The sequence below is a fragment of the Podarcis melisellensis genome (assembly GCF_964234715.1).
Source record: "Podarcis melisellensis genome assembly, chromosome: 6".
NCBI classification, from domain to species: Eukaryota; Metazoa; Chordata; class Lepidosauria; order Squamata; family Lacertidae; genus Podarcis; species Podarcis melisellensis.
The window spans coordinates 59,346,474-59,840,749 of NC_138538.1; the positions used below are offsets into that span (position 1 = coordinate 59,346,474).

The following is a 494,276-nucleotide window of genomic DNA, read 5'->3' on the forward strand; positions in this document are numbered from 1 at the left end:
TCAGGTGTGAACCGCTGTGTTAGCAGACCAAAGTGACCTCCTTGGAGCACAAGCCTGGGCAATGTGTATGGAGGTCCTGGGCTGCCCAGACGACAAGACCCCCCCCCCCTTGGCCTTACTGATGTGGTCAAAAGAAACCAGAGCAATATATTTGGCACCAATCTGACTGCCGGAGTTGCTAGAAGGAGGCATACCGGACACCATCCAACCGTCTTAGGGACCCCACATTTGTGTACAGTTTACCCCTTAGCCTTTTCTTCTCCGAAAGACAAATCACAAGGCAGCGGTGGTTTAGGATCAGAGTTTTCCTTCTCCTAGATAGGCTCCCTTCCCAGGTCGACTAGTCCCATTTGCCCCTCATTTCCCCCTACAGCAGGCATCCCCAAACTCGGCCCTCCAGCTGTTTTGGGACTACAGTTCCCATCATCCCTGACCACTGGTCCTGTTAGCTAGGGATGATGGGAGTTGTAGTCCTAAAACAGCTGGAGGGCCGAGTTTGGGGGTGCCTGCTCTACAGCATCTGCAGAAAACACCTTCTTGACTTTACACTTGTTTTCATTGAATTACATATGCCATTTTAAAACCCATTCACTTGATTCTGAGAATTTCTTTTGGAGCTCTTCACAATATTTTTGTTTGTTTTAATGATCCTGAGCAAACTTGGCCACTCCTCACCCCTAAATCTAAGCCATTTATAAACATGTTAAAGAGGACAGACCTTCACTTTCTACACCCCTCCATTGGGATAATGGTCCATCCATTCCTGCTCTCTTCCAGTCACAGTTCTATGACACAGCAGGTAAAGGTAAAGGTAAAGGTAAAGGGACCCTGAACATTAGGTCCAGTCATGACCGACTCTGGGGTTGCGGCGCTCATCTCGCTTTATTGGCTAAGAGAGCCGGCGTACAGCTTCTCGGTCATGTGGCCAGCATGACTAAGCCGCTTCTGGCAAACCAGAGCAGCACACGGAAATGTGGTTTACCTTCCCGCCGGAGCAGTACCTATTTATCTACTTGCACTTTGACATGCTTTCAAACTGCTAGGTTGGCAGGAGCAGGGAACGAGCAACGGGAGCTCACCCCGGCGCGGGGATTCGAACCACTGACCTTCTGATCGGCAAGTCCTAGGCTCTGTGGTTTAACCCACAGCGCCACCCGCATCTGCAGGTACTGCAGTTTAAAAGGAACATTAGTAATCAGCACAGAAGCACTAGCGTTATAACCAGTAAAACTAACACAACGAACCACATGTCTGAATGCCTGTCAATCAGGGCAACCCAAGCAGTCTTGTTCCTGAATCGTACCCTGGTGTCCAGCTGGTATGAGTCAAGAAAATCCAAGAACTGCTGCAGCTGTCTGCTCAACCATCTTGTCCAAAAAAATTATATATATATATACACACACACACACACACACCCTGGCCCAATGTCAATATTGTGTAATGTGAGAATCCTCTCATGTACATTTTTATTTTGAAATATCAGTCTGTTCTTAAGAGTGTTTAACTTACAGTATATCTTACATTTGTGTTAATTAAAGCCTCTACATGCTTTCCTCCCCTCTTCCCCACCCCCACTGGAATATGGATATCTTTGGAAAAAGTGATCCAAGTGAACAGAGCTATCCTTTCCCCTAATGATATCCAGCCCACATGGAACATTAAAACTGATTTGTCCAGGCAAAGTGGAGTTTCCATTTCCCCTACTAATTTGGCCTATGGCTTCATTTCCTCTTTGAAATGAAAACCACATTAGCTTGATGGAGGAGGAGGATACAGAGTAGAACCACCATCAGAATGCATGGAGGAGCTTTACCCATGGAATGTGTGTGTTTTAAAAATATATATGCTGGCAGATAGGGGCCCTGCACCATCAACATCTTCCAAAGACAGCACTGAGAGGCAGTAAAGGAAATGGTACTACACTTGATCTTAGCCAGAAACATCACCTTGCCGACAAAGGTCCATATAGTTAAAGCTATGGTTTTCCCCGTAGTGATGTATGGAAGTGAGAGTTGGACCATAAAGAAGGCTGATCACCAAAGAATTGATGCTTCTGAATTATGGTGCTGGAGGAGACTCTTGAGAGTCCCATGGACTGCAAGAAGATCAAACCTATCCATTCTTAAGGAAATCAGCCCTGAGTGCTCACTAGAAGGACAGATCCTGAAGCTGAGGCTCCAATACTTTGGCCACCTCATGAGAAGAGAAGACTCCCAAAGCAATGTTGGGAAAATTGAGGGCACAAGGAGAAGGGGGCGGCAGAGGACAAGATGGTTGGGCAGTGTTCTTGAAGCTACCAACATGAGTTTGACCAAACTGTGGGAGGCAGTGGAAGACAGGAGTGCCTGGCGTGCTCTGGTCCATGGAGTCATGAAGAGTCAGACATGACTAAATGACTAAACAACAACAACACCAAAGGGAAATGGTGGCCCTCATCCAATCCTCTACTGTCTCTAGACACTTATCCAGCCCCTGAACAGCATCTCATACTGAGGACACTGCACTTCAAATCCCTAGATGATTTTCCCCTGTGGCTTCCTAAAGGGACAGAACACAACCTTGTGAAACCCCACAACCAGAGCAGAATGCTGTTTTCTGGTATCTGTCCTGCAGACAGCAACAAAAAACTGTAACACAATGCCCACAGCTTCCCATCTGCAGAGCAGATCCAGAAGTTTGCCATGGTCCATAGTATCAAAAGCTACTGAGAGATCAGGAATAAATAGGGCCACACACTCTTGCCTCTAACCTGACAAAAGTCAACACAACCACAACTGTTAGGATGTTGAAAACAGGATTGAAGCTGGATTGAAATGCATCATTGTGTGATAATCTGGGCGGGGAATGTAGATATAATGTGGAGAGACTGCTCTGAAGTTGCATATATGTTAAACCCCAAAAGCTAAATATACAAACACGTTATATATATTTGCATAGGAGATGAACTGTATTAATTTTGAAAAACCTGTTTTTTTCCTTTAAAAATGGACATTAACCACCCAACTGCTTCTAACCCCTCTTTAAAAAGCAGAAACCTGATAGATGCAATTTGGGAAAGTATGCTTTATTTCACTTTCCTGCAGAAAAGCAAAGGACAAAATTGATCGAGAAAGGAATTTTGTTTTTCAGGCTCTAGAGGGCAAGGGCAAAGCAATGGAGATGAAAAAGGGAAATGAAACTATAAAGAAGTACCTGACAGTGTGTTTTCAGTACCAATCATAAGATGCTGTACAAGCAAAAAAAAAAGTGTGTGAGAGAAAAGAGAGATGGAAGTAGTCTTTGCCCTTCTGTTTCCTTTTAATATGATCATACTTCTGCCTCCCAACTACATCAGACTACTGAATAAATGCTACCTATAACATGCAGAAGCACACCTTATTTTCAGTGGCTAAAGACTGACCTACGCAAAAGCCTGTTCAAATAGATGGTACTTACTTCAGAAGTTATGACATAGAGACACAATTTAAAATCCAAAAGTATCAAAATCTACAGCAGCCCTTTCTGACACTATATTATGCTTCTGTCCTTGTTTTTGACTGTGACTACTTTGTTACTTTGGATATATTTTCAATAAATGACTTTCCTATATTTGCAGAATTGTTTTTCTCCAATATGGCCATTTCTTGGGTTAAAGAAAAAGATTAGTGCATTTCAAAAGCTTGCTTCATGTGGGAAGGAGATGCTAATTTGAAAAGTTTTTAGCCTAAGGTGGAAGGGGGGGGCAGAATAGTTTTCATTTTCTGAGCCTTGCTTTCAGGAACTTTTTTTTTTTAAGAAAGAAAGAAAAAAGGCTAAAACCAGGTTCACTGCATCATTCCAGAGGCCCCAAACAAAATAATTCTTTGTTCCTCAGTGAAACATATCTGCAGAGGAGCTGAGTTGCTTCCTGTGAAATACAGCCCCACAGATGTGCTTTGCTAGGAGTCACCCTGCTTTCGCTTCCTTTGGTCAAGTCATCAAGAATAGGCACTTTGTGCTCCAGTGAAAATGATGCTGGTGGGCTTTCCTGATCTCTGTTGAGATTAAACTTTTCTCACAAACTGGCCCAACTTCCTGGTGACATTTTTCTGGTGTCTGCACAGATTATATATATATATGGCTTTTTTTCTAACAAAAATGTTTAGGGGTACTCTCATTTTCCTACTCATATTGAAATACTGCCCACACAATGAGGCCAAACTTAGATTCACAAAATGTTTAGGGGTGTGCGTACCCTGTGTCCATCCTCCCAGAAAAAAAACACTGTGCGTGTACACAACACACACACACACACTGGAAAAGTGGAGGGGGACTGTTGTTGTTGTTTTTAAAAAAGTTCTCAGTCCAGAACAAACCTTCAAATCTGGTATGGAAACGGCAAAAAACAGACCAGCAAAAGACATTTCCGATGTGAATTTGCAACCGGGTGGAACCAAACAAGCCTGAAATCAAGAGTGAATTCAGTCGTGGGGAAGCCAGTTGGTAAAAGTCAAATGCTGTGGTTGCAGTATATCATTTTCTGGAGTTGGCACTACTGAACTGACTTGCATTTCCTCTATTTGGGGCATTTTATCAAACTTATTAATTGGGGGGCAAAATTCCCGCCGTTCTTATTAATCCCCTGCCCCAAGTGCCATTTAAATTCTGTTTGGGGAAAACAAAATGCCGATTTAGATGTTTCCCTCTAGACTCTGTGATTTAAGATTTGCAGTCCTGTTTTAAGCAAAACCTGTGCCTATATGTAATCTATATGGCTTCATGAAACCTGTTACTTTAAGGAAATTCAAGGCTTTCGAACTCTTGGGTACAGCCTGGGGCATGGAGGAAGGAGGCACACTGGAGGAGAAGACTTTTGAGTGAGAGCCGCCAGAGTGGCAGTCAAGGGAGTCTGGACCTAATTCTTTTATAGGGTATGCTCTACTTACCTAGCTATTATCTTGAGGTTTTTCAAATCTATCTGGAGGGTGGCACATACATAACATAAATGTCTGAGTCTTTCCCTTTTTTGTAACGGTTGTTTCTAGCATATAATAGAACTGTGAACTATTTTAAGGAGTTGATTTCTTGTTATAGGGAGGATATAACATTCAGAAGACATTCACACATTCTGATCCAGCTGGGGGGTGAGGAGAGAGAAAATGCTATTCTTTTGATTGCCTTTCCCCTTCCCTGACTCTTTGCAAAATTACTAAGATTCATGATTTGTGGTAGTTTGGGACATGTATTAACCAAGGAAGCAATCTGCATGTATTATTCATTTTTAGCACTCTGGTGCACATCAAGACCAAAGATTATTCTAATTAACCCTGTTAATTAGAACCCCTGTGTTTCAATTTGTCTGCTGAGATTCAAAATAAGCGTGGGTGCTTTTTAAAAAATAAGTATTTAAAGTGCCATGCTAAAATAATACAGGAATCTCCCCTCTCTCGCCAAAGAACATTGTCAACTGCTGCTACTCAGCTTACATTTTCTCGTGTGCCATCAAAGCAGCCTGCTGGTAACCTAGATATATACATTCCAGTCATTCCTACAGCACAAACTTCAAAGCCTGTCGGGAATGATTTCAGGAGCCTTTTTCGGCACAGAGAACATCTAATCCCAGCCACGGAGGCCAGTTCACTTTGCAGGATCAGTCTGCCCAGGAGATAAAAGGATAGGCCCTAGATTCTCTCTAGGGGTCACCCAACAGACGCTGTTAAAACGACCACTGAGCAGCTGAGTGCAAAAGGGGCTATTGCTTTCTCTTCCGTGGAAGGAGAGACCAGCGATGGGTAGGGTGAGCGCAATGGGCATCGCAATTTGGTGAAGAGTGCGAGCCAAGCATTTCCTGCTGGCAGAGGTCCTATGGAACTCGGAGGCAGATTAAGAATGCTCTCATCTTAGGCAGCCACCCAACGGGTGAGTGGTAACAATACCACTTGCTCTGCCTGACACGGCCGGTCCCTCAGGTAATTAAAGGGTCCAACTGGCACCAGTTTATGTAATTTAAACCTCTTCCTGCCAGCTTTTTTTCCCCTATTACTATTTCAAGCTAGTCCAATGAAAACTGACTAGGAGGTAACTTATCTGTTCCAACGACAACATTCTATGTATTAGCATTCAGGCACAACTGCAGAGGAAACGCGGAGAACTCAGTATGCAAGAAATGCAGAGCTGAGCTTGAAAGCGTGTCCTTAACTCTGTCCCCTGACTCTATTTTCAGACAACTGCTTGCAATGTTTAGAGATCCATGCCATGTTTTTGTCATAGTTTGAGCATACCAGGACCCAGGAGCAGCAGTAACCCAGCTTTTACCCAGGTACATTGGGGCACCACGGTGTGGGGTTTTCATTGGATTGTTGCTAAGGAGAGATGGCCATGAAAATTACAGTGGGATGCATCATGGATTTTTTTTTTAAGCCCCATGTATAGCTATGAGCCATACAATTAAAGCAGTGTCTGGTTTGGGCCTCCAAAACACTGCATGAACAGGACCTAGGACAGCCACTACAAAGTGCATGTATTGGTCCAATAAGAATCAGAGCCGAAGTACTTCTGAAACATGGACACTGATGGCAGCCTGAGCCCCTCTCCTCAACTGTGAATTGGAAGAGCACTGCTTGGAATTGTGCTCCCAGTGTCTCTGGACTTCTAGGAGTGCCTTCACCCATTTTGCAGGAAGGCTTTGAAAAGGAACCAGAGTTACCTGTTGAATGGCAAAATGGTGCACGTTCTACATTGGACAGGTCCAAGCCACTGGTCACATAGACAGAGTTTCCTTCTTCAGAGTCTTCTTCAGGTTGGTTTTCCTGTGTAAATCTTACCACTTCCAGAAATGTCATGAAGGTGGTACAATACGTTCATTGATTATCATATGCAGCCCTGGTACAAACGAACTGTGCATCTTTGCCTATGGATTCAGAGAGCTGTTGGATCAATAATCATCTTAAAACCGGCTCAGTCCACCTTTCTGTGCCTTAAGCTGTATTATCCCAGAAGGAAAGCTGCTTTCTAGTACAGTGGTACCTCGGGTTAAGTACTTAATTCGTTCCGGAGGTCTGTTCTTTACCTGCCTCCCGCTGCCACAGCACCGCCAGAGCACAATTTCTGTTCTCATCCTGAAGCAAAGTACTTAACCCAAGGCACTATTTCTGTGTGAGCGGAGTCTGTAACCTGAATCGTATGTAACCCGAGGTTGGTTGCTAGAAGAAGAAGAAGAAGAAGAAGAAGAAGAAGAAGAAGAAGAAGAAGAAGAAGAAGAAGAAGAAGAAGGAGGAGGAGGAGGTTGTCCAATAACAGTAGAGAGAGCAACTGTTCCACAACTTTGCCAGTGTTTATCTAACACAATGACAGTTACTACATCATTAATCACACAGTACATTGGAAGTAAAGTCAATGGAATAGAATGGTGTCAAAAGATAAATGTTTCTGCATTTGTAAATAAGCTTTTTGGACTAAACTTGTCATTTCTTTGATACGCTTTATACACAGACACACACATGCTTTACCAAGCATGTATTTCGAAAGGCCAATATTATAAAATAAGGGATCTTCAAAGTAGATGCCCAATTTGCATGCACTTGAATCTACAGCTCCTCTGAGATTTAAATAAAATCTGTATATAAATACCGTGTAATTAAGGTTCATTATCTCAAAGCTATACATTGTAATGCTTTTATAAGTGTGATGTAAGTGTAATGTAAAGTGACTGTGTGATGGAACAGCAGCTTTCCCTTTTTTTTAAAAAAAAATGTTATTAGCAAATGCAATTTAAAACTTATTTGGTTTATTCAACTGAGCCAGGTGAAAACATCTACTTCTCTTGGATCCAAAGGATCCCATGCTTTCTTAAAAAAAACATGCATTTTTTTACATTATAAACCCCAGGAAGATTGTAATTAAACGCACAAGCAATCTGCCTTTCCTGACAAGTTTAACAAAAGAGATCTGAATCTTTTAAAGTCTCTTTCCATAAGGATTGTGGCTCCCCTGCTGTTTGGAAAAGATAATTTCACTTGTAACCCTAATAACTTGAGCACGGCGGAGGCTGGCTCTGCAAACGGCATGCACTTCACTGCACATCTTGGCTCAGTTAGAAATCGGAAACAGATGGTCCTTGCGGCTGGCATCCCACTCGGGTCCACTCAGTGCCAGCCCATGGTCGCTGGCTGGTTGCTGCTGGCACTGTGTGACTTGAACATAGTAGGACAGTGGCAGAAGAAATCAAATCTTTTTCACTGAGCAGCACACACTAATGTGGTTTGACAGATCTGACATTCTATACCCAACATCGAGTTAGAATATATTAACCTTTTCGTTTTCTTAAGCGTCTCTTGTACAAGTTACGAAGCCACCCTCAGTAAAGGGTTTTGGGGACAAGGAAGCGCTTTGCAAAAACTACAGGCGGCCCTTTCCACGTGCTCCCCCACTCCTGAAGTTGTTAGAAACAGCAAGGTGGCATTCAGAAAAACAAGATGCTGCGTTTGGAACCCCTGCCCTAAAGCAGGCCAAACCCGAAGCTGGTAGCGTTAGCATCTGCTGCAGTTCAATCAAGGAAGAAAACCGAACAGCAAGTGGTAAAAAAAAAATGCAAGCGCTTTTGTAAATGTACAGTGCAATCCTATATATATATATATATATATCAACTCTCAGAAGTAAGCTCTGTTGATTTTAATTGGACTTACTCCCAGGAAAATGTGTATTGGATTACAGCCTTGGTATTTTTTTCCTTTTATTTCTTCCCTCCTCCCCTAAGAATCTCGACTACAAATAAGATTCTTTGTTTTTATTGACTAAGGGAATGTTCCTGTGCCTGCCTGCCTGAGCTTGGCTTTCATGCCACAAGTCTGCTTGCTCTTGTTGGCCAGGAGCCTCAGCTTGGCTAATCTTTCTGGAATCGAGCTTTGGCCTGTGATGAAGTTGTGGTCCCATGCCCAGCTCATACACTCTCCGTGTGGCAGAGCTGCCACTTCCCAGGAGCTGGATCCCCAGCCAGGCTGATAATGTCCAAAGGATGGAATCAGGCGGATGCAGCACCGCCACCAGTCTCCGAGGACGCATCTAAACATGGGGAGAAATTCAATTCAGATCACATTCCAAAGCAAACGCACTGAATCAACACTTTCCAAAACAAGGTGCGAACCGGAAAATCAGCCATCCTTCAGAACTCGCACCTCTCCACATTTTTCAGTGCCAAGGACCGCGGAGAAAAATGAATATGCAAGAGTAACGTGTTTGTGTAACTGCATGTATATATATTATGAAAATAGCGTTCAAAAATGAGTTATATTAGAGGGGAAATGCTTGTGAAAATCTGTATATTAGGCAAAATTGCATACAAAAAAGGTGTATTTTTGGAGAAATTTGCACTAAAATGATGGTGAATTTTCATGGGGACTTTTTCTAAGGAAAAAATGCAAACTGATGTGGAAATGTGGAGAACAAAAATTACAATTGGAAGTGTGTGTTGGGGAGTGATCATTGCAAGCAGCACCTATGTGATTCACTCATTTATTGTGATCTTGGCCTCTAAATGTTATGAGACTGGGGTGGAATGCAACCACAGCGAGCACCCAAATACACATGCCGTTAACAATGTGACTAGTGTTGACCATTAAAAAAAAAATCCAGGTGCGCTGCTGGGGAGGGGTGCTGATCAAGTTCACTGCATAGGGGGAAGTGAAAGTTAAGTCTCCCTCCACATCTGCAGTCTCTATTAAATTCATCACACACATACACACGCCCACCCTGCATGGGATTTAATATTAGAGTGGGGAAACTCCTGTCTGCACATATGGGAGGTGTTTTTATTTTTATTTTCTTAAAGCTAGTTGTGCCTTAGGGGTGGCTGGATGTCAAGGAGATTGTGGCTGGGGAAGGAAAACTTTCCACACCATACCGTGTGATCTCCACCCATGTTTGGTAGTTCATTTTGTAAAGCACACGTGGTGTTTCCAAATCGTAGCTTCAACCTCACTTGTAGTTTTGCCCTGAGCCAACCACTGGACTCTGATTATGTATGAATGGAGCCAAAGTCTGCTCCCATAAGATTCTCCTCCTGGGAAGATTCTAGCGGGGTGGGGAAGTCCTCTACGAAGAAGAACTGTGAGAAGCCCGGAACATAACAGAATCCTAGAAAATTCCTCTGTGTAGACTTGTACCCAACACACACCAGTTGTGTGATTACTGCAGCCTGCTCTTTGCGGCCTAGTAGAGATCTGCCCAGGGATTAGCAAATGCTCTTAAAGTGTGTTTTGCAGAGGCAAGTTGCACTGAGAACAATCCCATGTGCTGCACGTGCCCTTAGGACACATCTGCCCTGCAGGATGTGCCGGTTATATTTCATGCAGCTTTCATTCTCTTCGTCTATACAGAACATTTGCATTTTCCACATTCCTGTGCCACATTGTTCTGCTTTTATTTCATCTTATCTCCACAGTGTTTGAGGTTTTTTCCTCAGGTATCCAAATATGATCAGCTCCGCTGACACACGGTGGGTTACAAAGGGTGAGTGTGTCAAGTCTCCATCCACATATTTGGGGAACAATTATTGTTTGCTTCTTCATCACGTTTTGCAATACACATAGTAAATAATAAAATCAACAAAAGCTAAAAGACTCCTCCTCCGACGTATTTAAAAGGGACAAGGTCTACCTACCCTGTCTAAAGGACGAGCACAACAAAGCCCACTGACATCTCTAACTACCCTCCCAATTGCAAAGTGTAAGCCTTGGTAGGTAGGAATGTTTTTTGCCTGTTGTTTAAAAGCAGGAAGAGATGGCGCCAGTTTGCATCCTGCAAACTGGGAGCCACCACTGAAAATAATCCCTTTTGATCAGAATAGTAGTAGTTACAGTGTATTATTATGTGTTCAATGAGGGCATGGAGATGGGGAAGCGTGAGAGGGACTTGAGAGCATGCATGCCAGCCCCACAGCCCTATGCCACCTGGGCCATCTTGCTACAGCGTTCCCAACAATGCAAAGTCTTCTAGCCATGCATCATATGACACATTAGGGACAGCTCCCTAAAACAGCTGGCAACCTTTTGATTTTCTTTCAGAGGGCAAAGAGGACTCTTGCGCCTGTTTAACAGCCACAAGGCAAGCAGAACTTGAACAGATGCACATTTCCCTCATCGCTGCATAAGCAGGCTGAGAGGTGCACGCCCACTGAATTTCTGCCTGTTGTGCATATTGGCCTACTGAGAAGCATCATCCTGTTGAATTTTTGCCTCCTGTGCGTCTGCTAGGGGAATAAGAGCCCAGCCCAGGAAAATAATGACAGTCCTTGAAGACTAAGTTATATCAATTTTCGGCTCGAATCCCTTTTAATTATACCTCAATACCACATTTATTTAGAGTTTGGACCTGCTAGCGCATTAGTTGATTTAATGCACACCACACTAAGGATTCAAAGCGATGAAAAGAAAACGACTCACATTATGCCTGAAAAAGATTGGGCCCTAAGGCATTAGAAGTAGCACTTTGCTTGTAATTGAGTTGGCTGTCACTTAGGGTTTTGGTTACTCAAAGCCCTTCTTAAAACACCATTCTAATCAAACATTTGCTTAGAGGTAATCACATATGTGCTTTGTTGAATTGGGACCATACCGAGAGATGGCGGAAGAGAAGGAGAGGATAAACCTAAACTGCTAAAGAACATTTAATTGTTGAGCCACCTAAAGACGTAATTAAATGCCCTTTTACACTAATTTCAAGACTGCTATACCAGTGTAAGCAATGTTTGGATCTTCTATAGCCAGGCCATTCTAATAAGTTTCAGAGGCCCCAGCAAAAGCATTTTAAGCATGAACTCGTGTGGCATGGAAAACTTTGCACATGTCACTTGTAAGCAGGGTTCCCAGGAACTAAGCAACACTCCTGTACAGATCACTGCAAAGCAAGACACAGAAATTAAGGCGGCACAACTTTTCATATCTATATGGGTCCATGCCTGAACCGAATTTCTGAATTCAGATTTATGTTAGATAAGTAACTGGATGTGACCGGTTTTTGACCTTTTATGTTTACTCACTTAAGCACGTGGTGGTTTCTTTTCTCTTCTTAGGCCCCCACCCCATAACTTTTTTAGCCTGCAGTCCTAGCCATACTAACCTGAGAGCAACTCCCATTGAACTCAGTGGCACTTACTGCCAAGTAGCCACATATAGACTGGCTCTGTGAGACTCTTTTGCCAGGCTGCATGTGAGATGAGGGATCTTTTTAAAAAAGTTGATTGCACTATAGGAAATCCTGCAGGTGTGTTCAGACTTTGGCTCCCTCCAGTCCCAGCCTGTATGGCCAGTTGCCAGGCATGATGGGGATGGCAGTCCAGCAACATCTTCCGGACACCATGTTGGCTAGACCTTCCCTATCCCTACTAATTTCTGTTAGAGTTACCTTCTTTTTTTTAAGTGGTCCTGGTGCTCTGCAGTTAGCAGCATCCTGGCACTCAAAGATAACTTCCCCAGCACTTCATCTGCATGCTGTGGAAAGTTTTACTAGTTGAAACTTAACTCGCCATGTGACACTTATAGGAAAAGTCTCCCTTCTATGTATTGTATTGGTACCGTTTCCGACATATAAGAGGAAGGGCCGTAGCATTGTGGCAGGACATCTGCTTTGCATGCAGAAGGTCCCAGGCAATCCCCCAGCACCTCCCAGCCAGGACTGGGAGAGATTCTAGTCTGAACATCTGAAAAGCCACTGCAAGTCAGTGCAGGCATTGCTGAACTGGATAAACCAACAGTCTTCTTCAATATAAGGCAGCTTTCTGTATTTGTTCCCATTTCACAAGACCTTTCTTTGCTTTGACTGTGCTCTGATGCAAGAAAGCCAGCAGGCAAAGCTTTTCTTGGTATAGTAATCAAACTATCTATTTAATGTCTGTGTGCAAGGATGTTCTTAGAGACTGAGGAGAATGGCAGCTTTGAAAACTGCCCTGTGATCCTTGGTTGAAGGGCGGTATAGAAATGTAATAAATAAAAATAAATTAAAGTTGGTTTCACGTGCAAATACACAACTTTCTGTCTACCTTGCCTGTTTTGCAAGCCTCTCTTCATCTTCTATCCTGCCGCCACACTTTCACAACCCTTCAGTGGGCAAGGAAATTCCTCAAACTCACAGATGCAAACTGTGTACTGCTTTAGTTTCGGTGGCGTTTCCAAGCTGATTATTTGACTAAGCAGGTCTTGCTGCTTAGGAGCACTTTCTAGATGAGTACAGCAGGTGGCAGTGCCTATGCTGCGTGCCACTGAGAAAACTTAGAGAGAACAACAAAGGGCATCCCTCTCTCTCCGTCTGTGGAGCCAGTGTGGAAAATGCAAGCTCAGTGGTAGAGTGCACGGCTTGTGTGCAAAAGGTCCCAGATTCAATCCCAGGTAGGGATGAGAAAAACTCCTGCCGGAACCTCTGGAGGTGCTGCCAGCCATTGTCAACAATACCAAGCTAGATGGAGAAATGGTCTAACATCATCATCATCATTTTTTATTTGTATGCCGCCTTTCCATAAATAAAACAATGCTCAAGGCGGTTTACAACATGACAACATGACAAAAGCCATAAACAATAGATCATCAAAAAATATACATCAAAAAATATACAACCAAATGGAAAACAATTTCCACATAAATCATAAAATCTAAAACTTAGAATACAGTATTAATATTATTAATGTCACAAAGCGTGTTCTCCCTAGCAGAGAGCACGTGTTGCGGTTGGGGAACAGGCCGCCCTCCCATGACTAGGCAAATTGTCAGCAACCCTGGCCTTAAGGGTTAATTGGGTTGCTGGGGGATTTTGATTGTTACCAATTTGGAGGAGGAGTCAGAAGATATAAATAGATGTGCCGGACGTAGGGACGTCCTTCTTGGACGTTTTGCATCGGATCACATGGAGCACTTGGACAATCTTCTCATTGTCTGGTTACATTTCTTTATTTCTATAATTCCCCTTTCCTTTTAATCCTCTCTAGTCCCTTAAATAATTTAATTCCCCCCTTTTCCTGTTCTATTTCCCACCCCACCCCTTACCCTGCCCTGTGGGAAGATTCTCCCTGTATCCGTGTCTTGCCTTTCCCAATAGGGAAAGAGCCCCCATTAGGGGCTTTCTTTCGCAAAAAAAGGTTTCCCCCATTTCTCTCGTTGAAATTGTGGGGCTAGTCAGGGCTGTTCCCAGCTTAGCTGGAATCACTTGCGTTTATGGTATCCCCATAGGTTGGCTTTATTTTGAGTGTGTGCAGCGCTGTTGGCCAAATTTTAAGCTAGCCTTGGGTGGGAGCACTAATTTGGTTTCCTTTAATATTGCTATGAGACTAAGATTCTCAAGAGCAGAAACTGGGAGGCCTATTCGGCCTGCACATTAACTTCCAAGCCTAAGTCTGCTACAGGTAGCAGTTAATTGTTAAGTCTCTGACATGTGACTCATTCTAGCTATAGGAATGTATCTGCTTGCAGGCCCAGTTGCTGCTAATGTATATCTGAGGCAGACAGAGGGCGGCAGAGGCTCTCTGTGCCTCCAAGGACTACGAGCACTCTGTATATGCTCTTGAACTATGCCGTTTCTGAGCAAGTTTATTTTCTTTAAGTTTTTTTTTTTTTTTTTTTTTTGCCCTGTTAGTGGTGACTGCCATTTTAGAGACAAGCCATTGTGGCTTAGTGGCTAAAGTGTAGGACTAGGACCTGGGAGACAGGGTTCATATCCCCCTCTTAGCCACCTTTATAACAAAACAAAACTAACTGCTCCTTTTGGGCTATTCTGTTGCTGGGTAGTTCTGCCCATTTGTGATAAAAGAACTTTGGGTTTCTTGAAGGGGTGCTTCCCTCAAAAAGGGCTAGCAGGGGTACCTGGACAAGCTGTGGGCTACCTCAACTCTGCTATTTCACTGGAAACAATTATGCCTGGCCTAGCAGGTGATCCTAGGGCTTTGCCCTAGAATTCAATGGCCTGGAAGTGTTTCCGGCCTGAATAGTGTCCCCATGTCCACGAAGCATTGGTTTCACTGGGTCAGCGCATAGTGCCGGTAATGCCTAGGTTGCAGGATTGGTCCCTGTATGGGGTAGCTGCATGCTCCCCCATTGCTCTACCTGGACACTTAGGTCCTTTTGGTGGTTACCTCACTGCGAGGGATGTAACGGGCGCCACGTTTGCAATATGCAAGTGGGAGAAAGCACCTTTGTGTGCCTGCATTGCAGTTTGCTCTGTGCGTTGCAGGGCACGGCGCTGCACGGGCTGCAATTGCATTGCATTGCATGAGAGATTTGCAGTTGCATTGCACGGAGGGTGTGTGTGCATTGCACGGAGTGTGTTGTTGCGTGGCACAGAGTGTGTTGTTGCATTGCACGGAAGGTGCGGTTGCATTGTACGGAAGGTGCGGTTGCATTGCACGGTGTGTGTGCATTTCACGGAATGTGTGCATTGCATGGAGGGTGTAGTTGCATTGCACGGAGGGTGTTTTTTGCATTGCACGGAGTGTGTGCATTGCACAGAGTGTGTAGTTGCATTCCACAGAGCGTGTTTTTTGCATTGTAGGGAGTATGTAGTTGCATTTGCTTGGAGGGTTTGTGTGTGCATTGCACGGAGTGTGTTTCTTGCATTGCACGGAATGTGTAGTTGCATTGCAGAGTGTGTGTCGGAAAAGGAAGCTGGCTCGGCAGCAGCTTTGTCAGGACTTCTTTAGGGGTTCTGGCCAGCGTCGGCCCTGTAAATTTACATATCACGATGGCAGCACAAGATGCCCCCTGCCCAAGTGGGGGCTGGAAGCTGGCAAGCAATAGCTCAATACCTTTTGCCCTTATTCCCATTTTATTTAGGGATCCAGTGGATATCGTTGCTAAAACAAACCACTTGCCTATGGAGAAGCTGTCTGCCTTGAAGGAAGTTATTTTGTAATACTTCCTCTGTAGCAAGTGATGCTTCATCAGATCCGATCTTGCTGGGTCACTTAATTAATCTTCCCACTAGGCCAGGCTGCCTGCGGCCTGAGGTCCCCTTACCTTTGTGTACGCCTACCAAGTGTGGTGAAGGCAGATATCAGGCGATGGTAGCAATTCCTGAATGGATGCAATAGTAGTTCGGCATGGCAGGATACCTTGAACCCGCATAAGGATTTTCAGGTTCATGCTGGTGCTGCTGGATTTTTGCCCTTTGGTTTTATTTCAAGGGCTGATGGTGTGCAACGCTATGGCCTCAAGCCCGGTGTGGTGAGGCAATCATACGGGATCCTCTAATGATGTTGCTGACACTATCCCATTTTCAGATGAAGCGCTTCAGATCCTGGGCTCCAGACTCAGCTGTTGCCAGACTTTTCCAGACCACCTGTGGCATTTTGACAACAATTAGTAGTTACAGAGAGCAGCAGCTTCCAATTCCCCTTCTGCTTTTAGCTCTTATGGGAAGGCCTGGATGGATTTCTTAGCCTTAAGTTGGCAGTCCTCGGCCATTCAGATGAATTGGCCCCCATCCTCTGAGCATATCCTGCAGTATTTGGTCCACCTGCTGCAGATTGGGCGTGCTGTTATAATCGACCCAGCTTACTTATCTGGGTATTCTTTTAGATACGGTGGCTCAAACTTCTAGCTTGCCGAATGACAAGCTGGTTGCCTTAAGACAGATTATAGAAGAAGTGTTACCTTTGCGGAAGGTGTCTCTTAGACAACTCCAGTCGCTATTAGGGCACCTTAATTTCGCTTGTAAAGTGGTGGCTCCTGGGCGCCCTTTCTGCTCTCGCCTAGCTCGTCTTACAGAAGGTTTGAAGGCTCCACATCATCGGGTGCGCCTTTCTAGTGAGGTGAGGGCTGATCTGTCCATGTGGTTGGAATTCCTGGAGGAATTCAATGGGGTCTCATTATAGCAGGACACGTTAAATTTGCATAATAATTTCAGGTGCATTCAGATGCAGCCGGTTCGCTGGGCTTTGGTCTTTATTGGAAGGGCCGTTGGTGTGCAAAGCGTTGGCCTTCTGAATGGAGGGGAGGAGATATTACGCGGGACCTTACTTTTCTCGAGTTTTTTCCCATTGCAGTGGCAGTGCATGTGTGGGTCGAGGAGTTCAGGAACCGACGTGTCTGCTTCTGGACTGACAACCAGGCGGTGGTGACGGTCCTAGCCAAGCTGTCATCACGCTCCCCTCGGGTGTCGGCCCTCTTGCGAGTTTTTGTGCTGCATTGCTTGCGTTGTAATATAGTTTTTCTGCTCGTTTTATTCCTGGGGGTCTAACGAAATTGCTGATGCTCTGTCCCGTTTTCAGATGGAGCGATTCAGACTCCTGGTTCCAGAGGCGCGGATACTTCCGGAATATTTCCCGGATCATCTCTGGAACCTTGGCAACAATTAGTTTTGCAGGGAGTAGCGGCATCGGTTTCCCCTTCCACCCTGCGATCTTATGCAAAAGTTTGGGATGATTTTTTGACGTTTATACGTCAGTCTGCCAGCAAAATACGGGGGGCCCCACCCACCTCCTCGCAGGTCTTAAAGTATCTGGCACACTTGTTTCAGCTGGGGCGGGCAGCTAAGACAATTAGAATGCAAGCGGCTGCCATTGCCTTTTTCTGCAAAACATTTTATGATAAGGATCCTTGCGCAAAGTTTATTGTCCGCAAGGCCCTCGAAGGCTGGGGTAGGTTGTGTCCTCCCCGGCCGGTATCCAGGCGTCCCATCTCTTTTGACATGCTGAGCAATATGCGAAGAAGCTGCGGGTGGTGTGTTGGTCGGGGTATGAGGCACGTCTATTTTCGGCTGCCTTTTCTATAGCCTTTTTTGGTGCGTTAAGAGTGGGTGAAATAGTGGTGGAAGACCATAGGGATGGTCGCTCTTGGGGCCTCTTCATCCAAGACGTGCAGTTATCCCCTGCCGAATTGAGAATCATGGTTAGACATTCTAAGACGGATCAGAGGGGTAAAGGTGCGCTCATTCGTCTCCCTGCCACGAGGGAGGCGGGCCCTTGCCCTGTAAAAGACGTTGGCAAATATCTGGCTGTGCGCACTCAGGGGGATGGGCCTCTGCTCCGGCATGAGGATGGGTTGCCGCTAACTAGGCAACAATTTACAGGAGTGATGCGAAAAGCGATTCTGGCCTGTGGCGGCACAGCTGGAGATTATGCTCCCCATTCATTCCGGATTGGGGCTGCCACGGTGGCAGCTTATTGGGGTTTGTCAGCGGCCAGGATAAAGGATTTGGGCCGCTGGAAATCAAATGCGTTCAGAGGCTATGTTCGCTAACATGATGTATTTTGTCTGTTTATGTTGTACCAGGTCTGGCGCCTGTCCGCGTGTGGATGGTGGGGCACAGCATCATCCATTGGGCTGGTGTCGCAGCACGGCAGGCTGGTGTTGGTCCAGGTCTTGGCCTTCCTCCCCATGTGCAGCTGTCCTGGTTGTCCAGACGTGGAATGCTGTGGTCGGAGCTCCTGCCACGGATCCGGTGCCAGTTGCTCCGTGAGGGGCCGCCATCAGCCATTGTGATACAGATGGGAGAGAATGACCTGGTGGACATGGGCTGTTTTTCCCTGCGTGCTGCAATTTTGATGGACTTGGATACATTGCGGGCAATGGTGCCTGCGGCTAAGATTTTTTGGTCTCAGCTTTTGCAACGATGCGTGTGGAGGGGCAGTCGTTGCCCAGTGGCCACTGAAAGGGCTAGAAGACGCATCAATTCGGCTGTGGCTGTGCGGATTGCTGAGCTGGGTGGTGAGGTGATCTCCCACCCTGCGATTCTTTTTTTTTTTTTTTTTTTTTTTTTTTAAGAAGCCATCCTTTTTCCGAGCTGATGGCGTGCACCTTTCTGCTTCAGGAAATGAGGCTTGGATAGGTGCGGTGGTGGCCAAGCTGAGGTCTTGGTGCGTGCGGTGATCTCTCACCCTGCGATTCTTTTTAAGAAGCCATCCTTTTTCCGAGATGATGGTGTGCACCTTTCTGCTTCAGGGAATGAGGCTTGGATAGGTGCGGTGGTGGCCAAGCTGAGGTCTTGGTGCGTGCGGTGATCTCTCACCCTGCGATTCTTTTTAAGAAGCCATCCTTTTTCCGAGATGATGGCGTGCACCTTTCTGCTTCAGGGAATGAGGCTTGGATAGGTGCGGTGGTGGCCAAGCTGAGGTCTTGGTGCGTGAGGTGATCTCTCACCCTGCGATTCTTTTTAAGAAGCCATCCTTTTTCCGAGATGATGGCGTGCACCTTTCTGCTTCAGGGAATGAGGCTTGGATAGGTGCGGTGGTGGCCAAGCTGAGGTCTTGGTGCGTGAGGTGATCTCTCACCCTGCGATTCTTTTTAAGAAGCCATCCTTTTTCCGAGATGATGGCGTGCACCTTTCTGCTTCAGGGAATGAGGCTTGGATAGGTGCAGTGGTGGCCAAGCTGAGGTCTTGGTGCGTGAGGTGATCTCTCACCCTGCGATTCTTTTTAAGAAGCCATCCTTTTTCCGAGATGATGGCGTGCACCTTTCTGCTTCAGGGAATGAGGCTTGGATAGGTGCGGAAATGGCCAAGCTGAGGTCTTGGTGGGGTTAGTGAGTGGTTTGGCGGGGAGCTGGAGGCTCCATGGCGGTTAGGCATTGGTTAATTGGTGCTTGGAGGGGTAAGTGCCTATCCCTCCAAATGATGCGGAAAGGGAATTCCGTTAAAGGAATCCAGGGGCTTGCCATTCTTTCGTCCTTGACCGTGGAGCCGGACTTGGGCCGTGCAAGCCCCACCGGAACATGAGGGTGTGAAGCGAGGGTCTGTTTCCCAGCCTCACTTCTCATCCAATACTTGTTTCCCACGCTGGCTTCCGGTGGAGTCCGGAAGGACCAGCTCTGTCCTTGAGGGCCAGGACAGATAGTCATAACCAATGCCTAAGCAACCACTCACAATTTTTGTATTTTGAATAAAAAAGTTGTGGCCAAAACTATGCCAAAAACCTTAAACAAAATTGATGTGTGAAGTGTGAAATTATTTGGGGGGTGGCACTGTGGAACTCAACACGCAAAGCGTGTTCTCCCTAGCAGAGAGCACGTGTTGCGGTTGGGGAACAGGCCGCCCTCCCATGACTAGGCAAATTGTCAGCAACCCTGGCCTTAAGGGTTAATTGGGTTGCTGGGGGATTTTGATTATTACCAATTTGGAGGAGGAGTCAGAAGATATAAATAGATGTGCCGGACGTAGGGACGTCCTTCTTGGACGTTTTGCATCGGATCACCCGCCCTCCCTCCCTTTAATAGGGGGGCTTGTTATTTAAGTTGATTGCTTGACCTTGCTATGCCTGTCATGGGGTCGTCCGCCTTGGTGCGGGGGCCTGGTAGGAATTTGGCCATCTGGCTGATTGGCTGGTGCCATTTGGTTTTTGCCTACTGCGTAGCAAATCGTCACAACTTGTAAGGTTGGCGGTTAGGCATTGGTTAATTGGTGCTTGGAGGGGTAAGTGCCTATCCCTCCAAATGATGCGGAAAGGGAATTCCGTTAAAGGAATCCAGGGGCTTGCCATTCTTTCGTCCTTGACCGTGGAGCCGGACTTGGGCCGTGCAAGCCCCACCGGAACATGAGGGTGTGAAGCGAGGGTCTGTTTCCCAGCCTCACTTCTCATCCAATACTTGTTTCCCACGCTGGCTTCCGGTGGAGTCCGGAAGGACCAGCTCTGTCCTTGAGGGCCAGGACAGATAGTCATAACCAATGCCTAAGCAACCACTCACAATTTTTGTATTTTGAATAAAAAAGTTGTGGCCAAAACTATGCCAAAAACCTTAAACAAAATTGATGTGTGAAGTGTGAAATTATTTGGGGGGTGGCACTGTGGAACTCAACACGCAATTTAAAATGACATAGTTATAAATAATGTGACATTTATTTAAAAGTGGGAGTGCTCTTCAATAAGTTCACAGCAAGCAGGATTTTCAGAGAGGAAAAATGCTGGAGAGCTTGCTCCTAAGACTCAGCAGGAAAGGTGTTCCTGCAAGGCACCTAAACGAATCATTTCAAAACTAATGCGATCCTTGACTTCATTAACAAAAGCTTAGTGCCCCGATAAGAAGTAGCAAGACCTGTTCAAACAATTGCCTAAACCAAAGGTGAGGAAACCTTGCAGCCAGGCAGCCCAAGATATTTATCTTCGTAAGTTTGACAAGTGAATTGGGTCACCCACCTGACATCATAACAAAGACTGGGATCCATTTTGGGCAGGTTGGCTGAAGGCTGGCTGGGAGAGATGCCTTTGACTCCAGGGCTGCACTGCTGTGGGGAACAAGTCCCTCTTGAAATGACCATGCTGTAAGATCTGGACTCCCTCCATGCGGACTGAAGGTGTGAATAGGTGAAACAAGCCATATCTCTTAAACTATGACAATCTCCACTGTGTCTTCAATTCTCCATAGGGGCACAAACCCTGGGTGAGCACCTGGAACCCCCTGGCAGAGGGGGGGGTGGCACCCAACTTTTGTAACACCATTTTGTCTAAACAACTGAGGAAAATTCCTAATGATAAGAGCTTTTCAACAGTGGGATAAACTTCCTCAGGAGGTTCTGGGATCTCCTTTGCTGAATGTATTAACACTCAAGGTTATGTTTTATCTTCCAGGAATACTGCAGTTGCAAGGTTCCTGCACTTAGCAGGGCGTTGGACTGAATATGACCCAGAGAAACTATAGTTGAAAGAAGTTCCCCTTCTCTCTTCTGTGCTGTTCCTATCTCTATTCAGCTTCTACCACCAGCACTTTCTGTGTTTGTCTGTGCATCAGGACATGTGCATTATGTGGGGAAAAGGGGTCTAGTAACAACTGTCAACACTCTTTAAATGCCCCATTTCTCAGGATTCTTTGAGGGAAGCCATGACTGTTTAAAGTGGCATGATACTGCTTTCAATCTATAGTATAGATGAGGCCCTAATGCAGCAAAACAAAAAACATAGTGAAAAGCAGTTTGGTAGTTTACCATTGCATTTATATAATAAATGTCCAGCGTGCCTATTTTATATTCTCTGTTATGATCTTCAGTATTTACTTGGGTGGCCAGGTTATGACTATGTGCTGTATAAAAGACATCGCAGAGTTTGGAGCTCATGTTGGGCATCGTGTTGGGCAAGGAGTGGGGTTGTTCTAAAACTTCCCAGGAAGTTTAACTTGGGCTAGTAAAAAAGAAAGAAAGTAAAAATAATTGAGGACTGTGGTATATTGATTAATCATACTGAAGAAAATACTTGTTTCCATAATGCATTGCAAATTATGGATTGTTCTAAATTTACATGGCTCAAAATAAGAACGTACCTGGGATGTGAACTCTTCCTTGGAGCCCATGCACAGTTTTGGAAAATTCAGGGGGTTTGATTCAATTACACCAGCATAGTTCCTTCCTAATCAGAAAAACCTGTCTTCAGTTGCACAATGCTAGCGTGCATATTCAACACAAGGCCAAAGACATGTGATTGGATAGGCCTTTAATTTGAGCAAGGATCCAAAAATAGCTGGTGGGATATTTTTTCTCTCTCTTGGATTTTCTCCCACGGGCAATGCACCGTTGAATGTACTGCTTCATCCCATTGTGATTTTGTTTCCCTTCCAAGCTGGAAGACTTGGTCACTTTAGGCTTGTTCTGCTGGATCAGAAGAAACTTATCTCAGCTGCCTTCCATGCTACCGAAGAGGATTATGTCACCCTAATTCCCATCTCTCCACCCTATATAGTGAAACAAGCAAACAAAAACCAGTGCTGAGCAGGCCTCTGCCACAAAGGGGAATGGAAACCTGGTCAAAGCTTTTGCTCTGATTTTGTGTGAAGCATTGTTTGTGCTTGCAGCTAGCATATTATTATTATTATTATTATTATTATTATTATTAATTATTTATTATTATCACAAGATATAAAGGCCTTAGACTCCAAAGATATTGGGTGCTCCAGCATCTTTTTCAAAAAATACCTCTCAAGATCTGGTGGATGCTATCTGTGGCTGACACAGGTGGCGCTGTGGGTTAAAGCCTCAGCGCCTAGGACTTGCTGATCGAAAGGTCGGCGGTTCGAATCCCTGCTGCGGGGTGCGCTCCCGCTGCTCGGTCCCAGCGCCTGCCAACCTAGCAGTTCGAAAGCACCTCCGGGTGCAAGTAGATAAATAGGGACCGCTTACCAGCGGGAAGGTAAACGGCGTTTCCGTGTGCAGCTCTGGCTCGCCAGAGCAGCGATGTCACACTGGCCATGTGACCCGGAAGTGTCTCCGGACAGCGCTGGCCCCTGGCCTCTTAAGTGAGATGGGCGCACAACCCCAGAGTCTGTCAAGACTGGCCCGTACGGGCAGGGGTACCTTTACCTTTACTATCTGTGGCTGATCGTTGGTGCACATGGTTTGGTCCTGCCTGGTAGTACAGTAGCTCCTTTCTGTTTAGATGTCATCACCTGCACTAACATGGTCCTTGAAGTATCTTTAAGATTTGCAGATGGACAATACAGGAAGGACAGTTCAGTGCATCCAGTCGTACCATAGGCCAAAGGACTGAAGGATCTCTTCATGTGTAACTATGGCAGACAGTGGCAGAAAAGAATATAGCCATGTCATCTTCATATACTGACTGAGTTGTCTGCATAGCAGGCAGATGTGTTGTTTTTGTTTTATTCAGGTATCACACCATACAGGAAAGAATGCAACATTGAGTTTCTTTCAATAATAAATATCTATATTTACTTAATCAGTTTGTATTTATTTATTCTTTGAAATTGGAAATTGGAAGGAGAAATAATGGATTTGTCTTGCAACAAATTCTATATTAGCAATTTCCCTGCATTTGCCCATTAAAAGCTGCAGCAGCAACTGTGAGGCACAGGGCATATAGATCTGAGCAATGCTCAATTCCATAGAACTTCACTGAGATTTCCAGAAAAGGTGTGTGAGTCTGCTTCGAGCATGCCCCTCCTCAAGAGCCAGTGTGGCGTAGTGGTTAAGAGCGGTAGTCTTGTAATCTGGAGAACCGGGTTCGAGTCTCCGCTCCTCCACATGCAGCTGCTGGGTGACCTTGGGCCAGTCACACTTCTTTGAAGTCTCTCAGCCCCACTCACCTCACAGAGTGTTTGTTGTGGGGGAGGAAGGGAAAGGAGAATGTTAGCCGCTTTGAGACTCCTTAAAGGGAGTGAAAGGCGGGATATCAAATCCAAACTCTTCTTCTTCTTCTTCAAGCTTAAATTGAGAATATTTTTAATGCAGAGGAATGGAGGGAAATGTTGTCACTATGATTTTGAGCTTGCTGTTTTGTGAATTTGCCATTTCATTTCAAAAATGAAAAGTTTGGGCTTTCTGGCTACATCCTTCCCCAAAGTTAGAAGATATTCTCCCTAACCTCAGACATAACAGAAGCTGATTATATTAAGTCTGGTGTGCTGTACTCTGCACATGAACAGAGATGGTTACTTCACATGTTTGGAAATTAGCTGTGCATTGCATGTTCTGCTTTGCTCTAATGTGTCCTGGACTCCTGACTCGAATGAAACAATCATTTAGAACTCTCCACTCATAATGGGTGGAATAACAGGTTATTTTGTATTCATCTGCATGCATTGACAATAGGAACATAGGAATGGTGCATCTCTACCCTACTCCAAGATTTCACTACTAGAGACTCAGATTACAAACTTGAACACTGAAGAACAATGCTAGGAATCTACACAAACACACTCAAACAATTAATATGGAATTCCCCACAGGCTGTAATTTTCTAGGGACTGCTTTAAAAAAAATAATCAGGACAATCCAGTGATCATCACCTGCTAATTCATGGGACATAAACTTGTCAGTGGCTCCTAGTAATGGTTAGTAACTGGTGAAATTATCCCATCAGAAATCATAATTAGCTAATCGTGTAACAACCTAAGGTGAGCGTTCTCCATTATTTGGGGATACTGTAGTTTATACAATTATTTGCACATCAACAGAGTGCATCTCAAAAATGTGTGATGTGTAATATGGCATCCCAATGTCATGATGGGTGTCACAGAGTCATGTATCACCCTCTTTGTGACTAGCTACTTTCATGGGCCCTGTGTTTACAGTTAGGTTGACATGGGACCAAAGGAAAGTGGTTGTGGCACAAGCAGACACATATGAATAGGCAGCGGAAATACACAAGAGGATACGTAGCAGAACTCAGGCCACTCTTCTTAAGGATGATGTTATTAAAAGATTTCAGATCCAAATTTTTAAACAGACTGCCTCAGCAAACTAAAGGGTTAAAGGTAAAGGGACCCCTGACCATTAGGTCCAGCCGTAACCGACTCTGGGGTTGCGGCGCTTATCTCGCTTTATTGGCCAAGGGAGCCGGCATACAGCTTTCCGGGTCATGTGGCCAGCATGACTAAGCCACTTCTGGCGAACCAGAGCAGCGCACGGAAACACCGTTTACCTTCCGGCCAGAGTGGTACCTATTCATCTACTTGCACTTTGACATGGTTTCGAACTGCTAGGTTGGCAGGAGCAGGGACCGAGCAACAGGAGTTCACCCCGTCGTGGGGATTTGAACCCCCAACGTTCTGATCGGCAAGTTTAACCCACAGTACCACCAGCATCCCAAAAACTAAAGGGTGAAAACACAGTAATTCCATGAGGATATGCATGGCAAATGGGACATTTCTAGTTCGTTAAACAAGTAAAAGGTTGCAGCAATCAACATCTGAGCACAAGCAAAGATGACTGAGTTTGAATGTTTAGTTGTGCCAAATTTGTATGCACAGAAAACAGAAATCAATATAAAAAAATCTATGTCTGAATTGTGAAAATATTAAAGAATGTTAGTTAACTCAATGTGTACATCTGGGCATTGAGGAACCTCATAGATACAGTGGTACCTTGCAAGACAAATGCCTCGCAAGACGAAAAACGCGCAAGACGAAAGAGTTTTCCGTTTTTTGAGTCGTTCCACAAGACGAATTTCCCTATGGGCTTGCTTTGCAAGACGAATCGTCTTGCGAGTTCTTGCGAGTTCGTTTCCTTTTTCTTAAAGCCGCTAAGCCGTTAATAGCCGCTAAGCCGCTAAGCTGCTAATAGCCGTGTTTCGCAAGACGAAAAAACCGCAAGACGAAGAGACTCACGGAATGGATTAATTTCGTCTTGCGAGGCACCACTGTATAGCCTACAATGTCAGAACTGATCCTTTAGTGGCATCAGTCCTTTCGAACTGCCTCCCATTACATACCAGACAAGCACCATCTCTGTTGTCTTTTGGGTGCCTGTTGAAAACATTCCTCTTTCAACAAGCCTTCAAAGTGAAGATTCTTACCCTAGTTGCTATGTGTATTGAATCTTAAATAGTTTGATGTCATTTATTTTATTTATTACATGCATACCCTGCCTTTTGTTCAAGGAAAGAAACTGTGACTGCCCAAGAGCGCCCTGCCTGTGAGCTTCATGGCTGGCTGAGTGGGGAGTTGCACTCTGGTTTCCCAGGTCATAGTCATACACTCTAACCACTACACCACATGGACTGTTTTTTTTTATAGATGCAATTGTTTTCTATATGTTTTTTATTGTGAAATTGCTTGCTGAGATGCTTCCTAGAAAGCAATGAATGAATGAAATAGTTAAATAAATAGTACCAAATGCCTAATTTCGATTTTCGGCATCATCTCTCGTCATGATGGCTATATGTGTCCTCTGGGATCAGAGGTGGAATGCCTCTGAACACCAGTTGCTGGGGAACAACAGCAGAAAAGGGCTACTGTGTTCATGTCCTGCTTTGTGAGCTTTCTAGAGAGAAGAAGAAGAAGAGTTTGGATTTGATATCCTGCTTTATCACTACCCAAAGCAGTCTCAAAGCGGCTAACATTCTCCTTTCCCTTCCTCCCCCACAACAAACACTCTGTGAGGTGAGCGGGGCTGAGAGACTTCAAAGAAGTGTGACTGGCCCAAGGTCACCTAGCAGCTGCATGTGGAGGAGCAGAGATGCGAACCCGGTTCACCAGATTATGAGTCCACCGCTCTTAACCGCTACACCACACTGGCTCTGGAACTGGATGCTGGACTAGACAGAACTTTGGCCTGGTCCAAGAGGGCTCTCCCTACGCTCTTAACGGAGCTGCCTACATTTCATTTCGTGCTAGATGTTTTATCCTTTACGTGAATGAATGCTGGAAACTTAGGGCAATCTCTCAACACGTGTTCTGTAATTCTGATGTGTATGGGTTGCTTGATTTCTTATTATAACTGCTAGCACAGCTACTACTTTCATAATCACTTAGCAATGTACAGTAGGTGTGCTTAAGTCTTATTGAGAGCACAAAAGTGACACTCTCTGACCGTGAGGCTTAAATCTAAGTAGGCAAATAGGGGAGTGCTTGAAAGAATAGTAACCAAAATAGAGCAGGCAATGGTCCCAGCAGTAAATTTTAAGAAAGTCAACTTTATTTATCTAGGGGGTTTAATGTGCTTTGCAGATACTGTCTTTTGGCATTTCCACTCAAGTTTAGTAAACACTTCACTAATTCTTTCCCTGCCTTCAATATCGGACACATTGTGTTTTGTATAGGAAGTAGTCCACATTCATAACAATCTCCATAGGCAAATGTGTTCTAATTTTCATCCAGCATCTTGCTGAGTAAACATGCATGCTAAAACTGTCATACACATATAATCCTGTGTTAATCAGGAAGACGAAAAGGGGCCAGAGGGACCTGGATATGCAGGTACAATGTTACACATTTGTGGGGTGGGTGGGTGGGAATGTTGACGATCATCTCAGTCCTGAGCAGTTTTTCCTACTTTACAGAAATTGAGGTTTAAAGGGAATATGTCTTTGTGGTTTATTAGCTTTCTAATGATATGGTTTTGCATGGGTGTCATTCACATGTCATGTTTTGCAGAACAGTGATTGACAAGAGTTAAATTCAAAACATGTAGTCGTTCTCTAGTGTGGGGGTTTATTATTTCCTCCTCCCCCCCTCCTTTTCTGTGATTGAAGGAAAACTGTTTAGATGTTTGTTTCCAAAACGGCATCTGTCAGCAATCAAAGAGGGGGGAAATGCATAAAACAAATGCAATTGTTTAGAGTAGCATTTCCTGGATCATGTTAAATGCTTGATTTGCTCCCCATTATGTTCACTAAATAATTTTGTTTTCCACAATAATTGTAATATTTAACATGTTGCATTTAATCTTCTTTCAAGGCTATTAGTAACAGCTCACTTAGAAAAGGAGTAGTTGCTCGACAAGAAAAGATCCGCTGCCACCCACATCATAAAGAAAAATGGTAAAGTTAACTGCACCCTAATTGTTCTGGATCGAAAACACAGTTATTCAACAGCATTGATTCTTTACATCAGACTACTGTACTGTCCAGAATGGAGTGATTTCATGCTGTTTCCACTGCTAAAATGAACTCTATATCCTTTTCCTGTAATCACTTCAAGTGTTTGGCATGTTTTTCATAGCTAAGTTAAAGACAGAGCCAATAATATCAATACTGGGCCCAAAAGACCCTATCCACATAGTGGAAAACAAAGAATTTCCTGCAAACATTATCAGTCAATATATAATCATACAAGATCACACCAACTTATAGACATACTGGGGAGGGGGCAGGTTTGATCGTTTATTCGCCTACATTTTTAATAAGAGACAGAAAGCAATGTAGGCTCAGTGCTACTCAATTAATTATCACAAGTGCTGGCTAGTTGTTTCCTGTGAAAGAAAGGGAAGCAGGGAAGGATGAAATTCAATCTCATGTTGGTTAGATGCTGATTGTTGCTTAATCATCTTACTTTATATTTTGCATTACAGTTTTTAAGAGCACCAAGCAGCCTATAGAAGAAAGAACAGGTACGGTACTTTTGATGACGCCAGAGTGAACAGACATGGATATTTCGGCCACCCATCACAAAGGCCACTGCTAACAACATCCATTTTCTTCCTGGATTCTGAGCACAACTTTAAGACTTCCTACACTAGCTAAAGCTACACCTGTAAATGGAGCTGATACTGAACACGGAGAGCATGCTAAGGACAAGTCAAACACCTGTGCCACTGATGTGATGATTTTATCATTACACACTTGTATGCATGTACATTTATGATATACATAAACACATTCATTGGTAAATTTATTGGTAAATTTACCTGGAAATTCTGAAACCTTCTATCTCAAGTGTCTTCTTGAGGATAAGTCAAATAAAATTACCCTGGCCATGGCAAAATTTCTCTCAGAGGTTATAAGAAATAGAAGTCAACATGCTCTGGACAAAACATAGTGACTGCCTTGAAATCTTTTCCTTGTATCTCTGCTGCATTTTTACTTTCAAAACTGTTTTTGTGGGTCTTAGGACCGTAATAAAGAATGTGCATGAACACGCAGGGCACACTTGTATGCATGTACATTTAGGATATACATAAATACGTTTATCTGTGCGCACACCACATGTAGAAAGAAAAGGAAATCTCACTCAGAAGTGTATACGTACACATATAATTTTATTCTGTCCATGCATATTTATACAAATCTTATCTGACATCTCCTGATATGCACATGCACACACACACACACATTGTATAACAAAATTCCTCAGTGCTGTTACAGCTGAGTAAAAACTACTTCCAACCCATAATTAATAACTACCATGCAGGTGGAAAAGTTAGAAAAGTCTGCGTTTTCAGGAAGCTAAACTATGGAATTCTTATTAATAGGCAAAATATTTCTCCATCATTTCAAAATCAATTTTGAACAATTTTACACTGATGAAGTGCATTTTAATGAAGCTTAGCTACCAAGCTCTTATTATTCCACAAAAATTATCAAAACTATTTTCCAGCAAGGGGGAGAAATTTCAACCATTGAAAAATATGACCACCAATCTCCTAAAATTAAATATTTGAATGAAATCTATTGATTGACACGCAAAATGAAACACTCTATTGTTGGTTCAGATGTTCATTCATGTGTCACTGAAGGAAATATCTTCATAAAGTAGGTTTGGATCCTGCATTTCCAGATCCCTTCTTCAAGAATACAAGTAACAGGTAAAAGTACTTATATTAATACATATGTGTGAGCCTCATGGCAATAACATGTGTCACTTACTAGGAAACACACCTCATAGAACTTAGAAGGACTTCCTTTCAAGTAAACATGAACAGGATTGGCTGGCAATAAACCAAAAAAACAGAGGATACAAATTATGTGGTTGAGTTTTCATTTTAGTTCAAAGTGTTCCACAGATTATGCAACTTGGTGCATAACATCGCAGAATTGGTCTTCTACTTTTGTGCTATGGCATGACTTTTGTTGAACAGGAGATGTATATCAGTGGTGCAGGTGCTACAAATATAAGTGGCAAACATTTGTGAGCTGTAACAAAAATGATGACATACAAAATATGAAATGATTTCCTTCACTGAAGTGACTTTACTGAGATAGATGTATAGCTATATGAATGATAGATAGATAGATATTATGATGGTTCATTGTAAATTCAGGTCAATGGCATGCCATTTCTTTGTGGTGTAGCCTGAAGTGGAGATATGGCGGGCATGTGGTGATTTTGGATATCTTGGTGTTTTGAATACTCAGCGTATGGAAAATAGGACTCTACGAAATTAAATTTAAAACTCTAAAAGGGAAACGTCTAATTCAAAAGTGCCTTGTCTGGGTATCTGTTTGTAGGCCAATGGATTATTTTGAAACGTTATCAAATACACAATCACACACACATACACACCCCTGTATAATACTCAGAGGGGTGAAGTCAAAGCTTAGATTTCATTTTTACATGAGAGCATTTTTAATTTTCTGAAGAATAAAACTCTTTCTTTAAACTATTTAGACCTGCATTTTGCTTTTATTTCCTGAAATGATTATGTTGTGTGCATAATGTTAAAAAATCACACATCTGAAACCTTCATTCCAGTTTGTTTCTTCTTGGTCATATGTATGGGGAAAGTAGCTGTGATAAACAGATACTGAATCAGACTGCAAATTCTTTTTTCGGGGGGGGGGGGGAGAGCAGAACCTAAAACATTGCATGATAGTCTCTAAGCAGTTCCATCTGTCAAGCAGAAATTTTAGGCTAATAGCCTGTGGCGATCTTCCTCCGCAGTCCACTACCTGCCTTTGTCCTACTAAGTCTCTATTCATTTTTTTTTTTTAAAGCTGGGGGGGAGAGAGAGAAAAAGGAAAGGGGAAAACCTAGCAGACCAAAATCATCTGAGTGATGAAGCCCTAATTTTATCCGCCTCTCTTTGATGTTAAGCGGTGGGTTCTTACTTTAGAAAAAAAAGAGAGAGAGGGGAGAGGGAAATAGAGAGAGAGAGAAGGAGAGGGAGAGGGAGAGGAGAAGACAGTGCTGGGAGCAGATGACTTTTCATCCCTACTTCACCTTGCCACTGGGTCTGTGAGAGATTGGTTCACTGTCAAGGAGATTTTTTTTTTTTACCCATGATTCCATATGGTATGGACTGGGCTACATGTTGCCCAACATGCCAGTGCAAATGTTTTCTCAATTAGGTGTCTTATCTCCCGTGAGTTAGCATCAGATGAAGCTTGCTGACAGCATAATGGCAGGGAAAACCTCCGACGGATCCATCAAATGGCAGCTCTGCTATGACATCTCGGCCAGAACTTGGTGGATGGTGAGTTGGCAGCACGGCTGCCTTTTTTTTTTTCCTCCCTCCCCTTCCTTTTTCTACTTTCCCTCCCTCTTTGACAAAATGTCCCAGACCTCACATTTATCAAATTAACATTTGATTTTTTTTTTCACACTCTTCACTGGAGTAGCCTTGCACTTGTCCTACTTGTGTGTTTTTCCTCTGTAACAAGAGACTGTTCATGTGCCCTACATTTAAAATTGCTCCCTCCCCTTTCGGTTCTATTTGTTTTAAAATATAAAAGTACATGGATAAGTAGTTTGAAAAGCTTTCTTTTCGAATAACAACTTTTCCTCAACTCCTTTGGGTCCTCGTTGGTGATGTGCTTTGTTGTACTGTGGCATTGCAGATTCTCGTTTTTATGTTTCCCTATTGAGCATGTGGCTGCTTGTGTCAAATTATTAGAGTTGCTGATTTATAATATTTGCCAGGCAATATTAACACGTAATGGGCTAAGGAAGTTCAAGAGACATTTCAGGACATGCCATTTCTAGGAAAACTTTGGTGGTGGTTTTTCTGCCCGTCTCGCATTGCTGTGTATGGATCATGGCATGAATGTCCCATAAGAGGACCTAGTCTAACTTATCCTTTCATAAGGTTCTGATAGATTCCTGTCCTGTTAGGATCTGGAGCTGGGTGTTACAGATCCCATTTGAATGTCTTTTGGGTTCAATTAAAAGTTTTAATAAAGTTCCGACAGGCACTCTCAGAATGAGTTAACTCGCATGTCATGGTCACTCGGGCCAGACAACCTTTGACATCTTGAATCTATCAGAGGTACAGTGAGTTAGGAGGATGCACAATAGCCCATTGTGGCAGAAGATGCAAGCCCTGTTGTGTCGAAGAGAGCCCTCAAATCATTACTGCCCTCGTTAGCGTGCTGTCCGTTAGGGATTAATTTGTTAGCAGGGCTTCTTCTTTTCTCTTCTCTTCTCTTCTTTCTTTTTTAAAGTTTTCTGTAATTATTATTCTTGTGGCAAAGCGTGGTTTTTTTCTTCTTCTTTTTTTAGTGAGAGAATTTTTGCTGCCAGGACAATACACGCATTATGTGCTCCTAGCTGGACCGTGAACCCCTCCGTTTCAGTTCACATAGATATCACGGCTTGTTTTTGTTTTCTGTTTTTAAAAAGGACTGGTGAATGGAATTACAATGAAACTGATCATGCCATTGTTTTGTATGATATGCTGAAACAAGTAAGTGGGAGCAGTGAGGCTTAGACACAGAGGCACACACGCACACACAGAGGAAACATCTCCCAGATCAATTTTGATGTCATTCGGAGAAGTTTAGGATGCCTGTGGACTTGAAAGACTTGAAAAAAAGTACAATATGGAAGGATTTCATTCAGCGACTTGGCGGTATTCATTGCTTGTATCAAAAGGTGTTTGGGCTGTTAGATTTGTTTGAACTTTTCTTCGTTAGAAAGGTTTAACTGGTGGTTGCTAGCTAAATATTACATGCCGATTTGGGTTAATTAGAATAGAGGAAGTCTAACCGCTTCATTCATACCACTGATTTTCCAATTAGACTTTCTGCCAGCAGAAAATGCAGAAGGGATGTTCTTGGATGCTCTGAAATTGTCTATTCATTTGACTGATTAGCTTGTTATATACTGAAATGTGATTATTGATGCAAATCTATTTTCAGGGAATAGCCCTAAACTGTTCTTTTTCAGTACATATATTAGATGCCACACTTATGCTCTTATAAAGCTCCTGTTTTTATTGTCTTGTTCTTATGGTGAGGTGGGGGGACTGTTTATATTTTCCCCAGGAATCTTAAAACATTGTCTCCTTTCGAAAATATATTAAAAGGCTTCATTTTAAAGAAAATGCATTTACTTTGCAGAAGTGTTACTGTTGTGGATATAATATGTAAAAAAAATAAAATGCTGGAAACATTTAGCAATGCACTTGACAAGAAAATAAACAAGCTTCATAACCAGACAAGCTGTTGTTTAGATGAAACCTTACAGAAAGTTCCTGTAAAACTTTTAACATGCCACATAACTTATTTCCTCAATGTACAGACGCTAAAATCAACCCACTAAAAGTTAGTGAACTACAAGAAAAAGACATTTTTTTATATTAAAAAAAATCATTGAAATGAACCATACAAGGATTTTTACAAGAGACATGTCCATTTTCAGACAAGGATTCAATTATTGATACAAAAGTAAGCAGTTTTGATGCACACTCTGTAATATAAAGCATATTTTAGCCCCCCAAACCTCATCACATCTGTTAAGTTCTTTTAATCAAACCTCAGCTACACAATGCATTTTAATATACAAAGACAAAAAAGGAAGCTTTGAAAGTTACCTCATGCATCGTCTGGCTGCACAAAAAATCTCGGCTACTGCCTACTGCTAAACTTCAGTTTGGTACTGCCAGCATACAAAGAGATGAGTGAATGCCCTCTTTCCACCCGCTTGGACTCAGCTGCCAACACTGGGATATGCAATTTTGCTTTTTAATGAGTCGTAAACAATTTATGTGTGTCAATGGAGCGAGTTTGTTTTATTTCGGGGAGCAGGTTCAGAATCGGTTTGAAGTGGCTGCCGTCTCTACTGTATGGAAGTATGCTGTCCAAAATTTAAAGGTTCTGTGTCATTTTGATGAAAAGACCTATTATAATGAAAGAAATGGCTGTATGAAAGGGTGGGCACAGTAATCTCTTAGGCTCGGACTCTCTCTCTCTCTGCCGCTCTCCCTCTCCCTGGCATGATTTCACTCCAGTCTACAGTGTGTTTGTAGCTAGATAGTTGCTAGAATGGATGTCTAGTGGGGGGATGAAAAGCTTATTTTACTTTTGGACTAAACACTCTGTGTGTAAAAAGAAGAAGAATGAATGAATTTTGGCTTTATAATGCAAACTTCTCATTACATCTTTCTTATTAATTGATCTACATACAACTGATGCCATGGTGTATATATTAGGTCTCATCTTCATGGGAGTGAACAATGTTGTGGTCTAAGTAAAATGCAGACTGTAGGTAATTTTATTATTTTGGTGGCTCTTGCTGCCAAGTGATATGTTCAGTATCATCAGACACTTCATAGTACTGTAAGCAAGACTCAGTACATGTGTACATTTTAAGAATAATTACATTTGTTGTAATGACTGGCAAGAAATCTTTTGAAATCTAACCCTCTCTCCCTCATGCTTTAATCATGCCATTCTGGAAACAGATATTAATTTAGGCTAACACTCATATGACATCTTTGGTTTGCAAACTTCTGACATACAGCAAACCTATGTGAAATGAATTTGCCTCCCTAAGGTTAAAAGACTGTAAAGTTGGGCACTGTGGTTAAGGACATTTTATTTTCTATTTGAAAGGGGGGGGGGACATGTAATATCCAACAGGTATTTAAAATATTGAAGTAGGTATCCAAAGTTTATGTGACTGCTACTAGCTCTGCTAGCTTTATCAATGTTAGTTCCTGCTTTTTCAATTTTAATAGTATCCTGTAGAGGATTATCACATGGGTACAAGTGATAAAAGAGTTACAGATTTGTATACAATGCTGCACTGACTTCAGTGCTGAGCCCGGTCCCCAAACCAGGTTGATGTAAAGATGGAGTTTCAGAAGAGGCATGAATAGAGTGAATCTCAGTCATAGCTTGCTGTGGTTGAGATCAGAAGAAATATTTCTTGCAAACTGTTCATCCTAGCGTCTTCATGATGACTTTGCATCTTTAAAAATGAAGACTTATAAAAGAAGCTCTTCACTTGTGGGGACAGACATACTCACAGGTGCTTCTGAGTTTTAAATAAATCCTCCAGGCTTTCAAACTTTGTAACAGGTACAACTTTTTAATGGATACCTACAAGGTACTTGTACCTGCCACTATTAAGCTTAACACAGTAATTCAGGGACCAAACCTACCAGTAGGATTACACCAATGTAAACTCTTCTAATACCCACCATTATGCTGCAAAATCTTCATTTCAGTATAGTCATTTCTTTCTTATAACTACCGGTATCATAAAAAAAAAGTTTCTAGAAATGTAACATTAAACATATTTGGGCCTTCTACAACATGATTCCTGAAAAGTATTTTTGTTGCGTTCCTTCTGAGTTTCCTATGGAAGTGCTTAAAATGATCCAGGCGATCTTGGAAGCACCTAAAGTGCATACACAAAAAGTGAAAATGTGTAACTCTTGGCTTAAGAATGTGTACATCTTCAAAGTAAAGTATTACCAACAAAGAAAAATCTAAACCACAGCATGTTTCGTAAGTGTTGTATTTCATGGTGTAGTCTGAAAAGATTCCATTAAGCATTGCAACTTTTCGTTTGATGTACAACTGTCTGAATGCATTGGCAAGTTATACTTCACTACTCTCATTTTGTATTTCTGAAGGATATACACCAAGTACCATAGGATTTTGCTTGTATAATAGTAATATTTTATTATTACGGTCAAAGACCAGTTCAGAATTCTTGTATTATTGCATTGGCGTGTGTGTGTGTGTGTGTGTGTGTGTGTACTATCACACTATCATGTCAAAATTACTGTCTGAAAGTCTACAGCATCTGTGAAATCCAATTCTGAATCCTCTTTTAGAAATGTTTTCCAACTGACTAGCAAAACTTGCTTTATACAGCATGATGACCTGCATGCAATACATACTTTCTGTCCTGCTGTACATCATGTTCTTTCATTGTACTATCCCTAGTTTCTTCTTTTTCCAGATATATACTCTATCTCCATTTCTTTTCTACCCTCTTCCTTCACCTGCCCTGAATATTGTTAGGAATGTTTCTAATTTAAAGTCGAAAGAGCCAGTGGCTGATTAGAAGACAGGAAATTGGAAGATTAAACTGTCTGGTTGAACTTCCTTTACTTATCAGCACTCTGTAACTTACACTGGATTATAAACTCAACAACAGTTACAATGTTATTTTCCCTGTTGTGCTTAATTTTTCTTTCTTTAGACAATCTGGAAATTAGGCAGTTGATGACTCTGAGCCAAGACTGGTTGTTTCCAGCAATTGGGTAAAGGAGATTCGAATAAATATGGATATTATAAAGATCTGTTCCCCTTTACGTTCCAGGATTTGCCTGAATCTAAGTACGTACTGTGTTTGCGATATGTAGATATAATGTAGACATGATGTGTATAATATGAGCCATATCAGCTATTGACATTGAATCAAGCATCAGATCATATCGTACTTTCCAAGGGAAATAACATTATTTAGTAAGAGGAAAATGCAGCATGATAATCCTTCCTCAGACCTTAATTCCCCCTTCAGAAATGTTAAAAAAATAAAAAATTGCAATGCCACGGGTACAGCTGTGCAATATGCTGGCAAAGGAATAGCAAGGTTCCCTAACGGAGACATCACTAGACTATTGTTCCAGACCATAGCTTGACAGCAGAAGGAGCTTGTTTTTCCCCAATTGCTCAAACGCAAAAAAGAAAAACATTGGGAAGCATTTCTTGTTAATAGCTCAATGTGAACAGTTCAGACCCAAATCAAGATTCCATTGGCTGTACAGAGAACGAGAGCTGACTGACCAAGTCGCTGCAATATAAGCATCCTGAATATTGTGAGTCTCCTATGAATGGCGAAGCCCTTTATTGCAATGGTTCAAAATTTGGGACGAAACTACCACTACTGTGCGGTTCTGTTGGTCATACATGAAAGACCTTTACTCCATTCCAATCTATAAGAACTTTTATGTATGTCTTAGCTTCTAATATTTAAATGGTAGGAGCCTTTGATGAGATTTTTTTATTTTAGATGTTATTGAGGTTTCCTATACAGCATTATTTTTACAGTAGTTCTGAAGTTTGGTTTTTCTGAAAATATTTTAAATATTCACCTCAATTGCAGAGAAAATCTGAGATAAAAATGTAGCTAAGTAACGAGGAGCTCAGAATTGAAGCTGCTTATATTATGCCTAGCAATAGTACACATAGATATAAATGGCCACCGGCAACTATAGAAGGTTTAATATCCTTTTCTCCTGTTGTTTTAACTGGACAGCCATCACATCCACATTTGAAGCACATTTAAAACACATGACTTCCCCCCAAAGAATCCTGGCAACTGTGGCTACAATTCCCAGCAACCTTAACAAACTTCAGTTCCCAGGATTCTTTGGGGGGAAGTCATGTGTTTTAAATCTATGCTGTCATCCTGCCTCCCACCCAGCACACAGAGACAGAGGGTCCTATATGCAAGTAAGAAAGAGATCTTTATTCAGACACAAAACAGTACAGACTTGCTAATAGACAGTGTGGGCTCATCCACAATTTTGCTTGGTCCATGACTTCTAGGCATGGGTCCGAGAGGTTTTTCCTATTGTCCTGCCACTTTCCCTGGGAAAGCCCACTGTTTACTTCTGAACTGGAGCAAATGTCAATAGGGTTTTCTGCAGATTGACCTTTTTTCCGATTTAGTGGTAAATAACGAGTTTTCCCAGGGAAAGCAATGGGACAATAGAAAAACCTCTCGGACCCTTATCTAGAAATTAAATGGAAGAAATCACGGGACAAAGGGAAGTAGGTGAGCCCTGTATTCAGAAGCTATAGTTCAGAAATTCAAGAGTCAGGCAAGATGTTCAGAACTGAACGAAAGCATTGATGATGTCCCAACCATTTCCTTCTGATGCAGCTGAAGTTAACGTACAATAGGGAGAGACCTCCACCCCTGGTTCCCACCAAACAGCCCCTCTTTTGTTTCTTCTTCCTCCTCCTCCTTCTCCTGCATCAGGGCCTGCCAACCCAACTCCATGACCACCATTGATATATGTTGGTAACTACTGTAGCCAGGACAAGTTAGTTAGTAGGCCCATACCCACACACAGGGTGTGATCAAACTTTCGGGAGCTCAAGTGAACAAGAAAAGATTATTCTAGTAGGGCCTTATGTATCTGTAGACAGAAGAATCAATCACAGCTTGAGATGCTGTGGTCATACCGGGTGGACCATTGAGGGGCTCCGTTCTGGCTGCTGGTATTATTTGGGGGGGGAAAGGCTTTGCAACTGTTGTAGCAAAGCTTGGTGGCAGAGCACATGCTCTGGGTGAAAAAGATCCAGGCTGTGGATCCCACACAGGCTTGATCCCTGGCATCTCAAAGCAGGGCTGGGAAAGACTCCCATCTTAAACCCGAGAGGGCCCTTGACAGATAGCCCGGTGGTCTGACTTGGTATAAGGCACTGGTCTTCAGCAGGTGTGTGAGAAGAAACCAGTACAGTGGTACCTCGGGTTACAAACACTTCGGGTTACAGACTCCGCTAACCTGGAAGTAGTACCTCAGGTTAAGATCTTGACCTCAGGATGAGGACAGAAATCGCACACCGGTGGCGCAGCAGCAGCAGGAGGCCCCATTAGCTAAAATGGTACCTCAGGTTAAGAATGGTTTCAGGTTAAGAATGGATCTCCGGAACAAATTAAGTACGTAACCAGAGGTACCGCTGTACCTGAATTGCAACCTAGCCTAAGGTAGATTGTAAGCACACCACTGCTATCATGTAAATGCACCGTAAGAAATTAAGAAGTGGGTCCCCAAATGATTGTTTGGGCTAAAGGTGCCCCCTGGAATTCAGAAGGCTCAAAACTGCTGTTATAAGGTAACTTCCTAAGCACATGCTTATCTGCCATGTCAGGCCTAACACTTTGATGTTGGCTGTGATTTAGAGTCCAACACATGCCTATGTCTCTGGCTATCCACTATGGCAAGTGCAGCCGCAAAAGTACATGGGGCCCTTTCCTTTTTCATAGGCCACAGTGGCGCAGCGCAAGTCACTGAATCATGTTCCGGACTGCTTCTCTGTAAAAATAATTCAACATATAGAGAATCTTATGAATATTTCTAGCTGAAAAGGGGAGAAGTAGGTGGAAACAGAAGGGGCTCCTTTTTAAAGGCTCTGATAAATTGCAGTGGCAATAAATTATTTTGAAATAGAAAAGGAAATATGTGTGTGTGTGATATGTATAAAATGGCTTGCTATATCAATGCCATTTTATCTCTTTGAATATACACATTTAAGAAAGGGTGCAAGAGGTGTTTATTGTTAATTATGAAAATCCTTATCAAAACTTTACTTAAGGACCAAGTGGTCAGAGGGTCTAGGAGTTTCAATATATTGCAAATGTAAGAGCCTGTCCTAAACAGCTTTGATTTTATGGCCGCTGTAGTCAAAGTTCTGGACTATTTCCCATATACCAGATTACTGAGACATGGCTATAGCTAATCTATGCGTTCCTAGAAGAGACAAAACAGTTATATTAACTAATGGAGCTGAATTCAAACCATTTGTTACATGTAAACATAGATTTTCCACAGGGCTGCTGAGTATAAACTTAACCATCGTCCAACTACAGACACATCATGGCGTGGTATAATACAGACCCCACATGTTTTATAGACTTTTACTACCAACAATTGCAGCAACCTTCCTTCAACAGAAACACTTGCTGTCCTCAACCTGCACTGACCATATAGATTAATTTCAGTTCGAATACTGCAAAATGGGACCAAATACTGCAACAAAGAACACATATCACCACAGAAAACACACAAGGGTATTGCAAGCCATTTAAAATATAGTCTGTTAGGTTGTAAAATCTTGTAGAACTTTCGTAAATAAGGTTAATGAAAGTTTGTTTGTTTGTTACATTTATATACCACCCTTTTCTTCCAAGGACCTCAAGGCGGTGTACATGGTTCTCCTCCCCATTTCATCGTCACAACAACCCTGTGAGGTAGGTTAGACTGAGAGTGAGTGGCTTGTCCGAGGTCACCCAGTGAGCTCCATGGCTGAGTGGGGATTTGAACCCTGGTCTCACGGGTCATCATCCAACACTACACTGGTGTAATGAAAATTCTGCATCTACTTCAGAATGCATAGAAAGAGAGATTAGATTCATCACTTTATGGCCATAGACAAGGGATAGGGGAATCTGTTGATCTCCAGTTGCTCTTGCACTTCAACTTCCGTCAGCCCCAGTCAGCATGGACAATGGTCAGATATAATGGAGTTAATGGAGGACCACAGTCTCCCCATCTCTGCCATAAACACAATATCTCATTACTATCAAACCTGATCATTATGGCAAGATCTCAAAGATGTTGAAACTGCTGTAGAGCAGTATCTCCCCTCTGTCCCTCCCCCCCAAAAAACCCACCAATTCCTAAATATATCAGAGGGCAGCCACTTAAGGTGTATCCAGATGGCACTGTTTTCTTGGGATGATGGCAAATTGACTTTGCAACTCCTAGAACCAAAACTGCATCATGGTTTTGAGTCCCTCCTGAAAAGGTGCAATCAGGGAGGCCCCACTTCAGTATTATGCAGAGTGAGGCAACCACCTTATTATTTATTATTGTACATTCAATCTCAGAGAAAGAAACTTGTAATTTTTTTTTTTGCTTCAGGTGAAAAACACACAACTTGACTGGTCTTGAGTACTATGCACTTTGACTGGGTGGTGGAGGATTTGCGGCAGAATATCTAGGCCAACAGCAACCCAACATGCACCACCACTGGACCATGTGGGTGCCGCTTAACAGAGCCACAAAGGTGTTGGCAGAACATAGCAGCAGGGGAAGCTGATCATTGGTCCATCTGGCTTGGTATAGTCTACATTCTTTGGCAGAGGTGCTCTGGGGTTCCATGCCTGCCTTGATATGCCAAGAAGTGCAGCTGGGATCTTCTACATGCAAATAAGTTGTTGTACCACTAAACTGCGGCCCTTTCCCAAAGAACCGGTCTCAGCAACACCTTTTCTTTTATCTTGGTACCTTCTGCCTTGTTTTCTTGTGTTTTTCCCTCACAACGAAGCAGCATATTTAGCAGGGGAGTGGGGGAGGTCACATCTTAGCCTCACAGCATGTATTGTTGTCTTTCGCAGGTCTTGGATGAGTTTCAATTTCAGATTTATAATCTCTTCTACCTGCAGGCCTCAGATGCTTTGGGGAAATTAGATATCGTCAGAAGATCAGCAGGCTTTAAATATATATATAAAGTTCTTGGAAGTCTAGTAAGGATGGGCACTTTAAAGTAGCAGAGATCTTAGCATGCTCTTCATGGGACAAGTTCACACATGACTCTATGGGTTATAGCATCCAGCACTGTGTGCATGGAGTTCCACTCATACAACAGGACTTACCCTTCCTCTCCTCGCCCTGTGCCCCCTTCCCATAATCCTGAAGGTCCACCAACCAGCAGGACCTTTAGGAGAGAGGAGAGGAGGTGAAAAAATTGTTGCACAAGGAGAACAATAGCAGCGGATACAACCCTATATAGGCCTTTAGGTGTACAGGTTGTGAACTAAAGGTTAGGGATCTACAAATCAGATGAGAATCACATTTCTAATTCTGCCAGGTCACTATATCCTGGGGCAGCACAAGCGGTCTAACAATGGACACACTGGATTCTTCACCCATGGTGTGAGCCTGACTTCTGCCTGTCTTTGCAACCTGTTTTGCACATGCGTGTACCTCTGAGTCGGTTGTACCTTTCCCCTATCTTTTATCTATGTTAAGTGTGTGTCTATTCATCATTAAAATTTTAAGAATTGCAAATGTTTTTAAAACAATCCCAAAACTTCTCTGGGAATTGGGCAGGGCCTAGGCCCTCTCAAAGAGGACTGGGCCACAACCAGCTTTTGAGGCCCCTAGTTATAATAAAAATAAAAATGGCAACACCTAAAAACAGAATAAGGCATCAAAAATAGAGAAAAAATAGTTTAGTTTAGTTTAGTTTTTAGTTTAGTTTAGTTTAGTTTAGTTTTTAGTTTAGTTTAGTTTAGTTTAGTTTAGTTTAGTTTTTAGTTTAGTTTAGTTTAATTTAGTTTAGTTTAGTTTTTAGTTTACAAATGCTTTTATAGCCGGAGAGAGTATGTCACATTTTGGTCTGATATACATGAAAACAGGTTGCGAAACAGAATGGCTGGGGCAACCCTGTCAGATGGGTGGGGTGCAAAAAATAAATCATCATCATCATTATTAAAAAGTATCCAAATTTTAGACCACCTATGGAGATAGAGACCATGGGCCAAATGGACTTCTTAACACACACACATACCACATTGGCCCTTGACATGGCAGGTGTTTTTGTGAAGTCACAGGTACTAACCACTGTCCACAGCTAGCATTTCCCTGTTCAAAGAGACACATTTGGAAAAGCTGCCGTATGAGTCTTTTTATAGTTCACGCTGCCAGTGTAAAAGGTACACTTGGGCTGAAAAAGATGACGGCACTTCCAAATTGTCTCGGGGGGGGGGGGCTCTACAAACTGTTACATCTATCTTTGCCCTTCAATTTACATGCATGCCTTCATGTGTTTCAGGATAAAATAGTATCAACTTTTTCTTAAGGGTATATCAGATTTCCCACTCCCCTCCTGCAAGCCTTTTGTTCTCTCTGCCCACATGTAGTTCTCGTTGATTTCAGTGGGATGTGGGCTTACAGAGGGTCTTGAGGCTTTTATGTGTTTACTGCGCTAACATTTTGCAACTGTCAATCTGCCACATTTAGAAACAGAACAGTCAAGTGTAAATTAAGTAGAAATGCTAGAATTAAATGTACTTGCAGAACCACAGACTCCAGTGAATAACCCAGAAATCTGTTTCCTAGCTGGGTTTTTATGTCAACTTTTCATTCTACATTAATTCCTCTGAGGCATCCTCCCTCTACAGCTTTCATGTGGTTGAATGCCATTATGCATCTTTGACAATTTGATCCATCCTGGATCTTTTGCTTTTGCACCACTGTACTTGTTGCTGTCTTTCTCAGTTAAGAAGTACAAGGTGCTGTGGCATTGCCAGCTGCAATCCCAGGCTGGATCATTAGTCAAAATCTGAGGTTAATCAACTGCAAATTCCATTAGCTTCATACAGAGTGAAAATAAAGAACAGACGGTCCCACATGCAAGCCAGAAGTCAGGTGCAATACAATGAAGCTCGCCTTCAGGTATAAGACTTTTTCCATTCCTCAAAGAAACATTCTTCATGATAAGAGGGAAAAGATCAAATGCACATGGGGGGAGAGTAATGCGGGCAGGAGTTTCAGAGAAACATCTGTACAAATTTTGTATTAAGACACCTCTTTGCCAGTACAGAATAAATCCAGTACAGAATAAATCTCAGTTCTTCCTCAAATGCTCTTTCCACGTACATGCATATACTTTTTTTCTCATTCTAAGAAATAGAGGTCAGATATGATTCCAGTTTTCTGATAATTATATTTATGCACTAGCAAGGAGAAACCAAGCATTTTTTTTTCTATTTCTGGAAGCTCACATTTCACAAAGGTACATTACTTACTCACCTGTAGAGGGTCTGTATTTGAGTAAAACATAAACAATTTTCACAATTACTTTGAGAATCAATAGTTGATTTTTTAATTGAATTGCTAACTAAATATCCCCCCCCCTCTCTCTCTCACACACACACACATTGACTAAATGCTGTCCTAAGAGCAATTTATCTGTAAGATTAATCTGTTCCACTTTGGATAAATAGTGCTTCTTTGCTAGGACATGTAAGCAAAATTATTCATGACAAAAATTAACAAATGAAAAATTAAATCTACAGTTGAAAGCAATGCATATGACATTAGCTGCTAAAATAAATGTTTTCCTATTAAAAAGCCACATAATGCAATAAGGTTCCAATAGTTCACACTTAAAACTGATTTATGTCATAGATGCAGATACTGTAGTGATTGCTTTTTTCCCCCTTCTGCAATTAACAATTCACATGAAAATGACTAATAGCATGGGATCATGTTTTAAGAACCCGTTTTCTTTTCCTTAAACTTCCTTGTTGCCGTTAACATGCTGAATTCCTGTATCACAAGAAAGTTAGACAAAAAGAAAAAAAGCAGGCTCTAAAAATATTAATAATAATTCGCTAAATGATTATTTGGATCCTGTTAATAAGGAATCAATGGGAATATTGCAACTACCAAAACAAAAGGCTAAACTATCCAGGCTCTGGGAACTGTAAACTAACAATTGCTAACACAAATGGTCCCTTTCTGATCATAGTTTGCGGTGGAATGAAAGATGCAATTGTCTGGAAGTGATGAATATGGGATCCATGCTGGCGGAAGAGTCAAAGGTCATCTTATGCAAAGGTCCTTTTCTCTCTGGCACCGTTTCCTTTGTATAGCATAGTTTGGCAGCTATCTCCTTGCACTTCGGCTACCTGCCAATGCAGCTGGTACTGTGCAACTATCTGGTACAGACTACAAAGCATCACTCAGCAACCAGCAGCTTCACATGGGGCCCCATTTGCAGGATGACAAAGAAAGATGGGCTATATGTTCTACCATCTATGCCCATTTAAAAAAAAACCTCTTAAACTGCAGGGCTGCAAGTTATTGCTAATAACGTAGCGGTGACTGGATCTGTATGATCTGTTCTGGGGGCAATGGTATCATCTTTGTCATGTGTGAAATGGTGCAATCAATAGGGAATCAAATATTAGCTCGGTGTTCAGAGATATAGATATAAATAGATTAATGTTAATTCACTGAGCATTCTCAAAAGTGAAAGAAACCTTTTCCCTCCAGGTCATCATTAGTGACCAGTAGCACAACCAACAATGACACCAATCATACTCCATTTAAGTGGGGGAAAGGGTACTGTTTTAAATCTTGTTTCAAGTGTCTTTAAGAGGCAGCATGACTCCTATTTCTTTGACAAAACTGAAAATGTAGAAGACAATTTGTGCAGCTATCATCCAAACTTGATTTTCTTATGGAAAAGGCAACACCATAATCATGACCGCAGGAGAAGTTTTTGGGTTGGTTTTGCCACACACAACAAACACACAGCGTGTTCCCACTCTTTTGTCTTATTTCTTCAGATCTATTGTGATCTATTGAGCCAAATGAAAGGACTATTTTGGCTAGGATGACACCCAGCCGCGGAGTTTCAGTTCCTTTCCCCCAGATGCCCATCGTGCCCAATGCCTACATAGAAAGGAGTTGAAATTTTCTTTGAGTGAAAGAAATATAGAAGGGATAAATTCTCTTCCCCTGCTGCAACACAGAAAAGCAATATTTTGTGCATTTTAAAATGAGTTCTTCCATATTTTAAACAGAACTCAGTGTGGTTCTTGAGCAATAGAAATGGCACTGACACTCCCTCTCCCTCTGTTGACCACCTTAGCTTAAGTAGCCAGCCATAATTTCATATCACTAATTTTATTTGTTAATGTACCAGTTTCTGTGTAAATTTGTATAGCCATAATGAAGACACTGGGGCAGATCTGCATCAGCCCCAGTTTGAAACATTGCCATCAATGGATTATAACAATTTGCATTGTTCACATTGAATTCAGTTTCTATCCTACAAATTTTTTTAAATTTTTTTGTGGTTGGAGGGAGAGAGAAATTAATTTAAAGGATGAGGAAACATAGAAGGCGTTCTTGGACTCTTCATACTTTTTATTATTATTATTTGCACTGTAGCTATATTACATATTTGTAATTGTTTGGGCTTTTCCCCCATCCTCTTTGTGTGGCTTGCAAGGTTCTTGAAAAATACACTAACTTTTAAATGGAAGCAGGCAATGACAAATGATGATCAAAGATACCACTGAAGAACCACTTCTGTTTCTTTCTTTCTTCTTATTCTCCTTCCTTTTTTTGTTACAAATTACAGTCAAAATCTTAGGGAGATGAGACACAATAGGGGAGGTGAAAACCCCCGAGTCTTTGGTTTCTGTCTTTTTCCATTTGTCCCTGATACTCTGTTTCGTCACTTGTTCCGATATCAGCTACTTGAAATTGTTATATATAATTTAACGTTATACAGAAGCATTGTCATATCAAACATAGTGAAATGGATTCCAAAAACACCATCTGGTATTTGGGAATGCACTGTGAGTTGGGAACGTGAGAAGAGATATTCTTTGCCACTTTGCTTGGGATCCAGCCATTAGCAGTGTAATTGCCAAGGAAAGGTGACAGGCTTCAGGCAAGTGGGTATTTTTCCTTCCCCAGCCTATTAACTCTATGAGTCCTAAACCAAACACAAGAGACATTTTCAGGACATCCTTGTTTTTACAAATGTATTTTTTCTTAATGGGGCAAATTAAACAACCATAAAGGTTATTATTGAACCACTAAGACGAGGAGAATAAATTGAAGAATCAGCTTGTTGAGATAAGAGTTGAAATTGAGGCACGTCTGTCTTTAAAGCTGCAGCGTGCATTAGAAGTGGATTTGCAATGATTAGATTTTTTACAAGCTTTATCCAAACGTTCATTTAAAAGCCACCATTGGTTTCTTCTAATCCACCCGAAATTGCAAAGCCCATGTTGTTTAGGTCATCTGTGACCATTCTAAACAGTATTTATCTGATGCAATCTGAGTTCAAGATCCAAAGCACTGTGGAAGACTGTAGGGAGACTTCAGACTTGGTGATAGGGCTGTTTTCTCCCCTGCAACCCCTTCTCCTTGCATCCCTGTGCCTTATGGGAAACTGCTTTTGAAACAGAAGGAAATTACAACAGGATTTTATGATATGGCATGGGCTAACCTATTCAAAGCAGGAAAATAAGTTAAAAGCTCTGCACTAGTCCAGTCGAAAGCAACATTTAGAACCTGTCCTGCATTCTCTGACTTCTTAATCTTTGCTACCTGTTCTGTATTTTGCAAACAATGCATGAAACTCACTGCTGAAATCACATAATATCTTGAGGAGTTAGAGGGAAGCATAAGTCTACTTTTTTGTTTCATAATATTCATTATGACTTCATTTTGATATTATAGTCTACAATCACCTGTCACAGGGAGGAAACTGCAGCTAGGAATCTGAGCGCAAAAGAGATGGAGTGATGTTAATTTATGATAAGTTGCACCCTGCTACTGCTACTTGAATATATAGCTATGTAAATATGCACCATCTAAATGCCTGAGCCATGATTTACATAAAATTAGAACGTGGGTTCTGCATTTTAAAATAAACACTACATGGCTTGGACCTGTCTGCCTTGCAAACCAACTCCTTTCTTCTTTCTCCTCCATTGCAATCTTGATCAGGCCTTCCATGCATGCCTTGTGTATAAATAGGGACTCCTTCTATCTGATTCACCAAAACCCAAACATGTGCATGTGATGGAGATGGTGCTTACCTCATTCACATTTTAATATGTTTTGTTTATATATATATTATTATATTTTATATATATATATATATATGATAGCCCAGACTTTGTCGTCATGAACACAGTGGCTCCTTCAATCTGTGGAAGGCTTCTGATTCAGCAAAGAAATCCCTCTGGTGTGGCAGATGTGGTAGCAATTGCTGTTGATTCCCCCTTTCCCATGGAAGTCCCTGTGCACTCTGAAAGTCCGCTTCATGGAACGGAAGTGGCACTGGAGGCTAAAGGGGGAAGGGGGAATCGGCAAAAATATCAACCCAGGACCACTGGATCCATCCCAATATAATTATAACCAGGATGTTTAAAATCCCAATGCTTGTAGAATGAATTTAATTAAATGTATAAATGCAATGAAACCTGCTATTCTAAATTTACATATAATACACATGGATTGCATAAAAAATAAACTATGCATGTTGTATTCAATACTGCTGCTTCTATATGCTTGAAGGAAGAAAGTGTTGCATTATATATGCACTCACATTTGATGTGATCCATGTGTATTTTGTCCTGGAGGAGCAGTGGCTATAAGGGCCTACGCATGCATATTATGATTTGTACAGTGGTACCTCGGGTTAAGAACTTAATTTGTTCCGAAGGTCTGTTCTTAACCTGAAACTGTTCTTAACCTGAGGTACCACTTTAGCTAATGGGGCCTCCCACTGCCACCACACCATCACCACACAATTTCTGTTCTTATCCTGAAGCAAAGTTCTTAACCCGAGGTACTATTTCTGGGTTAGCGGAGTCTGTAACCTGAAGCATCTGTAACCTGAAGTGTCTGTAACCCAAGGTACCACTGTACGTGTATGTGAGTCTTCCTGCCCCACATGCCACAGACAGAACATCCATGCTAGCAGTAGTAGACAGCATGGTGGAGTGGTACAGCTCACTTGACCTCCAATCAGTTGTGGTACTACTGCTTGCCAGGAGAGATTGGGGAGGCAGTGGCAGCAAGGTTGGCATGGTGCAAAAGCACCAGCGGGAACAGTGGATCGGCTCCTGGGTGGCTTTTATTTATTTTCTTTTTTTCTTTTTCTTTTTTTGCAAAAAGAAATAAAAGAGATTTGAAGTTTGAAAACAATGCCTTTCAACTTAGTCAGTTCACACATTCATATGCAAGTCATCAAGGCCCACTCCTTTCCTTTTTTTCATTTGCTCTGGTAAGTTGTTCCCACAGAGTCCTAGCTCCAAATGATGCTGTATATCTCTTCACACCTTGATTTATTTTCACACCAACCTTGCTGAGTGAGGGCTGTTCAGCAGCTATGAGAAAAGTAAATTCAGTGTTAAGAGATAATTAGGGGAAAGTTCAAAAACTAAAACTGCCAATATCATAATGCATACCCATAATACAGTTCTTTGTGTACCACCACACTTTTTGATTCTATGCTGGTTTGGGTTGTAGCATCTCAAAATGGATATTGTGCCACCAGGGGAAAAAGTGCAGAAAGGAGCAATGAAAATGATTGATAGTGTGGAGCATAAGAAAATAAGAGCCTGCTGGGTCAGGCTAGTGCTACCAACTAGTTCAGAATCCTGTTCTCACAGTAGCCAACTAAAAGCAGGTGCTGAGGGCAACAGCATCCTCTCCTATGAGGAAAGGTTACAGTCATAGGGACTTCCTAGCTTAGAAAAGAAAAGAAAATGTGTAAGAGGGACATGGAAGAGGTAGGCATGACGGGGAGCAAGTAGACAAAAAGAAGTTTTTTCTCCCTCACTTCTCATGCTAGAACTCAGGGATCATCCAGCAAACCTGAATGTTGGCGTGTTCCAGACTGACAAAAGCAAGTACATCTTTGCACATCACATGGTTAAACTATGGAATATATTACCACAAGATGTAGTGATGAGCAACAACTTGGATGACTTCAGAAAGGACTAGACACATTCATGGAGGATTAGGCTATCAATGGCTACTAGCCATGATATCTGTGTTTTGCCTCCACCATTTGCAAATTTGACTGGATTCTCCTCCTCTGTGTCTGAGTCCTGGTCAGGACTGGGGTGATGTCAAAATGTGCGCTTTGTCTATATGTTTGCCTCATTTCATGGATAATGGGTGAGTGGGATAAATTATTTGAGTGAAAAAGAGCTGGCAAAAAAGCCCAAAACATCCTTGTCTGGCTCTTTTCTTTCCCAGCCCAGGGAAAGAAAACTCCAACTCCCATCAGCCCCAGCCAGCATAGCCAATGGTCAGGGCTGATTGGACATGTAGCCCAACATCTGAGGACTGCAAGTTCTGTACTCTTGGCTTAAAGTAACAGTGTGTAAAGCAGGGCTGTTGTTGGACTACAACTCCCATCAGCTCCAGCCAATACGGCCATTGTTTAGGGATATTGGGAGTTGCAGACCAATGTCCTCTGTGGGGCCTCAGCTTCCCCTGGTGTAATGAGATGAGGCAGGGTGGGGGTGGTATCCCTGCCCTTCTCTACAAAGAGTAGAATATCCAACTCACTTCCCATGTTTATATGAGAACAGGGCACCCATGGCTAACCAGTTCTGTCATGCTTAGTTCTCCTGCACCACGAGAAGGCCATACCCTTCAACATTTCTCCAGTGAAAATGGGGACATCCTGTTTAACAATAACAACAATTTTATTATTTTCACCCCGCCCAACTGACTGGGTTGCCCCAGGAACTATGGGTGGCTTCCAACGTACAGTGGATGCTCGGGTTGCAAATGCGATCTGTGCGGGAGGCACATCCGCAACCCTCAGTGTCCACAACCCTCAGTGCCGCACCTGCGCATGCACAGGTTGTGATTTGGCGCTTCTGCGCATGCACAAAGTGCGATTTAGTGTTTCTGCACATGCGTGAGCTCCGAAACCTGGAAGTAACCAGTTCTGTACTTCCAGGTTTTGGCGCGTCCATATTCCGAAAACTCGTAAGCTGAAGTGTCAGTAGCCCAAGGTATGACTGTATATAAAACATTAAACATTTTTTTAAAAAACCTTCCTTATACAGGGCTGCCTTCAGATGTCTTCTAAAGGTTGTACAGTTACTTATCTCCTTACCCTCCAACGTTTCTCCATTGAAAATAGGGACATCCTAAGGAAAAGCGGGACAATCAAATCAGAAACCGGGATGGCTTCTGTAAATCTGGGACTGTCCCTGGAAAATAAGGACACTTGGAGGGTTTGGAGGGCCATTAGTAGCCACAGAATGGTATGATCCAGGCAGAAGTGGCCAGCACACTGTATGCAGTTGCAGATCACCCAGAATGTGGGTGAGTTTGGGCACACTAAAGCAATATTTGTCTAGCGCACCTACGCATGATCCATTCCAAGGGTTACCAGATGTCCACATGCTCATGTGGTTCATAAGCCCTGCATCCTCTGCTTCCCTTCACCATGGAGCACTTTGAACTGAACATAAAAAGCAGTAGTAATCTCCCTGCTGTTCCACACTCCAATTCCTGTTCCTCATTTTATGGCAATCAGGTCGTGCAGACACTCAGTTGTGGAAGATATTTTTAAAGCAGCAGCATCTGGCTGCTTGGCAGAGACTCAGCAGGCAGTTGGGTTTGGTTGCTTTGGATTTGCTTCTGGATCTGTCACATGTTTTGGCTCCGGGGGGGGGGGGAGGAAATAGTCTGGGCAGTCTTGCTTCCTTGGACATATTTCTTATTTGACTCACCTTTTGGTTCTGAATTGTGCATTTCCATTCATTTGCCAACAAGCAATGACTTCAGCGGATCCCTGGCTTTGTTTACAGAAAAAAATGCTCGTGTCCTCTATTTTTTCTGCATGACTCACATACAGATCTCTGCTCACGTTACAGCTGCACAAAGCTTGCCAGCAGAGGTGGACGTGCTTGCGAGGAGAGTTGTTGGCACAGCATTCAAACTTCTATCAGGCTATGATCAGGCTGATCTCCTCCTGAGAAGTAAATTGTCATCCTCCGAGAGGCCAACAGTTCCAGCCTCTCTTCCTTCCCCTCCACAAACCAAGCGAACGCATTCAGCGCTTCCCAAACACTTTTGTTTAGAGGTGGTGGCTTGTTTTAGTTTTGTGTTTTCATTGAAATCTGGCCAGCTGGTTAGATTCACAAGCTGCAATTGTCATTTTTAATAGATTCCAACAATTCCTTGCACAGAGCACTGATGGAGTACAAAACCGTAGTCCCGTGCTAGCAAACCCCTTGATCAAAATTACTCCTCACTTTGCAGTCTATTCTGTGATTCACCAGTATATGAGGGTAGGTGTGTTGGTGTCAAAGATAAGGCTTGCCACAAGTATATGTGACAAATATGTTATGATAACTACAGAATTGTTGATAAAGTCGATAGGTGTTAGGAACAAGGGAAGTACACACAGTAGTACCCATGAGCCACAGTATGCTTGGCACTGCATACCAGGTGCCCAATGTCTGCTTTGCTTTGTGCAACGGACTAAAGAGTCAATGTGTGTTATTCAAATCACAATGCAGTGGAAGAATTCTGGTCAATACCACTTCCAATTGCAGACATGGGAGGGAAGTGACTTTCTCATTTTTCATTCATTTATTTAAGAAATTTAAGAAATTTTGAACCTTTTAGAATTTGCATGTATTTATTTAACTTCTCATAGCAGCCCACATGATGAAAACAAAACAAAAAAAACCAAGCGGGCCTTGCAACTAACAGTGGTAGCAGTGTTCCAGCCGGCCATTCACCCTTCCAGGATACTCCCTTGTATTCTGCTATGGCATTGTAGATCTACACCCATCAGATATTCAGTATCCTGAGGCCACTAGGCATGCTGGGCTGCCCCCCTCCCTTAAAGTTTTTGTTCAGTTTTGTACTTCTGTAAGCCTTGGAATTCCACTGAGCCTGCTGGTTCTCCCATCCCCTGTTTTGTTTCTCAGTGTCCCTGTTTCAGCTACATTTTCATCAGCGCTCACCTCCTGAGGTTACTACTAGAAGGAGAGATAAGTGTACAGCACAAATCAGGAGCAGCAAAAAAGAACAACAAAGCAGATGAAGCTTGCACAGACTGCACAAAAACTCAACATCTACCAAAAGCTCACCAAGTTCAATGTGTCGCAAGGGAAAGAGTTGGAGCACCATAACTGAAAGGTGTCTCATCTCAGCAGTGGAGCCTGAAAGGGGCCCTCTGAAAAGTATCTAAATAGCCAGGGAGCTTCATGTGGGCAAATGAGACCCCTGCATAAATGCGTCCTCTGCATTCCCCACAAAAGGGCCATACTAAATCTTTCTGATCTGCTAATTTTCTGCATGATCCCTGGCATGCTATTTTACAAAACATAGAGGGCATTTATTTGGAGCTTGGGTGAGCAGTTATATATGGAGTAGGACCGCTATGAGAAGGGGCATCAGCAGCAAGCATAAACATGGCAGGATAAAAGCTTACATTCATGGTTTCAGCACCCTGTACTATGCAGCAAAGTGAATATGGCATTAGAAACATCTGGTTGTCAACCAGATATAGCTACATTTGAGCTTATTCCTTACAAGTCATTGGGTTAAAGCTACATACGTATTTGGCGGAACCCTTGGTGCTTCCAGTATCTGCTACAGTATGCATAATTATGGATTTCAGAATGTGGGAGGTTGTTTTTAAAGTATCTCTGTGGTTTCACCTAACAAATGTTAGTTTCACAGAAGTTTATCCCTTTGACCTGCTGTAGCAAGTCAAGATAATCCAGAATTTTTACAACTATCAAGGGACTGACAGAAACAGGTGGATTCCCAGCAGGGAACAACAGCAAATTCTTCAGTGTAAGTTCTGTGTGTGTGGTTGTTTTTTTTAAAGAGACCAAACTAAGCAAAATTAAACCAAAGTATATTTAAAATAAGAGTCATTTAGCATGTGGTGTCCAGAGCTACTCTATTAATTATATCAGGACAATTTTTCATATTTGTTTTATTTCTTTGTCCTCTCCTTCAAAGTAGATAATTTATCTTCATGAATGCAGAGGGCAATCCTCTTTTAACTTATGACTCCTTATAAAGCTTCTTTGCTGTGCTTTTGAAGTTTCTTACCATGCTTTCAAACATTTGAAATAGGTTTTAAGACTGGCACACTCAAAATTAGTAGACACAACCTTTGATTTATTCACAAGCAGCCTAAATATTCTAAAACGTGTTATTCCATAAATTATTCTTTGTGAGAGAGCTTTCATTCTGCAAACTGTATATTCGGGGTAGTTGAAAGAAATGGCTTGTCCTTTCTATACCCCAAATGGGAAAGTTTTTAATGACTTTTTAAAAACATTGTACATACTGTATTTATGTCCTACAGAGGGCTGGTCCAAATGTTGCTACTGCCACACAAGGGTCACTAAAAAAGTTTTTCACCTTTGCGGTGTTCCATGTGGAAGGAAGAACATCTAACAGCTTATTGCCACACAGGTCTCTCCAAATACATACAAACAGAAGCAAAAGGGAAGGGTGCCTCAAAACAGTAATATAAAATATAATCTTATAAAATGATAAAATGCCTTTATATAAGTAGTTAGATACCCAATGCACTTCAGTAGCAACTTTCCACAGAGACACATGAATATAGTTCTCTTTGAGGCATCATTCCACAAGATGGTGCAATCCTGCACATCATCTTTCACCAACCAGTGGTCCTCCAGACGGCTTGGACTACAATTCACACCAGCCCTGGCTAATGTGCTATACATGTCTACACAGAGGTAAGTCCCGCTGAATTCAGTGTGACTTGCTCCCAGGTAAGTGTGTAATAGAACTGCAGACAGGTAAGTGTGTAATAAAACTGCAGTTTTTTGATGTCACTGCTTCTGTGTGGAACCACGCCAGTTCAAAGGGTGTGTGGCAATTTTGTACTGGCCCAGATAGTCTAGTCAAATGGAAGCTAAGGCTTCTCTATCAGAGTGGCCAATCCATTCTTTTTTCACAATAAGGCTTGGCAAACAATATAGGTATTATGGGGTCATCGAGCTTGTCTTTATTGTTATTGGTTTATCTGCTCTGTTGTCACAAAGAGACAGGGCAGCTGTGGGCCCAGCAACTAAATATTAACCCACTATTTTAATTCTGTATACTGTAAGTTGCCATGGTATGGGAAAGTAGCCTTGAGGGATAGCTCAGCCAGTAGAATAGCTCAGTTGGTTCGAGCCCAATGTTGGGTGAAATATTCTTGCATTGCAGGGGGTTGGACTAGATCTGTGGTCCCTTCCAACTATGATTCAAGAAATAAAGTGATAATGGTGATAAATGGGATGTGGGGGGAAACTAAACACTATTATATATGAATATGAATATAACTATACAGTGGTACCTCGGGTTACAGACGCTTCAGGTTACAGACGCTTCAGGTTACAGACGCTTCAGGTTACAGACTCTACTAACCCAGAAATATTACCTCAGGTTAAGAACTTTGCTTCAGGATGAGAACAGAAATCACGCGGCAGCAGCGGGAAGCCCCATTAGCTAAAGTGGTACCTCAGGTTAAGAACAGTTTCAGGTTAAGAATGGACCTCCAGAACAAATTAAGTTCTTAACCCAAAGTACCATTGTATAAACATAGTGTACCATGGGCTTTCAGATGAAAAAAACCCAGATTTTTAAAAGTTTGGAAACCTTTAAATAGCAAATCATTGGTGCTAGACAGACTGGTATTTGTTGCTTACAGTATAGGGTCTGTTTTTAATGCCTTAGTCCAAAAGTCACCTCCAAGTCCTGGGAACTGTTCCCCAATGAAGGTGCTGGAATGTGGGGCAAGGCAGATGGAAGAGCTTGCCACCACATGCATTTATTTGAACTCTGTCCACGTGATCCCACCATGCAGATTCCTGTTTTAAATCCCAGGTGAATAAATAAGATGGAAATAAATGCATATCTTACACCAAGTTACAGGTGTTCTCTTCCCCAGGAGGACTGTCTATCTTTGAATTGCTGACCTGCTTGGGCATTAGAAGGAGCCAACCACACCTCTCCTTGCCAGAGACAGGGGAGAGGGAAAAACTCTCTTTTGCCAAGCATTAAGACCCGGATTGAGATTTATCCAAAACTGACGAAAATTGTGAGGCAGGGCTTCCTCTTGGCACAATTCGTTAGCTGAACAGAAGCCAAAACATCAGTCAGCTTCACTAATTTTAACTCTGGTCTGTGGTCCCAGCTTGGTGAGTTTGTGTTTAATCTATGCTCAATTATGGATTTAGTCTGTGGTTTAACGTATGTGGCTGAAGTGTGGAGGTTCTTTTATAGGCTTTTCACATTTGTATCCCTAGCTGGATGAGAGACTTGTGTGCTCAGTGAACAGTTCCGCCCCAGATGCAGCTGCCAGGACTGCACAGGTGCATGTCCCTATTAGAGGGGGCATGGAAGAGGCTGGAATTACAATTTCAAATAGCCTTATAAATTGCTAAACTGAATGATTTCTGGTAAGCTTGTATGTTCCCACACATTAGACTGAGGCTCCTTCTGCAGCACAGGTGATGGAGAGAAGTTCTGCAGTAGAAATATAGTGAAACCTTCCTTGTGGTAGACACTTGTACATGCAAACTGATATTACATGAGGAGGAGGAGGAGTTTAGATTTGATATCCCGCTTTATCACTACCGTAAGGAGTCTCAAAGCGGCTAACATTCTCCTTTCCCTTCCTCCCCCACAACAAACACTCTGTGAGGTGAGTGGGGCTGAGAGACTTCAGAGAAGTGTGACTGGCCCAAGGTCACCCAACAGCTACATGTGAAGGAGCGGAGACGCGAACCTGGTTCACCAGATTACGAGACTACTGCTCTTAACCACTACACCACACAGGCTCTATTTTTTAAATAATTTTTATTCGTTTTCCAATATACCCCCAATAATAGCCTAAATATATAAAAGAAGCTCAGAATAAACAAACCATGGGCTTCCCTCTCCCCAACCAATTCTCATGCTGAAGAAAATCTTATCTCAGTTCAAACTTTTGATCCACGTAGCTGGTATATTCGGCCGTATGTTGTTGGAACCCTTATCCATCATGCCCCAGTACTTTAAAGCCAATTAAAGATCCCATTAAATAGAGAACCTCTGCTTCTTAATGGTGGCATATGAGGGTTTTTGCCAGGCAAAGTGCATTTGCACTCAGCGCCTCCCTTCCATGCCAGAGTAAGAACCAGGTACCGAGATGACCTGCGAGTGAAGCCCATTCCCCCCCATACCTGGGGGCAATTTGTAAGGATGATTTACCCTCTGTCATCCTTGTTTTTCGTTCGTCGACGATCCCCCGCTGTCATGGGGGCTGCCTCCATTCAGGCAGGCGGGACCGGAAGCCGACGTGAGAGAGCTTTACAGTTTGAAAGGCCCTAGATGACAAGATGCGGGCAAGATTGTGCTTTGATAGGAACAGTCCTGTGATCAGATAAATATGACAGGAAAGATGCAGAGAAGTAATGAGTTCATGTAATGACATGAACATTTTGAAAACACCACCTGTCCTCCAGTTGTTGCTCTTTTTAGCCAATTAGCAAAATAACTGGTCATGCTGACATGATCCATCAAGACCAGCTATTTAAGCAAGTTTGTCGTAGTAGGATATTTCTGGCTTGTTTTTGTTTAATGGCATGGGAATGAATGTCATATTTGGCCTCACCTCAAACAGCAAGATACAGTCAGTGCTGCGGAGATCAGTGGCTGCGGCTAAAATTGACTATGACCTTTCTGTTTATGTCGTTAGATGATTTTGAAGTGACTCCCACCACCAACACCTGATAGCCTTTTCAAGAGTGAGCATACACATGCTTTTTAAGTGGTTACTTGTTCTAGTTTGTTGCTTTTGGAGGCAGTGGTGGGGTGGAGCTGACTTGGGAGCATCAGTCACCAGTCAGCAATTGATGTAGTACTTTCACACATTCATACCATCAGAATAGGATTAATTTAAAGTTTACCTGAGGTACAGTATTAAATATGTTGGCCACCAATAGTTATTTCAAGTGAGGAGCACAGGAGAGGAAACACTGACAAGCCAAGCTTTTCCTCCACAACTTGACCAGTGTCAGATAAAAGTTGATAAAACCTCAGCAATATAGTTTTTACATTAAAAAAAAAAAGATTATGGATGCTCCTAAGCTACCATTTTTAAAAGGCTACAATGGAAAGTGTATGATTTGCCTAAAACTGGAAGGCCCAAGGGGGAAAGGGGCTTGTACATTTCCCCCTATAGTTTGATCGCTGACATTGTCTAGAAGCTCAGAGAACAAAGCAGTGAGTTTGGTGAAAGTATTATTTGGCTATTTAGTAACTATGAATATACAAATTTTACTTTCAGACCTCAAAAGATATATGCTAATATTAACACACATATGCTTGATTTTCTTTTTTAAGGCTTTGGGAAGTTCTTTGAAATATTTTTAAATATCTCTCTATACTCAGCATCTGTTGGGACTATGGATGGAACTGGTTAAAATAGCTCTGCTGGCTTAGATTTAGCACTCTGGTCTCTGAGCAGAAAGTGCTTTTTATATAGACCGTTTAAGTGTTAATTCTGAATTTCCTATATTTTGCTGGTTCAAACCAGACTCCTGACATCATTATGTTTCTTGTTTTCACTTGGACTGCAGTCTGTTTTTATTAGCCAGAGGGGGAAAATATTTAAAGTGGAAATAAATTTTTCATGGAAGTGTTGACATGACAGGAGTTCTGTCTCTCTCTCTTTCTCTGTTTGTGTGTGTGTGTGTGTGTGTGTGAGAGAGAGAGAGAGAGAGAGAGAGAGAGAGAGAGAGAGAACGCCACAGACACTTCTTAAAATCTGAAAATTTTTTGGCCAGATAAAGATTAATTGTCCCAAACATTCTTGTCTGATGGCAAATAATGAGTTTGCCATCCGATAGGTCCATGCCTAATAATAGGCACTCTTGTGTGCTAGTAAACTTAACACCATTTTAATAGAATGGAAATTGAAACCTAGGTTCATACAATAGAAGCTTCAAGAACTGGAACTAAATCAGTATACATTAAAATGAAACTAATTAATCATCATTTGTGGTTGTCATTTGTAATCATTTAATAAAATTATTATTAATCCTCATTTGTGAGGATTTGTCTTTAGGAGTAGTGCAGGATGTACACCTTGCCATTCATAATTGCATTATGCAGTTGCATCTCTTGTAGGAGATGAGGTGACCATGTAAATAAATGCATGGAAAATGTCCAACTCCATTTGTTTATCAAGGCAGCCCACAGTGTCACATTTTGCAAAGAGCTGCCTAACTTAGGCTAATGCTGTGATGTCTCTTGTGTCTAATATTTCGAAGATATCTTAAGACAAGGACTTCACTACAAGGGCAAATACAAAAGCACTTACGGCTTGGTTTTGGCTTTCTAAATGAAGAGCCAATTTAAAATTGGCCAAGTTGTTTTCCAATGGAAAATAGAAGCTTCCTCATACTAATGGGAAGACTGTGTTTTTAATTGACACTCAATCAATGCTTTTATTAAGTGTTTTAAGATAAAAGTAGATTTTATTGCTTCCAATAAAATAGAATAGTTAAGCTATTCTAAAGAGAGGGATCCCAAGCTACAGTCACATCATGAATGACATGGGATGTTGGCGGGCGGGCAGTGAAGCTTGTATCAAATTTTCATTGGTGAAAATATTTCCACTTGTGCAATGGGTCTTCCCCCACTTCCTCCCCTGATGTGTCCCTAAAATCTGTTTTAGGGTTTTCCCCAATCTTCTGGCACACATTTGGGAATGACACGGGGTTCATGTTGGGGGAGGAGTGGGGCAAAAGTCCCATTGCACAAGCAATTATATTTGCTCTGACTGTCGCCTCATACTACATTAGATAGAAACCTAAGACTTTCACTCCATGTAATCCTTGTTTGTGATCAATAGTCTTGTTTAATGCTTACATATTTTAAAAGTCATTTTCACTGCCTTGTGACTAATGTGAAAGGTGGTATAGAAATGTGTTTTAATTTTTTAAAAAAATGTTTCTTGATTTCTTTGATACAAGCCACATTTGCATTTTTTATTTGTTTTTCTATATGAGCAAGTGCAATTGTGTCCTCACATCTTTGCAGATGCCCACTAGCTATTGATTTTGTTAAGACTGAGCATTAAAGCTAGTGCCATTTTATCTGCAAAAAGTTTTATAAATCAATTTATTTAAAAGGACATATTGTAATGTTGTATGGGAGGTCTAATAATAATTATTATCATCTGTAAAAGCCTCTGGCAATTGCACCAGATACATGAAAGAAGCAGTGCTTTTCTATTATGTTCCTCTAGCATAGCCTCAGATGTACAGAACGTATCTCCTACATCACAGTGAAAAAGTTTATCATGACTTCTGTTTAAAAAGTGAGACTGATTTGAATATCTGGGTCCAAATATTTTTCTGCATTTAAAAAAAATCTGAGGCAATGACTAGGTTTTACATAATGGGAAACAAAAGCCCAACTATGGCAAAATAATTTTGCAAAAAGAAATAAATAAATAATTTTTAAGGTCTCTTTTTATGGTCAAAAGCACTTTAAATTAGTACATCTGTTATTACAGTGTTTGAACTGTATTATTATGTGCCTGGGGAAGGTGAGTTAAGAGAGGGGAAGAGAGAGGGGCATCTTTCTTCTGGTGGAAACAGGCAGCGGTGATATGGTTGCAGGAACAATACAACACATGTCCAGTGAGGGAAAGAGGAGGGAGGGACTATTAAGTTCTGTCCCAGTCTTCTTCTCTACCTTGGGGAATGTGAGTGGTCATGCCGACTTGACAAGTGCTGCTGTTGCTTAATGCCACTAAGTTTGTAATAAAAAAAATCAGTTTTCTATTATCTGATCTTGGAGGAGGGAAGCAACCTGATATACATACCAAGCCATGAGCAGATGAACCTTAAGGAGTTGCCCTCTTTCAAATGTTTCCTCTTGGGTTTTGGGGACAGTACCAGCGTAAGCTCAAAGTTTCCCTCACCGTAGTCTCTTCAAAGGTTACCTTATGACCACCATGCTGAATGTGAGGTTGTTCCAATAAAGTCAACAGCCACAAACATGTGACAGGTCACACTCTGGATTTGGTGTTAGTGAAGAAAGTGGATTGATAATGGAGGGTTTTGTTGTGACCCTCTTGTCATTTCCTGAAGTCCAGGTATGTAGTTTCTATTCTGCTGTGTTAATGGATATTTAATTGTGCAGTTTGTTTATTAAGCTGAGCTGTTTTATATTTTATTACGGTTTTGCTTTAACTGCATTGTAAATTGTGCAGGGATAAATATTACGAAGCGCAGCAGATACATGCCTTAAATAAATAATAAATGAATGGCTACTTGTGAAGATATTACCACATTGGGGGGGGGAATCTAAAGTTCATTTTCACATTCTTTGACTTACGCCTCCCTTATACTATAACCAACTGCAAGTGAATGCCCAGAATAAAAACTGGGCATAGGAAATCAGTCTTAATCCTCAAATGGTAATTATATATTAAAAATCACATTGAAGTGAATGGAACTTTGGTAAGATCATTCCCCTAGGAATTGCAAGTGGGAGCAAGTCCAACGTGGAAACATATCCCTTTGTATTAAATGTGTTGCTTAACGTTAAAGCTGAACCTAGAACCCCCTAAACTTGCATCTTGTCTTAGACAACAATCTGCTTTCCATTTTACATGGTTCCTTGTGATGACTGGCATACTGCACCATAGGAACATGCAAGCATTATTGGTATATTTATGTACCTAGTCAAAATCTTGTCTTGCATCTTTCGAGCTCCTGTCACCACAGTAACTGTGCCTCCCCTGTGGAAATGACAGTATTAATAAAGCTCTTAGTAATGAAGACTCTCCCTCCCCAAGTATCTGTGTATCCACAATGAGTGATGACACTTGGAGCTTTGAAACTATCACTTGCTTAATAACTTTCCATCCTTTATTTTGGATCAAATCCATGGAAACAGAATGTGATAAGTGAAATCTAATGAGTGTCTTCAGGAAGGGATGGAGAGCTTCTGTTATTTCATTTCAGCCCTAAGAGTTTTAACTTCTGGCACTTTCGTCACATTTCCAAAGGGTAACAAAAGGTTTCTTAGATTCTCCCCAGCCCCCTCCCAATTTTGTCATGCTGTATAGCACATTTCGTCAATTAAAACACAACTTCGGCCTAGCGATTACAACAGGGGCACGGATAAAGGCTGTTGCTGTGAGATTTCTCCTAGAGAAGGATATCTGGTCTGATGCAGGTAGGATTTATGGAATGGCACATTAACAGCAACAACCTTCTGTGCAACCACTTAGCCACTGTTCCTCAAACAGTGGACCACGGCCCATCATTGGACCTCACGCCACCTTCAGGTAGGTCTCAGTGCCACAGCCTGCCCAGCGCCTGGCTGTGCTTAAGCCTTTTGGCTAGACCAGCGCCAGCACCAGCAACACCCTGCCCAATGAGAAATGTTGGCCAGGAAACCTTGAAATGTTGGGATGGGAGAGAGAGTAGGGAAAGAAGGTCTTCCTTCTCTGAGGGGAAGGGGCCAGAGGGGGTGTGGAAGAAAACTGGAATGTGTGATAAAGGATTGTTGTTGTTGTTTTAAAAATAATAAAGTGAGAATAAAAAGAAAAGGGATAAGAGACTGTACCTGTTATAGGGAGAAAACATGAATGCAAGAAAGGGCAAGGAGGAGGAATGAAAGAAACTGGTAGTTTGTGGGAAAGAGATGAGGTACATGTTAAGCACAAAAGGATGACAGAGTAAATCAAGTTAGCATACTTTGAGATACATGTGTGGAGAGAAAGGGAAGACATTAAACAAAAAGCCTTCTCTATTTAGGGTGGGGAAGTGAGTCTTTGGCTCACATGCAGCCTGCCAAGTTGCTCCAAGCAGCCCCCAGGGCCCCCCACAGCAGAATTGGGCACTCTTCTGCCTCTGGCACAATGCCATTCCTATAGGAGGTCTTATTGTCAGTAAACAGGAAGGACTTGGGTCCACTTGAGAGCAAAGATATCCTAGCAATGATGCTGTGCCAGAGAGAGAAGAGATGCCTTAGATGGGAAACACATGGGCCAAAGGCAAGCAGAAATTGTCCCATCACAGCGCTGTGCTGAGTGAAAAGATTTATGCTCCTCTCAGTCCAATGCAATGATTGAGATGAGTGTGGTGTGTACATGAATGTGTGACGTTTGTATGTGACTGAAAAAGAGGGTGTGCAGCACATCTGTGGGGTGGATGTGTTTGTGTGCATGCCTGAGTAAGTGAGTGAGTGAGACCACTTTAGCCATGACCACTCATGCAGGCATGTTGACATGCATCCCTTAAAGGTCAGCCACCCCAGATGCAGCCATCATGCCAGAAAGTTAGCCATCTCCAACTTAGATCCTCTGGATGAGCAAATTCTATAAAAAATGGCACAAGTCAAAACACAAACAATGTGGAGCATTAATTAACGCAGGGTATAGATATGCAGCTCCATGACAGAAAAACCTCTCCAGTCAGCGTTACAATATTATGTGCATGAGATCAATAACGTGTTCATCGTTCTCAATCAACTCCCACTGACCCTCATCTGCAAGGGAATGCACAGGTCAGACAAAGGGTTTTTTGTTTTGTTCTGTTTTTGTTACTTCAACCTGGCTTCCTTCTTTTCCTTTTTTGAAGTTGGAGAAATGTAGGATGCAAACCACAGCTCAAGCCAAGTGAAGCCATCCAAGTTCATCGCTACCTCTTGTAAGAGCAAATTCCATAGTTTAACTATGCGCCCTATGCATAAATACTTCTATTTGTCTGTCCTGAATCTTCTAACATTCAGCTTCATTGGATTAACCCCTACTTCTGGTACAGTGGTACCTTGGGCTAAGTACTTAATTCGTTCCGGAGGTCCGTTCTTAACCTGAAACTGTTCTTAACCTGAAGCACCACTTTAGCTAATGGGGCCTCCTGCTGCCGCTGCGCCACCGGAGCACGATTTCTGTTCTCATCCTGAAGCAAAGTTCTTAACCCAAGGTCCTATTCCTGGGTTAGCGGAGTCTGTAACCTGAAACGTATGTAACCTGAAGCGTATGTAACCCGAGGTACCACTGTATTATGAAAGATAGGGGGGGAGAGACTTATCCCTATCCACTTTTTCCACAGCACACATTTCACACACTTCTATCATGTCTCTCCCTCGCCCCCCCCCTTGTTCTTAGTTGCCTTCTTTCTAAACTAAAATGTCTGAAGTATTCTAACTTTTCATCATAGGAAAAGGTTTGCAACCATGTTTTTGATTAACAGGCTTAGTTGGTTTAGTGTGCTGCTTTACCTGTTTGTGATTTCTTCCTGTGGACAAGGCCAAAGGTTTCAAAGGAATGGCACGTTGGCATGCAATTCAGCATATCTTGCACAATGAGCAAATAATACACAATTGCCTCATTTATTGGAAAGGCCTGGAATCTCTAGTTCTTTTGATATGCAGAAGTTTGAATAAAAGGGAGTACTATTCACACAGGATTTCTTTAAGCTATGTCTACATGAGAGAGACATTTAAAAATGGGGGGAGCAACACACATTCCTGAGTTTAAATTATGTATGCCACACAACATTATAAAGTATTGTCAGAAGTAAATACGATTTACCAAAATTAGACATTGTTGTTGGCACCCATCTGTCTCGAGAGACAACAGAGTATGCCTCCACAGGTGAAGCCAATCTGCTACATTAGAAGCACCAAAGTGACCTTCCTGGGACGCAAGCCTGGGAAGTGCGTATGGAAATCTTGGGCTGCCCAGAGGGCAGGACCCTGCTCTCAGCCTTGCTGATATGATCCAAAGGAAAACAGAGCAATACATTTGGCACCAGCTTGGCTGCAGGAGTTGCCAGAAGGAAGTATGCAAAGTGCCATCCAACCATCTTAGGGACTCCACTCCAGATTTGTGTAGGGTTTCTTCTTCAGCCTTTCCTTCTCCCGAAGCTATCCCACAACACAGTGGAAGTTTAGGATTGGAGTTTTCCTTCTCCTATATGGGCTTGTTTCCCAGGTTGATGAGCCCCATCTGCCCCTCACTTCCCTCTACAACACATGCAGAAACCGCCTTTTAGACCGGTGGACCCAATATTGGTCTCGTCCACTCAATCTACTGGAGGCTGTGTCTGCATGCAGGGGAAGTCCCTAACTCCCTGAGGGCTTGAGACCCATCAGCTACCCTCACCTGGTTCAGCCAGCAAATTGAAGCCATTGCCGGGGTATGGCCGATGTCACACACTGACAGCTTCTAGAAGCCGCAGGTGAGAGCTGAGTGCAGGGTGGGGACCAAAGGTCGACCAACTACTCAAGAAGGAGCATGACATGTCACCCACTCCCAAAATTAGACATAATGAAACCAAATAACCTGTAAACAGCCCTTCCTTCCTTTTAAATGCCTATCCTTGATGGAATTTTGACCCGTTAATAAAAGTTGTGAGCTTTCCTGAGAGACAAAAGTATTCCTTAAGCTCCAGCAATTCTTGTGTACAGAGGCATATGAGAGATCACATTTGTCACAGGTTTGCTGTTCAACTGACATTAAGACCAAGGTCATACAGAGAATAGAAATAGCTTCCCAAAGTTAATTTGAGTGAAGCTTTAAAGCTAAAATGTAGCTGAAGTCTCACCCATGACATTCAAAATTTTGAATACACTTCAGGGATCTTTCAGAATAAAAGGAATTATATTTAAAGATGGTGAAGGTTGGCTCATTCTCTTTTATAAATCAGGCAACCAAGCATCATCTTAATTGTATTGACTGCAAAGTCGATCAATAGAGCTGGGAAGCAGCCAGTTAAACAGCCAGCCACATAACTTGCTGACCTAAAGAAGGTTTATCCTAGAATGTCTTGTCGTGGTGGCTGAGTTTTATTATTGTCAGTAAAATATAAAATGTGTATTTAAAGAAAAAGGTTCTGTTGAGCTAAAAACATTTCTGCTGCAACCCTGCTATGCACTCTTACACCCCTTATATTATGACCCCTGGTTCTTATGCTCCATTACAACGAAGAGAGGAGAACTGATGTCTCTTTTTCCTTTCTTCCACCTAACCTGAATGCAAGGACACAGCATAGCTCCAAACCACAGAACACTGGGATTTGTAGTTTTGTTACTGGGAAATTTAATTTTCTTATTTCCCTTCATAATGTATATGCCACATCAGTAGAACTACAATAAAGCCAATCAGAGCAACTAATGCAACATAATTTTTTGAAATAAAATAATCTTGAAAAAGTTACTCAGAAGTCCAGTTCCCCTTTGTCCCTTAGTGGGGGCTAGGTATACCTCTTCCCAACCCTGCCAGCATCATTCTACTAACATTGGGATCACTGCCCATAGAAAACCCTAAAACAGGGTCTGCCAGGGATGGGCTGAACTAGCCCAGGATCTAATGGATCCCAAGCAGGGCTAACCCAAGACGTTTTAGCACCAGATATAGATGATAGATAGATGATAGATAGATAGATAGATAGATAGATAGATAGATAGATGATAGATAGATAGATATAGATGATAGATAGATTAGATAGATAGATAGATAGATAGATAGATAGATAGATGATAGATAGATAGATAGATAGATAGATAGATAGATAGATAGATGATAGATAGATAGATGATAGATGATAGATGATAGATGATAGATAGATAGATAGATAGATAGATAGATGATAGATAGATAGATAGATAGATGATAGATAGATGATGATAGATAGATAGATAGATAGATAGATAGATAGATAGATAGATAGATAGATAGATAGATGATAGATTAGATAGATAGATAGATAGATGATAGATAGATAGATAGATAGATAGATAGATAGATAGATGATAGATAGATAGATAGATAGATAGATGATAGATAGATAGATAGATGATAGATAGATAGATAGATAGATAGATAGATAGATAGATAGATAGATAGATAGATAGATGATAGATAGATATAGATAGATAGATAGATGATAGATAGATAGATGATAGATGATAGATGATAGATGATGATAGATAGATAGATAGATGATAGATAGATGATAGATAGATAGATAGATAGATAGATAGATAGATAGATAGATAGATATTCTATACTTCCCTTAATCTGAGGATTACAAGGCAGTTTACATTACAGTGGTACCTCGGGTTACATACGCTTCAGGTTACAGACTCCGCTAACCCAGCAATAGTGCTTCAGGTTAAGAACTTTGCTTCAGGATGAGCAGGAGGCCCCATTAGCCAAAGTTGGGCTTCAGGTTAAGAACAGTTTCAGGTTAAGAACAGACTTCCAGAACAAATTAAGTTCTTAACCCGAGGTATCACTGTACTAAAACACAAAAATGCATAACGTAGTAAGAACAAAAACAATACCTCCCCCCCACACACACACACTTTAAAAGGTCATTGATTCTTTAATTATCCAGAGGTCTGGGACAAGAGGAATGATTTTGCTTGGTGCCTAAATATGTGTAACAAAGGTGCCAGATGACCCTCCCTGGAAAGAGCATTCCCAAAGTGGGAAGCCACTGCAGAAAAGCCCATTCTCTTGTTGCCAACCTCTGGACCTCTCATGGAGGAGGCACACAGAGAAGGGCCTCAGTTGATGATCGCAGGATCCAGGTTGGTTCGTAACGGGAGAGGCAGTCCCTGAGGTATTGCAGTACTGAGCCATTTAAGGCTTTATACGTCAAAACCAGCACTTTGATAACATGATGCCCCCTCCTCATCAGGGAAGGAAGAAATAAAGATCCACATCAGAACCTGCTGCCCCTGGATCCTGCCATCTGAGATGGTTGCACTCCTTGCCTAATGGGTGGGCTGGCCCTGATCCCAAGTTGTCCCAACTGTGATCATATGAAGGCATCGGGCGCAACCAGTGCTCTGGCTCAAGGCTGGCACTGTGATTTGCCTGCCCCACCCACCATCTGCCACAGATGACAGGAGTGATGGAAGTGTGTATACAGTAGTGTCTCCATCACACCGTTAATCCATTGGCGTGCAGCTTAATTCAGCAGCAGCATACTATAGAATACCAGGTTGTTAAGCACTTTGCAGTTAAAATGACTTACCTCCACTGCAACTTGGACTTCAGGTTGATTGTAGAATGGGCAGTTTGACTCTTAGTATCATAATAAGCAGCCAAAACGATTTTAGGACAGTGCATAGGAGAGGTGCTTCTAGCCTTGTTCCTGTCCTACTCTGACTCCAACCATTTCCTGTCATATAACAACTTTGAGCCATGTTTGAATTTCCTTTCTGGTGAATGGTAGCAGATCCTGAGGGTTCCTGGCATGGTGACAGTGATGTATCCCTGCTGCCTCAGCACAATACCCAATCAGGTGTTGAGGAGTTAAACATAGCATGCAGGCCCAGAAAAAGTCAACATTCCATTAATGGGCTTTCTTAATTTAATATTAAAAAGATATGAGAACCACAGAGCTAGATTATCTCGTCTGTACATGAACTTTAAAACCTGTTATCTTTGGCTGAAAATTCGATTTTAGGTGTTTTTTAAAAAAAAAAAAACCCACACACACAAAACCCTAATGGTATTATGTTCCATTCATTCATTGTGGTGGCTGTCTCGGTATGAACTGGATGCAAATTCATATGGATGTAACCAGAATAGGAAATATGAGCAAAGTGGTTACATCCTTTTGCAATCAACTGTTAGAAAACCTGGCCATCATCTGTTCAATTAGATGGCTTTCCCAGTTTCCACTGAGCTGAGTTTTTAATTTACTTAATTGCAACCATCTCGGCCTAGCAATTAAAATAGAATGTTACCTGTGGGATGGGATCAATTAAAGGTTTGAAAATTCAATTTAGGATCATGATTAGCTTGCTTTACATGGGTTGAGTTTTTCCTAAATCATATAATTGTATAATTCAACTATTTTTGATACATAATGTAAATGCATCCCTTATTTCATTTTTAAGTGAAAACATATTTTTAGAGTCCTACTGGGAAGGGGAAAAAGACAACCATCGGGGAGCGTTTCCCTTTTTGATTAGAAAGATCTGAAAGTCTAATACAAATATATATATTTTTAAATGTATACTGTGCTTGGTAGCTGCATATCCTCCAGAACTAAAATCATTATGCCTTGGCTTGTTGCATTCACCATATTTTATATCTTTTAAGTTACAATCTGGAAGAAGAGAAAATGGGCCATAGCATCATATATTTTATGCCATGTCCCTGGAACTAGCTTCTGAAAATAGACAAAGGAGCTTCATGTTCTGAAGTGGAAAATTGATAGCAGCACAAGGCTATTACAGGGGGGTTTGTGCTTCTTCCAAATTGTGCTGACTCAAGTGCTTTCTCTGTGGCTGGAGTGGGAGAAAAGTTGGTCTAAAGGCAGCTGGTACTTAAAACAAATGCAGCATGGCAGGCACAGACTCCCTAGCAGGATTTTGCAAATTTGTATGGGCTTGCCAAATATCTACCTAATGGCTTCTGCCTTATTTCTACTGCTTCCCTCCAACACATGAATGTTAGGGGAAATATGCAAAATCACAAATAAATTCCTTCTGGAAACAATAAAGAAGCAAAAAAGTAAAGAAGAAGAAGAACGTAAAAGTGCTTCCCTCACGTTCACCCACCCTTGTTTGTACTGATTGTCAGGTCTGTACACAGTCTATTCAAGTATTACTGGGAGATGGGAACCTGAGATGCAGTTGGAATGCAAATGAAACATGTCCTTGTTTTCCAAAGCCTCTTGAAAATGCAAGCGTAGCCAGGAAGCCATAGGCCCTTGTTGTGTTCTTTTGCAGTTATAAAACTAACCAAGAGTGTTACCATCCGAGAGAAGGAGAGAGAGAGAGAGGTCATTTTTTAGATGAGCACAACAGCTAAACTAATCTCAATAAAATTGTAGGATTTGCTGGTATGATTGAATGGCTGGCAGTTTTGTTAATCCCACTTGGTGGGGCACTTTAGTACACAAATCGGACTATTCCAGGGTTATTTCCTGTCATTTAGAGGGTAGGTGGGGCTCAGATTTGGACTGAGGACTTCCAGATCATCATATAACATACCTTAAATCACTACACTAGCCATTGGTCTGCCTAATGGTGCCTTATTGTGAACCTGCCCAGGTAGATTAATCTACTGTGATCCTTCCTTCCTTCAGGAGTCAGAATTACCATTGGTGCAGGGCTTTTTCTCTGGGCATGCTTGTGATGGCAAAGCTTGGGTGGTACCTTTCCGTTTGCAGAAGTTTAAAGAAATTATGGGGCCTCCCCCTGTCCTAATCTCCCAGGGCCATATCCATGGTCATGATACAATATAATCAACACTGGAACAAATAAGGTATCATTTGAAAGGTATCAGGAGAATATAGTGGTGCCAACAGAACAGAAACAAAAATGGTTGCATAGGTTATTAAAAGAAAAAAACAAGAACTTTTTAAAAATTTTAAGCAATATTTATACACACATAAATGCATGTCATATAACATTGACTTTTGCTAATAAAGGGGCCTGGAAAGGTCCTGAAAACAAAATAACTATAATGTTTCAGAATCCACTTCATGTTTTCCAGTAGGCCTACTGTATAAAAACCTAGAGTAACTGCAACTCAGGTTTTACTACGTCAGGCAGCATGAAAGATTATGATGGGCCTCATTCTGCTCTGCACTGATTTTAATAAAACAGGGCTTTGTCTTAAACATTCCTCTGCATTTTTCTGGGTGACAATTTGTAGAATCACTGGTGTGGTCTGCATATAAGATCTCATGCTGCCTAAATGAACTGGGCTTTTGCTTTGGCTGGGAAATGTGTGAATTCTTCACCCCTACCATTTATATTGTGTGATGTCTAGAATCCCAAAACGGTCTGCATTCTCCCTCTAAGAAACCCATCCAAATGACAGGCCAACTTTGGTGGTCATTTCAAGTTTTGTTGCTCCACTGTCAGCAGTAAACACACACAGCTGCATTTGCTTCAAGCCACATTCTCTTTCCCCATCTCACTCTGTTTGGCTGCTGTTCCAGCACATTTCCTCTAGCCAGAGGCTAATGAAGCAGTTTCCTTCTCAGCTGATAGTGGGAAATCCTAAGGTCCCTTGGAAGATAACCAGAGATTTCTCAATGGGAAAAAATCAGTAATGATAGGAACAGGAACTTGGGGTTGTTTAATAGGGAATCAGACCCTTGGTCCATCACCAACTATATCTTGGTTTGTCAGCATACTGAAATGTTTTCAGAATACAATAATACATATATGAATTGCATATATAAAACCATTAAAATATTACATATATAAAAACAATTTAAAAACCAATACAGATACCAAATGGGATGTAAAAAAAACTCCGCTTGGGTGGCTTGTTGAAACAGGGAAGTCCATATAGCTCCATATTGTCTACACTGGAATGAGGAACCAGTTGCCCACCCAGTGTTGCTAGACTGCAGCTCCCATCATCCATTGCATTGCGCCAAGCTGGCTGGGACTGATGGGAATAACACTGGGAGTCCAACAACATTGGGAGAGCTACAGGTTCTGTATCCATGGACCTACACATGGTCTACACTGACAAGCTGTAGCTCTCCAGAGTTTCAGGCAGAAGTCGTTTCTCACTCCTACCTGGAGATGTCAAGAGCTTTCACCTGGGATATTCTGCATGCAAATCCCAATATCTAGCATTAAGCTACAGCCTCTCCTTTTAACTACAGTTTCTCTCTAGACCAGGGTAGCTATCCTGTGGCTCTCCAAATGGTGCTGGTGTCCAACTTGCAACCATCCCAGCCAGCACAGCCAATAGTCAAATATGATGGGAGTTGTAGTCCAACAACATCTGGAGGCCCACAGAACAGCAACACAATCTTTCTTAAGGGCAACACAATCTTTCTTAAGCTTCAGCTAGGCTGCAGTTACTAATCTTCCTCTGTAATAGGCAGCTATAGAGGAGTGTTGGGTGTGTTCTAGGTTGCAGTCACATTTAAAGCAAGACAATAATGAGATCCAACATGACTGGTAGTGTTGAAGGAGGAGCACAATAGTGTGCCATGCCTATTTACTCTTTGTGTCAGATGCATTTGATGCAGATAATTTTAATAAACTTTCCATTTTGCCGAAAAGGTAATGCTCTTCATTTTATATTTGGAGAGATACCTCCTGGCTTTTCACATGCAAAATCGCTTTGTGTTGAGGATGGTAATGTACAGGTCTGATAAGCTAAAGGGTTCTGATAAGTTAACAAGAAGTCTGTTAACTTCTTTAAATGTTCTTCTTTTCTACCCTCTGGCAGCTTGGGCAAAGAAATGCTTTTCCTTTTAAACAGACTTTGACTAATTAATTTATTCCATCTGTTCTTTCCTCCACCAGTGCAACCATGACATAGAAATTTCCGAAACAGATTTGGTTCTTATATTGATAACCAGGTCATAGAAGAATGAAAGGGTATGGAGAAAGGGGGAGTGAAGACAGAGGGGCTGAAGAGGAAAGAAGTGGGTAATTATTTTCATTCTGAATGGCTTTAATCCAGATTGCTGATATCCACAGTATGGTGAATACATTAGAGCAGTCAACACGTCTGACATCATTCATGCAACTTAAACAAGTAGGGAAATCTAGAATGCCTTAGGAAAGGGTCTGAAATATATAGTGCCATTTAAAAGAATTATAGTTTTGTTTTGCATCTGCCATGAGGTTTCTGCCTTGGGGTAAAAATGAATGGCTAACACTCAACAAGGCCTAAATGTGTTTTCAGACGTCTTTGTCCATCCCATACTGATGACAGTCCATCAAAGAACACATTGAATATTTGTATCCATTTGGCTACTGCTTTACATCACTGTAACATTCTAATATATCTGTATTTTAATCTTTCCCCTGAGAGGCAGTGTGGGGTAATGGACTTGGAGTAGTGGATTTGGACAGCGGAGATCTGGGATCAAATTCTCACTTAGCCATGAACCGCACTGGGTTGCCTTGGCCAAGTCACAACATAACAGCCTAGCAATCCTACCTAACAAAAATGGGATAGTCATCTTTACTTGCATCTCATGACATCCTTGGAGGGACAGCTCTATATACGTCGGAGAAATTGTTTCTGGCACCATATTTCTCCTATGGCATTCCACTGAACTAATCTATTTATGATACAAGTAACATCATGGTCTGTAATCCTGAGAGCAGGTTCTATATTAAGTCCCACTGAACCATGTGTTTTCCTTGAGCCTCAGAATACAGAGAGAAAGTGTCAAGGCCAGACCATGATCAGCTTGTTTCTGGTCTGTGTTGATTTTGTATATTCCATCCTTTTCCATATGAATCTGCAATTGTTTTAACCTGCATTTAGCAAATCACATTTAAATATATTTAATATGATATACAAGAGCAAAGACCCAGAAATATTTAGTGGAGTATATAACACTGAGTAAAATCTGAATAGTATAAGCTGTCAAAAGCACAACATATCTCTTTAATCTAAAAATTAAAACACCGAACTGCCTTACTCTTTAAGCATTTTCTCTGTCTTACCCTTTATGGTGAATTTTTCCATGTCCATGAGAGATTTCTCTTATTCCTAATGGGTCTACATACATGTTCACTAAGCTTTGTATACTACTCTAGCCCCTTTCAACATGAGTCAGAGTATCAACATGAAAAATGGCAGCCTAGGCTTCTGACAAGGAAGTCAGGCATTTTGCTCATCACAACCATAAACAAATGAGTCCAGCGCACCAGCCCTGAAATCATACATTGCATTGTACTCTAACTGCTCTGGATTGGATCCTGTTTCTGCAATGTTCATAGGAAGCAATGGGCAGTTACAACCCGCCTATCTCCAAATTGTGTACCAACTACAACCAGTGAATTTTAAAAGACAGCTGCCAAACCAGATGAAGCTGACTTCAGCTAGACTAACCAGGTATACCTTGCATACCCAGAGTTTATGTCAATTCCAAAGTAGAACTTCCAGATTGTGCACAGTTGTACATCATGCAAGAGCATTCTTTGCAGCATTAAAAAGTATCCCAATATGTACTTCTTAGGTGCATGTTGCTTTATAAATGACAGACTTCATAATTTATTCACCTGAGCTATTGCGACTCCATGTGACCACTTGAGTTTAATGAGTACAGTTGGGTTGGCCATGATAATGGGGGGTTTCCCTGTGTTTGCACAGAACTAAGTAGCATGAATCTGGTGCTGGAAAATGCCAGTTTAAGTTTAGGAGCTGTTCATTGGAACTGACAGCAGGTAACAGATCAAATATTACTGAGTTTGCCTTTAGGTTTGAAACAGGGAGGTTTTTCAGTGTATGGTGTTTTAATGGCGTGCAATGCTTTGTGACAGAACCAAGCAGTATGGCAGAACATAATGCAACATGACAGGCAAAATTCCTGTTCTCTTACAACAATTAACTATCTTGCAGGTACAGCATGACAATGCAATTCAGATCATTGTAAGGAATTTAAAATTTTAGCTAAAGGCATGTGGCAACAAAATTGCATTGCTATTAATTGGACTAGTGGAGACAGTAACCCAGGAAGAGTGGCTGAAAAAAGACCCTCCTCAGTTTGCAACAAGTGTGCACAGTAATTTTTTAAGGTAACATTAAAGCAAGAAAACAATTTAGTTTTTCTTTTCTGTCAAAAGGCTTCTGATGGTTTTCATATCTTTGGTGAAAAAATTGTGTTTTAATGCCATAATGTTTTTATAATGCTATTATGCGGTATACTACTTCAAGTACCACTTTAGTTGCAAATTAAAGTGTGGCATAGAACTATATAAATGAATATTTATCTCAGTGTCAAATTATTTATCCTGCCATTGTGAATTACATTGTCTGGTCAAAGCTGATTGGTTACACAGCAGTGTTGGTGCCTCCTGGTGATCCAGAAGCATTCTATGCATTCTCAGTTTCATCAGTTACATCATCAAAATCTTATTGGCTATGTAGTGTTGTGTCATAACATTCATTACATGAGCCCTGATTGGCTGGGATCACCCAGGAAGGAGAAAGAAGCAGCAGTCTGGAGAAACAATGACACTGAACAGGATTGGGGGGAAAAGGAATATTTATATATAATATAATGTATGTGGGAAATAATTCTGCCCCTTCAAAATAACTATTTTTAAGATCAAAATCTGATAATATTTGACACAATCCTTTTTCTTCTTGGTATGTACCAGTTTAATTATATAGAATAATAAACTGCCCAGTCTGTGTGACATACACTTTCTCCTTGTAGAAAGCACGGCTCCTTTGTCAGACATGACAAGGATCAAGTCTGTACCTGCAGTCAGATACTAACAAATACTAAATACTAGTCCCTTAAGCAAAAATCCAATGTTGATTGGCCTTGCTGAATAATGTGGTACCTATATATGCAACCTCCCTCATGTGATTTGCCCATCAACGACTTGAATATGTCTATGACATGATGACTTCTAAGCTGTTCATTCTGTCTGGCAGCAAAAGAATGGATGGCAAGCGACAGACATATACCTGAATTTAAGAGAGGCCACAAATTGGAATGGGGTTTTGTTCAGACAAACAGAAGTTAGTTCTTTTGTGCTATTCTATCCCACATTGCTCTTCCCAAGCAGAGTGTATCTCTGGAGTTTGTAGAATCTGGAAGGTGATCTAGTAAATGGTCTCATGTGGAGAGCAGTGTCCATACCAGACATCCCATGCATCTTACAGAATAGACAGAGTCATAAATTTAAAGTGAAGATGAGCTAGCATGTAAAAATCATATCTGCCAAATCTAACACAAGTGCCAAGATTTCCAGGTGTTCCATTGTGCTATGATACAGAACTAACTTTTTTTATTTCACTCTCTCCCCTTAATTTCTGAAGAGATGGTCCTAAATGTTTCAACTACATTTTGTTGCAACATGTCAGGCTGGGAATTTATTATCTCAGCCCCAATAGGTCTTAATAAGCCTTACACAACTGTTTAGGCGTTTATTCTATTAACGGCTGTTCATTCCAGTCGCTACACCTGAATATTCATGATCTTGCTATTCCCAGTGCTTCAGTGTAGCAGCTGTTTGAAATCCACAGCAAATGTTCAAGAGAGTTCCACAAATATAAACACCCTCACAGCTAAATGTTCGGGGCCTGTGCATCACTAAGGAGAGACATGAAACATTTATGTGAAGCGTTTTTTAAAAGAGAGAAGAAGAAAAAGAAGAAGAAGAAGACAGCATTTATAAAGCTTAAATGGTCCTTGCCCTTTGGGGAACACGTCAAATGTGATTTGGGAGCATTTCACCATGGAGGACAAAGAGTCTGGAGAAGCTTACATTCCATGATGATGTTACTCACTCGGCTAAACATTAATTCTGTGTGTGTGATAATGGAGGAATTCAAGTTTAATTACTTTTTGAATGGGTAGTATGCAATGATATAGGTTATTTCAGAGTTAAGCGAAGTGGGCTGACTGAGAAAAATAGTTCAAATATGTGAACTTACCCTGAGATAAATGTTCTTGTTTCTTTAGTGCACATCCCCTCATACCAATGAGCATATTTTTAATTTTGCCACAATTAGGGCAAGCCCTCATTTTACAGGTTACTACCTAATTGCTGTTCATCAGTGTTAACACTAATATTTCCTGTGTAACACAAAATATGAACAATAAAACAGCTGTGGGCAACAACCTGGGTACCCAAATTTATAACCTATAGGCTGGAAACTGCATAAGTAAAGGCTTGGGATTTTTTCCATATTTGTTTCAATTGTCCCCTCAAACCCCAAACAATGTACTCTGTTTATGTTTTGAGTGTGCTTTAAAGTGTGTGTTCCAACAGCCGATTTTCCCCATCCCTCCCCCATCACCACACTGAGTTCCGCCTCAAGATTTTGGGAAGAAGCATGTCTTCTGATTTTTCCTTCAACACACCTACCTGTCTGGAAGTTCTGGTTCTGGTTTATCACATGTTGCATTTGGACATGTGCTCAAACCATCCTTTGATAAGTGATGTTGGCCAATAATCAGAAGACACCTTGGATTAGACAGACTGATCCCAACACAATTCAATTCTTTTTACAGTCACTAGATAGTGGAGCCTTATGGGTTCCTCTTTAATCTATATTTCCAGTTCTTCATGAGATGTAGACCACTTAAACCAGGCATGTCCAAAGTCCACTTCGGTGGGGGGCCTAATCCTGCCCGCCGGTCAGTTTAATCCAGCCCCTGTGGCAGTTTATTTCCTGGGGTAAAATCATAAAAAAGCTCAACAACTTCAATTGGCCCTTTGGTGCACCCTCACGGCCCTTCACTTCATCAAATCTGGCCCTCCTTGAAAAAAGTTTGGACACCACTGACTTAAACTTAATACAGCTTTTTCCTTTCCGACCATCCCTCCCCCCCCCCCCCGCCTTACTTTCCTCTGTCTTTGATTCTCAAGGTCTAATCCTCATTCTTTGGATGGTTTACTCTCATTCACCTTGAATTTAACTTTGTCTGCAACAATTCAGGGCATTAGCTTTGTCTTTACTTCCTCACAATTCCACTTCCATTCTCTCCAGAGGCTTTGAAGCTATTGTTGTGGGGGTAAGTTTCTTTCTTTTGCCAACAGTGTATGCTATCATATCTACCCCATCATCATTCACATCAGCCAGTTTTAAAGTAATGCCAAACTCATGAATTTGGAGCATTTAAACTTTTGAATTGTGAAGGTTCCCACTAATGAACAATTCTGTCATTTCTCTACTCCATAACATTCATAGTAAGGAGGTTTTTTCCAGTCCAAAGAGACATTTGGTAAAGTTAGCTACTGATTTCACCAACAACAAGAGTTTGAGCATTTGTATCAAAGTTTATAGCAACCCTGGGATTAGCAGTAATACACCGGGGAAAGAATTGTTCATACACAGACCTGATCTCTGTGAACAGTAACGGTTCCAGGCTAATAATGAAATAATCCATTTTTACCAGATGAAAGAAGAGGGATCAGAAACGTAACTTGAGCTGAAGCTCATAATGGTACCAAAAGCTTATAATGTAAAATATCTAAAGAATCCGAGACTCTCTTTGTTGGATATGAATGATTTCTTTTTTCTTGTGAAAAGTGGATGAAGAACTTGAGAAGAAGGGCCTGAGTGGATTTTATGAGAAAAACCTCTGTTTGGGAAAGAAGGGCTGGTGTCAGGTTGCAGGCCAAACACATCTCACTGTTACGTAACAAGAGGCACAGATGAAAGATGTTCAAAGAACGATGTGCACAGCAAGTTTGAACTTTTTTCATCTTTTGTCTCTTTTGTGGCCAACAGAAAGAGGGGGTGGCAAATTAGATCATTCAACATTCAATAAGGGGTGCTTTCCAGAATAAAGCAGAATATAACCATTCATAATATAATTTGCCACAAAATATATGGCTTCAGCACCTCACTTAAGCCTGCACTTCTCACTTATGTGTGTAATTCTTACTCAAGCATGCATCACACTGAAATTATTGGAACTTCTCAGCTTCAGTTTATGATGTGTTGCAGTTATATTTCAGGTGGTTGCTTCATTCTTTCCCCTTCTCGTGATTTTTTTCCTCATACATACAAGAAACAAAAGGAAGGCAGGAAGGCAGGAAGTCTATATAGGTGGGATCAGACATCTGCTGGAACCACAAACTTTTAAAGCGTCCCCATTGAGCTCTGCCACTATTTTTTTTTAATGGCCCACATTCATGAGAAATGATATTCCATGTGCCCTAGCTACAGGAATCTTTGGTGTCATCTTTATAGAGAGCCAGTGTGGTGTAGTGGTTAAGAATGGTAGTCTTGTAATCTGGGGAACCAGGTTCGAGTCTCCGCTCCTCCACATGCAGCTGCTGGGTGACCTTGGGCCAGTCACGCTTCTCTGAAGTCTCTCAGCCCCACTCACCTCACAGAGTGTTTGTTGTGGGGGAGGAAGGGAGAGGAGAATGTTAGCCGCTTTGAGACTCCTGAAGGGGAGTGAAAGGTGGGATATCAAATCCAAACTCTTCTTCTTCATCTGACAGTCCCTTTTCCTAACTTCAGAAGTTTGAAAACCATTTTTAATTAATAAGTAGGAAAGGAAAAGGACTTATTTTTAAAACATGTTTGGACTAAATGGGAAAAGGGGTACCACTTTTAGTTTCAGGGTACCACAACCTGGCTCTGATTCTGCATCTAAATTCTCCCTGGAAGGCTGCCAGAGAGACTGTATTTAAAAAAATCACATCTGCTCCATGGGGGAAGCCATATTTTTTTCTCTCTGGCAGCAATGTCATCAGGTCCAGTTGCTCCTAGGGAGAATTGCAGCCTGTTTTCAACATGCATGGCAACAGTTGCACACAGTAGTCGCATCAGGCTTTTTTAAGCATGTGATTTTTTTTAAAAAAAACTAAATAATCTGTGCAGATTTTAAAGAATTTTGTATATTCCCACTTTAAAATCTGTACAGAAACAGGACAGGATAGACTTAGGTTTGAGCATAGGCAGAAGCAGAATGGAACAACCTGAGGCCCAGCTATCCCTGTCTCCAGATGGTAGTTCCCTCCCCAATTGTGAAACTCCCCTTCCCAGAGAGACCCGCCTAGTGCCTGTTGTAATGTCCAGTTGGCACAAGACAAATACCTCTTAAATGACATCATTGTTTTATACTGTCTCAGCTCTCTGGATTTTTATCCGTCAGCTTTCTGTTTTAAATAGATCTGTCTCTGTGGGTTTATTTCATTGTTCTCTGTTTTAATTTAATATTGTGGGGTTGTTTGGTGCCTTCATTGTATTTTTATTGCAGTGTGGTTATTTCTGTTGCAAGTCACTCTGAGAACTTTTGTTATAGGATTCCATAAGTAATGCAAATAAATCAATAAAGTTTCATATATATAAGTAGTCATACTTTTAAGGGTTTTTTTTTGTTGTTGTTGTTTTGAGAAGCTAAATGCTAGGGCAAAGAGACTAAACTGGGGAGCAATAGGTATACAGAAAGATGTGCTGGCTTACCTGTCCTTGAATTGCACCTAAAATCTCTTCTTTGGTAGAATTCTGTCTTCATAATACAGTTGTACCTTTGTTCTTGAACACCTTGGCGCTTGTACATTTTGGCTCCCAAGCACCAAAAACCCGAAAGTACTGTACTTTTCCGTCTATTAGATGTCCCCATGTATAAGACCCACCCCCCTATTTTGGGGGACTCAATTTTAAGGAAATGAGGGGAGATGGCCCAAAGTTGTTGAGCCTCTCCCCCCACGTAGCTGTGGGAAGGAAACACTCCCTAGATCATTTCCTGTGCACAGGTAGGGAGTGTTTCCCTTGCACAGCAGCATTGAGGGAAGTTGCACTCCAGCCAGCCAGCCGGTTGGCCGGAGGGCACCTTCCCCCATGCCACTGCACATGGAAAATGATCCAGGAGTGCTTCCTGTGTGCAGCAGCATTGGGCGAAGCTGCACGCTGCCAGCCAGCACCCCCAGATTGCTCCCTTGCATGCTGCAGCATCTCCCCCCCCCCCATGCCACTATCCGTGTATTGGACGACCCCAGATTTTTGATATGATTTTTGTGTCAAAAAACCTCGTCCAATACATGGAAATATATGGTAAGTGTTCCAGTTTTCGAACGTTTTTTGGAAGGTGAACATCCAACGCAGCTTCCGCTTGAGTGCAGGAAGCTCCTGCAGCCAATCGGAAGCTGCACCTTGGTTTTCAAACGGTTTCAGGAGTCGAACAGACTCCTAGAATGGATTAAGCTTGAGAACCAAGGTTTCACTGTATATGCAATGATACCATATGGAAACACATTCCAAGGCGGCAAACTTCAGAAACAGAAGGTTGTTCATGACTCAAGACTGGTTGTAATTGTCCATGTTTTCCAAATTATTCAGTAATTTCCTTGTATTTTTTCACACATCTCCATCCCCCCCCACACACACACACACCAAATCCCCCTGTTAGATCACTCTAACTTCTGGCTACCTGCTTTCTATTTTTCCCTTTATTTAAAACATCCAGACTGCCTGTTTCTTAAAAGCAAGAACTCCATGATCACTCAATCAATGTGATAAGTGTTCCCTGCAACACCCAAGCCCAGCCCTACCATCAGACAGAGTGAGGCAACCACCTCAGGTGGAGAATGATTGAGGGTAGGAACAGCAGTCCCTGAGCACATACACTTCTGTTTATTGCCACATGGCCTCTCCTGAACCCCCCAAACTAACCTGCTGCCTCAGGTGCTGTGGGGAAAGTCAGTGAAGTCAGTTTTTGTATATGTTTTCTTCACCTTAGGCAGCAAAATTTCTTGGGCCAGCCCTGCCCATAGCCCTTGGTAAGAAAGCAATGAGTGAAGAATGGAAGGGAGAAATACTGAGGTGTCCTATGAGCCTGTCACTTTACATCTCTGAAGGCCCCTAAGGTACCCCTGACCATTAGGTCCAGTCACGAATGACTCTGGGGTTGCGGCACTCATCTCGCTCTATAGGCCAAGAGAGCTGGCATACAGCTTCCGGGTCATGTGGCCAGCATGACTAAGCCACTTCTGCCGAACCAAAGCAGCGCACGGAAACGCCGTTTACCTTCCTGCCAGAGTGGTACCTATTTATCTACTTGCACTTTGACGTGCTTTCAAACTGCTAGGTGGGCAGGAGATAGATAGATAGATGATAGATAGATAGATAGATAGATAGATAGATAGATAGATAGATAGATGATAGATGATAGATAGATAGATAGATAGATAGATAGATAGATAGATAGATGATAGATAGATAGATAGATGATAGATAGATAGATAGATAGATAGATAGATAGATAGATAGATGATATAGATAGATAGATGATAGATGATAGATAGATAGATGATAGATGATAGATAGATAGATGATAGATAGATAGATAGATAGATAGATGATAGATAGATAGATAGATAGATAGATAGATAGATAGATAGATAGATGATAGATAGATAGATAGATAGATATAGATAGATAGATGATAGCTAGATAGATGATAGATAGATAGATGATAGATGATAGATAGATGATAGATAGATGATAGATAGATGATGATAGATGATAGATAGATGATAGATAGATAGATAGATGATAGATAGATAGATGATAGATAGATAGATAGATAGATAGATAGATAGATAGATGATAGATAGATAGATAGATAGATAGATAGATAGATAGATAGATAGATAGATGATAGATAGATAGATAGATGATAGATCGATAGATGATAGATAGATAGATGATAGATGATAGATAGATGATAGATAGATGATAGATAGATGATGATAGATAGATAGATAGATAGATAGATAGATAGATAGATAGATAGATAGATATAGATGATAGATAGATAGATGATAGATAGATAGATGATAGATAGATAGATGAAAGAGAGAGAGAGAGAGAGAGAACCCTATAAATTTGGTCCCAGGTTGGCTAAGGAGCCAGGTTTATAATTTCTGAAATTCAATGACTTGGGCCAAGAATGAATGATGGAAAATTATTACGATTGCTCTGCAAAAAATAATAATACTTATAGCATTTAAGCACCTGCCTGCTGCCTCCTTCTATGCTGTCACCTCTTTATTGAATTTAAAGTATGCATACTTGGCCCCAGTCACTTCCATTTTTTTCTATCCCAGGAAACTGAATTTGTGATATGCAAAACCACATTGTGTTAAAAGGAACAAGTGTGTGTGTGTGTGTTCATTTATATAGGTAGCTCATTTCACTTTCAGAATCTCCAAGTGCATTACTGTATAAACTAGTTAAAACCTTGTGTGTAGGCAAATATGCATCCGTAAGCTTGCTTGCGCACACATGTTTATGAGGACAAATCTACATGATTTATATGTACACAGAGGCAGATAAATCTTTTTTTTTTCAGTGACTGCTGCAGAGAGAGTGAAATAAGAAATAGCTTGTTGATTAGTAAAGTGATTAAAAGGATCATCTTATTGATTCCCGCCCAGCTAGGCCCAGACCTCAATAATGAACACTGACTGGTTTAATAAGAAGAAAGGCAAGATTTACTAGACACATGTGCTTTTCATTAGAGAAAGCAGAAAGGAAATAAAAATGCTAACCTATCCAGTCATGGGCCATTGTGCCTCTTATTCCAATAAGGAGCTAACAGACAAGTACTAGAAAGTAGGCCTTAGCTGCAAACGAGGGTTGCCTGTTGAAATCATTGAAGTATAGTGGATTTAAAAAAACATTGTTCTGTTTCTAAATTTTTGTCTTGTGTTTTATTATTTCCGCACAATCAGTTGCCTGTTAGGAGTGTGCAAAATGCTCAGAGTAGAAAGATATTGGAAGGGAAGATTGCAGCATGGCGTCTTTAGCTTAGATAAACTGTCAGCTGGTCTGGGAGATATATAGAAGAATTGCCTGTGTTATCCTTCCATTCCCAAAACACACATACCAAGATGGTCTTTCCTCCCTCCATCTAGAAATGTAACTCATGGATGGATCGCTAGTGGTCAGCCTTTTCAAAAGTGGGAGACACCCTTTTATCCAGACATGCATTTGGAGATGCGCTTTTTCATTTTGCCATATCTTTGGTGGTAATGCTGTTGTGACCCACCCAAGTTAGGCTATGGACCAGCAGCGTGTCTTCTCCTGCTCCACCGACCGAAGACCAAGGGGAAGGATGACAAGTCTTGTGTAACAAAGGTTGCTCAGGTCCCAAAGGTCCAATACTAGAGGTTTTAGATGAGTCTACCTTTTTCTGGATGCATAACTATATCCTGGGCTATCAGTTGCTACACACAGCAGTTGACTTATACTACAGCTGGATTGGTGACATTCTCTTTGTATACTATTATGCATTTTTAAGTGCGATTTTTTTATTCCATTATGTGTGTGTAAGTACTTTCATGAAAATATAAAATTGCCTTAAGCCTAGATATTGGAAAGGTTTACTTTGACCACAGGTGAAGCATTTTCCCCTCTATTGATATAAAGTTAAGGATTTGGGAAGCATTTGAGTTATGCTATTAGATTGGTTTTAACTTTTTTTTCTATACCCATCTACCATGGAATATTTATGGGGGTGGGGGCATCTTGTAAAAGAAAGAAAGAAATCCATCCTGTTCTTGAAAGCTCTGCTTGTTCTGCCTACATATAATTTGCCACATGGGCATTTGATGACATAAAGTACATATGTTGAGTTACAAGTGGGAAAATGCTTAAGATGGTGTGATGTACTATCTAGTAGTGAAGAAATTCACTTTACAAGTGAATTAACAATACACTCAAGCACCTTGAAAGCCTAGCACAGGGTTGCTACAGTCAATGCTTCTATCTGCTCTTACACAAAAGAATGTGCTAACCTATTTTTGAAATTCTCTTATCACAGAAGTGAATTCTGTTTATTCCTTTTCCCCGAATCTTCTTCATAGGATATAGTCTCTGAAATTTAGATTGCAATATGATAGTTGTGTAAGGTAAAGAACCCCTGGACATTTAAGTCCAGTCAAAGGTGACTATGGGGTGTGGCACTCATCTCGCTTTTCAGGCCGAGGGAGCTGGCGTTTGTTCACAGACAGCTTTCTGAGTCATGTGGCCAACATGACTAAACCACTTGTGGTGCAATGAAACACCGTGATGGAAGCCAGAGCTCAAGGAAATGCCATTTACCTTCCTGCTGCAGTGGTACCTATTTATCTACTTGCACTGGCATGCTTTCAAACTGCTAGGTTGGCAGAAGCTGGGTCAGAGCAATGGAAGCTCACCCCATTTTGCAGATTCAAACTGCTGATCTTCCAATGGCCAAGCCCAAGAGGTTTAGTAGTTTAGATGACAGTGCCACCCATCTCCCTAGTTGTGTATAAGTTGAATATAAAGGGCCTATGCCAAGAATTACTAATATAATATTTTAAATTTAACAAGTTGTATTTTGCTATATAATATTTTTGACCATTTATTTCTGCTGCTGGTTTTTAGTGCATGGCTTTGAGTCTTCCTGATGATTTTATTCCCTGCTTACTTAAAGTATTCTTTGTATGGGCTTGTATGCTGGTTGTTTTTAAGTTAAAGGAAAACTCATTTTATCCATGCCCTGTCTTTTTAAAATAAAGTCTCTAAATTCTATGGACAACACCTTGCTTGAGGTAGAGAAGATTATAAAGAAAAGCCACAAACTCTGACGGGTTTGTTTGTTTGTTTGTTTGTTTGTTTGTTTGTTTGCAAATCTTAAGTAAAAGACTAGTATAGAACATGAGTTGTTACTCAAAAATTGATACTTCTGTATTCTATCGAGCTTATTCATTCAACAGTCATTATAATTTCTGGTTGAATACATATTAGGTAAAGGTAAAGGTACCCCTGCCCGTACGGGCCAGTCTTGACAGACTCTGGGGTTGTGCGCCCATCTCACTTAAGAGGCCAGGGGCCAGCGCTGTCCGGAGACACTTCCAGGTCACGTGGCCAGCGTGACATCGCTGCTCTGGCGAGCCAGAGCTGCACACGGAAACGCCGTTTACCTTCCCGCTGGTAAGCGGTCCCTATTTATCTACTTGCACCCAGAGGTGCTTTCGAACTGCTAGGTTGGCAGGCGCTGGGACATATTGGTCAGTCTTTAATCTAGCCTACATAATTACTAGGTTGTTGGTTTGCCTCTGCCTTCAAATTGTGGCTGTTCATAGTTACTGCAACCCCACTCTTTTGGTATGCTTAATAATAATGCTACTATTAACTAGATCCTGTACAGCATCTTTTCATATATATGTGTGTGTGTGTGTGTGTGTGTGTGTGTGTGTGTGTGTGTGTGTGTGTCTATCTCTCTATCTCTATTTCTATCTATATCTATATCTTCTTCCAAACCCAATTTTCTTCCAATTCCTAAATATCTTTCAAACTGAATTCCTAACACAATAGAATTGCTAAATGTACAGGTATTAAGGGGGGGGGATTTGGCCCCTTCTCTTTGCACATTTTTATTAGGTGCAGCTTTGCATTTTTAGAGTTATTATATGAGCACTACTCCAATAGGTGTCATTGTAAAGCTGGTGAACTCTGCATAAACCCCCCAAATATGCTGATGCTTCTCTCTGAAAAAGTAAAGTGAGTATTATATGATTGTTCAATCTGCTTCCTGCATCTTAGCAAATGTGATCTAACACATCACATGAGATTTTAAAGCGTTCTGCAGAAGTCTGATTAACAGCAAAGCGCTAGGGAAAAGTATAGTATGCCATTTAATTGCACTATGTACTACTGCCCAAGTAATTTTCTTGTGGGCTAAGCTTTACTTACCAGCTAGCCTTCCCATATATTATCCGTATACAACAAACCATGAAAATGTTGACATTGCTTTCAAAGAGCTCAGGCAGCCTAACCATGAAGCTGACTAAAATTACATTCTTAAACTAGTTTAGCTGTATCAAGTTGGTCTGTATCCAAGGATTCAGTATCAAAAGTGGGAGAGGGTTGTTGTGAAAGTGTTTTCTTCTCAGTGGGTTTTCAAGGGCGCTGTGAACAAGAGCAAAAAGGAGGGAACCTTAATTCCATCTTGGAATGGGTTTGGTGCAGTTGGCACACACAGTTAAGTCAGATTAGCTACATGATGAATTAATGATACTGTAGCCACACAATCCCCAGTTACCTGAAGTCACACAACCAGAAAGAGAAGCCCTGATTTAAAGAAACAAAAATGATGCTGAGGTTACCTCAGCTCTTGAATAAGGGAACAGCTCTTGAATAAGGGTTACAATAATAATAAGACATAAGGGTTTGAATCTCATTTCCAAAAGTGAACATTCAAACAACAAATGGTTTACATTGTGAATATTGAGACCATTTACAATTGCGGATCTTAACCCGTCTTTAAAAAGTTGGCTTTTGGTGAAACCTTTCCACCTGCCATAAGAAGGCTTCTATGCGTATTGTTATTTTATCGGTTAAAACCATTTAGGTATAAATGGATGTTTTAGGTACAATCAAATTTAGTTGCAATCAAAACAGAGTAATGCAGAAATCTGGGTGGTGTCACATAACAATGTGAAAGAGATAAAAATAGAGGTGATCCAGAAGGGAATTATTTTTTCTAAAACCTTTGCAGTTGCAAAAAGTGCCTCCTTTTGGTTATTTCATAGGGGAGCTGTAAATCGTTGTGAGTTCCTGTTAAAAAAAGAGAAGGTGATATTTTCCATGAACAAACATTCCCACCACAATCACACAGTAAATGGGAATGACTGTTAAACCTTGTTATATATATACCTTGTTATATATATGAATATGGTGTAGATGTGTCCTGAGTGGATAGCAGACTACAAATTAAGTGTTCTTTCCCACAATCAAGCTACAGTTTTCTCCCCAACAACTGGATACTAGTTTATGCTACTGTCTGAAATACGCTTACCTGAATATGCCCTGTTGAACATTGTGGGACTTTCTTATAAATAAAGAAGCATAGGACTGCAGCATAAATCTTCCAGTGGTAATTTCTAAATGGTGGTCAGAGTGACTGGAATGTGGAATGGGCTGAACAACTTACTGTAAAAGATAACAAACTACCGTACTTATTGTATGGAAGTTTTGAACTGAAGGGCAATATAAAAACGTTTTGAATTAAACTAGTTATCTCTGTTACACATATATGTTGAAGGAAGTATGCAAAACTTCCAGATGACAGGGAAGCGTGGACGGGAAAACTTTTATTCAGCTGTCACACAAGCATATGGGCACGTATGCAGAGCTGGTGAACAAATAACAAGAGAACACTTGCCATTTTTCTTGAGGTCCATTACAAACCTTTACACAAATCATCCAAAGCAAGGAAACCACATTTGTCTGAAAAGTCATGAGAAAGTATGACAGGAAAGGGTTACTCTGTGTCATGCTCCTGTGAGGATGGGGGGGGGGGGGGAGAGAACTGTCTTAGGTTTACTATTGTCTGCAGGTTTGTCTCGGTGAGAACAGAAGGTTGAGCCCAAGGTGAAGTGTCAGGAGGAAAAATTGAGGGAATCATAGAGAAGATGGGCCTTGTACATAATTGATCTGACACAGCGCTGCCCACTCTATCATCATGGCTGAAGTATGGCTGGCCCCCTGTGCAATAATGCATGTGCATTTGACAGCACAAGACTCTGTGTATTAGGGGCTTGGTTTAATCAGGAAGGCTACGCTGCCTGTCAGCGCTGCCATATCGTTGTAAAAGTGAGAATGGGCTCCCAACCGGCAGGAAAAGCTCTGTCATCTTAAAACAAAAATGAAGTAAAAAACAAAAACAAACGCGGGGGTGTGGAGGGAAGCACACATTTTCCAGAGGTGCTGGTATTTTATTCCTTCTTCTTTGTTGTATTATTTCTCCTGGCTTGTTTCTGCTTTAAACTGGGGCTGAGAGTGTAATTGCACTGGTACATAACTTTAATAACCTCAGCAATACAGAGTGCAAGGAGTCCTGAGCTCAGTTTGAGCCAATGAAAACAGAACTGTCACAACTGTTACTTGAAATAACCTGTCTGAGAACATGACTGGAAGTGTGGTATATATACCGGTAATACCTACAATAAATAATAAATAAATTATTAAATACAGATAATTTAATCATGGAACATCAGTGGTTGAGAAGGGGATAAGAGGAATTATGGTTGTACAAATTAAAATTTCTCTCTCTCTCTTTTTTATTTTAAAAATGGAATTAAGTCCATGCTGAACTCAGAGCATATATTTACAGATTACTTCACTGTAGAAGCATTTCATATTAACACCAAGTTGAGAGGCTACCCCAAGGTAAGTGATCAGATTAGCATCTGTTGAGATGACGCACAACTGTTTGCAGCAATTTCCAGAGCTAATCCAATTATGCAGAGGATTGAGGAGGACACTGGAATAAGGAAGATAAGCAAGGAAGGTCTCAGAGATAAAGCAAGCCAGTCAAGGACTTACATTCTCAAGCAAGTCTAATCAGGATGTCTGGCAAGTTAGAATAGGACAAGAGCTTACTGTAGGAGATATTTATTTCTGAATAGAAATTAGCCACTAGTTTCAAATTTTATTCCAGACGCTGGATGAGGCAGGCTGATTGTGAAGGCCTGTGCATATCTAGTCAGAAATTAAGCACTTCAAGACCCCCAACCAACCCCCAGGGAAAATAAAGAGACAAGGACACAGAATTTAGGTTAATTTTAATGGGCAAAATTTAGGCCACAACTTTTTTTAAATTTGAAGGTTTAAGTATAATATGTTGGTATGGGAAACTGTCGTGTAACGGGCCAATGGCCGTAATAAAGATCAATCCAATCCAATCCACAACTTTATTGGCTACAGAATGTGAGCGGTATTGGCTTAGGCATCGGCTTCAACAGACTACAGTATATCTGACTCCTGCCCGCCTTGTGGGAAGTCTGGAAGGGTAAACCACCAGTAGGGGGAGCCCCACTGTTGCGAATTGACTCGAGCAGCCAGTGGTTTAAATTGGCCCAGCTACGCCCCCCAGTGCCCTGATTGGCCGCCTGACAAATAGTGTGGCCGAGTCACCCTCAGCGTGATGTGGGATGCTATCCCGCTTCATGCCTGAAGGCCTGAGCACAACCAGGTCCCACTCAGGAAGTGGAACCGATTTGCTGCATTCAAGAGACATTTGTTGTCAGGACAGAGAATATGTCCCTTTGCAATCCATGTTTGCTCTGCATGTTCTCCTTCACATGGAGAAGTTCACACACATACACTGGTATGCATGTAGGGCGCTTCCACATACCAGCCAGGTGTGCAAGTGACAGAGGATGCTAAATGTGCATGTCAGGATACAGTAACTACTGTCTGCCCTCAGGGAACGATGCAAACTGTAACGGTGTGAAGGTCTCTAACAGAGAAATTGCTGCACTGTTTCCAAATTACAATTCCCAGGATTCTTTCAATAATGACAGTAGAACTGGTATGAAACAGAATTAGTTTTGTAAAGTCATCTAATCTTCCTTGCTGTATTATATTATATTGTTTTAATTAGTGTTTTTATAGTTGTTCTGATTTTGAGTGGAGTGCCCTATCTGGGTGGATGGAGCAGCCAAGTAATTTCGTTGTCCCTGAGAGGGGGCAATGACAATAAAGATATTATTATTATTATTATTATTATTATTATTATTATTATTATTATTAAAGTAGATCTGCCCTCTACTGAGTATGAAGGAGTTATTGTAGAGTTCTGTAGTGCTTGCTTGATATATGTTCAAAAGAACCTGATCTTCAGTGCATAGTTGTCCAAGTTCCCTGAATTGCTCAGAAGTTATTTCTTCAGCAAAAACACTCTGCATATATCTAGCAACAAGTTTCATACTCTGAGGTCCCACTAAAAGGAGCAAATCCCAGGGCTCAGTTTCTCATCCATGGATAACAGGAGCTGATACTTTGTTTCTTATCCAATCTTGATGGTAACCACAGAAGTTATTTATGGCCACTTTGACTTACAACCTATCGGTCTCTGATCTTGCAATGTATCTCAACTCCTAATCGTTCTTTGTGTACCAACCAGAATCTCTCACCGTTGCACAACATGACCCAAGCCTACTGTCCAAGCTATAGATTTGCCCCTATGGGAAATTTACATTGTTTCATCTCTGAAAATGCCAAATGCTATGGGACTTAAAGAGCAAGAGCTGAAAGTAATCAACCTTTCACAGGCAGTTCAAGTCTTTAAATGACATCATATATATTGAAAGAACAATACCTAGTATAAGAGAGCAATTTATACATTTTGGGTTGTATCCACTGCTACTCAGAGTAAACCCATTGACATTAATGTACCCAAGTTAGCAATGTCTAGTAATGTTGATGGGTCTACTCTTAGGACTAGAATTGTGATAATCAAATTTCAGTTGCTTGCTAACCATTTTCACTCCCATTCTGCCCTTTGATGGTAAAGATCAACTACATCTGTGTTAAAGTGGCTGGTTAACAATATTAATCCACTACAGTTGATGCATGAATCTATTTATACAAAATAATATGTATAAAAATACCAACAAAATAATATGCATGTTCTTGCTATATACTGGATAAAACTAGATAAACAAAACAGCAAATAAGCTAACATTTTCTAATTTAATTGGTTAGGTGTGCTTGATTCAGTAACATTTTATTCCATCACAAATGAGACCTAGTGGAATTTGTCTGAAGGGCATAGGTGCCTTTGATCACAGATTATCATTTTTATAAAGATTAAGTTCTTTATTTTGGAAAAATCAACATTTGGCCTGAATGAAATCTCTCATTGCGGGATTTGTTTTTAAAGTAAATCCTATTAAATCCTGTTTGCTTTGAAAAATATGAATTTATATTCTCACAGTTCCAATCTTGTACAACATTCCTAATTTGGGATACTATTATATTTAGAGTAAACAGTGCCAATTCTCCCATTAGGCAATATCTTTGACCTTTGGCTCAGGTGGCAGATCATGAGGGGTGGCAGATGAGTATCCCTGGACTGTCTGCTGCTGCAAGGCCAAGCCCTAACATTAAACAGAGTGAGGCAGCAGAGTGTGATGAATGGTTTTGGAATGACGCCTGCCTGTACCCACTAGGCTAGCTTGCTGCCCTCAGGAGGACAATGTCCCATCACAAGTGTCAAAGTAAAATTCAACTGCCAGTCCAATCACATTTGGTATCTGAAACTTAACCTGTGCCCCAGGCAGAAAAATATGTTAGATTGACCCTGGCCACTGCCTCTGGCCACTCACAATTGGTTGCCTGCCACCACCACTAGCACACACACCCCTTCTCCTTCAGGCCTAGCCATTGTTCCAGCTTCAGGGCACATTAATATGTGTCAACTAAACTTCCATCCAAGCCACACTTTCATGGAAATCAGTCTTCAACTTTATTGGTAAATTGAACACAACTTGAACAGCAAACAAATTACAAATGCAGATTACCAAATACAGTGGTACCTCAGTTCTCAAACATCTCCGCTTACGAACATTTCAGAACCCGAACGCCGAAAACCCAGAAGTAAATGCTTCCATTTTTGAACGTGCCTCGAAAGTCAAACGACTTCCACTGGGTGTTTTTCAATTTTCTCAACTGAATTTGTAGACAGCCCTTGGTGCCTCAGTTTTTGAACGTTTCGGAACTCGAACGGTTTTCTGAAATGGATTATGTTTGAGAACCAAGGTACCACTGTACTTAGCTTTAGAAGCTTAAAAAACGGAATGAATAGGAAGTAACTGACTAGGATAAAAATGGCGGTATGGAAGAGGTAAAAAGATAACAAAAGACCAGGCCCTCCAGGCTGCAACTCAGAGTGGCAGAGAACAGGAAAGAGTGAGACTTTTCTTCGTCTGCAGTATTGGATATTCTACATAGGAATAGCTGATCAATGCATGATAATAAGGCTTGATCAGTTGATTAACAATGGGAAAAGAAAACAGTTCTAAATGCAGAGAGCAGGGGCAATATAACAAATAAAACAATCCCCATTTGAGACAGAACAGCAGCTGCTGCCTAAACCCTAAAAATGCTAAGTGGCATTCCTGCAGGTGGATTCCTCAAGGTTGCCAGTGTTTTTAGTCTGAGAAAAGGTGCTTCCTCAGAGTGAAGCACTGTGTGGGGGGTGGCAGTTCTACAGTTCTCTTCTATAACATTTTAAATAGCATTTATTTGCCATAACAATCCATAATGGGACCACAGAGGGGAAGGATTACAGCTCCCTTACCCTATGCCACAATTCTGATGCAGATCAGTAGCTGCTTATGGCCGCTACTAATTTCATTAATATCATAACTTCCAGTTTGGGTCTTAAATTTGAGGAAGAGGGCAGATGAGTAAAACCAGGGTCCAGAAATGACTTCCAGGTGAAAGTTGTCTCAGGTTGTTATGAGTGTGGCTTTTACAAACAGGAATGTTTATATCCAAACCTACCCACTCCCAAATTCCAAAATTCAGCAGGATCCCTACTTTACGAAGGGACGTGGGTGGTGCTGTGGGTTAAACCACAGAGCCTAGGACTTGCCAATGAGGTCAGTGGTTCAAATCCCTGCGACGGGGTGAGCTCCTGTCGCTTGGTCCCTGCTCCTGCCAACCTAGCAGTTCAAAAGCATGTCAAAGTACAAGTAGATAAATAGGTACCACTCCGGCGGGAAGGTGAATGGTGTTTCTGTGCCCTGCTCTGATTCGCAAGAAGCGGCTTAGTCATGCTGGCCACATGACCCAGAAGCTGTACACCGGCTCCCTCCACCAATAAAGCGAGATGAACACCGCAACCCCAGAGTCAGTCACGACTGGACCTAATGGTCAGGGGCCCCTTTACCTTTTACCCTACTTTAAGGGGTCTGGAAAGCTTTTATTTTCCTATTGGTTTATTTTATTTCCTTACTTTCAACAACAAACATTGAAATGTACTTGTTTTAGGTGCCCCTTAGTGTTGACTTTCAAACAAAATATATAGCAAAAAATCATGTTTGTACAGTTTCATAATTTCATTTCATTCCAGTGCTGGTCTCCTGAAAACAAGGGAGAAATATTTTTTTGGTGCTGTGTGGGGATGCTGTGGCCTCCCAGTTGTCACCTGACAACTGACGACACTGGCTAGGCTGATGGCATTTGGAGCCCAAAAGTACTTGGGTGGCCAAAGATTCCTCATCCCTGATTTAGACATTCTGATAAAAGTTACCTTTAATAACAAGTAGCAAAGAAAGTTGTCAGTGAAAATGAGAGAGATTACGGTATTTTCTGTACCTTTATATCATTTGATTATCATGTTGGTTTCTGTAACAATACCAACTGAAGCTACAGTTCAATATGTATTTACATGAGAAAGCTGCATGGGGCTTAGTTCCAAGCTGTTTTAAGGTTTATTTGCAATGTAAATTGCCACTTCACACATCAGTCCAGATTAATTTTAAACATATCATATGTTATTCTGCTGTTCTGATATCTACACTGGTTATTCTGCTCTCATCATGATGTCTAGCAAATAAACTTTGCAGGAGTCTTCAGTGATATTCATTTTAGAGAGTATCCAAAAGTCTCTGGCAGACAAGGGTTAACAGTCTCGGTCTTCCCTCTTTGTGCAGACATGAATAAATTAGCATCCTGAGTGTAGAACATTCCCTTTTACAGTAGGTGGTGTTCTTGTTACACTTTCATACATGGCAGGCTAATTAACTATCTGAAAGAGAACATCGTTAACATTATTTCTCCTACCTCTGCTTAAAACATTTCAACATTTTAATGTGCCCAAGCAATTCAATTATATTTAAAATGAACAGCTTAACCACAGTTTTCTTCTATAATGACATTCAGAACAGAGTTCACACTTTACTCTGGACACAGACAAAATTTCATAGAAGGGTGGGGGAGCCTATATTTAATTCATTATATTTAGCTAACATTTTCAAACTTACAAATGGGTCTTTTTCCTGTTCTGAAGGTGTTTGATGGTTGCAAAAGTATTCTTTCCCATGGATCTCTACTTTGAAAGGGGGGGGGGAAATGACAAGATATTTGGAGTTGCATTCTTTTTTCTTTTCCGAAAGTATATTGTAAGCATTCTTAGTGCTTTGGGAAGAAAAAACAAACAAAGGCTCCTTGTTTCCTGCCTAGTCAAAATATCTGAAGTTAAAGCACCAGTGAGACAAAATGGGATAGTAATTATTCTCTTTCTTTCTTTCTTTCTTTCTTTCTACTGCCCTCCATCCGCAGATATCCGGGAGGTTCACAACATAAAAATGCAACATAAAAGCACAAAATACATGATAAAAACAAGAACAAAAAACCCTACAAACCGGTAACCCCTCCCTCCCCCTCCAATGCTAAGTATTATCACATTGTGGTGCTTCATTAATGTTATCAACAACTGAGTACATTGTGGCTTGGCTGTAGGGCAACATGGTTTTAATTTCAATTTTGCATCTGTAGCAAAAGGGAAACACACAACATACACATACTCCCTTTGTATCACACACACGGAATGGGGATGGACTTAAAAAATTAATGGGATATGAATTAAAACAAACAAATTTGATGGTTGCTTTTTCATGCTTACAGCTACCTGTGGAACTCATTGCCAAGGGACATTATGAAGTGTAGTAGGATACACGCCTTCAAAACTTCTGCATATCCCTCCAAAACATGTATCAATCCTTAGCAAAGGTGACAGCAGGGGCTGGTACTGAGAAACACATCTTCAATTATTTGTATGATGCCGATGACTGTGTGGCATTTAAATCACTTTCCAAAAAAAATTAAGTAATTCCGTATTGGGTCAGCATAGCCTTGTGTTTATATATGTATAACAAAAATATATACAGTATGTGGCTGTGCATTATAGAAGTCTGAGCAAGTCCCACACACCCCTCACAAACACAGCACCCCAGTCTAAAAAACACACCGTAGAGGAACTTTGCCTGGGGAGGGGAGCAGTGGTGCTTCTCTTCCAGTATTTAATATCACAACAACCCTGTGGGGTGGGCCATGTTGAGAAATAGTAACTGCAGCAAAGCACCTCTGGGAGGCACAGGCCAGGTGTTAAACCTTTCCAGTAGTCCAAGCCCTAGAGGGGGACCACAACCATGCATGTATCCCTCCCTGTAAACCCACAACCGCACCTCATGCCACAAATACCCAAACACCCGACAACACACACCCTTCGAAACCCCAGACATTGAAACACCCACACCACCGCTCAGCAACGGAACAGGTCACCTCTGTACCAGGGATGCTTCCAAAGTGAGCCTGGGAAGCTGGGCTGATTCTAATGATTACATATCTGCGGACTAAATAACCTTCTGTGATATATTTCCAGGCTTTTCTGGCCTACTTCAGTGCTTTGAGGCTGCCTGTCGCCTGACACATCCAAAATGGCCTCTCTCTCGCCTCCTTGGCCTGCTCTGCCCTTTACCCTCAGGGATTGTGGGCTTTGGTTTTGGCCTTCTGCCTAGGCTAGGAAGCCTGTCGTATTTGGCTTCTGCCTCTGTTCTGCTGAGGGTATGAGGAGAGGCAGCCGCGTTGGTGCCGGCGTCGGAGAAGGGGCCCAGGCCAGATTCAATGCCACAAAGGCCCACAGCCAGCAATTTTGTGGCAGAAAGGATTATTCGAGGAGTTCGCGAAGGGGGACAGAGACTCTGCGCAGAACACCAGGCACTTAAATGCAGGTAGACTTGGACTTTTAAAGTTATTTAAGTATATTAAATAGGAACACAGTTGATTTATTATTAGTGCATAGCCTGGCATGGTTGTGGCCTAGTCATTCTGCAAGGCCGAGGCCTAGTGATAAGGCAGAGCCGCTAGTGGGGTCTTTTTGTTGGAAACAGGGATATACAGAAAAACCACAAAGGGATCAAGATTTATCTGCTGTTCCTCCTTTGGCAAAATATTTACTTGAAAAGTGTAATTGTTGAACGGTGTGTTAGCAAGTGTTAGCAAGATTTCAAAACAAACCATGCACCAACAGAGCATTTCACCACACACACACCCCTCTACTGATGAACTAACAACACATTACCTTAAATGCATAGTGTGCAGAGCCATAAGCAGTGTTTTTAAATTAGTATTTTTTTTGGGGGGGGGAGGTTTTCATTACATATGAAGTTCACAGAGAGGTCCCAGCTGCAGTCCCTCAAAATCAGTCCTTTTACAGAAAAAAGGTTCCCAGTAACACTGCTAATGTACAGCTACTGTGTATGCTTAGAAGTCTCCTGTCATCATTCTATACACTCATATAAGATATAAGTTTATTTCAATTCCAAAGTATCTGTGGCACAGTTAGTACAAATCACTCTTTTCGTTTGCTTAGTATTGGTCTGCCTTGAAGGAGTTCAACAAAGGGCATCGAAAACTGATAAACTATCAATAGAAGCTGGAAAAATTAGCAGTTGCCACTAGTAATTCTCAGTTAAGGCTATTAAAACAGCAAATAGTCATATACTAGATACAACAGAAAAAGCAAATGTAGTATTCATCCTTTTTTGTGGGGGGGACTCAAGTTCTCTTTTCTGTACATAAGGTTAATTAATAACATGCAGAAGCTCATAGTTTATGTAGGAAAATATTGTAGACATTTATTAGTATGCTAATAGAGAGCTACCTTCATCAAATTAAATAACAGACAGCAATGTTGTATCAGATAGGGTAACTGAATTATCTTCTATTTACTGACAGGCAGATTCTGGAAACCATACAGATTAGCTTTTATAGTACTTTCAGTGTGTCTGAACAAAATATCCTATTTCTCTTCTTTCCCTTAGCTGGTATTTCCTTTCAGTTACATCCCTTTCATCTGTAGCCATAAGACAGGCCTAATACTAGGTGGCCCTTGGCAGCAGATGTTTGTAGTGGTGATGAATAAAAAGTTACTGTTTTGGGTTGGTATATTTGTTTGTTTGTCTTCATTCACAATAATCATTTACTGTACTTGGAAACAACAGCAGTAGAAATAGCACAGAGAAGCCATATTGGTCTGTGTTAGCTGGGTGGGTTATATAGCGACCAGAGCAAATTCTGTCATGCGGAAGGATGTTGTGAAGATTCACTTGATCTGAAAGTTTGCTCACTTCCATGTACAGTAGTCTTGTTTACATGTGTCTTGATTTCTTGGTCATGGAATCTCTTTAGTATAGATTCTTTGCCTCAGTTTTTCCTATCTATAAAATGGGTAAATGTTTTCTAAATGCTCACTTTAATAATATACTGCACATATGTGACTTTGACATATGACTTGGCATGGAGTATACAATGACAATTTCTTATTTCTTACTTTGTGCTTCTGATATTGTTTGAGCCTGAGTTCTCTTAGGGTGATATATTTGACTTGTTGCATCATATAGTGCTTGATGGGATGGGAAAAATGGATCCTTTGGAACAGATAACATGCCTACTGCAAACTCACTATTCTACACTGAGTCTACTGAGTGCTTGCTAGACCTTATCTTGAGTAAAGTATTTAATTTTTAGGAACACAAGTATTTATGTTTATGGTGTGGGCATCAGAAATTTCAAGCTGCAAAATTCTGGTTTTCCTTATAGATCCTTAGAATGTATTTATGATAAGTTAAAAACATGTCAATATTTGCCATTTTTTAGACTGTTTTCAGTATTACAATAACGGTCCACTGAAAATATCTCAAGATGCTGAGGATACTATTTTAATACACATGACATATGCACACTAAAAACATCAGATTCTCTTGCGGTTCTTTAGTGGCCTTCTTTTCAAACTGTCCTTTGTCACTGAAAAGTGAAGCCTTGCTTTATTATCAGTTCTGTAGGGTTGTATTACACCCTTTGGCTATGCCAAGTTCACACGTTTTCTTCTTACTGTAATCCCCCAGAGGTCACAGTAAAGGTCAGGGTAGAACATAAATGATACTTTGTGGTCTAACATTCACACAGTAATCAACTCATAAATCCTGGTCATACTGTAATGAGAGTGTAAGCGATAAGGAAATGTAGAGACTGAGTCTTCATGAAGGAATAATGCTGAAAAGATAAGTAAGCAATTAATGTTATTGTTAAATGTACTGCAAGTTGGGGAAAGCATTCTTATTTCTCTGTTTTAGTATTTCTCTGTTTCTAATATTTGGCAAGTATCTGTCTGAGTGACTATATTAATGTGAGCATGTTAATTTATTGGTCATACCTAAAAACATATTATTGTTTGGAAAATGGCATTTGATGAAAGGACACTTTTTCAGTGGTAGACCGTATTCTTAGCATGAAGGTCTCTGGTTCAATCCTGGACATCTCCTGTTAGGCAGTGGAAGGTTCAAATTCAAAACCCTAGAGAGCTGCTTCCAGTCATATAGACAATGCTGCATGAGATGGAGCAATGGTCTGACTTGGTACAAGGCAGCTCCTTATGAAAATGACTTTCTATTCACAAGTAATGAGTGATTCCCCATTTATGGCTGTCATGTATTAGTTCCTCGATAAAACACATCAAATCCCCCATTTATAGCTGAATGGAATGGGCACAACCATCTTCCATGAGAACTTGCAGGGAAACCTGGGTAAGAACAAACATTTAACAACCATCAAACTCATAGAATCATAGAATCATAGAGTTGGAAGAGACCACAAGGGCCATCGAGTCCAACCCCCTGCCAAGCAGGAAACACCATCAGAGCACTCCTGACATATGGTTGTCAAGCCTCTGCTTAAAGACCTCCAAAGAAGGAGACTCCACCACACTCCTTGGCAGCAAATCCCACTGTCGAACAGCTCTTGCTGTCAGGAAGTTCTTCCTAATGTTTAGGTGGAATCTTCTTTCTTGTAGTTTGGATCCATTGCTCTGTGTCCGCTTCTCTGAAGCAGCAAAAAACAACCTTTCTCCCTCCTCTATGTGACATCCTTTTATATATTTGAACATGGCTATCATATCACCCCTTAACCTCCTCTTCTCCAGGCTAAACATGCCCAGCTCCCTTAGCTGTTCCTCATAAGGCATCGTTTCCAGGCCTTTGACCATTTTGGTTGCCCTCCTCTGAACACGTTCCAGTTTGTCAGTGTCCTTCTTGAACTGTGGTGCCCAGAACTGGACACAGTACTCCAGGTGAGGTCTGACCAGAGCAGAATACAGTGGCACTATTACTTCCCTTGATCTAGATGCTATACTCCTATTGATGCAGCCCAGAATTGCATTGGCTTTTTTGGCTGCCGCGTCACACTGTTGGCTCATGTCAAGTTTGTGGTCAACCAAGACTCCTAGATCCTTTTCACATGTACTGCTCTCAAGCCAGGTGTCACCCATCTTGTATTTGTGCCTCTCATATTTTGCCCAAGTGCAATACTTTACATTTCTCCCTGTTAAAATTCATCTTGTTTGTTTTGGCCCAGTTCTCTAATCTGTCAAGGTCGTTTTGAAGTGTGATCCTGTCCTCTGGGGTGTTAGCCACCCCTCCCAGTTTGGTGTCATCTGCAATTTGATCAGGATGCCCTTGAGTCCATCATCCAAGTCGTTGATAAAGATGTTGAATAAGACCGGGCCCAAGACAGAACCCTGTGGCACCCCACTAGTCACTCTTCTCCAGGATGAAGAGGAACCATTGATGAGCACCCTTTGGGTTCGGTCAGTCAGCCAGTTACAAATCCACTGAGTGGTAGCATAGTCAAGACCGCATTTTTACCAGCTTCTTTACAAGAATATCATGGGGCACCTTGTCAAATGCCTTGCTGAAATCAAGGTAGGCTACATCCACTGCGTTCCCTTCATCTACCAGGGTTGTAATTCTGTCAAAAAACGAGATCAGGTTAGTCTGACATGACTTATTTTTCAGAAATCCATGCTGACTATTGGTGAACACAGCATTCCTTTCTAGGTGCTCATGGACTGTTTGCTTAATGGTCTGCTCCAGAATGTTCCCTGGTATTGATGTCAGACTGACTGGGCGGTAATTATTTGGGTCCTCTCTTTTCCCCTTTTTGAAAATAGGGACAACTCAACCATCACAATTTTTATTTTATCTAAAATATACATCCTACGCTGTTTCCAGAAAGTAAGCTTTTCTTATTAACAAACTCAGTTTGTCTCAAATGTTTAATTAGTCACCTAATGATATTTAAGATCATCTGCATTCACCCTTTAACATCTTTCTGCTTGTGATGTTTGGAGGGCAAGGGTACCAACCCTTGGCTATGTTACAACTTCATACCCTTAAACTCAACAGATCTTTCACTTGAGCAAATATTCCATGTTTTGTGGCATTATTTTATTCAGGATAAGTTAAGAGTAAACCAGTGGAATGTGATTATTTGTGGTCAGTTACATGCTTTTGACTGCTGTGATGGATTCTAAGTTCAATTTGATAGGATATTTACATTTACATTAATCTTTCACTATATATCTATATTCAGTTAGCTGGTGTATGAAATATTATGAGAGAGGCAGGCCCCTCTCTGTGTACTATATGAACCCTCCCTCCCTGTTCATAGGTATGAAAACTTGTGATAAATACATGCTAACGAATCTTGGCTAAAAATGGATGGTAGGCAAATGTTTCCCATATGCTTTCACCTTTCCTGTAGTGCCTCTTATGTCAGTCTAGTCTACTTGGAGGAAAGATATAATATATAGGTGATATATAGAGAGAATAAAAAAAACTTCCTTCATCTGAGAAGAATTTTCGCCCTGACCAATTAACTGATGTACAGATAATTGTCTCCAAGGTGTAGCATGGGTTGCCTGTGCCTGGGGCCATGGGGGGGGGGGGACAGGAGGGAGGGAAACAGACGATGTACACATGTGCATTCAGCTGGCTAATGGCATCCACATCACCCAGGAAATCACAGCTGCAGAGATAAAAAGAGTCACCCCGTTGTCTGGAGAGGTCACTTCCTGCTTCGCATGGAGAAGCCGTTTTCAACGGAGCCCAGCAATGGAAGCATGCAGCTGTATTGAGGCAGTACTGGGTGTTGAATTTTTGTACTCCCTAACAATTTTGCGCCTGGGGCAAAGCCCCACACTATGCCACTGCTCCCAGGTATTAATAAAAGAACTGAGCATGATTTACTACAACACAGGTTGTTGTGTTGTTGGCATCTATCTGTCTCGAGAGGCAATGGAGTGTGCTTCCAGGAGTGAAGTCAAACTGCTGTTTTAGCAGCACCAAAGTGACCTCCCCAGGGCACAAACCTGGGCAGTGTGTATGGAGGTCCTGGGCTGCCCAGATGACATGACCCCCTCTTGGCCTCACTGATGTGGTCCAAAGGAAAGCATAGCAATACATTTGGCACCAGCCTGACTGCAGGCATTGTTGGAAGGAGGTGTACAAGGTACCATTCAAGCATCTTAGGGACTCCAGTCCAGATTTGTGTAGGGTTTACTCCTTAGCCTTTGCTTCTCCAATGTAGGAACAGATTTATTAACATATGCTTAAAGACCAATCCAGACTGCCCCCCCCCATTTCATCAAATTATTAACACTTGACTTAGGGTTACTGAATAAAAACACCAGGCTATGAGAATCAGGGCTTGGGATCCCCATTATTGTTTAAGAATATGGAGACTATTCTGGAACAAAAAAGAAGCCTGTTGGGGTGAGGAGAAACCCCCTAATTTGCCTGATTTGGGAGAACTGAACATTTGCAACTGGCATTCTCTTGTCATTTCAGGGCGAGAGCACCATTTGACTCTTGCTCTCTGAATTATCCTAGAAGATTGGCCCACAGCCTTTACATTATTTCTTTTGCGTGTTATTTTTGTGGGTGAATCAGAGCCATGAGAAAGGAGAAAATGTGAGAACTTAGATTATCTGAAACAGTTTCCATCCTACTTTGGGAATCCTGCATAATGTATGGTGAAGAGACTATTGTTTCTGACACCTTTTAGTGGGTAATGATATCTCACACTTCTTAAATAGGCATAAACAGACTCTGAGGTAATTTAATGAACAATTGTTACATCTTCTACAACGGCTGTGAAGTTTGTTCCCTTACCTCCTCCCTCCCACAGCATTCTTTGAGTAATTCACATACCAAATGTATGCTTATGTAAAACAGCTTGTGCTATAGGCTGCCAGTACTTTTTCATATGACCTCTAGTGTAAAATGCAGTATGTCTGGCCTGAGTTATATTATTCTGTCAACATTTTGGTCTAAGCTTGAAGCAGCTCTCTGCACAGCTGGCACAGGAAAAGTGGACATCTGTGCAACTAGTCCAATAAACCAAGAAAAAATAATAGAAATTCAGTGGAATATTATTCTAGTCTTGGGGAATGAAAAGAATTTCTTGCTCTGCAAAACACACACAAATGCTGAGATTTCTTATTCACATACCTCCAGAAAGACTAAATCATAAATCAGCACCATGGAAAGGTGAGAAGTTTAATATGGCTTTTATTCCAAATGTAAACATATTCATTCATATGCCAAATAATGGGGATTAATTTAAAGAGCTTTAGTTTCCTAGGAGTTAAGGTAATTTATCCTGCATTAGGGATTAGTTGTACTTCATTATGTGATATCCCGCCCCCCCTTTATCACACTCTGCCACTTTTAAATAATACAAATAATAGCAGCAACCACTATTATCAATAGGCACAAACAGTCCTTTTTTAAAAAAAAAATGTTTAGGGGTATTCTCATTTTCCTACTCATATTGAAATACTGCCCCTCAATGAGGCCAAACTTAGATTCACAAAATGTTTAGGGGTATGCGTCCCCCCCCCCCCGAAAAAAAGCACTGGGCACAATACAATCAAAGAGATTTATGTTGCGACCTTATATCCATTTACCTGGGAATAAGCACAATTGAAAGCAGTTGGACTTACTTCTGATTAGTCCTATATGGTATTGCATGTAAAGCATTGTGTACAAATCGTTAAATGATAAGAAAGTGATTAGTAAATCCATAATAATAATAATAATAATAATAATGCTACCTACAGCAATGATCAGTCAGCGATTTCACAATAACACAAATGAAAAGAAATAGGAGTAAATGCCGGCTTTAAACAGAAAAAAAATCTAGCATCAAAAGTTTTCAGGCTGATTTTCGTTTACAAGTTTATAAAAGCATGGAAGTCATGGAGGTGCTGTAAGAGAGAAATGATTCTCTTTTTGTCTCAGAACATCGAATCATTCAAAGAAACCAGTGGCACAGTTTTCAGAACAAATAAAGTGTTTCTTCTATGATAGATGCCACAGGTTGTTGTGAAAACCATTACTGTTAATGGTCTTTAAAAACTACCAATATATTACATAAATTAATTGAGGATAGTATCAATCTTCCTATTCATAGAGTGAATGCCCTGCTTACAGATGCACTAGGAAAAGGTAAAGGGACCATTAGGTCCAGTCGCAATTGACTCTGGGGTTGCGGCACTCATCTCGCTTTACTGGCCGAGGGAGCTGGTGTTTGTCCGCAGGCAGCTTCTGGGTCATGTGGCCAGCATGACTAAGCAGCTTCTGGCGAACCAGAGCAGCGCACGGAAATGCTGTTTACCTTCTTGCCATAACGGTACCTATTTATCTACTTGTACTGCATGCTTTCTAACTGCTATGTTGGCAGGAGCTGGGACCGAACAACAGAAGCTCACCCCGTCGTGGGGATTCGAACCGCCAACCTTCCAATCGGCAAGCCCTAGGCTTAACCCACACAGTGCCACCCGCATCCCACACAGATGCACTACTATCACACAAAAAGGAACCTTTCATCTGCGATGTGGAAATCCCTTAAAGAGGGGGAGGTTGCTGTTTGTAAACCACAGGATGTGATCCATCAACATTGCATTGCAAGTGCCGTTGCATTCAGTAAAAGTTCCATCTGAATAAACATGCTTAATATTGCATTGTAAGGCACAGTATGAAACTATGATATATATTTCAACCCAACCGGCCGTTAATTTCTTTTTCTTTTTTCTGGGAAAGATGGTGTGTGTTAAATGGTTAATTGAACAATGGTTCCCAAAAAGATTTCTTTCCAAAGATCAGAAATCATATTTTTGACAGGCTAATGATTGAGATTTCTTCAGCTGTAAATTCCAGAGCTCCTCTAGTCTTAATCAGATGAGTAAGAACAATTTAGTAAACTATTCCATGATATCTAACACAATATACCTAACACTTCCAACTCTGTGTCATCACTCACCCTGATGATTATCTGTATTTTAAAATTTAAATTTAATTTGTGAAATAATGTTTTTGATTTTAGCATTTTACGCCACCTTGACATTTTGTGATATGGCTGTATAGAAATATTTCTATAAATAAATAAAATATTCTATGGTTTGTATAAATGATTTCCATTGTCCTTGTTTCCCTCTTTTTCATTACAGTATTTATGCAGTTAAGCTATTAGAACCAATTTATTTTCAATGTTGACAGAAGTTGGTGAATATCGTCTTAATCCTTTCAAGTTTTCCATTTACGAAATTCAGTGGAGACTGTTTCAATTAGGGTCATCTGGTCACGTATCCCTTGATCCTTTGATCGCTAGAGCAGCAATACTGTGTCAGTAATCTGTAGGCCACCATTTGGGTTAATGAATCGGCTTGGCTTTAATTCTTGCCCAGATGTAATCTTTTATAGTTTTAATGATTCGGTCTAACATGAGTTCCAATTGAATGTAAACAGCTTCTTGGATATATGTGAAAATTCTCTTTTTAACATTTTGCCTCTGTTTCTAATTAATTGTAGAGCAATTAAATCGAACCCTGATCTGTTGGGATCAAGATTAAATCATAGAATGGACTGTGCTGCTTATATCTTTGGTGAGATCATTATTGTCAAGACTAATAGTAATCAGGAAAAGAGGAAAGAACCAATGTAGCAGGGGGAGGGGAACCATTCAATCCCATTTTATTTCGAATATTCTCTTCTCACTAGACATCTGGTTTGGCTTAATGCACAATCATAGTTTCTTTTATATAACAGCTTTACTGAGAGATCTCAAAGTACATATCTGCCAAAATAAATGTGAACTAGGTTACAGATATTTACATTATAGAGACATGCTGAAGGAAAGACAAGGTATATAAAATAAATGTCTATGGGTTTGCAAAATGGTTCTTTAAAAGTCAAGGAGGAAAAAGATAACTAGGAGAAATGTGGGGATAGGTGGATGTGTGAACAATTACACTTAAATAAATATAACAAAGCAACTCTGAATGGTAAGGGGGAAAGGGCCGGTCAACAGCCAGGATAAAGGGAAGTACAGGAATGTCCATCCAAAATAACATGGACAGTTGCAGGCGGAAGGGGGAACAGTGGGAGAGGGTGTTTGCCCTTCTGTGCTGCCTGTGGGTTTCCCATAGGCAGCTGGCCAGCTGCTTTGAGAAAGAGGATGCCAAACTAGATATGCCTTTGGTTCTGATCCATCAAAGTTCTTGCTATATCCTTAAACCTCTTCTGTTATTGTGCTATGGGGGCAGCACCTAAATTAGTTCAGAGCAGCAACAGATAACAAACACCGTTACTACTTGGAAAAGAGTTATTCATGCTTCACGTACTATACTTTATAAAAGGTTAAGGAGAATAATCTTAACATTAGTAAGGTAAGGTATAAATTTGCATGAACCTTACGGCAGAACTGAAATTGTATGGGTTAGATTTTTCCTCTATCTGTAACCTCAGCACCTTAGCAGATAATTGCTAATTTGCTGTTTACATTTTCCTTGAGTAAGTTGGGTAGGCCAAGGTCTCTGCTGGAAATACTGTAGGAGCCATCTGCTATCCCTTGCTGTCAAGGGCTGGGCAGCTACACAAACAAGCCAAGCAGTCTCTTAGGAGGCCGGGCTTTTAACAGTGCCAATAAAGCAGCATGCATTCTGAAAGATGTAACACGCACACACCTGACTCCCCTCAGTGCCACAAAGATGTTAAGCCACAATTTTTGCAAATTCAGGAGCTGCTCCGGAGCATCTTATACAATATTATGCGGATCTCCGCTCAGCACAGCTCTTTTATTGCATGAGGTGGCAAAAAAATTCAGGCTTGGTCCTGTTGCTGCACACCTCAGCTACAATCCTGAATGCAAGCATGGGATCAAAATTGTAGGTGTGGACAGGCAGTACTAACACAGGTTTGCCCTTATGATGAGTTGTTCAGACTAAGGACTAGGCCATTGTCAACAACTTTATAGAACCACCTTCTTCTGCGAAAAGCTGCCTGAACGCTTAAATTGTCCTTCAAAGCTATCAACAGTAAGGTGAGTGGTGACCTGTGACAGGGTGTTGTTGTTGTTGATTATAGTGCCCCATCTTTAGAAGTCCCTCTCCAGAGAGGGCCATGTGGTACCAAGTCTGCTTTCTTTTCTTCCTTGGTGTCAGGTGAATTACTTGCCCAGACCAGACCTTTTCGAGTCAATAGCCTTTTTTGTTTTTAGCTGGGATATTTTTCTGCTCTGCTGCTTATATTGCTGTTGTTTTTACTGAGTACTTGTGTTTTGAAAAATATTTTTATGTAAGCTGATCTGGGAGTCTTGCCAGCTGAAGAGCAGGATAATATGGTGGAACCCCTTTTGGCCCCTTGTGTCACCTGATTTGTTGGCAGCTGCAGTATCACCCTTTGGACAGAGTGGTACAAAGAATGAGGCATCTGGGCTGTGCTCCCTGAGCCTCCAATCTGAGCCTTATGGCACTTTACAATAGCCCTTTGTAAGGTGGGCCTGTTCTAGAACTGTTTTCTTCAATGAAGCAGACCCAATTAACACGATTTTCCCACTCTACAGCCAATTAACTCAAGCTAAGTAGGAAATGTCAAGTCCAGGTGGGGCAACTGGATGTTTTCAGGATGCCAGAAATAGCATAGCAGAAATTAAATTTAGTTCAGAATAAAGAAAATTTATGTATGCTGTGGAGTGTCAATTTATACTTCAGCTCCATATTAGCTTGCAAGGGGAAATAGAACAGTGCCATCTCTCTAACCGAATGTTATGATAAGAAAGGTTGCAAGTTAATTAGAATTCTGCCATCTTTGTGCCAAGTTTACCTCAATTAATTATTATTTTTAAATCTATTTCTCTCCTTTGTAGTACTTGTTCTTTGGTAGAAAGGAGATGTTTAAGTCTTGCTGAAATTGTGTTAACAGTCTTCTTCTCTTTTACCTCTTAAGGTTTTCAATTAAACTGCTGTAATTTGCTTTTCTTCTGCCAAGCACAATAATGACTTATTAGGCACTGACAATGTTAGTGTAACCTCTTCCTCTTCTTCTTCTTCTTCTTCTTCTTCTTCTTCTTCTTTTCTTCTTCTTCTTCAAAATACGAATGAATTCCAATCACAATCTAGGCTTCCAATGAATCAACACCCCTATTGTTACACCTGCAAATTGTACATAGAGAGAAGCATACTTCAGAATTAATGAGCACAGCTGCAGTCTCTTACATTCAACACTTGTAAAATAGACTTCTTTAAAGTGCCATTATCACAATATTGATAGAGTTATTTATAGTACTGCAAACGTTCCCAGTCATAACAGACTCCTTGTTATTCCACACACACCCAAATCCCCCAAAGTAGTACATGCCGTTGCCATCTTCTGGCATCTTTCCAGAACCCACGAGAAGGCAGCAGGTGGACAATCCTTCACAGATGAACTCAAAAAGACATTGGGGGGGGAGTTGTCATCAGAAAATGTTATTGGAGGGAATAAGCTGAAATGTCTGGGCCCCCAATCTGCAGCAAACCTATTCACATGTGTTTCCAGTGTACTTTCCCCTCCCATTTCCAGGATGGAATGTGGAAAGTGGTCAGATGCAGTTGCCAGCTTAGAAGTGACCTGTTCAGTGTTGTCCAAGAGTGAGAACTTCCATTTCTGCTTGTTTTTACCATAACTCAACTAAGCAGATGCAAGTTCAGACTTTCAGCTATGGTTGTTGAAAACAAATATCTCAGGTGCCAACTTCTGTTGCTTCGGGAATAAAAGAAGTGTTGGCCTTGTGTTATATGAGTGCACAGCTAAACGTTGCGTGAGGCAACAGCACTGTTGTCACTAGCTGAGTTTCTTCATTTCTAGGAATGTGTGGCAACAAAATTAATCCTAGTAAACTCAAGCATTATCCTTTGTCTAATGGTTTGGAAACTCAATATACAAACTGCTTGCGTAACTACAGTCCTGTTGACATAGTGACATATAGATTTTAATTAAACCATTCTGCAGGAGGAGTTAGTGTTCATCGGTTGTATTCAGATTTATCATATCTGGCCTTGGCTCAACGCCCGTCAACATACCACATATTTGTTTGTATGTCATTTAGAATATTGAAATCATAGACCATCCATTAAGTGTGTCTTCCTCCTTCTCATGACTTGCTGCTGCCTGTTTGTTTGCAGTTCCCTCTGGGCCCAGTGGGGATCAATAGTGACCTCCTCAGCAGGTGTGCAGCCTTGTTCACCTTGATGCCAACCCTGGCTGAAAGGATTTTAAGGACAGAGAAATCAGGCTCAGGAGACACACCCTTAGTGCACACCCACTGTGGTTAGTTCTCCTCCCTCAGCCCTTATGGTGGCAAATACAAAACTGTGCAATGTGTCCAAGCCTAAATCTTGGACCTCATGTGTCTAAGCCTAAATCTTTAGTCATGAAATAGCAGCCTTCCTTCACCACCAAACCCCTGCCATCTAGCAGCTTCAGGTACCCCATTTACAAGAGAACTATGGGAAGGCTGGCAAAGCATTATGGGAGCTGTTGGGAGAGTTGTCCCAGGAAACAGCTTTGTGTGTTACATTGTAAATAAATACGTATTTATATACCACCCAATAACAAAATGTTCTCTGGTGACTTACAAGAGCTTCCTGTATTATAGGAAGGGATGAACATTGATTGATCTACTTTACACTGGGACAACTGAAACCCATTCTTCGGCTATTGTTGGTGTGCCACTCACTTCTTGGAAGCAACATTTTCCATTGGTATGAGAGAAGTGCGTATGCACAACTTTCATTAGGGGTCATTTGCAGTAGAGAGGGGCTCAGGAAGATCCTGCTTGTGAGCTCCGAAAGTGGCTTGGTTGGCCACTTTGAGAACAGATGGTATTTTGCCTGATCCAGCAGGGCTCTTCTTAAGATGGTGTTCTAGCCAACTCTGTATATACTGCTCCCATTTCTGACCCCCAACTTTTCAGTTTTCACACAGACACCTAGGCTTATCAAAGTGTGTGTGCGTGTTTACACATACACACAGAAATAGAGAAAGAGAGTGTTTTTCCTTGACTTTTTTTGTGTGTGCAAGTGGTGGAAACAATAGGATTTAAAAGGAAATGGCTATTTATTTCATTTTTATCCTGTTCTTCCTCAAGGGGCTCAGAGTTCTCCATCCTCATGCTAGCTGGTCTAGGCATCCTTAGCATCAGAAATGGAACGTGTGATATATTTGCAATATGTTCTGTTTCTATTGAAATCCTCTTTTCAAACAGCACATAGCTTTCAGCATATACGTTGCAAAATTAATACACTTAAAATCAGAGTGGGAGTCCTCATAATTCATTTGGAGCTGTTTTTAAAAGTTGGACATTGGTCAAGGACAGCTTATTGATTGAATTTAACTGCATATATTTTCCTACCCATTTTATTGAAGCCTATATTTCACGTCACTTGAGAAGGCTGCTAACATTTCAGTAAGGGGATATGCCAAAGCATTGCTTTAATTCATTATCTTTTGGACACACAGTAGTTGTGGCTTGGCCTGAATTAAACCCTATGGAGAATGTGATAGTGTAATTACTTTCAGGTATCCAGAACTGCTTTTAATTGAATTCTCTAGGAGATTATTCTTATGATTTGTTCTGCACTCATTTCAGAGATAAATGTCGGGTATTTCAATGATATATAAATATTTCGTCAACTAAGCAGAGGTTTCTTTTGGTACCTTATGAATTTGAAAGGTCAATGATTTGGTGAAACATTGCTCAATTAAGAATGGCTAATTATATAAATGAATCTGCTATGAATTGCTTGTTCCCTTCTGTCATAATGAATAAGCATGGTGATTTTTGAGGGAACAATCTGTGATTTTGTTTGTCTGCCTTCTCTGAGCCATTCAAAATCCCTTGAGATTTTTGTAGACAAAACTGAGCATTAGCTAGATTGCTTCAATAAAGTAAAGTGTCATGTGCATCCAAAAGTTTATGTCATCCTACTACAAACTGTAGTTAGGATCTAGATGTTCCCAGATTAGAATGAGTTATGAACTGTAAAGAAAGGTGAGGTAATGTTGACAATTATTGCAACTGTGTAATGGAGCAAACTCTGAAAAAAGCCTCTGCCAAGAGCTTGCAGAACTTTCCAAGTTATGTGGAACAATGGTATCTCGCTGTATTAGCTTTCCAGACTGATTGGGGGGCAGAATCTGTAGGTCCATTAAGAGGATACCTTATGGTACTTGGATTTATTATGGTACTACAGTGGTACCTTGGGTTAAGAACTTAATTCATTCTGGAGGTCCGTTCTTAACCTGAAACTGTTCTTAACCTAAGATACCACTTTAGCTAATGGGGCCTCCCGCTGCTGCCACGCCACCACCGTGCAATTTCTGTTCTCATCCTGAAGCAAAGTTCTTAACCTGAGGTACTATTTCTGGATTAGCGGAGTCTGTAACCTGAAGGTTCTGTAACCTGAAGCGTCTGTAACCTGAGGTACCACTGTATGTCATTATAAGCTGTCTTCAACTTGTTGGCATTATCATCACCTTTAATCTTTCAGCTTGTCCATACAAGAACAAGTCAGCACTGCAAATGTTTAGACCCCAAGTTGAAAAACCAACTCTAATAAGCAGAATTTGCCAAGCCACCTCATCATTTTACTTGTCTCTCGAAGAAAGCAATATATATAGCAAAAGATATAGGTGGGTTTATTCGGGACACAGGTGGCACTGTGGTCTAAACCACAGAGCCTAGGGCTTGCCGATCAGAAGGTTGGCGGTTCAAATCCCCGCGACAGGGTGAGCTCCCGTTGCTCGGCCCCTGCTCCTGCCAACCTAGCAGCTTGAAAGCACATCAAGTGCAAGTAGATAAATAGGTACCGCTCCGGCGGGAAGGTAAACAGCGTTTACGTGTGCTGCTCTGGTTTGCCAGAAGCGGCTTAGTCATGCTGGCCATATGACCCAGAAGCTGCCTGCAGACAAACGCCGGCTCCCTTGGCCAGTAAAGCAAGATGAGCGCTGCAACCCCAGAGTCGTCTGCGACTGGACTTAACGGCCAGGGGTCCCGTTACCTTTATATATATTTCAATTAAGCAGTTGTGGGAATGTCCATATTTTAGTCTCCCCTCCCAGTCCTGTTAGAAATAAAATAACATTTTCAGCATTATACAGTCAACCTGATGTGCCCTCTGCTAACTAAATCCAAAAAATAAAACCAGTTTTAGCAATATGCAATTAATCTATCGGGGGGGGGGGAGAGATGGGCTTCACCTATAGGTAATGAAGTATTTAAGCACCTTTGATTGAAACAAATTGGACCACAGAGGATGTGTGATTTTCAGGGCCACTGAACATTGACAGTTCTCTCGCTGAACCATACTGACAGAATAGACGTGCATGGCTGCGTTTGCAAAGTCAGCTTAGTGGTAGGTTATCAGTAGAAAACCACTTGATACAAGATATAACTGTAATCATTTTGCACTTTCATTTTGGTTTCAGAAAGTCTGACCTGAAACCATCTTAAATCCCTATACATTTCTAAAACCATAAAGCAGCATTCCTTTGGTCAGTTGTTTTAGCTTAAATACTACTACAAGTGCTAATTTCATCCGTGCATATGCCTGTCTGTGTGTTTCTTTAATAACTTCCCTGATCTATAAAAGTAGTTTTGTGGTTATATGTCCAAAGTTCTAATCACGGTTCTTCAACTAAGATGGTCCTAAGACATTCTGTGGTGAACTAACATAGTCTGGCTATCCAGGCTTCTCTCAGATCATTATCTTTGGCAACATTTATTGTTAATAAAAACATACATCACATTGCAATGCACTTGTTTGTGATGGCTTCAACACTCAGCAGGTAGCAGAATCAATCGGAAAACTTTCAACTGAAGCTACCATATGTTGGTTTCATATTAAGATCACATCATTAGGACATTTTCTTGCCTCTAAATCTCTTGTTCATACTTGACTGCTATGTCGCAAAGGACGTCAGAATGGAATCACACTGGCACCTCCATCCTAGCCTGACTGAAGGCTTCAACCAGCAGCCACTGTTTGAGCTCCTTCTTAGTTCAACGCAACTGTATGGAAAGCATGAATTGTGTGGTTTACTAAATAAGATGTATACCTGGGAGTAATACCTAGTGAAATCAGTGGAACTTCTGAATAAAAATTTATATGATTGTGCACACCTTAAATCTGTTCTGGGGGCTCCTTACCCTCCGGAACAGTTTCGGAGGAGAATGAAGGGAAGTTCTGTTGCATAAACGGAAATCCTTTTGCTAACATAATTTCTTGGATACTGCCCAGTATGTTTTAAATTGCATAAATCTGCACTGGTTCTTTGGAGAATATCAGTTTAATGCTATACTTTTAAAAATCAGTTGTACCATCCTTATTTGAAATGGAAACTTTATTCACATAAACATAGCAATATAACTATTTTTGATGGAGTGCAATGACTAAGAGTGATGATCATTTTATCATTCTCTTATACTATGCAAAATATTCTGTAATGTAATACGAGTATTGTATGACAATTCATTGCATAGATGCTACTGCACACACATGCTTGTCTATGCAATGTTTTGTCCATCTTGTTGCTCTGCAAAATGTTAATTTTTGTTGCCTTTGCAAGCCGCCTTACAAATATTAAAGCACAAGCACATACAAGGGACAGCCTCTGTTAATTCTGTGATTTCTAATGATAAGTGATCTGAATCCATATTATAGCCATTTAGTCAGGAGCACAGCAAGGGGCCTATTCTCCTGTCTGTACTCATGTGTTAACTCCTATTGACAGGCATTAATGGGAACTGCTTGCACATATGGAGAAGTGAATAGTCCCTATGGGAGTTGTATAAACTAGTCTGTGCCTATAGAGATGTTGCTTCAATGGCCAGGATTAATATGAGTGTTGAGGAATGTTGTGGTGAAACAGAGACCTTTCTGCTTCTGGTGATCAGGTGCGAAAGGGGGAAAAAACAATGTCAGAATTTGTTACTTAAGAATTCTAGTTTCTCCATATATACAAATCAAGCACATCAAGAGCATAGCATATTCCAGAAAATATTTTTTAAAATTATTAGCAATTTGAAATCAGTGTTGCTTTACTCTTTCTGCAAGTAAAAATGCCCCAAGAAATTTGCTGTGGCTAACAGAAATTTTACTTAAGCATTCTTACATCTGAGTTTATATGTTTTATTGACAGTCTGGCTAGTTATCCAGTCCAAGCCCATATCAACTCTTCTCTGCTCAGTTAGACGTTTGTACCCACCAAATTTTGTTCTCTTATAACCACACATTGGCAACCCTTTATTTTTGAAGGATTTCCTATAGTGAAACTCAAGTTGAAGCATTTGGGCATGTTTTGATATAAGCAATAAATTGTGCAGAGATGTTTGAGATTGTGTTAGCAGCTACTCCACTAACATAACACGTAAATAGTCCCACTGAAATCAAATGGATTTAAATACATGGAAGTGGGCATAACTGTGCTTTATAAGTTTGTACTAACATCTTGAATTGGGCCCAGTAGCTCGCTGGCAGCCACTGCAGTGCTTTTGTTTTTTTTTTAATATAATTTTTATTAGGTTTGTAATATTCAAAATTCAAATTGCAAATACATGTTTCCATAAATCTAATGGACTCCCCCCATCTTCCGATCACTGCATTCTCTGTAAATCCAAAACCTCAGCAATTTGTTGACTTATTTTAAACATAATAATATATCTTCCATTTTATCGTGATATCTGGTCTCTAAACATTTCAATCCATATCCATTAATTTTTAGTTTCAACACAATAAAATTATTTCATTACACCACTTCTGTCTTGTTGTGCCTTATTTACCAATTCAAAAATTTACCGATACTGAAGCTGTACTTTCCTAGAAAGGAGCATTTTTTAACATTCATACAACTTATAATGCTTTTTCAAATAGTCCTTAAATTTTTCCCAAACTTCCTCCGTTTCTTCTTCTCCCGAGTCTCGAATTCTGCCAGTCATTTCAGCCAGTTCCATATAGTCCATCAGCTGCGTCTGCCATTCTTCCAATGTGGGTAGAGTTTGTGTCTTCCAGTGCTTTGCCATCAAGATCCTTGCTGCTGTAGTAGCGTACATAAAGAAAGTTCTATCTTTCTTGGCCACCCTCTGGTCTACCATGCCCAGGAGGAAGGCCTCCGGTTTCTTGGGTACGGTAAATCTAAGCACCTTTTTTAGTTCATTATGTATCATCTCCCAGAAGGCCTTTACCTTCGGGCAGGTCCACCAGAGGTGTAGAAATGTCCCTTCCTCTTCTTTACATTTCCAACATTTATTATCAGACAGGTGATATATCTTTGCAAGCTTGACTGGGGTCATGTACCACCGGTATGTCATTTTCATAATATTTTCCTTCAAGGCACTACATGCCGTGAATTTCATTCCGGTGTTCCATAACCTTTCCCAGTCTTCAAACATAATGTTATGCCCCAAGTCCTGCGCCCACTTTATCATGGAGGATTTAACAATCTCATCCTGTGTATTCCATTTAAGCAGCAAGTTGTACATTCTCGAAATTAGCTTAGATTTTGGCTCAAGCAACTCTGTCTCTAGTTTCGATTTTTCCTCCTGGAAACCCACTTTTTTGTCCGCTTTAAAAACTTCCTGAATTTGAGCATAATGCAACCAATCTCGCACCTTGTTTTTTAACTTTTCCATACTCTGCAACCTCCATTTATCTCCAATTTTTTCAATTATTTCCCAATATTTAGGCCAGTGGGCCTCCATATTGAGTCTTTTACGTGCTTTGGCCTCCATCGGTGAGAGCCACCTCGGAGTTTTACTCTCCAATAAATCTTTATATTTTGACCAGACCATAAAAATTGCCCTTCTGACAATATGGTTTTTGAACAGTTTATGAACTTTAACCTTGTCATACCACAAATATGCATGCCACCCAAAAGCATTATCAAATCCCTCCAGGTCGAGGACATCGGTGTTCTCCAACAAAATCCAATCCTTCAACCAGCAGAGGGCTGCAGATTCATAATATAACTTCAAGTCCGGCAGGGCAAACCCCCCTCTTTCTTTCGCATCTGTTAGTATTTTAAACTTTATTCGGGGCTTTTTGCCCTGCCAGACAAATTTAGATATATCCCTCTGCCATTTTCCAAAACATTCCACCTTATCCACGATCTGGAGGGCCTGAAACAAAAATAGCATTTTCGGCAATACATTCATCTTTATAGCAGCTATTCTGCCCAACAAGGAAAGTTTCAGTCTTGACCATGTTTCCAAGTCTCTTTTGATCTCTGACCAACATTTCTCATAATTGTCCTTAAACAAATTCAAATTTTTGGAGGTCAGGTACACCCCTAAGTACTTTACTTTTTTAACCACATTTAGTTCTGTTTCTTTTCTGAACTCCTCTATTTCAGTAGTTGTCAAGTTTTTTGCTAAAACTTTAGTTTTTTGTTTATTCAGCTTGAATCCCGCCACCCGACCAAAGTCAGAAATTAATTCTAACGCTCTTTTAGTACTAGAGGCTGGCTCCTGTAATGTTAATACCAAGTCATCTGCAAATGCTTTCAGTTTATATTGTTTCTCTCCGACCACAATTCCCTGTGCCAACCGGTCATTTCTAATCATGTTCAATAGCACCTCCAGGACTGAAATAAACAGCAGAGGAGATAGAGGGCACCCCTGTCGTGTCCCTTTTTCAATTTTGAACTCCTCTGTCACCACGTTGTTTACTATCAATTTAGCTTTTTGTTCTGAATAAATTGCTTCTATTCCATTTTCAAACCCCCGCCCTACTCCCATCCTTTCCAAATTTTTCTTCATAAACATCCAAGAAATGTTGTCAAAGGCTTTCTCCGCATCAATAAAGATCAACACCGCTCTTGTATTTGAGTTAGTCTGTAAAAATTCCAAAATGTCAATGATGTTTCTTGTGTTGTCAAATAAATGTCTGCCAGGGAGAAAGCCTGCTTGGTCCTTATGAATCACTTCATTTAATACTTTCTTAAACCTGCTTGCCAAAATGTCTGCAAAGATTTTGTAATCCACATTTAGGAGTGAGATAGGACGGTAGTTTTTAAGTTGAGTTTTTTCAGTTTCTGATTTTGGTATCAACGTGATGAAAGCTTCTTTCCACGTTTCCGGTGCCTTCCTCCCCTCCATAATCTGGTTACAAACTTCCAACAATGGTTGTATCAATGAATCCTTCAATGCCTTGTAATATTTGGAAGTAAGTCCATCAGGTCCCGGAGACTTGCCCAGTTGGAGGTTCTGAATGGCGCATTCAATTTCTTGGATTGTAATATTACAGTTCAGGGTTGCTCTCATTTCCTGGGGTATTTTTTGTAATCCATTAGTTGTGACAAATTGGTCCACCTCCGAGCCTTTTTGTGGCCTTTGTGAATAAAGTTCTTTGAAATATCTCTGGAAACACTTTCTAATTTCCTCGGGTTTCTGAACCATTCTCCCTTCAATCTCTAGATTTGTAACTGTGTTAAGCTTTTGTCTCTTTTTCAACTGCCAAGCCAACAACTTCCCGCACTTATTAGCAGATTCAAAGGATCTTTGTTTCATTTGTTTAATTTTCCATTCCACCTCTTGATTTATCAGTTTCGAATATTGTGCCTGGAAAAACTTCACTTCTCTCAATACTTCCTTTGATTTAGGCCTGGATCTCAGTTTTTTCTCTCCTTCTCTTATTTTCTCCAAAATCTTCTCCTTCTTTTCATTCCAGAGCCTTTTTTTAATCGTGTTCTGCTGTATTAGAAACCCTCTCATAACTGCTTTACTTGCGTCCCAGATTGTTCTTTTTTCCACATTTGTCTTTAAGTTTATTTCAAAATAATCCTTTAAAACTTTTTGGGCCTTCTTAACAATCTCCTGATCTCTTAACAAAGCGTCGTTCATTCTCCATCTGAAAGATCCGGTTGTATTTAATCTCAATTCCATTCTCAAAGCGTTGTGGTCGGAGCAGGTTTTTGGGCAGATTTCCACTTTTCTGGTCTTAGGTGCCAGCCCTCTAGTTATCCATATTTGGTCGATTCGCGTCCATGTCATATGGGCCTCAGAAAAGAAAGTTCCTTCTTTCCCTAGAGGGTTCTTGATCCTCCATATATCAATCAAATCCAAATTGTCAGTCATTTCGAAAAAGGTTTTTGGTAGTCTGCCGTCTTTCGTTATATTAGCACTTTGCGACTTATCCATATTCACTGAGGCGACGCCGTTCATATCTCCCAACATGATAATGTTGTTGTAATCCAAATAGTCCAGCATAGTCTCATGCAGCTTCTTGAAAAATTCCGATTTTCCATCATTTGGGGCGTATATTCCTAGAATTAAAAACTTTTCTCCTTGTGTCTGAATTTCAATTGCCAAAATTCTACCCTGTTCATCTTTGAATACGAATTTTGGTGACAAGTTCTCCTTTGCATATATCACCACTCCTCTTTTCTTAACTTTGTCCGATGAGATAAATTCTTGGCCTAGCCTTTTGTTAATTAACACTTTTCTGTGGAGTCTTGTCACATGTGTTTCTTGCAGGCAAATAATGTCCAATTGTTCTTTTTTCAAAATATGAAATACTTTTCTCCGTTTTTCTGGAGAATTCCCGCCATTTATGTTCCAACTAAGAAGCTGTAGAGACATCCTGGTCTGCTTCTTAGATATCACAGTTGGGTATCTAATTTGTCCTCCGTTCCCGAAGGCTGTGGTGCCGGTCCGCCTCCAGATGGTACGGGTCTTGGTGGTGATCCCGGTGGTGGAGGCCAAGAATCTGCAGCTCTCTTTTGGAGGTCCTCCTCGTTGTCGTGTAGGAACTTCTGGTGGTCCTCTGGTGTTTTAATTCTTACCTTCTTTCCTTTATAGGTGAATGATAGACCTTGAGGAAATTCCCACCTATAAGGGATTGCGTTGTACCTTAACAATTTGGCCAAGTCTGTATATGAGGCTCTAAGGTCCAACAGATATTTAGGAATGTCTCTATAAATTTCTGCCCTTTTGCCTTCAACTTCCAGAGATTTTTTAAAATGTTGGCCTAGTATCTTGTCTCTTTCCTCTCTTGTTCTCAAACAAACCAAACAGTCTCTGGACTTGTCTTTCTTAACCGATCTTCCCAATCTGAAGGCCGTCACAATTTTGAAGTCTTTATCTTCCTCAACCCCCCAAAATTTAGAAAACAACTGCGTCAAAAATTCCTCTAGGTTGCCCTGCTCCAGCTCTGGGACGGCCCTCAGCCTAAGATTACATTCCTTACTTTTCAGTTCCACCATTGACAGGTAGGCTTGCTGTTCTCCTACCTGTCTTTTCAGAGGTCTTACTTCCCCTTTGATCTCCTCCACCTTTTTGCACGCTTGCTCAGCTTTTTGATTGGCTTCCGCAGCTAATTTGTAGTTCTCCGCCGTAGCTCCTTGCAGTTTCTCAATAGCCTGAGTATGCTGGGAAACCTGATCTGTTAACTTACTGATAGTAGATGTAGCTCTGTCAATTTTAGATGACTGATCGTCCACCTTCTTATTCAAAAGTGCCAGTTGTTCCAAAATTTGTTTCAAGACTGGATCAGTTCCTCCAGTTGCCATATCTTCTGTTGCAAGCGTTTCAACTTCTTCCTCCTGCGCCGTCAGCACAGTTGGTACCGAGGATCTGCGTTGATGAGTCAACGTTGTTTGAACAAGCTGCCCAGCTCTCTTATCTTTTTTCTTTTCTTTAGCTTCCTCAGCTAAAGCTTCCTTAGCTTTAGATGCTCTTGTTTTCCCTGGGCCACTCATTCCCCAGCTGCCTCTGTTCAAGGTCAAATAGTCTTTCAATCCATGAGAAAGGCAAGTCCAGAATGTAAACAATTAAACCACAAAAAATCCCAATAAGGTACAGTTCCCAGACCTCAATGCCTCCGCAAATCCACTAGGGGGGGTTTTCATAAGAAAGAAAGTTTCTTTTCCACCATCAAAGTTCCTATTTCAACTTTTATAGTCCCCAAGTTCAAAAAGGAGGCTTTCAGATAGTTCTGTTTCAAAATAGTGCCACAAGGTAACGGAAAGGTTCCAATATCAGTATTAAAGCGATAGTGTATCCATCAATGCAACAATTTGTACTTAAGAAAAAGTTTCAGCAGCCTGACAGTACTCCTTTGCAACACTGGCAGTCCGATAGCTCGGTTATCCCCTTCAATTCCACGTCACTTCACAATAGGGGGAAGATTCCTTAACGCAATGAACCAACAGATTTAATCCTTCAATCTTTTTAATTTCTAGAAGAACACAGTCTGTTAATGCCCCTTCATACTAATTTCAAAGTCTCTTTTGAGCGCTTCAGCCCACGTCGGGCTCTTTGCTTTGCTCTGATTAGCAGGACCGGAAGGCGGACTTCCTGTTACTCGCCTCCCGTTTTCAGCCGAATTAAACGAATTTAAATCAATCTTTAGTCAATCTTTAGTACCCCTTACTCACGGGTAAATTGCAGCCAATTCCGATGATTTTCAAGAAGAAAGGTCGACGCTCATCAGCAACAGCAGCGCGGCTTCACTTCCGCGAAAAGAGCGATGAACTCACAGCGCCGCTCCCCCGTTCACGTTCCGGAGCCTCTTACGAGGTCCCTTCCTCGTTTCTGGGGGGGCTTCTGGCACCCGCCGAGTCCCACGGCCGCAGGCTCGCTCTGCCTACGGTTTGTCTTAATGGGTCTCCGCTTTGCCGCAGCGGACGACCCTTTTTCGCGGAGCCCCTCTTCACACAGTAAAGAGGACCGCCATTGCCGTTTTGCGCCGCCTCCGGAAGTCGCCACTGCAGTGCTTTTGGGACCAATGTCCAGGGCGGGCCCAATACATTCTGGCACCTGAGGCAGACCCTAAAATGGCACCCTCCTGCTTGCCAGGGAAGATCTACATGAGGAACAGGGGCAGGGGGGAAAGATTGACACTAGGATCTGATGTCCCAGGTGGATCCTGCCACCTAAGACAGTTGCCTTGCCTTCCCTCATGGGTAGGCTGACCCTGCCAACATTACATGGTCCCAGCCGGCAGGCCTACTTAGCAACTGAGCAGCCCCATTCTGCACTTGCTGCAGCCTCTGGTTTGACCTCAAGGACAGCCCTGCATAGAGTACAATACAGTTGCTAAAGCCAGAGGTCACCAGAGTATAGACAACTGAGGCCAGGCTATCCCAGGACAGGAGCAGCTGTGGCTAGTGAACCAGCCTAAGCTGGTTATGAACAAGCCTAACCACAGAAGCTGCTTGAGGAGGACTCCCAGGCTATGAAATTGATTATTCAATGGGAGTGCAATGAAGGCATGACATCCTTTTCTGGCAAAGCTTGTGGTCCTTCAACAGCTCTGTGACGGGCCAAAATTGAGTAAGTGAAGCTTCCCTCTCCTCTGCCTATCCATGCAGGTAAAGAGCTGGAAAAGGATGGGTCTGAAACACAGAGAAGGCAACAGTGATAACATTTTTTGTCAGCTAAAACCAAGGTGGATAACCAGATTAATTAAGAGTACAGACAGAAACTGTGCTGAAAATGATTTTCTTGTTCTTGATTTCCAACTTTCTTTCCCCTTTGTGCGACTATGCAACTGTTTTATACATTATATAGAGGATATTTTCTTAACCACCACGCCATTCAAAGGCTTAGATTGCTTCATACTGGTCTCCATGATTATATTTCTTCTATGTTTCATTCTGAATTTTTCATTAGGCATGGACTATACACCTGACTTTCCTTTTCCCCATATTAAGAGTGTTAAAAATACATCACTGCACCAGAGATACTGACTCAATACTCCTGGTGGAGACTTGATCTGATGTATAATTTTAAAACTACTGCTATACATATATTAGATTTTTTTTCTTGATAGTTAGTGTGTGTGTGTGTGTGTGTGTGTGTGTATAATATTTTTCTACTATGCTGCTGTCAAGTTAATTATGCCAGCATTAAAATACCTCGAGCATGACTATTACAGATACTAAGATCACAAAATGTAAAGGGTTCAGTGGTTGTAACTCAATAGCTTGGTTCATGGTTTGTCTGTCAGGGCTGTGCTGACTTGTGTTCTCTCCCTTCTTCATGTGCTCAAATACCTTCCCTCACAGGAAATATGAGAGAAAATTGGAGTGCATGAGGAGGAAGAGAAAGGAGCTTGTGAGCCCCAAAGCATGGCCCCATTGACCAAATCATAGTTCAACTGAAGTATCTGTAAAATTGAGTTTCGTCGACTCAGTTAAGATCAGCTAAGAGTGGCAGTTTCTGATTGGCAAGGCAATTACCAGTGTGTATTCTGCAATTGCACTGTGTATGCTTGGAATTAATTGTTAGATGCAGAATTTGATATGCTATGAATCTCTGAGATCTTTTATTTCTTTAAAGCACTAGTCCTTCTGGTTCTAAAACTTCAAAACATGTGGGTAATGCCTGGTGAAAACTTGGATGTCAGGTGGACTGTGCAAGAATTCCAGAGTTCTGGGGACAGAACTTCCATGTTTTGCATTGCCCCATGACTAGCAGGAGCATATAAAATTGTGTGAAATAAGGAATTATGTACATATTTGATTGATTTCTAACATTCATATGGATTGCATAACTCAACCTTTTTTATCTTCAAAATTTGGGTTATCAAATTTTGCAGAATTTATATTTATCTTAAAATGGTTATCCTTTCAGCCAAGAGTATACGTAGCTGTGACTTTGTAAAGGGTCAGTAGCAGGTGATGTATAAGGTTCTCTCAGGAACTAATTAGAAGCTTGATTCCACAAAGACACATAAAGTTTTCATGAATGCAGTTGGTGTTATTGATTCAAACCAGTGAGGTGCTTGCTCTCTGCAGGGTTTAATTCTTCTCACACCTGTGGTTCTACGGTGTTGGATACGCACGCGCACACACACACACACACACACACAAACACAGTACCCTCACAATACTCCTAGTGTTAAAGCAACAGCAACACTGAGGCCTTTCTGCCCCCCATTATTACTTATGTACTCCCATACATTGTGGTTATTTTCAGCTTTCACCACTCCAGATAGCAGTGTTTCGCTTGCTATTTCACTAATCCTAATGAGCTGACTCCTCGTGGTGTGTTGCTGTCATTGGCAGCAGGCCACTATACCAACAAACTTGGCACCTTTGCATTTCCTAAAGGCAGGAAAGGGTTACACCCAGCACAAATTTAACTTGCAGTGTCGGCCTGTCCCAAATGCCTTGTGAAAAAACACAGTGGCAATGCACGCTGCAATGCATGTTTGTCATGCAGGAACAACAAAACCAACCATCATGTGTTGTTGAAAACTCCCATTGAGCAGTCTTTTAGGTACAATATCATTTTTTTGTAATACAACACATGCAAAATGATATCAACTTTCCATTGCAGTGGACCTAAAAGAGAGTGAAACCAGCATAACTGACTACTCACCCAAACTCCAACACACATGCTGGGGATAGTTCCCACGAACCCCACTTGAGCTTGAATATCTACCCTTTTTTATTTATCTCATTGCATTTCACTTATACATCAGTTCCAATGAAATATCTCAAAGCAATTTAACAGTAAAAATAGTTGCACTTGCCTTATTAATATTGGCAGGAGATGGTCTCATGTATATTTGTAAAATATCCAGTCATCTAGTCCGCTGTGGCCTGGAGACAGGTACTACAGCAGTGTTGCTGGTGCTAAGCAGATTTGGGTGTGGTTAGTGCCTGGATGGGAGACCGCTTGGCAACTTGATGCCTGTTCTCTTGAGCTTCAACATAGGAAGCTGCCTCATACTGAGTCAAGCAGCTGGCACAACTAGCAGAGTATTGTCTACTCAGCCTGGCAGTGTCTTTGGTTTCAGACAGCAGTTTTTCCCAGCTGTCTCTAGAAATGGCGGGGATTGAAATGGGGCCTAATGTAATTAAATTTATAATAAATCACAAATGACCTCAGGTAATCACCAAGAGAAGCTTCTGCAAATTGGCTGGTAGTTCCTCTCCACTCACTTATGGACGTGGGTGGTGCTGTGATCTAAACCACTGATCTAAACCACTGCTGATTGGAAGGTCAGCAGTTCAAAACCGCACAACAGGAGCTCCGTTGCTCTGTCCCAGCTTCTGCCAACCTGGCAGTTCGAAAGCATACCAGTGCATGTAGGTAAATAGGTACCTCTGCAGTGGGAAGGTAAACGGTGTTTCCGTGGGCTCTGGCTTCCATCACAGTGTTCTGTTGCACCAGAAGTGGTTTAGTCATGCTGGCCACATGACCCGGAAAACTGTCTGTGGACAAACGCTGGCTCCCTTGGCCTGAAGCGAGATGAGCACCGCACCCCATAGTCGCCGTTGACTGGACTTAATCATCCAGGGGTCCTTTTTTCTTTTGTCTTTCCACCCCCTTCCTTTCAGGCTTTCTCTGTGACACAATGTCTAACAAAGCAAGAAAGCTAGTAAACATTTATCAGGACCAGTAAGTTATTTTCATAAGTTTTCTTGAGTCCAAAATATGCCTCAGCCCAAAGTCTCTCCTGCCCCTTAATCTAACCATGTGTATTCTTTTAAACTACAACATAGGCGACCTCAGGCTATTTGTCAAAAGAGAACATGACAAAACATTGGCTATCAGTGTCTGCATTTCTGAAAAGTGAGTCTGCCGAGTCATAATTGAAGGTTTGAAAGGCAAATGATTTGAGTGCTAGTTTTAATTACCGCTTGGTGAACTTTAGCGTATGAGGATTGTCACAACTTTCCTTGAGGATTAATTTCAAGCCAGGCATTACAGTGGGAAATTATTAACTTGTACTTTGGTTCAGCAATTATCTGCATTACAAGGTTTATGCAATTAGCTGTTTAAGATGTCATTATATTTTGCCATCTGGTACACAGGAGTTTATGCATATGAACAGGCACGTGTTGAAGTGATTCTGACTATATGACTCTTGTTCTCACCCAAATCATCACTGTAATGAGTCGGAGACACTGTGTACAATACATTAATGGCAGGTGCATATCATCAAGCTTCATTTTAATAAACGACATTCTTTTTTCCTCATTACCCCCCACCCTAGTTTTAAAGTATGCCAAACAAGTGCTAGAAAATTAATTACTAATTTGCAGTTTAGCAAAGACTGAGGATATGTTATTGCAAGACGTTAAGGAACATCAGTTTTCAAACAAGAGCTCTGCAATATTTAGTTTTTTGCTTTCTTCACTAACTTAGGGCCATATTCTGTTCTGGATAGCAGCAGGCATGACCCATGAAACGTCATGGGAAGCAAGAGCTCAGTGATTTATACAAGCAATTTTCAAAGGAGTAGTGTAGAGTAAATAACTGGAAACAAGTCTTCATGATTAAACAGCTCAGTAGGGTCATTCAGTATTAGCTCATGTTACATTTGAACATGTGTAATAAAACATGTTGCATTCTGAATTTGTTTGCATCTATTTTCTAGCGCCTTTAGTAGCTACATGAAAGTTTACATTCAACAACAAAGTTTAAAATTCAAGCTTTCCGCATCACATTTCCAGGATGGGAAAAAGTTCTGCTGGAAATTAAATATGACTAAAAATTAGCTTCCCAAAATCATTTATTTATTTTATTTATAGATGTATCTCTATACTGCCCTGTTGCAAAACCAAGTGGTGGTGTACAGCAACATAAAACATCATAACAGTGTGGGGTGCAGATTCCAAATAAATAAAAAAGAACCAGCTGTCAGGCAGCTGTTAACAGAAGCCTTGCTGATTAAAAAAAATGTGGCAACTACTCTGATTCAAAATTGTTCATCCTTATCTTTTGAAGTCAGAAAAATGAATATAGATATTTGAATCTTCAGTGAAATCTAGAATGGACTCTGACTTTATTTGATATATTGTTAAAGTATAGAATGCAATTGATTTTAATATTTGAACCAATAGGCTCTATACATAATGGTTTACGTATTTTGTACCAATTGTATACTAGTTGCTAAACAACAGATCTGTGCTATGCAGTCTTGTTGACACTATTTAGGACAGTTAAGACCAAAATATTATCCCTTAAATGAAATGATTACAGAACAAATCATTCCATTCTATACATGAAGTGTATAGAAACTCCTTAACCTCACAAGAAGCCAGAATTAGATTATTAGCATAATCTGTGGAACTATTTCCCATGTTAGGGTCATTTCTTCATGCACACCTTGATAAATCTCTAGAGACGGAACTTAATCTCTAGAGACCTACTGCTGGCATATTTACAACTAGTCCACTGGAAAATGCCCATCACCAAATATATACTTAGATGAGAAGCAAGGAAATATTCTGTTCAGGGTGCCAGAACAGCAGTTATTCACAGCAGGAGGTGTCCCTGGGCATCTTTCAGCAACTACAAATCAATCACAGCCAAGCATCCCTCATCCACTAACACTTTTATTTGGATGGTCTGCTTACCATTGTTCACATCCCTGCAACTGGAATATTCTGCTGACGTATTAAATGTGCCCACATAGTACTGTATACATTTGCCAGGCACCAACTGTGAAACTTTGATGGTTCCTAATACATTTATAAGCATTATATTTTTTTCCTTTGCTTCTCGTTTTAGGTCTATAGTGCAGCACTCCCATTTGCTTAGATCAATGAATTATGCTTTAGATCGCCTGGGAGGCAAAAGAGGCATCCGGGCAAGGTGTGTTTCCAATTAGAATCGCTGAGAGCCACTGCATAAGAATTACGTTCTGTGTATTTGTGTCCAAGTGTATTCAGTACTTCACTACTGAATTACATTAAAAGGGCGCCCTCTACTGTCACATTATATTAAGTGTGTAAAGGGGAGAGACACTAGAGTTCAAATGGTTGGTTATTTATAACAAGCATTTTTTCCTCTAGTTATACAGTTCCACTGGTATGTAGCACTCCTGTGTAATACATTTAGAGCATTCTATCAGATTTGACCATCCAAAGTAACTTGATAATCTACTAAGGCTGAGAGTTTTGCACTCTGGGAAATCAGTGAAATATTACTTAAAATCAGAACGAACACAAGGTATGCACCTTGACGCTTATGAAAAACTCAATGGAATTCGTTTTCCAAGTTGGAGGTGTGTGTGTAAAGTCTTTCCTATAATCATGCATTAATTAAGCTGTAGTCGATATCCTGTCGCTTTGTGCATGTATAAGTTAAGCAATATAGTGAAACTAAAATAATGGAAAAGATTAATGCCTTAAACTTTGAGAAGTTTTTGAACATACATGCAAATGCTAGCCAAGAGGTTCAGTTTACACTATAATGGTGAAATTTGCATGGGTAAAGGCTGGTTATATGAATAAAGAACATTTGCTGTGGAAATTTTAATGCAATATCATTTACACTGCTAAGGATGAAGTTCCTTGGCAGTGTCTGGGAACACGTCATGATGTAATACTGTTGAAGCTCAGCAGCTATAGAGCTGGTTAGTTCCTTGATAGGAGACTGGGGGGCTCATATGAGCTTTATAAAGGAAGAGCCAACATGTCAGCTGCCCAGAGTGGCTGGGGAAACCCAGCCACATGGGCAGAATATAAATAACAAAAGTATTATTATTGTAAGTGTAAGAAGAAGGATGTGGCTCCTTTTACATGTTTTCCTAAATAAGATAAAAGTCACTTCCTCTTTTGTTAACCTTTTTTCTGCAAGTGGATTTTATCCCTTTCTTTACATGAAAAATCCCTTTAATATTTGCAGAAGTGAGCTGGAATTTGTACGTTATTACCGTTATGTCAGTTTCAAACTGGACAGCTAATAAAACGTGGTAGCGATAAATGAACAGTGGGAGATAGCGACCTTAGGAACATTGGGTTGCTTTTAAAAAAAGAAAAGGAAAAAGTTTTCTTCATAGTAGAAGAATATTTCTTCTCTGATTCTTCTCTTTTATCATTTTCAAAAGTTGAAATAGGGACAAGTAACTTAACATAAATACCGAGAAACACTTCGGTAGTTGAATTTCTGCTTCTCATTGACGGCACAGGAACCTTACTACAGAATCGTACAATCAGAGAGGTGTAGAGTTGGAAGGGACCGTGAGGATCCTCTAGTCCAACCCCCTGTATTGCATAAATCCTTTGCCCAACATGGGGCTTGAACCCATGACCCCGAGATTAAGAGTCTCATGCTCTTCTGACTGAGCTATTTGTGCCTTGGACACTGAAGTCTGATTTAAAGTTTCAACCACCTTCTTCGGTGTCCAAATGAAGTGATTGCCAGTGGAGTTTGGGACACAGTGATGGCCTCACTCTTAGTCACAATTCACACATGCTGTTTACAGTTATTTCTGCTGATACCACTTGCACACCCAATATTCTCATAGTGAAGTCATTTCTCCAAATAAGAATCCAAAAATTGTATCACCTGAGCTGAAGTGGAAAGTATCACACTTTAGAAAATTGGTTTAAAACTGCTTTAAAGGGGAGGATGGAGTTGGAAAGCCAAGGCCTGATTAATTCTCAGTGGTCACAATTCCTCACTAATGGTTTAAAGGGTGATGTTGGAAGGAAAACTAGAAGCGAATGATAATAGACTATAGGATCCTAGAAAAAGACATGGCTGACTGGCTGAAACCCTGAACAGGAACACTCCACACGGTAGCATTGTGTTGCCTGCTCCACTTATTTTGTTTCAGTTGCTGCTTACACTTACATCTACATCTCACCTTTCTTGCAGGAGTTTAGGTGGTGAACATGGTTAATTCCCAACCCATCCTAGCTTCACAATAACTCTGTGAGGTAGGTTATGCTGAGAGATGGTGACCAGCTCGTGGTCACTTCATGGGTATGTAGGGTTTGGACCAGAACAGACGTCTTTCCCATAGGGCTTAGTGGTGCATTACGCCAGGGCGCTGGCCTCTCAGGGGTGCCCCAGTGAGTGGGGGGCGCTGTGCGGCTTTGCTGGTGGCCTCCCCTTTCCCTGCATGCCCGTCAGCTGCGCCCCGCCAACCATATGGCTGGCAGGCAAGCAGCTTCCTTCCCAAGCCTCTGCGGGGGGGGGGGGGGAGTGATCCCTGCAGAGGCTTAGGATGGAAGCTGCGCCCCGACAACCATATAGCTGGCAGGCATGCAGTTTCCTCCCAAGCCTCCGTGGGGAGGCTTGGGAGGGAAGCTGCGTTCTCCTCCCGCAGAGGCTTGGGAGGGGCGCAACTTCCCTCCCAGGCCTCTGCGGGCAGTTCTCTCTTGCAGCAGCATGGGGGGAGTTGCGCCCCCCAATGGCTGTCAGTGCGCAGCTTCGCCCCCCCCCCATCCATGATAATTTGGGGGCGATGGGCAGATATTTGCACCCTGGCGCCGCATCTGCTAAAGACGGCCCTGGACCAGAACTAGCGTAGTTTTGTGATTTGTTGGAGCAAGACCTGGGAAATCCCTGCCCAACCATGAAGCTTACTGGGTGACAGTGGGTCAGTCACTGTCTCTCAACGTAACCTACCTCATAGGGTTGGTGTGAAGATTAAATGGGGGTTAGAAGAACTATGTATGCCACCTTGAGGTCACTGAAGAGAAGCTGGGATATAAATGTAATACTAAAAAAAAATCCTAAATCTTCCCCATCCTAGTCTCTAATCTCTATACCATGTGGCCGTGTATCTGCCAGATATCATATGGAGTGTACAGTGTGTGCATTGTTTGATGAACTTTGACTATCGAATTCAGGCTCCAATAGATGTTTATAATTTAACTAATTTGTTAACTGGGCTCTATGCAGTTCCTTGGCAGGGCTGTTAATACAGGCCCAATCCAAGGGAAGAGAGGGAGAGGGAGAGGAAGGCCTAGAAGCTGAATGGAGCTTAAGTGAGTAGTACACAGTTAAATTACTGTGCCTGAAAATGCAACACAGTGTGAACTAATGGAACATAGATATACTTTTGCAGTGATTTCAGTAATGGTTGCAGTGCTTTATCCACTGTCCCAGAGGCAGGATCCTATGGAGAAAATGCAGCAAGGAATAACTGGCTGCATACATTCTTGTGCAGTAATAATCCACCTCCTTTACACAAAGTTAGTTGCTGTTTTAGAAAACGCTACACTAGGTGTTGATCTTGACTGCAGAATTGTACTCCAGGTGTTTTCAGTCCCTTGATTTTTGTGTCTTTTCCCTGTCACTGTGCAAAATGGGAAGCATAGAATTTGCTCATAGCTGTTGACAAAATACACATCCATTCAGTTTGTATCAGTTAATGCTCCATGGATGTTCTATTATCTGTACTGGCACTTACCTTCAGGTGGACATTTTTTTAAGATGCTATGAAGGAAGGGGGAGTAGAAGAGATGCTGTTCCAGAAATGAGGAATGGTTTGCATGGAATTTGGATTTTATTATTTGTATGCATGTCTGTTTGAAAAATATGTATGCTTGAGAATGTTCGTCTTGTTAGATGTATCAGCCCTGTTGTTATTTTAATAAGTTTGAAAACTGCCTTTTGAAATCCCTTTCTCATTTCCATTTAAATGTTGTTGTTGTTACTAATTCATCAGTTAATACATACCACTTATTTTCTTTTGATTCAATGTTCCTTTGACTTTGATAAATTTGTTTATTGCTGTTTTCATGTTACTGTTTCAGGAAAACTAAGCTGCAGCCTTTGAAGGGGCATTACTATGGGTTCACCTCTAGGTGGCGTGCCAATCGCCTAGCTCAATTTTTCAAGTGCTAGATAATAACTCAAAGCTGTCCTCTGCATGCATGGCTTCAGAAATACTTAGCTGTTTCCCTTAGCTTCCACTATTGATTTTTGTTGTTGTTTAAATATATAGATACATCCAAACCCTTTGGGCCTAGAGCTGCTGTTGATGAAGAAGAATGTTTTCACTTCAAAACACAGTTATTTGTAAAGTGGACTGACACCCTGACTGCTAAAAGCCACATTAATATGCAAGCTAGCTAGCTTTTGCATACCATTCACCATCCCAGACAGATTTCCTGCTTAGAACTAGAAGGGGGAAGGGGAGGAGGGAACAGAGATTGCCCGGAATCAAATGAACAAGACTGTGTACTTTAGAAATCATCTTTATATGAACTAGTAGAGGCAGGAAGAGAAATTAACAACTTTCAACAATTTGTTAATACCTCAAATTGTACATGTTTTCCCCATTTCTGTATTAGTATACCGAGTGGACTGAGATCTGTTTCCAGCAGCAACATAAGAAGTTAATAGCAAATCTCTGTTTGTAGTGCCTCCACTGAAACACCTGTAGAGTTCCGTCTGTTACTACTAGTTTTCAGTATTCTTAGGAGCAATTCACTTGCTCTTTCTCACCTTTTTATCACAGATTTCCTCCAACATACAATTTTGGAAAATCCAGATTCTATTTTACTTAACGCATACACAACCTTCCCCATTCCACATCTTTGGCAGGACTTTTCATAAAACTTAAGGCAACTCAAATGAACATGCACGGCTATTTTTGCTTTCAGTATCAGTCCAATTAGACCAAAAAAAAAAAACAAGAGTCCACACATGTGTGCCTCCTTTTAGTTTCAGGACAGCAGAAAAACTTTTCTGCAAAGTTGTAAAAGTCCAAACTTTCCATCTCTTACTCAAACACCCCCCTCCCTTCTTTTCAGTCTATGAAAGATACAATTGTACTCCTAATGGTTTAATGATAGATTCTTCATAATCATCCACAGGCAGGCAGATCTTTAGACCTGATCTTTCTCTAAAGCTTCTTCAGCTAATCCGTTAGCTTCAGTACCCCTTGCTGAGGTAAGCTGGTAAGCAGGTAGTCCTTTCTGCTTCTCCATAAGTCGGCTAGCTATTACAGTCATCTGTGTGAAGCAATCGCCGGATGAGAAACAGAGCCATACAAAAGAGACAAGGAGCGTTTCCTGCGCAAGCTGGAAATTTAATTTCAGAATTGCTTTTTCTACTTTTGTGTTTGTTTGTTTGTTTGTTTGTGTGTGTGTGTGTGTGTGTACACAAGTGTCTTCTCTTTGCATATTCTGTGTGTGAATAATGGTGTTTACATCCAAATTAATTGCACAAGCCCACCTACAGAACACTCAGAAATAATTTTCTGTTCATTCCCTATGCTATGTAGGAAACTTTTCTCTTTTTTAATCTGTTATCTTAAGTGTTAATTCACACTATACTGTTTTTGTCTGTGCAAGCAGACTCCACTCATGCACACCCACACAAGCAGACATTTATAATGTGTAAACTAGACATTTGTGAATACAGTCAGCAGCAATTCAGGTTGTAGAGGATGGTGTGAACATGATAAGGCTATTCCATTCCTTTTCTTTCCTGGCTGAAACATATGCATACTTACCTGAAAGTAAGCCCCAGTGAATACAGTGGAACTCGCATCTGGGTAAACATGCATAGGATTGCACTGCATTTCAAGGCTGCTACTGATAGCAATAGAAGATACTGTTTCCTATCTCATCAAGACTATCTTTTGCATTGAATTTGTTAAAAATAATAGCATCAGCATGTTTCCATCCGTTTAAAAGTGGGTTGAAATTACTTTGCACAATATTGTTACAGCCTGAAATTAATTTGGGCATGATTTATCTCAATAATACTCTTTGGAATATGCAATTTTCAATACTAATTTACCTCAGCTGTGTTAGATATATTTTTACACAAGGTTACCATGTCTGAAACAGTGACTTAAAAATAATAGTATAAAGATTTTACTATATTTATTATAATGTAGAATAAAATGGTTAGTAAATAAGATAATAGAAGCAGGTTAGGCTAGAAGGCAAATAAGTTATCGATCTGGTTGGTTGGTTTAAATCAAAAAGTTGATTAGCTGTGCAATAAACCACCACCCCCTCAAATTTGTAGTCTCCAAAGTACATATTAATATTCCATAGCTAATTATTATTATTTTTACTATGTTGTTTTGGTACTTGTGTTAATTTAATTAATTCAGAATTATTATTTTAATTTTAAAGGACAACACAATTTAATAGACAACATAATTTAAACATGATTGTTAGGCAAATCTTTTGTTCTGATTTTTTCTGGATTTGCAGTCCAGTTTTAAGGTTGTACCTAAGTCATACTCAGAGCAGACACATTGAAATCAATTGATATAAGTTTGTCATAATGCTTAACTTAAATCTATTAATTTAAATGAGGCTGCTCGGATAAGAGCTTATTTGGATACTACTCAGATAGTTTCTTCTGGTGGTTGATGCTATTTTAAATGTGTTTTCAGTGGTTTGTATCTTTACTATTTCTTTTTGCATTCATATATTTTTATGATTCCAGGCTGCCTTGAGAACCTTTATTAAGGCTCCCAAAGACAAGTTATAGATGACTTAATTAATTCATTAATAGGTTTTCACCTGAATTTGTGGCAGATCATTGTGGTTCAGTTTCTCATGGTGCATCTGCAATAAGGTTTACTTCACTTGTCCTGTACTTCACTGCAAAACAGAAGTACTATCTAGAAATAGGAGCACAGTCTATCCTTGCACAGCCTACAGTTTCTCAAGTCGGTGATACAGACAAAGAGACAAATGCAATTCATATACTGATGTTATACAGTTAACAACAAACATGTGGGCACATCCTTAGGCTCCAAAATTACCTTTTAGTAATGTATATCAACAACAGCAACATAATGTAATTATAGGAGATCATCAACTGTAATTTATACATAGTGATATGTTAATGCAAACATGCAGTGGAACTAAAATGCATATCAATTATTTTGTAGACACAATGATCAAAAATTAACAATGGGGTTTTTAATGCAATGAAGAAAGTATTTCATTTTTATACCTTTTCATAATTCTTTGGCCAAACTCCAAATATTAATTGTTATTAACTGTGGGTCGTGTTTAGTAGTCAACCTTGGAAGTCATGCAAGCCAGGGATTTTTTGGGGCTTTCTAGCTTTTGAAATAAAGAAAGAATGTTTGGGCCTTTAGGGAAATTTAATATTAGACTACTGCTGTCTATAAAATGTGAGTTTCTGTGAATGCTTAATTGTGCATCTGTAAAGGAAAGATTAATGTAATGTTGTGTATAATATATATACCTCAAGTCTGCCAAACTTTTCTGTTCTGAATACGCACAATAAAAAAAAAAGTGTATCCAGTTTCTCTTTAAACAAAAGTCTTTTATAAGCCATTAAGGTAAACAGAAGCCTTGCAGTTTGTCTTAGAAACAGTGAAACCATAGTGGCCTGTATATACACTGATGTATCACAATAAAAATAAAAATTGGTATGCCACTAGTGCTGTTTGAGGCCATGAAACAGGGAAACAAAGCCAGCACTGCTTTGAGGTATGTTCCTGTGTGTGCTAATGTGTACATGCATGTGGGCAAAAACTTCATACCTGGGAATAGAAGAGAGTTTGATGATCTGTTGTGTGCATGGACAAGTTGGTCTCAGTACTGTTCAAGTGGAAGTGGAGGATCATCCTTTCAGTGCAGGTTGGTGTTTCGAGGAGCAGCATATGTAACCTTATTTTAAAGAGGCCATCTTATTCATGTCTACTCAGAAATAACACTCACTGAGTTCAGTGAGATTTCCTCTCATGAAAGCGGATATTGGTTTGCAGCCCTGTCATCTGTGTGTGAGAGGGGAGGGGGAGATTCTATTTTTCCCTCAATATCTGCCTCGGCTTTTTTAATCCGCTCAGGCATTTTTAATTGCATCCACATAATTCTCCAGTCTTGACTTATGCATTGAGCTTGGCAAACATAACTAAAGTCAGTTGAGAAGTTGGAATGAAGCCCTCACATATGTTCTAGCTGTAGGCTCCACCATAATGCTCAACATACACGTAATGTTGAGAAGCCAGCTGGAAGCACCCCATTGTCGATTAGTTTGAGCAGGGTTCTTTATTCCAGTCTTTTGGAAATTATTTCCATCTGCCCTGCGTTCTCCAAATCCTGTGATAGTTCGTAAGAATAGAATTATTGGTTTAGGCCTAGATTTACAACCTATGGTATCTTCCTGTAGTGTGCTGTAGAGTTCTGAAATTCCCAAGCAACTTAGTGTCTTTGAAAACGACTTTACATGGATCCCAAGTCTAGCAGCTAAAATGTAAATCAAAAAGTCTCTTCTCCAAAACTAGCCACAGCCACAAACTCATCAGGTGACATGGGGAAATTACTTTCAGATCCAGCCTCCTTAATAGAATCATGAGATGCCAAACTTACTGGCCTCTTTGAAGATTCCACAATTATTTAAGGTTATTGTTGCAAAGCTGACCCTCCTACTTATTAGGCAGAGCATGGCACAGCAGTAGCTCTGTTGGTGTAGGGGGACAGAGACAGTGGAGATGTTGCACTTGTCAGGATGGGGATAGCGGTGACGATCAGGAGAGCCTCATGGTGACAACCCTACAGGTGTGCACATACCTGCTGGGCAACCGTCACCAACTCAAAGCTCTCTCAACCTCGCTGCCAGTACCACCACTCCCACTCTTGATAAGCATAGGGGCACTGGGAGGATGCCACTGGCTCCACTTCTCTTCACAAGCTGCCATTGGTGAGGCAGCTGCCTCAGATGGCTGATGCAAAGGGTCGGGGGGTGAGCTGTTGGAAGACAGAGCTATGTGTGCTACATGTGCTACACTGTTTAAGGTGAACAAATATTCTACAGACTTTACTACTTTCAGATGCAGTGTAGGACACTGCTTGATGGGCACAGCAGGTCGGGGGAGCAAAACACACACCCTGTCACGGGGGGCTTTTGCTCCCCATCACCAGTTTTCCCAGAAACAGGTCTTCTAATTTGGGGACAGGGAGAGATAAACAAGTGAGATTGTTTAAAGTTTTTTGAGGGGTACTCACAAGTACTTTAGGGGAATTCTCACAAAAATCCAATTATTTCTGAGGCAAAGAGGAAAGTGTTTGCCATTCTCTAACTGGAGGGCCTATTTTTCCCTAAAGAGATTTTAGGGGATTTCAGAAACACAAACTGCAATATCACTGGAAAGCAGCCTGCATTCTAAAGCAGAACTATAGCAGGCACATTTTTTCTGCTTCTAATTCTGTATTATTTTCAAAATTAGCTGTGGGTTTGTGTAGATGAAGGCATCTAGTGGAGAAGGAGCAAACTCTGAATACTCTCCAACAGTGGGAACTATACAGTATGCTGTTTTCAGTTGCATATTACAGTATATAAATCACCCTTTCATATATGTCAGGCCTATGAAATCTGTGGGCCTCCAGATTTTGATGAACTACAACCCCCATCAGCCTTGTTCAGCCAGTATGGGCTATGGTCAGGGAAGATAGGACTTGTGATTAAGCAACTTCTAGAGGGCCACATACGTTACCAATATATACCGTATTTTTTGTCCAATAGGACGCACTTTTTCCCCTCCAAAAATGAAGGGGAAATGTGTTTGCGTCCTATGGGGCGAATGCAGGCTTTCGCTGAAGCCTGGAGAGCGAGAGGGGTCGGTGCGCACCAACCCCTCTCGCTCTCTGGGCTTCAGGAAGCTATCCGCAAGCCTTGCAAGCCCAGCGGGAGTTCCCGCGGGCTCGCAAAGCTTGTGGGCAGCAGCCTGCAGTCCACAAGCTCGGGGGACAGTGGGGAGGCGCAGCGCACCTTCCCACTGTTCCCTGACCTGGTTTGGAGGTTGGCGCTGGGGAGAAGCGCGCTTCTCCCCAGCGCCAGCCACACAAGCTCAGGGGACAGCGGGGAGGCGGAGCGCCGCCATCCCGCTGTTTCCCGACCTGGTTTCGATTCCCCGACCTGGTTTTGGGGGGAAAATAAAGAGATTTTTTTTCCTTTATCCCCCCCCCCAAAAAACCTAGGTGCATCCTATGGGCCGGTGCGCCCTATGGGACGAAAAATATGGTATTTAATGCATTTGGCACTATTAATCATACTTGCACATTTCTAACTCATTCCAGTGGGGTTTGTGCCAGAGAGGATCCCAGGAAAATTTGTCCATGTATGGTTGAAATTAAACATGGGTCAATTGGGTTCATGTACCATTTTGCAACAAAATTGTATCAAAAATATTTGGAAATGAGAAAAACATAACTATCACAGAGCATATTACTTCAGATTACATGCACATTGTACATTTAAACCACATACACCAAGAATCCTGGGAACTGTAGTTTACTCCTTACAAAGCTACACTTCCCAGCACCCTTAACAAACTGCAGTTCACAGAATTCTTTGGGTGGGTGTGCTTTAAATGCATTGTTTGTGGCAGCCTTCCTGCTGGCTTCCAGTACTTAAAAGTTACATTTAGCTGAAATTTGTTCCCTTTCCTATACTGGGAGGCATAAATTATATAAAGGCTTGTCATTTCAGACACCAGTGATTTATTCAATGCTTACAATGCTCTAGGTTATCAGAGTTTTGAAACTTCCCCAATTTATATTAGTACTCATAATTATTAAGTATGAGTAGTAAGAATGTAAACTAACTGTGCACCTGTTTGTAATTAATGCAGAGTGGCAGTTTTTAGCTGCAAATAGCACTTGTGGCTCATTCATTGGCACTAAAGACTAGCAGGGACTTTACTTATCCGTTAAAAGATAATAACACAGCACTTTATAAATGAGCTACAGTATAAGCATATGTATGCGGAGAGAGAATACTTTCACGACTGTATTCTGAAATCACTAGCTGTATTCTCACATTCTTACTGAGGCCAGGAACAGAGCAGAACAAGAACCATACTGATAACACATGGTTTATTTGGGCTGGGATTGTGCTGATTCAGAACAACCATCCTACTGACTACCAGCCTTTCAAGCGATAAAGCCTATGTATGCTTACTTAAAGGTAAGTCCCACTGAACTGAATAGGCCTTACTCCTAAATATGTGTGCATGAGGTTGCAACCAGACAGCCTGATCCTATTCGGAGTTTAGCTCAGATTTTCCTCGGATGTGTTAGCTTTAAACAAGTAGGTGTTTATAAAGGAAGGAAACATTTAAAGCAGCTATGTGTAATTCTGTATGCCTAATTGTATTAATCTGTTGTACAGTCTCTTGTTTCCTAGCCTTACCTTTTTGTGAGGTTACTTCATTTTATCCTCACAACAACCCTGTGAGCTAATGTTTCTGTGGGCTTTACTGAGAAGGAATTTGAACCCAGGTTTTGTTGACTTCAGTTCATTACACCATACCAGCTCTTCATGGGAAACCTGCATTCTGAATGGCCCTGTTCTGGGAATAACAAATGATAACGAATATGTGCTCTATGCGGGGCTACCCTTGAAGACACTTCAACTCTTTCGAAACACAACAGCCAGATTACTGGCTGGGGTTGTCTTTAGAATTTATACAACCGCTCTTCTGAAACAGCTGCATTGGCTGCTGGTTCATTTCTGAGCCCAGTTCAAGGTGCTCATTCTAAACAGCTTAGGCCCAAAATGTCTACTTCCCTACAGACTCTCTTGGACAGGGGTCCCCAAACTAAGGCCTGTGGGCCGGATAAGGCTCGAGGGACTTGTTTATCCAGCCTGCGGCAACCCCCGCCGCCTGCTGCCGCCACCCGCTCTTACCAGTGCTGCGCTGAGTGGCTGCCCACATCTGGGTCGCAAGCGTTATTTCCTGTGCACATCCGGGTCGGAGGAGGCCCATGCACATGCGCACAAGCTATTTTCGGTGCTCCTCCAACCCAGAAGTGTGGCAGAAATAGCGTGTGCACACACGTATAGGCACGCACTCCCCCGCCCTCCGGCCCGCTGTGTGATCAGCGTTGGAGACACCGGCCCAGGGCGCGGTAAGTTTGCTGACCCCTGCTCTTGGGTGTTAAGATCAGCAGATAGGGCTCTCTTGGTAGTTCCATTGCTCTCAGAAGGGTGGCAGAGGCCCAGAAGAGGGCAGTTGTGCTATGCACCCCATAGAGGTGCATCTAGCACATGCATTATACATCCTTCTGGGAATGCTGAAAGACACACCTGTTTACCCTGGTCTTTGACATCTGAGATGTGTATTTTCAGAATCTACCCTACTCCTGTGACTATAATTTGTTTAAACTGATTCTGGGTTTTAGATTGCTGTAACCCGCTCCAAAACCCGGTGAAGGGTTTGTAATCAGTATGATGAGGATGTTGATGTACTTCCTCCAAGCACCAGCATCAGGTGCTCTTGGGGCTGGCTCTTATGCTACTCAACAAAAGTTGACATTGAATCCTAATGCAGCCTTGCAATTAATTAGCCACTTCCCCATTTCTCCATGGTGAGTAATGATTCCTTCTGGGCAAGCAGTTAGCCAGGTGCACTCTGCAAAGCACACTGTGCTCCCAATTCCTCCAGTGCATTGAAAAGTTTTTGTACTTATCTGGAAGGTTGCATTAATGAAACTAATGTTAACTAATAACAGACTTAGGTGATATTCAAGGAATTGGAAGTACCATAAACACATTAGAGTATGTGCAGTATTTTAATGCGCCATTAATAGGCATTTACCAGTACCTGCAAATACAGTGGTACCTTGGGTTACATACGCTTCAGGTTACAGATTCTGCTAACCCAGAAATATTACCTCAGGTTAAGAACTTTGCTTCAGGATGAGAACTGAAATTGTGCGGCGGCGGCACAGCAGCAGCAGGAGGCCCCATTAGCTAAGTGGTGCTTCAGGTTAAGAACAGTTTCAGATTAAGAACAGACCTCCGGAACAAATTAAGTTCTTAACCTGAGGTACCACTGTATTTGAAACACCTTTCTCTCCCTCTTTCCTCTTCCAGTGAATGCCCTGCCCTTTGCTGATTTTAAGTGGCTTACTGCTAGGGGCCCATCTCAGCTTCTGTGGGTGAAAGCGAGTGTAGTGGAAGTGGCTTCGACACATACTCTGTGGCAGAGAACGCGTGTCAAGACCATGTCCGCCACATTTTGAATGTGTGTTTGCCTATTGTTTGTACAGTACCAGGTGCACAGCTGGTGCATTAGGTGATGGTGGTAGGCATGACCCAGCCAAGGCAGGAGAGAATTAAACTAATCCTTATGTCTCCTTCCATTGAAATCAATGGACCTTCAAGAGAATAACATAATACGTAGATGGCCTAGAGATGATGTTTATTTCTAAGGGATAATGACATTAATGAACAATGTTGATGCAAAAATAACACTGAACAAGTTTATGCAGAGCACGTGTGTATTTGTAATGTGCCTATTCTTTTCACACATCCTGTGGTTATTTTACTGTGTGTCTGTTTTGCTTAAAACACAAGTCCCTGCTCTCTTTTCTTCCCCATCCACTTCCACAACTCTCCAATAACCCCGATACCTTTGGAACACACAGTGCGACGGTAACACAAATGTGGTAGTGATGGTGGTGGTTTAAAAGTCTGGCGATGGCCCCCTTGGCATTAACAGGAGGAGGAGGAGGCGAAGGCTATTGGGGCAAGCAGCCTTGGAGCACCCCTGTTCTCAGGGACTTTCCTTCCCAGGCTCAGCAGCTGCTTACCTTCGCCAGCCCGTGCAGAGCGTAGGTTTTGTGCCTTCCCTTTGCCCGTGGGGTGTGTGTGTGTGTGTGCTAGAGACAAGCGCGCTGCAGCAAAGTCGTGCTCTGCTTGCAAGTGACCGGATTCCGGCAGCCGCGCCGTGAACGTCACTTTCCCCCTCCTACGTGCCTCGCTCGCTCCGTCTAGACTTTTTTTTTCCCCGCCGCCGCCGCTTCCCTCCCCCCCCCCGCCCAATACAACCTGCATTACAAGGCGCTTGCCCACAGTAAGGAAAAGGACTGTTTTCGTGTTTTTCTCCCCACTTTTAAGCTACTCGGATTCCTTAAAAACAACAGTTGTTTAGAAATCTCCAGAGGGAGCACTGCGGGGCAGGCGCCCAGCCGCCCGCCCCGTCCAGCGTCCTCGCTCTCGCTTTCTCCAAAGCGACCTGCGGCGGGAGCGATGCGGGACTCGCTGCTGCGATCAATCATCTGGGCGATTCTCCTCCGTGCTTAAACTTCCATTATTCAGCTGAATGTTGGCGGGTGGGTAGTGGTTTGGGGCTTTAAATATATATATATATATTTAAATAAATATATATATATATAAATATAAATGCACGATGGACTGCGGCAAAAAAGGCACTTGATGGAGCCCCCTGAATTCTGCAGCAGCAGGAACGGCTGGCAGTGAAGGGGCAAACCAGCAGCCCGGACTGGATCCTTCCCTTTCCTCGTCCTGGGTTTTCTCGGCTCTGCCTTTCCAAGGGACTGCAGAACAAGCGCTGGGATTTACACGAGGATTCGGTTCTGTACCCGAAGCTCCGTTTTATGTGTTTTGCAATTGTTGTATGTGCGTGGCGTGTGTGTGTGTCGCTTATTGTCTTTTGCGTTCGTTTATGTTCTCTGTATCGCTTTTCCCCACCGATTTTGGAAAATATTTCAGATGGTGGCAGTTATATGTTAACTCTATTTTTTTTTAAAAAATGAAACCCACTCTTCTCTTGGGGGTTTGTGATGGGGTGGATCGGGAGGCGATGGGATCCTAAGCACTACAATCCTACACACACACACACACACACACACACACACACAACTTTGAAGGAAATGTCAATATAGCTGTGTGTGTTAAGGAGCGAGGTGTTTTATTTGCTGCCTGGGGCTGCAGGGCGATCGATTCAAAATGCCCTTGCTGCACATCCAATGACTGTGTAATAAAATAAAATAATAATAATCATATGCTGTGACCTATGCGACTCCCTGGTCAATATCCCCTTGATGCTGATGATACTAGGGAGAGGCGCAGAGGTTATGGAGGATAATGCTGACCCAGCTATTTACCCCTCTCCTTTGACTATATACCACTCTCTTCTGACATGAGGACTAAAAAGCTGCTGTTTTGCACTCCCACTTTCTTTAATACTGGCCATGGGGTGGGGGGAGAGACCTAATGGGAAAGCAAAGGATGTTGAAAAGGATCATTCCGTAGCAATACTTTTCAGTGACAGGTCAAACCATTCTGGAAGGTAGATCCTTGAGTGTAAGGGGGGGGGGGATCCAGTGGGTAAAAATGTCTCCCATTCACAAAAAAGAATGGCAGAGTCTCTCTACTAGGTAGATAGCATGCTGCAGACTGCCAGCCGCAAGAGCTAATTGTGGTATCAGTAAAACCTAATAACACACTGGCAAGTCTAATATTAAACCCCACCTCATTGTTCATTTCTATGTCAACTTCCTAAAAAAATAATGTAAGTATGGCTTTAAGAGAGTTGAACTGTAGAACAAACTAGAAGCGAGCACCTGCCAGTTCTACCCATCTGCAGGCTCCAAGGCTTGCAGCGTTTCTTCCTCGAATAACCGTCCAAATCTGAGGATTATAATTAATGGCTGAGGTGTAAAGAAAGACATGGGGACGGGGAGTGGGTGGCCCCCTCCTGCTGAAAAATAAAAAGCTGCACATTCTCACTTAACCATTTTAAAGGATATGTTTTGCTGCATGCAAAAATTGGAAAATAGATTCTTGAAGTTAATAATAATAATAATAATAATCTTAAAAAATAGACCCAGAAGATGAATTCTGTTTGTATGTTGATGTTGGTGTATCAAATTTAATCAACATACACAAATTGAGCCAAATTGTCCCTGTTTAATTCCTATGTGGCCCATTCCTAAGACTTGCTGCATCTGCAGGTGCTTAGCACTGGATGAACCAACACCAGCAACCTCATAGTGCTGTACCAGTGGTACAACTGTGTTGCACTGGTGTAGCCAGCATCTATGGTGGTACACAGGGGCCTGTCGTTTTGCATATTTATGTTGTTTTTAGGTATTTTGGGGGGATGTTTTTAAAATTATGCTTTCACTGGAATATTCTACTTTGAAATGAAAGCTAACCACCAGTTGAGACTTACTTACTTACTTACTTACTTTCTTTCTTTCTTTCTTTCTCTCTCTCTCTCTCTCTCTCTCTCTCTCTCTCTCTCTCTCTCTGTCGCTAGGTACTGATACATATTCAAAAAGTATAGCTTTGAAATTAGTTTAAAATATGTTTCAAAAATGTAATAGTCCGTCACAGAATGCAATATTGCGTATGACGCAACTGCTGTGTTTGTAGGCCAGACCGCGACCGTACCAGGCATTTCAGTGCAGCAGTTCAAAGTATTCTATAGCTCAGTTGTACGCATATTGTCTCAGTAGTAACGTCCATGAAATTTAATGGGGCTGACTAATGTAGGTGTGCACAGGAATGCAGCCTGAGACAAACATTTCAGACCCAGAAATTAACATGCATTGATTTAGATGTTATCTTGTCACCTGAATCCTAAGAACATTTAAGTGGATGCAAATCCCATTGATTGAGATGGGATTTACACCTGCATAATTATTCTCAGGATCATAGCCCCAGGCATCATTCATTTATAAAATGTATTAGTCATGATCTTAGCTACTGAAGGAGATGCATATATTAAAATATAAATATTGAATCTTCTAAAAATATATATACAGAACAAATCTGTACGGAAAAATTGAATGCGACTTTTTAAAAAATAGACGTTTAATTCTTATTTTTATGTAAATGCATTAACGAGGTCATGTGAAGGCAGAAGGCAGAATAGTATGTCCAATGATAGTTTTTTTTTTTTAAGAAACCTTTATATTATTAAAATTATTTCGTCTTGCTCTGAGTTACAGTGCAATCCTATACATGTGTACTAAGAAGTAGCTTCCATTGAATTAAATGAGATGTGTATTGGGTGTGTATAGGAATATTATAAATTTTTTTTGTAAGTGTCCATGGAATCAAGTGTCTATCTGTAAAAGCTGTCTGTGTTTTTCTGCTAATCCTAATCATCATTAACATGTATATTAACTTTATTAATTTAAAAAGTGTAGCACATTTCAAGTTTCTTAAACTCCACTGTATGGTAAACTGTTTTTCTTTTCTACGCACTGAAATTTGCACCAAAAATTTATATTTCTGTTTATAACTTAGGTTCTGAATTAGAGAAAATAAGACTTCTAAAATATATAATTTTCCCTATTTCCGTAATGGGGTGTGGTGGGGAATATACGCTTTTTCACACTTTGAACGTACACACTTCCTTCATGTTATACATCTCAATATATAGGTTTGGTTCAACTTCTAGTTTTAAAAGCCAGTTTAGAGCCAGGCATTGTGATACATAACCAGCAGTGATAAAATAACTGCTGGAACTTAGTACCTTATCTCTCCCTGAATATACAGTGGGTAGGATCCGCTGTATCATACTCTCAAGTAGACAAACTGAAAACAACTTAAGTCCTTTAACTTCAATAGAAATACACTTGAGTATAATTTATTACCCAGTTTCTTTAGGGCACAAGGTTTGCCCCAATAAGTTATGGTACTTAAGGAAGTTGAAAATATGACTTGAAGATCATCGCCATTGGAAAAATGCTCTGCCATTTCTCATATGAATTTTGTTGTCTATTTTTGAGAAAGTAGCAAGTATGTGGACAACTAAATAGTAACCCGCTAGATTTGTCACTTCTTTGTCATTGGCTGGGATCATCATAATTAGGGTTGAAAGGTAGCATTCTAGATATTTTCCAGTTTTCACAAACCCATGTTGCTCTTCCATACTGTTCTGTTGGGTGAGATTATCTTGCTTATATCAGTTATCTTGTTACAATCTACATTTTTGCCTCAATTCTAGAATTTCAGATTCAATAGCATAGAAAGTAGCAAACAACTATAAAAGGCAGGCAAAACTAGTCGGTTCGCTTTTTTGACACTGTAGCAAAATAGTCACATAAATTAGCCATTTAATCACCATAGTCCATAAATACAGTTTGCAGTAATTATGCCTCTTAAAAACATTGTGCATTTTGAAACATATTTTACTGCAGTTTTTCTGTTTGTTTTCTTATTGCAGTGAATATATATAAGAGCAGGCCTCAGATTATCTTATTATGTATAGATTTGTAAGCCAATTTGACAAATTTGAGTTGTAACTTGTTTTTAACTAATAAATTAAAAAATGTAAAATTTATTATTAAATAACACAACATTCCATAATTTTATCCTGAGGATATGATTTCTATTCGTGAAACAATAGCAAATTCTATGTAAAACTATCAACCCCATTGCTGGACTCAAAAGATTTATAACCATGCTATATGCATTGATCTCCTTTTTACAGGGACAGTCCTGATTAAATACCCACATTTTTTTAAATGTGCAATGAAAGGTTTCATTGATTATTTGTACCAATAACTGATAAATGCTCTTAGTATAGTAATAATTAGCTTTTAGTGCTAATTATTTATAACTTGACACAATATAAAATTATTGATCTGGAAAGCAAGACCTATTGGTAGCGTAAGAATACAAATTTCTAAGTGCAGATAAATAATAAATTGTAACCATTGATATGGTAGAGTTGTTTGTGAAATAGTACAGCCCTTGGCTGGCTGGTTGGCTTGTTGTTTTTAAAGCCTCTCCAAAGAAAGATGGCTTGGTGTATTTTATTGATGGTATGGTTTAATGAAGAATTATTATATTCTCCATACGCCACAATTTTTGCTCAATCTTCAAATGTTTTTATTTTTCTTTGAAGCTACAGTTTGGATTTAGAGCTTTCCAGATGGAAACTAATTTCAAAATACTACCCAAGCAGCACACTACATGTTAGACAGCAGCTGTATATTACAATGCCTCTGGAGTGCATGATTTGCACTGAACAAGGGGCAGAAGTGAGAGAGTGCCTAACTCTTCCCCATTCAGTTGCTTTCTCCCTGAAACTCCCAACTGCTTTCATCCTTCAGGGATCCAGACACTTGTTTGTGAAAAACAGAACTTCAGCCCTTCAGGGTTAAGGGTGGCTAGATAGGGCTAGGTTTCAAGGGAAGGGTTCTCCAGTGCAAATCACCTCCTGCTGAGAATGCATTGCAACAGAGGAGGGACATGTATGTGGCTGCAGTGTAACATGTAGTTTGCCCTTTAAACACACAAATAAGTCATTTATTAGAGCTGATCCAGGGATCCTGCCTACCTAGAGAAGGCTGCCTGCTCTATCTTCTAAGAAAAGGTTGGCATCTTTTGCTGGGTGATGATGATAATCTCCACCTTAGAATGAGGGATGCCAAGTCTTTTGATCATAAAGGATAAGAATGAGTTTCTTTGTAAGTTTTTCGTGAAGTTATAAAGGAAGACGTGTCTGTCCTGTTACTACAAAGGCCTACTGTTTCCTATTTTGTTTGTTCCCCAATCTAGTTATTTAAGGCTGGAAACAAATGAGACCTTTATTTATAGAAATATCTCATTTGTAAGGATCAGTGCCAGCCTCCCCGTAGGATAGTAGACTTTGCAAGGTTCAGTGCTAGCTACTAACACCTGCTGTGTGAAAGATCAGTGCCACCATTAGCTACACACCCAAGTTTCAGGTCTGGAAAAAGTTGTTTAAAGATGGTCCTGCTAAAGCTTTGGGGCACCTCCAGTGTGATGGATCTGGATAACTATGAGGATATATAAAAATCATTTCAGTGTATTATTGTCATAAGAATGTGATGCATCCAACAGTGATGCATTGAAAGAGCACTGGCAGCTCTGTAGATCATGCCCCTATGTTTATAGGACTCAGTTCACATGTGGCAGTGGGAAAATACCAACTCTTTTAATGGTGCAAATTTGTACTTTCTGGAGGAATCTAATCCAGATCAGGATACAAAAAAAGATAATAATGGGCATTGGGCAGCATTAGTAATGTAAAAGGACCCCTGACCGTTAGGTCCAGTCACGGATGACTCTGGGGTTGCGGTGCTCATCTCGCTTTACTGGCCAAGGGCATTAGAAAGACATATAATGATAATGGTTCCTAGGTATGAATCTGAAATGGTAAAATACATCACCTGCTCCTAGCCACAATTTATTAAGTATTTCCTGCCATGTGAATGCTGCAACTTTGTTTTGTACCCATCAAATTGTTGGGTACGTCAGTAAGATGCAGTAATTTGATGTAATAATTTGCTGTACACTGCAGTCATAATTGGACCAATAAGTCTTGGGTTCAAATCCCGGCTTAACCATGATGCTCACTGAGTGATCTTGGGCCAGACATTATTGTTTCTCCTAACCTATCTCACGTGGTTGTTGTGCTGATAGAAAAATGGGGTAATTCCTACTTAGGAACACAGGAAGCTGCCTTATATTGAGCTAGACCCTTGGTCCACCCAGTATTGGATACTGTAACTGAGAGCAAGCTCCAGGGTTTTAGGCAGGGATCTCTCCTGGCTCTCCTTGGAAATGCTGAGGATTGAACCAAGGAGCTTCTGCATGAAAAGCAGATGCTCCACCACTGAGCACTGTCCCTTTAACTTACCTGAGTTCTTTGGGAAAAGACAAAATACAACTGTAATAAATTTATGCATAAGTCTTGTAAATTGAACTATGATTGATGTAGGTTAGTATGATTGTTATGGTATGCCCTCCCCCTTTTAACACAAACTTTTATTTACAAATGTAAATACAAGCAATGAAAAGGAAGGGCACAGCTTAATTAAATCACTAATATGTGGGGAAATGAATCATTAGTATTTCATGGGTAGACTTGTGGGACAACTATGGTAAGCAAACCCTTCTTATTTTTATATCTCCACTTTGTTGAGGCTGGAAAACCTTTAACTGTTACAAGTGCATTCAGAGCTGGATTAAGTCAATACGATGTAACTTCTTTCATGAAATATCACATATAAGACATGATGCAACAGTGTTTCTTTTCAGCTGTGCAACTTACATTGGCCACATCCTTATTTTATTCAATAACTACTTTGTCACAGCAGTCCGTGTCGCTTTGACTATTGGTGTTGTTATTATTTTCAGTAGTGGTACCCCATTGTCTGCAATTTCTACAATATTTCTGCAGCAGCATAACTGCTTATTAGCATGAGAGGAAGTGGTCACATTAGTCCAGCTCTGTGCTCTTTCCATTGGCTTCCTAAAGAGTGGCAGATTGAATTTAGAATGACATAGGTCCTAATAAAGGCAATGAATGATTTGAGCACTAGCCATATTTGAAATTTGCTTTTAAGCCTCTCCTACAGAAAATGTGTGCCACCCAATGTTAAGAGATATTCACTGTCTCATCTGAAGCCAACCTTTGTGTTCGTATCACCCACCAATGAAGCTCTATTTTTTCTGATATTTAACTTTGTCACCTTTCAATCTCCCAGCAGTCTTTTAAAATGTAATTAATATTTAAGTTTTTTTTATTATAATCTGCCTTGTTAGGGCTATAAACACATGGGCTATATGTAAAATTATGTTGCTGTTATTACTTTTTGTAATATTACTTCCCATAAGTAACGTTCACTATGTGCGCACAATGAAGAAAAATACGTTGATGATTATTTCCTAATGGCTGCACTTACCAACATGTGTGCTGCTAGGACCCAGCCTGAAACACAAAAACCTACAAAACCAGTTTGATTAGAGATTATACCTGGAGAGAGAGAGAGAGATCAGTATTTATATGATGGGTAATAAGCAACACTGAGGCTTCAGCTTTTCTATTACAAAAAAAGAAATTTACAAGCCTGCTTTTTTGTTTAAACCTTCAGAGGATTTTTATATATTAGGATGCTATTGTGCAGGGAAGTCATAGTGCATAGCTGTTTTATATTCTTTATACGGAGAAGGCCAATAAAATGGTAGCATCATTGCAAAGGGGCTAGCTAAATATTTAAAACTCTTGTCTCCTTTTGGTCCGAAGATCTAGCAGATAACATCCATAATTTGAGTGCTGTAGTGAGGGGTTCCTCAGCCTTTAAAAAATAAAATATTTAAATGAAATAAGGAGTTTAAAGTGTACAAAATAGTGAAGTGTGCCACTTATAATTGGTGATGTCATGAGAACTTTCAAATGGATGTTCTAATAGTTTTTTTATTAAAGATTGTTGTGACACATTTTATTGTAGATGGAAATAGAAGTACCATCTTGAGTAAAAATAACTATCCGCCTGTTTAGTTTTTCAGTATGTACATATATCTGGAAAAGCTCTTAGTTTCTACTTTCTGCTAACAAGCATACATCAGCAAATCAAGAACTGAATGCATTATTTACTGCACTTTTGTAGTGTTAAAGTAATTAAACTAGAATATTTCTCACTAGTAAACTCACAACGCATACTATTTTCATGTAGCTGTCTTCTATCACCAGATCTTTTGATCTATCCAGACCAACGCTTTCTACTCTGGTAGTGTCACTCCAAGATATTGGGCAGAGATCTTTTAACAAGTGATGCCAGGGATTAAACTGGAACCTTCTGCACATGAACCATGTGTTTTACTACCAAACTATGGGTTTTTCAGCTTAAAACACATTTAAACTGGTCAGCTGATTTCCATCAAATTTGACTTTGAATTAAGGGAGCTGTCCTAAGCTCCCATGTAGAACAGCTGAGGGGCCATTTGATGCTGTGGACCTCCCTTATCAACAAAAGAGAACTGCTTATGCTGCTATATCTAAAACTGTTGTTTAAGCAGTCCTTGTGCAAAATTATGCTATCAAATCTATAAAGCAACATGAATTAAGGGGCAAGCAAGTGCCTTGCAAGCAGGTCCCTGTAGCTATTGCACATTATAGGCTGCATCTCACATTGTAGAATTTGGACCTAAGTCAATTGATTATAATGAGTCTATTTTGGGTATGAGTTAGTCACAAACCATGCACAGAATTTAGAATTAGCCTCCATAGAATGGCCACTCTACTGGGTGATAAACCCAGAGACCCTCTCAGATTAAAACAGTTTTAAAATGTTAATAAATAATAGAATTATAGACCATCAAAAGTAGAATTTTGGAGCACTGGTAATGTTCAGTATGACTGTAAAGCTGTTGTTTTTCAATTGCTTTCTCTCTTCTCCCATTCTCTGTCTTAAAATCAGATAATCACCATCATTTGAATGTACAGTTATGTTTAATCTATTTAGCAGCTTTGCTGAACTAGTGCAATAACCCTCCACAACCTCCATATGTTTTAGACTACAACTCCCATCAGGCATTGCGAGTTGTAGTCTAAAACACCTGGAGGATATCAGGTTGGCAAAGGATGCTCTACAACTTTGTGCAGTGATATCTTTATGTGGCATCCTCTCTCAGCTTATTCTCCGCTATAAATACACAACGTTAAACTGATTCTTAAAAATACAAAACAAATATGGTTTTAAACTAATATAGATTTATCCCCAGCAGAAACTTGTGTTGCTTAATCTGTAAATTTATCTGTAATGCAAGATAATTTCTGTCTAGACAGGCCCTACAGTCATGTTCTGAAACTCTAGCCCTACAAGAGACTTATTTTCATTCAAACCAAATCATGTGCAACAGTTTGTTTCATTAGGCAAAGTGGCACATGGTGTTGGTAGAATTGTGGGGGCAGCAATTGGCCAGTGTCTTCAAAACGTTGGCTAAATAGGGACTGTTCTTTGGTTTTTATAAAATTAGAAATTTCAGTTGGCATGCCGTAGCTATGCTGTGCATACACAATGCATGTCCCCTCTGATTTTCAGAGCTCTGAAATCCCTCAAAGGTTCTCAGCAATAACCTTCAGCAGCAGCTTGGTGAAAATCCTTCTTTATATGCCTTAGCTTTCCCCAAGCCCCATGGTGCAAGGCTTCATTTCCTTGTAACAGTTAGCATAGCTCCATCAGAAGCAGTAGGGGTAGCAGGATGAGTCAGTGGAGCTACAGGAGCTAAAAGTGCAGCCCAGAGAGCCCAAGAAAGAGTGGTGAGAGAAAACAGTCTGGTCCAAGCTATGCTGTAAGAAAGGCTGGAAAGAGGTTAAGTGTGGCAGGGGATAGAGGACATTGGTGGGGCCAGTGGCTACTAGAAAGAAGGACCCAAGCCTTTGGGGTCACATTCCCTTGTAGGCAACAGGGACCACAAGCAAAAGTGCATGGAGGAAAGGATAAAGGTGCTTGAGTTTGGAGTGATCTTGACGCTGGAGTTGTTGCAGTTCTGGTTGAAGTACCCAGGGCCAGAATCAATTATGTGTTGTGGGATCAGTTGTAGCTTAGTCTGCTAATGACGACAAAGTGCTGGCAGCAATATATCTGACCACATGGCCTCTTGACTCATGTCCCCCATGGCTTTTAAAATCTAGCACAGGGGGTCTGATTGATTGGGTCCAGAGCATGGTTAATGCTACATTGTGTGAGGGGGTATTCCCTCTGCCTTGAAAGGGGCAGTGGCGCAGTCACTCTGCAAGAAACCAGCTCTGGATCCTTTAGACTGGAACAACTATCAACCAGTTACAAATACCCCTTTTGGGGGGGAAGGTGATGAAAAAAGTTGTGGTTTCCTCTTGTGCTTGATCTAAAAGCTGCAGTTAATGAAGTATACCCTAAAATGATGGCTGACAGGAGTGAGACTTTATCAGCATATAATACTTCTGCTCAGAGACCTGCACTGGTTCCTGATACGCTACCAGGTGAAGTTCAGAGTGTTGCTATTAGTATATAATGCCTTGAACATCTTGGGACCAGTTTATTTGTTGGATCATCTTGCCTGATTTGTGCCCACCTGACCACTTAGATTTGTGGAACTGGCATGGTTACATATGCTGCATAATACTTGTTCTGCATCTGTAAGAAATCAGTGCTTTAGCGTGGCAGCACCTCCACCTTGGACCTCCCTGCCGATTTGACTTCAGGCAGGCACCTTCACTGTACAGTGGTACCTCTGGTTGCGAACGGGATCCATTCTGGAGCCCCATTTGCAACCCGAAAGGAACGCAACCCGCTTCTGCGCACATGCGGGTTGCGATTCGCCACTTCTGCACATGCGCATGATGTCATTTTGCACGTCTACGCATGCGCGGGTGGTGAAACCCAGAAGTAACCCTTTCCAGTACTTCTGGGTCACCGCAGAACGCAACCTGAAAAAACGTATCATGAAGCAAACGTAAAAAGAGGTATGACTGTATTCTTTTCAGCCCCTGCTGAAAACATTTTTGTTTAGGCAAGCCTATCCAGACACGCAGAATGTTAACAAGTGTTTTAATCTGGTATTTAGCTTATTGTTTATTTTTATTCTCTGAATGTTTTGAATAGTTTTAAACTGTTTTGAACTGATAATTTTATTGTTTTGTTCTTCTTGTAAACTGATTTGAGCGCTTATTACATTCAAATGATATAAAAATCTTGTGAAATAAATGAATAAAATTTAACCTCCCATACAAGAACTATCACTTTGCTCTATAGTGTCCTTCTTACAGTTTATAACAGAAGTTTTAATTCTATTCTTTAATTGCTGAAGTAAAAGAAGTTAACAAGAAGAATACACATTTTGCTCTTTGGATGGTGGTGAGCTGACACAATTTGTTCCATACCTTAAAGTATATTAGCAACAATCAAAACTTTAGACTAACATTTTGGATAGTGAGTTTAATTTTTTAACAATGCTTGCTCGATCAATTCAGTAGAGGATGGCAACATTTTGATCCCAGTGGGCAGAAAATATAAAATATGAGCAGCTCATGTTGGTGTGATGTATGTGCAAACTTTGGAATGTTATTGCACTCTTAACCTAGGAAATGGAAGGAAAGTTTCAGGAATATATAGTGATCAATGCATATTGCCAGTTGTGCAAATAGCCAATTATCAACAATGTAACTTTTCATCCATGTAATTCAAGATTCTGCCACCACTCTAATAATTTTACATAAGCCTAATTACTCCAGTGCGCTTTTACCTATTTTTGATCTTCCAATTTTATTAGAGCTAACCATAGTAAAAAAAATAAATCTCTAAACATTTGAGCTTCAATAACAATTTCTTTCAAGATGAAAAAGGTGTCCTGAATTTGAAAGTATAAAGGTGAACATTACATTACAATGCCTTTAGTCCCAAAACTTGCCAAAGTTACTAGGGCAACCACATCTCCCAGCCTGCCAATCTACTCCCCCCCCCCCAGCTACTCTTCAGCCATTCATGAATCCCCCTGTGCCATTTCCTTTGAGTTGCGCCAGCAGTGCACCATCACTTATGCACACCATCCTCATATTACGGCTTAGTCACCAATGCTTTTTTTCTAACCTGGATATGGTCAGGCTGGAAGAAGATGCAAAGCACACTCCTGTCATCCATTCTTGACAAAAAATACTGTTGAAACAATTGCCGTCACAGGAATCGGCATTAACAGAAACAACAACAGTAGCAGGAACAAACAGCTAGTGCATGTCCATATGTCCTCATGCTCCACTTCTAAGAGTCAGACGAATACCCCACCCTGCATGTCCAATAGATGGGACAAGCTCTGGACTGCAGCTGGTACTCTTTGTTGATAAACAAGACCTGCTTACTTTCAGTAACACATAGCAATTTAAAATAATAAGAATAAAAAACAGATCTAGAACAATTTTACATTTTAAATATTGAAGGCAGGATACATATGAGATATGAGAACATAGGAATTGTCTCCTAAATCAGATCTAATGGTCCATCAGGTTCAGCATCTTGTTTCCATAATGGCCAATTAGATGCTTCTGGGAAGCCCCCAACACTTTGTGGCCAGTCGCAATGGGCCAATTTTATTTTATTTTTTGCACCTTTGGGATTCTGCCCCCACCCCACAGGTTTGTTGTTCTGCACACAGTTTTTCCTGTATCTGTTGCTAACTCATTGTTCATAGATGGTGCCTACATAAGGATCCACACTTGTAGAGTATATAGCAGGGGTTGGCAACCTAAGGCCCATGGGCCACAAGCGGCCCACGGGGGATGTTTAACCAACCCACGAGCCGCCACCCCCGAACTGAGCCGTCCGCTCAGCGAGTCCCCTGCACTGCGCTAAACCAGTGCAGTGCAGTGCAGGGGCTTGCTTCCACAGTGCCAGAAATCATGCCTGCACAGACACAGATGCCAGAAATCGCAGGCATGCACACTCAGGCGCACACGCAATCCGGCCCATGAAGGGATCTCCACTGGAGTGAACTGGCCCAGGCGAGGTAAACCTTGCCGACCCCTGGTATATAGAATAAATATGTTCAAGTTTTTATAACTAGGATTCAGCAGAACTCAATATTGAGTTCGTGGACTACGATATAGGACATTATGCTTGATTGCTAAATCAACTTTCATCATGACAAAATATTGAATAGTTTCCATTTCAGTGTCTGTTACATTAAAAATCCAAATTATTAAATGGGGGGAAAGCAATGAAACATTCAGAATTCCTTCTCTCTGCCCAACAGACTGCACTTCTACATTGTTCCTTCATAATGTGAACATAGGTGCAGACAATGCCTTCATTGCTATATCTAATAAGAACCTATCAGATGCCAATTCAATCTATTTGTTCATGTAGCACAGTATTGACCACTAGAGGACAGCATGGTGGGGTAGTGGTGCTTACCTGACCTCCTTGCACCTGCATCACTGCTGCTTACTGGGTGGGATCAGCGCATGGCAGGGGGGAAAATGGTGTTCCTGCCAGTTTGTTCACCACAATACAGTTTCCTATTGCCTCACCCTCTCCTTCTCGGCAAGCAGCAGCAACTCAGCAGCCAGACGTTTGGGTGAGTGCCACTGCCTCACCACGCCATCCAATCCAGTATTGGTATTGTCTCCCCTGTTGGCAAAATCTTAGAGCTGAGTAGGGCTAAAAGATCCAAGATCTAAGAGGAGGATCTAAGAATAATTTGCAAATGATCAGTGTTGTGTTTTACAATGCCACTGAAACAAGTTAGCCAACTAAACAGTATTTTCTGCACTGAAGTTTTCTCTCTATTCCAAAGCGAGAAAACCTCTATTTCTCTCTATTTTCCAGGTGTCATCTATTCCAAACTCCTAATGCAAGGGTCTTCCTGATGTTGTAGGACTCTAACTTATACCAGGCCCAAATAGCATGGTCAATGGCCAACGTTATCTGAAAGGCCACAGGTTCCTAAGCTCTGTCCTAATGCAAGGCACAGCTACTCCATCCACTTGTATGCTAGTCACAATCAAAACAGGATCACATGTCACAAGCATAGAACAAGTTTTCTGCAGAAGGCCACTTGCAAAGCAAATTTCTGTGAACAAGCCAAACCTCAGATTGCAGGGGCAGACACAGAAGAAAAAGAAAAGACAAGATTTAACTTTGAACAAAATTTCTTCTCATAGAGTTGCCTGATTTTGCTGCAGAATTCTCACTGCTGGAGAGGAACAAGCTGCCATGCAATTTAAGAAAGCATTATATTTGCATTCTCTCCTAGATATGCATGCCTCAAGCCTTAAATATGCTGATCTGTGAGACTGTACACACAAACAAGACTTGTCCACAAAGGGAGAAACCTTTAAACAGGCCAAAATAGCATCACAGAAACTGAACATAAGGCACATTGCAAGCAGTAGTTTTAAAATAATTTCAGTGAAAAAATTGTTTTACACTAGCAGATGGTTGAGATCCTTTAGTGGTCTGTTTTTACAGGTACTGTAGATACTGGACATTTTGCAACTACTTTTCAAGTTGAATGGTGTAATGAATGAATGAAATGACCAAAGGATTTTGGAAAGAGAGAAGTTACTCCAAGGACTGCATGATAGTGTACCCATTGCTTTCACTGGTGCTTCTTCCCAAACACTTGCGCTTAAAATTTAAGCATTCAGACACAGTTTCCTCAAACACACACCATGTGAATTAATGGAAGCAAGTCCATTAATTGCAAGGAAACTTACTTCCAAGTAATGGGTAAAACTGATCGCTTACTTCCACCGGATGGGATCCTGAGTCTAGGCTCTAGGGTCTATGGAGCTTTCTTGTGCAAGAGAGGATTTCTGACCCCTTAAGGGGGAAGCCTACGCCTCCTTACCTGGGAGCAATTCCCAGCGAACCTAAAGGGGGCCACTTCCGAGTAAATGCACCTAGGATGGAACAGTGCACGCACTATTCAGCTAAGGGAACCGGTGGCAGAATATTACATTTCGGGAAAGACCCGTCCTGCGCCGTGCAGCAAATCTGCAGTCGCCCAGTTACATTCCCCCCCCCCCGTGCCTCCTGCTCTTCCCCACCCCCTTCCATTCATCGCGGCGTCCGCCTGCAGAAAGGGCTCGCACTGCGCAGAGAGAGAGAGAGAGCTCCCCTCCTTTTCTCCTTCCTTCCTGCTGCCGCTGCGGTGTTTGGAAGGAGGCCTAGTCTGCTGGCAGCGCTTTCCCGGCCGGAGCGCGCGCTGAAAGGAATTCCTGAGGCCGCGATTGGTCCAGCGCTGGCCTCCGTGAGAACGGACCTCCTCCCCGTGTGTGTGGCTCCTATGCAAATTGCAGCGATTGCGGAAATCAGCGGGCTGGGAAGCGGGGGAGGGGAAGTCTGTCGAATCGATTGCAACTTCTGCAAAGTCTAACACAATCCAACGCACACAAGGCAAAGCCAGGGAGAGAGAGAGAGAGAATCTGAGAACCCAGCCAACCCGGCTTGGATCGCTTTCAAAAACAGAGAGGCTAGAGAGAGTCCATCACAAATCGTTTTGATTCGGAAGGTGTCATTTATTTATTTATATTTTTAAAAGCTTACCCAGCAGCTTGGTAATTAACTACCTTTTAAAAAAAATTCTTTATGATTTTCAGTTGCTACAAGTTTATTTTATTTATTTTTTATGGAAAAGAGCAACGTGTGAGAACTAATGATGAAGCCCATTGACTCGACCTTTTAAAGTTTCTCACGTACTCTTTATTTACATTGCAATGGTACGTGGACGCGTCTTCTTCAGCCTTTTATTTCCATGCTTTCAAAAACGGAAAAGAGAATGTGGTTGACGTGAGGTTTTAATGGCTATTGTATTGCAGATGTTTGCTTTGTAACCTGTCTTAATTGCTGCAAAGTAAGGTTTAACGGACTGCGTTTGCCCGTGTGCGCACTAGATACCAGATAAGAGGCAGAGTGGGTGGGTTTTGCTGCGTGCACTAGACTTTTCTCTCCCCCCCCCCCGCCCCCAGCGATCTGAGAAAACCGCTGAGCTTGCTCGGTGTAAACCCCCCCTCCCATGTACGTGCTCAGCTCTGTAAAAAGACGTCTGGGATCGGCAGCCAGCCCAACACAAAAGGAAGCGTCTAGACTAGGGATGTAATTGACAAGCCCATTCTCTAATCAATGTAGCAAATGTCTATGATGGACTAGAGCGCCATCCAATAAGAGAACAGGCTGGATGTTGTAATGTTCGAAATATCCAAAGTGGAAGGAGGTGGAAAAGAGCGAGTGGCGTTCGTCCCTCCCTCTTCTCTAAAGTTCTCTCTGCTCGGCGCACCGAGGGATAGTTGGTAGCTGTCAAACCAGCGCAGAGCTATATAATACATTTGGATTTTGCTGAGAGATCTGTAATAACAAAACCAAGTTTTCTCTCAGTGAAAGTGCATGGCGCGATCAGTTCTGCTTAACGTTGCATTCACCTTTGTGCTCTGTGATTGAAACCCTTGAGCGTTTCTGCAGCAACCTTGTCCCAAATATATACTCTGCTGTCGATATTTCTTATGCAGGAGAGGAGATGACACCAGTGAGCCCCCCCCCTTTTCTGACTGCACTGTTGTTTTTGTTTGTTTGCTATTTTATTCTGGTGTGTTCCGATCATCGCCTGGTTCGAACCACTGTTACTCGTGATTGGGGGCATCCTAAGATATGAAAGTGCTTTGGAGGAATCGAGGGTGCCCTCCCCCTTAATATGATTACAGGTCCCACTGATTGCACGGGGATTTACTCCCAAGTAGGCATGATTAGGGCGGAAGACTTCAAAGTGCTTTGGAGGACCCTGCCCTGTTGAATTCTTCTTCGTGATCTCTGTTGCAAACTATGCTTCTATGCTTGACCCTTGGATGAGTCCCTCGAACGTGTGTATGCACTGCGTATTGGGTAGGCACGTCAGGAGTTTGTGACCCTCCCCTCTTCATTTACTGGGACCAGTCAAAGATAAACACTTTGAACTCTCGTTGTTGATCTGAGCTGCAGTTTTAGGCACTCACTTGACTACCGTTTAAATCAGTGGGACTGAGAAGTGCTGAACTCTGAATCTCACCCAGCGAGTGAAATTTGCTTATGTGAGGAGGGATTGTGAGAATTGTAAGATCCGTGTGTGTGTGTGTGTGTGTGTGTGTGTGTGAGAGAGAGAGAGAGAGAGAGAGAGAGAGAGAGAGAGAGAGAGAGAGAGAGAGAGAGAGAGAGAGTGTGTGTGTAAACGCGCGCACGGGTAGGTAGGTGGCATGATATATATTCCCTCTCTTCTCTTTCCTCCTTCCTGCACTGAACTCCAGAGAATTGGGAGAGTTAGAACTTGCTGGTTGGGAGCCAGGCTGGCTGTCTTTCTCTGGACCGGAGCTCTCAGTAGAAACCAAGTCCAACATAACCAACCACACACTTGCGCTCGAAATAGCCTCTGGCAGCCCTTTCCGGTGTAAAACCCTCGCCTGCAGCCATGCAGGAGGTCCTTGAGTCCTCCCTCGAGCTGGCCAAGGCCAGGGCTTTCCGAAACGCTTCGGGAACTTCATCGCAGACTCCTTAAGCCCGCTCTTCTAAAGCGGAAGTTTGGACGTCTTCTTCGCGCCGGGCAATGGACGCCAACGGGGCCCCCAGTTTCTCAGCGGCCAGGGCGCTCGAGTAGGCAGATCTCGCTTTAAGAGCCAAGGCAGCGAAATTCCCACTAGAAAAGTAGTAGCTGCGAGGAAACTACCCCGCTCTGACTTTTTTCCGGGGGGGGGGGACTACCCCCAATTGCTTTAAAGTAAAGAAAACTGCAATTGGGGGAGGGGAATGGCATGGAAAGTATCGACTAGTCGTGACTTCACTTGTCATTTGCCGGTGGTCGAGCGACTCTGCTCCGGAGCAAGCTCCCGCTTTCGACCAGCGGAACTAACCCCGAGGAAGTGGTTTAAAGATCTCTCTTGCCTAAAAAGTTTTTAAATCATATTAATGCGATTTCCCGTTAAGTCTCTCCTTGATATATATTCAAGATGGTCCGTATAAGTGAACCCTCCGCGACGTAATTTATATATCTAAGAGGATTTCACCGAGGCTGGCGAGGTAAAAGTTTCTGCAAATAAAACATGGCAAATGCAATGCCGGGCAGCGTGCCAGGTAGAATATGGATAGGAGGAGGGCTCACGGCAGAAAGTCTCTTCACAGAGAGACATATACCATTTCACGGTAGCAGCAGCAGCAGCCTATAGCACTTTTCGAAGTTCCCCTTTTAAAGAGACAATGTTGGCTTCAGCCAGATCTTCGTCTGCAATGTTTTTAATGAAGCGGGATCCTCTAAGTGTATTTGACCGCCTCTCTCCCTCTCCCCCGCCTCCCCCGCCTCTTGCTATATCTCTTTTTATACCCTCGGGACGACGGACTTCCCCTCCTCCCCTCTGTGGGGGAATCTTCCTGAGGAAACCTTTTCGGGGGCTTGAAGCGAGGTTTGCGCCTCTTTTGAGGAGGGAAGCTTAAAGTTTATATTATGTTTGTCCCTTGCCCAGCTACACACTCGTGTGTGTGTGTGTGTGTGTATGTTTATGGGGGATCCAGAGGGCGCTTGCGGATGTGAGAGCATTTTTGTGTAGGCTTCTCGGGAGGGGGTGGGGAAGGCGAGGAGGGAGCGGATGTGCAAAGGCTCAGTGCCTGAACTTGGATGCAACGTCTGCCTAGAGGGCGCAAACAATCATCCCACGTCCAAAAGTCTTACGAAGGGCGCCAAAAGTTACTTAAGATAATATTCCTAACCGCAAAGAGCTGGAAATCGTACGGCAAAGCCGTCTGCCAGCGACTGCAGCGGAGCCAAGGGCCCGATTCTGCCTCGCTGACAAATTAGCCTTCCCCTGTCTGCTTTGTGGATTAAGGGAAATCTTAAAACATCTCCCTAAGCATTTGTAGGGATGCATATGTGTGTGTGTGTGTGTGTGCGCGCGAGTATGTATGTATATGGGATGAACACACACACACAGGATTAATGTTTTATGGCACGTGAGACTGGGAAAAGGTGAAAAACATTAGTATATATGTAAAATGATTGTCTTCTCTCTTGCTAAAACATATCCTACAGACATTTGGGTCTTATAAATTACCATTCCCAGCTAACTTGTCTGCCTAGTCATGCCACCGTTCACACTATTCGCACAACTATGCTGTAAAGTCAGGCTGGGCTACAAGTCTGTGGCTAAAGCAGTGGTGCATTTATTGCCCTGTTCACATTCTGCTGTCAGTTTCAGGACAAACACCCCTTTCTCAGTGTTTGTAGCAGCATCTCTGTACATTTTGAACAACTTGTGCATGGTGGCAAATGCGGTGACTGGTTGGCCTAGCCTGGTTAAGAGTAGGCACATGCAGGACTATATGGTGACTGCTATGTGCTGAATTGGTTGTGGGAGCAGGCAGTATGTATACAATATGTAGGGAGCACAAAGGAGGTCAAGCTATGACTACCATTGGACCACCAGCTACTCTTGGGAGAGAGGGGCAGATGAGTAAATAAAGGAAAGACATAGCATGCTAGGGAACAAATTGAAAGTCATAAATCATAAGTGAGGTGTTTTGTTTTGTTTTTTTTAAATCAGCACTTTAGTCACTTCTTTTTCCTCAGTGTTTTAGCTTTTTGTAAGACTGTCAGCCAGAAAGTTCTGTCAAGGAAACTTGGAAAGCTGAGAGATCTCAGAAAATGTTTAGTTGGGTGTGTTTCCATGTCATTATATCACTGACAGGTATTGGGCCATTCTTTTTATTCTTTTTTTAAAAGGTATGAATGAAAACTGAAGGTAATTTTGCACTTAGCTTAGACATCTGCAATCCACAAATGATAATTTTAGTGAAGCACTCAACTTGGGGAAAGGAAGGGCCTCCAGGAGATAAAAGTGATATAGCGACTTAGGCCTCCTCCCTTAATAGCCTTGGGCAATGTATTTTCCTCTAAAAGCCCTTGCAGTATTTTAAAACATTCTTAAATTCGAAACACCTAGATCTCTGGTCCACATCAGAAGTCATGCATGCTGAATGTGGTATGTCTTGTGGTATCCTCTTCCTCTTTACGTGTGTTTTTTTTAAAAAAAAAATATGAATGGTTGTGGATATGCAAGTGTCTGAAAGCTGCAGCATTTGGGGAAATGAAAGGAAGACTAGAGAGGATGCCACTTAGGAGACTGAAGAAAGACTAGAGAGAAAATGTAAGACTCAATAAAAGAAAAGTTGTCTGACTGGAAACTTTCCAAACCCCCAAAACCAAACCTTTCTTGTGCCAAAACAATGCATTATAAGATAAATAAAGGACAGAAGGCTCAATTCAAAGTTGAGCAACTTTAAGTAGTAACTTTATTGCTTGAGGGTTGCAGTGCAGTTTTGAAGCTGTGCATTATTAGTAAAATAAGCATCCTTGGCTATAAAGGGCCCTGAGTTTTGATTTTTTAACTGACATTCATATGCCAAGAGCTAGAAAGTTCTGAACAAATGTGTTTGGCTCTGCTCTCAGCTGGTGATCATGCTCTCATACAAAGCAGTCCATACAAATATATGCACAATTATTAGAAGCCACACACTTAATGCCTTACTAGCCTTCATATTTAAACAAAACAATGTAGAAAGCCCCACCCATTAGAGCTTTACTTGGGGACACGATTTCTGGAAAAACAATTTGCAAAGTTTCAAATCCACAGTGCGCCGTGACTTGTCTGCCAGCCCTTAGAAAAATGCTCTGTATCTGTATCTATATGCTTTCTATGGGTGCTACTGCTACTGTAAGATTTCGGAAAGCCTCTTTCCGCATGAGACGAATGGCGAAAGTTTAGTCCAAAGTCCTTAAGACGATCTCCTTGAAGGTCTTGTGGATGAGGGTGGGGGTGGGGAGAGAAGTGGGGGTGGGGGAGAGCGAGAGCGTTCGTGGAGGGGGAGGGGAGCGCGAAAGCGGCAGAAATATGGAAAAGTAGTTTTGTTTGCTTAAGCACATCCTGCAGAGCCTCTCGCCGCTCGGGAGCCCTGCCTGCAAACGGCTCCTGCTGCCTGCGCTACCCAGTAATGCACTGAGAGCCTGGGATCGGGGATCGGGAGGGCTGGCCGAGCAGTAGCACCGCAGCCCCCCTCCCCCGGGCAAGGCAGCGAGCGAGCTGCTGCTGCTGTTGCTGGCGGAGCGGTGCAGAGCGGAGCAGCAGCAGGAGCAGGAGGCGCGCGGGCAGGTTCCCGGGGAAGCTGGAGGGAGCCGGGCGCTGTCGAGAGGCTGCCCGGGCTGCGAGCGCGGGGGGAAGTGCGCGCTATGCCTTTAACGCCCGGGCACAGGAGACATGTCTAGCGTGTAGGCTAGGGAAACTCTAGGCGGGGTTAAAGTTCAGCTCATGGAGCTGATCAGCGCTGCTGGCTGCAGTTGAGCAGAGTTGGAAATGTGAAAGCAAGAAGCAGGCTCGGCTCTTCCCCCCTCTTTCTTTTTCTCTCTCTCTCTTCTCTCTCTCTCTCTCCCTCCCTCCCTCTCTCCCTCCCTCCCTTTCTCTCTCTCTCTCTCTCTCCCTCTCACTCACACACCTCCAAGCCACAAACCCCCCCGCAGCAACCATGTATTCTCCTCTCTGTCTTACCCAGGTAAGAAGCTTCTTCGGATTCATTGGGGGGGGGCGAGGAGGAGGGCAAGGGGCTTCTCTGTCTGTCTGTTTGTCTGTCTGCTCGTCTGTCTGTCTTGGCCGGGGGTTCGGGGGAGCCTGGCGGCGGGAAGGGGGCGCAGAGGGCGGGAGGGCGAAATCCCGCGGGCGGAAAGTAACTTTTCTTTCCCACTCGCTTGCATTCCTGCTCTTGCACGGCCATTTGTAGCGACACATGGCTAATGGCGCCTCGTTATTAAGGGTTTAATTAATATTGGGGTGCGCAGACGTCCCTGCCGGAGGGAAGGGGGATCTGGCGGAGGCGGCCGGAGGGGGTCGCGCCGAAATCCCGTGTGTGCGTGTTCGTGTGCGCGCGTTCGAGGACGATCTGCACGTGTTTCGCAGTCGTGCAACCCCATTACATGCTTGGTCATCTGAAATCAATACTCACTGTTTGTGCTTCCGAGGCGACGAATGCATGCAAATGGAGCAACACACGACACAGACACAGTTAGATGCTTTCTGTTTTGTTTTTAAAGTGTAGCATTGAGTAGCTGCGTGCTGCATGCATCTCTCTCCCCCCTCCCCATTGCTCGAGCTGCATTGCTATACCTCCCCAAACTCCTTGCACACTTTTTGTTCAGCAGCCTCGAATTTGTGTGGCTGGTGCTTTTGCAGCGGCTCCCTCGGTTTGAGTCTCAGGCGGAGACGTAGTGCCAGAGAGAGATGCATTGCACCTATGCCCAGGGCTCTGGCCCTTCCAGACATTGCACGGGGTTTTTGCACGGCTAGCTGGATGTTTCAGGAACCCCCGGGCGTTTCTTAGCCGGAGCCCCTCGTTGCTGCTGCTTCGGTTCCTGCTGCAGCGCCTCCTGCAGCGCCTGCCCTCCCGCTCCTCTCGTGCACCAAACCCAGCTCGGGATCCTCGGCGGGCACTGCAGCCCTTGCATGTCCCTGCCCAGCGATCCCAGCCCAGAGCTGCCTCCCCGGCTGCCTCCAGTGCGCCTTGTCACTTGCTCGGGTGTCACGTTCGCCTGGGGTTGTTTCCTTTGGGAAGTTGGGCTTGCAACGTCCTGCTTGCAGAAAGGGGAGGCGGGGAAGGCAGTTTCTTCTCGCATAAAGTTGCTCGACCCCTTTTGTTTGCAACGCAGCAGCTCTTAAGTTCTTCGTGGGCTGGCAATAATTTCGGACCTGATTCCCACCCTACCACCCCCACCTCGCACCCACCTCTCCAGATCCCGTTCCGATTACACTGCTTTGAATCGGAAGGGTTCTGTTCCTGACGCCTATGCAACACATGGGAAACTGCTCCCTAAGACTTCGGACAACTTTCCTTTCTAACCTCAAACATGATCCTACCCACCCCCGCGTGGTGCCCCCCCCCCGCCAAAGAAAACTTTAAGGCAGCGCCAAATCTTCAGATAACAGTCACACACCCTATCTTTTTTCTCGGATTTATTTCCACAATTTAGAAACATAGCCCCAATATGTATTCATTTATATATATACACGTGTGTGTGTGCCTTCCCTTTCCCTTCTCTTTCTGCAACTCAGTAATCTTGGTTGGAAGTTTGTTGCCTCCCAGTCTTACACGGTGAAAGTTTCTAGAGGATTTAGATAAAGTTCTTTCATTACCATTTCAAGACGTCTTTCTGGCACAGAGTGCTGCTACCAACCTTCAGTTAGCAGGATGTGATGATGATTTTGGGGTGAAACACTTGGGGACCCAAGCGTCCAATATTATTTCCTGCCTTTGTATGGGTTTTGAAGTGCTTGTGTGGGTTCCTTTTAAAAGAGGGCTTCACAGTGGATTTTGCAAGATGACCAAGTAAATGCTTAGGTGTGGATAACACTCAGTCACTGACAGAGCCTCGCTGCCTAACCTGTAATCCATGAACTTGCAACCAGAATTGGTACACAATGCAGCTTAACTATGTTAACAACCTCAAAGTCGATTACTGTATAGGCAGATGCCACAAACATACACTGGAATGTGTTTGGAGCTTCTGTACATCGTCCGAAGACTAGATCTAGTGAAAAGTTTGTCTTACTTCATGGAGAACTCAACCCAGTTATCCCCCCCCTTTTGATTTATTTACACAGGGTAGTGCAGATCTCCCACTCTTTAAAACACATGCATACACCTACCTCAAGCTGCCCACTCTCCCCCTCACCACACACACACACACACACACACACACACACACTCTCGTATGCATACTGTATCTGGGTATTCTGGTTTTTAGTAGGCCCAACCATACAGCATGCAGATTTCAGATAGTTATAGCACATATAAAAAGGAAATCTTAACATAAGAGACATTCTGCTGCAAAGCGCTCTGCATTCTCATTGCACATTTGGAAATAGCGTCTAGGTATTCAAAGGCGTCTTTATACAACCCACCAAGAGTGTTTCGAATATAGAACTAGATACATATAAACCATAAGTTATACTATTAGGAAAGGCTTAAGTAGTTGTATTAGCGTTTCAAAACCCTTGTCTCCTTTAAATTTGTCTAGTATGATTTAAAACATAATCATAAAGCACATATACCCGGCTAATGGAGCTGGAAGACTAGGACAAAGTACCTGTTAAAGGGTTATCTACTCCGTGGCCCCCTCCACACCACTATAGGTGATTTACCTACTTGCTGTTTATCTGACATTGTCCTGGCTTTACATTAACAGCTCATCATAGATGTGCAGGCAAATATACGTTGGCCTATGGTTTATAGAAGTATTGATGCTTTGAGAGTTTATAGAGCTGACTAACTTTCAAACGGAGCAGCGCAAATGTGTTTCCAAAGATTGCTATAATGTTGCATGCTTTTATTTGTAGAGGGGCTCAGATTATTTTTCCGGTCGCCTTTTCTCATTTACAAATATACACCAATATTTTTTTTTTGTTCTGTGAGCCAAACTTTAGCTGTGCAGTTGTGGCAATGTGCTTGTTGAAGCGCAATACTTACGAGCCGCAGAAAGGATTTATAAACTCACTTTTGTTATCTCCCCTTACCCAGCCCCGGCAAATAATAATGGAAGATGCATATGCTCTTTTTAAAGCAATCTTCCTTGTTCAAAATGCAACTTACTAAACTTTATGAGAAGTTTTGGTTCTAATCCTAACTTAGGACAAAGACCCCATTACCACTTTTTGAATTGGCTACTTTTAATCTTTTAAAGTGATTATGCACACATACCTGGACATTTCTTAAATTCACCAGGAAAACCTTGGTAATTGAAGAAACCGTAATGTAACATAAAATATAAAGCTGTAATTCATCTCAGTTGTTGGATATATATTATTGCTCCTTTTCTAATACCTTCACAGTGAGATTTTGGAGGCTGTCTTTTTTAAAAAGGGTATATTTGTACATGAGGTAGAATTATTTTGAAAAAGCAGTAAACCTCCCATCTACAATCTTGACAAATCCTATTTGCTTAACAGTCCTTATATCAGCAATGATGGACCTCTTTACTGTATCATTTCAAAGCCATTTGGTGGTTTTTGAAGCTTTTACATAAATCTTTTAGCTATTTTTTACCTTTTTCAACCATGCACTATTGACTCGGCTTTACAATAGAATAAAAGAAGTATAGTTGGGAAGGAGTTCAAGTTAGAGCCAGGAAGGACTGCGAGCATACAAGGTTAGTTAATAAAATGTAGAAAACAGTTTTTAGGATAAAGCCAATATCTGAAGTGATCATTTATTTTGCAGTGAATTACTTTAGCAAATGTTTTATACAGCATAGAAGATAAAACATTATAAAAGGCCCCTTTTGTGATGCTGTTGAATATTCTGAACTGTGTCTCTGTGTGCGTGTGGAAAAGGCCTCGGTGTGTTGTATCCTGCGTAATAGTTTATCCTGCTCTTAGTGGCAGCCTCTATTAGTGATACATTTGGTGTGTGTGTGGTTTTTTTTAAAGTTCATTTTTGAAAATGCAAATAAGCATTCTGTCTTTGATCTACTGCTGTTGAAACTGCTATTCTCCCAATATGTCTTTTGTACTTCTTTGACATATAAAGCTGGGTTGTTTCAAGGGAGTGTCAGAAATCATTATTTTGTGAAATGTCTATTTTATATATTAGACCCAGCTAAACATTCATGCAAATGCCTATCCCTTCCATTCCCGCAACATGTTTTGGCCCCTTTATGTACTTTCTAAGAATCTTTTCTACTGAAATACGTAACAAATTGTCATTTGTCTGTTATATTTTAGATACAGTATACAGCAATTAACCATTTGCGGTCCAGAGAGGCCCACAGTTTTTAGAATCATTTGGGCGCTTTTTCTTTCTTTCACACCTGTATTTAATTGAGTAGAAAAGAGACCTTGCAAAGTGTTAAATAGAGATGCTTCTTTTTAATAAATAAATAAATATGAAATTATTTTGGTAACGGTTATAGTAACACATTTCATAAATTAAGGAATTGCACGAAAAAATAAGTTGCCAACCTCTTTGATACATAAGTATGTGTACTTTTATGCATAGGAGAAAGTCCATGTTTATAAAAACATATGTTGACAGTGATAGCACCTCTTTCAAATGCATGCCAGTTTCAGTAGGAGAAATAATCACATTTCACAGCTGTGTGTTTACAGGATCAGATATTTTAATAGCATATGTTTTTCTATAGGTACTTCCATAACTAATTGCATGCATATAAATAATATACATAATGATTATAATACATTTCCAATGACCTGTATGGCCTTTGCAGCATTTGCAGTGTGCACACCTTTGTTTAAAAGTTTGATCCATGACCTCTCTTTCAATATGTTCATTGACGTGGGAGAAACGTTTAAATGTCTTTTTCTATTTTTATAAAAGGGCAAATTAAAGTAATACGTATAATGTCAGTGATTTATTATCCACATTTTATTACCTGTACAAATCTAGGTGTTTTATTTAATAGCTTTCTGGATCTGTATACAAACTTTCTAGCTTCCAGGGTTCTTTTTATCATTTAAACAAACTTAAGTAAAAGAGAATTGTACTCGCGATGTGTTATATACAGTTTTCGTTTTATATATAAAGATCGGAGAAGCCTTTCAGAATTCCACATTTTGAGGATTTTATTGCATAGGTTTAGAAAATGTGATAGCATTTTATGTTTCCTTACTATTAAAATAATCATATATTTGATTCTATTTACATAATCCTAATTTGAAATTCTGTTACATTACAGGTCGATACTTTAAAATACATTTTAGGAAAAGTTTGTACTGTACATCAGGTTTGACATACCAGTGCTAATTGGCATCCAGATGTTTAGGTTTTGCCAAATCGGTGGGCATATGCTATAGTGGCCGCACCATTCACAGAAGGGTCACGGAAAGAGCAAAGAAATATATCCCTGCTTTCAGTTGGGATTAAGATCACAAAAAAACTTATTGCCAACCTCAGGTTACTGATTCTGGACTTGTCTATTGACTTAAAGGGAACTCTTGTAAAGTCAGTGGTTTCAGGCTTATACCCTTACATCCTGATCCAAAGTACATTTGCTTAGAAGTCCATCCCATGGATTTTAGGAGGACTTATTTCTGAGCGAATGTGATTAGGATTGGCATGCCAGGATGTTTTCAACACTTGTGTTTAAGCGGTTTTGCCTTATTTTTTCCCCTGAATGAGGCCTAGTGACTACAGAAAATTGGGTTATTGGATATGTTTATGATTTTACCTGGTGTATCCACTACAATGATTTGGTACTCCCTGTGTTCTGATGACTTAAAATTGCCTGCTTGTAAGTTATGACGACTATTAGTGAAACAAACAAAGCTTTTGCGATGCTAATTATTCCTTCTTATAATTCTTCATTTTAATTCCTTCCAGGATGAATTCCATCCCTTCATTGAAGCACTTCTTCCCCACGTCCGAGCATTTGCATACACATGGTTCAACCTACAAGCTCGAAAGCGAAAATACTTTAAAAAACACGAGAAACGCATGTCAAAAGAAGAAGAGAGAGCTGTGAAGGATGAATTGCTAAGTGAAAAACCTGAGGTCAAACAAAAATGGGCGTCCAGACTTCTGGCAAAACTACGGAAAGACATCAGGCCTGAGTATCGGGAGGATTTTGTTCTAACTGTCACGGGGAAAAAACCTCCATGTTGTGTTCTTTCCAATCCAGACCAGAAGGGCAAGATGAGAAGAATTGACTGCTTACGCCAGGCAGATAAGGTCTGGAGGTTGGACCTTGTTATGGTGATTTTATTTAAAGGTATTCCGCTTGAAAGTACTGATGGCGAACGCCTTGTAAAGTCCCCACAGTGCTCAAATCCAGGGCTGTGCGTACAGCCGCATCATATAGGGGTTTCTGTTAAGGAACTCGATTTATATTTGGCATACTTTGTGCACGCAGCAGGTAAGTGCCTTTATCCCAAGTTGTTCAACTTTTAATGACTTTTTGAACCAATTAGGCTAATCTGTGCTTGCATCCACCGTGCTGGTTGGCAGCGTGGCTGTGATAGTGGTTGAAGTTTAACCAGTAGTGGAGATGATATAGACATCCTGTGTTGAATTGCAAAGCTGTTAATAAAAGGTGATTGCAAAAACATGAGGGTTTTTTTACATTGTAACCTAACATTCTGCCTTTTTGAAGCTTTTTCATAAGGACGGAACTGTAGTATGAAGATGGAGACTGTATGTACAAAATATTTCTAGGCCTGGTTAAAGATTGGAAATGAGGGTACTGTGTATTTCTGAGTGATAATTTTGCTCAACATGTTAATAACTATAAAAAAAACTTACAAGCCCAATCTATAATACAGTATGGTTAAATATCCAAAATTTGGCCGCCTTAAGAAAAAACACTGAGCACACATTGATGACTCCTCACAGATACACAAACTGTCGATTTTAATTGCCATTGGTAAGAAAACACCTGCCTAATGAAAGAGGGGGAAACAAAAAGTTCCTGGTAACCTCCGCCTGTGGGTAGAATATTATTGCTTTTAAAGGATGGGTTGCTAGTTTAACACGTGAGATTCAGGAAAATGGATCATGCATTGTTTGCAACTGTACTTCTGGCTGTGACTATCATATACCTGCCACTAGTAACAGATAAGTGCTGTTACTGATCAAGACAGTGTGCATTTTCCCGTAACCTTGTTTTAGTCAAATTCATAGTTTCTCAGTAATTAGGCCTAGCAGTTTCAAAGCAAGCCACTTGTCTCTCTGTGACTCAGACATTTCAATATTTCAGTTTGGATCAGATTGGAGAGGAAATTTAATAAGCTTAACAGTTTTAATTTGATCTAGCATTTTTAGGTGCTAGGTACATTGGTGGCTGTTGGATGGTCTTATGGAAAATGGTAATTGGTCTTTGTTGTGTGACATCTTGTCATTTAGTAATGTTGTTGGCATGTATGATTATGAAGAGGTTTTGTGCTTTTCTCCTAGAAAGAATGGCTTGCTTTAAGTTTGCAGATATACGTGATTCTGTTACTTGCATTGTGTACTTACGCTGAGTGACACGTCCAAAAATATTGGTGAATATGCGATGTGTTTCTGAAGTGCTGTGGTGTGGATGCTTTTTCATTTATTTTTTAAAAGAATAAATACCGGTGCTCAATTTGTTAATTAAGAACTGCGTATGATAGACTGTAGACCCAACTTCATTGTAGGATTTTCTGTGAGACTTTATGGAAAGCTGATGAATCAGTTAAAGATTTAAAATATGGATGCTTTCCTTAAAAATGTTTGGTGCTAACAGCATGTTGCAAACTATCTTCATACATCTGTTGACTCAGGACATGCATTGTAGATTGATTTTTAAAATAATCCATGGCAGTTAATTGAAAGTAGTTGTTATATTGATTACAAATACTCATAGTACCACCTTAACAAAGTTACTGTTATATATTAATGCAATCAGGCATAATATAATCAATTGCTTCCATTATGGAATATATATCTGGCAATATTCTGTGGTACGGTTGTGTTGCTATGCTAACAATAGAGCCTAGTAAATCTGGTAATGATCACCTTTGTGAGCTTTGACTCTCTCTCTTTTTAAGGATGCCAATGGTATTTTCATATATAGGTAAACTGCTTTTGGGGGAGTATTCGTGTTTGCAGATCCTTATAAAATGTGGTTTTTTTTACATCTTAACTTACTTTTTCCGCAGGTGTAATATATCACACTCTTTTTCAGTTCGTTTGTGTTGTAGAAAATATTTCAATGATGCTGTGTACTTGAGAACGTAGTAACAATTTGCATTATGATCGGACAACCTTCATTGGGGGTAATGGTTGTAGTTTCTTTCTTTCTTGCGCTGATGTATCCCAGACTCCTTTGTTAAACCTGAACGTTGGCCAAGTTAATAGTGATTGGCTCTTGCAGAGCTGCAGTAATGGCAACTTGTACTGTATGCGCAACAAGAGCATTTCAGAAGAAAATCTTAAAGGCCCTTTGTCTTCAGATCAACCTGATTTGCTTTAAAAGATTTACTGACCTTATAGTTATGCTGCGATAGTTGCCAATAAAAATGTATAAAATAATAGGCAGGTTGATCAACATATATACAGCTGAGCTGAGGAGCGTCTTCTATATCCCCAAAGGTCTGCAAACAGAAAATGTTTCTTTCTACTTAAAAGTTTTGAGAAGTTGCCAGTGTTGGCAAGAGGTTCAGACTCCAAAACGTGCTTTCAGATATTTGCCAAAACCATTGTGGCCTTTTCACTCAGAGTGCTATTATTTCGTGTACTGTTCCAAGATACTTTAATTCCTGATGATTTCTGCAGTATGATGTCCCTTTCCTTCTTAAATATGTATTTATAACAATTTTGTGGAGGACTCTTTCCCTCCTTCTTCTTTGCCCCCTCCTTGTGCCAGGACATAGTCATTTGCAAGAAAATCATGTGCTCAAATCTAAACAATGCTCCTGCTTGCGAAGTAAGTCTGAGCCACAAAAACAAATTATTCTCCTAAGGAAATCATGTAGAAACAGGGATGTAAAATTTGACAGTTATGTGAACTAGCTTGCAAAGATTGAAAGAAAACTGTGAATAAAAGAATTTATGAGCAAAGAGGTGGCTAAAGTACACTGAAATTAAAACATTGGTTTCAATTCGGAGTTTTAGCTTTCTTTTTTAAGGCCATCAAAATACAGTGGTGCTACCTTTAACTTTGGATTGCTTTCCCCCTCTTAGTTCTCTAGCCCATGTATCAAATGACAACTTGGAAACTGTTGTGACAAACAGTATTCTTTGTGGGAGTATAATACCAAAGTAAATTTATGACCAGCTCTTTACCAGATGATCTGTATCAGAATCTGCAATATACTTGGCACGTGGCAGGGTCACCATTTAAGTTGTTAGGGTCATAACCTTCGCCACCAGGCATTTGACCTTTGAGATAAAGTTAACCTTTGTTCATTAGTAGGCACTCAAGCGAGAACTTCCTTGTTTTTTACTGCAGCAGAGCAACTTCAGCTAACATGATCACATTGTAAAAGGGGATTCTAAGCTCAAGCACTGGGTTCTGTGAGAGGTTAAAGATTTCTCTTTGTTTTTTGAGGATATTTTAAATGGACAAAGCTAGCTTGTGTTTTGTCTGCCACATACAATAGCTGATGTTTTTGACCATTATCTGTTTTAGGCATGGTTTTAACAGCATGAGCCTATGCATGTTTATTCAGAAGTAAGTCCCACAACCTTATTCTCTAGCAAGTACATGTATATTAAGGTTTGCAGCCTAAACATAGCAAATGCTTTGAAAACTCTCTCTCTCTCTCTCTCTCTCTCTCTCTCTCTCTCTCTCTCTCTCTCTGTGTGTGTGTGTGTGTGTGTGTGTGTGTGTGTTTAAAAATGCTGAATTAAAATCTAAAAATCTGACCAAGATATAGTAATTGAATTAAATTAGACCTTTTCCTATAGATTGTAATGCTATTAAGAACTGAAGCCAAAGTCATGACAAGGCTGATTTTGTTTTGGTAGCTGTGAAAATGTGTTTAGTTCTGGAGATAAGTGACAGTGTAATATAAAGAGCACCTTTTTTCATCTATAATAAACCAATATTGCATATTATTTTGGAGGGTGGTGATATTTACCCCATAGCTGGTAAAGAAGCACCATGTGAGTTAGTTGGTCATGAAGCATAGTGAGATACCTTTGCAAAATTTTGGGCACCTTTGTTCTAAATCTGAAAGGTACATTGTATACTTCTAGTACAATTGATCATTATTGCAATCATCCTGCAATACAGAACATTTGGTATTTATCAATAATGTAAAAACTGTTGTAATAATTCTGAACACTTCAAACAGAGCTGGCACAAGATTTTGTAACCCTTGATAGCTTCCTGCAAAAAGTATATATATTCCATATAAAGTATTTCTGATCACACCACATTATTCCATATGACTGTGACAGTGCATACTTTATTCTAATTACTGTATGTAGCCTTTTAAAAAATGTTCTTTTTAAAAATTCAGTGTTTATTTCATTTAAATCAAAGGAAAATAATGTCGTTTAGGTATGATGTGCTTTCATTGGTTTGTGACTGCTGTTGTCATTCTTTCATATGACTGTACAGTTATGCATGATTTGCTGATTAACCAGATGGCCATAGTAACAGATTGAGAACCTGCTCCCTATTACTAAAAAGCATGTGTAAGATCACAAAGGTTTTGAGTTAGAACGGTATGTGTTGGGTAAAACAACTCACTAAAAAGAATTTCATATTCTATTATAAACCTAATCTATAGTTTTAGTGTAATACTGCACATGTCTACTCAGGAAAAAAGTGGGTTGAAGTTCAACAAGATTTACACCCAGATTGTGTGAAGTTTCAGCCTAGGTGTGCCGACTTCTCAGTATGTAACCCAGTTTCATAGAGAACTTAACTTACACTTCAGCATCAAGTGCATTGGATCCTCAGTAATGGAACCTTGAATATGTAGCTCTCTTTACCAAGATTCACTGTGTCCCCTGTGGAACTCCTATCTAGCATTCCCTTCATAAACAGCACTTGCTTTGATGCAATATCTTAATTTAGATGCCTTCTGGGCGGTCAAAACTTCATGAAGCACTGTTGAGCATGTGTAGCTCTGTTCTCTGCATAGCTGGAGAGAGTTCCATTTGTGAAATAAGGTTGTGTACCTAGAGCAGGTGGGGGAAACCTCCAGCCCTTCAGAGGTCATTGAACCATGTGCCACTGGCCAAGCTTGCTGGAGCTGATGAGAACTGTGGTTCAGCAGCCTCTGTAGTGCCAAAGGTTTCCCACATCTGACCTTGAGCACTCTTCATTATTGCAGAAAGTGCAGCAGCCCTTGGGTGGTATCTGTGTGACACTACACAGCAGCATCAGATCAGGGAGTATAGCAATGTATATCAGTGCATCAGATTAGGGTGATCAAGTACTCGTTGTGCTTGAGTGTGTGCTTAAGCCTCATTGATTTAATCAGGACTGCAGTACGCAATTTTTTTCTGAGTTATTCTGGACTTGTATGCATGTTCCACAGCATAGGAATATATTCTCCTCAGTACTTAAATGTATTTATTCCTTATATAAAGCTAGCTCCTGTCTGCCTTAGTTAAACTTACACAAAACCAAGATGCTGAGTCCATGTAGTGTGTTGCTATTGTTGCAAGATGCTCTTTTGCTGTCCCTTGTTCCCTTATTTGTGAGAAGTTCCAGCTTCTTATTTCTTCGTGGGAAAGGACGTGCAGACCCCAGCCAGCATAGCAGTTCATGAGAGAAGAGAGTTGCATTGGTGGTTTGATATGGGAGAATCTTCCCTCAGAAGAAATTTTAAGGGTATCTTGTCCCTTCAGAGATTGTTATCTGGCATCTTGAGAACTGGAAACAGCTGTAGGGACAAAACAATAGCAGAGTTGTCCAGTGTCTTAACACTTCAATCTCTCTTGACTATCATCTTCCCGCCTTCTAAGATCTTTGTGCTGCACTATGCAACTGAGGCACTTGCATCTAACTCTCTCCAGTCATACTGCTGAAGCGCTTTCTGCTGGTGCAAATGATCTTTGGGAGTTACTGTTTTATGATTCACTGAAGCAAGGGATCCCTGTTTTTATAACCCCGCCATGGATTCCAGTGTTCCCTGTGTCCAGTTGCCAGATCCAGCCCTCGACTTTGATGTGACAGCCAACTATGTCTCCAACCATAACTGGTGAAGAACTTACATTGCACTCTCAGACCCATCTGAGAATAACTGCTTTGCAGTACAGTGTAGAAAGGGATCTCTATTCATTGGGACTTTCTGTTTCGGTCAGTGGAGGAGTAGTTTGTATTGCTGGCTTTAACAGACTGTGGTTGACAGAAGCAGGATTTAGATGGGGACAACTGCATTCCCCTGCTGCTGTAATTGAGATGGTAAGCATCCATGCTAATTTCAACCCTAACGGTAGTGGAACTTATGAGTGTTTGCTATATCATGAACTGCTGGCACGAGTTCAGTCATGTGGCTAAGCTTTCTCCAAAACAGAAACAAATAAAGCAGAGCAGCATATAGCCTTTTAATGTTTCTTAGAATACTTCCAGGTGTTTTCAGGAAAGAAGTATCGCATGATTTAAATGCTGTTTCCTGTATCCTGAAATAGCAGATGTACCCAATCAGTAAGAAAAAAGAGCTCCTAGTATAAATGTAAAGAGAAGTATTTGAGTGGAGCCCATGGCATTTATAGCCATGAGGCTAGCTCAAGAGTATGAAAACTGCCCAGTATTGCTGGCCAGGCCTAACTTGTCTTAAGTTACTGTACTTTTTATATTTCCTTTCTTTTCCACCCAGTGATGAATAGCATTAATTTAAATCTATTTAAGGCAAGTGTGGGAGAAACCACAATCTTTGTTGTGGTCAGTGGTGTACACAGCAGGGCTGGATGTTTCACTTGATTGAGGCCTGAAAGCTGACTGTAGAAGACCTAAAACATCATGTCAGCTTTTTCCAAGTATTGCAAAAGAAGCAGTGTACGGTAAATTCAAATATTCTGCAATGTCAATAACCATTATTATGATGGCTACTTACTGTCCCTTCAGACCCCTCCAAATTTAAATGTAAAAGACAACAACCGCAACAGCAACAAAAGCAACCCAAGTCAGTTTCTGTGAAAGCAGCCACCTTACAGTTTAAAAGAGCCCATAGTCAAACTAAATCAAATTAATGTAACCAGCCTATAATCTAAAGCAGTACTTGTGGAGACGTGCTCTCCTTCCTTCAAGGTCTAGGAGTGAAATGTTCACTATAGCACATCACAAATACCAACTGATTTTAGGGTTTTGGCCAAAGTTTAGGAGAATAGTCCTAAACTTTGCCTTGCCAATGAGTTATTTACTATCCTCAAGGGATTGTTGCTCAGACATGAACTATAACTGAGGCTCCACTGGATGATCAGAAATAGATTTGTGCATTGGCAAAGGAGAGTAATATCGTGATATTATAAAGCTGTTTCAATAGCTCTGATAGAGATTGAAAGGTAGTACAGTACAGATTTATCAGAGTTTTCCCCAAAGCCAATTGTATCTCAGTGAAGAAGGATCAGGTCTGTGTTCCAAGTCCTGTTCAAGCAAATAACATGCTATGCACGAGGTCTGCAATGCCTCTATTCATCCTGCCCCAAGCATTGCTATGCAGCAGTCAGCCATTGCTTCAGTTGCAGGGAAAACCTGGTGGTGCAAGGCAAGTTGCTGCTCTTCTGCTGTTCCTGGGACATTTAAGTGTGGTCCTGTGAATCGCTGTCAAGCATTGGGCCAGTATTAGGCTATACGGCTACCATCCTTACATCACCCTTTCTAGGATTAATAGTACCTTTCTGGCAGTGAGTGGATGATGTTCAATAGTGTCACAGTGGGGCTTGGTAGAGAGTGGTGCCAGAGCCTCACTAACTGTTGTTGTTTACCAATTCTGATGTGAAAAATGACAAGGCCGTCTCAGGCTACGGAGATGAATGATGAGAAAGACATGAGCAATGTTTCTTACATTAACGTTAACTGCATGTTATGTCTGCAAAATTGGTGAAAATTGTTTGAGTGGTTGTAGGTGGACAGTCTTTGGCTAAGGACATGAAGCATTTGCTGCTTAGAGTATATTTCTGGTAGGAAGCCTGGAAATGTATGTGGTGATTAGGAGAGTGGTATTTAATCCCACATACTTAACTTTTTGTTTGTTTCTTTAAGGGTTGAGTAAGTGACAGGAGGTGCTTTATAGTAGTACAACCAACAATAATTGGTTGTGCGAAACTGAGACAATATACTGTATTGTAGTGATTGACCAGTAGTTCCACACATTCAGGTGATCAAGGGATAACTCACGCCGTGAGTCCAGTTGTCTGTTGTGCCAGTTCTTACTGAGTTGCCAGGGAAAGCTTGGCCAACTGCAGGGAAGAGCTGCAGTGGATAAGGAATTAAACATAGCCAGCAAATACCGGTAGTCTAGACCTTTACCAGAACCGCCTTCCATTTTGCTATAAAATTATTAGTTAAATTGTATGAAACTTTATGTAAAATAATTTGTCTATCGTGTTTTGTTGAAGTATTTAATTGTATGGCTGGGATTAGAGTGGGGTTGTTAGTGTTGGTGGATCACAACTTCCATCATCACTGACCATGGCTATGCTGGAGGGCACCATGTTAGCTACCCCTGAATTAAAAGGTGCCATCTCTTGTTCTTCCTAACTAGTTGGACCCAGGTGGACAGTGATTGTCATTCTTTTCATTTGATTGTTGTGAAGGTTCCACAGTTACCCATTTTCTCTTCTATCCTAAATTTGTATTGTGATGTTATCGCTTTATGGATAGCATCTGATTCTGCATTTCATTTCCGCTCTAATCCTGGGAGCAGTGTTCTTTTGCCTTTAACTGGAGGGCTGTTGTTGAAGTAGACAAGCATACTGAAGCAGGCATACTGAAGCAAAGTCCAGACAAGATGGAAGTGATTATGGTGGGTAGCCTGTGTGATCTGGAATAGGTGAGTCTGCCTGTTCTAATGGGATTTCGTTGTCACTAATAAAGAAGGTTATAGCCTAGGAGTACTCTTGTATCTGGCTTTCTTCCTAGAAGCACAGGTGGCAATCTTGGACAGAAATGCTTTTTATCAGTTTCATTTGATACTCCAGCTGTGCCAGTTCCTGTGGAAAGAGGGCTGAGCAATAAACATCCATGTCTTTGGAAACTAGAGGATTGAGTATTGCAATATCTTCAGTGACTGTCTTTGTCTGAGGTTCTCTTCTGGGATGCTCTCACCTTCTGAGAAGCACTGGCTGCTTACTCTTTAGGTCATGGTACTCCATCTGTGGGATGTCCTCCCCAAGGAGGCTTTCCTGGCACTTAGTATACAGTACTATCTTTTCATTGCAGGTGAAACACATTTTTATTCCACAGGCTTCTAGACCTTTTGAGGCAACGTAAGTTTAATAGATCTCTCCTGGATTAGAGGGTATTGGTTAGAGTGTGGTGCCGATTACACCAAGGACGCAGGTTTGATCTCCGTATGGGACAGCTGCATATTCCTGCATTGCAGGGGGTTGGACTAGCTGATTCTAAAGGTCCCTTCCAATTTTACAATTCCATGATTCTATGATCTGGTATTCTTTGGTTTTTAGTTCCCCCTCCACTATTTATTTTTAATCAAGAAGTGGTGTTGTTTTCAGCTGTTAGTAAGCTGCTTTGAAGTCAACGGATTTAATAATGATAGACGCTAATAAATGCAGTATGAAAATGTGCTCAACATGGGTCTGCCCATGAAGATTGGCATCTCATGTAGATTCATAATATAGTACTGTTTCTTTCTTTATGTAATCTCATTGATGGGATCTAGAATGTGATCTGCAACACAACATTGCTGTGTATCCTCATCTGCTAAGAGGAGTTCTCATTTCCAGATGACCTGAAATCTTGTAGTCTTCATGTATCGGAATGGGTGGTGTCCTAGGTGTATGTGATAAAGGACTCCCCATCCCCAAGATCTGCCGGGAAACTCTACACTTGAGCATTTTCTTGCTTTCAAGGGGAGCATGGTTCTGGGCAATGGGAACAGGAAATGTCATCCACTTTGCTTTCCTTCCTCCTGAAATATCCTTGTACAGTGGTACCTCGGGTTACAGATGCTTCAGGTAACAGACACTTCAGGTTACAGACTCTGCTAACCCAGAAATATTACCTCGGGTTAATAACTTTGCTTCAGGATGAGAACAGAAATCATGCTCAGGCGGCGCGGCGGCAGCAGGAGGCTCCATTAGCTAAAGTGGTGCTTCAGGTTAAGAACAGTTTCAGGTTAAGAACGGACCTCCAGAACAAATTAAGTTCTTAACCCGAGGTATACTGCTGGGAGGAGAGAGTGGTTTTTTTAACCTCATCACATATACTGTAATCTCTCTTCCAGAATGCACACAAGAAACTGTTAGGTGTTCAAGGAGTTCAATTCCCCTTCTCCCTATGCGCCCCTATTTCTCTCTCGTTTTTGTTTTCAGCTAGCACTCTAACATTCTGTCTCAATTGCTGTCAGCCATAGGCTAGATTGATAGATCCACACAGCCTGACTTGTAATTCCTTTAGACCAGTCTTCCTCAGCCTAGTGTCATTCCCAGATGTGTTGGATTACCATTCAGATCGTATAGTTATGAATTGTGGTCCAAAACATCTAGACGGCTTGTGACAGACTGCTTTAGACCACTAGATCCCTATTAAGCTGTTTTGAGGTTTTTTAAGAAGTTGCTTTCTCTTAATTTAAGGTACATTAAAGTGGTACCTTTGGTTACGTACTTAATTCGTTCTGGAGATCCGTACTTAACCTGAAACTGTTCTTAACCTGAAGCACCACTTTAGCTAATGGGGTCTCCTGCTGCCGCCACACCGCCGGAGCACAATTTCTGTTCTTATCCTGAAGCAAAGTTCTTAACCTGGAGCACTATTTCTGGGTTAGCGGAGTCTGTAACCTGAAGTGTATGTAACCTGAAGCATATGTAACCTGAAGGGTATGTAACCTGAAGTGTATGTAACCTGAAGCATATGTAACCTGAGGTACCACTGTAATATATATCTTTGCATACCTATGGAATGTCTGTATATGTCTGTATATGTAGAAACCGCTGCTTCATTTTTTGTTGTGTCAATTTTAGTCAAAATCAGTTGGTACCCAAACTCATTATTGTCAGAGGGAAGGATTGGGATTGAATCCAAATAACTATGATTGGGTGTAGAAAATGTTTTAGTGTCACTCTTTGAACTTTTGCGTAAGTCAAGATTTCTTATGTACAGTGTCATAGTGTGTCAGGGGTTTGATTACGATATGAGGAACACATTGAATAAGAAGCAAAGAAGGTGAAGCATAGACCATAAAAAGGTCTTGAGGTGAGCTTTCACATTGATAGGCAATATTAATTCTGTATTTACTATAGAATCTATCGCTGTTTCATTGTGTTACCATCAATAATAAACCTTGCCTATATCCAAGGTCTCTTAAACCTCATTGAAGCCAACGACATTTAAGCAACCTACGTAAATCCAAGAAGGATTGCAGGCCGAGTGAAATCCATTGTGCTGTGGAATGTCTAAGGTTCCAGTGTCCACTAACACAGACAATTTTCTTCAGTTCCCCCTTTTCTCTGTGGCTACCTGCACCTTTGAAAATCTCAAGACTAGTGTGGAAGGCAGCATAGAACAGGGCTTCAGGTGGAAATGGATAAAATTACTTCCTTTTATCTTACTGCTGTGTGTCTCAACTGGATCAAACACTGTTTTGCAAGTGGAACAACAGCATTGCATTCTCCCTCTATAGTTTCTATTATTACAGTTGCCCACTGTAGTTATTTGCACATTATTCATGTGCACCAATGAAATTTTTCTGATGATTTAGCCCTACATAACCAGTCTTTAGAAGGCTCTTTGTAACATCAAACATTATAAAAGTAAATGATTAATATGATAATCTAATAAAAATGGGTATTTTGAAATGCCATCATATAATTCTGATCCATAGTGCAAATAAAAGCTTGCATACAGCTGCGTTGTGTTTAAACTAAGGTCTGTAACTTCAACTTTTGATTTTAATTAAACCTGGAGGGTAAGCAAATGCTCTTCACATAGTTATGTTCAGCTAAAAGTAAAGTTGGCATGATGGACCCACCCCCCCATTTTCTGCTTGCTATTACCAGTACTCCAAGATAAATCTTTTTAATTGCAGTTGTACATAACACATGAGGAACTTTTCAAAAACCCTACCATTTTAGGCATTAATAGAGTTGAGGGGTCTGTATTTTCATCAAAGATAAATACAAAACTCAATGAATATTAGTGATTTTGTAGGTATTCTTAAAATTTTCATTCTGGGAATAATTGCCTGATATGTTTATGAAGTATATTAGTTCCTATGATAAAAGTGGGCTAATGAAGTCAAGGAATTATTTCAAAGTAGTGTGTGTTTGGTGTTACCATCTTCTAACTTTTCAGTAATAATCATCAAGAAGATAGAGTGAGTGAACTAGTGCCACTGACAATAAGCTGAAACGATATTTGGTTATATGTCCCTTTCCTTGGTAGAATCCTGGCCTGATCCAGGGGTTGAAGAATATGGATTGCATTCCTAGTTCTCCCATCACTTCTGACCTGGTACTATGGTCCTTCCTGCTCACTTCATCCACCATATGCTGTAATTTGGATGATCATAGAGTGTATTCATCCCTTATTGTGTGACTTTCTAAACAAATAGAGCCTGCTGTGCAGTTCCTTAATGCACTGTGCTCAGGCATCATTCACCAAGTGAGTGCTGAGGTAGGCTGAAAAGGACCAGTCAGTACAATCCAGTGACAGGTTGCCTAATGGGTGCCAGATTTAAAGTGCTGCATCATCAGATTTGCCCAGTAGACTCCCTTTCCCCCATCCCCAAAGCCATTTGTTTCATGCAACTGATACCTTAGCTTTTCTGAATGAAAGTAAACCTAAAAGGCAACAGTTGAGATTTAAAAAAATATTTAATTTGTTATCATTTTGGGTTGAAAAAAGTCACCTAGACTATTTAAAAATATACATATATGTGTAATGTTTACTCTGAAAATAATCAGCATGTCTTACATGAATATTATGTGACCTGTAGTCCTTTAAAATATAATTGTGGTCATTTAATTATGGTTGAAGAGAGCAGATTGGAGGATATCCTGCAGAACACATTAGCTATTACTCCAATATGCTAATCTTGTTAACTTTGCTTTCCAGTTCTTAATTTTATTTTATATTCTGTATGTATGTTTGTATATAAAATATTTGGAGAATGATGTCAGAGGTCTGCTATGAAATTTGAAGTGAGGGCAATGATGGTTTGTGAGCTATAGCAGCAAGTGAGGGATCAATGTGTTCAGAGGGGCAGGAACTCAGGAGAGGGAAGGCTACAAATGTAACAGTTTTTATTATTTGCATATATGTAATGTACAAAAGAGAAGGGGGAGAGGTTGCCAGGCTTTATCAAACTGGTCAAAATGCAGCCCACATATTATTTTTAAAAGAATATATTTGTGCATACACTCACAATAAATTGTAGAAAGATCACTAGGAGTCAGATCTTGAAAGACTGGATTGTCTTGATTAAAGAACAAGTCTTTAAAGATGTTGCATACCCCTACTGGGTGGAAAACAATATACCTTAAAATGGGAAGAAAATTGTTACTCCCAAGTGCTTTCATGGTCACATAGCTATGATGACTGAGTTTATGCACGAATGGGGAGCACTTGATTATTGCAGAATCAAGTGATGACTTGCATGCGTGAACAATATGATATAATAAATATTTATTGCTTGTAGCCATAGGCCATTGCATGCAATACACATAAAAAGCAAATGTCTACAACACAGACATAAAATATGAGTAATTACGTTACCCACTTCTCATTTAACATGCAGACATGTGTGAACAAGCCAACATAGTTCCCCTCTCATGTAGCATAGGAACCACGGTAGCATAGCACATTCCTGTGCTGCTGGGGTTACTTGAGAAGCCCTGGGCCATGAGGAAGGAGCACACACTTTGTCCTTCTGACACTAGAACTGTTCCAGTTTCAGACTGAGGGAGGGAACAGTCCACACTTTTAGGGGTGAGCCAACAAGTGGTGTGTTATGGAAGGATTTACATGCATACATACATTTGCTGAACTTATTCTTTCTAGAGGCATATTTGCCCAGGATTTTCAAGTTTGTGCCTTAGTACGGTATTGGTCAACATTTCGAGGACCCAACTAAGTTTCTAAGTCCATTGTGGTACCAAAAACGTGACCCACCTTAGATCAGGTTGATACCTAGTAATGGGTCTCAACTCACCACTTAAAGACTCAGTAGTTTATGGCTTGTGTGTGTGTGTGTGTGTTCAGATGACCTCATATACAAATTATGGGAGTTGTGTTCTTTTTTTGGAAGACATACCGTTAAATGGGCTCCATATTCCTAAACTGAACTGGAATCACTCTTACTGATCGTTATACTATGTAATTTTTCTGTCTCCCACAAGCATTGCTTATTTTCTTTCATTCACAAACTCCATTGTTTGGGTACTGTGCCATCTTGCCTTATCAAAATATTTTTCATTTTGGCATGTTAGAAAAGTGACAGCTGGGTCAGAGATGCAGACATGAATAGACATAAGGAAGGGCCAGGATCTGTGTGGTGAATAAACGCCTCTCCCAGGATCTGCTCCCTTTTGTTTCCTAATCTTCAGCATAAAACTGCCATAACCATGTGCTCTGTCTGAGTGTGACCAGCCCCTTCCCCCAACCCGAGCAAAGACTGAAGTCTCTTCTTCTAAATAACCTTTTACGTTGCTGGACCTGCACCCTAAGAGTTCCATGCATTAGTCTGCCTTGGATCTCAATGCTGCTATTTCCCAGTGTCTAGTTACAGATCTGTCTGTAATACTTATCTGTTCCTTTATTGTCTGTGTTGCTTAGCTCCCCTTAATCTCTGTCAGAATGCAAAAAATCTGTGTGTCCGGTTTCAGTGTCGCTCACAGTACTTTTAATAACTTTGTGTTCCCTTTGATTTCAGTTATCAGAAACTGCACGGCTGGGTTTTCCTGTATCATGCTCAGTGGCAGGCTCATAATGGATTGTTCCTCCATAGAGATGATGCAGTAGCTGAATTTGCCTAGTTCTTCCAAGCCTCTTCTCCCTGAATATCCTTTTTCATTTGTTTTTGTTTTGTTATTGGCCCTACAACTTCAGGAGATGCATTTTGTTCACTTAATGGTTTGGACACACTGGCTCCTTGGTAGTTACAAATCTTGGTAGTTACAAAATTAACTACCGTATATACCAAATAAATCTGCAAGTTATACAAAGATTATTTGATTGCTTGATCGACTGTGAAAGCAAACCCCCACACAGTATAAGCAGAATAAGAGCTTATGTAGATCTTGTTGCTGATAGAAGGTTAGATACTCTATTCTAATTAAAATAAATTCCAGCAGCATAATATAGAACAGAATAAGGGATGTTGGTGGTCTGTAGGAAAAGAGCCGTAGATATAAGTAGATATGTGACCTGAGTATGTTTTCCTTCATGGCTGTATGATTCTCATGCCTAGAACACTTTTATTCTCAAAATATTAACAGATTTTGTCTTCAATATTTAACAAAACCTTTCTCTGAATTATACCCTTTTATTTTTAAAGCCAAATCTGGAGTTTTGAGGAATCTGAAAGACAACACCTGATTCTCTGCTGGAAGCTTGCAGCAGTACAATAAGCCATTGTGTCTCAGGATAACAGTGGCCTATTGGTTTAGACTGAGGTCTCAAGAGTCCATGGAATCTCCAGTTTGAATCAAGCAGGCAGTTTCCCTCCTTTTAAACATATTATGCACGTGCCTCATCCCTGATTGGCATGACCACACAAAAAGGCCATTTGTAGTTGTTTGCACATGCACATCTAGAACTAGTACTGTGGCATTTTTTCAACATTGGGCCTGCTACACTGGGCCCAAATTCAGATACATTTGCTGCACAGTGTCCTGCACTCTGGGGGAGCAGTCGATGGAGCACAGCTGCTGATGGGCTGCATTCCAGATGTTTGCAGTCTTCTGCGTGATTTACTTACACTACAGTTTGCCTAATGATGTTGAATTCTCGGGAATGACAGTTACTGTGGTCTCCATTTGTACTCTGGGGCTGTTGTGCATGATCATATGAACTATAAAGGAGATTATTCCAGAATGCAACACTTGTGCATTATGGTTTATATCTCTAGATATAGCCAGTAGGGAACCTTTTTGAACCTAAGAGCCATTTAATTTAATGAAGAGAGGTTGCATGCTAGTAGTGGATTGAGCAGAGGCGCAAAGTGAATGACGCAACATATAAGACTTTCGTACAGAGGCCTACATTCCAGCCATGAAAAAAATAATAGGTTTCTACACCCCCACCCCCCCTACCTTTCCATCTGCTGCTGCATTATCACACTCCAGCCAGGCAAAACCACCTGAGACGGGTGCAGAGCAGGGCTGGTGTGGGTGTGGCCTGGGGAGAGGGGATATAGTCTAAGGATAATGCTAAGGGCTCATGGGGCATATTTGCCTCCTGGACCTGAGTTCCCCAAACTGATGTATAACACTTAGTAGAAAGAATCAACTTGATTTCAACTGTTTCTGAAGTTTGTTGGTCTTGGTTAGTAAGCTGCAGTTGTCAACCATATTAATGCACTTGACCATATTCCTCAGGATTCAATTTTTTTAAGTTACCCACTCACCCACATTCACATTGTGTATCTGCTAGTAAATTAATTGGTTCCAGGAATGTTAGCATGGTTGCGTGTGTGAGGTCACATAGAACATATATGTCTAAGTATTGTAACAATAGAAATCAATATTTTGTAACTGTGCTGCTCAGCTCTGAAGATAGGTACCTCTGATGCCATAATTTCACTTTGCAGTAAATATTCTGTGAGAAATGAAAGTAATCTGAATCTTAGTTATCTGACAGAACTGCTTCCTCAAAGACACCATGTGTCATCTCAGTTCAACATGGCTCTTTTAAGCCTCATTCCATTGTAAAAACATATAATCATGTTTTAATAGAAATCTTACTATACTAAGTTGGACCAAAAGTCCCTTTTACCCTGTAGTGGCTGCATTTTCTGGCAGCTGCTTTTCATGATCACTCAGGCAAATACATTTCCCAGCTCGGCTACTGTTTCTTTTACCAGGATACTAGAAATTGAGCTCATGGCAACTATTGAACACATTCAGGTCTATGGATATCATTTGGTGCTTTAATATAATACCTTAAAGAGATTTGTTTGGTAGGTATTGTTTTGTATTAATGTTTTACAAATGCATAGCAGAATATCAGCCCTGCTTCTCCACAATGGGAGAAGCAGTGACCATGGAGGGATTGTATTCTGTGGCCTTGGCAGTGTGTGTGTGATCAAATGATTCCTATTCTGGAGCAGAGCTTTCCAAACTGTGTGTTGTGACACGTTAGTGTGTCACACGAATGCTCCCTGTTCTCCACCTGGGGATGGAAAGGGGTTAGTTGAACCTCCGGTTTGCTAGTAAAACTGAATTGCTGTGTCACAAAACAATGCATGTCTAAAAAGTGTGTCACCAACATGAAAAGTTTGGAAAGCTCTGTTCTAGAGCCTCAGCACATTTTAGGCTTCCCAAGGGACACTGATACTGCCTTTCAACCATGGGCCATGGCTTGGGTGCTTCAACAATAGGGACTACTGTATTACCAGTCTCCTACAAGACCGTACTTCTCCTTTCCCCTCCCTGTACCTGGCTGCAGAGCTGAAATAGGTTGTTTTGGTCCCCTACTTCTTTTATCCATTCCTGGTGATGGACATGAGCATGTGGTCTGGGCCTTTAGCCAGATATGCATTACAGCATTTTTTTAAAAAAACACAACCCATGTGATACCAAAAGTGGTGACTTTAGTTTTGCTTTAGTGACTTTTGTTCAAGTTCCCAGCTTTGTGGAATTGCATTCTTAACACCTTCTGTCCAGAAGGCTAGCATCTAAGATGTTTGGTGCTCTTGGAAAGATCAGTACTGCAGTGTTGTTGTTTTTAAAGCTTTTTGCTGTGATAACCTGTTTGTTGGGATGGTATCTTTTCATATTTGTGAAGAAGACAAAGGAAGTACAGTGCGAAGCACTGAACAGTTTTTAAAAACAGTTGGAAAGCATATAAAAGGTTCTGTGTGTGTGAAAAACAGGACAGCTGTGATGGTCTATTGGGAAAGTATGTACAGATGGTGGTAGGGAGGAGAATGATGACGGCATGGCTGATAAATGAAATACCAAAGAGAGAGAGAGAGAATATGCATTATGTTTGTGATCTTTGTAAACAATATATTTTTGGGGTAGATCAGTAGAATTTTTGGTCTGCCAACCATTTAGCCAGGAAGTAAAACTGTCTGCACATTTTTTTCAGGTCTGGTTTTGTTTACAAGATGAAGATAGTGTTTAATAAATTGTATGCCTTGTAATTATTAGAGGAGAAAAGTAAACATATGGTTTTCTTCACATTTAGAATGTCATGCGATTGTCATAATGGTGTCCATAGTCCTCCAAATAAAATTGGCCATGAATTAGTCACAGTAACATGTGGGATTTTTGTGAAACAGATTTGTTTGTTTTGTATTGTAAATAATGGAAAAGATGAATTAAATTTATATTTGGCTAATAGTGATACTAGAATTTTTAAAAAGAAAGGATTTTTAAAATAATGAAATCTCTAAAATATATATTTTTTGATTATTTAAAATATTTCTCTCCCATCTTTCTAGAAATGTACACATGACGATTATATATGAAAATTACATGCATGTGAAATGTATATATATATGTGTGTGTGCTACAATATAAGCTATTGTTTGTACCTCATTCAAAATACCACCTCTGGGACTGAGTCAGGATAAAAGGAAAGTTGGCTAATGAAGAAAGAGAGAGAAAGTTGCATGGGTTCCAATGCTTTACATATATTTTTAAAAGGACACCTGATATTCTGAATCAAAATTCCTTACCCTACCCAGATGCTGTGAAGACTGTATCTACAAGATGGCCAGGTGCTCAATATTGTCCTGCCCATTCATGAAGATCTTTAAACTTTCCTTTAGTTGTAAGTCACTGGCAGGGGTCTATTGTATATTGTGTAGAATAATTGCAGACATCTCAGAAAACAATAGTAAGTACCACTAGACTTTTCTCAGAAATGGCATAAAGCTTCTGTCCTAATGCCCTTTTGTTGACCTTGCCTGACTCCACAATTTCAATTATCAGTTGTCTACATGTGTATTGACAAAGTTCAAAAATGGGTTATATATTGCTAATTAAGATGTTGATTGTCACACAGTCATTCTCCTGATCAGCCAATCAATGCATATATTTGTATATTGCTTTTCCATATGAAAAATTCATTCATGGCAGTTCACAGCAAAAGTAAAACCCTAGGCCACCTCCAAAGGTTGGGGAAAACCCCAGGACAGTATTCTTTGCTTGTGAGTTATGGACTCAAGATCAGGCCTGGATGGTTTCTTGCTTATATATTTTTATCCCTTCTAATAATTATTTTGCTTTGCTAGCTTTTGGAACAGAAGGTTGAACTAGATGGCCCCCATGGTCCCTTCTAACTCTACAATTCTACGGTTCTAAGTCTTGTGCATTGCAAGCCTTTGAACGTCTGCTTAGAAAAGGGATAGCCAACCTGTGCTGTCCATATGTTTTGGCCTACAGCTCCCATCAGCCTATGCCAGCATGCCAATGAGCAGGAACAATGGGAACTGTAGTCCATAAATCTGAAGGCACCACCTTGGCCACCCGTCTTAGAAGTAATCACCCATTGATTTCCATGATCAGTTGTTTATAGGATTTAAGCCTCCATTTTTGTTAGCAAATGCATAGTTAGTTCTATTTTATAATAGCAGATTTTCAGCTAGGCAGGAAAAACAGAATTTCCCCCGTAGTCCAAAACAAAATCACTGCAGACGGCCTTTCTTCAGTTCTCCTTTTCAGTCCATTACTTGGTGCCTCTGTACACAGTTGCAGATATGATCAGCAGATGAAAGCATTTTCCTTAATAATAAATAGGCTCTAGTTACGCTGCACCTTTCTACAAACAAACATTCTGTCCTACCGCATTATGAGATCCAGTGATGTCATCTTATTTGTCTTCTGTTTCCTCTCTGTGTTTTGCTTCAGAGTGAGTTGCTCTACAATAGCATATTTCCAGCCCCCTGCCTTACACCTGGAGATTGATTGCTTTTGTTTTAGATTGGAACGCATCCAGAATTGCATAGCCTTGCCTGCCAACATGGCAGTTCAATATACTAATGCATCAGCTTTAATGTTTTGACTTTCTGATCTCTGGTACTTTGAGTTCAAGTCAGAGATATGTGCAAGTTCAGAGCAAGATGCTGAGTTTCAGTTATGGAGGGTCTAATTTTCCCGCTAACTTTATGGTTCATATGCAAAAAAGTGCACATAGGATAAAAAATATTTTCTTAGCCCATGAAAGTTGGGTTTTAAAATGTCAGTCTGGTAGGTAGGCTAAACAGGATGAATGATGTAGCTGTTCCACACGTCACGGTTTTACTATTCATTCTGCATCAGTCAGCCAGTCCTACTTGTGCAAATGGAAAATGAAACAAGTTCTTAACAGCAGGGATGGGGAAACTGTGGTGTTCTAGATCTTGTTAGACTTTATCTTGCATTAGCCTCAGCCAACAGTCAGGAATGATGGGAATTATAGTTCAGCAAAATCTGGAGGGCCACAGGATACCCACGTCTAAAAGAATAACCTGTCCACTGGAGAGTCATATGAACCTTCATTTATTACAATTTGCCTTTGTCCAGAAGCATAAATTAACACACAAATGTTTATAAGTTTTCCAAAACTCTTGTCACGATAAACCAAGGATGGGGGATCTGTAGCCTTCCAGATGTTGGACTACAATTTCCAGCATCCCTGACCATTGGCCATGCTGCTGCTGCCTGAGGTTGTTGGGAGTTCAAGTCTAGCATTTGTAGGGCTACAGGTTGCCCATTCTTCTAATGAACGTAGGTGCAGTCCACGTAGGTTCCCTGAAGACAACTATGAAACAATGGGATTGCATGTTTAGATAATACTTCTGTCTGTTTATAAAGTCCTCATTATTCTTATATGCAGTTAAGGTGAAGTGCAACTGTTATCTTTTTATGCAGCTGAAAAACATCTATCCTTTTGCATTTTTTTAGAACAGTTAAAGTGAGGGAACATCCAATAATACAGGCATGGCCAAACTTGGCCCTCCAGCTGTTTTGGGACTACAACTCCCATCATCCCTAGCTAACAGGACCAGTGGTCAGGGATGATGGGAATTGTAGTCCCAGAACAGCTGGGGGGCCAAGTTTGGCCATGCCTGCAATAAGAGGAACATGCATGGCAACTGCTGAAAAACTGTTTATTATTCCAGCACAACAGTTTTCTAAAAGTAAGCTGCAGTTAGAAAGAGGGGTAGAATAAAACAACCAATAAAATAGTGAGAAAGAATAATTACTCCCTACAAATTTGTTACAAATATCTGTTACAAAATATTACCAAGGTTGTGTAGAAGAAGCATTGTGATTTTTTAAACTCAAGCAGGTCTTAGATCATTAATTTTTATTACAGAACAGCCCCATCAATTAATTTTAACTTCAGCAAAGAAAATATTCCAGTATTTTTTGTAATTTATTTTGTACTGAATAAGCTTTAACATTGTTTGGTAGACACAAAACTCTTTGGGACATATAATGGTTTATTCAAACAATATTTTGTTACTAGTCCATATTAGTTTGTGGCTGATAGCCAAAGTTCTAAAATGCTTCTAGCTAAGGTCTGGTCTATGATACAGTAGAAAGTGATTCAGCTACAAACTGAAGGTGAGAGTTGTTGTTGAATGTTCCCCATATAAACAGTTTTCTGCAGTTAGAAAACTAGCATAGTTGGGAGTGCACTGTGATAGAACTCTGCTCCTTTACATACTAATTTGTTGCAGGGAATTTGACACATAAGGAAGCATTAAAAATGGTCTATCTTCTTCAGGTAAAATGATACTATCATGTCATCTTCTGCATGTGAAAACCACATCTCAAATTATCATACACTGATGCGTAAGAGATAGATTAGATTTAGTGGAAGACAGGAGTGCCTGGCGTGCTCTGGTCCATGGGGTCACAAAGAGTCGGACACGACTAAACGACAACAACATGCAGGTTTAATTTGTCTCACTGTACTAACTAAGTTTATGTCTTGACCTTCAAAATGTTTCTGAACAAGGGAAGATATCTAGTCCTTTGTAGGTGAGAATATGCCTATTAATATTTAGCTGTGTAGCAGAAATGTTTGTATAGAAAACAATAACTGTGGTATCTCGGGTTACAGACGCTTCAGGTTACAGACTCCGCTAACCCAGAAATAGAACTTCAGGTTAAGAACTTTGCTTCAGGTTGAGAACAGAAATTGTGCTCCAGTGGCCTGGAGGCAGCAGGAGGCCTCATTAGCTAAAGTGGTGCTTCAGGTTAAGAACGGACCTCTGGAACAAATTAAGTACTTAACCCGAGGTGCCACTGTAAAGCCTAAGGACTGGTTATGTTCCTTAGCATAGTTGCTGTCAGTTGTTGATTCCCAGAAACATGTGTGACTAGCTACTGATGAGTGTATTTTGCATTGTATTGGTTCTCTGACTGGAGAGTAATGTTAGTATGAATCCTGTTCACTCTGGATCTACCCCAGAAATGAGTTGCTGAGGAGGCTAGTTATGGTGGCAGCTGGGATGTTCTGCAAAATTATCAAGTGCAGTTTCTCTTATAAAGGATCTAGTAGAACTTGTCAACATAATTACAAGGTCATCATCCATGGAACTGTGAAACTGGTTCATAAGCTTAATGGGTTTTAGCCTCACACTCCAACGCCACAGTTATAGAGAGTTTCAAAATAAGCTTCTGAGATGTTAGAATCAGTTGTTAAAGGTCAAAAATGTCATTTTACAATACATTTGTGAGTCTAGCAGCTCTTGGTATCCTGGCCAGGATTTCTCCGATGAATAAGCCACCTTTCTGAAAAATTGGATCCTTCTGGATTAGATGGACCTATCCTGTTGGATCAGACCAGAGACCCATTTCACACTGGCTAACCACATGCCTATGGGAACCCTTTTCCCACTAGTGATCTTCAGCATCTGGTGTTCAGAGAGATATCTCTCTTCTAATGTTGAAGGTAGTATCCAACCATGATGATTAGTAGTCAATGACTGCCTTATTATCAATGAAGTTGTCTAAATCCCTTTGAAAGCTGGTGGCCATAGATGTATCTGGTGTTAGTGAACTCCACTTTCATTTTGTCTGCCCTCAATTTTCCAGCACTCATATTCATTTAATGTCCCCAGGTTTTTGTATTAGGGGGGAGGAAAAGCTGCTCTCTATCTATTTTTTCATGCTGTTCGTAATTTTATACAGATTCATCTTCTCCTCACTGTTTTTTCTAAATTAAAAAGGACTCAACTGTACTTTTGTTCATCCTGTGAAAGAGTGGAAGTGGTTAGTCTTTTAAAAAAGAAAAAGAAAGTGGGGTGTAAAATACCAGAATAGTGATTACCATGTGTATAATTTGTGGTGTTGTAATCTGAAGGTAACTTTGAATATATGGTCTCTGCCATGCGTGTTCAGCTGCAGAAATAATAGCATTGACTGTTGATGGAGGTCTTGCCTTCCAAGGAGCTTAATGGGAGAGTGGAATGAGGTGGTTTTGGCATGCTACTTATTTGGATAATCAGAAGTTTTATACAAACCAGAAGTGCTGCTTGCATAGTGTACATAGGCTGACATACTGGGAAATGCCTTGTGAATTCAGATAATGTAAGCATTTTGGGCAATCACATTTTTGACGACAGATGCATTTCTGCAGTTGAATAGCTGGTGCAAGGAAAAACATGGTGTGGACGTTATACGGCTGTTCTCTCTAAACCACAAATTTTTCACCATCTAGTTCACCAAAGATAAAGGCAAGCAATGGTTTTAGACCAAAGGAATGTTAGTGTTAGCTTAAACATTAGGAGGAGCTTCCTGATCACTTTAACTATTGAATAGGCTGCTAAGCAAGGCATTTTGTGGAAGTCTTTCATATGAACCTCAATTGAGGCTGAAGAGAAGAAGAGAAAAGATATTTGGCATTCAAGTCTTAGAGGAAGAGACATCTTGCAAGAATTGGACAAGTTGGACTGCTCCCTTGAGGCCTTTTCTGCCCTGCCAATGGAGAATTGCTTCACAATTACCCTATGATGAAATCAGTTATGGAGGGCTGGACTGTTTTATCTGTTAAGGAAGCCTGAAAAAGTGGGCTTCTTCATCTCATAATGTCAAGGGAGCTAATTCCTTGTCAGATCCAGTCATACACACCATCTCACAGGTGCAGCCAGACAGTTGTTTGATTGTACCTATGTAAAAGTGAGTATAATTTAACTTTTGATTAACTACTTTCATACATCAGTGCACACACATAACATACATATAGCATTTTGAGAGAACTATATGAAGACTATTAATGTTCACTTCCTCTTCAGGAATGAAACATGGAATTATATATCAAGTATTGATCCACAAAAAGGATTTTCATTTTATTCATATTTTAAAAGTGCTTCTAATTGAGGCACTGTGGTAATTGAATCTCAACTTTTTTAGAGCCTAAACTTTTTAGATTCTAACCACAGTTAGCAATCAAAGTGTTTTCTAAAATTATTTTGTTATGTGATACAATAAATCCCACAAATGGAAGATGAAACAATATGTCTTAATATATATGTTACTCTTAAATATTCTTACAGTGGAATGCAGTTTAAGGACATTCTTTAGTTGAACAAAAAGAGAGAGAGAGAGAGAGAGAGAGAGAGAGAGGAAGATTTCATTACATTCAGCACAGTATGAGATTAAGTCAAAGTAGTTTTGCTAATTAAATTCAATTGCCATCCATTAGACCAATGGAATGAGATGAATCTACTATACAGCTGACACAGCACAGGTATGCAATTTGGCTAAATGGCTATTTCTAAACGACAGCACACACATTTCTCTGCTTGTTCCCTTTTTTAAGAGTTAGAATTTCTGCACGCACTCTGCCCCTGTTTCTAAAAAAGAAAAAAGAAGAAAAAGGAGCCTGCTGAAGGGCAAAGATATCAGTTTAAATAATCAGTCTCAAAGGACTATATGATAGCAACGAATCAGCTTGAACGGGTGTACAAATTTAAGCTTACAAGGTTTGGAGTCAGTGAAAAGGAGACATAGGGTTTCTGGTCCCATTGGCTGTTTCTTTTTTTATCATTGATTGATATATGTTTTATTTATTAAAGGGGTCTTAATCAGCCCATAAACTTGCTGGGGCCAGGTTGTTTCTGCCGCATTTACCAACCCAGTATTATTAGCTGACTGTTTGCATAATACTGAGAGAAATGATTTCAAATTCAGATAGTAGACTGACGTTCTTGGCTTAACTTGATGTTTAAGGACATGCTATATTCCAGGATGAGGAGTTTCTTACTCTGTTGAAATGACAGGAATACCATTCAGGCATTGGCCAAGACAAAATTTTGACAGCCAGCAAGCCTATAATGTTTCCGAGTGCGCAGATTTACACGTCCTGCCAAGATGAAAATTGGCTAAAACCAAAAAGGATATTGGGGATTGACACTTTAGGAAGAAATAACAGAGTAGTACTTTGCATTGGTTTAAGAAATGTGATCCCTTGAACTGTTTTACTTCCTGGAATCCTATGAGCTAATGTGTAGTAATCAATCCGATTCCATTGTGAATGCTAACTGCCTGCAACATAGCACAGCGGAAGAAAAGTCAACAGAGTACTTGCACAATACAGCTGGCTATTCCCTACGTTGAAGCTGGATGCTGTGAAGTCCAAATGTGCATGCTTGGCCCCATCTCCTTGGAACGTTTGCGGGATGGAAGACTGAACCATTGCATCTACAAAATATGAATGCAATTGAGAGTTATACTGGATTTTCATGTTACCTATTTTTAGAACACAGCAAAGACTTCAGGGCAAAACTAGCACAATATAGCTGCTGGTGGGGAAAGCCGTAATGAAAGACATTAATTGAAGGGTGCCATTATTTTATAGCAGTTTTTCTTTGATGCTTTCCCTTGATGTAATTGTTATGCTGATATTTTTTGTTGTTCAGTCATGAATCTTTTGCATTGGTTATTTGCGGCTCACAGCTTGTGTGTAAACCAAACCACAAGCCCTGACTCAGGAGGTACAGCAAACCAAGGCTTGTGGGTTTGTTGCTCCTGGCATGGAGCAACCTAGAGCAAGGAGGACTTTTCTGTGTCAGCACACTGCTCATTCACTTTAAAACATAGATAAACATTAACTATATACTTTAACTTGAAGTGAGAACCAGGCCTTTGCTGCTCACTGTTTTCCCCGACCCCTCTTCTCTTTCTGAACACTGTTACAAGTTCAGATGAAAACAAGGAACAATATTATACATGAAATGCAACAGCAGAATACAGCGGCTGCAATTCTTTATGGCCCTCAGATTTTGCATCCCATTAAGTACTGACACTATGATTAATTTATCTTAAAGGGTTACTTTTTGTCAAACAGTGGTGGCGATGGCGGTTGTTAACCCATATTCACTAGTGGTTAAGAGTGTGTACAGCATTTATCAAAACTTTCTGCAGCTTCTTTCATCTCATTAGCATCTCAATCTCTATTCAGTAGTTGATGTCCGTTACAGCAAGAGTGCTCAGTTCTTGTTTTCAATAAGCTGGTTGTAAAATGTCAGACTGTCACTTGCAATATAAAAAAGCAAAAATGATGGTATTTGAAAAAAATGTTACACCTCATAAAAACAAATTGTAAAGACATGAAAGTGATCTTGGTATGTTTTACTTTTCAGGACAGTTTAGCACAGCTGCTTTAAATACCAGTTGTCTGGATTCCCACACTTCCCTACCAATGGAGAGGTTTACACAAGCATAATTTAAGTTACAATTACCCTAATTAACATCTTATTTGCATAAATACTTGAAAGCAGAGCAACAAAGAAATGCCTTAGAAGCTGAACCCCAGTGGAGAAATGTGTTTTCACTGTGTTTTGGAAAATATAGGCCATTATGTTTAAAGTTTCAGGCATAATAAAATAAACTGAAGTTCTATGGTTAATATTTTTATTACAATTTGGCCATGCCCCTTTTTACTTACTAGGTGTTAAATTTGGGAGGGAATCTTGCAGGAATTCAAGACACATAAAACTGTCACACTTTTAAAAAAAACTATTCAGAGATGACAGAAGCCTTCTCGTTGATCAAAAATAGCATTAATTTTCTTTTCTTTTCTTTTTGTATGAGCAAAAATACTGTGGGTGCCAGTCTAGTTCCAATCATATTAAGTGGTTGGACCATGAGAATCATGTTTGAAATCTTTTCTTTCAAAAAATATTCATAGGAACTGAAGCTCAGTATTTAAAATGATAGTACAATGGAGTTATTTTCTCTTTTCTCAACTCTTAAAGTGAGATGTTTATAGCACTGTAGGCTGGGGCCCACTTTTGATTCTGAAAGTTTTTTCAGACTTCCTGAGGTCATTGCAAATACTGAATCCCACCTATCATATATCCTTACTCAGAAAAGGCTTTTCCAAAAGCAAAGGATCACAGGATCTGAATTGCAGAAATGAAACAGTTTGCTGCTTCTGGGGCCAGAAACATTAATTTTAAGTGTGACTTTAAATTTATAAAACTTGAAGAAAACAATTGGAAGTAGGTGCAGATGAAAAATGTTAATTTTCAACTTCAGTGGAACCTCCATCTTGTACATTTATATTTTGTGATTATTTCTTGAATTAGCTGGTGGTACTTCTGATTTTTCTTATTTTATATTGCTGATGTATGTTATATTATTACTAGGTTTCCATTTAGGTACATCTTATTGTAAATGTTATGGCCTTTGACTAGCATGAATTTTGTGATTATTGCTCCTGAGATACCTAACTTAAGAGCAGCAGCTCAATTATAGAAACAATACTTTGACTGCTAATACAAACTGATCACAGGATTTTGGGCGAAATGCTCAGTGGTTGAGTATCTCATTTGCATGCAGAAGGTCCTAGACTCAATGCCTTCAATTTCTAGGTAGGGCTGGGAATATCTTCTGTCTGAGACTCTGGGGAGCCAGTGCCAGTCTGAGTAAACAATACTGAGGTGGATTGACCAAGCCATTATGCCAGATTCCTATGTTCCTAAGAGTTTGGATTTGATATCACGCTTTATCACTACCCTAAGGAGTCTCAAAGCAGCTAACAATCTCCTTTCCCTTCCTCCCCCACAACAAACACTCTGTGAGGTGAGTGAGGCTGAGAGACTTCAGAGAAGTGTGACTGGCCCAAGGTCACCCAGCAGCTGCATGTGGAGGAGCGGAGACACGAACCCGGTTCACCAGATTATGAGTCCACTGCTCTTAACCACTACGCCACACTGGGAGAGAAACAGACCTCTAGTTTGTAATGAATATACTGCCCAGGATAAAGTTAGAGTTTAATCAAAGGCTCCTGAAATAAGTAAAAGTGTTCCCTGCAGATTCTCACTTACTTCTAAATCAGGGCATCTTATACTTTTATCAAAATAATACCTTCCCCAAAGGAAGAAGGAAGACAAGGAGAACTCGGTATGGGACTCCCTATACTTAACGTAACAGGCAGCCTTATCCTGTTGAGATATAGGAACTCTTTAAGTAGTAGCTTGTGCTGCCACATCTAGTGCAGTATTCTGGCAGGCTGGCTAAGAGATTAGTACTCCATTGCAGTGACTCATAGGATTAAGGTGAAACAAAGGCTCAATTCACACATGCAGACATCTGTTTGAATGGCTGCTTGTGGCACAGCTCCTCATAGGCATTCCATGGAGTCATCAGACGCCCTTCTTCAAGTGCCTCCTCCAATAGGGGTCCAGACTAGGGTAGTAATGTGAGAAAGGGCCTTTTCTGCAGTAGCTCCCCATTTGTGGAATGCTCTCCCTAGGGAGGTTTGCCGGGCGCCTTTATTACATATCTTTAGGCACCAGGCGATAACACTGCTCTGTAACCAGGCCTTTGGCCTGGGTTTGTGGGAGGGAGGTTATTGGTTTGTTTTTGCTCTTTTTTAATGATGTATTTTGTGTTCTCATTTTGTATTTTTATGTTGTGAACCACCATGTGATCTTTGGATGAAGGGCGGTATACAAATTAAATAAGTAAAATTGATTGATTGTGTGAAGTGGCTTTCCATGCTGTTCAGGCATGACAAAGCCTCCAGGGTTGCAAGAAGGCCTGGTTACTTCACACATATGGCTTACTATATGGACCTGTGTCTATGCAGATGTCTTATAACTAGCCACCAATTTTGGTGGCTGCATGTGTGAACTGAGCCAAAGCCAACCCCATTCACCCCAAAACACAATGCAGTTGGTAGAATTTAGTATTGGCCTCCCCACGATAGGATGAAGCAGGAAACATCCTAGGAAAGTGAATTTTTTGACTGACTATTTGGTAAAGTCATACAGTTCTTAATCCTGCAGAGTTAGGATGTGAAGCTGATTATTTTAGCTTCTGGCCTGAACAAGATATACACAAAAGATTTGCTGAATTCAGAGTGGATAAAGGAGGAGTCTGTGCTTTGCCTAGCATCTGTTGGTACTTCCTTACAGAGACTTCCTTACTATTTGAGACTGCTGATTCTAAAGATGTTCTGGGATGAGATCTGACCATTAAAAAATCTAATTAATATTAAGCTGCAGTTGCACCTTTTCCTTAAGGGTTATAAAATCAGTTCACTGAATGGATAGGGCAGCAGCCCCCCCCCTCTCTCTCTCTTATATGTTAATGAAGTATTGATCCTTTCCGTAACTGATTATAGTGTCTGTGCAACCACTGACCTGGTTAGACTGCTTTTCAAAAAACTTCTTGCCATGTGAACTGGCCTGAATAACATCTAATCACATTTATTCCACTTCATTTCTGATTAATTCTGTTCAAGATACCATATCAAGGTAATAAAAATGAATGGATTAAGAATTGGGGCTTAGTATATTAAAAATCAAAACATAATCACAGGGCTTTTTCCAGTGTTTATGTCTAAAGGGAGGTATGTGTTTTTCATGCTATACAAGTACAAACCCTTTTTTGGAAGTTGATCTCTTTATGATGGCATTTACTTTTGATAAGCTGTCTGCTAGAGGTGTTTATAGTTACAGACGGTTATGATATTGCTAAATGTTTTAAGTCCTGTATTATCTTGTTAGAACTTGTCATTATTTAACGTAATAAATTTTAGTCTACCTGAAGAAAATTGTGGTGCATTGAAATAATTTTAATACCTACCCACTCATTGGTCCCAATTTAACATTATTAACTATTAGTTTTCATGTATTGCTCTAAGTAACAATTGCTTAGTGCAGTCTCTGCTTTTAACTCACAATTTAATCATACATTGTGTGAATTTAGTAAACCAAAGATTATAGTGAATTAATAATAGCGAACCAGCTGACCAGAGCTGAACTGCAGTTCTATCGCTATAAAACTTAATTTAAAACATATAATTGGTATTATATGCTATGTGTTTACAGGGTATTAGTTTGAGTTTTCTCTTGATTACACATCATTAGTCTGTAGTATCATTCATTAACAGCACAATCTTGCATATGTCTACTCAGAAGTAAGTCTCATTCAGTTTCAGTGGGTCTTATAGTTAATTGTGCATAGGATTGCAGACTTAGTGATGGTCGTTCATTTCAAAAATGTAAGATCTGAAATTAAGGAATATTACCGGAAAGGTATATATAATGAAATCAGACTAAATCCCAGTTTTCCGTATCTGTACTGGTTGTACATAGAACTACACTCCATTTAAAAGGGACAGAGTGTTTCCATTAAACTACAAATCCTTAATAGAAGAAGTCTGATCCACACTATTTTCCTATCTTTTTGAAGCACTGGGTGAAAATACCATATGCATTCTAACCACTGTTGTTACTAATGGGAGTAGAGTACGTAAACGTCTGGTGCTTTTAAGTCCAAGAGCTTGTAGTGCCTAAATGTAATGTATGAGTCTGATGGTCATCAAAGCATCTGCTTCAGAAATGTTCCTTCTTTTGTTCAGATCTCAAACTTACAGCCTGTTAAATCCCCAATAAAAGAAAATAACTGTCCAGTTTTCCATGTGTTAACTAAAACAAACAAGGACAGAAGATTCTTTGAGCTGTTTCGGCTGGTATATTGATATGCAGGAACAGGATGCACAATCTTCCCGTACTTCCTGTTCTTACACAACATTATCATGTCTCAAATATGAACTTTGTTACTTTTATTACCAGGGACATGCAAAAACTGTGTGTATGTGAGGAGCTTGCACATCGTCCAGGTGGGGGGGGGATGAATATTGGGTGTGACATTGTCACAGATGAACAGGAAGTATGGGAAATGTCTGCATCCTGTCCTGTACAACAAGGTATTATCCAAAGCAACTCACGGTCTGGGGATAAGCAGATCAAAGAGAAAACGAAGAAGACAAGGTATACTGTATTGGTACTAGAATCGTATGTTATGATGTTACAGTAGTAGGAGATAGATAATCCAGATTAAAAAGGAGAGGCATTGTATAATGGTTCCAAACAACCCGGCTTCAAATTCTGCTTCGTCATATATTCAGCTCATAAACTTGTATATGTGCTAGAATGTAGGCCCATGATATCCAGGTTCCTGTCCTCTTCATATTTACATACACATTTCCCCTTTAAGCCATTAGAGAAGCTAAAAAGAGAGTAACCTAAACTTATTCTAAATAGTATTCACACTTTCCAGGTTGGTTGCAGCAACCAATTTGGAGCTCTTTTGGCCTCACCATGCCCCCATCTTAGTAAATGCCCTGCTGCGACTGCCAGGAGGGTGCTGCTGCTGCTGCTCCTACCCCAACACACACACACACACACACACCATGGCTCGGCACCACCATGCTTGGCACTGTTTTGACAAATGCAAAAGTGCCCACAGTTCTGCTTTACAGTTATGCAGCAACAAGCAAGGTGTGAAAGAAAGCTGCTGGAAGAAGCTGACAACAGGAAACGACAACAAGGAGGTAATTCTTAACATAATCAAGTGCGTGTGGTCTTAAGTAAAGTTGATGTCCAGCTGAGCTGAAAATAATCTGCATGAAATTAGAGAAATGTTTATTTCTGTATCACATTTGCATCCCAACCTGCTTTTACCGCCTTCAGGACAGCTCATATGGTCTTATATACTGATCTTCACAAGAACTCAGGAGGGTTATATTCATGGCAGATGTGGAATTTGAACACAATTCTCTCTGGTAATACCCTATCTATCTACTCTATTATACTGACATGCTGAAGAACTCAAACTGTCCAAAATGTTTGCCTGTAGTCCTTTATTCTGACCCAAATGTATGAAATTGCATGTGCAAATCAAGTCTTTATTATGGCTAGCATCCTTTCCTAAATGTCCAGACTAGATTTTCTGGGTGGCAGTGCAGAGCATCATTGCTCTTCCTCTAGGCTTGATAATTAAATATTGGTTAATAGATGTGGGTATCGTTGATCAACTGAACACTACAAGGGAAGCACAGTAAAGTTACGGTAAGTGATGCTCTAAAGTGTTTAGGAAGGTGAAATTTCTGTTTGTCCCTCATTAGAAGCAGCTGTAAAGGAATACAACATATAATCATTTTACTGAAATAAATTGTCATTATGGTACACTTTTTATTTTTATTTGGCATGAGTAGTCTGACTTTTGTTAATTTAAGCAATCAGCATACCTGAAAAAGCTATTTTTGATATTTAATTATTAGCAAGAGTTTTTTGTGTAGAAAAAAGCAAAACCATTCATCCAAAATTATAGACACCAAGTACCAAACTGCAATATCCTGACTCACAGTGCTTTATCAAAAGCATTGCCAGTTTTCTGCTTTAGACTTGATTGGGCATAAAAATATCCCTGCACAGGGACATTTTTATTACCTCATTTGGTTTTAGAGAACTTTGCTTGCAAGTGTTTATAGTGGTGTATAATAACTGGAGTTGCAAATATCTCAAGAATGGAGATTAGTTGTAAATATGACATACCTAGTATTCCCAGAAGTGATTCTCATCATCCACCTATGTAATGTCTCCCACCTCCCAATACTGTATTTGTTGTTGGTTAACTCTCTAAACTGCAAAGCACCCATTTTTGTAATATCTGGTAATCAGCTTCTTATTTCTGCCTCTTGCGTCCCACAGTTCTCTTGACAGAAGTTTTGGCATGACAGAGTGCAGAAGGCCTCCCCATATTTGGGCATTATGGCAAGCTCAGCCACTGGCTCCCTTTTCTCCAATAAAATTTCTGGTTATTGCACTGCTGCTGTAATTTCCAAAGAAGACTTGTTCAGCCAAGTTTCACGAGTTAGATGTATATCTGAAGATAGGCAAGCTTCTTTCAGACATTTCTGCAGAAGTGCAAAAATTGGACACGAGATACTTGCATGTGCAAGTGGTTGTGTTTGCTCTGTTGTTTTAAAATTGAAGTCTTTAGGGCTTGATGGTCTTTGAGCAACTGCAGGCATGGACTGAATGCTACCCATTACAAATATTAATAATAATGCATATATGGAAGACTAGATTTTTGGGAGCAGGATTCCAGTCTATCCCCCCCTACCAATACATAGGAAAATGTTTTTCCAGGGGTTCTGAGGTAGGCAACAGGAGAGGTGACCATGGAGGGAGATGTTCTGTAAGCATTTGCTTTGAATTGTCACAAAACCCATGGGCCTTTCTGGATGTTCACTTGGAGCATTCACAAAGACTGACCCCATTTTCAGCAGTGAATTATGCTGGATAGGTTATTTCCTGGTTTGGGCATTGTATATGGCAGACATCCCTGGGAATGACAGATTTGATCAAATGCAGTGTGCAACTAAGTATTGGTGAGGAAGGGAGAAATGAAGTTACAGTGGTACGGTAACTCGGGTTACAGACACTTAAGGTTACAGACTCCGCTAACCCAGAAATAGTACCTCGGGTTAAGAACTTTGCTTCAGGATGAGAACAGAAATCCTGCTCCAGCGGCAGCGGGAGGCCCCATTAGCTGAAGTGGTACCTCAGGTTAAGTACCATTTCAGGTTAAGAATGGACCTCCAGAACCAATTAAGTTCTTAACCTGAGGTACCACTGTATATTGCTCTATTCTGTTAGGGAAAGAAAGTGGTAGTAGCCACTTTAGATTTAATTTCCCCACCACACTATTTTAGTTGTTGTTTTTTAAGTGCAGATAACATTGTGTTTGCATAAACCATGTGTGTGTGGACTGTCTTGTTCTGAGAAGTATCATCGTACAGTGTTGTCAAAGATGTCTCCCCATACACACGCACACCAAATTAGTAAGTGGGAACATTCTGTTCCATAGTTTAGTCTTTTGTCTTTGGTCAATTCATATACTTTCTCATTCTACTTCTAAATAGCCACATGTGCAAAGAATACTCAAGTTACAGAAAAAAATCTCAACCATATGTAACATACAAGAAGATTAGTGGTAATAAAACTGAATTAATTGTGGTTTTGGCAGTCAAGACAGCATAAGGGCCATATTTTAGAGTTTTAGGCAAATCCACATGTATCTCAGAGTTTGCTATAGATCTGCAGTATGTGGGGCTACTTAAATGCACATCCTGCTTGGTAGTCTGGCCTGTCATTCAAAATGGATGGCAGGAAACTAACATATCGGAGGTGATGATAGTGCTATAGATTTTAATTCTAATGCCAGTCATACTGGTTGAGACATGTTCTGATAAATGAAAAATGAAATTTTCAAACATTCTTTACTGCCTGCTGTGTATCTTGGCAAATAATCATCATAAGGGTTTAGCATAAAAAAATTCCAAGGAGCACTCTGGCATAGGTTTTTAAAATAAATGTTTCATAATAGCATACTGTAAGTACGGACTTATGCCCTTAGACCTAAGAACTGGCTGTTTCCTGTACTTGCACAATGATAAGGAAAGTTTTGACTTTAAAGGATGGTGGTCGTGAGCATTTTCTTTTCCCATATATGATTATGGGAAATGTGCGTGCTCATAGCTTTTGGGATTATGGGTTATTCTCCTGTTTACTTTTTTGAAAAGAAAATGTTATCCATTTTCTCTAAGGCAAATAAATTGTTTCTAAATCTCTACATATAGATAGCCCATCTGATAAACAGTTTCATAAATAGAGAATGCTGTCTGCCCAAAGCCAGCATCAGATATGCAGTGTTAGTCAAACGAAGAAGATGAGAATGCGGAATAGAGAGAAAGAAAAGAAAGATATCTGTTGGTTTGCTATTAAACTGAAGTTCCAGATTCTTGCTTGAACATGTCTGAGTTCAAATGAGGCAACTTTCAGTGCTTCACCAAGTGCTTAAATTTAGGTGACGGAAACACTACTTTGCTAATTTGAGCGGAATGTTTAAAACAAAGTGTTACTGTTTAATCTGGGCACATGACGTGCGAATGAATGTTTGAATGAAATGACATAATTGTTGGTTAGTCTGTATAATTTAGAGAGGGGGCCTATCTCAGCACAAGTTTCAGTTCATAAGCATTGGGAAGAATTCTCATTTTGGAGGGAGAAATTATTTGCCTTCAAAAACAAGAAGTACAGCTTTCTTCTTTTCTCATATTTGTCAGCCTGTAAAAAATAAAGATATATCTCAGACTTGCTTATATCCATGCCTTTCAGCTGAAGAGCATTTTTCTTAACCTCTTTCCTCACATTGCGTATGATATTTAATCCATCATGTTAACTTTAAACAATAATACACAAGCTGTTGCTGGCAGTAGCATAAAGCTGATGGTCCATCTGGAAAGCAAAAACACTGATCAGGGAAATAAGAGAATTAAAACTGTTTAGGGGTATATTTGCATGAATTAAAAGAAAAAGAACCCAGAATGGAGAACATTGTATTTAATAGTTTTTTAACAGGCAGTTTATTAATTGTTTTGTGTTCTCGCTGAGAGGAATTCCTAACACAAAATATACTTATTTTCCAGCTAGCCATTATTCTTAGAAGGTTGCTGTTGTTTTTTAAAAAGTAAAGTAATAATGCTTAAAAACCACAGTCAAGAGAGTTATTTTAGCTCGTAGAATACATAGTCAAGGATTCTGTGCAAAATGTTGCATTTTGTATTCTTTTTCATGACTCATAGAGGAATAATAGAGACAAGATCCATCAACCAATTTGACTCTAAAGTTTAAGACAAGTAGTTACAGGGGGCTTTAAATACCAGCTGTAGGTTAAGACAAGTTTCATATTGAATAGTTCTTTTTAACCAATCAAGAGGCTTGACTTTAGAAAAAGCAGCACAAGAGTACTGCCCTTTAAACAATGAAGGGGCTTTGCATCACAACCCACAATGGTTCATATTATGCCTATGCAGTAGACATCAGAAGAAAACACAATTATGAGATTAAAATCTTTTAACATATTAATGTTGGGCACAATCCAGCAAAATTTAAGCCTCAAGTCCCATGGATTTAATTTAGAATAATTGGAGAACATGTATAACTCTGGTATCAATACGACCTAAAAAGTTTCATTTATGGTTGTTAGGACTGTCACTGATCAAAAGTGAGTGTTCCCATTTTCTGGAATAAAATACATATTCCATTCCTTACTTTGTTTTGCCAGTAGATTTCAGGTTTTTTGTCCAGTACATTTTATGAGAAATTTTTTGCCAATAGTTTATTTTGAGGGCATGAAGCGGCACTATAATATTTTGCTGATATTTTTTGTATCAACATGTATGGGGCATGTATTTGTGTAAACCACCCCTTCCCAAAAATACTACAGCTACAATTTTAAAATTTCTTCCGTTGTTAGGAAAGTTGTTAGCCTTTGATTTTATGAAGACATCAGAAAGCAAATAGGCAAATTATATAAATAATGAGATTTTTAAAATAATAATAATAATAATAATAATGAGACTTGCTAAACATCTCTGATGATTGTACTGAAGTATATGCTTTTAGCTTTAAATGACTATACATACAGTGCTGTTGAGATAGTGGAAAATTTTACACTGAGGAATGGCAGTAACCCAAGTTACCTGTAGGATTTGGAGTCATATGGAAACACTTAAGGCGCAGTGGAAAACTTTTTGAAATACACTGGAATGAGCTAGCAGCATTATTCAATAGAAAAAGGAATATGGATTGCACCAGTAAGAAATATTACACACACACACACACACACACCCTTTAAGATATATACTTCAAGTCATATGCTGGTATTTATCCAGTTTTTCATTTATATTTTACAAGCAGCCTGCCTATAGAAGTTACACACTTTGAAAGGTATGACTTTTGTGCTTCCTAAGACTCTAGAAGAGTAGATAATAATAATATAATATAATATAATCCAAAATGTTTATGGTGCTAGATGCCAGAGCATCTGTCCTCTTCACAATAATTAAAACTGACTTATCCATAAACAATAAATAACAGGCTACCCACTCAGGCAGCCAGAAACTCACTGCCACATAAGCTCACTAGCTGCACCCATCTGCCAAATAAAATCCTCCTTGCTGCCTTCTATTGTCAAAAAAGGCCTGACTAAATAAGCATGCCCAGGACTGATACGGTCTGATTCTTTTCCGTAGGTCATTCTTCAGAAGGGAACCTTGGCCAGCTCTTCCTTTTCTGAGGGTAGTCATAAGTCCCTCTGCTTGACACCCATTCTGTGTGTCCCAAAGAACAACAAAAACTCCATTCTGTTTTATTAGGATAAACCAACAAGTGCCTCTTTTTTCCTTATGTAATTTAATTAAGTTATTTATTACCAACTTTTTGGAACACAGGAGTGTAGGGGGGTGGGAGCTACCTCTTGAACCCTAGGGAAGAAGTGACTTAATGACTAGAAAATAAAAGAGAATTTGCTTGGGAAAACTGTGGAATTAAAGTTCCAGATGAAACATGCACCAGTGATGCATAACATTTTTGTTAATTGGGTCTTAACAGGTTTCCCACTCACGCTGCAATCATTTTAGAAATGGGTCACACTAGGCAGCGCCGGCAGGGTATCCCTGCAGCTTATAGAACATTTGCCTTGCAGTAAAACGGCATCTAAATTTGGGCTCATCTGATTGCGTAGTGAATATGCCTGACTTCAGGGGAGCTACACCAATTTGTACCCATTTGATGAGCTTGTTGCCTCTTTACAGCTGGAAAACCCAATCCGCAGCGTACTTGGCCTTACAAGCCCCATTAGTGTGTGTAGAGTTGGCATCTGTACAGAGCTGCTGCTTAAAAAAAGAGAATGTCTTAAGAACCTGTCTGCATACATCCAAACCATTTAGATAAAAAGAACGGTTTGGATAATTAGACTCGATGAATGAGAGACCTGGGTCCATGACCTCACATACATACATACATACATACATACATACATACATACATACATTTGCCCCTTCTGCAATCATTACAACGTCCATGCCGCTAAGGGGAGAATGTGTAATGCCGAATTCATGTTTCAAAGTGAATTCAGATATTCAAGTAGGCATCATCTCAGAATACACGTGGAGGATAAATTTGCCCAGATAATGATTTTAGTCTGTGATTACAAGTATATTAAGAGACAACTGTCTTTCCATGTGCAGGGAAGCATTGGTCGGAAGGCTTTATAGAAAACCCACCAAAACACCTCTTAGGAATTCAGGGATAGTAGAGTTCCACAGAGGACCATAGCACTTGCTTGCTCAAACAGTTGAATCGGCTGACTTGCTACAGCCAGTATGAAAATGTGCAATCCCACAGTAGGCATCTTATTTTATTATCCCAATCTTTCCCCACTGTGTGTTCTGAGTTTCTGGGGTAAACTCCAAATTTATACTCAAAGGAGTTCAGAAGTTTCTGGCTTTTGCAATCCCTGCCTCTTTCTTACATTATTTAAAATGTTTAAAATGTTGTATTAGTTACAACGGTTGATAGGAGTTTGTATGCCAATTCCACATCTCTTATTATTTGAATGAATGAAGGGCTGTGGTTCTATTACAGGCTTATATTTGTCCCAGTTTACATATGCATCCTATATATTAGCCTATACTCTGCCATAGGAATGATTGAGTAGCCATTTTTACCTGTTAGACTTCGTTTTCCCCAAATGATGTGCCTGGGCTACATTGCTTAAGATTTTAGAGATGGGGATTGTGTCATAAGATTTAATGCCCTTCTATACACACACAAAAAAATCTGATGCTACGATTCTATGATTCTATTTTTCTATGTGCAGGGATGTTTTTTGGTAGATGCAAGAAAGTAAGTCCCCATTACACACGTTTATCATTTCAGTTAACACCACACTCTAATCCTGTTGATTTCAGTTGAGTGGCATTGCTTCAGTGCCCAGTAAATTGTCCACTGTTGAGAACTAGCATTTGGGAGAGAAACTTAAAATTAATGACACTTGCCCTCATGGGGCTGTCTGTAGAGTGGTGGCAGCATATCTGTATACCACCATTAAATCAGCTGTGGGGAGTCTTGTGATAGTGTCTGCTAGTAGGGCAACATGGCCATTTGGTAGCCAAAGCTAGTGAGGAATGCAGCTCACATGTACTAGGGTGATGGAATTGACCTGTCACCAGAAGGACTTGTGGAGGGTATTGCAAGATTTCCTTTAAGGTTAGTGGGAGATGGTAGAGAGAGCCAAGCTGGGCAAACTAGTGGCATTTGGAGGAGCCGTTTAGTTGTAAAAGCAGGAAAAAGACTCCTATAATTTTAATTTAATGAAAGATATGAAAGTATTACAAGGACTGGAAAATATTATCTGTGTTACTAGAGTGTAAGGCAGGGTTCTTGATGGGCCCCAGAGTGATTTGGGATGAAGCCTGGGGCCCCAAGAGATAATTGTGGCTAGACAGCCACCCTAAGCACAAAATTAGAACTTAAACAGCACCCCTCTATTCTGGTCCTATTTTCATTTCTGTGGTAATGTTTTGAAGTTAAATTAAGTTGTCATCTATTTTAGTCCAAGTTACAGTGTCCAACTGTTTTGATTCATTTAAGCAGTGACAATTCACATGAGTCAGAACCAGCTAGGATAGGGTAACATTGTCTAGTCCCAGTGTGTGGGGAAACGGTAAAACCTTTCTGTTTAACCCAATGCCCAAACTATCCAGTCAAACAATTGTGTTGATGTAGAGGCATCTTGAAAATCTATTTATCACCTTTTTAAAAGAAAGAGTGGCTCAAAAGATGGAGGTGTCATTCTCTTACTTTTGTCTGTTTGAGCCGGTCAGGCTGGAGACAAAGTCCTATAATAAATTAGATCTTAATCCTTTCCCCTAAAGTAAGATTAGAGCATTAATTGGTATATTAAAAATTCACCCAACTGTGGTAATTCCTCTGTTTTAAAAGCGAAGCAGCCTGTGTTTCACTAAATCCTACCCTTTTTCTTTCTCTCCAGAAGTATCTTCACTAAGCAAAATTATTCTAATGCTCCAAAAGTTACCATGATGTTATCTTGCTAATTAGTGCCGTGGAAAAAAAGATCAATTAATGTTATAATTAAAAACAGTGTGTTTAGAATGGTAGTTTGTGGTGAATGAATGTGACAACTACTTTGTTCACTGGTGATGTGTGGTGTTTCTATGCAGGCCTTTGCTGTTATTTACATAAAGGTCCTCAAGAGGCACCCTCATTTTCTGTCAAAGTGGCATAATGTACATGTGCATGTATGTGTGCACATAAGGAAACAACTGTAGAAAATGTTTGTCTCAGTTGCTTGGAATTATGCTTAATTCAGTCAACAGTTGCTCAGCATTATGTTATGGTGCACTGTGATGAGAGGCAATGTATTCAGATCAGTTTTGAGGGTGAGACTTTCCCCAAAAATCAAGTAGATATTGGACACTTCATACCCCTGTTAAACCCCAGAAAGAAATGGAATTGCCCACACCTATGTCCTATTTGGCACAAATGAACTGAGATGCCTTAGGAAGGGGACACCTAAGGCAGATGGAGAACCCAGTTGGGCACTTGTTGCACATATGAGTAAGTTAGAACTAGTAAGAGCCCAATGTTGTGACCCTACCCCAGGACCCGTGTTTCAGTTAATGGGGGAAGAGGTTGGAAGGCTCTTTATGAACTCAACAAACCTCATTGATGACTCCCTCTAGTTTTAGCCAAATAATGAGCCCTGTAAACTTTTAAAAACAGTGGCTGAGAGGGCCAAAATAAAAGGTAAGGGAAGTGCCCAGGATGTTTGGTATTTCTGACAGTTTCCATTCTTTCTCTGTGTATCTCCCTTGAACTGACTGGCAGTCATCACATGCAAGGCTGGAACAGCTAGCCAGTGGTTTGTACTGCCATTTTGAAGAACACAGCTGCCTATATTAGCAGTGGTCGAGTCTGCTTCTTAAGACGCCTCCACAGTGCCAATAGGTATAGCCAATGGATAAAGAGAAAGATAATGGGGAGCATGGTTAAATTTGAATAACTAAGTCCTGCATATTTTTCACAGCTGAACCCTTCACTGGGGACAAATTTTTATTTTGTACTAAGTGTGATTAAGCAGTATGCTAACTGTATAAACAAACAAACAAACAAACAAACAAACAAACAGGAGCTTCCCTGCAGATACTGCTGAGGAACCAAGTGATGCACGGTGTCCTTAGTTAGTAAAAACGTTGTTTTTGCTCAGTTGCTGAGTGCATGTTGAAACAGCGTAATAGATCACCATTCACTGTTAAAAACTGCTAAGGAGAGCTACACATTTGCAGGAGTTGGAAAAGAACATCCTAATGTCTGGGTCAACTTATTTTAAAGCGTTTGAGACTTTTAAGTGGAACATACCCTTGCCTTAGCAGGCTGTATACTGCAACTGCAGCATCCCCCGAAAGGCCAGTATTTTGGCTCTAAACTGAAAAGTACTTAGTCCAGAGTTGTCCTATTAATCTCGGTGCCATTTTTCTGAGGTAAGTTACTGCAAAATAGCAACCACTATTTTTAACTCGTTTATGCTGTCAAAATTCAGACTTTTAAATGTTGTATGGCTGTCGAACCTACTCCATTTATATAAGAGTGATGTTTATTGCAGTGCAGGAGGGTAGTATGTATTTTTGAAGTTCTGCTTGGCCTTTTTCAGGGATAGAGCAAGCTGTTCTTCATATATCGTATCCTGGGAAAGCTCTGTTACAGTTAAACGTGGAACAGTATCTCCATAGGAGCTGTTGCCAAGCAGATACATGGTTTTGGAATGTTCCCAGCAAACTTCCACAGCTGATACTCTAGCGATGAGCTCGCCTTTCTTTTCCTTTTCCTCAGTTAAAACTCTTCAAATAGCCAAAGGATAGAATTTTGCATTGGCCTGCATCCCTAAATCCCCCTCAATAACCATAATTCACTGTGGGTGATCTGTATTCATTCCACCATGATAACCACAATTAATTTCATATATGTTTAAAGCTGACACAGAACTATTTGTGAGAGGTGGTTTCTGTGCAATTGTAAGGGCACAATTTTGTGAGACACTACACTGAAGCATTAGCTCCTAGGATACCAATTCTCTGGGGCTGACACTCGGCCCTAATCTCACACCAAGAACTGCAGCAGTCATGTGCATACCTAGCATTGTAGTGCTTTGAATCACATGGGGTATTGAGGAAGGCAATAGCTACAGGATGAAAAAGCACTTCTGGGGCTGCATTGTGGAGCTGCCATAGTATGCCATGGACCTGTAGCAGAATATTGTCAGTGGCTAATTGGACAGAGCTCCATGTCTTTTCCCTGAGTCTTACAGCTGCAGCAGCTCAAATGCTGCAGCACCTGAAGGAACCCCATAGGAACAGGCTGCCACTATGTCATGGTCCATCCATGACATCATTCCTCTGCTGCCCATCCCATGATACAGTATATTTTACCACAGCCAGAATTAACTATGGTCAGTTGCAGAAGACCTACTGTCCTTCATTTCCCCAGTTTCAGAAGGCTATGAACTTTGGCAACAAAGCAGTTCAGATTGGGAGCTTATATCGCAGCTGGAGAATCCACTCTTTCCTTGCTCTAGTGATCTGGGCAGCGCTTCCACGCGCTTCCCACTCCTCTTGAGTAGCTTCCTGTGCAATTATCCAAGCACTGCCCTGACACTGTCCTTACATTGGAGGGTGAATGTTTGCAGCTGGAAGCCTGCTGTATTTGTGGAGATGCCCTGCCCAGTTAAACACTGTGCACTGGGTTCTAAAGCACACAGACAACATCCAAGAATACAGGAGGCACCCCACTGTACACATTCACCCTCCAGTTTGTAGGGTGCAGCTGGGTTGGGCTGAAGGACGGAATTGAGGAACCTGGTCTAACAAATGTATTTTCACGCATCTTCACAGGATCCTAATGGTGGGGGAGAATGCAAGTCCAATTAGGACTAGATGAGATATTTAGATTGGTCCAAGTTGAAGCAATGCTATGCTTTAAAGTAGAATATGCTTACCTAATAAATTGCACCTTATTTTTACTTTCTGATTGGTGCTTATCCAGAAGAGATAAGGAAAATCAGATCACTACATGTAGAAAAACAGTGAATTCTACAAAAGGTATATAAGAACTCTAGAATATAGCAAAAAGTATGGATGCAAGGCTTCCCTACACAATAGAGGGGCTTTTGTCTCAGTTCACTCTTGGCAAGGAGTTCTAAATACAGTGTACTGTTGTTAATTTCCTATCTTTCACTAGACACAGAGCTAAAACAAGGGAGCAATTTATTATTATTATTATTATTTTGTTTAAGCTGTGTTTTTATTTATTTATATATACATATATTTTCCAAGCCCAGTTCCTAGCAGGATATCCTTGTTTATTCCTCAAGTTCCGGGACCTTTTTTCTTTAAAAAGCTAACCTTAAAAAGCCTTACTCACAATACCTTCTTTTATTTTTAAAAGCCAGTTTCTATTCATAAACACATGTGAATGTTCTTACTAGTTTTCTTGTTTTAGAGATACTGGTAGTGACATTGGCATTTGCCTTAGATCGACTTTGTGACATGCACACTGCCATAGAGCATTGGGGGAGGGGGGAGAGATCGAATTTAGTTGTCACAAGATTTACACAGGAAAAGGCAAAAGGAAAACTTTGAAACTATAAGAGACCCAGTTTTTCCCTGTTGAACATTTTTGGATCTTTACAAGATTTAGATGGCTGGCCAGGATTAGATAGTGTTTCCAGCCCTTCAATGAGATTAGATATGTAAAGGGTGCTGGATTATTACAGTACATAGCTGTACTGATTTTTATTTCCATTGCTTAATAATGCACATGGAACTGATTCAGTCTTTACAATTCAGTGCAGTATTTATTGTACTGGATGCAAGAAGGAAGGTGTCTGCATGTTCACAGAAACTCTAATATGATTCTAACATAGATGTGACAATCATAGGGCAGTGTTGTGCAACTTGTTATTTCTTGTTTTATGTTGATGGTTTTGTTGACTGATTGCTGTCATTCTTGTAGCTGAACTGATAGTGGAAAGGCAAGGTAAAAATACAAAAGGTAAATAAAATTAAGACTTATTCAGCTTGGATAGCTCAGTTGGTGAGAGCATGGTTTGATCCCTGCTTATTCCTGCATTGCAGGAGGTTGGACTAGATTATCCTTGGGGTCCCCTCCAGCTCTGTGATTCTATGATCAGGTGAGCAGCTTCCCCGTTGGTCTGGGAACTTTTATAAAATGTTGTTTTAAACAAGAAAGGATAGAGGGAAATTAACTGTGACCTTTTGCATAGGTCTATTCATATTCTGTCTGTAAAAGCTGGTTGTTCAACATTCACTGTGTTCTGTTTTTGTCTCCTTCTTGTTTATAATACCTGTTTCATTGCCTTCTGTAAAGGCAGCAAGCAAGCTGATGGAATTTTAGTTAGTTGGTGGTGGCCTGATCCTGGCTCATCAGTTTTTGACACTAAGGTACAGCTGTTTATTTGGTAGCGTCCAGACTATGGATTCCACTCCCAGGGAGATTCATATGGCCACACATTACAGGTCTTCTGTTGAACTATAAAGGGTTTTGCTATTTTTCTGTACCTTTGTTTAGAATGAATTTTTATGCCTCTGTCTCTTTTACCATTTAACTTTTATTGTGGAACTTTTTATTGGGTTATTTTGAGGCATCTTTTTTTAGTTCTATAATCATGTTGCTTTATTGTTCTTATATTTACCCATTTTATTATTTTAAGTCACTTTGAAGGCCTTAGATGTAAATACATCCTGTAAAAGTACATACATACATACATACATACATATATACAATGACTTCTAATTTAAGGACATTGTCTAATCAGCCATTTCTTTCATACATAGACATTCTGTTTTTGGACACATATCATGTGAATACATCAAGTTTTGTTCTTTGCTACAGTTTGTGGTTAACTGTGAGCCTTGGTTCAGATGACATACTAAGCCAAACATTGTCTTAGCTCAGCATGGCATAGGAATAAAAACCTTCATGTTCACATCCCAGTAAGCAATAGTTTGATTTACTGTGTTGTGTGATTGTGGTCTATAGCTTAGTGAGCTGGAATTGACTATCTAGTTTGAGCAAAGGTGCAGAAATCTAAGCAGCCAATAGATATTGGTATCTGAAAAAAATTGATGATGAGTTGCTGCCTAGGTCAGGAATTAGGATCCTAAGCTTTGCACCCTTGAATATGAAATTATGACTGTAGTTATACCAGAAAAGAAGGTCTCACTGAAACCAACTGATATGATAAACCACCTAAAAGTTCCATTCAAGTAGACATATTTTAACAATGTAATGGAATAACCTTGCCACCTTGACCTCTCAGCCTCAACTTCTGGAATTTAAGAATGTGCTCAAATGGTTTCCTGTGCTGGGTTAGACTGTAAGGGACAGATATGTTGGCGCTACTACTCCTAGCTTTTATCTGAGTTCTTGTTTCCCCTCTATTTTAAAAGGGCTCTTCAAACATTTCAAATGAATGATTTTTTAAAAATGCACATCTTTGATATACTGTTATGCTGCTATGTGCTTGATATAGTGTTATGCTATATTAGTTTAGTAGCGGTATAGTCTTAATAACTGCAAAGCCCCCAATCATTGTTTTGCTTATGTGTAAATAATGTGTTAAAAATATATGGAAATATAACACTAGGATTTTTCATTTCTGTAACTTATCTGCCTGGATATCTCTTGTATGCAACTTATGCTTGCAAGTGAAACACTAGATAATAATTAAGGATAACTTGAGTGTCCTGCACTTGAAAAGAGGCCTTGCGTTTCGAATGTTACTTCAGGTTTTCATTAATCCTCAATCACCTTTCCAAAACTGCATGGGGAAAAAGTCGAAAGGGCACTGTAAAATGGTGTGAATACCACCTGCTTGACATTAAATCAGACCAGGAATGTGATATTCACAGTAATCCGTTTTTATTTAGATTTTTAAACCCCTTCAGATTAACAAGTCAATGATAAGTGCAGGCTGTGAAACTGATTACCACTTGCATACTTCCAGATACAAAATATATCAGTTGGTTCCGTGTGCATTGATTATCTTGGTCTGAAGGAACAGAGCACCCCATAATACCCTTTTGAGTTCTAAAAAAGTAACCAGACAGGGAGGGACTGGTTTGGTCATTTATTTACCAAAAAGAAAATCTGTATGCCAAAATGAAATATTTCAGCAAACAAAAATTTATCACACATCAGTCGGGATCACATTTCTGTCCCCCTCAACTTAGCTGAGGCTAAGTTAATTTAAACATGTTGGACTTCTGCTTGACTTGCCATTCTTTCTCTCTCTGATTAGCCTTAAACCCTCAGAGTTCCATGACCTTAATAAAGCTATTTTTCTTGACAAGTTAAAAACTGCCTTAACAAGCAAAGCTCATCTGGCTGAAACTGAAGCCAAGTTAAGTTGGTGTTTTAGATCCACAGCATGAAGCACAAGGTGTTGGAGGGCGAAAACCCTAAATTTTTCACCAAGAAGAAAATTAACACTAAGAGCCAAAAAGGAAAAGCTAACATGAATCTCAGTATTGATTGGGATAGTAATCATATGGTATTCTTACAGAAGTTGGGGGGGGGGTGGAATTACTATGACCTTCCTCAATTCTGTTTGAGGTTTGCCTATACTCGGTGCAAATAGATTGCTCTGAAATATGTTGTAAAGGAAAGTTGTAGTTGCTGAGTTTTTATCCTCGGTTCAGTCCTTGCCCTCAGTTGATGCTGACTCATGGAGAGTCAGTGAAATTCTGGCTGCTTTGGACAAGCAAATGGGAGAATGAAAGCAATGAAGGAAAGCCCCTCCGAGTAAATGCTACGACTGGTTTGGCAATATGCTGGGAAATGCAGACAAAATGTGGTCGTGCAGCCTTCCATTTGGAAGATGTCCCTCAGATTCATTAGCATTGTGTCTGTTACTAGGCTTATCAGCTAAACAGCCAACAGACATAATCTGTGGCTTATATTTTTTCTAATGCTTTTTTTTTTCCAAGGGGCTGCTGACGGGACATAATCCACTGTTTTTTATTGCATTGCCTCTGGATGTGTTGTAGCTCAAACAAACAGATAATTCAGGGGCTCCAAACTTCTTTCCTTTAGGGCTAGAGTGGTGGGGTCTTGGCTACCTTCTCACAAACTCCAGGGCTGTTTAAAGTAAACAAATGATTTGTTCATGTTGGAAGCATCTTATTGCCCAGCCAGAGATACAGCGACAGAGTAAAATTTGATTTCAGGTCATGATGAATACCCTTGATAAGGAGTAAATCAGTACATTATAATTAACTGTATTTCACTGCAGGGCTGTATTTGCTTTGTGGCTTTTACTAATTTCAAGAATAGGGTGTGTGTGTGTGTGTGTGTGTGTGTGTGTGTGTGTGTGTGTTTTTAGCCTACTAAACATACCAGATTCCATATGTCCAGAGTAGAATTGCAAATGTTTTTCTCCTGTCAAGAGTTTCTGTACTTTTAACAGCTGTATGCCAAATTCAGTAGATCAGGGTATGGTTTGAGAAGCACTCAATCTGACCACTTTATTTTTTGCCAGCACAGCCAAATAGGATCCTAATGTACAGATTTCATTAAAACAAGGAATATTTGTGGATAGGTTTTCAAGAGTCTTTAAAAGCTGAGTACTGTGTCACTCAGGACTGTGCCATATGTAACAGTGTACTATTTCCATTATGGGAAACCACATGTAGTCTCATTTCTGTGTGACACGTACAGCACAGCCTAGAGTAGTTCGTATATACCAGTTTTTCACTTTGTCATTGGTGATAGATATGGTCTAAATGTGGTTTTTCTACATGGAAGTGATATCCAGGTAGAAAATCAATTGGTGGTGCTCAGCTAAGTTTTACATAGAGTAGACTTAATGAAATTAATGAACATGACTAAGTTGGGTCCATTAATTTCAGTAGGTCTACTTTGTGGAAAACTTAATTGAATACCACTTACCATATGTGGAACGGCTCCAATATTATTCTGTTACAGTGGTACCTTGGGTTAAGAACTTAATTCGTTCTGGAGGTCCTTTCTTAACCTGAAACTTCTTAACCTGAGGTACCACTTTAACTAATGGGGCTTCCTGCTGCGCCATCGCCGTGCAATTTCTGTTCTCATCCTGAAGCAAAGTTCTTAACCCGAGGTACTATTTCTGGGTTAGCGGAGTCTGTAACCTGAAGCGTCTGTAAGCCAAGGTACCACTGTAGTCTAGATAGCCCCTTGTCCCCAAATACTCCATTGTGCTCTAAAAGGGCACATATTGTACATTATGTACAACCACAAGTTAGTTTTTGATAAGCTTCCTCTGTAAATACATCTTTAATCCGTGAAAATTGTGAGATTGTTCTGGTGAAATCAATGAATATAGAAATCATTGCCAATCTACTGCAAATCAAGCAGAGCTCCAATTCCCAATTGTTTAACATTAGCAGCAAAGTGACTCCCATCCCTCTCTGCATTATACTGTTGAAATGAAGAAAGCAGGAGTTTGCCAGGAATGGGTTTTTATGTGGAAGGACATTGAGTTCCATTTAATTCTGGGCTTTAAAACAAATTATTGAGCTCAGAATTCAGAAGTATTAAAGGTCCAACTGGTGCATTTTAGGGTTAAAAAACAAAGTAGATCCTGCAAGTAGATTCCATATGCCTAAAGCCTGCCCTCCTCTGAGCTGAGTCTATGCATATAACCAGAGACGTTTCTTCTTAGGATGTCCAGTGCAGTTATTTTATTATTGCAGAATTTTTCAGTTGGAGAACAAATTAAATTGGCCCAGTACTGGAAAGTTGTTTCTTTTCCTACAATTACAGAATGACTGAGCAAGGCCACAGAAATAGCAGACATGGACAAATTGACCAATATTGTATGTCAAAGAAATTGAATGCATATTCAGGTTGCTTTAGTTGTAAATGGGCTCCATTTATTATCTATTGGAATAACAATTATGTACATGAAAAATTGGAAAGAGATTGGGTTTTATTATATTCTGATATGTTTTATTTAAGGGTGGGGGGTGGGGGTGGGATTCAGAAGTAGCTATGTGCAAGCCAAGCCACTCAGCTTTGATTGCTGAGAATTCTGAAGCCTGGGAAAAGGTAGAGGATGCTAGGGAATCATAGGCAAACAGGCAGGGAAAGTGGAGCCTCTGGGCACCTTTTTCTGCCTGTTGTTTATCTGTGCTTATCTTTCCTTTAGTGGCTAATTGCTCTGCTCCTCCTCCTCACAGCTTCTAGATACAATTAGAAGACACAACAAAGAGAGATATGATAAGCAGGAATAAATATGGAGTGCAGAAAGGTGGCCCACAACTGATTTGCTTGCCTGCGATCCCTTCCTGCTTTCTCTCTGTGTTATTTTTTTCCTTGTGAAATTTGCAAATAAAAAACTAACAATAATAAATAAGGAAATGGGATGCAGCTTCTGCAACTTGCAGCTTGTGGCTTCTTTCTTGTGGTTTCAGAGCAGGAAGAGAAGAAGGTTGGGCTTGTTGAAAGAGAACAAGTTTTGCACTTTCTTGAGTAGAATGAGTTTTGGAGCTCCTATCCCCACAAAACAAGAGGGTGCCTTCAAGGCACAACCGAAACACAACTTGTCAACATTTGTTGTTTTCTTTAGTAATTGTTCTTAGAGCACCAAAACAAAACACATACTTGCTTATGGTGTTGCATTATGCTTCTGTGCTGTCAGGGTCAGAAATGATGTAATTTATTTCACAAGAAGCCTTCCCACTAAATGCAAGCTCAGAAGTGCCTAATTTAATTAAAAACTTTTATTTTTCAAACAAACAGTTATTATTCCTTCTTACCTTCTGAACTTTAAGACATCTGAGCTGAATAGGACCTGGATAAAGCAGGGAGAAACTGTTTCTCCTTTCAACAGATGCCTGTTATTACTTTATCTGAAACAAGGACTCTAACCCCCTCAGATGAACAATGCAAGCAAGCAAAAAGTAAAATAAAAGTTAAATTGGTAAACTTGGGTTTTGTTTTTAAATTCAAGCAGCTATAAAAAGCCTTGAATTTGTTAAGAATTTGCTGTTTTGCTGTGGAAGTAATTACAAGTCAATAGCATGTGTCATTGTAAAGTTAGCCACTATATTAGCAGTTTGGGTTTTTTATTGGTTCAGATATGACTAAGCAGGATTAGTACATGAGAACCTTATGAAAAATAGAAGTGATAAAAGCAATTTAACTGTCAGTATATTTGTGTTGTGGTTTTGCTATGTGAAACATAATTGCCTGGCAATGGAAAGGACACTGAGGATGGATTCCCCCTCCCACCCCCACTTATTTCTGTGTCAGTAGCCGTGGAAGATTATTTCACTCTTTGGAAGGGATAAATACAACAGATTAAAATTATATTTAAAATTATGCAATGAAAATTTGCAGCTGTGTTCTTCACTGGCACATGTGTGTGCAAAGGCAGAAGAAACTAAAGATCAAAAATATTATTGAAAGTTCCTTCCCACTTTTGTGGACATTATGGTCACTCATGGTAAAGTCTGTGGTTCAGAGCTCTTACTCTGAAACTTATGGTGGTTCCAGCCACTGAATCAGCAATTCAGCTGCATCAACTTCAGTCTTGCTGATTTCAGTGTGCATATCAGAATATAAGATTGCAGTTTTAGTGAGGAGAAGCCACTGACCCGTATAAACTATGGACATTTTAGGGAGATGAGTAGATAGAAGTACTAAAAGACTATCAGCTGAAATAAAGCATAATAATTAGTGCCATGATTTAGATATTCCCATTGATGTCATACACATTTTTCATCTTCCTTCCATTGTTTGTGATAACTCTTTGTTTGCTGTGACTTTGGCTAGTGTTATTTGAAGGACTGCCTGCATTCACATGAACCTACCCAGGCCTTAAGATTGACACCAGAGGTCCTGCTCTCTGGTCAGTTACTGGAGAAGATTGGGTGGATGAGTAACAGGGGCAAGGTCATTTCAGTGGTGCACCCCACCACATTGTTGAATTTTGTTTCCCTGGAGCCCAAGCCCTCTCTCTGTCAATCTTTATATGTGGTATTAATAGGTATTTTGTTCAGCAAGGTCTTTTGAACTCATTATGTGTTGGTTTTGTATTTTAATAATTTTTATCTTGTACTATTTTTCTGATTTTATTATTTTACAATGCTGTTGTTAAATATCTTTGAGCAGTGTTCATCTTAAACATGGGATATGAGCAAACAAACCAGGAATTTCCTCAACAGCATGATCTGAAACCATGGTTGGAAATTAGTTTGGAAGCCTTGGTTTGGACTTGGAAAGCAATCCCTGGTTAGTTCTTACCATAGTTTGAGTGGTTTGAATGTCATGGCAAACTATGATTTTTGCAAACCATGGAAGACAAAAGGAAACTGTATGGGTGTGGGCATAGTTTTTGTACTGTATTCACTTCAGCTTAATCTGTTGATACTGGCTGTAGCAAAATAGGGATCCAATAATATATTTCCAACTCTGGCAGTGAAGATACCTTTAAAATGATATGACCAATATCTTTTTTACGTGCGATGAGCATGAAAAGCATATTATTATTATTTTGCATAATTAATTAAAACATTGTTTGTTATAGGTATATTCACCGTTATCCATATATCACTTTAAATAGAGGCTGATGGGGTTGTTGGAATGGCTCTTAATACTTAGGAGTCCCTAGTGACCACTTTAAGTGACATTTTCTGCCTCTGCTGCTACATCCCTTAGCTATATCCCTGGGGGTGCCTACTTCAGGGTTTTTTTAGAAGCAAAGCTCTTAAGCAGGCATCTGCTTTAGACAGTTGCTTTCAGTCCTATTGATTTCAACAGAATGCATGCATCAAGACAAACCATGTACTTAAGCACTGGAATGGCTTACTCCTTGTGTCCACTGAAACCACAGACTTCTAGATTTCTGTTCTCTGAATGTGGTGTACCATTATCATAGTTGTTCCAATATTACTTTGGCGTACCGGTATCTATTTATGTGCAATGTTGGATACTAATATCAGTCCCCTCTCATTGTGTACTCAAGTGGCAGTAGTAACACCACACATTTTCACACCACCATTGGGCCTCCTTGTTGAACTGGCTGAGCTTCATTTGCTTTGGGACAAAGAAGAGAGCAGGCCTTCTCCCTCAATAGCAGAGCTAGATCACTTGCCCCAGAGAGCAGCTGGCAGTCCCTAGGCTTCTGGTTAAAAATTATGGCCCTCATATCTGTAATCCCAATGTACTTGGGTTTGCTGAACCCTATTAGCATACCTACAGCTCCATATAATCCTTTCTTTCGCCTGAGTGTTTAACTGAGCCCCATTGCTTTAAATTAGACTCTGTACTGTTCTAAGTACTTGCAGACATCTTGATCTATTCCATTTTGCACAGTGAAGTGTTTTCATTAGCGCAGCATTCATGCATGTGTGATAGTAGCTAACTGATGTAATTAACCAGCATGTCAAAGGCTATTTATTTCTTGCACATGCAACCATCTTTCTGTGGTAAGGAATCGTTTCTGCTGACACAGTGCGTATGTAAACATGCTAAACTACAAGCCATTGCCCTTACAGTCTGCACTGTACTCACAAATTACAAACACTGATTTCACTTTAAAAAGGCTCAACTAATGAGAGTTACTTTAAATTTCCATGCCACTGTTAACTACACGTGTAGCTGGAAATGCAAAGGCAGGGGTTCAAAACAAAGAAAGATCAAGAGAGATAGCATAGGTCATGGAGAACAAATCGCCTACTTGATTGTAGGTCAACCAAGTGCAGAATAGTCTTGCTGTACTTGTCTGGCCCAAGTGGCTGCTTGCCTGTTGCTTTTAAACCTCAGTTATGCACTGAGGTTATGCACATGTGTCAATGCTTGCAGGATCAAGATTGCTGATTGCAAATACCTTGGGAGCAAAAGTTTCTGTGCCAAAGTACTAGAACATTTTGGCCCTAATTTCTTTCAGCATCAAAGGATCAGGCTTCTATAGAAATAAAATATGAAGAAAAATGGCAATGCAAAACAAGGATTTGGTCTTGGGGGTGGTTCTTCAGGCAGATTCTGCATCGTAAAATATGGTATGTAAATGATTCCTGCTTGGAGGAAGAAGGAACAATAAATAATTCAGGCATCCTATCACCAGTTCCCTCACATAGACTTACTTTGGTTTCAATCCCTTCACAACATAAATTGCTTGCATGCTTTCTTGGTATTTTGGTAAAACCATGAAAACTGTAGATTTATTCTCTGCTAGCTATAAACATTTCAATGTTTGCACTATGATCCAGGGTCTTGCAGATGTTAAAATTCCCAGATTTTTAATCCAGATCCCACATCTATTCAAGTATACAAAGACACAATCTGTATAATCTCACATTTATTGTGACCTTGTACAACTCCTTGGCTTTCTTGCTTCGATTTGTTACACTCATTAGCATAATTCAGAAAAAAAAATCTATGAAGGTTAAAGACATAGCTTTACTGTAAAAATCTACAGTGATGAGAACTTTATATGTTTGGAGTTTACAGTTTTTCTGTTTAAGTGTTACAATTTGTTCTGTTTAATAAGCACTTCTTTATTCAGCACAACATTTATGGAATTTTCTGGAATAAGATATGGGATTATACAGAATCAAAGATTTGGGGTCTATGGCCCAAAACCATGAGGATTATATGGAACTGCCATTTTCCTAGTGGTCAACAACAGGAGCAGACTATTCCCAGAGGCATATGGTTGACCACTGTGGGTGAACTATGTGGATTGTGGCATAATTTTAGATTTTACAAATTTAAATAGCTGTCTTTAACATGAAGTGCATTGCCAGTCAGTGATGGAAACTGAACTTGAAATACAGTGCTTCAGAGTGTCTGCAATATTCAACAAAAACATTCATATTCTTAATATCTTGATGAAATGTACTGAAAATGGGTTATCAATAGGTTTTCTTTTCTCCTCTAAAGAGAGTGTGTTCTGGCAGCACTGCTGGCATGTTGCTCATGGAAAGCTGTGTCCTATGCTTTGTTTCTCACACAATACACACACCACTTCATTCTCCAATACAGCTTGCAGATAAGGCCATTGGCACTGCTGTAGCCTGGTCCAGCCACACAATTTGTCTTAATTTTGCGGTACTGTCTAGGCAAGTCTAAGTTTACAGGAGGCCACCGCACGGGGTCTCATGAAGCCCAGCAAGCTTCTTCATGTGGTCTGCCTGGCAATAAGATGATTTAATAATTTGTGTGCCCATTCTAAAGAGGTTTGGCTGCTTACCATCCAGCCTGCCCTCAGGGGTGATTTACTTAACCATATGCTGCCATAGAAGCAGCTGCATTTGATTGCATCTACCAAACTCTGAGGTTTATCCGCCACACAGCTGAAGCCTTTCTCCTTTATCTGCCACTTCCCTTGGCTGTATGCCCCTGAAATCATTTGTGTCTAAAAGGAGGACAGAGAAAACTTTTAGCATGTAGTTGGGTGTTGACAATCTGAAATGATGAATTGATCCTCTGAGAATCCATAGGCAATTTGCTGAAGCAACAGTAATAAAAATCTTGACATTGCTCATTGCTTTCTTGCTGATACTGTCTGTTGGTGAATCTGTATTGCATGTGCTATAATCAACACTGAAAATTCAAACCATCTCAGTAGTTCTCAATATGCAATTGACTTGACTACTGTTGTGGACTGACTATATAAGCCTATTTTTTTCATTCATGGGTAGTAATTTATTTCTCTTTTTAGCCTGTCCCATCTCAAAGTCTATGTCTGGATAATAATGCCTTATATATAAAACACAGAATTTACAATATGAAACAAAATCTTGACTGAATAAATATACATGAGCGTCCACATAGTATAAGAATTTATTATAAATAATTGCCATGTTGAATAAGAGCAATGGTTCATCTAGTTCATTAATGTCTACTTTGATTGGCAACAGCAAAGAAATCTCAAAGAGGGTTTAGCCATATAGATGGATCTTTTCTGCCACTGACCTTTGGTCCTTTCTCACTATAACTTACTGCAATAGTGTTTATGTTTAATAATGAATACATTGGTATTTCTCATAAAATTCTGACAGGATTTCCCCATTATTATATCAATTTGAATTTTCTAGGCTGTATTCCCATGATTTGGTATATATACATTACTGTTTGATATATTCTTCAACAGCAATATGAAGGGTTAGGAAAGGAGGTGAATTGTTGTTTGCTAAGATCTAGATCTGTAACCTCTTGACCTTCTGATCTCTTCTTATCCTGTCCAGATGGAAATTCTCAATGTCAGCTGCCCTATTTGTGGATGTAAGATTGGCACATTTCCTCTTTCTCCTTTCCCTTCCAGCACCTGGAAAGACTGGTGTCATATGATGATTCTTAATCGTTATACAGTGGTATGTCAGGTTACATACGCTTCAGGTTACAGACTCCGCTAACTCAGAAATAGTGCTTCAGGTTAAGAACTTTGCTTCATGATGAGAACAGAAATCGGGCTCTGGCGGCGCGGCGGCAGCAGAAGGCCCCATTAGCTAAAGTGGTGCTTCAGGTTAAGAACAGTTTCAGGTTAACTACGGACCTCCGGAACGAATTAAGTACTTAACCTGAGGTACCACTGTAATCCAATCTGTGTATTATACAAAATACTAGACCTTCTGGTTTGGGGTTATTCGGGGGGGGGTGTTCAGTACAATCTGTCGAATGGCACAGTGATCATCCAGACTTTTGGCTAAAGGGGGATGCCATTTTTATAAATTTTGAATTAGACTGTGGGATACCAATCTTTGCCCCATGGATACATATGGATTTTTGACGGGGGTGACAGGCCCTGTGGTCACTTTTCCGCCCCCTCCTCCAAGAAACACACTTCCCTTTTCCAAAGGAACTGGAAATCCAGCTGGATCCAACTGCTGGATCCAGTAAAATCAATCTGAGACTTAGAAAGCACAGGGAGATGAAATAGTAAGTGTAAAAGAGTATCATTTTTCCATCTTTTTTCCTCATCTCAGTGTACTTTTCAAGGGAGAAAAAGGAACCCTTACCATTTCAGGACCAAGCAGGCAGTGAGTGCAGGGGTAGGGGGAGACTCAAAGCTTTCACGGGTGCCATGGGAAGACCTCAAGGGCATCATTGCACCCATCGATGTCACAATGGCAATTGCTGAAATAAACTGCACAGGAAATATACCCTATGTGTCAATAATGGGAATTTTGGATTATTGTAGCTCAGACAATGGGGATACTGTACTGTTAATTATTTAATCATTTAAAATGATACTTCAACATAATAATAGTTAAGATATGAGTTAATGACACTTAATATATACCCTAAATTAGGAGAGAACTGTGGCACATACAGTGATTTTCATATACTCATTGCATTTGAAATAGTCTCCAAAGCTACCTAATTTCTGGCCAGTGTGATACCATATATCTAAAGCATCCCAGACAGATGTCTCTCCGACATTTTCTTGAGTGTCTTTGAGAGAGGAAATCCCATAGTTGCTGTAGGCAGGTTTTTTTCTTCATTGATTGACAGTTTTTTATGATTTTGGAGGACTTTTAAAAGTTATCCTAAAATTTAAAATCATTGCTTCTTGTCCTTTCTTAACACTGAACATGATCTCCCAAATGATGTCTTACCAGTGCTGAGTAGAAAAATGGTATAATTTCCCATGTGACTGCTAATTCATCCTAAAATGGCACAATTCTTCTATGCTATAGACACAGCTGGTGTCACAGCATCTCTCATCTCTTCATCTTACTTTTCCACAATTACTACTAGTATCTGTTGTAAAAAATGGGTGGTTAATAATTTCATGGTATAGGCAGTGCTTGCTAGATAACTGTTTGTGAAGCTTGCAAATAGGAATCAAAGCAATATAGGAATATCAAAGCAATATAGGAATCAATCCTAAAGCAGCACACACACACACTGCTAAGTCTCCTTAACCTTAATGAGAACTGCCAATGTTTATATCTTGTTCAAAACCACATAGACTTTGATAGATCAGGGTTCATCCTCTGTTGATTTTTTATTTATTTTATTTTCCTCACCCTCAATTGTAAACACTGTTCCCTAAACCATCAAGTTAAAAGATGCACCCCATTAACCCGGTCATGAATGCTTGAAAAGTTTAACTTGCCTGTTAAAAATGTCTACCAGCCCATACCTAATTGTGCAAAACAGCAAGTGGATAGGGGGAGAAATACCCTGCTAGTTTAAATGGACGAGAATGAGTTGCTTCAAAAATTAGGCAGCGTGCAATTTTTCCAGAAAGCGCAGTATCATAGCCTAAATTTTTCAGATAGCACAGTCTCTTAGTTCCCCAAGAACCCACTTGGAGACATCAATGACTTAGTTGGCAGTTTCCATTTACGTTGCCATAAGCTGGAAGGGTGACTAGGTTGTTGTTGTTGTTGTTGCTGCTGCAATAAATCCTTATTGACACAATCATAGATGGATAACAATGGTAAGTTATGGTCCAGGTTGAAAAAGCCAACCAAGTGGAGTTCATCGTATCACTGTATTATGATAGATCTTTTATCTTTCAGTAAAGAGGTCATCAGTGTTGGAGTGGGGAAGAAATGCATTTCAGATCTTTGTAAAAACACTCATTGAGACTATACTAAATTCAGGTCCTGTGTGTTGGGGTTGTAGCATTTTGGAGGTGCATCTTAAAGTGTGTACAGTGGTACCTCAGGTTATGAACTCAATTCGTTCCAGAGGTCCGTTTGTAACAGGAAACCGCTTGTAACATGTGGCGTGCTTTTGCTAATGGTGTCTCCCGTTGTTGCTGCTGTGCTGCCAGTGCGTGACTTCCACTCACATCCCAGGGTAAAGTTCGCAAGTCAGAGCATCTACTTCCGGGTTCGCAGAGCTCGTAACCCAAAGCGTTTGCAAGGAGGATGGTACGTTACAGAAGGTTCCACTGTATGTGAAGGTGGCACTTCAGTTCTTTGTTGCGTCTGGTCTGTTCTGATTCCACAACAATATGACAAAATGAGAGCAGTTAAATTAAATAATGATGTTTTTAGTGACCCATAAGTGAGCCTCTTTATTTATTTTGGGTGTTTTGGTTTCTATGGAGCACTTGAACTGACAGCCTTTTAATGGGAAAAAAGTGGATATTTCTTCGGGTGAGGGGTGGGAGGTCTTAATTTCCTGAAGCAGCCCCTTCGTGGACCAACACAAAGCTGTGTTTGCAGGCGGTCATGGCTCACTGCAAGGGCTATCTAGCTCTGTGTTTGCCCTGGCTTCTCTGAGGGGGTGAACACAGTGTTGAGGGAGGTCTTGGTTTTAGAAGGTTGGAAGGTTTATTAGTGTTGACAGTGTGTGAACTTGACATCTTTTGTAATAATGAGGTTTTAAAATGTGAATTATTCATGCCTTGCTTTGAATACAGGCTTATTGTGTTAGTTGGAGCTGTGAAGAGAGGAAAGATATTAATTAAATAAACGTCACTGTTCTAGAAGATCATGTGGGAAATTTTTGTCATGCCTTCAGTATAATCAAGGAACTAGACACAATACATACTTACTGAAGTTAGTTGTAGTTAGATTCAAAACATATTGATAATTCTGTTCTAGTTTAATGCATATTATCTGTTAATAGTGATTAAATCTTGAAATCACGGGGGCGGGGGCTGTTTGGGTTGGTTCAAATTCAACAGTTACCAAAAGCAGTATCAGTCTCTCAGACTGTATAAATCAACCAATGACCTGATGATTAAGAAAGTTCTAATGACAGGCATAGATGGAATTATATTTATGAATGCTATTAGTGTGTTTGTGTGGGTTATAAAGAGAATTTTGTGTTGCTGTTTGTATAGAAATTAGATACTGCAATGTGCCTTGACGTTTATAGGATAAATAGCAAAATGGCTGAACAAATGTTAACTTGGCCAAGCACATATGCAAAATAGATTTAATTTGATGTTTAAGAAGAATTTATATTTTGCAGCTAAGCTGAACTGAGTCACATGTACCAAGTGCTTAGAATCCATATTTGGGAAGGAGCCTTCCAAGGACAAGTGATTTTATACAGGAAGCAATGATACTATTTTACTAGCTAGTGTCCTCCTCTACATTAGCATCAAATAGTTATTCTGCCGCAGCTATTCTGCCGCAGCACTGATGGTGTTGTTAGGATGAAAGATCCTGACCACATAAGCAATTAAAGACTTCCTAAGCAGTGGTGTGTTTTTTGTTTTGCAGGAAGTTGCAGTAGAGACAAACTTTGTTCAGGATAGCTTTCCCCCTGCCACTTTAAACCTCCTCTGGCCAATTCCACTAAATGCCACAAAAGTTCTCATTTCCTATCTAGGTCTGCTTCATTCCTCCTCCAGAGCAGTCACCCTGCAGATTTGTTTGAAGTGACTCTTAGTCTGAGTGTGCACAAAGTTAATGCCATTTGTCTAGCTTTGACACACGGTTTACTGTGACTTGTGTTGAAGATGGAATTAACACCATTACCAGAGAGGTCTGTGCTACAGAGGTCACTGAAAGTGCAGTGCAGAGAGTTCTGTACTAAAAATATACAGAACAAAATATTGTTCCTGTTATTTCCAAAGCTCATGATAAGGCTGTTAAGGAGGACACATGAATAATGGCTGTGCAATCAGCCACATTCCCTAAACTTGCTCATATCAAGAGGTTGGTTCTATTCTATGATGATGTATATAAATATTAAACCCATTGGGTTGACTGGAGTGGGTCATACACAGCTGATATGATGTTGAATACCTTTTGCTGTGCTTCTGAAGTCTTCTAACAATCTACTGTAACAAAATATAACAGGGGGAGAGGTGGAACCTCTCTACCTATTCTGCAGGCAACTGGTAGACTGGCTGCTGTGCCCTCTGGCCTGATGGTGTTGTTGGTGAATGCAGGGTTGGTTCACAATAAAAATTTACTTATCCACAATTTGAGGGAGCCAAGCTGATGTGTATTACTGAGACCTGGGTGGGTGTGCAGGGCAGAGTCAACCTGTCTGGGCTTTGTTCACCTGAGTACTCAATGCAGCATTAAGCCAGGCTGGGGCAGGGGGAGTCTTTGTGGTCCATGGTCATGCTCATCAGGAACCTTTGTACCTAGTGGTGTGCAAAGCACATTGGAGTGGCCACTGGTGTACCATCCACATTGCTGTCCAGTGGTTTTGTTCGCCAAATTATATGAGGTGGATTTGGCTGTACTGTTGGACAACCCTGTGGAACTTTAACATCCATACTGAGACCACATTTATAGTGCTAGCTCAGGACTTCATGGCTTTCATAGACATCCTCATGGCTGTGTCAGTTTGTTACTGCTTCACCACAAAGGGCAGGGCATACACTTGGTCTAATCTTCAGGGTTGGAGACGCAATCTACTACTGTAATTCTGTTGCTTCTCTTGGATCTGTCAGCAACTTTTGATATGATTAACCATGTTATCCTTCTGGACCACTGTGGACTCCATTTCACTAATTTTTCAGTCTTCCATATGGGGTTAATTCCAGAGAATAGAATTGGGTGAGTGTGACTCTGCCCAGCAGTGAAGCAAGCCGATCGAGTGCCTGGGGCAGCATGCGTGCCCTGCGCCCAGGGGCGGGGCCAGCCACCTGCAAGGACGGGGCGAGCCAGGGCAGGACGCTCCGTGGGACCTCAGAGGAGTCTGCATGCCTCCTCCCACTCAGCTGCCCTACAGCTGAGGGGGAGGCAGCGGGCAGACCGTTTGTGGCAGTGCAGAGCCTGTGGGCACCCAAGCCACTGTGTCACTTCCAGGAGAGATGTGGGGCTCGGGTGCACTGCAGGCCCTGTGGTGAGTGCCTCCTGGTATCAGATATTGAACCTGTTATGCTGTGGATTAGGGATTCATAATGAGAAGCAGTGTGAAGTATGTGAGGTTAGCACCATCTCTATGTTTGTATATCTTAGCCTAATTGTTGTGTCATTTGTGTTCAATAACTGCATCGTTATGTATGGCAAGTTGGTAGAGTTTCTAGCTTTAGCCTCTGAGGTGGCTTTGGTATGTTTAAGAAATAATTCCAATGTACAGAGTTTCACTAAGTATGCTTTTTCCCATCACAGTCAGTTGCAGTTATGGGAATAGCCACATCTTGCAGACTTTCCCTTTTTATGGAGCTCTTTAAAAGTAGGCACAAGAACCCTCTAAGTGTCTGAACCAGGCAACCCCACAATGTGGTTAGTGGGTGGTAGGCAGGTGGTGAAATTTATTCAGCACAAAACTGAAATATGTTTCCTGCATAAAGTGGCAATCTCTTTCTGCATGTTTACTGGATGTAGGTAGGGGGGGGGGGGAGAAAGTTGTCCACAAGGAAGCTGGCTCTGGCCTAACATTCTCTCTGTACATTTTCCTTGCCTTATGAAAGGAATATTTATATGTACCTCCTGTGCCACAGGAAAAGGGCTAGTGGTAGTTAACTGGACAGTTGGAACAGATTGCGTCTTGCACAGTCCTAGAGCTGTAATTTTCAGTAATGGGATTTTGAATTTCACAGTAATAAAAGAAAACCTTTTTGCCTAGGTTTGATCATTGACAGAATTTCTAGATGTGTTGTTTTTGTGCTGTGTAGATGCGAAGTGAAGCCACCACCCACTCACTCTCCCATTTTTTTCTTTTTCAGCCAGCTACTATACAAAGAACGCATTTACTGTAAACCTGGTTTGAATTTTATTCAGGCCATTTTAAAAAAAAAACAACAAAAGGGAGGAATAGGAGGGTTAGAAAAACTGGCAAGCCTTGTGTCAGGGTTTCTGGGAGAGAGGAGGAGATGACAGAGGAGACGGAGAGCGAGTGGGAGGAGGGGCAGAAGGATGAGGAAGAAGATGACGGAATTCTGAGGGAATCCACGAGTCTGAGCAGCGAGTCAGAGGATTCTCAAAAGGGGGTTACCTTAATCAAGCAAAAGGGAGGAGAAGAGAGAAGCGGAGAGGAGCCCAGTGGAAGACAGACGCAGCAAGAGGCGTCTCAGCCGGAACGGAGTAAAGGGGGTGGGATCGTCAGCCTCTCGGAGGGAGCAGGATTAGGAGAGAACAGAGAAAGGGGGTTGGAGCAAGGTGTTCAGCCGGAAAGGGTGGAGAGCAGAACAAGGGGTGGTGTAGCGGTCGAAAGAAAGGTCAGCAGCAACGTACGCGCGCCAAGTTCAAACGTAGAGGCGCGCGGAAGTGGAGAGAGCTCAGGGGAGGAGCCCGGCCCTAAAGCCAGAAGGAGGGGGGAAGAGGCGGCAGAGGATTCAGCCTCAGGCGAGTCACGGAGAGAGGGAACCCAGGGGGGCAGGAAGACCCTGCGGAAAAGAAAGGAGAGGAAGAGGTGGTCTAGAGCCAGGCTATTAAGTTGGTGTGGAAGAGGGGAGGAGTCAGAGGGGACTTCAGCGGTCTAACGTGACAGACGTACGGCCACGATGCCGAACTGTACGAGAAGCAGAAATCTTCAATAAACTTTTCCTGTAAATAAACTGCAACGGAGTGAGGTCTCTTGTGAGCTGGGACCCGTCCTGGGTGGCCGTGACAGTAAGTCCCCTCTCAGAAAGCAAAAAATTTTTTTTGCGAAGCTCACGAACGGGAGCAGCCATGAGCGCTGAGGAGCAGCTGGTTGCACTGCGGGATCAGGTTACCGCTCTCACATCGGCAGTCATTGCTTCGCAGAAGAAGAATGACGACTTGGAGAAGACGTGCCAGGATTTGCAGGCAAGGTGGGAACACGCGGACAGGGCGGGGGCCCCAGGTTCCAGAGCGGAGGGCATTGCGCTTGGACGGAGGGGGGGTGCCCTGGTTCCGCATTTTAATGGCAACTTGCAAGACTATCCCAATTTCAGAGCGGACGTCGTATATGCACTGCATTTACTCCGTCACGATTTTAAAGATGAGGAGGAGAAAGTGGGGTTCATTGTTTCGCACCTGCATGGGGAGGCCAGGGCTTGGCTACGCAATCTGTGGCGCGAAGATGGACCGGCCCGTCGCAATTCAACTGCGTTCATCAAAGCGATGGATTCTTGTTTTCAATCCTCTGTGGATGTGGACATTGCGCGCCGTCAAATGCACGGGCTGAGGCAGGGGAAAGCGACTGTGCGCCAATACCACTCTAAATTTTTTGCATTGCTCACCGCCTTAGATTGGCCAAAGGACAGTAAGCCGGTCAGAGATCTTTTTTGGGAGGGATTGAGCCCCCCCATCAAGGATGAGATCGCTAGGGGGGACAGACCCCAGACCCTAGAAGACGTGGTGCAACGGGCTTTAGCTATTGGAATTCGACATGAGGGACGTCCGTGGCACGAGGAGGACGGGCCCCAAGCGCGTGCGCAAGCGAGAACTCTCCCTTTTGTGCACAGGGATTTCAGCCGTGCGCACCCCTCGCCAATGGGGAAGGACAGCGAGGAGCCAATGGAGATTGGTGGTGCTAGGGCTCAGAAGCCATCCCAGAGCCCTGTCCCTGGTGCAGCCAAAGCGAAGCCTCCTAGAGGAACCAGGAAGTGTTACATCTGTGACAGTGCGCACCATATGGCGAAAGAGTGCCCCCAGAGGCTCCAGAAGCACACTGCAGCACTGGCAACTGTAACAGCAGAGGTGCAACCAGGGGAGCAGCTTCAGGGAAACGACAGTGCCTGGCTGGAAGCAGAGCTACTGGGGCTCAGCCAGGCGGATCTGTAGACAAGCCCCCAGCATCACTGCAGAGCGTGGACCCTTTGCCTCCCAGACCGGCAGTTCTGCTCACAGCAACACTCCAGTTGCCTGATGGGAGACTCCTCGAGGTTCCAATAACGATCGATTCGGGAAGCAACGCCGACTTCGTGGGACTGCAGTTCGTTAAGCAGCACAACATGGCGCTCCTGCCTGCAACGACGCCTCTAAACGTGGTCACGGTAGACGGCAGGAAGTTGCTGGGGGGGCAAGTGGTGCAGCAAACCCCTCCCATGATGATGCAGATTGGCAACCATCGAGAACTTATTAGTTTCAATGTCACCCACTTATCGGACACACCCATCGTGTTAGGCATGAGTTGGCTGGAGAGGCACAGTCCCGCGGTTGCGTGGTACCAGCGGCAGATCACCTTTTGTTCATCGTATTGTGCTCAGCATTGCTTTCAGACCGATCAGGGAGGAGAAGCCGAGCAGCAGTTGCATCTGGGTATGGTGCAAACAGTGCCTCACAAGTACCAGGACTTCTTGGAGGTTTTCTGTGAGAAGGAAGCTGACAAGTTGCCGCCTCACAGACCTTACGACTGCGCGATTGATTTAGTGCCAGGGGCGCAACTGCCTGCTGCCAAGCTGTACTCCATGTCGGAAGACGAGATGCAAGAGCTTCGGGAGTTCATAGACCATAACCTCAAGCGAGGTTTCATCCAGGAATCTAAAGCAGCGGGTGGCAGCCCTGTGTTCTTTGTGAAGAAGAAAAACACGCCCCAAAAAAGGCTTATAGTGGATTACAGGTTCATAAACAGCTTGACTAAGCCCAAAGCTTTCCCCATGCCCAAGATTGACGACCTTTTAGCGACCGTCAGGAGGGGCAAGATTTTCACCAAGCTGGACCTACGTGGAGCTTACAATCTCATCCGCATCCGGAAAGGAGATGAGTGGAAGACCGCCATGTTCACCCCTCTGGGCACATACGAATACAGAGTCATGCCTTTCGGTCTCCAAAATGGCAGCCACGTTTTTCAAGCATTTATGCACCACGTGCTAGCAGGTCTCCTCTACAAGAAGTGTGTCTGCTTTCTCGACGATATCCTGATTTTCTCGGAATCGCCGGAGGATCACGATAAGGACGTGAGGGAGGTCCTGCAGAGGCTGAAGGACCACAGGCTGTACGCCAAGTTGGAAAAATGCCAGTTTGATGTCAGAGAGGTTGATTTCCTTGGCTACAAGTTGTCCGACGAGGGACTGGCCATGGACAGGGCTAAGGTTCAAGCGCTGTTGGACTGGAAAAGCCCTCGAAATCGGAAAGAGGTCCAGAGGTTCATCGGCTTTGCCAATTTTTACCGCAAGTTTATTAAAGGTTTTGCGAACGCGACGGCGGCTATCACTGACACCCTCAGTTCCAAGAAGAAGAAGTTCGTCTGGACCGAACAAGCGGAGCGGTCCTTCCGGACGCTTAAAGGTCTTTTCGCCTCCGAAGAGCAGCTGCTCCACGTGAATCCCGGCAGACCCATGCGGGTAGAGACCGATGCGTCAGACAGAGCGGTTGGGGCCGTTCTTTTGCAAGAGGATTCACAAGGCAACTGGAGACCGGGTGCGTTCTACTCCCGGAAGCTCAGCAAGACGGAGCGCAATTATACCATATGGGACAGGGAGTTGTTGGCCATTCATGCAGCTTTCAAAGCGTGGCGACACTTCTTAATAGGAGCCAAGCACACGGTGCAAGTCCGCACGGATCACAAGAACTTAGAGTATTGGCGGACGGCTAAGTTACAGACCCAACGACACATGCGCTGGGCGGAGTTCTTTGCGGATTTCGACTTCAAAATAGAATACATCCCAGGAGACTCCAATGTTATTGCAGACGCGCTGTCCCGAAAGCCGCAATACTTGGAGGAAGCAGCTCCAATCGCAGCAAAGCACATTTTCGCACCGCAGGCGTGGACGTGCGCTACCATCGCAGTCGACCTGGACGCGGTGCGACGCGCGTTGCAAAGGGATCAGTTTGCACAGTCCAAGATGGAGGAGCTACGCGGAGGGTCGCGAGACAACGATGAGTTCCAATTGCAAGATGGACTTTTGACTCGTAAGGGTGCCCTTTACGTGCCCACCGACGATCTTCGAGCCAAGGTTCTGCAACAATTGCATGACGCCCCTAGTGCAGGCCATTTCGGCAAAGAGAAGACGATGGAGTTGGTGGCTAGAGACTTTTGGTGGCCCCAGATGAGAGGAGAGGTGGCGGACTACGTCGCCAGGTGTGATATCTGCCAGAGGTCCAAACCAGTGCACCAGAAGCAGGCGGGATTGCTAGAACCGCTGGAGACACCGCAGCAACCGTGGGAGAGGGTAGCGTTGGACTTTGTTACGGACCTGCCCAGCTCCAGAGGTAAGACGGCGGTGTTAGTGGTGGTGGACTTGTTCACCAAGATGGCGCATTTCATCCCTTGTGCCAAGGTGGCGACGGCAGAACAGACCGCAAAGCTCTTCATCGATCACGTCTTCAGAGTGCATGGACTTCCGCAGTCCGTCTTGTCCGACAGGGGGCGCCAGTTTGTTTCCACTTTCTGGCGAAAGCTTCTGGGCATCTTGCACGTCAAAATCAACCTGACATCGGCGAGACATCCACAAACCAACGGTCAAGCGGAGAGGGTCAACGCGATCATGCAGCAGTACCTGCGGTGCTACGCCAACCAGCGACCTGCGGCGTGGGTGGACTATCTGCCGATGGCTGAATTCGCCTACAACAACACGAAACACGCATCCACCGGGGTGACGCCTTTCTTCGCGAACAATGGCCGTCATCCCAGAACCTTCCCGAGATTTGCGGCACCAGGAGGGGGGGGGCCTCAAGATGCCGACCAGTTTGCAGCGGAGTTGCAAGAGGTGCACGAGGAGCTGCGGAGACATTTGGATCTGGCAAAACAGGCGTATAAGGTGCAGGCCGATAAGCACAGGAGGGCGGGAGAGGACATCCAGATTGGGGACTGGGTGTGGTTAGCAGCCCACGCGATGCCGGCCAGGTCATTGGCCAAGAAGAAGTTAGGACACAGGCAGCTAGGGCCATATCAAGTTGAGGCTAAGATCAATCCGGTGGCTTTTCGTCTAGCCCTTCCGGAGGGTTCCAGGGTGCACCCGGTCTTTCATAGGTCGGTGCTCACTCCCTACAAAACCCCACACAGGTTTCAAGAGTCAGGAGCACTCCCAGAGCCACGTAGGAGGGCGCCTGAGGGGGGGGAATCGCCAAGACCAGAACCTCTTAACGAGGTCACAGAGATACTGGACTCGAGATGGGGGGAGGAGGGAGTTGAATATTTTCTAGCCAGGGAAGGCACTCCGGCCTCTGCCAATAGCTGGGTGCCGGGTTACGCGTTGGACGAACCCCTGTTGAAGGAGGAGTTCCATGCACTTTTTCCGCACAAGCCCATGCCCGAGGAGTATTTTGATGATTGGCTTTTCACGCCCACTTTGTCAGACAGCACGTTCGAGGGTTTCTCCTCACCCGAGGGCCATACGCCCGAAACAAGCCCGACCAGGGATCCGAGACTGGGGGGGGAGGAGACAGGCCCTTCTTGGCGGGTGGATCAGCCAAGGGAGGCATGGAGTCAGAGATGGATGGTAGGTCCTTGGCAGGCAGCGCCAGGAGAAGCAGTGATGGAGGAAGAGACTGTGAGGTCTGTGGGTGGGGAACCCGAGTTCGAACACACATATACGGAGATGACAGAGGAGAACGTTGAAGTGGACAACTTGTATCCTGAACCGACCCCGGAAGAACCACGTTTTCCTCAACCTGCACCCGGCGAGCGGGAGGGGGGAAGGGGGGGCTTCGAGGGGGGGATGGATGTCAGGGTTTCTGGGAGAGAGGAGGAGATGACAGAGGAGACGGAGAGCGAGTGGGAGGAGGGGCAGAAGGATGAGGAAGAAGATGACGGAATTCTGAGGGAATCCACGAGTCTGAGCAGCGAGTCAGAGGATTCTCAAAAGGGGGTTACCTTAATCAAGCAAAAGGGAGGAGAAGGGAGAAGCGGAGAGGAGCCCAGTGGAAGACAGACGCAGCAAGAGGCGTCTCAGCCGGAACGGAGTAAAGGGGGTGGGATCGTCAGCCTCTCGGAGGGAGCAGGATTAGGAGAGAACAGAGAAAGGGGGTTGGAGCAAGGTGTTCAGCCGGAAAGGGTGGAGAGCAGAACAAGGGGTGGTGTAGCGGTCGAAAGAAAGGTCAGCAGCAACGTACGCGCGCCAAGTTCAAACGTAGAGGCGCGCGGAAGTGGAGAGAGCTCAGGGGAGGAGCCCGGCCCTAAAGCCAGAAGGAGGGGGGAAGAGGCGGCAGAGGATTCAGCCTCAGGCGAGTCACGGAGAGAGGGAACCCAGGGGGGCAGGAAGACCCTGCGGAAAAGAAAGGAGAGGAAGAGGTGGTCTAGAGCCAGGCTATTAAGTTGGTGTGGAAGAGGGGAGGAGTCAGAGGGGACTTCAGCGGTCTAACGTGACAGACGTACGGCCACGATGCCGAACTGTACGAGAAGCAGAAATCTTCAATAAACTTTTCCTGTAAATAAACTGCAACGGAGTGAGGTCTCTTGTGAGCTGGGACCCGTCCTGGGTGGCCGTGACACCTTGGAATGAGGTATAGGGAGAGGGACTGATATATATGTAACCATTTGAAATCAAGCTTTCATCCCAAACATTCATGCTTGAATTTTGGAGCTGTTGATACCTTAGAAACAGTAGAGTCCAACAGTAGTAGTTGTTAGACATGGTATGATAACATAAAGAAGTGTACCTAATACTTCATTTTCAAGAATAACTGGAGAAAAATGACAACCAGAATTTAGCAAATACATTTTAGATTAAGGAGGTAATTTACACCCAATAGCTACAAAGTAATCACCATTGAACACAGTAGGATTTACCTCTGAGAAAACTTGCACGGGATTATATGCTGCACAGTAATTTTTCTTTGCCTCCTGCTGTCCGTCCCCCCCCCCCCCCGATCCATTGAGACTGGATCTTATTTCACTTAAATTATGAGTGTTGTGGCTTGGAACATTTTCATAATCTGATGAGCTAGGCTAGGTTACTTAAATTATTTAAAGAGTTAACACGAAGATTGGCTGACACAGGTGTTTAATACAATACAACCAGATAATATATTACCCAGATATTAGTATTTTTATATAAGTCTAATTTGGCAAAGCACAAAATCCGTTGCACACACACTTTGCAATGATGGAAGAGCTGCTGGGCTGGGTAGACCTCTGTCCTTGGCAACCCAACAGTAATTGAAGATCTTTAAAAATGCATGCATCCTCCGTCTTTCCCATATGGGCTCCTAAGGCAACATGACCTTATGTGGCCATTATCTGACCTCTTTTACTCTTGGATTACAGGGTACAAAGCAAATTTATAGTTGTTTATTCTCTCCTCCTATCAGCTATTAGTGCCTAATCATATGGTCTATTGATCATGTGATTAATCACCTGCCTAAAGACGCAGCAGATCTTGTGGAATGCTGCACTGCACCACACTGAACTTCAACCTTTTATACAAACTTGAACAGTAAAAACATTAGTCAATGCCGAAGCCTCTGGTTAGTATGCTGCTAGAACACCAGGAGGTAAATCTTGTTGGTTAAGAAAACATACCATACTATCAGTTGTGCCGTTTAAAAAACATATAATCCTCCCATACTTCATTTGCAGATACATACACTTGCCTAGAATATTATTTTAATGCATCCTATAGATACTAATTGGCGGGGGTGGAGGCAGGGACTGTACTGTGTTATAGTGTCCACTATTTTTACCATAAGGATCTGACAGCATTTCAATAGTAAAACCTTTATTTTCAAGGATTTATAATATGCTCGTGACATTTGGCTCTGCCTGAGCTATGAGCCTTTAAGATTCTTTTCTTCTTGTTCCCAACTTGTCGTTTTAAATACTGATTGGCCATATTTTATTTGCAAATGTTCATTTGTGCTACTATTTATTTGTTTTACCTTTTCTCTTAAAATCAGCATTATATAAAATTGAGTATAAAATAAAACAGGGATTTTTAAATAGTTAAAAAAGGATTGCTATACACAGTTTGTGGGAGCTGTTTCTCACAAAGACCTGTTAAATGGTTTTGTCATGATGGAGATGTAATATAGACTAGATCAGAGGCCTTCTATCTTGTTGCAAAACGACCTTTTAAATATTCGTGTATAGAACCAGCTTTCCATCTGTTAACTTGTAGAAAGGAATATATCACTTTTAATCCTTGTTCATTTTTCATCCTTGTTATTTTCTTGAAATCTCAACTCAGTATGAGTCCTAGGAACACTCCACCTGCTTCCCCTCCCTCCATCATCTCATACCATCTTATCACTGTGAAGGGAATATGGAACTTGGCATCTCACAATTATTTGATGTTCCTGACCCTTGACTCTGCCCCTAGTTTGAAAGGCAGACTGGGTTGCAGGGTCAGGGATATTCTACATTGAAATAAATGAAGCACATCCCATTTATTATCTTCTTGTGTGGTAAGAAGGTGAGAGCAGGAGCCTGAGAGTCTGAAATACTTAATATTCCTTGGAAAGTAAGAAGTGAATTAGTGTCTAGGTACATTTCAAGCTTATACATCTGTCTCGAAATTCAAGCAACAAATCACAACGCAAAAATCTTGTAGCAAGGACTATTGCAGTGGACGCTTGTGCAGAAGAAGGCATGGGGACTTCTCTGAGTTATGCTGTCTACAGATGAGGCATTGGGCCATACTCTATATCATGGCTACTGTTCCAAAAAGATTCAGGGTTCATTCTATGAAGATATTCATGCTGTGTAACACACTGTGTGCATGTGGTGATGGGACTAAGCTCAATGCCACAAGGAAACCCTGTCAGACACCAACTGCTGTGAAATCTCTGCTCCCTTACGAATCTATTTGGTGTTTGCTTAGGTATGTGAACAACCCCTGCTGACAAAAATGTAATTAAACAAAATAAATGAAAAAGGGGCAAGTAATTTTAAATGGTGTTAGATGGGGTTTATGTATGATGGAGATGGAGACTACTACTTGTGCTTCTTGTAGGAGAGCTGGTAGGAGAGGATAACTCATTCACTTTCTCAAAAGGCAAGGCCAATTCAACTTCACTATACCTTTCTGTGGAAGACTTCCTTCCAGGTACCTGGCTCTGACTTCTAAGAAGGAGCATATTTGTTTCAGTTTTGAAGCTTTGACAATTTAATCTTACTTGTTCATTTCCCTTCCAGTTTTTCCAGTTCTACATATTTTTGGTGTCTTGTGTATGGCCTTCTTCTCTGATCTTAGAGGTGTAGGACTTTTCCACAGATCAGCCACACTGGTCCTACCAGAAGCCTAGACTCCAGCACTTTTGCATCTTTATCCCAAGCAGGTCATTTGCCATTGTGGCAGAGGGGAGAGACCCTGTTCTCTGCTGCTGCCTCCTTTCCTTTAAAAAAGCAAGTTAACTGGTGACTGTTTTGGTGGCTAACTGGTAGCTGCCATAGCAGAAACACCAATTTGTTTTGCCATCCCTGCATGTATTTCAGTTGAAATGAAATAAAGCAGTCAAACAGAATGAACTTGTGACAGACGGAAACAACAGAGCTATATTTCAAATCTATACAGGCCATAACCTGTCCAAAAAAGCTATTGAATGGCTGTGTTTTGGGACACTCACACCTGAGGAGATGGTGCAGCTGTTCTATCATGCTAAAAAAAGGGTCAGATTTTCAAAGCTCTGGTGGGAGGAAGCTGAAGAGGGAAAATGGGGAAGGACGTGTTTTGTTCATGACTTAATGTAAACATCCTAAAAAGCAAATAAAAAAAGGAGGACATTTCCTATGACCATGATGTCATGAGCCCCATGGCAAGAAATGTGGAGGGGCGATCCTGGCAGAATTTGTCAGAGGAAGAGAAGACAGAGATTACTGTGTCTGTTGATGGGGAGAGTCCAATAGTATGCTGGGAGACATCCAAGGTGACAGGGCAAATCAAGCGATGCTGCCATTGCCCTGTCTCAGGAGAGCAAGGTTGCTCCAGCAACTGAGGAAGCACATGAGCACGAGTCAGGCAGTGAACTGGTAAAACAGACTCAGGTCCCATCTCCAATGATGCATCTCTCAATGGTGAGGGCAGACCCAGCTCACTTGTAGGAATTCCTGCTTACTTGTCCAGTCCAATTACTTGGGATGAGAACTGCGCAAAAGACTCTGCCTGTCCTGGAGGCATGTCAGGTGTTGAGATAGCATTTTAGCTTAGAACTCTGCTTCTGAACTATTAGACTATGTAACCTGTGTCTTGATCTATGTTTAAGCTGTGGACTGATTTGTGAAACAAGGCCTTCAGGAATAATTGAGCTGAGAGTGAGTACTGTGTCTGAATGTGGGAGTCAGGACTATGAGAAGACCCTGTTGGTGCAGGAGCCATCTTTCCCAACAGGGCTAGCACACACTGAAAAGCTGGGTCATGAGCAAGGTCAGCCTTGCAATCAGTAATGTGTTGTAGCTCCCCCACCCAGCTGGCAAAATCTACTCAATAGGATGATGTTTTAATTCTTCAGTTCAGATATAAACAGGTCTGAAGATGAAACTCCTGACTGGATACAATGTATCAATATTCTTTTAAAATTAGTGACAAGTAACCTCTGTTTACCTTGGAGTAAGCATTTATCCAAGAAGGCTTTCCATAATTTTAGTTAGATTTAATTATTGCTTTCCTGACATAAAGAGAACTCACTTCTTTGTAGTATATCATATTCTGCTCTTTAAAAATAAGTAAATGTAATATGTGGTGCTATTATAAAAAGAGCATGCTTAGAAAACACAGTAGACAGAAAACACAAACGGTGCTCCCATTTATATAAATCTGAATGTGTGGGAGAAGTGTTCATTGTGTCCAGCTTAAAAATCATGCACCATTATGTCCTTGATATATTAGCAAAGGACACTGAGTTGGCTCAAAGAGAAATGCAGCCACTTAAAAGCATTAATTCTCCTGGAACTCGCAGAAAAGCAAAAATAAATTAAATGTGCCACCTTTAAATTTTTGGCTATGTTAAAACATTATGAGAACTACCTGTTGGACAAATTATGATAAATGATATCAACTGACACACTGCAACTTGTCTGAACTCCTTTTGGCTGTAGTCATAAGAGGCAAGTTATACAACTTGCAAATTAAACTTATATCTATCATACTATTTTAAAGGAAATTATTAAACAGTAGTAATCATGGTGTTCTGTATCCTTATGAAGTAGCAAAACTCTTTCTGAAAATATGTTGAGAAGACTCAAACTCTTAGTTCTCAGTCTTGAAATTTCTATCCCTACAATGCTCAAAAAATTTCCCCTTTCAACAAAGTGCATGGAAGTTATATTAAAGTAGCTTACCTAAGCCAATAAAGGTAAAGGTAAAGGTACCCCTGCCCGTACGGGCCAGTCGTGTCCGACTCTAGGGTTGTGCGCCCATCTCACTTAAGAGGCCGGGGTCCAGCGCTGTCCGGAGATACTTCCGGGTCATGTGGCCAGCATGACAAAGCCGTTTACCTTCCCGCTATAAAGTGGTACCTATTAATCTACTTGCACTTAGGGGTGCTTTCGAACTGCTAGGTGGGCAGGAGCTGCGACTGAAAGACGGGAGCTCACCCCGCCGCGGAGATTCGAACCGCCGACCATACGACGGCAAGTCCTAGGCACTGAGGTTTTACCCACAGCGCCACCCGCGCCCCTACCTAGGCCAATATGTTGTTGTTATTTCATTTATAATAAAAGCAGCTAAGACAGTTTTTAAAGCAGTACAAAACACACATACAAAAAAAAGAGCTTTAAAAACAGTGGGATAAACACTTAAGGCAGAGACCTTTTCATCTACCTGGAAAGTTTATGAACTTTGACAACCTAGGTAGCATATTTATATAGAGAAAGTTGTTGGAGACTACTGGTATTAAATTAATGACCTTGGTGGTATGAGTGTCTTTCATACAAAATAATCTTCATTTTAAAAAATCCAGAATAACTACAGAGCTGTGTATCTCTCTGAGATGAAAATGCTCATTTTCATCCTTTTGGGTCAAGACTTGGGTTGAGAAGACAGAAATAATTTCTGGAAACCAGCAGTGCTTTGTCTCTTTTATAATGACAATCCATTGCTGGGGCCCCAGCATATACTTGATCCTTCCCTGGCTTCAGACCAGGCAATTGCATGACCACTTCTCTGCTGGCTCTGGACTCCCCCCCCCCCCCGCCAAGACTGTCTGCCACCTCAGTTTCTCATGGGTAAGAGAGATAAAGAGGTATAGGGTTGAGGTTCAGTTTGAGTTTATTGGGATGCTGGGTTTCCTTGGGGCTGGAAAAGTTGGGCTGCTCTACTGTGACAGCAGGTTCTTCAGGGTCCCCAGTTGTGCCAGAGGTCTCTGTGTCATCTCACAGCACTTCCTGGCTGAGGTTCCCTCTGGAACATGGTTGGGCTTGTACCAGTTCACATCAACCAGAACAGTTCCCATTTCTGCTTTGAGCTGTGCTTGCCCTCTGCCCTCTACTACTAGGGATATTTCCCAGGGGCAGAGGAAATGCTTATGTATTTGTGAGCATCAGGATGTCAGTCTTTGCCTGTTATATTTTCTCTACGTCTGTGCACCCAGCACATCCACAGTTGGGGGGGGGGGGAGAGAATTATAACTTGGGTAACAGGAAGCTTTGAAAGAGTTTTCACCTGGCCAGCATAGTTGGTCTCCTCCAAACTGTTATGTACCTTAGTCACTTTTCCTCAGGCTTGAAACATATGTAAAAACCATTCATCCCTCATACACTACAGGTGGAAGAGATGTCACGGGCAAATTAAAGTAGGTTAGTAAGGTGACTAAAGAAAGATTGATGTGAAAGCTTCTTATACTTTTCATACTGGAAGAATGGGGGTTAAAGAACTATCTACATATCTCTTGGCTTTTGTGGGTCAGTGGCAAGAGCCAATGTTGTAGGCCCTCCAACTGATTTAAAATATGATCTCAGTTAAAAATTACTTCATAGGTAATAGTTGTTAAATATAATATTTACCCATCCCACCCCTCAGATACCAGGAGATCACATATTATCTGGTGAGGGGTGGAGGATTATTATTTTAGTATTGATGAGCACACTAATTAACTGGCTGATAATTCAAGGAGCTGTTCAGGTTCATGCAGAAGGCTATTTCTGGTCCACTGGAATCCATGGCTTTTCTCGCCTCCTCCCTTTTTGTGGTAAATAGCTGATCCCCATAAGAGTTTTTCAGTGTTCTGCTGTTTCAATGTTCTGCTGTTTCAAAAGCAGTTTTGCAGCTATTTGAGAAAAACAAGCTAAAGGTCCCACTGAGCTCAAGACCTGGGCCTAATTCTCAGAATGCAAGTGGGGGTCTCACGTGATTGCAAGCCCTTCCATTATAAATCTACTGCACAAAAAACTTTATGTCAGGGAGAAAGTTTCTAGCCTAGCCTGGTTCCAGATATACTATTTTTTTAATGTGAATATATATAGAGAGAGAGTGAGAGAGAGAGATTGTACGGAGGACTCCTGGATTGCTGTCTGAAGTGGTATAGCCTCAACATGTTTACCCCTTCAGTGAGTACTAGACCCTCGTTTCACAGTTATTTGGGCCCTGGCCATTGCATTTTGTCTAGCTATCAGTGGAAACAGAATCTGTCGGTTTTGAAGAGCACAGATTAGGAAGGAATGTGCCGTTTGGAAACGTGGCAGCTCTCATAGTACTGTGTATGGTTTAAATTAAACCTTTTTTTGGAAAGCAGAATAGCTGCAGGCCACATTTTGAGGGAAAGCAACAGCAGAAAAGGGTTGGCTGTGGTTTTTCCTTTGCTGTATAACAGACCAACTTTCTCTTGTTTTAACACAGAAGCGGGGGAGGGAAAGCTGGACTCCTTCAGACCAACCACACAGCTTCTCTGCTGACCACAAAAAGGAAGTTAGGCATGGCAAGGCTAGGATTAATACCCACTGTCTCTTAAGCCAACAGGGTGTGAGAACTTTTTATATGGATTTTTCCCCTCCCTGCCTTCTTGCCAGATTGACGGTGTGGTCAGAGTTTAGACATCTTGAAACAAGTACAAGTTTGCATTACATTGTGTTCCAGGCTTTTCTAAATTGCATCTTAAATTCGTTTACGCCCACTGCTGAGCTTTTAGCAGGGCAAACCACTAATAGCTTTGTGCTACTTGCTGGAGGGATAGGAAACATAAAAAATATGCCTTGAACACTCTAGGCAGTTGGCAGATCTTGACGGGCTGATAGACTATAGTTATGCTTAATGAAACAGGCAAAGCCAGCTCTTAATAGAACAGAGCCCTTTATTCTATGTGAATAATAAGATTAAGAATTTATTGAATAATTGAATTTACTAGTCATTTGTCCAAATTTCCTTATTCACCGGCTCTTCTAAAAATTGACAGTGTGTGTGCTTTTATATGTAATTGTGACATCACATATTTCCATGTGTGAGATATTTGATTTTATTTATTTTATTGTATTTTAAATATTTTGTTGGAAGCCGCCCAGAGTGGCTGGGGAAACCCGGCCAGATGGGTGGGGTAAAATAATAATAATTAATAATAATAATAGTAGTAGTAATAATAATAATAATAATAACAACAATAACAACAACAACAACTACAGAGACGGCCAACAACCTAGATGGCTTTAAAAGAAAGATAGACAAATTCATGGAGGTGAGGACTATCAGTGGCTACTAGCTATGATGGCTGTGTTCTGCTTCCACAATTGGAGGCAGCAATGCTTCTGAATATCCATTGCTGGAAGCCACAGTGGGTGGAGAGTGCTGCTTTGTTCAGATGGAGCTTGTGGGTTTCTCACAGGCATATGGCTGGCCAATGTGAGAACAGGATGCTTGGCTTGATGGTACCATTGGCCTGATCCAGCAGACTGTTCTTATGTTTGCAAGCAAACCATACCCTCCTGAAGTATATAAGAACATAGTAAGCTGCTGTAGACTGAGTCAGACCATTGGTACATCTGTCTCAGTGCTGTGTGCGCTGAGTGGCAGTGGCTGCCCATAGTTTCAGACATGGGACTCTCCTAGCCCTACCTAGAGATTCCTGGGGTTGAACCTTGGCCTTTCTGCATGCAAAGCAGATGCTCTAGTACTGAGCTGCAGCCCATCCCCTAATGTTATTTTCTTACATGAAAACAGGCCTATTCCTTTGATGTCTCATATTTTTATTTTTAAGCATTACATGTTCTCAAACTTATTCTGTTCCAGGAGTCCATTTGACTTCTGAAACCATTCGAAAACCAAGGCATGGCTTCCGATTGGCTGCAGGATCTTCCTGCACTTAACCAGAAGCTGCGGAAGCTGTGTCGGATGTTCGGCTTCTGAAAAATGTTCACAGACTGGAACACTCATTTCCGGGTTTGCGGCGTTTGGGAGCTGATTTGTTTGGGAACCAAGCCGTTCAAGTATACTAATTGATTTTTGCACTCAAGTCCTGTTTTATAATTCTGTGAAACAGTTGTAGATTTGAATCAGCTTATATTTAACCATATGCATCCCAGAACTGAATGTACTTGGAGTGGCACATGATCATTATACAGTGGTACCTCGGGTTAAGAACTTAATTCATTCCGGAGGTCCATTCTTAACCTGAAACTGTTCTTAACCTGAGGTACCACTTTAGCTAATGGGGCCTCCTGCTGCTGCTGTGCCACTACCGCACAATTTCTGTTCTCATCCTGAATTAAAGTTCTTAACCCGAGGTACTATAACTACCAGGTGCTAGGATATATAGTCTTTGCCTTATATTCGCTGGAAGAGTTAATCACAAAGTGATTTTCCTCTCAATATTCACGTGTTAAATTGTTTCCAAATGTTAAAATTTCAAGGTCCCAGTCATGAAAAATAACAGTTTTACTTCAGTACACAGGAACTTACTATCTTTCCACATTAGGGAAGGGGGAAGGGTATCCTTTACATTACTATTCTAGAAAGCACTCGGAACAATCATGGTACAAAATGGGAAGGATTAAAAACTCCTTTGCTCCTGGTTGTGCAGATTTTGCAGATGCTTAGGCTATACTCAGAACTGTAAAGAGGCAAGAAGTCACTTAGCATGAACAGATGTATTATCTTTAGTAAACTCTTTCAGGCTATTGTTTCCTAGGCATTAAAATATGCCATCTTGATACTTGGTTATTCACTATATACCATAAAATATTTATTAAGGTCATAGAACTGTAGTGCAGTAGAAAAACCCACATGTGGAACAATATGCTTGCTGTTATTTTGGATAAGAACATTTCTGCTGGGTTGCATCACTGTCTGTAAATTTTATTGATTATAATTAAGTTCGTCTGTATTGTCTCTGGGAATGTACATAGCTTAAAATCAATATTTCTTATATTCATTAGGAAAACCAGCTTGAAAGGGATTTTAGTAGAAATAAGCAGCAAGGCTGCCACTTTGATTGCATTTATAAAGCATTAGGGGCTCACCATCTCTCCTGCTTTTCTGAATGTGTTTTAAACTCATTTCACAAATTTGTCTCCACATTTAGCTGTTTTACTTTTACCGATTATCCCTATTCTTTATATCAAGCTTCCATTAAGAGAAGGCATGCACCAGGTGTCTGCTGCAGGTAAACTCTGATTTAAAGTATCTGAAACTTTCATCTGCCCAGCTTCAGCTGTATTAATTTACATTATGCATCTGCCCTTCATCTGTATCATCTGCTTTGACAACATATGGAACCATTTTAAGCACAGAATAACATGTTGTCACCTTACTGAAATTTGTGATGAGTTAAATAGGGACAATGCTTCACACTTCAGGCAACTGTCGCACAAAAAGTCATGTCAGAAAGCCTACTCCCTCTAATACAAAAGTTGATGATTGCAGGGTGTGTTTTAAAGCTTTGTTTTGTTTATACAAGTTTCATAAATTCAATCCCAGCAGTCTGTGTACATCCATGAATGCACTATGACTCCATTCTTACATCTGTTTATTTACCATTGTTTCTAAAACATCATTCAATAAAATTTCCAGTCTAAACAGTTTCAAGTAAACACATAGAGAAAGCATCGTAGCATAATGCATTCAAAATAGCACATATAAAACCTTAAAAGCTGCATATTTAAAATCACACACTGAAGGCCTGTTGGAGCATTCAAACACAAAAAAGGAAATCTAGCAAATCCTAAAAGAGAATGCAATCTACACTTTTGGAACCATGATCAAGATGGCCCTGACTCTCAACCCCATCTGTCTAACCTTGCAAAGCAGCAGGCCCTCTGAGTTTATACTGTAAATCACTTTGGGATGCCTCACGTGAAATTATTCATAAATGAAATAAATAAATGTAATTGAAGAGATTCACAAGGGAGTATGTGGCCCTTAAAGTAAGCTGTAGATTGAGAGGATATCCCAATCAATAATACTTTGCACATTTTTTAAAATTTACTTTTCTTCATGGAGACTGTTGGGATTAAATTTGGGGGAGGGGGAGTTCACAGATTTATTGAAATTTAATCCTAACTAATAAATAAAAAGTGGTGATCTGATTAACATTACCCTATGGTGGAGTTGAGAGGTGAAACAGATCTTGCAGTGGTTCATAGTGGGTAGCATGAGCAAAGCACCAACAGGTTCACTCCAGCTCTCTGGCCTAGAGCCATTAACTCACTGTGGTGTGAGAACAGTTTTAGCATGTGAGCTTCTTGAAGGCAAGTTTATTGCTCTCCTTAGCTGCAATCTCATATTCAGAGTTCTTAGATTTAGATGGTGCCTGGTTACTGGTGTTAGGTTTAGTATTAGAGTTTTCTTTCTCCCCCACCCCCACATCAGGGTGTGTTGTACCTAGCTCTCCTTTTGACTTCAGCCACAAAATGCATTATTCCACAAATTGTGAATGTTTATTAGTTATTGATCCACCCCTTTTAATCATATATTTAGATACTCAAAGCTTGGAAATCCTGGTGACCACACTTAGTTTCAATAACAGAATATTTACAGTTCATTGACAAACCATCCATGAGTAAATAATGAAATCAAACTTGCTATTGGGTAATGTACTGTCAGCTGGAAGGGGAAAGAACTAATGATCAGATAGGTCCAGATGGGGCCCAGATAGTTCTCTCCATTGGGGGGGAATTATATATGAAGTAGGTAGCTTATTTATTACCATTGTATCTCACAATTTCCCCAAGAAGCTAAAGACATGGGTTTCTTCCATTTTTAACTTCAAAACTGTGAAGTAGGTCAAGCTGGGAAGTGACTCGCTTAAAGTTGCTAGTGAACATTTGAACTTGGGTATCTGAGGTCTAACTCCTAGCACTGTTATTACTGCATTACACCAACTGTCATCATTACACTGCATCACACTTGCTGTCATTATTTCTTTATAGCAGTGGGGGATTTTTTTTGGGGGGGGAGGTGCTGGTACTCATATATTGATAAAAGTGCCTGTAGATGCCAACACAAAATGGCTGTCATAGGCAGCGAAGAAATAGGTGATGGTACTCTGAACCAGTGAGTACTGTCACAAAAAAGCACTTCTTTATAGAGAAGAAGCCCATAAAAAGTAGCTGTCCAGAATATAACTGTTCACAAGAAGTATCTGGGCTATTACATTCACTCCCAAACTTCTTGCTCACATACATCCTAACTAAATGAAAGCACAGAACGAGTGACGGTATCATAATGTCTAATATAATCAATGTAAAACTTGCTAAGTGTTGTGATTTGGTCACGTTTAAGTAACAGGCATTAGATTTAGAAAAAAAAACTATAAACAGCAATAGCAAAACCTGCAGCTAGGCTTTACTTTGCAAAACAACAACACCAATAAACTGTGTTCAAGTAAAAGTATTTAGCTGTATTCTTGCTCATTTTCTTTGGAGGCTGTCTGTTAAAATAGTAGTCATTGCCCAGAAACGCAGAAACCTCAGGCATACTGTATTTCTCAGAAAGATTAGAAGAGGCTTGGTTTACCCAGTTAACTCTGGGCAACCATATACCAGAAGGCCTGGTGGCATTTGCCACAGCAATATCTCCATTGTGTGTGCATTTTCGGTTCATTAAAAAAAGATGTTAATTGTGGCCGGTAGTCGAGAATCTTTCTTTTAAAGTCAGTTATCAGCAGTTTCCTTTTGCATGGCTGGCTCGCTGATGGGGAGCTGTCCGTTTATTTAAAAAACAATGCCTCAGTTATCATATTGTTTAGTGTGGGGCGGGGAAGTGAAGCATTCAAATGCGAACAAATCCAAAGCAGGAAAGCAACGCAGCAAAAACAGAGAGGGGGGTTCAGGGCAGATTTTACAACCTGAACAAATCAGTTTAATGAAGGAGTTTTGTTGGAGTACTCCAACTGACAGGACTTGGCCCTTAGTTATTATTTCATGTATATGTTTTTGAGTATTTTAATTACATGTTTATAATTTCATTGAAAATGAAAATTTATTTTTTATTTTTTACAAGAATTACCTCATGTCAATAAAGTACTGAGTACTTGCTAGTGTATTTGTATCAGGCTTGTACAAAAGATTTTAGTCTATGGGAATTCGTTTTTTCTTTAGGATACCCTCTGCACATAAAAGGGACAGAAGGTACAAACTTAGATCTTATTCCATATACAAGTAGAAACACAAAAACCTTTAACAATTAATAGGTACTCTGTTTACATTCCAGACAATTTATTGCAATGCATCACTCACAATATATTCAGTAAAATTGATAAACTGTGACTGCCATATCTGTCATGTAACATGCTGAAGGAAAAATTCCAGTTTTGTCCAATATAAAACATTTAGTTTACTATCATTGATGCTGCTTCTAGAGTTCACAAGCAGAATCCAAGTCCAATATTATTCTGTAGTTCCAACTGGTACACCTGCTTTTCAGGTAGAAGATCCCAACCAGATTCATTAACTCAGATTCTAGGGATGCATATCCTATTAAGATGGTAGGTTTAACATTGCTTGTCTCAATCAACCATTGTGCTAATACCATCTCCATTTATATCCATAGGGTGTACATTTTTCTTTTATTCTACAAATAAAATACATTTATTCATTTTAGCCTAATAACTGCCAACCTGTTCTCCATGACTCTGTATACAATGGATATCCAGTGTGGCCTATAAGAAACTATTTTTTTTTATCATGCCTAATGGATGATGTTCCTCTGTGTGTGAAACTTCACTGCTTGGGCAGGAGACAGGGAAGCTATGAGTCTGTGTAGATCTTTGACCTATTCTGATTGTTGCCTTCTTCATTTTTCCCCCAAATCTGTTTACCTGTTTTGTGATAGCATGGGAACAAGTATGGAACAAGTGTTTTTTCCATTAGTTATTTGTAAGATTCTTATAAAGTATCTGTAACCGAAGCATAAATGAAACACATTAAATCTGCTGATGAACTATTTCAAAAGGTTATGACTTCTTGACTGTCATAATTGGTTTATCTGAAAAGATCATTAAAGAACTTGGGGAATTGGATACATATATGCCTTTAAATTAATTCACAGAATAGGCCTTGGGTTAATGGAAGTTTAGCTTTAATGCTTAATCAGGAATATGCAAAGAAGCTTGAATTAAGAAGAACCTTTGTATTACTTGTGATTTGAAGCAAATAATCCATGGCATTGTAAAGGGGTTAGGATCAATTATTCCTATTATTTTAGATAGTGTTTTCCATTGCAATTTATTTGAGGTCCAATGTATATGCTCTGAGGAGTTACTGTCAATTGACTACTAGTGTGTGATGACATTCTGGCCTGTGACCCTTGTGGTTCTATTTGGAACCTTCACTATATTGTTTCTAGAAGGGGGGATATGAATGCAGTGTGTCTTGGAGTCGATAGCTTCTCTAAAGTATGGAACAAGGAAATGTATCTTCAAACGTTCCAATTTGTCTATGAACAAGTTGCTTTTTGGAAGGGGCCATAGTTTAGTGATAGAGCACATGTTTGGGATATGAAAGGTTCCATAAATTGGTAATCTGCATACATTCTACAGTGCTACAATATGATCCAGTCTTCTGGTTGTGGTAAAAATATTGGCAGCACCATTTTGAACTAGTTGAAACTTCTGGAGTGTCCCACCCAAAGCACATGTATAGGGTTGCACTGTAGATTTACCTGTTACTTGTTAGAAAGAAGGGTAGGATATGTCTAACAAAATAGTATGTCTCTGTTTTATCAAGTAGACCCCAGTTTGTGAATGGTCCTATGCATCTATGCAATAAGTAAGAGTAAGGTGATTTCTTAAAATAGACAAAACCTGGAACACCTGAAATCGTTCAAGATATCCTCCACCTTCTTGTTTTTAGTTACGCAGGTGTTCTTAGCAATTTCAGTGAATGAGGATGGGCAGACGAAATGTTCTGTAGATAGAATTATTTCTATAAATAGAAGGAATTTTCTGAGTATTCCAGAATGGATAAGTGGGTATTTAGAAATCTTATACAGAGAATCCTAAACCTGCTGATAGCATACTGTAGTCAGGCATAACTATACTTTTAAAAAGATATTTGGTTTGCTTCCTGATACCATTAACACACTGTAGTGTGAAGTTGACATATAATGTAATGTACATCTGATTTGGGAGATAATCTAAATAGTGAATCGGTTTATGTTCCAGCTGTGAGTGTGTACAATTCTGAGCCTGCTTTTATCTGGAAAATTAAAATCAGGTTTTTTGAAGCATAGCCCCACAGATTGTTCAGCATTTAGTGGAAGGAACACTGTCTAAACTTGATTTACTGCATATTTCAGGCAAACAGACCTTTGAAAAAGCATTGACCTCATGCTAGCTTCTCAGAAAGCTTTGTTAAGTATTCCCTCTTAATCCCAGTTTGCAGGTGACCTTAGTTTGAGATGTGCTATTCTTTAACAAGGGTTCATTTGTCAGTTCTTTTGGATTTCTCAAAGTCCTTTATATAAGACAACGTAAGAGGCTGATTTAATTATTCTTATACACTTAACTAACAATCCTCCCTGTCTCAGTTCAGCAGCTGTAGAATGCACTCCCCTTCCTTAAGTGAACTGGTTAGAGAGTTGAGAAGGTTACTTGAGGTATTGAAACAGGGCATGTAGGTAAAAGTAGATGATCTTATGCAGTGTTAATCTGGATTATGTTGGAGAAATTAGTTTTGATTTTGATTTTCACAGATAAAGCCATTTCTTTTTAAACAATTACGTCTCAGCACACTTGTCTCTATTTTACATTATATAATGATTTTTATTCAGCAATTTTAAATACTTGAATGCTCCAATGAATTAGTTCTGTTGCTTAGTAATGAACAGCATGATGTAAAAGACTTTTGTGCTATTGTGGTCTGTATTTAGAGTACTCCTAAAATATAGTAGTGAAATTGAAATAGGGAAATCAGTGTTTGGTTTCTTGAAAAGATCTCTGTGTTTTTAAACACATTCGAAGTGTAAGTTTCTAGCCCTCATAGTAGATGAATATGAAATGTTCAACCAGCCTCCTCCAAAATCTGTGGGACTCTTTTCAAATTCCAGACCCTTTCTGTTTCTTCTAACCCACTTATTATCCTCAGAACCAGCTCTATAGATTCGAAAGATAACATTCACACCATTAATTTTGGAAGGTAAACAATGTATGTAGGTTGGGATAACTTTGAAAACAGAATCTGGGTTTCCTTGGCAAAGCCTTTATGTATAATTACTTTAGAGAAGTAGGAAGGTTTTTGATACAGCAAGACCATGGTCCCTCCTGTATGTTCCTTGGTGGGATTTCTCTGGCGCATTGATTATGACTGAGGACTTGTTAGTATCTGCACCTGAGGGAAGTAAAAGCATTGAATGCAGTTTACTCTAACTGCAGGAGGGATTTTTGCTTTGTCAACCAAGTGGGTCACTGTCATTGGAACTACCAAAGGAGAATAACCAGAAACGATGGTGCCCTCCTCGAAAGAATTCTACAACTGATGATTTGATAGACTGGCTCTGCCACATGAACCATCTATTCTAGGACAGCTGATCTTTTGTTCTGTAGAGCACAGTGTACTTCCCAGTGGCGATTCAGAGCAGCATCAGCATCGCTGGATCCTGAGGGAGAATGCCCTTGCTTTCTCTGAATGACCACCAGAACAAGAAGACTGAGTGATACTTTCAAATTCACCCTTAATTAATGAGCACATGCACATTTAAGGCAATGATAGCAAAATGTTGACCTACAGCTAACCCAGCAGGAAAAGGCTATTTAAAGCTATTTGTTTCTAAAGACTGCCTTTAATTGATAATGAGAAACAATTTGATTCATTTTCTGCATGTTTTCCTTTCCTTTCTTTTTTTGTTGAAGGAACATTCTCATGCTACACACTGAATTTATTAAATGGTTTATATGAATGTTCTAGTGCTATTTAATATTCTCATACAGCCATGGAATTTAGATCTAATAGGTCATTGTGTCCTGCTATTACATGATTGCTCCCTACAGCATATTTACTCTGTGTATTGACTGTCCGGCTTAGTTTTTAACCACTTCCCTTGGGAGATTCTTCTGCAGCCCGGTCTATCTTATTGCAAGGACAGTTTTCTAAATCTCCACAATAATTTATCCTTTCTTAATTTAATCACTTAGTTCTTAGTTTTATCATCCCGTATTACTCTTCTTGATGTTTATACTATTAAATATTTAGAGTCTTCTCTGATGTTATTGTATAATCAAGCTGTAAACGTTTAGCTCTTTGAAGTGTTCATCATTTAATCCATTTCTCTAGTCCCCTAATTAGTTTGGTGGCTGTTCTTTGATACTTTGCGTACTGGGCTACAACACTGAGCATCAGCTGAAGGATTAGGAATTTTCAGTATTGTGTAGGTTGGTTGCTAAATAGATCAGTGGAAAGAAAAGACCACATGTCAGTGGAGTAGACAGGTGTATCTTAAACACCTGGTGGTGCTCCTTGTGGTTTTGTTTTGATGTACTTGTTTACACAATCTGCATGCCTATGTCTCCTGATATCCATACTGCTCCCCCACCCTTTCCTAGAAAGTGGGCATTTCTCCTGGTTTCAAATGAATATAGGACCATTCCCTTCTGCTTGAGGCGAGGAAAGCAGGAGAAGAGTACATGAAGGAGTACAGGAGGCCCTCTGTTTGTCACTCTGCATATACAATTGTCTGTGGAGTGACAACAATAGCATATGGGTTTTAAGAAAAATATTTTAGAAAATCAACTAGATTAAATGTTGTTTTTTCTGGTCTGTTGTAGTTCTTGTGCAGAAATTGCATTGACCTTTCACACCATATTGAATCATAAGAATGTATCATTTCCCCCTAGTTTGTAATCTGTTTTGGCCTTGTTACTTTCTAATTTTTCATCTTATTCTTGATTTGCTTTTCCATTGTTCCAGCTCCTTGTTTAAAAGTAATTTGCTTTTTGGATACCTTTTCACATTTCTCACATTATTATTCTCTGTATCCCTTGGTTTATACAATATAACAGTTTAAATTGATGATAAAGTTTTTTGTACCATGAAATGAATGAGAATGCTGAAGAAGAAAGATAGGACTTACATTTTTACATCATTTCCGCCTTCCCACCTTGAATCCACATTAGCCATACCTACCCAACTCATGAAATTACTATTTGGTAGTACCTAGATAAAGTTCTATTAAATACAATGGATTGGATCCTACAAAGTTCTTAGCTCACATTCCTCTTAACATAGTATGAATCAGGCAGAAACAAAGTATGCATGAAGATGTTGAGATGTTCCTGAGGGCTGGACTAGAACTAATGGCTGGAAGTGGCAAGGAAGTAAATTTTGGCTAAGCATCAGGAGAAACTTCCTAATGTGAGAGCTGTTTTAGGGTGAAACAGATCAATTTATGAGGTGCTTAGCTTTCCTTCTCTGGAGGTATTTAAGCAGAATATGGATAGTCACCTGTCAGGGATGCATTGGCCAGAAGGTTTAATTAGGTGGCTCCAAAATCCCTTCCGCCTTGAAAATTCTGTGCCACATTACAGATGCCCACAAAAGTAGACATCTTCTTGTAACTGTATCAAAATACCTGGCTCAGAAAAGCAGTTCATTTACTTCAGAGGAAGGCACCAACTCATTTGATATTTGAAATCAAAGCATGATGCCTATATTTTGTGCTTTAAATGACTGAGGCTGAAAGTTTGCATAGGCTTGCACCCTTAAGCTTGCATTGGCAGAGTTCTCTATGGCCAAGAACCATAATGTTATTGCACTGTTCGTTTCAGTGAATGGATGTGAAGCAGTCCCTTAGGTTATGCCACCTATTTTCTAATGAAAGTAAGCAAGATTTCAAGGTTCATAGAAGTGTCAGTGAAGCATATAAATGATTGATCTAGCACCCCACCGGCTATGCATTCTGGCCCACCATGTCTCCCATACATCTGTCTGTTTTTATCTGCCTTACTAGAACTGCAAAAACTGGCTTTTCAAGCACCTGGTGGACCAAAGTACATGGCTAGAAATTTATGCTGGTGTGGTTCTTAGTTAAAACTTAGTATTTAAGATGTCACAAGAAGATTCCTATTTGTTTTTGCTGCAGCAGATTAACATGGCTACTATTATTTGAAATAGTTTGAGAAGCAGAAACACGTGACTGTTTTCTTGCCCTTTCTCTTGCCATGCCACCTTGGTGTCATGTCATCTCTGTGTTGTTTCCTCACCCATAAAGGAGAATGGCACTGAGGTCCCACCCCCCCCACCCTCCAAAGGGCTTTTTCCAAGGTTTTGTTCATTATTGTTTGTAAAGTGCTTTGGGGAACATGGCTGAGAGACATGCAAGGCATCATTATGGTTAATAATCCATTATTTAAAATATTTGGGACCATTGAGAAAAATAATGACATGTATGTAGTGGAGTGGTTAATGCGATTGCATCTCTTACAGGTTTCACCAGATACACTCACTGTACAATGGATAATTGTTAGCTCTTGTTGTGCAGATGCTGTTGCAGATGGAGCCCTGTACCTGCATGCATAGCAAATGAATTAGACTGGCAATCCCCTTTATAAAGCATAAATATGTAATTTGTTCAGCTGTTGTAATTAAATATGTATGTGTGAAACAGCCACCATTCAGGTCATTAATGATGCGCTATGCCAAATTAGAGCTTACAGACAGTAATGTACATTGTTGTGCAGTGAGGGAATTGCAAATAACATAGCTAAGCCTTTTCCTAGTAAAATGATGGATTCTGTGGCATTAAAGCGAATATTTATATTTCTGGCATTTTGATTACTTCTGTCTATATTTACACTAATGCACAATGAAGAAAAACACAATTGGATAGAATATTGATGCTGTTAGTTTTATTTGATTATTGTTTGAGCATTTTAAAGTACCCTTTAGGTGCACATGTTGTAGGATTTTATGCAGTATCATATTTTGTATCCATTTGCTGCATATGCTGTTTCAGTAATTTTAAAGTAAAATAAAAGTCCCAATCTAGAGAATCCCTGTGGGCTCAGGAGTCCAAATGCATATGGGGCATTCCTACAAATTCATAGGTTTTCCTATGCAAAGCAATACTTGGACATTTATATGTGTACATGACCATTTCGTACCTCATCGTCAATGGGGGAGTCCTTGCTATTATGAAACTCTACATAGGCATGGGAACCATGGTCCGCCAGATAGCATTGGACCACCCCTTCCATCAGACTTGACCATGAAAGCTGAGGCTGATGGGAGCTGGACTCCAACCACATCTGGAGGACATCAGCTCCTCATCCCAGCTATATATATCCACTGAGAAATCTCTCAAACTCTGGATTTATAGACTAGGACCATTCAGTCTACCAATTATTGCTTCTGAGCAACTTTCCATCTTTTAAAAAATCCATACATATTTATTTATTTAGAAGATTTTGATTGAATGATTCTCAAGGTGACTTAGAACAGATTGCAACAGTACAAAAACAAACAAAACACACACCACACACTGACAGCTCTCTTTAGTCCTCTGGCTGATGAATGGGGCCATAGAGTGTTGTCTCTCTAGGTCTGTACTTTAGAGTGTACTTCTTGGCAGGGAAGGAGAAAGCATGATTCTTCCAGTTGCTCTGGGACTAGAGAGTCTTCTCCTCGCTGTGATATTCTTTCTGAGAGGCAGGGGATGTAACATCCTGCTATCCTTAGTTTTCTGCCCCAAAGCAGCCAGTATGGGGAGCTGCCATCGCAGATCCAGTGCCCTGGCAATGGTGTCACTGCAGGGACAGGGCTGGGCAACTTCAACCTCACTACCAACTTGCCCCACCAGGTAAGAAGCAGTAACAGCTGTTGGGAGACCAGCTTTGCTGCACAAGCCACCCCTTTTCCTTCTGCAGTCTCCATTCTGCTGATCAACCTCTTGTTCTTTCTTCCAATCCACATGTACTTGGTGCATTGTATGTAGAATTGGAAAATTCCTACATGCATTGTTGCTTTAGATCGTGGTCATTTGATTCTGGTGCTTTTGAATTTAAAATATATTTTTTCAAGGTCTGATCACAACCATTTCCATTTAAGATTTGAGAAACACCTTGGCAGTCAGATCTGAGTTCTCCACCAGTGCATTTTATAAAGTTTTATAGGCGTAGCCAAGGTGGGCACTGCCCCCCCCCATCAAGTAAAAATAACAAAATTTAAGTAACTGAAGTTCTCCCCCCCCCCAACATAAAGCCTGCCCCCCTAACATAAATCCTGGCTACACCCATGTACAGTTTTGATCATTTCAGTATGCTTATTCAACAGGAGGACAGTTTATAGTGTGCTTTTAAACTATATGGTTATTTGTTAAGTAAATTCTGCAGTTCAGAGGCTGTAGTTTTGAACATGCTGACTAGAGACTAGGGGCTTATTTCTGAGTAGATGAGGACAGGATTGCACTGCACATGATACTACTGATAAAAAGAGAGGACCCTGATTCTACTTGTATTAAATAAGTTATGATTTAAAATTGGGATGTGTATGTAATTTGATTAATAGATAATCTGCACGAGAGGATTAAACTTTTTCTCTCTCTGTGGTGTTTGAAATTGTAAGAGGTGAGCATCTTTTTGATCTTGTAGGCCACCTAATAAATAGAGCTATTTCATTTTAAGCTGTCCCTCTGTACACATAACTTAGGTTACCTTTCCCAGTGTGTATTCCTGGTTTGTTTAAAATAGATTAGGGTTTTACATATATTTTGTTTTGATGTCTGGTACTGAGTATACAAGAGCTAATCATCTTGACCTTTCTGACAAACAGAGCAACAGAAGGATGCATCTCTCAGAGTTAATTCTGTCTTGTTCTCAGTGGGAACAGAACATTCCTCTGTGATCCTCTTTCACATGATTCACTCAGGCCTCCTGGAAGCCACTCTTGATACTATTAGTGCAGGGATACTTAGGTCTAAAGTAGATCGACAGTAGTGACATCACAGACCATTTGTGGTTTAGAGACAGATTGGACCAGGCAAGTGGAGTTGTTAAGACTCATATTAAGGAAACAGTAGAAAATGAGATTAAATAGCAGAGTATTTTTCTGCATTTTTTACAGTTTTCATTTTCATCTACTTAAGCCCAGATTTAAGAAAGAAACAAGGGATTTCAATGAACTTAACAACCTGATCTAAATAACCTGATAATGAAATCCTTTATTAGGCTATATTTGGTACCAGTTAAGAGATGACAACACATAAAACGGCAACCAGTGTTTCAGCATATATAATTTTATTTAAACAATTCCATCAGCAATCTGAGAAGCTATATTTATTTCCAAGAAAAATTTTTGGATATAGCAAAACTGGATGAAAATTAAATTGCCTTAAATTACTTGAATCTCTTTCAGTCAGAAAACAAACAAACTTGGAAGTGTATACTATACTCTGTTTCTTTCTGATGCAACACGATAAATGTTGCTGTATTTTCAAACTGACATTAAATAAATACCAAGAAATTGTTGCAAATCTGTCTATAGGATGTCACCAAGTTTTGCAGGAATGATTCTTCAGTTTACACTCATGTTTAACACTTGTGTCTTGTTCTACCTCTGGATTCCAAAACTACAGTATAACAGTTTTTATTTGCTTGCCTTCTGTTTAGTTTCACAATTATTTATCAATGATGAAGCAGGTCCAGTCGTTCCTGATTGGCTTAAGGTCCAGTGGGTTATTAAGAGTTCTCTTCTTGCCCTTTGGTTCATCTTAGAGTACCTTTCCTCATCAACACTAGAGCAGTCATTATCTTGTCATTGCAATGAAGCAAGTTTTTTTAAAAAATGGCTTTATGTACACATTGACCTGAAAGTGACCCTAGCTGGTGAGCAAGGGAGTGTAGTTATAGGGGACGGCAAAAGGCAGAGGAGTATCACTCCTGATGATATCAGCTCAGAATCAATCACTTCTGAGATACTTTGTGTTATAACTCTGATAATTTCCCACTTGTCTTCTTGACCGAGGTAAGTTTTTAACAAACAACGCTGCCTCTAGACTAGCATCCTGTCCTTCCCACAGCCTCCTCCCTGACTTTCCCACCGCTTATGATGACTACCACACCTGTTTCTCTTGGCGCTGTTGTGCCCACCTTGCATTTTCTTTGGGTGCTACTGCCGTTTCAGATGATCTCTTTAGCCAGAGAATTGCTATGGAAGTGTTCATTTAATTATTTATTTAACATATTTATAGAGTGCCTTGCAGCCATAATGGCTCCCAAAGGCAGTGTGCTATTAAAAAAAACACCCAACAATTCGGCATCTAAAAATATATCTAGGGAGCAAAAAAGAAAAAGTCAGAACAACCAATATGCAATACCAGAATAAGCAAAGCACCACCACCAATGAATCACATAATCTAAGCGCTGAAGGCATGGTGGGAAAGCTTTCCTTATACAGTGGTACCTCAGGTTACAGACGCTTCAGGTTACAGACTCCACTAACCCAGAAATAGCACCTCGGGTTAAGAACTTTGCTTCAGGATGAGAACAGAAATTGCGCGGCAGCGGGAGGCCCCATTAGCTAAAGTGGTACCTCAGGTTAAGAACAATTTCAGATTAAGAACGGACCTCCAGAACAAATTAAGTTCTTAACCCGAGGTACCACTGTACTCTAAAAAGGGAGGAGACGTGTTCTTGTCAAGCATCCAATCAGGAAGAGTTCCACAGAACAGGGCCACCACATAAAATGAACTGTTCCTTATTGAGGATAGCCGGGCATTTACAATTAATAGAACTTGGAGGGTGGCTTCATTTACAGGCCTTGCTACAGTAGTGTTTGCACAGCTTCACTTCAGGCTTTAAAGAGATATCGGCCATTTAAATTCTGTAGCAGAAGAGAAAGCAAGAGGACATAGCTACAGACTAAAAACCCTTGGAAAGTGGGGGAGCAAAAGGACAGAGAAGGAAAATACATTCTGGGGCACTGGGCAGTGGAGGGGAGGAGGAGAAAATAAGCAGGGGACGTGCCCGTGCCCCATTAAAAGTTATTTGCATCATTGACTTAGAATAATACTGATAGCGAAGAGAGATTGAAAAAGCGAGTGGGGGGAAGCATTGCATTATTTATTGAAGGATTATGTTGCCAGTGAGTAGAGGAGATATTAAAATACAGTAGAAAACCCCCTGACTGAGTCTTAGTTATCTGAAATACATGGCTACACAAACCAGTGTATATATTCCTTGAAGCTTCGGGAAAGTGTGATTGTATGTAGAAAGTGCTTATGCTGAGCTAGGTATCTGATTATCTGAATACTTTACATGTTCAGATGTGGGAGGTTGAACAATTCTTCTGAGACTTGAAGCATTCCTACTTTCTTTTCCTGGTTTTGCAATTGGAGGAGGCAGGATTTGTTTACACACTGGACACAATCTGGAGAAAGTTAAATTTGCCTTAAGTTTAGTCTTGAGAATAGGATCTTGCCTTCAGGCAAGGAAATTGCATTTTCTCTCTCTTTTAGATCACAAATAGTAGACCATGTTGGCATGTGTGCATAGATGGGTCAAACATATCATGGTCTTATTTGCAAGGCTCCTCAAGTTCCATGTCAATTCAATGTGATGGGATTTATTATTTTTTAGCATTTTTATTCCACTCTTTGGCTCAGAAAGTTTCCCAGAGTGGCTTATATAAGATTGATAACCAACATGGCAATCGCTACCTGCAGGCTTAAAGTCTAAAAGACACTATACACTTGGATAAGGGGGTTGGGAGGTATGAGGAAGAGGCAAACAAACTCATATGCAAGTTGTTATGAGGATCAGCTTGAATGGAAGCATCTGAGGGAGAAGAGTTGGGGCTGTATGAAACTGGACTTGTGAGCCAAACCAATGGAGTGGTCCTGCTTCCTTTCTGTCCCTCTGTTCCCACCAGGTATTTTTAATGTAGCTTGCTTAAAATACTCAGTCAGTAGACTTAAGTCACATGAGGTTGGATCCATTTTCAACTTATTGCAAGATCCTTGTGCAAGAATAGAGAATTGAAATCTAATAGTTTTCTTCATTAGTGCAAGATGTTGCACGAGCACTTGCTCAAGGCTTCAACATATGTGGTTGTGCTAAGTATTTGTTGTAGGAAGTCACATGCAATAGTTTGAGGAACAGGTTCACATAATTTAATCTGCTCTCTAAACCAACCCATTGATTACAGTGGGACTTGTTTATTTATTTAATGTACAGCCCACCTCTCCTCCTATTAGCTCAAGGTGGCATACATGAACATATTATTTATTTTATCCTCACAGAAATCATGTGAGGATGTTTAGACTGAAATTGGTGACTGGCCTAAAGTCACAAAGTGATCATTGATGCTGAGTGGCGGCTTCAGCCTGGTCTTCTGGTTCTCATCTGACATTCAGTCTCACCACTGCACCACAGTGGTTTTAAGTGCACTTTGTTTCCTCTCAGCTTTACTCAGCCAATGTACTTAAAAGCTTAATTTTGGGACTGTTACCAAAAACATCTTCCTTATCTTCTGCTTTCAGGCAGAGGGTTTCTTTAGCCATTATGGTCTGCTACCTCTTCACATGGCTGATCGCGGTGCCGCGTGAAGCACCAGCGATTCCTAAACAAAAAACTCAGATGAGAACTGCCTCAGTTTTCCAGAGACCCTTTTAATCCTTTTAGTGCCTTTCTCAAATTCAGATTCAGCAGGCAAGCAAAATACAAGAGTCCAACAAGTCAAAGCGGTCTTGTGGGTAAACACCCAAAAGGTACTGCCTTATTTATTTATTTATACAAGCCTGTTGTGAGCTGGCAGAAGAGGAGGAACGAATAGCCACATTTCTGCGCAGGGAGGAGGGGGACTTCCCTCCCTCAACAGCATGCATATTTTTATGCTGGAAGCACGGAAAGGGCAAAACATTCAAAGGCTCCTCTGCCAACTTCCTGCATGGAATCCCTGGTCACCTGTGGCTACTAGGTTGCTGCTTACTTGCAAGGTTGAGTTGAATAATTGTGCAAAAATAGCCTCCAAGAAACTTGTTGTCATTATATGTACTGCTAGTACTGCTAGCCTCCTGTTAATTTTAGCTGCTGAATTATTTGAGGCAGAATTGAAGTGCACCTCCCCCCCGGTGAACAAAGGGTTAATTTCAAAAAGTGCACTGAAGGTGAGGAGGCAGGACAGATGTTGAAAGTGACTTACCCTGCCTCCCAGAACTGACAAGACTGGGTTGTCATTAGTTAATAAACGTATTAACTGTGGCAAAGCCGTGTTAGATAAATCAGCCATTAATAAAAGGGGTGGGAGTCCCACCGTGGCAGCTGGCCAGGTACTCTATGATAAGCACTTGCAGGACTGGGCCAATCAGACTTGATTGTTTGCTGGCAGTGGCTTCGTTGGCCAGTGCTGCAGTAAACACTTTCCCTTGGAAGTTGGTTTTCTGTTGTGTCTGGCAGCCACACTGGGCTGCTTGAACTTTAGCCAGAGGCAAATATTTATACATCAGAGCATGCAGTGTTCAACTGGTCAGGCCTGCAAGAACGAGGGAGAGGACTGTGGGCTTTCTTAACCAAAGAGGATGTGTGTCCTTTTTCATTGCATTTGTGACACGGTGAAGTGGAACCACATTTGAGTCTGTTTCAGTGTTAACTTTATATTCTGTAGCATAAACTTTACAAATTTGTATAAACATTAGTCATATATGTATTTTTTTAAAGGGACATCCTGATGTGAGCTCTGTTCCTTTAATTCCTGTTGGAAAGTTTACAGTTAATATTTTCCCTGGAACGCTGTCAAGCTTTTGACAGAGCCTGAGTGTATGCTGAACTGTGAAACTGAGAAGCAGAGCAAGTTGTGAGAAATCTGTTTCTACTCAAATCTGTAAGGTTTATAAAAACTTCAGCAGAGAGGCAGAAAGAGGGGGAGAAATATCTGAGACTGGCTCTCGTTTTGCCTCTCATGGAGCGCAGTGAGTCCGCCATTTTAAGAATTCAGCAAAGGGCGAAGCTTTCAGACTCCTTACATGGCGGCTGTATTTACTTCAATTCCGGCCAATCGAACAGTCTGTGCCAAATCATGTGACATGCCACGAATGCACTTACAGTCATTTCCTTGTTTCTAAAAACTTTGTTACCTCTACAGATTACTTTACCTTGTTTTTGATGCCAAATGTTCTTCGCCGAACGTGTCTAGCAGGCTGGCGTTTGTCCACAAAGTTATTTTAGTAGGTAAAAAGTCTCCGAGCACTTGAGCTGTGTGCATTCTTTATGTAAAATGGATTTCCCCTCCTGGCCTCAATCCAAGAGCACAGAACACTCGCTGGGCGAGAAGAGAGCTTCTCTGCAGAGGAACTGGTGGACTGACACACTCTAATTTTTTGGCTCTTGACCAGACAAGTGAGATAGATGCCAGAATTCAACAAAATAACACATTATTGTGTAATAGGAACAGTACTCAAAGTGAGCAAAAGCTCACAGGAACTGAACGCCAGTGCTTCTTTCTTTCTTTCTTTTTTATAACAGAAGCTTGAACTGGCACTTTTAAAATGTTATTTCAGAGGAACAAGGGATGAAATATAACTGTGATGTACAGAATGAATAAAATCATACAGTTTCTAACATAAAGCAGGAGGGAAGGGGAGGAGGGGGAGGAGGAAGGAAGAGTGGAGCTGAAATTAGTTTTGTGAGGGTTTTGCTCTGTGCTCGTCCATGTTAACCCTTTCCATTCACTTTCAGAGTTCTAAATTTGTACTCAAGCATTTATTTATATTCCACATTTAATTCCACTTTCAGTGCTCTAAATGAAGTTTGTATTATCTTAAAACCAGAGGGCAATATGGAGCAACAGAGGGGTTGTCATGGTGCAGCCTCAGTGGGTGTTGTTGCCAACCTTCCCTTTCCACATTTTTTTCCTTTCTACATCTTCAAACAACATACAAACATCAATCTCAAAAACCTTTGTATTCTGGAACAGTAAGGTGAAGGGTTTCTTTTATTATTATTATTAATGTTGCAGTTCTGCCATGCTCTTCTGGAAGAATCTAGTCATATGGGCAGATGCCAAGGTGGATGGAAAAGGGAATCCACCATACCTTTCAGTCTGGGCAGGGGGCTGTTGAATAAGAGATTGAACATGTGCATCAAGTGGCATAAGGATAGTGTGGGTTGAAGCATGCTTTAGCCTGAAACTAACTCCCATTTTTATATGAGGAATGGTTGAGGGAGTTGAATATGTTTACCCTCGGAACGAGACAACCGGGGAGAGATATAATAGCCAACTTCAGATCTCTAAAGGGCTGTAACACAGAAGATGGAGCAAACTTGTTTTTTCCTACTCCAGGGCCTAGGACCCGAACCAGTGGCTTCAAGTTACAAGAAAGGAGATTCTGACTAAACATCAGGAAGAGCTTTCTGACACTGAGCCTGTTAGGCAGTGGAATGGATTTCTACGAGAGGTGGTGGACTCTCCTTTCTTGCAGGTTTTGAAACAGAGGTTGGATGGCCACCTGTCATGGATGCTTTTGTTGAGATTCCTGCACTGCAGGGGGTTCAACTAGATGACTTGGGGTCCCTTCCAACTCCTATGATTCTATGTCTGGCTTTCACTGAAAGTTATGTCTTAATTTTGTATATTGCCAAATATATGATTCACACTTTGTCCTTTCAGCACGCTAGGATGTCAGCAGCAACTTCCAGAGGGGTAACCATTTCAGTCTGATGCAGCAAAACCAACAAGGAGTCTTATGGCACTTAACAAATTGATTGTGGTATAAGCTTTTGTGTTCACTAAAGTTTATGCCATAATAAATCTTAGTCATTTGGTACTGTAAGACTCCTGGTAGAAGACTGCCAGTGGGATACATTAATTACTTCATAATTCTGATAGTATTTTAGCATACAATATTAGACTCCCCTCCCCTTTCTGCTAGAACTTGCTGCCTCTCAATCCTAGAATAACCTTTCTCCATTCTCGTGTCCTCCAGATAATGTTTGATTCCAACAGCCATGGACAGCTTTAGCAATGGATAGAGGCAACGGGAGTTGTAATCAGGAACATTTGAAGGGCACCAGGTTTGAGAAATGTGACATTTCTTCCATCAGTGTTATCATATAAGCAGTACAGGTTGCCCGCATCTCTCATTTATTGAGGATTCTTACGGCTGCAGCACTTTGTGGGAGTTAGGCATTTGGACTTGGGCTGCAGGTAGAGTCTTTTCAAGTTTACACATCATCTGACTGAGAATAAAAGAACCTATCAGAATTAACTCTAAGAATAATGATAGTATTTTCTATTAGTCAGAGAAGGGAAGTAGGTTTGTACTTGCCTACGTGTTATTACCCTGTAGATCACACTGAGGTGATAGAAGGATGAAAGTAGACATTTTATTCTTCTTCTGTTTTTTTATATGTTAATGCGCCTTGGTAATTTTGTTTTATTTTAAGGATTGAAAATGAGCCCAGGTGCAGTTAAGAATAGCTGATACCAAACAAACAGTAATTCACGTTTAACATACGGGAAGGATAAAGAAATGTCATGTACATAAGCAAAAGACAACTGACATTAACGCAGCAGGCAAGGTGATTACATAGCAATCTAGTAACTATATGTGATCATTATTGCTGGTTGGTGGGTTGCTTAAATGAGTACCTGAAGGTTAAGTAATAGCTGTAGGAGGGAGGAGAGAGGAACAGGAGGAGAGAGTAGGAAAGAGAGAGAGGTTGATAGAAAGGTAGACAGAAGGTTAGGAAAGAGAAGTGGATAAGAAGCAGTGTGAATAGCTGGGGAGAGAGATGATTTGTCTGTGTTTTAGTAACTGATACTTATGGGCTTTGATTATATTTGTTGGAAGCTCCTGGGGAATAATAACAGGTTTTTGAGAGGAGTCTTTTATTTCTGTAAACCACCTACTCTGAGATAAATGTTTTTTTATATATAAAATATCATCCACTCTGAGCTGTTGCCAGCCCAGTAGGTCAATGTGGTTACAGCACCACGTTTCTATGGCCTGTGTGATAAATAGTGGAGTAATGCAGCCCACATGGCATCTTTGGCATCCGTTTCCCCAACACAGTATGCTTCAGAGTCTCATTTATTCATTTAAAACATTTATATACTGCCCTTGATGCTATTCCAGATTTCAGAGTGATGTACAACTAATTCTATCACAATGATAAAACACCATATAAGAGCCTGAAAATAATTAAAACTATAAGAAGTTAACATGCTTGGGTGTACCAGAAACTTTTTGCCTGGTACTGAAAAAATTGCAGCATAGACACAAATCGAGTATCTTTGGGAAAGGCATTGCACAATCATGGCACTACTGCTGAAAAAAACCCTTTCCTTTATTGTTCAGTAGCATACCTGTGCTATGGTGACACCTTGAGAAGTGCCTTAGAAGATCTTAAAACATGGGTAAATTAATATGGGAATATACACTTCTTCATGTAATTGGGTCCCAAGCCATTTAAGGGCTTTAAAGCCAATTACCAGCATCCTGAATTCAGCCCAGAAGTGATAAGCAGCCAATGAAGTTTTGTTGTTGTTTTTTTAATGGCAAGATATGCACAAACATGCTAAAAGTTAAAGGGGGATGAATAGGCTGTCCGTCCAACATTTCTTTCCTGACGGAGGTCATCCCTTAGGCTGACCAACGCTGTTTCAGTGCCCAAACCAGTTCTCTTTTGAAATAGGTCTAAGAAACACAACAATATTCAATAACCTTTCCTAAAAACAAAAGGGACTTGCATGTCACAAATAAAACTGAGCAGGGTGCCAAGTTGTTTAAGGCTTTAAATGTCAGCAACAAAACATTGAAAATTGCTTGACAGTGCCAATTTTTCAACACTAGTGCAATATGCATAAAGCTGGGTGTCCCACTCAGCATTCTAGTAGCTGCAATTTGCACTAACTGCAGTTTCCAAACCAGATGCAAAGTTAGCTCTGCATACAACACATTAGAGTAATCTAATTGTGAGGTCACCCAAGTTTGGACTACGGTGGCAAGACAGTGCTTGTCCAGGAATGGGTCATGCCTGGGGCACCATCTGAGGTTGGAAGTGGGCTACTAAGGCATGGATCACACCCATGAGTGCCCAGGTTCATGACCCTCATTTATTTATTTATATTTTTGGGAAATGGCAGGCACTTCCTTCACCCATGGAGTAGCTTTTCTGAAATTGGAGGGGGGCAGGAGGGTGCTCAAGTATACTGTGTGTAAGGGGGGGGGAGATTGAGGGAGATGGACTTGGATAGAGAGAGGGAGAGATATGTGTGTGGTTGTGTATTTGTGAAGTGTGTGCATGTGTGTGACAGAGATTCATGTGTGCCTGTGTTCTCTGTGTGCAGTGAGTGTGTGTTCTGTTTTTGTGCAAGAAAAGGTGCATGGTGTGATCACTTCGCATGTTTTTCTTGGTACTTAGCAATATTCCCTGCTGTTATTAGACAACAGCAGCACTATGTGTGTCATCAATATTGTGTGATTTTCACAGCTAGGTTGTAGGTGACTTCCACTGGCAAGCATGAGATTGTTGGGTGGACACAGGGGGAAGCAGTAACAATGACACTCTCTCTAATTTTGTGTTATACTATGTCCCACTCCCCATGGCAGCCATGTGTTATGCCAGGCCTCTTTAGCAGATATTAAAATCACTTCTGTAATTCAAAATGTACCAACTGATCTGAAAAGGTTGGCTACCCTTGCACCGAGGCCACCTGGGCTGTCCTGGTCCATCACAATTTCTGCTACGAAGAAGAGGCAACAGCCTACACAAGATGGAGGCAAGTAGACCTGAGGCTCAGGAGTTAACAGCACGGAGGCAAGGTCAGGACCTTGGACAGGAACAGAGATGCCAATTCAGAGTTCAGTAGCTAGAGGGCAGGACCACAGTTAGCAATCCTGCAGCTGAGACAGAAGAACCAAGTTGTTTGAGCACTGCCTTGGAGCAACTAGCAGAACTTTATAGTTTGAGCTATGGAGTCAAAACTAAAACCCTACTCTTGGAATGCTTCAAATGGCCAGTTAAAAGGCTGGTGCCTTTTTATGTAGTTGTTGGATACTTCTAGGCAGTGGGGTTTCAAGTTGCAGTGACCTCTTGGGACTTCTCTGGTCTTCTGAGGATTTTGAAGTCAAGTCATTGGAGTTCAGTGGCAGAGAGCTTTGGGCAGGGGGGCATCTCCCTGGTACCAGTGGGCCCATTTAAAAGGATCAGAAGGTGAATCTGATTCTATCTTGGAGCTATTTCTAATTACATCCTTATTTGGTGATCATAATCCACACAAACAGAAAAACATTTCCCTAGTTATGTTAATATATATCCATTGTGAATGAGATATGAATGAACCTGGTTTAAGGGATTTCTAAAGTATGGAATGATAATTTAAAATAAGTGATAATAGAAAATCCTTTTGTGGATTGTTGTCCATGTGGCTTTATAGTGACACATTTAGGTGATGTTTTATGTGTTACATCAGGGCCTCATAGTAATACAAAAAGGGATAATGAAAATGTTTATGATATGTTCCAGGGATATGGGTTCTGTTTCATATTGTGTTACATTAACAGAACAAATAATTGGATGTGTGGGTTGGCGTGATTGAAATGTTTATTTACTATCTAGTTGTCCTGGCAATAGTGTTCGCCATCTTATTTCAATTAATGTCTAATAGAGATGCACTGTAGTTTTTATGTAGGCACACATATAACTGATGGTTCATTTAAGGAGTGCATGCACTAAATATGTTTTTGCTATCCAGCCAAGCTAACGGCTGTGTAACTGTTGAGCATAAAACTGTAATATCTATATTTCCCAGCTTGCAGTAATGTTTCTGAAGTCTGGGATAACTGATGCTAATCTCCAGTTTGTTTTGTGGCTTTCCAAAAATTAACTTGAAACAAAATAAAATGTGATGTAAATCCATTCATTTTAAAATGTGTAATCGAAAGCAATAGGCAACATCTAGTCTATATAGCAAGCTACTCAATGGAACTTAAAAAGCCAAACAAGATCCCTGGTATGAAAGAATATGAACATTCAAATACATCATCTGTTAATTGCATTCTTGGTCTCAGAATTTCCCACTTTGGTGCTTATTGTAACTTCAGCTTATCCTCTTGAACTGACTGTAGAGTATTTGAAAACATTTTAAATAGGACTGCAAGCTTTAATCAATGCGATTAATCAAGTGAAGCTTTAATAGCAGATTAAAATTTGGCGTCCGATTAATTGGTAGGATTGACAATGAGTAAAGACTCTGGAATTTTGATCCCTTAAAGGACCTGCCACTGTGTAGGGCACATAAATTTGCTGTCTCCCTTTTCTCTGCACCAGAACAGATGAAACAGAAATGTAAATGGTTGCTCTGTTCCAATTTGTCTCCAAAATTGGCAAAAACATTTAAAGGAGAGGACGCTAGTATACTTTTGGAGGATTTACTTTAGACTAAGTTCGTAAGATAAAAATCTTGCCCGATAGTAGACAACAGTATTTCACCCACTGGTATGTGCAAAGTCTGATGTCTGGGTGGCCAAAAAGAGAGAGAAAATATTTTGCTATTTTAAGGTGAAACTGTCTCTTCTGTACCTTTTATCTTCTGAGTCTTTTATCTTCTAAGTCTTCTAAGTCAATTTGATTTTTCCTACCCTGCTCTTACCCTGGAATGTTCACAGTGCCCAACACTTCCTGCCCGATATTTCCTAGAACAAGTTAAGATGGGAGTATCAGGGACAAATATTCTGACCACCGTAGATTCATAGGGACGAAAGTCATAATTGGTTCCCAGTTTCTCAAAATCCCAAGTCCAGTGTGAATCAGAATACACTTGCAGTTAATGTGCAAATTGGAGCATTTTGTTTCAAACTCAGTAGATCTGTCATAAGGTCATCTTACAGTTATTTAATTGTTCCCAAATTAAATGGCAGCTGCAGTAATATGCATATGTCTCTGCTGAGAGGTGGTTTCCCTCAGAAGCAGGGAAACAGTTGAATGCTAAGATGCAAATGCTTTGTTTTTGATGTGAACCTTTAGAAAGTACTCTCACCAATCACCCTTGCTGTGAGCCCACATTTTATTTATTTCCTGCCAGTTCTTCAACCAAACAACCCAGCGCTGCTAACAAGGGAAAGTTAAAATAACAAGTGAGTCAAAATAGGACATTAGAAAGGACTTTGCTCTTCTTCTTTCTCTTTGTGGCTGGTTGATAACTGAGTGTAAGACAGGACAGGCTGAGTAGCAATCAGGTAGGCCAATTGAATGATTCTTGTTTCCTTGCCATCTCCTGCTTTCCAAATTGTTGCTTTTTGTACAATATAACTCATTGGGTATATATCTGTGAAGCTTGAAAGATAAATGGTTACTTCAGCTTAACAGCTTTTTGCTTTTGCTCTGAATGGTTCCTTTTGTTTTGCATAGACCTTCACCTTTAAGGGCAAGGAGGCAGCTTGCTTTAATGATGGAAATAACACATCCAAGGGATTTCCTCCCATTCCCCTTTTAACAGAACCCTCCCCAGCCAATCTGACCTAGCACCTAGCAATGTTCTTGGCTTTGGCCAGCAACAGCTTGGGAACCCAGGTCTGCTTCTGAACCCAGATGGCAGTGCGTTGCCATATGTCAAGAACATATGCTGTCCTGATTCTTTCTTTTTTAAAAAAATAACGTCCATTCTGCCATCCACACAAATGGATCTTAACCCATTGTGTAGCAAGAAATCTCTTCACTGCCAATTCTATTCATTCTCTACAGAGATGCTTCTGCTGGAGCAATATGATTGAGGGTGTAATTATAGGTGTTGCACCAAAGTTTTTAGCAAGCTTTCCATTTCAAAATCCTCGTCAGGCTTCTATTGGCTTTGATGTTGCTGAGAGAAGACGTTTGTCATCATTAACAAATTTGACAATATGGTAGCAATTCTGAGTTCTTGATCAGGAGAGGAATACAGACTTGTATTTCCGAGCACAATCTATTCACTTGTACAACCAAGTGAACTGTTTCTGTTTTATATGAGTGAGCCTTTCGTAGAGGCATGGCTGTTAAGGATTGGGTTTGTTTTATCCTCTTCTTTATTAATTGCTTTAGCCACAGCAATGGCACAGACCAAGACAAACAGAACAGTAAAATAAAGACTGCCTGTCTATCTTTTCTATTTTTCCTGCTTACCTAGGACTCTAAGTTAGTCAGTGCTTTTGAACATCAAAACATTTTGATGCCTTTGATATGCACAGACATGATAAAGAATTGATGTTGGGGACTTTTTAATTTTTCGTGCTAAGGCACCTACTGATAGGCCAAGAAAGTACATAATTGTCCACAAAAATAATTCCAGATCACCCTTTTCTCTCAAAATAAAGGATAAGTTTTTTAAAAAAGAAGAAACATTCTTTTCCCAGCAGCAGTCATTCTCCCCTCCCTCTTTGATAGTCATGAATTGAATGCTGAGGTGTTGAAATCTATGACTGAGGTCCAAAGGAACATTCAGCTAGCTACGAGCTCTGTGCTCCCTAAAAGGCTTTGAGTCTGTGTTTCTTGAATGATAGACTACCATGACACTAGGCAAGTCTGAAATTGAAGGACCTTCTGAAAGTAGTTTGGGCATCCAAACTTGATGCATCCTTGGGGTGCATCCAGTGCTATTTTTCTAGGAAAAAGAGGTGCTGGAACTCAGAATGATACCTCCTTCGTTCTCTTAGAATGGTGCCCACCTGAGAGGTGCCGGAACTGAGTTCCTGTGAGTTCTCCTTGGAAAAAAGCCCTGGGTGCATCCAATGCTGCTGTTCTGCTTGCACAATGAAACTTTTCCCCAGCTGTATTTCCACACACTCAATATCTGCTCCAGAGTTGAGGGAACTTCTGGAGCAGATTTTGGGAGTTTGCAGGGGGAGGAGGAGAAGCTTTGTTGCAATAGTGAAATATCACTTGTGCACCACTAGGTATGCCTGAAGAAGCTATTTAGTTTAAAGCCATTTACTTCAGTAGTTCACTAAAATGGGTCATGATTAATAAATTTTATTTTTTTAAAAAATCATATTCAACCACTTTGCCACCTCAGCATTCATACTGTCCTAAGAGAAAAGCCATAACAGAATGAAAACAGCATCAGATGCACAGTAATAAGTATATTCTCAAATTATTGTGTGGCAGAACTCCCATACTACCGAAGATTGTCTAAGCAAAAATATATTATAATTCACACTAGGAACTACATATTCATTTATTTTCTTCTCTCTTTGTTATTAATAGCTGTACTACATATAAACTAGTAGTGCATTGGACATCATGGGTCATCAGTGGCAAGGTTTTTAATATTTCAGGACAGATCAATACCAATGCAAATAAAATAATGTTGTGTCAGGTCTGATTTCTCAGGGAATTCAATGAGGCCGTGTCCGTTCTTGACAGCCAAACTCTGGCTCTGCAATTCAATACAAATAAAAGGCACTGGTATTATCACTGCTTTTTAATGGATCCACTTCAGAGAAAACTGGAAGTATTCCCCAAAGAATACCAGTCTATGAGAATCAGATTTACAGGCCTGCCGTTTTAACATGGACATAAAGAAACTTGATTACTGAAAAACAAAATTAATCTCAATGTTTCTTTTGTTGTGCGTGTATTTGTGTAGAGTGGATAATTTATTTTGCAATTCACTGTTAGTTGTTTTAAGCCAAGTATATTTTCCTCCACACCCCAAGCTATGTGCTAAAGAAAAAATACTGCCTGTACCAAAGTCAGAGAGCATAGCCATTGATTTCAGTGGAGCCAGAACTGCAGCCACAGAAACCCAATGGAACTCTCTAAAAGTGCAGGTTAAGAGAAGGGTTATTCTACATTGAATTAATGTATATAAATCTTTTATATAACCGTGCTAGGCAAAGAAACATACAGACCATTTTCTTACTAGGTCTGGTCTAAGGGTATAACACTTACACACTGCTTTGAAAGCAATGAAAGCAGGGTTGTTGTTTTTTAAGAACTCCTAGTTCTTGCTGCTTTCCATGCTTACTCAGTAAAGTTCATGCAACCATCCTGTTCCTAAATTAAAAGGAGGGACTTCTATCTCCAATTCTTGCAACAGATTGTTACAGGTAAATTGCCTTATTTATTTATTTTTCTTTTTTTATTATTAACTTACCCACTAAATTTGTAAATCACATTTCAAGGCAGTTTACTATCAAAACAACAAAAGTATTTAAATATAATACGCAACTGTAGCCACAAGATAAATTAGAACTAAAAGGCATCAACAATGAACAATTTCTGGGGAAGAGATTGAGAGGTTTCTGGCCCTCATAGGCCAATCTAACCTCCATATTGAAAACCAAAAGTTGTGGTGTAAATCCACCATGACAGGCAGAGCTGGGAGCTCCAATTCTACTTTTTGTTGAGTTTGTTTCATTGGCTACTGGTACATCACAAACATTGCTATTACTGCCATTGTTCCCCTGCTTCCTATTAATCAGTAATCCGAAATCCTGAGCTTGCACTACAAAACTTGCACTGCATTTACAAGAAAAGATCATGGGCCTAGATTCCATCTTTGTAAGACTTAACTTACTAGCCAGTATCTTTCCATAGGCAGAAAATTGTTCCTTCAAATTAAAGGGCCAATATTGTTTCTACCCTACTCAGCCATGAAGCTCCCTGGGTGACCTTGGGCCATTCACAGCCTCGCAGCCTAAGCTATCTCACAGGGTTGTTGTAGGTATTTAAATGGATAGGGTGGAAACAATTGATCCCCACCTTGTGCTCTTTGGAGAAAAGGAAAGATAGCTCAGAGTGTGGTGGGTGTTGTACTAGATGATCCCCAGGTTCCCTTCCAACATTTCTATGATTCTGTGAAATGCAATAAATAAATTTAATAAATAAATTAAAGATTACTAAGTGCCTATGGCTGCCATCCTGTGTACATTTATCAGCAAATAAGCCATATTGAACTCAGTGAGTCTTGCTTCCTAGTAGGCATGTATATGATTGCACTGCCAATTGCAGAATGCTGCTTGATGTGATATTTAAGGAAAGCACTTGTCCTATTCCTGGTAGATTTGATGCTGACCTTCTAATAAATTTGGTTGAGCTCTGAAACTTGTACACAGAGTTGTACCTTCATGCATAATCCCTTTTCTTTGTGCTATATGGAACATATGTTTTGTAAAGCTCCCTCCACCTACCCAGTTTTGCACATTTTCCTATGATGATGTAATTTTCTTAGTGCAATGTTTTTGTCCTTACATCTGTGGAATTCTCCAGTATAGCCATTTTGGCTTTGACTGTCCCAGTAACTCATATTTTGCTTTTTGCTGCTGATAGAACTTAGGCATCATCAGTTTCTGTTGTTCCTGTGATTAAATGCCTGACTAGTCATAAGAGTGATATAAACGTTATAAAAGTTTTATGCTTTCTCTGACCTTAATCTATTGCTGCTGAAATACTTGTATACTCATTCAATGTTCCCTTGCAGAATAGCAAATATGGTATTTCTCTGGGAAGTTTTAGCCACAGTCAGTTATTAGCTCTGGATAACATTCTGGCAGCTAATGTCCTCCAAAGCAGGAAGGGAAGGGTAGTCCTGTAATTCACACAGAAAACTCAGAATATAACCTGAAGGGGTTAAATTCTATAAAAGCCAGCCAGGGAACAGATACCCTGTTATTTGCTTAACAAGGTTTTTTGTGTGTGCATATTTCTTTCACAGAGTGTTCTGAGTTCATTTCAAATAATTCTTTCAGCTGCTTCCTGGACTTCCTGTCATGCAAGTGGATAAAACAATATGACTTGCTAGGTGGGGGAAGAAACCTCAAATAAATCACATAGTAAAGCTATATATGCTATACTTTGGGCTCATGTCCTGGTCCAGTGTTGTGCTGATTCCAGTATTACTTCTGTAGGCTTGAGAAGGTAGAAGACAGGTGGATGGCATAGAATTCTAGGCTAAGTAGCAGCTGAACATCTTGCAGGAGTTAATACTGTAGTTAGGTCTGTCAGCAAAACCAGATATGTAAAGATTATGACTTAATCTAAGCATAATGGTTGTAAAAAGAAATATCATAGTATGTTTTTAAATTAGACATTTTCTTTGGAAAGAAAAAGTGGAGATATAGGTAAGTGCCTTGTGCACATGTGAAGATTCTTCTAGACAAAGGATTTTTTTCTAAAGTTGCTTTCTTTTCTTCCCAGCAATAGAACAAGCTTACTTTTCTGGAGTAAATTCAGCCTCTGGTTCTGTTCTCAGGTTGTACATAGGCAGTAGATCTGCCCTTAGCAATCCAGGATGCTTAAAAGTACACAAATCTCCTTCTATTCAGATATTATCAGATAGGAGCTTTTTGGGTTAACGATACAAGACCACAAGAGGCAAATCAGATTTGACCTTACATGAACTATCGGTCTGTACTGTACGAACAGCAATATTACTGTATGCGGTTTTGGTTTGGGAGGCGCTCACACACCAACAGCAACTTATATCTGTTCACATAATGGTTTATTCTGCCCTTTGTCCTCTGTACATCTGTGACTTTTCCAAGACAATTGGCAAAGTGTTGTTAAGAACAGATGTTAAGAAATTGTTCATCTGTTATCTGTAAACCCCACTAGTCAGTGCTTTCAGGAGTGTTTCATCTAGGGGTTTGAACTATTTGCTGGGAACAGAGATACACATAATTTAAAACAATGAGCCTTGTTTGATTGATGAATAGTTAGCCTTTGATTACTAGTGAGCTTTAAAAATTGGATATGGCAAGGAGTCAGGCACATGGTCATTTATACAACATTCCTGAAAACAAATGCTGTGTTTGTGGAAGGAGAGAATGATAAATAAGTGGTAGAGCTGTTGGGAAAAGAAGAACTCTACCTAGTTACTATTAGCCATAGAAAGACTTTAATATGTTTCTCCCAGTCATTGAAATCATGGTTATCCCTACAATCTGAAAACAAAGCACAATGCTTAACGGATATGTAAAGTTTTATTTTTGGCATACATCTTCATGGATGTTAAATGTGGATGGCAGCAGGTTACCACAATTCACAGTATCTTTTAAAATAGGGTATTTCTTTCAACTTCTTTCCTGTTGAATATTTATTTGACTGTAATTTAAGTATGTGATAATTTTCACAGAACATTTTCCTAGTCCTAATATCCCATTTCAGGTCATAGCTCTATTGGGCCTGGGGATGCAAATGCTTGGATGATCGATTGCCAGTCATTCACATCCAGCTTCAAGCAAAAGTTGAATTAAACATATTTATCTTGTTCTTTAAGCATCTTAGCTAGTGCTCATTTATGGTTCTTTCCTATCCTGATCTGTTTAGTGTGCGTATGTTCTTTTCATTTGACTTTAAAATATCTGGCTGTTGATTTCATGTCCAGTTGCATAGCTCCTTTATTTTGGGAACAGCAGAAAACAAAAACAGAAACCCTTCTTTGTTCTCTACTTGCTGTGCTGGAAGCTTCAATACCCACTTTCAGTACTGTCAGACTCAGAGTGGCTGACCTAATATTCTCTGCCTGCCAGTAGCCTCAAGGGACTGTTCTATCAGCCCAGGAATGCCAGGGCAGTGGGATCTTCCTCCTGGCCTAGATGCCTTGTGCTTTTTTGCCAGAGAGACAGTGGCTGAGTGCCACAGGGATTTCCCTTTTACTTGGAACTGCAAAGTAGGAAGCCGCAGCAAGTCATAATAGAACTGAAGCTCAACAGATAAGCAGCAGCTACTCTCACGGCAATGAAGACAGTTCAGAGGAGGCACAGCCAATGGACTACTGGTGTACTTTTCTACTAGTAGAAACCTTGATCCTCACTGGATAAAACTACAGTAGTACCATTTCCTTAAATAAATTCTAGTTACTTTGTCACTTACAAATTCAGTTCTCCTTCTTCCCCTAATCCTTTTAATTCCCTACAACAACCCTGTGAGGTAGGCTAGGCTAAGAGCCAGTGAGTGTCCCAAAGATACCCAGTAAGCTTCATGGCCAAGAGTGAATTCAGACCTTGGTTTCCCAGGTCCTGGTTGAACACTCTAACCACTACACCACACTGACAAACATTGTATAAAGCCAGAAGCCAGCTAATAATTGACTACAGAGTATTATTGAGATTGTAGTTGTTATTATGCACAATCGTTTCAAAGTTCTATCTGCCTGCACTTCAAATATCTAAAAACTAAATTGCTAAACACCATACAAAAAATAAAACCATCATTTTTGTTGCAAAGTGTATCGTATTCAGGAAAGAGGAAAACAATAAAAGATGCAATTAATTTACTCCATGTTAAGGCTTCCCAGTGGGGCCCATTTACAGAATCTCTTAATACACACCATTTACAAACTTGAAATGGTTCTGAACACACAATCTGGGTAAAGGCTATGTTTTCCTCTCACCTTTAATGTTAATGTGAACATAATTGTAGGCCAACTTCCCAGAGCAAATACAGTGGTACCTCAGGTTAAGAACTTAATTCGTTCTAGAGGTCTGTTCTTAACCTGAAACTGTTCTTAACCTGAGGTGCCACTTTAGCTAATGGGGCCTCCCCCTGCCGCCGTGTGATTTCTGTTCTCACCCTGAAGCAAAGTTCTTAACCCGAGGTACTATTTCTGGGTTAGTGGCGTCTGTAACCTGAAGCGTCTGTAACCTGAAGCATCTGTAACCCAAGGTACCACTGTAACAACTTAATGTGAAGTAGTTACTCAGGAGAAAGGGCTAAATTCTGCATACTGCAACAGTCCCAGTCTTGGTCAGAGCTCTGGCAGCTATTATTTTTAAAGGAAAATGGCACATTCAGGACATACACACATTTAACATATTTAATCTGTGAGTACAGATGAAGCTGATGGTGATTATTTTAGGTGTGTGAATCCAGAAATATAGGCTATAATGTACAGGAGCTTGGAGTTGTTGTTGGAGCCAGGTTGACATATTATGTAGATGAGGCACTAGGGCATTGGGGGTAAAAATTAATTTTTGCAGATTTCTTCAGTGAGGGGTCTTAAAAATAGGTTTTGGGGTGTGAGGAATTCAAATCCACTATTGCTTTTGTGATTAGACAGCATTTAACTTGGTAAATCTACGTTTGATTGAAAAGCACATAAACTGCTCTCAGAAAACCAATTTTTTTTAATTTTATCTTCTGAAAATGTCAAGTAATGCTATTAAAATTTAGTTTCTCTGCATAAAGCATATCCTACTAGGCATACAACATCACCTTGTAATCATAAAACATTAGAAAGTAATGACATCAGTTAATAAGAAATTTAAACAACAAGTTTCATGAAGTCTTGCTTTGATTCATTCTTGGACATCAGCCACTAACTTGCTTCTTGGGTACTGGGGACATGGTTTGGATATTATGCCACAAAAAATACAACACAAGCATATGCTATTGAGTTTTGTGTGTACAGGCAACTTTTAAATTTAGTAGTGGAAGAAAACTAAACATTTTCCCACTTTGCATTTCCACAGCTGAATTAACTATGTGTTCCTTAGCATTCTTGCTATGGCTAACATTCTTTGCACATTAACATGGGAGTAAGCCTCATTTGTCACAGTGTGACTTGCCACTTTAGAGTTTGTATAGAGTTGTGTGTCCATGTGTCCCAAGAACCAAAGTGAATTAACCTATTCAAACACTGTACCATTAGTTTCTGAGCCCTATTTCACCTGCTACCCCACTTAAAAAAATAAATAGTTCGTTTTGCCTCAGATGTACAACCAGAACTGCATGAAAATATCTTTGTACAGTGCTCATGCATAGTATACTGTATATTTAATATATCATTTTAACATTATTGATTTAGGTTATGGAGAGTCATCTTGTCTCCCTCACACACACAACATTTAGTGATTTAGCATCTGTTGAGCATAAGAAATAATTAATTACAGACACGCAATATTTGTTGCCTTATAGCTTCCACGATGGGCAGAATATTAAGTGCAGAAATGTATTTGCTATTTTGTATGTGGGGCTTCTTGTCACAAAATATCTTGGGTATTTTGACAAAAATGGCAACTTCAAAAACTGTTTTCTTACTAAAATCTAATGGCATTACAAAATTACTGATTTACTCTCTGAAAACAATAACAACCCTCAACTTTTTAAGCAGCAGTGTTGTCAGCTTGCCAATTAAGGTCTAGGAAGAGTCTCCTTCGAGAGGCACTGCCAAACAAATACAGATTGTATGAGTTGGTTTGTCAAGAAGTACATACTTTAATTAGTATGGGATATATTTTGATTTTTCAAGGCCTTTCCTTTTCTGACCTATTCTATTCTTAAGATTATAATTAGAAAATGGTGTTTTATACTGGTCATCCATCCATTATGTAAGTCATTGGAATTTGGATTGCAAAACTATACATAGCTGAATTTGATTACCAAATGGTTATGGGTGTTTGATACTATTAACTGTATTACAATGTGTATTTATGATTTCACATACTTTCACTTTTCATTCCAGTAGTGACCTTTGGGCCAAATTTTGATATAACAACACAGATCCTTGGTTTGAGAATGAACTCTGCTTTATGCATTAAGGAGGTAGGAAGAGAAGTAGGGAACTGAACGCCCAAGCTTTGCACATGTTTCTGTTCATAACAACTTTGGACCAGCCTTTGCTATGGTATATAGAATATTTGGGGCTCATTGCTAGTCTTCTTTTGTTTGCATAGAATGATTATCAAATATGTGCTTTTTTGCTAGCTGCTAATTATGTGGTAATGTTCCCAAAGACAGATTTTCCCAGCTGTAACGGAGGTTGGGGATAGGTTGATCTAGACCATGGGTAGGCAAACTAAGGCCTGGGGGCTGGATGCGGCCCAATTGCCTTCTAAATCCGGCCCACGGACGGTCCGGGAATCTGCGTGTTTTTACATGAGTAGAATGTGTCCTTTTATTTAAAATGCATCTCTGGGTTATTTATGGGGCATAGGGATTTGTTCACCCCCCCCCAAAAAAAATCTCCTCCGACCCCCCACAAGGTCTGCTGAAAAAGTTTGCTGATCCTTGATCTAGACATTGCAGATATTGTCTTCAACTGCAGTTCTCCAATTAAAGAGGGGGGGGGGCATTCCTGTATAAGGTTTATGATGGCTTCAAAGGCAGAGGCAAATCTTCTACCAAAGGAAAATATTGGTGTTACCTATATCAGTTGGAACTGGTTATATCTTTGTTTATATTTCCTTGAAAAAGTAGTGCATACTAGAAATTATTATTATTATTAGCCTGAGGTACCACTTTAGCTAATGGGGCCTCCTGCTGCCACCGTGTGATTTCTGTTCTCATCCTGAGGTAAAGTTCTTAACCCAAGTTACTACTTCCAGGTTAGTGGAGTCTGTAACCTGAAGTGTTTGTAACCCGAGGTGTTTGTAACCCGAGGTACCACTGTACAACACTGAAGTCACCATAGCTGCCTTTATCTCTCCCTGTGCCCCTTTCCCCTGCTGGCTCATTCGTTTGTTACTTTGGTTTAGCAACTTCAGGCTTTCATGTGAAAATGAGAGTCTTGGACCAAAGTAAAAATATCTGTGGTTTCTTCAACTTGGCTATCTTATGTTAGTTCAAATTCCCAAGACTGTAAAACTAAGGTGGCTGTCATGAATTAATTTGCAATCCAATTGTACTGTTTGGTCAGCTCTAGAAGAAGATATTTAAAATGTTTCTAGGCTGCTTTACTTTACAATTGCACATTAAAACAAGAAACCACAGTAATGCCTTGCATTTATAAAATGTAGCAAAGCATCTAAAAGCTCCTATTTATGGAACAACACACAGAAAAAAAGCCCAGATATTCTAGGCAGGCAGTAATGGTTCTGAACCAATGTATAAACTCAGTAAAGAACTGGTTGTGGCTTAACAAATGGAAGCTTCCTTCAGACAAGGCAGAAGTGCTCCTGCCAGGGGTCCAATCTGTTTTGGATGAGGCTGCATTTTCTTTGAATAATAGGGTTGCTTCTATAGAAAGAAGATGTTGCTGAAGTGATACAGTATATGCCTTACAGTGCAATCCTAAGCGTGTCTCTTCAAAAGTAAATTTCATTGAGTTCACTGGGTTCATTCTAAGGGACAGAGCAATACAACCACCACCACCCCTTGTGCCATGATAGAGTTGGGGTTGGATTGAAATTGTGGCTAGACAAAAGTGCTTGGCATTTTTGTGTGGAATTTGTTTGTTTGTATGTTTGTTTAATTTGGTATATGCCCCATAAAGCAAGCTCTCAAGGCAATTTATTTCTGAGGGTTGTTCCACTCTGTAACTGACTATTGGTCTCCAGTATAATTCTCGATAGTTTTACATGCACCAGTAAATTTTGACAAAACAATGCGGCTCCTTTACATGAATTATTACATGACATCTCTCATGAAATGCTACTGTTTGCTATGTATTTGGACCGCCTCTCCCCATATGAACCAACCCAGGCTTTCAATTAACAACTGAGGCCCTTCTTTGTGTGCCTCCTCCATGAAAGGTCTGGAGGGTGGCAACAGAACAAGCCTTTTTGTGGAATGCTCTCCCTGGGGAGGCTCACCTGCCCCCTTCATTACATATCTTTAGGTACCAGGCAAAAACATTCCTCTTCTCCTTGGCCTTTGGCTAATTAAACAATCCATGACTTTTTAAACTGGGGAATCAGATTATTGTTTGTTATAATGTTATGTATTCTGGGGGTTTTATATTGAAAACTGCCCTATGATTTTTGGATGAAGGGTGGTATAGAAATTGTAATAATAATTTTAATAAATAATAATAATATACCAAAGTGACTTTCTGCTAGTCTCAAATGCAAGCAGAATCCAAAATTGTTCTGATGATACCTAGTGCTGAGTTAACTTGGTTAGGTAGAAGTGTGGGAAGCTTTAAGGTTTCACAGATTTTAATACTCCCTTTAGTTCAGGCAAGAAGTACAGTGGTACCTCAAGTTGTGGACATGATCCATTCCGGGGTGCCGTTTGCACCCTGAAAAGTCTGCAACTAGAGCGGTGCTTCTGCGCAAGCACGGAGCGCGTTAGAGTGCTTCTGCGCATGTGCAAAGTGCGCTAAAGGCTTCTGTACATGCGCAAAGTGTGAGAATGCTTCTGCGTGCATGCTGCAAAACCCAGAAGTATACACTTCCGGGTTTGCTGCGTCTGCAACCCGAAAATCCGCAAAATGAAGTGAACACAACAAGAGGTATGACTGTATATGCAGATACACCTAAGTAACCCTACATCTAGTCATAGAATCATAATATTAGTTTATGATTTTTCTAAGATCTTTGTAGTTTTCTTGGTTATCCAGAATGAATGTAAGTGTGCATTTCTCAGAGTGCATACTAAATGGCAACCAGCTTTTACATCATGGTGTATTTAAGCTCAACAGCAACACCGACTTTACTAGATGATTAACCAATTTATTGCGGCAGTGTGGTATTTATACCACCGATTAAGTGAAGTCTGCCAGTACAGTTAAAAGAAATTAGAGACACCATCATTGCTAAATCACTTTACCATTCAAAGACAAACCATAAACATATGCATTCATTTAATTATAATGGTGCAAATTATAAAGAGAAAATGTAATGCTGAGAGCAGTGGGTTTTATGTCATCATAATAATGGCATGTATTTATCTTGGTTTGGCAAGTTAGTCCTTTGTTTAATAGTTGGCTTTGCCTAAATAGAATGTGGTTTGCTAAAACCCACAATAACCCCTGCCCCCTCCCCTGTGTTGTTGCACAAATGCTGAGCAATAATCATGTGGTATAAATGATTAATGTAGGCATGGGTTAGCAAGTATCATTGAGGTTTAAAGAGTGTTTTCTCTTTTTTTTTATTCTTTCATTGGCCAAGGGACATACCATGATTAAATGGTGACCTTTAGATAGCATAAGGAAGTTGCTTCCCGTTCCGTAAAGTACACTAGCACGTATGGCTTGATTCTAATCTCCTGAAATTATGCACCTTCACTCCCCCTTTCTTCATTTGTCTGTCCTGAAAACATGCTGATGTTGTTTGAATTATTATTTAAGTGCATCAACAGTTAGGTCACAATCTATCATGAAGTCGTCCTGAGCAAGACATTAAAATAAATAGGTGCTGCACAAGAACCCGTTTGGGGCTTGGGTATAAATATCCCAGCACAAAGTACAGGTATATCACTTAACAAGTAGAAACGTGTGTAAATAGCTGCTTTCCAGTTTAGAATAAATGGGACAACCTAATAAGAATAAACAAAACCACAATTAATGCATGTGTGTGTTCTGTACAAATGACACAAGAAGCATATATTTTGTAACTGGGTATCTGTGATTTCAGCAAGGATGAGCAGATCAAAGTGGGGATTCATAGGACTGGGCTATTAACAGCAGAGACTGCATTTTTCACTGTCTCACTGGTAGCTGAGAGGTGACAAGGAATAGGCATTCTCAGTATTGGGCTATAGATTATTGGTCTCAATTTCTGTTTGGTTATTCCCCACTTTGACCACTTACTAGCACCATCAAAACTTTCTTTATTCTGCCAGGCCTTTGTGGTGTAAGAATTTTTCCACTTACATTCCTTCTATTTCCTTTAGATTCTATTTTATTATCACTATTTGTATGTTTTATTGGCATATTAAGTGGGTTGTTGATATATTTTCTGCTGTTCTAGTTATATATTTGGGTGCCACTGTGGGCTCCCTTTAGGAAGAAGGACAGTGCACAAATGCCTTGAACTAAATAAAATAAACAATATAAACCCAAGTCTTGTATTTAGTAGCTGATATTCTTGAATACCATTAAACATATTTATACTTTAGGAATGCAAAATATAAAGCCATTTTATATGCATCATAACCGCTTGTACACTAACATGGCTATATGTTTGATTTATGGTACAGATGTTAAGACACAATGGTTGAGGAGTGTGATTTCCTTTCAGCAAGTTAGAATCATAGAGTTGGAAGGGATCCCAAGGGTCATCTAGTCCAACCCTTCAATGCAGGAATCTCAGGTAGAGCATCTATGACAGATGGCTGTTCAACCTCTGCTTAAAAACCTCCAAGAAAGGAGAGTCCACAGCCTCACGAGGGAGTCCGTTCCATGGCTGAACAGCTCTCAGAAAGTTCTTCCTGATGTTTAGTCAGAACCTCCTTTCTTGCAACTTGTGAACATCCTTAGCTTGTCAATATCCTTCGTTCTTGAAGTTCCATTGGACGTAGTAGAACTACGCTAGTCTAGACAGCCATTGTGGATTCCTCTGCAGATGCAAACCAGGTTGCCACCTCCATCCTACCACTTGCGTTTGTGTATCTAAATCTCTGGCTACCACGTTCAAAGCAGAAGGAACTGGTGCATGTTGGGTAGGTGGGTGGTCTGACATCTTTGTGTTTCAGAGTTGATGTATTAAATCACAGAGCCAAATTGTAATAATTTTTTTGACACAGGAGCAAGAAAATCCAATGCTTAATGTGGTAAATGTTAGAAAATTTCAGACTTGGAAAGAGTTAAATGCATTACTTGGAACTTGATATATAAATTATGGCTAAAGCAGGATATGGGCTGGGGCACTTGATTATTCTTTTATCGATAAATAAGAGTGGCATACAGTTAATTTCAGCACTGTAATTGAGCAGTGCATTCTGGGAAGCTGAAAAGCACTGTAAGATGAGGAAATGTTTTAGAGACTAATCATGAGAAGAAAGAAGCCTTTCATAGCCCATATGATGCTGTTGTCAGAACTAAAGGCAGATAATGATTCCATAATAATGGCACATTGTGAATATTTAAGCTGGAAAGATTGGGACAAAATGAGCAGACATTGTTAGTCTGAAAAACTGAACAGTTGGGTCTTTGGGTTTCAGGAACTTGCAAAACTTACACGGAAACATTTTGCTCTAAAAAGTTTAAATATAAAGGCAGACAACATTTATCTGAGACTTATACCAAGAAAAGGGTGACACGTAAAGTTTGGACATGGCCTCTTAGTTTGTATTTTCCCATTCTGCGCGTGATAGTCATGAGCTTTAAACATTACACAGTGTCTTTAAAAAAAAAGTGTTAGCCATGATCTACAATATTGAATATACAATAGAGACTATCATATTGCAAATAAGTGGACTAATTTGCATATATCCCCAGGACGTCATGAATCCTATAAAGAACCCTACAGCTGGATTATAGATGTTGTCTTTGTTCTTCGTGGGTGTAGTTCAGCTTCCTTTCTTTAAACAGAAGTTAAATATAGTTTCACGGCTTTTCATATATTTGGGAACGTTACCAAGAACCTTGGCCTCTGCAACCTTATTTAATTTCAGAGCCAATGGCAAAAATTTAGGGATACATGCTGTTTTCTTAAGTAACAAACACATGCTGGTTTCAACTAGCATTGGATTTGTCAAGCCCGGTCCAGATTTGGACAGATACCCCACAGATTGAATTCCTTTAGATAACCTTTTTTCTGTTTAGAGGGCACAGCTTGGAAGTAGAGAGTAAAAAAAAAAACTCCCACTCAATATAATTGGGTTAATTCTGTGACAATAATTAACTCCTTATGAAGTTTATATTTGCTCAAACATGTTTACATTTATTTTGTCCAATAGCAGAAATAAACAGTTCCAGATCTTATTTTTCTTTTGTTTTGTACCCCACAAAAACAATGGAATTGCATTCCTAACTGCTATTCTTTGAGGATACTCAATTTTCAAAATACATTGATCCAGTATTTACAGTGAATAAAAATACTTCAAAACTAAAGGATTACTCCCATTTTGAACAGATTTTTCTATTTGCAAGTACCAGAAGGTTTACAGTAATATTAATTTTGGATGCACATGGTTCACATCTCTGCTTACTGGGCTAGACCTTGTAGATTAATAATAAATATACTAATGTTCAGTTTCAAAAAGATTGTGGTTTTAGCTGGTATAAATTTGGCACAAGATATGTGGTTTATTCAGCAACACATAAAGCAAGGTACCCTACTTCTCTTACAGTAGGCATCTTGAAATAATGTATCACATTGCATTCACCAAATGCATTTTTAAAGAAGTTGAGAGCTTCCTTTGGCTCAAGACATGGGCTAGGCCAGGTCTGTATATCTTAACAGGCAAATTCGCCTTTCCCAGCATATATACAGGAGGCTCAATAGACCTCCTGGTTTTGCAGCCATAAAAATAGTCGGGTAAGTTATGCACCTGACAGGCCACCATACATGGTTTGATGTGGCAAGAGTGGTGCACTTTTTGGCTAAGGGGAAGAGCAAATAATATTATATTTCTTGCTTTAAGATGAATACCTAGGTATTAACAAAGATCCTGCAAAAAATGAGGGAATTTCTCCTGAGCACACCTACATGTTCACATAATATGAAGCCAGGATTTAGTGTGATGTGCACAAGCCACTGTGTGTACTCTGCTCCACTTTCCTATTCTTGCATGGTTGAGAGGACGACGTCAGAAACTTTTATTCTGTTTCCCTGAAACATGGCTTGTAGTCCGAACAGTGCATCATGTTTTAACACTAACTAACTGTAGATAGATTTAAAAGAAGTCCGCTTCAAACCATTATTTATGAAGTTTTCTTCTTTAAACTAACCATAGTTCTTGTAAACCATGACCCCCAGGTTGGCTAAAACAGCAAGCCACAGTACAAAATTTTGAAGTCCTCCTTTCCATCATGTAGGCGGAAGGCGTGGAGAGCATGCAAGATTTGCTTCAGCTTGTGTTCATCACAATAAACAGTCATTTAATACTGTATGCAAATACAACCAATAGAACGGAAGGTATAGTGGGAACTCAGCCAATGTACGGAAAGGGAAATTGGGAGCAGAGGATAGATCTGCCTGATCTATCCTAATCATGATAATGTACAAAATGAGGGGCCAGAAGAAGAACTGGCCTCTAAGTATGCTGCCAGTTATCTGTGCAGCTGGACATGACCAAAGATTTATAATTCAGAGATGCCAACAGATTAAAGCTGCAGCTTTTGTGATATTTTCTATACCAGTAGATTTACTTCCAAGAAAATATGACTGGACTGGTAAAATTTCACCAAGCTTCTTTAAAAGTGTTTTTCTTTGGTGGGGAGGCGCAGAAACTGCCTGCCCTTTTTTGAGTACATGTTGATTTTATAATAATTTTATAGGTTTAGTTTACATCAGGATGTTCAGATATTCCTGTGGTCTATTTGGCACAAATACCATATTTTCTTGAATGGAAAAGGCTGTGCAACCTCTGAACAGAAAACAAAAATGCCCACTGAGGAATGGTTCCCCGGATGTGGTTCAAGAGGAACTGAATCAAAAAATGACCAGAGCCATGCTTCTTTTATACTTGCACTCCTTAGCACTGCACAGAAACAGCTTGCCTGTTGCGGTGGGTAGGAGTCCTCCTGAAAGTAAATTGTCTGACGAGTAAACCTATCCTGCTACTTAACCAGAGCCCTTTCTCGCACATTTTTCACGTGTCTCTTGCAATGTGGAATGAAAGCCCAGAAATACCACTGTGGGAACTTATTGGGACAAAGAAGGTTTGAGTAGAGAATAGGAAGAAAAAACATCCTGTGGGTAGAATGGTTGGATTAGTTCATGCCATGACATGCCCGCTTCACATCATTTATCACAGCTAGTAAAAAAAGGGGAAAAGGTTTAGAAAATTTGTTGGCCAGCTGTTTAGAATTTAGCAGTGAATTGCTCATTCTTATGCAGACTATTTTCCTTTACTTTTAAACTAGGTGTAATGGGTTTAAATGACTGCCTGAGGTCAATAATGACCTGGATGAGAGTGAATGAATTGATATCCAATTCAAAGAACACACGACAAATGTTACTAGACTTGGGAAGCAGTATAAATGATTGATTGGGGTCGTATCACATCCTTCCCACAAGTGCAGGTTTGGTGTTTGGTAGTGCAGCAGGATCAAGCCTTTCTCTGGATTTAGTCAGTGGGAGCATATAATACTAATCTTGCCAGAACCCCACTGGTTAAGAATTCCCAGACCTGGGAATAGTGCTTCAACCTATTTGTAATCAGTTTGTGCTTCCCTTGAAGGCTCAGATTTGCGGTTTGGATGGATCCAATGATGGGACCAGATATGGGTTACCAGATCTTTGTGTGGCTGATGTTTGTGTGCCAACTCTGTTCATTCTGGAGGTGCCAGATCTGGTGGTGATAATGCCTTAGTTCCATCTTGTTTGATATGTGGAGCTATCTCTGAAAAGTGTTCAGAAACTTCAGCTGGTTAAACATGCTACAGCCACACTGGAGCCAGCTGTTAGAAACATACTACCTACCTGCCCCACCTACCACCATTAAAACATTTTCAACAGTCCATTTCTGGGCACAGTTGAAGGTGCTGATTAAAACCCTAAATAGCTGAGGATCAAGGTAGCTAAATAATTTCCTTCTCCCATACGAACCTCTCTGGTTTCCAGGAAACTCCTTATTTCTGCCTTTCCAGTGTCTGTTACTTGCCTGAAATGTAATTTTTAGAGAAACCCATCTAGCCCCTTCATTAATGAACTTCTGCCAATGCCCAAAGACCTTTCTTTGTTTTAAAATGTCTTTACTTGCCTAAGATCCAGGACAATATGCCGCCTTTCGGAAATTCCACCCCAGACATCAATTCCACCATTGCAATCTCAATAGTGTCTGGGAAAATCCGGACATACGGCAGACTGTTGCTCTGTTTTCTTCTTCTGTTATACCGGATTGGTTTTATATGCTCTTGTACTGTATTCTATGTATTGTTTTTAATTTAGTCTTCTGAGGATCTGTTTTTGTACTATTGTAAGCCACCTTGATTTCTAATGCGGAAAGCTTAAGAATGAATTAACATTTTGAGAACACATTCAAGGTGCTAGTTCTTAAAACCCTATATAGGCTTGGTCTAGATTACCAGAGTGAATGCCATATGTGAGTGCCTTTTGCCATATGTACTACTTCATGTGCTAAATGCAGCAATGTGATTTTCTTGCAGGTGCTTCTTGTGTTGTCGGCATGATTGTTTAATAGAACTTTATTGACTCTTCCTGAGATTTGCTGAATCTTAAGAGCTTTGGCCAGCCAGGTGTGCCATTAAGACTTCTTTTATTATAGTCTATTAATTTACTTTTGTCATCTGTGATGTCATATATCAATTTTCGCTGCTGGACTTTTATTATTTTTTTTTGTTGTTCTTGATTTACTACTTTTTTATTTTCTGCTTTGAGAATATTCAGCTGAAGAGTGGATTACAAACCCTGTCATTTAAAAAAAAAATTGATGTAGATGCAGTCCCAGTGTCTTCAGAATTGGTTTGTTTTTGGCTTTAATGTAAAATTCCTGTTATCGAGCCTAACGTTGAATAAAGTGAGTAAACTGGAGAAAGGGTGGTCACCTGAGGAGCAAAAAAAATTTTTTTTTAACCCTGTGAAATATTTCAGCATTTCTTTTTGAGTAAAAATAAAAGAGCAAAATCATTGATATTTTAGGGCAAATTTTCTTTTAAAACCTGTATGCCTAATGCTCTGAATGAAATGCCTGCTCAAGAGCCTAGGAAAGCTTCCTGGGAAGAGCAAAACAATCCAAGCCATATGTATTGGGCAGTTTGCCAATATGCCTAAGCCACCTGGCTATATGCGCAGCCAAGTATGCCGCTCTGACTAGCCAGCTTTAACCTTCAGGCAGCTTTCTTTTTTTTAGCTCTTAGAAAGCTCTAAAGACCTCCTCATTGCATCCCACAACTCCACTGCCAGTAGTTTGTGCACAGACAGGCTCTGTAGTTTATACTAGCCAGACAGCTCTCAGCACCCATTCTGAATGTGTTTCTTTTGTCTGGAGAGCAGTTCAGTCGTGTTGAACCAGGGCCATAATATGAGTGTGGGGATAGCAGACTGAAACCTTTACCCATATGCCACTGTGTTATTCCCAAGACTGTAGAGACTCCATTTTGTAAGTAGATCCTATCAAACATTTTTGTTTGCCTCTTTTATTATAGAACATTTGCATGCATGTTCTGCAAGTACTAAACTAGTTAGATGTAGCTTAGGTATTTATGCATGGATGCCTTATTGATGCTAACTTTTTGGCATTTATTTTTGAATTACACGGTGAGATACTTTAGGAGACCAATAAAGGGGTTGAGAGAAAAATCCAGTTCAGCAATTATTTGATAAAATGCAGCTATGATTAATGTTGAAACAAGTAGGAGTAATAGTTATCGTTGTGTAGGAAGTTATATAATGCAACTCTGTAAAATAATTTGTAGGCTGTATCTTTCTAATCCCGGAAGCAGTGCCATGAAATAAGATCACTTTTACCCATTTTGTTGATGGGAAATGGAAGTTGAATGTTGGGAGCACACTTACCGGTATGTGTTGTCAGGTAGTAAATTTTTTGCTCATCTGGGATTTCCCCTGCATCTCCAGAGTCCAACTCACTCTTTCCCTAACAATAAACAAAATCTTAGGTGGGTTTTCTCATTCTAAGGGTGTCTTAATTTATGGTCCTTAAATGTAAGACAAACAGAAATGGAGCCATGGAGTTTTTCCTCAATAGCAGTAATCATCACATAAGTACCTACTGAATGAATGACTTTACAGGTTGTGCTTCCGTTTTTGCAAGAAGAAGAAGAGTTTGGATTTGATATCCCGCCTTTCACTCCCTTTAAGGAGTCTCAAGGCGGCTAACATTCTCCTTTCCCTTCCTCCCCCACAACAAACACTCTGTGAGGTGAGTGGGGCTGAGAGACTTCAGAAAAGTGTGACCGGCCCAAGGTCACCCAGCAGCTGCAGGTGGAGGAGCGGAGACGCGAACCCGGTTCCCCAGATTACGAGACTACCGCTCTTAACCACTACACCACCGCAATTGCCCTTGTTAAGAACTGAGGCTTGAGGTGAGCAATTGACCACAAAAACTGGGCCTGACTTGCTTATGTGCCTTTAACAGCAGCTTGAGATGCTGGAATCACCTCATGAAGCTTTTCACATTGTGGAGACAAGAATCATGACCTGCTAATATGCATGGATGAATCTGCTTTTAAAGGCACACCTAAAGAGGCAAGACAAAAAGTTAGCAACATTGCTTGAATTTGCGGTTTTAGGATGAAAGCACCAATCAGTGCTTGCATGACACAGAACAACTGTGCAGTCCTGCCACCCTCTCACTAACGCCTGACTCACCCGTATGCTTTTACAATCATACCAAAGTAATTATGGTCCCCTCCTCTCTCATGAACAGGGTGTGGGTGGCGCTGTGGGTTAAACCCCAGAGCCTAGGGCTTGCCGATCAAAAGGTCGGTGGTTCAAATCCCTGCAACGGGGTGAGCTCCCATTGCTCGGTCCCTGCTTCTGCCATCCTAGCAGTTTGAAAGCACGTCAAAGTGCAAGTAGATAAATAGGTACCACTCCGGCGGGAAGGTAAATGGGGTTTACGTGCGCTGCTCTGGTTTGCCAAAAGCGGCTTAGTCATGCTGGCCACATGACCCGGAAGCTGTGCTCTGGCTCCCTCGGCCAGTAAAGTGAGATGAGCGCCGCAACCCCAGGGTCGTCCGCAACTGGACCTAACAGTCAGGGGTCCCTTTACCTTTTACCTCTCTCATGAGAAAATATTTCTAATGTGCACAAGATTATTGGAATCTTGTATATATACGTAGCTGGAAGTAGGTTGTCACTTTTTTATGGACAGAGAAGAGTCAGTGTATTTTAAGCCATATTCTCACATTTCTTGCAGGAAGAGGGTAAGCATAGATACAGGAGCGGTGAGGCCCAACCTCCCAGAGGCACACAGCTTCTCCTGTTCCTGCCACCACCGTCTTTTCCATAATTTCTGCAGCAGGAAGATTGCTTTACACATTGGTGGTCACTGCACGATGTAGGCCTCTTGGGTGATAGCTTTCAAAATCATGTGGGGAGCCTGCATGCATAGATCAGGCTCCTACTTCAGAAATTATGACAAACACGGCAACGGCGGAGGCAGAGGAGATGCAAAACCTTGGGGTGGGGTCAACTACATGGCCTCACAGCCCCTTTTGCTACACTTGCAGTGGTACCTCGAGTTACAAGCGCGTCGGGTTACAATCTCCGCTAACCTCGAGTTGAGAACTTTGCCCCAGGATGAGAACGGAAATCGTGTGCCAGCGGCGCAACGGCAGCAAGAGGCCCCATTAGCGAAAGCACACCTCTAGTTAAGAAGAGTTTCAGGTTAAGAACGGACCTCTAGAATGAATTAAGTTCGTAACTAGAGGTACCACTGTACCTTCTTTACATACGAAACACATGAAGAGGGCTTTAATATCAGCACTAGAATACTATAGGTAACAGTTTCCCAATCATTGGCTCGCCACTGCTGGAGGAAACTCTGACTGTTGATTTCTGCACAGTAGTTCAATGAGCTTCTGTCCATTCAAAAGTGACAACTCAAGGTTAGTTGACATGTCCTGCTGCAGGATTAATAAAGCATTTTGCAAGTAGACCCTAACAAATAATTTTGTTTTGCCTCTGTCCTTTTGAAATAAATGCATGCAGTTTTGATATACTTGTCAACTTGCTAGGGATGGGTAGGTTCCCTCTCTCTCCCTAATAAAAGGTGCATTTTGTCATAAACCAGCAAATGTTAAATTTGTAAATCTCTTTTCCTGTATCTCGTAATTAACCTTTTCCTTTTATTAGTATTCTGTTTGCTGTGAAATGGACATTTTTCACTCAGTGTCTGTTTCATTTCAGCCAGTTAATGTTGCACCAATATTCATCCAGAGTCCCACCAATTGTCTCTGTCAAAATTATGTACAAAATTATGAACACACAGAAAAGGTGCGCTCTCTCTCTCTCTCTCTCTCTCTCTCTCTCTCTCTCTCTGTGTGTGTGTGTGTGTGTGTGTGTGTGTGTAGGTATGATATTCAGGTTGTTATATCAGGGAATTTTTGGAAATGAAGCTGGTTAGCTGTGCTCTAAACATATGGCACAGTTTGACAAACAGATTGATGAAGAAACCAATTCTGATTTTACTTTGGGGTCAATTCACTAGTGAGTATAAAGCAATGCAAAAAATTATTTTTAAAATTATGAGTTGTCTTCAGCCAGATTTTCTCTGCTTTAACCTCAGGATTCCTTTCTGTGTGCATTGATATACATTTTATATTTAAAGTACACAAATGGTCAATTAAAGTAGTGGCTCTGCTGGCATTAGTTTTTGGGTTCCAGATTGCTTTCATTTGTATTGTGGGTTAGGTAGCTCTCCATTTTACATGTCTCTCCAGCTGCAGATAGGGACTCGGCTTTAGTCTTAATAACTTGATTTCCAGATTTGAAAATTAGATAAACTGCTAACTATGTCACCTAGGTTTGCTTCAGTTAACTTTGAATTAGTTTTAAAACTTTGTAACTTAATTCAGAGAACCGTACAATGGTTACACACAAGCACATAATAGCAGAGTTTTGAAATAAAAATCCACTTCAGGAAGGGGCCAATTTATAACATAGAAGTGTCAGCTAATGTTTGCTGAACCCTTCACATGTCCACTGCTACACTTCAAATCAGCTCTTGAAACTGCTTTTCTTTCCTCCTGCATTTTCTAATTGTGTGTTTCCAAACATCTAAATGCATCACTGTGTTTTGGCTAGGAATTACTTCATAAATTGGTGGGGGGGGGGTGTCCAAAAAGGCCAAACAGAGCCTATCAACTCTGTCTTGCTTCCCATACTTCAAGAATACACTTCACCAGTAGCAAGCATTAACACATAACACCATGTATATCATTACAGCTTCAACTTGTCGTTGTGTCAATTCACAACAAATTTTCTACAATATTTAGTGTAGAAAACTTGCAGCCCTCCCCATGTGTGATACACAGGTCTATATTGCATTTAAAATAATTGTTTCCCAGAACTGAGCATTTTGTTATACAATTAATATGTAGAATAGTAGGAACTTGAAATACGAGTTACAGTATAGAGAGAGAGCAACAACACAGTGTAGCTATTGAGGAAGATTTCAGCCAAGTAAGTGGTTTTGAGCGTTTTTGTGCACTAGAATAATGGCATTATTTAAGTTCAGGGTTTGCTAACAAACAAAATCTAGCATGTTATTGTTACAATTCTGATGCCTCAACGTATTTTTGTTAGAGATACTTATTCAAAAGGTTATCTGTTTAGGTTTCCTCAAAATGCTGTGCTAACAGTGTATAAAATATGTACAAGGATTTACACTCACACCATACTCTGTAGAAATGGAGGGGGGAATGTTTCTCTAGTGGTGTAGCATGGGACTCTGAATCTTTCCTGGATTTTGAACGCTGGCCAAGCTGTTTCAAAATCAGATATCAAAACATTAGGATACAAATGCATTTTAATTTGTTCTTGAATTATGAAGGAATAAAGATCAGCAGTATTTTATTTCTCGTTGTCTCTCTGATCTTTTGATGGAAGGATGCCTTAGTTAAGCTTTCATAAATATTTGTATATAATTATTAACCCTACAGCTCTGCCTCCTTTTCCATTTAAAACCCACTCACAGCCACTTACTTTTTATAAGGAAAGAGGAGGGAATGGCTGCACCCATGGAATGAATCCTGAGACACTCTTGTAGGGGATTGCTGAGTGCCCACCTACCCAATCCTACCCAGCTGTCATTGCTGCACCAATGTTGGAGCTGGGCAATGTCCACCATCAGAACTATAGGATTAAGTGTCCCTTTGAGCCAGTCTTGTCAGTTACCTATCCATCCCTGTAAATGTCCCAAAGAACTGTTTGAAATTTCAGGCTGCAGTCCTATACAGTCCCATTGAATACAGTGACATGGGCATTATTAGTCTTTGTTGTTCTTAGTTTCTCTCTTGTTTTAATGGTAGCAGTTTGATTTAAGGCTGTTGTTTAAACCTTCTTGAAGACTAGGATTCACATTTGTTTCTTAGAAATAGTTATATTTTAACTACTGACGTAGGAAAGTCAGATATATTCAAGTACCACTGAAACACAAATAGGTTTACTTGTATTGTTTGGAAGTCCACCTACCTACAGTAAGGGAGATTGTTTTGGGATCTCGACAGATCACAGTGGAATTCACTGGCTAATCATTCCCCACTACAGAATATCTGCCTTCAGCTTGAATTATCTTGTGCAGACATCCTGGCTAGCTGCAGTGCAAACTTCTGATGCCTTTAGCCTGAGAAGACCTGGGTTTGGCAGCCAATAAGTTAGAGACAAGGGTGGGGAAAAGAAATCCTATCTTTTCTGGGGCCTTTTCCTTCTTGGTTTCCCTTGTAAAAATCAATATATATGATCAATGGTTGGTTTTGAGTTGTTCACGACATGCTGAAGTATTTCAGATGTAAACGGTGAGTGTCTGGGTTTCAGACATTATAATGTGTCAAAGGAGCTTTGATAGCTGCTATAGTCATCCCAGATTACATTTTATTTCCAGTGACAGGCTTTGTAAGATGAGAAGGGAAGAAATTCAACATTTCTAAGTACAGATCAATTTTACACTACTGCAATAGCTGAGGAGCAAATTTTTTGAGAAGCCAGTTCTGTTTAAACAGTTGAACGTACATTTAATTCAAAGGTGATGTGATTTTCTCCATTTCCTTCACCCACCCATTTCAGCATAACATAAACATTTTAGCGAAGCAAAAACCAGCAACACTTGGATAAAGGGAAATATCTATTAAAACAGTTGCTTCATTTACACACTGAGTTGCTGATATGGAAATATATGGCTGGCAAACATTAAATCTGGATAAATAGGAACACTGAGTACCATCTTCAGACAATCTTGTTTTGTAGATAAACCCAAGTGGGAACCTCTGACAAAATGTTTTGTGGATTAAATAGCATCCCTTTAAGGCTTGATGACTTACTGTGAATTCTTCAGAGGCTTCCTGAGACCACTAGGTCTCAGCCTACCTTCTTCTGCCTTCTGGCAGTCCTCTCAAGACTTCCAAGAAGTGTGGAAGGTGAATATTGTCTTTGACAGGACCCTGGTATCCCCAGTCCTGCCCCTTTCCATGGCCTTTGCCACCAGGTCCTTTGAGGCTGTGGAGTAGCAGCAGCTAAGCTAATGCATTAGCTGTTGAATAGGTGGGGGGGGGGGACTTTCAAGGATTTTTTTTTAGCTAAGCAAACTTGAGTGGACCTTCCTCTTGTTTCTCTGGGGTCTTCTTTTGGTTCCACTCTGGTTGACACAGGGGTGCTGAGTTCAGCATCAGATGGCTGCAGTTCCTGACTTATTGGGGAAATAACTCAGAATATGGTTCTGCTTGCTGCAGAAGAAATACTGTAGCGCTGAAACTGCTTATATTGTTTCCATCCTAGTTTATGCATTCGAAGCTCTTTTTCACTAAAATGATTGCATGACAAAGTAATAGAATTGTTACATATTGAATGCATGGAAATTGCTGCATAGAGTGTTCGCCATTTATAAAAAAACATAAGGATAGGGCTCAAATAGTTAATTCAACAATTAATTATTAGACATGGTGCTTACAGGTCCAGCAGCAGCATGCAAGTATCTTCTCTTTCCATCTAAGACTCACTTATTTCTACAGACTCACTTATTTATCACTTTGCCTCTCTTCACTTAGATCTGGTTAAGAATGAGCAGTGAGACATTTTGCAAGTGCAATCTCTGTTATATTTCCATCTTTACTGCACACATCATATTCCAAACAGAATTTTTCTTTGAAGGTCCAAAGAGCCTACACCAGAGGTTCTTAAATCTTGGTGGACTACAAGCTCCATTCAGATGGTCCAAATAAAGTTTGTTAGACAGTCAAGAATAACTGTGCTCAGCTGCGAACTTATTTGTATCTGACAGCAGAAGAAATGGGAAATACATAAAATATTTACCAAGGCACTGGATGCTATTAAAGGCCAGCCTGAAGCGATGAGCCTAGTAAATGTCAAGATCACAGTAGAGGGGTAGTCCCAAATACATGAGCTTCCTGTGGTATGCCTAACTATGCAAACAGCATGCCAACAATAACTGCAAAATCAGCTTTTGGATTTAAGCTTTGGAAGAGACTGGGAAATTGTCACAGTGTGACTTTCTAAATATTTCAAACATGGTATATATCTTCAAGTGAATACTTATACAAATAAACTTCAAGTATGCACACTTAAAGCAAGTATCTTAACCCACTACACTTTCAGATATCAATCATGCTGTATTAATTGAAAGGATTTGGTCTAATCTCATAAAGAAACAGGCAAACTCTTGGCTTTCCTTTAAAGTAAGAATATATCACTCATGCCATCCATTACTGTGCTATAATTATGGTAAGTGAAGCAGAACAGAATCGATGGAGCAATTTATCAATGCATTCCAAACTTGTGTAGCGCAGTTGACGTCATGCAACTGCAGATACTATCCCTCAACCTAAAAATATCCTACAACCCGGATGTTATTTCTACCTTTTTCTCTTTATTTAATATTTTCATAAGTACTGTAATTAGTATTCACTATGAAATTATACTTAATTTAGACAGTTTATATTCCAATTCCTAAAGTGTATTTTTAATAAGGGTAAAAATGAAGTATTTTGTGCTGCAAGATTGTAAAAATCCCAAATAGTTTAAATTTTGGAATTTGGTCTAATTCAGGCATTGATAATGTCACCATCAGGGTGTTAGGGTTGCAGTCTAACTTTGTAAACTTTGATAATATGATACCATTATCTATTGTAAGTGATTTTTTTTGTTTGAAATAAGCGATTTGGTTTGGTTTTAGCAGATTTGAAAATTGTGGAATTCCATAATTGTGCCAGGACAGTATTTGCCACTTTGCTGCTATTCAAGCAACGTCTAGTCCAGGCAGCTCCCACGCAACTTATTCCCCACTGAGATAGACATCTGCACTATGAATTTTATAACAACTCTCAACACCTTTAACAAAGTACAGTTCCCAGGATACTTTGGGGGAACCCATGACTGCTTAAAGTGGTATAATACTGCTATAAATGCATAGTGCAGATCTGGCAATAGATGAAATGCAGGAAGGGGAAAGTTTCTGGCAGCACTGACCCAGTTCAGATAATTCTGTATTTGCCAACCTTGAACAGAAGCACTCCACTTGACAACATTTTGTTGCAGGGGCCTACTGATTTTCACAATAAGTTTGAAACTGAAATTGTCACTCAGAAATTAGATACTGTTTTCTAGAGCAGGCTACATTGGAAAGAAAGAAGAAAAGATAATGGAATAAAACCAATGATTTAATATACCCCACTGCTGCTGGCAACAAAGTTGACTAAATATGGGGCAACTAAGGGGCAATTCAACACACACACACCCCTAACACAAGGGAAGCAATAAAACAGACTAAACTTGCAAATAGGGAGTTTTAAAATTAGGGTTAGAAAGTATCTTTGGTGAATAGAACTTTATTGTGAGTGGATGCCATGGTGAGGGACCTTGCTGGTTAATATTATACTGTATTAAGCATTGTATGGAACCTCTGGTTCGATTCTGCTTCTAGCTGATTGTGGAGAATCATGCTGGGGCTAGCAGTTGTAGTTCCAAACATCTAGGGGGCATCAGCTAGGGGATGATTGTGCTAGAATTTGTTTTTTGGAAGAGAATTGCGTGTAGTAGCCCCTAATCCTTTTTTATGAATTGGGGAAAATTGGGTGGAATCTTGTTCATGAGTAAGAAGAACCTTTGAGTTTCCTAATAAAAAATAGTGATTTCAGATAATTAACTGATGAGAGTACTTCCCCTTTCATTGACACTTGGGAAATGTCTAAAGTAGCTAATGAAAAACACAATGTTCTCTTTCAGGGAAGTGCCTCTTTTAAATAGTCAACTTTCACTTGCTCTTTTCTTAAATAACCCCGTTAAAATCTTTTTCTCTCTCCATGTGATCTTAAATGTATACAAAGAAAGAATGATGTACTTTGACTCCAGCTAGAGTTTCGATGGCCTCATTAAACATTAACATAAGGGAAAGTGCATTCTGCATTTTGTGATTCTTGATCTGTCACTTTTTTATTGTCTATCCGTAATAGCTGGATAGCACAGTATATGTACATGTCAGTATATGTCAGTAGTACTTGCGATCTGGGTAGCTTATCTGAGATCATAACCATCCAGCATATTTTTGTTTCCTCTTTGTATCTCTCTCTCTCTCTCTCTCTCTCTCTCTCTCTCTCTCTCTCTCTCTCTCTCTCTCTCTGTGTGTGTGTGTGTGTGTTGTATTGCAGCAAAAAAAACATGAAAGGGTTAAGGACCATGCAGCTTGAATTTCCTTAATAAAACATGTGTTCTAGGAAATCAGAATAACCCTCATTTTAAAAAAAACCAACTGTTTTGTTTGATATTACAAAGAACCGTTTTACCTGATATCACACTACATTGGTTAATTTGGACTATATTTAACCACCATTCTGTTTAAATAGTGTCTGCGACTTCTGAATGAATGCCAGACAAATTCTCAAAATGGTTGCCAAGCTATAAGATGGCTGCCAAGGACTGAATACATAGAACAGGTCCAAGATGGTGACCAACTTCACAAAATTTTCCTGTATCCCCCCCGCCCAGGCAACGAAGATGCTGAACTTGGCACCAGTCTCTTGGCACTACAATTTATAGAGTCATCCAGAGATCCGAGTAGTAACTGTGTTCTTCTTTCACAGTACTTGGCAGAAAGCTGTTTAAGGGATGACGTGAGGTGAACTAGCTAGTGTAAAATAACGTTAAGAGCTTTCTTTCCTTGGCTACAGTATACCAAGCATGAACTGGAAGGCTGTATTCTTTTCAAAGAACTCAGACATAAGCAGCCATCAATGATATTTCAGACTGTTTTCTTTTGTTACATGCATCTAAAGAAATGCAAACTTTATATATACTGCAAGCTTCAAACGTATTTTAGTTGCTGCATTTGTTTACTTACATTTATAGCAAGTTGCATTCTGGCAGTAGAACTACTTAGCAGATTGAAATAAAATCATAAGGTTGAATTAAAACACACTGCTGTTCGTGCTGATTAGAATTTTAGCTTAGTGTAAATACCGGATGTTGTGTCCAACTTTTCCGGACTTGGCAAAGACTCAACAGGGATCTCTGGGCTATAGAGAAGACAGTGTGTACTTGAATGCTTTTATAAAGACTTGGAGAGGTAGAACTTAGCTACTTCTGCTAGTGTGCTGGTTAATTATGTAGTTGAATAATATGCTATATGGTTCCTTGGAAGCTGTAAAGAAGGAAGAAAAGGAATAAGATAATGCAACATATTGGTCCCTAAGAACGCTGAAAAGCTGGAATGTATTTAAATCTTAAGCATTGTTGCCTGAACGCTTCTCTAAAAGACAAGCTTTAAATACACCATTGGGTAAAATATCTGAAGTATATTTAGTAAAGTGTAGGATGTATTCACAGATTTTTGAATGTCTTATATGGGGGTTGCATGTGCACATATGCTCTGGAATGTAAAAAGTTTTGTATGAGTTTTAACAAAAGAAATGTTTGTTTTACATGGAGTGCTTTATATGGGGGTGTTCCCTACCTCCATCTTCTTGAAGAATGAGTTGGTTGTTAAATACAGTTTTAATATCTCATAGAGAGCAGCCCTGTGTATATTTACTTAGGCATGAGTCCCATTATGTTTAGATACCCTCAGATAAGTGTGTGTTGGATTGCAACTGTAAGCTCCTTCATGCTCGTCAAGTTGAAGGATACCCACATCAGTTGTAAATTCCTGGCTTCCCAATTGACTTATTTCTCCCACCTAAACGAAACAGGCAAAAGTGGTGCCTTGTCTCTCTAAGAAGGCATTTTCCCAACTTTCTTTCTCACTGACTATTTTCCATAGAAGTAACTCCCTATTTCATTTTGAATTTTGCATTGTTGCCTGAATGCTTTGCTCTTGGACCTCCTAAGCTCGGTTTCTGTCCTGCTTCCAGCCCTCTGCATATCTTTCTTTGTTCTAGTGCAGACTGGAATTGTGGTCACGATGCATACATTCGTTGAACTACTACCATATCTCTTTGATACAACGTTATTTCATTTTCTGGTTCCTGACCTTCTGGCTACTATGTTGGACATTGTGCTCTCAGGGCTGCCCATTGGTTACCAGTTATTAACCAGATGCAGAGGACAATCACTGAGTATACATACCTTTTGTGGGACAAGGCTACCAACAGAAACAGTGTAAACTGAACAAAACAGGCCCACATTCAGCATTACCAAGCCAATGTCAGAGCTGGAGGTCAGTAAACTGGATCAGTAAGACACAGAAGTTTGGACACAGAAAGAACTTCTTTACCATTAATAGTTGTGGCGTAGGAATTTTAGCAGCCATTGCTTTTCATACCCCTGAATGACAAGCTTCACCTACTAATATTCCTTCACTTACACCATTATAAGAAGGAGGACAGTCTTGCTGCCCTTTACATTTGAGCTGCAGTCACTTCAGTTTTGAGTCTGTGGAAATAGACTTTGCCCGTTTCCCTTCAATGTAATTGTAACTGAACTATTTTTGAACTGGCAGCAGTCAACATTATGGCTTCCAATGTTATCCTCTTTATTTTTAAACTAGTTTTGATGTAGTGAATGCTTATGGTTGCCTGCATGCACATAGTGCGCTAACATACATGTATGCCCATGGCTCATGCAGGACATACTTTTTGTAGAGTGAGTTTCAGTGCAGGGTAGCCCGAACAGCTGTTATTCCTTTTTATAGCTTCTTTAATCTATGTGCCAGCAAGTCAGTTTACAAAATCTGTTTTGTTGATGACTGCTGCGATAATAATTGTGGTGTTTTGTGGCTTGGCAAAAGCCGAGGGTCTCCTCCGAGGACTGTTGCCAAAACCTTTGAAGGGGTTGAGGTGGATTCCCTGCCAGAATGAGTCACCGCTCTCTATTTTATTTAGTGTCCTTCTGCCAAGGCCTTAGACACTTTCTGTTTTCGTTCTTTTGTAGGCTTTCCTTCCCACATTGTGGTTTTCTTCACAGCCAGAGCTATGTGTTTGCCAGCATAGGTGAGAGAGTGTGACGAACTCTCCAAATGCCATTGCTAGGCTCAGCTTAAGTCCTAGTGAATATATTTAACCGTTGTATTAGCTACTGCAAAAAAGAAAAGAATCCAAATGATGATTAATTTTAAATTTAAAAAGATAGCTTCAGCCAATATAGAGGGGTTTCTCAAAGTTATGTCATACAACTTGAAAGGTATCACATTGTCTTCTCAATAATAATAATAATCTGTTTTATGTGTAAGCTACTGGTATTTTCAGGTATAGTGGCATATGTTTGGACATCTGAAAGAGAGAGTGAGACAATTTAGAGAACATTGATAAAATTGACAACTAGCAGAAGACCTTAAGCACATCCAAAAATACCCAACCAAAATTGTATCCTACTCCCATTTCAGGCAGTCCTAGTAAACTAGTAATACTCCTGGAACAGGGTTTATAAGCAAAGATATAGAGAAGCGGCAGTAGAGCCTTCAACAGATTATGAGGGGTTTTGAAGCAGACCCCATGTTCATTTTTGTACATTTAAACATTTTGTTCATGTGCATTAATTTTGCATTTATTCTAATAGTGATAGGAAGCAGCAGGTACAGGTTCGGGGATGTGGTAGTAGAAATAGAAGTAAACTAAGATTACTATGAGGACAAGCTTGGAGCTTCAAAACCACCACAGTATCTAGATGCAATACATAAGAAAATGTGGGGAGGGTGAATAATAGTTTGGGAGATATGGTATCCCCAGTTTTTACATTTCAGAATCCACCTACCAATATTTTATTGTTATTCTTTGGCATTAGGCTCGTGGAAACCTGCATTTAAGGGACAGCAGTTCAAATGGTCCACAAATTCTGTTTTTATTCCATCTTCTTCATTGCCTCTGTGCAGTCATATGCATGGGATCTGCACCTGTTCAGAGCAACACCTCCAAAGCTTCCAGAGCTTTTTAGAACTTTTCAATGGAGAAATTCTTGCATTGTGCTCATGCCTCAAAGGGTGGTCAGGTGCTTTTCCACTCAATTCTCTTCTGACCGCTATTTGAAAACACCTCTCTTTGTTTTGGCTTTGAGAGCTCCCCCAAATTAATTTAACTTAGTTTTAAGTTTAGGATTACTTTTCTTACTTGTTTTAGCCTCATTCTGTGCTGGACCAATGTAATTCAATTATTTCCCCTCCTGATAATCCTACTGATTCTACTATGATTCTACTGATTATTTCTGCTGCTGCCACTGTTTCTTTTCCCGTTTTCTTTTTTGCAACATAGGGATAGGGCAAAGAGCCATTGGTGTATTATAAAGTATAATCAGCTTTTGCACCAAATTAATGTAAATGGAGTGTTGTTTTAATAGAAGCAGAATATTATTGATTTATGTTCATCATCTGAACAAATTATTTCATTAAAAGGGGCATTTTTTAATATATGGTGGAAGAAAAATCAAAATCTGGAAGAATGTTATTAGATGCAGCATTCCATAAGAGCCCTCCTTTAGAAAAGGACTGCATTGTTGGAAGTTACACTCATTCATTTGATGTGGTATAAATACAGTAGAAGCTACTTTTTTTAAAAAAAATCCTATTGAAATTAGAAACACTGAAAGAAAGAAAAAAAATAGAGGCCTTTTCTCCCTATGTGCCTAACCATAGAATGTAAAAGAGTACAACAGGCTCAGTGAATGGCTGTTCAGAAAGTTTCTTTCTGGTCTCCAGAAGGCTGATTATCCAGATAATAGAGCCATTCACAAATATATTTTTTTCCAGCATAACAAATAATAAAATAATTGCACAATGAAATTCTCATGGAAGTGCACAATTGATAACAGAAAGGGATAAAAGAAAGGGAAAGAACATTTCATCAGGATCTTGCATCTGATTAATTAGAAAATATTTGTAGAATCTCTTTCTTTGTCAAAATCATGGTGTGCTAAAGCCGTTGAAGTTCACAGGACGTGCTGAACTTGTACCCTTGAATAACCTGCTTTCTGTGGGCTGTGTATCTGCTTTTCTAGCCTTTGCGGGAATGGCTCAAGCGTGGGTGAAATCCCATTAAAAACTTCAGTACCTTGCTCCTGAAGAAGAGAGAAGTGGGAGGGGGGACGGAGGGAGAGAGAGAGAGGGATAGAGAGAGATACTGCTATGTAGTATGAGTTAATATTAATAAATTGTCAAATCTGTTAAGTTCAGTGATGCTGTTATTATTTATTTAGATCATTTATATCCCAGTCCTCAGTCTAAAGGTCACTCCGGATGGCTTACATACAATAAATTAAAAGAAAAGAGGCCTGCAGGCTTAATTACAGCACCCAAGAAAATGGACAGGGAGGGAAAATGAAAAAAGCAAACTTTAACATCTCTTATGATGACCAGCTGGTGAAAAAAACTACTCGGGCCCAAGAGGCGCCTGATGGAGCTGGCCTTTGGGGAAAGCTGATAGAATGTTCCTGCTTCTTATTTTTCCCACTGAGGCAGTCTAAGGGAATGACTTCTACCAGGTGAAGAGGCCTGATAGAGCAGGTCTTTCAGCAGAGCAGTAGAACTGCTGCAGTTTAATACAAGCAACCTTGTTTGAACACTGAAGCCTTACTTCGTCCAGTTCCGGCATAAAGCCATGCATCAGTCGTGTGACTCTAGGGATGGTGCTTGGTGCTGCAGTACATGTGTGAAAATGTTTAATTAAAAAGTTTGACTGATGGCAGATAATTTAATGGATTTGGATTATTCAGTTAATGTGGACTTCGCTAATATCAACATGCAGATGACCTCCATATCATCAGTATCAGATGTCTCCATATCATCAGTATCAGGAGTTTCATCTTGTCCTCATACTTCTGTTGGGAAGCGAAGACAGAGTGTTCTAGATAGGGCCCATTCCCCCTGAATATAGCTTGGAGGTACTCCTGGATCCAGCATTATCTCAGGAGGACTAGGTGGCGTCAGTGGTTAGAAGTGCTTATTTCCAGTTGCAGCTGGTTTGTCAACTCCAGCTGTTCCTGCTGTGAAAGAGCCTTGCCACAATAATGCACTCCCTGGTAACCTCTCCGTTAGATTACTGTAATGTACTCTACATAGGACTATTGTTTAAGATGGTCTGGAGCTGCAGCTTGTGCAGTATGTGACTGCCAGATTTATGAGGAATGCATCTAATCAGAATTGTATAGCATCAATCCTGCAGGTTCTACACTGGTTTCCAACATACCACCAGGTTCAATTAAAGGTGCTGTTGTTAGCTTATAAAACTTTAAATGACTTGGAACAAAAATATTTCAAGAAGCATGTCTCCCTATATCAGGCTGCCCAGGATAGGACCATTTTTACAGTGTCGCTCCATTTATGGAACTCCCTCCTTTTGTGTATATGGTACTGTGTTCGCTGGGTTCTCAATACCACCTAAAGATAACACCCTTTCACTCATGACTTTGAGAGAAATCGATTTGGTTGATGTAACAGATAAGGCCTTTGTAATGTATCTGTTTATATAATGCACAGACATGTATTGATATAATGGTTTTAATTATGAGTTTAATAAATGTTTATTTTTGTTTATTTTTATTGCTTTAGTTATTTTATTGGAAACTACCCTGTAATCTTAACTGAGGAAAGGCAGGTTAAAAATAGAGTGGCTAAAATAGATATAAAAAGGACATCATCTATAATATCTAGATTACTCTTGAAATCAGAGTGTTGGGATGACCAATATTTGTTCTGGCCCAATAAAGATGATTTCTTTGTTTTATTCTTGGGAAGAACAAACACTGCACATTGATTATTACTTACTTTGTATCTTTTCCTATAGTAATTGATTCTGGACAAGAAGCACATTTAAAAATATTTGAGGGAATGTGTGTCAAAGCCTGACATTAATAGGAAAGGAATGATATGGTTATATTCCCTTCTCTTTCATTTCTTCTTCCCTCTTTTCCTTTTGGTGTGAAATAAACACGAAGCCCATCCATTGCAGATTTAATTATTGTTCTGCTGAATGGTTTTTAAAAAATGCATGAAAACAGAAGGGCACAAGACTTCCTGAAGCTTTACTTGTCATGGCCATATGCAACTAATTGTGCATCATCCACCAGGACTGATAAATTTGGGAGACGCGTTTCTAAATTTATTGAAGAAGGAGTCTGGGATTTTGATATGGAAAACTTGAAAAAGGTATTTGGAATCTGGATGAAATATTCATAGATATAAAAATTTCTAGTACCAAGAAAGGGCTGCTGGGTGCCATGATGACTGTGCCTCTGATTTCCTAATTCCTGTTTTCCCCTGTTTTCTCAGCTCTGTGTTTAAATAAACTCTTCTGGTTATGCCTTTCACACATCACTGCTTTTGGCTTCAAAGACTCCTTTTAATAACTTATTCTTTGGTTTCATTTCCTTTTGAACATGAAATGGTTTAACCAAACACGCTGTGTACTGTACACCCCCACTAACACTGTCGGAGGGGGAGAGAGACTTTATATGTAACAGTGAGTTTGTGTTCTTTTTGCTTATGCAGCCTGCTGTCCTTAAGTTTTCAAGATAGTTTTGTTGGTGTGTTTTTTTATAAGCACTGTGTCAGACCAGTCCCTGAAATACTCAGTCTGGACCATGGTATCCACTGCTTTAATGGCAGTCTAAGGACCAAAACAGAGATGATGTGGGCCACAGTTAAAGTGCCTACCTGTGTACAGTGGTACCTCAGGTTAAGTATTTAATTCATTCCGGAGGTCCGTACTTAACCTGAAACTGTTCTTAACCTGAAGCACCACTTTAGCTAATGGGGCCTCCTGCTGCTGCCGCGCCGCCGGAGCACGATTTCTATTCTTACCCTGAAGCAAAGTTCTTAACCTGAAGCACTATTTCTGGGTTAGCGGAGTCTGTAACCTGAAGCGTATGTAACCTGAAGCGTATGTAACCTGAGGTACCACTGTACTTGTTTCATACTTTGATAAAGCTAAATAACCCTTTGCTACACCTAGACTTTTAAGGAAGACAGCAGCCAAGATGCCTGTATGGGCTCTTTTGAGCATGGACCACATATTGCCTATGTCTGCTTATGTGATTGAGACTTGAGCCTTTTGGAAGGGAAAGCAAAAGAGTTTTATTCTCCGTCCTACACAGAGGCCATTTCATAGTAATGCTAATGCCTGTTGCCAGGATTACTTACATGAAAGATGTTGTGAACTCATGCCATTGAACTACGTTTCCATACTTCATGTCATCATACTTTATCCTACAGTGATAACACATCTCAGCTAGTCCACCAAGTGCATAGTACATTTCCATGAATTACTCATACACCGTTAAGGCAAATTAAACAATTACCCTGGGGTCACAGAGACAGATTTTTTCTCACAAACTGCAATTGCATTCTGCTAAAAATAGCTATGGTATTTTCTCTCTGTATCAATATATGGGAATTTTATGCTGCACCAGTTAGTGACTGGCACAGTAGAGAGATTCAAATAGGGCTGCAGAGGGTTGGGTTGCTATATGCAGAGGGTTGCTATCTTTTTCCAGGACACGTCCTCTTTCCTAAAATGAGAGTTTTCATAGTGATCCATAGTTAAAAGCAGAAGTCGGTGGATGTGTCCTTTTTTTTTGCTCTTCAAAATATGGCAACCCTCCAGGAAGCTGGACTGGCTTAGAATCCAGAAGACCCTTGGCTGACCCCGCCCTGAAATGCCCAATTTCAGGGCCTACACCATCCTTTCCATGGTGACAACAGGATCATTCGTGGTGGCAGAGGCAAGCAGATGGGGACTTCTGCCAGATCCTAATTGCCTCCAGCAGCACAGCTCAGGGTTAGGATTGCAACCATAGAAAATAAACTATTCTATTTATTAAATTTATTTGGTCACCTATCAAGAAATATTCCATGAACAATTGAAAATATAACATTACAACTTCAGTACACAATAAATAAAATCATCAAGAAGTAATGCTAAGGGTGTGTCTACATAGCTTGGCAATCCTGGGTTCATTTAATGTAGTTTGGTCCAGAGATGAACATATTTCTGCTTTATTGATTGCTTCCTTTCATAGTCCCACAGCTAATAAATATGTTCTTTTCCATGTTCTTTGTCTGTATGGATTGGTTTATTTTGGAACAACTAGTCAGTGCCTAGGGATTGGCCAATGACAAAAGGTGGGAACAGTGAAAAATTGGTTCTCCTGGGTCTTCAGTTCTCATTTTGTACCAGATGAGGAGCAGATGAGCTAGGTGCTAGGATACAATGAACTACAAATGTGATGGCAGATGCCTAGGGATAATGTGAAGTGTCTGTTAGTAATGTGATATAGTGCTTTAAATGGATGGTGTTTAATTTGGCCACATTTCAATCCAGGGTTGTCTTAACTGCAATAATTTAGGGCCTGCAGTGATACTTATCTGTCAGTATAAGTATGCTGGAGAACTTGGATATTTTCATTATTAATATGTTAAGGCTGATTTCCTATTTCTGTATCTTAACTTGGGGGATTTTGGGGGCAATCGTGGTTATGAGTTGCCATTTTTGTGTTGTTTTTTTGTGTGTGTTTTTGTGTTGTTTTTAAGTTGTCTTTCACAATTCATATTTTATTGTCGTAAGCTGTGTCGAGTTTGGGTTTTGGGAAAAAGTTTGATAGAAGTTTTTTAAAAAATAAATAATACTTAAGCTGCAGCAAAGTAGTAGCATGGGCAACCCTTGAAGTTTTGTGCTACTCCAGTTATTCCAGTGGAAGCAGCTTTCCCAGTTTCATCTGTCAGGTTGCAACAACATGGGCCAGGTGCTGTGCGCCAAGTCCCAAGCAACTGTTTTGAGATTTGGCTGCACTGAAGTGTGTGAGGAATCGGGGCTTCAGTTTGCTCAAAATATTCATATCATGTTAGTCCCATCTGAACTGATACCTGCAAGGAAATGAAATAGTGATTTTGGAATAGTCATCTGTTCTGAAGGATGGGAAGATGTGGCCGGACTACAGTATGTAGGGATTTTCTGTCAAAGTAAGCAGTATCTACAGTTAGTGAAGATGAATAAACATTAAAGCCATATGGATGAGGAAAAGAACCAGCGCCTAAGATATTCTGGATCCTGGGAGTAGAAGTTTGGTTCTGCCTGCAGATCTGAGGAAGGGAAGAGTAGCGGGTGAAGGTTGTCAGCTTCCTGAAACTGGGCAGGGGGTGATGGATGCTCAGGAATGTAGGTTCATGGAGTTTAACAGCACCTATTGATTATGTAAAAAGAGGTCTCAATGTTCTTTTTGTAACTTAGCTTGAATTCAGTATTCTTGTGCCCTTCCAGCTATGCATTTAAAATAAATTCATCATCCCTCTCTTGGTGTCCCCTTTTTGGTCCCTGTAGGGGCGTTCAGACAAATCTCCTCCCATGTTCAAATAATGTGTGGTGGAATCATAAAGCTGTACAGACTAGACCTAATTTTCACCACTGGGTATGTTAGAGGTCAGGGAGACATGACTGTTGAGTATGACCCCACTCACCCTGCTGTTGTGTGAGAGGTCTTTGTCCGGACACACCTTGTCTCTCAGTCAAAAAGAGAGAAATCCTGAGACTGGCAGAATGTGCTGGGGAAATGTTGATTAAAAGTTTGAAATGGCAGAGGGAGCTGTTGCTCACCTGATCCTATGGAAAACAGTCTGCTGGTCTCCCTCCCTTCTGCTTTTGTCTAAGATTTAACTCCCTTCACCTCACAACTTGTTGGATGGACTAAATACCCAAAACTTCAAATCAAACCTAAAACCAGGAGACCCTGGTGTTCCCAGCGGATATTGACTAGAAAACATAGAAGAGAGAAGTAAATACAGTAGTGTACGATGGGCAGAATCCTGTCTTTCATTACCAGAGACCATGTGTTGGTGCTGTAGATCTTTTCCAGAATCTGCCCTATCATTATATCTACTTTGAGGAAGATCAGGAGGCAGGTGAGTGGAGTATATTCCAGAAAAATAGGTAAAGGGGCTGAAAAAACACTGATCACGAGGCAAATGGAATGGTTCAAATTCCATTACCCATATAATAATGTGTTTGTCTATACATATGTAAGAAGTGCCTGTCTTGTTCGAGCTTATGTACATTCAAAGATACAGTAAACACAAAGGTGCTTTTAATTTGTTGCTGAGAAGAGAAGGTCCTGATAAGTTTTCATAGGGAAGTCATTTATCAGAAGCACCCATCAGTTTAAAACTCTTAGTTCACACAGTTATTGCTTGATCACCTGATCTGAAGTACAGAATAGATATTGCCTGCTTTCCTCCCAAGTACTTTAAAAAAGTTATTTGGTTACCTAGACACAGACCCCATTTCTGAGCTCACTGTGGTGCTTTTTTAAAAACAACAACAACAACTTCAGTTGGCTTAAAAAACAGATTGCAGAGTTTGCACACTGTGAATTGTAATTAAAGTATAAGGGATGCTTATTATATCAACAACTGGCGTGAGAACCCCTGAGCAGCAGGTGACCCCCAACATGTGATGTCCCTAACAGCTAGGATCCTTTTTTCACTGGTTTAGCAATCTGAAAGACCAAATTGAAAGAAGCCTAGAGGCTGTATATTTCATTGGGTCCCAGGGGAAATGAGGAATACAGCTTCCTTCTGCTTTGCTGGGATATAGCCAAAAACTTTCTAGAGGCTCTGTTTCTGACAGAGGCTTGTTGAAGGGGGGGGGGGAAGCAACCTTCCACCCATCACCCATAGGACCATAAATCTGACATTTCCCACAGTTTCTTTGAGGCAGGGATGTTGCTGTGTCAGCAATATGTCCTGAATCTTATGCTTTGTATTGTTTGCAAAGGAGCAGTCAAGGGACCTCAGATGCTTTTTCTTTACTGTCCAGCCATTCCTGTGGTACAAAGTCACAGAGCTTTATAAGATACATAGATCAGAAGAGAATTAAAATTTTTCCAGAATGGTGCTCTGCACATGCATTTATTTATTTTTTACTATTAGGGGGAAAAGAAGTAAAATTCCGTTTCCCCTGATAAATAAAGTAGACTGGGGTGTGGGTATCCGTGGGTGTGATACAATTCAGTCTGACGTCTCCCAACAAAAACATACAAGGAAAAAATCCAAGATTGATGTGTGTGTAATCCTTGAAATATTTGTCCTTGGTAGATTGGTAGAAAGCATTATTAAACACACTCCTCTTAATGCAAGCAGCGTTGAATTCAGTGGAACTTTCTTCTGAGTAAACCTGCAAAGGATTTATTTTTAAGGCTTTGTTTATTTAAATGGATATAAATATTCCTGTCCAAGTAGCAATCTCAGCATGACTTCTGCAAGGCAAAATTGTGCACTGCTAATCATTTACATATATCTAAAGGGAAAAGAAGACAAGCAAACGTGGTCCATACATACTGTAAGCCTAGATATACAAAAAGACCCTTGTTAGTGTCTTTTTGTTAGTAGGTCGATTAATGAAGTTGCTAAACATGGCATGATACTGTATAGATAAATAGATACTTTTTGTTGCATCGTTGTTTCATAGTGTTAGACATTTTTGTTCACAGGAATCTGTAGAGTTTGCTGAGTGTGCTCCATCATAGAAATGGCCAGTGCATGGTTCAAGATTTATTAGCAACGAAATAAAAATAAAATAAAATGGAAAGTGTCTAAATAAGAGGCAGCAAGTATAATGTGAAGAAGAAATAAATAAATGTCTACAGGATACCATTGCCATAATTACCATTACAGTACAGTACTTTTTAAAGAACTTAAAGGACTGTCTGAAGCTGCTAGGCATAATATCTAGAAATGCATCCTACGCATGCAGTGAAAATCTCAGCTCTGATATGCAGGGTCAAATGCAGAATAGGTTTCTCCATCTTGCTGTTTGTGTGACCTTCCCATGAGCATCCAGATAGCTGCAGTCAAAGATGAAATACTGATGGTTCAGACATAGCATGGCTATTTATTCTGTTGTTTTGTGTTATTATTCTGAAAAGTACAACTGCTATGATGATTTGAAGTGAACAGATACAATGTGTCTTTATTAATCTATTTATCCGCAGCATTGGCCAACAGATACTTCAGTTTACAGAACTGCAGATTTAATTGTCCAATGGATCTGCAAACATTTTATTCCCTTCTATTGTATACCACAGTGAGGTTAACTTCCTGTGCATGCTTTCTTGGTTCTCTGTCCCTGCGGTGACCCAAGTGTATAGAATGTACCAACAATTTGCTAGCAAGGCACAAACTCCCTGTATTGGCTTTTGCACATTGATCTTGTATGTGTTTTTCCCATTACATTGGTGGATAGCCCTGAGCTTGTGTGAGCATCTCCTTCCTCCTCTATTTGCCACCCCTGGGACTAAAATGGAGGTAGAGAACATTTTGGGACCTGAGGGCCACGTTGTCCAATGGAAAACTGTTGGGGGCCACATTCCAGTTGCACAAAGAAACAAATTTTCCATAGAAATGTATATTTAATTCTTAGTAACACCGCTATGTGTTCTTCGTGAAAGAATACAAATAAGGTCAGTGCACAGCAGAAATGCAAGCAATCTTTACGGCTATTTAAAGCTTTAAAATGCAGTTGCACCCAGCAAATTTATTGCATGCAATTGTGAAGTGTATGGACTACATTTGGCGTATTGGTAAGGGACACAAGTCAGCTGAGACACTTTCCTCTCTGCTTGAGCTCTTGCAGAAAAGGGAACACACGACAGCCAGGGTGGAAGGTGGGGTATAGACAGGTTGCTATGTGAGCTTGGAGCTGCCACAGCAGTCTGGCCCTGGTCTGCCTCAATGCTGTCATGTAACAGCAGGAAGGCCAATACAGTGGATCCTGGGCCAATTTAGCCTCATCACCTCCCTATCCACAGAAAGCCTCATTTTGGGACTTTATAAATATGCAACATTGGGCTGTAGAAACATTGAGAAAACTCCTTACAATTCCTAAACCATTAAAATGCTGTCCTTAATCATTGTTGCATGTATTAAGAGCTGCTGGTTCTGTTGGTTATAGTTTACAGGACCACAGCATCCCAAAGCATCCCTAGTTTTAGGTATATAACTGACACTTATCATTCTTCTACATCCATTATTTGCTCTTTCGTGTGTTTAACAGTATAAAACACTTGTGTAATTCAAAGGAATATAGATTTCAGCCAAACTGCCTTCAAAATTATCTTCTTTCCTTTGATTTTTTCCCCCAATGATTTTTAAGACTCCATATGTTTGAACTGTATTCTGTCTCTTTAGACTCAGCATGACATAGGATTTACAGATTTTTAATTTATTAAAGATATAGAATTGTAAAGGAAAAATAGAAGTAAAACAGAGCCTAATATGGAAATATTATCAGGAGTTATAGATGATACAGCCAGATGAACAAAATGGCGTTCTTTTTCTTCAGTGTAAGGATTTAAACAAGGAGCTTAAATAACATCAGTTATAATAATGAAAGTCAACAAAACTAATTAGTGACTTTCCTAATGCAATAAATTAGTTCTCTTAGTAAAGTTTCAGTTATTCAGAAAGTGGGCAATGGTAACTCAGTAGAGGTGGGGAGTTGCACTTCTGCTCATTTTTGAAGCCTGCAGAAGCATTCCCTGGTTGTAGTTTTCAATGCTACATGATCATTTTCATTCTGAAACAGAAGTAGAAAGTGATGCTCTCTGCCAGTATCATGACCAATCTTTAAACTGGTCTCTTAAAGCTTTGCTATTTTTAATTTCCCTTCCAAGCTGCAGTTGCTGAGCACGACATCAAGTGAAAAATAGCCTTTACTTAATATTTTGAGTGCAACATATTAAAGCTTTCTCTCCATCCCATATGCTTTATATTAAAAAGAGAGTAGCATAGTTTTCTCTACTTCACTCACATTGGTGAGCATCTGCTGCCCTTCCAATGAGAAGTTATTTTTAAAATGGCGAGTTTCTTAACATATAACCTAGTACTTTGAGCTTTGGCACAATCTACTGCAGCATATTGAATCTGCGGGATACTATTATCTTTCCAAGTTTTTAACTCTAGCATCTTCGTGAACAACTTACCAACAAGCTATCAGATTAAAAGGGGGAGGGAACTTTATCACGGCACAACAAATCTGTTTTAGGAATGCCTATAATGATACAGATGCAACTATAATGCACTCTTAATATCATGACATTTGGGTTTGTTTCTAAATTCCAATTCAGGTTTCTTGTAAGCAACTCCCTCTGATTCTGTGTGAAATAAGGATGTTTGTGTATTTGACCTTTACCTATATGGGTATGCAAACGTGTAGGGGAAAATTTATGCACGCATGAACACCATATGAACTTGACATGACCTTTTGTTTTACTATATACCAAGGGCCTAGGCTGCAGCCGCCCTAGGAAGACAAATATGCTACTTTGGTCTCAGTTGATTAAAAGAAAAAGTGTTGGTTTGGGTATGAGACAGATATAAGAAACAGAGCAATTGTGTAAGACTGGCAAAATCAGGAACTTAGACATTGTGCTCAAATCTGTTTTCTGTAGTTCAGTATATTTTCAAATAGTTTCTTCCCCCCAAAAAAGTCTTTAAAAAAACTCGGAAAGGAAGCACATTGTTTGAAATAAAGACTAAGAAATGGCAAGTCATTAGGGGTGGGGGGGAAATCCTTTTGGCTACTGCAACTGAATATGAATTTAGCCAAACTGACGTAGAAGCTGCATCAAAAGGTGTTAGGTTCATACTCTAGCAAATATAAATATTTCAGCCACTACATGAACCTATCATTTAAAAATAACTTTGCTAGAGTCATATTTTTGCTCACTGATTTATTGGGCTGCTAAGAATTGATCAAATAAATATTGACCTCCCACCCCAACAAACCTGAACAGTGAGTGTGGGTTGTTCTTTGGTGTCTTTTTTATCCTTAAGTATTCTGGCATATTGGAACAGATGAGGTTCCTCTCATTCATTATGGTGGAGTTTCTTGTTAAAAATGAAGATAACTTAACCCAATGGATTGCATATCTTTGGCCCAATTAGAATACCCTATGTGGGTCCTCAGATTTCCAATATTAAAAATATTTCAGAAAATGGGTCTTAGAAAGACCTCTTCCTAAGAAACACCAGACAGACGGCCCCAGTTAGGGTTGATAGTACTGATTTTAATTGACTGTTGGTTTCTCTGCTGGTTTAAGGATATCACTTGTAGAACCAGATAAGAGTTTTGGTAAATATTGATACCAGTCTGAATTTGAAGGAAGCCACTCTGGTTTCACATTGGATTCAGAGTAGGTAGTCCCATGTGGAAGAGTATTTTTAATTAAGTATGCCAGAACTCAGAGTGATACAGTAAGCCCTTCTGTCATTTAGCTGCAAAGCACAGGGAGGAAATTTCCTTGTCCTGTTGTACAACACGAGACTGAAGAAGTGGAGAGCCAGCAGCAGATCGCCTGGGCCTAACTGGTTGCAGTTGTCCACATCAGAAGTCTTCTGAACTATCAGATGGGCTAGCTAAGTCATCAGAACTGGACTCCAACAAATGGTGGAGAACAAGGTGGAGGAAACTCAAATAACCATTAACATTCCACATTAGCCTTTCAGCCCTTGCTTCCCAAGATTGTTGGACCTGAATGTAGTCAGTCACCCTGCTAAGGTCACAGATGAACATTTTATGATAAAGTACATTGGTCCATCCCAATCCATAAATCCACCCAGCAACTGAACAGGAAGCATTCAAGGTTATTCTGACAAGGAGGCATATTTGTAGACTGACGACTTTCTTCTGAAAGGAAAAATTCTCATACTGTGGTGTCATTCACTTGGTATCCAACCTGCTAAAGTCAAGGTTTGAGATTTCTTGCAAGATTGTCAGGATGAGGTTCTCAAACTGAATACTTTAAAGAGATACCTTGAAGTCCTAGAGAGCATAATTTCCAGACTTCTTCCTATATTAAGATTTTTAAGGATAAGTGCTGTTCTCTTTTTAGAACCTATATTGAAGACTTCCTTTGATACATTATGCACAGTATTGTGTTATTTCTTATGCATTGAAAATATCATTTCTTATCTCTTCCGCCAGGAGGGTGTTGGAGCTGGGTTCCATCCAGGCCAGCCTATATTTGTGAGCGAATATGCCTTTCATATGTCGCAATGATTCTTCACCTCAATCCAGGCTTTAAAACATGATTGGGCAGCTCCTTCTGTTTCTGCACACCATTCACATACAAAGTGGAGGGTTGGGTTTGATTTTTACAACAAAAGAAGCACAAGGTTGATATTGGCTCCTCCCCAACCTCTTCCATTGCTTAGGATGCCCCATTGCTTTTTACACTTTTCACCCCAAACTGCTGTCAGAGTTGGGCTGACAGAAAAGTGCATAGTGTGTCCCCATTCTGTCCAATTTGGCTGTCAGTCTTAAATTCCGGTTGGAGGTGAAGAACCATTCTATTTGTGAGAAGAAGACATAGGCTGGTGCCTTTTTTTTTTTAAACTGTTGGCAAGAACTGGCATGGTTTCTTTCTCTCTTTTCTGGTCTTTTTTATTATTGGAAAAAGGTAGGGATTCCCCTTATGTACAAAATGCCCTCAAGGTATTTTTCTTCAGTACAACACATTTCCTGGTAGATTCCTCTTTTTCATAACTGTGACATGTTAATAGGAGTATGAAGGTGTTTACTTCCTCCATTGCAAAGTTGCTCAAGCCCTGCATTTTAGAAACTTTGAAAAAGGAAAAAGAACCATGGGACTTCCTCTGCATTATATGTCATATCTCATTTGCAAGAGGGACCAGCATCTTGCTGTGTCCTGCAATCTGGAGTGTCCCTGGAGGCGTGTAGATAAGCTTCATATCTCTTTGTAAGATATTACAGAATTGAGACACTTTCATCTGCAAATGCTGTGTTTGGGCATACAGTACTTCAGGCTGTCCTAGACTAATTCTTTTTTCTTAACAGGAGAGTTAGTGTTCACTTTATTTGAGTATACCCTTTCTTTACTGCCCAGTGGCACACACTACGTTGTGGGGTTGTACTGCTTTGGTACACCCCATTCACCTGGAGTGACAACAGATATAACTTAAAGAACAGCCAAGTGGTTCTTACCTATTACTTGATCTTCAGCTATATCTGCTGCCACTGTTGGTTGTCCCTCTAAGAACAAAGAATGTGTGTGTGTGTATAAACCAAAAGAGAAAACAAAGCTGGAAAATATGTTAGTGTAGTTTCTGAGATTTGTATAGCCTTGAGGAAAGAAAACTGCTACATTGAAGGGGAATGAAAATGTCTTCCCTGTTCCTAAACTTTGGTTTTGACGCTGCAGTTTTGGTTTATATTTTTTTTAGATTTTTGAAGTGCTGTTTCTTGCTTGCTGCTTGGGAAGTTATTGACAGAGACACCACAGGAAAGGGTCATTGAGGCAGTCTTTGATGATGATGATGATGATGATGATGATGATGATGATGATAATTTACAGTCATCCCTCATGTTATGGATGCTTCAGGTTATGTGTTTTTGGGTTACGGACTGCGGGAAACCCAGAAGTACCGGAACAGTTTACTTCCGGGTTTCGCTGCTCGTGCATGTGCAGAAGCTCCAAATTGCACCTGCGCAGACACAGCGCTTCAGGATGTGAACGCTGCAGGTTGCAGATATGCCTCCGTCATGGATTACGTCCGCAACCCGAGGTTCTACTGTATTATTTATACCCTGCCCATCTGGCTGGGTTTCCCCAGCCACTTTTGGCTGCTTCCAACAGAATATTAAAAACACAATAAAACATCAATCATTAAAAACTTCCCTAAACAGGGCTGCCTTCAGATGTCTTCTAAAAGTCAGATAATTGTTTATTTCTTTGTCATCTGATGGGAGGACGTTCCACAGAAGGTCCTCTGCCTGGTTCCTTCAACCTCACATCTTGCAGTGAGGGAAGCGCCAGAAGGCCCTCGGTGCTGGACCTCAGTGTTAGGGCTGAACAATGGCGTGGAGACGCTCCTTCAGATATACTGGGCCGAGGCCGTGTACTGATACCCGTACACTTTCTATCCTGAACAGTGAAGCATATCCTATACTCCTGGAGTAGCAGTGAGATAATTCATTTCAGAAGTAAGAATCTTGTTGGCCCTTTCCTTCACATTTGGTCAACTGTTTTATTATTTACTTAGTAAGACATTTATATTATGTCCTTCTGGTTTAAAAACACTATTGCAATTTCATTCTCATCAGGAGAAGCCCCGCTTGTGCCTTCTCCAAAACTGGCTTGGGAGAGGGATTGGGAGAACACAGTGAACAGTGTGTTGGGTGTGAAGAGGAGGGATTGTTCTATCTGGCAAGCTGAAAAGTTTGCCATGATGAAATCACTAGCTCAGTGTTGAATTTCTCCCTACATATTTTATAATCTATCTTTGTCATAATACAGTTAATATTGTGACTATTTTACAGCCACTTTTCAGATTACACCGAGATGACAGGTTTAAGGGAAAGATCTAGAGTAAAAAATGATCTGGAATAATTTTTAAAATTTGGACACTATAATTAACAATGGGTCCACCATGTCTGCCTGCTTGTTGGCATAAATCATCACAGGTCCGATCAGCATTTTAAACTGCTCTGTGGTGCACATATGCAGCAGAACTATGATGGCTCTAAATAGGGCAGTTCAGATATTTCAAAGCACTTGAGATTAGTACAGTGTGAAGTAATTTAAAATTATTGTACTGCAATTAATTTTAAATAACTGAACTCTGCATATGTCTAGAAAGCCATACAGATCCAATTGGAAGCTCTCTAAAATTTTAAATGGCCCAATAAATTTAAATCACGTTAGAATTCATAGAAGTGGATAATGTAAATCAGTCGTAAGGGCAGGTTAGGAAATGGATAGGAGGACGGAGAGTCTAATTTGAATAGATATATATTTTCAGTTTGGAGTTTATAATGATGAAATGTGATCTTAAGTTCTCTAAGATAAGGAGGGCATCAATTGTTGATCCTTCTTGTTCTTTATTTTTTCATATTGTGGATGCTCAGGAATGCAAGCTTCCATTAACACTTTTTTTCTGTATTACAAGGGTTGTGTTGTTATCACCCTACCTCCTTCCAGCATAATACCTTTGTCATGGCTCAGATAATACCGGTAGGAGCCTATGACTAGCCCCAAAACATATTTTACCATAAAGTAAAAGCAGCCTAGAAATTTTACATATGCTACACCATGGTGGTAACTTACTGCCATAGAAAAATGAAGAGCCAGTCCAAGTATTATGAAGAAATGATAAACGTACCAGCACCAATGAACACTTTGGTACTAACCAGTGATAGCAGGAACACCAATAGGAAATGAGGTTAATTCCAACTCTTTTGAGAGAGCCATAAATTATCTCAAATTTGGAATGTTTTCATAGTGAATTTTTGGTTGTAGAATCTTCACAACTTTTATTCAGCTCCACCTATTGCTGCAAAGGTATAAGTACTCATACCTACGCTAATTCAACTCTTCTCCCCCCCCTTTGGAATTTGCTTCATCTCCTTTTTCTAAACCGCCAACCCCTAATCAGTATACCATTGGAGCCATTGTTACTTTCCTTGGCAACCAGTTAGGAAGTGAGTGCAAGTCCCAAGACTGGGTGCTGAACAAAAAGTTCTTTATGAAGTGCTTTAAGGTGCAGGTTACTGTTGGTTGCGTATAAGAGGGTTTTTTTCTTTTTGTTTTTTTTTAAGGGTTCCCTCCCAAGACTCACTCTTGCAGGCAAATCCAGAGTGGTGGAACTGCAGGAGGCCCCTCAAGAGCTCCTTCCTTGAAGCTGTACCTTTCTTTTAGACAGTTGTCATTATCTTTGTCTAAAGGTCACGGCTAAATTGAATAAAAGGAAAGCTGTGTGTTCCTGTCGATGCACAAAGGCAGTATTGACTTTCCTAATCCAGTTTGCTGAGGGGTGAGAGAATTAAATTAGATATCTAAGCACAGAAATTGAGAGCCTTTGAAAACAAAGATAAGGAGACAGGCTGTATTTCCCCCCTTTTTTTCCCTGGGAGCTCTGGGCTCACGATTTTGCAGGTGTGTCATCTGATCCATGGCTTGCATCGATCAAAACTGTGCCAATGCATATTTAATTAGCAAGGGGACCCTGGATGCATTATGGCCATCATCCGTATATTGAATGGACTGTCAGACTTTTTGAATGCTTCCCAGCTACCCCCTCCTCCCACCCCGCTTGCTTTGTCGTTTGGGGAGCTTCTGCATTTTGTCTGAGCAGCTAAAAGTTTCTTTGTTTTTAGTTGCTGATGCATACAACACGACTGAGGAGAATACAAACAAGTTAAGTTTATTTTGTCTTCGGGGGAGGGGAAGCCTGAAAATTTGGGTTTTAATTCCTTTGGGCAACAGATTTTCTCCTCCTGTGTTGTTCTTTTTTAGCGTAGTTGTGCAGTGTTTTAAGAATATTTTCATAAAGCCGGAAGCCTTTTATGACAGTATGAATTAAGTCAAAAGTTAATGTATGCTGCTACAAAAGAAATATGGTCTAGTAATAAACAAAGGGAGCAAACCTCTAAAAAAGCAAACATTTTTAAGTGTATTAAAAACTAGTAACAAATTCCCCCTCCCCTCTGAAACTCTGTTGCCTATCACTCCATACCAGTACATTGTGTCATGCAAAAAAAATAGAATAACTTAAACTGAAGCCAAATTCTATATTTTTTTGAGTCTTGTAAATATCATAATCATATTATATATACAGTTCTTGAGATATAGCCTACAATAAGGATCTTTTGTGCAGCCCCCTCCCCCCCCCAAAAAAAGTCACCTTGGAGTTTCTGGGAACTCCTTTTTACAAAGCGGGACAACTCAGACAAAGTGTTGCTTGCTAAACAGATGTAATACACAAAGTCTGCTTAGAATAAAGGGCAGCAGACTGTGCGCACATGTTTTGGTTTCATTCATGCTCATCAGCATAGTCTAGCTAGTTGTTTTTGCTCATCTACTTATGGGCTGTCTTAGTACAATTTTCTGGTATAGTAACAAGGAGTGGGAGGTTGGGGGGATTGGCCACAAAAGTTTGCTGCAAGGGCTCCTGGGAAATATATTTGCAGACATCTTCTCACAAAGGCTGACTGCTTCCTGGCTTAGACAGAGTGTTGCCTGATAAACAGACTTAACACAGAAATGTCTGTCTGGAATAAACAACAGCAAGCTTTGATTTACATTTCTATTATCAAAGATAATCTCTTTCCCAGTGTATGGGAATTAAGAGTCCTCTCACAAAAATGAGGCTAGGGTTGCTGTGATTTTACCACTGTGTGGAACCTTTTTTCTCAGGAGTTAATGGGATACAACTTAGGTAAATAGAGTTGCTGAAAAGGAAAGGACTTTGAAGTTAAGGGGTAGGGTAGAGCAGTGAAGAGCACTTGAGCAACAAGTTGAATATACTGTATCTGTATCTATACTGCTGAGGGAAAATTGGAAGCTGATGTAAGTTGCAGGTGGTAAGCAAATACACCTAATTATTTTTCCCCCCAAATGCCTACCTTAGGCTAGGGATGGGGATTTGTGGGGGGGGGGTGTTAGGGAACACTGTTGGAGTACCCTCAGGCAGTCCTGCATCTCTTTATACTTACCCAAGAAAGCGCACAGATTTATCCCTGAGTTTCCTCCATGGTGTAAAGCTTCATTTTCTTGCCATTAATGGCTCTGTCCTCTCCATCCACATCACTGAAACTGGAAATGCCTGTCCTCACCATACTTCTTTCTGAGTCCTTCGATTATATACGTAGCAAGGGATCACACCTCCATTTTCTGAAAAGCATTCATGGGGGAAATAAGCCATCCCACAAAGTTCTGCCTGTTATTCAAATCAGGCTCCCAATTGACACTCCCAGTGACTACTACTCTCAGAAAACTATACAAATGTGCTACCTTGCCTCTACCTATTGGGTTTTTTAGATGTTAAGAGACATGAATGTTGTCCCATAGCATCGTTCTTTGACTCCATGAAACTAAAATATGTATAACCTAGTCCTAAACATGTTTATTCATACATAGTTGGGTGCTGTTGGGTTCACTGAGAGTTCCTTCACCATGTATATGTTCAATATTGCAACTCATGACAGCAAAAGCAATTTCCATGCGTGAAAGAAAAGCCACATTTGGGCAAAGATCAGAGATAGTATATATTCCTCTTCCCCCAAAAATAATTTCAATGGATATATTTGACATACTTTGCTCAATGAATATGTGAACTGTAGCCATAAACTAGCCCATAGTATTATTTTCCTTCAATCTTCTACTCATAGTCTTCTGCACGTTTATTTATAAATGTCATTATTATTCATTATGAATAATGACTTTTTGGGTTTGAATCACCTGCCATCTTCTCAGTTCCAATTGTTAATGGGTTTATAGGTTTATCCCCAAGTTGTCAGGGGAAAAATAGAGAGTAGAATTCTTTGAATCAAAAAGGTCAAAAGGCTTTTTCTATGTTAGAGAAAGAGGCTGCAGCTTTCTGTGGTTTTTAGAGACTGATAAAGTTTCAGGATCCGAGTTAGGATTTTGATATAATATTACTGTGCCTGTGAAAGTCAAGAAATCCTGTCTAAGGGCTAAAAAGTCTCAGAAAACCTGATCATGAAATCAGATGCTGCATCAGAAGAAGAAAGTTTGGCTCGTCTGTCATGCCATTTCTCTCATTAGACACAGTATATTCATCAAAAGTAGAGGAAATATATGTGATTACTAGGGGCTGTCTTCCTTTCTGTTGTTGCCCACCTACCCATCCACCCCTTGCAAATTCCCTCCCTTTGCCCCAAGCCCTATCCCCTCACAACTCCCTCCAGCCCACTTCACTTCACAGCCCCTTCTCCTTCACCATCCCAGCCTACCTACCAACCCCTCCCAAGCCATTGCCAACCCAGTTCCCTCTCAGTTTGTCCAAAACTCTCCCCTTGCAATGCATCCCAAGATCCCCCTGTTGCTGCCACCATTGACAATGGAAAGGAGAATGGAGAAGAGAAAGTCCACTTAGAGACTCCACAGTATAATTCCTTGGGAGCAGCGCCATATAACTAGCTGATACAGCCCCGGAAAAGCTTATCTATAGGCTTTTTTCACCTTCCAATACTGTGATGTTTATGATTTGTTGGAATCCACCAGCAAACGTTTCCTCAAACTAGATTACTGGATGTGTGTGACTAATAATTTACTTCACTATAATGGCTCTATCTCCATCTGTAATAAATTAAAGTCTCACTTTAATAATACCGTGCACAATCTGCTTTTAAATCCCATTGATTTCAGCGGCAGAGTTATGTATATGTTTAACTTTCTTCCATTGACGTTAATGAGATTTTAAAATTATTATGTTTAGTTGGATCAGAACTGCCCTGTTTTCATAATAATTTTATAATTATTTATCTTACCTGCCCTAACAGCAATAAAACCTGCTTTGAGGGGAACACCAATTTAGTATGTATATGGTTATGCATTTTTGCATGATTCTTAATTTATGTAGGTGGTGGAATATAACTCTGCCTCTGTGTGTTTGTGTATATGAGTGTGTGTGTGGAGGGAGAAAAACAATAAATGAATGGCTAACCTGAATTTATATTAAGTAATAATATTAAGTAATATTAATTTAATTCAAATGTGGATGAAAATTTCTTTCATTTACATAAATTAAATATGTTATCTACTCTGCACATTGATTTCACTGGATACGTTTTGTGTGCATCAGAACACAAAGTGTGTAATATACTGTAAAAGCTGGATTTTGAGTTATCTTTTTAGCAATCCAAAATAGGGAAGTTACAGTCAGCATACTATTGAATAGGGCTGTGGTGTGTGAACCAAATGAAAACCCTCTGCTGTGTACTTTGCATTTTTAGGACTGCTCTGTGAATTTCCTCTTTAATAACCAAACACTGAAGCTCTTGACTGTGTCAAATCATCTTCAGTATCTGAATAAAAATCAAGGAAACAGAATTATATTTTGTTTTGAAACATTTTGGTAGTTTGCTTTCTTCAGAGCCATAGTTCCTATGTTTAATCCTGATGGTAGCTGAAAAGACTGAAGGGTCTTTTCAAAAACAGAATAAATTTAAAGATAGCCAGGATGAAAAAAGAAGATCAGAAAAAGTATAAACACTGGGATAAATTTGTGACATCCAAGCTTTATTGTATTTCAAATCTAAGAACGACATAGTATAATTTTATATTCCTTGTTTGCAACATAATATCATAATATCCTTTTACATTACCTGTTTATATATAATACTTCATTCTGATATTATTGTAATTGTACATGTCATTCAGTATTATATATTTTAGACCCTAGAAGGCACTGAACTCCAGTATAGTTGGGTGTTTCTTGATGCTGCTGTTTTTGTTTTGAGGGGCAATAAATATTGTCTAGCTTCCTAGCTGTTTCCTCTAAGTGCTCCATGCCATGATATGGGAGGTCAAGTTTTAAATGCACCAATTTCTGACAAAGAAAATTAGCACCATTTTCTGCAGCAGATACATTCCCTTTAATAATCCTGTAATGGCTTGATTTGAATAGAAATACCATGTCACCCACAAAACTCTGGAATGCTTACAAATCTTTCATCTTTGCTGAAGTAGGCCTTAAACACAACTATGATACTGTTCTGACCTATTTTGATGCCCATTTCATCCACAAGAGAAATGTAGTTTATGGGAGGACTTGCTTCCATCAAAGAGCTCAGAAGCCATAACCTGGATAATCTCCTAAATCATGCAGTAGTTTTCGAAATGGCACTATGGAGAGTTGGAGAAACAGAAAGAATGGGACATTGGGACATTGATCCTGTGGACTTTGTTTTAATACCTTGTCCCCCCAAAATAGAAATGAAGCTGGAAAGGATGGAGGAAGACAATAATAGGAAGTATTGTAGTATGAACTATTCGTCCCAGATATCAGGACAACTGAGAAAATAAATACATTTGTAGATCTGAAAAAGCATAATGATGCTGTAGTCAGAAAAAAACAAACCATGTTATTGCAACCTTATAACATGTTGCTGCTCTGTTCTTGTTTTAAAAAAATGATAAGATTCTTGTCTTGCTTCCTGACTAGTGTGTCCTCTAAGCCTTCCATGGCAAAAGTTGTATACAATTATATATAAATTTAAAAACAAAACAAAACAGCGTGACCCAATAGCATTTAAAAGAATAGCATACAAATAGTTAGCAACTCCTGCAGCCCAGTCATAAACACATTTACTCAGATGTAGGTTGCATGTGGGTTATTCCTAAGTAGGGGTGCATAGGATTACAGAATTAGAATTTTAACGTGCAAGCCATTTCATCTTAAATGACAGTATAATAATACTATCTCACAACACTGAAATTTGGCACAGTGCTAGATGAGTTGTTTATTTTTTTAATCATTTTCGTTTCCTTTAGAAAAATCAAGGAAAAATTATTTGTTAATGTTCGGCAATAAAGACACTAATTCTGAAATCCACTATGTCACTAACAGTTTGGTTCAACTGAGCACACATTGAAAAAATGCATTTGAATGAAACTTATTTTAGATGTTTAGATGTACAATTGTAAATATACACATTGTTTTGTGTACTTTAATTAGCTATAGTTTCTTAGTTGATACGGGCTTGTCTATTTTACTCTACAGTGATACCTCGGGTTACAGACGCTTCAGGTTATAGACTCCGCTAACCCAGAAATAGTACCTTGGGTTGAGAACTTTGCTTCAGGATGAGAACAGAAATTGGGCAGCAGGAGCAGGAGGCCCCATTAGCTAAAATGGTACCTCAGGTTAAGAACAGTTTCAGGTTAAGAATGGACCTCCAGAATGAATTAAGTTCTTAACCCAAGGTACCATTGTATAACAAATGCATATTGACAGGAGGTGCGGGGGGGGGATCCATATGGAGTATCAAAAGTTTCTTTATGGTAGTCTGATAATTAAAATATTCATTAGCTTAAAAGCTAGCACACTTTTCAAAAAGTAATACGTTATCATAGTTTGACCCAAAGTCATCAGCAGTACTTCTTCTTTCGTGCTGTTAATACCTCAAGGGCGGTGTTATCACTTCAGAGCAATAGAAGTAAGATTTTCAATTTAATCACAGTATGGTGTTATGACCTTTTGATCTTGTGTGTTCTCTCTAAAATGTGGTCAAATTTCAGACTTTTTCACTGCACCTTGGAAATTCAAGGTGAAGTCAACTCAAGGGTTGCCACAAGCATAAGCTTCTCTCTATCAATGCCAATTAGACAGAAGGGGGATCTGTAACAAAATGCAGGTTTCAGCCAGCCATTGCAGGGGGCTGAAGCAGGGCATTTCATTCCTTCTGCAGGCTCACACATACAATTTCCGGGTTTTCTCTTCCAGCTGACACTCAGCAGTTATGACTACTGAGCACTGAGCATGCTCAGATGACGTTGGTCCATTTCTTTTTCGTGGGATTGCCCACTTCAGATATTTTCAATGTCCCTTGTACTTCTGGAAACCTCAAAGTTTCCCAGAGCATTGCTGATAATTCCTTCTTGTTTCTCATTGGCTCTTCTTTGGCACCAAGGTCCTGTTTTGGTATTAGAATCTATCACCATTCACCACTTGAGTTCACCACTTAAAGAGAGCAATAGATGGCTTTTCTGAGCATTTTTGGCTAACTCTCAGAAAGGCACAGGTATGGGAAGCTCTTCCACCAGCCGTCTTTCCCCCCAGTTTTCATCCTCTCCAGCTTCACACACTATCTAGGTTAAAAGAAGAAAGGAAAATAGCAGGTGTGATCCCCAGCTCTTCCGAAGTTTCGAGGTCTGCCAACCCTGGGAATTGCAGCTCTGGGAACCTGGGGCATTGGCATCAAGAAACAGAGAGGTTTCTAGGGTTTAGGAACAGGTTTCTCAGGCTGGAAAAGAATGATAACTTTCAATCCCCATAGCTCTTTATTCAGGCTGAAATTCATTCAGAAGCTTCTGTGAATTAAAGTAGCTGATTAAGTCTGCACTTTCATACAAAGGTAGTTAATAATACAAACATGAAAAGGTTAATGTCTCAACAGCAAGTTGTTAGGCTATTGAAAAATAATGACATTGCAGTATTAGGGAATCTCACATGCTCCAAACCCACACTGGATTACAAAGCCAAATTCTTTGCCTGACGGCATGGTTTTTCAAAGTTTTCTATAATTATGAATTTTGGTTTCAGATTTTGTAGAATCTATTCTACAACAAAGTTTGATTAATGGAAAACTATGTAATGTAATCTGATTACTCCATTAAAGTTCAGTGAAAATATAATACTGTATATTCTATCAGATGGAAATATAGAGAGATTGCAATATATATCATCTAAAGTCTGGAACTTGGAAATCTTATTTCCACAACCGATTACTATAATTTTTGGGCATTTTTATGTTTTTTAGATTCAAGTCAGTCTGAAAGTCCAAGCCAGCCAAGTGAAGCTGATATCAAGGACCAGCCAGAAAATGGTAAGTATGTACCTGTTGCTGCCTTAGATTCTTTGAGTCCATATCTGTTTGGGTTTTCCCCAGGCAAAATTAGACTTGTACTGTCTCTTAGCAGCAAGTGCCTTACCTGAGCTGTGTGGAGTTGGTTGTGATTAGCAAGGTCAGCAGAGCCCAACAATCCCCACCTACTGATCACACACACACCCTTCATTGCTAGTTACCACCCTCCCTCTTCTCCGATATAAGAGTATTTTTTTTCTTGAGGAAAGGGATCAGCTGGCTGGGACATGCAAGAACTGAATGGGACCTGCAAGAACTGTACTGTTCGAGTGCTGAAGATGAACACACACAAAAGCCACTGACTTAAGCACTTGAGCAGCTCAGTTGATTTGGGGGGAAGTCAGGTGGGTGATGACACTTTGTTACTTTCCTCGCTGAGACTTAAGCATGTGCCATTTTGAACATAGCCTTTCCCAGTCAGCAGATTTGCTTTAGATCTTCATTAAGAACAGGTTCAGCATTCCTCGTAATGTATGGAATATTGTGGGTGAGTAGCTTCTGCAACACAAATCAGTAAGATGCAAACTGCACCAGCTATTCCTTGAATGTGCCAAGGAATGTAAAAGCAGCAGCAAAACACACGCGATATTTGAAGAGCTGGGTGCCATTTCAAGTCGAAGAGGATTGTATCCCAGGAAGTCCTTGTGCAAGCGGAATGAATCCCACTAGTGCATTGGAAACCCCCTCCCTCTTCTCCCAGTATGTGTCCCCCTCCCAAACCCCTCCTAAATCCGTTCTGAAGAACATATTGGGAAGCAAGGGGAAGGAATGGAATGTTCCACTGCACAAGTAGAAATTGTTTTTCTCATGCAAGGACTCAGACACAATGCAGGAGCTCGAGTCCTTTAAAAAGAAAAAAAGAAAAAAGAAGTTGTTTGAAATCCTGATTTCCTATTACTTCTTTTAGATTAAAAAGCATAAACAAACAAAAGTAGAAGACAGCAATGAAAATGTATCAGGAGACATTCTTTAACCTGTGTTCAGCCTTGATAGATCTGTGTCATCCTGCTTCCTGGGCCTCTCTCTTTTAAGAACTCTTTTTCCTCCATGGTGAATTCATGCCATTGCATGCTGTGATGGGACGATGAGCTGCTTGTGCGTAAAATGCAAGTCCCTCAGAGTTTGATCAGGTTTTCAAACCTCTGCCTGTGACGGAGCCCCTCCAGCATGGCTGCGTCAATCACTAGTAGAATCCGAAAGTGGCTGCTTTCGGAAACGTTTCCAACATAAAAGCTCCTTAACGGAAACACGTCGTCTGGCCTCTCGGCGTGACAGTTTCCGTCGAGGTGTGGGTGTCCCTATAGGAGGTCCTGAGACCTCCCCACTGGTTTCGCTTGAAGCGTCTCTGAGCCATCCCTCCGACTCACTTTCCCTTGGAGTTCTTGCTCGCCCTCTACTGGTTCCCTCTTCCGCTGCTACTGCTCTCTCAACCTCAGGGAGCCTTTGCACCTGCGGCGCTTTAGATGTCAGTTCCCTGACATCCACCTCCCCTCCAGGGCCCCCTTCACCCCCTCCCGTCTCCTCTCCTACTGGCGGTGAAGAGGTAAAACCCCTGAAAGAACCTCCCTCATCTTCCGACGTCGCGAACACTTCCTTCCACTTGTTGCTGTTCCTACTCTCTAGGTACTCTTCGTCATCAGAGTCCACTCCATCTTCCAACTCCGACTCCGTGAACCCTTCCATTTCCTCTTCCTCATCGGTGGTGCCGAAATACTCCCTCCTAAACCTTGCTATAGGCTGAGGTTTCCTCGGGAACCTTTGGTGGAACGTTTCTGTTAAAACCTCGTCATTGACTTCCTCTGCACTTACCCAGGTGTTTTCTGACTCCGGTTCCCCTTCCCACGCCACCAAATACTCCACCTGATTACCCTTCCACCTGGAATCGAGGATTTCCGCTACATGGTTGCGGCGTTCCCTCTCTTCCAAGGCTGGTCCCCTGACGTGCTCCCCTTCACGTCCCCCCCTGTATGGTGACAGTAACGACCTGTGGAACACTGGGTGCAATTTCATGTGGTTGGGTAATCGGAGTTTGAAAGCTACCGGGTTGACCTGCTGAATCACCTCAAAGGGTCCCAATCTTCTGGGCCTCAGTTTCTTACAACCTCCTTTGAACGGCAACCCTTGGGTTGACAACCACACTTGATCCCCCACCCTTATGGTTTCACCTTCCCTTCTGTTCTTGTCTGCCTGCTTCTTATATTGTGCCTTGGCCCTTTCTAAGTTGAGCTGGAGCTGCTGATGGATGGCTTCCATCTCTTCTACAAAATGTTCAGCCGCTGGAACGCTCCATCTCTCCCCTCCTTCCCCTAGAAATGCCCTGGGGTGACACCCGTAATTAGCCAAAAAGGGACTCATCCCTGTGGACACATTCTCCGCATTATTGTAGGCAAATTCTGCCAACGCCAACTTTTCGACCCAATCGTTCTCTCTGTCATTGACATAACACCTAAGATATTGTTGAAGAATGCCATTTGCCCTTTCCGCCTGCCCGTTGGTTTCAGGGTGCCGGGCAGTTGAAAAATTAACTTCCACGTGTAGCAAGCTCATGAGCTTCCTCCAGAACCTGGAAGTAAATTGTTTGCCTCGATCTGAGATCACCCTCGAGGGAGCCCCGTGCAACCTAAAGATATGTTCCACAAACAACTTCGCCGTTTCTTCCGCTGTGACTGCATGTGAGCATGCTACAAAATGGCACATCTTAGTTAACAGGTCTACTACTACCATGATGGCTGTTTTCCCCTTGGACCTTGGCAGATCCGTCATAAAATCTATTGATATCGCTTCCCAAGGCCGTTCTGGTGTGGGTAAAGGTTCTAATAACCCTGCCGGCGCCCTTCTTTCCCCTTTGGCTCGCTGACATTGGTCACACCCTCTTACATACTCCCTTACATCTTCCCTCACCTTAGGCCACCAAAATTCCCTGGTAACCAACCACATGGTTTTGTGTTGCCCAAAATGTCCCGCCGTGGGGCTATCATGCAACTGCTTGAGTACTCTCCCCCTCAATTCACCTTCGGGTATATACAGTGCCCCTTTGTAATACAATGCCCCATTTCTTTCCTCAAAACCTCCGGGGCTCTCGCCCTCCCCCCTGAGACCTCTGAGCTTATCCTGGGCATATTCATCATTTTCCGTTTCCTCCACCAGTTCCCGTTGCCCCACCAGCGCCGCCCCACACACCCAGCGGTCCTCCGGGATGACATGTCTCTCTTCGATCACCTCCTCCCCTTCCCAATATTCTGGTTTGCGTGAGAGCGCATCCGCCCTGACGTTTTCTGGGCCTGGCACATAACAAATCTCAAAGTTAAATTTGGAGAATTCCTGTGCCCATCTCACTTGTCGTTGGTTGAGCACTCGAGCTGTTCTCCAATACTCTAAATTTTTGTGGTCGGTGCACACTTGCACCTTGTGTTGTGCCCCAATTAATAAATGTCTCCACCTCCGGAATGCTTCGTGAATGGCAAGTAGTTCCCTGTCATACACCGTGTAATTCCTCTCGGACTTATTCAGTTTCCGCGAGAAGAATGCACACGGTCTCCACTCCGACGCACTCCTCCCCGGTTGAAGAAGGACCGCCCCTATAGCCCGGTCGGATGCATCTGTTTCCACTCTCATGGGTTTTTGTAAATCCACATGCAGAAGTTGTTCTTCCGAGGCGAAAGCCCTTTTCAGTTCTTCAAAGGCTCGATCCGCCTCCACCGTCCAAACAAATTTCTTCTTGCTGCTGAGGCAGTCGGTGATGGGCGCCGTCAAGTGGGCAAAGTTCTTGATGAACTTCCGATAAAAGTTCCCAAACCCCAAGAATCTTTGCACGTCCTTCTTGGTCTTCGGTGTCTTCCATTCCAGTACCGCTTGAACCTTGCCTGGATCCATGGCCAATCCCTTGTCTGACAAGCGGTACCCCAGGAATTCCACCTCCTTGGTATGAAACTGGCACTTCTCCAGTTTCACCCACAGCTGGTTGGCTTGCAGCCTGCCCAACACTTCTCGAACGTCCCTCACATGCTGTTCCTCATCTTCCGAATACACCAACACGTCGTCTAAAAAGGCCACACAGTTCTTGTAGAGCAAAGGTCCCAGAACGTGGTTTATAAAAGCTTGAAAACAGGCGGAGCCCCCTTGTAGACCGAAGGGCATAACGAGGTATTCAAAGGCTCCCAAAGGGGTAAACATGGTGGTCTTCCATTCATCTCCCTTCCTTATGCGTATCAGATTGTACGCCCCCCGCAGGTCCAGTTTTGTAAAAATCTTTCCCTTCCTTACTCTGGTCAAAATGTCGTCAATTCGGGGCATAGGGAAAGCCAGGGGCTCCGACACTGCATTGAGGGCCCTAAAGTCACACACCAGTCTCGGTTTGTCTGTGTTCTTTTTGTCCACAAAAAACACTGGGCTGCCCCCCACCGCTCGGGACTCTCTGATGAAACCTCGCTTCAAGTTTTTGTCAATGAACTCCCTCAGCTCCTGCATCTCCCTGTCTGACATGGCGTACAGCTTGCCTACTGGGAGTTGGGCCCCTGGGAGTAGGTTGATTTGACAGTCAAAGGGTCTATGCGGTGGCAGTTTGTCTGCTTCCCTTTCGCTGAATACGTTGCTCAGATCTGCGTATTGCGGGGGCACCTTCCCTTTGCCCATCACTTCCATCCCCGCTAGGGTGACTCTGTCTCCTCCCGAGACCTTCCCCTCCTTGCAGTGTTCTAGGCAATGCGCTGACCCAAAGGAGACCACCCTCTGATGCCAGCCCACTAGCGGATCGTGTAGCGCCAGCCAGCTCATCCCCAAAATGATGGGCGCTCCTCCCAGGATGGCCACATTAAACGCTATCTGTTCGGTGTGCCTTGCCACTCTCATTATCATCGGGACAGTCTGTTGGCTAACTTCTCCCCCCAACAGCTCTCTGCCGTCAATCGTAGTCACCTGCAAGGGGTTACTTAAAGGGATGGTCTGTATCTGGTGCTCAGCTGCAAACTCCTTACTCATGAAATTACAGGAGCTGCCTGAATCCAAAAGCGCCTTGACCTTTAGTGGGTGTCCGTTTGGCAGTTCTAGTAACACCTCTATCACTAAAGCAGGTCTGGGAGGTTCTGGCATGGGCACTTTCATTGCTCTTTGGCCTGGCTGCTGTGCCCCGACGGTGGCAGCCAGGCGTTGGCTTTTACTTGCTCCTTGCTTTCCTCTTCCTTTCCCCCAACAGCTCCTGCCATCCCTTGCCATTCCTTTCTTTGTGGGCAGACTCTGGCAAAGTGCCCTGGCTGTTGGCAGAGATAACATCTCTTGGCGCTCTTTCCCTCCTTCTTCCGCCCTTCACTGGGATTTGAAACTGCGCGCGCCCGCGCTGTTCCAACTTCCATCGGCTCTGCCGGCGGGAAAGATGGCTCTGGAATGTCTGGAATGCGGAACTCCCTCCAACGGTCTCCTTTCCCTTCCCGCCTTTCCAAAGCCCTCGCCTCCTGGCGTGCTCCTATGGCCAGCGCAGATTTGGTTAATTGGTCCATAGACTCCGCCCTGGGCCCCCGGGAAAGCTCATCTTTGACGGTTGAAGAAAGCCCCTCTTCGAAAAGCATTTGGATGGGCTCCGCCGATAGGTCCCACCCCAATTTATGAATCAGCATAGTAAATTCAGTCCAGTACTCACGGACAGATCTGCTTCCTTGCTGGCAAGCCATTAACTGCCTTCGCACCACCCCCTGCTCAATATCGCTGGAAAACATCAGGTCCATGGCACGAAAAAACTTCCTCGTGTCCTTTAAGATCTCATTATTCGCTGCCATCAGGGGTCTAACCCAATCTTTCGCCCCGGATTCGAGATGGCCAATCACATACGCCACTCGCGATTCCTCGTCGGGGAAGTCATCAAACTGCAAGTTTAGAGCGTATTGCATCTCTGTTCTAAAGGCATGATAGTTCCTGGGATCCCCCCCGAATTTCTGCACCAATCCTGGTACCTTTCTGGCGAGCGGGGTGGTTTTCTCCTTTCCCTTTTCTGCATCCTGAGCCCTCCTCTCCTCAAGCCTCGCCGTTTGCAGCGCCAACTGGATCTCCAACGCTCTGTACCTTTCTTCCAGGCTTGGACCCCCTCCAGCTGCTCCTGCACCCCCGGTTCCGGCTGGGTTGCTCATGATGCTTCTCTCTGCACAAGCTGGCTTTCGGAGACTTTCGGATTGCTGTGATGGGACGATGAGCTGCTTGTGCGTAAAATGCAAGTCCCTCAGAGTTTGATCAGGTTTTCAAACCTCTGCCTGTGACGGAGCCCCTCCAGCATGGCTGCGTCAATCACTAGTAGAATCCGAAAGTGGCTGCTTTCGGAAACGTTTCCAACATAAAAGCTCCTTAACGGAAACACGTCGTCTGGCCTCTCGGCGTGACAGTTTCCGTCGAGGTGTGGGTGTCCCTATAGGAGGTCCTGAGACCTCCCCACTGGTTTCGCTTGAAGCGTCTCTGAGCCATCCCTCCGACTCACTTTCCCTTGGAGTTCTTGCTCGCCCTCTACTGGTTCCCTCTTCCGCTGCTACTGCTCTCTCAACCTCAGGGAGCCTTTGCACCTGCGGCGCTTTAGATGTCAGTTCCCTGACACATGCTTTTGTCTAAACGTTTTGTTAACATTGTCTTTTTAAATAAAGATTAAGATAAACTTGACGATTCATAATTTCCCCCCATCAAACTACATCAAATTTATTAGAATGTGTATGGGGACATGGTATGCCTTTCAAATTTTTTGAAGGCCTTTCAAGCATTTTGAAAAGAAGTCAAGCCCTCTTGAAGGAGGAGGGAGATGGTATTTATAGAACTGTGCAAAGATTAGTGCTGGGATAGTGAAATAGAACATGACAGGAGTTCAAGTCCAGCAAAGCTCTTACTCATCATGCATAACTGTCATTTGACAGACAGAAATTGATAGTACAAGTTTTAACCGTAAATTTAAAAGTTGGGTTTTTTCCCCAAGGAATTGGCTGCTTTTATATGTAAATGCAAACAGGACAGTATACATTAGTGCAGCTGTGCGCCAATGTTTACTGAATTAATTAAATAAATGTAGAGATTTTAGATTCCGCCCCCCCAAAAAAAGTTATTTAGCATCTAAATTGATACTAATTGTAATTCCAGTGCTTTCTTTGTGCTTTGAGTTGCAATTCCTTAACTGTACCTCAGTAAAGGAAAGGCACCTTGTTCTTCCTAACAGTAAAAAGTGCTAAATAATGGCACACAGCTACTCACGGAACTAGTTTGTCAACCCTTGTGATAATCGTATTCATCCATCCACTTATTTATTTATTTATTTATTTAGATAGGGATGTGCATGCATTAGATTTAAGCAGGTTTTAATCAGTAAGAGGGCACATCAAACTTTCCCATTAGAAGCAATGGGACTTTAAATGTGTTAAACTTGGGCTGAATGGTGGTCCAACAAAACCTATTGGACATCAAAGACATTATGGCTGTAGATACTTATGTTATCATGGCAAACAAAGATACTAGAAGACCACCCTGCCTTTCCTAAGAAAGTCAGGATGCAGACCATATGACTGATGAAACCCAGCAGGATATGCAAATACTTTTCAAGGTAATGTCCCAGTTTTATGACTGAGAAAGGTGTGCTGAAACAGAGAGCTTAATCCTTTCCCCTCATACTATTTCCCCTCTAAAAACCACTCTGAAGCTGCTCTGAAGCTGAGAGATGCATTGGAGGGACTGGCTTCACAGCAGAAAAATAGCCCAAGCAGAAAGTGTTAAATAGCTCTTTCCCACCCTCCACTTCCATTCCTGCTTTGCATTCTGGAGAGAGAGAGAGAAAGAGAAAGTTACATGCAGTTGTGTATCATGTAGAAATTGGCCCTAACCTTACAATAATGTCATTGCTATGCATGACTGTCTTTCCTAAGGCTGCCCCTTCATTGTAGAAGATAGATCAATATCTCAGAGAGACTTTGATGAAATCAGAGAATGACTCTCCTGGCATTTGCATGTTGAACCCAGTCTCATACTACATTGCCATAATTCAATTGAATGCATGTTGAAATGATAAGTAATGCAGTTAAAAAGTGGTTCATGCCATCTTGCTAACATTCTTACAGAACCTCATCTTTATACCCTTGCTTCTGAATATTGTTCAGGATAAGGTTTTGCTCGAAGCTGCCATATTTATCACAATATGGAAGCAAGCAGTTTGGCTTATAATATCATTTAAATTGCAGTTCAAGAACTACAAATTCTGGAGTAGCTATTCCTTTAAGATAAATTAGTAGGAGGAAAGAGTTAATAACAAGTAAAGTAGGTAGAAAGGGTGCCCAGTCACATGACTGAGAAATAGAGCTGAATTATGGATATAGAGATTTATTCATTACAAATGTAACAGGAAACCATGGTTTCCCATTGTAAAACTTCCACTATAAGCCTTGTGGTTGTTCACTCCTCCTTTCCTTTTGTCCTTCATACATGAGATTAAAAACTTTGACCCTTGGCTTTGAATAAATCAGTTTCCTACTCATATGATTCATCTCTAACATAACCAATAGTTGGCTATCTGTTCACCTTTCTTGTGGTTTCAAGTGGCTTCACACTGATAAAGCACCAAAACTGAATTGATAAGATAAATGTACTAGGTGAAGATCAGTTCCAACATGAACCATAAAACCATCTCTGTGCAAAGTGAATGTTCTCCATAGATTTGCACCCTTACTGATTCATGTCTGGTACAGAAGTCACTGGCACTCACCAGTGCACTATGCCACAATCTGTTTACCCATGGCAGCACTGTGCACAAGAACAGCAAACACTCTTTACTTCATGCATTACCCAGCCATAATAAAGTGTTTTCCTTCCTTTATTGCTTCTAATCCCAAATTCTGAAGTTGTTAATCCTATTTCTAGAACTTTGAGGGACAGGGGAGGTGACTACATAGAAAACTGTTGGAAAAACTACTAAGCAACCTTTCCGCTGCTCTAGAAGTACTTTTGTATATTGGCTATTTGTGAAAATTACCATACAGTGGTACCTCAGTTTATGAACTTAATCCATTCTGGAAGTCCGTTCTTAAACCGAAACTGTTCTTAAACCGAGGTGTGCTTTCCCATATGAGGCCTGTTGCCACCAGTTCCCTTCCACTGTTTGGATTCTGTTCTTAGACCAAGGTGAAGTTCTCAAAAACTTCCAGTTTTGCGGAGTTTGTAAACCGAATCGTTCATAAACAGGACTGTTCTTAAACCGAGGTACCACTGTACTGTATATTTTTTTTAATGCATATAGCTTGGATATGCTATTGCATATTTAGTGTGTTTCCGTAATAAGGTCAGAAGTATGCAATTATTTGCAAAGGTCTTTTATGTTATAGTCAGTCTTATACAGTTAGTCCCTCGATCATAAATCTTGTGCAGGTTTACTGGTAACATAACTCCCATTGACTTCAGCAAGACTTTCCCTGACATAAGTGTGCACAGGATTCCAGCCATAGTCTGACTGTTGGCATCACTGCCATTCTGCTGTAGAGCTCCTGTGGAAGTTGGCTGTCAATCCAACGTCATATCGGGGAGTCACTCAAGGTCAGTTCTCAAGACAATGTTCAGGCCAAACATGAAGGCTGCCTCACCAGTGACCTACAGGTTGCAAGAGCTGCAAATTGACAGAGCACTTTGGATGTCACAGCTGTTAACCATTAACCTCCGCAAGAAACACATTCTGATAAAAAAGAAATCATCCAAGCAAATACTGACACAAAGTACTGATAGCATGAAGCAAATGTTTGTGGCCTGACCACATGGTGCCTGAAGAACATGACATACTCATTGCACTTTGAAGTTAGCAGTCTCTGTGAAGGAATAGGCAATGTAGCAAAAATAAGTATCTGGTTTCTCAAGACAGGAGAGGACACACACACAGACACATACATATATATGTAGTCACAGTCCAAGAATCACTTATTAAATGTCCAGTGGGACACCTCCATGCTGTTTCACATTCAGTTTGCTTCTCAACTTATTCATAGAGCAGGTTTTGTTCAAAACAGACTAGGGTCAAGGCATTTAGAACACATATTTATTCCTTATAGCCGGTCCATCAATTAAGATAATCTTCTCTAAGTGTGGCTCCTCCTTGGAAATTAGGTGAGTGACTACCAGAGAACATGCTTTTTCTCGTGTGCCAAACAAACTCTGGAACTTTCCTCCTAGGCATGGCTGATGGTTGCTTCATTGCACTGAGAGACGTGTGCTCAGTTTTCATGTTCTTTTAGAGATGACCTTTTAATTGGTTTAGTTTCTATTTTTATCTTGCTGAATGTTTATTGTGTTTATCTATTGTAAGCTTTATTGGTGTTTTAATCCAATTTATTATTTATTATGTTTCTGATATGGATTTGGTTTGCAGGCACTTATCAAAAGACAAGGTATAAATCTTTGTAAGTGAATAAATGATGGAAGGAAGGAGAGTTTGAGAACAATCCTGTACCCACACAGGAAGATAGCTGGGTGTTAGGGCCATTCCAGAAGTGGGTACCTGCAAGGGAAAATGCTGTAGGCAGGTAATAAAGAAGATTTAATCATAAAAATTGTACAGTGGTACTTCTGGTTACGAACTAAATTCGTTCTGGAGGTCTGTTCTTAACCTGAAACTGTTCTTAACTAGAAGCATGCTTTCGCTAATGGGGCCTCTTGCTGTTGCTGCACCGCCAGCACACGATTTCCGTTCTCATCCTCGGACAAAGTTCTTAACTCGAGGTAACTCTTCCAGGTTAGCTGAATTTGTAACCTGAAGCGTTTGTAATCTGAGGCGTTTGTAACTCGAGGTACCACTGTACTTGTTCAGCAAGAATTCCAAGGAGGATAATATAGAGAAACATAAGTTATTGTTTGTTTGTTTGCTTGCTTTTGTTTTGTTTTGTTTTTTACTGTGACTGTAGTTCAAAATGGTTATGCAGATATGAAACTGAGTTCTAAATCTTTCATCATATGTAATACGATTCTACAGCAGTAGACTCCCAAAACAGTTAGCCCAAAAAGTTTCTTCCTTAAAAATGTCTCAAGCTGTGCTACAAATTAGTGTATCTTTTGCTGTCAACCCAGTAACCCTTGTCCTCAATTTGCATACCATAGCTTCTTTTTTAACTCCCTCGTTTAACAGGTCCAATGAAAGACCTGTTACTTGCAGTGAAATACAATAATTAGCCACTTATTTCCTGTTTCGTGTATTAATTGAAAGGGCTTGCACTGTAAATATAGAACCTGTAGATAAAAGTGCACTTTAAAAATCAGTCAGTTAATAGAAGTATTCATTACTTGGTCGTAATTAAGGAAGAGTTCTGAGACAGAGGTATGTGTAAAAGTTTTATAGGTTTCTTCCTTCCTCATCCATTTTTATACTTCCTCTTATAAAAAGCTTATCCATTGACTTTAGAAGTGCTGAGAGGTTATTGTCTTGTGAGCAGTCCTGTCATCTTGTGAGGAATTTTACATTAGCAGTTATAGACTCTTCCTCTTATACCTCTGCACATGAAGAGCCAAAATGAGGGGAAAGAGAAAGAAGGAAGAGAATTTCTGTTTTGACTTAGAGAGGATTTAAAGTTTGCTCACATTCGCCTTTAGCAGTCACAGGGAAAGCCTAACAGATGCCACTTCATCCTGTGTCAAGTGGCTGTGTTAGGGCTTCGCCACTTCTCTACAAGTCGCCTAAAATGTGAGCTAGTGGTGGCTTGCTGAAAGCGAGGCCAGGCTATGTCAGAGTGTATACTGGGGCACTGTCTGGACTTCTTCATGTTAAATGTTTGCAAACTGGGTACTAAAACAACCCTAAAAGGGAACTGAAACATGGCTTTAGTGAATGAGAGCGCAGTTTGGGGATATGGTGGGGATAGCAATAAATGGAATTGTTTTGCTCAAATGTCTTGTTGAACCATTTAAAAAAAAAAAAATCAAATTCATCCACCCTGTATGGATTCCGAAGTCCATTGCAGGCTTCAAAACAGAGCCCAGGATGGTAGCTAAACTTAGCAAGGCATGTGCAGCAGCCCTGTACAATGTAAAGACACCATTATGCCACATCAGATGCTTTCTTGCTCTTTCCTGGAAAGCCCCAAACTGGAATAACTCATATAGAAAAGAAGGAAATCCAGATGGATCCAAAATTAATGTTATCAATCTTTAGTGGCCAAAATGTCAGAATTCCATATGAAGAAATGCTTATCATTTTGTTTATAGCAGCACGCTTATTAGTTGTGAAATGCTGGAAGAATTTGCAAGATCTTTCAATAGAAGCATGATATAACAGAGTATGGTCACTTATACTGGCAGAAAAATTGAGTGCAAAGACAACAAAAGGAAACAGATAAAATAGAATAGGGTCACTTAGTTCCCCAGTTGTGGCATGCCATTGTAATAAGGGAGAGTGTAAAGTTTTCAAGTATTCAAATGTAACGTAAGGCAGACTGCATAGCATAATTTATCACTTTAGCTGCAGTGGCAGAAGTGTCTCCTTGTGTTGCAGCAGCCAAAGCAGCACCATAGTGTTTAGCTGCATGTATGCTGGTAATCACGTCCATCACATTTACTGTGTTTGTTTGCATGTGTTACATACTATAGTATTCCTAGAAGATGCGGGTGTTTGACAACTGAGAAATTTTGCTGAATGCATGCAATGAAATATGCCACCTCTTTCTCCTCCTCCGTCTCATCTGAATGATGCCAAGTGATTTATCAAATGATTCTTGAGCAAGTTCTTACAATCACCTCCAGGCAGTTTACACAGGAGTCTTAGAAGTAGATGGGAAGCACAACTCTAAGCTACTGTGTGTGTTTCTCGGAAAGTACCAAAAAAGCAAGATTGGAAGATTGAATTCACAAAGGAAGGTTTCTCCTGTGACTTGTTAGAATAAACCTTGGAGTCATTTATAATAAAGAGGTAGTGATTCTAGCTACAGATCTCCCTTTTCGTTCCTTTTTAATGCTTTTAACACAGTTTAATCTGTAACTAACTTTATTTTCGGTTGTTGATCTTACTGTTGCACCAATGAATTGTTTCCCTGCTACTTAATAATGGCAGTTCTGCACAGGAAATCCTTCTTGCTCCTGATTTGTTTCATTTGTGTGTGTTTTGCACTGTGGGAAGCAGTACTGGTAGAGAAAATGGAGCACTGTAATGTGCAGCTATAAGAAAGAGCCCTGCTTGATTAGTTTATTTATTTAAAACGATTATAGTCTGCCATTCTCAGTAAAAGTCTCTCTTAAGACAGCTTACATGATAAAATTTCAAAACTACAACAACAATGCAAAAGTATAAAATGCAAAATATACCGATAGTGCTTAATGAAGCAGAAATAGTAAAACACCAAGTAAAGTCAAAATATAAAAACACAATTCACCCAATATGAATCAGGGGAAAGATTCATCTAGTCCAGTGCCCTATTTATCTCAGTAGCAAAACAAATGCATTTTTTATACTCTCAAAGTTTAATTCTTATAATTAGCAGGTCCTTATTGAAACTAGCTCATTTTCTAATGGAACATTGGTTTTGTTCACTCCATCCCACCTCTATATCAAGCTTAGCAGTTGCCACTTACTTTAAATATGTGGTTCTCAGTGGTTGAAGGCAGGAGGACTTTGTAGAAAACTATGAAATAAGTTTCTGACAGTACCTAGGTTTCTCATTTGTGATCTGGAAAACTTACTGGGCAAACTTATGAATCAAGCCATCTAGAAATTATCACAATATAGTTTATTATTTATTTGTATACCACTGCGTCATAAAGATATATCACAGTGGTTTACAACAATATAAAACATAAAACCAAACAATAAAATCATTAAAAAAAAATAAAAGTTAAAACAAAATAAACATCAATAGACCTTTGTGGGGGATGTAGTCTTAACTGCCTGTGAAGGGCTAGCAGAACAGAAAAGCTTTCCGCACTTGTTTAAGTCAGCAGAGAAGGCACCCGCCATAGGGCTCCTGAATACAGTACTAGTACAGCCAATTTCCCCTTCAGATCTCAGCAGACATCAAAATTCAAAAGATCGTGGATTTTGCCTCAAAAATCTGAAAGCAGCAGCAGAACAGGAATTTCAGAAAATACTTATAGACCACTGCTGCAAAATCCCTGCGGGTCCACCTTCCAACATATTTCAGGATGCTGTTTATGGCATATGAAGTGGCATATGAAAGTGAACCAGTGTTTCCAATTTTATGTTCCATCACAATCCACAAAAACCACATCAAGTGAAAATGCCCTCTTACAAATATTATGTAAGGACTGCAACTATGCACAAAGAAGCCTTTTGGCTGCTTCTCAAATGATCTCTACCAGGAAACAGCCAGAATTTAACTTTGGAAATTGGAACTTAAGTACTCATTTATTTATTTCAGTTGACTTTTTGTAACCTAAGGCAAGGTAGTAGAAGGGTTACATCACATTTTGTGTTTTATACGTTTTAACTTTTCTTTTATCCATCCCAAGTCTTTGAGGTGGGTCACACAATAAATCAAATCAGCAAATAATGAGCTGGCTTCAAAGGTTCCCTCCTGGCAGTGGTAGGGTTTTTTTCTCTGACGTAGTGAGTCAAAGTTAGGGAACCTTTTGGACACAACCCAGCTTGTTTAAAATTCATCCTTCCACGAGTAGAAGAAAATGTTTCATTGGAATTGGCTCTTGGAAGATTATTTTCTTCAAGGCAGCAGCTGGTTATCACTGCTCTATTTCCACTCCCCCCTTTTCCCTTCCTTTCAAATTGTAGCTTTCTTGACCCATTTTCATTAAAGAAAAACTAGGGGAAACCTGGTCCTGAGAGTAGGAGGGCAGCATCTCCTCCATGCTGACTGATGAATCTGCCAGTGGGAGTATGAACGATCTAGGAGTAGAAATATAGAGCATGCCCTGAACCACATAAATGTAAATTGTTGTTATTAGTGCTATTCTGCCAACCATAAACGGTTCCCGTGAGACTCGGAAGATGCAGCATCATGCCGAAAGAAATCCTTGCTGTGAATGGGCAAAAGCAGCAGCGCGCTATTCTCTCCTGGGTAATGAATTTACCTAGCTGACAGATCATTAGCCCTTTCCGTGTCTGAACAGGATGATGGACAGGAACACAAGGGTAGCCTGGCAGTACAGTACATGACTTTTACAACCTTTTATGTCTTAGGTTAAAACTGTGTGCCAGGAATAAAGGTAAGCATTCAAATTAGCACGATGAACACAAGCAAGCCGTAATAGGAAAGGTTCCCCCTTCTTTTCCTCCTTTGTGAGGAGAACTGGTGCTCAATAAGGTGTGGGCATTGCGAAGCAATAATAAACACCAACACTGGCTTTTCAAGACCTCCCTCCTTTAAACACTGCCTTTGGGCTAAACATGGGGTGCCATTTAGAGAGAGCAGTCATTCCTTCCTCTCCCATGCCAGTCCATGTGTAGATATTTTCAGAAGTGCGTATAAACAGGGTGGCTAACCTGCAGCCTCTGGGTTGCAGCTGCCCCAAGAGATTTTTGAAGCTCTCCTGGGTCTTTAATGTTTAAAAATTTGTTTAAAAAACAAATTAAGGCTTCTTTAAATGTATTTTCCTGGCTCTGTGGGTCCCTTGCTGTGATTCCATTATTCCAAAATGCTTGAACTAGTTGTATTATTATCTGAACTTGTGAGCTCTGTCAGGGATGGGGCAACCTGTGCCCCTGCAAACATTGTTGGACTTCAACTCCCATCAGCCCCAGTCAGAGAGGATGGGAATTGTAGTTTTTTAAACATATCTAGAGGACCGTAGGCTAGCCACCCCTGAATTGGGCCCAAGTGAAATGTTCTTTTCACTTTCTATAAACTATGACAGATTGAATCAGAGAACCATCTTCCTTAATGAAGTATTCCTGCCAGAAAGACTAGCATTTTGGAACAGCTAAGCCCTAGGAAATGATACAATATAGCTTGCTGATAGATGTCAAATAGGGCTGTAATTAGGTGCCCAATTTTCAGCACAAGATACAGTGGTAGCTCGGGTTACATACGCTTCAGGTTACAGACTCTGCTAACCCAGAAATAGTACCTCGGGTTAAGAACTTTGCTTCAGAATGAGAACAGAAATCGTGCGGCGGCAGCAACGGGAGGCCCCATTAGCTAAAATGGTGCTACAGGTTAAGAACAGTTTCCAGTTAAGAACGGACCTCCAGAACAAATTAAGTACATAACCAGAGGTACCACTGTATTGGGACAAAGTAGGTGCTTTGGAATATTTGATTGAGTACTTGATTGTTTGCATTTATACCACATCTGTCTTCCAAGGAGCTTAAAGCAGCATGTCCACCCATTTTAATCCTCACAACAACCCTATGAAGTAGGTGAAACTGTCTGGTCCAGTAGATGAGTAGGGATTTGAGCCCATGCCTCTCCTCTCCTAGTTTGACACTCTGAATCACTATAGCACACTGACTTTCTTAATTCTTATGTAATTCTTTTAATTTAATTTACATAAGGATTTGTCTGAAATAGATAATTTGGAGGCTGCATCTCATTGGCTTCCTACAAGTTGCCGGTAGGTGTTCATGAACAGATTAGATTAAAAGGGTACCTGTGTAGCTCATCACAGCCCCTGGGGCTGGGTTGCCTAGCATCTCTTGTCATGTGTGAAATATTTATCAAGCTAACATGTTTTTAATACCTTATTTTCCTTCACCCAGTGGAAGAGGCTCTGATGCTGAGAAGACATGACATTTTAAAGTGTAGACCCCACAAATACAACAACGCACTGAGTTCTCATCTTTTAATACTCATGGGGCACTTTTTAAAAACAACAGGATACCACTCACTATCAACATCCTGCTTGGTGTTGTCCAAAATACAAAAGTTCATTTCTATCCCACCCCCTTAAAAAAACCACACCAAACAAAATGAAAACTGGTCTTTCAGTTCCTGGCATGGGGCTTTCTGTACAGCATGCATGTCACAAATCATGTCACTTTTCAGTAACTAGGCTGCTGCCAGTGGGAGGCTCAGAAACGCTCGTGTTAATCAAAAATTTTAATTTCAAATCAAATTGACAGTTTACACATGGTGAGGAATGCTGCTCACCATGTGGTATCTCTTCTGTCCCTTCAAGAGTCTGCCACACTGGGCAAAATGGGTGCCACTTGCTGTTAAGGACGTTGACTGCAGCGCTTGCAAATTTATAGGTCTCTGTGTATTGGGTATGGGGAGCAGCTGATCTAAGGAAGCCCCTTAGAGAATATGAAACAGAAGGGGTTTCAGGAAGACTGGCATTGGTAAGCTGCTCTTGGCACAAACCGCTGCAGAAATGACAGGTATTCAATAAACATCATTCTGGCTAAGGGAAAGATTTAAAGGAGGGAGGGGCTGGGCAGCAATAAACAAGGCGCTGAAACAAATGTGATTATTTCAGCTCTTGATTGGTTTGAATATGTAAATAGTGCAAAAAATTAAAATGACTTTAAATTTATGTTTCTTTGAGCAAAATAAGGAATGAGCGAGCCACCCATTCCTTCTTGTGGTTTTATATGCCTTAGAAGTAACAGTTACACATACTGGGTAAGCTAACAAGATTTAGCTTAATGAGAGTTGTTCTAGTTACATTATCTATCCAACAAGCACACACAGAGCTTTGCAATTGGGGACTTTCTGGACGTAACATTGCTGCTGATTAAGATCAATCCAAAAATTCACATTTGTCAAAATCAGAATTATAAACAGGGAACATTGAAGCAGATTAATGTTTGCAATATCTAGCCAAGTTAAAAACATATGAGCACTCTTATTAAGCCATTGAAACATATTTGCAGGTCCAGTTTGCTTTGGTTGTTTTTAAACTATATATATATATATATATATATATATATATATATATATATATCGGAGAAGCATAATGTGCGAAGGAGACAACATGTATTTGAAAACAGGTATATCATACAGATAAACCCTTGAGAGAACTAGGACATACTGGCCTAGTTTAGTGTTTCAAAAACAAGCCTGAGAAAGCTTTAAGTTGAGATGTCCCTGGGGGAAATCAGAAACTTTCACTTCCATTTTCAATTAACCAGAGTTTAGTATTGAAATTTTGGTATTATGACCAAACCCTACACTGTGGTTAAGCTTAACTATGGTTTATTGAAACAAGCAACTTTCATAAGCCAAGGTAAACTGTAATTAAGAATCATCACAGTTTATTCAGCTTCAGATATAACACTAAATTGTGATTAGTTAAAAATGGAAATGAACATTCTGAAGAAGAAGAGAGGCGTGGAGCAGCACATGACTCCTCGGCTGGTACATGCTCATTCACATAACAGTAGTTCAGCTTTGTATCCAAATGAGACCAAAGTGTGGAAAGGCCCTAAGCCTATATCCAGCATCCTGTGGAATCAGTTCCATTACTGAGCAGTCAGTATTGTCCTTACTCCTAATGTTAACTTGCTGTTCATTTATTTATTGACTTGATCACTGAGCTCTAAACCTGAATTTTAAGTCACTACAGCAATTCCTGAGATTACAGTTATGTTGTTTGTTGCGATCAGTAAAAGAAATTATGGCAGTAGTGATAGGAAAAAGAAGATAAACAACTCCTTTTTACAACAACAACAACAACAACAACAACAACAAATCCGTTTATTGTGAGGACCATGCCTGTACACAAAAATCAACTCCTTTTTATTATTTTCTAAAGGTGGCTTTTCTTTTTATTACAGTCTTTTCAGAGGCCATACATATTCCAAAATGATTAACTTTCTATGGATTCCATCTCATTTGCTTTGAAAAGGTTTTGAGGAATGTGTGGTAAACTAATCTACAAAATGAATATGTCTATTTATAATTATGTTTCCCCTTTTAACATTTCCTTTTTGCATTGGAAATATGAAAAAGCTATAAAAAATGCGAAGACATCTGTTGTTTTCAGAGATGTGGTTGTCCAAACAATATCTATGCTGTTGATTTTTCTAACGAAAAGGTTATTAATTTTTATTTCACAAAAATATTGGTTGACTTTTAACATAGCATTAGCTTACTTAACTTTCGTGTCATTATTTTAACATTTTAAATCTCCAGCTTTAATCATATACCTTTTGATATTAGATAGATTGAACAGGGGAAAAAACCCTGACTTATAGTTTGGGCATGTGCATTGACTAGTGCTGTGTGTCAGATTCAGCCAAAGGCCAAACCAAATGGGAGGTCCAGGTTTCAGCCATGTTGGGGTCACCCTTGGGTGCGTCAGGCCACCAGCAATGATCCAAGGCTGTCAGAAGTATTGTTCACAACTCAGAATGTAGCAAATCCCGACCCTGTTGTGGGAGACCAGAGCTCAGTAGTAGACTGTGTCTCTGTGTTAAGATGGTCTTCTCCTCCTCCTCCTCCCCTCCTCCTCCTCCTCCCCTCCTCCTCCTCCTCCTCCTCCTCCTCCTCCTCCTCCTCCTCCTTCTTCTTCTTCTTCTTCTTCTTTTTGTATGCCACCCATCTGACTGGGTTGCCCCAACCACTCTGGGCCGCTTACAACAGAATATTGAAAACACAATAAAGCATCAAACATTTTTTAAAAATCTGTAACAGGGCTGCCTTCAGGTGTCTTCTAAAAGTCAGATAGCTGTTTATTTTCTTGGCATCTGATGGGAGGGCATTTCACAGGGCGGGCCCCACTACCGAGAAGGCCCTCTGCCTGGTTCCCTGTAACCTCACTTCTCACAGCGAGGTAACTGCCAGAAGGCCCTTGGCACTGGACCTCAGTTTCTGGGCTGAACAATGGGCATGGAGACGCTCCTTCAGGTATCTCTGGTATCTTCAATTAAGGCATGTCAGGTAGCACCTAGTAGAGACCTTTGCCTGAAATGTTGGAGAGTACTAGATGTACCTACCACTGGTCTAACTCACTATAAGCCAGCTTTCCTATTGTCTGCCATATTGGACTCCTCCTTGCCCTTTCTCTCTCACATCTGTAGCTGCCAACTCAGTAAGATGGCAAACCAATTGGGCTTTGCCACTTGCGACAGCAGGTGAGGATTTATATGGTGGAGTTCCTCTCGATACAAAATAGAATTCCTGCACATGGAAAACTAGCTGTTTGGGAGAAGGCTACATTAGAAATCTCTTTTTTTGACATCTAGTTTTATATATACATCTGAGCTTTCACGTGTAGTATCAAGAAGTACAGCTCACCACAGGTTTCTCCCCCTTTGAGAACTAGCCTGATGTCGCCCTGCTGCAATCCTTCTTCTTCTTTGGATTATGCGTCATGTTGTTCCAATAATTATTGTAAATATTATGACTACTCATGTTAACAAGTTCCACATGACCCACTTAAGAATCTCTCATTTAAATGTTGTGAAATCGGTTTAGTACCCTAGATAGAAAGTTTTGGTTCAGTGATAATTTTCTATTATTCCATGTTATCATGCATTGTAAGAGACAAAACAGGGATAAATAAGAGTATTTCATTTTAGCTTTATTTATATTTATTCCAGGTGTAGAATCTGACATTATCCTTTGAAGCCAAGATTATTATCTTTTACATTATGTTGCTCTTATTTCAATGTGCAGTCCAAAGAATTCTTAGACAATTATCCCCATTTGCAATTATTCTGAAATGATCTCTCTTACGAGATGAATCTGTGAAATTTATGAGAAGACTACAAAGAACAAGTTCCAACTAATTTTGTGCATGCTATGAAGAGTTAACAAAACTTTCATTATTACACTCTATTAAACTGGGACCAGGAAACAATTTCTAATCAATGCTCTGATCTGGACAGGCTTTTGTGTTGGGCCTAAGATCTTCTGTTCTCTATTCACACATGCTCACTTCCAGCTGTTGTCATTGAAATCCCACATAATCTCTCCAGGTCAAAGGGCAGTCATCCATGACTGCTGCAGTTAAAAGGTTATGCTGATTTGTGTTGTCAAATATTGGCTCTTTTTTCTCCTGGCCACTTGTATTCTGCCTTTTTCAACAAGAAAGATCCAGCCTAGGATTGTATTACATGACTTTAAAGTCTTTAAGGTGTCCATCCATTGTGCTAACATGATTTATCCCAGATAGTCTAATTTTTTTCCTGCTGTATGCCTCAAAGAATGTGCTGGTGGTTCTTAAAAACTTTTCTAAAGCCATATGTGCAAGCAAGCTTCGGATGATATGGGCATGTGAACCCAGTGGCTTAGTGGTTATTTGGAAGGAAATGCTTCATTTGAATGGCTAACGAAGTGGCCGTTAGTTAGTTATTTGTGCGATGCTGAACTGATATGAAAAGCAACTGTCAGGAAATGATGGTAGCAAGAGCAATAGAGGGGAAACCCATGCAGTACAGCTAAAGTGATTTCTTAGGAATAGCAATTGGCCCGTTATTTTTAAAGCCTTCATTTCATCTAACTTTATTTTAACGCTGAGATATTTGGATAATAAGTCCATACTTAAATGTCTTTATTAAACACACACAAGCACACACTGCAAATATGCATTGATCAAACTGTGAAACTTTTAAATAGACTGGCATGGGAAGAATATAATTCACAGCATGCTGATTGTCACCATCACATAGGAGCATGTGAGTGAATAGTCGGAATTCCACAGAGGGATACGTCGCTTTCACAGCTTTCACCTTTTATTAAGCGTAAAGACAGTTGAAATCTTTTCTAGCCTGCCGCAAATTCAATTTAAATACAGTGAATTACAATTCTAGTGACTTCAGGAACATCTGACAGTTCTGTTTCTAGTGCAGATAGTGACTTATTTCACTTCACCTTTGAGGAAACTTAAATATGTTGGGATCTGTTCGATGTCTGCATTGGAGACTGCCTAGAACTTCTTTGTACCTACACCAGAAGTGTAAACTAGGGGTACTGTTCTACCATATGCCTCATTAAGTGTGTAGTCAATAAAGTCACACCAGATTGCATGAAAATTGTCATGTTTCTTTTAACCTCTTGCTACTTTTAATTTTTGTGTCAGTTTTTCCAATAATGTTGTTTGGCAAATTGCGTTATACCCATTGGTCCATATACATTGGTCCATAGTTAATAATAGTTCTTGCGGCAGTTAATAGCTATGTTATAAGTTCTTCGTTTCTAATTTGCAACATGCGAGTTAAGTATAGCCATTCCTGGGGTCATGAGGACTGCCTGCCTTATAATCAAATATATTTCTGTAAATACGTTTTTCCAGAACTTTTCTGTTTTTGGACACTACCACCACATATGCTGATATGTCCTTATGGTGGGAGATCCTCTACAACACATAGGAGAACTGTCCAGTTTTATATAGGCTAGGCGTCTAGGGCTCTTTCTGTGGTTAAGGGCTCTTTCTTTCATTGTTGCCAAAATGGATTTGTATGGCGCTTTTTTCCACTTTCTGTTCCATGCCTCTATTTTAACTTCTAAATCTTAATTCAGTTATTACAATCTTCTCAAATTTTGCTGAGGACAAAACTCAATCTCTGTAATATATTTAAACAAAGATGATGGTAATATATTTGCTATTATATTTTTTTTTACTATTATTTCTTCATATGTCATTAATTGTCTTGTGGCTTCATTTTTAATCTGGGAATATGTGAAAAATGACCTTAATTGGTAGCCTAATAACCATGATATTTCAATATTTTCCAGTTTAAATTGCATCTTATTAAACGTAAGCAGTCATTCATCTTTGTAAAAATAAATTCCAATAAAAACATTATTTTTATTTCCACATATCTGTAGTATAGACACTATATTTATTTTTGAAAACAGAGTGGAATTGTAATGAAATAATAGGTGAGAGGCCTGAAACCAGAACCTTTGCCTATTTTGTCCAAATTTTCCAAGTTGTAAGTGTGAACAGATTTGTAAGCCAGTGCAAAGAGAGGAATTTATTTTTTTAAAAGGTATTACTTCTAGAGGAACACCATCTATTTCTAAGTTTTCAAATGTTCCATTGAGTTTCTTTGTTGCCAGACATTAGGTCTGTCATGTTGCTGAGTTGACATGCATTGTAATAGCTGTTTAGATTTTGGAGTTCCCCTCCTCCAACAGTTGGGTGAAGGTACAGCAAATATTTTTAAATGCATGGTCTGTCTGTCTGTCTGTCTGTCTGTCTGTCTGTCTGTCTGAAATATGAGTTTGTTAAGTTTTCTTCCCCACTGGAACATATGGGCTGGTGGGATCCAAACTGGTAACATCTGAAACAAAAATAATAATTTTGAAACAAGCATTAGTTTAGTTGCAGTATCTGGAGCTTTTTCTAGTTATTGGGATTTGTAATATTTTGGAAAATTGTGGGGAAGTATGAAATAACAATACTTCCCATTTTTGTCCAGAGACATTGAAAAAGGTCTCGGATTCTATACTCTGTAACCTTCCAGCATCAACTGGGACTGTGTACATAAAGCAACATCATCAGCATAAAGTCCCAGAATGTATCCCCTTCCATTGATAGTTTACAATGTATAATCTGAAAGACACCAGACATGTACTTCATACATCATTATCCAAATTTAATCATTTCATTGCATTTCAAATCTTTTCCAGCTTCACTGTCACATCAAAACATATGGCTAATACTTAAGTTAGTAGGTGTACTGCTTGATAGATCAGAAATCCTTTCAGCAACTTTTTCAGGTGCCCCTGTAACAAGTATCATAGACACCTATTTTGTAAGTATTATTAGAAGTTACTTGCTTGACATTGTTTGTGAAACAGAGGATTATCTAGGTAGGGGATAAAACCAAGAGGAATCAAGTTGCAGTTAGCGTAGGGAAGGCTTTTCTTTCTAATCAGGCATTTGGTTAAGATAATAGGCTTGAAGTTCTAACTGATCACTACTATTTTAAGATTTTAAGATGTCTCTGTATAGCAAGATACTCTACATAGCAAGGATTTTCAATGCTGGCATTACTTTCCAGTACAGAAAAGCAGTATTTACAACTTGTGCAACAAATATTAAAAGTCTCACTTTGTAAGAGTTTATTCATCAAGTCAGTCTCTCTCTCTCTCTCTCTCTCTCTCTCTCTCTCTCTCTCTCTCTCTGTGTGTGTGTGTGTGTGCTTGCATTTTAATGCTGCTTTCAGCTGCTGTGGTTTTTATGTATGAACCTGTTTTTAATGATTGGCTTCTTCTTATCTTGTTTTGTTAGCAGCTTTGAGCGTCTTCATTAAAAAGACAGCACACTGTGCCCTTTACTCTAAATAGCTAAACCGTAGAGCAGGGGTCAGCAACCTTTTTCAGCCGTGGGCCGGTCCACCATCCCTCAGACTATGTGGTGGGCTGGGCTATATTTTGAAAAAAAAAAGAATGAATGAATTCCTATGCCCCACAAATAACCCAGAGATGCATTTAAAGTAAAAGCACACATTCTGCTCATGTAAAAACACCAGGCAGGCCCCACAAATAACCCAGAGATGCATTTTAAATAAAAGGACACATTCTACTCATGTAAAAACACGCTGATTCCCGGAACGTCCATGGGCCAGATTGAGAAGGCAATTGGACCGCATCCGGCCCACGGGCCTTAGGTTGCCTACCCTTGCCGTAGAGAATGTGCAGAATGACCATGGTGAATGTGCATAATTGCTGGTTATTATGCACATCTTTCCATGGTTATTCTATACAATTTCCTATAATCCTTATTGATGAGAATATACACAAGGCTTACATTCAGTAGTGCTTGTGGATGCAAACATTTCCTATGAGTTTGTGAGCATGCACATGGCTTACACTGGGAAGTAATTTATGCATTTGTGAACGCAATTCACAATTGTAAAGCCTGCATTGATTTTGTGTTCTGAGCTTGATACTCTGCCATTCAGGTTAGCTGGGTACCTATCTAGGAGAAATGTTAGCTAATAACACCTGGCTTTTACTGTTTGCTCAAACGTTATAAACCTGGGTTATAGAAATGAAAATAATGCTGGCAGATTCAGGATTCTGCTGGTGCCAGTGGGCTGAAGAAATGTGCTTCCAGCCCTACATTATTTATTGGGAAATCAGCTTGAATGTGTTGCTTGAATGGAGAATGTACAAAGGCTGCTTCTAATAATGCTATATCAATACTGAAACACTTTAACAGTAATGGACCTGCAATTTTAATTTTTGATAAATCAAAATAAATCATTCGAGTTCAATTAAACCTTGCAGGCAAAATAAATATAAAATTGTGTGCATATGGGTTTTTTCTGGGGGGAGTTATATTATGCAAGAACTTAAATAAATAAAAAGTATTTTCGGTAATTTGGAAATGAAATCAATGAAACTGAAGCTGAAGGAATTTAGTATGTCTGGGCATAGCAAAGCTTTATATTACATTAAATGATATACGTGTGTGTGTGTGTTAGACTTGGTAATCTTAATTAGAACAACCTTAAAATGTATGCCACTTATCCTATGGACAAGAACAACTTTACAGTTCTTTTAATAATCCCTTTATCCTCAGATTTCTTTGACCCTGATTTCAAAAGCAATAGGTCAGGCTGCCCTATCAGCCACAGACCTCTAATTGAAGTCCTGATATGTACTGTATGAACTATAGTATCTGGTTCAGCAGAATTCCTTGTTACCCGATTTACAGTTTGAAGGCTTCTTGTTTTGTAATTGATTATACCCAGAAAATTAAATTAACATTTGGTGATAGACATGTTTTCATAGAAAAAAGGGAAATACTGTTATGGGAAGTGTAATAACATTTTGATATAAAATATCCCTTACACAAATGAAAACGGCAAGCAAGCATACGCCTTGTCTCTTAAAGAAATTCAGAGGATTAGAGTTAAAGCTTTCTTATGCAAAGATTTGGTTTCTGTTTTGAAAAGCTCATTTTAAAGAGTTTCTTTTTCTTTTTATGTGAAAAGCATTCATTTTCAAGATTTTTTAACAGCTGCTATTTTAAGATTTCCCTAATGTAACCTCAGAAAAGAAGAGTACATCTTTAAATCTTGTTTTGTTTGAATGAATGAGTAGATAATCCTGATCAGATGTTTCTTTAGAGAATAATGTTTAAAACGATTAAAGAACTTAGCTGTCCCATCTGATTCCTAGGTACAGTATTTTAATTTCAATTGTTAAGTCTTTAGGGTCATCTGAGGTAACTGTTTATTAAAATGAGCTTCTTTTGTTTCAGATTTCCAGCTGTGATGCTTTAATATATACAATTCTCCCTGTTAATCTGTCATGTTAACTTTCCTAAACTCTAACCATATATCTGCCTACCTAAACAGCAATTAGTGATAAGTGGAAAATTAAATATTCAATTTCATTCACATTAAACAGATAGTGAAGTATTTAAGAATCCTGTCATTAAGTGCTTAAAATTAATCACATCTATAATTTTCTTGTGTTTTGTAGGACATTTGGGCTTCCAAGACAGTTTTGTCACATCAGGCGTTTTCAGTGTGACTGAGCTAGTAAGGGTCTCACAAAGTAAGTATAATTTGTAGTTACATTAGAATATCTTACTTTGACATATTTCTTTCTTTGATTCCTCCATCCCTCATGATTACTATGCAAAACGTTTTATGAAATTGATCATTCATTCTCCGGTTCACCATGCCTTACATCAAGTAAATCGTGCTATATTTCTAATTAGGTTGGATGTATCATATTATACTAATAGAGTCCTGATTTTACAAAAGGACCTTGTTCATTCTGAAACCTGCTGTCCTACAAATTGCTGTAGTAGAAAAGCAAAGCATGCATGCTGACTCTAGCCTGATACAATTTGTGATGTTACACTGATTAAGGACATATATGGCCGCCGAACGGCACTCTAGAAGAAACTGCAACTGATTGGGTTGCTCTGTCCCATCATCCCTAGCTAACAGGACCAGTGGTCAGGGATGATGGGAATTGTAGTCCCAAAACAACTGGAGGGCCAAGTTTGGCCATGTCTGCCTAAGCCGTTTACATAAAGCACAATAAAGGTGTTATCACACACACACACACACACACACACACACACACACAAACTTCTACACTGTGACTTGAAGCAGAGAGGAGCTGGGTGACCAACTACGAGGAACCCTGAGGGTTAGAAAGTTGGCATAACTTTGCATATAGGTTTCTGTGTAGAATGTGCTCGAGAATTGACAGGCTTAGTGGAAGAAGATATAAATGGCTGGCTCTTATCCATTTGCCCTCGGAATAGAGGGGAAACAAATGCTGATTGTTCAGTACACCAGGAACAAGTTGGAACTCACCGATGTGTCAGGACCCACAGTTTGAGAACAGTTGCGTCACATTGCAAATATTTTCAGAGCCCATTTCTACATTTTTGAAATTAGAACGTTAATGTTTAACCAAACTTTAAACAGTCGGTCTTTTAATGCACAATAGCATAGGCTTTGCATTTGCACCACCTGTGTACATGCATGTGCAATATCTGTTTGATGTAACACTGATGATTTATACAACCAGTGGTTTAGCAACCTTTAAATACAGATTCATGCACAAATATGGGGTCATGCCCAGTCTTTTTGAAAATAATGGTACTTGTGCTGAAATATATGGTCATTCTATGTAGAATGTGAAGTATCTGATGCTGGAATTGTATGGAATTCTGTCTCTATGAAGCTATTCCTTTTGACCTTTAAAGAATGCTAATATTCTTGGTCTGAATGACATTCTGCAGTATGATCATTACCAGTTTGTCAATATTCACTAACAACAGTGAATTAGGAGTACCTGTCACCACCCTGTTCAATTGATCAAAGGTTCCTTGATTGTATTTTACTATGACATACAGTAATCCAGACAGTCCAAGGAGAAATGGACTCCATTGTCCCAGGGCTCAAGAAGTTAGTGCTTTGCTGATTTTCATCTCCAGTGAAAAACTAAATTTAAATCATAATCTAACTCTCAGTTAATTATTACTCCCATTCTAGAAATGCTTTTGCCAGACTTTCCTCTAATTCTGCGGAAGTGGGGGGGGGGTTAATTTTTCATTTGCTCCAACACATATTCAGAGAAATGTCCATATTCATTTCAGTGGAAGGTGTCAATCTATATGCATAGTTTATTACACATATGGATCACTATCCCATTAAACTAAATGGAGATCTCTGTGTACATAAGAGATCTATATGCCCATCTGGTCACACTTAGGTTCTCGTGTTGATGCAATAATTTTAAAGTACTGACAGAGGGATCCTCCCCACTCAAACACACACATCCACACTCATATCCACGCATCAAATTAATAAGCTTATTTTTCACCTGCTCTAGTTATTAAACTTCTAGTCAATATTTTACTTTATAAATCAGCCTATTCAAACAGTAAACCAAACACGACAAAGATGATATAATATATTGCAACTAGAAAACCTAGGAAAAAGTGAATCTTGTGGTACTGTTGCCTGGCATTAGACTGTCTAGGTGTGCAGCCTTTGGTTAGACTCTTCGGTTAAAGCAACAGATAACAATCTGTTTCACTGTCACACAAACAGGTGAATTGTATGTAGCGTCTCTGTCAGTAGGAAACTAAAATGAAATGTATGTTTTAGATTGGCATAAGGTGGCACCCTAGTGTTTGAAACTTGCAATAATTCAACTACTGTACAGCATGAATCATTATTGCTTAAAAAGCAATAAAGCAGTGAACTCTCATGTACAGCATGACTGCCCACAATCACCTTGGGAGGTCAATGCTCCTCTTTTAAAGCACCTTTTGACCTGAAGATTTTGTGAGGCCAGACAGATTGCTGGTTTTGGGCTGTATCACTAAGGCTGAAAGTGCAGGATGGGAGGGAGCAAAAGGTATTGCAAGAAAGAGGTCCCAGTGAACGGGTGGTACATTGTGACTACTGCCATTGCAGTTTTGAACTTGGTAGATCCTTGGGGGGGGGGAGGTTATTGGGTTGTTGTTTTTATTTTGATTATGTAGTTTTATATTCTGATTTTATCCTGTAAACCATCCTGAGACTAGCAGGTATAGGGTGGTATCATCATCATCATCATTGATCCTAGTCTGCTATAAAGTGGTCAGGATGGAAGTTGACACAGTTTGTCCTGCTTAAATATTTGATTCTACAAAAACCCCAACAAATCTAGTTTGAGGCACCTAAGCCTGCTGACTAGAATGTAATGTTGTTGGGAAAGTAACATACACAGGGATTTAACATCGTCATTTCTGTGGAAGTAAGAAACAATGAGAGGGATTCAACATCACACTGTGTCGATTGTTTTGCCAGTGCAAGCATTTCAGCTTGTCATATGGAATGATTTCCCCCTCTCCTCCACTCATGCATTGTTCTGGGGGTTTTCTTGACCGCCCCCAAGCCAATTTCAGGGGTGTGGGGCATACTGAGGAAGGAGAGATGGGAAAGCTCCATTGCACAGGCGAAAGTCATTGCTCAGGCTTCCATTGACGGAACTCATTAACTGAATCATGCCCTGAATTATTCACACTGCTGAAAGCTGGCAGCTCCATTGCACAGTTTATTTTTTTTGGTTCACCAGGACCACACAAACATGTGGGCTTGCAAAAAGGAACTTGGAGCACTTTGCTCTTCCCTGATCTTTTTTATTTGCCTGCTGCACTGAGCAAGTTGGCACTCAGGCTTGTGGTTAAGTTCTGTCCAGACTAACCAGAAGTTCTAACCATGGTTTGGTTTTGACTACAGCTTATGGTTAGCGAGGAGAGAGCTTAATCATGGGACTGGGTTTGGACAACATGCTAAGTGAAACCTTAGATTAGCTCAGTACAGCATGCAAAGATCAGGGAGGAGCAGAGTGAAGAGTTCCCCTTTGGATACCTGCAACATCCACATGGTAAGGTTGGGTTACTGTGTCCTGTGAACCAGACCTGTGTGTACAGAGTGATTTAAGAAGACCTTAGGATCATGCAGCCTGTTGCAACATATCCCTGGATCCAGAGCAGCAGCAGTTTTCTCAATATCTGAAGCCTGAAAATGTAGAATGGCTACCGGCAATTAGTCACTAGTCAATATATATGAGTGCCAGAACACTTTTAGGTAGAAATGGCGAACAGGGTATGACCTTAGCCAGAGACCTTTGTGGTTTGGCTCAGAACGTCTTTCTGTGCTTGAAATAAATAAAATCATGATAGAGTGCCTGTGGTTATGCAATTCCCCCTCTTTAACTAGTTAACCACTAGTGGAAAGGGTTCACTTGTTGTATTATATTGAATATTTGGTGGAAATTATGCAACCTTCTCAACTGTCACTGACTTCAATTTAAGCGGTGTTCAGGATTGTTCATACAAACGCAGTCTCAGCTAGGAGCTGATTTTGTATGAGAAGTGCTGAATGAAAGATGATTGACCAGCCAATATTTTGAAGGGTTGTATCTCTTATATTCTGCTGCAAGATAGCTACACTGTTTCTCCTTGCACAAGCCTTTGAGTTTTCCGCTGTGCTAATCAATATTGTAAGAGGAGTAGTTAAAAATCAGCAGCATGAAACTAAACGCTAAAGAAGCTAAGTTCATATTCAATAGCAAAACACCACTGCCCAGAGGCTGCAACCCGAGTTTGGCTATGAAAAGGCAGACGCGAAAAAAGAAAAATTATAATACAAAATAGACGGCAGGCTTAGAATCAACCGTTGCAGTGACCTTGCCTTTTGTATGCCATTACACAATTCAATGGCCGCCCACTCAAACCTTGCTCTCAATCAATATCCTATTAAAGCAGCACAAAAAGTCTCCATAAACTTAGTGGTTAGCTATGTTTATAAATGGAATTCAGCATAATTAGCTGGTCAATAACATACTGCACTAGTAATGTTAAAATGAGCACCACACATTTAATATCTGTGATATTCTACAAGGCTTTGTTACAAAAGCTAACATAACAGTCTACAGCAGATAAAGGCCAAGCCACAGATTTTAGCCACATTTCCCACATCTTCTTCCTTTCATGCTTACTAATCAGTTTATGAAAAGGCTAGCTGGTTAAAAGGCACACTTGTTCCTTAGGTTTACCTCCATTTAACCCTAGAGACACCATCACTTTGCTGCTGTAGTTATCAAAATATCTATATATCTATTTGTGAAGTCAAATCCTTCTTTGGATAATCTTCACAGTTTTCAAGAGATTAAGTAAGTGCCTAATAAGAGCACAGATCATGTCGATTTCCAGGAAAGGGTGCTTTTGCCAACTTGCCACAGTGAAACAGGAAAATACAACAACAGCAAAACTGATATAAACACGGCCCCCTTCCTTTAAAACCTCCTGAGCTGCTAACTGTAAGAGATCTGACTTCATCTGATTTAAATTAGCCCTCCGATGCCATTGTCTCAGGTGCTGAAGTGTTATGGAAATGCTTATGAACATTCTAATTGGTTAAAAAATAAAATGAAGCACCATCCCAGTAGGGCTAGGGACATAGGGGTCTAGCTGTTGGTGCTGAGTAGGATGCAGCAGAGAAGGAATAGTCAGAATTAGTGACATTTTTGTAATTAGTATACAAATTTTAAGCCACACTTCTATAAAAAAAACAACAAGGTGGAATACTGTGTATAAAAATAAAAGCTACATGGTTCCCCATGAAACATAATTTAAAGCATTAATAAATACTGGCTGGGTTAAAAAAAAATTATCCAAAAGAAATGGCTCCAGGTAACAATCTTTGGGTCTCCTACTCAAATGCAGATCCTCAGAACAAACCTGTGAGGTAGGACAAGTGGCCAACATTTATTCAGACAGCTCCTTGGCTGAATGGGGACTCGAACTTGAGCTTGTCTTGTCCTTCCCTCTGATCATTGCAACACATAAGACAAATACTCAAACTATTTGTTTGCTATTTCTTTATTTGCATATATCAATGATTTTTATTAATAAAATGGTCAAGATTTAATTGTACTGATAGTAGCATATTTTTGGAACCTTTGGACTGGGGTGACTCAGGCAGATTCATCTGGCACTCCCAGTGATTGAAATGTATCCCATGTGTAGGGAAGGTTTGTGACCAGACCACCCAGTCAGCTGAAACTGGATCCCAAGGCAGCATTAGTTCAGTTAGACAAACTTTACACACATCAATCAAAGGAGAGCTTGAAGGAGAGACTAAGTCTTCAGTAAAGCTACCTTACTGTGTGTTCAGATATCCATTTCAAATGGGATTTTTGTACAGGTGAGCTATTCATTGGGTTGGAATCGATGCAAAACAGTTAGACATATCTCCCTAGATTTCAGTATCCTTTCTTAGTCTTGACAATGGTTGTTTCTGGAGTCTTTGTGCTGGAGAACACATGGAATTTTAGTATGGTCCCATGGTATAACATCTTCTGTGTAGCTTCCTTACCCTAAATGCCACTTAGTAAAGAAACTAGATTTTAAAAACAGAATTCTTCCTTTGTAAAAGGAGCATAATTAAAACAGGTTCTCTAGGGTTCACATCATAAAACGAAGGAGAGGCTTTTTTTGACCCAAGCTTTTGAGACAGATACTAATGCATGTCACAGAACATACAGCCATTGCTAGAATCTTTTGTGGACACTGCTTTCATTTTTTCAAATGTCCCTAAAACTACAAAGCCTACAATCCTGCTCTTTCAAAAACATATTCCAAAGAATGAAAATTGGGATTCCTAGTTTTGAAATATTGCTGCCAGTTTATATGCTGGCTACAATAAATAAATAAATGGTGGGATCGCTGAAGATTATCATTGCCGACTTAATGGTCCAGTTCTTCATATGCCTATTTGTACCTTCCACCTCTAGCATGTGGAAATCTCTGCACTCTGGAAGAAGGATTAGCTCAGTTGAGCCAGAGATTTCAGTTGCACCTTGGGGGCAACCAGAATGAAGCATTTCTGCAAAAGAAACTGCTGAGTCCTTCTAGCTATAATGGGTCTATAGACATATTTGGCAGATGGACTTACGATGGCAGAAGGCCAGCGTCCTTGCCTCCTCTTCTACCATGATATTTTGTCTGCCCTTGTAAGCTTTAACACAAAAAGGTAAAGCAGACAACTGTTTTATTTCAGCCTCAGAGTTAAAACACACATCTTTGCAGTTCCAGCCTCCTTTCTTCCCAGGCAATGGAGAAAAGTTAACCAAGTTCTAAACACATCCTGGATACAGGCTTCCCTTGTCCCTTACATGATTAGTTGAAAAATGGTGCTTACAAAGATAAGTAACTTGAAAATGGGCACACAAAGCCCTTTATTGCCAGTTAAACACACAAATACAGAGGAGAGAAGTTATTTCATTCCATCAATAAACAATTCTCCTAGTGCTACTAACGTTTATGACGTTGGGTTGCTCCTACCATGATCCTGCTTCACTTATTAAAAATTCGGTAGAACCTTTTAAATGTGCACATTCTGGACCATTTTATTGCATAATGGGAAAAGCTTTCATTCTTAGTTCTCTGTATGGCAAGGACCCACATTTTAACTATAAAGAGAAGCTTCTGATTAATGTATTTATTTTGCTTTCAGAAGTCTTACCTTTTCCACATATGCTACAGTATGAAGCAGATTATGTTTCTTTTACCACAAAAATTAAGTGAGGTTCTTAGGAACCTACAAATGAAGAATTTTCTATCCCAATTTTCCAAGGTTTCTTAAGAGAAGCTGTGACTCTTTTAGCCCATGGTTGGAGCCTGATGGGATCAAGACTAGAGCCTTGCAGAAGAGGAAAGGACAGAACCCATAGAAAAGGTTCTGTTCATCTGGGGCAGTAGTAGAAAACCTGTGTCCACTCCAAGTGTTGTTGGGCTACAACTCCCATAAACCCAGACCATTGCATATGCTGTATGGGTGTTGCTGTTGTGTTGTTGTTGTTGTTATCTTTTACCACTTTGGTGTTTGCACCCTGGACTCCTTTGTGGGAAAGGTTGGGATAGAATTAATACTATTATTGTTATTTCTGAAAACAACCCCCAAACTGAAAAACAAGACAAGCCAATTGAAAAAATGGTCAATCTCTTCAAAAAGAGTCTAGTACTATGTAATAAAAGTTGCACTAAGTGCTTAAGTTCCAAGTAAGTTACGGTGTAGTGTTAAGAGTGTTGGACTAGAACCTGAGAGACCAGGTTTCCAATTCCCACTCCCACATGAAACTCACTGGATGACCTTGAGTTAATCACTCACCCTCAGCCTAGACTAGCTCACAGGATTGTTGTGAGGAAAAAATGGGGTGGAGAACTATGTACACAGCCTTGGGCTCCTTGGAGGAAAGGTGGGATACAAATATAATAGTCATAAATGTAGTAAAGTAACAAATACAAATACTACCTATAGCATGAGTTGCTATTCCCTATCATGTCCTTACGCTTTCTCACATTGTATTTGGCCTAAGTTCATGTAGACCTATTTCTCCGCCTGCTTCCCTTGATATCTGTATATCTCCAAAAGTATTTTCTTCATGAGGAACAATTAGATTTAAGAGAGCTAAGCCTAGTAAAATGAGAACACAGAGAAACAGATGCTGATTGGAGTAAATTAATAAAGTAATACCATAGGAATATAGTAGGACTTACTTCTGAGTACACATGCATAGACTTGGGCTGTGTATCACCCCCCCCCACACACACACACACTTTCTGTCTTCAATAATCCTGTTTAATAAATATTATAGTGGCTTGGGAGCAAGATTTCTATGTACCTGCTTCGAAAAGACATTATTAACCTTTCAGTTTGGACTTCCATAGGTCTTGTGTGAATGAAAATTTATCAAGCGAAGGCTTTTAAAAGCACAAATAAGTTTGGCCAAGACTGCTAAAACTGTAGAGTGGATGCTGCAGAGTGTACCTTTATGATTGATTTCCATTCAAGTCAGACTGACTGCAGTGTGGTCATTTTTCTAACCCATAACTGCTCACACTGCAGCAGTTTGCTATCCGCAGGGTGTCTGAATTATAGCAGTCCATGTCCGTGTTACCTTTTACACAAATTACTTACACTGGTTTCTTTTTCCATGCAAATTCATCAGTTTTACAGCCTCTTGTCTCTGCTGTCAGGAAACTCTAGCAGACAGCACAAATTGATAAAATGAGTTAATTTTACAATGGTTGGGGTTTTTTAAAGTTTCATTCACCCGTTGCACAGGAAGCATATTGTAGTTAAAGGAAGACAGCAAATGAGTTTAGAGTGTTCTTGTAAATTATTTCCCAAGTTAATTTCTTCCAAAGATCATTAAAGGCTGGCTCCCATTTTAATATCATTGCACTCCTTCCATCCTGTGCTTTTAAAAATGCATTGCTATCAATGCATCTCAGTTCAGTGGCTGTCCTTAAACCACTGCTGAGAGTACGCCATAGTTTGCATGAGAACCATATAAGTAAGCTGTATGAGGATTTTGTTCTTTGTATTGCCCATTATTCTTGTACTTCAGCTGCTGTCTGTAAAACACTAAGTACATGGTTGCTCCTCAGCTGAAGATTGCAGTTTAGCATATTGCATACTCTACATGTGGAAAGCTCTCAGTTGATAAATGCTGGAAAGCACCTCTGCCCGAGACCCCAGAAAGCCTCTGCCAGTAAACTCTGTCAACTGGGCTGGATGGACTTGCTGTAAGGCAATGTTATGTTTATAGCACCACTTTAATCCTAGCACTGCAAACAGACATGTGTGCTTATGCAGCTAAAGTGGCATTGCACAGAGGCGGTGGTTGGCAACCTGATGTCCTCCAAATATACTGTTCTGTAACTCCCATCAGCCCAGCCCATGTGGCCATTCATCAGGGATGATGGGAACTGAGGTTCAAACATCGACAGGACACCAGGTTTCCTGCCCCGGTCACAGTTGTACAGGAGGCAACCCGTCAGGGCCGTCTTTACCCAGGGGTGCAAGGGGTGCAGGGCACCCTGGCACCAAATTCTGGGGGGTACCAAATGTACCCTGGGGGGCGCCAAATGTATACCTACTATATACCGGTGCCTCTTAATCGGCGGCAGTGAAAAGCAATGGAGAGAAAGTTCACGCCCCCCCCCCGTTGCTCTGTTACTCCATAGTGTCAAATATTCCCAATGAGTCAGGAAACAAAAGCAGTTATTTCCGCTGTGTCGTTGTTACAGACAAGCAATTTTCCTCCCCCCAAAAAAGGTCAACAACTTTGGCTTCCCCATTCCCAGAAAAAGTTCAACAACTTTGAGTTCACCCCCCCCCCAAAAAAATGGGGGTGGCTAAACTAAATTTGGGGGTGCTAGGTGGATCTTTGCACGCCAGTGGTGCGTATGCTAAAGACAGTCCTCCAACCAGTTCTTCTCAGTTAGCTACAGAGATGGCCCTTGTTGGCCATGGACACGCTAAAGGAACATGTAAATCAACCTTGATTGCTTACCACTTGCTGAATGTATTAGATGTATGATAAATGCAGTACATTGATATTTCACATATGCAAATCACTTATGCAGGCAATGAGTTGCTTCATACACAGTGTCAAACCATGGTTTTGGCTATTCTTAGGCTTGCATGCTTCCTCCACCTGGCTTCCTTGTGTACTCTGATTCAAACCCTGATTTCCTTGTTTGGCAGACCTTAGGTCATTGTTAGAGCCAAATTAGCAAACTATAGTTTCCACTTGCCCTTGAAACCAGAATTGGGAATCTTGCTTAGATCTAATGCCCTAACTATGGTTTGGCTATTACATCCAACATAACTTGCCTCCGTTCAGTTCATTTTGCACGCTGGCTAAACAAGTATATGGCACCCACTCACACCCATTGCTGACTTGATGGGCTTGAGCCAATCTTTGCATCTTACCCTAACCTACCTCACTGGTAGCGAAGATAAAAACGGGGAGATTGCACACATTGCTTTTAACTCCTGGAGGAAATGGAGATTTAAATAAAATAACACTTTGAAAACTGATATGTGGTCTGCTGACATGTAATACATTCTTGGGAATGGCTCTGATTTTATGCCACAGGATGTCATGAAGCAGTTAACAGACTCCTGGAGCCCCTGGAAAGGGAGGAGAGGAGCTGTCTGTTTTTCCCCCAGATCAATCCATAACTGGCACAGAAAATATACATAAAGTTACTGTTGAGGGTGAACTGTGGTAACACCAGCTGGCTCATCCTGGCCTTGTCTGTTTATTGCCTGGCTGGGGATTGCTTGGTGATTCCTCCTAGCACATGGAGGCAGTTGCTGAATTGCAGAGGATGAAGCTGCTGCCTCTCTGCCTGTTACCCCAAACCCATGTCAAGATTGAAGTGTGTCTTCCCCTTCATTCTAGTCTGAGTTCAGGATTACAGGGTTCTACAGTTTCACTATTGCACTAGCTGTTCATATAATGGCAGCAAAAAATAATAATTGTTGTTTAAGTGTTGGGGGGATGCTGTTTCTTTACAACAGGTGAGAGAAGGCTTTGGATCCCCCACAACAACCAAGTAACAGCTGCATATTTATTGCGTAATAAAAAAATATCTAGAAAGGCCTTTAGTAACTTCTTATGTGGATGATACCAGATCCATATTATTGATGGCAAGAGATTCATGACCTTCTGTTTTTAACACTGCAGAGAAAGGACTTCGTAATATCTTTGTGAAAAACTAGTTCATTACACACATTTGTAAAAGTCAAGAGAAAAATGTAACAAAGGAAGACCTTATCATGTGCACAGGACAGCAAACATTGAGAAATGCTTGGGAGAACATTGCTAAGGTGCTCAGTAATGCCAGACATGAGGAAACAGATATAAGAAGAAGAAGCATTCCTACAGTTTCTGAAGCCATTGAAATACATGATGGTACAAAATCAGACTTTGCCATCAGTAAAAGACCTTCAAAGAAGACCTTAATCATAAAGTTGCATAATGAACTTTTAATATTGCTGATTACAGTGCCAATTAACTCATACCTTACTACCTACATGCTGGTAGGTCATTAAGGTGAAAGTGAATGTTTGAAATGTAATTATTCCTTTTCCACATCACTTACTTACTTCCTTTCCTTTGTTTTCGCAGCACCGATAGCTGCCGGAACAGGGCCTAATTTCTCACTCTCAGATTTGGAAAGTTCCTCATACTATAGCATGAGCCCAGGAGCAATGAGGAGATCTCTACCAAGCACTTCCTCTACCAGGTAATTTGATCTGTGCATGATATTGGGTTATGGTTCAATCCCCCTGACTACATGGACATTTCAAAATGAGTAATGCTGTCATTTAGTGCTTATGTTGCCTGACATATTCTGCCTGAGATACTGATCCTTTGTAAAAATAAAGTGGCACCCATATACATTCTGGCGCGCTTTGCAGAGTTATACAATAGATTTTTCTTCTGCTTAATGTTGATGTAAATAAGGAGCCATTTCTTATCATGCCTGTCAAATGACTGATCCACTTTAGCTGAAAGAAAAAAATCAATCTGGATCATTAATATCATTCAAAATGGCAACAGGCTTTGGGCGTACTTGTAAATCCAATCTCATGGATGCTTAAGAAAAGGACCACAGTATGAAATAAAAAATATCCTTGCTGCAAATTAGCATCTAAGCCTCAAAATCAAGACTTATAGGAACCCAGACTAAAAAAATCAACTGCTTGGTTAAGTCACTAAATTCCTAAAGCTTTATCTGTAAGTTGATTTCTAAAGGGCAATTCCTCAAACTTGCATTGGTCTCTCTGTTAATGCCCTTACTGATTTATCTGGATCCTGCTGTTCAATCTCCTTTCTTGCAACGTAATGCAACCTATTGTATAAGAAGTAATATATCTTTACAGTTTATTTATTTATTATTTATACCATGCCTTTATCCCTGACAGGGACTTAAGGTGGCTTACAGATTTTTTTAAAAGCTAACAATGTAGAAAAATAATAATTAAACATTGATAGAATTATAACTATATCTGTCTGTCTGTCTATCGATTTATCTATCTCTCCATCCATCCATCCATCCATCCATCCATCCATCTACACACACATACTAAACATCAATTAAAACCATACAAGTAGTTACAATAAAAACAGTTCAGCACCAGCCCTTTCATTAAAAGCAGAATCACAGACTTGTAGAGTTGGAAGATACCACTAGGGTCATCTAGTCCGACCCCCTGCAATACAGGCATCTTTCACCCAATATGGCTCTCGAACCCACAGTCCTGAAATTAGGAGTCTCATGCTCCACTAACTGAGCTATCCCTCAGGTCCACTCAGTTTCCCCAAACCCTGTTAGAACAAATACCCTTTTTAAATTATGGTGCCCAGAACTGGGGACAGTATTCCAGGCGTGGTCTGATCAAGACAACATAAAGCGGGACATTATACTTTTGTTGATGCAGTCTAGAATAGCATTTGCTTTTTGTTGTCGTTGCATCACACTGTTGACTCATGTTAAGCTTGTGGTCTATCATGACATCTATATACCTTTTTCACATGTACTACTGGTAAGCCAGATGTCCCCCATCTTGTATTGGTGCAACTCGTTCTTCCTGCGTAAGTGTAGAACCTCAAATTTGTCCCTGTTGAAATTCATTTTGTTAGTCTTGGCCCAGTTCTCCAATCTGTTAAAGTATTATTGAATCCCAAATCTTCAGCAGCATTGGCTTCCTATCCCAATCTGGTGCCATCTGCATGTTGGATCCTAATAATCAGAGTATCTTTTTCTAAACACTCAAAGACTGATCATTAATTATATTTTCTAGTACCAGTTTACTTCAGAAGGGTCCGCTTGCTGCAATAACCAAACATTATGCTGTGATATTACTTATAACAGTTCTCCAGGGCTCAGATAGTGGAGTGACATTCCACATGATAATGTTACATGGTTTGTCAATGAAAGTCATGACTACTCTGTTGGGCTCATTTTTGTACATAAAAAAGAATGATAAAAGTCCAACAGCTCCCTTGAATAGGTTTGTAACCAAATGGCCTTCTCAGTTCCATTAGACGTGTTCTCACCCAACCAGCCACTTGAGCAGTTGTTCACAAACTGAGTATTCCTGGATTAGGCCCAATTTAATTTAGATGTGCTAATAGCAGTGTGATTGCTGCTTGAAACACAACAGTGCAGAGGCAGTTCCATGGGGTTAGCTGTTTGTTGGAGGCAACTTCCCATACAACTTTGGTAATTTCAACAATGCCAGTACAAATTCTGCACCTTCCATGATCTGGGCCTTAGTCAAGGGATTGCCAGCTCTCCATTAGACCTTGGCCAGCTCTTTCCTTCAGAACCTTAGCAAACATGTCTCTCTCTTTACCATGGTTCTTGCCACTTTTGATCATTTCCTTCGAAGATATTACTTCACTGTTGGGTAATGTGTGCAAGCCGATAAAGGATATTAAATACACATGTGCTTATATAGTTATTCACATAGATTATTCTGGCGTACTGCATCTTACCACTATGTGTTACACTCAGCAGAGATAAGCATGTGGATTGTTTACACATGACAGAGCACCCAATTGCTCCTACACGGAATTGATATGTAAAATAATCTAGTGTGAAGTAACCTTGGTTCTGCTCAGCTGCAGTCAGATTTTTAAAAATATATTGACACCTATAGCTAATATGAAGAGTTTGTGCTTACTTTCTACAAGTACACCTTTGTATGGTTGATAACTTGTGATGACTAAGAGAATATACTATTTACTTAGTCAAAATTCTGAAAGTTGGCAAATAAACTAATTATTATATAGCAGTAATCAGCATATTTATTTGCAAATTTGGCATTTTTGTGAATGCACTGGGCAATTATCATTCATTTATCAGGCTATACTTGTTTCCATTACAGGACTGGTGGAATAGACAGGTTATTAATGGTACTTAAAAGTAAAACTCAGTTGTCACTCTTGTATGCTTCTACAAATACCTTACACAGATAAGAAGCTAATTATAAACAACACCAGTAGTTAATAACTGCACAATATATTTGGGGTTTTTTTCTCTCACATAGGTTACTTCTCCTTAAATGTCTTACCACTTACAGCTTTGCTATTTACAGCTAAACATTTTTATATGAAAGTATGTTCCGATTGATTATGCTAATATTTACTTGTAAGTACATAAGCTTAAGACTATAGTGCTGGGGAGATTATCAAGGCAATGACCGTATTGTAGGCAAAAATGTATTGTGTCGACATTTAAAATGCCTTGATCAGGCTCTAACATACTTTTTTTTTTGCATTCCTGGACTATGGGCAGAATATTAAGAATCTTGATTTTAATGTTTTGAAAAATAAGTGTCTTAGTTTATTGCATTTGGGAGTGATGATAAATTGTTAGTTCCAAAGCAGTGGGGAACCTTGTTGGCTCCATGGGCCAGATCCTTATCATGAGTCAAATTTAGCAAGTGGGTAGGGCCCCCTACCTGTCATTCACCTGGCATCACAATGACATCAGATGATTCAGTGCTATGAAGTCTCAAGGAAGCAGTTTCCAACCTGCTTAGGGCTGGGTTTGGGAACTCTCCCATGTACCCAAATTGAGCAGGATTGACCCCTCCCCCACTCTCCTGCACCTCAGCTGTTCATAACAGTGTGAACAAACCCTGTGCATGGCTTATCCTTCCCTCCTTCTCTGGCATGGTGACCAGGAACAGATTGGTAGCAACCACACATTTTCAGGTTTGAATAATCTAAAATTAATAGAAAAGTGTCTTATTGCCCCCGCTCATCCATAGTGGATGGAGACAGGGCATGTGTGAGGCTGAGGCATGCATAAATTCATTCCCATCACAATAACCCATGGTTTATGATCCCATCCAAACACAGCCACTGTAGCCATGTTTCTTCATACATGGATAGACTTCCATGGGTATCAGTAAACAAAGGGTCTAAAATAGGAGGCACAATGAAGAAAGAGGCAAACTTTATTCTCAGATACAAGTTCTAGTATCTTCTGATACCACAGAGATCTTGCTTCAAACGTCAAATAAGAAAATCCTTACTGTGACAAAATCCAAGAAGACTCGGTGTGAATTATCTCTATAAAGACTTCCGCCTGAGAGGAATTATGGCAGTTTATTACCACCACCATCCAAATGCAATAGATCTCTGATACAGAAAACAGCCTTCTCTGGCTCACTGAATAGGACGTTTAGTCAGGTAGCTTACCCTTGGGAGTTTCTGCTTCCTTTGTACATAGAAATGTGCAATAGACTCTATAAAGCTGACAATAGATGTAATATCTGCTGACCCTGTCTTGGAAAGTGAATTCAATAGGACATTTTTCCTCCCAGCCGCAGTCTGTTCCTCATACTATAGCTCAAGAAGCTGAGGGCTCCTGGCTCTGCAATTCCCCACATTACTCTGCCAGAGTCCGAGTCGACTGACCTTCAGAGCTCAGCACAAGGGTTATCTTTCCTTTCAGGCTTTGCTTGAATGTTACATGAGGGAGGAATGTATGTGGCAAGTGATGAGTAACAGTCTTTCTGCATTTCACCTCTGCATCGCTCAAGTTAAAAATCTTTTTGGCTTATGAAGTGAATTCGGAATTGCTGAGAGAGAGAGAGAGAGAGAGAGAGAGAGAGAGAGAGAGAGAGAGAGAGAGAATCTCCAAGCAATGATTTCCTTGAAGCCACACTATTTAGCAAAATCCTCAAAGTACTTTTCTGGCTCCCCAAAGAAGCTGCCTTTATGTCAAATTTGTTCTCTCAATCTTTTCCTCATTTTCCACAGAATTTGCTTTGCTTATCCAGTTCTATTCTGTGATGGTTTGTTAATGTGAAAGAGAGGGAGAACTATAAAACCTTACTCATAATGATCACGTAATGACTTTGTTCCACGTAAAAGACCAGTCCATGTTAAAATGGAATGGAAAATCTTACTTGTAGCTGCTGCTGCTGCTGCTGCTGTAATTGTTGTAGTAGTTCCTGCTGTTACAGTTGTTGTAGTTATAGTTGTTGCATAGACTAACAGTAACCTCATAAGTGGATCCTTACGTACTGAAATTCACACCAGCAACAGACAAGAGGGAAGTGCCAGCAGACTCAAGGCATTTTTGGGCCGGGGCTACATAGTTCAATGAGGACTGAGCTTGCTATGGGCAGCTTAACTGACTTTGGGGCAGACAGGAATGGAAACGAGGCTAGAGGAGTGGGAAAGAAATGAAATGGGGTGAAGAGGAAATAGCTGGCTGGCTGGAACCCTAAAGGAGAGGACTCCAACCTGCAACACTTTGTACAAGGTGTTTTTACAGAGTAACTATGAAATTAAACTACTTCGTGGAATAAATGTCAGAACAATTCTCCTCCTCCCATACCACTGAAGCTTTGTAAAAATAAAAATGAAAAACGGGGCCACCGTGCAAACAAGTTATTGCTAAGCTGAATTCTTAAGAAGGATGGAAATGGTTGGACTATACAGCCTGCTCTAAAATACTTTACCTTTGCAGCTGGAAGTGACATAAGCAGAGTTCAGGCAACCCGCCTCCTGCACCCTGTGGCCACATCTTCCTCCATCTTCTCGTGAGGAGTTCTATGCACATACCAACATACATACATACATACAGTTCATCTATGCAAGAGGAGATCTTGAGGCAATCAGGATCCCCACCTTTCATGGATGAGCTCCACAGGCATGTACATGCATAGTGTCCTTTTCACACACTGAGCATCTGTACTGTTGGCCTTTACAAATTGAATACTACGTTTGAACACCCTGTTCACTTAGGCTCTGGTGTGACAAACTATAGGGACACACTCTTGCACATATACACACACATGCTTAAGCTCTCATCCTCTTGCATTTCTTTGTCCGCCTTCTCCAAAATAAATATGGTGGATTATGGACTAGACTGTAGAGGAAGTGGGATTGTTGGCCTGGAGTTTCCGCATGCCACCAAAAGGCAAATGGAACTGAAAACACCAACAAGTTTTCAGCTAGTATACCTTACCTTCTCTCCCAGGCCTCTACAGGCCTCTGAGCACATCCTGCTAGTAGAAAGCAGGAGTTGACTTTTGTTCCAAAGCACAGGGCTGGAAGGGTGGAGCAAAGCACTCAAGGGAGACAGAAGATTAACAGGGCAGAAGAAGCAGAGTAGCTGCATCACCTCTGCTTCAGAGCAAGGAAGTTCTCCAGAGCTGCAACTCTAAAATGCAGCCTGACATTTTGTCTCACTTTAGCTCTTGCATTAATGTCTCTCTCTGTGTGTGTTTCCTTCAATTCCAGCTCTACCAAGCGCCTCAAATCTGTAGAGGATGAAATGGACAGTCCTGGTGAAGAGCCATTTTATACAAGCCAAGGGCGGTCTCCAGGAAGTGGTAGCCAGTCAAGTGGATGGCATGAAGTGGAGCCAGGTAAATAGAGTCACTCAGGTGGCTTTTTAGGGCTTCGAAGCTATCTTCCATGTATGTATTTATTTAAAAATTATTAGACTGCGTTTCAGATTCAATATACGAGGTAGTGTGTGTTGAGTGCTTATGCAGCTGTAAATATTTTGGTAATATTCATTCCAGTATTTTAGGCAAGCATTTGTAGTGTTGCATTATGGTTTCCGTGACTCTCAAGGCTTCCTTATTCCAAAATAATACTGAGAATTAGGTTTGCTTGCCCCCAAAGAGTAGCATCCTGCAATTTATATTATGTTGTAAAATGACAGGTGGGAGACCCTTTCAAATTATTGTTAACGTGAATTGATTTTATTCTGTAATGGCTTTTTAATGGCATTGCAGGAGAGGTTGTTTTGTCGATTTAAATGTTGGAAAGTTTGAATGAAGTCTTTCTACGTACCATTGATACTGTTGTTCCACTTCTGGATTTGTTAGTTACTTTTCAAGTCATCCTTTTGGCTTAACTTTTCTTGTGTTTCCTGCTACATAAATATCTTACCTCTTGTCACAAAATCTTTTGCCTCTTAAAGGAAATTATATTATTACTTTTTAAAGTATAATTGCAGCTTATGGACAAAAGGCCCCTTGATTTTTTTTCTAAGTGATTCTTTTGTTATTGTTATTTCTAATTTGCACACAATTCTGAAATAAAGATGTTGATTTTGAATTTGTGAGCAAGCAAGCTAAAAGACAGTCATTCTAATAAATACTTGTCAAAGCAGTCCATTGTATTAAACCAGGGCTTGCTAATATGGTATCCATGGGTGCATGTGCAGCCACAGAGGCCTTCCTTTGTGCCCGCAGAGTCCCCTCCCCAACTGAAATTAGACTCGGGAGAAGTATTCTGTTGTAGCCAATAAGTTAGGTAGCATTGTGTTCTTGATTGTGGTGTGTGTATGTGGTGTCCACAACAGTTTCTGCTGTTTGTAAATGTGCCAATGGACTCACAAATATTGGTGATCCCATTATCACTTCTGGTGCTACTCCATTCTCATGAAGCAGTTGCAATCTCTTAGGCCACCAATACCGAGAGAACTAAAGAACTTAGATCTTGCCATGTATTGTGGCAAGGTTTAAGTTCTTAAATTGCTGTTACCCTCTCTGAAAACATGTGGTGAAGGGTGGGTAATTCAAAGTATTACTAGTAGTAGTAGTAGTAATAATAATAATAATAATGTGTTAATAGTAAAAGATGGAGGGAATGTAAGGATGAATGGTTGGGCTTAAGGAAGAGCACTTACGTTTAGAAAAATAGGAAGGAGAATACTATAGTGCCTTTGTTTCATAATACAGGGGGGAAAGGAAAGAATAAGGTGAAACGGGGTGCTGGAAGAAAGTAACTTGGCAAAGTTCTAGTCATGAAATTGGGGTTGCTGAAAAGGGGATAAAAGAAGGGAAGAGCTAATGATACAAAAGAGTATCAGAAGGTTTAGCATGTAGAGATGGTAGGATGCATTCTAGAAGAGTGATGAAATCTAAACTAACTGCTCAGTTTGGCAAAAATGATTTAACAGAAGTCACCCAGCCCCCATCCTCACTTTGGCAAAAGCGACATAAGACATTTACAGCTGTTTTCTTGGGCAGGCAGAGTTCACAGGTATGAAAAAGTTTCCACTTACTTTAACAAAACCATATAAAATATTGTATAAGCTAAAGTGCTTTCCCAGTTTCTCTTAGAAAGGAAGTTAAAAATCCCATTCATTCTCAGGCAGCCTGCTTTTCACCAAGTCATATATGTCTTAAGATTATTTCAGTTTCATATTCTAGGCTGGAATGGGGAATTTCTGGATACTATTGAACTCCCCAGCCAACATGACCAATAGTTTGGGATGATAGAAACTGCATTATAGGGGAAACTCCCATAGGTGTTGCTTATGGGTGGTGGAGGTAGCCTGGATCTTAGGGGCTGTACAGGCACACCAGCAGACCCAAGCTGGCATTTCCACTGGTTTTCCCACACAGCCCAGATTTCCACCACCTAGCCTCATTGGTCTCCTTTCCTATAAATGGCAGACATGCTACTGCCAGGAAGCTAGTGTTCTGGCTCTGATCCAATGGCCAACATACTTATACTCAAGGCTACCTCAAAACCACAGAGCTGTAACCTGTAGCAAATACATGCATAATATTGGAGAAATTATGTAGATGGCACCATGCTGAGAAGATAAACATGACTACCAGCAATTCCTGTTCATGTATCTACACATTCAGCCCCTATCTCCATGTCACATGCAGTAACACTGTTAGAATCAAAGTTTCACACTCCAGTCACTGCATTTTTCTCTGCTGAAGCATTATGCATCTGTAAACTTCCAGGCAAAATGCCCATAAGGAAGGGTTCTGCCCTACGGTTACTGCTACATCTGATGCAATTTTTGCAAACAAGTGTGTGTTGCCTTATTTGTAGTTTGGGCATGATAGACCAAGCAAAACACAGCATTAAATCCTTGCTCCTAATACTGTACTCATGGAGACTCGCATCCATTTACCTGCACTCCAGTGTGCTTGGGGAGCTCTCAGGCCTAAAAAGGCTGGAGTCTGCCAGAAAAGATGAATTTCCTTTCACCACAGGAAGACACAGGGAAGTAAAACAAAGCAGACACGTAGTAAATTATTCCTGCTTTTCAAATACCACTTGCGGTATCCTCCTTACCATTACTTTATCTCAGCACTTTCATCACATAACTCTTGCTAACGGAGAACGAAGGAAAGAGGAGATAATGAGGATACTTGGTAAGGAAATCAAGCGGCGTCAGGCTTCAGTTTGTACTCTGGTGCAATTCCGCATAGGCTCCATTTTTAAACTAGTATAAACTGTTATACAGCCATAAATACACCTAAAAGCTCTTGGCTTTGGGATTTTGTTTTATTTTAATCTGCCATGATCAAATGCACTCCGTGAAGCTGAATGATATAAAACATTCTGCTTTCCCCTTTCCTTTTCTCTCTCTCTCTCTCTCTCTCTCTCTTTCTCTTTCTAACTGCATTCTGTAATCCAACACAGATGTGATGTCCTTTTTAACTTATGTGGCCCTTTTGAAGGCTGACATATACTGTAAGGTACTGGCTTCTCCTTTAGATATCTTTAAATTGATATATAGGTCAAACGGGCTGCTAGATATTTAACCTTAGAATTAATAATCTTCTCTCACTATTTCTCACCACAGATTAATATTTTCGTGTGGCTTTAAGCCTGCAAAATAGTGAGCCGACAGTGCTGATTAAAATTACGTTTTTAAAACTTTTTGAATATCTTTTTTTTAGAAAACCCTTTGTTATTTGATAGCAGCACAAGGGTATAACTGGTTGGGTTACCTGGCCTCCCACTCTCTTAACATTTCCCCCCAGTTTATTTTTGAATTTCAAGCTTTGAACCTGATAGGAAGAAAGTTGTTTTAAATTCTGTTAGGCTCTGGTCCCCAGATGAGCAGCAGTGGATATAAAAGACTGTGATACAAGGCTCATGGAACTGGGATGGAATTCCAAAGATGAAATAAGAATTTATGATAGATACCCATTGTGTGTCGAGGTCCCCAAGCCACCACCCAAAATAAATCACAATTCACACAGAACTTTTGTTTAAGGTTTTTGGCATAATTTTGGCCACAACTTTATTAAATACATAAATGTGAGTGGTTGCTTAGGCACTGGTTACGACTATCTGTCCCCGCCCAGGGACAGAACTGACTTCCGCAACCCTGCGAAAGCCAGTAAGGGAAAACATTTTGGGGAGAAAATGGAGCTGGGCACCAGACCCTCACCTCTCCCCGCATGCTCCCAGGGGCTTGCGCTGCCCAAGCCCCACACTAGGGATTCGGACGAAAGCATGGCAAGCCCCTGGATTCCTTTAACGGAATTCCCTTGCAGCAGCAGCATTGGAGGGGTATGCACAGCCAACCCTTACCCCTCCACCAACCGATTTTTTAACCAATGCCAAACGGAACCTTACAAGTTGTGACGATTTGCTACGCAGTAGGGAAAAACCAAATGGTACCAGCCAATCAGCCAAATGGACAAAATTCTTACCAGGCCCCTGCCCCAAAAGCAGATGGCCCCATGACAGGCATAGTAAGGTCAAATGCAAAAGCCCTAAATTAAGGAGGGTGGGCGGGTGATCCGGTGCACACAGCGAAAGAGAACGCTCAATGCTGTGTGCTCAGTATATAAAACCCTTGGCACATCCCACAAATTGGCAACATCAAAATTTCCCCAACAATCCAACATAGCCCAATCACAAGCCTGGCCATCTAAACGGTCCCACCCAGCAACCAAAAGGGGGTGTCCTGCTAGACCCCACTGCAACACGTGCTCTCCATGAAGGAGAACACGCTTTATCAAATGTGTTGTTCTGGATTGTTTGTCCTTTCTTTTCCTCAAACTGTCTTTCTCACACCACTGTAATAATCACATCTTCTGCACTTGGGTGCAGGGAAGGAGGAAAAGAGAAGCTGAACAGGAAAAACATGGGAGGAGCATGTAAAAAGTGAGTGGAAAGCCTAGCTATTCCACAGTAATTGTCCAGTGTGGAGGCAACGTGGATACTTTGCTACTAAACATTTAATGCATTTTCAAGAGCAAGCTCACTAGGACCTTGAGATCACAATGCATTAGTCTCAACTGCTACTACATGAAAGAGGATAGCTGTGTTAGCACATTAAAGATCTTTTTTTCACACTCTGAGTGATTGGTTTCTTATCTACAATCTCAGAATGCTGCACTGCTATTGGATTTGTCATCAATACAGCACAAACATGTATTTATTTATTTATCTAGATAATTTTTACCCCATTCTTCAGCCAAAAAAAGGCTGCCAAACCAACTGAAATACTATAGTCCCTTGTCTGCAAGCTTACAATATAAAAGGCACAACACAAAAGGAAAGGGGGGTGGGAATGGAGGAGGGAAATGGCAAACATACACCAGTTATATAGTAGCTCCTGTAATGGTTAGCTGGAATGGAAGCAGTTAGTGACAGGAGGAGCCTCACCTTGCAGCAGATCTGATTGTATGAGCCCTGCTGTCCTTCTCCCCCACTAAAGTAGCCTGCTGGAATGCCAGCTGATGGGGAGAGCACCCAGTGGTCGGTTATCAGAGCCAATGTTTTTTACTTGCAAGAATTGGGATGCAAGCAATGATAAAAGCACAGAGCATGTTGAAAAACAACAATTCCCCCCTATGCTTATATTTCCTCTGTGCAACTCACCAACATAGGGTCTTTGCTTACTGCAATCAGTATAGCTAGTTTTTGAAAACTGTTAGAAAATTTCTCCCAGAGTTGTTGAGCTTCTTTTAGGGGGGAGATTACCAAAGCTGCGGACCTTTGTGGTCGACCAATTGGACACCCCTGATCTATATCAATTGCTGTGGTTATAAAAGGTTATAAAAAGGTAGTCATGGCACTCCAAAATCTACATATCTTGAAAAAAACCAAGCCACCACCACACCATCCTCACAATCTTTAAAGTATGCTAAAACCATTGTAGGCTGATGAAGGTGCTTGCATAATGGATATACCCTAAAATGTAATAAACTCCATTGCACTGTACTGTTTTCTTCACCCTCTGGAGTAGGTGTTGGTATCTGCACAGGAACAGGAGTAGCTCAGAGTTCTTCTGCACCATATATTCCTGACTACCGTGTTAACTTTTTTCTGTTTCTTCCTGTATCCAGCTGTGGTAGCTACTAGAAGCACTAGTTGAACTGACTTTAGTCGGATATATTATACAGAGCTTAGAGAATCATTGCTGAAATCCATGATGATGTATTTCTTTTTGTACACTGTCTACTTTTACAGAGCCTCACTTCTGTTATATTCCAACAGGCTGCAGCCAACAAAAATCTATTAATGAATATGATGCTACAAAAAATGCAGCAGGTCAATAGAGGTACTTGAGGCACAATCATAGTCTTTTTCCATTGTAGCCATTAAGTAAAATAATTAAATACCCTTCATTTGCTGTAATAGACGTAGACACGATGACAGAAAGTGACCGTTGGATCAATATGTCTCTCTTTCTTCTGCAATTTATGAAGGAGCTGGTGACCATTATCTGTGACAATAATCTGTTTCATTGACATTATTGCCTTAGTACCACAAAAGTTATAGAGGGAAGAACTGTCTGAAAATTGCATCCATCTTTTTTTATTATTATATTGGACAGTGTCTTCTTTCCTCGATCTTTGGGTCTCTTCCATTATTACCTTAGTAGTATGACACTCGTTCTAGCATGTGTCCTTCCCATACCACCCCAGTGACATTGGAAGTCCCTAGTCCTGTAGGAGAAGTCCATGCAGTGGCTCCTTCCGATGCTTTGTTGTTATTGTTTAGTTGTTTAGTCATGTCCGACTCTTCATGACTCCATGGACCAGAGCACGTCAGGCACTCCTGTCTTCCATCGCCTCCCGCAGTTTGGTCAAACTCATGCTGGTAGCTTCAAGGACACTGTCCAACCATCTTGTCCTCTGCCGTCCCCTTCTCCTCAGCTTCAGGATCTGTCCTTCCAGTGAGCACTCAGGGCTGATTTCCTTCAGAACGGATAGGTTTGATCATCTTGCAGTCCATGGGACTCTGAAGAGTCTCCTCCAGCACCATAATTCAAAAGCATCAATTTTTCGGCAATCAGCTTTCTTTATGGTCCAGCTCTCACTTCCATATGTCACCTTTCCATGATACCATTGCCCAAACTACCAGGGCAGTGTGGACCTGGTGCAAAGATAGATGCATTGCCAGCTTCTCACTTTATCAGAGCAGTGCTGCAGAAACTTTCTTTCCATTGTGGTATTTGTTCCAGGGTCAGGCCATAGGCCTTCTAGTCCTGTATTCAGTGTGCAACAACTGCATGCTATATAGCTTACAAGCATAGTCCCAAACTGACAAGGAAGCCATGAATGTCCTTTCCTGTCCACGGTATTTTGTATTCAGAGGTATACTACCTCTGTTATTGGACATTTGTCCATTGATAACACCCTACCTTATTTAAATTTGTCTTATTTTCTTTTAATCGTCAAAGCTAGGTTGCTGTTGGCTCCGAGAGACACTGGCCTGCCAAAGAGACCTTTTGTCATCCCCAAATAAAGAACCCACCAGATATTCATAGAATTGTAGAGTTGGAAGGGATCCTGAGGGTCATCTAGTCCAACCCCCTGAAACTAAAGCATCCATGGCAGATGGCTATCCAACCTCTGCTTAAAAACCTCCAAGGAAGGAGAGTCTACCATCTTCCAAAGGAGTCTGTTCCACTGTCAAACAGCTCTTAACTGTCAGAAATTTCTTCCTGATGTTTAGTCAGAATCTTCTTTTCTGTAACTTGAATCTATTGGTTTGAGTTCTAGTAAAATGCAACACATGAACTGTTGCAACAGAACATTAAAATACTCATCCCATTGGATGCAATGCAGTATAGACAGATAGCATCCACACCCAAATAAGCAGATACACATTTGGGTGAGGTTCATGATCCAGAAGGGACACGGGTGGTGCTGTGGGTTAAACCACAGAGCCTAGGACTTGCCAATCAGAAGGTCAGCGGTTCGAATCCCCGCGACAGGGTGAGCTCCCGGTGCTTGGTCCCTGCTCCTGCCAACCTAGCAGTTCAAAAGCACGTCAAAGTGCAAGTAGATAAATAGGTACCGCTCTGGCGGGAAGGTAAATGGCGTTTCCGTGCACTGCTCTGGTTTGCCAGAAGCGGCTTAGTCATGCTGGCCACATGACCCGGAAGCTGTACGCCAGCTCCCTCAGCCAATAAAACGAGATGAGCGCCGCAACCCCCGAGTCGGTCACAACTGGACCTAATGGTCAGGGGTCCCTTTACCTTTACATGATCCAGAAAGAGATGTATTCCCCCCCCCCCCAAATCATAGATTTCTTTATAGCTGGATTGGGGCAGATTTGTGGGCTTGGAGTCAAAGATAGCAGCCATAATAATGCTACAATTGGTTCCTTGCACAATCCAGTGTATTAGGTACCATGTGCTGTAAAGTTTGTCTTTTCAGAAGAATCTGGGTTCCAGGATGATTAAGTAGCCAGGAAACTGACATTAGAAAAGAAATTAAATGGAAGCATACTTGCAACAGCTCCAGTTCGGTAGAACATGGTTGAGGAACCTTTTTCAGACCAAAGACCACATTCCCTTCAGAACAACCTTCTGATGGTCACCTGAGTGGTGGGTGGGGCCAGGGGCAAAGGTGGGTGGAGCAACAAATGTAAACTTTACAATTGTACAGTAGCTTAATTTCCCACAGTGCTTAATTTTATTCTCTATCGAAGTGAGCAAGAGGCATTATCAGAGTTCAGGGACACATTCCAGGCAGGAAAAAACACTTGGGGGTTAAAGCAGGGCCATTTGGGGGTGGGGTGTAGGGAGACGTTTGAGGGACAGAGGCCGAGGCCTGGTGGGTCGCAATCCCCCTGCTTCATTCCTGAAGTTCCACCCCCATAGAGTAGAAAAAGAAAAGGGTTTTAATAATGGAGGAAGAGTAGGACAAAAGGCTGGGAAGAAACTTGGCACAAATTTTCTGTTTTGTGACCAATTGCAATAAAGTTCCCACCTCTTTAATGTAGTACAAGATTTGCAATAAGAAAATGCAGAAGTGTTTTCTTTTGTCTTCAATATTTTTAAATGTGCCCATAACAACCTATGTTCCATAATAATATTTCATTTTAACTTTTATTTTCCTGCACACCTGGCTCCATAGTTGCTTACGTACTCCTTTACCATTAAAAAAGTAATGAATTTAATAAATATTTATAGACAGTGCTGTTTTTCTAGAAAAAGAGGTCTGGAACTTACCCATGAACGCCTCCCTCGTTCTCTTAGAATGGCACTGGCACCCACCTGAGAGGTGCTGGAACTGACTACCTGTGAGTTTCCCCTTAAAAAAAAGCCCTAGGTATAGATATATTTCAAGATAGTCCAGCATGTATTGTAATCCATTGAAATAATTAAACCTCATTATGGTGTTATGATTTATTGCCACGTTTCAGCTGAGCGTAATAGCCTAGGTGTCCTTGTTCCATCAAACCTTTAACATACAACTATCCATATGGCCGGTCCAAAGAGATGCTGCTTTTGTAACCTATTTCAATGCCAGCTGTGAAAGAGATGGAAAAAGTTACTCATGCCTCCTCCCTGGAAGTACAAATTTAGCTGAATGTCTATGACCCTTTTTGCTGATGCAGTTCTTGTGTCACAATCACTGCTGCCCTTGTGGGCTCCACACTGGAATACTGCAATGCAGGTACCCTTGAAAACCAATTGAAAAACTTATAGGTAGAGCAGAATGTAAGTACATCTTTATTTTAGGACAGCAAATTGCTGAAGAATACTGCCTCTGATATCTGAAATACTTTCTTGTTTGTCCTTTGCTACACTTCAAAATGCTGAATTTAGTATCCCAAAGTAAAAACAAACAGTCACTATTTTTTCTTAGATTGTTTCTGAGGCAAGTGGTTTTGAACACAATCCCAAATTTCATCCTGGGGCTTATATAGAAGGTTCTCTCATAATTAGCAAGAAACAGTGTACGATAGAACCCCAATGACTTGTCTTTTCAAATCAACTGTGTTGGCAGCAGAATTCTCCTATATTTAAATTTATATTTTATTGTAAGACTTCTCATAGTTACACTATTTATTTGTACATTTGTCAAAACGTTTTTAGCTGACTTTTCTGGCCCAACAGGCCCTCAAAGGCAGCCAACAATCAGGAAAATAAAATTTAAGCACCATGTCAGTATTATAAAATACAGTCTCACAATAAAAATAACTCTACCCGTAGATTGGCTTCGTGATACACACTCAGGATTTACAGGGCAGGTCTTGTTTTGATAAATAAATCACTTTTTAAAATATAAAGCACCTCTTCTTTTTTATTCTGTGCCTTTTAAAAGATGTAGTTTGCACGTTTGGGACACATCCTGCTAACCCTGTTGAATAACAGGGGCATCAATTGTCATTTTAGAGCCATTTAAGAAGTATGAATTTCTCCTTGTTTTTGTGTTTTAGTTTCTTACTTTAGTTAATAGTTTTTTTGTGACGTAGAGTAAAATGATTAAAACACAAATACAGCATTGGTTTCATTGGGCTTTGTGAAGTGGAATGTGAGGGTGTTGGAAGATAACTGCAAGCTGCAGTCACGCTCCTTTTGAAGAAAGAGCAAGAAGTATGTGGAATATGTTGCTCTCAGTGTAAGATAAGCTGGAGTGTGTTAATCAAATATTTTCATGATATGTAGGCAGTTAAGAAAACAGTAAAAAAAATTACTAATTGCTCTCTTAAGTAAACAGATCTATCATTAGGTTGTCAGGAAGAGTGACATTGAGCAGAAACACCTTGCTAATCCCCTGAAGATAAGTATTTAACGTAATTAGGCAGACAGTGTCTCTTTTGTTGAATGTAGCATTAATCAGTAGGAAAACTCCAACTTTACAGAAAAGAGCTTTTCCTGATATGCCTTTGTGTTAGAAAGCTTCTTACACTTCTTTTGTCAGGACACCGTACTTGTAGTAATGACAGCTACAGTTCTTTGGGTTTGTATGATGTACCATTTAATATGAGGAAAGCATTCTTATTTTTTCATATTGTCACTTATTTGTGTGGCTATGTGATATATTAGGTTAAAAAAAGCACTGTATTACATAAGGTTGTTTATATATTTATCATTCTATTAGTTACAAGTGGGGGCAATGGCAGTGGGGGTCTCCAGATAGATTTGGGGCCATGAGAGGTTAATCTTTGTTTTCCCTAGCCACCCCCACACACACACCTGGGGCTTTCATTTGCCCTGATTTACTTATTTTAAATGGCATTGGATCAGATGCGTAGATTCAGTGAGTTGAGTTATGCTCATGGAAGGGAAGGAAGGCAGCTTTTGCTGATTCCCTCTCCTCCCTGCAACCCTTTTCACACACTGTGGAAAAAATCTGCTTTCCTTCCAGAACAATGTGGAAGTGGCATGGGTAAGGGGGAATAGATACTCTTTGTTCAAACCTTAATTTTAAAATTTGCAGCAAATAGTTGCTTTAGGTGCGGTGCTTCTCAGATGGAAAATGGCATGGGGGAAAGAGCTAAATTTCCCTTGTTCCACTCTCCAACCAGATCAGGGCCCCCAACAGCTGCTTTCTGTAAAGGAAACACAGGACTCAAGCATCAGATCCAAAAACATGATCAAAGTCACGTCTGGTTTGACATCTCCTTTCATTCTGAGTAGCTCAGAAGGCTTTGAGGGGAAAGGATCGAGTTAAAAGATGATAGGCAGACTTCTCAAAGTAACAGGTAGAGGTCAAGTTGGTTTATTTGTTGGGCAGAACAGAATGTAGAGATGAAAAATCAAATGCCCTGCTGTAATAAGGGTTTAGGTGAAAATGCTGACTGGCCTAAGTTTTGATTCCAGCTGACAGAACCTTTTCTAGTGTTCATTACTTGATTTCACAGTTCAGGCAATTTTAAGAGGCTTAGCATTATATTCTTGTTCTCCTCTATAAAACGTTTTGATCGTTTTCTAATTTTTGCTTTAAATAAAGTTATTGGGGTCCACTATCAAACACAGTTCCACTTTTTAACTTTCCGTAAAGTCAATATATAATCACTGTACAAGAAACTGAGGTTAGCTGTTAGAAAGTTGTGTTGTTTCTTTTCTTCCTGTGACAGTTTATGTTACTCTTAGTGATTCATTTGAAAACCCCTCTATACCTCTATGCAGTAATAGCAGTTAATGTTCTGTAAAAAAAATTCACACTCTGGCTGGGCCCCTCGCTACACTTTTTGGGCACCTGATAGAAGTATACATACAGAAGTGGTCCTCTAAGACAAAGTCACCAACCCATGCAACATTTTACCTATGTAGGATAGGGAAACTGAAATAATTCATCACTACACAAAAATGTGCTACAATAATATTGCTACTGTGCTGTGATAAATGCGAACCTTCTGAAGTTTGGGAAGCATTGTTGTAGAGCAGGGATGAGAAACCTGTGGCCTTCCAGATGCTGGAAAACAGCTCCCATCATCCCTGACTATGCTAGTTGAGGCTGATGGCAGTTTCGCCCCCAAACATCTGGAGGGCCACAGGTTCCCCATTCCTGTTCTATTCCAAATGAACAGGACAGGTGGCTCAGGACAAGCCAAGGCAAAATTATTTGGTGGGATTCAAGAATGAGCAGAAGTAATAGATCAAGGCTGCAAGCAGGAAGAACAAACTACTCAAACTATATAGGGACAGAACCATGAGCAGTCAGAGAGGTATGCAAAGGCAAGAATTTTGCAAGCTAGAAGGCACGCTTGTTGCCGTCCATCTGTCTTAGGGGACAATGAAGGAGTGCATCTTTTGGGATGAAGTTACTGTACCTGATGTGGCTTACAGCACACTGTTCAAAAGGGGAAAGTGGTAGATCAAGGAGCAATACTTCAGAAGGTCTTGGGTACAGTAGTCCTTGCAGTTGGGAACCTAGGAAACATGATCGCCTAAGCATTATATAGGCGCTATCTGAAAATAGAGAAACTTCCCAACCCCTCTTATACTAACTTAGAATGTTGTTGTCTTATGGCCACCTAGGTAAGGTTCAGATCAGAATCACAGTGCTGAAAACGGAAGGATTTAATGGAGGGGGCAGTGCTGCTTTCATTTGAAAAATGGTACAGTGGTACCTCGGGTTAAGTACTTAATTCGTTCCGGAGGTCCATACTTAACCTGAAATTGTTCTTAACCTGAAGCACCACTTTAGCTAATGGGGCCTCCTGCTGCCGCTGTGCCGCCGGAGCACGATTTCTGTTCTCATCCTGAAGCAAAGTTCTTAACCCAAGGTACTATTTCTGGGTTAGCGGAGTCTGTAACCTAAAGCGTATGTAACCCAAGTTACCACTGTACTAGGGAAAGGATTAAAGTAAGGCAACACAGAGTTGTTTCCAATAAGTGGTTTCAGAGAGTATGGTGAAAGGAAGGGGGTGCACTGGGACAACTAGAAGTTATGTGTCCATTTGTGATCTGGCATCATAACAAAACTATTGATTGTGTAGTTAGTCAATACGATAACTATGCAAATGGAGTAAGGAATTCAGTCATGTTTGTGGTTCCTGGATTAATGCAGATCCAGTTGGGTAGTTCTCTCCTAACTTGCTCTTTTTTCTGGTTCGCTTTTCTCCATTCCTCAAGAGCTCCTAAGTATTGGTAAATCATGTCACCCGAAAGTGCATCTCTGTGCTGATAAGATTAATTTTGAACAATTATGATTTATGTTTAATCCTGTTGAGATATAACACATTCATTAATCAAAATGTATATTAAATAGCTTCACATAACAACAAATTCTCCAGATGTTTTTATCCTAGACTCCTTGCTAAAGTAAAATGTGTTTAAAATGTTGCTATAATGAAAGCTGTAGTTCTAAATAAACTTGAATTTGTTTAGGTTATCTGTCCTTATTAGTATAGCAGAAATTGTTGCAACATTTTTAAACCTCTAAAAGGTCAGTATCTGAAATAAAAGAGAAGAGAATCATATTCAAATCCTTTCATTCACTTGCAGTTTACACTCCATTTGCATCTTGTAAGGATGTGGCTGAAACATAAGCCTATTTTTGATCACTGATTTCCAAAAGTTTCATGCCTCAGCTGCAATAATAGGCAAAGACTTATACACAGCTATGTAAATGGTGTTTGAATTTATGATTGTATCATTTGCCTGTCATTGTATTTTCCACCTGCAAAGCTTCCATAAACCAGTGTATTCTGAATAGCCATGATTTGTTCTTACTGCTGTATGTAATCTATCCAGTAGAGTACAATCATGGTTGCAGAAATGGCTTTGGGAGACACCCAGAAATTTAACAGTAAGACATCGGAGGAAAAGGAACCGTAAAATATAATGGCACAAAGTGTTATGGTACTATAGCATCTGAAGAAAATGTTAATGACATAAAATTAGATGGGGGTATGTGTGGGAGAGGGGTACAGAAGGTTCCACCAACCTTGGATTGTTTGGCTTTAATAAAAATGAAGCAAAATGGTTGTAAATGCAGGAGGAGAAGCTCTCAATGGATGAATGAAAGACATTTCATGTTTTGTAGTAATACCTAGGAACAGTGGGGGAGAAAGCTAGTAAGAATGCGGATGCTTCTTGAAAAGGTCTTTCAGTAGCTGCTCCAAAAGGAAGCTGCTAACATGCACAGGTGTTTTTTTAAGAGAACTAGAAAACAATTTTATTTCTCTTTTATATGCCATTCGCATGTTTTAATTATTCAACTTCATGTTTCTTAAAATAATGATTATGATGAATTCAATTATCATGCATAGTGGCATCAGTTGAGTGCTGAGATAGTTGTTAACCGCTGTTAGAGCCCGGTAAATAGATTAGGTGTTTTAAGAAAGAAAAAGAAGGTTCAGCATTTTGGTTGATGTGTATAGTTGAATAAATGGTGTAATAGGTTCGGTTACTATTTTTTACTTTCATTGCACAATGGTTATTGTAATGTTCATATGGTAGATAAAAGTAATAAGAGCCCAAGAATGTATGGGTCAAAACAATCCTCCACACAACTTTGTATTGCTGATTCATATACACATTCAAGCAGAAGCTGGACGGACAGCTGTTAAAAATGTTCTAACAATCACACTTATCTTATGCCAGTAAGGCCCACCTGATAACTGATAGATTTTGCTTAACTAATAATTAAATTAACTTTATGTTAGCATATGGCATTGTTTTTGAAATTTGTTTTTATTTTGTTCTTTCTTTTACGGCATTCAATTTTTCTGGTGCAGATAGGTTTTCTTACAGATTGTTTAGAGAGCCCCTCTATAATTGATATAGTATAGAGGCCAATGGTTCCCAAGCTGGGGGCACCTGCCCCTTAGAGGGTCCGCTCATTTAAGGGAGGGGGGAGGCTTCTTCAAAAGGCAGGCGCTTTAAGTCCCATTGGAGTAGCTTCTCCCCTCCTTTAAATGAGTTATGTTTAAAGAAGAAGAGGGAGGCTGCTTTAAATATCACTTTTTTTCAAAGAGCTTTAAGAGAGACCCACCCCACGCTCCTCCTGTTGTGTTTCTAGAGGGTCAAACAGGAGCAGGGGGTCAGCAAAATTTGGAGGAAGGGTTAAAAAGGGGCTCCTCATACTCAAGAAAGTTGGGAACCATTGGTTTAGGCTACATTCCTTCATCTCTTGCATATATTCCTCCTGTTTATAGACCTATCAATACTGCCCATATTTATGTTGACATTAGTAGTCAGTAACTTTCATCCGTATAGCAAACATCGAACTGTGCTGTATCATGATTAGAAAGGTATTCTGAGGTGATTAATTAATCAATCTATGGCATTTTAAACTGGAGAGGTGTTGTCTTTGGTTGTTTTTATGGTATGCACTTTTGTGTTTTATATTGTACACTTCCCTGTGATCTTTGGATAAAGGGTGGTATATTATTTATTATTAATAAATAATAAAAATAATAGTTCTAGAGTGACACTGGATTTAGCATCTAGAAGTACACTGAATTCCAACCCCCCACCCCCAATCTTTGTATTACCTTTGGGAAGAGAATAGACATTGTGACGTTGTCATTTTTGGTAGTGATGGATGATTTACCCTTGGCAGAACTGTTCTTCAGCTTGGGAAAATGTGTAAAGTTATCCACTGAGCAGACAGATATTGTGAGCAGAATTCATATACAGCTTTCTCTCATTTACTGCATTTGGAGAATGCCCGTGGATCTTTTCCTATTATGTAATAGGAAGCATTGATATTTCCTGACTAGCGAATACAAGGAGGTTCAGGATTTTAAACTATTGTGCTGCTCTGCTGATCCATAGAAGATGATGAATATGAAATATTCCTGCACCCACACTACTAAGTTGGGTTGGAGGTTTGCGAACTGCAGAATTCTGAAAGGCCTTCCTGGGAGACTTCATCATCTATTCCATGACTCCACTAACCTATTATTCCATTTTTGCTTGCATTTGGTGGATGGACATGACATGCATGAGTTGGAATGAACAAAATAGCTTTATACTTAGGGAAATGACACATGAATGAAAATTTAGACAATTTTAATTTGGAAAAAATGCTCCAACTTATAGTAATACAAAATTGATATGTGTACACCCATCAAGATCAAATTTTCTTTTTATTGTATACTATATTTAAACTATTAACTAAAAATAGAGTAAGGAACGCATTGTTTTCTTGAAATAAAATTATTTTGTTCTTTTTATTGACATTCTGAGCCTGAGAAACATAGCTTGTTTAATTTAGATCAAGTGAGAACTGATATGGACAAATTGTTGTGCATTTCAATGAAAAAGCAGAATTAAAAAACACAGCAACCCTAAGTTCCAGCCGTTGAATTTGTTTTAAAAACACATAACTTTCATTTTACATTAGTGAAGTGTGTTTCCCATTACTTCTACCACTAAATATTAACAGAAGATAAAACCATGGGAGTCCAAATGCTTCTAAGGTACCTTCACACTAGGGCAGTTAGAACATTGTAAGTGGCTGAAAGTGCTTTAACATTCATATGTACTCTTCTTAAAATGTTACATTAAAGCACTGTAGGCATGGGTTGTACCATTAGATTGCTTTACAAGAAAACCATTGGGTGCCCATTGAGCTAATATTCTGGTGCCCCCATATGCTTCAGGACTAAATGAATTGCAAAGGCACGTAGCCGCCTCCAAACAATGCTAATCCATTTGTGAATCCAGTGCCTTGTAGTTGCCACTGCAGTATGCATCCCAAAGAGTAATGGATGCTTAATTTGATGTAGACTAGTACAGGAACTCAAGTGCATTTATAAATTGCCACTATAACTAAATGAAAGAGGATATTCTCAGAAATATGCAGGCTGTGGGAGTTATCTGACTTAGTCATAGTCAGAGTCCATTGAATAAAATGGACTTAAGTTAGTCAAGGCTAAGTTATGTCCATTGATTTCATTCAGTTTACTCTGCGTATTAGTCAGATACCACATGATATCAGGAACATTAGCATAAGATGTGCTAAACTAGCATTTTGGTTTTATTTTTTAATTGCAAATACTGACAATCTTTGCTGTCTTAAGAATAATGTCATGTGGCTGTGATCATTTTAGAAAAAACTAGGTTTATTTTGGCTTGTTCCTAGAACTTTTCTACTTGCATGCAAGCTCTTTTCCTGCTTTTATTAACCCATTCAGAGAATGTTTCAGTTCTGCTGCTTATACAGAGCACCATGCTCATGCACCATAAAATGTGAATGATACTATTTGCTTTGCAACATCTAACTTGTCTTCCATACCTTTCCCCTCTTAAAGGACAAAATATTTATTAATAATAATAATAATGTTGTTCATATACTGTACACACTTGGTACTTTCAGTGATCTCTTATCCAGAGAAATTATTAGGTCCACAATTCTTTAGCTACAGTCATACAGCAGCATCAGATTCTGCTAAAGACCATTCACTAGGCCCTAAAATATGCTTTTAGAAATTAGCAGTTCTTGTTCAGTCCCTCTAAACATTTAAATTAAATTCTCAAAATTTATGTTCTTCATGTTCTTCTGAATGATGAAGCAGTCATATTTTTGGATCTAATGGGTGCCACCACTTACATTTAATTAATAGATTATTCCTGAAGTCAAGTATGTCATACAAGCTGTCAAACACTTTTTAAAAAGCCACCTCATTTAATACATATTATTATGAGATGGTTGTAAGAGATTTCAGTTTGCACTTTTATACTTTACTTTAAAATCCTGCACTAAATTATATTAGTGGTCCAAATTCAGAATAAGTTTGTTGTGCTTAAATGTCATTGAAATCAACTGGGCAACTAATTTATGTCCATCATTGCAATGAAACTAGCTTCCTCTGGATTTGGACCAACGTGTATGTAATTTGGAATATTCAGTCTTAAATACTAATCATGTCACATACATTATCTTAGCAGTTCTTACAACTCAGAAAGAAAACGCATCAGCTCCAATAAAGTACCCAGGGGCTAAGACCCCCTACTGAGTTGTGGTGGTATTTGAAAGCGCCTTCTTGATAAGTATTCATGCAACACAATTCTCTGCTTGCCCCTCCCCCCCAAAGGAAGTCCCACTCTGTTCACTGGAGCTTAATTCCAGGTAAATGTGCATAGGACTATATTTTAGCCACTATGCTATACCAGCTATCATTCAAATAAGTTTTCCCCAGTCTGGTGCCCATCAGAAATCTTTGGCCATGAACACTTGACCTCATGTTTCTGTAATTCAGCAATCTCAATATGAATTGCTCTTCTTGACCACATTTAGACTGTAATCCTGAACACACTTACTTGAAAGCAAGCCTCTTTGAACATTGTGTCTTACTTCCAAGTAAACATGCACTGCATAGGATGACACTGTTAAAACGTAGCTAATATGGCCAATTAGCAACCACAAGGAGAACAGTTGATATTTTCTGTCACTACATAGGTCATAATTAGAATTGCCTTGTGTGAGGTTGAGCAACTATGGCCTTATAACTTTTTGACCCAGTGCACTTCTGTTCTGTCAAATTTTGACTATGAACTTTACACTGTTTGTACAGATCTCTGTACCTGCCCATTGTAAAAATGCTATTATCTAAACTATAACAATCAGATTTGTATTGCTTAGTAATTTAAAACAATAAAATCCAACACATCAGTTAATATAGTAGTAGAGTTAGGAAATGCCAACACTTTGAAAGAAAACCATAAAAGGTATTAACGACACAATCCTATTCATGTCTACTCAGAAGTAAAGTCCCTTCAAGCAATGAGAATCCTGTCCTTTTAATGTATTTGTTATAATATGTATGCTGCAATCCTGTGCATATTTATCTGGGAGTTAATCCCAGTTCGTCCCAGCAGCATGTGTATTATAAAGAATACAGTAATAATACAGGATTCTCATTGCTTGGAAGGAGTCTACTTTTTAAATTACCTCACTGATTTTCTGCTCTGATAATGTTGCCTCTTTCTTTTTGTATATCTATGTGCTTGTGCATACAGACACCAAAGATGAGAAAAGTGCATAAACAGAGGCTACAGTTTATCAAAGATCTTTTAAACGGAACATTCATTTATTATGGATAAATTGTATGCACAAAGCACAGACTACAGACTTGATATTAAACCAACATAAAAATTAATGGTTTGTATCCAACACTCGGCGAGTGGAACTTCCTTTCCTTTCCCCAAGCGCCCCCAAATCTGCTTGGGGGATGGTCCCCAAACCCTCTGGAGCAGATTTTGAGGGTGTATGGGATGAGGCTGGAGGAGAGAGCTTCCATTGTGCAAGTAGCAGGACATCAGCATTGGCTAGAACCCCATCAGCTGTATCATTTATATGAGCAGAGACCATAGCTCAGTGGCAGAGCACACATTTTGCATGCAGGAAGTCTAAGGTTCAGCCCCTGACATCTCCAGTTAAAAGGAGGCAATTCTGAGATGAATGGACAAATAATCTGTCCTGGCATAGTGTCCTATGCTCCCATTAGCATCAAACCTGATGCTACAATGTCAGAAGGGGGTCTTCACTTCTGTGAAAGATCTTTTTTCCAGTGAAAGCCTCTATTAGTGGTACGTTTTAAAACAAATGAACAATTTCAATATTATAAAATACCATTCAGGTTGCGCAACACTAAAAGGCTCTTTAAATTTTATAAATAAAAAATCTCCCACACAATGGGAAATGGATGCTGTTTGTAACTCAGAAACCTTTAACGCTGCAGAAACATCTGGAACTCTTCAAGGCATTCATCCAGTCCACCCACCCAGTTCCCAAAACACTGTCTCAGTTTTGCGCATATCCCCAGAACTTTCCTACCCTTGCCGCCAGGATATATGTACATTTCACCTCACTCTCACTCAAGGGTTTAACAGAATCAGGAACCTGTGGGCAGGAGGCAGATCTGCTCTTGGTGTTCAGCCTCTGTGGTTTCAAAACTCAGGGCAGTTTATGAGACATATTCAGCACCTGTCCATAAGCCAGAACAATCTCTTTAAAATGTATATATAAAAATGTATATATAAAATCTAAGCACTGCACCTACTGTAGTTTGAAAAAATGTAAAGAATAGGCCCTAATAAGAATGCTAATTAATAACATGTCAGCAAGTTTCCTTCAGAGATTTAAATATATATATATATTTGGATGCATCTTAATATATATTTTTTCATGCCAGTGATGGCCACCCTTTGCCCCCAAAGACAATCATAAATAAAAGTGAACCTTCAAGCTTGCTGTTGTATGCAATTTAATTTGTCCTTTAAGTTTTTCTATCTGCTTTCGCACCCCCTTTCACAATGCATAGGCTGTTGTTCCATGACCTAGCATTATTAAATTGCACTTATCAATCATTCTTACCAGGAATGCCATCGCCAACTCCATTAAAGAAGTCAGAGAAGTCTGGTTTCAGCAGTCCCTCGCCTTCGCAGACCTCCTCCCTTGGAACGGCATTCACACAGCATCATCGACCTGTCATTACAGGACCCAGAGGTGAGGCCTTACAAAAGTGCACCAATGGGCTTGGACTTTAACCATGGTGCCCCTAGCCATCAGGGTGTGCTATATGGATAGAGTTGCTGTTTCAAGGGCCTGAAGGTTTTGGATAGAGAGTAAACGAAGATTAGCTACCTTAGTCTGGTCTAAAGTGGTTTTGATTGCCTAGGAGTCAATGTGAAGAAGGAGTGTGGCTGTGTTTTGATTCAGAGTGAATTATATTTTAATATTTTGAGGTATAAGTCTTAAGTGTTCACTGTGTCTCATTCAGCAAGGAGCTATGCATTCTATTGCTTCGTCATTTTAATCTTTCAACAATCCTGGTTTTTCATTGTGTGACATTTTGTATTTAGTTTGTAGGATTCATTGTTCCAGTCCACAGGCCCTCATCACCATCGTCTTTTAAGGTTTTAGATGACTTTTAGTAGCTTAGTTAGTTTTCATCAGTGTATTTGTGGGTGACTTAAAATAAAGCACTTGACCGCTCAGTTTCCAAGGGGTGAATAATTGGTTAGAAATAGCTCTTCAGATTGAAACAGAAAATGAAGAATGCTGCTTAGTTAATTCACAAAGACCACATCTGTGCTTAGTAACAAAGTGAGGAAAATCACTTGGTTTCTGAGTCATCCAAAATTTGAGGAATTTGCACCTAGGAACTTTAAAAAATACCTTATTCCCTGCTTAGTGGCATTCATAAATAAACTTTTGCTCTTAATAGCTTTTATCCCAGACGATCAAAAAATAAAATGGCCAGTTGTGATAGAATTATGCTTCTTCCTGCAGCATTTGATTTATTGGACATACTAATCTGTTACACATATAACGCTTCCTAGGTATAATGTTTTTGATAAACAATATGTTTATATTAGACATGTCTACTCAGGAGTAAGCCCCACTGGGTTCAATAGAGCTTACTTCCAGATAGGTAGGTATAAGAGTACAGCCTTATTGTCCTCTAAATTGCACTAGTATAAATCTATATGTAGGCCAACCAAAGCATCACAAAATAGTGTGCAAGCTTTAGAGTTCTTCAGAACTTTGAAAAGTTTGTAAATAAAAGGGGAAGCTGAAGGCTGCAGAATCATGGCCAATTACACGAGGGCTGAAGCAGCAATGAGGTCAGGTCTGTCCGCCAATGTGTCTGCCCTGCCCTGACCTTGCTTCCTCTTCACTTTCTCCTGATAAGCAGCAGTGACTTCACTGCTGAAAGGTTATTGCTGTGCCTCCATGCAACCAGGTGAGCCACCCCTTCTTTCAAAGAAGGCTTTTAAGGTGCTACACAGATATCAGGTGTCTCCAAGACCTTTAGTATAAGCTCAAAGCCCACCAAATAGCACTGGTGTGTAAGATGTCATCACTCTGAAACTTTGCATGGCTTTCAAAATTATTCAGACAGAGCAGAATGGAATTATTTGCAGTTAATTAGGTAGCAAGTTGCTGGGAGGCAAGCATGCATTTTAAAAATGCTCCTGATAATTGGTGAAAATAGAAAGGTATTCGTAGGATCAAAGTTACATTAACAGCGTATTCAGCTGTATGCCAGCTGACTCTGAAACTCAAGGGCAGCCTAGACCCGGCTCCACCAGAGTACTGCAGGGCCATAGCTAAAGTGGTACAGGCAGGCTTAGCATGGTGACGATGCTCCATCTCAGTGGTGCTGGTCCAGCAAAAGCTTTCAAGCAGTTACAGTGTTTTGGCTTTGCAAACATTTGTCCAGGCTAAAGGATAGAGCCACTTCTAGGGACCTTAGATCTAGTGCTAATGGGTATAGGTGCCACACTTTATACTTTCTTACAACTTTTAGACGTTTCATCCTGCCCTGGAATTTTCTGAACAGAATTAAGGGGCAAGATGCCCCCTAGAGTCTAGTCCTTGATCATCTGCAGCACGGCATAACTTTGGGCTTTTGTAGACATTTTGTCTTTCAGATGCACAGTGGCAAGTTCTTAGTTAAACCAACTGATTACTCAGTGGGGCAGAACCTCACCGATAGCCTTGTGGTGGAGTCATTGCCACTTAATCAAGGTGGCCAGGCCAGGGTTGTGTAGATGTACCACTGGAATCAATACAGCACTCCCACCAGTGTGTCTGCACAACCTCAAACCATAATTGGCAGCATCCTGGTATTTGGCAGCAACCCCAGAGTTCTAATTCTTATGTGTGCAAATAATAGAAAGTACCAAGGTTATATCAAAAAGTAAACCAAAAAATAAACTACTGCGGCGGTGGGGAACAAATATGTATCACGCCCACCTATTTTATAGATTTCTCAATCATAAACCCCTTATTTCAATAAAAATCTTGAACAGCTATAGAAGAAATCTAGAAAATCTTTCTGTATTTCTTCAGAGAGCATTTTCTCTGAAAAAGTTCTGTATTTTGAAGGTGTATTGGTCAGAAGGGGCATCTACTGTTTTCTGCCCCTAAAATGGAGGTTCCCATTGCATATTCTCACGTATTCACTGCCTGTTGCTTCCATCAGAAAAATCTGGTGGCATGTAGCGAGGTTTCTGGGTGTTCTTTTAAACTTGATGAAAAGTGGGGGTAGGATCAGACACACTCCACTTCCCCCTGCAGCAACATGGATTAGAAAGAAAGAGAAAATGATTCCATAGGCACCAACTCTCTTAACCTGGGGTGGGGTGGGGTGGTAATTATCAGCAGAGGTCACAGCTGGGTAGGGAAGGGATAACATCCCTTCACCACACTACATCCCTTCACCACCCCTACTGATAATTAGGTAAAGGGGAAAAAATGAGACATAAATGCATGCTACACATTAAGCATAACATGTAGTTTGACCCTGATTTAGCAAGTAAGTGTCATTGTTCAACATCATTGGGCTCAAACCATCTTGGAACCTTCAACAGCAATTTCAACCTAAGGAGGATTTATGCATTCTTATCCCTGGATTTCATGCTCACCTGGTCAGATTTCAAGAGGCTCCATTAGATTGCTCGCTGCCAATAATCATGCAACTTTCTGGACTAGTTTTGCATTTGCTCAATACAGTACACTTTTAATCTTTGTTATTTATTAATTCTCCCCTCCTTCCTCTCAAAGGAACCCTGTTCCCTACAAGATAATAGCCCCAGGCATGTGGAGATAAAAATCTTAGCCAAAGGTAGAGCTGACAAGCTGGAGAACATGTAATGGCCATAAAAGTTATAGAAGTGTATAGATGTAAATAGAGTTATCGAGGCTACATCTCTTGGCAAGACATATCTACACTGAGAACCTGGTGTATGTCAACATGTATGTGACTGAAGATCGGTCATAGACAACACCTTCTGCCGAAACATGATGAAGCTATTTGGGTTTGTTGTTCCATGGAAGATGGAGACTTCCTGGAAATTAATATCTCCATGTATCATTACTTAGATTCATCCTATACTGTGGATATTCTCATAAAGGATGTGTGTGAATTCTTCATATATTATTGGATAAGAGAAAGAGGGTATATGGATATTTTCAACAACTGAAACAAAGCCTAAGCACTTGTAACTTTAATTCCTACTTGCATTTGTCCCCTTTCCCTATTATCTCATGTATCCCTTTCCGTGTGACCTTTTCGCTGTCCACCTTTTTCTAGACTTTTCATATTTCCTTTCCTTACCAAATGCTGAAATATAGCTTGTAATCCTCTTGGGGCAGAGACCTGTATTCTTTTTGTTTTTGTTACTCCCTAAAGCGCTTGTGTACTGAAGGCATCCTAATAATGTAGAATGCAGCCTGAATTAGCCTGTGGATTTAGCCTAAAACATTACAGATATGCAAACACTTTCTGTTAACATTTCTTAAGCTTGGACAAAATTACCTGGCAGTCCAGTTTTCTTAAATACTAAAACACTTTTGTTTGCAAAGCACCAGATGCATGAACATGGCTCCACAATACAATCTTGCTTCTACAAAGAGTTGCTGAATGAAACAGCAGGAAAGCCATGGCTCTCATACAGAAAGGAGCAAGGCAAAGACTCCAGCAAACACCTGTGATATAGAGAGCTGCATGTGGGAAGCTGAGCCCCATGGCAGTGCTCCTCTCGATTATGCATCACAGCTGTGATGTAGCCATCTGAAAGAGAGTGTGGGTTTGGCTATCAAAAGTATCAGCTGAGCAGTATGCACTAGTCCTGGTGTTTTATTGCCTGCTTTGTCTATACTTATCCCAGGCAGATGAGGCATCATACTAGTGTTCAATTTAGGAATGGAATAGATATCTACGATTTTCTGCTCCAACGGCAAAATGTCATACATCCATTCACACATGCAGGAGGTAGATAGTTTCAAACAGACCTCTGTACTTCTAGCTTGTGTGACTCTCTAATTTCCAGCAGAAATATAAGTACTAGTCCAACAGAGCTGGAGCCTTTCATTGACTAAAGCTCTTCTCATGCATTTTAACCCTTTTATGTTCCTCTTGAGGGGGGCGCATTTAGTCTTGTGCCTTCTTCACTCAACTATGAAGCTTACTGTATCATTGCGAGGCAGTCACTATCTTTCAGCTTATTCTAACTCACAGGGAACTCAGAGATACCAGCAGCAATAGCTTAGCTGCACCAAATTCCACCAGATGCCATTTTCCTCCCAATAATGAATCTTTAAAGAGAAAGGTGTTGATTTGAAACATTCCTGGAAGTAGTAACATTCAGTGTCCTGAAAAATCTTATTCTGTCCTGCTGACTTCTTCCACAAATAACTTTAGCTGGTTGAAATCACTGACATCAGGCACCAGAATTGCACTCTTTTTGAACCCTGATGTCTGTAAGCTGGGGCCAGGCCACTTTCTCCTGCCTGGGTATTGAGATCTGAATTCTCACTGGCTCTGAATATCTGAGATGTTAAAAGGAAGATGGGCTTGGGGGCACAAACCAAAATCACACCCCCCCAACATTTCCCAATATGAAGGTCATCCTTTGAGTCTTTGTGCACATCGCACCAAAATATGAAGTGGGTTTCTAATCATATTCAGTATCATGGTCCTGGAGTCAGATTGCTCAACTTCAGGCGAAGCTCTCAAATGAACCTGTAGGGCCAGTTGCGCCTGGTCTGAAGATGTGACACTGCTCTCCTCTGAGAAGGACTCCACTGCAGAAGACCCAGGAAAACTTGAAGCTTCCCTTCTCCATTGCAGTAGGAGATTACTGGAGAAGCCTGGTTCCTTTAAGGAAAACAGCATCTTGCAGCACAAGTGGGGCTGACAATTGGGCTGCACCTCCTGCTGCTACTGCTATATAAGGATTCAGTTTAAGCCCTGTTTCTTGCTGGAGGAACTTCTGAACATTATATTCGCTAGACGATTTTCCCTATGGGCTTGCTTCGCAAGACGAAAGCCCATAGGGAAATCTCCGGGGACCTCTTTTAAATGCTGGCGGTGGGGAGCAAAGCCTCCCCCCCCTTCCGGACTTCAGAAGAGGTCCAGGAAGGCCGGCGGGGGCGAAAGGTTTTGCTCCCCACCGCCAGCATTTTAAAAGCGGTCCAGGATAGCAGGGAAGCGCTTCCCGCTATCCCGGACGGCTTTTGAAGGCAGGCAGGGGGGACAAAGACTGTTGCCCCCTGCCCGCCTTCGGAAGAGGTCCTGGACCTCTTCTGAAGGCTGGCGGGGGGCAAAAGTCTTTGTCCCCCCCTGCCTGCCTTCCCGGGAGAGCGGAAAACACAGGTCTGCCTTCCCGCTTTCCGCGGAAGGCAGGCAGGGGGGACAAAGACTTTTGCCCCCCGCCCGCCTTCGGAAGAGGTCCTGGACCTCTTCTGAAGGCTGGCGGGGGGCAAAAGTCTTTGTCCCCCCTGCCTGCCTTCCCGGGAGAGCGAAAAACACAGCGCTGCCTTCCCGCTTTCCGCGGAAGGCAGGCAGGGGGGACAAAGACTTTTGCCCCCCGCCCGCCTTCGGAAGAGGTCTAGGACCTCTTCCGAAGGCGGGCGGGGGGCAAAAGTCTTTGTCCCCCCTGCCTGCCTTCCCGGGGGCTTTTAAATCGCCCCGGACAGTCCCGGGGCGATTTAAAAGCCACCGGTTAGGGGACCTCTTAAAAGCCACCGGTCCAGGACCTCTTCTGAAGGCGGGCGGGGGGCAAAAGTCTTTGCTCTCCCCCGCCTGCCTTCAAAAGCCATCCGGGGGCTTTTAAATCGCCCCGGACAGTCCCGGTACACAGGTGGCGCTGTGGGTTAAAGCCTCAGCGCCTAGGACTTGCTGATCGAAAGGTCGGCGGTTCGAATCCCTGCGGCGGGGTGCGCTCCCGCTGCTCGGTCCCAGCGCCTGCCAACCTAGCAGTTCGAAAGCACCTCCGGGTGCAAGTAGATAAATAATTAATTTCGTCTTGCGAGGCACCACTGTACTATTGTCTTCGACTGGTGGGGCCCTGAGGCTCAACCTAAATTGAGCCATCAACATTATTTTTTCTCTTCTTCACTTGTTTTTTTGAAGATAAGAGGCAATTGTAGGGAGAGAGGGTGAGAAACTGACAAAGAAAAACACTGTGCAAAGCCCCTGATATAAATGGGTATTGGGCTCCCCACCAACACCCACACTCAAGTAGCTGCTGGGCAGCCTCAGTACAGGTGCCTCCTCTGTCAGCTGCCTATCTTAAATTTCCCACAGTTCCCCAGAATGCCTGAAGAAGCATTGCCCCAGTGCCTTGTGGGATGTAACTGCTACCTGCTCATGGGATAGGGACAGGAGTTCCACCAACGTAGGAGGGGACCCACTTTTCTAGTGTCCCCCCCTCAAAGCTGGAGTTCCCAGGACATAACATGTTTAACTGTGTCTCAGATGTGAAAAGTTTGAAGACTACTGAATTAAATATTATGACAGCTGCTGGGGAAGATATTGCTATAGGATTTGATTAGAGACTCTTCCCTGTTGTGACTTACAGTATTTGTGCTCTTACATTCCACTCTGCAAGCAAGACGCTGGCAAATAGTTAAACCTAGACCTAAATAAAAGTCAAGAACCGTGTAATTAAAACTCTACCTTTATTGGATTTTAAAGAGTTGCCCTGTGACATAGGAAATATTTGGATGAGTAGCTTATTTAACTGATTTGTATGTGAGTGAACAGCTTAGAGGACTACTACCCTAAATTAACTATAAGGCCACCCACTGAGATTGCCTCGTAAAGGATCCTGATTGCTTAGCTTCATTATATGCAACCATTCAATAAAATGCTAGATAAATGCATAACTAAAAGCTCTATTACACTAATAATTTGCGCAAAGATAGATGTGTGGGACACCATGCTGGGTTAATTTGTCATCCCTGCAGCAAACTTCTAGAGATGGCCTTTTTAGTGAGGAATTGTGTTAATATGTTGTTCCACTGAGGACATGTTAGAGCAACAAGATGACTTGGTCCCTTAATCTTTTAAAGAGGCAAATATGCCCTGAGAGGAAAGTGGCAGGGAGAAGAATTGGGGTGATTAACAAAGTGGACCTAGATTTAAAGTTACCCTGACAAAAGAGACTCAATTCTGCCTATATAAGGGAAGTGGGGAGGACAAGAAGAGCGGGGAGGCATTTTTTTTTAACACAGTAATAGGATTTCATGCATATCTAAAATAATAACATAAAAATTGAATACTCTTAGACCACAGTATTTAGCCTGCTCTTTTGCTGATTACATATTCAGTTTCATTGCTTTTCTTTGATCTGTCCATGGAGTTAAACTGTATGCTTTGAACAGAGTATTGAACTGTAGTATTTTATGCTAAATTTCCTTTTATGCTAAATTCTCCATCCTGCTCAGACATTCACACACCAAAGTCCATTATTATATTTAAATCCAGAACCCATGTTTAAGCACCAGAGCTCAGGATTTCCAACCTCTCGTATTGACAGAACCATAAATCACATTAAAGTTAAGTGAATTACTGTACCATGCAACTATAGCTGTAACAATGTTTATGTAGTATCAGCTTACCATCTGCAGAATGGAAGTGAGGAGAAACACTGATATTCAAAATGGGACTAGAAGTCCTAATAACTTAGCAGCAATCTATCACTCTGGATTCATTGGTTCCACTAATATACCCATTTTAGTATCAAAGCAGAATTCTATCATTGCACAAACAAAATACGACATTATTTTACAAGTTTTTATTTAATACACTGCATTCAAGTGTGAAATAATTTTAAAAAAAAATTTGTTGAAGCGACTAATGAAACCCAGTACAGACAGTCTGAATACGAACCTACAGTACACAAGATATTTGGTTGGATTTAGACTTAGTCATGCTTAGTGCAGACTCATTGAAAACAAGCCATGACTAACTTAAGTCCCAATGAATTGTGTGGCTCTACACAAATATTTCTGTATTCAGTACATCAGGCATAACTAGCCTGATCTTTTTGATGGTGACACCCATCGTCCCTGAACATTAGTCATGCTGGTTAGGGCTAATGGGAGTTGGAGTCCAGGAACATATGGGAAGCCAAAGGTTCCTCGTGACAGCTATAAGTAGAAAGAGTATAATTTTGCTAAACAAACAATTGCAGCAGCAGCAGGCCTTAATCTATCATGTTCTTTATTCAAGAGGTTGTCAGGAGTCCATTGAGCTCACCCAAATATCTGAACAATTCATTTGGCAATGCATAGCAGTTTCCATCTTTTCAGCAGAGTCTGTTACATTTTTATCCCATCCTTCCTCCCGAAGCTCTGGGTGGCATTAATGGTTCTTCCCCACACAACTACTCTAGCCTCTGTGGGTTGGATTTGGCTGACAGATGGTGACTGGTCAAAGGTTGCCCAGTGAGTGCCCCACTTAGTGAAAATTGTCAGATCATCTTCAGCCTGGGCCCAAAGTAGCTAGTTGCTTTAAAGCTGAAGAACCTTGCTCTCATCTTAGCAGTCCTCCTTCAGCTCTTTGCTTCAGTAATACCAGCTCCTTGGTTAGATCTTCGGCTTCCCTTTAGAAGTCAACCTCTGCTGCTCACTGCTTCCCCTTCTATCTAAAGCATCTTGTGCATGCTAGGCACAAGAGGATAAAGGTAAAGGTAAAGAGACCCCTGACCATTAGATCCAGTTGTGACCGACTCTGGGGTTGCGGCGCTCATCTCGCTTTATTGGCCGAGGCAGCCGGCATAGTTTGTGGCCAGCATGACTAAGCTGCTTCTGGCGAACCAGAGCAGTGCACCGAAACTCCATTTACCTTCCCGCCAGAGCGGTACCTATTTATCTACTTGCACTTTGATGTGCTTTCAAACTGCTAGGTGGGCAGAAGCTGGGACCGAGCAACAGGAGCTCACTCCGTCGCAGGGATTCGAACCGCCGACCTTCTGATTAGCAAGTCCTAGGCCCTGTGGTTTAACCCACAGCGCCACACGCGACCCAGGCACAAGAGGGTACCAGCTTCCAAGTCCTAGCCCACACAGGCCTTCTTCCTCATTTAAACATGGTTGCATGGAGAAAAAACTTTGGAATGGGGGGAGAGTTAAAAGTCTGGAGAGACAGACTGTTTGCACAAGGGAGGGTGCAGAATCCCAGCTTCTGCCTCTGTGGGGAGAATTAGGCCATCCTCATTTGCATGTCGTTTAGGGTTAGAGAGCAGTTTAGCAAGGTATAGAGATAGACATGTAGAGGAGAAATGGGCTGACTAAGGAAGTCCTGGCAGAGAGAGAGAGATGCTTATCCCCAAAGCACACACCCTCAGAAACCTTGAGTTAACCAGGTTAGTCCCTCTCTTTCAGCCTAACCCTTTTTATAAGGTTGTTGTGAGTATAAAATGGGATAGAGGAAATACGGGTATTCCACACTGAGAGCTCCTGAGGAAAGTAGGATGGAAATGTAATGAAATAAATGAATAAGATCCTAACATCATTCTGTGCACAGTCTTCATTTAGGTCGGTTTCCATATATATCAGAAAATAGTAGCATACCCTATGTCTTTTATTAACCACTACTTGCTCATCTGAATTATGTGTCTATAAAGTTACATTCAATGAACAGAAAGTGTAAGGCTGCAGGGTTTTTTAGGACTGCTGAAAGAGTTAGATGTAAACATTTTATTTAAGCACATTTGAATAAGAATAAGCTAGAACAATCTTTAAAACTCAGTTCTTCAGAGGTGCCTTGTTGTTAGTTGGTGCTTCTTTTAATCTTAGATTGGTAGAATATAGGAAGCCAGTTGTGATACACCTCCCATATCAGTCGGTGGCAAAACTACCATTGATTAATGGAGCTGGATTGTGCCCAAAAGCTTTAATTTTTTCAAGCTGTTGGTTCATACTTCTGTTCTGTACCTCTTGAATTGCATTATATATATATAGAAGTTCAAGTTCCCTTCAAAACTCCTGGCCTTTTGCCAGCTTTCCTTATTAAAAAGTCACTCTTCTTATTTCTGATCAACACAGCTGTTACAGAGCGTTTCAAAGCATTTCACATCAGCCAGCATGGTGGCTTAGCCAATTAGTACTCTAATACGGTCATTTTTGAAAACAAGTACTTTCAGGGTAGAAAGGGTGGGATACATCTTACATAATTTGAACTGGCACTTGCTTTGCTTTAATGTTATGAGAGAGGTTGCAGATCACAGTGAGCTAAAGCATCTCAAAAAGATTGAAAAGGAAGTATCTAAGGAAACGAACTACAACAATGTTTCCACTTTAATGCCTTTTAACAAATACTTTTCAATTGTAATGAGGCTAATTAGGTCTTTTTTTTTAAAAGAGCTGATGGTACATTCTCATCCTTCATTGTGACTTAGCTGTTGCTATTTTTAGAAAGAGGAATTCATGTTTAATGAATTTGTTAATAAACTTAGATATATTTATCTGCATTGCTTTTATCTTGTGCCTCTAAAACCAATAAAACAAAGCATCCCAGGGAATTATTCTGTCATCAGAGCATGGGAATCGCTCATGCTTCCATTCTATCCCATAGTTCCCATAGTTATTGAATATTGGAATAGAATACAATAGAAGGAAGGCCTGACAACAGGGGTATTTCCACTGGGAGTCTGAAATTTGACCTGTATAACTTCATGTGCCTGTGGAAACCTGCAAGCAAGACATAAGCACAACAGCACTCTGCCCACCAGCAACTAGCGTTCGCAGGAACACTGCTTCTGACAGTGAAGGTTGGACAATGGTCATAATGGCTAGTAGCCATTGATGGCCTTGTCCTCCATTCATTTGCCTAACACATTTAAAGCCATCCAAGTTGGTGGTCATCACTGCCTCCCGTGGGAGTGAGTCGCATAGTTTAGCCATTCACCACTCAGTACTTTCTTCAGTCTGTCCTGAATCTTCCAGCATTCAGGTTCTTTGGTTTTTATGAGAGAGAGAGAGAGAGAGAGAGAGAGAGAGAGAGAGAGAGAGAGAGAGAGACCATTTCTGTATCCACTTTCTTCATGCCATGTATAAGTTTATGCACTTGGTTACGTTGCATTGCATTTGCCATTTTATTGCTCATTCACTCACTTTGGAGAGATCATTGTGGAGCTCCTCACAATATCTCTTTTTGGGAGGAGGGGGGACCAACAACACTGAATATTTTGTATCATCTGCACTCCTGTCCTCATTGAGGTTCTGACTGTAGAACTGAGCTGACCTTGGAGAAAAGATGCTTCATGAGAGGGGGCAAATGGAGATGTGCATGTACTCCTCACATGTGCATCCATATTCCTGTTGGCATTAGATCCCTCCATCATTTTCTTTCTAAGTAACCAGGATAGATTTGGGTTTAAACACACTGCATCCATCTGTCACATCAACTTTGGCTGTCAGTTTGAAGCTCTGTCTGCAGTATTGGAAGGGTAAAATACTGGCCTTCTGTACAGAGTAGTTATAAGGCTTACAAATGTATATGAAGTAACCTTAGTGTTAAACAGGGACCTGATCTGGCGTTTGAAAGCCCCAAAGGCAGTCTCTGGCCCTCATCACCACCACACTCCACACAATGACTAAATAATCTTAAGGGCTGGGAAATTACATAGGAGTCCTTGGTAGGCCATTCCTCTTGCCCTATCACCTCCTTCCCAACCAATTTAAATAAAGAGCACTGTTGCCTAAGTGTGTGTAGACTGAAATTTGCAGTTTCCAGCTTTTTGGAACCAAGGGGAACCACCTTTGAATAGTAGAAAAGAAGACAGCTGAAAGAGTGTTCTGGTTGAGAAGTTGGGGAAACAGAGATTGAGGAAACCTCACCTGTTTTGGTATGTTAGAAGGTTTTGGAAGACAAGCACTGCCATGTGGGGAAGGTGTCGTGCTTCCCACCTAGCACATGCAGAAAGAGGCTCTTAGGTGTAAGTCAGAAAGGGATATTTGTTCAGGGCAAGTGACAGTACAGGCTCAGCAGCAGATATGGAGTTCAGGGGTCACAATTCAGGGGTTTGGGTATCAGAAATAGACTGAAACCATGAAGATGTCTCCAGAACACATTGCTTGCCCCCACCTCTGCTTCCTGCCAGCCACTCCTGTCCAGCTTCCTTTAATCTCCCCATCCTCCACCAAGCAGATGTACAGTAGAGGAGGAGGAAAGTGGGCTGCTGAGGAAGAGGCAGGGTGGCATTTTCTATGACTGGTTGTGATGGCAGATATAGTTCCAGTGAAGGCAAAATGCAGAGGGTTGGTACATTAGGGTCAAATAGTGAGGGGTATTTCCAGAAAATGCTGCTTCTGTTACTTTCTCCCCCTCTTTCATCAAAAACTGGTTTTAAAATTATGGGTGTGGCTTTCTGAGCGTTTGCTGGGTGGAAGTTAGGTTGGAGGGACAAACATCCCTGTTTCCTATGATGCAAAATTACTGAATGAAAACATGCTGCAATATTTAAACAATAAAATTTATAAATGCTTCCGTAAAGGTCAGTATTGTGGTTACACTGGTTACCAAAGAAGAATCATAAGATTGAACTGAAATGTTTTACCACTGAGCCTCTTGGGCTTGCCAATTGGAAGGTTGGCGGTTCGAATCAGTGTGACGGGGTGAGCTCCCGTTGCTCTCTCCCAGCTTCTGCCAACCTAGCAGTTTGAAAGCATACCAATGCAAGTAGATAAATAGGTACCACTGTGGCAGGAAGGTAAATGGTGTTTCCATGCGCTCTGGCATTCAACACGGTGTCCCGTTGCACCAGAAGTGGTTTAGTCATGCTGGCCACATGACCCGGAAAGCTGTCTGTGGACAAACGCCGGCTCTCTTGGCCTGAAAAGTGAACAAGAGTGCCACACCCCATAGTCATCTTTGACTGGACTTAACCATCCAGGGGTCCTTTACCTTTTTACCTTTTACTTAGCCTATTATCCTCAGTCACACGTTACAGGTGCATGCTGCAGGTACATCTAGAGCTATAGTGCCCTGCGTGTTCTCCAATGCTTCAGCATCTCTAGTCAATAATGATGCCTATAGCAGGTGGAGAGGTTTCATAAATGTTTGAACTTGTAATAGCTTTCCTTGTAAATGTCACTTCCTGAAAGTTCATATGCAGCTGTTCACTTCATGTCCCGTTTAACAGGATGCCGAGGACAAGCGATTGTCACTTTTTGTTAGTAGCACAAATATAGCTGTTGGGAATTCCAGCTGTTGCTGCTGGATCATTTCTGACATACTGCAATATTTTGTAAAATATAGGCTACACTGTGCTATCTTCTTCTTGTGCTAGGTGGCTTGTAGCTTACATAGACCAAAAATGTCTGTGCATGTGTGTGAGAGAGAGCATCAAATCCTTCCTAGTCTTTATGGTGGAAGGGTCTCAGTAGAGGGAGGTGCACTGTGCAATATTACAGAAACCTGGAAATTGACCAGCAGTAGCAGAGCACCTGCTTCACATGCAGAAGGTCCCAGGTAGGGCCGGGAATGTCCCCTACCTGAAATCCTGCAGAGCAGCTGTCTGTGAGTGTAAACAGTACTTGACTAAACAGACATCATCCTGCAGCATTGTTACAAAGCAAACATGGCACCAAATTAGTCAGCCATGGAGTCTGAGCATACTGGGATTCTTATACAGTGTTATGCAGAGTTACAGTAGGAAATCAGAGATGCTGAGAAGTCGACAAAATGTTAGTATAGAACTGTTTATGTTAAGTATATCAGAGTGAAAGTTAATTCTTTATTTAAACAGATTCAGAGCAACCTTTTAAACTTTGTAATGATAATACTCCAGTTTTACCGTTTACAAATCTTTACATTTTAATTTAGATACATTTCAACACATATTTTATTATTTGACATGACTACCCCCTTCTTACAATATTGAGCTTTATTGTTAGGGTATCCTTGGTAATTATTTTTAATGACTTATGACCAGCATACCCTGGTACCGTAAGCCACTTACTGTGAATTATTTTTTATAATGGTAAAAAATTGTGCAATAAATCATAGGATTCTTTTGTTGCGGAACAAGTGACAAATCACAAAAATATATTAACTGCACCCACCCTGTCTTTCTCACCATACCTGTATACAGAGGTAGTGAAAAACTAGGAAAGTGGAAAAAACCTGGTTAAAGTAAGAACGGCACACGTTACACAATGGCTTAAAGGCATTACAATTTTATTATTTTTCTCCTGATTAATGCAACAACTTTGGACACATTGTTTCACGTATATCAGTATTCTTCTGAAAGATCTTTAAGCTGCAACATGCAAACATGGGGTGATAATTTGTGGGATTTTAGGGTTGTAGCCAATGCTAGTCCAACTTGGAGTAGACATAGTGAATTTAATAAGCACGACTAACTTGTGTCCATTAATTTCAGCAATTGTACTCTAAGTAGAACTTAGATGACTACAACTCTGAGTTCTGAGTGTGGCAGTGATAAACATTTCATCTAGTAATGAAAATTACAGTTTCTCAGTAAAAGAAATTATTATTTGGTAACATATGATGAGGACTGTAGAACATACTCAATTCAGTTCCAGGAAAAGGAAAAAAGAAGAAATTCTGCAAGGTTTATTACCATTCAACAGTGTGGGTAGAGGAGCTGTTGTTTTAGCATTTGCTGTTTGAACATGTACAAATAGAAACCAAACTATTCTCAGGATGTGGCTTGGATATGCTGTACTTGGTTATGAAGCCTATGATCAAGACAGTGCTTATTGTCACAATTAGTCTGCATAATTACCAAATGAAAGGGCCTAGCCAAAGTCATGGCCCAATCCCTTTAGTTTGCAATTGGTGTTCCAATTTGTAGTTGAGCTGGATTTAGAGAAACAGAAGGAGTGGAAAAGGAAATTGATATAGTTGGATGGGCTTGTCAGAATCAGAGCAAGAAGCAGGGTTTAGCACAGCTTGAAACTAAAGAATAGATGGTGCCCAGGTGAGTTTGGAGAGTTGTACAGACTCTGGAAATGAAGCTGTTATGTAGTCTGAAATAATAGTAGGGTAAGATTTTAACATGGGAACATGTCTGAGCAGCTAGATGCTCAGTGTGGTAGATGAGATATGCAAAAGGCAACTTCCTTTTGTTCTAGCTAATCAGAAGTGATTTTTTAGGATGCTTATATAAACAATAGCTACTACTGGCTGACTTTACAAAGTGAATGTATTTTGGGACAAAGTCATGTTTAGCATCTAGACAGCTCTTTTCTGGAGGTGGAAAAGGTCTGTACCCTCAGTGACCATGCAGGTTTAGTTATCTACTTCTATTATAATCTGGGCTCCAAATATGTAGCTGGATTTCTGTCACTACTGAGTGTGTTGTAGCAGTTAGTATGAGCTATTTCTTCATGGGGGAAATAAATATAGGGTAGTATGTAAGTTTTACTTAGAGTAGACCAATGAAAGTGGATGTATACACAACTAAGTTAAGTCCATTAATTTCAGTAGATCTGCCATGAGTAAAATGAATTTCAGTAGATCTGCCATGAGTAAAATGAATTTCAGTAGATCTGCCATGAGTAAAATGAATTTCAGTAGATCTGCCATGAGTAAAATGAATACCACTCTATGCCCAACATAGGAGCCAACTCCTAGGGGCTGAGGACCATTTGGGCCCCCCATAAAAATATTTGATGGGGCCACCCCCCAAATTGATGGGCATTGTCATTCAAATGCTGTGTGCGCCGTGTTACATGATCGATTATGTGGGGCAGGGCTTACTTACCTGCCCCCACTCAATATTTTATTAAAGTCGCCCCCGCCTGTAGCCCAACTAGTATGAAATGAAGGATTTGTTTCATTTTGTTAAAAAGAGAAATCTTTGTTACGATCTGTCTAATGTCAGTGAAACACCAATGCAAAATGCTGCTACTTTATTTTGGTTTAATCTTCATTCAGCTATTGCTTTGTACTGCCAAGTTGTATATACACCCAACGTATTAAGCATGCTTCCAGACTAATGCAGTCTATTCTCCTGTTCACGTAGTGACTTTCAAAACTTTTATTGAAGCAGTTCTTTGTGGTTTACAAATGCAGTGCATAGGCATAGAAAGATATAAAAGTTTAATAGTGCTGGTTGAGAGAGGATGTCTATATACTTGGTCAGAAATAAACCCTAATGTGAGAGGAGCGATAGCATACAACCCCAATGGACTTCTGTGATGCAGTGTGGTGAAGTGGAAGAAAATCAGCAAAATTCAAAAAAAATCCAGATACATTTGCTTATAGAGGAATAAATGTGAACATATGACATTTTCCCAGTATTCCAATTCCAATATTATTGTTGCTGGGTCATCTCAATTCCAGCAGATGCATTTTGGAGTGCTGTCTTCAATAGGTTTGTGTGAGTTACTTGGAAAACCACCCGGATAGTGCCCTATTCATGAAGAAGGTAACAGAGTATAGAGCTACTTGGTAGACATAGCAAATAAAATTTAAAACTGTTATCTGTACCATAGGGCTATTTAACTGCATGGTACCATAGAAGAAAATATCCGAGTCTTTGCCACATTTTCTTCTATAATTACTACCATTGTCACTTGAGTATCCATGCATATTTCATTGTTCCTTGTGCCGCCCATGTCTCCTGCCATTAATTATGGAGGAGTGAATAAACTTGCCCATTTTGGAGGAATTGGTGTGCAGGGGTTGATTCCTGTTCAGTGTGGAGAAATATGAGATGCATACGAGATGCATACAGGAATATCATGTTACTCACGGAAAGGTGGTAGTCAAACCACTGTATCTTAGTTTCAGCCTCCTTTACTTTCCGTAATACAAAAATTCTGCTTGTAGTATTGTTGTAGGGGTTATTGAGAGCCAGTCTGTACATAATTTTAATCCGTTGCATGTGAATTCACCATCTTAGATTCCTAAAATTGCCCTGGGGTCACATTTGAATGACCAGTTTTCACTTAGAAAGGACAAAATGAAAATGTTAGTTTATATGAAAGCAAATGACTTAAAAATCATATTTCTCAATTGAGCCAAAAAAATGACATACACAAGGGCTGCAAGAGCATCATCATTATATTATTGCCCATTTATAGCCCAAAATAAAACTGGTCCCTATGTGGAAACCAGAATTATGCAGAATGTCAGTTAAATCAACTGTAATCTCCCAAATACATTTTTTATTGCTCGATTCATTAGAAAGGCTCTTAAGGTAATGAATAGTCGTCACTTTTACCAAGGACTTCTGGCTCCTTTATAAATGATGACCACTAAAAATGCAGAAAAGACATTTTAAAATCTGGCTGCATTTAAGCTCTGCCTTTATATTTGAAGTGCTACAGAACTCAATATGACTTGATGTATTATAAAAATCAGTACCTAGAACATCAGGCACATACTCTAGTATGTATAGATTTTGGGAATACTTTTTTTTTTGAGTGGGGAAGATTTTTTCTTTTTTAAAATAAAGAGCTATATTAAAATAATTGAAGTTTCTATATAAATAAATTTATAAATTTGAACTGTGTTTATCTAAGTCCAAAAATCTATCCCTTATAACGCCTTCTTTTCTTTCTTATAGCAAGTCCACATGCAACACCATCGACTCTTCATTTTCCAACATCACCCATTATTCAGCAGCCTGGGCCATACTTCTCACACCCAGCAATCCGCTATCATCCTCAGGAGACTCTGAAAGAGTTTGTCCAACTTGTCTGTCCCGACGCTGGTCAGCAGGCTGGACAGGTGGGGTTCCTAAATGTAAGGAAGCCATTTTATTTCTTCAGATGCTTTTGTTTCTGTGCCAAATAACCATGAAATTATGCTAACAAGTGTTTTTTACATATATAAAAACAGGGCCTTAGGTTTTCACTGCTACAAACTGACTATGAAGAGTGATCCAGCCAAAGATATGCATGTTCAGGTTTCACTGAATGTGACTGAAATTCAGTTAATGTGTTTTTAAACTGCTTTATTTTTACATGCTAAACTTTCTGACTAGTAGCCTGTTGTATTAGCAGCTCATTGCCATGTTGGTCATTAGCGGAACTGTAGCTTTCTAGGCAAAATATCGTATCATAGAATATTGTGTGTTAACCCAGGATATAATGCTGGCAGCAGCCACTACCTTTTTATAATGGGATTGCTCAGAGAAGGTATTGCTGCTGCTTCTTTTGACTAACAGCAGCTTGGTGTTATGTCCTAATCAAGGCAAATTTGAGGTTAGACTTAACCATGGTTTACGCAGACCATTGTTTATGAAACCATTGTTTCAATAAACCATGATTAAGATGAACAACAATTTAGGGGCTGGATATAATTCTAAAGTGCAATTAATTGATAATGTCACATTAGCTCTGAGATTTGGTCACATAAAGCTAGGCCATATTTCACTTATTTAGAAATTTTCTCAATTGCTTTATATTGAAAAGAATCTTAAAGTGATGTACAAAAAGAGAGAGCAATATAATACAATTTATTGGTAATCTGATAAAAAACTATTTCAAAATTAGCAATGACCTGGATTGTCCTTCTAGGAAGGTCAGATAAAGTAAAAATATAGGGGCTGCTATACTAAAGCTCTGCACTATGTCACCACATAGGTGACCTCAGTGGCATGCAGCACTTCAAAAAGAACCTACCCTCATGACCACAGTGACCATACCAATATAGAGAAAGTAAGGTAGTCCTCAGGAACCCGAACCCCAATTTATTAAGGACCTTTTAGACCAATACTTAAATCTGACCTAGTAGCATATTGGCAGCAGTGTAGTGCCCTTAGTACAGGCAATAGGTTCTTCCAGTTGGCAGCCAAGCAGTCTTGTTCTGGACTAGCTTCTGGATCAAGTCTACAGGCAGCCACAATTGAGAATAAAATGACAGTAATTGGTGGCATCCCAACCCAACATCCAGTATAACAGCATTTTGTGTGAACTGAACTTCTAATTCATCCTTTAGGAAGACTTTCACCTGCCGTGGTCCCAAAGATTCAGCTTCATGCTTTCTGACTTCAGCACTTCCAAGGTTAACAAAATACCTTGTAATTTTTATTAATTATTTCTTTAGACAGGAGAGTAAGGAACAGCTGTTTCAGATCAGCCACATTCACTTTCTTTTAAAAAATGACTTTCTTATAGCACTTTAGATTAAGCTGACCAGTACTTGAACTCAAGAAGATAAAAGTACAGATTCTTATAGTTTGTTATTCCTGAGAATTGTTATCTTTTCTCCTTATCTCTCTGAAAAATTAAACAGTGCTCCAAGATTTTTGGTTGAGCAATCTCAGGTTGTTGTTTTTGTCAAACTTAGTAATTATCTTCAGGTTATTGGAATAACACTCCATTTGTATGCAGAAATGATTAACTCTGTGTACAACCTTATCTAAAATAATGCTTGGCTTTCTTGCGAACAGTAGGGCAGAACTGAAGAGTAATGATTTCCCCAGTTGTTTTTATCCTTTACATTTCCAATATGTATAATACAGTGTAAACAGTTGCTTTTAGCATCCAGTTTGTTACCTAAACCTGATAAAACAACAGCATTGCTTTGGATCCAAACTATAGCGTTGGATCTAAAAGCCATGAGCAGAAAAACAATATCCACTAAAGCAGTTCTGCAAATATTTAAGAGTGCATGCAGTGTTATAATAAGTAGGTTCTTCTATAGCAGTTTTCATGTGTCTGCTTGGGCAGGAGATTACACAAGATATGGCAAAAATGGAATAACATATTGAAGTTTGGACTACACAGTTACTAGAAAGTAAAACCCAATTTAGAGGAATTTAGACTGCTTTCTCCTCCCACAATCTACTTTGAGGGACTTCTGGTTGCCCAGTTCAGAGTGGGAGATACTAAGGACTGCAGCAGAGAAGAGTAATCCTCAAAAAAAATGTTCTCCTCTTCCACCAGACGACTCTTGCAGGAGTAGCACAAGGAGAATCAATTGGATACCACCTATTGCTTATAAGCAGTAGAGCTATATTCTTTAAGTTATTATTAATCAGATGACTGACTTCACTCTACTCAGGAGATTTCATTCACTGGATACAGGAAGTCAAAGTGGTCTGGTATGATGCTGGCTACACCACTTCTTTAAGCACCTAACGTCACAAAAATTGGCTGAACTTATGACTTATGATTTCTTATGAGTCACTTCGGAACAGTATCATAGCCTTGCAAACTTGTGAGTAATAGCATTCCTTGAAGTCAACAAAGCCTCTCAAAGGAATTAAATGGATTTAGCACGTTTTAAGCTTCAGATCCCATGTGAAATATGCATTCTGCAGCATCCTGGAACTAAAGATTTCCACTATACATATTCTCTACATATAAAGAAAGAGTTTTTAATCTTCATCCAGTTACAGAATACTAAAGAATATTGTCAGCATTTTTCACAAAATCAAAACACCTGATTCATTCACAGTTTGTTCTCATTCAGCTGTGTCATGGTGCATACTTGTACCATCATATGATATTAAATATTTAAAACAAAGCAGATAGTGTTTTCTAACAGAATGATATTAAAAAATTGAAACTCTGAGCTGTACAGCTCTTATGAGGATCAACAATGGCTAATTATTAAAAGAATAGTTGGGATTATTTCAAAATGTGAAATGTCAGTTTTACTTTCTCCTCAATTTTCTCGTTTCTTAGTAAGAATAATGTATAATGTAAGGTTGCAGTCTTAAACCCAGTATTGATTTCAGTAATTTTGAAGATTGCGGCCTAAGTCCATTTGAAACCTTGGTATGGAGGTTGCCCCAACTCTTAGAGGCAAATCCAAGGTCCTAGTGAAGATTAACAACAGTAGAGCTATAAGAATATTGTCACTGCAAAGGTGATGCAGCTTAAGGTTTTTTATTATAATCGGTTCAGGGATCTGCTCTTGTGCATAAGATACAAACTTCCAGGAAAATAATAGAAGGCAATGACCTTGTTTGCAAGTAATGCCAAACCAAGGAGGTTTGAGCTGCAACACATTTTCGGTTCATGCACTTCCTTCTCCTCTGGCATGGGAGTGAGGAGAAGAATGGAAACTCCCACTGCTATTTTGGAAACTCAAACTTCTATTTTAGAATAACTGCCATTTGTCTGTTGTCCAAACCTAGAAAATGGTGGTTAAAGTTAACTGTGGTTAGCTAAAACAAACCAGTTTCAAACCATAGTTTATGAAACTGTATTGTTTCAAGTTGCCATAATTGAAATCACCCCAAGTATAGGGTTTGGACAACATACTAAACTAAGGTCAACCTAAAATGAAAGCAAAAGTTTCCTTACTACAGCATAGGAGGAGAGAGGAGCACGCAAGCCCAAGCCTTTCTGAGGCTCATATGTCCAAATTTGCCTGATGCCTTCAGTTTTCATATAAGGAAAAGGGGGTGGGGGAGTTGCTAAGTTTCTCCTTTTTTCAGTTAACAAAGAAATGGCTTCCATAAACTTGATTGTCCATCTGCAGTTCCCTGTACCATAACCAATGCCATTCCCAAGGGCCACCCAAATCTTGAGAGTAGATTTTCAGGGGGCTGAAGAGGGGAGGAGAAGGGGTGCATGTTCTTCTTCATAAATGTATAGCTTCTTCCATTTATAGAAAGGACACTAGCATCCAAATCTCTTTATAAAAAGATTCATTTCAATTTCAGCTGCCTGTTTGTTTGTGTTTTTCTTTAGCACTGATCAACTGTTCTCTTGGGACAAGAGGCAGCTAATCATGTTGTTTTTTCCTTTTCTTATGTTTTTGGCAGCCCAATGGTAGCAGTCAAGGCAAGGTGCACAATCCATTCCTTCCTACCCCAATGTTGCCGCCGCCACCTCCTCCACCAATGGCCAGGCCTGTGCCTCTGCCAGTGCCAGACACAAAGCCTCCAACCACGTCGACAGAAGGAGGTGCTGCCTCTCCCACTTCACCAAGTAAGTACAACTGCAAGGAGGAAAGGAAAGGGCTGACTAGTATAATTGCAGCTTCATTATCCATTTGTTCTGGAAAAGGAATCAAAAATGCAGTAACAACATTCCTGCCATTAAACTCACCTACTTAGTGCACGCTAAGAGCACACATTAAGGCCACAACAGCAACAAAAAGCAAACATTAATTCCTTCTGGACAGAAGTAAGATAGATTCCCAAAACTGTTTTGTTTTGTTTTTTTGCTTTGGTAAATGTTTTATAATATCCTATGCCTCACGAAGATACAGCACAGCTTTGGAGTGTGTTTAAAAATAACAGCAAATGAATTTAATGCATTCTTTTCTCTCTTTCTTTTCCCCTTGCTATTAATTCTTTATTATATTAATTGTCACACAGAAACATGATATAGACAAGAAGCTCGAGACATGGTTAACCTGGGTTTTTGGGATTTTGTTTGATGATTTCTGGCTTTTTGGTTATGTTGATTTTAAAAACTTTTTGACAGTATTCTTTATGACAAATTCTTTACCATCATCAGCACCACCTCCTCCATCATCATTATCATTGGTTTTAGTTACCTTGCAGCAGAGATCTAAGCATGATCTAAATCATTCATACAGGTAGCAGTGATAGTGGGCTCTTCTGTTCTACAGCAGGGGCAATACAGTAGAGTAATATTTGCTTCTAGAAGCAGCTTTGACTCATTACACATGTTCACTATTTAATTCCAAGGATATTTTGTTGCAGAAAAGCAGGAGCTGCTTTAAACCACAAAGGAAAACTCTTCACTGAGTGAAGGCTGCAATTCTGAATGGTCCTTAGAAAACAGAATAGGACTCATTTCTGTGTAAAGAAGTTTAAAATCTCCCTTTGCTACTCAGTAAGGGAGCAGCAACTTTAGCCTTGCCATGGAGATGCAGAATTATGGGACTGCAGTGAAGTTGCAGACTTCTTAGGGGCTGTGTGGACCCACAGATGGAATTCTGTTTTCACCCCATTGAGCAAAAGTAACATTACTGCAGCACTAAAGAATCATAGAATTGTAAAGCTGGAAGGTACCACAAGGGACATCTAGTCCAGACTCGTGCAATGCAGGAATCTTTTAGCCCAACAATGGGTTCAAACCCATTATCATTATTATTATTATTATTATTATTATTATTATTATTATTATTATTATTTTATTACCGTATTTACTTGAATCTAATGCTCACCTTTTTTGGGCCAAATTACATTGCGAAAATTAAGGTGTGCATTAGATTCAACGGCACATTTACATTCACCAGCAAATACTTTTTTTGGTTTCAAGGTTCTGAAAATTAAGGTGTGCATTAGATTCAATGGAGCACTAGAGTCAAGTAAATACAGTATTTATGCCCCACCCATCTGGCTAGGTTTCCCCAGCCACTCTGGGCGGCTTACAGCCTCTATAAAAAATTGTAGCACATTTAAAACTTCCCTAAACAGGGCTGCCTTCAGATGTCTTCAAAAAGTCAGATAATTGTTTCTTTCTTTGACATCTGATGGGAGGGCGTTCCACAGGGTGGGTGCCACTACCGAGAAGGCCCTCTGCCTGCTTCCCTGTAACCTCACTTCTCACAATGAGGGAACTGCCAGAAGACCCTCAGAGCTGAATCTCAGTATCCAACCCTGAGATTAACACTCTCATTCTCTACCAATTGAGTTATATCTTTTATATAGCTGCAGTCTGGAGTCAGCATAAGAAACTATGTGTCATCCAGGTCTAACAGTTGAGTTGTTAGCTGAGCAAAGAAAGGATAAACCACAGCCATTTCATTGAAGCCCAATGTTCTTTGCAATGTAACACATTAGCTTTCAAATCTGTCTAGGTCCATATGAGTAAATAAAGAATTCCCACGTTGGCTTTATTTTTATTTTCCTCTCCAAGTGGGTGTAAACTGTTAATCATATACTAACAACAGGAAGATTTAAAAAGCACTATTTAAACTGAGATAAGCAACTACTTTGGCAGCTAGGAAGATGATGGTCATGTCTTCCTAGGGCTATCTAGTAAAAGTTTATCTAGCTGAAGGATTTTTTCATACTGGGCTAATGTGGGTGAATCCTGGGTACATAATAATCTGCTTGAAATATTATTGTGCCTGCCTGTGGTGAAACATTTGTGTGAAGCAGCCATTGCAAAACCATCAGAATATATATTTTCTTCATGCATAGCTTGGGTTTTCTAGATACAAGAGTTTTATTTTGCTCTGTTTTATGCATAGGCCTGGAGAAGTGGGTTTTCACATGTGCGTATGTAAAATAGACCCAATTTACAAAATTTACAAAATACCTAATAGCACAGTTTTGTGACCTGCATAAATTCAGCCTGTTTTCACATTGTCCATAATTTATTTGAGCTTCTGCTAGTCGTTTAGGCACGAAGCTATGCAAGACTTGAAATCCCACTCTTTGTAGTCCTTATTAGTTCCCTTTTAGCTTCTTGAATTTCACCATGCAGATTTCCAGACGTGTCTTCATTGCTGTTATGAGCAAGAAACTCAAGTTTTAAATAAATAAATAAATAAATAAATAAATAAATAAATAAATAAATAAATGATTCCCAGGATGCTGAATTCTATAGTCCAGACCAATCTCCATAGTTGAACAGCTGTAGAGTCTGATGCAAGGATACAGGCTACTCCACATTTACCCCCTGAGAATCTTCCTGCGAGCTGCAGGTGGGAATTTCCCATAATCACAAACCAGTCATAAATTAACATTGGACATAGTAGATGTATCATGCAGAAGAGGAAAATTAAAGTCAGGTGAGCGGATAGAATCTGCCACCAAAGCCAGCAGATCCGTTTACCAGACACTTGCCGTTTGTCTCTTAGAAGAATATGGTCTTCTTCCACAACTGTAAAATGCTGCTGATCTTTCATTTCCTTTATGCAGGGGCCTTGGTACTTAAAGCACGTTCCTGGCACAAGCCCATTTTCTTAGGTTTGCAGCATGCTTTATGGTAGAAGGTGTTGATCTAGTGCAAAATTGTGGTCTTTCAGATGTGTCCTGTCAAGTTCTGTTGTTTGCATTTTAGTAAAAAAAAGTGTTTGAAGGGAGTTAAATGTTAGCACCAGTCATATCAGAATAGTGTAGCTATTCATATCCTACATACCTTCCTTCTTGTGAGGAAGAAGCTGCACGCTGTATTAGATTACTGCTGCCTGGAATTCTGCTTTGCCAGCATTTATCCTTGTTGACTCTCCAGTTCTTTGACAGTAATCATTCTCCCAGAAAAGTAAGGAATTTGAAGACTACCCTTCACACCACAGAAAATTAAAAGTAATTCATACTGAAGAAGTTGCTTGTGACTTGCACCTTTCTATATACTGAGTTCAGACTTCAAGTTTGATATTGCAGACTCTGATAGGTAATAACTCTAGAAGGCCCGAGGCAAAGATCCTTCCTAGTTCTGCTACGTGGGATAATTCAGCTAGGAATGCCATCCGTTGCACTTGATATTATATGCGTAAAACAGATGCTGTTCCACTGAGCTATGGCTTCCCCCTGTTGCATAGCAAAAGGAAAGATGGGTCATATACTCCTAATAAAAACAGAAAAAACAGGTATTTCTATTGCATCACAGCAGCACTAGAGCTATGTGTCTATCGATCATCTCACACAGCTTAGAAGGCAAAATATACTTAACCTTCAAAGACTTAGTGCAGATCAGTATTGTTGACTTCATTGACTTGTGAGGTCGGTAATTACCTGAAGTCTGAAGTCAGTAATTCCTTTGTTACCTGAATGGTGTAGGAGACACTATGGCGATGGGATGGTTTGGAAATGGTAAAGCCTGTAAATTACATTTCCTTTTTGTCTTGTGTCTTTTTATTCCTGTTTTTCTAATAATCATGCCTTTTGAAGCATGATCCTGAGGGTGAAGAAAGTTTGTGACTTTGATCTCCAAGTGTAATGTTAAAAATATATTCATTTCAGAAGCTTTGTTCAGATGGGCCAAAATGAATTGCTGCTGTGTGAATGGTCTGAGACCATTTGCTCTACATTTACTTTTTCTTAAGAAAGAGCCTAATACGATAGACCATGTTTACAGTATGACTGCTAGACAGATTCAGAAAGAGAAAAAGAGTTTCTAAAAAGAAATAATTAAGATTTGACTTCAAAATTTGCTATAAACTTATTGTTATAAATGCAATAAATATTTAGAAACTTATATAAAAATATGACTTACAGCACCTGTGGTCAGAAGACAATAAAGCCCCGTCTAAACATTGACTCCTGAAGAGCATTTGAGCACTGCAAATAAGATTTTGCCCTGTTCTCAACCAGCTCTTCTGTTCCATTGCAAGGGGATGCTTTGCAGTTGATTGAGGTGGGATAATGTACCTTAATAGAACAGTATAGAATATACCATAGTACAGCATTCTGCTGGTAGATCATAGTGCCTTCCGTTCTACCATGTCCCATTGTTTTTTTCTGATGCTGGGCAGATTCACAGTCCTCCTGACCTTGGGACGGGAAGTCTACTCTGGTTGGCAGTGGTTCTCTGATTTTAAATAGAACTTTCACATTGCATGTGAAATACATAAGGAAGCTAGATTGATACTGTACACACAACATACTATGTGCGTTATCAGACATCATGTGTGTCTAATTCTTGTGCTAATGCTTTTTTTAAAAAAAAATGTAGTTCCATTGAAATTTATTGTTTAATGGGACATGAACAGTTGGCCATCTGTCCAATAGTACTCTGATGAAAAGCTCACACAAAATCATGGCAGTTCTCCAATGACTGTATATTGGCTGCTTAATCACACTGCATCTTTGGATGACTTAACTAACCTTCTGTAAGGCTTACAGCACAATCCTTGGTGTGTTTACTCAGACGTAAGTGCCATTATGCACAATGGGGCTTTCTCTCAGGTGAGAACACATAGGATTGCACCCTGTGCCTGTTACTTGGAAAGCTATGGGCACCATCTTGTTAATACCAACAATTATATTAGTAGAAAGTGATGTAACTAAGGGCATGGTCTCCATAGAATGAATGGTTTCCCTTCTTTTAAATTGTTTATTTTTCATAATTATTTCACTAAAGTTTGTGTGTCTTACTCCAGATATTTTTTTTTACCATGCCATTTTGTGTTGATAAGAAATACTGTTTCTTATTGCCCAATTATGTCCTTATTTATATTGCCATCATTCAAAACCCAGTTTCCCCAAGTCAGATACTTGACCCCTCCAACGTGAGCTCATTTGTGTGTTCAGCATTTGTTTAGGTGGCTCCAAGACCGGTGTTGTTTTTGGTGTTGTCTGTCTGTGATCTAGTGCTGCTTCCTGAACGCATGTGTCCCTTCCCTTCACAGCCTACTCGACACCCAGCACCTCCCCTGCAAACCGATTCGTCACTGTTGGACCACGGGATCCAAGCTTTGTAAATATCCCTCAACAGACACAGGTGGGAAGCTTTCGACTTCTGCTTTGTTTGCCGTGCTGCTTGTTAACTCTTTGGTGCACTTTGGTGTTGCTACGGAAAGTGACATGTGTCTCTCCACCAGTCAGTTCATCTTCATGGTCTGAGTAACAGTGAAATGTCGTTGCCAGTATTTGTTTGTATGTTTTGTTTTCCAAAAAATCTTAAAACTTTAATCCTGTCTTTCTGACACTCACAATTCTCTTTCTGACACACAGAATTGTTTTTTCTGCAGCCCACTTTTTCAGGGTCTTTTATGGCAAGCCAAGACATTGGTCACTTGTGGTCACTTCCACAAGGGAAATCAAAATGTATAGAATGTCCCATTCTCTACACTTACATCACATGCCATTATACGTGTTCAAACACTAATCTTTCCCCTCTTTCTAAGCTATACCATGCCCACTGTTGTCTTGTGCAAGAGGGACTTTGTATCTTCAAGAGAAGAACCCCAGGGCCATTTTTTCTCTTTGATAAACATGACAGTCAGCAGCTGAATTTATTAGATCATTCAAATTAATAGCCATATTTTAAAAGCAGCTGCTTCATGCATCATATGCTGTGTTAACCCAAATTTACAGTTTATTTTTTAAAATTCTTTTTAAAGCCCTCAAACTGAGGCATATATGGTTGTATCAAAAGTAGTGCCAATGGAGTGCCACTGTTACAGCCCTACTTCAGTTTTGCCTCCTTCTGCTCTGGAGCTGGTTTTGAGGACATGTTTGGGGCTGCCAAGGAAAAGAGGTGAAAGTTCTCTTCTACTAGTTCAAACCTCTTGCTCCAATGGAATAGGAGTGATGGATAGTGCCCAAAACAACGTTATTAACATTTCTAAAAACTAGCCTAAGGCTAGCAGTAGGCATATGTACTTTGGAAATATGTCCAGATAATTGAAACATACTTCTGATTAAATATACTTAAATGTACTTGGGAGTTTGAGCTTGTTCCAGCACCTCGTCAGTTAGGCCAGGTGATACTCAGAGCAGTTTCTAAAGGCTTTATTACATATGGAAGTGATGTTGTCTTTGACAGTCCTAACCCAGTGGATCAAGAATTCATTAGAGGAAACAGAGCACAGAATCTAGGTTGAGATGGAAGATAATGGTTTTGCGTTCTGGTGCTTTCGCCAAGATTCATGATTTCTCGACTGCACAGAAAACCCATAAATTATCAGACCAAGCATCTTTGTTGCAGCTGCTGTGGCACTTGCACAGCAATAAAAATTCCACAAGCAGTTCCTTATACACACACATCCCTCCCAAAGAGTCATTTCTGGTATTTTCTAATTTCACCCAAAGAAGAGGAAGGTTTGGCTATTACATCAAATTAGAGAAGCCCCGTTATAAAATACCTACATACTCTCTCTCTCTCTCTCGTGTGTGTGTGTGTGTGTGTGTGTGTGAGAGAGAGAGAGAGAGAGAGAGAGAGAGAGAGAGAGAGAGAGAGAGAGAGAGAGATATTGAGAGAGAGAGTTTTACAGGAGATAACTTGACCCAAGATTCTCTGGATATTTTTACCCAACTGGTTTGCTATACTGATATTCAGTATATGTATTTGGGGAGTAAAAAGTTTCATAAAGACCTCAGTGCTGCTCAGTGTAACATATTGATGCATACGGAGTATATTCAGAACTTTAACAAAGGAACTGAGGAAAGAATTTTGGAATACATCTGATTTCTACAGGTGGGAGAAAAATTATTTATGAGACTGGGATCATAGGAGTGGCTAACAGAACACAAAGTTACCTCAAAGATATTGTGGAGGTCAAAGAAATGTCTTTAAAGATTTTGTTTTCAGTGTCAAGTGGAACATAAAAGTGAAAAACCACCAAGAGCATCAAGAATTCAGCCAACACTAGTTTGACCCCAGTGTAGTTGGAATAACCCTACCCTACTAAGACATTTTTTATAGCTGAATCAGAAGCTTGACCATTTTTTAAAAACTAATCTTAGACAAGGACACTGAATGTGCTTTTTCTGGGCCATTTCAAATTCCCAATTGTCAATTACGAAAATAGTTGTTGGCAGTTTTGTTAGCGACTAATTTGAGCCAGATGTTGAAAAATATTAAGGCTGTACTTAATATCCCATAATCATGAGGAAGGGAAGAATTAACAAGAGGAATTTGTGTTTAGGACAACCATAGCTTTTATTTAGAATGTTTTAATGGTTACCGTACAATGTTTTAAAGGTCAAGAGCAAGAAGTGTTTGGTTTCATTTGACAATTGAAATTTCAAATATAATCTTTTAGCATGAAGACCTATGACAAACTGCAATTCTGTTCTTCCTCCATAAAATTGAAACATACAACATGGACCAAATAGCACCTACTACAATGTCCTTATTCTGTTGCCATTTTCACACATGGAATACAGCCTGTGCCCAATGGTCTTAAATACCATTTTCTGGTAAGATGACAGTTCAAATGTTGCTTATCTTAGTGTGGAAAGTAGTTTGTGGGAAGCAGCTTACCACTGAGTTGTGCTGATATTCACCATGTCACTACAAAACACCCCCTCCCTTTCCTGGTTTGCAGGTCTGGTGACAATTACGAAAGCCACAATAGCAAATTGTGACATGTAGCAACATACTTGTATGGAGAGTGGCCTGCAGAAACTAACCTTAATTGTGGCCCTTGCAACAAATTCACCACCGTAAGCTTACTGCACTCTGAGCCTACCACATCTCATGTTACAAACTATAGCTATTAGAGCAGTGGTGGCTAATCTGAGTCTTCCATATGTTGTTGCACTTCATCTCCCATCAGCCTCAGCCAACAGAGCCAAAAGTCAGAGGTGATGCAATACTTCAATGTGATAGCACCCTACTTTGGGGGGGGGGGGCTCCCTTCCCAATGCTAGGCTGGCCCCTTTGCTGTGTTGGTTTTGGCACCTGCTAGAAACCTTTTTGTTTCCGCAAGCTGCCCCAAGCATGTAATTTTATTAAAGATAATGGCTTTAGGATTACTGATTTTAATTCATTTTTTGAAAAATGTATATATATTGACTTGGTTTGTTTTTATTGGTACTTTCAATGAATATTTTAAATTTCCCTTTGTAGTCCCTTTAGAAGTTTGTTTTAATTGAGTAAGCAGTATACAGACTTTGTTAAATAAAATTTAAAAAGGGCCTGTAGCAGCTCAACAATGTCTAGAGGGCCCCAGGTTTGCCACCCCTCCACTGGGGTATAACTTGCTGGTGTGGAAGGTGTCATAACGGGATTGTTCTCATGGATGAGTGGACCTTATCGTTCCCCCAGCTTGAGGTGAGCTGATACAAGAGGTTAAAGGTGGTCCGTTTGAGAAATGGCTTTTCACAAGCAAGCAAACAGTAGCTGCAGTTCATCACACAGAAAACTGCAAGTTGTATCATGTTCACAAAGCATGTGAACTTACCCTCAGTAATGAAATCGATATATTCCAGGACTCAGACTGTGAGAGCACTGTCTGCTTTCTTGCTGACTTCTCCATTTGCACTGTTTGGTAAGGGCTCTCCTTTATAGCTACATGGATAGAAGTGGTTAAACTGTGTTGGATTTCAAGCCTTCTCCGCATTGAACAAGGTCACAGAAAGTACACCAGCAACTCAGAGAATATTTTAACTCTTCAGGGTCTGTTTTTATTGGTTAGGCAGTAGAAAGCCGCTTGGCTGTCTGCTTTTCCACCGCTCAGCCTCCCTTCAAGTACCTCCTATTTAACAGATGTACAAGAAAAGTTTTCACATGCTTTTACATTTAAATTGTAATGTTTATTTTGTGGCCTCATAACTTTAAGCAGAGAGGTATTTTAAAGCAAGCTGTTTGAAGCTACAGTCCTGTGCTCAGTTATTCAATACTTCAGCAGCCCTGTGAGCACTTACTTTGAAATAAGCCCCATTGAATTTGATTCTGTTTAAACAGACGTAAGTCCCTTTGATTGTATGGGGCTTCCAGATCAGATTGCTTAGGATGCTATAATTTTCATATTTGTTCTTACTGTTTAGGGGTAGACAAGACAAACCGTATTTCCATTGGTCCGATTTTAACAACTCATTGTAAATTTGCCTTCAAAGAGCAAGACACTAAGTGTTTGAGCACTAATGGCTGCAATTGTAAACAAACTGACGCAGAATTAACAAAATTATGAACATGATAGTAATCAATAGTGTATATTTCTATTGACTAGATAACCTTGGTATGATTAATTGTTTAAGATGTAAATAATTTAATTCTGAAATTTGGGATAAAACGAAAACCTGCAAGCAGTTTATCTTGAGTTTTAAGTTATACCAGATATTTCCTTTTAGTACAACATCTAAATTCAAAATGGAGATATTCTCTTTCTCCCAAACATTGCAAATAATTGAGGGGCTGGGGTTGCTGCAGATTTCAATTAAGGGATGTGTGAGAGAAATTGTATGTGTGAGAGAGAGGAGGGGGGAGAGAGAGAGCTGTCTTATTTGTAAAGGAAATACTATCCCATGTAGATAGTCATCCACTGAAAATATTCAGTCCACTTTCCCCTGACATCTAATACCAAGGAATGTACCACATGCAACCCAAGTGATATTGGAAGTGTTGCAACTCCTTTATAGAAAGTCAAGCGGAAATGGCAGACTCTCCAGTTACTGAGTCCTAAACTACAGACTCTACCTTGACTGCCCCCCTCCCACAACATGTTCATATGGAATAGTGATTTATGTGGTCCTTCTCCACCAGGCCATCAGGAACAGCTGCATGGACAGTCAACAAGACACTGAAAAATCCCCACGTTTTCTATCGCTTGCTTCCTTGGTTTCTATCTCACCATGAGATTAGGAACATACGACGCATCACATGGCCCTACTCTCACTTTCTATCCTTTCTAAATTCCAGCACAAGAATAAGTACTTCTGGAGCTGATGTTTCTGTCTAGCTTGGTCTGTGAGGGCTTAGACATTTTTCTCACCTTGGGGAATCTACTAAAGGAAGTTTGATACCATTGTGGAGTTTGCAGCCAACTCTTTGGAAATGGGAGGAATATGAACTTAGTCTATATATAGAAGGTGCAGGGAAGATATATGCCACAAATATCTTTGAAAATAATAACACTTGGGATTAATTTTATGGGCAAGTGCCCCTTCTTTCAGAGCAACACTCATCACCTTTTTTCTTGATTGGAGCCAGCTTAATTGCCAACAGTTAAACTATTCAAGTTTTCTTTATTATTGCCCCATTCACCTTCCCATTCTGTTTGGTTGGTAATGTGCCTATAAAATATTTTTAAAAATATATGTTAGAGTAAGGCACTTGATTTGAAACCAGATTCTGTTAGCCTCCTATATAATTAAACTCGAGGGGGCCTCTCCCTACCCCAAAGCATGGGCGTAGCCAAGGGGGAGCACCGCCCCACCCCCGATCAAGTAAAACAATATAATTCCTTAACTGACCAATCACATTGGTTCTGCCCCCCCCCAACAAAGATCCTGCCCCATCCAGCAAAGTCTCGCCCCCCCCCCCAACAAAAATCCTGGCTACGCTCATGTTTCTAAGCTGGCTTTATGTTTTTCAAGCAGCTTTTCCTCCCCCCCCCCCCGTTTTCCCTTTTTTGGTTACTGCAGACATTTATTTGTATAGCAAATTAGGAACAATAAACTTCTGTCTGATTTATTGTGTGTTCCCTCAGTTAGTTAGGGTGTAGTGCTGATAACGCCGAGGTTGTGGATTCTGTTTCCATAAGGTCCATCTGCATATTCTTGCATTGCAGGGGGTTGGACTTGATGATCCTTCCAACTCTATATTCCAATCTATATTCCAACCTATATTCAATGACTGTGAAGGTTGGAAATGAGCAGATATAATGAATGGACCAATTTCTTCCGAAGTAATTCTCCTTAGGCAGCCTAAACCTCTCTTAACTAAACTATTATTTTTACAAATATCACACTCAGTTTTGTATTGTTAATATGTGGCAAATACTCAGGTATTTGTCAAAGCTTTGTGCAGGATAAGAACTTGATTTAACTGCACATAGACGCAGGTATCACTAGCAGCCCCGAAAATGAATTACTGTTATTATTAAAACTTAATAGTCACATGTCCCTAAGTGACTTATATTTAAAACCATAAATCCATAGGAGCTTGGGCAGCACACTAACACTAAAACAGAATCAACTTAGTAGTCAAGCAAGGGCCTGTGCAAAAGGTAAATCTTTACCTGATACAATACAGAAATATCAGTGACTCCCAAACACTGTGTGAATCCACAGTTTCAAGTAGATAAGAAACTTACATTAGTGTTTGCCTTTGGAGCCAACAGCCCCCTTACCACAGCAACACACGGGGACAGCTTGATCTTGGTTATAGAGCCTGCAATGTGCTTGGAAAGGGTCTCCAGGTAGAGCTCAGAAACACCCCTATATGAAAGCCTTGAGAGTCACAGCCAGTCCCTACTGGGCAAGGTAAACCAATAGTTAAATTCTGTGCCAAAGGACACAGAATTTGCCATTGGTTCATGGAGATTCAGAGACACAGACCAAATCCCAAAAATGATGGTGCAGGATATGAATGATGATCAGGGTTGGGGGGTTTTTTCCTAGAAAAAGAGGTGGGGGAATTTGCTGAGCACCCACCCAAAATTGAGCTTTGGGGTGGGGCAGCCAAAGTTGTTGAGCACCTATCTTCTGCTGACCCCCACAGCCACAACCACTGCACCAACACAATCATTGCTCCGCACAGCCCCAACCTCAAAAACTGACAGAACGCATCAAAGAGGTCCCAGAACTCAGTTCTGGTGAGTTCTGGCTAAAAAAAAGTCCTGAGGATGATGAAGCATTTAAAGGAAGGAGATCCTTACCAGGGATAAATGTGGAATAACATTGGGAAGGGCTGTGGCTCAGTGATGGTGCATTGGCTTTCTATACAGAGTCCAAAGTTTGATCCCTGGCATCTGTAAGACTGGATATATTCCCTGTCTGATATCCTAGAAGGCAGCTGCCTGTCAGTGTAGACTGTTCTCATTTAGCTGCATCAGTGTAAGGCAGCTTCTGATGTTCCTTTGTTCCTATAGTACTAAAGTCAGATTTATAAGGAAGTAATGGGTACCTTTTCTGTTTTCTTTCATATCTTATTGTGCTGTGGTATTAGTAGTGAATATAATCAGTTGTTTACCGCCCAGCCAAGAAGTCTAAATGGTGGTTCTGTCCGGAATCTCTGGTATTTAAGTTCTAGCCCAGTGGATTTTCCCATAAATATTGTAAAGAATCATTATTCTAGAGAGCACCCGTCAAGAAGGACATGATTAAGTGCAAGGCATTTCTCTTCCCAAGAAAGTGGTAACTAATGGCACAATCTACTGTTAGTCCTTCTGTGAATATTCATTAATTGCAAGAAAGAACTTCCCAGTGGGTTGTTAGAAATACTGATTTATTGTCAAATCAATAAAGCTTTAAAAATAAAAATAAACACTGTATGGGTGATCAAAGCAACTTTAAAACAAGTTAGCACTGTATCTCTAAAGAAGTTCTAAACTTCATAGCACTTTCTTTATGAAAGGTATTGGTTTGTCAGCCGTGCAGGTTAATGATTAATGGGGCTAGAAATCCACCCTGAACTGTCTGTTTGGTGTTTGATTGTTGTGGCCAGCTAAAGTACTACAGAGTTTATAGATTCTCTGATTTCTGCTTAAAATCGTCTCTTACGCGGCTGCAATTTCAATTTGCCATATACCTCCATTGTCCTGCTGAACATACATGAGTCGAACTGCAGCTATGCATTCTTGGCTATATATTTTTCCTTTTCCTTTTTGATTTTCTGCTCTCCACTTTCACCTCCCCCACCAACCTCCACTGCAGATAATGGTGTATTGGATTAGCCTTCCTTGCTGCTGCATCAGATCCCGATCGATTTATTGACTCTGTCAGAGAGGCTAGTACAGTAATTGTTACAAGAGCAGAATGGAAAGCAAGAACATGTCCACATAAAAAATAAAAATGACATTTTGTTCTTTCTTTAGCTTCCTCTTTTTCCTTACACTGTAGATCTTTATGTGTATACGCAACAAGAGACCACTTAAATTAACCCATTACTTCTACATTATTAATTGTGACAGTTGGGGTGCTACATGATTACAAACATATTATTGAAAACATTGATCTCACTCTACTGGGGTGCATTTTAGTAGTTTTTTGGGGGGGCTGGCTTCTCTGATGGTTGTGTCAGGGTATCACTGAATCACATTTCCTTGTTGCCATTAGGTTATCAATATGAAAGATAGTTGAACTGCATAAAATAGTGAATCCCAATAAAATGGTAACAAAGAGACTGAAACCCCAGTCCTATATGTGTGCATAACTGCAATGGGCCATGTAGCAGCTTGCAGCTGTGTTGGTACAATGACAACCTGCACTGTGCTAGTAGAACAGACCTATCGCCCTGTGCTGTGTATTCATCACAATCCTGTTATAGTTCTAGTCCTATGATAGCTGAAATGTGTTGAATATGAATCATCCATAATCTTTTTTCTTTTCTTTTTTTAACCTTTTTTTGCCAAAGAACTGTTTTTCTGTTTTAACGTAATGTGATGTCCTGGGATCAGCCCACACCAGCCATAGATCATAATGTTATGCTGGCACATTCTATTTTTTATTATTGCAGATACAAATGAAGCTTTCATTAAACTGCACATAAATAAGAAGATATATCAAATGCCATACTTTAGGAATCCTAAAAATTTGCTTTTGCTATTGCTCAGAGGAGAAAGCTGCTGGCAAGCTGCATGTTTATTGAGAAATGAGATACAATGAATTAAATGGGATTTAGTGCCAGGTTAGTCAGCACAGGATACACCTTGGTCGTAGGAAAAATTATAACGCTTCCTCCAGCATACATTTTGCCAGGATTAGACTTTAAGAAACCAAGCACTTGACAAGGGTTATTAATGCACTCACCCATGTAGCAGTTCCAGTGAAATCATCTGGGAGGGAAGATTCCATTGGCACCATTCATTCAATCATTCATTCATTCATTTTATTTGTATGCCACTTTTCCACACACACAAAATCATTCACAAAGCAATTTGCCACAAAGAAACAGGGAAGCATTTCAAACAAAAACGATTTCGTAATAACATAGCGAAACAAAAATATAATAACATACAATACTATACAATAACTTACAATACAAAACATCCAATTCTATAAATATAACAAGATTACTTAAACAACAAGCAGCATCCCAACAGCAAACTTTACAAGTGAGCTTCACCATTTCACCTTCGTCCTAAAAACACCCCTTCCATGATGCTGCTCACAGTCAGTCTCCTGCAGACCACTCTTCTTTACCAAATCAATCCAAGAGCTGGTTGCCTTAAAATCCAATATACATTAAAACAAATGTTTGGAAAAACAGGCTGGAAAAAATAACAAACCAGCAGAAACAACCTGTTGTTCAAACTGTCTTCTAGTGATAGAATTATGCAGCTTGCAGTCAATAATATTCATATTCTAATAAATATGAATGTTAGGTTTTTGCACGTAACACTTCTTCTCAGATCACCAGCAGCCTTCGTAAACATTTCTCAGTCTATGCAACTGATAAAATAGATGATTGCAAAGCAAACCAGATACATGAATTATTACCTATAAATGTACAAGCTAAACAATATTTTTATTTCTTTAGCTAATTTCTTTTTTAAAATGTACTAATCTGTGCAGTATTTTTATACATTTCCAAGGATCTCTGGTGTATTTGGGATATGAAAAGTTACTGGAAATTTTAGGTTGCACTGTAAAGTCAGTGGGTGTGTTTTTATTAAATTCCACAAATACAGTTAGTTCATTTTTGCAACAAATTCTTTTCCTTTAAAAAAAAAATCAGTGCTTATATTCTGCTTGAAAATAAATGTACAAAGAAAACTGAGTAATTTCCATCTTTCAGTGAAGTAAGGACAAAGGTCAAAATACCCATTTTCCTGGCAGGCAATAACCACAAGTACAGTTATAGTCTAAAAACCATCCCTGTAAAAACAGTATTGTGGCACACCATAATGTATTATTTTTCAAGGATTCCAGAACAGTTTTCCTCACTTAATAAGTAGCATGCCAGGTTCTTCTCTCCCTCTGCAATCAGAAATAACTTTGGAAACATATAGAAAGCCAGCTGATTGCAAGCTGTGTTTGCTCAGCTAAAAATTGTAGGCAATACGCAGAGGAAGTAGTACATGCTTAAATTCTGGAAGTGCTTAAGTTGTCTAATTTCAGTTGGGATTTGGCCTTGTCTAATTTCTCTAGTTAGTGCCCAGTGCCTAAAATATTGCACTCAGTTTCTTGTGGCCAAGCCCCATTTCTTAAAATTTAGGGCTTTAAGTATGCACTTGGTTGAAGCCAATTAGTGGGATTGTGATTAACCCCATGCCACTTTAAGTGGACAGGTCATTTTTGTCCCAACTTGCAACTGACTGAATTGACAGCAAGATCTTGAATTTCAAACATCTGATATAAGCTAATGAAGTGTTTCAGAATCATGAGATGTGACCATTAATAGATGCTGGAAGTGGAAATGTGTGTGTTGATCCCTTCAAAGAGTATAATTATGATTACTGTCATAACAATAACTATTAATTCAATTCACTTGGTATGCTACATACTGTTAAAACACAACACTAATAATTAGTCTGACTTAATGCTAATAAATAGTTTTACTTTACCCCCATGTGATGCTTGATAGGTTTGATGCAGACTTCACCTTATGTTGAAATAAAGCCTTCTTCCATTTACAGAATAATTATTCACCCTGAACCCAACACCATGTCCCACTTTTCCAAAGTTTTAAATTAATAAATAAACAATAACTAGAACTGCAATGTTTAGTCAATTATCAGTTAAGAAACCTTTTGACGGATTTATTTTGCAGCAGGTTTTATTTTTAAGAAATTGTTTAGTGCTTTCTGTAAAATTACTTAAAAGAATTGCAGCTAATGGGATGTTGTATGTGTATCACCTAAAAGCAGAGAAATGGATGCTGCTTCTTCTCCCCAGACTTACTTTATTAATATGCAGATTTAATAGATTAATAATTAACTGATTGAAGCTTAACCTACTAAATATCCTAAGATTTCTTTAATTGTATGACAGCTCTAATAATGGACAATGGTCAGTCTTAAGTTTTGGGGAGGGGGTGTTCAGTTAAATGTCTGTTATGAATTGCCCTTGACTTTAATTGTCCTTTTTGGATGACTCTCCAGATCCTGCCCCTCAATACTGCCTACGTTTTTCATGTTGTTCCAGGATCTTCACTACACAGTGTCCTTTGATAACCAAGGACAGCTGTGGTGGCCTCCTCTAGACATTTCTATCCAGACCAGAAAGTCACTGCAGTGTAATGTGAGATGTGGCTTCCTTTGACCCTGAAAGCTCCGCATATTGCCACTATCTAGGCAGACCGGGGGGGGGGGGGGGAGTTAGACCCAGAAACTGTACCAGATTGGACTAATATCATGACCTTGGTCCAACTAGAAGCAGTCAAATAAAGCAGAAGTAGCTTTATAGGGGCAGGGTGTGCGTCAAAGGGAATTATAGTCTGAATTCCACCCTTTCGCCTGCACATTAAACATTATTTAACACAAGCAGTTGCTCCATTAACACGATGCACACACTTTGGCCACAGAGGAATGCCCCTTCTACCATGGAAATGTGTTACCAAGCAGTAAGAGTCTTGGCAGATCACTTACAGTAATTATTTTTTTCTGCCTGCTGCAGCAGTTGTAATACACTATGTTGGAAGATGGGCGATGGTGGTTGTTGTGGTGTGTGTAACAACAACAACAGCAACAACAACAACAATAATATAAATGAAGCAATTAAAAATCAATATGAATTTTTAATATGGACATGCCGCAGACCAGCTGAATGAAGCTTATGGATCACTGATGGTCCATGGACCACCGTTTCGGAAGCTCTAAAGCATTTTAGGTAGTATAGCTAAAAATGGCAGGCTTTAGCCACTTAGTCATTGGTGCATCATGTTGACTGCCTATTTCTTTGAGAGGGACACTGTACTTTCTTACATTTTCATAAGGCTCATCTTGTACTAGAAATCATTAGAAATTATTGAGTCCAGTGTTCAAAACAGACTCTTTGGTGTCAATGCTACCAGTATTAGGACACTTCCATGCTTCAGGTTGTGGTGTGTGTGTGTGTGTGTGTGTGTGTGTGTGTGTGTGATGTATGTTTGCTATCACATCCAATTAAATCTACATAGCTCCACATCAATGTCATCTTGGGTATAACACCATTTCCTTCCTTCAGTGAAGGTGATAACCCTTATTCTGTACCTACAGCAAAACTGCTGATTTTGACAAAATGCTAGATATTTATTTTATTTTGCAAAAACATCTATTTTGAGAACTGCTGTTTGTTTTCTCTTATACTTCAACTCTCCCTTGGGTTCAAAAAATGGGCCTTGAGGATTTTTTCCTATTCATGGGTACAGAACTAAAGAAAAATAGGCAACATTCTGATATGTCTCATCACATGTCTAAACACGATAGTCTATTGATGTGTACTGACCACTTGTTTGTGAAAGAATAATATCTGTATTTAGACATTTTTTCCTTGTTGCACTCCTAAGATGCATAGGGTGTGGTTTTTTTTAAAAAAAGTCTGTTTGTAGATAACTTGCTTTGGGAGCCCAGCCTTTGGTTCAAACTGAATAAAACTGCAAGTACAGTCTTGAGAGCTTGCTAACAAAGGATTTTGCAAAACTAACAAAAGCGGAAAGTGCAATGAAGAACAAAGGGTTAGACTGTGGTGAAAGTACGAGCTGGTTGTTATAACACTGGGGCTGTTAGGATAAGTTATGTTCCTTTAAAAAAAGTGTAATATTTTAACTGTAATGCTATATGCAAATAATTAAGGATATATTGTTCTACCTCCTTCCTTCCTCTTCTCTTGGTTATGTGGAAACTTTTAATACTGGAGCTTGAAATTTGTGCCTCTGGGTCTCAAATGCCTGAGAAAGCACTGCAGGCTGTAACTGCAGAACATTCCTTTGGTGGGCCCTGGAAACAGAGCAAGCTAGCACAAGAGAAGTTCAGAGAGATCACATGTAAATGAAGGCTGGCTCTAGGCTCCCAAGGAGCATTTTATTTAGTTTAAATTTGAACTTGAACTTTTAAATGCATTCCAATGGAACTGGACAGAAAGTATTGCTGGGTGCAGCGGGAAACCATTTTGCTCTGAGTACAGCCTCCTTGCAAAAGAGGTTGTTAACAGAGCGGGGGGGGGGTAGTTTTATATCCCAGACTTCCATAAAAACACACAAAGTGTGAAGAGGAGACACATTCACACACTCAGAAAGAGGTGTTGGGCTGGGGAGGAGGAGGAGGCGCATTTCACCAGGATTCCCTGGCATGTAACCAAAGCATGTGTGTGGATGTATGTGTATATATGGCAAAACAAAACTGACATGTACAGTGTGACTGAACTCTTACAGTGAAGGAACGTACTGTGCACTGACATGTGCTCTCAGTTCTGCAATTCAAAGCAAGTCTTGGTTACTACTAAACTTACCATATCGAAAAGGAGCGCAGTTGCATGCTGAGTGTCATAAGACAGATTGACACTTGGCACAACCCAGATCAGTGGTCCTTTATATATGATTATCTAGTCCACCATACATAGTCATGCTGGTCCTATACCACCAGCGCATTCAGAGGAGCGCTGTTCACCATTCAACAATGCACACAGAAGGCTCCTCTATTTCAATGAGACCTTTTCTTATTACTTTTAAAGTTATGCTCTTCATCAAACAAAAGCTTGCCAATAACTTTCTATGTAGCGGGTGAAGAAGAAGAAGTCTGTGTGTGTGTGTGTGTGTGTGTGTGTGTGTGTGTCCGTCCCCCTTGCCAGGGCCTGTGCACCTGCATCGAATCCCTGTATAGTTTGCCAATTAAGTGGAGGCTCTGAAAAGACTCAGTCTGCGGTTCTCTAGTTTAAATTAAGGGCATGAGATTTTTAGTGCATTAATCTCATACCATTTAGAATGCCAGCATATCCCGACTTTTCATCTGTGTTTTAGACGTCCTGCAAGTAGATGGAGGCAGAGTGCTTGTATTCCAGTAAGAAAAACCTTATGACTAACAACAGCTCGTAAGCAACACTTTGGAAGTCTCTGAAAGATTTCATCTTGCTTTCCACTTAATCCCCTTGCTGCTGTACTTGAGTTCTCAAGTAACTTTGATAGTGCAGGCTCACTTTAATGGGTACAATCTATTTTTCATGACAAAGCAGGAAATAAGCTGTCTTTCGTGGGGAGGAGGAAAGATTTACAAAATGTAATCATTGTTGAAATATTCCCTTTGAACTAGCTTGTCCGCAGGGGTGTCTGGCTCCCAATATCCCAGTTTCTTTAGAACACCCTTACTAGTTCTTCCCGCAGATCAGGTACACTGGTGGTTCACTTCTTTGATGTCTTGAATGAATGAAAGAAAAGCATAATAAAAGGGAGCTGTTGATCAAGCATAAAATACTCTTTAAGCTGACAGAATGGCAGAGTTAACACATCCTAAGCTGCTTTTAGTTTTTCCCTTTTCCCCCTCACATTTTCCTGTGCTTTGTGTACAGTGGGGGTTTGTATTTTTTCCCCAAAGCCTCTGATCTATGTAGTATGCCGTCCTATAACAAAACCAGAATAGGATTGTTTCTTTCTCTTGTTTGCTTGACTACTTTTTCTTTTTCTTTTCCTTCTTCTTGCCACCTCCGCCTGAAAAATCTGAAGTTAACTATTACTGTGACTGGCTTTGAACGTGTGACATGAAAGTTTGGGCCATTAATTTAAAGTAAACTTGGCAATAAACACAACTATTCCTTTTCTTCTGCAGAAGCATGTGAGATTTTCCTCATAAGAATTTTAATCTTTATCTTAAAAGTATAAGGTTTGATCATTTTCTTTCATAGCAAAAAGGTGAAATTTTTATTCCCACAGCTCTAATTTATATCATAAATTCCTTTGCGTAATGTATACACCGTATTCAAAGTGATACTCGGTCTTGTTTGCTTGAATTACATTCAAACCCTTTCCCTCTGATGGTTCTATATATTATATTTAGACTAAAGGCAACTGTGTTGCAGTTCAACCAACCTTTAATTCATTTTTCAGAATTCAGACACAGAAGATCCTTGACTTGGATTTACGCATTGTTACAAAGGAAACTTTCAGGACTACTCAGTAGATTAGCAACTAGCAGCAAGAATTGCTGCATGATTAATTTTGTGCTAGGTTTTTGGAGGGCACCTGCTTTCCATGACTGCTGCCACTGAGAAACACAGCTCCCCATTGCGGGGCACCTGAAAGAGGAAGAAGTTGCGCCACTTCACTCTCTTGGAAATGGGGTACTTTGCTTCCCATTCAGAAAAAAAGGGAAAGGCAGTATTAGTATTACCAGTGAACTGGTGTGCTAAAGACATGTTACTATAAAAACTGAGCTCACAACCCTTTTCCAGTGTAGTGCACTCTCTTTCTATTTTATATATGCTTTCAACCTTAGTTGTTGGAAGGAAGTCCTGTTATAGAGCTATAGGATGAAGTTCAACACAGTTCACTACATTTAGTTTCCTTCAAAAATATGTGTATATTTTGCTTTGAGAATTTTGTGCCTTTGGGGAAATTTCCACCTCTTTCTTTTAAGATGTTCAAAGTACACAACTGTATACTACCAAGACTGTTATTTAGGGAAATGGGGGTCTTCCATCCTTTTTTGCTGGATCTGGCCATTCATCCATGTAGTCCAGCATCCTATTCTCACAGTGCCCAACCAGGGGCATTCTCCCCTTCTGCTGTATCTAGAAACTAGTGTTCAGAAACATACTGCTTCCAGCAGTGGAGGAAGAAATAACCATTGGCATTGATAGCCACTAATAGCCTTATCCTCCATGAAAATTAAACATTTGTCATTGTGTTCAATCAAACATCCTTAAAGCCCATTTCATACCTTTGTCTTCTCACCTGGAGTTGTTGGGTATGGGACTTGCAATGTGTACCCCATCCCTGGTTTTGCAGCTCATATACTCAGCTGAATGCCTGAGCACAGCTTAAACCTATGTATGAATGTGTTCAAAGATTCATACCATTCCCTTCTAGCAAAGTTAGATTCAGAGTCAACTTTCAAAATAAAATAAAACAATAAAATACCAACAGCTTTAAATCAGCAATATATCAAAATAGCATAAAATCATATAAGAAGACAACAATATAATATGAATGCATGTGTCCTTCAAGCCTGGAACGAAGCCAAGGCCAACTTATTTTGATTTAGCCTAACTTTCCTATGCTCTCAATCAGTGCCGGCCCAATCTTCTTAGAGATGGCAGGAACCACAGTGAAGTTGTCCCTCATAAGTGCTGATCAGCAATATCCCTTTTTCTATAAATTGAGCAACATGTTGAGGTGAAAAAAATGTGACACTATGTTTTGGGGTTGCATTTCCATGCAAGATCACAACTATTGCATGAGAGCATTGCACCCCAAAACGTGGCCCTGATAAAAGCACTTTTTCGAGGCGATATCACGGTGCCCCAAAAGGCCACCGTGCTTTCACGTGAAAAAATGGGGTGTCATGGTTTCCCCGGGACAGCTGTGATGTGCCACAAAGCCCCCCTTTTCAAATGTCATCTCCACCATAAATGAACAAGATGACCTTATAACTAAGGTTGGCGCCAGCTTCACCTCTGTTGCGAGGGTATTTCACAACCAGGAAGCAATTGCTTTGAAAGACCCTCAAGGCTTATGTAGTCTATTGCCTCATAGCCCTAGCATCTTAGCTGCAATGTCAGGACAATAATACTGATGTATCTTCTAATAGTACCGATATATCCTAATACTTTAAAAAATGAGCATTCTAAACTACTATATTAATGTTGTTGAGGCCATCAAAAAAACAGGGTAGAATCATACAGACTTAAGTGTTCCAGTCCTCTGAACTCTGCAGGCTATTCAGTCCCAGAGAGTTCCCTCTATGGCACTGGTGATGAGCCTTTTTCCACTGAAAGGTCATGTTCCCTTCTGGGCAACCTTTGAAGGCTTACATGTCAATAATGCACAGAGCCAAAGGCAAAGATAGGCAGCACGACAAATGTGAACTGTACCTTTTGTACAGTAGGCTAGTTCTTCACACTCACACATCACTCTCTTTCTTTCCTCCATCCAGGCAAGCAACAGACATTATGGAGTTAAAAGACACATTTCAGTCAGGCAAAGACACTCAAGGAAAGTGTGAAGCAGAGCCTGTGATGGTTGTAGCCTGGTTAGAGGGTGGGTGGGAAGGGATATTGCCTGGGCTAGAATATGAAGGATCAGACCAAGAGGCCCAGAGGACTTCATTTGGCCCTAAACCAGAGGTTCTTTGTTCCTGTCCTAGAGAATGATAGCCCCCAATGGCACCAATCAAATCCACAGCCAGTGCACCACCACAGAAAGACTGGTTTATCACACAACGTACCTTACTTTGGGTGGGACCCCAGGAAGGGCCTCCACTGTCAATCTTGATACATGGGCAGGTTTATATAGGAAGAGGTTCTACTTCAAGTACCTGAGTTCCAAGTCATTCAGAGCCTTATGTTTTAAAGTCAACTCTTCAACTTAGGCCCTGGTAACCTAAAGCCAATGTGGAGTAGAGGTTATATTACTGGACTAAGACCTGGGTTGTAAGTTCCCATTCAGCCATGAAGACCACAGAGTGACTTTGGGCCAGTCACTGCCTATCAGCCAAACCTACCTCATAACATTGCTGTGAGGATAAAATGGGGAGAACAATGTGTGCCACCTTGAACTTCTTGGAGAAAAGGTTGTCTATAAATACAGTTAATAATAGTAATGAGACTTGGCCTAATCTTTGTATTTCATCCTAACCTACTGCATAGAATTATTGTAAGGGAAATTGTGTTGGTGAGAGGGGGGATTGTACATGCCCTGTATGCCACCCAATCTCTTTGGAAGAGAAGGGAAATTTTTGTAAATCAATAAAAGGCTTTAGTTATGAATGCATTTGGGGGAAATAAAATCTAGCCTATGGAGTTTGTCAGAGAACATTCTGAATGTATTAATGTCCTTAAATAACCCATTTTGCTTTGAGAAGCAAGCCAACTTGTCACACCCAGTTCTGGATTCCACATTAACAACCTCCTTCCGCAGCATTAAACTTTGCCCTTGAGGACTTCTTTTTACTTTCTTCTATCCTTCAGTTACCACTTCTGTTTGTTTTGTCTAATATGTCATTATTTAGGGGGATACACAGATAGAAATCTTTGGAACTGGGCTAGTTTGGGTTTGAAAATATAAATTTTCAGAGCCAAAAATAAAAAGACAGGCGTTTTAAAGATTATTTGAATAACCTTTTGGCCTATTTCTGTGCTGCTAGCACAGTCAAAACGTGTACTAGAGAATAAATGTTTCTGTTCTCTTTGAAATATTCTGAACTCCAGGACTGGTGTTTTTTCAATGTTCTTTGAATCCCAAAGAAAGACTTGCCAGGAGGTTTCTTTTCTTTCTTTTTTAAGCCCCCTTCCGCAGCTAGCCCTGGATATAGGCTGACATTCTCAAAGCAATGTAATTGCCATTTCAGACTTCCTGTTTAGGATTCAGTCAAGTAGATATTGTTTATGGTTCATAAAACCTTACTACTGTGAGGATTTTAGGACACTGGCAGTATAGAGCCTCAACTTTCATAGTGCTGTAAATTAGGGAGGGGGGAGTGTGATAATACTCCTCTGAGGACATTAAAACAGAGCTCAGCAATGGTTAAATGGAATTTTATAAGCACATTCAGTGTGGAACTGTTTTGCATTACATGAGTTGAATACCTTAGAGATGACACACATCTGCAGGCACTTTATTAAATCCTTAGTCAGCACTTTTCAACCTGATGAGATTACTTCTTCATTTGACTGGAGAAAGGAAAGTGGAGATCTTGTACTGGACTGCAGAATTCTTCTTGATGTTTCACCTTGAGCATGGGAGGAAGGACAGTAAAATCCATTTTAGGACAACGCAGAATTGTAATAGCCCCAGGTATGGGCAAAAAAAGAGAGAAGTCTTCATGCAGGCCCAGTAAATGGTCTGGGCATTTCTGATGCTGCAGATTTTCTGAAGCTGTTCAGATGTGGACCTGAGTAGTTCCTTGTACTAGAGACCACTGGGAATCCCATATAGGACCAGATATTTAAAAAAATGAAATATTGAATGCATTTCTGATTGCATATTACCCAACATGCCAAAAAGTTCTTCCAGCACATATACTTCTTGTTACTACTTAGACGGATCTGTGAATTACAGACCAAATGTGAGGATATTTGTGGCAGCATGTGCATTTAAACACCCCCTTTATTTTAAAGCTTACATTTTCTTTCAATTGTAAGGCTGAAAGTTTGTTGAAAATATAGTTTAGCTGCTATTCGAACACAATCCAAAATATTTTACCCTCACACCCGGAGTGGTGGAAATAGGGAGGGTGAAGTTTAAAATACTACCACAGTAGAACCACTGCCTATGGACTTTTTTTTCCTGTGAGACATTATGAATTTGTTGTGAATCCAGTAAATGCACATGCTCTTTAATGCCTTTGAAATGCAAACAAATAATAATCAAGGGTGGTTGCATGTTTGCGGGGGGAGGCAGACGTTGTAAACAGTGTACTGGGGCATCTTATTCCGGAAAAAAAGTCAGTTGGTAGTCAGTTGAGTGTTGAACATTTCTGCAAATGATTTTTTAGTGTCCAGTTTGGCCAGCAAAGAGTTAATCAGCTTTCCATTGTGTCAGACATGAGTGGTGCCTCCAGGAGTCATATTGACACCCCCAGCGCAGGGTAACTCTATTCCTTTATTGACATGTTGCTCCTCAAGAACACAACAGCACTGTCTGCAAATCATTGCTAAAATCATCTTTAAAAAAAAAAAAGTTTGAAAGCCTTAAGGCTTAGACAAAGGCACAAGAGCTGCAGTGCGCAGCTCAAAACTCCAGAGTCAGCAACTTCTATTGATTAAAAACTAACCTTTAAAGTAACTCTCAGAGTGTGTGGTTAGCATTTAAATTTAAACATGTCATGAGTTGATTTGTGTTACTGAATACCAACTCTGAAGGAGTTACATTCACATCAGATTTTTTTTTCCTAATTCCCTTAAGCAGCTAAAGTATTTCATGAAATGTCAGCAGGGCAGGAGAGTGGGAGAGAGGTGTTTATGGGGAGAGGGTGCGACTGGCATGAGCCTCGTATAAGTTTTCTTTCCCATGCAAATATTCAACTCTTTCTCTCCCCCTATCCCACCCCAGTAAAAAAAAAAAGTGTGGGGAGTGCAACACAATAATTAGCCCTTTGTCTAACTTTCCCAAGTGCCAGAGAGAGGCTGATTAATTAAATATACAAGAGCATTGGGTTTTGGAGTGGGGGTCTCGCTTGCTGGGTAGGTCATAAATTAGGCTGAATAAATACTTCAATGTGTTTGCAGTGGCCCTGCTACGTCAGAGCCACTGGAAGGTTGGTGGGAGGAGAGCAGAGTGTTTCTTGCTAATGATAGTCACGTCTGGGTCTGTCTGGTTGCTCGTAGCAACCAGACATGATGTAACACCAGGATGAACTTGAACTTGGGGGACTTGAAAAGGGAACAATAGACCAGAGCAATCAATAAAGCCTATTTCAGTGAAGGATTACAGAGCTGCTCTGGGGTAACCTTGTCTGCAAGGCACACACTGAATAGTAAGATGGGTGAAGAAACTTACCCACCCACCCACCCCGTTTTGAGAGGAGTTCAGAAGCACTGCAGATTCCTCCCCCCCCATAAAAAAAACCTGTGCAGTGAGTAGCAAAGGAAAGAAGTGGCATGGAAAAGTGCACCCCCTGCTGTCCAAAATGTGCACTGAGTATTATTAAAAGAAATACCATGCACAAGCTGCATTCTGAAAAAAATGCAAACAGTTTGAAGCGTTTTACTACATGTCCCAAAGTGAAACAGACCATCTAGGCATCCAGACTGTCTGAATCAAATCTCTGTAATTTTGGGATGGTTACTAACTGACAGTTAACATCAACCAGAAGAACAGCAGCAACAACAAAACGCTATAAATTAAGACCTAGACATCGTTCTTGATCACTACTTTAAAAATTAGTTCAGCCTAACACTTCTCATTTGCCTCTGTCAGTTGCATACTTTACATGGGACTTGTTTCAATAAATCAGTAAATCTGTAACACGAATGCTACTTTTAATGCTTTTAAAATAACAGTCATGTTAGATGTGTTACCAAGTTGGATTGGAAGCCTTTATCAACTTGATAGGCAGGTCCTGGTGATAGCCTCTCTAACAACTAGGGACAAATGGTCTTTCTCTCAATTTAAAACATGTGACTTCTTGCTAGCTACTCCTAGAATCATGATTCTAAACTTGGGTGCTGTGCGAATGTCTGCTGTGCAGGGTAATGTTTTGCACCATCCAGGTTTTACTGTTCTGTACTAACACTTAAAGGTAAAGGTAAAGGGACCCCTGATGGTTAGGTACAGTCGCGGACAGCTCTGGGGTTGCGGTGCTCATCTCACTTTACTGGCCGAGGGAGCTTCCGGGTCATGTGGCCAGCATGACTAAGCCGCTTCTGGCGAACCAGAGCAGCGCACGGAAACACCGTTTATCTTCCCGCCGGAGCAGTACCTATTTACATATTTGCAATTCATGCTTTCAAACTGCTAGGTTGGCAGGAACAGGGACCGAGCAAAGGGAGCTCAGCTGTCGCAGGGATTCGAACTGCCAACCTTCTGAACAGCAAGACCTAGGCTCTGGTTTTAACGTGAGAGCAAATTTTATTGAAATGAATACAAGAAGTTCGTCAGTATATATAGAATTTATGTGTTTGAATCAATGCACTATTAGTAAACACTCATCTTAGTGGCCCTAATGGCAACTGTTTACTCAGTTGTGTAAATAATGTACCATTCTTTACTCACTTGAGTAATTTTATCAAAGCCAATCTATATTAATCTGGTGAATAGCACTGCTTATAAAATAATGAGCCTAGGCACCTTAACCTTCAGGAAAACCTTTTGAACAAAAGTTACATATAAAAACTATTTCATTTAATTACTATCAGTCTAGCTCTGACTCATGAAATCAGAAAAGAAAGATGGTGAAAGTGTGTGTGTGTGTGTGTGTGTGTGTGTGTGTGTGAAAGAGAGAGAGAGAGATATGAAAAAAGACCAAAGAATTAGCCAGTGGGGTGAAAAAGGAAACTAGTCATCTGAATTGACTGTGTTTCTCTTGCCAACTTATTTTTAAATAAAGCAATATTTATTTAACTTGCCTCCGTGACATACTGCCAAAGCTAAAAATCATGTAATCTTAAAGCCAGCAGGATTTTTGCTTTTCTTTGTTAATATGCAATTTAAATATTAATAATACTGGGTATTTTGGTGTAAGCTCATTTTGTCTGAGAAATGACAGGAACAGTAAAAGCACCACTTTGATTTGTGTCACCTAGCTGAATTTTTTTTATTTATTATGTCACTCATAAAATCCAGTGATGCAAGGGCAATGTGTTTTGTTTCTGTCAAAGAAAGAAAGAAAAAAAAGGTGCAAATTATTAAAGCTGGACAGCCAGAAAATCTTTACATATAGTGGATGCGGTGTTAGACTTCAGTGATCCTGGCCTAATCACGGCCTAGCCTACCTCACAGGGTTGTTGTAAACAGTGCTTTTTATTGCGAGGGACGCAGGGGTACGCACACCCCTAAACATTTTGTGAATTTAAGTTTGGCCTCATTGAGGAGCAGTATTTCAGTAGGAGATAAGGATAGGAAAATGAGAGTACCCATAAACATTTTTTTAGGGAAAAAAGAACTGGTTGTAAAGACAAAATGGAAAGGCTCTGTGTAAGCCACTCAGAACTCCATAGAAGAATGAGAGGATACTATTGTAATAGGTAATGGTAACAATATTAAAAAACAGAATCAAAAGTTAGTTTCAAGCATTACACCAGCGTGATTCAGCCCCACTCCTCCTCCGCACCAGTGCCAATTCCCACTAAGTACACACAGCAATGGCACTGAGATGTTCTTCACAGTTGGGCTGACTTCTGAGACAAACAGTGAACACAAGCCTGCTTCCATATGTAAGAAGTTTTGGCAACCTTCAAATGAGCACATGGATGTTTGAATCACGGTATTTGAAAGATGGTGGAGGGATGGCTTAAATGGATAACAGAAGTCACAGTTGCGTATAACTGAACTCATGGTGGCCTTTAGTGTTTTGTCTGCTTGTTCAGCTGACAGTAACAAGACCTTATCTAGTTATTTTACACTACCAGGGTTCAAAATCAAATAACTTTTTATTGGGTTTTGATTCTTCTCGCGCCTTCATTGATTTGGTGGCTTTTGTGAGGTAAACTATCAGGCCTGAAGAACACAAAATGTATTGTTGTGAGTTTGGGGGTGGGGGCTTAGCCATATGCCTGAGGTCCTTCTAAAGCCTGCATCCAGCCAGGGTTAAAATCTAATAGAGGATTCAGTTGTTCATGTTCTTGGTAATAGCTTCTGTATTGGTCATGAAGGTAACAAAGGAAGTGACTCTGTGCCAGAGAAAAAATGGGTGGGTCCTTCTCCCTCAACTGGCTAGTAGTTAGAAAGACAATGGCCAGAGTTGAGGTATATAGAAGCAGGAGGATGCAGGATGGGAATCCCGAGAGACAGAACCATGCTTGATTTCTGCTGGAATCCAAGGCTGTGGCTATGGGAGACCATCTTGGGGTGTTCATGGTATGAGTCACCTCCATCGTAGGTTCAGGTTGTACTGTATATATGTTGTAAATAAACCATACATCGTAAAGGCACCACAACTCTACTGTCCATCATTCTGAGGTAACCAAACCCTGAGTAAGCACCTGGAACCCGCTCACACCGCTCCGAGATTGGGGTGGTGTGCAACAGTATTCTGAATCTATTGGAAATAAAACAATTCACCTTTCCAGCCCCTTTTCTGCTGTGGTTCACCTCAGTCTAACATGACAGACATCTATGCCCATTGCTTTGTATTTTATGGAGTGCTATGATACGTTTTAGTTTAATTTCATGGAAGACAGCTTTTATCCAGGTTTAACCTTTATTTACAAACATAGACTTGGCCAGAGAGAGAAGTATCAGCACTTTTGCTGATCCAATTGCCTCTTATTTCAGGGTTCATCTGCTGTGTTCCTCATAGCAACTGACAGTGATGTCGGTTATCCATTTTACATGTTATAGCCACAATTCAGAACTGACAATAGAAAGGTAGCCTTGACGTGGCAATTTTAAAACATAGATCTTAGCCTTTTTACATTTTAGCAATTGGACCTTCGTGTATATGGCACAATATTTTCACATGGTCTGAGATAGATACAGCAAGAAACAACAGCACCATTTCCCAAGTCTCAGGAGAATCCAACTGTGTTTGAACACATATGAATGGAATCCAGGGGTGTGGTTCAGTTGTGGGAAATGTATAGGTAAACTAAGTTTAGCCACAACCTTCAGATTACTTTAATCCAAGATGGTCTTAATGGTTTCATGGAATGTGTAGCTCATAATACTCATTGTATTGCCAGAATTTCTAAAGTTCCAAGCAGCTCCTGAAATCTTTATGTGGCAGAAAGCCACACGCTTCTTGTACTGCTGCTTTATCCTCCCTCCTCAACTGCTTAAACCTACTTTTGGTCTCCCTACAGCAGTGGTTTTCAACCAGTTTGCAGTGGCACCCTGGGGTGCCTTGAATGATGGTCAGGGGTGACATGGGCAACAATGGCCTCTGTCCCTCTTTCCTTCCTCTTCTGATGCCCTCTCACGTCTCTGCCTCCCAAAGGCTTGCACAGCTGTTTGTTGCAGCAGCTCTGGCTACAAGCTTCCTAGGCAAATGGTGCCTCTGGGGCTGACCAGGGGGTGCTTCCCAAGCCGCTGTGGGGCAGTGCGAAGAGGCACCTCTCTTTGGGGGCAGCTCAGAGACAAGGGGCGGCGGCAGCGGCTGCCCAGAGGACTCCCAAGGAGAGGCGGGAGGAGAGGAGACTAAGGGAACACTCCACAAGGGAAGGTGTTCGAAAAGCTGTGAGGGCCTGCCGGCTCTGCAGACAAGGGGTGACATAACTGGGCTCCTGAGCCCCATAGGGGTAGCATGGAAAGAATGGAGTTGGTCAAGGGAGCCATGGACCCAAAGATGTTGAAAATCTCTGCCCTACAGGTTTATTATTTAAGTGACAGTTCATAGATAGAGCAGCATTCACGACAACTTGTGTCTCTTCCATATGTTCAAATATACACACATCAGTCACATCTGTGTAATGATTTGCAATTTTCTTATTTAGTGTTCAGTCATCTCTATGTAAAAAGAATAAGGAGAGGTGCAATGTCATGTGATTTCACTGGTTTAGTACCTTGGCACAAGAAATAACCAAATGTTAATTTCTAGGTTTCTTTACACATAGCCATGAACATGGGAGGGACTCTGCTGAAAGCATTGCATAAATACTAAAAATCAATCAATCAATCTTTCCTTTCTTTTTTGTTTCCTTCTTGCAGTCCTGGTACCTGGGATAAAACTCACAGCTTCCCACCACCCACCAGACAGACCACCCGACCCCTTCCCAACTCTGTAACATGGAAGCAGCAGCAACACAGTGCAGTTACTTCGCATCCATGGAAGGGGAGATGAACAGATATTGACAGCAAGCAACTGCTCGCATTCAGAAACGGCAAAAGTTATGGTTGATTGACAAGGGCCGTAACATTGTTTGGGGGGGGGGGCGGGAGGAGGGGATTTTTTTAAAACAAAAGAACACCTTAGTGACCGATGTAATTTCTCATATGGTGCTGGAAATGTTTGGGCTTCATAATTTTTGAAGTGTTTCAACTGGTAGTGTAAGCATTAGGGACACTGGGTAGTAGAGCTAGCCTGCTGGCTGCTTACTGACTTGCTGTTATAACACTTTCCACATGGCGCCTAGCTGTTTTACAGTATTTTCACTGATTAATTTCCCATATAGGTGTGGGACTTCTTGAGAGATCATGAGGAACACACGTACATGATAACTTTTGTAGTAGCTGAATTCTGCAATATAGAACTTACAGGACAGACATGGGGCATGTTTTTTTCTGTAACATATCAGGTGTTTTGTTTTGTTTTTAATTTTACAGTCGGCAGTTAGATACGTGACATGAATCATAAGAGCGTTATCAACAGGTTGATTTCCACTCAAGTTGCAGAGAAATATAAAATATCAACCTACTGCTGTTCACATGAAAAAGAAAAAAAGGGTTTAAATGCTGCACTTACATGAAACATTTTTGATGATTTTCAACATGATATAAAATCCACACGGAAATGGGGAAGTTGGTCTGTTTTGATAGAAACTGACAGGAATCAATCAAAACAATCGAATTTTGAATTGAGAAAAGTGCAATTTCATTGGATAGCTAAATATCTTTGTAAGATAGAGATTGTTGAAAATTCTATTTTTGTTTTCCAAGTCCTACCACCCCAGGACTCTAAATTATCGGGGTAAAAAACAGCCTTGCAAGAAAAAAAAAGGGGGAGCTATTTTTGCTTTTTATGTTTTTTATTGTTAAACTTGTATCCCTTTAAAACTGAAGGAAATTTAAAAAGAAATACAAAATTTAATGGTGCTTTTACCACAATATGTTATCTACATTAAATGCTAATTAATCATTTTCTGTTATCAAAGCACATAATTAAAATTAAATCATAATATCTGTTAATTTTATAAGCTAAAAGTCACTATAATAGATTATGCCAATTCTGATAAAATCGTATGTGTTTCCGGCAATATAGGGTATATCACTTCTCAAAATACTTTGGCCACAACCAGACACAGAATTAGGTGTGCTTAAGCCCATTGAAACAAATGTCCTTAAGTATGCTTCACTTCTGAGTTGGACTGTGGCCCTTGAGCTAATAAGAGAAAGCTGTCCAGAAAATAAAACGCCTTTGTGTCCCTGAACTGGCGTTGGTTTTTTTCTGAACTGCAAAGGCAACAAAACAGAAGCAAAATGCTGATTCTACATCTTATACCAGTTCAAAGCAAGGACACTTGCTGAGAAGAAGAAAAAAAAAGTTTGGACCCAAAATGTCCTGATCTTATGTACAAAAAAAAGAAAAAGGAAAAAAAAAACAGGAAAAAAATGCAAGTGATTTTTTTTCCCTACCAGACAGCGGAGCACCCCTTTGCTTCCCATGCAACTTTAAGAAGGTTTCCTATATTATACATATATATACGTTCTGGTTGGCGAGTCTCGCTAATCAGAGAAATTCTCTGCATGTTCTAGTGTTAGTAACTAATTTTTATATAGTTAATGTAGGGTAAAGTAGAGTGCATTAAGACACAATATTGTAATCCCTAATCCAGGCACTTGCCTTTAAACTATGTTTGTTCGGCCCTTCAGAAGGGTTTCTACTACTGTCCTATACAATCAAGTAAACTGAATTTCTTGGGAAGACACTTTGCTCCTCATCTTTTCCCTGAAACTAATTTTTTGTTTTGTTTTGTTTTATTGATTTGCACGAAACAAAAACAAAAAAAAATTCCATATCAATGTGCCTTGCCCTGGATAGCGATTATTTGTGGAATTGTTGCACATGTTCCTATATTGAAAGGGGTTTTTTCCCTAGTCAAGCATTTGGAGACACTTTTTTGTAAATGTGACTTTTATGTCAGCCATTGTCAGTTTCAGCATCTTAGAATTCAGTAGGATGTTAGTTGTTCCACAGATAGCGGTAGTGTTTTCTTGTCCTGTACGGTCAGTGGCAGTGCTATTCTGAGATCTGTAGATGCTAGATTATCAGTATTTTTGATGTTGCTGCATTTTACATTTTATTTGGAGTCTTCCTTTTGTTTTTGTTTTGTTTTTTTCCCAGATATATGAAAATATGCAATACCTGCTTATATCATGTAGAAGAAAAGCTTAGCAATTCTTAATTTTTCTTTAATTTTTTTTTATTTGACCAAAGTCGGTGCTGCACTTGACGCAGTGTATTTTAGGTGTTTGTCTTTGTACTTTTTTGTGATTTTTGAATGCACACGCAGGAAGGGCTCTTCTTAGAGAAGCAGTCAAACTGTGAAGCACTAAGCTGAACCCTGCTTCAAGCAATTTTTGTTTTACAACTGTTCCTTTCACAAGCAAGCCTTAAAAAAAAAACCTCCCTTTTTCTTCAAATCCCACACCCATTTTTATTAGCAGATTGCAATCAATCCACATTCAATAAAAAGTATATAATGCCCATTTTTATATGCACGTTTTTAAAACTTCCAAGTTCTGAAAATTGTTTACTGGTTATTCTCTATTTAAGGAAAAAAAATGTTTTGGATTTTCATATATGTCAAATAAGTGGTTGAGTAGTCATTTGCTCCGTTGTATTGTGTGATTGTTAGTGTTATGGTATCACATCCACTAGCCAGCATCCTTTGCCTTCCCTATAGCACTTAGCAGGGCATTACTTTATTAAAACATATGTGCACTAAAAATAAATAAAAAAATAAAAAAATTAGCAGCTTTCAGTGCTTCACAGTGAAGGGGAAAAAAAGCCTAGACAAACATTTTGTCAGAACCTTGCTATAAGCCAAGGTATAACCAGTAAATTGGTTGTATATACAACGAAATTGCACCCTTTTTTAAAAAAAACAAAAACAAAGCAAACTAAGCAATAGTTTGGGCAGTTAGTTGTTTTTAGTGAGCATGCCGTAGTCATGGCCGCAAAGAGAGAGAGAGAATCAAATCTGCCCACTCAGAAGCGATGTAATTTGTATGTTGTATAGTTTTATTGATTACACTGATTTATTCTACCCTATTTTATAATGCAGGACTTTTGTAATGTTGTTTAAATGAGGAAAATTTCTGTCAAATTAGCTTAGTGGAATTTCTGATTGTTCGTTATAAAGGCAGCATTCATAGAATTGCTTTTCCCCCCTCTGGGAACTGGATTTAAGTTGAAAACTTTCCTGTTTCCTTTTTGTATGTATTTAAATACAGTTTTTTTTTTTTCCTCTCTCCTTATCTCAATAGTATAGCATATTCCTATGCTTGAGAAGTATAGGCTACTGAAGAACCATTGTAAATGGACATTGCAGATATGCTGTATTTTTGAAGGTATTTTATCGTATTAAGTTTGAAGATGGTAAAGTTAGGGAATTCTGATCGGAATCTCATAAAACAAATTGTTTTAAAGGCTTTAAACATTAGGTAGGCGGTCAAGGGTGTTTACCAACAGGGGTTGTAAAGTATTAAAGACACTAAATTAAATTTTGGTTCATCTTATTATCATGCAGAAACACAGCAGTTCAGATCTGTTCAGGTGTGGAGAACAAACAGAGTTTTATTCCTCAAAGTAGAGCAGAGAATGGAGATCTGAGGAGAGACAACTGCATGGGGTGTGCAGTCTACAATAGAGAAATAATCCTGGGTCACACTTCAGAATCAGATTCACATGTCCATTCCCCATTTCAAAATTGCTTTTTATTCTTTGTGCAAACAACTTTTCTTTCTGATCCTTTCTTTTAAAACCGCCACATACACAACACCGGCTCCCGCTCCCATTTTCCTCCTCAGTCCGCCCTCTGCAAAATAACACTGCTCTCTATGAATTGACTCCACTAGTAGTTTCCTATTCTTTTGACCACTTTTCAAGATAGGACTTTAGCTTCTTGTCATTCTGCACACCCCTGCAATAAAGTATTTATTAATCATGTTATATAGTGGTATCTAACGTCAGTCACTGGGAGTATACCTTGGCTGTTTGGTGATCTCTCCCTCTTCTCTTAAGAGTTGAAAAGTGAAGGAATAGAACCTTTTTTCCCCACAGTATTCAGTCAGCCCACAGGAATATGTAAAATTCCTCTACCTAGTTTTCTTTCACAGTTTTCTTTTTGTTCCATATATTTTGCAGCTTTGTAGTAACAGTGTTAACATTTACTGTACACATACATACACACACACACAAAACAAAAGACAAAAAAATCAAGATACGTGGCATAAAACAGGTATTTTTCCTTGTGTTTTTTTTTTCTTTTTAAACAAAATGTCACTTAATATTATACTTTACATTGTGTCTCTGGAAATATCTTTCTTTTTTAAAAAAATGATTTTACTTTGGTAGAAGGCCTCCATAGAACAAACATTGCAAACCACGACCGGCATGAAAATGTAAGGAGAGCTTCAATGGCACCTAAAAGAAACTCATCTTTCATGAGATCTATTGGGGGAGGTCTCATGAAGTGAACTCTGCCTACCAGGCAAGGTTTCCATTAAATCAAGCTTACAAAGCCAATTTTGTCTTGAAGTCAATGCATGTATTACTGTTTGACAGTAAAACCCGGCTATGCCACCATCAAGTCCAAGGCTGTGCAATAGTCTAATTAGTATCGAGTACATTTTCCTTTTATTTTTTCCAATAAAAAAGCAGTGGGATGAAAATTGCTTTGATATATAGCAGGTAACATTGAAGCTATTCCATAGCACTTAACTGTAGTGAATACTGTGTCACCAATTCTGAAATCAATTTAATGTTTAATGCAAATCCATTACATGGTGCTATTACAGGCTGGCAAAATGATTTACAAAAATGTGACAACTTGGGGCTCAATTCACTCTGCTTTCCAACAATGTAAATGCATAGCAGTGTTTATCTGCATGAGAACTATGCACTAATATAAATCTGAAAAAAGAAATATATCAACTTTGGTATCTAGTTTCCGTTTACTTCAATCCTTGCCTTTTTGGTCATTATTATAAATGCCAGCTTTAGGACAGAAAGAAATATAAGAAAACCAGCATAATACCTGATATATTAAAAATGTAGTGCCTGTGAAATCTGTATTATATTGCTCTTCTGAAGTAAGATTTTTTCTACACCAGTAGCCTTCGCTGTCTGTCAGAACCTTCTGATATAGGTGATGTAAAATAACCGTACAATATTAATGCATGCTATTCCATAATGCTTAGTGAGCTGTATGAATATTACTCAAAGTTATGTTAGTCTTTTTTTCTGACTTGGTTCTTGTCAGATAGGTTTAAAGATATTTCACTGAGAACACAAATTCTGTTTTTTTCCTCTCCTTGATTTTGGGTGTTTTCAGTATTTTGGATATATACATTTAACTTAAAATTCAGTATTATTTGTTGGGGGCAATTTTTTTATTAATAAGGGCAGGCATAAGGTTTGAAATCAGAAATCCATGCCTGGTGGTATTTTTTCCTTTGCTTAGAAGCATCCATAAGAACTCTTAAAAGCTTATCTCAGAAGAAAAATAAGACATCATTTCAATGTAAGGAACAATTCTCCAACTTGGAACTGACATTGAAAGTGGTTTCTTCGTTGACAGTGTTTAAACCAGGTACCCATGCTTGACCCTTCTTCACATCAGACCTCCTCATATTAAAACAAACTTTTAAGAACCTTTTTAAAAACCCAACCTCATGTGGCTATTTAGTTTCATGCACCGTTGCAATTTTTTCCTTCAAAAGTCTGTATAAACTTTGGGCCCGATTCATAAATAGTCACTAGGCATTAACATAGGATTTTGTTGTATGATTCTTACCCTAAATTTGAGGTCCCCCTCCTCTGTCCCCATGACAAGAACAAATTTTAGCATGTTATTGTTACAAAGAGTTCACCTGATTTCATGTCCATCAGGAGGCAGAACACCTTCAATATACACATCATTTGACAAGGGGAAGGATCCCTAGAAGATAATAAGTTGATGAGAGCATCCTTATTCTGCACTTTGCACAGATAAGGGATTTTTACTGTCCTACTGAACGAAAAGATAATTCTCTTGGCCATAGCATAATCTGCTAGACTTTGTGCAGAGGTTTTGTACTTCATAATCTTTCCGAGTGCAAAGCAATGTGAGAGCGAATACTTCTAATTCAGTATTTCACTAGATTTCATGTACTCATTCCTGCATCCTGCATCCTCATTTACAGCAATGCCTCAAATCAGTGAACTCCCACCACTACCCCAAGATAGAAAGGATGAAGCCAGGGATCATCATGATTTGTAGTATAAATGCAAGAGCTGAAAAAGACCTTGGCAATTCCATGTAGAGAAGGCATTCTACTAATCTGATCTTGGAGAGCACAAATATTGACTAGAGCAAAGTGTCTGAGTGGACAGTCTTCCACCTGTACCTTCACTTTTGTTGCTACTGTAAGAAGGCAGGAAACTGATTTTGCAGCCACTTTGCAGGCTTGCAAAATGTGTTAGTGGGAACATTCAGCAAATGAGAATACCCACAAATGACCTGCTGTTGGCTTCTTTGCACAATTAGACAGTCACCGGCTCACTTGCTCAGTTCTGCCAATCAAAGTACTTATGGACACAGTGCAACTCTCTCCCACTGGAGCCAGTGATGGCCACCAACCTAGATGGCTTTAAAAGAGGATTAGACAAATTCATGGAGGAGGGGGCTATCAAAGGTCCATGATGACTATACTCTGATTCGGCATTTGGAGGCAGCAGTGCTTCTGAATACCAGTTGCTGGAAACCACAGGAGGGGAGAGGGCTCTTGCGCTTGAATCCGGCTTGTGGGTTTTCCATAGGCATCTGGTTAGCCACTGTGGAAACAGGATGCTGGACTAGATGGGCCATTGGGCTTGATCCAGCAGGCTCTTCTTCTGTTCAAATATTGAGAAATTCTTTTTCATTTTGGTGTAACAAAATGGACATGTGAGAGATCTGCTGCAAAATAACCTCAGCCCTGTGTTAATACCCCTGTGTCTCTACTTTTTTAATGAATCGGGTCCCTTGTGCCTCTAGTATCCTTGTATTGACTCTCAGAGTTATCATTTTAGTTTTATTATGTTCTGTGAAAATTTGCAATTGGTTGAGAATCACTGTGGGCATCCATTCTTTTTTCAACTAAATCTCTGCAGGTTTTTGAGCTGGTGTGGATTAGTTTAACTCTTGTATTCAACCATTAGTGCTACCACCCTCTCACATTACAATACGATTACTGGAAGCAAGTACTGCATTTCCTATGCAACAAAAAAGGAAAATAAAAAATTGCTAATGCTAACAAGACTTCTCATTCTTTACAGTGTGTATGCAAGTATCTTTTTGTATCTCTTAAACTCACTGTAGTGGGAGCACAGTTTTTAGGTGATGTAGTGAAACAAGACATGTTGAGATCATTGTATGACGGCTTGATATAGAACTCAGGATGCTCCACTGAAATTTACACTGGGTTACCTTGACCTAATGGTCAGGGGTCCCTTTACCGTTACCTTGTTGAAACACCATATATTAGTATTTTATTTCAACGAGGTAGCCCAGTGAAAATGTTCAGGAGAGCATTTTGGGTTCTCTTATCTATACATTCGGTTTATACTAGGGTTCCCAGAGACCTACAACATTAAGAGTTTTGAATGGCCTCATTATTGCCTCATATCAATTCTCACACACTTCGTTTAACCTGCTATGAAATTTAACAAGATCCCTCCTTTCTACAGCTGTCAGACAAATCTTCAAGCACTCAGTGCAAGGCGCTGCCATCTCAGTATCCCATCGTAAATGTAGGTTTTGCTATCAAGAAGTTTTGCTATCTGTGCTACCCCACATTCCACACTCCACATTCAGAAGCCAACTGGACTGGCAGCTTACAAATTTGCAGGACAGGCACTGCAATACCCACAGCTAAGTTCTGGCCTCCAGCACCTGATCACCCATTGCTCTGGGCGCAGTTTTATGCTTACTTGCTGCCCGCTCCAATGATGTAACAGAGCAGCGTCACATAGGCAAAGAAATGTATGAATGGGGGAGGGTTTAACATTCGGGATATTTAAAAGGCCCTTCTCAAATTCCGCAGCACGTAAGAACCTTGTTGGACTACACAAAAAAATCTGTCTAGTTCAGCATTCTGTTTCACAGAGTAGGCAACTAGGTGCCATTGGGAAGCTCAAAAACAGGACAAGAAAGCAGGACAAGACAACAGTAGCACTTTCCTTTCATTTGAAGCCTCTGTTTGTTGCTTCTGCCCTTGATGTGAGAATGATAGTCACATGCTGCATCCCTTGTTCTTTCACCAAAATGGGGGGCCTTCTGACCAAACATCTCTTCGGTTCTGTCAGACACACACCAAAAAAAGCCCCCCAAGTGTTCGGGGTTATATACAAACATGGTCAGAATTCATCCACAGCAGCTATACTAGGTTTCCAAGGTAAGAAAATTCAAGAAGCCAGCAGGGAGGCGCCTAAGTATATTAGGCTTTTAAAGAGGATGAGGAGTTTAGGAGGTGATCACACAGACCTGCAATAAGGATCCAGTTAAATAAAACTGTTCTGGCTGCTGGGTGGGAGGATATATAAGTTTAAGAACAGAAAGAACATGTCAGGGTTCTTAAATTTTGTCAGAACATTGTTTCTTGGGCCAACTGGAAGGCATGCAAGACCAGGATCAGATTGCAGTTGGGGCTTGAGGAGTTTGCCAATGTCAAGCACAGTATAAGGTGGAGCCCCCTCCTGCATCTCCTTCTCAAAAGGGTGAGAGTGAAGCAGTGCTCACAACTGGGGTATAATCTGAACCTTGCTCTTCATAAGAACTTTGTTGTTCTTGGCTGTCTTGAGAGACAATGAAATGTCCCACAGGGCAGTTGGTAAAAGACCTACAGCATCTGTACCATGAGATGGTATTTACTTTTCAGCATCATCCAGTTGTACATATATATATTATTATCATTATTATTTTAACACATTCATACAAAAACATATATGAAAGATAACAGTCACAAGAAGCTTTAGAAGAGGACTTGCAGCAAAGACATCGTCCTCATCTGTCAACAGTCTGGAGTGGGGGGAGATTAATTTTTACCTGGTGCTGAAACAATGCCAGGCAGGCCTCACTGGGGAGACCTGCCAGAAGAAAACTGTTGGAAATAATAATTTTGTAGCCCTAGTGGATCCAACTTCAAGCATCTTACCTCTGTAGTTCTGAAGCTCCCTCTGTGTTGCAGCATACTGAAAAATAACACATTACAGTTTAAAATACCCAGTTTCCATTTCATTCCAGATGCTATTTGCCCTGATCCAGAAGGCTATGAAGGATAGCTTAATTGTGAGGGTTTCCCCATTGATCCTCATGGAGGGAACAAATCTGTTTGGCCAAGGCTATGCATGCAAATATCTCCTTCATAGTGTGCACATCGGAGCTCCTGCACTCATACAAGTTCCCTAGATTGAGTCATGGTGCATTCAGCTTTTAATAAGATGCATATTTTGCAGAGGTGTTTCCTTTCACCCATAAATGTAAAATTTGTAGAGAGTAAGAATAAATACCCTAGGCTTTATATTTATTCTATAAAAGAATGAAATCCTTGTGGGGTGGTATCTACTCTAACAAGGGATTTCACTTTTTCCTGGCAATCGGCTTTCATGCCTTCCCATCACTTCTCACTTGCCCCTTTCTGAGCTTTGCATTTCCTCCAACCTCCCCACACACATGCACACACAAATGATTTGCAGCTTGAATACATTTTATTAATCGGGCAAACCTGCTGCATTTGCATGCTCTACACTGAGCACAGAATTTGGCTGACTTGGCCTAGCAGGCAGAGAGCCGTACACCTCAGGCAGAGCAGAGTGGTGGGACTTCTGTTAACTGGCTATTTTAATCAGTATCTGGGTGCCTTCCAGATTCTAACATTGGCACAGCTTGGCCGGGATGGCCTAATTTTCACTGTATTAATATGCTCTTCTTGGGTAGGAAATTGCCAGCCGCTGGAGAGCCTAAGCAAATGCCACAGAAATAAATGCTAATGCTTCAAACACAAGGAATGCTCATGGGCTTCAGTAACCTAGGTGCAAAGCTTGAATAATGGTTTAAAACAACCCTCCTTTTGTTACAAAATACTGAAAGAGGTCAGTTTCATTTTATTGCTGCTTCCAGTCAGGGGCATCTCTCTCTCTCCTTCACACAAACACACAGGCTCAAATTGCAGTGGCCCAGTCATATGAGCTATAAACCAGGAACTTCCTCAACATTTAGTGCTGTGGTGATGAAGGGGCCTGGCTCTGAATTTTTACCTCTGCCCTGTCAGGTAGCTTCCTTCAAGCTCCAGCCCCTGCAGCAAACAGAAATACGGTACTTCAGTTTTCAGATGCTGTTCATTGGGAACTGCTTCCTTTTGAACTACAGAACGGAACTGGCCTTTAATACTCAACAGCCCAACCTTCTTGCTGCTTCATATGAGTACAATTCCTATTTTTATCAATACAAATGGCTGCAGAGTTATAGTGGGCTGAAGAATGCACTCTCAAGGAAAAGATAAAGATCATATCAAACATACAGCAAAACTCTATGTAACACATTAGAAACCTGGGCGGTTTCATCTTGCTGTACCTCAAACAGGATCAACTCAGTTCCTGTTCCCCTAGTTACCCTGCCTCCTGCCAAAAGAGGTTAGCGGAGGAATGCCTTCCCTCCTGTCCTGCATTGTCTCAAGGTAAGTAATACGCTCTACTTCATCCTTCCCCGCAAAATGAGGGGAAATAGCTAAACGTGCCCCTCTCTCCTTTATTCTCCAGCAGAAATGTGTTTGCAGCAGTGACTTTCGCGTTGGTGAAAGAGGAACAACACCTCTGCTAAATACAGCAAAAGATTATCAAATATCTCTAAAGCTTGGAAAGAGTCAGTACTGGGATACTTTCCTCCATCCACCTGACCGTTTTGACTGTTGCCAGGCCAAATCTATTCCTGGGTCAGTTCCTCAGCATTGATGTGCTGAACTATTAAAAGCGCCTCAAGTGATGGGCTGGGAGGCACAGGGCCTTCTTGGCACGACAGGGGAAGCCCAGCAGGCCCCTTCCAGGAACCCCCCCCCCCGAGGCCAAGGGAAAGGGTACCCGGCTGCTGCCCCTTCTGCACAGGCCTGGTCAAAACCCCTAGCTATTCACCTCCGCCTGCCTCTCGGGGGGAATGCAACCAAACCAAACTTCACCTCAACCAGGCTCTCACTCTGGTTGAAGGCCACAGGCCTGTCTCACACGTTGCCTGGCCTATGCTTCTATAGTCTGACTGAAAACACAAGCCATCCCTGCGTCTCCATGGGGCCAACCCAGCCACGGTTGATCCCACCTCCACGGCAGAACCTGCTGTTATAGTAAGGCAGGCCCTGGCCACACCACAGCCCCACAGCTGCAGTCACTCAGGCAGCAATTAGACACCAACCTCCATTACAAACAGCAGAAAACTCTCTTAGGCTACAAAGAGGCATGGTGTATCTTAAGGGAAACGTGTATATGGGTTTTCAAAAATTGCAAGCTGGAAATGCGGAGTACAAAAGGTAAGTGGGGCAGGAGAGGTAAAAGACTGAAATTGGCAGGTTTGCCAACAGCGTTTGCTGTTTCCTTTTTCTTTTTAGTTGTTTTTATTAAAGAAGGTTCATAATTAACAAGGGTACATGCAGTTTTCAATTCATAGAGGCCTTTCTACAGGTCAGTTGCAATCGCTGTGAGGACACTGCTGTCATAGAGATTGTGAGGTTGGGGGGAAGGGGGGAGAAAGGGCGGGTAATGACTTTTCATTTCTGTGTGGAGTTTTTGTGTCGGCGCTGCGAGGATAAGTTCTTTATTTATCTGTTTGTTTTTGTTGGTGGTGCGAGAGGTTGGAAAGCCCAGAGTTGGTTGCATTTAGTTGATTGCAGTGATTTTGTTTGTGTGTGAGAGAGAGGGTAGGTGGTCAGATTAGCCTTCTTGAGTTGTAGGCTGTTGTGGGGGTTTATGTTGTTGTAATAAAGGGGAGCCATGCTGAGGTGAAGGCATCCTCTTTTGAGTTTGTTCCTGTTTGTTAGGAATATGGCTGTCCATTTAGGAGCCATGGAGTCTTCCGCTACATCACTAATGTTTACTGGGATATCTCATATTTTCTCTCTCTCCCACCCACATTTTTTTGCCAATGGTTAGTTGTGGAAACTTGGGAGGGGAAACTTTTTCCCTTTGTAAGGAAGCTGGCTATATGTATATATGCTGCATATACACTACAATAACAAAGAAACACCAACTATTCCATCTGATCCTTGACTTAGAAGTTAGCACTTTTTCAGCAACTTGCCCTGATGCAGCTTCAAGTAATCAGTAGGTACAGAAACCTGCCTTGAAGGACTGTGGTTTGCAGTTGCAGCGTTATTCCCAAACCCCAGGGAACTATGCTGCGTTTTCAGGAATGAGGTTTTGGTTCCTAGCTGTTAGGGCCCAACACCAGCAGGCAAAGTGTTCTGCCTGACTTCAAGGAAAGTTGAAGTCCCACTTCCAGGGGTCAATTAATGGAACTTTAAAAAACAAAATGGACATTCACATTTTAAAGCCCCAAATGGCTCAATCACTGCATGAGAAATGACTGATCCCAAAATTTTTCATCATAGTGACAGTAGCAGCAATTAGATTTAAATCTCTATCCCGTCTATAAATCCTTTAACAGAATGCCTACACAAAAGTTTCCAGTACAGAATGTCTCAGTGTCTTCCCAGCCCAGAGAGTGTTTATGATGTTTATGTTTATCCTGTGTAAGAAGTGAGACTTTTTCCTTCCTGCCTGAACAATACCATCCATAGCTGTTGGGGAGAGAGAGAGAGGGAGCGAGAGAGAGCCATCTCAGCTCATTTTCACTATTTCATTTTTAATCTGGCTGGCAGGTCTCTTCCACAGATGCAGAGACTGTTGGATCCATGATGTTGTTGATAACAAAGCCCTAGGTTGGGACACTGATCATGGTTTTAAGCTCAGGTGCTAGGTCATCCTCTGGGCATGATTATTTTCTGAGAAAAGCCTCTTTTAACACATTCAGCCTGATTACACAAGGGCTAAATATGCCCCCAAGGTCCCCTGCATCTGCTCCACTTCTGACTTTCTCATATTGAACGGGTTGGTCTGAATGAGGTTGCCAAGTATGTTCACTTAGAAGCCTCATCACTATCAGAAACCCTGATAACACAGTATCCCAGTTTTCCTTTTGTCTTCAAATCTTGTCTGCCTGGTTTCGAACAATGCATCAGTCATCTTTAGACCACTCTTATCCACACAAACAAAACTTGCCTTCCATCCTCACAGCCTTTTGTCATGGACATCAAAAGGCATCAACCTGGAGGAGTATCCTAATCCAAGAGCAGGAACCATCTGGCCAAGAGTTTTCTGTAATCCACTCTTGTAATGAAGGTCAAAGGGTTCAGCTGGACTCCCTCAGTGTCAATCTTCTCATCAGTTATGCTTCTGGAATATGTTTAGAAACCTTCCAGCACTGAAACTGCAGCCTCCCCTACCCCCCAACCACTTTGCATGGTGATAGCCTGAATACGTAAGGGGAAAACATAAGATTTGTTTTCTGGAGCCAATTCAAGACTCCTGTTACAGTCTCTGCACAGTCTCCGCAACTCTGTTGGTTCAGTACAGTATTCTAGTCTGGTAGCTCTCAGACATGCTTTTCCTACTGATGCGACTCTACTGGTGGAACAGTGGAGCAAATATCCTTTGCATGGTTCTTGCTTTCTTGCTGCAACCCGAAGTTCTAATTTGCAATCCTTAGTCTATTCATAGCCAGAGAACGGCTGGGAGAGAAGCAGGAGATAGTGTGCAAACAAGAAATTTCAATTCCCTAGTATATTTTAACTCCTTGAAAATTAACAAATAAAGACATTACAAGGTCCCTTGTTTGAGCTAAATATGTTTAGTTTTGGAGGTATATAACCTTCAGGATTTTGCATCACCTTTCAAGCTTATTAATACTGCAGAGACATCCTGAAGAATTCTCTTGGATGTCGTGGGTATGAGAAAGAAAATACCAGCCTTTTAAATTCATGTTACTAGCTTATTGGGCTATTTAATCTCTTCCTTAAAGTGTAAAATGTTTCTAGGGACATGGGAAGAAAGGGAATGGAAAAGCATTATTAAGGGAGTAGGTTAGTCTAATGCCTTTTATCTGCCAGAGACAAGCCAGTACTGGAGATATTTATTGGTTCAGTACTTCAGCAACATGGTATTAATTGCCTCTGAGTGTTTTGATAGGTAGTTAGCACAAGGGTATTAATGAAAATAGCACCACTTCATTTTAAAATTAACTACTTGGCCATTCAGCAACATGAGCTGATAAATTATGGCAATAAATTTGAAATGGAGATTTATGTAATCATAACTCAAATTCTGCTCAGTAGGCACACTAAGATGAGGCTGCATGATAACTTCAGTGCAATCTTCCTTCTCACTTACTTAGAACAAAAGCCATATTTTTAAGGATTCCTTCACACTAGGCTTCTCCCTAAGCACTCGCCCTTCTCTTCCCAGCTCCCCTTTGCTTTAGCCAGTTGCTACCCCCCAAGACAAACTTGGCTGCAATTATGTTTGGCGTAATTGCAAATATGGACCCTATAGTCCATATTCTTTATTTTGCATTTTGTCATATATTTTTAGGAAGCGTTGAATCTTGTTAATTTAGGTCTCTCTCCTTTTCTAACTTTTCCGGTCTAAAGTTATTCACTTTCCCCCAACCCAGTTTGTAATAATAATAATAATAATAATAATAATAATAATAATAATATGCACATTTCTCATACTTGTCAGCATTTTCCCCCACTGTGCACATTTGCTGCAGAGCAGTTATCCCCAACAGAATGTGTGTTGGGGCTAACTATTCTTCTAACTTTAACCCCAACTCCGATAAGGACCATGATGGCCAGCTAGGGAAAGGGACAGGAATCCTGCACCTTTAACAGTTGTGTAAAAGTGAGGCTTTCAGCAGGCTTAGCTCCACACAGCCATTGTCAAAACATTGGTTTACTCACAACTGAGATAGGTACTAGCTATCCATGTCATCATAGTCCTGTGAAAAAAGATGGGAGGGGTGAGAGTTAAATACAGAACACCCTAAAGTTAGGGCCTAAACCTTCAAACAGGGATATTTGTTTCATTGCACAGAAGTAACGCTAGCCAAGCCTTTAAAGGCCTTCATGAATAAGTTCCCTTAATCAGCCTTTTTTCTGACCAGTGATTCATCTCCGGAAAGAAATGAATGACAGCTAACAGCCTTGGGCAGCAACGAAATTGAAAAAGTGGCCCTATAAATGTATTTCTTATTATAGCACCTGCCCACATATTGCATTATTGTGACCTATTGGAAAGAAAGGTCCTCTTTCAGTGACCCTGTTACGTGGGGCTTAATCCACCTAATGTTTTCCCGCTTGTTGCAGAAATGCAAGTCAAGCTGACATGCTAGCTAACAGACGAGGTGCAGGACTTTTTGCAGGGATGCATTCTAACTGCACGTTACAGTAAACTAGTGTGAGCTATGAACTGCAAGATAATGAATAGTGGCTGTATTTGCAAAAAGTCCATGTGGATTCGTCCCTGCTTCACCAACAAACTGGTACAGTGCTACCTCAGGTTAAGTACTTAATTCGTTCCGGAGGTCCGTTCTTAACCTGAAACTGTTCTTAACCTGAAGCACCACTTTAGCTAATGGGGCCTCCTGCTGCTGCCGCACCGCTGGAGCACAATTTCTGTTCTCATCCTGAAGCAAAGTTTTTAACCTGAGGTACTATTTCTGGGCTAGCAGAGTCTGTAACCTGAAGCGTATGTAACCTGAAGCGTATGTAACCCAAGGTACCACTGTATATAGTTTTCACTCAGGTCCGTGTCAGTTACTTTAGGCAGGAAACCCTGGGTGGTTGTTGCTACAATGTTGACAGCCGGCTGCCTGTAAAAGCAGGCCGGCTGAGCTGTTCGCTGTTCAGTTCTGTTCCAGCTTACAAATAAAGAGCTGCTTTTGAGAAATTGCTGCGTCGTCTGCTATGTCTACCCTGAAGCATATGTAACCTGAGGTACCACTGTATTTCTAGAGGACAGATGAAATTTAAGACAGAAGTAGCCAATGTCATGCATGGAAGGGTGGGGGGAAGAGAAAGAAACTGATGATAATCCTAAACACACTTACTGGGGGGAAAGTCTCATTGAAACAGAATAAACATGCATCAGGTTGCCCTGACAGTGACAGGTACTAGTCACTGCTACTTTAGGAAACTCAGGAAACTCATAATGTAAGTAAGCAGCATTATGTTCAAATTGGCTACATTCATATGTGCTTGGCTTTCTCTTCTTGGTTAGATAAACCTTATTCTGTAAATATTTGAATTGGAATGAAGTTGCATCTGGGGACTAAGTTAACTTTGGGGGCACTATACAATATGTACCCCTTGGTTTCTCTTACTTCATAATTTAGGGAACATCTCATGTACAAACCTAGGCAGGTTCCATAATTTCCATGTGACAAGAAGTGAGATTACATGTAAACATAATACTAATAATAATAATAGGGACAGAGTGAGCTTGTGTTGCTCTGTCCCAGCTCCTGCCAACCTAGCAGTTAGAAAGCATGCCAGTGCAAGTAAACCATGGATGGTAAACGGCGTTTCCGTGCGCTCTGGCACTCGTCATGGTCCTCTGTGCACCAATAGCAGTTTAGTCATGCTGGCCACATGACCTGGAAAGCTGTCTGTGGACAAGATGAGCACCACAACCCCAGCCTGAAAGCAAGATGAGCACCACAACCCCACAGTCACCTTTGACTGGACTTAACCATCCAGGGGTCCTTTACCTTTTACCTTTGACTACTACTACTCAAAACAAAAAAAATTCCTTCCAGTAGCACCTTAAAGACCAACTAAGTTAGTTCTTGGTATGAGCTTTCGTGTGCATGCACACTTCTTCAGATACGGCAGACCAACACGGCTACCTATCTGTAACTTCTTCAGATACGGCAGACCAACACGGCTACCTATCTGTAACTACTACTACTCATTTATTCTTGCAAGGGGCCAGAGTGGCTTACAACAATAAAAAGATCCAACGCTAGAAACAAAAGTAACACCTCACTACGTAATAAAATACAATTAAAATGCACAATGATAGACGACAATGTGAATGTGACTGCATGCACTATTTCCTGAATAATAATAATAATAATAACAATCATTATTTATACCCCGCCCATCTGGCTGAGATTCCCCAGCCACTCTGGGCGGCTCCCAATCGAAAGCCTGCAAAAGCAGTTAATCTTCCAGATGTCACCTAAATGTGAACAAAGTGGTGATAAATAGATCTCTACAGGAAAGAAATTCCATTGTTGGTGTCCCGCCACAGAGAAGGTGATAGCTCCATGATAGCTTCATGTGATAGCTCCATGAACTGTACTCACCAGGGATGATTTGCGTGGCGAGTTCCCGCCCCCCCCAAGTGGAAATAAAGAGACATGACACAATTATTAAGGTTAATGGGCTAAATAAGGCCACAACTTTATTGGTTACAGGTGATGAGCAGTATTGGCTTAGGCATTGGTCCTATCCGACTTCAGCCTATCCGCTTGAAGTCCGGGAAGGAGGGGAAAGAGGGAAATCCCCGGCCGCGTCCTTAGGGCAGGCCACGCCCCCAGAACCAGCCGGTTGGCTGGCTGGTGGATGTCGCGGCCGGGAATCCCCCCAATCACGCAGGGCTGGTCTCCAGCCGCCCCGTGCGTGGTGGGGTCGTGAAGCCCACAACTACACCTCCTTCAAGGCGGAAGTGGCTCTCTGTAGACTTTGGAGAGACTCCATAAATGTTACCTAATTTGTTAGTCTCTTTTCTGTACCCCAGTCTCACCTGATGACTCCTCAGCTAGTGGATGCTTACAGTGCAGAGCATTGACCCGCACATATTGTGTTAAAATGAAATGCACTTAAAAAAACTTTTATTTTATTAATTTGGATTTACATATTTTATTATGTCATTCCTAATAAGTTCACAAATCCATGTGATTTGTGTTTTGAAATTATCATTTTGAATAGAGTGCATGTATTCTTTTGAAAAGCCAATAACAATTTGTGTACACACAAACACACACACACACTAAGGGTGGAAAAACAAAAACGCAAACAATAGGGTTGGCCATTCCTTTAGATACTTGAGTACTAAACTATTCAGAGTTTTGTATGATAGTACCCAGTGGCGTAGCGTGGGGGGTGCAGGGGGGGCCGGCCGCACCGGGCGCAACATCTGGGGGTTAGGGTTAGGGGCGCAAATCCACAGGTTAGGGGGCACAAATCCACGGGTTAGGGGGCGCAAATTACTTGCCTTGCCCCAGGTGCTGACAACCCACGCTACGCCACTGCTAGTACCATCACCTTAAACATCACCTTAAACTGGACCTGGCAGCTGTACTTTCAGGTTCAGTGTATTGTGAACCTACCTTACTGTTGCAGATAGCAAGCAGGTAGTGGCATTCTGCACTGGCTGCAGCTTCTGGAGCATCTTCACGGACAATCCCACATAGAGCACATTGCGGTACTCCAGCCAGGAAGCTGTCGGAGAATGAGTTACTGTAGCTAGGTTATCTTTGTCCAAAATTGGCTGTACATGTCAAATGAACTGGAGCTGGGCATAGGCCTTCTGTGTCACTGAGTCAACTTGGGCCATGTGTGACAGTTTGAATACCCTCCCTGTTGCCCCACCCAAACTAGGTGAACAAAAAGTTCTAGCAAAATAAAGATCGCTACCTGTCAGGGGGGGATTTCTTCTTGCCAAGAATAGTTCCCTTGGCTTTGTTCAGCAGTGCGAAGATGTAAAAAGCCAGAGAATATCAGGAGCATCTGGGCTTTTGTACTATAGCAAATTGCTGTTGCAATTATCTGGCAATCTGGGTTTTTAGGTTTTGAAACTGTTTCAACTGTAATTGGAGAAATCCTAAATTACAAATGGACAAAAAATCACAGGAATCGTCTTCATCCACTTTCCAAAACAACAGAGCTCTGAAGAAAATATCAAATAAGTAGAAGCCCCAGACAACAGTCAAGCCAATTTGGTACTCTCTTAACTTTTGACACTTTACAAAGTCAAATAATCAAAAGGTGAAAGCAGAAGGTAAATGAAATAACTGGGAGGGAGAATCAATCACAGTTCACCGTTATTTATTTCCTTTGTGTGTATATTTAATTAAAATGGTTAAATTCCAATAGTAATATTCTTAATGCATAATTAAACCAAGAAGGGAAGCTTCCCAAGGCCAATAGCCAGGGATCTCTCTCCCATGTACTCCTTTTTCTCACAGGAGAAAAAAGGGGGCTTGAATAACAATGAGAGATGTGATCTTGCTGAGTGGCACAAAGAGCTACAGAACTCAGTGTAAATAATTCACCATTTCATTCAATATTGTGTTCGATTTCATCTGCCCAGCTGCCAATCTGGTTTTGATAAACTCTAGGTATCCTTAGCCTTAAGTGTGCTTACTGTACATTAAAAGAGATTGGTTTGGGGTAGATTTGCATGTCAGCTATACGGGGGGAATGATATGAAGTATTTTCAATAGGCAGCCTTGATTTGTGTGATCCTCACCTCCGCCCCACACACCCCAGATGCTAAATATGGTGTTCCTGGGAAGGGGGGGGATTTCTCTTTCAAAAAATGGCATATTTTGGTTACTGAATGAAGTATACGAGAGTTTTATGTGAAAGTCAGCTAAATATTGTATTTATTTATAAACATGACAAATTTAATAGGGTAGGACCTGTATTTGAATTATTGATTGTGAAATATGTAAGCACAGAGTAACCATCCATCAGTATATGCAGGAGGGCTGAGGACAGATTTATGATGTTTGAGTTTTTCTGCTTTAGCTGGCACTTGGTGTTTCTATTAATTATAGCTCCGTGCATTAGTTTCTGCAGAACTTGTTACAAATGCTTATAAAAGATGTCTCTATCATAGCATTTAAATATTGTTTGTGCAACTGAAACATGTTTTCTATGGAGGATTAATACACTGCTTGATTTAGGGAGCAAATTAAACTTGGTGGTGTAATTTACAATGGACAAAAGCTTTCTCTGCAAGGTGTCAATGTTCATTTGGATGTGAGTAATACCATCCTGATGCCAGTGTTCAGTATCATCATTGCTACATACTTCGCACTAAAAAAAAATTGAACCAAGGAAAACTGATTCTCAGTTCTGCAGCCCAAATCATTTATGGCAATTTACACATGCAATGGTTCTGTTCCCGTTTAATTATGAAGATGGGTAAATAAGTATGCAGAACAGTAAAAGGATGACCCTTAGAAATCTTGCTTAGGGTTTCCTCTGGTTTCTGAGAGATCCATAGGGTTACAAACCTATTTTCACAGCTTTTTGGACTATAAATTTGCTATTTAAAAGGATGAAGCAGAGGCTATGAAGATACTAAGTTCTGCAACTAGTACACAATTCTGCACAAAGGATTGCAAGATAATGGAATCCACACACCCTGGCTATGATATGATTTATTTACTTATTGAAAGGTTTATAATCCACACTTGCATAAAAGCATATCAAGGTAGCATGCAGCTTACAAAATATAACAAAATAAAAGCATCCATGAAAACTTGATTTAAAATGTCAGTAAATACTGTTTGGTTAATAGAGAAATTAATATTGCAAAGGCCTGTCTAAACAATGCAGTTTTCAGTGCCCAACCTGGCCAACTACTGCTGACAGTCCTGATGAAACAATTTTGGGGGGGAAGTTCAAATCTGAATTAGTTTGGGCCTGGGGAGGTGTGCAGAGAGAGGGGGTGCCCATTCAATGTTAGTGTTATGTACTGAAGTTCTCCCCCTGGGCCAGCAGGGGGATACTGTAGATAGTTATGCAAATGAAGGATCGAAAGTAACGTTCAGTGATTGGATAGCTTTAGAAAGTTGCTACAGTAACATTGTACTGGAGCTCTATATAAGCAGGCTGACTGAACCCTTCAGTTCAGTTCTGTCCTGGCCTGTGAATAAACAAGAGCGGTTGAAGAATCGCTGTGTCGTCTGATACGTTCACCCACAACTTAACAGTTAGGACATGTACCTACTAAATGGTGGTTGCCTGAAGAGCAGAAGAGATGTGTTATGCCTATCGGTGTGGTTGCTCGAGAGCGATCAGGCAAGATCCCTCACTTGTCTTTTCAAAGGCTTTATTATTGGTGCAAAAACATTTACAATGTAGAACGCCTCTATTCCATGTCTTGCTCAATCACTAGCAGAATCTGAGAGTGGGTGGTCCTTAAACCTTCCCCAGCAGAGTAGTTTCTTGACCCCCCTCTGTGCCTCCCCTCTCTGCGGCGAAGCCTACTGCGCAAGGATGGCTTGGGTAAAGGGGGGCCTCCCTCCTCCCTGCTTTGCTCAGGCAAGGTGTCCTGGCACCGCCTTGCATCCTCCGAGCCCTGCATCTCCTCCCCACTAGAGGCGTGGCTTTCTTCCTCTGCTGAGGAAGTGCTGCTTCCCACGATTTTTGGAGGCTCTCTGTAATCCATCTGCCCTTCCCCCTCTTGCCTCTGAGCCGATGGCAGTTCCCTGACAAGATGCTTTTGTAGAGCCATGCTAACAGCAAAAAGAATAGTCCTTCAGTACTGGAAATCGCAAAGCACTTCAGGTATTGAATGCATGACTTTTTTGCCATTGGTAGCTCAGGAGAAGATCCTGTTCAGCAAAAGCACAAGGTTCCATGTCATCTGGAAAAGATCTTTCAAACATAGTAGTGCCTAGAGTCTGAAGGTAGTGGCATCTTCATCTTTTATTTTCCCATTTGTTTGAAAAGTTATTTTCTTATTCACCTGGTTATTCCTGGTTATTCCAGCAGCAACAGTGTCACTGCCCATGTATAAAGTATTAAAACGTGGTTATTACAAAGCAATTGCAAGCAGCCTCCGTATACTTGGGACATATATTACATCAGTGGCAGCACAGGAGGGATGAGAAGGGGGCAGGGGGAGCTTGTCATTAGAGCAGCTTGGAACTAAGAACTTGAACCTGAGTTTGCTTTCTTCAACCTCCCTCCAAGTCCATTTTTCTTTTCTGTCATGTATTTTTATATTGCAAGCCTGGGGGAAGAGACTGCTTTTTAAAAAAAAGTGATTTGAAGGCCACTATAGGATTCTATATGGAAAGCAACTCTACTTTTTCACGGTATCAAAAAGCTTTAATGAAATATTTTAATTGCTCATCAAGTATCTATTAAAGTTCACTAACTCATGGAGACTGTAGGATATTTCCCGAAGTGTCCTGCTTTTTGGTGCCTTTTAAATTGGTTCAGAAGAAACACCAAGAGGGCAAGTGGTGACTGTTAAATGACTTTTGCCTATGTCTTATTGTTCCTGCAAATGAAAATATAGCTGAGACTTAAAGTTCTGTGAATGACATCTGAGTAGAAGCTTCAATGGAAATACATAACGACACACATTTTGACCACCCTAGTGAAGCAAGAGCAGGATGGAAATTAATCCAGCACATTAAGAGACAATGGTTGGTGTACTTTCATTATATTGTATGCATTCTGGGTGCCTCTGGTGGGTACCAGAAAATTGGAAACAGTTTGTAATGGGAAAATCAGTCTGTAGAAGCATAGGAAATCTTGATTTGTACAGACGTTAAAGCACATGTATTCATCTGAGCAAAAAGTGGTTAGATGCCATTTCTCATTGTTGTGGTCTTGATTACCTCTTGCTTCTGTAAACTACACAAGAGATAACAATGTTATATGTGCTAGTTATCCAATACTTTGCTCAGCCAATGCAGTTGTTGAAGGACTGGTGTTATATGTGTTCCAAACCAGCTGACCTTGTTGGCAGCGACATTCTGCTCTAATTATAGTTTCTGGACACCCTTCAAAGGCAGGCCTGCATAGAATACATTGCAGACATCTAATCTGGGGCATTAATTACAATGGCCAGGTCGTTCTTCTTAAGGAATGGGAGCAGCTGGCAAACTAGCCTACGCTTGGGGAAAGTGTTCTTGGCTAGAGCCATGACCTAAACATCGAGAGGAATCGAAGAGAATAACAATGATCCTGAGTTTTGAGGGAGCGTGCAATCCCACCCAATATAAGATGCATCCCTGTTCCTGAATCAGCTATCTTCTCCATCAAGAGAGAAGGATCAAGGGAGGAAAGGATTATCTTTCTGTTTGTCCGAATCCACCAATGACCCCAGTTACAAGTTCAGGAATTCAATTAGTTCCTTGGAATTTTATTGAAAGAGGGATCAGTATTCATGCCAACAGACCTTACGAAAGGTCAGCGTTTGGTAGATTGCTCCTTTCCTTTTCAGCACCAGTTGTGAAGACCAGTTTACTAGATAGGGTGCTAAGTGAGACAGATCACTCTGGATCTCACAGTTGATCTCACACTTGGCCATAGACAAGCAAAGCACTATCAAGGAGTATTCATTCAGCCATGGCTCAGCACTTTGTAACCACAATGGATTTCAAAAAGTGAAGCATATGCATAACATTCTCTTGCTGGACTGAAATGAAACTTAAAAGAGCTTAACTTTGATGCATCTTTAGCTTCTCCTCTCCTCCCAAACAACAAAAAACTATTGTGAACAAAGTGGTACTGTCAGGGTTTCTGGGAGAGAGGAGGAGATGACAGAGGAGACGGAGAGCGAGTGGGAGGAGGGGCAGAAGGATGAGGAAGAAGATGACGGAATTCTGAGGGAATCCACGAGTCTGAGCAGCGAGTCAGAGGATTCTCAAAAGGGGGTTACCTTAATCAAGCAAAAGGGAGGAGAAGGGAGAAGCGGAGAGGAGCCCAGTGGAAGACAGACGCAGCAAGAGGCGTCTCAGCCGGAACGGAGAAAAGGGGGTGGAGTCGTCAGCCTCTCGGAGGGAGCAGGATTAGGAGAGAACAGAGAAAGGGGGTTGGAGCAAGGTGTTCAGCCGGAAAGGGTGGAGAGCAGAACAAGGGGTGGTGTAGCGGTCGAAAGAAAGGTCAGCAGCAACGTACGCGCGCCAAGTTCAAACGTAGAGGCGCGCGGAAGTGGAGAGAGCTCAGGGGAGGAGCCCGGCCCTAAAGCCAGAAGGAGGGGGGAAGAGGCGGCAGAGGATTCAGCCTCAGGCGAGTCACGGAGAGAGGGAACCCAGGGGGGCAGGAAGACCCTGCGGAAAAGAAAGGAGAGGAAGAGGTGGTCTAGAGCCAGGCTATTAAGTTGGTGTGGAAGAGGGGAGGAGTCAGAGGGGACTTCAGCGGTCTAACGTGACAGACGTACGGCCACGATGCTGAACTGTACGAGAAGCAGAAATCTTCAATAAACTTTTCCTGTAAATAAACTGCAACGGAGTGAGGTCTCTTGTGAGCTGGGACCCGTCCTGGGTGGCCGTGACAGTAAGTCCCCTCTCAGAAAGCAAAAATTTTTTTTTGCGAAGCTCACGAACGGGAGCAGCCATGAGCGCTGAGGAGCAGCTGGTTGCACTGCGGGATCAGGTTACCGCTCTCACATCGGCAGTCATTGCTTCGCAGAAGAAGAATGACGACTTGGAGAAGACGTGCCAGGATTTGCAGGCAAGGTGGGAACACGCGGACAGGGCGGGGGCCCCAGGTTCCAGAGCGGAGGGCATTGCGCTTGGACGGAGGGGGGGTGCCCTGGTTCCGCATTTTAATGGCAACTTGCAAGACTATCCCAATTTCAGAGCGGACGTCGTATATGCACTGCATTTACTCCGTCACGATTTTAAAGATGAGGAGGAGAAAGTGGGGTTCATTGTTTCGCACCTGCATGGGGAGGCCAGGGCTTGGCTACGCAATCTGTGGCGCGAAGATGGACCGGCCCGTCGCAATTCAACTGCGTTCATCAAAGCGATGGATTCTTGTTTTCAATCCTCTGTGGATGTGGACATTGCGCGCCGTCAAATGCACGGGCTGAGGCAGGGGAAAGCGACTGTGCGCCAATACCACTCTAAATTTTTTGCATTGCTCACCGCCTTAGATTGGCCAAAGGACAGTAAGCCGGTCAGAGATCTTTTTTGGGAGGGATTGAGCCCCCCCATCAAGGATGAGATCGCTAGGGGGGACAGACCCCAGACCCTAGAAGACGTGGTGCACCGGGCTTCAGCTATTGGAATTCGACATGAGGGACGTCCGTGGCACGAGGAGGACGGGTCCCAAGCGCGTGCGCAAGCGAGGACTCTCCCTTTTGTGCACAGGGATTTCAGCCGTGCGCACCCCTCGCCAATGGGGAAGGACAGCGAGGAGCCAATGGAGATTGGTGGTGCTAGGGCTCAGAAGCCATCCCAGAGCCCTGTCCCTGGTGCAGCCAAAGCGAAGCCTCCTAGAGGAACCAGGAAGTGTTACATCTGTGACAGTGCGCACCATATGGCGAAAGAGTGCCCCCAGAGGCTCCAGAAGCACACTGCAGCACTGGCAACTGTAACAGCAGAGGTGCAACCAGGGGAGCAGCTTCAGGGAAACGACAGTGCCTGGCTGGAAGCAGAGCTACTGGGGCTCAGCCAGGCGGATCTGTAGACAAGCCCCCAGCATCACTGCAAAGCGTGGACCCTTTGCCTCCCAGACCGGCAGTTCTGCTCACAGCAACACTCCAGTTGCCTGATGGGAGACTCCTCGAGGTTCCAATAACGATCGATTCGGGAAGCAACGCCGACTTCGTGGGACTGCAGTTCGTTAAGCAGCACAACATGGCGCTCCTGCCTGCAACGACGCCTCTAAACGTGGTCACGGTAGACGGCAGGAAGTTGCTGGGGGGGCAAGTGGTGCAGCAAACCCCTCCCATGATGATGCAGATTGGCAACCATCGAGAACTTATTAGTTTCAATGTCACCCACTTATCGGACACACCCATCGTGTTAGGCATGAGTTGGCTGGAGAGGCACAGTCCCGCGGTTGCGTGGTACCAGCGGCAGATCACCTTTTGTTCATCGTATTGTGCTCAGCATTGCTTTCAGACCGATCAGGGAGGAGAAGCCGAGCAGCAGTTGCATCTGGGTATGGTGCAAACGGTGCCTCACAAGTACCAGGACTTCTTGGAGGTTTTCTGTGAGAAGGAAGCTGACAAGTTGCCGCCTCACAGACCTTACGACTGCGCGATTGATTTAGTGCCAGGGGCGCAACTGCCTGCTGCCAAGCTGTACTCCATGTCGGAAGACGAGATGCAAGAGCTTCGGGAGTTCATAGACCATAACCTCAAGCGAGGTTTCATCCAGGAATCTAAAGCAGCGGGTGGCAGCCCTGTGTTCTTTGTGAAGAAGAAAAACACGCCCCAAAAAAGGCTTATAGTGGATTACAGGTTCATAAACAGCTTGACTAAGCCCAAAGCTTTCCCCATGCCCAAGATTGACGACCTTTTAGCGACCGTCAGGAGGGGCAAGATTTTCACCAAGCTGGACCTACGTGGAGCTTACAATCTCATCCGCATCCGGAAAGGAGATGAGTGGAAGACCGCCATGTTCACCCCTCTGGGCACATACGAATACAGAGTCATGCCTTTCGGTCTCCAAAATGGCAGCCACGTTTTTCAAGCATTTATGCACCACGTGCTAGCAGGTCTCCTCTACAAGAAGTGTGTCTGCTTTCTCGACGATATCCTGATTTTCTCGGAATCGTCGGAGGATCACGATAAGGACGTGAGGGAGGTCCTGCAGAGGCTGAAGGACCACAGGCTGTACGCCAAGTTGGAAAAATGCCAGTTTGATGTCAGAGAGGTTGATTTCCTTGGCTACAAGTTGTCCGACGAGGGACTGGCCATGGACAGGGCTAAGGTTCAAGCGCTGTTGGACTGGAAAAGCCCTCGAAATCGGAAAGAGGTCCAGAGGTTCATCGGCTTTGCCAATTTTTACCGCAAGTTTATTAAAGGTTTTGCGAACGCGACGGCGGCTATCACTGACACCCTCAGTTCCAAGAAGAAGAAGTTCGTCTGGACCGAACAAGCGGAGCGGTCCTTCCGGACGCTTAAAGGTCTTTTCGCCTCCGAAGAGCAGCTGCTCCACGTGAATCCCGGCAGACCCATGCGGGTAGAGACCGATGCGTCAGACAGAGCGGTTGGGGCCGTTCTTTTGCAAGAGGATTCGCAAGGCAACTGGAGACCGGGTGCGTTCTACTCCCGGAAGCTCAGCAAGACGGAGCGCAATTATACCATATGGGACAGGGAGTTGTTGGCCATTCATGCAGCTTTCAAAGCGTGGCGACACTTCTTAATAGGAGCCAAGCACACGGTGCAAGTCCGCACGGATCACAAGAACTTAGAGTATTGGCGGACGGCTAAGTTACAGACCCAGCGACACATGCGCTGGGCGGAGTTCTTTGCGGATTTCGACTTCAAAATAGAATACATCCCAGGAGACTCCAATGTTATTGCAGACGCGCTGTCCCGAAAGCCGCAATACTTGGAGGAAGCAGCTCCAATCGCAGCAAAGCACATTTTCGCACCGCAGGCGTGGACGTGCGCTACCATCGCAGTCGACCTGGACGCGGTGCGACGCGCGTTGCAAAGGGATCAGTTTGCACAGTCCAAGATGGAGGAGCTACGCGGAGGGTCGCGAGACAACGATGAGTTCCAATTGCAAGATGGACTTTTGACTCGTAAGGGTGCCCTTTACGTGCCCACCGACGATCTTCGAGCCAAGGTTCTGCAACAATTGCATGACGCCCCTAGTGCAGGCCATTTCGGCAAAGAGAAGACGATGGAATTGGTGGCTAGAGACTTTTGGTGGCCCCAGATGAGAGGAGAGGTGGCGGACTACGTCGCCAGGTGTGATATCTGCCAGAGGTCCAAACCAGTGCACCAGAAGCAGGCGGGATTGCTAGAACCGCTGGAGACACCGCAGCAACCGTGGGAGAGGGTAGCGTTGGACTTTGTTACGGACCTGCCCAGCTCCAGAGGTAAGACGGCGGTGTTAGTGGTGGTGGACTTGTTCACCAAGATGGCGCATTTCATCCCTTGTGCCAAGGTGGCGACGGCAGAACAGACCGCAAAGCTCTTCATCGATCACGTCTTCAGAGTGCATGGACTTCCGCAGTCCGTCTTGTCCGACAGGGGGCGCCAGTTTGTTTCCACTTTCTGGCGAAAGCTTCTGGGCATATTGCACGTCAAAATCAACCTGACATCGGCGAGACATCCACAAACCAACGGTCAAGCGGAGAGGGTCAACGCGATCATGCAGCAGTACCTGCGGTGCTACGCCAACCAGCGACCTGCGGCGTGGGTGGACTATCTGCCGATGGCTGAATTCGCCTACAACAACACGAAACACGCATCCACCGGGGTGACGCCTTTCTTCGCGAACAATGGCCGTCATCCCAGAACCTTCCCGAGATTTGCGGCACCAGGAGGGGGGGGGCCTCAAGATGCCGACCAGTTTGCAGCGGAGTTGCAAGAGGTGCACGAGGAGCTGCGGAGACATTTGGAGCTGGCAAAACAGGCGTATAAGGTGCAGGCCGATAAGCACAGGAGGGCGGGAGAGGACATCCAGATTGGGGACTGGGTGTGGTTAGCAGCCCACGCGATGCCGGCCAGGTCATTGGCCAAGAAGAAGTTAGGACACAGGCAGCTAGGGCCATATCAAGTTGAGGCTAAGATCAATCCGGTGGCTTTTCGTCTAGCCCTTCCGGAGGGTTCCAGGGTGCACCCGGTCTTTCATAGGTCGGTGCTCACTCCCTACAAAACCCCACACAGGTTTCAAGAGTCAGGAGCACTCCCAGAGCCACGTAGGAGGGCGCCTGAGGGGGGGGAATCGCCAAGACCAGAACCTCTTAACGAGGTCACAGAGATACTGGACTCGAGATGGGGGGAGGAGGGAGTTGAATATTTTCTAGCCAGGGAAGGCACTCCGGCCTCTGCCAATAGCTGGGTGCCGGGTTACGCGTTGGACGAACCCCTGTTGAAGGAGGAGTTCCATGCACTTTTTCCGCACAAGCCCATGCCCGAGGAGTATTTTGATGATTGGCTTTTCACGCCCACTTTGTCAGACAGCACGTTCGAGGGTTTCTCCTCACCCGAGGGCCATACGCCCGAAACAAGCCCGACCAGGGATCCGAGACTGGGGGGGGAGGAGACAGGCCCTTGTTGGTGGGTGGATCAGCCAAGGGAGGCATGGAGTCAGAGATGGATGGTAGGTCCTTGGCAGGCAGCGCCAGGAGAAGCAGTGATGGAGGAAGAGACTGTGAGGTCTGTGGGTGGGGAACCCGAGTTCGAACACACATATACGGAGATGACAGAGGAGAACGTTGAGGTGGACAACTTGTATCCTGAACCGACCCAGGAAGTACCACGTTTTCCTCAACCTGCACCCGGCGAGCGGGAGGGGGGAAGGGGGGGCTTCGAGGGGGGGATGGATGTCAGGGTTTCTGGGAGAGAGGAGGAGATGACAGAGGAGACGGAGAGCGAGTGGGAGGAGGGGCAGAAGGATGAGGAAGAAGATGACGGAATTCTGAGGGAATCCACGAGTCTGAGCAGCGAGTCAGAGGATTCTCAAAAGGGGGTTACCTTAATCAAGCAAAAGGGAGGAGAAGGGAGAAGCGGAGAGGAGCCCAGTGGAAGACAGACGCAGCAAGAGGCGTCTCAGCCGGAACGGAGAAAAGGGGGTGGAGTCGTCAGCCTCTCGGAGGGAGCAGGATTAGGAGAGAACAGAGAAAGGGGGTTGGAGCAAGGTGTTCAGCCGGAAAGGGTGGAGAGCAGAACAAGGGGTGGTGTAGCGGTCGAAAGAAAGGTCAGCAGCAACGTACGCGCGCCAAGTTCAAACGTAGAGGCGCGCGGAAGTGGAGAGAGCTCAGGGGAGGAGCCCGGCCCTAAAGCCAGAAGGAGGGGGGAAGAGGCGGCAGAGGATTCAGCCTCAGGCGAGTCACGGAGAGAGGGAACCCAGGGGGGCAGGAAGACCCTGCGGAAAAGAAAGGAGAGGAAGAGGTGGTCTAGAGCCAGGCTATTAAGTTGGTGTGGAAGAGGGGAGGAGTCAGAGGGGACTTCAGCGGTCTAACGTGACAGACGTACGGCCACGATGCTGAACTGTACGAGAAGCAGAAATCTTCAATAAACTTTTCCTGTAAATAAACTGCAACGGAGTGAGGTCTCTTGTGAGCTGGGACCCGTCCTGGGTGGCCGTGACAGGTACGTTAACCTTTTGCCTGTTGATTTATCACTAGGAACTTGGTAAAATATGGGTGTATTTTTGATCACATATTTTGAGTCCTGTATTCTGTTGCATTGTGCATATTTCCAAGCGCATGCAAAGCAGGTGTATGTGCCACAAAGGCGGTAAAGTATAATGAAAAAGTGGAGGCCTGGAAGAATGCATAAATAACGCACATTCAGCAGTAATAATTGAAATGGGGTGGACGAGTTATAGCAGCCCTGGGACATCAGTAAGTTACATGCCCTTGACTTTTTCAGGTTGTAGTTGGGATTGTTATCCCATGATTCATTGATCATGAATAATAGCCAAGCCACATCAACTTCTCTGTCATATTCTTCTCTTACTCTGACAGGCTTCCACGTCTCATGAGGGATCCTGCAATCTCTGTTTCCTGTCCTTGCCCTCAACTTCATAAGGGTTTTGCAGGCTGGTTTAATTCTGTGTCTTGTTTTCTCATATCCTGTGGGATGAGGTTTCTTCCTTCTTGCAAAATGCAACTATGTTTTCCTTCCGATTACATCATCACCCACTGCCATTCTGAAACTCCAAACTCTGTTTTCAGTCTCTGCTAACTATCTCTTAGTTCAGGATGGGCTCCAGCCATTTACTGGCTGGCATATTATTTGCCTGTTAATGTTCTAGTTTAATGCCTCACCTCCCAGGCCATTACCATTGTTCCCCTAAGGAACCACACTCAGTGAGCTATCACCAGGCTGGCCTGGCTTGTATTTTTAACATAGGCTGAATCTCCCCAAACCTTGATTAATTCTAACTTTTATTGGACCCATAAATTGAGGGTGTCTCACACCCCACAAACCCATAACAGTATGGAGACTAAGTCCTTGTCCCAGATACATATATTGGGGTTTCCACCTACTCCTGCAATATGGGATTTTATTGACCATGAGCATACGTAATCTGTCTTCAACTTTATAATTCCTATTGCATTTCTAGATGTTCTAGATTTATTTAAATATTGTAGCACTTGCTTGCCAGTGTGAGTTCTTGGAGGCATGCACAAGACCTGGGAACATAGATAACTGGTGTGCAAATGCTGCAGGCCTAGAGACGGTGCATGGACTAAGAACCTTGTTAGGCAAAGTTTTCACATGTGTAATGTGGACATTCCTTTGGTGGCTGCCATTTTGTTTCAGTTGACCCAAATCAGTCAGGCCCAAACATTTTTGTACTTATGATAACTATAGGTTTTGAGTGTTTGGTGTAATTTCCTTTCTTACCTACTAACGTGTTTATTATTTCTGTCCCTAACTGATCAGGGAACTTAGGATCCTCAAAAATGCTCATAATTCACATTGTATGAACGACAGGGTCCACCTAATGGCGTCCCTTTGGATGTGAGAAAGATTTGGCTTAATTTGACAAATCCACTAATACTATACTCATGCTTAAGGTATTAGCAATGTCTCTTGTTGAAATATGAGCCCCTGTGGTACCTGAGTGGGGCTGAGCTTATCGTATAACATTACTTTAAGTGGTTGGCTCCTACATATAATCAGTATGCAGAAATACACAGCAGTACACATGTTCTTTAATTTCAGATCACCTGAACTACAAAGTTCATAAATAGCCAGAATAAGAAGTACATTTAAGCACTTAAGTATATGACTTAAATGGAAGGAAACTATGATATCTGTCATCCTATTCACTTTGTCTAGGCCTTGAGGCAGTCTTTGAGGCTCTGGTTCAACTAGATTCCTACAGACTCAATTAACTTTTAAAGGCTGTGAATGAACCATTGAAACCACTAGGGCTACTCATGTGCTTAAATTAAATCACCTGCTTAAGTGCTGAGCTGGATCAGAGCCAGAATAAACTGAGAAACTGAAACCAAGGGAACTAGACATATCACTGTTGCATAAATAGTATAAAAGTTCTAGAAACAGGACAAAAGCTAGAAGGGGAAAAAAGGAATGACTTGGGCTAAACTGTTGAGATGCCTTGCCCATTTGAAATTCATTAACTGAATCAGGGCATTCATCTGCTTCAGTGAAAACCTGAATCATATTAATTACCTTTGTGAACTTTGTTGCTTCAGATACTCATTAAAAGCCCCAAATCCATAAATTTATTCAGTCAATTTAATCTCATGGAAATAATTGGCAGTCAATTGACTTAACCCCAACTGTGGGTTGACTTCATGTATAGATTGTACAAAACTTCTTCATTGAGTTTATGTGTATGAACGAGAGAGTGGAAGAATTATCTCGAATTATCAGTTTTCAAAAAGGTGTCCTCATCTGGGATCTTTAAACTTCAGATCCACAAGCTTATTTGGGATAAGTCGCAGCTCAGTGTCTTGTTGAAGTCCATCCTCAAAAGTAACAACAGCATTGCCCAATTTTGAAACTCCCCCCCCTTTCAACTCCTGTCTTGCAGCATCATGCTGGCCTGTTAAAGTATTGGTACACAACTGCATGATAATGTGCATTCAGTGCTGGATGCAGGCACATTTTTGGGGTACTGTATATATGTTGTCTCTGTGACATCCCTGTTCCACACTCTTGATTGTTCTAAAGCACATTCTGTTGTTCTAAAGCACAGTTACAAAGTGTGATGCTTCTTCTTCTTCTTCTTCTTCTTCTTCTTCTTCTTCTTCTTCTTCTTCTTCTTCTTCTTCTTCTTCCTTCTTTGGCAATCACTTGTAGCCGAGTACGATTGTCTTCCATAAACACAGTTTTAACAATGAGTCCGTAAGTGGCTGTGGAGGCCAATTCTGGACCCACACATCCTTCCACAGTGGGGACATTGGTTCCCGGGCAGGAGCTGATCACGGTGTGGATTTGCTAAGCATGCCTTTCTCTTAGCACGTTTCTCCCCTGCATTCTGAGTTCAAGTGTCTTCAAAGTCCATGACACCTTTGGTAAAGGCTGTTCTCCAACTGGAGCGCTCGCAGGCCATTGTTTCCCAGTTGTCGGTGTTTATACTACATTTTTTTAGATTTGCCTTGAGACAGTCTTTAAACCTCTTTTGTTAACCACAAGCATTATGCTTTCCATTTTTAAGTTTGGAATAGAGTAGTTGCTTTGGAAGACGATAATCAGGCACCCACACAACATGACCAGTCCAACGAAGTTGATGTTGAAGAATCATTGCTTTAACATTGGTGATCTTTGCTTCATCCAGTACACTGATGTTAGTTCACCTGTCTTCCCAAGTGATGTGTAAAATTTTTCGGAGAGACCGTTGATGGAATCTTTCGAGAAGTTGGAGATGTCGTTTGTAAGTGGTCCATGTTTCACAAGCATACAGTAAGGTTGGTAGTACAATAGCTTTGTAAATAAGCATTTTGGCTTCCCTGTGAATCTTTGCTTTGTAAACAAGCATTTTGGCTTCCCTGTCCCGGTCCTCAAACACTCTGCACTTCAATCGAGAGAAAGCCGCACTTGCAGAGCTCAGGCGATGCTGGATTTCGACATCAATGTTGGCCCTTGTGGAAAGATAACTGTCTAGGTAAGAGAAGTGATTGGCATTTTCCAATGTTACACCATTGAGTTGGATTTGTGGCACTGTAGAGGGATTATTTTGTACTTGTTGGTTCAGCACTTTGGTTTTTTGGATGTTGGGTGACAGGCCAAGCTTTTCTTAAGCTTCTGCAAATATATTTAGGGTGGATTCAAGGTCATCCTCTGAGCGAGCACACACTACGTTGTCACCAGCATACTGAAGCTCTATATGGTCCAGAAAACTCTGTTTCAACCACCCTGGCCTCTTCTTCATTTGCAGAAGCTGCATGAGATGCAGGAAGAGGAACTGGCAGAATGATAATGGGAGAGACTCTTATTTGGAAGGTTTCCAAATACACCAGTGGATAATACCAATTGAATCTTTTGGCTTTTTTGTCCTGGGGGTTGGGTGGGGGAAGAGAAACCGAATAAAAGGCAGCTGCCATCATATATAACCCCAAAGCATTGCTCCAACTGGCCAATTTAACTTTTCTGATTATGACCCAAATGTTAAGGGACAAAAAACAACCGATAGCTCGATGGTAGAGCGGTTGCTTTGTGTGCAGAGCTTGGTCAATCCCCAGAATCTCCAAGTAGGACTGGGAAAGTCTCCTGACTGAAACCCTACAGAGCCATTACCAGTCCGTATAAACAACACTGAGGTAGATGAACCAAGTATTAGTATATGGCGGCATAGGGTAGACTGTGTCTACCAGTGAAGGGCTGAGAGGTGTGATTCTTTAAACAATACTAAATAATTTCAGCAGGAAGAAGGTAGCAACAATCCATGGACTTAACTCATTTGAGGATCAGGCCATAAAACTCAAACTATGACATAAAAAATAATAATGTCCCTATGTTTCATACTACTTTATAGAAATAATATGAGATAAATGAACATCTGATGGGTTAAGGCTGCCCTGTGAGTTACAATGGTTAGATTAAGCCCATCACCTGCTAGACAGAGTAACTAGAGGGAAGTCAGTTATGTCAGTGATCTGAGAAACAAGAAGGATTTGTCCCAGCTTTGGCCAACCTGGAGCCCTCCAGATGTTTTAGACTACAACTCCCATCACTGCTGACTGGGACTGATAGGAATTGTAGTCCCAAACTTCTGGAGGGCACCAGTTGGCCAAGGTCTCTGCACAATAATCAAGAACAGCTCTGAAGAAACTGTTCATCTCCATCAGACCAATAATGCACATTCCAGAAAAAAATAACTCTGTAAATGTATATCTCTGTGATAGATAGTAATTGCTCCAGCAGAGCCATTACAGCCTATTAGGTCAATATTCTGCATTGCTAAAGTGCTTTAATTAATACACATTTACATAAGATATCAGGAGTTTCTCTCTGAGCCATGACGCAGTCGGGCGGTGGGGGTGGGGGATGTGGAGCGCAGCACCTAGGCTTGCATTGCAATACACAGCACGTCTTGATGCTCAGTTATTTGTTTTAATTTATTAAAAGTGCCTGTCAGAGACTCAAGGCACCAATTACGTTCCTAACAGCATGACTATCTCCATATTCATCAACCGGTGTGTTCTCATGCTTCAGGAAATGAAGGGAATTATATGTTTATGGACTGTACGAGAGAGGATGATGTTCTTAAAGCTCTGCCAACTTGGCCTCCATTCACCAATTGCTTTCTGGTGTTCTTTTGGAGTCGTTAAAAAACTGTGTAGCTGTGAAGTATATGGATGCCACTCCATTTATCTATAGGGATGTGAAGCTCCCCAGTTTCTCTATAGGACACTTGAGAGTGAAGGGGGGGTTCTTGTTTCTTTTCCCACAAAAAGTTGTGCTTCACAAGCTGAGTTCACATGCGTGAATGGATGAAATCACATCTGGTTGTGTTGCTTCCCAGCAGCCCCATAAGCTGCCTGTAACTACGAATATGCCTGCTCAGACGTCCATCTGTCCTTCCCAGAGCTGTGTCTGAACCAACCCTGTAATGCCATGGAGAGCCAAACACGAAGTTCTATGCAATTTACAGAACTGTTGCAACCACCAGTTCTCAAAAGCAAAACCTGACAGAGGAAGTTGTGTTGTTTGAGACTGTCCATTGGCTGGTAGTGATCTCACAGTCAGGGAGAGGAGTGAGAAAATAAAGTGTCAGGAGAGTGATTTGTCAGTGAAAATCTCCCAATATGTTACCCTGTGAAGAAGGAAGAGCTGATTTGGGCTTTGGGTCGGTTTAGTAAATCTAAAAATGTGTAACTCCACTTGTCTTTTATACTGAATCATTTTAAATAAAGGCTTACTTCAGCGGTTATATTTTAGAGAAGAAGAGGTGTTTATCAGAAAATCCTATCTCCAGCCTTTTACTTTCCGTGGAAACCGACGGCTTGCCTTGCCTCTCTGTAGGATCGTGATTATGACAGAGTTATAAATCATCTGAAGAAACTTTTGCAATACAAATGGAGGTTTGGGATGCATGTGACAAGCTTCTTCAGCCAGCATATCTCATGCACATGTGGAAAATAAACAACTACAAGAGAGTTAACGAGCAAGAAAAACGAGAGAAGGTTTGAAGCCTCTTGAAGGTCGTGAGAATTTTATTTCAGCAATGTACTTCACCTCAAAGGCCTTATTTCACAGTGGAGTTACCATTATCTTTAGCACCTCTCTCCCCCCGCCCCCAGAGAGAGAGCACTTATATCCCACACAGCTTAATAAAACTTGTCAACATCAACACTTCACCCATGTCCTAATACCTCTCAACAGTGTTTTTTTCCTAAAAAAATGTTTAGGGGTACTCTCATTTTCCTACTCAGATTGAAATACTGCCCCGCAATGAGGCCAAACTTAGATTCACAAAATGTTTAGGGGTATGCATACCCCTGCGTACCCCCAAGAAAAAAAACACTGCCTCTCATCGCTGAAAGTAAAACATCTGAAAGTAAGTACTGTACAATTGCAAAGGCCTGGTGGCACACCAGTGGAATGGACCCCAAATCAAAGGTGAAGTGGGATCACTCATAGCTGTGGGTCAGGAAGCCTTGAGACTTGGCTGCATTTATATAGGCTTGGGTGGAAGGTGATTTGATCCTGCCTCCCTTGACAACCTGAACTGTGCAAAGCTCTAAACAGCAACTGGCCTGCCTTGCTAGGGGCCTTTGTGTCCACCTCTGTCCCTATCTCTGATGTAACTCTTCAGGACAATTTCTCTTTTGCCTCAGGCAGCAAAAGTGTCTCTGACTGACCCCGTCCCATGACTCTTTCAGCTGCTAGGAGCAGGAGCGTATTTTAGGTGTCCTCTGCAAAAAGAGGCAAGCCGTGGAGCAGGAGCTCATTGTATATGGCAAAAGGGTGCAAGGTTTTAGCAGCAGTCAGTGTGAGGCCTGATTTGGGGTGTTATAAAAGACCAGCAAATGGGTAATTATTTGTTTTATGATTGCTTAATTCTCCAGCTAGGGGGATTTGCTTGTCAGATTTTCTCCCCCAGGCACCTCAATAACTTGACTGGCCTTTTGTGGGGAGAGTACTATTTGTTACTCTGCCTCAGATGTTTTGGGCCAGCCCTAGCTTATAGCCTGCCTAGAAGCCTCATCTTCTTATCTCCCTTTAACACTTCAGCCTTTCTCCATAACAATCATAATAACAGTGAACATCTGAACATTCATGTCCAACTCCCTGCCCCATTTTCCTGCTCCTATGTGTGTGGGGGAGCCTTTATGAAGTGATTACTTAGCTTTGTACACAATTAAACATATTGACCCCACACATTTTCATTGATCCTTTATGAGCCTGTGCTGAATCAAACACATCATTTCCTCATAAAATCACAACATTTTGTGTGTTTTTCTTCTGAAAACCCTGTGGTTTGCATGTTAATTTGGGTATGCCCAAGGAGAAGGGGAGACGGATCAATGGGCTTAAATTATTAAAATTATAAGCATCTGTTAATGATTCAGTCAGGTGTTGTAAAACTTAGAGTACATCAATTTGCTTACTATATTAATTTTAGTCATGCACCTTGACAAGAGAAGGAAAGGTGTGACACACATCTCTCTTCTCCTTTACTCACAGTGAATGGAAGTGATTCAGAAATACATAGCCTCCCCCCCGCCCCATCCCGCTTTTTTAAGATTTATACTGAGTGGTGAGCAACTTAGAATGCAGGTGAATGGCAGGTCTGCATTACAAATGCCTGAGGTAACTATACAAATATAAATGGTATAAGGTTATTGATTTTTTTCCTTGAGGCCACAAATTAGAAATGGCATGCTGAAGGGGGGGCAGAATCACTGGTCTATTCACCAAATTTTAATTAAAACATAAATAAATCATTGTAGTCTCAGCACTTGCATATAAACAATGGGAAAAGATGGCATGCTTACAAAAACGTGTCAGTGTTTTGTGACTAACGAGTCACTGCAAAAATACAACAATAAATGGGAACCAGACTCCCAAACTAAATAATATCATATGCAAAACATTTCAGCCTATTACAGCAGAAGCCACTGAAACCACACATTGGGGTTCGGAAGAAGTTGGGAAGAGAAGGGATGATTTTGCAAAGTACAGCAGTACTTTAAAAAAAGTTAAACGCTCTTCTGACAAAAAAATTGTGTGTGTGTGTTGTATATCTTCCATGGAGTAATGGGCCGCTATGTCCTTATAGCAAACAATAACCATATGCTGTGTTGGGTACAAAGTGTTTGTTGCTTCATCAGTGCTTAAGAAGCTTGGGAAAGGAAGAGTTTTTGTTGTCATAAGCACTCTGTAAAGGCTTTTAATCAAAGCTCAAGGGAACAAAATATTTAATATGGAAAAACAACAATAACAACAACAAGGAGGTTGCATTACAGCATCCTCAAAGGGCTCCCTTGCACTTTGGGAGCAGGAAAGGCTGCCCTGTGACTTCCACTGGGATCTAAGGAGATGCGGAAAGAGCAGTAATATACATTCCCATTTAAGAAAGGGAGATGTTGAAGAAGATAAAGGTAGCAGCATAGAGCTGGAGAAGGAGCAGAAAAGGGATGTACCAAGCTGATCTGAGGGCTGGAACCAGATTGGTGAAGGCTGCTTGAAGGCATCTTGAACATTACCATGACTAAGATGCAGCTGTGGAGAGATTCAAGAAAATCAAAAGCTGTGACGGGTTCCAGGAGAATCGAGAGGTTTACACTTGCCCTGTCCATCTCTCAGTGTAGGTCTGTTGAGTGACCGAAGCAGTTTTAGTCCCAAAGTGGATCAGAAGCCAGACTGGTAAGAATCCAGATAACATGTTGCTAAAACACTACCACACAGCCCAACACTTTGCTCAGAAAGTAAGATTAGATAGAGATAGATAGATAGATAGATAGACAGATGATAGATAGATGATAGATAGATGATAGATAGATGATAGATAGATGATAGATAGATAGATAGATAGATAGATAGATAGATGATAGATAGATAGATAGATAGATAGATAGATAGATAGATAGATAGATGATAGATAGATGATAGATAGATAGATAGATAGATAGATAGATAGATAGATAGATAGATAGATATAGATATAGATAGATAGCCCAGCTTGTTTTTTATCTATCTATCTCACTACTATCACAGTAAAGCTATCCATAGCCATCAGCTCTGACCTTGTCTTCTTGACCCATCAATGTGCTTTCTAATTCTCTGGACAGGATATTTTGCAAAGTTAAGGGGAAACAGTGCAATAGAGTGCCAGCTGGCAGAGATCATTTACTGAGCCATTTTTGTACTCCTCCTAACTTCTTTAGTGCAGAAAAAGGGCCTGTGCTTACTCAAAGGCTACACACTAAGGTGAGACTGGCAGTTTTATGCTTTGTTTCTTTCATGCAAGGTTGTCTCAGCTGTTAAGTTATATCAAATGTATGAGAGGAAGGTCACAGGCCTGAGTGCCAAAGATTCATCAGCAGGCCCCACTAAGCCCCATATCCTGGTTCAAATTCTTTTTAAAAATTCAAAAAGCCTTCTGTTTCCCAGTTGGAATGCTCCTCTAGAAGTGCCTCTAAAATTAAGCTTTAAAATAGAAATTTTAAATCCAGCAGAGTATCCCATCCAATTTGGGCACGACCATGATTGCCTCTTTGTGTTCTTCACAGCTGTGATAGGGGTCGGTTTACACATATAAATTCATAATGTAAGATCAATGCTGTTGGTCCTCAGCATCAATACCACTGAATAAAACAAGCTGTCCATAGTTCTGTCCCTGTCTTGCTATTTTCTACACAGGAAGTTACCTTACACTATGTCAGACTACCTTGCTAAGTATTGTCTTCTCTGACTGCAGCACCTCTCCCTCTACCTGCTACCTTTTTTAACGGAAAGTGCTAGGGATTGAACCAAGACATTCTGTGCTCTGCCACTGAGATTTCGTCCATCCTTTACAAAATTTAAAGTGTGTTTACAAGCAGTGGTAGCCCTTGGTGGCTGCTTTGCTTTATAACTTTTGCTCATAGAGAAGTTGCTTCAGCCCCTTGATTATTTTGTTTGTTCTTTTTACAAACCTCTTTTAACTCTACAATATCCCCTTTGAAGTGTGGTGACCAAAACTATACCCAGAATTCCAACTGTAGTTGTACCATGAGTTTGCATAGACTTTTTGATATTGGCAGTCTTCAATTCCTGGTGATTCCCAAAATGGATTTTGTCTTTTTCCTACCGGCCGCTTATCAGGATTCATGTTTTCATCAAGCTATCCACCACAACCCCAATATCTGTTCAGATAGCTCAGACCCCATCAACTTGTTTTTGAAGTTGGGATTTTTTTGTTCCGAAGTGCATCACTTTCCACTTGCTTCCATTGCCCATTTCAGTGCTCACCCCTCAGTCTGGAAGGATGCATTTGAAGTTCTTCACTATCTGCTTTTGTATTGTTTTTATTACTCTACATAAAAAGGTAAAGGACCCCTGGACGGTTGAGTCCAGTCAAAGGCCACTATGGGGTTGGGGCTCTCATCTCGCTTTCAGGCTGAGGGAGCTGGCGTTTGTCCACAGACAGTTTTCCGGGTCATGTGGCCAGCATGACTAAACCACTACTGGCGCACGGAGGACTGTGACAAGTGCCAGAGCGCATGGAAGTGCCGCTAACCTTCCCACCACAGTGGTACCTATTTATATACTTGCACTGGTATGCTTTCAAACTGCTAGGTGGGCAGGAGCTGGGACAGAGCAACGGCAGCTCACTCCGTCACGGAGATTGGAACTGCCGACCTTCCGATCTGCAAGCCCAAGAGGCCCAGTGGTTTAGACCACAGCACCACCCGCGTACTTCTGTGAATGTATTCTACAACTTCATTCATCCAAATGCCTTAGGTACATTCAAAGCATTTGGGCAATCAGAAAATTAACTTGTCTTGCTAATATTATGTAGGACTGGTATGAGTTGCAGAAAAGACATCTAGTAATTATATTATTTTTCTTTTAAGATTTTGATTAATTAAAGATACATTGAGCGTTTTTACAGGCCTTTTAACCTGGCAAATTATGGACTGTTCAGCCATTTAGTAGAATAAAATAAATAGGCCAATGGAGGGTCCTATTGCTATCACAGCATAATCATGTGTATAAATATGGAGGGAAATGTGCTTATATGGCAACATTGCATTGGAATGACATGTGGTTGATGGCAATGTAGGTTACATTGTATCGACAGAGGACATATTGATTAATTCAATCTATCTAAGTGGCAAGTACATCATCAGTGATTTGTCATTAATGTGGTATTTACAGTTATCCCTGGGGATTTACATTATGAGAAATAGCATGTGGCAACAAAAGTAGAAATAAATTATCACCACAAAATATCTTTCTCTTCTGACAATAGCACATATGCTAATTATTGTGGTGATATATAGATATAGACCAAACAAAAGTGGCAATAGGTTTGGAACACAGACATGCTCCTAAGTTTCTCCCAGCATTGAACTATTACAAGGTAATATGTGGAAGGGTTACTGTCTGTCTCATACTATGGCATGTTTAAAGCAGACTACTTCTGGACCCTTGGGGCAATGCTCACATTATGATGGAAATCCACAAGCACAACCCAACCTCCCCAATTTTTGCGAAATACTGCCTCCACCTCCCAAAGTATTTTAAAAACAGAGCTTTGGGGGCTGCCATGAAAAGGTGAAGGAGACCTTTGGCTCAAGCATGGGAGTAGCTTTGTGTTCTGGGCCTTCTTCAGACACATTTCAAGATAATTTTAGACATGAGAATTACCTGGAGAACTTCCACTGAAGGTCTGGAACATTAAACTAAAAAAGATGCATTCTTTTAAAATTATCTTAAATCTTTCCATCTTTGAGGAAGACGAGACATTTTTAAAAACCCACATATATAACACACATATATAAAATTATCTACAATGCAAAGAGTACATGTGTAAATCTCCACTAATAAGGAATTAGCGCAAAGACACTTTAGAAAACTGCTCAGCTTTGGGCTCCCATAAGTTGCCAGCAGGGCAGAGTGCCGCTGTTGGGAAGGAAAGCACAAAGACTGCTTTGCAACATGCCTGTGGACACTTTTGCTTGGTCTTTTATGTGCTCCTGCTTGACAGCAGCCCCATGTAAAGCCAAACAAGGAGGAACTACTTTCAGGCTTGCTAACAATTCTTCCAAAGGGGAGGTCTTTTCCCCCTGCACTCTTCTGTCCCTTAGGAAGTTTTCAATAAATAAAGCATCCCCTGGCATTTGAAGAGTTAATTTGCTGCCATCTAGCGGCCCTCTAGTAGTTTTGCAAGCTGTCCTTCGAAGTGCCCTGGAGACAGAGAAGGATCTGTAAATGGTGTGATATGCTTTGGCATCACCTGTGCTGATACTATGGGCAGGAGGAGGAGGAGGAGCATGCTGTCCCTGCAAAATTATTTGCCCAAGGATTCATGATCACTTTGTTGATTGTTGGAAGCAGGTTTCTCAAGCACCTTTCAAGGAAAACCTGGCCTTGTTTCGTTTGGAGGGAAAGAAAAAACACCCCACAATTTGCTTATAGTTTCCCTATGCAAAGATAAATAATTAAAATAAAACAGACAGTATGGGATGGCATGCAAGGTCAGTCCAGCCTTGCAAGATAGTAAAGTGATCTGCTTCAGAGGGCACCGTATTGAGGAAGGAAAGAATTCATTCCGAATGGTGCAGAAAGGCTTTTCTTAGCATGAGCCTCTTAGTCTCAGGGTCGTAGGTGAGAGACCCATGTGGGGCAAAAAGACCCCTGCATTGCAGGGGGTTGGACTAGATGGCCCTCAGGGTCCCTTCCAACTCTACGATTCGATGAAAAGTGTTAGCACTAGCAAGGGGGCTGGGGGACATTTGGGTTCTGCTCTGAAGAGCAAAATGTATTGGACTTTGCGGCGGAGGCAACACTCAAGTATATTTCATATACTTAGGAAGACTAATTGAAGTATACATCCAACTGATGCACACCTGTGTTAACTATCCTGCATACACACCATACGTTTAAAGCACATTATTTTCCTGGGAACTGTGGTTTACCCATTACAGAGCTACAGTGTCCATTACTCTTAACAAACTACAGTTCCCATGTTTTTTCGGAGGGAATTATGTGTTTGGGTGACAATTGAAATTATTTCTTTGTCATTTTTTTTTTAATTAACCTGGCTGCGTTGTGTTCTTTTACAGTTGGATTTCCTTATAGAGTCTCCATTTTCTCAGTGCCAGTTGTCAAAACTTGTTTATCCAGCTTCATGTAATGCCTTTCAATATGACCACTCGGTAATCATAAATCTCTGCAACTAGCTTGTTCAGTTACCTGAATTTTTGTTACCAAAACATTCTAAACAGCCTCACATGGCACTTACAAGTTGTATTGCATCCGTGCCTTGTTTTTTTTTTAGATATCTGTTTTCATGCAAATATTGCAGCTTTCTTTCCCTGCAGTGCAGGGGAAAGCTATCTGTGGGGAGTGAATTGTGTACTGCGGCAAAAGGCCTCTCTTTTCTATATATATATAATTTGAATTGATTTTCAGTTAATAACTTTTAACCTCCTGAACCAAAGAGTCTGTTGCATGGTACATGCATCAAAGCCTGGATGATAGGCTGGAAACTGCTTTCCTATGTGTCTTCACATCCAGCTGCATAATCCTGGTACCTGCTGAAGATCTAAGTGAAGATTTGAGATGCTAATAGCTGCTTCTTTTTCTCCAAATGGACTAGTTAAAATCCTACAACATTTAAACAATTTAGGCAAATAATGTAGCTGTTCAAAACAAATCCCTGGTTTGAGCAAGCCATTAAGCCACAGGAAGAGAGAAAAGCAGTCCTGTATTCTAATTTCAGTTTGATTCTCTGAGTGCTATTGCTTAGGAGGACAAAAATAGCCCAGTGAGAACTGAGCATGCTCTGTGGCATGGAATGCTGACCAGCTATTAGGAGAGGGTGTAGAGAAATTGGTGGCAGGGGGTGGGGGAGAGAGAAAGGAATGGAGTGGCTGGAACAATGAAGAGAAGTACTCATTCAAATTATCAAGGTGGGGTGCAATATTTACAACACAAAACTCTTGCTCATATATTAATAATATCTGTTAGTTTTTAAGGTGCTACTAGACTTTTTTTTTGCTGAAAAAGACTAACATAGCAGCTACCTGCTGGTGGTAATCAAGTCTTTGAATGATTGCACCCAAACAACACCATCCATGAACAAAAGAGAGTTATCAACAGACTTGGGGTAACTGAGATTGCAGAAGTACAAAAATAAACTTTAGGAAAACGCTTCTAAGACAGAGCTGGGAAACTTTTTTGGCCTGGCAGGACAGATCTTTATCTCTCCCCCCCCACCCCTGCTTGTGGACCAACGTTGACAGGTCGGCAGGGCTATTGATCTGTCTGCCATCTAACATCATGATACTGTCTGCAGCTGGCTGATAGGTAGGTGATCCCACCCGTCAGAGTTGTCCTTTGGAGTTGGGGTTATGGGTCTGTTTCACCAGTGCATTCCCTACTGGGAACATTTTAGCAAAGGAGATCCTAGCAGATGAGTGGAAGGTTCAATCTTGTTGGCTATGAGGGTCTTCTTCACCCAAGCATTCTCCACAGGGAATGAGCTAGTGAATCGGTATCCAATGAAATTGAGCCCCACTCCTTTCCCATCAACTGGGTGATGCCAGCTGATGGACAAATGGGCATGGTTTGGGGTAAATGGCTTCACAGGCCAGCTAGAAAAAGAATCTCCATAACAAAGATAGGACAATCAAGGTAATATTCTGCTGTCCTACTGCTTTGACTGATTTACAATCAAGAATCACAATTGATCTTGAGCGTAAATTGGGGAATACGGCACTAGGCAATTTAAATGACTGCCTGGGACAGTACATTGAAGGGAGAAGGTGGCATATTTTGAGCAATGGCAATGTTAGATAGTAGTAATGGTCCATCACTAGCATTCCTGTGTTGTGTTTTTGCTTATGTTTCTCTCAAGGACTGCAGGATGTAAGAGGAGGCAAGCAAATGCAGTGCAATAGATTTTAATAAGTGAGGACTTTTAAGAATTGGATTGCAGTTTTATGAAAAATGTGCTCAACGAACATCATCCTAACCAGAAATGCTTGTGTCAAATAGGACTATGTGACCATGAAATTACATGAAGCAGTAGCTGCAGGTAGCAGATTTCAGAAGGGCAGCATTTTCTTATCTCCAAAGTCTAATTGGGAGCAGTGACCATGGTGCTATTAAATTAAACGTACATGTAAATGGCCATATGCCAAGAAAATCCAACATGGTCACATTTGACTTCAAAAGAAGAAATTTCCCCCAAATGAGGGGATTGGTAAAAAGGAAGTTGAAAGGCAAAGTCAAGAGGGTCAAATCATTCCAAAATGCCTGGGAGTTGTTTAAAAACACAATAGTGGAAGCTCATCTGGAGTGGATACCGAAGATGAGGAAAGGTATCATGAGGGCCAAGAGCTTGCCAAAGCGGTTGATGAACAGAGTCAAAAGAAGGCTTCCTTCAAAAATAAAAAGGAAGTCTTGTGCAAACAAAGAGGACACAAGGAGCTGAAGGAGATTGCAGAGAAGCTGGACTAATTATTTGGATTTGTGGACATCCAATGAAACTGAATATTGGAATATTCAGGACACATTAAAGAAAATGCTAAGCAGTTCATAATTAAACCATGGAACTTGCTGCTACAGGAGCCAGTGATGGCCACCAACTTAGATGGCTTTACAAGAGGATTTGACAATTTCATGGCGAATAAGGCTACTAACCATGATGGCTGTGCTCTGCTTCCATGGTTGGAGGTGGTAATACCTCTGAATACTAGATTCTGGAAACCACAGGAAGCCCTGGTTGTAGGCTTCCCACAGGCATCTGGTTGGCCGGAACAGGGTGCTAGGTTAGATGGCACCACTGGCCCAATCCAGAAGGCTGCTCTTATATTCTATTGGTACATGCTGTTAAAACAAAAATGCACAGGGAGAGGGTTGGAATCAATTTACTAGTTTGCTGCAGGTGCAAAAATGTCTAAAGATGGTTATATACACTTATGCCTTATGGCTGGTATTTTTCACCATCCCTGACTTATCATCTTCAGTGTGTGAGAGCTTGTAGTGCTTTTGTAAATAGTTATTTCAGGACCGAATCCTGACCTAGCAAGCTGTGACTCAAATGAAGCTTTACTTGATGGCTTTGGTTGCCGCCCCATCTGTAGAAGAACTGCAGCAATTTGAGTGAGCCGTTTGTGTTTGGTAACATTTAGGATAAACAACACTCAAGTCCAGTTTACTCTTTTGTGTCTTACATACGGCCCCTGGTATCTGCTCTGGGCAGGGTAGCCATATAAGGGATAAAGTTATGCATGTCTATAAAGCAGTGGAGCTGTGTGTGTGTGTTTAGACTTACAGTACAGTCATTATTTTAACAGCACTTATTGTGACTTAAGGTCAACATTCGTCTTCCAGAATTTTCTTTATTGAAGGAACGAAGCTTTATGCCATAACCCCATGTCTCTTCTAATTGAATGAGTGCTTCCTTTGTCCTTGAAGCAACAAAGAAATATGTGCATCTAGTCTCTGCAACATGGAGAGCATCTACTTTCAGATTTGGCATGTCTCAACTTTAAAACGAGCTTCTTCTTTTTTTAAAGGTGTATTGGCACACCCTTGCTTCAATTGCAATGCACAGTACTGAAGGACATTGTTGTGGCTTTCTAGAACAAAGAATTGGCAACTACCACAGCTCAGACACTCACATACCTATGTGTTTTAGGCATTAATGAGGTCTGTTGGACGGTTAGGGTCCTTAAGCTTTTCCTTAGCTCTGCTACACATACCTGCAAACTTCTGAATATGCCAGAAAAAATGCTTTCAAATAACTTGAGTTGGTTAACTGGAATGAAAAGACTTTGAATAGTGTAGTTCCTTAATAACCATGCTTGTTGCTGTTGCCACGTGCTTTCCTTCCTGCATAGAATGAGAGAAGATTGTTCCAGTGTGTGGCACAGAGAAAATGCAGCAAAGGATAATGTAGAGGTGCCCACATGTGCTGGAAGTAGCTTTTGATACATCACCATGACATGTATGGATGCAGGGTGGCCACTTCTGCATTGTGATAAAAATGGGGATGCGGATTTGCAAAAGCTAATTTGTGTATATAGGTGCAAATTTAGAAATAATTAATACACTGTGCTGCCTGAGCAGCGAGTACCTCAGAAAAATCCAAGTACTGATACAGAGAACATTGTTCCCTAGTTTTGCTAGTCTAACACACTGGTGTTTATTTCATAGTGCTATGTTGTTCTACTGTATGTAACATACTTCCTAACATTTTTCATTTCTCTTCAGTCTCTTTGCTATTGTGCCCTGCAAATTATTTCACAGCACATCATTCCATTAGCACAAGCCCTTGCCTTTGCTCCTTAACCTGAACTACCACTTGCATAATGAGTGGCAACTTGGGAACCTGCTGTCTAGATCAGCCTACCTGAATCTAGTTTTTATGTCACTGTCACTTCTAAGCTACTAGTTGCATTGTATTTCTACAAGTATAGTTAACTGTCACTCTGAACTCCTGCACTACCAGTTTTAACTTTAATTTAGACTGGAATCCCTTAACTAGGAATAGTCTCTTCAAACTATGACTCAGAAGAAGTAGAGACTTTCTGGGTAGTTTTTTAGTAGCTTGTATTTAGCTGCTGTGGTGGAGGAAAAGCATTTGATGTGCAAAAACTGTCACAGGAGAGTGACACCCAATTATTGCTACTATCAGTTAGATGTATCTCATGCTAAATTCCTTAACCTTTAAACAGGAGGTGTTCATACTCTAGATAGACTACGGCAGTGTTTCCCAACCTTGTGCCTCCAGATGTTTTTGGCCTACAACTCCCATCATCCCTGACCACTGGTCTTGCTAGCTAGGGATGATGGGAGTTGTAGGCCAAAAACATCTGGAGGCACAAGGTTGGGAAACACTGGACTACGGTATGTTAGATATCAGAGTACAAGTCAGCTTGACAAAACCCAGGTACACTTTGTTAATAACCATGTATTATACCTCGAAGAGACATAAGTGCAGGAAAGACGAAAAAGCTCTGTGCTTGTCAATACTGAGAGCTGGAGAATTAAAACATGGTTCTCTAGCTTTAAATCAGAAGATTAATCGTTTAATGCTATATGTTATATGTTTTGGAAGTCTACATTCTCATTGTGTTCAGTGGGCATATTTTCCTATCACCAATAATTGTTCCACTGCATTGTTCCACTGCATTTCAGAAGTAACCACACTCCAGTAGCTGCACTTTATTTAAAGAGATTTCTTTATCATTTAACTTTATTACAGCAGGCACAGCCTGGACGCTGTTCGAGTGACAAGGACTATTTCCTTAATTACTGTGCATTGATAATAGCATTTACTCTGGCAGCTCCAGTGCTATTCAATCAAGCGAGATTCAATACAAAAAAAGCTGATTTGCCAAAAGGAAGATTAGCATAAGTGCCTGCAGTCACATTCTATTTTTAAAGGTAAAGTTACTTCTTGTCAGAACTTTATTAAAAGCCATAACATGATTACTATCATCTACCTGCTATTGTTAAAAAATAAATAAATCTTAAAAATCTGCAAAGTTCAATATTCAAGCTAAGGACATTTAACATGCTCCCTCCTCCCACCCTTAAGTATTTGATCACATCTGATTTACAAAAGCAACGGCAGGGTTTATTTCTCATCCTACTCTGACGTAGATACTCAAATTTATTGTACCAAGTTTTCCTCCCCCTAATTTTGTATTGCTGCACTTAGTCATCGCTTGATTAAGTGATGACTAAGGAGATTGCTTTTTAAAATGGAACATTTCTCTTTTTTTTGCAGTGGATCTAGCATAAACTGGAAATGCTGACTTCAGCATTACGCACATCTCTTAGCAGAAGGTTAAACAGGACATTTAAATATTATGGCAAGCTATGATGAGATCAAAGCTCAGAAAACAAATGGTAACCGGATAACTGGTGTGCTCAATTATCAAACGTAGAAGATTGAGGACCACATTATGACCTGTACACGTAAATGAGTCCAGCAGGTCAAACCACTAAAGGAAAGGCATATATATTCCATAGCTTCCTCTTAACAAAATGGCAGGCAAACAGTTTTAAATCCTTCTAAAATGACTGAGAGTGTTGGATAGCCATCTTTTTACAAAGACTCTTGTTGCCGACTATATCTATCTAGCTATCTAGCCAGGGGTTGTTCTGGGCTTGTTCCTTCACAGCTGGCTATTGTTGTGAGA

The 494,276-nt window shown here is 40.8% G+C and overlaps 1 protein-coding gene and 3 long non-coding RNA genes across 12 annotated transcripts; 2 read left to right on the top strand and 2 right to left on the bottom strand.

Moving 5' to 3' along the window:
- Positions 1-8,728: 8,728 nt before the first annotated feature.
- On the bottom strand, positions 8,729-34,212 carry LOC309372384. Its single transcript, XR_014169486.1, has 2 exons — positions 33,838-34,212; positions 8,729-9,018 (listed from the first exon to the last, which is right to left on the bottom strand). It is a non-coding gene; the product is annotated as an uncharacterized lncRNA (long non-coding RNA).
- NFIA (nuclear factor I A) lies at positions 31,283-452,246 on the top strand. 9 transcript variants are annotated; one of them, XM_081915817.1, is made up of 12 exons: positions 31,291-31,500; positions 167,131-167,662; positions 326,916-326,981; positions 353,291-353,365; positions 364,817-364,934; positions 370,961-371,088; positions 391,468-391,596; positions 409,430-409,608; positions 410,806-410,871; positions 413,588-413,753; positions 419,101-419,192; positions 444,735-452,246. In XM_081915817.1, the coding sequence occupies exons 1-12, from the start codon at positions 31,405-31,407 to the stop codon at positions 444,750-444,752; spliced, it is 1,665 nt and encodes a 554-aa protein (XP_081771943.1). In that variant the 5' UTR covers positions 31,291-31,404; the 3' UTR covers positions 444,753-452,246. The 9 variants fall into 9 exon arrangements, with proteins under 9 accessions (XP_081771944.1, XP_081771949.1, XP_081771943.1 ...); XM_081915822.1 differs by lacking the exon at positions 31,291-31,500 and adding an exon at positions 95,435-95,565; XM_081915820.1 differs by lacking the exon at positions 31,291-31,500 and adding an exon at positions 160,788-161,298.
- LOC309372366 lies at positions 93,264-95,253 on the bottom strand. The gene is made up of 3 exons (XR_014169459.1): positions 95,117-95,253; positions 93,817-93,881; positions 93,264-93,581 (listed from the first exon to the last, which is right to left on the bottom strand). It is a non-coding gene; the product is annotated as an uncharacterized lncRNA (long non-coding RNA).
- A 2,111-nt stretch (positions 452,247-454,357) lies between the features above and the next one.
- LOC309372382 lies at positions 454,358-455,831 on the top strand. The gene is made up of 2 exons (XR_014169484.1): positions 454,358-455,663; positions 455,749-455,831. It is a non-coding gene; the product is annotated as an uncharacterized lncRNA (long non-coding RNA).
- The last annotated feature ends 38,445 nt before the right edge of the window (positions 455,832-494,276 follow it).

Excerpts from the sequence above, each read along its gene's own strand:
- NFIA (XM_081915817.1), top strand. The coding sequence starts at position 31,405 with ATGAAGCTTGCTGACAGCATAATGGCAGGGAAAACCTCCGACGGATCC. Across the intron at positions 364,935-370,960 it reads CCAAGCACTTCCTCTACCAG|CTCTACCAAGCGCCTCAAAT; the intron begins GTAATTTGATCT and ends CTTCAATTCCAG. Across the intron at positions 409,609-410,805 it reads GACAGGTGGGGTTCCTAAAT|GAAGACTTTCACCTGCCGTG; the intron begins GTAAGGAAGCCA and ends TTCATCCTTTAG.